The following is a 576,716-nucleotide window of genomic DNA, read 5'->3' on the forward strand; positions in this document are numbered from 1 at the left end:
AACAGACGAATAAGTGTCTACAATAATAACTTCCACTGGTGGTTCTTCATGAGCATAATGTGTGAACATTTCTAGGCTGGAAAAGAAAACTTAGGGAGCTTCTAGGACAGTGATTTAAATTCGGGGTGAATGAATATTGTGGAGAGGGTGGAAGATAGGAAGGTACAGATCAGATTTTCCCAGGGGAAAATGCACACAAACACTTAGAAAGATTTTTAAATTATTTCACTGCTTAGATTTAATGGTGTTCAAACAATTTATTCTGTTTGGAATGTTCAAGGGATCAAGCTGTTTAAGATTGTTACAACGTGGGTGATGCTGACCTAGTAACAACTTCTCATTTACAGGCAAACTGATACCCAGAGTGACTAAGGAAGGAAAGGTAAGGCAAACCAGCCAGTGCAAGAGGCAGAGCTGAGACTTGGAATTACTCTGATTCCAAACTCAGTCCCCTTTTCATGATATTCATGTATTTGGTGGCTACATGTTTTGGTGTTTGTCCTAATCTGCTGAAGAGAAGAAAATGGAGAGCCTCTGGACGGCAGTTGATGTGCTACAAGACATAGTAAGTGTTCAGTAAATGTGATTTGTTTGTGCTAATCATTGTGCTATGCAGTGTGTATTTATCATCTCATTTAAACCTCATAATTATACTCCAAGTCTGGTACCATAATCACCCCCATTTTGCAGGTGAGAAAACTGAGGTTACGAGAGGTTCAATATTTTGCACAAAGCCATGTGGTTAGCATGTGGCTTACTCAGTACTATGCTCATGGCAACTGGATGCAGAACACACACCCCTAACTGGTGGACATACAAATACCTAAGATCACAGCTGTTCCTGTTCTCAAACAATGTAGGCTTCAGCTCTGGTAGAATTTGACCATCGTTCCTTCTCAGTGTTCCAACAGTCGCAGGGACGGCCTCGGCATGTAGTAAGCTGAACGTCACAGAGGGGAATCAAGTAAGTGTAGAATGTCCACTGGGAAAAGACGTCTCTGATCCAGGGTGAAGCCACTGACCTACGTCTTTTCCAATATTGGATGTATATGAGTCTCAAGACTTACTGTCCGTGCCTTGCCTCTCAGCTTTCGATCCACTGATTTTGGTTTTCCCACTTGTATCTCTCAGATTATGGTGTCTATTGGTGTCACCAAGGTATCTATGGTCCTGACCATACTGCTAAGCTGCCTTCATAGGGTATGTGAATTCCAGAGAGAAGGAATTCTGAGAGTTTAGTGTTTCTTTTCCCAGTGAATCAGGCAATAAACATCATTGAAAGAGCTACACTTTTGCCTGAGCCGCAGCTGGTATAACAGCATGACCTGGACTTGCTGATGGATGCCGAGACCATACAAAAGTGACGCATCTATTTTTTTCCTCCCCGGAGCTGTGCTGGTTCTGCAGCTCAGTGGCGGCTAGGGCCTCTGTTCTGCAGGACGGGGTTTGTTAAAGTTGTCGAGAATAAGGCCTACTTCAAGAGATACCAAGTGAAATTTAGAAGACGGTCAGAGGGAGAAACTGACTACTATGCTTGGAAACGATTGGTAATCCAAGATAAAAATAAGTACAACACACCCAAATACAGAATGCTAGTTCGTGTAACTGAGATAACGTTGGTCAGATGGCTTAGGCCCGTATACAAGGAGATATGATAGCTTGTGCAGCTTGTGCTCGCAAACTCCCAAAGTATGGCGTGAAGGTTGGCCTGACAAATTATGCTGAAGCATCTTGTACTGGCCTGCTGCTGGCACGCAGGCTTCTTAATAGGTTTGGCATGGACAAAATTTATGAAGGCCAAGTCGAGGTGACTGGAGGCGAACACAATGTGGAAAGCACTGATGGTCGACCTGGTGCCTTCACCTGTTACTTGGACGCAAGGCTTGCCAGGACTACTACTGGGAATAAGGTTTCTGGGGCCCTGAACGGAGCTGTCGATGGAGGCTTGTCTAACCCTCACAGTACCAAACGGTTCCCTGGTTATGATTCAGAAAGCAAAGAATTCAATGCTGAGGTACACCGTGGAAAGCACATCATGGGGCAGAACGTTGCAGGTTATATGTGTTACCTGATCGAAGGAGAGGAAGCTGTTTACGGAAAACAATTCTCTCAATACATAAAGAACAAAGTAACTCCAGACATAATGGAGGAGATGGGTGAGAAAGCTCAGGCTGCAATACGAGAGAATCCAGTGTATGAGAAGAAGCCTAAGGAAGAAATTGAAAAGAAGAGGTGGGACCGTCCCCAAATGTCACTTGCCCAGAAGAAGTATCGGGTAGCTCGGGAGAAGACAAGCTTCCTTAGAGCTCAGGAACGGGCTGCTGAGTTAATAAACCAAACCACAATTTCTACGAAGATTTTTCAGATAAAGACAGTAATAAACTTCAAGAACAAGTTAAAAAAAAAAAAGGGATGAATCTTTGCTTGGAAGTTACCTGCCCCACAGGAGCCTAGCAGCATCCTGAAAGTGCAGATTATTTGAACAGGTAAGGACTTGCTTATCAACTGAAAGTCACCTTCATTTTGACATATGAGAAAAACCAGAGAAAGCAAGCAAATTGATCTATGTCACACAGCAAGTTGGTGGTAAAGCCGGCACTAAAACTTTGGGATACCTCTGAGATCTTCATGGCTCCTTCCATCCATCTGACCTAAACTTGATGGGATGAGTAAGAGTTTTTTAGGTAGCCCTGTAGGAAAGACAGAGGCAATTTAGGAAAATGGCCCAGACATATGAGAGGCCATGTGGAGATGAGAGAGAAAGCCTTCCCTTCATGTGTATGCTAAAAACAGAGATGGAAAAAACTGAAAAAGTAGAAACACTGGCTACCCCAGAAAAACGTTTGGGAGGTGGGTCTCTTTAGAAAAACTCCTACACAAAGGAATCCATAGAAATGTGGTCAATCTGGAATAACTGCCTAAAAGCAACCTAAAATATCTAAGGAGCTGTCTATCTAGCTTGCCCTATCTCATTCCATATCAGTTTGATCTTCCAAGATGGTTGCTGGCATCAAGAAGAGAGTGAAAAACCATAAGTAGGGGAGGGCCAGGGAAGCACAGCATTCCCTTAAACATATTCCTTTATGGAGGCAGCTCAAGGGTGCGGTCAAAGACTTGTATAATTTAGTGACACCAAGAGACGCCATAATCTGAGACAGACAAGTGAGGAAGCCAAGATTAATGTCTCAAAAGCCAAGAGGCAAGTTATAGAAAATAAGACCCATGATCCACGCAGGCTCGCACCATAGGTTTGCGACGTTAGTGACTTTATCTGAAGGTGCAAGAGTCCTTTTGACTGAGCCCATCCTTGTATATGTAAAAGGCCCATTTCAAGGGGGTCCAAAGACCACCATGATTGGAAAATATGCTTCATGTGGTTAGAGTGGTAATAGAACAGACAGCTCACTGTCCACTCCGAGAAGTCCTGTAGACCTCAAGGAACTGACAAAGCTCTGTGGTCTCGCCATCAAAGCCATGGCACGATGCCAATAAAGCCAAAATGAAGAGTGTAGAGTGCCAGAGTGATCACATGTCTCTGAGGAAAGAGTGAATGGATTTACTTTCTCTCTAGCATCTATCTCTGCCTAGACATGTTCATTTTTCTGGTTGTTTTTTCTTTTTCCTCCAAAAGATTTGCTTCAGGTCAGCTGGAGAGAGGAGTTTTGCTTAACTCAAGATTTGGCATGGACAACCACAGTGGAATCAATTTTGAAAGACCCAAAATGTGGGGTCTGGAATGACTGGCCAAAGTTACTGAAATTGTTTTCCACAGAAAGCCAGTGACTACTCAAAAGTTATTAGGAAGTCTAGGCTGCCTACAATTATCTGATGCAAATAATTATTTGATGCATATGCAAGGAGCCACACAGGTCCCAATTTTAAATAGGTACATGCTGTGATGGGCTGGGCTATGGTGCCCAGATATTCGGTCAAACATTATTCAGGATGTTTCTGTGAAGGTGTTTACTGGGTGAGATTAACAATTTAAAGTGATGGCCTTTGAGTAAAGCAGATGACGTTCCATGATGGGAGTGGGCGTCATCCAGTAAGTTGAAGACCTTCATAGAACAAAGGCTGACTTCCCCCAAGTAAGAAGGAATTCTGCCAGCAGGACTGCCTTTGGACCAGAAGTGCAACTCTTCCTGGGTTTTCAGCCTGCCAGCTTACCCTGCAGGTTTTGATTTATCAAGCTTCCACAGTTGCATGAGCCATCGCCTTAAAATAAATCTCTTGGGGCTTCCCTGGTGGCGCAGTGGTTGAGAGTCCGCCTGCCGATGCAGGGGACACGGGTTCGTGCCCCGGTCTGGGAGGATCCCACGTGCCGCGGAGCGGCTGGGCCCCTGAGCCGTGGCCGCTGAGCCTGCGTGTACGGAGCCTGTGCTCCGCAATGGGAGAGGCCACAACAGTGAGAGGTCCGCGTACCGCAAAAAAATAATAATAAATTAATTAAATAAATAAATCTCTTGATAGGCAGAAAGATAGATAGAGGATAGATTAGATTGATAGATGATAGATTAATTAGATAGATTAGATGTATGATGAAAGAAAAAGAAGGAAGGAAGGAAGGAAGGAAGGAAGGAAGGAAGATATACGCCTACTATTGGTTCTGCTTCTCTGGAGAACCCTGACTAATACACACACACACACACACACACACACACACACACACACACACGCATAGTCATACTACATGTCTACTATATGTCAGGCAATATGCCAGATTATTTATGTCTGTTCAATTCTCATAAGTACATTACAATCTAGATATTATTCTCTCCATTTTATCGGTGAGAGAATTGAGACTCAGAAAGATTAGCTAACTAGATCACAGCTTACAAGAGACAGAGCTAGGACTTGAACTCAAGTCCATCTGACCAAGACATTGTGCTCAATTCCCAAAGTGATGACAAGTAACCAGGCAAAATGAAACAAATTAAGTGGCAGAACATGTGAAGGGAGAAGACCCACAAGTGTGGAATCATCTCCCGATAACAATCAGCAGCAAAATCATTTACAATTGGAAAAGACAGGCTGCTGGAAGAGACAGGGCTGCCCTGGCAGAGGTAAGCACAGTCCAGACCGCTCTCTCTCTCTGGCTCTGCCCATTCCTCCGAGCTGCTCTGATGGGTTTTAGCTGATTCCAGACGTGCCCTGGAGGGAGAGAAGATTCATGGCAGCCCAAAAGGAGGACAATTAGGTTTCCCATTAGCTTCCTTCATGAGTTCATCACTGACTGTTTCTCTTTGTTGCAGTATTTTCGAAAATTATCTCAGACAGGTTTCTGGAATACATGGGACTTGGAGATTTTTTTTTTAATGAAGGACATCCCACTGAGAGCAAGCCTCAAGACTGACTCATCAGAGGAAGTGCGTTCTTGGGGTAATGCCGATGGATGTGGGCAGCTGAATCCCAGCTCTGCAATTTTAATCTGGGTGAACGTGGGTATGCGGCAGTTCCCCAAGTTCATCCCCGGATCTGCAATGCCTAGCTTAGAAAAGGATGGAAGAGGACTCTTAATCAGCCCCACTTCCTCTAGTCTTCCTTTCTCTGGCCATGCTCGTAGCTTTCCCCCAACACGTTTTTCTGCCAAAGGGAAACCTTTACCAGTTTTGACTGGCAGCTAATCTTGACGATTCCTCTGCTTAGAGTGCCCGAGGATGACGTCATAGGGGCATTTTCGTACCTAGAGACGAGCATTTGATTATTTGAAGATTTGTATAAACCTCTCCATTCTCCATCAGCTTAGATAATCCAGTGTTGACCAAACGGTTGTCTCCCTTGCTCTCTATGCTGTGAACATTTATTTCCAGCTTCCCCCAGATTTTCCACGGATGTGTTTGCAACCCGTATGTGTCTCAGCATCTCCAACTTTGACTCTGTTTTGTTTTTATTTCTCCCTTTGTATAGTCTTTAAGTGATCCCCGATGGTGTGCGTATGTGATTTCATATCAAGAGAATGGTGTGGCCATAGCAATGAAGCATTAGGGTGTATCATAAATCAACCACAGTTTGGGGAAACGATAACACGTGTGATTTATAGGCTATTTCAGCTCTGATTTCCATATAGCTTTTCTCTGATTCACAATTATTCCTGGAGGAGTAGAAAGTAAAAGAAGTACAGTGTGGGTGGTAGATTTCCTCCCCAGAAATCCATGATAGTCATCATCTCCATATAGAAGAGCACATACTCATGCTTTCCAAAGGATGAATGTTATCCATGGCAACTGGGAAACTGTCAGAGCTGGAAGAAGTGAGTCAACTAAATAGCATTTTCCCTTGACCTGGGTAAACCAAGACTAATTTTATATATTTGTCAAGAGAATTCGAAAATTGCCAATAATTTACGGCAGGGTAAAACCCCTAGATTTTAACCTAATCTATCAATATGTAAATTAAATATATAAAGGTTGATGATCAACGTTTGTTTACGTTAAGTGAAAGCAGAATATGTGCGTGAGTTTACCGAAAGGCAGTTCTTTGCACACACACACCACTTTGGGCCTATTAGCCTTAGCTTGGGGGGACCATAAAATTTATCTTCCAAACTGGGATATTTCTAAGAGTGAAGGGAGGTGCTTTTAATTATTCCAGTCAACGGGGGTAGCCCCTGGCCACCTGGCGCCTGACTGTTAGTCATCGTGATCTCCGTGTCACCTGCCCCTTCACTAGACCCTTCAGAAGCAGGGCTCAAGGTGCCTTGGTTTCTTTTAGTCAGAGGCCATTTTCTTCTCTGTTAGGGGCTAAAATACGTTTGTATGAAATAAAGGACACACTGATGCCCGAAATAAATTCACCCAGGTGCCTGGTATAAGATAGGCATTCAATAAAATATATTAATAATTATAATTTTAAATATTAAATTAAGTATATCCTATCATGGCTTAGAGGGCTAGCATCTTTTGCAGGTGCTCAAACTCAGTGATTTGGGCAACACTTTCAAATGTTTGATTTTCATTTTCTTACTGGAGGTCTTTTTGTTTTTCAAATGTAATCTTACCTAGAACCCCAATATATAAAAGCGATAAAAACAATTACGTATGTGTTATTGGAGAAAAGCTCTCCAGCATCTGCAGTACTCCCAAAAGACAGCTTCAGAGCCAAACACTTCACTTGGAGCAAAATTCAAACTCTACAAAGCTAAATAAGCCCTGATTAAAATGTTAAGACATCAACTAAGCATGATTGGGAGAGAGAATCCCAATACTTTGGGCGAGTTCAGAAGTGCATTACGGGTGAATTGAAAAGAAATACCTGGCATTCACTAGGTTTTTGGTTTCTTTCAAGTTCAACGCGTACAATACAGCAAGTTGAGTCCTGAGTGATTCCTTCAACTTCAGAGACAGAACAGAACAGGTAGAGGAAAAGACCTCTGCTATTTGCAGCGTTTATCTTCAGACTCCTTCAGACCCAAGAAATCAGTCAGTGGAAAACAGATTTTCTGAATGAACCCTATGATATTTTTCTTAAACTTCTCCTTCTGTCTGGCCTGCCAAGTCCTTGCTTCAACCCTCTAGGCTGGGTTGATAGCAGTTGTTCTTTCTAATGTCGGTTGAAATATAAGTAGGTGCTTCCATTTCACTGTGATGCTAGAAGATCCCACGAGATGTTCCTGTTACAGATCGTGAGAGTTGGAGCAAAGACTTGGATTGGTTGACTCATTCTAGGAGAAGCTTCTTTCCCAAGTTCCACGAAGTTCCACAAAGCCAGAGCTGTCTGCAGTGGGTCTAGGCTAACATCACAACAGAGCCACACCCAGAAACTTGCCAGGCTCAATGCTCCTGGAAGCAGCTGCTGAATGGTTAGGCCACCCCGAAGCTTCTCTCCCATCCCACACACTCCTTTCTGTCTCAGTGGACCTTGGAACATCACTGTGTTAGTCATCTACTACTGCAAAGCAAATTACCACCAACTTAGGTGACTTAAAACAACATGCATTTATTATGTCACCGTGTGTATAGATCAAGAATCCAGGCACAGCTTAGCTGGGCCCTCTGCTTCACACTTATAAGGCTGCAGTCAAGGCACGAGCCAGGGCTGGAATCTCATCTGAAAGTTCAACCAGAGAAGGACTGGCTTCCAAGTTCATGTGGTTGTTGACAGAATTTCGTTCAGGAGGATTGTGGATTGATGGCCTTAGCTCCTATCTGGCTGTTGGCAAGAGGTCATCCTCAAGACCTTGCCATGTGGCCTCACCACTAGGTCAACTCACAACATGGCAGCTCGCGGCATGAAAGCAAGGACGCAGGTCAGAGAAAGACAATGTGAGATAGATATCGCAATCTTTTATAACCTGACCTTGGAAGTGACATACCACTACCTTTGCCATATTGTGTGGGTTGGAAGAAAGTCATAGGTCCTGCCCACACTCAGTGGGAGTGAGTACCAGGAGGTGGGGAGTACTGGGGGTCCTCTACGAGGCTACCTGCCACTATCACTGTCTGCTGTTAGGGACTCATATGAAGCAGAGGAAGAATTCGAGGTCAATGCATTTCCAAACAGGCATTCAAGTCCTATATCTCTAAACCACTCTCCAGCCTCCCCATAGACCATGGGGAGAGACCGTAAGTCTTCTCTGTCTTCTTCAAACACACCATGACTACAAGCTGTATGGCCACCATGCCTGCTCTTCTCACTGCCTAGAAAGCTCTCCTCTCAACTCTACCCAGGCCCCTGTTGAGATGTCATCTTTCCTTGAAGTCCTAATGTGTTTACCTGTTGGATACTTATTTATTGAGCTCCTACTACATGTTAGGCATTGTCTGGAACCCTGCCCCACAATAGGAAAAAAACCCCACAATCTGTAACCTTGAGGAATTCTCTATTTAGTGGAAGAGACAAATAAATAACTAGTCCTCAGCACACCCTATTGCAAGTACTATGAGAGAGATAAGCGCAGGGTGCAGAAGTAGTAAACTAGGGGTGTGACATGGTTGGATGAAATCCACTAATCTGCCCATAAGTTGAAGTCAAACTCCTCAGCTTGGCACAAAAACCCTTCACAACTGGTACTACTTCATCCCTCTTTTTTCTCACTATATAGTCCAGTCACAATGAGGAAAAAAGTCAGATGTGTTGTCCGTGCTGTGCTTGTCCATACTCCCTTCCATGCGTTGTTCTCTCTGCTAAAAACATTCCTTCTTTCTTGTTGAGCTTGTATGCATCCTTAAAAGAGTTAAATCTAATGCTACCCTGTCTTGGTCTGCTCAGGCTGCTATAGAAAAATACCATAGACTGGGTGGCCTAACCAACACAAATTTATTCCTCATGGTTCTGGAGGCTGGGAGGTCCAAGCTCAAGGTGCCAGCAGATTTGATTCTTGGTGAGGGTCCTTTTCCTGGCTTGCAGATAGCCAGTCTTCTTGCTGTATTTCATATGGCAGAGAGAGGAAATTCTGGTGTCTCTTCCTCTTCTTAGAAGGGCACTAATCTCATCATGAGGGTCCCATCCTCATGACCTTATCTAAATCTAATTACCTCCCAAAGTCCTCATCTCCAAATATCATCTCACTGGGGGTGGGGGTAGAGCTTCAACATATGTACCTGGAGGGGACACAAATATTCAGTCCATACAACTCCCCTTTTTAGAAGCCTTCTCTGAATCCCTAAAAACTTAAGCAGCTACACACACTGTGCTTCTGTAACCCTTTGTACTTAACTTGAGTAGCATGTGCAGCGAGTATTATCATTGTGAACATGAGTCTTTTATTAAACTGCGAGTGCCTTGGTGGCAGACTGTGAGTCTTCCTTGCTGTCTCCTCTGTGAGTACAGGGCAAGGTGACCACCCAGCAGTGGTCAGTAAACACTTGGGAAGAGCACATAAAAGAGCAGAGAAGCCCTTCCCTAGCACTCAAGTTATTCCCCACTCACCTTGACTCTTCCTTTCGGCTCATGTAAACACCAGCTGAACTCCTGGCTGCCTGAATCTCAGCTGGAATGTTTGCAGTACTCGGCCATCCTCTAGTTGGTGAGAAGTTCCAACATGTCCACCCAGAAATTAGAAACCTGAACGCCCCTGACTCAGAGTATTTCGTACGTTATGGTCTTTGAACCCCAGTCTGAATTGGATACATCTGTCTTCAAAAGAACTTAAATTCCAACATGAAAGTCAAGGAGGAAAATAGCATCCTGGCATTCAGAAGGCGGGTTCCATAGTGTGAACTTCTCTGTCTGGTTAGGATTGCTTCCCTGTGTTCGAACACCCAGGCTGATGATGTTTCACTCAGTTATCAGTGCTCTTAAAGGAACTGCTTTATGGCCAAGTTTCTCTGTAATCTTTAAAGCACAAACTTACATTACGATGAACCATATTTTAAATGAAATCTCCAATGTATTTCAGTGTAGTGAAAACTTGTCTTTTACAAAGCTTTAAAATAAAATTTAATATATTTTAGAAAGGCTCACTACATGATTATTTCTAGCCTTTTAACCTAGTCCCTAATATTGACTGTGATCATAAAAATATCAGTAACAATAACTACCATTTTGAGCATTTATCACGTGCCAAGAACATCCCAGGTATTGTCTACACGGATCTGTTTGGTTTTTGCCATTTTATTCTCTAAAACCATCTGACCTTGATGTGACTAACATACTTTGTAAGTGAGAAAATTGAGACTCAAAGAAGTGTCTGAGGGCAGACAGAGAAGACATAAATTTGGGGGGAACCAGGAAGAGGCCTCAGTTCCTAGCTGACTGTTGGTCAGAGGTCATCCTCAGTTTTTCTATCCCATTCTGTCTCCTGACATCCAATCCTTGGGGATAAAGTCTTTTGTTCCCAATTATAAATGAGTCAGTGCACCTGAGGCTGCAGAATCCGTAACTTACAACCATACTAAGATGGGGCCTAATAATTGTGTCCTTCTTGAGGAGAGATTTCAATAAAAAGGGGTGGGAGGAAGGACAGACAATGGGAGGGACATCAAACCAAGGACCCTGGATGACTAGAGGGATCACCTCATCCCCTGTTAGAAAATGACCCAGATGACTCAGCTTTGTTGGACCGAAGAGGAGAGCAGATCAATAACTGAGACCTTCACCTACAGTCTAGTCCTGTTATTCATTCCTTCGGCAAGTGCTGCTGTGCCTAGCTATTGTGCAGGATTAGATAACACGCCTAACATAAACAAATACCCCTCGACATCTCATATGGAAGTTTGTAAGTAACCAAGTGTTTCAATAAGTCAACATTCTGTTTCTACACTTGTGGCTTAAAATCTCCTTATATTATTCCAAAAAGAACAATGAGCACAGGTAAATAATTCTTTCTCAATTTTGCAGCATCTGAGGGTAGATCCCTATAGACACCTCCAACCCTCACACCCCTTCTCTTTGTGTAACTGAGGCCACTTGAGCTCACCCTAGGCTCTCAGGCCACTCCAGAGCCACTGAGAAGTGGACTGCAGGGGGCTTTAGTTCAATACATGAAATCTGACACTGCTCAGAAGACGAGCCTTCTACCCTGCCCCGTGACACAGCTCTCACTCCCTAGCACTGTTCTGATAAAGTCATGGCCCCCTCAGGACTGCCGCCATGCCCTTTGCTTTTCCTGTACCCCCTTTTGCAGTGGCTCTTCCCACTTGTTGTCATGCACCCCCTAGCATGTCTTGGCTTTGCCTCTTCTTGTGAGAACACGTAGCGACGTGGCATCCATCACCCCATTCCCTGCTTTCATTGACAGAAGAATGGACAAATACCCTGACCTCAGAGCTGCTTTGTATTTTTTCCTTGAACAAAAAATTAAACTTTCTTCAAGTGGAAAAGAAAAGCTTCCAGTTAACAGAAGGTTCTGAATGAGACTCCTAATATTCTAATACCAAAACCCTGAATGGCCAATGAATATTTGCCAGTGTTGATCTGAAACCCACAGAACAGACATTCCAGGTGTGGCAAAAGAGCAAATGCCACGAATGCCAGGATTTTCTAGAAGCTGGAAACTAATTAATGTCTATAAAACTTTGAACCATACAGATTCTCCTCATCAGAAAAAAAAGAAAGAACAGAATATACAGACATTCATCCTCAAGGCCACAGTTATATTTAGGTCATCTCAAATAGACTGTCAGAGAGATAGATAGATAGACATACAGACATGTAGACAGATGGTAGACAGATAGATGAGAGATAGATGAGAGATAGATAGATAGATATGCTGGTTGGAGGGAAGGAGGCAGGGAGGGAGGGATGGGCAGGTAGATAAATAGGTAGATAGGTGTATAAATTGATAGATGGATAGATAGATAAACTGGTGATTAGTTTTGTTTGAATGAACCGACACTTCCTTCTCCACGACTACCTGTACTCAGAAGTCATCATAAAAAGGGATCTGACGCTACCGACCAGCTAAACATCAGAAAGGAGATTTCAGTATGAGAAGCTGTGACATTCTCTCCTTGTGCAGTCACCAGCCAGACGGTAATACGGATTCTGAGGAAACAGACGCGCTCCTCATGGGACGGGTCCACTCCTCCTAAAGACGTGGGTAGAATCAGAGCCCCGGTCATCAGCAGCGCTCTAACTCTTCCTGACTCTGGACCCCTCAAGGAGCAGAGGCTCTATTCTGTCTGCCCTGCCTGAGAAATCAAAACCAACAGAAACTGGTAAAACAGAAGTGAGGCCAGCGGAGGAATTCAGCTACCTACTTTCTGAGAGCCAGGCATGGAGGAGTATGTCTGATTCCCTCCCTCCCATCCTGTCCGGCCCTCCAAAGGCTGGCCAAGGCCCATTTGGAGTGAAGAAAGACAAAGCATCTCTGGGAAGGAAGGTGGGAGAGGTGCTGACAGTGAGTTGTAACTTGCCCGCACAGTAAAGGTGGCAGTGAAGGGGGAAAATCTGAGGGGCAGACCCCGGGGAGGCGGAGATGATGAGAAAGTAAGCCAGGGAGGAGCAGGGTGGGAGGATGGAGGGTGTTTTGCATTAGCTTAATAGAGGCAAAGTGGAAAACGGAAAGGAATACACAGGTCAGAGGATATGGGCTCCACGTAAAAATACAAGAAAGTGCTCTACCTCAGGATGAGGAGAGGCTGGCCAGCTACGAACCTCTCACCAAGATGACATGTGAGCTTTCTTCCTTAGCGAGCCCAAAGGGAAGCGTGGGGAAAGCCAGCTTCTGTTTGTGCAACTCTGTTCAAAATATCTCACACAGCCTCAGGCCAGCCTCCACTCTGGAGTCCTCTTTGTGGAGACAGGGTCTACTCCTCTCTTGACTGACCCATGGCAAGAATGCAATTCCATGCCAGTGTAGGTGGTAAATAGCGGCAGTATTCTTTAAGCACCTATTAGGTGCCAGACATCTACACCCTGTGAGGTAGGCATTCTTATCCCCATTTCACAGATGAAAAGATTGAGGCTTGGGGATAAGAAGTCACTTGCCCAAGTTTCCATAATGAAAGAGAAGCAGATCAAAGTGTGAATACCAGTAACCCCAGCTGCACTAAGTTCCAAGGAGTGTGTTTTTTCCATTACACTCTTGTCTCCGAATTAAAAGCAGGAAGGGGGCTGAGAAAAAGGGAGGAGACCAGAGTGGCATGGGGACAGTTTCTAAACGACTACTAGTGCTTTATCGTTTTAACACAGAACAGGAATAGGCAGTGCTGTTGGGAGATGATTTTCCCTGAGTCTTACACATCCCTGCACCTCTTGTCAGCAGGGGCACTGACCGACTTTGTTATGTACCATCTTCTAAAGGATGCCCAGCACACAGATTTGGAAGATAGAGATAATATCTCCCTTGGGAGCAACGGGCAGTCTGCTTACTATCTAGCAGGAAAAATCAGCTTCCTCTTCTGTGACGTACCCTACAACTTGTGTATGTGTCACATGGCTCCCTTTGCATTGCCCCGCGAGCGCCAGGGCAGGGGGAGATGACACAAACACGAAGCTCATGCTGGTTGCTATGCCAGGAATCACAAAGTCCTTTGTCGCTGACCCAGGAGTTTCACGTTTTCTGCCAACATCCATGAAACCCTGACAGACTAACTTGTTACCTGGCCAAGTAGGGTAATATCTCAGACTCCACAACACTGGAGGCTTCATAGAGCAGCAGGGAATGGACAGAGAAATCCAGACGAATCCTACGTGTCTCATGGTGCCCAAACAGAGTTCAGATGCTCCCACGTGGCACACCAGTAGGCATTCTGGTACCTCGTGCATCCTTGGGCAGTGCAACCTGGGAAATATCTCGAATGCTAATTAGGCCCCAGCAGGTCCCAGTTCCTGAGTGAACACCATGATTCCCTAGGCTGCCATATATCTATAATGGGGTACTTGACCAAATGCTTGAGAATGGCAGACACTTCTGAGAGTCTTATGCACATGATTTAATTGAATCTTCAAAAGAACTCTATGAATTAGGAATTATTGCTCTCAGAAAGGTAAGTAACTCATTCAAGATCACACAGCTAGTGCCCAAGTCTGTCTGAAACCATGCCTGCAATTAGCATCCTAGAAGACTCTCTTTTCCTGCCAGCAGTGAATTCATCACTCTTCTTGAAACATATTCCCTTTCAATTCTTTAAAACAATTCTTTAGACGAGCAACTGTGCGCTAATAAGAAGACGCAGTTGCCATTCAGGATGGGGAAAAAAAAAACTTATTTAGTTAACGAGGAACACTTGTTCAAGGAAAGAAGCACTCTGGGGCAAGTGAAACTTTATTTTTTTCCTTAATTATCTGAGGTCCACGTTAGGGTAATCCAAACCACCCCACAGAGAGGATGCAGTCTGCAGAACCCCAATTTTCCCCCTCTTATGACCCTTTTGGAGGGAAAGAAGATGTGAGGCCAATAAGGGCACTGAGAATGCCTTTTGCTGGGCCGAGAGATATAACCCAGCCCCTCAGCTCACGCTATAGTCAGCACTGAGGCCAGGCTGCAAAGGCGGGTCTGCCGGCTGCTTACGTGGCTACTAGGACAGAGGGATGGCCAATCTTCAAGATGTCTGGCAAAGTCACCTTTGGGGAAGAAGCACTCTGGAGTCCTTCTGGAAGAGTGGAATGTGTATAAACACTATGGAAGAGAATATGGGATCCCTCTTGTGCCTGTCACCAGCTCAGGGATTCAGAAGAAGCCCCCTCCAAGCTCAGAGATGGTCAATGCACCAGTAGGAGTCCTTGGCTTTCATAGATCGCGATCAGTTGTGAGAATCACTGCAAATAATGAGTTACTGTATTTACCTGAGGGTTGCCCCAACACCTAGCAAACTACAACCAACTCAGTGTTAAAGCAACAGAAATGTCTTCTCTCACAGCTCCGGAGCCAGAAGTCCAAAATTAAGGTGCTGGCGGAACGATGCTCTCTCTTTTAGCTTCGGGTGGTGGCTGGCACTCCTTGGCTTGCAGCTGCATATCTCCAGTCTCTGATCCATCATACGTGGTTCTCTTCTCTTTGTGTGTCTGTGTCTTCACAGGGCACTTTCCTCTGTGTGTGTCTGGCCCCTTTTTCTTTAGAGTCTCTGTTTAAATACCCTCTACTCTGTGAAGATTTCCTGCAGACCTCCTTCATTCTCTACCTGGGTAGCTTATTTGTCTCTTTGGTCAGCATTTCTTTATTATAATTTGTTTCTGTCTTTAAGGACCATCACCTCCTACCTCACTGGTGTGTAATCTATATGTGGGCAGAGGTTTTACTGTGCTTTTCTTACAGTACCTGGGATGTAGTAGAAATTCAATTAATACCTATTAAATAAGTGAACGTATGAAGGAGATGGGTTCATAAGTCAGAGAGAGTGGGATGTCCTTACAGCCAGCACTGGGATGACTCCAACCACCAATAGGCACTGGTTAGAGCGTGCCATCGCTTACACATTAAGCGTAGATACTTTGTCCTATTGAAGAATGTGGGCTTTGGAGTCAGACAACTGGGGTCCTACTGCTGGCCCTTCCCCATAGCTCCTCTGTGACCCTAAGCATGTTACTTAGCCTCTCTGAGATGCTGTATAATATGGATGTGTGGTTCTGACTTCATAAGATTATTGTATACATTATTCATTTAACAAACATTTATTGAATATCTTGTTGGGCGCCACGATAAAATAGGATAAGGCCTACACAGTGCTTACCAAAGATTCTGTCATGTCGGAGGTGTAGGTTAAGTGGCATTTTGCTAAGTTGAATACCCAATATGTGAAGACAGATGAGGAGATCCACCAGGTGTAGTGTGAAGATGACCAGAGAGACCAAATGTCCTCAGCATCCTTTCTCACTATAGGTGCCCCACTCTGCCCACCCACTGTGACCAGAGAAGTTTCCACTCAGCAGCTGGTGAGAAGAGGGTATGAGGGGTAAGTGGGAAAAAGAATGTGAGAGAACATTGCCCAAGTGGGGCATCATTTGTCACCGTTCTCTTGGGGGGTTTTGGTACCTCATCAACTCCTGAGGTACCAATCCTATCAGGCAAAGGTGAGGGCTGGGAAGGTTGCAAGGAGAGGGAGAAAAGCGCAGTCTTCAAAGTCAACATTGGGTATGAGGTGAGTTTCTGCCACTTACACGCAGAGGATGGGCAAAGAACCATATTCAGAGAGGATATTCATTTGGGGGTACCATGGAACACCTACGATACGCCTGCCGTATTCTTTGCTGAACACTCTACTGCGTTAAGTCCCATCATCCTCCCGTCAACTCTTTGAGTCAGGAATTAATATCCCCACTTTGCAGATGTAGAAAACGAATCCTGTGAGATGTCCCAAGGACAATGAGCCACTAAGTAGAGCAGGGGGTGGAACTAACCTCTGTCCGCATTCCTTCTGCTTCCAGCACTCCACATCCCTCCCATATCCAAGATTCCTGGGTGTGGAGTTTTCCAACCATAAGCAGGCCAAAGTTCTAACTGTGTTGTTCAGTGTGGAAATGTCTACATGGCCATTTTTATCCCATCCCTTTATAGAAGACACAGAGTTATTTGAGTTTATTGGCACAGAGAACTTTCTGAAATGGCGTTGCCCTCTTATATGACACCATACGATCAAAACCATACTAATGAAATAACGTTTTATCTCTGGGGTGAAAGAAGGAAAACCTTAATGTGGTGAAACCAGACCAGAGTTTCTCAACCTCAGCACTATTGAAACTTGGGGCTGGATAATTCTGTTGTTTTTTTTTTTTTAACATCTTTATTGGAGTATAGTTGCTTTACAATGGTGTGTTACTTTCTGCTTTATTACAAAGTGAATCTCCTCCATATCTCCATCTCCTCCCATATCTCCTCCATATCTCCAATCTCCTCCCATATCTCCTCCCTCTTGCATCTCCCTCCCTCCCACCCTGCCTATCCCACGCCTCTAGGCGGTCACAAAGCACCGAGCTGATCTCCCTGTGCTATGCGGCTGCTTCCCTCTAGCTATCTATTTTACATTTGGTAGTGTGTATATGTCCATGCCACTCTCTCACTTCGTCCCAGCTTACCCTTCCCCCTCCCCGTGTCCTCAATTCCATTCTCTACGTCTGCGTCTTTATTCCCATCCTGCCCTTAGGTTCTTCAGAACCTTTTTTTCTTACATTCCATATATATGTGTTAGCATACGGTATTTGTCTTTCTCTTTCTGACTTACTTCACTCTGTATGAGAGACCCTAGGTCCATCCACCTCACTACAGATGACTCAATGTCGTTTCTTCTTATGGCTGAGTAACGTTCCATTGTGTATATGTGCCACGTCTTCTTTAGAGGCTGGATAATTCTTTGTGGGAGGGCGGCTGTCATACACGCTGCAGGACGTTTAGCAGCATCCCTGGCCTTCACCCACATACTAGAAGCACCTCCTCCCCCAGCTTGTGATAATGAAAACTGCCTGCAGATATTGCCACAGGTCCCTCGAGACGGGGCTGGTAAGTATCACCCAGTTGTGAAACAGTAAACTAGACGAACACGGGTCCAAATTCTTAGTCTACAATTTTCATGGCTTTGGGAAAGTTACACACTCTCCTTGAAACTCTTTCTCATGTATGGAATGGAGATATTAACTCCTGTCTTGCAAGGTAATTGTGCCAAGATAATGCATGCAAAGCACATTGTATGTGGGTCCTCAGAAGATGCTCAGTACATACTTAGAAAAATAAGAACTTATTTTTTAAGACTTATGATGAGCTTTCACAATGCCCACATCTGAGGATCTTGTTTCCTTTACCCCTGTAGAAGGTGAGGTACACACTTTAAAATTGCTGCTGCCCCTTCCATACAAATTGACCTTGAATATTTATGAATAATATCTATCCATTATATTATGCCCATTATCTCCTTTTAATCTTTTTAAAACCGCTTTATGGAGGTAGGATTGACATACAAAAAGCTGTACATATTTAATGCGTACAACTTGATGAGTTTGGAGATAAATATACACCCGTGAAACCACCACCACAGTCTACACCGTTAACATACCCATCGCGTCCTAAAGTTTCCTTTTAATCTTTACCACAGTCCTACAAGGATCGTGGTTGCCATCACCATTTTAAAAACAAGGAAGCATAGGGAGGGTGGGAGGGAGGGAGACGCAAGAGGGAAGACATATGGGAACATATGTATATGTATAACTGATTCACTTTGTTATAAAGCAGAAACTAACACAACATTGTAAAGCAATTATACCCCAATAAAGATGTTAAAAAAAATAAAAAAATAAAAACAAGGAAGCAGTTTTAGAGACTTCTTTAAGTAACTTACCCAAGATCACACAGCTAGAAAAAAGGGTTCAAATTCTGACTCTACATCCCAAGATATTTGCTAGTATCTTATCATACTTCCATATATACCCAAGAGGCACGTCCTGAATTCTGTACTGAGAACAGGCTCTTCCGCTGAGTTTACAAGGGAAAATAAGCAACTACCTTAGGTGGGAGGAATACATTTTACATAAGGGGAAGAACAAAGGGTTATGAGAGCACAGAGGAGGCATATTTATCTCACCTGAAAGGTTCTAGAAGGCCTGCTAACAGAAAACATACAAAGAGAATCACGAGTTAGGAGAGAAACAGTCCAGATAAAGCTAACACACGTGCAAAGTCCTAGCACTGAGAGCAAACGTGATGGGCACACAGTTGGCCCTCCTATCTATAGTTCCACATCTGCAGATTCAACCAACTGCGGATCAAGAAGGTTTGGGGAAAAATTCCAGAAAGTTCCAAAAAAGCAAAACTTGAATTTGCCATGTGTCATCAACTACTTACATTGTATTTACAACTATTTACATAGCATTTACATTTATTAGGTATCACAAGTCACCTAGAGATGATTTATAATATACAGAAGGTTATACGAAAATATTACGCCATTTTATACAAGGGACTTAAGTATCTGTGGATTTTGGTGTTCATGGGGTTGGGTGGTCCTGGAATGAATCCCCCAGGGATAGCTGTAGTTAAGAATGGATGAACTTTGCAGAGCAACGAGGGGAGAAGGCAGGGGTGAGACGGGAGGTAGGCAGGGGCCAGACAATGAAGGGATGTGTCTGGCTGGGGTGTTTAGAGCTCTTGTTCTGGGTCAGGGAGCTTGCATGTTTCAACTTCCTCCTACATCCTACTTCTCACATCAACCCCCTAAAATCTCTCTCCAGTGGCTTAACGGGTTATAAAGAGCTCCATTCCTTTGTGAAGGCTGCTGCTATGAAGTTGACTTTCCACACTTTGGCAAATAGAAATGCTCTCCTGGTAAAGTTGATCCATGGTTACCAGGCCTTTTGGCCAAGAGACCTAATGAAGAAAGATGAACACGACTGCTGGACTTTATACAGGACCTGTGACAAGTCACCAGCCTCTTCCCAGAAGCCTGCGTGAAAACAGACGCCTAGCTCAGCAAAGAGAGGCAGTGCTCCTGGCAGGCTGTTGCTGGGGAAGGAAAATGGGCGTGCCAGTTTGGGGAGCTGGGGTGACGCAGCAAGGGTTTACGAGACCCGATCTCTGCGGAGCTTGGCAGACACTCAGAGGCCAAGGCTTCCTGAGGAGGAAGGTTCCTCGTCAGTACCTCCAGCTTATAAGGGTTTTTCATCAGAACCAGCAGACAGGCCGCCCTGTTCCTCACACTTTAAAACCTTCAAATAAGAAATGTCAATTACTTTTCAGACTTGAGAAACCTAAACTATCCAAATTGGCTGTTTTGCAACGCGTATACATAGAACGTGGTCGCTGGGTTAAAGGCACGTCTTGTGGAGTTTTTTCTCGTATTCCTAGCATGTTGAACATAGTGGGTGTCTGGCAAACGATGGGAGCCAGGAAGTGAATCGTAATCCCTGTGGCAGCCTAAAAAAATGTCTGGCCCATCTTTATTTTTCACAGGTCCAATCACCACTGATAGAAATATGAGGTATCCAAAGTATTGTGGATTAACTATTCCCAAAGTATATCATGTTGCCTTGGTTCTCATGTTGAAAAGCGCAGGGCAAGTTGGAGAAAGATTTTCCTGGTGAAGGAGACAGGAACAAGTCTGAACATCAGAGAGGTCCATAAGACAAACGCATACACACACACACACACACACACACACACACACACACACACACTGAAGTCACATATTATTCAAGTGTAAGATTTTTTAAGTCATCATGTAAGTAAATCACTTGTGATATAAAATTACCGTTGAAAAACTTCCTAAAGAAGGATGGAAAGAGAATGCTGAGTAAGAGGGGAAGTAATGTCATGCAGCCGGGCTTGGAAGTGATATGTTGCTGACCATTAGGGACAAGGTGCCTGGATGAAAGTGAGTGGGGGAGGGGGAAGGTCAGAAGGTTCTACTAGATTCTTCTCTGCTGCCCAACCAAACTTCAGGAGAGGAGATGAGTTATTGGAGTTTCCACTGCATGTTTCCCAGTTTCCACTGATGACCACACACAATTTTAAGCTTAGCTAATAAAAAACATCTAGAAGTTTCTCTAATTGAAAACCAAAGATACTCAAGAGATTATTCCTTTGTTGCCCTGTAGTACAGACTTTGAAGGAAGGTTACGTTTGGCTGAATCTGGGCGCTCTAGAATCTACCTGACCCTCTTAGCAGGAAACACACAGAAAGTTGTGTAGTTAATTTCAGGGGTTCGTAGTCCTCTGGAAGTGCATCCACGGACCTTCCCGTAGAAAGAAAAGGTTTGTTAAGCAAATTAACTGTGTATAGGAAGCACTCTTTGAAGGAAGTAAAACTCCTGCCTCTAAACTTATTCCAAATAGTTTTTTTATGGATAAGTTCCCTTTTTGATAAAGTTGCTAAAAAGGCTTATTGAATGATGTAAAGAGTCACCCCTGGGATTTTTATTCCCAGTATTGCATCATAATGAGTAAGTTAGTCTACAGGAGAAGTTTCAAGGGAACCAGAAGGTTACACGAGTTTCTCCCTGGATGAACTTGGACAAGACATTTCCCCTTCTCAAAGTGCAGTTTCTTCATCTGTAAAGTAAAAGGATTGTGCCACATAACCTCTAGAGCTCCCTCCACCTCATGAGACAATGAATGCTTACAAGCCAGACCCTCTAGAAATTCTGCTACGTCTTCCCTGGAGAGAAATCAATGGTTAAATTCTGATCTTTATGTGAACAGAAGAGCAAAACCTTTCCTCAGACAAAGCAAGAAGGAACAGAGGCCTCTGTTTCGATGGAGAACTGAAAATAAACTAGTTGTCTCATTTTCCACCTCAGCCTCTCCTTTGAGAATTAGAAAGCTATTCTTGGGTTTAAAAAACTCCTCAAAATTATCAACACTGGCAGAAAATTAACCATAGTAAACTGCAAAGATGTCTCAAGGAGCCCGAGGAGAAGGCATAAGCAGGTTCCTGTCGGTTCCCTGTTGGCCCCATTCCTCCTTCTCTTGATGATTACTTTTCTTGTAGGGTGAAGCCCAGCTAGGAATGCGTAGGAAGGGAGGAAGAAAAGGTGAGTCATCATTTGTTGGTGATTATTCCAGGCCAGGAATTGTGCATATGTGATTTCATTCCTCAGGGGAATTTGGTTGAAGGATGCGGAAACGAAGCCTCAGTGGCGATAAGAAACTTGCATAAAATTATGCAAATAGAGAACATCAGGATAGAGAGGTCAACCCAGGTCTCTCTATCCCCAAGCCCCATGTACTTTTCACTGAACCAGGCTGCCTCCATGAAGATCTGGTGTGTGACCCCTATGAAGATGTTTCTGCATCTGAAAGCAAAGATGACCTAACGTGTAACGCACGACTCGGAACTGTAACGTCCAACGCTACCCAAAGGGCCACAGGTGATGACGGCAAAGACTACAACAAGGGATGACACTGAAAACAGCATTGTTGGGGGGACAGCCAGCGTCACTCGACGACAAAGCACACAGTGAAGATGAGGAAACTGGGCCAGTCTTTTCTACGAACCAGCTATGAATCTTGAGTAACCACTTAACATACCAAGGCTCCTGTTCCTTTGCCTTTAAAACACAGAGGAGTGGTATCCTTAGACCCCTTCCTCACTGAGCCTTTGTGATCATGAGAATAATATATGTAAAGACACACTTGGAAGAACAAAGTAGTGCTTTATGACTGTGGGGTTTGAGAATTTTTAACATACTTTCTGGATCTTTAGTTCTAGCCCACAGCAACTAACCAGACAGTTACCTAACCTAGCTATAATTCACTTTTGGTTGTTGTCTGTATTACCATACTTACTAAAGAATATAATAGGAAATAAAAATACAAACAGATTCAGATACTATTCCTTTAGTATAACCGTATGTCCCCTGACTAGTTAGCGCCCCAGTCATGAGTTTCCAGTTTCACCCAGGAGACCGAAACTTCTCTTCATTTCACGGTGAACTTCTTTTAGCCTAGCCCATATCGCTCTTTCATGCCTGGTTTCCAAATGTCAACTCGTAGTAAGAAATGAAAGCTAAGAGCGCCCTGTCACTTAGCTAACAAGCAGTGTTATGACTCAAACGGAGATCTGCTTGACTTAAGAGGTGATGCTCTTTCCACAAATGCTACCCTCTCCTACAGCAACGAAGAGCCAACAGGAGAAAGAGAGCCTGAAATTCCACTTGTCTGATTAATGCAGAGTGCCTATCTAGAGATTTATCTTTGTTTTTCTACTAAATAAATGGTTACATTTCCCCAGCCAAGAATACACTGGGCTAATTACTAACAGCCCTCTTTCAAAGTCTACTATGTAGAAAAAAAATTCTATCCCCAGGGACCAATCCCTCACAATGGCCATGGAGAGACCAACTCAGGAGTTCCTCCCTAAGAGACCCTGGAGAGCGGCCACACATTTACGTCCTATTGGCCATTCACACCTTAGCAAAGATTAGCACTGGTGAGCTGTCAAGCAGAAAATAATATGGAATGAATGGAGGAGGAAAGGGGAAGAGGGAGGAACAGAGAAAGGGAGACGGGCTGGGAACGCAGGCAGGAACAGGAAGGGAAGGAAAGACAGGTTGAGAGCCTCCTACTTTCCAGGCACTTTCTGGGTAACGTATACATGGCTTCACTTAACAACCTGTAGTATTAAACTTTTGGTTCATTACTCACTATTTATTCAAATATTCTAGATCAACTTTACGAGCTATAACTTACATGCCGTAAAATGCTGCGTCTGGTTAGGTTATTCAACTAGGTAAGCGTCACCATCATCGTGATAGGCAACACTTTCATCACCCCAGCATCCTCCCTCCTTCTCCATTTACAGTTAACTCTCTTAACCCCGGGTTCTGGCAATCACTAACCTGATTTCTCGTTATATAAATTCACTTGTTCTGGACACGTCACCTAAATGAAATTATACAGTAGGTAGCCATTCTCATCAGACCTCTACAACATGAGCTTCTCTCATGTTGCAGCACGTCTCAGGATTTCATCCCTTTTTTCTTTCTGAATAGTATTCCATTACATGGATATTCCACATTTCGTTTATCCGTTCATCTGTTGATGAGTTAATTCCATTTTGGGGGCTATTACTAGTAAAGCTTCTCTGAACATTTATATACAAGTGTTTGTGTGAACCTATGCTTGTGTTTCTCTTGGGTGAATACCTAGGAGTAGCATTGTTGGGTCGTAGGGTATGTGAATGTTTACCTTTTCAAGAAACTGTCACACAGTTCTCAAAAGTGGGTGCGCCATGTTACACGCCCAGTCTCCCTTTTTCAACCCACTAGCCAAAGAAAATATTTTGATTATCAGCCTAATATCCTCTTCCCCTTTTTCTTGCTCATCAGAGGTTAATTTGAGTTAAATGATAAAGTGCTGAAAGGAAAGAGCTAGAAAGAAGAAAGTGCTGAGCATATGTGGGATAGAAAAGGATTCTTTCCCTACAGTGCATGCCTTCCTTCACGTACACACATATACAACACACACGCATAGACCCCCAACGAGGGCAGTTAAGAGACGGATGCTGAAGTGTACAAAGGAGAGTGACTGGAAGAGGAAACAGGATTAGTAAGTATAACCGTGGGCTGTGTATTTGGGCTCTGTTCAGTGCCCTTCAGCGGATGTGCATGATAAACTGTGATTCCTGAAGGTGGCGCTGCCACAAGACCGAATCATATGAGCTTCTGGATTGGGAAGGGCCCCATACGGATGAAGGAATCAGAGCTCAGCAGAGCTCTGATTGATTACTTGACAGTAAAGCAAAACACAGCACAGTCAGATCTGAGTCCCAGGCTGGCCTCATTATAAGCAGAAGTTGGGAGCCTGGTCCCTACCCTTCACAAGCTGCCCCCATCCCCGACCAGCCCGGCGTGGAGTTACGCTTGTACTTCAGTGTAACGGAGCACACGTCACAGGATCCTTACAGCACCTGGGTAGCAGTATTTTCATGACTAGTTTCTCTACAGACAAGGCTGATAGCCAGTAGGCATTGATAAGTCTGCACCGGTTTTTTACGTATTGAAATACTTCTGTACCTGATGAAAACCAAATAGTTTGATAAAGAGCCATTTCCTCCAAGGCTTTTCACCACACTCTAGAGCCTCTGGCTGCCCCAGCTGCCCCAAACAACATCTCTATGTGATCCAGCAACCAAAGGCTTGAAGCCTGGCGCAGATGGCCCCCACGATTCCCACTCCCCAGAGATGTGACCTTCATCCATTCTGATGGGTGCCCATGTCACACCAGTTGTTAAATATTTTAACCATCACCACCTTCTACAGAAAATTTTTAGAAGACATTTGATTTCACACTACCTATTTCCTTGACATCTCCGGCGCATGTATTCTTTTCTATTCTTATAGACACTATCGCTTACCTAGAATATAAGTGAGCTGTTCATGGTTATAAAAAACATAACAGCCACTATCATTCACTATCATATACAATATCATACTGTATTCTCTTTATGGGCACAATATCATCTAGTCCCCAAAGAAACCTAGAGAGTGGGCATTTTTGCCCTCATTTTTTTAAGAGACTGAGGCTCGTGCAAAATATATAATATATATTATATATAAGTAACGCCCTCAAAACCAACATCCGGGGCTCTTTCATGTGGAGTCTTTCTACCATGCCTCATTGTCTTTCCTGATCTGAGTAATGGAAGCCATTTAAAAACAACTTCTCAATTAAAACTATGAGGACTGTTCTCAAGTGTTCCAATTCACTTAAAAATGCCAACCACCTCTCCTTTTAAGATGTCATCTTTAATGGGTTTACCAACTCATGAGAAAACTATGAAGACATACAGACTCTAACCTGGCAAGAGCCTGACCACTTCTCACCACAGTGGGGACTGTAATCACACGTGCTGGGAATGTGGAGTCACCCCCTTTAAGCACCACTCGAATAAAATCATTCACTTTTACACTCCCACTCTTATATTCATGTTTTTTATTTATATTCTCAGCCATCATTTTTTCATGCTTTTATTCTCTCTTGTTATAAAATAATACATAGATTTAATGGAGACAGGCTTTGTCACAGTAAGAGGCCTGGATTTAGTGGTTTCTAGGGGGGGAATTATTGGGGATAACTAATTGAAACCAAAGTGCATTACCATTCCTTGCCTGCAACAACAAACACTAGGTCTTCAAAGGCTGACCAAGTTTCCACTGATTCCCAACAATAGCAGTTGTCATTTTCAAATGATGGTCCTTTTGAAACGCCAAGCGGAGTGAAGAAAAAGTGTGTGCTATTGCTGATTAGACAGGAATATGACTTGCAGAGGCCTATGTTACTCTCTTGTCTGCAAATTTTCTGCCCTGATTAATTACAAAGAGTGCCAGAGTGTGTTGACGTTAGTTAAAAGCATTTGCTCTTTCCAGCCTGTCGTTATACCCGAATTAAGGATTTCTGTGTGGAGGTGAGGTCAGGAGGGTTCAGATCTGTTTTTCACTGATAAATCTTTCTGCCCCATAAGGATTAAAGGAACCCAAGGCTTTCATATGTAAAACGAATACATGATCGCCTGTGTGTATATGTCTCCATGATCAAAGAGCGCTTAGCCAAGTGGGAATGCCTCAAAGAGATAAGTAATTTGTTCACTACAAACATTACAATTATCTATCCCTCTACAAAGTACTGAGAATAAATTCTCTAATCAGAGTTAATTAGCAGCCTTGTTGCTTTGGGTCTCGCCGACTCGTTTTCTTAAAGGCACAGTAACGTAAAAAAATTACACGCCTTTTCCGTGCCAACTTCTTAAACTCTGAATTAGTTGGAGTAACTGCCCACTCATTAGCTTCAACCCATTTCCTCCCATTTGATGAAATCAACTGAATAAAATTCACTGAGCTGTTCCTCCACACTCACTTACTCTTCCACGCTTTTACTGGTTGCCTCCCTACTCCGTGCCAGGAGCGTTTCTGAGGGCTTAATGCCGTTAAATTCACAATCCAACACAGGGAGCCCTAAAGAGGAACGAGCCGGGGTGCTCCGGAAGCCAAAGGAGAAGAGGGGGGATGGGAATGACCTCTCTCAGGAGGTGAGAGTCAAGGTCGGTTTGGAAGAACGAGCAGGAATTTGGTAGGTTTATATGAGGAAGGAGGGCATTTCGGGGAAGATGAACAACAAAGCCACGTGAAACAATAATGACCACAAACATTTATTCAGGGCTCTGTGCCATAAACTCTGCATATTCTAATGCATTGAATCTTCACCCAAAATGCTATAATGTAGGTTCTATTATTATATCTTTGTAAAGATGAGGAAACAGAGGGTGGAGAAGATGAAATAACTAAAACAAGACACAGATTTGGTAAGAGGTGAAGTCAAGATTTGAACCCAGGCCATCTGACGCCAGGGTCTGTATGTTATACCAATTAGGTGCGCATGCCCGCACACACAGAAAATATGTGTCTTCAAGGGAGTCCTGGTCTACTGGCTAGGTGAGGCATAGACACATTGAATTTTTCCTGCACGTCATATGTTGTCTGCATCAAAGAGCTCTGCAAAGAAAATGCAAGAACCACTTGTTTCAAAAAACAAGAAAACGACTTCCCTGGTGGCTCAGTGGTTAAGAATCTGCCTGCCAAGGCAGGGGACACGGGTTCGAGCCCTGGTCCGGGAAGATCCCACATGCCTTGAAGCAAATAAGCCCATGCGCCACAACTACTGAGCCTGCACTCTAGAGACTGCAAATCACAACTACTGAGCCCGTGTGCCACAACTACTGAAGCCCATGTGCCTAGAGCCCATGCTCCGCAACGAGAAGCCACTGCAGCGAGAAGCCCGCGCACCACAACGAAGAGCAGCCCCCGCTCGCCGCAACTAGAGGAAGCCCGTGCGCAGCAACAAAGACCCAACACAGCCAAAAATTAATTAATTAATTAATTTAAAAAAACAAACAAGAAAAAACAACAGAAATGCTTCCCGAAGCACCTGATGCATGGGAAGTGTCTGACTCAGGGGCCATGCCCCCCCTGCCCCTCCAAGCCAGCCTCCTGCACAAGATCTTCCAAATCCCTCCCACCTGAGACGCTCCTTCTAATCTTGGGTGCTACGTGGGACATGGACAGTCAAGGGTGGGGGGTCGTGATTATTTTTTCATACCATTGCAGTGAATAGTGATGAACAACTAGAGTGGACTGTTCTCTGCTCTCTCACTCACATGAAGAAAGCCTGGGATTAAAAAAAAATGTTCATTCAGATTTGCCTTTACAATTGTGTAGAGTTCAAAATCGTGTTCTCACACCAACAGCCTGGTGCCTGAGGAGTAGCTTATTATTATATTAGTCATCTGTGTTTTTAATGCTACTTTCTCCTTTCATCCTCCCAACAGCCCTCCAAAATATGCATTATTATGTCCATTTAATGACTGAGAAAACTGATGGCTATAGAGTTGACGTGACTTGTCATATTCATATCCTCCCGGTACTAACAGGAGACAAGATTTGAAACCAGAATTTTTTTTAAACCGTGGATCCACAATGTTAACCATTCCCTCTCAAGAAGTTGTCCATCAGTTTTAAATAATTTGGAGATGGCAAAATCCAAGCCATTTTCCCTTCAGTTATTTTAGGAAAACAGCAGTAGAGACTAACTTCGGAGTCAAAGCCTTCTTTTAAATTGAAGTATAGAACGTTGTATTAGTTTCAGGTGTATAGCAAAGTGATTCAGGTATATATATATGTATATATATTATTTTTCAGATCCTTTTTCATTATAGGTTATTACAAGATATGGAATATAGTTCCATGTGCTATACGGTAAATCCTTGTTGTTTATTTTCTATATAGTGGTATGTATCTATTAATCCCATACTCCTAACTTATCCGTCCTCCTACTCTTTCCCCTTGGGTAACCATAAGTTTGTTTTCTATGTCTGTGCGTCTATTTCTGTTCTGTAAATAAGTTCATTTGTATCATTTTTTTAGACTCCACATATAAATGGTATCATATGGTATTTGTCTTTCTCTGTCTGACTTGCTTCACTTAGTATAATAATCTCTAGGTCCATCCGTGTTGCTGCAAATGGCATTATCTCATTCTTTTTTACGGCTGAGTAATATTCCACTGTATTATATATGTACCACATCTTCTTTATCCATTCCTCTGTTGATGGACATTTAGGTTGCTTCCATGTCTTGGCTACTGTAAATAGTGCTGCTAAGAACACTGGGAGTGCATGGATCTTTTTGAATTATAACTTTGTCTGGATATATGCCCAGGAGTGGCATTGCTGGATCATAACATAATTCCATTTTTAGTTTTCTGAGGAACCTCCATACTGTTTTCCACAGAGGCTGCACCAATTTACATTGGGAGCTCATTCTGACGTAAAACGAGCCTGTCTTCTCCACTTCTGGACATATAAAAGCCCTGTGTGGGCTCTCTGAAGTGCTGCTAGAAATGGTTAAATTCAGGCTTTACCATTTTCTCCCCAATTTTCTACGTAGTCATCCAAGTTACATATTCATCAAGTTATATGCACTCATAGGTGTGCATTTGTGTTGAAGCTACAGCAAAGCTGTAGTGTAATTTGGGCATGTGAATGATTTCTACACAGCTCTGCCAGGATAGAAGAGACAGTGCTGGACTTGATGAATGTGTTGTCACTGTCTCTTTTGCGCTAAGAACCTAACACTATATTGCCGGACAAGGGGCCCACTGAGGCAACCCTCTGGGGTTTGCAAAGGCCTTTCGTATGCATTATTTTATTTCATGTTTACAGTGGATTATGAGTCAGGCATATTAATGCAGGGATTATTATCTCCGGGTTACATAAAAAGAAACTTAGTCTCAGAAAGCTCAGGAAAACTGCTAGAGACTTTGCAAGGAAAAGATGGGGGTACCCACTCCAAGGACAGTACTGTTTCCACTGTACCACACTGCCTTCTCTCATCAGCCACTGCCCGAGAGAAATAACTGACACACAGACCCTAACCACGGAAGTCCAGCTTACCAGCAATCCAGAAGGTTCTTAATGCTGCCCGTACTAACTCAAAATGGTGAAGGAAACAAGAGCTTAGACGAGTGGTTCTCGACCAAGGGTGATTCTGTGCCCCAAGGAACATCTGGCAACGTATGGGGACATTCTGTTGTCGCAACTGGAGAGGACGTTGCTACTGGCGTTCAGTGGGTAGGGGCCAGGGGTGCTTCTAAATATCCTATGATACACAGACCAGGCCCCCACCACAGGGACTTATTTGGCCCCAAACGTCAACAGTGTTGAGGCTGAGAAACTCTGGCGTAGAAGAATTGTCCTTGGGATGAGAAGAAAAAGGAAGGAATAGAGCTAATTTTCCCCATTGGCACATGATAATTTAGCACCATGTAGGGTGAGCTACTTCCAACCTTAGGAGCCGCTCTGCCTACAGGATTGGGCGGTGGGTGGGGAAGAAGGGGCTCCTAGCATTTTGCTAGGAGAGAGTCCCTGCTTTACGCAGAGAATAAACAAGAAAATGAACATCCACGGACAGAAATTCACTTTGCAGCTCACTTTTGTTTCAGAAGGCACTTACTCTTAATATTGTTTGAATGTTGAATGATAAAGTATCCACTATGTGTTTATCCATGATATACTAGTGAATACATGAGCCGTTCTCCTGAAGAACACAGAAAAATAAACATAAGTCAATTAATGACAAGAAACATCAAAGGGGGAAAAATCATTTAAAATGATGTCTATACTAGATTTTTAAACTTTAAGATCAAAGTACATGTCTCAGGAATTTTTTTTTAATCACCGTGTCCTATGAAAAGGGAATCTCCGATAGACTCTTCCTGTTTGAACAATTTCTCTTTACCATAGTAAAGGAGTTATCAAAATATTTAAAATATTAAGTTTGTTAATCCAATATTATAACTGTAAGCATAAACAATTCGCAATTCCTGAAACTCAAAGCTAGGTTAAATATAAGCTTAACGGTTTTTAAAAATACATGTCTTTTTTCAAGAGTGAAACCACCAAACCATTGGTAGCTGGGACGAGAGCTTCATTTTCACCACGCAAGTGTAAATCCGTCATCTGTGAGAAGATTGTAAATTACGCATTCAGGGGAAATTCCTCTCGCTTGGCCTACTGGGGGAATCCAAGAAAAGCAGGAAAAATGACTTACTACCTCTGCGCACTGACCTGAAACTTGTACAGATAGTTCATCGCTAGAGAGAGGAACTGGTAGAATATAATTCAGCAGCGAAAGAAACAGATTCTGGTGTTTCATTTTTTCACCCCAGTCGAAGACACCTCTAGAAACCTAACGTGTCCTCCTTGAAATACAACGATTTCACACATCAGGATCTGACAAAGCATAGCCGAGAGAGGAATCAGGTGTCGCCTGTATCTTCCACATACGTTCTTGGCAAAGCATATCTTTGTGTATTAAGTGCCAAGGGAATAATACCCAAAGTGCTTGAAAAAAATGAATCAATTCTGAGATGATTAGCCAAGGTTTTTTTTACCATAGACTGTCCAGAAAATAAATCAAATATTTAACAAATAAAGAGATGGGAATGGATCTTTTCTCCTGTGCCAAGGACAGTCCTTCCTTTAGATTAACTCAAGCTTGAGTCAAAGGGCCATTGGTCATCTCTGAGAGCACTGGGACCACGGAAAGAATTGCAAGTTAGTTTCCCGCAATATGAAAGTACTAGCACCTATTTCATAGGATAGCCATATCGGTTAAACTAGATGCTCTACGTAAAGGGGTCGGAGCATAGATGTGTCCTATAAATGTTCTCAGGATGAAGACAAGTAAGAAGAGAGGTATATGTGCTTAACCCTGTAACCCCAGAGCAGATACACAGAAGGGATGTGCAAGGATGAAAAGGAGAAGTTTGGCTTCGCTTGGAAGAATGAGTAGGAATTTGGGTCATACGTGCAACCAGTTTAGAGACTACGTTCAGAAATCTGACCTTATGTGACCTTGGGTAAACAACTTGACCTCTGTGAGCTTCAGTTTCCTTGTCTGTAAACCGGAAATGACATTAGTACATTTCTCTGTACAAATAACTTAATACAAACAAAAAGCTTAGGATAGGTCTGACACATTAAAAATGCACATAATAAATGTTAGTCGTTTGCTGTTATTACTATATTTACGATCAGCAAGGACTAGTCAGCATGATACTCATTCAGGATGTTTGGGGAAAGAGTGAGCTCTCACCATTGGTCATATTTAACCAGAACCTGAAAACCCACCATTTAAGAAAGACGTAAAGAAGATGTGGTACATATATACAATGGAACATTGCTCAGCCATAAAAAAATAATGAAATAATGCCATTTGCAGCAATATGGAAGGACCTAGAGATTATCATACTGAGTGAAATAAGTCAGACAAAGACAAATATCATATGGTATCACTTATATGAGGAATGTAAAAAAAAAGGATACAAATGAACTTATCTACAAAACAGAAATAGAGTCACAGACGTAGAAAACAAACTTATGATTACCAGGGGGTAAGGGCGGGGGAGGGATAAGTTGGGAGATTGGGATTGACATGCACACACTACTATATAGAAAATAACTAATAAGGACCTACTGCATAGCACAGGGAACTCTACTCAAGACTCTGTAATGGCCTATATGGGAAAAGAATAAAAAAGAGTGGATATATGTACATGTATAGGTATAACTGATTCACTTTGCTGTACAGAGGAAACCAACACAGCGTTGTAAATCAACTATACTCCAATAAAAATTTTTTAAAAAAGAAAGAAAGCAAGCCATGCCTTGGCACTAAGGTTGCTAAGACCCCGAGCATCCCTTGATCCTAGTCATAACTGGAAGCCAAATTCTTACCTGCTGAAATATGCAGGAGGTTCAGAAAGTCCTCCCACTTTAAATTCTCAGCAGAGCCAAGTCATAAAATTGCACTTTTTTCTCGGGTCCCCTTCTTGGCAGCCAGGCCTTTCAGCCTCCTGCAACTACTCCCCCAAACCTCGGCAGCATCTTAGATGATTTCCCATCACGGTACCTCGTAATAAAGGATAAGACAAATTGGTAGCTTAGAGAAGTGAGAAGTGAGGGAGAGAAGTGTCGTGTGTTACATTGTGTGTTCCTTTAACGAGTCCATCTGTGATTTACAGCCCAACAGAGGGGTAGGGCTCTAATTCAGGAGGAAGGGAGCTGGGTGAGTATATACTGCAAGTGAAATTAGAAGCACCGCAAAGCAGCTGCGCACACCAGAGACACTGCTATTTTGTTTGCCAGAAGCAGAAGCTAGGAAAACAAAAGAGATGCTACAGAGGAGATCTCTGGAATACATGATAAAACATACATAAATAGAGTGGGAAAACCTGCAAAAGTGCACAACCAGTTTTGTCTGTTAGTCCTAAAAATCATGATGGACACTGCCTGAAACTTCAGCTGTGAAAGTAATTCTGATAGGAAAAAAAAAAAACTTCAAGAGATATTTTTCTAACTCTTATACACTTCTCCTCTGTTGTCAAGTTCATATGCTTCTTTTCAAAACTGGACTCTTCCAGATCTCAAAATTTGGGAAGAAGGTAGCAATTTTGATGCTTTCGAGAAACATTTTGTTAAATCTTTTGTTCATTCATTATTATTCTAAAAGTGTTCATGTATCTTCTTATCTTTCTCTGTAAAAAGATTCAACTGTTTTTTTAACCAGAAGATCTCAGGACATAATTACATCTTAGCTGAGAAGATGATAGTTTTTAACTAAACCATAAACTGTTTGTCTAAATAAGAGAAGTAAAAAAAAATGCTTTCCTTAATATTATCTGATTTTTCCTAATTACACAGAGGTGGGTTGCATTTCAGGTTAAAATAAAACAGGTAGAAGCCTATAAATTAATTTTTAAATTTCATGCAAATCAAAACGACAATGAGGTACCACCTCATGCCATTCAGGATGGCCATCATCAAAAAGGCTACAAATAACAAATGTTGGAGAGGGTGTGGAGAAAAGGGAACCCTCTTATACTGTTAGTGGGAATGTTAGTTGGTGCAGCCACTATGGAAAACAGTATGGAGGTTCCTCAGAAAACTAAAAATAGAACTACCATATGATCCAGCAATCCCACTTCTGAGCATATATCCAGACAAAACTGTAATTCAAAAAGATACATGTACCCCTATGTTCACAGCAGCACTATTCACAATAGCGAAGACATGGAAACCACCTAAATGTCCACAGACAGATGAATGGGTAAAGAAGATGTGGTGTATATATACAGTGGAATATTACTCAGCCATAAAAAAGAATGAAATAATGCCATTTGCAGCAACATGGATGCAACTAGAGATTATCATACTAAGTGAAGGAAGTCAAAAAGAGAAAGACAAATACCATATGATATCATTTACATGTGGACTCTAAAATATGGCACAAATGAACACATCTACAAAACAGAAACAGATTCACAGACATAGAGAACAGACTTGTGGTTGCCAAGAGGGGAGGAGGAGTGGGGGAGGGATGGAGTGGGAGTTTGGGATCTGCAGAGGCAAACTGTTATACGTAGAATGGATGAACAACAAGGTCCTACTGTAGAGCACAGGGAACTATATTCAATATCTTGTAAATGTGTGTAGAATTGAGTCACTTAACTGCATAGCAGAATTCAGCACAACATTGTAAATCAATTATACTTCAATTAAAAAAAAATTTTTAAGCTTCTGCACAGCAAAGGAAACCATAAACAAGATGAAAAGACAACCCTCAGAATGGGAGAAAATATTTGCAAATGAAGCAACTGACAAAGGTTAATCTCCAAAATTTACAAGCAGCTCATGCAGCTCAATATCAACAAAACAAACAACCCAATTCAAAAATGCGCAGAAGACCTAAACAGACATTTCTCCGAAGAAGATATACAGGCTTCCAGCAAACACATGAAAGAATGCTCAACATCATTAATCATTAGAGAAATGCAAACCTAAACTACATTGAGATATCATCTCACACTGGTCAGAATGGCCATCATCAAAAAGTCTAGAAACAATAAATGCTGGAGAGGGTGTGGAGAAAAGGGAACACTCTTGCACTGCTGGTGGGAATGTGAATTGGTACAGCCACTATGGAGAACAGTATGGAGGTTCCTTAAAAAACTACAAATAGAACTACCATATGACCCAGCAATCCCACTACTGGCCATATACCCTGAAGAAAACCATAATTCAAAAAGAGTCATGTGCCACAATGTTCACTGCAGCTCTATTTACAATAGCCAGGTCATGGAAGCAACCTAAGTGTCCATCGACAGATGAATGGATAAAGAAGATGTGGCACATATATACAATGGAATATTACTCAGCCATAAAAAGAAACGAAACTGAATTATTTGTAGTGAGGTGGATGGACCTAGAGTCTGTCATACAGTGTGAGGTAAGTCAGAAAGAGAAAAACAAATACCGTATGCTAACACATATATATGGAATCTAAAAAAAAAAAAAAAAATTGGTCATGAAGAACCCAGAGGCAAGACGGGAATAAAGACGCAGACCTACTAGAGAATGGACTTGAGGACACAGGGAGGGGGAAGGGTAAGCTGGGACAAAGTGAGAGAGTGGCATGGACATTATACACTACCAAATGTAAAACAGATAGCTAGTGGGAAGCAGCCGCATAGCACAGGGAGATCAGCTCAGTGCTTTGTGACCACCTAGAGGGGTGGGATAGGGAGGGTGGGAGGGAGGGAGACGCAAGAGGAAGGGGATATGGGGATATATGTATAGTTGATGCACTTTGTAATAAAGCAGAAACTAACACACCATTGTAAAGCAATTATACTCCAATAAAGATGTTAAAAAAATTTTTTTTAATTTTTAAAAATTTAGTTCTGTGGTTAAATATCTGCTTGAACACATATGAAACAAAACTTAATGATGAAAAATCTGGGCCTATCTTCCTACAACAAAGGAAAATCATGTGAGAGGGATCTCAGGGCTGGGTATAAAAGACACTTTGGTCCATCTTCTCAATTCACTCTGGGATGTTCAATCTCTGGACTCTATAAACAAGATTTTGATGGTGGCCAAACTCCACCTAGTGACAGGTCACCTTTTTTGGATGAGAATCAGGAAACTGAGCTTGAATCTTTAAATATGTCCCATGACCATACACTATCCAAGTCTAACAGAAATTACATCTGTCCTGAAAAGAACAATATGGTAAATAATATTAAGAAAGTTTAAATCACTTCTTCATTTTGTTCAATCATGATCTGAATTCAACAAAATAAGAAATCACTCAAATATGACTGAAATAATAGGCTGATAAAGAAAGACCCTTCTAGGGGATGGAAACACAGGATAGAAAACCTCCTCTTTATGGGAACTGCTGAATGTCCTAAACCTTTACTACTAAAGTTTTATCTACACTGTTATTTCTTCATTCAGCAAATAATTTTCCAGTACTCACTATGCATTAGCTACTAAACTTCATCAAGCTTCAATATGCATCTTTCATTAGACAAAATCTAAGTTCAAGGAGTAGTGGAGGAGAAGGGAATGCAAATAACTGAGACAGAAGCAAATAAATGATTCCTCTAGCCCTGAAAGTAAAAATGGGATTGTTCAATGGAGGTCAGTCTTGGCATTTGACTGGATCCTGCATATGATGAACAAGACCATAGGCCTCACTTCCCACCCCAACTCAGTCTTACCCAAAGTGGGACAGAATGATGGACAACCCAACTAGGAGTGGGACTATAAGAAGAGAAACAAAGGAGCTCAATGATCCAACTGGCCATGGAGGGAAAAGGGAGAGAAGTTGGAACATTCCAGAAGAAGAGTTCCTCTACTGACCATGGGGAATATTCCAGGAGAAGAGTTTCTCTACTGACCACGTCATGTGCCATGTCCATTAAAGGATGGGATAAGGACAAGTTGAAGACAGTATAGGAAACATTCTCATCATAGATTCTGTGCAGATTAGAAGACAAGATCTGAACTTGAAATAAATGACTATATTTTATGCTCTTGAGATACCATATATGTACTTAATCTGTAATATAAGTTTGTTTAATTATGGAAGGGAGAGGTAATTAAGTCCCTGCTTAAAGTAAAAACGCAAGAGCTATTCATTCATTCAGCAAATAATGCTTAATTTGTGAAAAGTGCCAGAAACACCAGGAGCTCTGACCCTTATCCTTCCCTAATCTTTCTTAAGCTCGAAAATTCTTTAACACAGGAGGAGTGGGAAAGCAAAGAGTCAGAAGCCCTTCCCAGGGCAGGAAGAAGCCAGCAAGACAGAGCTGGAGGAGACAACCTCATCCCTCAGACATTGAAGTGGGTGAGATGAGGGATGAGAGAAGCCAGGAGTTGGAAGTGAAGATGCAGCACTTTTTTTTGGCCCGTTTAGTCATCCTCACACTGCCTGTGACCACCAGAAATGCCAAAGGACAGTTTCCCTCCATATTTTTCAAGTGACAATTGATCATAGAACAAAAAATGAAGTAGAAAACAACCAAATAATTTGTTTAAAATTACTGCTTACTTTCCTCTATTGATGAGCTTTACTTAACATTTTTTGTCTGATCATCACACAGCCTCGATTTTTATTATAGTAATAATAGCTTATGACTGAATAGGCTTATCATTTCTAAAAGGCTTTCACAAAGAGACCATCCTTTTGATCCTTAGAACTACTCTGGAAATTAGGTGTTATTGTTATTTCAGCATGATAGATCTGGAAACCTGGGCTTCGGAGAGGTTAACAGATTTGTTCAAGAGAACGTGGAGTGGTGTGCATTCGCCATACTTTTAGGTCGTGCGGTGTCCCCGTTGCCCTTCTCCTTCATTAAATAGGTATTAAATTGAGTAGTGTCGCACCAACATGCATGATAGCAAACTCAGTCCTTCTGACTTGCACTAGTGCAGCCTGATCTTCTACAAAGAATGGAAAACACAAGAGGGGGAGTTCAAAAAGAGGAGTGAAGGGTAGCGATTAAGAGCGAAGTATGGGTGTCAACTGGATCTAAAATCAAATTATGATTCTGGCTCTTACTGACTCTTGATCTTGACTAACTTGCTGGACAAGTTATAACTTTGCTCAGTCTTAAAATCCTCATGTGTAAAATGGAGTAAGGACAGTGCCTGTTTCATGCTGCTGTGACGATGAGCATTTTAAGCCTGCAAACAACGTGCATATATTAGCTGCACTATCTCTGCCAGATGCTGTGATAACAATGCTAAAGGACAACTAGCAGCAGTGGTACTAGGACTAGCAGAGCATTAGGAGCAATAGTACTACCAGTACGACTGCTAGTAGTGACAGTGACAGCAGCAGCAGTAATAGTGGTAGTAGCATTGTGTAACAGTAGCAATAATACTGGTAACGGTCATTGTCATCATAATCACAGTCACAGTAATAGCAGTAGTAGTAATAGATGTTATCTGTGGCTAATTAAAACTTGATGATCTATCAACCAAGTGACATGGAAAGAAAAAGGGGGATGACTGTCCAGCAATAAACATGAGCAAAGAGCAAATGAAGGTATAAGTTTCTCTGGGTTTGATGTGTTTGAAGGTATCACTGAGACCACCTGATCAGAAAAGATTTCAGAGGGAGAAAAAAAATATGTCTTATTCCAATAATCAGAAACCACTAATGAAGAAAGGAAGGCCCACAGAGTCATTGGATTCTACCCATGGCAGTTGGAAACAGTGGCAGAAAAGACAGCAGTTTGGGGCTCATCAACTCCGGCAACCTAGAAGCCTTCTCTGTACCCTCTGGGGAGGCAGCAAGCTACTGTACAAGCTCAACCAATACAGGTGAAGACAATTGTTTCGAGCTCCATTTTCCCCCTTTAGCTTTCTCCGAAAGCAAATGGGGCCAAATGAACTTTTTTTTCCTTTTATTTATTAAACTATAGTTGATTTACAATATTGTGTTAGTTTCAGGTGTGCACGTTCAGATCCTTTTCCATTATAGGTTATTACAAGATACTGAATATAGTTCCATGTGGTATACAGTAAACCCTTGCTGTTCATCTATTTCATATATAATGCTGTGTCTCTATTAATCCCATACTCCTAATTTATCTCTCCCCTTCCTCTTTCTCATTTGGCAACCATACATTTGTTTTGTTTTCTTTTTTTTTTAACATCTTTATTGGAGTATGATTGCTTTACAATGGTGTGTTAGTTTCTGCTGTATGACAAAGTGAATCAGCTATACATATACATATATCCCCATATCTCCTCCCTCTTGTGTCTCCTCCCACCCTCCGTATCCCACCCCTCTAGGTGGTCACAAAGCACGGAGCCGATCTCCCTGTGCTATGCGGCTGCTTCCCACTAGCTCTCTATTTTACATTTGGGAGTATATATAAGTCCCTGCCGCTCTCTATTTGTTTTCTATGTCTGTGAGTCTGTTTCTGTATGGTAAGTAAGTTGATGTGTATTTTTTTGTGTGTATTTTTTTTAGATTCCACACATGATATCATATGATATTTGTCTTACTCTGTCTGGCTTACCTCACTTAGTATGATAATCTCTAGGTGCACCCATGTAGTTGTAAATGGCATTATTTCATTCTTTTTTGTGGCTGCGTAGTATTCCATTGTACATATGTACCACATCTTCTTTACCCATTCACCTGCCAAAGGACATTTAGGTTGCTTGTCTTCTCTGGATATATGCCAGGAGTGGGATTGCTGGATCATATGGTAACTCCATTTTCAGTTTTTTAAGGAACCTCCACACTATTCTCCATACTGGCTGCACCAACTTACATTCCCACCAACAGTGTAGGAGGACTCCCTTTTCTCCACACCCTCTCCGGCATTTAGTATTTGTAGACTTTTAGATGATGGCCATTCTGACTGCTGTGAGGTGGTACTTTGTTGTAGTTTTGATTAGCATTTCTCTAATAATTAGCCATGTGGGACATCTTTTCATGTGCCTGATGGCAAATAAACTTTCTTTACAGAGAAGAAATTAAAAAATAAATCACAATTTCTTGAGTGCCTGGGAAGTATCTCACCCCACACTAGGCATGGTACCTGCACTTGACATTGGCTATGACCACGGAAGGTAGGAGGGAACCAGACCCCAAAGAAGTCAAGCAACATAGCCGCTCCCTGAAAATGTGCCTTCAAAAGCTATTGGCCATTTAAAATAAGACATTTCATTTAGGTCACTTCTGACTCAAATTTAAATTTGTGTTCAACATTGTAGCATTTGGCTTCCAACTCTATGTCCTGGCTCTTATCACTTTAGTACGGGCTTCTGCTACTCTCGGGAGCACCCATTAACCAATGACTGTAGGAAGTTAGTGAATAAGTGCTCCAGCTGCCTCCATCCCAGGAAAGCTACATGGAGGCATTTGTTCTACACTGGTTTCCAATAAGATTAAGATCCACTGGTCACGAGAGTTATTGATAACAAGTACTTTACTAGCTGTCTTCCCTTTCCTGTCTCAACTCTCCTCTCCAACGTGAAATGCTTAACAACGCAAATCCTTGCTCAGAATCTGCTTCTGGTGCCTCTCAAAAGCATCAGAGCAAATTTGGTGTTATGTGCACATTCTGTTCATAAATTCCATCACACAATTGTAGGATCACACCCGTTTTTCTAAACCCTTCTGTAGTTTTTTAATTAGCTAAAATTACGCCCAAGAAGTTGATGCTCGAAGTTAAATATAACACATTATTGTCACAAGTACATTGTTCTGAGAAAATACTTGAGATCGTGTTTGGGTTTCTGCGGCTCCTAAAATGTCTATCAATTTTTCCATTGTTGCAAGTACAGCAGGATTAATTATAACCAGGCTTCTAAAGAAAAAAGGAAAAATAAAGATGCAAAACATTTCACATGTAATACAAATCTGAGCTGGGGAAAAAAGGATCTCGGCTTTCCAACCATGTGTCAAAGTGAAAACCAACCACACAAACAAGACCAAGAGGAAGACGAGGAAAAATGGTGGTGATGGGGGAGGGGACAGGAGGACATATTTACTTGAGTTTGGGAGGAGGGGTGTATTCATAGCTATTCAGGTGCAGGTAGGTCCTTTATGGACAATGGCTTTTCAGGAAAATGTTCTTATCGAAACTGGGAAAAGAAAGGATGGGAAGAGAACATACACTGTGTACGTGCCTATTAGGGGTCAAATAGTCTTCCAGATACTTTATGTAGTCTATCAATTACTACCTTACACAAGATGTCTATGAGGATCATCGTCACCATTTACATGGGATAGAACAGCCTGATGGCTTAGTAGAGTTAAGAAGACACATTTAGCAGAAAACATAGAAAAACAAAGAAAGAAGGGGATGGAAGGTAATTATTGAGGAATCTTGGGTTGCCCTGAAAGTAAAGCCTGAGACAAGAACTTGAGATAGATTGAAATCCACAGAGAAGCAGTGAGGGACCAGGGAGAGAGAGAGAAAGAGGAAACACCAATATAAAAGAATGTTATTGAGGTCTCTGATCACCCAAATGTGAAGCCCACCTATGCACAAACCCCACCTTGATGCACAGAGCCCTAGTTCAATATTAAATACCAATCAGTAGATAGTTGACAAAAGTGTCCAATATAAAAATTAGAGAAGACAAGATAATAGAAAAAAAAATGACCCTGGAGGAAATAGAGATAACGCACGGAACAGAAGATAATTAAAGAGCAAATTTTTATTAAGCTTTCGAAGAAATTTAAAAACTTATCCATAAAACATGTACAAAAAAGAACCCAGAAAAGTTTGCAGAAAGATTGAGGAAATCTCCAAGCAAACAAACTGAAAAAACAGAGAGACAGGCAATACGAGATACATATATTTTCTGAGAAATATGGGAGTACCAACACAGAAGTTTCAATATCCAATTTACAGTATTTTCAAAAAGATTAGAAATTATCTTTCTAAATTTCACCAAGATGTGCCTAGGCATAAACCTTTTAAAAGTAACTATGGAAGATCACTGACAGAACTTTCTATCCAAAAACGTGTTAAAAATTAATAAATAAAATTAAAAGGTAAGTAAACTGGGAAATATGCTCATAAAAATTTATGAGAAAAGCCCCAAAATCTCAATGGAAAAATTTGATTAAAAATGTGGACAAAAAAAAAAACAGTCATGAAGAACCTAGGGGTAAGACGGGAATAAAGACACAGAACTACTAGAGCATGGACTTGAGGATATGGGGAGGGGAAGGGTAAGCTGTGACACAGTGAGAGAATGGCATGGACATATATACACTACCAAACATAAAATAGATAGCTAGTGGGAAGCAGCCACATAGCACAGGGAGATCAGCTCGGTGGTTTGTGACCACCTAGAGGGTTGAGATAGGAAGGGTGGGAGGGAGACGCAAGAGGGAAGAGATATGGGAACATATGTATATGTATAACTGATTCACTTTGTTATAAAGCAGAAACTAACACACCATTGTAAAGCAATTATACTCCAATAAAGATGTTAAAAAAAATGTGGACAATTCACACAAGATATACAAGTTGCCAATAAGAAATAAAACTTTAAATAACGCCTAAAAATATAAATAGTGACTAATGACATGAATATGTGTCCAGGAATTTTTAGAAAATGCAAATTGAAATGAGATTTTCTTCTTTACTTATAAAATAAACTAAACTTAAAAGTCAAACTTTTTGGACAAAAGAGAGCTGGAACAGATACTCTGATTTCCTTCTCATGGGAGTGTGAATTGGTACAAATTATCTGAAAAACAATTTTATAATGTGCATAAAATCCTTCAAAAAAAATATCCCTTTCCCCAGGGATTTTCCCAAATCTATCCTAAGAAAATTAAACTTACATCTCTCTCTGTACTTTGTAACAAAAATATTCACACAGACAAAAAAAAAAAAAAAAAAGGGAAAAAGCTCAGACAGAGACATATATAGAAAAATGTTTATTATTTTGGCATAAACATTGGAAATAAGCTAGACATGGAACAAGTAGAGTAACAGTGTAAAAACTGTGGCCCATTCATTCAGGTAGCCATCTAAGAGGGTGTTTTAAGAGACTGTTTCATGAAATGAGAAAGTGTTATTGATACTTTTAGCATTTTATTAAGTAAAATTTTTTAAATTTCAAGGGGTTTTCAACAAAATAAATAAAAACATAACCAGAAGATTTAAAAAGACTGTTACTGGTAAAAAGGTGGATGAAGAAAAGCAGATTTCAAACTAGTTTATACAATGGGATACCAATCAAATTATATAAATACATGATACACATATGGGGTGTGGCAGAGGGAGATATACTGATTGATTGATAGATAGATAGAAAGATGGATGGATGGATGGGTGGGTGGATGGATGGATGGATGGATGAATACATTTCCTGGGGAGTGGAGGAGACAAGACACCCATATGTTAACAGTGAAAATTTCTGATTGGCTGGATTATAGTTAATTTGTATTTTCTTCTTTAGACCCTTTGCTTTTTTCCCCCAACTTACAATGAGCATATATCACTTTTCAATTAAAAATTAAGTTGTTTTATAATTTTATTTTTTATCTTTACCTATTTAATTCTTATGAAATTTATTTGGGAGTTTCATTTTGAGAGTTTTGTTAAATGACTGACCGATGAAATCAATAGACAAAATCCCTGGATCTGTTTTTGCCAGGTCTGTAGAGCAGAAAGAGTTAGGGGAATAAAGGAGGTGTGGGAAGATTATTTCAGAATATGTATGTTCAGGGGAGGTGCAGAGGGATGAGACCAGGAGTCCTCTGCTTCCACTTCAAGCCTGATGAAAAGAAAGGCATCAAGAAGGGAACCACTCAGTAAGGCCATCAGTATGAACTGCCTTGGTTTCCTTCCCCAGACACGTGGTGCTAAAGGGAACTTCACCAGTTGTCTGCAAATTCTAATTGCTCCCACGGTAGAAGCTCTTGGAGCTGGTTCACACACATTAAAAAGTATACTTATTTAAAAATAGAATAATAACAGCCCAGTCTCAATTTCATGCAATTTTATCCTTTTTAATAAGCAGTTAAATCATATTTTATGTCTGGTAATAGGTTAATGGATTTTCTACCGTGCTTAGACTTTTCATAGAACTAGCTTCACAAGGATTGAACACAGTGTTTAAGATCGCAGACTTACAAGCCAGGGCGACCACTTCTAGCTGCGTGGCCTCTCGGACAAGTTATTTCTCCCTCTCGTGCCTGTTTCCTCATCTACAAAATGGAGACAATAAAAGAACCTACCTCTTTGGCTTTCTTACAAGGAGTATGTGACTTAAAATGGGTCAGGCGCTTAGAACAGTGCCTGGAAAAAGAATATGCCCTGTGGAAATGTTTTCTATATAAACAGAAATAAGGTGGAAACGTTTCTTGATCAGACCACGCCTCCTCATGTTTGCATTCAGAGTCAACTGTCTGCAGTTATCATCATAAAACAAACAAACAAAAAAAGATGTTTGCTCATTCAAATATAAATAAATAAAAGGGAAAAGAACCAACAGTGGTCAGCATCTCTCTTGCCCACCCCAAGCCCCAAGAAAGACAAAACAACATGGTGACTTTTGGAACCCACACAACAGAGTGGACGAGGCTGTTTCAGACAGGAAGCAGAGGGAAGGAGAGAGCTCGGGGAGAGAGAGTCCCCCAAACTTAGAAGGTGACAAAGTTTGGGAGGACCAGTGAGTGGTGGGAAAAGAGCCCTGCTTTGTGGAAGCGTCCATAGAAATTGGCGGTACCTCAGCTCATACTAATGCAGTGAGGGAGCGAGGCATCGTCACTGGCCTTCAGGGATGAGGTCCAGGCCACAGGTATGGAGAGGTGGGTGGAGAAACCTCTGTTGATGCCTGATAACAAGAAAAAGGTGGAGAGAAAGAGACAAGGACCCATGTATGGGGCACTTCCTCTCTCCCAGGTACTCTCCTTGCCCATGAATCGTGGTCATCATTCCCATTTCAAAGAAGAGAAAACCAAGAGATAACTTGCCCAGGGTCATACAGGCCTGAATTTGAATCCCAGAACTGGGATTCTATCCCAATTAATTTTCTATCTGCTTCTGCACTTGCCACAGCTGCCCACTATTAGTAAATCCTGGAGCTGCAGTATACAGCGTGTACGTCAAGATGAGGCAAGGTCTCCTGCAGGCTTTCTGCACTTCAGCCAAACTCACTGCCCTGTCCTCCCAGCCAGACTCTGCAAGGGAGTCTATTCATGGACTTAAGGCTCTAATGGCATTAATATTCAAGGCAAGTAAGGATGTGAGCGGGATGCGTGTAACCCTAACACATCAGCACCCGTCAGTGTGGAGGTCGTGGTGATTGCGGAAATGGACACAGGTTGTAGCATAAGAGAACTTGGGCTTGGATCCCCGGGTGGGATTACAAACTATATGATAAAGGGTCAGTGATACAGGTCACTTACCTCAGCCTCATTCACTTTCTCTGGAGTATAATTACTGTCATCCCTATTTCACATAATGCCTTTGGGAGGGTCGAGTAAGACAATGCAGTGAGATGCTTAGCTTGGTGCTTAACGAACACCCTGCTCTCCAGGTCCTCCCCAAGTGCACACCCAAGTTTTCTCCTTCCCACCAAGAATAATATCCAGGAACCTAGACCCTAAGGAGCACAGGCCACTCCCCCAGGAGCTAGACCAAACTCAAAATGTCCGTACAAACACGTCTAAAGCAGGTGACCTCTTTAAGACCTCCCTAACCCCTCACTGAAATTCCAAGTGATTATTTGAAAAGACACAAAGAGAAGAACGACAGGGCAGGGAGACCAAGAAAGTTAGTTTTCCTAACAGCTGTAAAAGAAAACAAAATGAAGAAAAATATTCCCCATGAAATTCTCACAGTTAGAAAATATAAACCATGTTGTCTTTCACTGGGGTCATCCAGTAAGTTCAAACCGTACCCGGGACGTATCTACCTTGCGATTGTTCAACAGCACAGACAGACAGTGTTAATCATTTTCTGATGGTTGCTCTGAGCTGTGGCTTTGGCGAGTGAGAAAAGACAAATTCCCAGAGCTGAAAACTGAAAAGAAACACTGTACGATCATGGGAATTAAGTGGGGTGGAGGAGAAAGACAGTCTTGGGCTGAGTTATTATATATCCCTGGTGAAGTCGTTCAAGGACTTTCCAGCTGTGAGCTGCTACGGAAAAGTCTGCACCAAGATTCCCACAGGAGAGCCCCATGCGTCGCTGCAGTGGACGAGCCCAGGCAATGGCTAGGCTGAAGGTTCTCAACCAGGGTCAGTTTTGTTCCTCAAAGGACATTTGTGATGCTGCTAAATTTCCTATCATGCACATGACAGCCCCCGCTCCTGCATCCCCCCACCAAGAAAGAAATTATCCAGCCCCGAAGATCAACCATGTTGAGACTAAGAAACCCTGAGCAACACACGAAGAGGTCCAAGTCCATCACTGTGGGCAACAGACAAGGCTGAGCACCCAGAGCCTGCATCCGATCCTGAATCCTCTATTTTTCACGATGGCACTTCCTTCTTCAAAGCCCCGTGTACGCTCAGCCTCCAGCCTAGGCTTCTTTCCTCTCTTTCCCCTGATACTGAAAACACATCATTCGTCAAGTCCTGAACACATAGGACACTTTTCGAAGTCCTTCACAACACTGTCTAGTAACTCTGTTTTAATTCTCATGATAACTCTACGTGGGATGTACGGTTATGGCCCCCATTTTACACACCAGGAAACTGAGGCTCAGAGGGGTTATATCAACTGCCCAACTGTGAAGCGGCAGAGTCACTGTTCAAACTCTGGATGGTGTGATTTCAAAGCATTACCTCCTGACCCTCCACACGCACTTGCGAAGCTTCACCATTTTGCCTGGGCAGACCCATTAGCTCACTGAATACTCCTGAGCTTTGTCCTTCTAGGAAATGGAGATATTTATAAAGTTGCACGTGTGGAAGATAATATAAGGCAAGAACCCTTGAGAACTCAAGTATATAATCCCCGTGGCGATTACACCCAGGAATCTCCTCCAGTGGAGCGGAAGCTGAATTGGAGGTCCCCAGACTTCCTTCTAGTCCTAAGATCCTAGATTCTAGCCAGTTCTTCAGGGCTTGACTCCAATCCTTCTCTCCTCCCCTGGTTCCCTTATACCCTCCTTGCCCTCTGATCCACAGGTGAGCTCTTTCTATGAAACCCTACAGTCTTCTTTTTGTATCATGGTCCAGGTAATCTCTCTTTTTCGTTGAATTCAACCTGAGTCAACCTGACAGCAGTCCACCATAACTTTCCTGAAAGAGGAGCTCTAGTGTCAGGTTTTAGAACAGATGATGCAGTAGTCAATAAATGCTTAATACACACATATTGCGGGGATAAGGGGGGAGGGATAAATGGGGAGATTGGGATTGGCATATACACACTACTATATGTAAAACAGATAACTAATAAGTACCTACTGTGTAGCACAGGGAACTCTACTCAATACTCTATAATGGCCTATAATGGGAAAAGAATCTAAAAAAAGAGTGGATATATGTGTATGTATAACTGATTCACTTTGCTGTACACCTGAAACTAAGACATTATAAATCAACTATATTCCAATAAAAATTTTAAAAATACATATTGGATGTGCTTACGCAACAGGTGACAGGGGTAATAAAGCTTGAGTATATACTAAATGACTTCAGACACTTGATCTCATTTGACCCTTGTGATAACCTCTGAGGAGTCAGGACAATGTAATCTGACCCTCCCATGTATCTCCTCCCACCTCTTGGCATTATTATTATTATTTTGGCTTAAAATAGCAATTTTATTATCTCTCAAGATACTTCAGGTTGACTGGGCTCAGCTGGGCGATTCTTCTGATTCACGTGATGTCCTATGGGACTGAAGTCATTGGGGCCTTTGATAGGGCTGGAAAATCCAATTGGCGCATTCAGATATCTGGTGTCTTAGTGGAGATGATTGGAAAGGCTGCTTTAGCAAGTTTGTATTCCCTTCTCCTACATGGGGAGATTATGGGGATTAACTTTCTAGGACTCATTCTCTGCCTCTGATAAACAGAGAGGTTGAACTCAATCAATGGTTCTCAAACTTTGGTTTGTATTAAGAGGATCCCTTCTTCAAACAAAGTCTTATACAGCATCTTAAAATAATAAACAGAAGCAGAGCTGATATGGGGGGAAGGGTAGCAGTGTGTGTGTAGTTCTAAGAAGATGGATGGGGGGCCTGATTTTGACCCATTGTGGCGGTTTCCATTATTACTATTGCCCCTTTGTCTACGTCATCCATGCCATCACTGGGTTCCAGACATCTGTAGGCAGCCCAACATGGCAGCACCTGGCAGAAGAAGACATTCTTTGCAGATTTCTCCACTGACTATTTGTTTGACCCCAGGGAGCCCTCACTTCTCTCAAAGTTGGCATCCAACCTTCATAGGTATCACTTAGTCATCATGTACCATCCAAGGTTTATCCTCCTTCAGAAGGTAGCCTTGAAGAGAGATACAAGGCAATCTTGCTTGTTCATCTTATTTTTCCGCTGCTTCACCCCACCGCTTCCTTGCCCCACCACCATCCCTACCCCCTTCTTGAGGAATCCTCACATTCTGTTTTGTATATAGCCATTCTCCTGTCTCCCAACCCTTGGATAACCTCCCTCCCTTGGAAAATCCAACTCTATAACAATTATAAGCACAGGCTTTCAAAAGAAAAATCCTGTTAAGTCTCCCCATCAACTTTTCCAGATACGATGGTACAGATCATCAGTTAGAAAAGAAACATTATTCCCTTCTCACCTTGCCTGAGTGTAGGAAGGGAAAAAACCCACCCACCTCTTCATTCCATTATTGCTTCAGTGATCAATCAGAAAAAGTCCAATTTTCTTGAAATTCATTTTTTATCTTACTGGTTTCTCCTTCTGCTCCCAACCCCACGTTGCTCTGCACTTCCAAGCTGTCCACCAGGAACACAAGAAAAAACACATAGCGCACATGAAGGCAATTCTCCCTCAAGTGCATGATCGGGTCACGTGGGGAGAGATTAATGTGATGCTGAGCTTGGAAATGTGCTCCTTTATGATTATTAATGAGGATGGCTTGGATGTGAAAGGATTTTGCAAACACAGCAGTTTAAAAAATGTATTTTCTACCCTGTTTATGAGGCGCACATCTATATATAATTCAGCTCAAGGGCTGAGATTTTCTGTTATTATGTGCCAGGGGTTATTTATCACAATGGTGAATAATTTCCCAGCACAAATTATCCTCCTCTTATCATCTGAATGGACTTCCCTTCCACATCATTCCTGTCATGTTGAAATCGAAGACCGTGAAGTTGAAACCATGACATAAGTCTTCCTTTGGATGACAGCATATGGTGTGTGTTGGTTGGAGTTTTTAAAGCACAATCAAATTTCCCACTGTCAAAGGCTAGCCGCCCAACTTTGTCTTAGCTGGTGACTCTGGTGTCTGAAGCTGATAGGAAATTATGCACTCAATAAAATATGAGATTGCAAGAGCGAGACAAAGGCAAAATAAGCAGTAGTCCACCGGAGTAGAACCCACTTTCAACAGCCAGTGTTTCATGTCTATCATGCTGATTGAAGCCATCCAGAGGGAGAAACATAACCGTCAAGACATGTTGAAACTTAAGGATGACAACTAAGGCGTCCTACTCAAAATATAAGATGAATGTCCACGAATGAGTGCTGGACTTCTCTAAATACGTTGAAAATCTGACAGGTTGGTATATTTGTGTGAAAGGAATATGAACTCTGATTAGTGAACTTCTGCAAGGGGCATCAGCACATTATTTTTAATGACATAGGGAACTGCACATTAACCTCCACGAAGAAGCAAAAGGTAGATTACAAAGTCAAAATAGGGATTTTTGTGCTTATGTTGGGAAAATAAAACCAGATTTCAGGAAACCTCAATTTTCAAAAGAAAAATATTGCTCTTTCGCAAAGCCAACACAAAAATAGGTCCAAGTTGTGTTCCATGACATGATGCAACTTGAGAAAACAGTAAGAAAATCAAACAATACAAAGGCAAATAAAAATCATCTCAATTCCTAAAAAGAGGGAGTCCAAAGAGTGCTATGCTTTTATCTTTAATAAGGAGTCTCTTTCTATGTGATCTGTCAAATATTTTGAGGTATGTGTCCATTGTTTTTGCAAAGGGAAGTGTGGAATGTTCATTTTTCCTTCAATGGAACATATTTTTATGATACCTCAAACTTGTTTTTCTGCTCTTTATCTACAAACAGGCTGTGGTTGCTAGGATGCATGGTTGAACTCCATCAGGGGCACAACCACAAACTTTAGTATCAAGCAACATAATCCTGCTCAGAGAGGTGCATGGACTTGCTTAAGGTCACACAGCAGATGACTGAAACAGAAGGCACTGGTCTAGAAGCTAAGAACCTTGGGTTCTAGCCCAGGAGCTGATAGCTGATAAGCTCTACACCTTAAGAAAAAATCTCATGAGCTTTGTACATTTTCTGTCTTCATAAGAAAACGTTTCATATGTCTCCTCGTCCCTTTATGAGGCCTCCACACCCATGGAATCCTGCAGCCTGTTTTCCCATGAACTTGGACTACTCTTGTAGTATACTGACATCTGAAACCTTTTTTCCTCCTGTCAACCACCAATTCCCTTGTGTCTTTAAAGAGCCCTGCAAAATCTCTTCTCCTCCCTTACATCCTCTGTGATGAGGTGTAAGCCAGGACTCCGCCTCTCTCATTTCAAGGATTAGCACAGGGGGTGCTAAGCAGAAGAGAGAGCGTTGCTTCATCTGGGACCTGACTGGATGTGCTAGAGAGAGTTCCAGCTGCTTAACATCTGCACCACTGTGTCACATTCTGTCCTCAAGGTCATTGCCCCTATCTTTGGGACTCATTAGGACCTCCCTACATAGCCATCAGCAGCTGACGTGGGAGAGCTCTCCATAATCGAATATCCCTCGACTCTATTTGAACTAGAAGTAGGGGCCAGCCAAGCAGGCGGCCACCAACGTGGTTGGCTCCGGGTGTATCAGAAAGACCCTCCCACACACCCCGTCCAAGATAAGACCCTCAGCAATGACCTAAGTTTTCCACTTAGGAAAAGTTGAGGTCAATTGAGAAATTTCAGAGTTGAGGTCAATTGAGAAATTCAATCATGTATGGAAAAGCAATTCATGAACTTTTCATTGATGCAAAATATACACATAGAGGAGTGTGCCTTTCAGAAGTGTACCTGTTGGTGATTTCCCCACACTGAGGACACCTGTGTAACCAGCACACAGTTCAAGAAACACAGCCTGAGTCAGAAGCATCCTCACCCCCGGTCCAATAACTCTCCCTGCAAGGGTAACCACTACCCCGATTCCAATGCCAAAGATGAACTGTGCCCGTTTTATCCTTTACATGAAGGGGATCATGCAGTGTGTACTCTTTGGTGTCCCTCTCTTTCACTCAACATCGTGTTTGTTGCATTCAACCACACGGTCCTGAGTAGCGTTAACTATTTGTTCTCATTTTGGGGCGATATTCCATTACAGTCGTCCCTCAGTATCCACAGGGGGACTGGTGCCAGGATCCCACGCCCAATGCTGATACCAAAATCCTCGGATGCTCAAGTCCCTTAGATAAAATGTCCTAGTATTTGCATACAGCCTATTCGCATCCTCCCGCATACTTTAAATCACCTCTAGATTACTTATAATACCTAATACAATGTAAATGCTATGTAAATAGTGGCTGGCATGCAAGAAATGCAAGTTTTGCTTTCTGGAACTTTCTGGAATTAAAAAATATATTTTTTTCTTCTGCAGTTGGTTGAATCTGCAGATGCAGAACCCACAGACAGGGAGAGCCACTGTATGTGAATATACTGGGTTGCTTTTTTTTTAATCCACTTCTGTTGATGGGAATGTGTAACAGTTCTGCTAAGCACTTCATAAACTTATACGAAATATACAAACGTAAGATGTTATTATCATTGCTGTAAAGCCATACCTAGCAGACACAGAGGCCTTGGGAGAAAAATATCAAGCAGTGAAATTATAGTGGGAAAAGGAGAAGGAAGATCCAGGATGACATTTTTCTGGGTCAAGAGAAAATAGAAAATGTCAGGTACGTCACAAATGTGAGATGTTACCAAATGTTTTAAATATAGCCATTTATTTCAGCAAATATTTGAGTTCCTACAAAATGCCAAATGTTGTGCAGTATTGCATATGATTCTAATACAAACCCTATAAGGTAGGAAGTATAGGTATTCTTATCCCGACGCCATAGAATAAAACTGAAACCCAGAGAGGTGTGCACAACAAGTTGATGGCAGCAACTAAAGCAAATTCATTCATTCATTCACTCATTCATGATTCAACAAAGACTGCTTGAGCTTTCAAGATACGCTAAACACTATGTAACATGTTAGAGATAAAATATGCAAAAAGACAGAAGCCCTCGTGTCAGTTACAGTGCACGTCAAGTGATGGCCATCGGTCAGTCACCACCCAGGTGAATGGAAAATCAGAACATCACTAAGTGCTTAAAAAGCAGAGGTGCACAGTGATGCTAGAACACAGTGTGTGTATGTGAACGGGACTAACGGAGAGAGGCTCTCCTGAAGAACTGACGATTGAGTGATATCTGAAGAATGTGCTGGAGTTGACCAGGTGAGGAGGGAAAGCAGCATATTCCAGGGGGAAGGAGCAGGGCAGGTGTGAGAGGTTAAAAGATGCTTTGGGGCTTCCCTGGTGGCGCAGTGGTTGGGAGTCCGCCTGCCGATGCAGGGGACACGGGTTCGCGCCCCGGTCTGCGAAGATCCCACATGCCACGGAGCGGCTGGGCCCGTGAGCCATGGGCGCTGAGCCTGCGCGTCCGGAGCGGAGAGGCCACAACAGCGAGAGGCCCGCGTACCGCAAAAAAAGAAAAAAAGATGCTTTGAAGAGACTATGACTCAGAAGCCATACTAAGGAGCTCTGTCTTCCTACTGGGAGTAGTGAAAAGTCACCTCCAGGAAACCTGGTGAAATTCAACAAGGAAATGTGATCCAACATATACCTATTGTGCCCCAGCTGTGGAAAGCGCACTGAAATCTGCACAACTGAATTTTTAAGATAAAATAAGATATACTTTTGAGTATGTTTAATGGGTCTCACTTGGAAGGATGAACTAGTGGGGCCATTGCTCACTTGGCAAACCATTCATTGCTTGCAAAAGGAATGGGCAGGTGGGTTCTCTGTCTGCCGGGCATCCGCCAGGGTCTCCTGAGAAGGGAGGGCTGGTTTGGCTGCCCGTATGTGCACAGACTGGGGCAGCCGCCACGGAGGAAGTGGGCACCAGACGAGGAAAAGGAAGAGGAGGTCCTTTACCCCGAGACCTACTCTGGCCCTCGTGACTGCTCTTCTGTGGCCACCTGCATGACCTTGGCGTCCCCTTGGGGACTGTGACGTGAGGTTTTGGGTTTTCAACAGGATTTGAGGTTTCTCTGGCTGCCAAAGGACACTAAATTTGAGAGGCAAACCTTGCATGGGGCTCCCGGGAGACAAGGGCAGTGCCTGGATTATACCCAGCTCCTTGCCACGATGTGAAGGGTCTTCTCAATTGATAATAATGAAATTTGTAAAGTCAGCGCTAAGTATCACAAGGGCCTTTCTCCAAGAGTATGAGACAACCCTTATGTTTCCTATCAAAAAGGAGAACAAAAATAAGGCTCTACGATTTCTCACATTAGAGCTGGTGTCATATACCTCTCTTTTGCAGTGTTTGGCAACCTTGGTGTATTTGCCTTTTTATTAGTTACATTCTCAAGCCCAGCAAATGTTTCGCTTTACAATGTGTTTTGAATTAGATTCATGAAAGCTATAACAAAAATAACTGGCTGGAATTAAGCTAATAAAGTCCTAAAAGACTAAAGAACTGCTGTTGTTATGAGCATCAAGTAGTTATTTTTTTTCTATCTGAGAATTCTGGTACCTGGATTGAATATACATTTATGCAGAATCATAGACTCTTAAGAATGGAGAGAAGATTAAAAAACTTAACTGGTCCAATATCCCATCTGATGTTCTCTTCCCTTCTACAATGGTCCAACTGAGTGCTTTTATTATCTCTCTGTTGATCAAACACCTACAGTTACTTGTGGCCCATCGACCTCAGTTTGGATACCAACTTTCTCGCTCAATATATTATAATCCAGCCACATTTTTCTGATTTCTCTCAGTGATTATCATATGCCTTGCTGAAAACCAGAGATATTATAACCTTAGCTTTCGCTCTCTAATATTCTGAAACAAGGAAGGCAGAATTCATTTAACATGACTGATTCTATTGACTTTCAGTTACTTTTTTAAATTAATTAATTTATTTATTTTTGGCCACGTTGGTCTCCATTGCTGTGCACGGGCTTTCTGTACTTGTGGCGAGCGGGGGCTACTCTTTGTTGCGGTGCGTGGGCTTTTCATTGCAGTGGCTTCTCTTGTTGCAGAGCACGGGCTCTAGGCCCGCGGGCTTCAGTAGTTGTGGCACGCGGGCTCAGTAGTTGTGGCTCGCGGGCTTAGCTGTTCCGCGGCATGTGGGATCTTCCGGGATCAGGGCTCGAACCCATGTCCCCTGCATTGGCAGGTGGATTCTTAACAACTGCACCACGAAGGAAGTCCCTTGACTTTCAGCTATTATTACTTCATTTTCCAAGTTTTTTAAAATTGGAGTATAGTTGATTTACAATGTTGTGTTAGTTTCAGGTGTACAGCAAAGTGATTCAGTTATACATATACATATATTCATTCTTTTCAGATTCTTTACCCACATAGGTTATTACAGAATATTGAGTAGAGTTCCCAGTGCTATATACTAGGTCCTTGTTGGTTATCTATTTTACATATAGTAGTGTGTGTATGTTAATCCCAAGCTCCTAATTTATCTCTCCCCTGCCATGTTTCCCCCCAAGTTTCTTTTAAATAATCTATTTACAAATCTCTAAACATTAAGACAGTCAGCTGAATTTAAACTGCTACCTAGATAGAGGGTAAACATCTTCACATTCAAGTCTTTTAACCTCGCTTATTCAATCAACAAACATTTACTGAGCGCCGCCATGTGTGAAGAACCATATTGGACCTATGGAATGCAGAAACGGGACATTTTTAGCTCTTCAAGAACTCACAGGTTAATATGTCACATGAATAAATATTGATAATGACAGTGCAGAGATTAGCTCAGGGAGTATTGATTGCGGGTTGAGGACGAAATGAGGGCACAGAACTAAGGCTGGCTGGTGGGGAGGAGGGAGAATCAGAAAAGTCTTCAGAAGAATCTTGGATAATAAGAGGGACTAGTTCAGAAGAGGTGAGAGGATGAGAGAAGGGAATTCCCTCCTAGGGTAACAGTTTTTACAAGGCACAATGGCACAAAAAGCATGGCCGGGTTAGAAAATTGCAGGTAGACCCATGGCCTTTAGAGGTCCTTTTTATCAGCTTTTTTTTTTAAAAAAAAAAAAAAGGCTTCATTTTTTAGAGTGGTTTTAGGTCACGGCAAAATTGAGCAGAAAGTACAGAGAGTCCCCACATACTCCCTGGCCCCACGTGCACAGCCTCCCTCGTATCAGCATCCCGCACCAGAGTGGTCCTGAGTGGTCCAGAGTGGCAACTGATGAACCTACACGGATACATCATCCTCACCCAAAGTTCAGTGTTTACATTATAGTTTGCCCTTGGTGTTGTACCTTCTTTGGGTTTGGACGAATATATAATGATGTGTATTCACTGTCATGAAAAGCCTCTGTGCTCTGCCTGTTCATCCCTCCCTCCCCTGTAGCCCCCGGAAACCACTGATCTTCTTACTGTCTCCATAATTTTGTCTTTTTCCAGGATGTCGCCTTTTCAGATTAGCTGCTTTCACTTAGTAATATGCATTTAAACTTTTCATGGTTTGATGGCTCATTTCTTTTTAGCACTGAGTAATCTTCTATTGTCCAGATGTACCACAATTTATTCGTCCCGTCACCTTCTAAAGGACACCTTGGTTGCTTCCAAGTTTTCAACTCCTTTGGGTAAACGCTGAGAAGCACGAGTGCTGAGTCTTATGCTAGGCTAGATTTAGTTTTGTGAGAAGCTGCCGAACTGTCTTGCAAAGTGGCTGCACCATTTTGCATTCCCGCCAGGGCCCCTGGTCTTTTATTCATTTATTCCCCAAACAGCCACTGAGCATGCCACGGTGAATAAAACAGAAGTGGTCCTGCCCTCCTGGAGTTTGCAGTCTCCCAGGGAACTTGCTAGAGATTATCAGAGAAGGTATCCTGAAAGAGGAGTTGCTTCCTGGAGCTGTTTCAGGAAACGGCTGAGAGAGGACTGGAAAAGAGTTCCCTACATTATCCTTTCAGGGAGGGTATCCTGGAAGAACAAAAGGTTCTTCCCATGTCCTGAACTATAAGGAAGGAGAAGAGCTGTCCCCGAGGCACAGCTGGCTGGATGATGGAGAGGGATGTGACAGAATGGCGTTGACCATTGAAGGACGGCGTGTTCCTCCCCATGTGGACTTCAAGCATTTACATTCTTTGTCCTCAGTGTTATCCTGTGATACTAAGGAGCCAGTCATAGTTGTTTCAAAGGAAATGAACCTCAGGGATCAATTGTCCTGGTGGCTTTCACACATTTTTAACCACTGCAATCCTTCCTCCAGTGAAATCTTAGATGAAACCGCAATGTGTACATCAAATAAAGGCGGGTGTATTCATTTTCTATCACTGCTGTAACAAACTGTCACAAACTTAGTGGCTAGAAACAACATAAATGTATTATCTGGAGGTCAGAAGTCGTATGATGAAGGTGTCAGCAGGGCGTATTCCTCTCGGAAGGCCCTAGGATAGAATCTGTTTCTTTGCCTTTTTCCAACGTCTGGGGGTCACCTACGTTCCTTATCTCATGGTGCTTTCCTCCATCTTCAAAGCCAGCAACACTGCATCTTCAAATCTCTCACTCTTCATCTTGCACCACATCTCCTTCTCTCACTGTGGCTCTCCAGCCTCCCTCTTAGAAGGAGCTTTGTCTAAATGTCCATTGACAGATGAATGGATAAAGAAGATGTGGCATGCACGTGCGCGCGCACACACACACACACACACACACACAATGGAATACTACTCAGCCATTAAAAAGAATGAAATATTGCCATTTGTAGCAACACAGATGGCCCTAGAGATTGTCATACTGAGTGAAGTAAGTCAGACAGAGAAAGACAAATATCATATCACTTGTATGTGGAATCTAAAAAATGGTACAAATGAACTTATTTACAAAACAGAAACAGACTCACAGACATAGGAAACAAATTTATGGTTACCAAAGGGGAAAGGGGAAGAGGGAAAACTTAGGAGTTTGAGGTTAGCAGACACAAACTATTACATATAAAATGGATAAACAACAAGGTCCTACTGTATAGCACAGGGAACTATATTCAATATCTTGTAATGAACTATAATGGAAAAGAATCTGAAAAAGAATATATGTATATAGTCTGAATCACTTTGTTGTTCACCAGAAACTAACACAACATTGTAAATCAACTATACTTAAATTTTTAAAAAAATTTTTAAAAGAAATAAACCTGCCCCTGTTTGAAGATAACATGATTATCTATATAGAAAATTCAAGGAATTTACAAAAACCACAGCTAATAACTGAGCTTAGCAAAGTTGCAAGGTAAAAGATAAATTTTAAAAGTCAACTGTATATGTAACTTAAATTGTTTGTAATGTATTTTCAGTTACAATTTTCATATATTTATTACTAGTAATTACAAAACAGTTTTGAAAAAAAATAAAGTGGGAGGAATCATCAAAAAAAAAGAAGGAGCTTTGTGATCCCTGAATGCACCTGGACGGTCCAGGATCATTCGCCGTCTCAAGATCAATCACATCTGCAAAGTCCCTTTTGCCATGTAAGGAAACATATTCCTAGGGCCCAGTGATTGAAGGCAGATATCTTTGGGGGGCCATTATTCATCCTACCACAGTGAGACTGTCCTGGTCGGAGCACGTGTGGAAGATGGAGAGCCCTGAGATCTAGAAACACTGAAATGCTGCACAGACCACAATTTTAAAGCAACAGATTGGAGCCCTTCCTCAGATCGTGGATGAGGAAACAAAAGTCCAGAGGCGGGAAGTGACTTATTTTAGGACCCACACAATTTTATGGAAGATCTAGGATTAGGATCGACTCCTGGTCCCTTGCCCTTTCCCCTAAACCCACTACTGTAAACGCTCTTCCCGCGAACAACACCAACAATGATAAAAAAGCAGCGGAGTTTTGGTACAGCACAAGCCATGGTCAGAACTGCCATGGAGTTCTGCAAAATGAAGACATCCGTGAGGTTTCCTTGGGTCCTGGAAAGCTGACATCCTGTTATGAATTGGAAGGCCTTCCACTCTGGAAACATCTTAGTAAAGAAAATCCCGGTTGCTCAATAGCTAACCACTCATCATAACACAGAAGAAGTCCGTGCTGTCCTAATAGGACCTGAAGACCCCTGGCAGCACCACAGAGACCAGAAGGCCTGTATGTCGTCCAGACCACTTGTCCTCACATTCTTGGCCTCATGAGTAATCCAAATGCTCCCACCACACCCCAATCTCTTTATTTCATGTCATTTATCACTTTTTTCCTTAGTTTCAAATATGAGCCGCAAGTTAGAGGCTTTGCAGAAGACTAGACTCTCTGACATTTAGGGGATCTGGTGTTTATTAAATTGGGAGATTTAAACTGACTGTGATTTGTTCTTAATTTAGAGCAGTGACAGACAAATGCCTGAAATGTGTGTGTGTGTGTGTGTGTGTGTGTGTGCGCACGCGTGCGTGCGTGTGTGTCTGCTGTATTTGTACAGCATCCAGGATCCAGGCACATTTGGGGGAGTAAATAGTTTAAAAATCCAGGCAGCCACAAGTTGAAGGAAGGACCTACACAAGGGAAAGGAAACTAAATGCACATTTGAAATCGATTATACTATGAGTTAAGTGGGGCAGTTGGCCAAAGCAGAGGGGTCCCACCTTTCTGATGCTATCACGTCTGTGGGCTCACTTCTGAGACGCCTGGTAGACTAAAACGTCTTTCAATAATCAATGAGTGGGTCATTTCAATCTGCTAATCTCTGGAAAGACACAGAGTCTGGCTTAGAGGAGACAGATGGATGGGCCACACCCCTTCCCCTTGGGCCCTGGGTCTCTCCTGACCATGCTGGTAATAATCACCTGGACTTCTCAGTGTGATTCAAATCATTGACCCAACACTCGGTATGTGCCAGGCACTGCTAAGTATTTTTTAAAGGTGTTTTAATCTTCATATTTGAGTTACGTAATATCCTATAGTAAAACTGACTTCACAGATTAAAGCAATCACAGCTCAGAAATGTTAACTGCCTAAGACCCTTGCCAGTGGTATAAGGTGGGATTTTAACATTAGATTTGACTCCTAAATCTATATTCTTCCCCGCACATCATCACGTGTACTAGGTCTTTACCCCTAGGCTAAATGCTGGAGGTACAATATGAATATAGGCATAAACTCTGCCCACCGGGAGATCTGTCTGTCTCACGCAGTGAACTATTTAATTAATTTACTCATCTCTGGGACTTCCCTGGTGGTCCAGTGATTGAGCCTCCGCACTCCCAGTGCAGGGGGCCTGGGTTCGATCCGTGGTCAGGGAACTAGATCCCACACGCGTGCCGCAACTAAGACGTCCACATGCTGCAACTGAAGATCCCGCACGAGGCAACGAAGATCCCTCGTGCCACAACTAAGACTTGGTGCAGCCAAATAAAGAAAGAAAGGTTAAAAAACCAAAACAAAACTGATTCATCTCCTAATTCGGCTAGTATACAAGGAGTGCATCAGAGGACCCAAACACGCACTGGATCCAGTCGCTGCCTGTCCATGTGGACCGCCACTGGGACGAGGGGTCCCAGATAGTCGACGAATGCACAAGTAAACACAGTAAATAGTTGCAGATGCTAATCAGTGTTAGGAAAGACATAATCAGGCTGCCACAGTGGAGAACATCCGTTGACACTGTCCCACAAGGAAACGCATCATTTTGTAAGGTAATGAGCTTCACGCCTCTGGAAGTATTTAATCAGACGGTGGGTGACCCACAGATGATCCTGCCACGATGGGAAGCCACTAAAGGTTGAGGGAAGCAGAAATCCATCAACTTGATTCCTTGTGATGCTCATTTCAACTGGAGGGGGGATGGGACATTCCCCAAAGCTAGAGGAGAGATTCTGGAAGAAAGGATTTGGGTTACTGATTATTATTCACGAAAACTGGGTTGGTGCCAGGAAATTATCAAGTGTAGATTATGGTGATGGAGGGAGAAACAACAGAAGAGAAACTGTTCAAATGAATGGAGATGGGGAGGTAGGAGGACACACCAAAGTCATCGCAGGAATGGCAGGAAAGGCGGAAAGCTCTGGGTTCAGGCTGAGTTCAGGCTCGACTGAGATCGTTATCGGATCCTAATCACTCAACTCTGCAGAGCTGGGCCCGCAAGAGAAGGGCAGCTGACGATCGGCTCACACGTTGGGTTCCAATGCCCCTTCAGACCAGACAAATGTCCGGTCTGGGCTGGAAACGGTATAGGCACTTAAGGAGCGCTTCATCTTAAAAGAGGGAACAGTTTTGCTTTTGTCAAACTGGTTAATTTGTCCCAAATGTTAAAACCCTCTCCTTCTCTTGAAGGATCAGCGTTCAAACAGCCAGACCAGGGAGAGTTAAACCAAACATCTCCTGGGTCTCCCCTCTGCCTCTGGGTCCCACCAGCGTGTTCCCATTGAGGAGAGATGAAGGATTTTTCACTTGCAGGAGGAAGAAAAGTTTCGGGGTGAGCTGGGTCCAAATGGCAGTATTCTATAGAACATCAAGTGTCCACAGTTATCTGTCTGTGGTTCAGCTGAGACATTTCAGTGTTCCCACCCCAGTAGTAACATCCTTGGTTTCAGGCCTGAAGTTAAGAATTCTCAGATTTTTGAAAACCCCTTTCTGCGAAAAGGAGGAAAAGGAGAAGTGTGTATGTCAAATTTTTAAACTCTGGCAAAATTCCAAGACTTATTAAAGCACACACACGCACTCACACACGCATGCACGTGCACACAGACACAACACAGAGCCAAGAATCTTTGCTACACTCTTGATGTGCGTTTTCTCATGTAATCCCTACAACAACCCAGTGGGGTAGGACTTAAGAGTATTATCCTCCCTTCATTTTATAGCTAAGAGAAGCGAGGCTTCGGGAGATTAAACACACTGCTCTAAGTTCACGCAGATGGTAAGCGGTAGGGCCAGGATTTGACCGGTTCTACCTCCCTCTAGGGGAGCGGTTCTCAACCAGGGCCAGTCCTGCCCCACCTCCCCAGGGGACATTTGGCAACGTCTGGAGATATTTCGGGGGGCGGATGCTGCTTTCATCTAGTGGGTTAAGGCCAGGGATGCTGCCAAACATCCTACCAGGCTCAAGACAGCCCCAACAACAAAGAATCATCCAGCCCTAAATATCAACAGAGCTGAGGCTGAGGAATCCCGGTTTACAGGCTGTGCTGTGAAATATTACATTCCATCTGGTTTCTCTGTTCTCCTATCAATCTTTTCCTTTTAGCACAAATCCCTCTAGGATTTATTCCAATCCCACTGGACCACACATGGCTATATGAAGCCACCTCCAAGCCTTCTTGCCGTGAGATGAGAAACGTCACAGTATCACGGTATCCTGGCACGGACTTCTCTCTCGTATGTTTAGAACTGTGAGATGCCTCCTGCCTCAGGGAAAGCAGTCTCAGGTCCACATTTTCTCTTCCTATCCTGACAGTAACCATGTGAAGTGAGAAATTACCCATTTAACAGTGGAGGCGCTGACTTGCTTGAGGTCAAGCGGCTAGAAATTCCCAGAACTGAAACCACACAAGCCCCCCAATTCCCCCACCTGCATCCTTCCCTACGGTGGAGGCTCTCAGGCTTTAATAAGTTTTGCATCAATTGCAGGGCTGGCTTTTGAAGCTCCAGCCCCACCCCCAGAGTTCTAATTCAGGAAGTCCAGATTGGGGGTCCAGGAACAGGCATTTCTAACAAGCTCCCCACGGGGTTTTGATGCAATGGTCGCATGGACCAAATTTTGAGGAATGCTGCTCTCTAGAATACTGTATATGAAGTGCATTTAATTGCAAAAATAAGAGCAAAGATATTGATTTTGTTTATTTTATAGTAAAAGTAATACATGGGATGCAGATGAGCACACGTGTGCATGTGTACCCGGAGAGGGGACAAGCAGCCTCCGGGGGTCTCAAGAGTACTGACAAAAGTGTGGCCTTGAGCACCATAGGATTTGAGTTTTCCAACCCAATTTTGCCACATAGAGCTTTCTGATCCTCGGCTTTCTCCTGGTCTCTTAAGCCTTTATTCTGTCATCATTTACTATTTGTCAATAAAGCAGAACTAAAATTAATTATGTGCTTTTTAGAATGGTATTGGCATTAGACATTTACGTACGGGACACACTTAATTCAGTTACGAAGATCCACTAAGCTCTACTCAATAAATGCTTTTGGTTGTTGCTGTTTTCAGGAAGTGTGTGAATCGAGTCAGTTCAGCTTAAGTCTATGCGACACCAAGCACATGGCGTTTCCCCTTTGGCAGAGCAACGAGCACCCATAATCCAACAGCAGCTCGACGAGATGAAGCACCATCCCCCCACCACGCATTCCCCCTGCCCACTGAACCAGAATAAGCAGCATCGCCAAAGCATCTGAAACATTTTTAAGTTTATAAACATGCCTAAAGCAAAAGCACGTCTTTCCGGGTCTGATGAGAGCGCGCCAGCTGCCCCTTTCTCTCTCTTTCTTTTTATCTGATTGGGCTGCAAGCGAGGCTTTCATGAATGAACGGGAAGAGAGATGTCAAAACGTGGTCTGATGATCGCAATTAGAGTTTTCCTCTGTAATGGTGTGATTATGTCTGCCTTGCAAACCCCACCCACGTCAAGGCGGTCAGCTCCATCAGAGGAAGAGTGGGAGCTTCTCCAAGTCCCATCACAAACCACGCGGAGGTCAGGCAGGGGCGCAGGGGTGCACGAGGTCTGGTTCCTGACTCAGGACAGCACGGGGCAGGGCGGCCGGACAGGCAGCCATGTTCATTCCATCAACACCTATCCACTGAGCTATCACCCTGTACGAGGCACACACAGAACGCGCAGCACGTAATAGCGATGGTGCAAGATGCTCAGAGCCTGGTTCGGTGTCCAAATCGCTAGGAGGGGACATTCAACGGGATAGCCAGCCAGTGCAACTACCACTGCCAAAGTTATGAGTGACAAGAAAGGGCTGAGAAAATGTCAGAGACATAAGGAGGCCAGAGAGACACGAGGACTTAACGCAATATGGTGCCCTGGATTGGATCCCGGAACACAACAAGGACATTCGTGGAAAAACCGGTGAAATCCAAGCCTGGAATTTAGTGCACAGTAAGGTCAATGTCAGTTTCTTAGTTGTGACAAATGCGCTGCAGTGGGTGTTTTAACTTGCAGGAACTAATGGAGAAGAAAAATGTTAACAGTGTGGGGGGCAGTAGCGTGGTGTATAAGGGAAACCTCTTACTATCTTTAAGACTTTTCTGAAAATCTAAAACTATATCATAATAAAAAGTATGTTTTTTAAAACACTGGGGAAGTTCTGATACAAATGCGTACCTCTTGGTTCTCATCCCAAAAATTCTGCAGTAAGTCCATCTTTCATTTCTTAGATTGGAAGCAACAAAACCTGACTCTGGTAGCTGTCCTTTCTGAGGCTGGGATGTCCAGCTGTGCTTCTATTAGATGAGATAACAGAGGTTGTCCTGACATGAGATATTATAAATTCTTTCCATATTTTCCTTTTAAAATGGAATTTAGCCAAAAAGCAGTGGGTATTTTAGGAACAAATGGATGAAACTTCAGGGAATTTTTTCTGTCCTTTTGTTGCCTGATATTCAGAATGCCAGAGAGAGAATGACATGTGTCACTTTCTTGTCCCTCGATGAGACATGGCAAAGCATCTTCCATGATTACCAGGCCAAGACTGAATGCAAACTGGGGAGGAGAAACGTCCCACGGGGAAATTAGGATGCTGTTTCTGGAAACATTGGGAATAAATGCTGGGCAGCGCAAAGAACAGGTAATCACACCTGCAGGGAGGCTGAGGAATGTGCATTTTAACAGGAACCCTCCCCTGCCCCTGAGGGATTCTTTGGCAAAGGACTGAAGGCTCTCACCCGAGAACTGCTGGTCTAGTGGGGCAGAGCGACCCCAGATGTGATACAAAGCAGATGCTATTTGTCGTCTAAGGAAAGCAGAAAATGTAATAGGAGCCTAGAGGGAGACAGAGAAAGACTGATCTTGACCACAGAGATGAGAGCAGGCACTATGGAAAAAGCGGCAGTGCGTAGGGTCCTGAAATATGGCTGAGATCTCAGGAGGCGGGGGGACTCACGGTGTGAGGGGTTCCTTACTCATATTTTCCCTTCGAAATAAAACAATCAGAGCAAAGGAGAAAAGGAGCAGTTGGGGTCCAGGGTGGCTAGACCCTGGGGAGCGTGGGGGGACGCAGCCAGAGATGGGGTGGAGAACAGCCCATTCCAGGGGGAGGAGAGCTCCTAAATGTCCTGCAAGGTGCTGCCCTGCTCCCGGGACCTCCTGCCCACAGAGCAATTCACATGGGCCTCCCTACACCCAGATCCTTCTGGTTCTTGCTTGTGCCTAGGTAGACTACCAACTCCCTGAGAATCTAAGGGGAAGAAACTGAATGCAGGAAGACAAAGAAGGAGGATGGTGGGATATGACTTAGGACCTGAACTATAGTCAGTTGCCCTGGGAACTAAAGGATGGCGGGAGATTTGGCAGAATAAAGATGGCAAGAATTGGATGGATGTGAGAAATTATGGAGAAACCATTTCTGACTTCCACTCGGGGGATCAGAGGTGAATGGGTGTGCTTTGCTACAGAGACGCACACAGGCGTGGGGTCCGGGAGCCCCGTTGAACAAGGAGGGGCCGCTCACCTCCATGCTTTGGGCAATGTCATCAGGGTGGAATGCCAGAAGAGCTGTCCAGATGAACCCAAAGAGACAAGGTCCTTTTGCTGAGACAATGGTGCTGAGTTTCAAGTCTGAAGAGTAAAGGAGATGCAGAGCTCAAGGGCTGATCAGTGAGGTCTATTGTCAGGACGATCACACTGTGCTGTCGGAATAAGGTTGAGGAAAGAGGGCAAGAAACAAAATGTGAGTAGTAAGCGAGCCTGTAGCTCCATGATAGGTGCCTGACCTTCCTGACAGGTGTGCCAACACATTTTACAGACAGGAAAACTGAGGCCCAGATAGAGACCCTGGTCCAGGGTCAAGAGATATTTATCAAGTGCCTCTGTTAGGAACTGAAGATACGAAACCCCTGCTCTTGAAGGGCATAGATTCAAGTAGGGAATCAGACACTAAATAAAGGAATATATAATACATGCCAGGCTATTTCTAGAAAAATAATGGAATAAATGCTGGGCAGCAGCAGGGTAAGGAGATGGGTAGGCAGGCAGAGAGATTTGCTGTCACCCTGAATTTCTTCCTTTTGATTCAGGATATCGAACTTTGTAAAATATAAGAGAAGGATAATTAGATTACTTAGAAGACAAATTGTGAATTAACCAAGTAGAGTTTGGACCACGAGGGGATCATTTTATGATGAGTGAGAAGCGTGGAGAGCAGCCTGGGATGGTCGACTAGAATCAGAAAGACCCAGGGTTGAATCTCATCAGCTCTACTGTGTGACCCTGTGCAAGTTACTTAACCTCTTTGATTCCCTTTGAATCTTATCTGTAGAGTAGATGCAGGGATACTTCTTCAAACGTTTGTGTTGAGGATTAGGAATAACGCACGTAAAGTGTTAGTAAACATATTCTTGTAGGGCACACAAATCGTCAAAGAAAGTAGAAACTTTTGTTTCCTCTCCTGGGAAGTGAGTCTGAAAACCCAGCCAGTACTGTCTACTCTCTTTCTCTTGACAATTTAAATTGAATTAAATGGATGGAGATGATTTAATGTAAACAGTGTAACTCAGAAGAAGCTGTGTATTACTTCCTGCTATCTCATCCCATAAAAGGCCCTGGTTTCTGTAGTTGCTAAGATCTGACTGTTCCATTCTTCCTTCAATCCAATGAGCCAGTCCACATGGTTCTAGTAAATTCCCTTTTTGCTCATTACCCGGAGAAGTTGCTTCTAAAAAACACTTTAACTGATTCAGTTAATATTACTAACGTTATTAGGAGTGTTTGTATCCCTAATATGGAATATTTTAATCACCACATAGCATTATTACACTGAATATTAGTGTTATCATCTTTCTCAAAAGTAAAAATCTTGGGCTTCCCTGGTGGCACAGTGGTTGAGAGTCCACCTGCCGATGCAGGGGACACGGGTTCGTGCCCCGGTCCGGGAAGATCCCACATGCTGCGGAGCGGCTGGGCCCGTGAGCCATGGCCGCTGAGCCTGCGCGTCCGGAGCCTGTGCTCCGCAACGGGAGAGGCCACAACAGTGAGAGGCTCGCGTACCGCAAAAAAAAAAAAAAAGTAAAAATCTTAACTGGGTCTTAGGTTCAGGGATGAAGGAAAGACATTGGGACTCTACACGTATTAATAGATACTAGATTGCTCCTCTCCCACCCTCCCCCGTCCCCCATCCTTGATAGTTGAGGAAATGCCATATGCTTTGTCTAAAAATGCAAAGGACATTTTATCAAGATCTTGGCCTTGAGAGGAAAGGCTGAAGCTTCAATAGCTTTCCTGCACACCGCAGTGGATGTGCGGAAACAATCCTGGATTTGAGTGCCCATCTCAGAAGTGTGGAGCTCAGAGGGGCAGAAGTGGGAACTCAAACCCCAGAGACGCAAGGGTGCTAAGACTGGAAGGGCCCTTGTAGATGCATCAAATATCCTGTGTTTCTTAGACAGGAGTAGACATGTGTGTCCATCCCACTCCAAAATCTGATTATATTTTATCCAACTGCTGTGCCAGTTTGACTCGGAAACTGTTATGTTAGATGAGAATCAACACAAACTTTCATGGATGTTTGTGGTCTCTTGCTAATCCTTAAGAAATTTCTCTCTTTAGCTCAGTTGGCTCGAGCTCTGTCTCCAGCTGTTCAGAGTGGATGCCAACCCATTTTACAAATGGAAAGACTGAGGCCCAAATGGAGAGCCTGGTCCAGGGTCACACAGAGAACAAGGATCAGGGCCGATCTTAGAACGAGGCCTCCTACTTTTCCAGCCCAATTAGGAAGATTGGGAGTTAAAGGGAGAAGAAAACATTGTGGTGGCTTTTGTTTGCTTTTGTTTTAAATCAAGTGTGAGGGTTTTTTTTCTGGGTATACTCTTGGTTTTTTGATCTGCAATTCGGAGGAGGTAGACTCATCCTGTGAGCTGTGCTTTTCTCCACCTTGTGGTTCTCCATTCCCATCCCTGCCCATGGCTGAGGAAGGGCACACAGGGCTGGTCTAACAATGCAAACTAAACCTACTATTTATTTGTGAACGCCTGCTGGGTTGCCAGGCAAAGCTGGAGCTTCTTGAACGGGCTTTGGTAGAAGAAATCTGAATCATCAAAAATAATTCTAAATAAGATCTGTATCTATTGGAGGCCTGAGATGAGAGCTCCTTATAAGTCCTACAAAGGTGCCTTTCACACAGCTTCCTCCCACCTGAATCCCCAGCCAGTTAAAATCCTAGCCATTCTTTTTCTTTTCATTATTAAATATTGACGATAATGCTTGGAGCCATGTGCGTGTGTTTTCTTTAAATAATATTTAAGAGAAATAATATTCCTTTTAAGTAATTTTGATCATAAGTATATTTAAACATTTTCTCCTGAATTTTCTGTTTACCATTTCCTGAGAAATTTATGTTATTATGAGCCCTTCACAGATGTCTTTTAGGAAAGCTGCATAACTTTGATCCGGTAGCAGTTCCATAATCATCCCTTGCTTGTGCGTAATTGAGATCATTTTTGCTTTTTTTTGGCTGATAATTTAATTAATAAATATAAGCATCTTTTTTTTCCTAGCCCTTCAAATAGATCACAAAAATGGAATAGCTGACATGCCAGACTCCCTGTAGGGTGTGAATGTGGCCATTTTAGCTTCTTCTTCCCAGCCGTGGAGAATTTCATTGAAGGAAAAAAAATGACTCGCCAATTGATCGATAAAGTCTAATTGTTCACTTATCTTCTGTTTACTCCCGAAGTCGACCTTTTGTCCATGTTCTCCAACCAGTTACATTCCTTCTTTGGTAAACACTTTTGTATTCCACTGTCCTTCTATTTTCCAAGGCCCTTCGCACATCCTACTTCTCCCATTAGGGGCTGGGGCTTTCAACGTCTCTGCAGCACACAGGAATCGTCCTCCTGTTCCACAGTTCTGAGTGCGAAGAGCACAAGCAAATCGCAGTAATTACACGTGACTGTAAAGAAAGCTCTTGGGTAGAAGTATGATCTCTCCAAAGGGAGAATGAGCACGGCTTTGCTGCGCGGACACAGTGCATACTTGGTCAATGTTGAAGGGAGGGAGTAGGAGGGGCAAAGAGGTAAGGCAGGCCGACATCTTTCTGTCATCACCTGGCCTCCAGGAGGCTGGGGATCACAGCAGAGGAGAGATACCAGGAGATCTGGGTCTGCAATCTGAGTAAGTACCTGCACTCCACTTTCACCAAACTCACAGGCTATCACAGCATCAACACTGCTTCCCTACGAACTACAGACGGGACCTGGCCGACTTCTAACACACTGAAGGCTTTGCAGAGACAGGGCTAAGTCATTAATGAAAACCTACAAGGTACTCTTCAGATGAGCCAACTTTTAAACAACGCCGGATTTCCAACATAAAGGCCAATCCCATGGCAAACCACAGTTAAGAAAATATCGCACTTGAAAACAAAAAGCCTATAAACAGACTCTTCTAGCTGATCATTGTTTCTAGCGACCCTTTTCATTGTCAGTTATGTAAGAAGTTTAATTCCATCTTTTTTTACAGTATCTCACCTATAAGGAAAGGGTAATCATGCTTCCGAATTATGTTAATTATGCTGAGCTATTGCCAGATCTAGATGTGGGAAGAGGAATCACTCCAGCCTATTTTTTTTTAATTAACCTCTTGTCCCCTAGGCTTATTCCATCCCAGAAAATGAAAGCCATATATTTTAGAATCTGTATGCCAAATTCTATGTGTAATTCGGTGGAAAATCCCTAGCAATAAAGGGGGAAGCTATAAAATGACCAGCAGTTCCCTGGGTCCCTGGAAACCTTAGATAACATTTTGCAAACTTCCCAACTTTTTCTTTAAACCCCACTTGAATCTCAAACCTCAGAGTGTATCTCACTGCTGCCTGAAACTACACCACAGATCCAGCGTTGCTGATTATCACAGGACCAGGGGCGAAGGCCAGGATGAGCCTCTGTTTGCTTTCTGAACAGTCAGGTATAGTAAGGAATCTGAAACTTATGTGTTTAGTTATTAAGGAATCTGTAACTTACGTATATTAAGGAACTTGAACCTCCACTCCAAAGACCAATGGATCGAGAAGTCTGAGAAAGTGAGTGTGTGTGTGTGTGTGTGTGTGTGTGTGTGTGTGTGGGAGGAGAGGGAAATTGAGGACAGCAGCTCTGACTTAGTTGGTCTAATGCCAAACACAGCAAGAGAGACAATCATGAGTCCATCATCTATTTTAATGCTATGACATAATTTGCTATTATGTGCCCAGTCCTATGCGAGGTATTGTTTTGTTTTTTTAAGATGCAGATATGTGATTTGTCCTTATATAAGGTAAGTATGTTGGAGCATATATGTGGGATGTGTGTGTAGAGGTTAACATTCATTAAACACTACTCGGTGTCCTAAAATTACACACTATTAACATTTCTTCTTTAGAACCTTATGCATTACGTGTTACCCTCCTCTGTGAAATGGAAATAATGATAGCCACATCTAAAAGTTAAACAACTTTCCTAAGTAGTGGGAAAGCTAGGATGTGAACACAGCTTTTCCCACTGCATCAGGATCCATGAGGCCACACCCGCCATCCAATATGAATAATGACCCCTGTCGTGTGTAGATGGCTTAAGGGTTTATGACATGCTTTCCTACACGTTCTCTCCTACAGTCTTCTCAGCAAAATTGTGACCTTATCACCCTATTTTAGAGAGGAAGAGATGGAGGCTTGGAGACATGATACTTTATTTAGGAAGATAACTATGGGTAACACAGAAACACACTGAGCAAAACAGGAATCCCTAAGTATGGAAATTGAATCAAGTCATTCTTCTGCTTAACACCTGTGGTCCTCAGGATGCCAACTCAGCATCTCAAGGCAAGCCAAGGCTCTGATGACCCAGCCTCAGTGCCTCCTCCTACATCCTCTCAGCCTCCAACCTCCACATTCCGGCCACAACGAACTCTCTTCAGCTCCTCTCTACCACCATAGTGTCTCTAAGCACTGGGCCCCCCTACATGTTCTTTTCTGTCTCTGGAACTTTCCAATTCCTACCACACCTCTTCCCATTTCCATCTGGTTAACCTCCACACCCTTCTGCTCTCTCAATTTACATGTCACTTCCTCGGGGATGCCTTCCCTGAATCCCACAGGTGTGTCCGAGACGCCCCTCCCGTGTGCTTCCCCAGCCCAATTCCTCCCCAACACAGCACTTTGTGTGCAATATCGTGATGGACTATTTATTTCGCCATATCCCAATCATAACTCCATAATCTTCAGGAAGGTGGGGTCTGCAACACCCCAATAGCCCTACAGGGCTGACCCACTATGAATGTATCCCAATGCTTTGACCACTCTTAGAGTTTCTACCTCTTTCCCAGGTAGCGAGATGTAAAGAAGGCCTGAGGAAGTTCAGGGGGACTCTTTGGGTGAGGTCAGGCTAGACTCTGATCTTAAATGGTGGGCTGAACTTGCAGAGGGAAGGGAAGAGGAAAGGACATCCTCCATGTGGGAAACAGCATCCGGTCTATCGAGCGTGACATTTCCATGGAACAGGGACGAGCTTGGTCACGCTCAGGAGGAAGCTCAGGTCTTCCTTGTGTTACAGCCCATGCTCCTTCCACAGAGAGTCCCACATAATAACGTATGTTAATCTTGTATCCTGTGACCTTGCTGAATTTGTTTATCAGTTCTAGTAGTTTTTGTGTGGAGTCTTTAGGATTTCCTATACATATATAGTATATATACTATATATATATATATATATAGTATCATATCATCTGCAAATAATGCCAATTTTACCTCTTCCCTTCCAATTTGGATACCTTTTCTTTTTTTTAAAACATCTTTATTGGAGTATAATTGCTTTACAATGGTGTGTTAGTTTCTGCTTTATTACAAAGTGAATCAGCTATACACACACACATGTCCCCATATCTCTTCCCTCTTGCGTCTCCCTCCCTATCCCACCCCTCTAGGTGGTCACAAAGCACCGAGCTGATCTCCCTGTGCTATGCGGCTGCTTCCCACTAGCTGTCTACCTTATGTTTGTTAGTTTGTATATGTCCATGACTCTCTCTTGCCCTGTCACAGCTCACCCTTCCCCCTCCCTTTATCCTCAAGTCCATTCTCTACATCTGCCTCTTCATTCCTGTCTTGCCCCTAGGTTCTTCAGAACATTTTTTTGTTGATTCCATATATATGTGTCAGCATACGGTATTCGTTTCTCTCTAACTTACTTCACTCTGTATCAGTCTCTAGGTCCATCCACCTCACTACAAATAACTCAATTTCGTTTCTTTTTATGCCTGGGTAACATTCCATCGTATATATGTGCCACATCTTCTTTATCCATTCATCTGTCGATGAACACTTAGGTTGATTCCATGTCCTGGCTATTGTAAATAGAGCTGCAATAAACATTGTGGCACATGACTCTTTCTGAATTATGTTTTTTTCAGGGTATATGCCCAGTAGTGAGATTGCTGGGTCATATGGTAGTTCTATTTTTAGTTTTTTAAGGAACCTCCATACTGTTCTCCATAGTGGCTGTATCAATTTACATTCCCACAACAGTGCAAGAGGGTTCCCTTTTCTCCACACCCTCTCCAGCATTTATTGTTTCTAGATATTCTGATGATGCCCATTCTAACTGGTGTGAGGTGATATCTCATTGTAGTTTTGATTTGCATTTCTCTAATGAATAGTGATTTTAAGCATCCTTCCATGTGTTTGTTTGCAATCTGTATATCTTCTTTGGATAAATGTCTATTTAGGTCTTCTGCCCATTTCTGGATTGGGTTGTTTGCTTTTTTGATATTGAGCTGCATGAGCTGCTTGTATATTTTGGATATTAATCCTTTGTCTGTTGCTTCGTTTGCAAATATTTTCTCCCATTCTGAGGGTTGTCTCTTCTTCTTGTTCATGGTTTCCTTTGGTGTGCAAAAGCTTTGAAGTTTCATTAGGTCCCATTTGTTTATTTTTGTTTTTATTTCCATTTCTCTAGGAGGTGGATCAAAAAGGATCTTGCTGTGATGTATGTCATAGAGTGTTCTGCCTATGTTTTCACGAAGAGTTTTACAGTGCATGGCCTTACATTTAGGTCTTTAATCCATTTTGAGCTTATTTCTGTATACAGTGTTAGGGAGTGTTCTAATTTCATTCTTTTTCATGTAGCTGTCCAGTTTTCCCAGCACCACGTATTGAAGAGGCTGTCTTTTCTCCATTGTATATTCTTGCCTCCTTTATCAAAGATAAGGTGACCATATGTGCGTGGGTTTATCTCTGGGCTTTCTATCCTGTTCCATTGATCTATCTTTCTGTTTTTGTGCTAGTACCATACTGTCTTGATTACTGTAGCTTTGTAGTATTGTCTGAAGTCAGGGAACCTGATTCCTCCAGCTCCATTTTTCATTCTCAAGATTGCTTTGGCTATTCGGGGTCTTTTGTGTTTCCATACAAATTGTGCATTTTTTTGTTCTAGTTCTGTGAAAAATGCCATTGGTAGTTTTATAGGGATTGCATTGAATCTGTAGATTGCTCTGGGTAGTACAGCCATTTTCACAATGTTGATTCTTCCAATCCAAGAACATGGTATATCTCTCCATCTGTTTATATCTGTTTGTATCATCTTTTATTTCTTTCATCAGTGTCTTACAGTTTTCTGCATACAGGTCTTTTGTCTCCTTAGGTAGGTTTATTCCCAGGTATTTTATTTTTTTTGTTGCAATGGTAAATGGGAGTGTTTCCTTAATTTCTCTTTCAGATTTTTCATCATCAGTGTATAGGAATGCAAGAGATTTCTATGCATTAATTTTGTATCCTGCTACTTTACCAAATTCATTGATTAGCTCTAGTAGTTTTCTGGTAGCATCTTCAGGATTCTCTATGTATAGTATCATGTCATCTGCAAACAGTGACAGTTTTACTTCTTCTTTTCTGATTTGGATTCCTTTTATTTCTTTTTCTTCTCTGATTACCGTGGCTAAAACTTCCAAAACTATGTTGAATAATGGTGGTGAGAGTGGGCAAACTTGTCTTGCTCTGATCTTAGTGGAAATGGTTTCAGTTTTTCACCATTGAGAACGATGTCAGCTGTGGGTTTGCCATATATGGCCCTTATTGTGTTGAGGTAAGTTCCCTCTATGCCCACTTTCTGGAGGGTTTTTATCATAAATGAGTGTTGAATTTTGTTGAAAGCTTTTTCTGCATCTGTTGAGATGATCATATGGTTTTTCTCCTTCAATTTGTTAATATGGTTTATCACATTGATTGATTTACATATATTGAAGAATCCTTGCATTCCTGGGATAAACCCCACTTGATCATGGTGTATGATCCTTTTAATGTGCTGTTGGATTGTGTTTGCTAGTATTTTGTTGAGGATTTTTGCGTCTATGTTCATCAGTGATATTGGCCTGTAGTTTTCTTTTTTTGGTGACATCTTTGTCTGTTTTGGGGTACCTTTTATTTCTTATTCTTGTCTTATTGCTGTGGCTAGGACTTCCAATACTGTGTTGAATAAAAGAGGTGATAGTGGGCATCCTTGTTTTGTTTCAGATTTTAGCGGGAAGGCTTTCAGCTTTTCAAGTCCCACATAATATGAACACTGGGTCCCTCAAGTGGAAAGAATGGAGCAGGATACTTAACATTCCACTTCTGAGAAATCAAGGGCACAGCACAGATGCAATGGAAGGATCATGAGCAGGACTCTCTGGGTATGATGAAATCTGTGCTTTTGGAGTACTCCTCTGAATCCATGTGAAGGAAACAAAAGGAGAGGAAGTGGGTGGCAACCTGGGAAAACATAATAAGCTATCTTGCAGTGGTCCAGGAGAGAGAATGAAAGGGAAGAGATGGTTAAAGAGGTATTTAGAAAGTGTTGGAGAGGAGGGGTAGGAAGAGCAAGGCTGATCAGTAATTCAGATTGTTCTTCTCTGAACAAACAGCCCTGGGAAGACATATGCTGGTAAATCTTTAATAACTGGCTCTTGATGGAGGAGCTCTGGCTTGTAGGGCCATGGTGTAAATACTCCCACTATGTCCACTTCCCATGGTGTAAACACTCTCAGCACAGCTGATTTCAAGCTATCAGCATAACTCCTCTGAACTCAGAGCTGGGAGGAGTCGAGTACAGTCAGCTCTCGCAAGCCAGCAGGAGCCACTGCCAGTACATCACTGGCCCTGAGACACAGACGGTCCAAGATGAGAGCAAAGTAAAAATGCCCCAGTGCCCAGGGGAGTCCTGCTCTACTTGGATGCTCAGCAGTTACTATAGGTCCACAGTAAGTGACTGAGGATGCTAGTCTGGAGAATGAATCATAAACACAGCAGCTTCCACTTAACAAGTGACGTCTGAGAGCAGGCACCACGCTGAGCAGTACTAACACACAAGCTCATTTCATCCTCAAAACCACTCTGGGGAGTAGGTGTTCATTTACCACAGATGAGAAAACGGAGGCATAGAGAGGTTAACTTATTTGTTCAAAGTCACAAAGCAAGTAGGTAAAAGGAGAAGAGATTTAAACATATGTTTGTCTAACACCAGCACCCAGGTTCTACTTCTCCTCACTGTCTCTTCCTACCAGATCAGAGTGGGAAGAGCTGTAAGAGACTCACCTTAATGAGGGAAGTGGGGGAAGAAATTAAAGACTGATGCCCACAGTATAAACCTAACCCCCATACACCGTGCACGCTGAAAGTCCGTAACTCCCGCCAAACAGCAACACTACAGACCCCACCTCCAGCCCCACACCAGATTCCTGATGTGATTTTCTTACAACCTTCTCCCTAGATTCCTGAAAGGGAAGAAAATGATAAAGCAATAGGAAAATGAGTTATATCTATTTCACAATAAATTAACAGCATTCCTCTGTATCTGTACACTGGACGTACATCTGAAACAGAAATGCAGTCCTTGGCCCCAATTTCCCACTTCTCAGTCCTGTATGACTTATCGCCCAGTCACTTAATATCACCCAAACTGAATGTTCCTGATCATAGCAGCCCGAGGGGAGAATAAAGTTTCACATTTAATATGAGTTGTACCACCATTCTCAACAAGCACACACACCATGATGAGATGACGTTTAGATGGATGATGTATTTGCAGAGCCAACAAAACACGTCTTGCTCATACTCTTGTGTTTTTTAGTAAAGATGCAGAAATCAGTTAAGCTCACTGGTTGAGACCAACATTTTCAGCGTCACTCAAACTAGGATTTGAGATGTCATTTTAGAGGGAAAAGCTTGCTGTTGGGAAATACATAGGAAGCCAGAAGGAGGGGCAAACAGTTCAAGATAATGGGGATTCATCATCACAATGCAGAGTCCGCCTTGGGTGGGGTGGTAGCCAGACTCCTAGATGGCCCCCAAGACCCTCACTTCCTAGCTGGTGTTCATGCCTTTGTGTAGTTCCCTCTGATCATGAACAGGGCAGAAATGACGGTATGTGCCTTCCGAGGTGAGGTATAAAAAACACAGCAGCTTCTCCCTTGCCCTCTCTTAGATCACTCCTTCTGGAGGAAGCAATGACCCCTCCATGGAAACACAGCATCCCAGTGGAGAGGTCCACACATGGCGAGGAAATGAAACCTCTGGGCAACAGCCAGCACTGACCTGCCAGGGATGAGTGTACAATCTTGGAAGCAGACCTCCAGTCCCAGTCACCCCTTTGGATGACGACAGCCCCAGCAGATGTCTTGAATGCAACTTCACAAGAGATTCTGAGCTGCTCCCAAATTCCTGACTCACAAAAACTGTGGGAGATGATACAGGTCTATTGTTGTTTTAATCTGCTAAATTTGAGAGTAACTTGTTACCCAGAATACAAAATCAATACAGATGGTGATGGAGGCTGGGTTCCCTGTAACCAGACCCTTAGGCTGGGATTTGAGTGCACATCATTTATTGAGGGAGTTCACTTCAGGAGAAACCTGTAAGGAGGGGGTAAGACAGGAAAGGAAGGAGAAAGGGCTGAACAAGGAGTGGTCTTGGGTATGTTTCAGCCTCTGCTTGGTCCAGGGAGGCTCCGGAGGATAAATGGCACCACTGGGTTGTCTTCCTTGAAACAAGGGGATCAGGCTGTGGTCCCCATACCTCCACCAGCCAATGGCTGTGGGCTCTCTCTGTTGGGGCATAACTTCCTGACTAAGGCAGCTCTTACCAGTGGGAAGAAATTCTCCTTTCATTGAAAAGCAGTAGATGAGAGCCAACTCTCCCCAAGCTGGGAGAAGCGTCCCCCTGTTTGATAAAAGGCCTCTGGGCTGGGCTCCACAGCCCTGCTGCCAATGGGAAACCTTGAGTGACTTCTCTCTCCTATGGGGCTCCCCCTTTTACTTCCCAACAGGCTGGCCCTGCAGGATTTCACCTCTCAAGCCACTGTCCCTCTTCAGTGCTTATTCTTATCTAGCAGGTTCTTTTACCTACTTGGAAGCAGAGATGGGTTAAGATTCCTGTGGGTTCCAGGGGGAATGAGTATATGTTTATGTCCTGGAAAGAGAAAATAAAAGAGTGGAAAGAAGAGGCATTGTGATTCTGTGCAGAGCCTTCACGCAGGTTAACAATTCTAAGTCCAAGCATCCCTGATACCCTACAAGCTGAGAAACTTCCATCCTCAGAATGGCCCCAAGGCTTTATGCTTCCCCTCAACCCCGCCCCAGTGAGACCACCATGTCGAAAGCTGTGACAATACTTCCCGACTCCCTTCTCTGCTCCGGTGTTTTTCCTTAGCACTTAAAAACATCAAATACATGAAATAGTTGAACGATTCATCTTGTGTATTGTTTGTCTCCCCCACTGAGCTCCACAGAGGTGGGATTTTTTTTGTCTTTTTTGTTCCCTGTTCTATTCCTAGCACTTGAAATAGGTTGGCACACAATATATGCTCTCTCAATATTTACTGAATTAACACATAAGCAAATGGTTGCTTCACATTTGCATGCAAACACAGATTCTGCTATTTACTGGCAGCGTGAGTCCCCCAACCCGAGAGCTCTCTGCCTAGAATCTGGCATGCCTCCAGGGGCCTCAGGGAACTCAAATGGTAAAGGGTTACCTTTCTCTTTATTTTCTCTACTTGTCCCTTTTCAGAAGCAACAGCTTCTCTCTTCCTGAGAAAGGAAAAGTATCTCTGTTCAAAATATGATTTCGAAAACAAACTTGTAGTTGCCCGGGGGGTGGGGGTGGGGAAGGGATGGACTGGAAGTTTGGGGTTAGTAGATGCAAACTATTACGTTTAGAATGGATAAACTACAAGGTCCTACGGTATAGCACAGGGAACTATATCCTATTTCCTGGGATAAACCATAATGGAAAAGAATATTAAAAAAGAATGTAGAAGAAATCAAAGAGGAAATTAAAAAATACCTAGAAACAAATGACAATGGAGACACGATGACCCAAAACCTATGGGATGCAGCAAAAGCAGTTCTAAGAGGGAAGTTTATAGCAATACAATCCTACCTTAAGAAATAGGAAACATCTCAAATAAACAACCTAAACTTGCACCTAAAGCAATTAGAGAAAGAAGAACAAAAAAACCCCCAAAGTTACCAGAAGGATAGAAATCATAAAAATCAAATCAGAAATAAATGAAAAAGAAATGAAGAAAACGATAGCAAAGATCAATAAAACTAAAAGCTGGTTCTTTGAGAAGATAAACAAAATTGATAAACCATTAGCCAGACTCATCAAGAAAAAAAGGGAGAAGACTCAAATCAATAGAATTAGAAATGAAAAAGGAAAGGTAACAACTGACACTGCAGAAATACAAAAGATCATGAGAGATTACCACAAGCAACTCTATGCCAATAAAATGGACAACCTGGAAGAAATGGACAAATTCTTAGAAATGCACAACCTGCCAAGACTGAATCAGGAAGAAATAGAAAATAGAACAGACCAATCACAAGCACTAAAAATCTTCCAACAAACAAAAGCGCAGGACCAGCTGGCTTCACAGGCGAATTCTATCAAACATTTAGAGAAGAGCTAACACCTATCCTTCTCAAACTCTTCCAAAATATAGCAGAGGAAGGAACACTCCCAAACTCATTCTATGAGGCCACCATCACCCTGATACCAAAACCAGACAAAGATGTCACAAAGAAAGAAAACTATAGGCCAATATCACTGATGAACATAGATGCAAAAATCCTCAACAAAATACTAGCAAACACAATCAAACAGCACATTAAAAAGATCATACACCATGATCAAGTGGGGTTTATTCCAGGAATGCAAGGATTCTTCAATATATGTAAATCAATCAATGTGATAAACCATATTAACAAATTGAAGGAGAAAAACCATATGATCATCTCAATAGATGCAGAGAAAGCTTTTGACAAAATTCAACACCCATTTATGATAAAAACCCTGCAGAAAGTAGGCATAGAGGGAACTTTCCTCAACATAATAAAGGCCATATATGACAAACCCACAGCCGACATCATCCTCAATGGTGAAAAACTGAAACCATTTCCACTAAGATCAGGAACAGGACAAGGTTGCCCATGCTCACCACTCTTATTCAACATAGTTTTGGAAGTTTTAGCCACGGTAATCAGAGAAGAAAAGGAAATAAAAGGAATCCAAATCGGAAAAGAAGAAGTAAAGCTGTCACTGTTTGCAGATGACATGATACTATATATAGAGAATCCTAAAGATGCTACCAGAAAACTACTAGAGCTAATCAATGAATTTGGTAAAGTAGCAGGATACAAAATTAATGCACAGAAATCTCTGGCATTCTTATACACTAATGATGAAAAATCTGGAAGTGAAATCAAGAAAACACTCCCATTTACCACTGCAACAAAAAGAATAAAATACCTAGGAATAAACCTACCTAAGGAGACAAAAGACCTGTATGCAGAAAATTATAAGACCCTGATGAAAGAAATTAAAGATGATACAAATAGATGGAGAGATATACCATGTTCTTGGATTGGAAGAATCAACATTGTGAAAATGACTGTACTACCCAAAGCAATCTACAGATTCAGTGCAATCCCTATCAAACCACCACTGGCATTTTTCACAGAACTAGAACAAAAAATTGCACAATTTGTATGGAAACACAAAAGACCCCGAATAGCCAAAGCAATCTTGAGAACGAAAAACGGAGCTGGAGGAATCAGGTTCCCTGACTTCAGACTATACTACAAAGCTACAGTAATCAAGACAGTATGGTACTGGCATAAAAACAGAAATATAGATCAATGGAACAAGATAGAAAGCCCAGAGATAAACCCACGCACATATGGTCACCTTATCTTTGATAAAGGAGGCAGGAATGTACAGTGGAGAAAGGACAGCCTCTTCAATAAGTGGTGCTGGGAAAACTGGACAGCTACATGTAAAAGAATGAGATTAGAACACTCCCTAACACCATACACAAAAATAAGCTCAAAATGGATTAAAGACCTAAATATAAGGCCAGAAACTATCAAACTCCTAGTGGAAAAACATAGGCAGAACACTCTATGACATACATCACAGCAACATCCTTTTTGACCCACCTCCTAGAGAAATGGAAATAAAAACAAAAATAAACAAATGGGACCTAATGAAACATCAAAGCTTTTGCACAGCAAAGGAAACCATAAACAGGACCAAAAGACAACCCTCAGAATGGGAGAAAATATTTGCAAATGAAGCAACTGACAAAGGATTAATATCCAAAATTTATAAGCAGCTCATGCAGCTCAACAACAAAACAACAAACCACCCAATCCAAAAATGGGCAGAGGACCTATATAGCCATTTATCCAAAGAAGATATACAGACTGCCAACAAACACATGAAAGAATGCTCAACATCATTAATCATTAGAGAAATGCAAATCAAAACTACAATGAGATATCATCTCACACCATTCAGAATGGCCATCATCAAAAAATCTAGAAACAATAAATGCTGGAGAGGGTGTGGAAAAAAGGGAACCCTCTTGCAGTGCTGGTGGGAATAGAACTGCAAATAGAACTACCATATGACCCAGCAATCCCACTACTGGGCATATACCCTGAGAAAAACATAATTCAAAAAGAGTCATGCACCAAAATGTTCATTGCAGCTCTATTTACAATAGCCCAGAGATGGAAACAACCTAAGTGTCCATCATCGGATGAATGGATAAAGAAGATGTGGCACATATATACAATGGCATATTACTCAGCCATAAAAAGAAACGAAATTGAGCTATTTGTAATGAGGTGGATAGACCTAGAGTCTGTCATACAGAGTGAAGTAAGTCAGAAAGAGAAAGACAAATACCGTATGCTAACACATGTATATGGAATTTAAGGGCAAAAAATGTCATGAAGAACCTAGGGATAAGACAGGAATAAAGACACAGACCTACTAGAGAATGGACTTGAGGCTATGGGGAGGGGGAAGGGTAAGCTGTGACAAAGCGAGAGAGAGGCATGGACATATATACACTACCAAACGTAAGCTAGATAGCTAGTGGGAAGCAGCCGCATAGCACAGGGAGATGAGCTCGGTGCTTTGTGACCGCCTGGAGGGGTGGGATAAGGAGGGTGGGAGGGAGGGAGACACAAGAGGGAAGAGATATCGGAACATATGTATATGTATAACTGATTTACTTTGTTATAAAGCAGAAACTAACACACAATTCTAAAGCAATTATACTCCAATAAAGATGTTAAAAAAAAAGAATGTAAATATGTGTATAACTGAGTCACGCTGTTGTACAGCAGGAATTAGCACAACATTGTAAATCAACTATACTTCAATTAAAAAAAAAGATGATTTGCAATCAGGGAGCCTGCGAAAACAGCCGTGCTGAGTATTTCTGGGGGAACCCAGTGGAACGTGCAATGCCCGGCTGCCTCCAGGCTGTCCCCAGCGCTAGTGAATTATGTCCATCTTTACCATCAACTGGGGTCACAAGTAAGAGTATTGCTCTTGGACAGGAACACGGGTCCTCGAGAAACTCACGCTTGGGGTGACCTCACTCGGAGGTCAGACTGTCTGTGCCTCTCCGGGGCAGACACAAGGAGAGTTTGAATTACAGCCTCAGGAAGCTCCCTCCTCTGTGCGCTTAGATTTGGACTTCCCCTAAGTCCCCACAGGAAAAGTGGGCAAAGTAAGGTGTCAGTGAAAGAACTCAGGTCCAGAAAATGTTACAGGAGTCAACATCCATCAGGGTTTAAATTAAAAAGCGTGCATGCATGTGTGTGTGTGTGTTGGAGGGTGGGGGGAGATGGCAGGAAACATGAGAAAAGAGACAGCAAAATTCCTTAAATAAGGCTTGAATCTCTAACTTAAAAGGTCTTTTGAGCTTGCCTATAGAGGAAGAGAATGGACCTCATCATTACCCGCTAAGTGCCTGCGACGCACTGCAACTGCCAATCCCCTGAAAACACTGCGGACAAATCCTAATTTCCCAGATTCTGTTTTTAAAAAGGCAATGAATTTTCTATGTATGGTAATCCCATAATTTTGTAAACAGCTACCATACCAAATTCTTTTAAATTTGTAATAGTTTCTTATGTATGTTCTGGGTTTCCCCACAAAATCGTTTTTTGTGTGTGTGCAAATAATAATGATTTTATACCCATTTTTTTAAAAAATGCAATGAAAATAGTTTCCGTTTGTTGAGGACCCATTTTGTGTTAGGATCTGAGCTCTTTTACACCTTTCTCATCTTGACCGCAATGCTATGATATTTATGAGTAAAAGAAAGCCATCAAAGCTCAGAGAGCTCAGGTGACTCTCCAGAAAGGGCAAGATCAAGACTCAGGTTGAAGTCTGCCCAACTCCGGTGGCTGTAGTGTCTGCCTCTGTTCAGCTGAGGGATGGCAGGAAAGCTTAGCCATTCCTGCCGACCTGTTTATTTCCCTTTTCTTTATGTCCATTCCCTTCTGTCCCCTGCTTGCCTCTATACTCGAGGAAACTACATTTCCCATGTTCCATTGCCTTTGGACTCCTGGATGGGTTTGACCAATCAGAGGCGCCAGCAGAAACTATTAGGTATAAACTAAGCTATAAGGATCTATTGTAAAACATAGGCAATAGAGCCAATATTTTACAATAACTATAAGTGGAGTATAAGCTTTAAGAATTGTCAATCACTACATGCATCCCAATGTTCATTGCAGCCCTATTTACAATAGCCAAGACATAAAAGAAACCTAAATGTCCACTGACAGGTGAATGGATAAAGAAGGTGTGGTCCATATATACAATGGAATACTACTCAGCCATAAAAAAGATGCCATTTGCAGCAATATGGATGGACCTACAGATTATCATATTAAGTGAAGTAAGTCAAAGACAAATATCATATCGCTTATATGTGGAATCTAAAAAAAACAGATGCAAATGAACTTATACACAAAACAGAAATAGACCCACAGACATTGAAAACAAACTTATGGTTACCAAAGGGGAAAGGTGGGGGCGGGATAAATTAGGAGTGTGGGATTAACATGTACACACTACTATATATAAAACTGATAACAGACAAAGACATACCGTATAGCACAGGGACCTATACTCAACATTTTGTAATAACTTATAAGGGAAAAGGATCTGAAAAAGGATATATATACATGCAACTGAATCACTGTGCTGTACACCTGAAACTAACCCAACGTTGTAAATCAACTATACCTCAATTTTAAGAAATCAGAAACATAAAAAAACTTGTGAATCACTATACTGTACACCTAAAACTTACATAATATTGTATAGCAACTACTCTTAAAAAAAAAAGCACAAGTAGTAAAGAGAGAAGAAGCCTGGGTATGTCTCCCGAGCCCTCCTTGCACACCTCCACTCCCCCCTGTTTCTAGAAGACTCTCCACTGCAGCTCCAGCTGCTGACGGACACGCCCTGGCTTCTGCACGCTGACCACAGCACCTATTCCTGTGAGCCCTCCAGCCATAGGGGCGGTAGAGCTGTTGCTAATCCCTGGGTTATCTCACCTCCTGTTTAGTTTCTTAGTTCTTCTGTCACCCATGTAACCAATTCCCTGTTATTATAGCACCTCTGTTTGAAAAACCGTGGCTGGTTTCTATTTTCCCACTGGAACCCTAGCTAACACAGGTATCTTCTAGCCGGAAACAAACGAACATTATTCAGAGCATGTACAACCAACATTAAAACCATAGTTAGAATCAAAGGACAGAATAAAGGGGAGACTTGATGGTCATCAGCATGGTTTAAATCGTCTGAATTTCGGGTTACGCTGAGAACCAGGGTGGGATAATCACAAAGCTTTCATTAGAACTAAAGCCCTTCGCTCACACTTACTGACTGTGGGACTCAGGCAATTTATTGGAGCCTCTCTGAATCTCATTTCCATCAGAACAAAAAAACCTGTGCTGCAGTGTCACTGCACGAGTCAGAAACTCTGCGTGGACAGTAGCAAAGCATAATTCCTGACATGCAGAAGGCAACCAATAAATGTTACTTATTTTTCTTTCATTCTCAGGAATCTGAAAGATTTCAAAAGGACTGAAAGTCAACATTTTTCAGGAGTGGCGAGAGAAATGCATCACTTTTAAATGCGGGAGAAAATGGGAAGAATGACGTTTAAAATGATCAGGTATGAACTAAAGAACGTTACCTGAAAGAATGCTAAAACTTGCAAGATTTAGGGTGGGGTCGGGGCCCAAAGAAGACAAATATGACAAAAATGTTTTTGTTGAAGTCTCTGTTTTTGGTATCACTCAGTCAGGAAATGTTTATTTAGCTTCTCTTCAACCCCGGGGCTAGGGGAGAGATGTGAGAATAACATGGCCTCACGTTGGCTATTAAGACTGGGAGCGGCAATCAGGAAACCTGGGTGCTGGTCCCAGCTCACTTCCCCCCGCCCCCGGTGGACCTCAGTTTCCCCTTCTGCTAACAGATTATTGAATCAGTGGCCTGCACCTCAGGATCACATTTCACAGCTCTTAAAACATGTGTTCTCCCAGGGCCTATAGTTATAGGCCGATCCAGTACCTGCCTGGGAGAAGCCCTCAGGAAATTATTCTTAAAAACTCCAGATTCGGGCTTCCCTGGTGGTGCAGTGGTTGAGAGTCCGCCTGCCGATGCAGGGGACGCGGGTTCATGCCCCGGTCCGGGAAGATCCCACATGCCGCGGAGCGGCTGGGCCCGTGAGCCATGGCCGCTGAGCCTGCGCGTCCAGAGCCTTGCTCCGCAACAGGAGAGGCCACAACGATGAGAGGCCCGCGTACCGCAAAAAAAAAAAAAAAAAAAAAGCTCCAGATTCTGACATGCGCTCCTACAGAACCTTCTGGCCTTTGGCTTTAAAGTTCCCCTCCGGCTCTTTCTCAAACCTTGAATATACACCTATGGGAGAGGAACAGAGAAAAGGGGGCCCAGTGAAGTCCCAAGAGACAGAGAAGTCTCCTAGAGAAGAAATGGCTTCAACTCTGAAGGGTGGTTAAGACTGGAATAGGAATAGGTGAGAAGAAGTCTCTCCAGAGAAGAAAAAAGGAGGTAGGAAACATCAAGTTCTTGGTAGAACCAAAAGAAGGGGCCAGAAGGAGGACAAAGTACCAAGCAGTACACAAGAAGTCAGGCTGGGGAGTTTGACTAAACCTGGATCTAAAACCCAACTCCACAACTGCGTGACCTGGAGCAAGAATTTATTTTCTCTGAGCTCTATTTTCCTCATCTGTAAAAAGGGTACAGTCATAGTACCTCTATCAGAGATTTGTTTTGAGGGTTCCCTAGAACAATATATCATACGGTAATTAATGCTCCCAATGAAAGAGGCCTCGTACCAAGACCATTATCATGATTATTATTTCTATTATTTTCTACATATCCCCTTGCATGGCTCTCCAGCTATTTAAACTCTATGCTTGAAGCCACCATGCGAAACTGCTGTAATCAAGCAGGAACAAACTGTGACCTGAGTTCCGGAAGAGAAGCCAGGAGGGATGGAGAGAGAAATGGAGAGAATTAGGAAGGGTGACGGGAAATCAGCAAGATTTAGAGCAGAGCTTCTCAACCTCAGTGTTACTGATATTTGGGTTGGGATCACTCTTTGTGGCCGCGGGCGGTCCTGTGCGCTGTAGGACGTTTAGCAGCACCCCTGGCCTTGACCTGCTAGATGCCAACGGCACCTCCCAGTTGCAACAACCAAAACTGAATCCAGACGTGGCCAAATGTCCCTGGAGGGTCCAGCTCGCCCCAGTAGTAAAGAACTACCGGTTTATAGGAGTGAAAATGGAGATTTCTCGGGAGAGAGAGGCAGAAATCGAGAACTTGAGGATTTAAAGGGAACGTGATTTTAACAAGTGGGAGAGAGAAAGAGGGCAGTTTTGTGTTTTGTGTTTGCCTATTTCAAAGGCTTTGATGAGTCTGCACAAAGCCTTGCCCTTCCTAGGTTTCCCATCAATGCGAGTTGAGGAAAGGTACCAGTGATGTCTTTACATCATGTATTTCCCCCCAGATGGAAAGAGTATCTCAGCGCCGATTATTAATCAAAAGTACAGATCTTGGCTGTCACCAGAGGGCTTTTCTCTTCCTTTGGTTACCATGGTTGTCTCGGAGATTCCAGAGTTTCCCACCCAGCCCACGCCTGACCTCTTATCTCCCCACGCCACTCAGATGGCCCAGGGAAATCCTGGGGAGGACCTGCCAAGAGCGGTGGCCAAGGTAACAGATCTGTCTCCTTATCTACCAGCCAGGCCACTTCCCCCAATTCTTTCCAAGAGGAAAACTAACCAGGCGGCAGGGCTCATCAGGGCAGAGGCCAGCAGGTGAAAAGGCCAGAGAGGCAGAGCGGCCTGGCTGCCTCCCCACAAACCCAGCGTACGCCCCTCCAGGCCAGGCCCCCGCAGAGGCAGGGAAGGGCTGCTGGCTTTCCACCCCGGCAGCAGCCAAGCCCCCAGCCCCCTCCTCCCGGGACCTCCTCTCTCCTCACCTCCTTCATCGCTCAAGTGCCCTTGGTCGTTTCCCCCACTTCTACATTGTGGCCTTCAAAGCCAGGTGGGCAAAGTCGAGAGGGCTTCCCTGAGTTCAACATTCATTCAAATACTGCAGGGGGGCACTTTAAACAGCCGATACAGTGAAGTACTGCCCTTCACTTCTAGAATGGTCCTCATCAGCCGGGCTTCATCACTGGCTACTTTGTTCTCCATCTGAGGCTTTTACCCGCATCGTTTCCTGTGTGGAAGATGTCGCCTATTTCCATCTTAAATGACCACTTGAAGACAAAAAATAGATTGTGTGCTTGACTTTTTTAAAAGAAATTCCCAACAACACACAACTCTGTGTCCGACGCCTTGCTTGGGGAGGGCTTGGCATGAACTGTTAAATTAGTCAAAGAGATCTAAATGGGAAGAAATCCAGAAAGGAGGGGATATATGTACATGTATGGCTGATTCCTTTTGCTGTACGGTAGAAACTAGCGCAACATTGTAAAGCAGCTATACTCCAATAAACATTAATTGAAAAAAAAATAAGAATGAGATCTGACAAGTAACACTCTGCTTCTTAGCTCTGACTTGAGTTGAACATTCACTGGCTCACTTGTTCTCGCCCTCCACCGTCCTGTTCCTCATTTAATCACTCTGCATTATTTCCAGAAGACCTACTGTGTGCCAGGCACTGCACCAGGCACTAGGGCTATAATGGTGGAAGAAACAGACGTTGTTCTCACATCCACGGATCCAAGCCTAGTGGAAGGGTATACATTTATAACGAAAGCTACTGTCTCTCTTTGGTATTCCAAAATCCAGACTTTTTACTAACTCAAATTGCCCCGGCAAGAAATGCAAATCATTGGGATTTATAGTGTCTAATAAGTCCTGTAACTTAACTCTCTGCTCCCAAGATAGGAAACTTAAAGGTCTATGTTAAATCACACTTCCCAATTCAGTGCACTCTCCCCCTTGGCCCATACAGAACCTCTGTCCTTTTTAATTTTCCTTCCTTTTATGCCTGATTTCCACTCCTATTCTCTCCCCCATAAACCTTACTGTATTTAATATGTACCCTTAATAGGCTCATGACCTTGTAAATTATCTGTTTTCTGTATGTGTATGTGCGTGTGTGTTCCATTCACATTGCATGGTTGGTGTCCAAAATCACATGCTGTTTCTTACTTTTCTCAATTAGAATTTTTATAAGATCTGTACAGGTTGCTATAACTTAGACGTCTAATGGGTCCAATTAGAATGATACAGAGTATTTGTATTTGTTACTGTTGCAACAAATTGCCACAAACGTAAACAATACAAATTTATTATCTTAGTTCTGGAGGTCAGTCTGGAATGAGCCTCACCAGGCTAGGGGCAGAGCTGCGTTCCTCTCTAGGAACGACGCTGTTCTCTACGTTCTATGGCTCTAAGGGAGAATCCGTTTCCTTGCCTTTTCCAGCTTCTAGAAGCCATTGCATTCCTTAGTCCATGGCCCCCTTCCTCCAACTTCAAAGCCACGAATGGCAGATCAAGTCTTCCTCATCTCACATGCCTCTGACACCGGTTCTTTTTCCCGTTGCTGAGCACAGGTTCCGGATGCGCAGGCTCAGCGGCCATGGCTCACAGGCCCAGCCGCTCCATGGCATGTGGGATCTTCCCGGACCGGGGCACGAACCTGCGTCCCCTGCATCGCCAGGCGGACTCTCAACCACTGCGCCACCAGGGAAGCCCGACACTGGTTCTTCTGTCTCCTCCTCCCACTCTTAAGGACCTTTGTGATGGGCCCACCTGGATAATCCAAAATAATCTATTTTAAGATCAGCTGATTAGCAAGCTTACTTCCATCTGCAAGCTAAATTCCCTTTTGCTGTGTAAAGTAACATATTCACAGCTTCCAGGGATTGAGACATGGACTTTTTGGGGGGAGTGGCGGGGAGGCCGGAGGGAGCATTATTCTGCCCACCACGGTATTCCATAGTGTACATCCACCGTATTTTAATTAACCCAGGTTTCCAGCTCCAGGGAAATGAAAGACTCCAATTCCTTACTAAAACAAATAGTGCCTCGATGTTCATCCTCTCAGATCTATGAGGGCACTTCTCTCATAGGAGATAAATATATACACACACACACCTAGGGGTGGTATTACTGAACCTTAAGTAATATTCATAGTTATGATACTACCTGATTGCAGAAAAAACAACAAATAATCACTTTCTGACTCTCAAGCAGGCTAGCAGTATTTCTATAAAAAAGAAGACGCAAGAGGTCTTCCCTAATTTCTTGTCTCTCTCCACTTCCCAGGCACGTGGTGGGTGGCCCTCCTTTGAAGTTAGACATGGTCATGTGACTTGCTTGGGCTAATGATGTAGAAGTGGAAGCAAGACTGGTCCTGCAGACCAGAGTGTTAAGAGCACAGCTTCATCTCTTGCCATGGAGATCAAAGACTCCCAAGCTGAGCCACAAACGTAACAACAAATTGCCACAAACGTGGCATCGAGCCTTCATCGAGCTGGGTCTCTGCATGGCTCCAATGGACAGAGACCAGCCCCACCCTTAGCAACCAACTGGATGGATGTGGAGGGGCCAGAAAAAAGAAATCAAATTTTTATTATGTCAAGGCACTGGACTGTGTGGTTTTTGTTACTGCACCGTAAAGTAGCCCATCCTGACTAATATGTCCTTAAAACCAGAGAGTCCAAGTTTCAACTCTATTTAGATGCTGAGAATTTTTATAAAGCACTTTTTATCATTTTCTTCTGCATTATCCCTCAGACTTATAAGCCCCCTTTCTCCTCCCTCCCATGCATACTGTTTTTCCATAACGTCTTACAGAAAAACCTGAACCAGCTTTTTGGCCAAAACAATACACTGAAATAATCTCTTTTTTTTTTAAGTTTAAAATATTTTATTAATTTATTTATTTTTGGGTGCGTTTGTGTCTTCATTGCCGCACGCGGGCTTCCTTTAGTTGTGGTGAGCGGGGGCTACTCTTCGTTGCGGTGCACGGGCTTCTCATTGTGGTGGCTTCTCTTGTTGTGGAGCACGGGCTCTAAGCGCACAGGCTTCAGTAGTTGTGGCATGTGGGCTCAGTAGTTGTGGCTCACAGGCCCTAGAGCACAGGCTCAGTAGTCGTGGCACACAGGCTTTGTTGCTCCACGGCATGTGGGATCTTCCTGGACCAGGGCTCGAACCCGTGTCCCCTGCATTGGCAGGCAGCTTCGTAACCACTGGGCTGGTGATACCCAACAGTCCCTCTACTTGACAATATGGTCCTGGAGTGCAAGTACCACATTTTTTCATCATGCCCAGCTTCAAAGGCAGTCAGGACCTGGCACATTTGTAGCAGTCGTATAATGTCAACCCAAGCGACTTTTCTCTCCATCTTACATACACCAACCGAGACTCAGAGAGCACAGGAGACTGGCTGAGGTCACACAGCCAGGAAGAAGAGGAGTCAGGATGAGAATCCAGGCTCCATTACAGTATAATTCCTCCTTCGCCAGCTCAGCGGGAGGCATCCAATGATACCAACCAGGACCTACCCCTCTCTGCCTTGCCCACCTCACACAGATACAGACACCAAAGCTTAAGTACAAGAAGGGTTGCATGAATTCCCTTCCTCGTTTTCAAAGAACAAGGGAATGATGGTTCTGACATCGATTTCAGATGAGATTAACATCTGGGCTAATTGCTTCTCAGCATCGCTGTTACACATTTGCTAATATTTCCTCTTTGCCCAATTGCAGAAGGAACCTCACAAGCCTGCTTCATCAGATGGGAGATCACAGACCATGATGTAAGCCCAACATTCAGAAGACATAAACAAGTCAAATCAGCAAGTGTTCCTGGAAATAAATACAGACTGCAAGGTACAGGGACATACAGGGAGGCTCCAGGCAGAAAAGGGGGCCCACGTTTCGTTTGAAATATAAATGAGAGCTTGAATGAGGGAGAAACCAAAATGGTCCATTTCCTCTCATATTATCATAAATGTGGTCGGCGGGGATTCCAAAAGGACTCAGAAGCTGGCTGTTGGCAGATGGCGTGGTTCCCCTTATCAGTCCATCAGCTGGGCTAACATGACCCCATGGAAATAGGTTTTTCTCCACTGCATCTGTGCAAATAAACATTGGCCATGTCTAATATCGAGCTGCTTGCTTGTAAAGTGATCTATGACCCTGACAGATTATCACCCTGAAAGTGAGGCAATGACTCCAAGCCAGAGGGTCCCATTTGTTTCCAGGACTTAAACTTCTCTGTCTTTGAAAAGGAACAACGGTTGTGGCCGCAGATGGCTAGAGGTGATTATTAACGTGCTCTCCCCATGGTGCTCAGAACTCAGAGATCTACAATATGCAGGCTAGAGGATTTGACCGGCTTGGAGCCAGGAATGGCCCCAGGGGATGCTAAATGTTTGGGCATGATGTAAGAAAGCTTGGGCCTTGGCATCAATCTCTCCATGAGACAATAGCAGAGCGGTCCAGAGCTGAGGATCTGGACCTGGGTTTGAATTCTGCCCTGCCATGTAATAGTCCCTTGCCCTGGAGGGATTGACTTCAACTTTCCCAGCCTGTTTCACAGCTCACTTAGAAAAGGAGGATCAGAGTAGACTTAGACAGGGTCATTGTGATAAATCAACCAAATAATTTATGCAAGTGTTAACAGTCCCTGTGTGAACTATTACATTGATAAGAGGAAGAAGAGTCATCACAGATATTCCATTGGGCAATGGCTTCATATTCCTGCTGGAAGGACACCCTGCCTGGGCTAAGACTTCAAGAACTAAGCAGGCAGCCCAGGACACACTCTGGAGTCTGGGGGCACAGGCAGTCCTAGAGGAGAGGAAAGGGTCTTCCAGATGGACCAGAGGTACCATCTTGGGATGTGGTGGCAGTGGTGAGGTTCCGACTATCATGGGCAATGGAGGTGCTCAAGGAGACGGTGGCTACAGGGAAAGCTCCCTACACTGGAGCAGATGAGAGTCAAGGGAGAGATCACCTCTGCTGGAAGAGCAGATTAGCTGTTGCCACGGAGAAGGCACCAGCTCTCAAAGTAGACTCCAAAGGAGGCGTCAGAGCTGGGGCTTCTGCCAGCAGAGCAAGACGGGGGCACCCAAGATGAGGGAAGGGGAGTTACTTTCTTTTTTAAACCTCTTCAATGGCTTCCCATGGCTGTAGGAGAAAAATAAAACTCCGTTCCATGGCCAGTGGGGCTGCCCCTTCCTAACTGCATAGCATCAACACCCCCCACGCTCCCTCCAAGCACCTGCCCCCAGCCACACCGGCTAACTCCCGTCACTCCACCCAGTTCAGCTCCAGCATCACTTCTTCCAAGAAACCTTTCTCTCGTGGCCCCATCTCTCAACTGTCCTGCAGATCTAGGGGTTAATGGCTTTCTACTGTGACTGGTCCCCGAGGGCGTCCAATCCCTGGCTCCTTTCCTTAACCTGTTAGTACTTCCTCCTTTAAAGACTCCTCAAAATGCCAGACTGGGCTAGAATCTTGATTGTCATCTCCTTCCCAAACCAGGAAAACACGACGTCAGAGATGGCGGTCTACGTACACCCTGGACCCTCCCGTCACCCCACGAAGTCTATGCTGTCTCCTCCACCACGACCTGGGGACAACTGGCTGGGGACAACTGGCATGCTTCAAGACAGCTGCGGGAAACTGCTGCGTGGCTGGTCAAGCGAAAGAGGCACAGAAACGGAGCCCAGGATCCTCGAGCACGCGATGCCTCCCAGACCGTCCATGCCTGGACCACGCTGTCATCACGCGGTCGGAGGCCACTCCAGCTTAGAGCAATTTAAGCCGGATGGAAGCCTTCAGCTGATGGAAACGCAAGAACGAGAAGGGGCAGCTGTAACTACCCTCCCTGAAATGATTCTCCCAAGGACTCCAGAACCTTTGTGGTACCCCAGGATCTGTGAGATCTCCCACAGGGGTGACCTTGAGAACGTGGAGCTGATCGGAAGACTGAAGCAACTGCTTTGGCTTGGTGTGTGAAAATGCGAAGGTCTGCTCTTCCTGGACGCTTTGGAATCCCAACGTGATGGGCAGCAAAGGCCTCAGATATTTCATTCTGAAGATTCCTCGGAAATCACTTACAGCCCCCCACCCCCATCCCCACGGTGTTACCTGTGGTTTTCTGAAGGTGTGGGGTTTTCAACGCCGTGATGCTGGTCTGGCTCCCCAGACATGTGCTGTCTGGTCTTAACTATGACCCCAAACTGCAAGCACCCTAAAGGATTCCTAAGAGGTGGAGACATGAAGCTTCAAATCCTAGAGGCCAAGAATGACTTGGAAAGTTAACATTCATCTACGGCGTCTCACACCCAACTGCCCGACTCACGCATCACCCCACAACAGGGTCCCGCCTCGGCCCCGAGTGGACCAGAGATTCTCACGTGCTTCACACCTATGAACCCTAGTGGATGTCTGGCATTACTGGCTCCTCCTCAACCAACCCCTTCCTTCTGGGCACCGCGCAGCACGGCAGGCGTGCTGTCATGGCAAATCAGATCACTCCAGACACCACAGCTCCTCTCGGAGACACCCAGAGAGGGGGCAAGTGTGCTACCTTCAGCAAATTGAAGAGCATCACCCAGGGTTTTGAAGCTTTAGCAGATCGACTGCAGGTCAGAAAAGAAATGGGTTGGAGTCCATTCATTTTAGGTGTGAGCTAGTACCTTGCTAAGCTACTCACCCTAGCAGCTAGAACCTAGATGCAGATACTACAAATCACAGGCCTTCATGACAGTTTGAAACCATCGACATAAAAAGGTAAATGCCAAGGGCCTGCTAAGTGCAGCAGACCGTGCTCACACCCCACCTCAACCCCACTGATGTCCGTGGGCTCCACGTGTGCACGCTGGCCTCTAGGTATTTACAGCAGCCTGGCGCGGGGCTCTTGGGGGGTTGACCTTGGCTGATGGCGCTGGCTTTGCTCACAGGCCTGGAAAGCCATAGTCCCTTGGAATTCATGTCCACCCTCCACCCTCCTCCTGGGGGTGGCTCTTAACCAATGACTGACAGGCGCAGTACGAAATCCCCATCTCCCTTGCCCCACATTCTAAGGCACAGAGCTTGCCTCTCAAAGTTCCCCTGATGAGATCAGCCTGAAGCTCTCCACTGCGGGACTTGGCCTGAACTCGCCGTCTTCCTTGGCACCTTCCTCTGCCCTGTCCTGCTCCCCCAACCCCCATGATCTCCCCCCTTGTACCTGAGCCCTCCTCTCTGGGTCTGTTCTGGGGTCATCTCAGCTCCATGAACTCTGATAAACCAGCAGCAGCATTCTGAGGTATGAAGACAAGAAAAGGTGGACATATCTTGGAGAGGAACCTCTGATCAGACATATGCTTTGCAAATATTCTCTCCCGTTCTGTAGGTTGCCTTTTCATTCTGGTGATTGTTTCCTTTCCTGCGCAGAAGCTTTTTAGTTTGATATCATCCCACCGGTCTGCATTTATTTTTGTTGCCTGTGCTTTTGGTGTCATAGCCATGAAATCATTCCCAAGACTGATGTCATGAATATTTTCTCCTGTGTTTTCTCGTAGGAGTTTCGCGCCTATAGTCAACAATAATGTATGTACACTTAAAATGTGTTAAGAGGATCTCTCTCATGTTGTGTTCTTGCCACAGTAAAATTGAGAGGGGAGATCTATTTGCATGAGAAACAATTAAAGAGTTACCATCGATGTATAAAGGCCCAAAGAAGACTGTGTAGTATATTAAACACATTCAAGACCCTTCCCTCAGTTAGCTGACAGTCCAGTGGGAATGAGATCTAGATCCACACTGATATCATATAGTCCATCTATCTATATACTACGTTATACATGCATGCACACATATGTATATATGCATACGTATATACTATATTATGCATGTTATATACTGTAGTATATATAGCATACTCTATATATATTATACGTTACTACTATAATAACCTAGTATATAGATAAATAAATTAACCAGGAAATTAAATGTCTAAATGCTAAACTTGCAGCCAACCTATTGCTGAAGCATAAATGAATAGCTTACGCTCCCTTCCCTCAAAGGAAAGTTTGTGGGGAAAAAGTCTGACTCTCTTGGCATCACCCTTAAAGGGTTGAGGCATGACTCAAAAATCAGTTTTCCTTCAAGACCACCTTCTAGGGATGTGACGTCCATGAAAATATCTAAAGGCTTTCACGGCTATTTCTATTTCAGGACCACTTCTTGGGAGTAATGTGTTCCGTAAGTTTCCTGTAGTGAGACGTGGTGAGGGGTGGAAAGACTGGAGCAACAGATACATATGGGTTTGGACGCCAATATTTATGGGCAAATATGGGTTTGCTGCCTCTATGGCTGACTAGTTCGGTGGTATTGGACTTCCAAATATTAAAATGTGTGTCAGGTTCCCTTTCTATGAAATGGGACAACCACTCCCCTCACGGGTTCATAGTGAGGGTTCTAGATGTAAAGCGCCTAGCTCGGTATGTGACATACAGCTGGACTCGGTATCGTTTATTTTCCGTCTGTTCTAACTCTTACTCTTTTCTTTCAAGGAATCAGACCTAAGGAATATGGAGACAGACTGAATCAAGAGGCTGGGAAATGGTCCAAATCAAAGGACTTTTGAAAACAGGACTTGGTAAGCTCCTTGAAGGCAGAGGCTAAGTCTTTTAAGTATTCGGTACAGTGCCAAGCCTGCTGGCATTGGCCAACAAACATTTAAATAGTGATAGCTACTTAAGAACTGGATTTTGGTCTCAGTTTCCTTGGAAAGGTCGCCACCTGGTGCACAGAGCTCAAAACAGCACACCTCTGGAACCAGTGTGTTCCTAGGGCCATTTCAAGGCTGACAATTTTATCTGCTAACATTTACAGCTCCCGGGAGCCTGCTCAAGCAACAGTGAGTTTCCAAAGAAGCAGAAAGAGGAATTCAGAAGGAAAATAAAAACTTCTTAGAGTTCTAGAAAGATCAATGCATTTTCTCGCTTCTAATCCTTCGGTTAGAGAATCCATCTTGTCCCATTTACCGGCCCTAAGAATCACGAGTAAAAATTAGCACCTGAAATCCTCAAACTTCAAAGCGCATTAGCCATCTACAAAAGCAACCCTAAGCTAAGTCAAATAACAAGGAGAAGACAAAGGCCATATTGAGTTGCCCTCAGTACACCCTATACAAGTATCTGGTCTCTGCTGCTCTGAGCGTTTTGAGATCTAAGATGTTAAAATCATCTTTCATGGAAACACACCTGCAACACACGACTGATTCTCCAAATGGTGGATATATTGATAAAATGGAGTAGAAAGGGAATTCTCAATGGGGGTGAAACTCCTAGGCTCCCATTCAGTGAATCTGTGATCAAATGCAAAGAGCGTGGCTTTAGAGGTGGGTATGAGTCGGGGTACAAATCCCAGACAGAGTAGTCAGCTGTTCCAAGGCTTAATCTCCCCATCTGTAAAGTGAGTCAACGACATTTCCTCCGTACCCATTACCCAGCCACTTCTAGCTATGGCTCCCAAGTCAGCACCACCACGACGGGTGGGAGCGTCTTCAGCAGCCCTGATGGTCAGAAGTAAACCACACCACGCATTTGTGCTAATGTTTGGGTTTCTTTTATGACGACATGTCACGTGGGCCTGCATTACTCAGATAATCACCCCATTTCACCCATCGGGTGTTTTCCAGTGAGCCCGTGGAAGCCTGAGGTCAAAGAAGCACGTAGTAATTAAATAATGCCCACAAGCTTCCTGAACAGAGATTTCAAGCCAAGCCCATAATGTAAGGAAAGCGCTGCCCACTTCCATCAATTCATTTCGGCCTCTGCTTCCTGAAAGGTCCCAATTAGCGATTGTGATCAGCTCCACTTGGGGAAACCTGCAAACCCTTCCAGCTAATTGGCCCAAGGAAGAAAAGAGGGACTTGAGTGGAGTTCATGGGACACGGGCTGACCTTCGTCCTCACCCTCCCCAGCAGTTATTTCTTGCATTGAAAGGGGAAGCTGAAGGGATACGTATGATGGTGGCAAAAGCCCTCACGTTGGTATTAGGGAAAAGTAAATGTGGTTGGGGGCAAGGGATATCAAGACAGCTATTATAATGGAAACTGTATCCCCATCCCCAGAACAGAACACACACCAACATCCCTTCACTTACTGATCGTTCTTAGTGTCTTTCCTTCTTTCTAGAGATGGTGAGAGATTCCAGCAGACTCACTTCCTACCTGCCATGTTGGAAGGTTGGCGCCGGTTTCAGAGTTGAGATCCTCTTGTTGAGATCTGATTAGGCTCTTCTCTGTGCTATCCTTGAACAGAACCCTGGCCAGGACTAAGGACTCAGGGCTGGGAGTGGGCATTACGCACAGCAGTCCACGGGGGAAGATGATCGGTGGTGAAAATCCTCCGTGCACAGCCAGAAAAACCTGATATGAGCCCCAGAACTAGCAGCTATGGGTCTGTGTCACCCTTGAACAAGTGACTTGATAACGCCTCAGTTTCTTAATCTATAAAATAGGCAGAAGATTCCTCACAGCAGAACCCTGTTATGAAAAGTGAAATCATTCCCTTCCTTTGGAAATTCATTAAAATGTACATTGAAATCACCTACGAAAACTGTTTACTGTAGTGCTTGACACTTAGTGGACGCTCAGAAAATGGTGTTTTGCCCTTACGAGTATCCAGGGAGGTAAGTGTTCCTGAACCTCTTTTATGGAGGCATCTCGGTATAACTTACTTAAAGATCACACACCCGGTAAGGGCTGGGGTTGAATGGGGCCTGAAACTCAAAACCCAAAGCTTATACCCTCCCCTCTACAGTAGGGATCCTAATTCTTTTAATTTCTTGGGAGGCTGGTTAAAAGTGAACATTCCAGGCCTCATCCCAGATTCTGATCCAGTCGGTCTGTAGTAGGCCCCAGATCTAATGTAGAAATTCCCATAATTCCTCTCATTCACATTTAGATATTATTATTATTACCACAAGTAGTAGTGGTATTCAAGTTACTATTAGTTTTTACTTTTACAACTAAGGTTGTATAGCTCAGTATAGCTCCTGGTTCAGAGATCAAGACGAAAAACACAATCACATACACGTATGCACACACATACATATGTAAAAAGTACATACTGGATCCTACTCACTCCAAAGGGTGATACAGAGTAAATGTACTAAAATTCCGTGGGCCGAGTAAATGTATATTTTAATAAATTTGTTAAGTTAAACTATGTTCTGTGAGTTTATAATTTTGGCCATAAAAACTGTTAAATTTCTCAAAGAGTCTCTGGGTTTTAGGGAGATTATTTCGATAACACTGTGGAAGATAAGGGAAAGTGAAATCCATTCACTCATCCAGCAAACACGTGTTGCGTATCTATTTTGTGCTCGGCACTGGGATAAGTGTGAGGGATTCAGAAATCAACAAGACTAGAAGCTTCATGAAGCCCCAGAACTTGTCTACCTTGTTGGAAAACACAGATACACTTAAGTAAATCAAATAATGCCAGAATATGGTAAGTGCTATAAACGAAAAAAAAAAAAAATCAGGGTGCCGTGGCAGAAGTATTGGGAGCCAGGGAGCGTGAGACAGAATGCTCTTTCTGAAGAGCAGAAGTTTAAGCTGAGAACTGAAGGTGGGAAGGGCTCAGGCGTGTGAAAAGCCAGCAGGAACAGCAAGCACAGAGGCCCTGACACAGGAAGGAGACGTGTGGGCTCATGGGAGGGAAGGCGGCTCATGGGAGGGAAGGCAGCTCTGGGAGCTGAAGAAGCAGGAGGCCAGTGAAGTGCCTCACAGGGAAGGAGGCCACAGTGGGGGCAGCCGGGCAGGTCTGCCCCGTCGCTGCCCCTGGACCCCCGGTTACACACGCAGCGACCGCCCACACGGGGACCTGAAACAAAGCCCCTGTGGGCTGTGACACACCTCGAACCTGAGGATCTTGTTTCTCTCTTCCTCTCCCAGGACAGCTGCCGGAAGGACAGCCTCTGTCCCCTTTAGCACTGGGTCCTACGGAGCCCAGGCCCCTTGAGAAGGAGGGAAGAGGTCGCTTCTAGGGGCCACCCCCATCACAGGCGCCTCTGTCTCCCACGCCAGGCTAGGGATGCTTTGATTAACCCACTGGTTCCCAAAAAGGATGGCCGGACCCCCAGGGGACCTCTGGCAACGTCCACAGACGTTTTTGGTCGTCACAAGTGGGCAGTAGATGCTACTGCCATCCAGTGGGTCAGGCCAGGGATGCTGCTATCCACCCTACAATATAGAGGATGGTCCCCTCAACAGAGTCATCTAGACCCAGATGTCAACAGTGCCAATGTTGCCAAACACTGGCTTATACGTGGAATCTAAAAAAATGGTACAAAATGGAAACAGGGTCACAGATGTAGAAAACAAACTTATGGTTACCAAGGGGAAAAGAGGTAGGGAGGGATAAATTGGGAGACTGGGATTGAACATAGACACACTACTATACATAAAATAGATAACCAATAAGGACCTACTGTAGAGCACAGGGAACCCTACTCAGTACTCTGTAATGACCTACATAGGAAAGGAATCTAAAAAAGAATGGATATGTGTATCTGTATAACTGATTCACTTTGCTGTACACCTGAAATTAACACAGCATTGTAAATCAACCATGCTCCAATAAAATTAATTTTTAAAAACCACAACCCTGGCTCAGAGGTTCATCAAACTTTTATTTCTTCTCTAATAAAGCCAAGGTCTCCCACTGCAGTTCTCCCAAGAATAAGGAAGAACTCAAATCCTTGTAAACGAGGCAGAGAAAAGAAAAAAGGCAGGCACTGACTGCTCTACTGCGTGCCAGCCAGCGCACTTTACATGTGTTAACTCGCGTCCTGTGCTTTCGGTTTTTTGATTGCTTGTTTATTTGCAACAGACCTTGTAAGATGGGTACTTTCACTACTAGAGAAGGGGACTGAGATCCCCCTGGGTAAAGGCAACTTTCAAAATCACAGAGCTGAGATTCAAACCCAAAGCTCAGTGACTCCCAGTGGGGTGCCCTTTTCTGAATTCCAGCAGAGCTCTCAGGTCAGCTGCAGGGGGAAACGGAGCAGTCAAGTCTGACTGTAGGAGTCTGGTGTCTTGCCTGGGAAATGTAAATAGTTTAGAGTACAGGGGCTGGAGGGTAATCATCCTGTCTGGTTTCACAGGCCACCCAGACAGCTCTGAAGCCCCTCTCCACCACCCACACCCCACGGTCACCTCGCTCCCCGTAACCCATCTCCTTGCAGATTCTTGTCATTCCGGGGATGAGAACCTCCTTCTCAACCAGAAGGAAAAAGGTGAGAGGTGAAAATACCATTTGGCAACCAAGTTCCTCAAGCAGAGAAACACTATTACAGGCTGAGGAAATGGTATGGAGGCAAAACTCAATCAACGTGTGCTGACTTGATGCCTACTGTATACAAGGCTCCCCACTAAGAATAGTGAGGACTGGAAAGGTGAGTAAGAAACATTATGGGGACCCCTTTCATTCATTATAAGATGGTTTATCAGGCGTATATTTTATGCCAAGCCAAAGGCGAGGCTCCGAGATATCAGGATAGAAAAACAGTACCCCTGACCTATGGTCAAAGGTGCTTTGAGGTCAGGGGTCTTCTTATTAATTGTATTAATAAATTAGTACAAAGTGTTAATGTATTAATAAAAGTACTAATTAAGATATGGATTGAAAGCAGCAGTGAGCTAGGGGGAGAATGGACAGACAAGGTCCCAAGTGGATGAATGAATGAATTAAAATTAAAAAGGAGAAATTATCATTCAAAAGCACAGCTAAAGTTCTGGGAAAGGGAAGGTACAGAAGTGAAACCTGACCTGCAGGAGAGAAATCAGGAAAACCTTCGTGACCAATTGTCTTTTCACGTTAACAAGATTCAGACATGTGGATATGAGACGACTTGCATCCCGGAAAAGGAGAATGAGTCAAAGTTCTGAAAAAAGGCGTCCCCTGACTAGAAGGAGTCATTTATCCAGAGGCCAGAGCTACCTGGAAAGAAGGATGCATGCAGCAAGGATGGTCTGAGTGCCCAGCACAGGGGAGAAAGTATTTGGAGCCCTTCTTGTAAAGACTCACAGGAATACAAAGTAGGTGCTTTTATTAACCCATTTAACAGATGGGAATGATGGAAAGCCCACCTACAATCCCATCAGGTAAGTAGTGAAGCCCAGGTGGGATCCAGGCCTTTGGGCTCAGAGCAGGTGACTGCAAACTACAGTGCCTGGGCCAAACCTGGGGCATCACCTGTCTTTATAAATAAAGCTTTATTGAAACACAGACATGCCCATCCACTTGCACACTGTCTATGGCTATGATGGCAGAGCTGAGTAGTAGGGCAAAGACCATCTAGTCTGCAAAGCCTTCAGTAGTTACTATGTGGCCCTTTCTGGAAGAAGTCTGCCCCCTGCTCTCCAAAACTCATTCTCTTGACTTGGGTGACCCAGCACGTCCTGAGCTGGTATCACCAGATGGAACCCTCCACCTGGGGGCCACTCCCAGCCTTTAGCCACGGACAGCCGTTTCCCCCTCTGATGCAGAAGCTGAACCCCAGGGTCTTCTCAGGACGTAGAAAGCCCTGTAAGTGAGCACATCCCTGGGGTGCTTGAATTCCTGTGGCATCGCCGCTATTTATATTGCAAACACCGCAAGAACTCATTTTTCATGCAATTTCAGCTGAAAACGGCCGTGGCAGGCCCACAGTCTGGAGATCAGGACGGTGGGGGTGAGCGGGTCTGTGCAGCTGGGCTCAGCCAACCTCCCGGGCTCCAGGTTGCCTGTCCCAGGTGCACTGGGCCTAGGCCAGGCTTTCTTCTGGGACAGTGGGCTTGAGGAATGAGGGCAAGTCGAGAGGAGAAAAGGCACCTGGTGGGAAACGTGGCCACCTCTCATCTAGAAAAGCCTAAAAACACCAAGTGGCGTGCATACACCCACCTTGTTCGACAACCCAACATGGGTCATTAATTGAAATAAAATCAAACCAAATGGAATCCAGATGTTGGTAAATACGCACTTGCATAAAATTCAGAGACATGCCGCCCAGCGGAAAGGCACCACCGCTCAAGCAGGAGTTATTTGAGGGACCTGGGGTTGCCTCCTAGGCTCTAGCTCAACCACTTGTCTTTGGTTTGTTCTCCTTTCACGGCACTTAGGACTTTATCTGTCCTTTTCTCTTCTCTTTGCCTAACTAGAACTATCTTGCATTTCTCCCCGTAAGAATGGAAACTCCACAAGGAACTGTGTTTGTTTGTTGTTAACTGGTGTATCCCCAGGGCCCAGGACACAGCCTGGAACAGAGTATGTTTTCAACTAATCCTTGTTGATTGAATAGATGGTTCTATTTTCATGTATGTCAGATGATCCACAAGAAACACACATTACTCTTAGAAAAAAAAAAAAACCACTGTTTTAAAAATATGTATCAATCGAATCAAAGAATGGAAATCGACATTTTATTTAGCAAATATTTATTGACTACCTACTACGTGTCCACATCACCAATTTCCCCTCGCCTCCAGAAAGCCACGCATGATACAATATGCAGAGCAAATCTTCAATGAATACTTCGTGAATATCCCTGACCACACAAATTGCACCACCGCAGTTACCACCTACTTTGAGAATGATATATAAAAACAGCAGAAACAACAACTCAGCTATAAGAGATTAAATGTTCCAGTGAGCCCACCACCACAGTCCCCAAGAGTCTGGAATGCATTTCCCTGGGAGATAATAAAACTGAATCGCAACCGTATCGCAAAGAACCCAGCGTTGTTTTGGAGAAGTTATCAACAGACATCGTGAGGCCGGCAGGTCCCGTGAATAAACAAGTCAGCGTTTATGAAAGTTTGCAACACAAAGTCTAGCAACCTATAGGCTTCATTCTACCCCTCTCCATCAAGCTGCAGACTCGGAAGACCAAAGTCAAGGTACAGAATAAACTTGAGATGTTGGAAGGACAACTACAAAGCATCTGAGAGTTACGTGAGTGAATACATGCTGAGTGTTAAGCAGGAGATGTTGAGGCAGATCTGGACTCATTTTTTCCCTCTTCACAAACATGGTAATGAAACGCTTATTTTAAAGGCCACTTATTAATGTCAAGTAAGAAAAGACGCCCAGAGAATAGCCAAGATTGCAAAGTAACGGCTGGCCTGAACGTGCTACTGAAGTCTGGCTCTCCAGTGAAACAAGACTGGTGCTTGGATATAATAATAAACCCCACGACTCTGTGGGTCAACCTGCCCACTCTGAGCTTTCATCATTAAAGATGCTTGGATCACCCTCACCGTTACCTACACCACATCTGCCAGCTGGTAAGTGGTTCCGATGCAGTAGGGGGACGTGAAGGGCAGCTGGGAAAATGAAAAAAAAAAAACTTGTAAAAGAGAAATAAACATCCCTAAGAAGATACTACCCTCCACTAGCCATGTCCCAGAACTATAAAAATAAAGAAAGAAAATAGATCTATACTGCACTGAGCAGAGGGGCAATCCTTCCATCCCGGGGAGGATAAGAGAGCAACAAACCAAAACGGCAGGCTAACGTAGCTGACGCCGCAGTCTGTACGAAAGACGGTTGAAGTAAATGCTGGAGAGGGCGTGGAGAAAAGGGAGCCCTCCTGCACTGCTGGTGGGAATGTAAACTGGTGCAGCCACTATGCAGAACAGTATGCAGGTTCCCGAGAAAACTAAAAATAGACTTGCCATATGATCCAGCAATCCCACTGTTGGACATATATCTGGACAAAACTATAATTTGAAAAGATACATGCACCCCTGTGTTCATAGCAACACCATTTACAATAGCCAAGACATGGAAACCACCTAAATGTCCATCGACAGAGGAATGGATAAAGAAGATGGGATATATATATATATATATATATATATATACACACACACACACACACAATGGAATACTACTCAGCCATAGAAAGAATGAAATAATGCCATTTGCAGCAACATGGATTGACCTAGAGATTATCATACTAAGTGAAGTAAGTCAGAGAAAGACAAATACCACATGATATCACTTATACATTGAATCTAAAATATGACACAAATGAACATACCTGTGCAACAGAAACAAAGTCACAGACATAGAAAACAGACTTGTGGTTGCCAAGGAGTGGGAGAGGGGTGGACTGGGAGTTTGGGATTAGCAGATGCAAACTGGTATATATAGGATGGATAAACAACAAGGTCCTACTGTATAGCACAGGGAACTATATTCAATATCCTGTGATAAACCGTAATGGAAACGAATATGAAAAAGGAGATATAGATAGATAGAAAGATACGTTTATGTATAATTGAATGACTTTGCTGTACAGCAGAAATTAACACAAAATTGTAAATCAACTATACTTCACTAAAATAAATTTTAAAAAAAGAAAGACTGTCGAATGATGGGTTATCAGACGTTATCTCTTCCTTCCACAAATGAGAATTAATCACCTGCTGGGTGGCAGGCCTCGGTGCTGGGAAGAAAAGGACCAGTCTCTGCCCTTAACGACAAGTATGATTAACTCCTTAGGAACATGGTGAAATTTGCTAATGGCCTTCCATGACCCAAGTTTGGTGCTAGACTTCATAAATGTCACTCGGCCACTCAATAAGCACTGATTAAGCACGTACAATAATCACACTGTTCTACGCACTAGGGTCACACTGAACAGACAAAAATTCCATCTTCATGCATCTCAGTGCATGTCCATAAAACACCACCCCATGGATATTACTCCAGTTTTAAAGAGACGAAGTGAGATTAGCTACAACCTACTCAAGGTCACACACTAGTAACCGGGCCAGAGCCAAGACTTGGGCCCCGCCCACCTTCAGACCTTTCCTTCCCCACAAATGTCTGCAAGGACCACCTGGCAAAGGTTATGGTGGGTCAGGTTTATTAATAACAGCAACTTGTGTTTGTTTTTATCTTTGTTTCTACACAGACACACTTTGCCTATGAAATCCACAGTTTTTTTTTCACTTCTGCCAAGATAACAATAACAATAGTAAAACAACACAAGAATAACAATAATAGCAACAACAGTCATAGTAATGCCCCTTTCTCGTATTTCTCCAAACACATAGCCCTTTCAGGCGAATTATTTTTGGCCTTTAGACAGAGCTAGAGTTAACAAGAAATACTTCACTTTCTGTTCAACACTGTTGTAAGGAATCATCAGAATGACCGCGGTGATGACTGGCAAACTGCTGCTCGTCAACCTCCATATTGAGGAAGTGATGGGCAAGGTGGGGGCCGTGGGGAAAGGGGGTGCATGAGGCCCGTGTCTAAGCGGCAGCTGCTTCTCAACCTCAGCTGATGGTCACCTTGCAAAAAGGAAGCCAAGCGTGCCCAGAACTTCTGAATTTTCAAGGGAAGCCAGAAATCTGGATTGCTATGTCAAATCTCCCCATATTTCAATATTGGCAATACATTTAAAAAAATACGTGTACCAACATTTTGCTGGCTTAAATGATACAAATTTTGGGGTTAAATCTGTCACACGTCTCTGCATTATTCTAAGTGTTCTTTCCAGCAAATATCATGCATATTGAACAGCATTTTAATACATTTATCTAGAATACCTATCAATGGTCTCTTCCTTTCCACACTTAGAGCTATGACGTAAAACCACCTCCACAGAGAAGGAAGCAACCGTGTCTGTATCGAGTAGCATTATAGACTCCAAGCACCAAGCACACGATGTTGACAAGTGCCGTCAAAACTCAGAGGGAGGGAGAGGTCACCCAATTCTCAACTGAGTGTCGTGGAGGAGAGGAGGCTTTACCTTGGATTGAAAAGGAGGGGTCTAACTTGGACTTAGAGAGAAATGGCAGAAATTAGATCAGAAAGCACAGAGCATGAGCAAAAGCTTGGAGATGAAAGTGAGCAAACACTGTTTAAGGGAATGTGAATACGAGAATGTTGATAGGGGTGAACAGAGGACAAGGGAGCTGCAGATGGTGAGGACAGAAGGTTACACTGAGGCAAATAACCTTGTACAAAATGGCGCCCGTATCTGGTCTACTCTAGAAAATGAGGGTGGGGAGAAACTGAACTCTGAGGAAGGGGCTGTGTTGTAAGTCTTTTGACATCCCCAACACTTAACACAGTGCTTAACATGTAGAAAGTTTCCCAAAAAATTTAAGGACGAAATGAGCTCATATATATGAGGCATTTTGACCAACACCAAGTGTGCACAACACCAAGGGATTAGGAATATTGATGAGGAGACAGTTTTCAAAGGAAACTTATATCGGACCCTCGAGAGAAGACTAATAAATTGAAGGTCTCTGGCAATTGTTAAGGGTGTTGTCAAAGTTCAGCAGGCATTTTCCTTCTTAAAAACAATGAAGGGAAACTCATTCCATGGATTTCTGATCCAACTGGGGATATTAAGCCAAAAGTGAAAGGGAAATAGAGGTTAATATGTGGCCCTTTTTGGATGTCAGAGTCAAGAGACACACCCTACCCTTCCCCTACAGCCTCCCCTAATTAAAAAAAAAGCAATAGCTCTTAATCTAAGAAAGCACTACATTTTACTTTCATCAAAAGCTATGGTTTATAAATTGAGTTATTTGTAGTGAGGTGGACGGACCTAGAGTCTGTCATACAGAGTGAAGTAAGTCAGAAAGAGAAAAACAAATCATGTATGCTAACGCATATATATGGAATCTAAAAGAAAAAAAATGGCACTGATGAACCTAGTTGCAGGGCAGGAATAAAGAGGTAGACATAGAGAATGGACTTGATGACATGGGGTGGGAGGGGGAAGCTGGGGCAAAGTGAGAGTAGCACTGACATATATACACTACCACATGTAAAATAGTTGGCTGGTGGGAAGCAGCAGCATAGCACAGGGAGATCGGCTCGGTGCTTTGCGATGACCTAGAGGGGTGGGATGGGGAGGGTGGGAGGGAGGCTCAAGAGGGAGGGGATATGGGGACATGCGTATGCGTATGGCTGATTCGCTTTACACGGTATTGTGAGGCAATTATACTCCAATAAACATCTATTTAAAAAAAGAAAAGAAAAGATGTTGATAAAGATCCCCCCCCCCAAAAAAAATAGTTATGGTTTACTTTCCACGGTGTGACAACGCAAGGTTTGGAAGCAGACCCGGGTTCAAGTCCCAGCCCAGCCACTTACCAGCTCTGCCACGTTGGATAAGTTACTGAGCTTCTCTGAGCCTCTCCATAAAGGGATGAGGCAGCAAAAACAGTGCCTATCTCACATGACTGATGAGGATGACAGGAATAATGTACAGTGAAACCTGATGACCTTCCTGTAAATATCAGCTTGGACACAAAATGATCTCATTTCAAGGAGACATCAAAAGCCAAGGAGCCGATTCTGTCCAGATGAAAATCCCACAGAGATTCCATCCAGGATGTAAATTGCTTCTTGATAGTCATCTCTTTCCTGGCTCCTAAGTACAGCGTTCTGCTACCACGCGTAGATGTTTCTCTCAGCAGGGTAATCCACACACACAGATTGCCCACAGCTGTCCCAGCCACATGAAAGCCCCACACACTCCCCGGTGCCCTATTGGTAAAAGGTAGTCATTCATCACATGCTGAAGACTCAGCACCAGATGCAGTGAAAGGTCAGCCCTGGGCTTTTACTGCATTGGTATTAGCTTTCCCCGTCTGCAGCCATTTGCTCAGTACAAAGCTTTACAGTGTTTACAAATGGTGGAGGGTCCTGGCCTTTTCTTCTTATTGACTTTTAGATCCTTGCATCATTAATCTTTCATTTTCATTGGAAACTTCGGCTGGCCGTGAAAAGGAAACACTGCCTTCTGCTGTACGACTCAAGTTCTGCTGGGCTGTGCACCTCTACAGGAGGTCTGGGTGTGATAGGGTGTGTTGGGGGAAGAAGTTTCAAAAATTGAAACTGTTATTTTGGTGACACTGTGCTTGCACTTGAGACCAGCCACACCTGCCTAAGGAACTTAACACAGTGTTTACTATATTGTGAGCATTCAATAAAGAGCATCGGCTGTTATTATTATCTTATTATTAATTTTATTCGATTGTAGTTATTTCCATAACTTGTATGCTTGAGAAAAGAGAATATTGGTCAACAATAGGAAGTGACTTCTGAAGCAAGTAACACTTTCATGGGTAATAACTATTAAAGAAATAGCAGAGCAATAACAAAAAATAGCTATCATCACCATATAGTCCAAGCTTCAAAATGCTGAACGTGGGCACGATGCAAATTTGTTATCTTTCCTACTTTTTGTGAAAAAAGAATTGTTTTCTTCCAGGTTTCTTTTAAATAATTTTCTACGTCGACATCATCAAATACAACTTTCTTTGATGATGGAAAAGTTGTATAACCTAGCAAAAAGCTTACTGGTACATCCATGTTATTAAACACTCAATGTGATTGAGCAATTTTAATTAAGATCTAATAACATAGTCTATGGTGTGTATATACCATACTTTACATAGCTATCCCCTTACTTTTTCTTCTTGTAATTGCTTTCCATTTAGTATTGACAATTCAAAGGATACTTTTCAGATACCTCACAAAAATATGCACTGAAATTGGGAAAGCTAGCTGTTCTCTTAATAATCCTAACCTCTTAGAGTTTGGTACATCATCTAAGTCTAACCAACCTGTGAGAAAGAGTCAACATCATCCTAATCCATTCATAAGTACGCCACTTAGATAGAATTATTGTATCCTTATTGTATTATATCCTTCCCCAGCTCTCATTTCTAGTCTGTTAGCTTTTAATCACCAGCAATGCTTCTTATACCGCCCAGAAATCTGAGGAAGAACAGAAGTTTAAGAAGGAAGAAAGGCAACCTGGGAATGATGCTACAGAGAGTGCACAAGTGGATGAGAGAGTCCTGGGGGGGGAGGGGACAGCCCGATGGCACAGACAAGCTGCATGATCGCCCATCCCTGCAGAGGTGCCACCTCCTGCCCCAGCCCCAGAATACTTCTCTCACCACTTCCCACAGGTCACAGAAGAATTCATTCTCTCTTTATACCACTTTGTGCCAAGTATCACCCCATCCACTACCTTATTTGATTATCACAATGACCCTGGATGCGGGTGGAGGGTGTAAGTTGGGCAGATAATATTACCGCGTTCACATTTTACACAACAATCTAGAGATACTAACTTGTCTAAGATTACATGACTACCCCACACCAACACTAGAATTAGAACTCAGATCTCACAGCTTCCAAGTCCAGAGGTCTTTTTAGTAGCTCGTTTCTCCATTTCCTCCTGCTCCCCAAGAACAAAACAGGGCAGCTGTCTGGACTAGTGAATAAACAGTAAAACCGGAAGGCTACACATCCTGCTAAGTTAATAATTAAGGATTTCTGATTCCAGGAAACATGGAGGAAACACACTCCACCCTGCCTCTCCCACTGAATACAGCTATAAAAACATGGGCCTAACGCATGAAGGTGTTATTTGAGGACTCTGAAAAGTAAATTGTGGCAATAAAATCAGAATTTAAGGTAACATGGAACTGGTGGTAGGTTTTCCACTTCTTTTCCCTCCAGTATACTTTGGCTTGAACTCAACACTCTAGACTTGGCAGTGGACACCAGGACAGAGCAGAGGAAGCTACTTCATTCTGGCCTGAGGCCCTGAAGAAGGAACTTCTAACTCCAAAAGACAGTATGGAAATTTCCTGTCTTGTTTTCTTTTTCTTTTCTCTATTTCTCACACCCCCAATCAATTTTGTAAGGGTGGTAGAAGTGACTAGAAGCAGGAGCCCATGAGAGACAAAACTCTGATGGAGAAGAATGCTTCTGTCAATTTGGTGGAGTTGCAATCCCAAGAGGGTGGGGAGGACCTTTATTTTCCTCCCTCTGTTCTGCCACCATTGGCCCTTGACACAGACAACTGAAGTGATTAATCCTTAGTTTTCAGAGGACAAAAAAGGAAGAGCCCTAGGGAATGAGAAAATACGGAAGAGATCACAAGAAGAGAACTCAGGAAAACAGACCCATAAATGTGTTCATGAACTCTGGGGTTCACTCCCCTACAATGCAGGCATTGATCTGATCCTATTCAGCACACCAAGCACGTTGATCAAAGTCAAACTACCTCCCAGGACCCAGACTGGCCACTAGGTGGAGAGCATGCAGGACAGATCTGAATAGCATTGAAAATGCTTTGAAAACCAGAGGACATTAGAATCATAGCCCACAGAATGTGGGATAGAACTTGGGGCCTGACCATAAAAATAGGTCAACTGACTGCTGAAAGAAAAACATCAACATTCTCCAAGGATTTTAGAAAGACCCAGAGTCTCTTAACCTAACACTAAAAAAGTTTCAGATACAATCCAAAATTACTCAGCATATACAAATGTTGAAATTACCTGACAAAGACTTTTTTAAAACTAGGATAAAAATGCTTGAGCAAGCAACTACAAACACTTTGAAACAAAAGGAAATATAAGAAGTCTCAGTAAAGAAATAGAAGATATAAAGAAGACTCAAATAGTTTTAGAACTGAAAAGCAAAACTGAAAGAAAAATTTACTGGATGAACTTAATAGCAAAATAAAGATGACAGAATAAAGAGTCACCAAAATTGTAGACAGATGAATAGAAATTATCCAATCTGAACATAGACAAAAAGATTAGAAAAAAAAAAAAAGGAACATAGCCTCAGGGATCTATGTGATAATGACTAGAATTTTAACGTTCACATGACCAAAATCCCAGAAATGAGATAGTATAGTACTGAAAACTATTTAAAGAATAATGGTTGAAAACGTCCCAAATTTGATGAAAGACACAAACCTACAGATCCAAGAAGCTGAGTAAACTCCAAAAAGAATAAACCAAAATAAATCCACACTAAGACACAGCATAATCAAACAGTTAAGAACGAAAGACAAAGAGTAAACTCATTATCTATAATGGAACAACAATTGAAATTACTGTAGATTTCTCATTAGAAACCATGGGGCCATAAGAAAATGGCACAATATTTTTAAAGTTTTGAAATAAAACAACTGCCAGTGCAAATTCTTTACCCAGCAAAAATATCCTTCAGAAATAAAGGTGAAATAAGGACATTCTCCGATGAAGAAAAACTATGAAAAAAATCAGCTAGAACGGACCTGATCTATCCAAATTGCTAAAAGAAGTTCTTCAGGAAGAAGAGAAATTATGCCAGATAAAAATGTGGAGTATCAGTCATGAAGAGCAGAGGAAAGAATAAATATAATAGACTACTCTTCTTTCAAGGCCCTTAAAATACATTTGAAGGTTGAAAGAAAAATTAAAACTTTGTCTACTGGGGTTTTCAATATATGTAGATTTACTACATGAGACAATTATAAAGGGGGGCATAAAGACATGCATATGATGGAATGTGAAAAGATGCATATGGTGTAATGTAAAGAGATGCTTATGATGCATGTCGTGGTAAGGTGTTTACATTCCACTTGAAATGGTTAAATGTCGATTTTCAGTAAAGAGTGGAAAGCTAATATATATACATACACACACATTGACATACACGCACACATACTCATACATACATATCATAAACCCTAAGACAACTACTTAAAAACTTTACAAAGATAAAATAGATAAAAGATTTAAAAGAATAAAAAATGGCAGATAATTTTTTAAATGTTTAAACAACCCAAAAAGAAGCAGGAAGGAAGAAACAGAAGATGAAAACAAAACAGACATGGTCCTTACTTTCAAGACAACAATTAAAGGAGCAGATAAATATTTGCACTTCATGATGAAACTCCTGAAGGACAATGTAAAGCAGAGCACTCTGACATAGACTAACCATAACGATCAGGAAAGGAGACGAGCTTTCAATTAAGACTAAGCACAGATCTGGGGAAAGAGTATCTCAAGAAGATGGGACAGCATGAGCAAAGACCTCCAAGCCGGAAACAGATTGGGTGTTAAAGGAACTGAAAGATGATGGTGGCTGAAGCAGTGAACAAGGAGAATGTGAGATAAAAGAGGTAAGGGAGAGAAAGACTGTGAGATCTCCCAGGCTGTAGTTACTAGTTTGGATTTCATTCCAAGCACAGTGAGAAGCTGCTGAAGTACTGCATTTGAAAAGCAAAGGATTCTATTTTTAATGTTCTGAGGAACCTCCATACCGTTTTCCATAGCAGCGTCACCATTCTGCATGCCCATCAACAGCGTAAAGGGTTCCAATTTCTCCACATCCTCACCAACACTTGTCTGTTGTTGTTGATAACAGCATGAGTCCATTTATATGAGGTATATAACATAGTCAAACTCATAGAACCAAAGAGCAGAAAGGTGTTTAAAGTTTTAGTAATGCAAGATGAGTATGTTCTAGAGATCAGTGATTATGGGCTTAAAGCTTCAGTAATGCAAGATAAATAAGTCCTAGAAACCTGCTATACAGCATTGTGTCTAGAGTTAACAATACTATATTGTACACTTAAAAATCTGTCAAGACAAATATCGTATAATATCATATATGTAGAATCTTTTAAAAAATGGTACAAGTGAACTTATCTATAAAACAGAAATAGAGCCACAGATGTAGAAAACAATCTTATGGGTAACAGGGGGGAAACGGCAGGAGGGATAAATTGGGAGGTTGGGACTGACATATATACACTACTATATATAAAATACGTAACTAATAAGACCTATTGTATAGCCCAGGGAACTCTACATAACACTCTGTAATGATCTATATGGGAAAAGAATCTTAAAAAGAGTGGATATATGTACATGTATAACTGATTCACTTTGCTGTACACATGAACCTAACACAACACTGTAAATCAACAATTCTCCAACAAAAATTTAAAAAATAAAGAAAGAAAGAAATGGAGGAAGACACACAAAAAAATCTGTCAAGAGTGTAAATCTCATGTGTTCAGTGTTCTTACTACAATACAATTAACAGATTTAAAAATAAAATGAAGATGAGAATTCATCTGAAAAAGGAAAAGGAAAGGAAAGGGTTATTCTGGAGAACCCTACCTACCCCCACCCAAGGTGGGAGATTCCTGGGCAGAGTGTATATGTGCTCCCTCGGGCTTTGGCTGAGGATAACACAGCAAAATAAACAAGGAGGTCCCAGGCAAGAGCAAGCTTTCTTATTCCTTTGACAGCTGAATGGTTAGCTTCCCTGGGCAGAAATGTGTACAAATCTGGATTACATCGAACAGTCAGATGCCTTATCTAAAAGACGACAGCCAAAGCTTGATCTTTGGCCTTAGGGGAGAATTAAAAGATGTTTATGTTTCAGAAATAATCAGAGTCAGACATCTCAAAATTAAAATTCTTTGTCAGCCTATCAATATTTATGAATGTGTAAAATTTCCGACAGCCCCATTCCACAATTTCCATGCACTGCAGGTTGAAAGAAGTTTGACCTTGGAGACAGAAAGCATTTCTCTGCCAGCACATTTCTCACTTACTCTGCAGAGCAAAGCTTGTATAAAACTATACCCATCTTCCAGTTAAGTTACCTATATTCACCTTTCTTGTTGAAATCAACCAGAGTGAGACTTCTTTACTTTCAGCAGACCTTGCAGGATTGAAACAAGTAAAACTACAGGTTCCTCCATATACAATCAACTCCAAAAAAACCATGAATTAATGAACCAAGACTATTATATACTATAGCCAATCTAGTTTGAAACAATGGCAAGATTTGCATTCGGAATAAAAGGCTCCTACTCATAGTTTTGACATTAACTCATCATGTGAACTTGGTCAAGTCTTTTTTTTTAAATTTTTTTTTTACCTTAAGTGGCTTCATATCTATTATCTGCAAAGTAAGGAGTTGCACATTTTATGTGTATGTATCCATGTATGTGTGTGTGCGTGCGTGTGCGTTTGTGTATGTAAAGATGAGGTTCTCTAGAAGCAGAGCCTGAGACAGGGATTCAGAGGCATGTGATTAACTGAGGGACACCAACCTGTAAGGGAGGTGAAGCAAGAGAGAAAGGAAAAGTGTTGAACAAGGATACGGTTAGGGTTATGCTTAGGCTTAGCCTGACTCACAAGAAAAGATTAAACAGACCAGGAGCATAACACATAAATCTGTAACTCACAATAGTCCCCACTGTGAGACAAGAGGGTCAGCCTTTTTTTTTTTTACCCTGTTATCAGGCACTGGAATGCCCCCAGGATGGAGATAATAATTAATTTCTCTTGGGTGAAGAGGCTACCCTCAGGTGAAGATAATTCTTTGGAGATGAGCTCCCTGGAGCAACATTTACAGCAGCTGGGGAATGGACACACTGCCCCATAGAGGAGCTCTGGACAAGGCACTAACATCTATGTTGTGTATATACGAATAAGAGTATATTGCACACACATGAATGAAGGTAATGGAGGTACGTGCGTGCACGTGCACACACACAAACACAAACGGGGGAGGTTAGTAGTGAGGAGAAAGAGTGAGAGGGAGATTGACTTCTATTTTCTCTATTGGCTTGCAAGGTTATTATGAAAACAAAAGATAATACTTGAGAAAATACTAGAAATTCATGCCTCGTGCATTCTCAAACCCATCACAAGCTTCCCTGACTCCCTTTTGCTATTCTCTCTGCCTCTGACTGCCCTCCCCAACAACCAAGTTTACTGTGACCCCAAGTGGCTATCAGGTCCCTTTGGAAAGTCCCCAGGTCTACCTCCTCCTCTGACCAGCCCTCCTACTGCTTACTCATAATGTAAGACACCATTAATAAGGACCCAAGAACAGTACCCTGTTGTGTGGTACCCATCTTGGGAATCCATAATTAGAGGGTCCAAATCCCAACTCTCCATTTAACACTTATGTGACCTTTGGCAAAGTCAAAACCTCTCTACACCTGCCTTCCTCCTCACCTCAAGGTGAGCGGCGGCACCGACCTCAAAGTTTTTATTCTACACGTGACAGCTTTTGGAAGCTATGGTGATACATTATTTGACGGTTCTTTTCTCTGTCCGAAGGAATGCATTTCTAGCATCTCCCAGTTAAGTAGACCCATAATACCCTTGGAAACTCAGGACTCTATCCAAGAAGGAATGGTTCTACTTGGATTTAAAGGAAACAAAAGGAATGCATAGTTCTTGCACTGAAGGAATCTAATGCTGAAGAGAGGAAAAAGCATGAAAATGGGGTTGGGGGGTGTCCCAGGCCATGAGCCAAAAGCCCTGGTAGCAGCTGGGCTCAGCAGACAATGCTCAGCTATTTTTAGCCTCTGTTTGGGTATACTGATTTCCGGGAAAATATCCTCTAATTATGGTGTCTAGGATTCTATCCTGCCCTCCCGCCCTCATCCCACCAGAAGCCGAAATTCTGCACTGTCAGGCAGCTCTTTCTAAGTGCCCCTCAAACAAGACAGGGATTCTCAGCTTTCTAGAAACGCCATCCTGGAACTGGCTTTAATTTCAACAGCCATCCAAGTGCTTTGCTCATAGCAAAGGGCAGTCTTTGAATCCTCCCCGCATCAGGCTGCTTCTGGTGCCTGTTGGCATCCAGCACAAAGCACTGGCATGATTTTTCTCGTTGTTTTCAAAACAATGCTGCAAAAAAAAAAAACCCACAATTCCATCTTAGCATCTAGTGTAGTGGGATAATGAAGTGTAAAGCCTATTCTGGTTACACGTTGCCTTGTAACAAGTCACTCTAACACTTAGTGGCTTCAAACAGCCATATTGTTCTTTCTTGTGGTTCTATGGGTTGGCTTGGCTAGCTGGGCAGTTCTGCTGATCTTCCTTGGGGTGTTTCATGCCACTGCCGATGGCGGTTGGGGTTGGTGTTGGTGTTATCTAGACGTTTAACTGGGATGTTGGCTGAAGCGTTAGAGCATCTTGTAACAGTGTCCGTGGGGAGGAAGAATCCACAGGACAAGGGGAGGAGAGGAAGAGGCAAACGTGAATACCTTCATCTCATTACTTTAAATGATGAACCAAAACAAGAGTCCAGGAGGCCATCAGATACCAGCATATGGGCCCTTGCCTCCTTCCTTTCCACCTCTTCTCTTTTCATAACCTCGTCAGCCACAGTTATGGGGTGAAAATGAGCCAGAAATGATGGGAATCGTTGAGCCAACATCCGGGCATGACCTTAAACACACACTTCAGATCTAAATGCACACACACACCAGTCAACAATGGGAGCTGAAGGAACCATTTATGGAGACACTTTCATGAGGCTCGTAATTTTCTATCTGAAAATATGAGTGCTCTCTGGGGTTCATCACATTTCTGATAAGAACCTCTGCTGCTCCTGCAGTGCGTCTCATGTCACAGGCTTACAGCCCTGGAAAAAAGTCGTGGAATTCTGAGTCCAATTACCTTTCCCAAAGGGAGTACTAAAAGGGATAAACTAATGAAAAATGATTATATATTTCTGAAACTTTGTGGCTAAGTCCAAGGTGATAAGACGACCATAGATTTTCTTTCTGAAAATCACATATCTGGATACGATGCCTCTCCTGCCTGCCTTACCTAAAATAGCAAGTTATTACCCTTCACCCGGATTTAACTCCCTCTGTGCGTTTCTAACTGCCTGGTATTATGTCCATTAGTTTATTGTCTGACTCTACAAAATGTCAACTCCATGAAGGCAAGGACCTTATCTAGCTTGCCCACTGCCTAGCCCCTTCAGTAGTGCCTGGAGCACAGTAGGTAATCATTAAATATCTGTTGAATTAATTAATTAATATTATTTTAATTAAGTATAAGACACTGTAGTATTTGCTCTGTGAGGTTCTGTTCTGCAAGATAAGAAGTTATCCTCCAGAGCTGTGCAATGTACATTAGTAACTATACTGCTCAGAGAACTACAAGGGCATTTAGATGAATGAACGGAAGGCTATTCAGACAGCACAGAAAAAAATCATGGAAGACTATTCATTTGGGCATTACCCACTGAAGGTGACAGAGACATGATTCAGACGAAACTCCAGCCCACGGTGGGCTCGCTGCGGCGTGGGTACTGTTTGAAATGCCCACCATCTGAGAATCAGACTTCCTGACTTCCTGACTCGGATTATTAACCTGTATCTGGTGGAACTCAGTTTCCTCCTCTGTAAGATAAACATCTATGCCTGGATAATCACTGAGGTTCCTTTCCATGACAACAGGGGACGGATCTAGGAACAAGGGAACTGGGTTTGGGCACCAAGTCCTCAGTAAGGCAAGACCCATAAGCAAACTGTCTGCTGTCAAGATCTATCCACAAGCCACAAGAAATTCCCTACAGGGTTAATTATAACAAAGAGAAAATTGGAAACCAAATTAGAGACATTTTCGAATTTATTTGGAACTAGTTTTAGACTTAAAGGGAAAAATTGCATGAATTGTTGAGTTTCCATATACCTCACCCAGCTTCTCCTAATATTTTAATTGTCTCATTCTCCTTAATGCTCTAAAATATAAGTGGGTTCTATCTAGTTTGGGGTCTTTATTCTCTCATCCTGCTCTGTGCTTGGTGTCTTTGCTCAGCACTGGCAAACTATCTTCTATTATGTCTTTGATTATTTCCTCATTTCCACTGTCTCGATTCTCTCTTTAGGGAACTCCTAGTCATTGGGGATTTGACCCTTGTATACTGATCATCTATGTCAACTGTTCTCCCATGTTTACATTCTGAGAGATTTTCAAAAATGTTTCTTCCTGGTGTTAAAGCACATTTCTTTCTTAAGACTATTACAGCAATAATAGTTTCAATTTAGAGCAAGGTTTCTCATATTGGTACTACTGGCATTCTAGGATAGGTGATTCTTTGTCTTCGGGAACGATCCTGTGCACTGAAGGATGTGTAGCAGCATCCCTGGCCTCTATCTGCTAGATGCCAATAGCACCGGAACCCCCATCATCACAATCAAAATACCTCCAGACACTGCTAATCACCCCACGTTGAGAGAACTGATTTAGAAGAACTCTAATTTCCCTTATTTCTTCTCTTTTTCATTTGGCCACAGTCACTAATACAATTAGGGCTTGTTAAATTTCTCTTCTGTGTCTTGAATTATTTCTGTATTCCAGAGTCAAATGTTCTGTTTGTTCATCTTGGTTCTTCTCTATTGTTGAGATTTCCTGCAAACGTCTGGTGGTTTTGACTTTCTGTATATATTTACCAATGCAGGGCTTCATCAATTAATATAAGTCACTGGATTGAGTCTCCAGTTTTTTTAGTAGGTTTTTGCCCCCAACAGACCTCTTCCCTGAATCAGAGTGAACTCGGGGTGAAGTGTATGAGTAAGCAGGCTTCACTATAGGATGGACGAGTTCAGAGCAGGCAGACAGAGCAACTGATCACTTCACCAAATGTCAGATCACAGTGTGTTTACTCTGCGGCACTAACGCCCATACCAATGCTCTAGAGAGGTCTTCCAATAATCACCCTCATTCCTGCCTCTTCTCCAACCCTCATACTCTGTAACCTACTGAACCCAAGCCAGGAATGTCTTGAGGCTCCAGGAAAGAATAATTCCCAAATTGAACCAAACCATTACCACCTGGCCCTAGGTGTGCTCTGGGCCCCTTCCTCCAAATGTCCTTCAATAAGTAAATGATTAAATAAATTGTGTTACAACCATACCGTGGAATAAAATTGTGTTACATCCATACCATCAATAAAAAAGAATAAGCTACTGATGCCTGCAACGATTTGACTGGATCTCAAGGGAACTATGCTGAGTGAAAAAGCCAGTCTCACAAGGTTATATAGTGAATGATTCCATGACAAAATCCATAGAGGTGGAGAACACATTAGTAGTGGCTGGGAGTTAGGGATGGAGGGGGAGTGGCACAGCACAGGTGTGATTATAAAGGGTAGCACAAGGGAGATCTTTGTGATAATGGAATACTTCTGTGTCTTGATTGTGCTTTTAGTTACATGAATATACACATGTGATAAAACTGTAAACACAAACACACAGAGCATGTAAAAGTGATGAAATCTGAATAATCTCTGTAGCTTGTATCAAGGCTGATTTTCTGGCTTGGATATTGTGCTAGTTATCCAAGACACTACAAGTGGAGAACCCTGGGTTAAGGGTAACTCCCGTCACGGAACCTATAAGGAATCTCCCTGTACATTATTTTTTTCAACTCCCCATGACTCAATTGTTATTTCAAAATAAAAATATTTTTAAATGAGGTAACTGTGACTCCACCTTCATGCTCACCTCCCTACATTCATGACCTTCTCCGGACACAGTGAACACTCCATCTCCCATTCTTAGGCAAATAGGGGTTTTATTCCTTCTATCATCTTTCCAGTGGGATTTTTGGAGGTAGAGGAAGCAAACTCTTTGTGTTCACGTATGTGCAGACAGCAACCCTGAATTGGAAAGCATGCGTGCATTTCTTTTGAATTAAGAGAACTATAAGGAGGGCTCAAAAGGTTGAGTTAATCGAAACCCCAGCTTAAAAAGAATAGAGATTTAGGGCTTCCCTGGTGGTGCAGTGGTTGAGAGTCCGCCTGCCGATGCAGGGGACACAGGTTCGTGCCCCGGTCCGGGAAGATCCCACATTCCGCGGAGCGGCTGGGCCTGTGAGCCATGGCCACTGGGCCTGCGCATCCAAAGCCTGTGCTCTGCAACGGGAGAGGCCTCAACAGTGAGAGGCCCGCGTACCGCAAAAAAAAAAAAAAAAGATTTAAAAAGAGTAAGTTACATTTAGAAATATGTTATGTACTTATTCATTTAGGAACTCTAAACTCTATCTATGAAATGAAGTAGCACATCAGAAATGTTGGACATTGTCAGACCATGTCAACTGAGCATACTGTAAAATTCCCCTTCACGGAGTTGTAGCTTTAGTTTCGGTTGACGATCTTTCCAAGGACCATACATGTCAAAAAGGCCTTTGCATGCACTGTGGAACTTCTTTTAAAGCTATTTTCCCACAGCTTACTCAGTGTCTCATCTGAGATATCACTTTATAAATCTCCTTTAGAGCAGTGATTCTCAAAATGTGGTCCTTGCACCAGCCGCATCAGAATCACCTGGACAGTTGTTAGTAATGCAAATTCCCAGGACACACGGACTCAGAAACTGGGGATGGGACCCAGAAATCTGTTTTTATAGACCCTCTAGGAATTTCCAATGCATGTCAGAGTTTGAGAACTACTACCTTAGAACTTAGTGATGGGTTCTCTGCTGTTGGATTTGGTTGCAGTGAGAAAGTTTTCTATGGTTTAAAATAAGAGAAAAGGGCTTCCCTGGTGGCGCAGTGGTTGAGGATCCACCTGCCAATGCAGGGGACACAGGTTCGAGCCCTGGTCCGGGAAGATCCCACATGCCACGGAGCAACTAAGCCCGTGCGCCTAGAGCCCGTGCTCCACAACAAGAGAAGCCACCGCAATGAGAAGCCCACACACCACAACCAAGAGTAGTCCCCGCTCGCCGCAACTAGAGAAGCCCGCGCGCAGCCACGAAGACCCAAGGCAGCCATAAGTAAATTAATTAATTAATTAATTAAAAGAAAGAAAAAAGAAAACACAAGAGCATTTTAAAAATAGATACATAAAATAAGAGAAAAAATATGGAGTGATGGTGGAAATCCCTTATAAAATTATTTTTATTCTAACTTTCTGCCACTGGGAACCTTGTATATTTTAAATTTCTTTTCCTTTTTGGTTTCAGTTAGTTTGTTTTGCACTCGCTGCTAGGAAACTTAGAGTCAAATTGGAAGGTCAGCCATGGGAAATGTATTAATCCACAGAGTTATCATGTGGATTCCTTCCTCAATTTCCTTTCCTTGCCCCAATTTCTTATTTTTTTTTTATTGGATTTTGTTCCTTTGGGGAGAATAGAAAGTTTTAAGTACAGTCAATAAATCAGAGAATCCTTTACAACAGTGGCAATGTGTTCTTATACGCTGCCACATGTTCTGTTCCGAGTATGAAATACAGCTTGAGCGAACAGATGTTACCAGATATTAAATTGTTTCAGAAGTAGATGAGAGAAGAGGAAAATCCAAATACTGCCCAGAAAAAAAATATATTTTCATGTATAACTCCCAGGGATAGTCTTACAGAATAGAATTACTATTGCTCTTTTGTTTAAACATAAGAGAAAGCATTCAGGCTTAGATTTATTATATTAGTATATTAACCACTATTGCTCTTTCGGCTTCTTGCCTTTGGGTGATGTTTTCTTGCTGAGAATTATTTTCTATTTCCATCATGTTGAAACAAACAACGTGTGTTTCCATTGTCTTTTTATATTTTCTGAGCCAACAGTCTGATATAATTCCCATTTCAAAATGGATGCAGGGGACACAGGTTCGTGCCCCGGTCTGGGAAGATCCCACATGCCGCGGAGCGGCTGGGCCCGTGAGCCATGGCCGCTGGGCCTGCGCGTCCGGAGCCTGTGCTCCGCAACGGGAGAGGCCACAGCAGTGAGAGGCCCGTGTACCGCAAAAAAAAAAAAAAAAAAAAAATCAATAACTGTTTTTTGAACAACATGTGCTTCCTTTTTCTAAAAGTCTGAACTTCGGAAGATAGAGAAAAAGTATAAAATATATTCTCTGAAGACTGAAAACCGACTCGCATAGGGTGTTTGTGCTCCCACTGGACAGCACTGCTCTTGATCCTATGTTCCAGACCACAGAACTCCACATCCCTTCAAACCTGACCGACTCGTACTTGGAGACGCCGCCCGATCACTTGCTAGGAGCTGGTCCCAACCAGGCCCCTGACAACTGGCCAAGTCCCGTTCTAAATCAAGCAACTCCACAGAACCTTGAAGCTACCACTCAGCTGCTCCAGACACCAACACCTGCTAGAAGCCCGTGCTGCTCTCATCGACCACACAGAGCCCCGGGGCATCGATACGGTAACGCTCCAGGCGTCTGATAATTCTCTCAGAACCCAGCATGTGTATTACTTTCGAAAATGACTGCCGTAAGAAATCACCATATACCAAACGGCGCAGAATAATACAAATTTATTATCTTACCGTTCTGGAGGTCAGAAATCTGAGGACAGACTCGTTGGGCTAAAATCGGGAGGTGAGCAAGGCTGTACTTCTTCCAGGAGGTTCCAGAGGAGCATCTGTCTCCTTGCCTTTTCCAGCTTCTGGAGCCCACCTGCAACCCTTGGCTCTGGACCCGTTGTACCTGCAAGGCCAGCAGAAGCTGTTGACTCTCACACCCCGTACCTCGACACTGACGCTTCTTCGCCTCCTGCTTCCACTTTTAAAGACTCTTGTGATTACATTGGGCCCACCTGATACGCACAGGTTACCTGCATACTAGCCTCTATTAAGGATCGTTGATTAGGAAACGTTTCCATCTGCAGCCTTAATTTCCTTCTGCCACGTAACATGTTTACGACTTCTGAGGCTTAAGACAGGGTCATCTTAGGAGTCATTATCCTGTCTACCATGACCAGTGAGCCAATAAGTGAGTAAATGAGTGACCAACAGACTAGCCTGGTGGACTGACTGAGTGAGTGTCCAGCTCGGGGTGATGACCGCTCAGCTCCTTGAAAGCAGCCTGTCTCCAGGAGTGACTGGATGGCAGCGTGGGAGCTCAGCTTCCCCCACTCACTCCGCCGCCCCTCTGAGCTTCACTTGCCTTGCCTGTCACATGAGGTTAACAGGAATACCTATTTCGCAGGCTGATTGTGAACACAACATGAGAAAACATGTCAGTGTCCGGAATAGAGCAACAACACAAGAGAAAGGCATTGAAACAATGAAAATGGAAGAAGGAGGGGGGAGGAGGGGGAGGCGAGAGGAAGGGGGAGGGGAGAGGAAGGGGGAGGGGGGAGAACCAATGTTCCATGGTACTAAGGTATACTAAGTCTAGACACAGAGCATCCTAGAGCCGAAAGTATCTCGGCAATCATCAAATGGGAAAGAAAGGCAGAGACGAGAAACAATGTCATTCAACTGTGACAGATATAAGATTAGCAATCAGCACCAATTAGAAGCCATGAGACCTCTCTCTTCAATACCACTCAAGCCTTTATCAAGACTGTGATGCCGAGCAAGGATGCTCTGCATTAGCAGATGGTGGGTGTTCGCCCAGCCGTGGAGGACACTTCCTTCCAGCTCTGGCTGTGTAGGGAGCCCTGCCTTTCTGATGCGTGGGAGCCACACTCTCCTTCAACTTTAAGATAATATTTCAGTCATATGGGGACATTTTTCACCATGGATACAAAGCAGGATACATAATTGTATATTCACGATAGCAGCAGTTATGTAGAAATAAACACTTATTTTACTTGAAATTATTGCAAAAAAATGTGTTCACGTTGTTTATCTCAGTGTTGTATTTGCTGGGGGCTTTTCATTTTTTCCTAACTTTTCTTTGCTTTCCAGATATTCTAAGTGAGCACGATTTTTATAATAAAGAAATGTAGAGGTGCTTATCTTTTACAAAAAACCAATGAGAGAGATTACTTCCGGAGGACATTGATTTTGTTCTGTCATGACCCCAGATCTCTAGAACCTGGATGTTCAAAAGAAATATTTCCTTTGTACTCTGAAAAATACTTCTTCTAGCTATGTCTTCCCCTATTTCTAGGAGATCTCTGATTTATCCCACCTTGTTACACGCACACACACCACCACCATCAAAAAACGTTCTAACATTAACTACCTCTGTAAGCAAGCCTATGGACCATATAAAACTGAAATGTGCCCATCAGTAAAAACAAGAAATCAAAGCCTGTGGCTGTGTTCACATCCCATAGTCACCATCAGCAGCCTTGCTCAACCGAAGTTCTCTGGCTTCATGATGTTTTCCCTTTCTGTTATCGGTACATTCATTATCCAGGCAAACTCTTTTCTAATAGAATTTCATATCAAATAAAGAAACACACTGAGAGACGGTAACCCTAAAGAGGAACACAAGTCTAGTCACTCATAACCCACATTCCCCTGGATGCAATTAGTGTAATCTCTTTCTGAACGTGCTCTTAAGACAGGCTTTTACCATGGACCATTTTTCATGTGTCTTGGTTTTTCATCACTCAATTCTTGAGTAAGACCACAGACATTAAAATGATAACATATCATGTTGAAATCATGGTTAAGTTCAAGGGGGAAATAACATGCTTTGTCTACAGTTAGAATGGAGGAAAGTGATTGCAGGTCACGGCTGCATCGTTTTCATAATATTTGGACTTGTTTCTTACTGTCACATTTGGGTTAATGGAGTTACATTTCGAAAGCTGGTCTAAAGCATTCAGAGGTCATTGTGTACATGGCGGGGATGGAGTGGGGGTGAGAGGCAAGTTTTCTCAGAACTTTAACAATTCGTTAAGATGGCAATCAGATCCCTATTACAGAAAGATCTCAAAGCCCCCAAATAAAAAGGGAAAGAAACGGTCTTACTCAAAAGTACCTATGAATTAAAAACCCATCTGAGAAAAAAGAAATCAAGCCCTACCTGATTTCCAAAACGATGATTCCCAACAAATCAGACTTATGAGATGTTCAGGGTTTATTATATTAATTATTAATAATATAGGGCTTCTAGGAGTCTCGTGAGTGATTGGCCTGCCCTTCTCTGTTGTGTCTCTGAAGATGCAGAAATTTCCCAATGCGGCCCCTGTCAGCCCAGCTTGTTTCCTTGTATCCTACATTCATTGACTTTTCCCCCAATTTTCCCCCACTGACTACCACCTCTTTCTGTAGCTTCATTCCCTGAAACCACCTGACATAAAGGAAGGTCATCAGCTCTCAGGGCTTAGAATTTACCTGATCTCACCAGCCTGCTCATGTTTTCTAAAAATCTCCTGTCTCCACTTTGATAATAATTGTGATCATAATCACATTAACAGCAAACACTCACTGGATGCTTTCTATGTGCCAGGCACTTTTTACTTATTTCGTTTAAGTCCCGTGACCGCCACGTGATGTAGGTATCCATTATTAAACTCTCTGAGCCTCAGTGTTCTCATCTGTAAAATACGGGTATGTAAAATGACGAAGTTCACACAGTGGGTGAATACTAGGTCTGAGAATCACACCCAGGAATTCTTAATCCCAGAGTCCATGCTCTTAAATACTGCCCTATGCTTACCCTGGTCTACTTGCTATCAAAATTTCCAAGGTCAGCCTCATCCATTCGGATAATAGAACTTGTCTTCTAGACTGTATCATATTCCAAAGGATGGACATACATATATAGATAGACAGATAGATAGATATAGATATATCCCTCCTTTGATATATAAAATTTTAGAATTACAGAAGAGTTGTAAAAATAGTACAGTTTCCATCCATCCTTCATCCAGCTTCCCTGAAGGCCATGGTTTTTTCGGTCTTTGGGTCATCATTGTCAAATTCAAATCAACTGAACTGAAACACGGTAGGGACACAGAAAGAAAACCAGCTAATATTTTAATAGTACCTCACATGGGTGGCTTTCCCCCTTGGTGGAGGCTCTCGGCTGCCCCTCTCACACTTTTCCTGTTATTACTGATTATTTCCTCCATACATAGCACAGGCACTGACCACAGATCTACACTGTTGACATAACAGATAGACCAAGGATTCTTAATTTTGCTGGGTCCTTGATGAATTTAAAGAATTGCCCCTTTCCCTAGAAAATGCAGAGGTAAACAATCCCATGTAATTCAGGCAGTTTGTAGACCCAGGGTACCGCTCTTGTCTGTTTTATTGTTTGAAAGCTAACGATTGCAGTCTGACCTGCTAACCTCACTCACTATCTTTTCCTCAATCTTCATAGGGCTTCTCCACACCACTAACCCCGGGAAGGCTGCCAAGGAATTAGAGCCACTCCTCCCAAGACACAGCTTTCAACCACTGAATTGTTGGTTTGGGGCTGCGGAAATGGCTGTTTGCCAAAGAATACATGTTACTGCCACCAGGACAATCTCATCAGGCAGTGAGGACAGTGGATCCACGGCTCCCACCATGTCAAATCCATTACTTCTGGGATTTCCTGACAAAGGGGCAGCCCAGTCAGCTCCTCAGTTACGTACTTGCTGAAGGTCAATCCACTTATCCATACAGACCCCAGTGACTTCTCACAAATTAGTATTTATGAGCCTGATATCCTGTCCAATCTAAACATTCTACGTGGAATGTAGCTGGTTTCTTTCTTGATAAACTGAAAGTCTGAACTTCTCAGGCTAATATTCTACTAGGGGATCAGGTGGTTATTAATGAAATCACAACACCTAACAAAGGTCTTAAAAGAGAATCAGAGGACAGTTGGTCCTTGAGTTACTCCAAGCAAGAGAGTGAGCCCTCTTCGGGTAATATAAGAGCAACATGTTGATTGCCTTTTCAAATATTAATGGGTTAAAAAAAACAGGCTATTTTCAAAAATACTCACATTTCAAAAATATAAAATTAGTCTATCCTCAGCATCATATGATGAAAAGAACTCAGGCTTTGGAATTAAACAAATAAACCTGAGCTTGGATGTGCCCCTTGACTGAGTTGTGCAACTTTGCTTATCTTCTTCTGTAAAATGAGGAAATAATGCACATGAAAAAGCACTATGATGAAGATGAAATGTGGCAAATGTGCACAAGGGACTTTGCAGCAAGGACTAACTTAATGAATCTTACTTCTCTTTCCCCTAAAATTCTTTCCACAACTCCCAGGTATCCAGCAGCAAGAAGGTAGACAAATCTACAACTTAAGACACATCAAATTTTGAAACATGTTTAAAATTTAGGGAATGTAAGCGATTAAGAATGCAAATCTCTATGTATGTCAGCTATTCAGAAGTCAACAAAGAACACTTAAAATACACCTAACAGCAAAAGACCTAAATAGACATTTCTCCAAAGAAGACATACAGATGGTCAAGAAGCACATGAAAAGCTGCTCAACATCACTAATCATTAGAGAAATGCAAATCAAAACTACAATGAAGTATCACCTCACACCAGTTAGAATGGGCATCATCAGAAAGTCTACAAACAACAAATGCTGGAGAGGGTGTGGAGAAAAGGGAACCCTCTTGCACTGTTGGTGGGAATGCAAATTGATACAGCCGCTATGGAGAACAGTATGGAGGTTCCTTAAAAAACTAAACAAAGAATTACCATATGACCCAGCAATCCCACTACTGCGCACATACCCAGAGAAAACCATAATTCAAAAGGACACATGCACCCCAATGTTCATTGCAGCACTGTTTACAATAGCTAGGTCATGGAAGCAACCTAAATGCCCATCGACAGACGGATGGATAAAGAAGATGTGGTACATATACACAGTGGAATATTACTCAGCCATAGAAAGGAACGAAATTGGGTCATTTGTAGAGACATGGATGGATCTAGAGACTGTCATACAGAGTGAAGTAAGTCAGAAAGAGAAAAACAAATATCATATATTAATGCATATATGCGGAATCTAGAAAAATGGTACAGATGAACTGGTTTGCAAGGCAGAAATAGAGACACAGATGTAGAGAACGAATGTATGGACACCAAGGGGGAATAATGGGGTTGGGGGTGGTGGGATGAATTGGGAGATTGAGATTGACATGTATACACTAATATGTATGAGACAGATAACTAATAAGAACCTGCTGTATAAAAAATACAAATAAAATAAAATTCAAAAATAAATGAATAAAATAAAATACACCTAACAGAATGGCTATCATCGAAAAGTCTACAAAGAACAAATGCTGGCGAGGATGTGGAGAAAAAGGTACCCTCGTGCACTATGGGAATGTAAACTGGTGCAGTCACTATGGAGAACAGTAAAAAGGTCTCTCAAAAAAATAAAAACATAACTATCATATGACCCAGCAATTCACTGCTGGGTATATATCCAAAGAAAACAAAAACACTAATTCAAAACATACATGCACCCCAATGTTCATATGAGCATTATTTACGATACCAATCTATTTACAAGATATGGAAACAACCTAAGTGTCCATCAGCAGATGAATGGATAAAAAGATGTGACACACACACACACACACGCACACACACACACACACACACACACACCCAGAGTGGACTATTACTCAGCCATGAAAAAGAATGAAATTTTGCCATTTGCAACAACATGGCTGGGCCTGGAGGAGATTATACTTAGTGAAATAAGTCATACAGAGGAAGACAAATACTGTATGTTCTCACTTACATGTGGAATCTAAAAATTAAAACAAATGAGTAAAATAGAAACAGACTCACAGATACAGAGAACAAACTAGCAGTTACCAGTGGGGAGAGGGAAGGAGGGAGGGGCAAGATAGGGGTAGGGGATTAAGAGGTACAAACTACTGTGTATAAAATAAATAAGCTACAAGAACATATTCTACATCATAGGGAAATATAGCCATTATTTTGTAATACCTTTAAAAGGAGCATAATCTATAAAAATATTGAATCACTATGTTGTACACCTGAAACTAAGATAATATTATAAATCAGCTATATCTCAATATAAACAAAGAAACAAACAGAACTGATTGCAATCAGTTCTGGGCAAGCTGGGGTAATCACACTCCAGCCTGTCTTTCCACTGAATGCAAATATCAACCCTGGACAGAATGCGTGGAGCAGTTATCTAAGAAATATATGGTAGCAGGCAGATCAGGGAAGCAGAATTGGAAGTATCACCAAACTGGTGGTAATATCCCCACTTTTTCTCCTGAGTGTCACCCAGCCCAGACACACACACAGCTCGAACCCAGAAGTGGACATTGGTGTGAACACCGGTATTCTGACCCAAGGATTAGGAAAGGGGGTTGCAAGGATCAGAGACAGTAAGAGAAGTCCCTTTTTCTTTATTTAAAGTTTCTGTCCCAGCTGCTGAACAATCCTGTCACATTGCAACAGCAGCAGCAGACTGGGAAGATGCCTAAAACTGAGGAAAGGGAATCCTTTTCCCTGACCAGAGAGCATGATTCCAACAGCATTAGGCAACTAGCCATTACATTTTTCCCCCTCTATCTTCAGCAAACACTAAACACAATAAATTTTTAAATAATCATACCCAGACATATCATAACATGACTTGAAAACTAAAGACAAAGAAAAACCTCTTAAAAGCAGCTAGAGGAAAAAGGCACATATAAGGGAACAACAATTCAAATTTCTATAGATTTCTCATCAGAATCCATGGACACCAGAGGAATGAGAACTTTTAAAAATTTCTGCAGGTAAAGAACTGTCAACCCAGAATTCTACACCCAGTAAAAATGTCCTTCACAAATGGAGGTGGAATAAAGACATTCTGAGATGAAGGAAAATTAAGAGGATTCATTGTCACCAGAATCTTCTCTGAAAGACATGTTAAAGGAGGTTCTTTAGATAGAAGGGAAATGATACTGGGAGGAAACGTGGAACATCAAGAATGCAGGAGGAGCACAAGAAATGGTAACCATCTCAGTCAATAAAATAAAGTAGTCTGCTCCTCTTTAGTTGGTCAAAATATGTATGATGGTTAACATAAAAATGATAACACTGATGGAGTTTTCAATGTCTATAGATGTAATTATACATATGATGCAAATATACATATGATAATTACTATATATATGTTACATATAATATACATAAATATGTGTATAAATACATATGATAAATACACTACATATAAATAAAGAGGGGAAAGGTAAAAGTACCTATATTGTAGTTAGGTTTCTATACTCCATTTGAAGTTGAAAATATTAATTCTGAGCAGAAAGTGAAAAGCTAAGTATATTATATTATATCATGTTATACTATATTATATTTTATATTGTAATCAACAACTAAAAAAGAAACAAACACAAAAAAACTTTTAAAGTGATACAGTAAAAATCTCAATAGAAAAGTTAAAATAGAATACTAAAAATAAAAATCGAATAATCCAGAATAAAGCAGAAAAGAGGAAACCTATAAATGAAAAACAGAAGGAAGAAACAGAAAACAAAAAAAACAGAATGGTCCACCTAAATCCAAACACATCATCACATACACATGAAATGTAAGTAGACTAATCACACTATTTAAAAAACAGTTATTGTCAGAATACATTTTAAAAATAAGATCCAAGGATATGTTCTCTACAAGACACACTTTTAAATATAATGCTGTAGGTAAGTAATAATAAAGGGATGGAAAAAGATGTACCATGAAAATACTAATCAAAAAAAAAGGTGGAGTGACTCTATGGATATCAGACAAAGTACACTTCAGAACAAGCAAAATTACCAGAAATAAAGAGGAACATGGTATAATGATTAAAAGGTCGGCTGACAAAGAGACATAACAATCAAGTGTGTATTCACCTAAAAACAGTTTCAAAACACACGAAGGAAAAATTAACAGAATGAAAAGGAGAGACAGAGAAATCCACAATTATATCTGAAGACTTCAACCTTCTCTTTCAACAATAGATAGCATGATTAAACAACAACAAATCAGCAAGGATACAGAAGAATTAAACCACCCTCAACTGACTTGATTTAACTGGCCTTTGTCAATTGTCAATTGTCCCATTACCAAGACAAGAAGGACACTGTATCAAAAGAACCCTAGTGGCAGAAAAATGGTATTAGACAACATCCTGGACAAGTTGCTATCCTGGATGGATAGCACGTGTCTTAAGTCCAGGATTAGCCCGACTGGTGATGAAGAACAACAAGCCCTTTCTGGGCTTTCGTCTTTTTACCTGTGGAACAGGCAGCTGGTGGACAGGGCAATGAAGTGCATGTTAAGAGGTTGAAGACAGACAGTCTAGGTTAAAATCCTAGCTCTGCCTCTTACTAGTTGGATGAGCTTGGTCAAATGCCTTGACTACTTCTCTAGTCCTCTTTGTGCTTCTCGGTGTAGCACTCCCACATTCATATGTAAAAGAACACACAAAAGCACCTACGCTACATGGGGAGAGGAGGGGTGTGAAGTGGGAGGTGGGCGGGGAGAACGAGGTAATCTCAGTATCACACTTAAAACAGAACCTGGTCCATGGTAAACAGACAACAAATGTTATTATTAAAGCTATTATTAATTCCAAAATTATTGAGATAGAGCAGTGTTTCTCAACCTTTTTATTATTGCCTCCTTGAGAAGCTGTTTTCTGACATTTTTTTTCACCTAATCATACCTCTTCTCCCTGAAATTTTAATACCACAGATCTATACTGTATATCTGTGTATGTGCTGTGGCTCTTTGGAGAGCCACAAACCAGTTTAATATTTAAGAACCAATTTTCACCCTCTTGGGAGAAATATTACCCCTGTTGAAAATGCACATGTTAAAGAAATCAATCTCTAACTTTCTATTATTCTAAATTGGTATAGATCGTATTATAAGACCTTTAAAATTACATATTTATGTTACATAAAATGTGAATGAAAGTTGCCAGTGGAATTGTTTATTTATTGTTAAATTACGCTAGGCAGCATTTGGGAGTATAATGGGTTAAATCAAAGGGTTTGGGAAAGGCTCCCTAAATAGTACAGGCAGGCAGCTGGCCAGAGGCTCGGTCTCATTAGATAAATATCATTACACCCTGGAAATATATTTATGGTTAAGTTACTGGTATACACTATGAGTTTGAAGATTTACGAGATTATAAAAAATTTTTAGTCATGAAGAATATGAGAAAATGAAATATTTTTCTTTTAGTCATGTAACTGGGCAGATTGAAATGTTCTCCTAATTTCTCTTGACATATAGCCCATCTCTCATTTGCTTATAAGGGTGTCTGTAACTGCAGCACCTGTCAAATACTTATTTCCAATGATCAACGATCACATTGCAAAGACAGCCCAACCTCATCTTGTCTTTAAAGGTGGAGAAAGAAGCCTAATACTAAATGTCTCTTCTGGAGCCAAGAAAGCATGTATTTTCTCAGCCCCTAAATCACACATTGATGGTAAAATAAGGCCCAAGCAGCTGTTTGGAATACTCCAGCCTTTCATTCCTTACTGACCTTAGAGATATTCAGCCTAATCTTGATAAATTAGCAGAGTATCATTTACCCTTCACGTTGGCTTATTTTTTTTTTTCCCTTGAACTTCTTCTGCTGTGTTTTTTCTTCCATTCTGGTCATAATGAGTTATTTCACATTGGTTCCACCTCTGATGCCATCCAGTTGACAATTATTGAAGTATTTCGAATTATTTTGGAAAGAAAGAATATAGTGATGTCAGAGAAGTAAGCTGACCAGTTTCCCAAACAGGGAATGTCTTCTGGGAAGATCACACTCAAGGTCAGATTTTCACATGAAGGAATTTACATTATCAGTTGATTGTGACTCTGGAACTGACTCAATTTAATCAAACCCCTAAACGATTAATATAAATCATAACGTCAAACTTCTGGTTTTAGTTTCTGGCTTTATTTGTTTGTTTTGTTTTTTCTTTACTCTGAAGAAAATACCTATCTAGTGACTGAAAAATAGATGTCTGTCATTCAGATCGTACCTACCCAAATAGCAAGGAACACACGGACACAAATTAGTAATTGTTAGATCAGAATGTAATCCCCAATAAAGGGGAAGATGCGTGGGAAATGATGATGTGGAATAGCAAAGACAAACGGTTGACATATGTTCCACTATTACCCTTACTGAACCAATGACAGACATTGTTAATCAATCACTGCGCAGTTTTCATGATAAGCTCTGATGCGGACCTGTATCCGTCCCACGGAGTACTCGAGGCAGCCCCATCCAATCAATCAGAGTTATTATAATGAGATGAAATCTTATACGCTATATTGGCTTAGGGGGATAATTAGTCCAAGCCATGGATCTCCTTTTTCTGCCATAAGGCAGAGAACTCTTCACTAGTTATCAGAATTTATATCTACAACAGGTTTCATACTCTTCTCTCACTGCTGGGACTAGAAAATTATTGCCATATTCTCCTTTTGTTCTGGTGGAGCATATCTGACAGATAAAATTAGAGAGATAGAATAACGTTGAACTTTAGGAAAAAGACTTTAGTGATGAAACCTGAGCCTCTGTAGTATTTGTCGAAATCTCCATGGAGATTTTGTGCTTCTTAAAAGCACCGATGCTGGCCATCCAGGAAAGGGAACTACCCAGCCCATGTGATTCCACGGTCCTGACTCTGGCATTACAGATAACACTGACTGATCGCAGCCTTGCTTGATAAGCGAGGACAGACACAGTACTCAAGACTTCACAACAGGGTGCTCTAGACTGCTCCTCCCAAGCAACTAGATATGGCGTGGCAGGCAATCATTAGAGTTAAACAATTCTCTCTCCTTCTGAGCACGGTAGAAAGACACTGAACCGACATTTGCCCAGTCCCTTTAAGGTAAGTTTGGCCAGGGGATTTTATGGGCCAATGCTATTGGAACTGAAGAGACACAAAGCTCTAAGAGGCAGTTCGTGACTTAACTGCATCAACCACGTGGCCTGAATCATTCTACGTGGTCGGTGCAGTATGAGTTTGGGGCTTACAGGGATGTGGCTTAAAGCCTTCAGTCTAGCCACGATAAAAACCATGATGGTTAATTTCATGTGTCAACTTGACTGGCCACGGGATGCCCAGATTAAACATTATTTCTAGGTGTATCTGCAAGGGTGTTTCTGAATGAGATTAGCATTTGAACTCATGAAGCCAGTCAAGCAGATGGCCCTCCCCAACATGGGTGGGCATCTTCCAATCCATTGAGGCCAGAATAGAATAAAAGGCAAAGAAAGGCGGAATCTGCCCCTTTTTCTCCTGCCTCAATGTGTGAGCTCATTTCATCTTCTCCTGCCCTCAGACTGGGATTTACACCATAGGCTCCCCTAGTTCTCAAGCCTTCAGATTCAGACTCAATTATACCATCAGCTTTCCTCGGTCTCCAGCCTGCAAAGAGTAGACCACCAGACTTTTCATCCTCTGTCATTGTATGAGCCAATTCCTCATAATAAATATGTGTGTCTATTACGGGTTCTGTTTCTCCGGAGAACCCTGACTAACACAAGCATGTAGACAGAGCAAGAAGTAAGCCTCTGTTCTTTGAGGCCATCAAGATGGAGGGGTTGTTCCTTCAGCATAACCCAGCCTATTCTGAGACATGGTACAAGGGAAACTTTTTTGCAATCCTTGCAAAACCTTTCTGGGAATTCTCAATAGGAAAAATTTGGCCTCCTCAAGGTACCTTCAATTTTGGCAAACTTTAAACATATAAGCAGATAAAAATAAGCTCTCTTGATACTGGGGGATCTTTTGAGATGAGATCTTGAAAGAGGACCAGAGAGTAGGTTTGAACACAATCGGGACGAGAAGGGGGAAAGAAATGAAGGAGAAATACACATGGGAACAATTCTTCAGGCCTCATGAAAACTTGTGCTGATCCCTGCTTTTGTATTTCTCCAGGACAACTGGGCAGGGACCCAAGCCAATCTGTGTTGGAATAAGATACACTGAACCACAGTGAGTGTGTTGGCCCCAGAACTACCATTGAAAGCAAGATGGGGAGAGGAATGGTTAAATGTTACCAAGCATCATTTTCTGGGCAAACATTTAATTTTTTTGTTGTTTACATGTCCCTTCCACAATAGGAAAAAAATTCAAATAACTGGTTTAAAGAGGGCTTGGTGCTACAAAAGATAGTATTTTTTTTCTGCCTAGCTTTCGCAATATATAGTACTTTCAGGCCATAAAACAGTTTTCAACAACATGATTACAAATTTTAAGGGGTGCTACCCAAAAACTATAAACTACAAATGCAACTTCTAAGAGTGCGCACAGTGCCAAACAGTACAATTCTTTATATAATAGAAAACACGTTTTCTTGGGTAAAGTAGACTGCTGATACTTTAAATAATGACATAATAATTAATTCCCAAACAAATGAACTGAAGGCGCTTCCTTACTCCCCCCAGCTGTGATTTTCTTATCAAGGATATGTTTTAGAAGAAGACTTGAAAGTGATAATGTCAACTCACATAAAAATACTGTGCTTTCCCAGTCAAATGTCATCAAAACTACACATTCAGTTACGGTTTTATAAAAGTATAAGGTCCCGGGAACATATTTCATAATTGTGCGTGGCACTTAAAAGATTTACTTTTATAAAACATTCCAAAGGAGAAATTCAATTATTGGAGAGAAATTATGAATAATTTTTCCCTTCAAATCAGATATTTAGTATTTTTATGAATGGCGTAGATTAATTCATCCATTGATTTCATCAAAAATATTTCTAAGCCTTATCAGTCACCAGGTTCAGTTCTAGATGCTGAAGCTACCACTGTGAATAAGACAGACAACAACCATGGACTCACAGAGCTTACACTCCAGCGGGGGTAATAAATGAGCAGAAATGATAGACATAGATGGATGGATGGAGAGAGAGAGAGAGAGAGAGAGAGATGGATGGGTGATAGGTATCACTAATGATTTCTTATTATATTACATATATGTTCTATAGTCTAGGGATAAAGAATGATGGTCAGAGGTACTATTTGAATAAAAGAGTCAAGGAAGCCATCTCTGAGGAAGAAACCTTTGGGAAGAACCCTAAATGAAATGAGGAAGAAGATTCCAGGTAGAGGGGAGAGTTAAGTGCAAAGACTCCGGGGCAGAAACTAACTTGGAAGATTTAAGATACGGATCTTGAGATGGCAAGATCTAAGATGGAACAATGACAAAAGACAGTAGAATAGTGTGAAGAAAGGCATCATTGGAGGCAAGGAGGTCAAAGACAGAGGACCCAAAGCATCAGCTGGTTCATTTTGGTGGATGGTCCCATATCCTTTAGTTGAATGATTTTTCATTAATTTTGAATCTAATCTTTCTTATCTGTTAATGTAAAGCCCAAGATTTCACTCTAAATGCCATGTCTGCCTGTCCCTCAAGTATTTGATATATAGTGTTTGTATTGTTATTTGGTTCGAAATATTTTCTAAATTCCACTATGGATTTTTTTTTTAGTTGAACAACGTTCTGTTTGAAGTGACGCATTAAAATTACCAAACATATGGCCTTCTATATGTGCCCATTACATAACTGTGTTGCTCAGATCTGTATTTTCACTGATGTCTGTCTGTTTAATCTATTGGTATCTACAAGAAATATGCTTCAATCTCTTAGTACAGTTTTGTATTTGCCCATTTCTCCTTGTAATTCCATCCATTTTCTGTTTTAAATATTTTGTGATTATCTTGTTACTTATACACATTCAGGGTCAACTTTCTAGTTCCTTTCTGGTTAGTGATTTCCTTGTATTAGGATTAGACGAATCCGAATAATGTGTTTTACCTTACAATCTTTTCTGTCCAACATTAATATGACCATTTTAGTTTTGCCTGATATATATTTTTCCATCCTTTGACTTTCAACTTTTCCATGTTATGATACATTTAAAATATCTCTTGTAAACAAAAAGTGGCAGGTTTTTTTCCCAGTCTAAGAATTGCTATCTTTTAATACATGAACTAAGAAATTTACATCTATTATGATTATCGAAATATTTAGATTTAATTCTATCACCATTTTTTTTTTTTTTTGCGGTACGCGGGCCTCTCACTGTTGCGGTCTCTCCTGTTGCAGAGCACAGGCTCCGGACGCGCAGGCCCAGCGGCCGTGGCTCACGGGCCCAGCCGCTCCGCGGCACGTGGGATCTTCCCGGACCGGGGCACGAACCCGCATCCCCTGCATCGGCAGGCGGACTCTCAACCACTGCGCCACCAGGGAAGCCCACCACCATTATTTTTAAGACCAATTATTTTGTGAATCAAATTCCAATGACAACTTGATAGTGAAAATTCAGATTATACACCCAAGTATGGCACAAACTTGTGACTTTGTTTCCTGTTGGGAAGGTTTTTTTCCCCTATACAGACCCCCAAACAGCACCAAGCTCCTGGTTGTTCCCCCAACTAGGGAGCACAGGTTTTCTACTGCCCCGTTCACACTGAAGCAGCACTTCCTGGTTTGAGGGTCTCCACCCCAAATTCCAGCCTTGCACTGCCCATAGGGTCACTGTGTCAGTTTGCTAGGGCTGTCATAACAAAGTACCACAGATTGAGGGGCCTAAATAACAGAAATTAATTTCCTCCCTATTCTGGAGGCTAGAGGTCCACGAGCCAGGTGTAGGCACGACTGGTTTCCTCTGAGGCCTCTCTGCTTGGCTCACGGTTGGCCATATTCTCCCTGTGTCTTCATATGGTCTTCCCTCCGTGCATGTCTGTGTCCAAATCCTCTCCTTAGAAGGCCACCAGTTCTACTGGATTGGGGCCCGTCTAACGACCTCCTTTTAACTTAATTACTTATTTAAAGTCCCTTTCATCAAATACAGTCACCTTCTGAAATACTAGGGATTAGGACTTCAGTGTATGAACTTGGGGGAAGGACATAATTCAATCCACAATAGGCAGCCTCTGAATCCAACCTGCCAGGCTGCCGGAAGTGGAGGTTCTGAGGGGTCTTTAATGCCTCTCTCTGAATCTAGCTTAGGACCAAGCTCCGCTGCTAACATTTCTAGGAAGTTAATCCTGGTCCGATGCCCCTGGACAGCATTCAGAGCTTCCTCATCCAAGGCACTGTGTACATACTTCCCTTGTCATGCTATATAATCATTGGCTACATATATCCTAATAGAGGAGGATGGTACGATAACACTGGTGATGACGCAGCCCCGGGCACAGGAACTCTTTGAGGCAGCTACTTTTATTAACCACCTTTTAAAAATAAAGAAGCTTTGTCACAGAAGGTTAATTAATCCACCCAAGATCACAAAGCTAGGGAGTGACACCATTAGGATTCAAACACGGGTCCTCAGGCCAGAGTGCACATCCTTACACCACTATTTACTGACTTTGGAATCCAAGAGACTAGGTCTGAATTTCAGCTCTGCCACTAAATTATCAGTAAGCCTCTGAGAACGTTGCTCTAAATGTACCCCCTTTGCTCCTTTAACAAATACTGAGGACCAGTGATATGGCACTCGGTGAGACGGGGCTGGGGATACACAGTGAGCCACGCCCGGCATGGACTTTGATCTCGTGGAGCTTACCGTCTAATGGGGGAGCTGCCCCTGGGGGGACGGTGTGGGGGGATGATTTCAATGAGGTCAAGTTATAAACCAGGAAGAAGGCCCTGAAGGAGAGGAATGTGCTACAAAGTAGAAACCTGCTGTAGAACTGGAATGGCAGGGACGTCCTGCTGGAACGCATGGATACCAGGAGGAGAAACTGGCAATAACTAAGCAAAGGGTATGGTAAGAATACAAAGAGAATATTCCAAAAGGAAGAGCACACCCCAGGGTCCTGTGGCGGAAGGAGGCTGGGCAAAACCAAAGAAATGGAAGAAGATCCATGTGGCTAGAAAACAGAGAGGGAGAAAGAAGGTGATGTGAGATGGCTCTGGAGAGGCTGGCAGGGAGAGAAAACGCTAAACCTCTCTGCAGATTTCTACCAGAAGGGTTTTACCACGTTTAACTCATCCATAAACTGTCAATAATACAATAATAATTCCTTCCTTGTAAGGCTGTAGTGAGGATTTGCTGGCAGCGGGGGGGAACTATGACAGATGTCTGGGTTGTGGTCAGCACTCAGCCATCAGTCTTTTTTTCAGTTTTTCTCAACTGTATTTCTTATAAGGAATGTCTAGTCAACAGTCTTGTCCACTGGGGTTTTAGCCCTCCTTTAAATTGATTTCCACACAAAATGTAGGACATTGGTATCTCACTCTGCGGCCTGTCCTTTCAATCTTTCATTTGCATGAAAATTACTAGATCAAATAATGTCATCCTGCAGAAAAACCGCAATTGTGAAATCAAGCAAACCTTGCAAAAGTGGCCAAACCAGAGGATTTGCCAAATGCCACCACTACCAATTAGAAGCGAGAGTGATTTGGGACAACATCTTTAAGAAAGAATAAGAAGTCTTTTTTCCAAAGAGTACCACAAAAACTCTCCTTTTAAGATGTTAAAAAAATAAAATAAAACAAAAAAACCTCTCCTTTTATAGAGAGAACAGAGGGTAGTGGCGTTGAACAGTATTCTTCCCCAGCTTTTGGTACAACCGAGTGCTGAGGGCTGACGCGGCAAGTGCCACATTTTATTTCGTGCTTCGTCATCTTCTCTAGGGCTATACGCTCCCTCACTTCTCATGTGTAATATAAAGAACTCCCTCTTTCTCGTCTTTATCAGTTATAACATTTGGAACCATCAAGCTCACCACTGCAAGGAGATTTAGGTTGAGAAGGATAGCTAGACTTTGCAGCTCTGACTCTGTCCTAAGATTTATATTTCTTACAGGAGTCCTGGTGCGACCACCCCACTGGCCTTGGGTAGGGTTGGAGCAGGAGAAATGACTCATACTTTAGCCTAAATGTGGACAAAAGACCCTTCTCTTTATAATCCATAACTTAACTGAGACAATGTCAGAAGAGTCGCATCCGACTTTGCTAAAAGGGAAATCAACACCAAAACCAAGAGTACCTAGAGCGCAGATAATCTGTTTACCGAGAATGACCAGCTCACTGTCAGCCTGTGGCTCCACGTAGCTGAAGGCAACTCCAAACTTCTCGTCTCTCTTTAACTCTCAGCACCTAGGAGTTCATGCCTACGTATCTGAGATCTTATATGCTCTACCTAAACACTGAGCCCAAAAGCAAGAGCTCCATGTCTCCTTTGTGGTTTGTCTAAACCAATCTCTTCCTTGGTTGACTAACAGCAGGAATAAAATTCACTTGTAGCCTCACCTCCTGTTCCTCCTTAGGCTGAGGCTTTATTGGGCATCTCTCTAAACAATCTTAGAAATGCGAGATCCACATACCCATCAGAAGAGGGTCATCTCCTCACAAATACTCCATTCTCCAAAGCCCAGTTTTCTCAAAAAATGGGAAAAAACTGTGCCACGGAAGATAAGTCTAACACCCACTCACCATTCTCTTGTGACACATTTTTAAAAACGCAGGTGCTGCTTTCAAATAATTATATCTACATTCTATTTCAAAATACTGTAATAATTTTCAAGCTGTTACATCTGTCTTCTCTAGCCTCCAAATACCTTTATTTACTGAATTGTGCAAGAATAACTGTAAGATAAGTCAGAACAGGCTGTGACCCACCCTCTCTAATGAACTGTAAGATCTGAGAGGGCCAGGCTGTGTCTGAGTGATCTTTTATGCAGCTATGATTGTGCACATCCTGGTGACTCTGTCTTGAATCCCTTCTGGTAGACACTTTTCAAGCTTGTTGGCTTGCCAGCATCTCAACTTTCTTCTAAGTTTGGAGAATTCTCCCTGTGTCCCACTACAGAAGCTGCAAATGTCAGGTACTTCTTTTCCCAGACTCCCTTGCAGCTACAGTGTGAACACGTGACCCAGGCTCTGCCAATCAGATGCACCCACAATGGACTCTGAAACAGTACCCAGTGGTACCAGGAAGTGGGACCATCTCAGGCAGCAATAGGGGCTGCAGCAAACTTGAGCTCCCAGGACACAACTACAGGGCGGTAAGTCCAAGTATTCAGGGCTTGGCTTGTGCTTTTTTGCCGAACCAGTTCTAGGGCATGGTTTTGACCTTTGTCTCTGTGTAAATCGGAGCCTGGTTTTTAGCCCTCCTAAAAATACCCTTTTAATAAATCCTTTTCTGCTTAAATCAGCCAGAATCAGTACCTGGAATGCCCAGTTAAGCGTCCTCACTACACTTTTCTTACCCGGAGAACCAGCTCAAAACTCCCACTAAGTGGCTGATAAGTGAAAATAGGAGGCAATCACCTGGCTATTATTGGTCTAATTCCTGCAGATAAACAGGAAAATGGATTAAAAAAAACCAAAACAGACCAATCTCCTACTTTGGAGCCTACGATCCAGGTCAGGATGCTGTTCTCCTTTCTGTGGAAGCACAGATTATCCTCCCAGATAACTACCCATCAGTCTGATAACAATACTGTATACCTGTAGCAACACACAGAAAATTATTCGCAGTTATGATGAAGGTAAAACTGCTTTTTAAAAAATGCTTTCCACTTTTAAAAGATGGAAACCCTCAGCTGAAGAGAGACTTGTTTTTTTCAGGTGAATATTCTGGACCACAGGTTTCTGCATGATTTTGCTGAAAAGTAAATGACATGTCATGGTTTCAGAGCAGAAAGAGACCATGCCAAGTGAGTCTGCATAATCCTATCCTTCAGTTTTGTCACAGACTCAGGGTCAAGTGAATCGTGTTTAATGGGAGCAGTCCTCTCTCAAGTGCTGAGGAGTAAGACCTTTCCAGAACAGAGAGTAAGGCCCTGTCACCCTCCAGGGTTATTCTCTCCTCATGCCCTCTATATTAACCCAAAAGCTTCTGTCTGGGGAATCCTCCCTTGCCATGCCGAGGATGGAGACACACAGGGTGTCCTCTGAGCAAACTTGGGAATGTACCTCATCACATTGTCACCAAGATTTTACGACAGAGCAGTGAGCAATTATGTGCAAACAGATTCACAAGTGGGCCATTGTTTCAGGCTGTGGTTACTCATATGTCAGTGTGCTTTCAAAGTGCATGCTTCTTACCAACGGGGTCAGCAACAGACCCTTAAATTACATGGTTGTGGGTATAAACAGAGCCTTCCAACCCTGGCTCTCAATCAGAACAAAATTTGTGCTGAGGCATAAAGAAAGTTTTGTGCTGCTGGGAACGTTCATCCAGAGAAATCTACAAACAGTGAGCTGCTTTACTACAGATGCCCAAGGGGACCTTAAGATAACACTTTGCTATCAGTGAGTTTCAGGCAAAATTTATCTCCTGAACTGCCAGTAGAGAAATCCTACCTAGAATCCAATAGGATAAATGGGGCTCAACCTGCTTGTCAATTTCAAACAATGGGTGGGTGGTCCTAAGCACTGGCTTGGTGGGAAAGAGTCCAAGATTGATTAGCGATGTCTACCCTGGGATGGGAAGTGAGTTCCATGAATTTTAAAAGCCCTGTCACCCGATGTCACAGTGTCAATTAAGCATTGCCTGATTTCCTCAATTCAGTCCTGAAATCTCCGTCCTTGGAAACTCCAGAACTGTTTCCTTCTGCTTCTCTTATAATACTAGATTCCACTCTACTATTTGCATGTTTCCATTTTGCCTCTTCTAGCTCTTTAATTCCCCAAGGCAAGAAACTTCAGCTTATCTACTCCTGCATTCCTCTTGGGTTTTAGCAATCTTCCACCCAGCCTTTTACCTATTTCTCAATTCTGCAGCAAGTGTGGAATTTCTCCTCTGTGTTGGAATTGGTTAGACTGGAAGAGAAGCATAGATAAGACCCAGTCCGTACCTTCAATAAGCTTATGGCCTAGTGGACTACTTACTGAGTGAATGAAGCAAAAATTGTATTCTGGTTCCCCCACTGGTGTGATCTGTGCTAATGACCATCTCTTAGAGGGGTTGGTGGTTTATTACTTATGAAGTAGGTTTCCATATACATTGTACTCTGATGTCATCCCAGTGAGATGGACAGAACGGTGAACTGAGGTCATATCAGAATGGTTAAAAGACTTGCCCCCAGTTTCACCATGATATGTTTTCACAAATCAATTAAGGAATGTTTTTGAAAGTAACCATGAAGCAAATGGCTCCATAGTGCTGTGACCTGAAGGCTGAGCTCTGACAATCATCCCAGCTTCAAACACAGAGCAGGAACCTCAGTGTCTGGATTGGCTGAACAACAGACACCACCACAAAGATGTCCACATCCTAACCCCTGGAACCTGAGAACATGCGAGGTTTCATGGCAAAAAGGGAATTAAGATTTCAGATGGAATTAAGGTTGCTAATCAGCTGATATTAACATAGGGAGATGATCTTGCATTTTCCAGATGGGCCAAATGTAATCACAAGGTCTTTAAATGGGGAAAAAGGAGACAGAAGAGAACCAGAGAGACGCCAGCATGCGGAGGACTCAGCTGGACATTGCTGGCTTTGAAGATGGAGGAAGGGACCACAGCCAAGGAATGCAGGCAGCTCCTTTCAGGGCTCGAAAAGCCCCGAGACCCTCCTAGAGCTTCCAGAAGGAACAGCCCTGCCAACACCTTGACTGTAGCCCACTAAGGCTCATTTTGGACCTCTGACTTCCAGAATTATAAAGTAATAAATGTGTGCTGTTCTGAGCCATTAAGCTTGTGGGAATTTGCACAGCAGCAGTAGGAATTGAATTCAGAGTCCCTGTGAGCAAATCAGTTTCAAAATAGCCTTCTTCACAAGATGTGTGTGTGTGTGTGTGTGCGTGTGTGTGTGTAATAAAAGGATATATACACAGGGTCTTCTGCACAGCAGAGCAATCACAAATGTTAGTTCCCCTCTGTCTTCCCTTGGAAATATCACATTCTAAGAGTCTTTATTTTTTTATCACAATTTAAGCAAATTTTGGCCTATACGATTCTCTGACAACATTCCAAAACACTGAAGAAAAATAAACAAGAAATAAAACTCTTCTTCCAAGAAAGTAGGTCTCCACCCTAACTATACATGAGAATCACCTGAGGAACTTTTAAAAAACAGAGATGCCCAGGCTCTCTCTCGGACCAATCACATCCTTCTCTCCGGGAGGGAGTCTCAAGCATAGGTCTTCCTTTAAAAGCTCCCCGGGGAATTCTAAGGTGAGATGAGGGTTGAAAACACCCACCCAAAGCCATGGAGGAGTTTTTACAGTAGAAATGGGAGCACAGCTCTCTTGATCCTTCACCCCTGTAATCGTCCCTACCACGCCCACAATATGACTTTCCAGCACCTTCTCCTAAATATACTAGTTTTCCTGTTTTGTATTTACTCCAGAAAGCTCTTGCCAAAAGAAAACCGACTCAGAAGTCCAGTGGATAAAAGAAAGACGAAAATGGGATTTGGGAGCCAGGAATCCTTCAGATTCCAGCCTTCTGAATGTCCTCTGAAACCAAATTTTTTGTTTATCAGTTAACCCTGGAGGTGGGCTGGACTTGTGTACCTGTCTAGTGTGGCATGTCCCAAACCGTACACCGCAGACCATTAGATCCTCAGGACATTAACAGATGTTGTCAGAAAAAATAACAATAATGGGGGGTCTATGATCAAATATCTTAGAAAATCACCATCCACGCTCTCCCACACTTAGATATTAAAGGCTCTGAGATGTTCTGCAGTTGAATACGCGCGCACACACACACACACACACATAGTTTAACCTAATACTTCCTAAACTTACTTGACCAAGGAACTGTTCTGTTAAGGAATACCCGTCATCCGGGGGACCCAGTGTGGAAACGCAATTCCTTCTTGTGAAAGATCAGAAAATGGGGGCTTAGGGTATGATGTACTTTGCCCAAGGTAAGGAAGCACCGTCTGCCAATGCCTCCCTGTCCCCCCTTGAGCCACCTGGACTTCCTTGACCTGGGCTATTTCCAGCTCACTGACAGCTCCCCAACCCAGGGTGCCTATGCTTTCCATCACTGGCTCTGCCCGCCTCGAAGCTCTGCTCACGAGGGGCCCTCTTAGTGGCTTTTCCCCTCCCCCCGCCCCTAACCCTACTTCTTCACCTGTGCTTCCCAGGGTCAGTCTCCTAGTGACCCTCCTCTCCATGCTTTCTTTTGCAGGAACACAAAGAGTTATTCACAGAGCAACTTACGCACAATGACCTAGATTTAAGGTCTAGTTCAGACACTAAATAGGTGATTTTTTTAAAAGATTTAATTTTTTTAGACCAGTTTTAGGTTCATGGCAAACATGTGCAGAGAGTGCAAAGATTTCCCATATACCCCCTGCCCTCACACGTGCATAGCTCCCCCATTAGCAACATCCCCGCTACAGTGGGACCCACATTACAATCAGCGCAGCTACACTGGCACATCCTTATCACTCAACGTCCATAGTTTGCATGAAGGTTCACTCTTTTTTTTTTTAATTTTTATTGGAGTATAGTTGATTTACATTGTTGTGTTAGTTTCAGGTGGTCAGCAAAGTGAATCAGTTTTACATATACATATATCCACTCTTTCTTTTTTTTTTTTTAAGATTCTTTTCCCGTACAGGCTATTACAGAGTATTGAGTACAGTTCCCTGCTGTATAGCACAAGAGGGTTCACTCTTAATGTTGTACATTCTGTGGGTTTGGACAAATGTATCGTGACATGTATCCATCATTACAGTATCATACAGAGTAATTTCACTGCCTTAAAAATCCTCTGTCCTAATGACTGGGTTTTTTACAAATGAAATCAGATTCAAGTTCCAGATTCCAAGTTTTCAGCAGACATAGACATTTTCTCTTGAGACCAGCAGTTAAATTCTACTGTCAAAATCAAAAGAGTTTAAGCTTTTTCTTCCTTCTGACACTAAAAAAATTTTTTTAAATGTTTTTTGAGAAATAAGGCTGCGTTAGAGATAAAGCATTTTTGCCTTATCTTCAGAAGCAGGGCTTCTCCATTTTTGTGCCCACTGGTGAAAGGTCACAGACAAATAATCAGTCATGTTGCTAGAATGTTCTTTGAGAGCTAAGAAGGAAACAGAAAAGCTTAAGAAAGTTGAACTCAGGAATTTCTGAATAGGCTGCACATCTGAGGTGGCTCCAGGCAGCCAATTTTTTTTTTTTTTTTTTGAAAACAGTGAATAAATTGCTCAAGAAATTAGCTGTCAATAGCAGGGGTATGAAAACCCAGCCAGAGCTCTAAGTTTGGCCAAGGATCTCAAACTGTTTTCCAGATATTTGGGGCTCAGTAAACTCTAACACACTTTCCCCAGCAACTTCTTTTCCCCTTTAATTTCCAAACCCTGAAATTACAAGAGAACTTTGATATATGCTTTTTAAACATTAGTTGATATCAAGCAAGCAGATAAGCATTTTCTGATTATTGTTTTAATGGAAGGATTTTCAAGAAACTAACATTTGATTTCGGTGATTGCGATTTTTTTCCCATATTTAAATTTTGCACACTCTGTATGCCGAGGGTGGACATTTACGGTTGAAAGCTCGTGAGAGAAACTTACATTTTCACAGGGAGGGAGGGAGACACAGAGAGAGACAGAGAGCGGGGGAGAGGGAGAGAGTCTACAGGAGTTTCAGGAGACCTACGCTTAGAGAGCTGGGAGGAGAGAAATATCTAGTAAGGTAGAGAAAATGCAGCCCTTGCCTTTCACCTTGGAGGAGACTGATGCTGTCTAAGGCCAGTTGGACAACAGTCAGAACAGGCATTACAAATAGATGAATAAGTTGTTAGAATCCATCTGCTCCGCTCTGAATATTTTCAAGACTGACTGGATCCAGAGTTGTGTGCTTCAAAACACAACTACATCTGACTGCTCTTCATCAAAAGTCACAGCTGCCTAGAAATCCATTCCCAGAAGTCCCGCTCTTGTGCCCCATGAGGGTATGACCTGTCACTCCTTCCTAACTGCCTTCTCGATCCTCAGCTCTCATCATAACCATTGCCAGAAACTTCCCACCATCTTGGGGTCTGACCTCAATCCCAGACAAATGACCAGACCATCTGACTCTCCACTAGCTTAGCTCTGAAATCAGATTTTGTTTTGAAGGGCGGAGAGTCCATGTGAAAATGTTGTTCTCTATCATCTTGACCTCACACCGTGGAGCTCCTGCTAATGGCAACACCAGCTCATCCCCCCATTTCCACCCAAGCATCCCACTAAGCATCTCTCCATGGACATTCTACCTATACAATACAGTGCTCATCACCTTGCAGGTGCAAGCCACCCTCTGTGGATTACATAGGGGGTCTCCTACAGGGAATGTTTTGAGAGAGTGATGGAAAAAGTCCCCTTTGACCAAAAATGACTCCCTCAGAAGCCTGCCATAGGACTGAAAAGTCCACCATTCTTTTCTCTGGATTAAAACATGGAAGGCAACTGTCTAGGGAGATGGGGAACTGGTGAAGTCATAATCGACCACAGGTACGCAGGCTAAAATGAACTTATCAAATTCGCTCTGGCCACCAGCAGGGCTAATGAAAATAGATCATGGACACAAAATATTTGTTTAGATATGACAAGGAAAGATGCCTGGGGCACGTGGGGCTGAGCAATCAAAATGTTTCTTCTTAGAAAAGGGAACCCGCCTGCACTGTTGGTGGGAATGTAAATTGATGCAGCCACTATGGAGAACAGTGTGGAGGTTCCTTAAAAAACTAAAAATAGAGCTACCATATGACCCAGCAATCCCACTCCTGGGCATATATCTGGGGAAAATGTTAATTCAAAAAGATACATTCACCCCAATGTTCATAGCTGCATTATTTACAATAACCAAGACATGGAAGCAACCTAAATGTCCATCGACAGATGAATGGATAAAGATGTGGTACATATATATGATGGAATACTACTCAGCCATAAAAAAGAGTGAAATAATGCCACTTGCAGCAACATGGATGGACCTAGAGATTATCATACTAAGTGAAGTGAGTTAGAACAGAGAAAGACAAATATCATATATCACTTGTATGTGGAATCTAAAACAAAATGATACAAATGAACTTACTTACAAAACAGAAATAGACTCACAGACACAGAAAACAAACTTATGGCTACCAAAGGGGAAAGGGGAGGAGGGATAAATTAGGAGTTTGAGATTAACAGGCACAGGGAACTATATTCAATATTTTGTAATAACCTAAAATGGAAAAAGAATCTGAAAAAGAACACATACGTGTGTATTATATATCTGAATCACTTTGCTGTACACCTGAAACTAACAACATTGTAAATTAACTATACTTCAGTAAAAAAATGTTTCTCCTTAGTTATGGGAATAATAAGGAGGTGGGCAGGCGTTAGGAGACAAAACAAGAGTACTACGTGCCCCTAGAAGAACCTAACCCCAAGGAGAAGACACACAGGTAGGAAAAGATGATGAAATGACCATGAAAACAATGCTGCAGTCATCATTCAGGGAGAAGACAGAGTGTTAGACATCTACAATATAGCCACTGATTTGATTATCATGATCCTTATACTAGGTAGGTATTCTCATTTCCATTTTACAGATGAGTATACTGAGGCTCATAGAAAATTCATCCCTTACCTTATTCACACAACTAATAAGTGGCAGGTTGTGGGTTCAAGCCCAGATCCCCCTCCAAAGTCATCATCATTCCATTTGGTCACACCATCTTCCTAATGATGTCTTAGTTGTAGTATAGTTAGGGGCGCACCTATGTGCTTTCTCAGGGAAAAAGAAAGACAGAGAAGGAAAAATTCCACTAGATTTCAGACTAGAGCCTTGGCGCAGAGAAGCAGCAACGTCACTGAACTCAACGGACAACTGTTCCTTAGCCTCACGCCCCACGATTCACCTAAGTCTGTGGCTCCCAACTGGGTGCTCAGAGGTATTGCAAGGGGTCTGTGTATCCATATGTACATTGAACCTTGTCTGCAGACAACATACATCACGGACATCTACTTCTGTGACTGATAATATACCAGTTGATTCAAAAGTGTTATTGAATTCACAGGAGATATTTATCATTGTATATTTCCCAACCCAGGAATATTAAAAGCATAATTAGAATCATATGAGATGGGAGTTTTTGTTATTAAAAGGGGATTTTCAATCCTACAATCCAGAAATTCCATTCTTAGATATATACTCAACAGAAATGCAGCAATGTGTTCATCCATAGACATTATACAGGAACGCTCACAGAAGTGTATTCATCATTTCCCCAAAGTGGAAACAACCCAAATGCCAACAAGAGTGCAGTGGCTAAATACAGTGTCGAACAGTTATACCACGGAATACGATGCAGCAGCAAATGAGAACAGACCACCACTGCACACAACAGCAGGATGAATCTCACAGTGTGATGTGGGGCGAGGAAGACAGAGACCTGAAAACAACCCTCTGTGTAATTCCACTTATATAATATTCACAGACAAGCGAGACGAATCTGTGCTGTGCAAAGTCAGGAGAGAGTTTACCCTGAGGTGTGTAGTGGAACTTGAGTGATGGGGGCCTGTAGTGTTCTGTTTCTTGATCATCTGGATGTGGGTTACGTGAGTGTATCCAGTTAATGAACATTCCTTGAGCTGTGCATGTGATTTATATGTGTTTTTATATTGCTATTTTAATAAAAGATTTTTTAAAACAGAGGCAGTCATACCTATAAGATACATGACCACCGCTCTCTGTAAAGGTTCATCCCAGCCAGGTGCCTCCCTATTTCCACCCTGGCCATCTCCCCAACTTCAAATCCCCCACCCCACCCTCTCTGCCTATAAAAACCATTTCTTGTTCTTTCAGACTCAGCTCTGTTGCACCACCTCCAAGGAACTTTCTCCCATTCTCTAGCCAGAAGTGAATTCTTGCTCCCCAAGCCCCAGAGAGCTTTAACAGCGATTTCTCTGATGACAAAGCAGAGGTCCCCAGAGCCTAGCATAGCACAGTGCTTGCCAAATGATAGGATAACAACAAAGGTCTTCTGTTGTTATAATAACCTCCACATCTTAACCTCCTAAAGAAGGATTTATGTTCACCTTACTTCCTGCCCTCAAGAAACTCATAGTCTTGGAAGAAACGTATGTTTGCTAACTTTGTATTGCTCACCAGACCCAACCCATTACCATGCATCCAGCAGGTGCTCAGGTAATGAATGAAGACATATGTCACCTGTAAAAAGAACTTGCAATGAAAGATACCTTGAAGATCTCAGCAATTCTAGATCATACATGAACAAAGGAAAACAAAGAAGAATTCGATATGAACATTGCCCTTTCCCCCCCGGTGGCTGGTATGTTATCGGATTGATACTAGACTGAATACCCCTTTGTGGGTCCAATGATCTCTACAGGCAAAAATGTGCTTTTGTTTTCTACAATAAGAAAACTGAAGAGTGCTGAGATGTTTTGATCGTGGGGATGAAAAGCTCAGCCCAGTTCCAAGCCCCTTGGATCAACCTTGGCACACACTTCCACCACGAGGAAAAGGCATCCGACAACAAAACCGGCAAGGCTACATCCCAGGAAAGATGACAGAAGTGGCACAGACGGATAAGCCTTCAAATCCACTTCAGCCTGGTGCCCCAGGAGGGGCCACGGTATTTCTGAAGGGTCCCCAGAGAGAGGCCTCAGTCTATCCTTCTGCCTCCTTCCTTCCCTTTTTCCTCCCCTTTTCTCACTAACCTGCACAGGACAAATTCACTGTGAAATAATTTTTTTTTTTAATCATTAGGGCAAAATGAGCGAGGCTGGAGCGCTAAGATTCCTGAATTAATAATATTGCTGCCATCCGTGATTTGGGCTTTCTCTTTTCTGTTGGCAGAAGCCAACACATGAGGAGATATTTTCCAGCGTCACAGTCAAACTGTGCATTTTTAGATTTGTGGGCAGGCTGAGTGATCTCCAGCCAGAGTCTCAGCCCTCAGTCCTACATTCCAGTGTCATTCTCTGACCACAGCATCATTTCTGGTCTCCCCCAAGTCACTGCTTCGGAGAAAATGAAGCGTGTTTTCAGAATTTAATTTAAGAATAACCCAGGCAACGTAAGGCCAACTGACAAGGTAGTGGGTCCAGCCAACAGAAGGAAGGGCAGACATTGAAGACAGACGTGGTCAGCACCTCCCACCAATGAGACCTTTTATGCCTGCATTGAGGATTTCATCGAAAGTTGGAGTGCAGGTCCAAGCAGCTTCAAGTGCCCACATCTTTTGCTTTTTATTCCAATCACAAGAAAACAGAGTATGTGAGTTAAAACGTGTATTCCAGGCATCATTACCATTCAGGTATCAGCTGGAACTGCATTTCTCACAGAATCCTAGCCAAAGCCTTGTTCAAGCTAACACCCTTCCTTCAAAGATTTTACTGCAATTGTCATCTGCTAATAGTTACTTGGGCAATCCAGGGGGGCAAGGATTGAAGTTGTCTTGTTCATGGCATCGGTGGTACCTGGGAAATACGTGGTATAGTTAACACATGCTAGTTGGCTACACAGACTGCTAGGACACAGCAATCAGCAACACCCCCCCCCCCCACCATGGTTGGAAAGCAGGGAAGCAAGAGAAGTGTTTCTCATGCTCGTGGTGAATCCATGATCAAATTTTCCTTCCTTTTTCTTTCTCCCAGACTTCAGGGCCCCAAAGTGTCTCCTGTCCCTAACTTATGGTACCACCATCCTCCAAGTTAATCGGTTTCAAAACCTAAGAAGCATCATTGGTTCCGTCTTCCTTGTCAGTCTGCCTACTTCCGACTCACTGATGCTACCTCTAAAAGCTTTCTTCCAGCCGCCTGCCCCTCTCCTCCAACTCGTATCACTCCTACCCAGGGTCTTGTTCCCACTCTCCTGGACATCGAACTGGCCTCTGACCGTCACTCTTGCTTTTAACCAAATCTCTTCATTTCTAGCTAGCAGATCATTCTCGGTACTTTCAGATCACCCCCTCCTAGAAAAAGCACTCATGAATTCCTCACACTCAGGAATAAAATGTATGAATTTTATGAATTACATGAATAAAAGGTAAATGCCATACTTTGGAATACTCCTCGGTCCCCAAGCTGTCTCCAACTTCCCTCCAGATGATCTTTCTATGTCCAGTTGAAATGCCATTTTCATGCAGGAAGTCTTTCCTAAATCCATCTCCACCTGAAAATGCAACCAAATGCTGTCACCACATTTTTGGGAATTTTGTAAATGTTTAATTTTATAAATTCTAAAGTACCTCCTAAATCGTTCCTATTAGTCTGGAAAGATCTTCCAGCCATCATCTAGATCATCTTGGTCTTTGTTTACTCCCAAATGCCTAACACTATGCCTGGCACAGAGTAGCTTTTCAAAACCTATTTCTGGAACTTAATTAAATTCATTCCTTCATTCATTCTTTCAAACGTGCAGTCTCTGTTTACCAACCTCACCCCAGGGAGAAGATGTAGAATAATTACGTGACCTCAGACACATAACTTTCATCCTTCTATAGTTTCTTCATCTGCAAAATGAGCTATGCTGTGGACCAAATAAAATAAGGCACGTGAAGCACTTAGTGTCTGACACATAGTATATGCTCAATAAATGTTAACCTCTTATTATTATTATTTCACAAGGCAGTCTGTCCACTGTGGGGCAGCTATGGTTACTAAAACATTTTTTTCCCCAATTCTGAGCTAAAACAGACCTCCTTATAACTCCTCTCCTTCGACCAGAGCTTCTTTGCCTGTGGGCAACAAGCAGGCTCAGCTACACTTTAAAAAACCTAATTCAGAGCCCCAGGCCTGGAATGAAGGGAAGAAAACTGGGGTCAGCTGGGGACAGAAGCTGGAATTCATTAAATCCATGGGTTTCTGAAAAGGGCTAAGGTTCTGTAAGTTGGTGTTCATTTTCTACCTTAGGACTTTTGCTCTGGGAGTCCAATATACTGCTTAAATTTCTCTTATTTCCTTCAGCTGTAGGATTTGGGTAAGCAAGGAAAATTCTGCAAAATGACTTCACCATTGGCAGTCATTTGCCCTTGGCCAAATTGGCTTGCAATTACTCTAAGAATGTCAGGAGTTTGCAAATTAGCTTAGGCCGCCTGATGCTAAGTAGTCCCCTTGGGGTGGGTCGTGTCCATGACTTGAGTCTCGCAGGAGATGGATCCAGCTGCCCTGAAGAAGTGTGTGCCCTGCTGTCCTCACTCCCACCCCCCCAGCACCTGGTTCAACTCCTGCTGGGAACCATGACACCTCAGGACTTGTTTTCATTTCTCCAGTTTCCCACCCCCTCTTCCACTGGACTTTGTACCTCTTTGTACCTCTGGGTTAATTATTTTTTTAATAAATGGCCTTCAACTGACAGAAGGCTCCTTTCTTTAAGACACCAGGCTTCTCCCTTTCGTCAGTGTGCTCTGTCCTGCAGTGCTGTACGTTTGCACAGACCAAGGTGTACAGAAGCTGCCACACCCACGCACAGGCATAAGAGCTGATGACGCCACAAGCTAATCTTCAGAAATCTTGACGTTCAAGAAGAGTCTGTAACTCTCCAGGGGTAGCAATGACTTATTCTCAACTAACTTCAGAGTAATCCATAGTTTTCTTCAACTCAAGCATGTTACGAGAATGAATTATGCAGTATTTTTACACAATTTAATGAGTATCTACTCTAACTCACAGCCTGACAGCATAGCCTCCTAACCGACTTCTGCCTCTACTTTTGTCCTCTAGAATCTATTCTCTACCAGACCCCAGAGTGATTTTTTTTTTTTTTTTTTTTTTTTTTGCGGCACGCGGGCCTCTCACTGTTGTGGCCTCTCCCGTTGCGGAGCACAGGCTCCGGACGCACAGGCTCAGCGGCCATGGCTCACGGGCCCAGCCGCTCCGCGGCACGTGGGATCTTCCCGGACCGGGGCGCGAACCCGCGTCCCCCGCATCGGCAGGCAGACTCTCAACTACTGTGCCACCAGGGAAGTCCCAGAGTGAATTTTTAAAAGATGTAAGTCATAATATCTTACAGTCTTGCTTAGAAATGTTCCACAGCTTCAACTATATTCCAAATGAAACCATGGCTGTCCAAGCTTTATATACCTTGGTTCCTGAAGTTTCTCTGCTCGCTCACAGCCCGCTGCCCTTTGCCTACTACACGCAAATGCCTCCCAGTTCCTCAAATGTATCAACTCCGTTTTGGCTACGGGCCCATAGTTTTTGTACTTCCTCTTCCCTCCTGGATTCTTCTTCCCCAAGTTGTAAATATACGTCTCAGGCGCATATTTTTGCTCCCACCTTACATTTAGCTTTCTCTGAGAACTGTAAGCTGCGAAGGTGCTCTTTAAATAATGCAGCTTATTTTCTTTACATCAGACTTCTTGGGATGGCCATGATTTATGTGGTCAGTGGCCCCAATTCTCTATACATAAATAAGAAGTCTAATGAGAGTCAACAAATATAACTGGTTTCATTGCCCAGTGTGGGGAAAATATATCAATCCTACAGTCATTAAACGAATGTGAATCATATATAAAAGTTACCGACATAACAGTCACAGAGCGCCAGGGAAAAGGATTCAGAAGAGAAGACACTCCCTCCCCTTTAGCAGGGTGTTGCTCACTTTGTAAGAAGGAAACCTTACCCACCATGGAGCTTCTCACTGCCACTGGAAGAGGCAAGTTTGATGGGATTGCAACAATAAGCTGTTTCTTTAATATTCCAATTTCCTTCTAGGATTGAATTACCAGCCTACTTCATACTCCTCAGATGTCACAGGGGCAATAAAACTAATCAGAAGAGGAATTTCTCCTTGACCACTGTCCACAGTCCGTTCCCTCAAAGGCAGGCTCTTGATACGGAAACTTCTCTCAGTGCTGAACAAATAAGCCTGTGGCTTGTCAAGTTAGCAACAGGCGTGTCCAAGATTCACAATGCCTAGGAGCTGAAAACACAAAAATAAAAGTCAAAAATAAAATAGTAAAAACAGTAGCAATATGAGTAAATCCTAGCATACAGTAAGTGTTTATTCTGTGCCAGAAGTGATTCTAAGCCTTTCTTATATGTTATTTCATTTCAATCCCATATCCGTTGCTTGAAGATGCCAATATTACCTCTCCATTTTACAGATGAGAAAACGGAGGCACAAAGAGATGAAATAAACTAGCCCAGGGTCATTCAGGCAGTGAAGTGGAGTGTCAGAATTTGAACCCAAGACATCTGACTTCAACACCTTCATCTCAACAATTTACCGCTCCTCCGTGTGCCAGAGAGGCTTGGAGGTCAGCACATCACCAACAGTGCTGACAACACCCACGTACTCTGAGTCCCAGAGGGACAGGGTTTGCGGAAGTGGCCATGCAAGGCCTCTGCCAACTTGATGAAATCGTGAGTGACTGAGAAGTGCGATGGGCCCACTCCACCCCGTGCGATACAATCGCCCAAAACGTTCCAGGAATTCTTGCGACATCTCCCCTCTCTTCCACTGGGCAGGTCTTTTGTACCTAACCCTTGTCTGCGCCGTTTCAGGAGACACTCCACCATCAATTTCTTCTGTTTCATCATGTAGCCAACGATTGTTCTCAATCTCATTTCTAATCACGTTGACCCCATTACCCATTACCTATTGAACCACCTGGGTTTGATTCCCAGTGTTGCCACTTACTGTCTGGGGAAACGAACATGTCACTTACCCTCATCTAAGGTTAGGGGTCTTCATCTTACATCGGACTAAAATAAGTTTCTTACAATGTTCTTTTGAGGATCTAGTTCATAGTGACTGCTCAAGAAAAAAAATGGTAGCTATGTGGCAAAATAAAGCACTTAGCATTTAAGACCTTCTGTGTGCATGGCTCCTACCAACCTTCCCAAGTTTATTCTACATGAATGCCCTTCAACAAATACTGCTACCTCGGGGGTTCACCGGCTCTCCTCTAGACCAGCATTCCTCCAGGGGTGGTCCTTGGACCCTCTGCAACAGATTCATGTGACATGTCCTTAAAATTCACATCCTTAAGCCCCACCCTGGCCTTGTTAATCAGAATTTCTCAGGATGGTTCCTGCCTACCTTCATTTGTAACAGGCTCTCCAGGCAATACTTACGAAGCCCTACGATGCAGTCCCACTTGCCTTGTCTACGACAAGGTTCTCTGTGCCTGAGACTCCTTCCCGCTCTCATATCCATCACCCAAATCCCACCGATAATTCGAATCCTGACTTATATTTCTCCTCCTTCATACAACCATTCGAGATTCCTCCCTCCAGAAACAATGTGTCCCTGCTTTGAGTTATCGCGGCCCTTATTCATGGACATGGCGACTGTCCCCAACGTTTTCAAGCTCCTAGAGGCGACAGTCAGTATGTAAATTGCACTAGCATCTCCAAAGTTATCTCTCACAGGACTTCGCACAGAGTAGGTGCTCTGTGAAAATAACTGAATGGGCAGGATAAAGCCCAATCCCAATATTTTTAGATCTTCTTGATAAATTAAGTAATAACCGACTCACTTGAAGAAGAGAAGGGAAGCTGACTGAGCAGACTTTATTTATTTAAATAAATTTATTTATTTATTTATTTCTGGCTGCGTTGAGTCTTCGTTGCTGCGCACGGGCTTTTCTCTAGTCGTGGCGAGCAGGGGCTACTCTTCTTTGCAGTGTGTGGGCTTCTCATTGCAGTGTCTTCTCCTGTTGCGGAGCACGGACTCTAGGCGCACGGGCTTCAGTAGTTGCGGCACGGGAGTTTCAGTAGTTGTGGCTCACGGGCTCTAGAGCGCAGGCACAGTAGTTGTGGCGCACGGGCTTAGTTGCTCCGTGGCATGTGGGATCTTCCCGGCCCAGGGCTCGAACCCCTGTCCCCTGCATTGGCAGGCGGATTCTCAACCACTGCACCATCAGGGAAGTCCTGAGCAGACTTTATTATCTTTCTCTCCTCCCCTTCTTCTCCCTGATTCCTGCTACCCCTTTATTCCTTAGCCCAAGTCTTAGAGTGGGAACCCTTCATGTCTTCCCTTTAGCACACTTGAGGCTGGCTGCCAAAGTTAGGTCATTTCTCTTTCTATTTAAGAGTAGGCAAAATAGGAGATCAATATGACAATAATAAACCCTGTAATGTCGTCAGATTTCCCTGGTATAGGCTCCTGTTTAGCTCAAAGGGCTGGAGACATTTCCCCAGCATCCTGGTTAGATTCTGACTTTGTGAACGCTGCAGGTTGGTTGCTGTTCTCAGTACAGCTAAGCAGAAACACTCACTCACTCAATTTGCTCCCTTGTTAAAGCACCGCAGTACTTTTCACTCCTACGTCTTAGGCAGCTCAGGCTGCTACAGCAGAACACCATAGGCTGGATGGTTTAAACAATAGACAATTATTTCCCACAGTTCTGAAGGCTGGAAGTCTGAGATCAGGGTGCCAGCATGGTCGGGCGCTTGGTGAGGATCCTCTTCCTAGTTTATAGACCACCCAGCATCTCACTGTGTCTTCACATGACTCAGAGAGAGAGAGAGAGAGGGAGGGAGGGAAAGAGACAGCATGTCTCTCCTGTTGCTTCTTTGAAGAGCATTAATCCCATTCATGGGGGCTCCACTCTCATGACCTAATTACTTTCCAAAGGTCCCGCCTCCAAATACCATCACGTTGCAGATTTGGGCTTCAATATATGACTATGGGTGGGGGTGCGGAGAGACACAAACATTTAGTTCATAACACCCCAAGCGCCATGATCTCAGTACAGCTCATCCTGAGTTTTGCTGGAAAGGGCACACCTTACCCCCAGGCAGTGGCAAGCAAAATGGCAGTGACTATGCCACTGTAAGTTCAGACCCAACAGTGTAATCACATTTCAACAAGGCAAGAGCAGGAATAATCACTTTCCCTCCACACTCATCTCACTCACTGTGCTCCAGCCACTTCGCTCACCCTGTAGTTCTTCAAACACACCAAGCTGCAAGCTCTTTCCCATCTCAAGCCCTTACCAATTCCCTCTGCCTGTGATGCCCTTCCCCTATTCCTATAAATATACAAACCTTTCCTTTAAATCATCTTTCCTTTAAGCATCGGCTTAAATATACCATCTGCAGAGGGAGCTTCTATGGTTGTATTTTTTTTTTAATTAAAGTAACCTCCTTTCCCAGTTCATTCCTATTTCACCCCCTTTTTATTTCCTTCTTGACATGTACCACAATCTCCAATTCTTGTATTCATTTTCTAAATTTCCTGGCTCCTTGTCGGTCTTTCCAGAAAGGATAAAAATGGAACGAGGCCAAGAACTGTGTCCATCTTGTTCACCATTCCTGACACATAGTAGCAACTCAATGAATATTTGTTGAATGATTGAATAAAATAATTACACAATATATAATCGTAAGGAAAGGGGAGTCACACAATAAAAACATCAAATCTTTTATTCATATATAATGTTATAACCAGGAGATAATCATCTTATTTAATTTTATAACAATATCAGATTTCAACATGAACTCCCTGATTTAAGTTATTTTGTTGCTAAAAGGAACAGGTCCTCCTCTTTATCCCGGACTGTGATTTGCCATGATACTTATTCTATAGACTCTGAATAATAAATCTCATTTCTCCCAATGGAACTCAACTCCTAAAGGTTAAAAGTTGACATCCTTACGAGACATCAACCAAGAAAAGACAACTTGAAGAAGCAAGTGTGGCTATTTTAGAAGAAAAAAACGTCTACGTTCTGTTTTGACTTTGCAAGTCTCAAAGAATACTTTCATGACAATGCGCGGAGAACTACGTGAAATTAAATAGCCACAGTGGAATGTGGATTTAATTGCTTGAATTGCTGCATTAGCTAAAATAAAACAGCTGTGATCACACTCTGGGGTAAAAACCATTGTTCAAGCAAGACTTCTATTAAAGATCGCCCCAGCGATGAGTCTGGCTTTCTAAAATCAGGCATACCCCTTCCTGGACCACACGTTGTCCTTAGGGTAACAGTGATTTCAATTTGGGGGGCATGTGGGTTGGAGAAACGTTGTCTGTGCCATAGGGCAGGGCACAGGACTGCTTGATAGATTTTTCTCTTTTCCCCCAAATACACAGCTCAAGTTACTCAAAATTACTCAGCAAAGCAAATTCCTTTCATATTTCCATAATCCCAAGACACAGGAAAGGTGTTGGGCTGGCTGCTGGGGCTTTTAGAGTTCCAATGCACTAAAAGATGGAACTAGAAGCAAACTGTGTCCAAGTTCTTCCCAAAGAATCTGTGTGAATAGACCTTGGTCCCTGAAAAAAACGAGTCTCTGAGGTGGTGGTTTTTGATATTTCTCGGGATCAGAAACCACCTTGACATAATTAGAAAGCCATAGAGACTTCCACAGAACATTCTTGAATGTACTAATACAGAGTTGGAAGCCTAGTCTCCAGAAGCTCTGTGAACACCCTAAAATTATCCATGGACCAGAGACTCAGAACTCTTGTTCTAAAATGCAGAAGAGGGGCTTGAGATGGGGAAAGTCAAGAATTCAAATGTTTTCTTCACCAACCACCATCGTGTATCTACTCTAAATAACTCTGCCACACACCACCTCTAACCCATCTGCAGACCTGGAAACGTGTGATCAATATCATGGCAAGTAAATAAGTGGAAGGGAAAGTTTGAGGGAAAAGCACAGAAGGGCAATGAAGCAGAAAGCCAAAATTTTAAATCCTTCATATTCTGTCCAGTCCTCCATTCCTAAGATTCTGTTCCATTGACCTCACAAGTCAGTCACTGTCAAAGTCAAGTGTGCCTCAAAGTCAACCTGAGAAGGTTACCTTAAAATGCAGATTTCTAAGCTCACCTGGTTTCTGATTCAAAGGGATTCTGTAGTTTTTATTAAACACCCAGATGCTTCTGAAGCTGGCGGCCACTTAAACCACAGTTTCAATTACTTCCAATCCTGTTTCTCAGCGTCTAAGAAATCCCAATATTTCAGGATCCAAAATACATATTCCTTCCTCTTATATCCAGAAGTGACACAAACACCCTTTGTCTGATCCTGAGTACCAGAGATGCCACTCTTTCCTTCTCATCTACACCCCTTTTAAGGGGGAACTTTCAGGGAAGAGATGCAGTGAGCTGTTTCTAGATGACCCGGTGCCTGAGAATTGCCCAACTTCTGATTATCAATTGACTGCTAGCCTTATTTCATCTGCAAAGTCCCTCTTGTCATGTAATGAAACATATTCACAGGTGTGACACCAGGGGAGGTCAGGGGGCCCATATCTTTCCTAAGGCAATTGCCTACCTTTTCTGCCCATCCTTCAAGACCCTTCTTCTCCAGAATGTCTCAGTAATGATTTTACCCCTAATTCCCACAGATGATCCCTCCCCTTTTTGAGTTCCTATTTCACCTGGTTTAACTGCTTATTGTGAACTATAAAATAGAGATAATGCCCCCTTTTGTTCTCTTATTGCTTCTTATCTGCCACCTGAGTACTAGTTCTTTGACAACATGACAATGCTTTAAATGCCTCTTCATCCCACACAATATACAACGAGTCATAAGCACGGAGGAGGTGTGGCAGCACCTGTTGCTTTGGCCTGCCCAGTATCTATTCCCCGCTTTCCCCCATTCTTTCCTGGTAACCATATCTCAGTTTCCGTTCAGAAAACTACCCTCCTCCAGCCTAAATCCATTTGTTTCAGAGAGCCTAACTCCACTCCCTGATTCCAGATATGGGCACATGATCTAGGTTGGGCCAATCAGCATAAACCATTCCCCTGGCACAAATGATTGGTTCACAATTGTCACATGACCCAAGCTAGGCCAATGAGATTCAGTGCCGAAAACTTGGCAAGTATAATCCAGGAAGTGAGTAGTCTCTTTCTGTGCAGGTTCCTGGGGCCAGTGAGCTTCACCAGGCATCTTGTCATCACTAGAGGAGGAGCTGCTCAAGAAGGAGCAACACAGATACAAGCAGGGCTGAGAGATACAGAGCCAGTGACCGAGTCCTAGGGACCTGGTTCCTGGATTCAGCCAGGCCAGAAGCTAGCCCCACCTCCCAAACGGCTCAATTATACACAGCGTACAACTAATAAATATCACCTAGTATTTGAACCAATGTGAGTGTGTTTCTATCCCTTCAACAAAAAGGGTACAGATTTATTTAATAAATGCTGACTGGTTGAATTAATAGCCATTTTCGTCTTGGGAAATGTCGGATGTATTTGGGTTCTTAAAGCCTACAAATTACTTCTTTGCAGAAGAAGGTTCAGTTGCTTAACTTACGTCTTTGGCAATGAACACTGATATGGTCATAAACTTATGGCCTTTGGAACTGGACAAATGAACTTGGATCCCAGCTCTGCCACTTAACAAATTGTGTAGCCTTGGGCATTTTACTTAGAAATCTTTAAGCAGGGGAAGATCACAGCAAAAACTGTGCACTGTTATTGGAGGATCATTTTTATGTAGATGATGGAATGAAGGATGGAGAGACAGACGCAGGAAACTGTTATCAAGTTGAGGCGATAGCAGATGAGACTTTAGACTAAGGCAGCATCACTTGAGACACAGACCAGAGAACAGATTGCAAAACCTACAACATAGGAGCAAACTGAATGTGGGATGTGGGGAAAACAAAGGAGTCAAAGTTCCTGCAAACGAGTTCAATTATTTTTAGTATGAGACATTAAAATAAAGAAAGAAATGCAGCCTGCTAGCCAGGTGGTGGGGATGCTCTTCAGTTCTAGTCAATCTGTTGAGTTATCTTTAATAACACAGACAGCTTTGGAGGTAGATCTGTAGCTTCCTTCTTCTTGAAGAAATTGAGCGGCTTCTCACTTCTAGGCAACAGAGGGAGATCTTTCTAGCAGGTGATGCTTTCATGGCTTTGATTTAATGTTGTGTTTTCCAAGGGGCTTCCCTGGTGGCGTAGTGGTTAAGAATCCGCCTGCCAATGCAGGGGACACGGGTTCGAGCCCTGGTCTGGGAAGATCCCACATGCTGCGGAGCAACTAAGCCCGTGTGCCACAACTACTGAGCCTGCGCTCTAGAGCCCGCGTGCCCCAACTACTGAAGCCCACGCACCTAGAGCCCGTGCTCTGCAACAAGAGAAGCCACCGCAATGAGAAGCCCGCACACTGCAACGAAGAGTAGCCCCCGCTCATCGCAACTAAAGAAAGACCACACGCAGCAATGAGGACCCAACGCAGCCAAAAATAAATAAATAAAATTTAAAAAAAAAAAGAAGAATAAAGTTGTGTTTTCCAAAGTATTAGAGGGGTCTGCTGGTGGTAGAGTACGTGGTTTTAGGTGGATTACAGGAAGACTAGCTGCACACAGACAAGACATGAAATAACTGAATCACATCGGGGAAAAGCTGTTCCCTTTCAGGCCTTTTGATTATTTTGTCAAAGAAAAGAAAAACCTCATACGGGGCCTAAACCATCTTTAACACGTCTTTCTATCACTTGCTAATCTTCTTGCTTAATAGGCAGCAGGTCTCAGGCTTAAAATCTTGAGGAGGCCACGGTATCCATCTGAGTAATACCATTGTGTCTTTGCTGAAGTTATCTTTGCACGTGCTTTCTATCAATGGGAAGTGGAACTTATTTTCCACTTATAATAGCTATTCGTCTTTTTTTTTTTAAGATAAATTTATTTCGTTAAAAAAGATGACTCCATTCAAAGGCAACTAAAGAAATGCAGCACACAGCCATGGCAGGAATTGGGGAAGGGATCCTCCTGGGCCAGGGGTTCTAAAACATCTTTCATCAGTGGTGGAACTTCTGGCACTCTGACAGATGTCTTCTTAGGAGGTATATACTCGGAGCACCACTGAAAGTATACCTTGCAGCTAAAAGCCTACAGTGAGTAAATAAATGTGCCTACTTTCTGGACAGGTACCAGTGCTGAGAACAGCCCCGCTCGGTGCGCAGCATCCCTGCAAGCCCTTGGGAGCCCAGCACGATCTCCTGAACAACTCCTGATTCTAAACAATGCGGGAGTTTGGTTCACTCGTCATGAATAAACACCCTCAGCCCCAATGTTTGGAAACGCAAGGGCTTCTGCTCCCAGACGCCGCTCTGCTCGGCTGCGCGTCCGAAGGATAGATACATCAGCCCTTCCCGGAAGCGCCGCCACGCTTCTGTAAAGGTGCCGCCGGAAAACTCGCGTAGGGGTGTGTGATTTCGCGAGCGATCTTTTGTTTATTGAAGGGTCGACTTTTCAAGGGGGAAAAAAAACCACTTCTGGCTGAGCGGCGGAGTTCCAACGCTACTAAACTTCTCCCCCTAGTGGACCTTTCATTAAGACGTAAATCATTCAGAGCTGGAAGCACAAGGACCATGCAGCTGGTAGCTTTTAAATTTCACAGTCAAAAACGGCATTAATTGTTTCTAGATTTTTTGATGATGGCCATTCTGACTGGTGTGAGATGACATCTCATTGTAGTTTTGATTTGCATTTCTCTAATGATTAATGATGTTGAGCATTCTTTCATGTGTTTGTTGGCAGTCTGTATATCTTCTTTGGAGAAGTGTCTATTTAGGTCTTCTGCCCATTTTTGGATTGGGTTGTTTGTTTTTTTGTTATTGAGCTGCATGAGCTGCTTATAAATTTTGGAGATTAATCCTTTGTCAGTTGCTTCATTTGCAAATATTTTCTCCCATTCTGAGGGTTGTCTTTTGGTCTTGTTTATGGTTTCCTTTGCTGTGCAAAAGCTTTGAAGCTTCATTAGGTCCCATTTGTTTATTTTTGTTTTTATTTCCATTTCTCTAGGAGGTGGGCCAAAAAGGATCTTGCTGTGATTTATGTCATAGAGTGTTCTGCCTATGTTTTCCTCTAAGAGTTTGATAGTTTCTGGCCTTACATTTAGGTCTTTAATCCATTTTGAGCTTATTTTTGTGTATGGTGTTAGGGAGTGATCTAATCTCATACTTTTACATGTAGCTGTCCAGTTTTCCCAGCACCACTTATTGAAGAGGCTGGAGAGGGTGTGGAGAAAAGGGAACACTCTTGCACTGCTGGTGGGAATGTGAATTGGTACAGCCACTATGGAGAACAGTATGGAGGTTCCTTAAAAAACTAAATATAGAACTACCATATGACCCAGCAATCCCACTACTGGGCATATACCCTGAGAAAAACATAATTCAAAAAGAGTCATGTACCAAAATGTTCATTGCAGCTCTATTTGCAATAGCCCGGAGATGGAAACAACCTAAGTGTCCATCATCGGATGAATGGATAAAGAAGATGTGGCACATATATACAATGGAATATTACTCAGCCATAAAAAGAAACGAAATTGAGTTATTTGTAGTGAGGTGGATGGACCTAGAGTCTGTCATACAGAGTGAAGTAAGCCAGAAAGAGAAATACAAATACCGTATGCTAACACATATATATGGAATCTAAGAAAAGAAAATGTCAAGAAGAACCTAGAGGTAAGAGAGGAATAAAGACACAGACCTACTAGAGAATGGACTTGAGGACACGGGGAGGGGGAAGGGTAAGCTGTTGCAAAGTGAGAGAGAGGCATGGACATATATACACTACCAAACGTAAGGTAAATGGCTAGTGGGAAGCAGCCGCATAGCACAGGGAGATGAGCTCGGTGCTTTGTGACCGCCTGGAGGGGTGGGATAGGGAGGGTGGGAGGGAGATGCAAGAGGGAGGGGATATGGGGATATATGTATAGCTGCTTCACTTTGTTATACAACAGAAACTAACACACCATTGTAAAGCAATTATACTCCAATAAAGATGCTAAAAAAATTTTTTAAACAAGGATATACCACAACACATCTATTAGAATGTCAAAATGCAGAACACTGACAGCACCACACATTGGCAAGGACGTGGAGCAACAGGAACGCTCATGCACTGCGGGTGGGAATGCAAAATAGTACAGCTACTTTGGAAGACAGTTTGGTAGTTTCTTATAAAACTAAACATACTCTTACCATGTGATACACCAGTGATGCTCCTTGGCATTTACCCTAAAGAGCTGAAAACTTATATCCACGTGAAAACCTGCACACTGACGTTTATTGCAGATTTATTCATAATTGCCAAAACTTGGAAGCGACCAAGATGTCCTTCGGTGCGTGAATGGATAAATAAACTGTAGTACATCCAGACAAGGGGATATTATTCAGTGCTACAAAGAAAGGTGCTATCGAGCCATGAAAAGACACAGAGGACACGTCAATGCACATTACTAAGTGAAAGGAGTCAGTCGGGAAAGGTTACACACTGTGTGATTCCAACTATATGACATAATGGAAAAGGCAAAACTATGGAGATGGTACAAGGTTAGTGGTTGCCAGGGGTTGCGGGAAGGGAGGAATGAATAGGCAGAGCATAGAAGATCTTTATTGCTGTGAAACTCTTCTGTGTGATACTATAATGATGGATACGTGTCATTATATATTTATCCAAACCCAAAGAATATACAACACCAAGAATGAACCCTAAGGTAAACTATGGACTTGGGCTGATAATGATGCGTCAGTGTAGGTTCACTGATTGTAACACAGGTACCACTCTGGTGTGGACGTTGATATGGAGAAGACTGCAAGGGGTCGGGGCAGGGGGTATTCAAGGATTCTCTGCACTTCCTGGTCAACTCTGCTATGAACCTAATACTGCTCTAGAAAATAAAGTCTCTTTCTAAAAATAAGAAATGCATACATCCATAGTTAAATAAATAAATATTAAATACTGGGGGATCTTGTTTTGGACACACTGTTTTGGACATCGGAAAGATGTAGACCCTTCCTACTCCAAGTGTGGTCTGGGACCACCAGCATCAGCAGTACCTGGGAGCTTCTAGAAATTCAGAGTCTCAGGCCCCACAGCAGACTCACTCACTGAGAATCTGCATTCTAACAAGACCCTTGAGTGATTTATAGTAAAGTGTAAGATGTACTGATGCAGAATGTCTGGTCCCTACCTTCGAGGTGCTTTCAGCCTATTAAAACATTTGGGGAAAAAAACCTGTCTTTGGTGGAGTTTGAGATGCAAAGAAAAGCAGCAATGGTCCACAGTAAGGAACTTCACGCTTTTGATTTCATTTCTCAGTTCCTCCACCCACAAGTTTTTCCCACCTGTCATTCCCTCTTCTCCATGGGTATAGCTCTTGCTAAACACTCTTCAGTAAGTATCACGGGCAACGTGCCATGTGCCAGGCACAGTGATAGACACAAGGCATGGACCCTTTTCTGAAGAAGCAAACGGAAAAGTTAATAGGAAATTAAGGTTTTGACTACCTCCCCTATTAGATTAAACACAATAATGGGAGCATGCACAGGGACTCTTGAAGGGGACTATAAGAAGGTCATGAACTACCTTCCAGCATCTACCAGGTGCCAGGCGCTATTTATGTCATTTACTTCTCACAGCAATTTCACAAGATGAGAATTATTTTCCTCATTTACCTGATAAACTGAGTCACTAAGTGACTTAACAATTGGCCTAAGATCTCACAGCTGAAAGCAGCCAATTACCACTGGCTTGTTGGGCCACACACCGGTCACCTCCTGGCTGCTGCATTTCTATTATATAATGCTGTGTCTTACAGCTGTGATGGCCCTTTAGGCCATAAGCCCCCAGGAATTTGAAGAATTATTGAAGAGGGAATCTCCTTTTCTGTGAGATGGGCAAGGAACGGACTGGACTGATCACGTTTAGTTCCTAAGGAGCAGGGAAGCACCGGTTTACAGCTGGGTTCTATTGTAAATGAAATCTGCTTTCTTCTGTTGGCTCTTAATTCCACGATCCCTCCTGCCACAGGGCCTTTGCACAGATCTTTCTTCCTAACCTCCTTCCTCTGTAAAACTCCTGTTTATCCTCCAGACCTCAGCTGAAATATTTCCTACTCAAGGAAAGTGTCCCGACCTCCCAGGGCAGGTGTTAATCCCTCTGTTATTCATTCTCATTGCACTACATACTACTCTTTTGAAATACCGTATTTGCAACTGAACTATGATTATTTAATGGCCACTGCCCTCCCTAGACCTACATTGTCCAGAACAGCAGCCTCTGGTCACATGTGGCTATCGAGCACTTGAAATGTGGCTGGTGTGACTGAGGAACTGGATTTTAAATTTTACTTAATTTTAATAAATTTACATTTAAAAGCTGATTTGCTTAATGGAAATTTTGAAAGTGTGGAACAACTTGAGTATGTGAACTACTTTGTAAGTTAAAAATTTTATGAACTCTTGGGCTTCCCTGGTGGCGCAGTGGTTGAGAGTCCGCCTGCCGATGCAGGGGACGCGGGTTCGTGCCCCGGTCCGGGAATATCCCACATGCCGCGGAGCGGCTGGGCCCGTGGGCCGTAGCTGCTGAGCCTCCGTGTCCGGAGCCTGTGCTCTGCAACGGGAGAGGCCACGACAGTGAGAGGCCCGCATATCGCCAAAAAAAAAAAAAAAAAAATTTTATGAACTCTAAATACAGATCAAGGATTTCCAGAAATTTAGCATCTGATTTGAGATGTACTATATATGTAAAATATACACTAGATTTGGAAGACTCACAATGCAATATCTTATGAATCATTTTATAGTGAGTATATGTTGAAATGATGATAGTTCCGAGATAATGGAACAAATATACATTAACAACAGGTTTCTAAAATTAATTAGTTTATGAAATTAACAGGTTAATTGCACGTTTCTTTTTACTTTCTAGTGTGATTCCTAGAAAAGCAAAATTATATATATGATGTACATTATATATCTATTGGTATGTACTGCTCTAGACTGTAAGGAAAGTCCTTGAAACTGGAACCAAGTATTTATTTAACTTTTTTATGTTCACTTCCCAACATAGTATATGGTAAACAACAGGTGTTGAAGAGATATTTGTTTGACATTTGAATAAATGAATGATTATCCATGTCTGTCAAGGCTGAGAGACAAGATGGCATATTTGTCCTATATTTTCTAACTGTTGCTAATTTTTTCCTTTGACTAGCATAGGGCTTTGAAAATAATGATAATAATAACTACAACCATCATTTCCATTCACCTACTATGTACACTTTTAATCTATTGGAAATTTGTTATAAAAATTAGAGAGAATGTATGGGAAGTAACTTGTTCAAAGTCACATTATTAATGGTCAGAATTTAGCCAATGCTTTCTTATGAATAATTGAATGAATGAGAAAACAAACTTATGAAGCCCAAGAAGAGGGAAGATAAACTTTTTCCAGGCCTCTGTTGCCTTGAATGTGAATATGAATCCTTTCAGTTTTATCTGATTCAAGATTGCTTGCCCCAGCTTAGAAAGGCTCATAAGAGATTTTCAAATATGAAATCCTGGACTAGAAACAAGAAAAATACCCTACTGGCAGGCAAGTAACTTGCTCAGGTTACAACAATAATTAGATTTGGAAACGCTGAAGACACATCTGCCTTCGGGAGCTTAAGAGAGAAGGTCCTGGCGGTGGTTCCCTCCTCATCTGTCATGTGGCCAAAGACCCTCCAAAAGCACCACAAAACCCAATTAATTAGAAATAGATGAACCTCCATGTTCTCGGGCCGTACACCATTTCAGGCCAATGGGCCAACCTTCCAGGCTCAAGGAAACACATTATGCATTTGGCCACGTGCTCTGCTCTCAACTTTTAAACCCGTGTGTCTATTTTAATGGCAATTTAAGCCATCTATTTCCGATCATTTGCATTAGCCTCATCCGAAGCAATTTTGGAAAGAAGCTACAATCTAGTAACTCCCTCAGTGCTGTCTGCTAGACCTGAACTCCTCTTCCACAGTCCCTCCAGCAGAGTCTGCTGGGTGGCATTTGTATAAGCTCAAGACAGCATGGAGATTAAGAACTGGGACCCTTGAAGCCAGACAGCCTAGGTTCAATTACAGAAGCCTCCCTGGGTGCCAGGCACGTTTCTAACCATTAGCTATTATTTCTATTACATTTAGGGGCAAGTGACAGAAAACCAACACTGGAATGGTTATACATGACAGCTAACACAGGCAGTCCAGGGCTGGAAGGATGACCCCACCTCACCAAGAACCCCACATTTTCTATTGTGTTGTCCCAGCAACCTCAGCACACAATTCTCACCGTCTGATCCAAGATGGTGACCCCAGTTCCAGTCAATGTATCAACACTCCAGCCAGAAGGAAGGATGAAAGAGGAGAAAAATCAGAGACCCTTCCTTTAAGAATGGTTTCTTGAAGTTGTACACACCACTCCTGCTACATCCCATTGAATAGAACTTAGTTTCGTGGTCATGTGTCATCTTAGAGGAGACTGGGAAATGTAGCTCTTTAATCTGTTATTCTGTTATTGTTGTAGAAAAAAGTGAAGGATGGATACTGGGGATAGCTAGCTGTCTCTGTGACAGAGTCAGAGTGGAAGATCAGAAACACCATCTGACATGCACCCCAATGTTCACTGCAGCATTATTTACGATAGCCAAGATATGGAAGCAACCTAAATGTCCACTGACAGATGAATGGATAAAGAAGATGTGGTGTATGTATACAACAGAATATTACTCAGCCATAAAAAAGAATGAAATAATGCCTTTCACAGCTACATGGATGGACCTAGAGATAATCATCTGAAGGAAGCAACCCAGACAAAGACAAATACCATATGTGATCACTTACATGTGAAATCTAGAATATGACACAAATGAACCTATTTACAAAACAGAAACAGATTCATACACATAGAAAACAAACTTACAGTTACCAAAGGGGAAGGAGGGTTGGGGGAGGGATAAATTAGGAGTCTGAGATCAGCAGATACAAACTGCTACATATAAAATAAACAACAAGAGGTCCCTGTGTACTACACAGGGAATTATATTCAACATTCGGTAATAAACCATAATGGAAAAGGATTTGAAAAAGAATATATATATACATATACGTGTGTGTGTGTGTGCATATATATAACTGAATCATTTTGTTGTACACCAGAAACTAACACAACAACAGTGTAGATCAACTAGTCTCCAATTAAAGAAGAAAAAACCATCTGGATCTAGAATGCATGCCAGATGGAGGAGACCTTTGGGTAATGGAATGTAGTTTGAGCAATCTGCATCCGGACCTCAGTACCCAGCCACCTCCACATTCTGTCTGCTTCTAGATCCCATAAATGAAAGCTGCATAAAACGCCAAATAAATGTGTACTCTAATCATTGTACAAAAGTGACCACAAATCTCTTCTTTCTGCTCTCACCAGAATTACATCCACGGCAGGCTTCAGATGCTTGTGGATACAGAAAGAAAAGATCTGGTGACTTCTAACACTGCTTCAGCTTAAAAGGAAGGCTCCTCAAACACCCACTAGCAGTCACACTCCAAAGCCAACCTCTAGCCCTTTGCCCTCCATCAAAACTGAGAAGGTGATGACACCCCAGCAGGCTCAGGGTGCCCCTCCAGAAACTGACCGCAGATGCCCATGGTAGACAAGGCATCTTCCCATTCTGTCTGAACCTTCACAAATAAAAGTTGTTGACAACACGTACACAGATAATAGGAAACATTTTTTTGGCTGGTGAGTTAGCTTTTAAGTCGGGCTTGAATACTGTAGCAGATACTCTGGAAGCTTCCCCATTATCCCACTGCACTCTCTCCTTCTGAACAGAAATGTGTTTCCCAGCCTTGAGGTTAGGTTTGGGATTGGCTTAAACCAACCAAGTGTATGCAAGCCTGTGTCCACAATAATTATTGCAGTGTTGGGCTTGTGACTGAACGAGATGTGCAGGAAGATGGCAGGGGCTAGGGGTGTGGCTTGGAGAAAGAAGCATCAGTTGATGTTGGCCATTGTCTTGGGTTCACAAAGAATATTCAGCCTTAGAATTAAGACATCAGATTAACAGCCTATATTCCATAGAAACTAAAATGGCAAGACGAAAGCTGGTCTGTTATGATGTTGGTTGGGTCAGTGGCTTGAAACTTACCTAAAGTCCATACTAATGGACTTTGAAATTCACAAACCATTAAGTTCTCTTTATAGCTTAAGCCTCCTGAGTTGAGGTTTCTGTTAAGTAGTATTCTAATGGACGCTGAGTCATTAAACAAAAACCTGGGAATATTTAACACAAGACGAATTAATCAGGAAGCTATAACCGGACATTGCCACATCAGCCACACCAAAATCGGAATGCTGGTCTACCATTTCAGCACCTGTGTGAGCACAGGCAAGTTATTTGAAGAAAACGTGAGACTCTGTGTTTTCTGCCATGATTTTTTTTCCTTCTTTTCTTTTTTTAAAATTCTTATTGGAGTATGGTTGATTTACAAAGCTGTGCCAGTTTCAGGTGCACAGCAAAGTGAATCAGCCACACATATAAATATATCCACTCCCTTTTTTCTTAGATTCTTTTCCCATATAGGCCATCGGAGAGCACTGAGTTCCCTGTACTATACAGCGAGGCTCCGTTTCTTAATCAGGAAATTGGGAATAACTATTAATCTCACAGATTGTTGTGTGTTTAAGCCATACAACCTAAATGAAACTGCCCTGGACCAAGCCTGTTTCCTAGACAGAGAAATCAATAAAGATATAATAAAGTCACAGATAAATGGAAAACTAAGACTTTGGTTTACTGAAAAATAAACTGTGTATGAAGAGCCTCTCTAACATACACCCAAAGAGGAACATGGACAGAGCCTGGATGGACAAAGGTGGACCTCAAACTTCACAAGACATCACATGGTTGACAGAGAGCCCAGACATTCCTCAAGTAAAGTTTACATATAGTTTAAAAAAATAAAAAACTTTTATGGCACAGTTCCATCAGTTTTGACAAATGCTCGCAGTTGTGTAACCATACATCACAGTCAAGGTATGCAACCGTTCCATCATCTCCCCAAATTCCCTCATGCTCCTCTGAAATGAACTCCTTCCTGCATCCCCAGCTCCCACTCCCAAGAGATCAAAACAAACCACTGATCTGTTTTCTACTCCTACAGTTTAACCTTTTCCAGGATGTCATATAAAAGGAATCACGCATTATGTCGTCTTGTGAGTCTGACTTCTTTCACTTAATAGGGTGCGTTGGAGATTCATCTATGTTGGGGCTTAAATTGGTCCTTTGTTTTTACTGCTATCCTGAACATGTGATTAAAGCCTACCTTTCTTCTTAACCATAGATGCCACATGAGATGACAGACTGTGGGCACAGGGAGCTGGCTTCCAATGATCATTTTCATGCCCCTAATTTTTTAAACCCTTTATTTACTGAAGTATAGTTAATTTACAATGTTGTGTTAGTTTCAGGTGTACAGCAAAGTGACTTAGGTATAGCTATATCTATATCTTCTTTTTCAGATTCTTTTCTGTTATAGGTTATTACAAGATACTGGATATAGTTCTCTGTGCCACAGAGTAGGCCCTTGTTGTTTATCTCTTTATATATAGTAGTGTGTATCTATTTATCCCAAACTCCTCATTTATCTCCACCACCGCCCCCCGCCCCACCCCACTGCTATCCCCTTTGGTAACCATGAGTTTGTTCTCTCTTTTTTTTTTGGCCACACCGTGTGGCTTGCGGGATATTAGTTCCCTGACCAGGGATTGAACCCGCACCCTCAGCAATGAAAGCTCAGAGTCCTAACCACTGGACTGTCAGGAAATTCCCTGTAAGTTTGGTTTCTATTTCTGTGAGTCTATTTCTGTTCTGTAAATAAATTAATTTGTACATTTTTTTTGGATTCCACATATAAGCAATATCATGTGATATTTGTCTGACTAACTTCACTTAGTATGATAATCTCTAGGTCCATACACGTTGCTGCAAATGGCGTTATTTCATTCTTTTTTATGGCTGAGTAATATTCCATTGTATGTCCCTAATGTTAATATGTACTTGCAACTGTTGAAGGGAAAGAAGCATGTTAGAGTATGTCATGGACTGAATTGTGTCCTCCCCCCACCAAAATTCATGTGTTGAAGCCCTAACTGCCAGTGTGACTGTGTTTGGAGATAGGGTCTTTAGGAGGTAATTAAGGTTACAAGAGGTTATAAGAGTGGAGTCCTAATCTGATAGTGTTGGTGTCCTTATAAAAAGAGGAAGAGAGACCCAAGATCTCATGTGAGGACACAGTGAGAAGACGGAAACTAGAAAGAAAGTCCTCCCCAGAAACCGACCCTGCTGGACCTTGATTTGGGACTTCTAGCCTCCGTAACTGTGAGAAAACAAATTTCTGTTGTTTAAGCTCCCCAGTCTGTGATACCTAAATATGGCAGCCCCAGCAGAATAGTACAGAGTGACTCAGAAGAAAAACCTGGAGTTGGCAATCAGTGAGATGCATTTAGTCCTAACATCTGTTTCTTTTTTGTGGGATAAAGATGGAAACAACCTTCCATGATGAAGACTAAACTACAAGGGTAATATGTGTAAATTGTCTAGCACAGTTCTTGGCACCTGGAAACGCTCAATATATGACACTTCCTATTGGCGAGCTTTGTGTCCATCCCTATGAACCTTACACATACAGGGATGCTCAGGAAACATTTGTAAAAAGTAACTGAAATGTAATTGGACATGCTAAGGGACCTCTCTGTATTTTAATTTTTTAATTTGCAAAACGAAGTAATTGATGCAAAAGGATGCTTCTGACATCTGACACCCATCTATTCTGCCTCCCACAATCTAAACAGGAAAGAATCTTTGAGAGGTCATTTTCAACGTAGTATAAGCAGATTTCAGTCAGCTATTATCACAATGAGATGTTTGCATGTAACTTACCAGTAATTATGAAAAGGAAACGTGTACTGCCTTGAAGCACGACGTCTCTACAATAAGTTGGAAAAGACTGGGATGGGGGGCAGACAGTGAGGTGCTTTCTTGGGCACCTGAAATCATAATTGGTAAAGAGGAATGAAAAGTGTCCTTGGACTTCACAGCTCCCTTGCAGAAGGAAGGGGGAATAGGTGGCCATGTTGTCTATGCGTTGACACCCAGTGGTGTGCTGGAGTAGGCCCCTTCCAGCTCTCAAGAGCCCATGGTAGACTTCTCTTCCTAACTTCACATTCAATGATACCATGTTAGTAGCTTAAAATTGGTCATGGTGGGAGTGTTTCCCCACAAAAAAACTAGAAAATGCTATAAAGCAGGGCTTCCCTCACCCTCTGCAGAGCCAGTGGTTAAACATTTACCAGCACACGCTGGGTCCATGGCCCAGGCTTGCTACTGCTTCCCAGGGCTTCAGAAATCTCTAAGAATGGATAGCAGGGATCTGGGATGCATGGACCACAGGAAAGATTCAAGGAAGTTAAGGGGGCCCAGATTTTGGAGTTTGGATGCCAGACCTTGCTTTAACTTTCACCATTTTTCAGATTCAGTGGATTATTTGTGACCTGGCTCTGAGAATTCAACCATGGGTGGTATTGAGAAAATTATCCTCACAGACACTGATTGTACTTTTTTAACCTAGAATCTCCACTGCCAAAACAGTCATCCCCAATAAAAGTATTAAGAATATGCAGAAAGATTTAGTCACCAGGAGGTTCCACACAACATTCATTGTTATTCAGTATATGTTGGAATCACCTAATGTCCAGCAACAGGGAATCTGGCTTAACTTCATTAAGGTGGATGCTATGGGTACTGTGCAGTCTTTAAATATTCTTCTAAAGCTTGATTTTTACTGTTATGGGAGAAGAGTGATGATAAAGAAGTGAGAAAAAGTTGCAAAACAGATTTAATGATCAGAGTTTTATAAAATGCAAAAGGCTTGAAGGTTATAGAGTAGTTCACTAAGAGTCGTCCACTTTTTTTTCTGTGATGCTTTTCTGCATTTTCCAATTTTTCTGTGGTGAGAATGCACTACTTTTCGAAATAAGAAAAAAAAGAAATACTATTTTCTAAAATCACTTCTCCAACTAGATAATTTGAGAAGTTAAGTCCTAAAATTTGGTTTATCTATATAAAAGTAACACTAATTTAATTAGCAAAATTTAATAACCCTTATGCCAAGTAGTCAACATAGCAAGGATTATGAAATCATAGATTGTACCTGAAACAACTATTTCTTTCTCAGCCTCCTTCTGCCATCTTCCTCTCCTTCTCCTTTCTCTTCTTCTGATAATAATATTTTCTAAGCATTTTCCATGTATCAACCACAGCACCAAGTAAATGAAATAAACTTGTTTATTCTTCAGAAAAAAACTATGAAATAGTTACTATTTATATTTCCATTTAACAGATGGAAACACAGAAGCTCAGAGTTGTGAATAACTTGCCCACATCCTCATAGCCATTCAGTGCCAGACCCAATGTCAAACCCTAGTTAACAAAAGCACTCATTTTGTGCTGATAACAAATAATCCAGTTAAGCTTTGTGACTCATGTAGTCTCACCTTTAAGGAAATGGCAGGCTCAACACTGACAATATTAAAGTCAATTTACATTTTCAGTTCCGTGGAGTCCTTGGGCTGAGTTGACAAACATATTCTAGAACACTAAAAAAATTCCAAATCGATGACCCATGTTTGCAGGTACTTATTCTAAAACATAAAGAAACTTTTTTTACCTGTAAACTACCAGCATGACTTAGAGGCAGTCCACAGAGTTTTGTTTTGTTTTGTTTTGCGGTTCGCGGGCCTCTCACTGTTGTGGCCTCTCCCGTTGCGGAGCACAGGCTCTGGACGCGCAGGCTCAGCGGCCATGGCTCACGGGCCCAGCCGCTCCATGGCATGTGGGATCCTCCCGGACCAGGGCACGAACCAGCGTCCCCTGCATCGGCAGGCGGCCTCTCAACCACTGCGCCACCAGGGAAGCCCAGTCCACAGAGTTTTTAGTCGGTCAAGCAATAGCTAATTATCAAGCACCTCGTGTATACAAGGCACTGTGACTAGATTCTGGAGATACAGCAGCAAACAAGGTAAACGTGGAGCTGGCAGTTTTCCAAGAAAGAGTCAGGCGCTCAGTAAGCAAAATGGATGGTGCTATGACGGAAAAGCACAGGGTTCATCGTGATGCTGCCCCCCTCTCCTTTGACATCCTAACGGGAACACCCGTAGCTATGTTAAGTCACAGCCTAACCTTATCATCATTTTTATAAAGCTGACTACACTTAGCAATTTTTTTATCCGCTCTTTATTCTTTGCATCCCCTCTTCCAGACTTTTGTGAAATAATTTCCAAGATTTACAAACTAGAAAAGGGCAGGACTCCTGCAAAACACCTCTTAGCAATATTCTGGGAGCCTGACACCTCGTAAGAGAGCAATGATGAGGTGGCTGAAGTAATGGCATTTGCTGTATTCCTCTTAAAAGAAACACCAATTCTCCCATGCTCAGCCCCTGCTCCTTTCTTTATTTTTCTTTATTTTTTTTTGCCCCTGATCCTTTAATAAAAGCACAACACTTTCCATCCTGGCACTAGACTTCCAGGAACCGCCCCTACACACACCCCAAGGTTCCCAAGGATTTCCTCTTCTCCTTAGAGAGAGCATCTCTCAGTGTGATGTCTGGCTTGCTTTGCGGGTGGACTTCACCTGAGCTTCCCTTTGCGTCAATACATGTGTTATCCAGCAGAGGGCAGGCTTGCACAACGCACCCTGGTTCCTCTCCCGTTAGGAATAAAACGGAAGAGATGGTCGATTTACCAGCATCAAGGCAGGTTAAAGCTCAGAGCAAACTCCAGCCTGTGTGCCTAGAGATCACAGCATGAGAAATATTCTGCCCCGGGAGTCAATATGCCTGGGCCCCAGTGTCGGTCTGGGAGTCACTTCACCTGGTCTCAGCCTATCATAACCAATGTCATGGCTGGACAGGCCCTTGTGCTTCTTATGATTGCAAGACACCCTCGACAATAACCATCAGGAAACTTTGAAATGGAAAAGATTTATTACTTACAGGTGCTGGAAATTACATGGCACACCTGAAGCCACACAGCGAAGTCACGTGGGGAGGGAAGGTGTACCGGAGGGGGAGAAGAGGAGAGAGAGACAAGGGACAGAGAGACGGACAGACAGAGAATGCACCAGCGCTACACAGTTCTGCTAGTACTGGGTCCACGGTGGGGCTGGAGTTTTGCAGGCTCACCTTTTATTGGTGAATTTAAGACATAATAGGGAATTCAAACCAGGGAAAGAGGCCAAATGGTCAGTTATTGAAATCAACCAAGATTTCCAAAGCAAAGAAGCCTGAGGATGACGGGGGGCAGAGGGCTGTTTTTTTCTCTAGCCTGTGACTAGTGTTTATGTGAGACAGCCATCTTTGAAGTGGATGCTTCGGCCATGAAAGCTTAAATCAGCCACTCACCTTACAAAAAGAAAAGCCAACTGTCAGTATTTACACCGTAGGGTCTCAATTTCCCCAGCTGTGTGGCGAAGGCATTGTCTTAGATGACCCCCAGATTCTATTTCTCCTGGAAATTTCTATTTCTCCTGGAAATTTCTATAATTAAATTTCTAAATAATACTACACGCTGGCCTATCCTGAAAAAACTCTCTTGAAGTTGTCATCTTCCTAAAATGCAAATTGCAGCACGTGTGTCCTCAGTTTATAATCTGGGAGTAGGAGTTGGAATGTGAGCTCATTCACCCCTGATGGCTCCAAGCTTCTCCTTCCAGCAGAGGGCGAGACTGTCTTCCCAAGTCTGAGTTAGAGGTTGGGGTGATTGTAGTAGTAGTAATAATGATCAGCTAATATTCATTGATGTGCCAGGCAATGTGCAAAGCACTTAACATGAGTTATTTCATGTACTCTCCCACCCACCCCATTTTCCAGGTAAGGTCACAAAGCCACAGAGAGATTAATTGTTCTAGAATGGGCTGATGGGAAATGATGGAGCTGGGATTTGAACTGCAGAGAATGAGCTCACAGCTGTTCTCCTTGGTGCCTTCCAGGAATCTGGGGATGGGAGAGGAGCTGACCAGAGACAACTATGGGTCCTGCCAACTTACAAAATATTCACAACCTAAAAGTTGAGAGTTATGTTTTATTCGGCAGGAATTTTTAGGACTTCAAGCCCGGGAGACAGCATCTCAAGTAACCCTGAGAGAACTGCTCCAAGGAGTGGGGGAGCCAGGTTGTATAAAAGTCTTGCAACAAAGGGCAGGCAGTCGGGAATGTCAAAAGATTATTGTTAATTAAAGGAAAACCAGGTATCTCAAGTTAAGGAATTTAGCGCTTTTCTATGTATGGGAAGATGCAAGAGCCTGGGCTCACTGAAATCATTCCTTTGATGTGCACCTCAGCTATCTGGGGCCAGTATCCTGTATTTTCACATCCTGAGTTTCCTCAGGGCTCACCGTGGGAAGTGGCTGCAGTCTGATGGCTGCTAGATGGCAGGTATTCTTTCCTTCCTGAGTTCCCTCAGGGCTCACCAGCTCTGTTGCAATCACTGGTGGCTGTGACACCCTTTGTTTACTGGTATGGCAGGAAATATTCCATTTCTCAGTCCTTATGTGGAACAAGATTGGTTCATTCATTCACTCACTCACATCCTCTCTCAAGATATACCAAGTGCTGGGCTTCCCTGGTGGTGCAGTGGTTGAGAGTCTGCCTGCCGATGCAGGGGACACGGGTTTGCGCCCCGGTCCGGGAAGATCGCACATGCAGCGGAGCGGCTGGGCCCGTGAGCCATGGCCGCTGAGCCTGCGTGTCCTGAGCCTGTGCTCTGCAATGTGAGAGGCCCGCGTACCGGAAAAAAAAAATTTTTTTTAATATATATATATATACCAAGTGCCTACCTATGTCACTGGAACTTTATTAAGCGCCGGAATCCATAATTTTGCAATGATGGCATCCTGTCCAGTCACATGATTTTCTACGCAAACTCAGAAGCCTGGGGTTAAGACAATTTCAACCCTGACCTTGAGCTGAGGTTTGGCTGGGTAGGCACAGTGAAAAGTGGATTTGGGGGGAGTGGGTAAAAAGTGTCACGGAGACAGAGAATCGGACAGTCAAGCATGAGGTCCAGTTAAAGACAAGAATCCCCCCACCAACTCCCCCCGAAGCTGCAGCTGTTCAAGGTTTTATGAATGTCCTCCCCTCCCTTTTTCCTAGCACAATCCTCACTCTCTATTACTAAATGGGCCAGTTGCACCAGATGAATGACCAGGGGTACTAAGTTCCATCGTAGCTCTGCCCTGACCGTCCATGCAACGTGGAAAAACCATTCGCTATCTCTGAGCTTTCTTCCCTCACCTATAAAATGAGGCACCACTCACACCAGTCAGAATGGCCATCATCAAAAAAATCTACAAACAATAAATGCTGGAGAGGGTGTGGAGAAAAGGGAACCCTCCTACACTGTGGATGGGAATGTGAATTGGTGCAGCCACTATGGAGAACAGTATGGAAGTTCCTTAAAAAACTAAAAATAGAGTTACCATATGATCCTGCAATCCCACTCCTGGGCATATACTGGGAGAAAACCATAATTTGAAAAGATACATGCACCCCAAAGTTCATTGCAGCACTATGTACAATAGCCAAGACCTGAAAGCAACCCAAATGTCCATTGACAGAGGAATGGATAAAGATGTGGTACGTATATACAATAGAATATTACTCAGCCATTAAAAAAGAATGAAATAATGCCATTTGCAGCAACATGGATGGACCTAGAGATTGTCATGCTGAGTGAAGTAAGTCAGACAGAAAAAGACAAATGTCATATGATATCATTTATATGTGGAATCTAAAAAAATGGTACAAATGAACTTATTTACAAAACAGAAATAGAGTCACAGATGTAGAAAACAATCTTATGGATAACAGGGGGGAAAGGGAGGGAGGGATAAATTGGGAGACTGGGATTGACACATACACACTATTATATATAAAATAGATAACTAATAAGGAACTACTGTACAGCACAGGGAACTCAATTCAATAGTCTGTAATGACTTATATGGGAAAAGAATCTAAAAAAGAGTGGATATATGTGTATGTATAACTGAATCACTTTTCTGTACACCTGAAAATAACACAACATTGTAAATCAACTATACTTCAATAAAATTTTTTAATTAAAAAAATAAAGTAAAAAAAAATTAAATGAGGCACGATTCAGTTAAATTACTAGAGAAATATTTTGAACCAAGTAAAATGTGCCTGGTACTACGCTTCATGCTGAGGACACAGAACAACAATCTCCCTGCTCAAAGTGGTCACATTTGAACACATTCTAGATATTTTCAATTGATGATAATAGAACAGTGGTCCTACCGCTGATGGAAGGTTCTACAGAATACCACAACTACTATGATGAATAGACCATGATTTGAGGCACCTAATTTGGGCCAAACTCTGTATATGAATTATTTTTGTAATCCTTTACCCCAACCCTCTGGAAGAGATTCAATTATTGTTTCCATTTTACTGATAGAAAAACTGAGGATTGAAAAGATTCAGTTACTTACCAGAAGTCACACTGATAGTGTCACCTGCCGTATCAGTAAACAAAGGATGTTTTAGCCATCAAGCCATCACATGACAGCCACCCCACAATGGTGCACTGAGGGGATTCAGGATGGATAAAAACAGAATACGGGTCCCAGATGGATGAGGTGCATATCAGAGGAATGATTTCAGTGAGCCCAGACTCTTGCATCTTCCCATACAGACAAAAGCACTAAATCCAGTAAGTTGAGAAGTCTGGTTTTCTTTCATTAACAGTCATCTTTTGATGCTCTGACTTCCTGGTTTTTGTTGCAAAAACTCCTATATATCCTGGCTCCTCCCTGACTTCTTTGGAACAGTCCCTCAGAGCCATCGGAGAGGCTATCTCCTGGGCTTAAGTCCTCAGAAAAGTCTGCCAAATAAAACATAATTCTTAACTTTTAGGCTGTGCTTTTTTTTTTTTTCAGTTAACAACAGTAAGAACTAAAACCAAGCCTCTCAGAAACCAGCGACTGTTCCTTCCTAACCCCTATGGAAGCACAGAACATGGGACCCAGCTCTCCTAGGAGGTGAAATTTCAAGTGAATTTCAGGTGACACCTGCCTGATTCTTGAGAATGAATTGTGCTAATCTTATCAGTTCCTCTCCTAGAGTTAAATTGCTCTGCAGAATTTTCAGTCCTGATCCAAGAAAATTGGTTTACAAGGCAGAACTGAAATTTGAGAAAACTAGATTTCTTCAAATGTTTCCCATGACTTTCAGTCCAGAGCTCTTCAAAAAAGATGTGAAATGTTACTTTGATACATACCCCCCAAAATAACACTGTCTTGTTTTGGCTAATTCATAGCTCTAGGTTGAGGAATGTCATTTATTTCCAGGGCCATCCTTGGGTACAACACAATTATGGAAAAGAACTATCAGTGCTAATCTAGATCCATCATAGGCCCAGAAAGTCCTACAGAATCTGAAATGCTGACAAGAAGTTCAGATCTGCTGGAAAACATCTATTAATCATATATCTTGTCATTTTAACTAACCTGATGAAAATGTTTAGCTTCCATGACTTACTAATTCCCTGAGCCACCTTTAAAGTCTTGTGCTCTTTTCTAAGCCAAAGAATGAAACAGATTTGAAGGTTATGTTGAAAAGAGTATACAGCCGAGATGGCTGTTATAGTCGTTAATATTTAAAATGACATTTCAGACGCTCCAACTAACTCAAACAGAAATTTTAGTAGGCTATTGGCCATTTTTTTAAAGTTTTTTAAAGGTATAATTATGTACTGTAAAATAAATTTGTTTTCAGTGGACAATTGAAGGATTTTTAGTGAATTTTCACAATTTCTCAACGATCACCACAATTCGGTTTTAGAACATTTCCATCACCCCAAAGAGATCCCTTGTCCCAGTCAGCAGTTATTCTTCATTTTCACTCCCAGCCCCAGGAAATCACTTATCACCTTTCTGTCTCCAAAGGTCTCCCTTTCCTGGACATTTCATATACATGTTAGCCTATGTTTCCGAGGTTCATCCATGTTGTAGCGTGTAACAGAATTTTGTTCCTTTTTCTTGCCAAATAGTGTTCCATTGTATATAAGAACACGTGCTGCTTAGTCATTCCCCATTTGATGGACATTTGGATGGTTACAACTTTCTGACCTTATGAATAAGGCTGCTATGAACATTCATGCATGAGTCTTCGTGTCAACGTATGTTTTCATTTTTCTTGGGAGATACCTAGGAATGGAATGGCTGGATCATATAGTAAATATATGTTTAACTTCATTTTTCACTTTATTTGTTTCACTTTCCTTTTAGGTGTAACTTTTGAAAGTTTACGTGCTAAACTGTTTTGCAAAATAGCTGTATCATTTCCCTTTCCCACACTGGTCATTTTTTATAAAAACACATTAATGGGAGCATGAGTTTTCTGAGCAGTGGCATTAACTCCACAATGTTGGGAATTTCAATTCTCTTTAATCCATTGAAGGCTTTCTGGTTTTAAGCTGCTTCCGACTTTGTTTTTGCTCCATGGGTGGGGAGAAGCTGAAAGAATATTAGGCCTCTTACTAAAGAATCCAGTAACTGTATATTTAAATGATCACCTCCACCCTTGCACATTTCCTGATTGTTTGTGATAGACTTGTGGCTTCTCTTACTGGCTGCAGGCTACAATGGTGAACTCCACTCCCACCCCCAAATTTGGGAGAAGTGCCTTTTTTCATGGTTCTCACAATATCCCAGGCAAGCCTTTTGTTACCATATAATTTTCCAGCTGCTCTCAAGGAACTATATTTTGCTCACTTTTGTTTGCTCCGTACTCAGCACAGACGCCTCATTGTATGTACTCAACAATATCTATGGATCAATGAATGAATCAATGAACACAGAACAAGCCTATCTGTTAAGTGTATCATCATGGTCTTAATCTCATTTAACGGAAATATGTTACAAACGCAGGTAATGAAAAACTTGAATCTCTGTCTAGGTAATTTCTGATTTTCTTCCAAAAGAACTAGGAACTAAACCTAGCATCAACTTAGTCCCAAGGCTCTAAAGGAATCTGTGAGCTCTAGAAAAAGGCTGTCTGTTCATCTCTCATCAGCTTTGTGGCCTCAGTCGAGTTAGTTAATTTCACTGTCAGTTTCTTTATCCAAAAGCCCTGCTGTGAGGATTAAAGGAGATAATCCACATAAATCCCTTAGTTATTGTTTTATGGTGCCACCATTTTAACATTTATTGAGTATTTACTAAAATCATTATGAATATGAGGAAGGAGGTAGATGTGTCTTGCTTGTAAATGCAATATTCCCTGCTATAGGCCATCCTAGAAAGTGATGGTGCAGGTCACAACCCCAGAGAGCTGGACTTAACATCACGTAACAATCTCATCAACCAAACTCCAAATTGTAGTCATCGATTGAGAGATTGTAAAATACAAGATCCTAAGGCAAAGATAGTGAAAGACAACGAATATGTGTACATGTGTGTGCGTGCACATGCACACACACACACACACATCTCCGCTTTATTCAGATCTCAGTGGATTCCTTTAATTTCAGGACTCACATCTAAGTGTAACCAAGCAAGTCCCTGGACAGAGTCCTCCCCCATATCCTCTGCTGAAGCTCCTCCCTTAAGTACCCAGGTAATAGGATCTGATGCGTATTTCCTGAGTTTTTCAGATGCTAAAAACCACCAACACATTGAAGAAATTAACTACTTGGTGATCATGAGCACGTAGACCCCAGACCTTCTGGCGCCTAAAGATTCATCATCGTCAACCAGAGAATTGTGAGCTGGTCACCTGCCTGGGAGGCCCCTCCCTCACCTGGCCTTCAAAAATGCTTTGCTGATGGGCTTCCCTGGTGGCGCAGTGGTTGAGAGTCCGCCTGCCGATGCAGGGGACACGGGTTCGTGCCCCGGTCCGGGAAGATCCCACATGCCGCGGAGCGGCTCGGCCCATGAGCCATGGCCGCTGAGCCTGCGCGTCCGGAGCCTGTGCTCCGCAACAGGAGAGGCCACAACAGTGAGAGGCCCGTGTACCGCAAAAAAAAAAAAACAAAAACAAGCAAACAAACAAACAAAAAATGCTTTGCTGAAACCCTTTGGGGCGATTGGGGTTTTCTGAGCATGAGCCACCCTTTCTCCTTGCTCAGCCCTGCAATAAACCTTCCTCTCCTGCAAACTCTGTCATTTTGGTTTGTTTGGTCTCACTGTGTGTCAGGCACACGAACTTGCACTGGGCAAGACAAGGAGGTTCATCTTGAATGGAGGTTGGTTTTAGCACAACACCCAACATCAAGAGACACACTGCTCTCCAGTGGTTTCGCTCAACGCCACCCGCCTCCTCAGTCTCTCAGAGGAAAGAACAAACACCCCCAGAAAGCTCTTTAGAGTCCTCAGACAGAGAGAGGAAGCCATAGCTGTGGAAATGCTTTCACCACACATCATCCAATTTGAGAACGTCGGGGTTGCTAGGGTGCGGTACATCCTTGGTGCTGCACGGCCCAGCGACATGCATTGTGCAGCCCTGTGAGGCTACGGAACCGTGAGGTGGCGACAGGTGTGTATGTGAGCATGTGCACATTTACGGGAAAATGCCATCTTTGGAGAAAAAATTTGATTGGAGTCCTCAACTACCCCTTGCTAGTCTTGGATAAATCATTTAGCTTTTCTGAACCCGTTTTCCTCATGTGGAAATGGGGATCAAATACTTGGCTGACAGGGACTTCCCTGGTGGCGCAGTGGTTAGGAATCCGCCTGCCAATGCATGGGACACGGGTTCGAGCCCTGGTCCGGGAAGATCCCACGTGCTGTGGAACAACTAAGCCAGTGAGCCACAACTACTGAGCCCACATGCCACAACTGCTGAAGCCTGTGCACCTAGAGCCCGTGCTCCGCAACAAGAGAAGCCACCGCACCACAATGAAGAGTAGCCCCCGCTCGCTGAGGTTGGAGAAAGCCTGCACGCAGTAATGAAGACCCAACGCAGCCAAAAAATAATTAATTAATTAATTAATTTAAAAACGATACTTGGCTGACATAAAAAAGAATGAAATAGGGCTTCCCTGGTGGCACAGTGGTTGAGAGTCCGCCTGCCGATGCAGGGGACGCGGGTTCGTGCCCCAGTCCGGGAAGATCCCACATGCCACGGAGCGGATAGGCCCGTGAGCCATGGCCGCTGAGCCTGTGCGTCCAGAGCCTCTGCTCCGCAACAGGAGAGGCCACAGCAGAGAGAGGCCCGCGTACCGCAAAAAAAAAAAAAAAAAAAAGAATGAAATATTACCATTTGAAGCAACATGAATGGACCCAGAGATTAGCATACTAAGTGAAGTAAGACAGAGAAAGACAAATACCATGTATTATCACTTATATGTGGAATTTCAAATATGCTACAAATGAGCTTATTTACAGAATAGAAACAGACTCACAAAGAAGACAAGCTTATGATTACCAAAGGGGAAAGTGGGGAGAGGGATAAATTAGGAGTTTGGGATCGGCAGATACAAACTACTATATATAAAATAGATAAACAACAAGGTCCTACTATATAGCACAGGAAATTATATTCAATATCTTGTAATAAACTATAATGGGAAAAAATATGAAAAATAATATATATATATACATATGTATGTAAAACTGAATCACTTTGCTGTACACCAGAAACTAATACAACATTGTAAATCAACCATACTTCAGTTAAAAAAAATTTTTTTAAAATACTTTACTGGGTTATTATGATAATTACATACAATAAATGTAAAATTGTCCATCAAAGTATATTTCAAATCATAGTCACTCAGAGGTAATAGGTGTTACTACTCTACAATGTCTATATGAATATACTTACACACACACAAATATGCCATTATGCTAAATCAATTATTCAGAAATATATTTATGAATACATATCTGGTGACATAAAGCTCCCAAACTTAAGATGAGAAGATAAAGATACACGCTTTCCCAGACTCTCTTCCCCATTTAGTTTGCAGAGTTTCTTTTACATTGGTCCTCCCGTTTGCGCTCACTGATTGCCACTAAGCTAACTTTTTTTGGACATGTATATTCTGATTACCTGTAACGGATACTGTTGTCACTGAGACAGCAGAATAAATGAGCTTGTGGAGGACAGGGGGGCACCCCTGACATGCTGGTTCCTGGCTACCCCGTGAGATCAAGCAATGAGGAGAAAGGTGGCGGACAGTGGTCCCAGCTACACTCAAGCATCTGAGTTAAGGGCATGGCCCCCACACTCCGGGGAGGAGAACCCACAATGAACACACACCCTCAGAAAACTGGTAGTTCCTCAAACCGCACCCACCTTCCCCTTCCCCCAAGACCACTAAAACCCAAACACACTTGTCAAAGAGGAAAGACCATTGCCCAAATTGGTTTGGAATGCTTTTCCACTTCAGAGAAGGGTAAATACTTGTTTGTCAAGGAGAGGGTGTTGTCTGGCATCGTGGCTAGCAAAACCCCGATGTAATTTATTACACCGCATTTTCCTAATTGCTTATAAAATGTATTCTACCATTCTGTGTAAATAACAGCGAGCCTTGCAGTCATTAAGTGTATGTAATCAACAGATGTCAGTTGTTCTCCACTTAAGCAACTTAGAAACAACCAAAAATGAATTAGGATTATTGAATGCCGATGTGGAAAGCTGAGATGTTAAATATTTAACGCCCCGAACATAATGATGCAGTTAATTTTGTGTGCTTGTTAGTTGCGGCTTTATCATTTTGCATGAGTGATCCTGCAAATGCGTTCATTTCTCTGCAAGGCTCATCGGGTGTTGCTATGGAGACAAGAGCTGCTCTGACATATTCCCACCGGCCCTGTTTGCCGGCTTTTTCCGTAAACACTTAATTATGCGTTGCATTCTGCAATCAGTGTGGTTGCAGGAAAGTTCGCTTAGCTGATTTCAGGATAAAGATGAGTTTCCCTCAGAAGCAGATGCTTTCTTAAGTGTTGAGTGTGATTCTAAGAAGTGGAGCAAAATCAAGAAGCCTCCAAGAGAAAGGCAAACGAATGAGAAGGCAAGGATTCATTCTAATTACTTCTGATTACCTACCTGTATAAAAGCTTATCAAAGTCTTAACAACAACTTTAACTCCATACTGAAACCCTTGATAGTTTGGGGAGGAGGATGGATTATTCTAAACCACACAACCTAAGCATACAAATCAAACAAACAAACAAATCAACAACAACACATATATATATATACACACATACACACATATGGGGGCTAGTCTGTCTAGGAAGAAGGTATTATCAAAATATAACATCCTTCTTCTTTGGTCAGGGATTCTCAACGTAAAAAGAGACTTCTGGGGCTTCCCTGGTAGCGCAGTGGTTGAGAGTCTGCCTGCCTATGCAGGGGACACGGGTTCGTGCCCCGGTCCGGGAGGATCCCACGTGCCGCGGAGCAGCTGGGCCCGTGAGCCATGGCCGCTGAGCCTGCGCGTCCGGAGCCTGTGCTCCGCGGGGGGGGGGGAGGCCGCGGCAGTGAGGGGCCCGCGTACCACAAATAAATAAATAAATAAATAAAAATAGACTCCTGGGCCTCTGGGGGCTGTGATCTTCCCCATCTTTCCATAGGCGTAAGCAGCATATTGTTTCTGTGTGTATACGTGCATCTTTCCAGAAAGAAGCTCCATAACTTTTATCAGAAACCCAGAAAATCGTCAGACAAAACAAGATAAAGAACCAGTGATCGATTGTATAGTGAAAAATACTCCATCTCCTCCTGAGGACGTGTGGACTCTTTCGCGTCCTGTGCGATTACCAAAATGCAGGAAGCGTTTCTGTGGCAGGGACCCCACCCCGAGTTTGTTCTTTATCCAACTCTGGATTCTGATAGAGACATGCCTGGAATTCTCCCTCATCTGAAGGAACAAATACTGGGTTAGATGAAGTAAGCTGATCTGTGCCCAGCATTCTAAGTTACAACGAAACTTGTGTCCCAGTGGACCCCTTAGTTTTACGAAAATGCTTCAATTTAATGAATGAAACATTTATTTGACAGATTCTCATAGGAATCAGATTTCTATTTGATTTGCTTTTTACTAGGTATTTACTGTGTACCAGGCACTTCCTTATACACACTCTATTCTATATCCCCCTTGTGATTTCAATGTAGTTATTTGCACTGAAACTAGAAAAGGGAGACAAGGGTTGAGTCAAGCATAATTCAGACAGAACTATTGATACAAATTTGGGTATGAAAGAGACATGCTGGCTCACACTTCACCTTTACTAAATGTCAACAACGTGAATGTGAGTATTTGTGCAGCCACTTGGCATGTGTAACACCACCTTAAAAGCACAGCTGGCTCTTATGATCACTCATGGTTCTACGGGGGTTCAGAGGGGAGAGCTTGTCCCTTCTCCACAATGTCTGGGGCTTGCCGTGGTTTGACACAATGGCTGAGGACTGGACCACTGGGACTGCCTAGCACCCTTCTTTATGCAGCCTCAGGGTCTCTCCGTGTGCTCGCACATAGAGCCGCCTTAGCATTAGAATTTCAAGGCAGTCAAACTTCTTGCATGAGGGCTCACCATGCAAGTCCAAGTTTTCCAAAAGCCAGGGCAGAAGCTGCAAGGCTCCTTAGGGCCTGGCTGCATCAGTCCCGGAACATTATTCTATTCATCAAGAAGATGCTCAATGGGACTTCCCTGGTGGCACAGTGGTTAAGAATCCGCCTGCTAATGCAGGGGACACGGGTTTGAGCCCTGGTCTGGGAAGATCCCACATGCCGCGGAACAACTAAGCCTGTGCGCCACAACTATTGAGCCTGTGCTCTAGAGCCCGCGAGCCACAACTACTGAAGCCTGCATGCCTAGAGCCCAAGGTCTGCAACAAGAGAAGCCACCGCAATGAGAAGCCCGTGCCCACAACAAAGAGTAGCCCCCGCTGGCCGCAACTAGAGAAAGCCCGCGGTGCAGCAACTAAGACCCAACAACGAAGACCCAATGCAGCCCCCCCTCCACAAAAAAATAAATAAATAATTTTTTTTTTTTTTTTAAAAAGAAGATGCTCAAGCCAGGGACTTCCCTGTTTGTCCAGTGGTTAAGACTCCACGCTCCCAATGCAGGGGGTCCGGGTTCGATCCCGGTTAGGGAACTAGATCCCACATGCCACAACTAAGAGCCCGCATGCTGCAACTAAGACCTGGCACAGCCAAATAAAAGAAGATGCCCAGGCCAGTCCAGACTGAAGGAGAGGGGGATTTAGCTCTACCTCTCAACGGCAGGAGTAGCAAAGACTGCATAGCTACGTTCAGCAGCTCAAAAGGTAGGGCAGATCTATTAGGTAACATTGTTAAGCAACTGTCCTAACTTCTATACATACACATGATGTCAATTACCTCTACAAAGCAGCCCTGTCACCCCATGTTACAGATATGAACACTGAGGCAGAGTAGGGATTCAACCCAGGACGGTCCTCAAATTCTGTACCATTGCCTACGATGCCTCCTGGTTCCACCACCACTCCACTCAAGTTACAATCACTGCAGCCTCCGCTGATTGCTTCTCCCTTCCTTCACACTTGCTACTTGGATCTTACATGAAAGATAACGTAATTATCCATCATCTTTTTTGGTATATAGGCGTCTCCCCAAAGAGATCACAGAATCACAAAATGGGAGAGCTCTGGGTTCTGAGATGGGAAAACAGAAGGGTACACAGGGCCAGCATCTTGGCTGGGATTACACAGATGATTGGCGGCAAGAGAACTGGGCTCATAGGAGGGGAGCAGCTTCTGGTCCTGCTCCTGGCTCTGGCTTCTTGTCTACAGCTTTTGGTACCATAGGGGAGGAAGGAATTTTCCTCTACCCTTCTAGGCTCTTTTGGCTGGTCTACTAATTAAATGGACATAAGACAGATGAGCAGGAGGAAAACAAATGGAATTTTGTACGTATGGGAGCCTCACACTGACACTGAAGCTTATATGCCATCCTGAGCTAAGGAGAAAGAGGTGGGGGTCGAGGGCTTCAAAGGGAAGGAAGACAACTCACAGGGAGGTTGGTAAACAGATCTTCGTCATGGCATGTGCAGAGACAGCGGGACACAGAGAGGAATCTGAACAAACAGGCCCAGCTGAGGTCCTCCAGCGCCCTACACTGAGCCTCTACCTTTGTAGTTATCTTGGGTGATAGCTCTCTTCCTGGACCAGGCCCTCTATCAAAATTCTTTTTTAAGAGTTTGATTGAAGTACAGTTGATTTACAATGCCGTGTTAATTTCTTCCATACAGCAAAGGGACTCAGTTATGCATATATATATTCTTTTTCATATTCTTTTCTATTATGATTTATCATGGGATACTGAATATAGTTCCCTGTGCTGTACAATAGGACCTTGTTTCTTCTCTGTTCTATACACAATCATTTTTTTATTTAATTTTTATTTTATATTGTATTATACTTGATTTACAATGTTGTGTTAGTTTCAGGTATACAGGAAATTGATGCAGTTTTAGGCAGTTAAGAGGGAGATAAAAAGTTCTTCCTGTTCCTTTTGGGCTTTGACTGACTTCAGCTCAAAATAATCCACATGCCAAAGTGGCACATTAGGGGGAGGCTGGTTCTGAACCCCTTCTGTACATATGAGCCTCTGAAAAAAAAATTGTGTGGTGAAACCAGTGATTACTGGTGATATTCCTTTCCTCTCTGTCTTGTCTAGGGCTGAACCTTGTCTAAGGGAAGATAATTTGCTCTCTAATGAGAGTACTTGAACTGCATTTCTTTCACTTGCTTTGAGATTTCTGTCAATTTTTTCATCTAGTTCTAATCTAATAGAGCCTAAATCCATTTTCAGCTAATTACAGGAAATGCTTCTAATGAGTAAATTAAGTCTGCTTCTACTCCGGGAGGCTCACCAACCAATACCTTTCCCTCTATTCCCAACAATTCACCTTTCCTCCTTCTTAAAGGGCTTGTCACTCCCAATCTCCCCAAATCACCAGCCATGGTAGAAGCTTCCAGAGGTAAATCTGCCCTCAAGAGGAAGTGGCCATCCACCAATGACAGGTCCAAGACCCCTGGATTTACTGACCGCAAATTGCTGATCGTTGTAGCGCTACGAAACGTTCTTCTGGCTTTATGAAAATAAAAGATGGTTTTGCCACATGCTTGGAAGCTACAGTGTCTGCCAAAAGCAAAGTGGTGGGAGTTGGAATTACCCAAAAGAATGCTTTGAAATGTGAAAATGCCTGTCGCATCCACAGTGCTACTTTGCTTCCTTTGAGAAATGCACTGAAGCAAACTCCTGGTCACACAGCCCTCAGTGCCTGTGCTCACCAAAGAACTAGAGGAAAAAAACAACTCGGCTAAGATTATGCTTAGCAGTAAGTCCAGCTACAGATACAATGGCAGCTACTGGCTGTTAAACAGAATTATCCATCATGTGGCCCATGAGGTTATAAAGATAAGGGAAACAAGGACCAAACAAACAAAAAAACAGAGAAGTGTAGATCCTTACATATTTCTCAAGCAACTGACTGTTTTACTCAAAACCAAATATGTTGGGTGGGGGAGAACTTGCCACCCCAAAATGTCTCTTTGGCATGTGGATTATTTTGAGATGAAAACAATCAGGGCCCAAAAGACTTGGGAAGAACTTTGACCTTCCCCCTAACCACCTAAAAGAACTTAGATTGAGAGCCTGTTCCCAGAACAGAGCTATCACCACAGATATCTGCAAAGAATGTGGGCTAAGTGTGGTGGGGAAATTCTAGGCTGGGCCTAGAGATCAGAGTCCGGTCTCCATCCCATTGTCTCTGCAGGCCCAGCCAACATTTGTTTACGAAATATTTGCTTTTCCACCTCCACGTGAATTGCCTTCCTCTCCTTTTAAATCCCAAACCACTACCCCCAACATCCTCTTTTGTCTTTGGCTGAAGACGGTATTTCACGTGAGGGCGTCAGTCATTTTGGCAAGTTACTCGGTTTTCCTGGGTCTCCCCCACGTATACATGTTTTTAAACTTTTTAATTTTCTCCTATTAATCTGTCTCGTGTCAATTTAATTGTTAGACCAGCTAGAAGCACCTAAAAGGGGAGAGGAAAATTTCCTCCCTGCCGACCAACATTGGTCAACTACCCCCACTAATCCTTAAAGCAGTTAATGATATGTCTGTAAAACAAATAAAGCAAGGCATAGTGTATCCGTCTTGCTGGAGGTATCCTACACCTCATTGACTCTATCTGCAACCGACTCCTCACAACTCTGGCTGCCCAGAATATCCCTCATCCCTGCTTTCTGATGTCTTCGCTTGTAGTTAATGGCGCACAGCTCCCTAAGGTCAAAACGGAATTTTATTTTGCCTGCCTAGCCTCCAGGGTTAATCAAACGTTTGTGATAGATATTCCAATCATTGACCTGGCAATACTTACAAGAGAAAATTGATGCCTGGCAGAATTAAACAACAGGCCATGTAAAGTTTATCCACCATTTAATGGAAAGGTTTGAACCCAGGTCTCTAGTCTCCAAAGACCTTATGCTGTTTCCTATCTCAAGCTGCCATTTCTTCCTTAGACTATTCTGTCTCCTCATGAGGCTTCATCACTTCAGCCTGGTCCCGTTGCCCATCCTTCTCTTAAATTGTTCATGGGATGGTCTTCTCAAGCGAAACACCAGCTGAGAAAGTGGTGATCTTGGAGGTTAGATGGTATTAAAATGGAATTAGGACAAGGGAGCTGGCAATGCCTGAATCTCACCTTTGCCAGCCATCCCTTTGTCCTCCTAGGAACTGGTGAGATGGATGCATTGGGAACTATTGTACCTGAAAAATGAGACTCCGCTTTATAAGAGAGACATGGTTCCTGCCCCCATGGAGCTTTCATTCTGATGGTAAACATGCTGTGCTCCACTAGTGATATCTGTGTTGGACTTGGCAGGAAATGGCGATAAGGGTGTGCCAACTCGGCACACTACTGCACACTGCTCACTAACCACCACGAGAGAAAAACTCTCTACAAGAATCAATACCTAATTCATGGAAATGTTTTCCAATACCCAAGCCGAATTATGGGGTTTCTCACTTTTCCTCTCCCTCCAATAAATCTAAAGTTTGGCCAGCTTACTGAGAAAAACATACATATATAACTTAGGATTGAAACCACCTGCAAATTTCATTTTGTCATTTTTGTATTCCTTCCTTAAATCAACCAGGCTTTTGACTTGAAGTGTTCAAATAGGCAGGCTTGGCTTGAAGAGCTATTCAAACCATATTCAAAATCCACAGTTTGCCTTTTTTTATGAAGCGCATTGCTTTTGCAGACATGATTTTGCTAGCTTTTAAAAATGGGCTATTAAATTTAGAATATCAGAGAGTGGAGCCCTGGGGATTCTAGACAGTGGGGGTGGGTAAGCAAAACCTTGATGTTGTGAAGATAGATGGTAAATTCAGGAGACAATGATAGGCCATTCTGGGGAGCAGAGGATGACTCCTAAGGTGTGTGCCATGCTGGGTGCAAGGGTGCAGGGAAGAAGCCTGAATTACAGGCTAAGGCATTTGGTTGCTGTTGTTTTTTTTTTCCATAAGGACTTTCTGTTGAACACAGACATTTCCTTATTACTGAGCCATAAAAAGAAACGAAATTGAATTATTTGTAGTGAGGTGGATGGACCTAGAGTCTGTCATACAGAGTGAAGTAAATCAGAAAGAGAAAAACAAATACCGTAGGCTAACACATATATATGGAATCTAAAAAAAAAAAAAAAGATCAGGAAGAACCTAGGGCAAGACGGGAATAAAGACACAGACCTACTAGAGAATGGACTTGAGGACATGGGGGGGGGGGAAGGGTAAGCTGCGATGAAGTGATAGAGTGGCATGGACATATATACACTACCAAATGTAAAACAGATAGCTAGTGGGAAGCAGCCGCATAGCACAGGGAGATCAGCTCGGTGCTTTGTGACCAGCTAGAAGGGTGGGATAGGGAGGGTGGGAGGGAGGGAGATGCAAGAGGGAAGAGATATGGGGATATATGTATATGAATAACTGATTCACTTTGTTATAAAGCAGAAACTAACTCACCATTGTAAAGCAATTATACGCCAATAAAAATGTTACTAAAAAAAGTATCTACAATAGGATCATAATAGGTAAAACAAGGAAAAGATTTCTCACAATTCTCAAACACACTTAATACAATCATAATTTAAAAAATAGACATTTCCTGTCTAACAGTGCAGTGGGCTGATTTGTGAGGTAGTGAGCCCTCTGGCTCTGGGGGTGATCAAGCAGAGTACGGTACTCTCTGTCAGAAATGCTGCAAAATCAGATGGAAAGGTACACTAATTCAGAGGTTATAATGTATGCCCCACAGAATCTGCTTTTTTAAAGGGGTGCATGGAGGGGGGAAGGAGACAATCAACCCCAAAAATTGGTGAGATAACACCAAAAGACTCCAGATTTTCTTAAAAAGTACAGAGCTCTAAAGACACTGGGCCCATTCCATTTGGACAAATTTGATAACTAGCAGGTTTTGCTGAGTAACTGTTTATCCCTTAGGGTCAGGTGCACTAGTCTGCCAGCTCTACGTCACTGATTTCAAGCACCTGCTGGGTCCCTGAAGGCATCTGCATATTTGACCCTGGGCCTTGATGCTATGTAAAGTTTTTTCCTATATTTGATGGTGAGCAATCATGCTTGACCATTCTGGACTTGAGAAAAGGGACTTGCACAGTCTCCAGCCAAAATAGGCCACCCAAGCTCACTGCGCTTCCTGGAGAAGGGCAGGGGAGAGATCTGAGTTGATTTGTCACCGAGGTCTTTCAGGAAAGGAGGGGAGCAAAGTTTGCCACTGGAAAATGTGTCTCTTTGGCATGAGGATTCTTTTAGGCTGTTTTTTTTCAAGAAATAAAAGGCTCAGGAAGAGCTTTTGCCTCCTCCCCCTTAACTGCCTAAAAGAATTTAGACGGAGGTGTGGGTGCTGCCCCAGGAAGAGAGCCCTTACCAGAGCCGGCTTACAAGGAATATAAGCTAGGTGTGGCTGACTGCGGGAAACTCAGCAAGGCCTGTTTCATCAAAGTCCCTGTGTCCCATGGTCTCTACATAGGACGGCAAACGTGTTTACCAAACATTTACATTTTCCCATCTTCCTATAAATTGTCTGAAGTCCCAAACTCCTACCCCCTTTTCCTTCTCTCAGATGCCAGATTAGCCTCAATTGCCTCACTTGTTTTGGGGAATCACATTCTTATGGAGCCCCCATACGTATGTCTTTAAATTGGGTTTTTCTTCCGTTAATCTGTCTCATGCCAATTTAATTACAAGGCCGGCCAGAAGAGCTCAGAAGGGCAGAGGGAAAATCTTCTTCCCCAACAGGAACTACAGTGTCTCTTTCAATCTGCATTTTCACAATAACATTCTTCTCCCATGAAAAGATGTTACTTCCCATCCTAAAGCCTCTTAAATCTTGAATTCATCCAAAACACTCATGAGATGAGGCAGAATCACAGGCTCTTGGGTTTGGAGGGGAGGGGCTGGTGATGCCTCCATCATGAAATCAGAAGTTTTCAATACTGTGATTCTCTCCAGTCCAACCTTCTGTGCTACCACATTTCTGCAGGCAGAGCAGGGGAATCTTATTTGTGTAATTACCTGAACTTTGCAGATAATGAATGAGAAGCATTTTGAAAATCGAATTCCCTTTCCACTCTTCTCTCCACACAGCCCCTTGAGTGGTGCATCTAAAACACAGATGTGATCATACCATGTACTCACTTGTAAACCTCCATCCCCTCTCTTTACCTGCAGCCTTATTAACAAAGAGAGACATTGCATGTGTGAGGTGATGCAGGCAGTGCACATATGAGCCTTTGATATGTCAAAACTCATGTATGGGGGCTTCCCTTGTGGCGCAGTTGTTAAGAATCCGCCTGCCAATGCAGGGGACATGTGTTTGAGCCCTGGTCCAGGAAGATCCCACATACCGTGGAGCAACTAAACCCGTGAGCTACAACTACTAAGCCTGCACTCTAGAGCCCATGAGCCACAACTACTGAGCCTGCTCACCACAACTACTGAAGCCTGAGCGCCTAGAGTCCGTGCTCCACAACAAGAGAAGCCACCCTAATGAGAAGCCCACGCACCACAACAAAGAGTAGTCCCCGCTCACCACAACTAGAGAAAGCCTGCGCGCAGCAACGAAGACCCAATGCAGCCAAAAATAAATAAATAAATTTATTTTTAGAAAATCATGTATGCAATTTAATATGTATTATGTAAAAACATACCAGCACATCAAACTCATAATTTCAGTTGAAATGTAAAGTTTCTTTAAAATATTATGTTCTTAATACATATAAGTAAACAATATAAATTTAAAGAAAAAGCACTCCTGTGTGGAATCTTATTTTTAAAAATGATACAGGGGAGCTTGTTTGTGGAACAGAGACAGACTTACAGATATTGAGGACAGACTTGTGGTTACGAAGGGGGAAATGTGGGTGGTGGGGAGGGATAAATCAGGAGACTGGGATGAACATACACACACTACTGTACGTGGAATAGATAACCAACAGGGACCTACTGTAGAGCACAGGGAACTCTACTCAATATTCTGTGATAACCTATATGAGAAAAGAATCTGAAAAGAATGAGTATATGTATGTGTGTGGCTGAGTCATTTTGCTGTACACCTGAAGCTGGCACAGCATTGTAAATCAACTATACTCCAACAAAATTTTTTAAAAAAGAAAAAAGCACTATAAGTAAACAGTACTGGTAAATTCCAGCTAATTATTGTAGCATAAATGATAGGGGGAAAATTACCATTCTGTGACTCCTAATAAAATGATGTATCTAGTCAAAGATCATCAGTGACTCTTCAAACCATTAGGATGGAAGGTTGGTGGGAGTCTTTTTAATAGAGGGACCAGGCTGACACCACCGGAACCCATTGATCAATCTCAGCATTTCAGAAAGTGAAACCACCAGATTTTATGTGCCTCTCGATGTGCTGCAATCAGAAATGTCCAGGGCTTCCCTGGTGGCGCAGTGGTTAACAATCCACCTGCCAGCGCAGGGGACATGAGGTTGAGCCCTGGTCCGGGAAGATCCCACTTGCCACGGAGCAGCTAAGCCTGTGTGTCACAACTACTGAGCCTGCGCTCCAGAGCCCACAAGCCACAACTACTGAGCCTGCGTGCTGCAACTACTGAAGCCCGCGCGCCTAGAGCCCATAATCCACAACAAGAGAAGCCATCGCAGTGAGAAGCCCGCGCACCGCAATGAAGCGTAGCCCCCGCTCGCCACAACTAGAGAAAGCCCGCGTGCAGCAACAAGACCAACGCAGCCAAAAATAAGAAGAGTACATTATGCTTCTGCTCAGTGCTTGCTTGCATCAGTGGTGTTCAAGCTACTTTCCACTCTCATTGTTTTCCGGCAGTTTGAAGAAACCCTCCCCCACAAAAAACATAGTAAGCACTTAATAAATTAAAAATAAAGGGCCTTGAATACATATTGAGCACTTACTTAGCACCAGGTCCTATGCTGAGTGACTGGATTACACTGGTGAAAAAGATTGGCCTGAACCCAAAGATCTTACAATCAAGGCCTTTTCTAATCATGAACCAAACATCTTCACAATTAAACTGTTTCAAGAGGGAAGATTGTCCCACCTGTTCCCATAGTCCTAACCATCTCCTGTAAACAGTGGCTAGGGGTCCTTTTTCCTTTACCTTAATTCTTGCATGAATTCTTGCACATTCTGACCTTTGAAAGGAATATTCTTTACAATTTTCTTTTTTGTTGTTTATCCCCTCCAGGACTGAATGTCTGGCCAGAGTCATCATGCAGGTTATGAAAAATCAATGCATTGCTGCTCTGAGTGTCCGCAAAAAAGATCATGCTCTATCGATTCCCCAGACCACATTAAAGCCCTAAATCAAAATACTGACAAATCCTTACCCATTTTCAATGATTTTATCCGGCTAAAGAGCTACTTTGTAAGTTTTCTGCTGTAATAAAATTCTGCAGCCTACAAGAGCCTCTGGTTTCAGACACCAAAACTATTTGATTAGAATAAATCCAGTATCTGGTGCTCTGGAGAGTAACTGATTTACGGCTTAATGACTTTCCAAATACAGTAAATTCTAAGGCAAATTATCTGCAGGGAACAGCATGCCGTGGTGGAGCGTAGAAGAAAGCTGTGTTAAGGATTCTTAGTGCCTGTTCTTGTTGCCAGAAATAGCGTGACTGCTCTGTACTTAAATATCACCTAAGATACCTTGAACCTTTGGCACTTGATTGAAGAATGTCTTCAAGATTCAGATTTCCATGCATATAGTTTAAATTTAAGGATGTTGCCTCCCCTTGTCAACTGAAAAAAAAATTGTACAACCTAAAAGCTGAGAATTATGTTTTATTTGGGGGACAAAACTGAGGACTTAAGCCCAGGACTCAGCCTCTCACGTAGCTCTGAGGGATAGCTCTGAAGAGATGAAGGAGGAACCAGGATATACAGGAGTTTTTGCAACAAAGACCAGGGAGTCAGAACTTCAAAAGGTGACTGTTAACTAAAGAAAACCAGACATCTCAAGTTAATGAATTCAGCAGTTTTCTATGTATGGGAAGATGCAAGAGTCTGGGCTCATTGAAATCATTCCTTTGCTATGCACCTCAGCTCTCTGGGGCCAGCATCCTGTGTTTTTGCATCCTGAGCGTCCTCAGGGTGCACCGTTGGGGGTGGCTGCAGTGGCTGATGACTTGATGGTGGGCATCGTGTTTCTGTCCTGAGCTCCCTCAGGGCCCACTGTCAGGGCGGTTGTCATGTGACGGCTTGATGGCTGCAATATCCCTTGTTTACTGATACGGCAAGCAACACTTTTTCACTCACCCACTCAACAAAATCAAAATGGCTAGAGAGAATGAAATTCATGCAACAGCATAGTGCAAGAGGAATCGAAATAAATGGAAAGTTAGGAGACCTGGTTTCAATCCCTAACACTTCCATTCACTGAGTATACACAGATGTCACTTTTCTCCTTAGCATCATGACCTGTGAAATGACGTACCTGGACCACATCAGAAATCACAGACCGGCAGCCAACTGGCAGGATTTGGCTTGCAGACAAGTTTTCTTTGGGCTGCACAGTATTTTAAAAAAAACAAAAACAAATAAGCAAACAAACCTTAGAAACAACATAGTAAGATTTTTAAAGGTAAGAGATGTCCAAGCAAATTCCCCATTTCTAGCTTCTACGAAAAAGTCAGAAGATTGGGTCACATACATCTGCATTCCTCATGGACACAGCTGTTACAGCTGTGTAGCTTCTACCCACTTTAGATGGGGCCCTAGCAATCCAGTTTCTCACCATTGCCACACTCCCCAAATTGGTCCTTGAGATTGAGGTAGAAGTGATTTTTTATTTATACTCACATGACTCTGTCGTTCCCTTATAGTAGAGAACTATTTCATTTTCTAAGTAGTGATAGAAAAAAAAAATATGTACAAGGGCAGGCAGACTATAAAAGCCACTTGGTTCAATAAAAGTGGCAAAGAGAACATGTTTTGTGGAACCGAAGACTATTTCTGTGTCATATACAGACAGGATGTGTCCTTGCTGAAATGATGCAACAGGCTGATTTCACTCATTGAATAACATGGACATTAGAGTTTTCACCTCTCAGATGAGATGATCTCAAGGGCTCCTTGTAGTTCTAGAAACTTAGTCTATGAACATGTATGTTCTGTTATTAGAAAAGCCACTTATTCTTCTTTTAGGACTCTCTCATTCTATTTAAGAGTAACTCACATACAAGCAAACCGATGTCTGTGGAGAAGACGATCTTACCATATTAATTGGAAAAGTATGACTTGACAAAATGAAACTCTGCTTATGTTTAGAACACACACAAGCCCATCCATATATACTCTGCCTCCATAGGTGAAAAATCACCTATGCTCTGCAGCTGGGGCAGAAACATAATTGCTACGGTAGTGGGTGGCATATTGATAAATTGTATATAGAAAGACAGTTCATTGCCCTAGGTGTACATCAGCATCCACCAACTACAGCAGGAGTTGTTAATCTGGAGTCCACAGATCCAATTAGGTCCTGCACTGGAATGGGCTTGAGAGGATATCTGAAACGTCCTAGAAAAATGCACATTTTTCCATATCTACGGCTCCGCGCATTTTTCTGAGATGATGATCCGTAGCTTTCACCAAATTCCCAAAAGTCCCATGACTCCCCACTCCCAAAACTTAAGAACCGCTGAGATACACAGGGCATCAATTTAGCAACCAACTGTTTATGTGTTCTTGCTGGGGAAGAGTTACAATGACCTTATTTTCAAAACCAAAAGGTGGGGCTGCAGATTTGGCTACAAAGCTGGAAACCAAGATAGGGTACTGAAATGAGGGTTGTTCCAGAAAACTCAGGACATAAGGTCACTTTAGAAATAGGGACCTCAGGATGTGATGGGAGCTGGGAAAATGTGGTTTACCAGGGGCCATGCCAAACCAGGTAGAACAAGTAGTTGTCCTGAAGACCACAGTGTTATTGGCAAAATCGGTACTAGCACTGGGATCTTTTGTCATCTTTTGCAGTGGCATTTCCATAACCCCACCCCCTTGTGTTTATTCTAGAACAGTCCCTCTTCCCTGTTCCCCCACACACACGCACACGCACACACACACACTTCCTGTTTTATCCTTAATCGGAGAAACCCTAGCAAAACATCTCCACTTGTGGCCTCCTGTCTCTGGCTCTTCCCCTAGTCCAGGGCCACATGATATAGTGATTATATACCATGGATTTATTTTTTCTTTTCTTGCTCTTTTTTTTTCTCTTTTTTTGGAGCACCTGTGATTTCAAAGACCTTTTTCTTTTCTTTTTTTAAAATTGAAGTATAATTGACTTACAATATATTATATTAGTTTCAGGTGTACAACACAGTAATTTGTTATTTTAATATATTACAAAATGATCACCACAATAACTCTAGTTACCATTTGTCGCCATACAAAGTTACTACAATATTATTGACTGTATTCCCTATGCTGTACATTATCTTCCCACGACATATTTTATAACTGGAAGCTTGTACCTTAATTTTCCTCACCTATTTCACTCATTTTCACCCCCCACCACCATGCCTGTGCCCTCTGGCAAACACTTGTTTGTTCTCCGTACTCATTAGTGAGTTTTCATTTTGTTTTGTTAGTTCATTTGTTTTTTAGATTCCACATACAAGTGAAATCAAACTGTATTTGTCTTTCTCTAATTTCACACGGTATAATACTCTCTAGGTCCACTCATGTTGTTGCAAATGGCATTATTCCATTCTTTTTTATGGCTGAGTAATATTCCAGTGTGTTTATATATCACATCTTCTTTTATCCATTCAACTTTCAGTGGACACTTGGATGCTTTTATATGTTGGCTATTGTAAATAATGCTACAATGAACATAGGGGTGCATATATCTTTTCAAATTAGTGTTTTTGTTTTCTTTGGAAAAATACCCAGAGTGGAATTGCTGGATCGTGTGGCAGTTCTATTTTTAATTTTTTGAGAAACCTCCATACTGTTCGCCATAGTGGCTGCACCAATTTACATTCCCACCAGCAGTGCACAAGGGTTCCCTTTTTTCCCTATCCTCACCAACACTTATTTGTTGCCTTTTTGATAACAGCCATTCTGACAGGTGTGAGGTGGTATCTCATTGTGGTTTCAGTTTGCTTTCCCCTGATGACTAGCGATGCCCAGCATCTCTTCATGTGCCTGTTGGCCATCTCTGGGTCTTCTTTAGAAAAATGCCTATTCAGGTCCTCTGCCCATTTTTTAACTGGGTTGTTTGTTTCTCTGATGTTGAGTTGTATGACTTCTTTGTATGCTTTGGATATTAGCCCCTTATCAGATACATCATTTGCAAATATCTTCTGTCATTCAAAAGCTTTTTGATGCAGTCCCATTTGCTTATTTTTGCTATTGTTGCCCTTGCCTGAGGAGAGAGATCCAAAAAAACATTGCCAAGACCGATGTCAAAGAGCGTACTGCTTGTATTCTTCTAGAAGTTTTATGGTTTCAGGTTTCACATTTAAGTCTTTAGCCCATTTTGAGTTTATTTTTTAACATGGTGTGAGAAAGTATTCAAAGACCTTTTTCTGATGTCAGACCTTGTTTCAAAGCTCAGAACCCAAATTTTGGTCAATTAATGAGTCTGTATCAAAGTAACAAGACAGAAAAAATGAAAAGGAAACAAAAACTTCTCGTACTGTACGTGCTTGTTTGTCAGTCAACCCCCAAAATGTTCTTCAGCCCCTCACTCCTGCACTAGACTAAAAGCTGCTCTTCAGAGTGTGGTCCCAGAACCAGCAGCACTGGCATCACCTGGGAACTAGCCAGAAAATGCAAAGTCCCAGGCCCTTCCTCGGTCTTAGAGAATCAGAATGTGCATTTAACAGGGTCCCAAAGAGATCTGGATGCACATTAGAGTTTGAAAAACTGTGTTAAAGGCACAGCCCAGCTGATGGTGAGAGCGCCCCCGCTGGCCAAGGGTTGTTATTACATCCATTTAAATTGGAGAAACCAGAAAAGGCTCGAATGGGCAATGTGAAGTAGCCTTATAGATCATGCAGTGTCCCTTTTCCTTTATAAAGACTATAAAACGGTCCCCCTCTAGTCTATTTAATGGAGCATGATGGAAGAGCCAAAGCACTGTTATTCTAAATGTCCAAAACCTGACTTCTAATTGTAATCCTGCACTTAGTTTTATTTCACTTTATTTCTCTATCTGATACAAGACAGAGAGAAATCACCTTTCCTGTCCATCGGGCAGCCTTTCTGTGAATGTCAAATGGAAGGGAGTGTAGGGTCATGGTTAAGAATGTGGACCCTGGGTTGAAACAGCTCCAATTATAAAGTCTCTATCTAGCAGTGCTTAGCTGAGTAACCTTAGCTAAGTAGTTTGCCCTCTCTATAATAATAGTACCTATCCCATCAGATTGTTGTGAAGGTTAGCGGTTAAAACATTTAAAAAGCAAACAGCACTCTGTGGGCACATAATTAAGCAGTCAGTAAGTGTTATCATCTATGCGAAAGCATTCTACAAATTGTGAAGAGCTCTACAGATGAGGGAGCTTGTTTTTACTGGTGGGCAGACATGCAAGGCTATCAGCTCTAGATGAGAATTAAAGATGTCACCCATGGCTCACGAAGGAATTTCCCAGACCTCTGTCCCAGTGGCCCGAAAACACACATAGAGAGGCAGCAGGACCTTATTTGCAGAGTAACTCAGGCTTCTCCACAATGCTCAGGCAGCAGAGCCGGGAAGTCACAGGGCTCTTTGTGAAAATCAATGAAACAGTGTCTAATTATGTGCATTTGTACTCATCGTATGCGCACCAACGTTAACTGCTAGCATTGCTGTTGTTTTATTTTTAGTTTTGTAGAAAATTATCTTGTGAAAGATTCTAATAAACAGAAGAGGTAGGGTGGCACCAAAGTGTTAACCAATAGGATTTCCTCAGTTTTACCCACGTGATTTTATCACACTAATTTTGTGCAACTTAGATGCTGTTTTGTGAACAAACCTGAAATATACATGATAGCCCATTCTCAAGGCTCTGCCTCCCAGGTTTGACCTTTAAATTATCACACTTTTCATTCATATAGAGATACAAAGCTGCAGAACAGAGAATAATATTTGTCCTGTTGGAGGTTTCCAGGAACACTGTGACCTGACCTACACGGACAGCTGCAAGAACAAAGGATTCCAGCACCAAGAAGTTTATAACAACCAGCCACACCGCTGCCCCTTTTAGCTTAAGAGAAGCTTGAATCCTAACTCAGAGAAGATAGTTCTTTGGGACACTAGTCCACCATCTTCTCCGTCTGCTGCCTTTCCGAATAAAGCCGCTACTCCTTGCCCCAGCACCTCATTTTTTTATTGACCTGTCATATGGCGATCAGTATGAGCTTGGACTCCATAACAAAACATCATGTTTTAAGTACTTTACATGTAGAATCACATTTGGTCCTCACAATAACCTTATGAGTTAGGTACTAATAGCATCCCCATTGTACACATGGTGAAACTGAGGCCCAGGGAGATACAGAGATTTGCCCAAGGCCACACAACTGGAAGCAGGTGAAGGCAGGACTCTGGTCTGAGAGATTCCAAAGCCATTGCTCTTCCTTCCCGGGAGACAGCCTCACCCTATTGCTTGGTTTCTGCCAAGGTCCAGTTCACTGACTATCTGGGAGAAAAGAGTGAGAGCCACCAGGACGATGGGCCTGTTGCATAGCAACCCTGAGCTTGAGCCTGGTGAGGGGAGATAGGCTCCTTAAGTTTTTAAAACACCATCACTAAAAATAGCCTGAGCTATGACAGCTTAACACGAGGTCTCCTCCAAGAGAAACACATCTCACAATGGAATGTCTTTGCTGTGTTGTCCTTGAGAAAAGCACGTGAAATTATGGGAGGCTGGGTGTCGGCAGCTTTTCCCAGAAAACAACTACTTCATTCCACTCCTTCACCTCAGAGGGGAGGGTGCAGCCATGTGTACGTGGCTCATGAAAGTGCTATCCCCATATTTTTTTTCCCACTCCAAAGCTGGAATTCAACCCAGGTCGGGCCAAGAGCGGTCTGCCTGATTGCAAAACATGGCCTTCGGCTTCCCTGTATTAATCTCCCAGAAATTAATCACCTTGGTTGGAATCACCTTAGGTACAAACGTTTATAATGCCTACATTTGTCACTCCAGAAGAGACCGTGCCAATTCCAGGGGCACCAACTATAAATCTCATACCTGACAAAGAACATTAGATATTTAATTAGATGTTAAAAAAACTCTTCACCTAGTACCTTAATGATCACCGGGCCCTCTCCTAAGGCTGATGATTAAAAGAACTCCTGTCTGAGCCTGCTGTGTTTATCTGGGAATCAAAAAGTGCTTATCAGAGTAACTACGGAGCCTGAATGTTGGCCTGCCTTGGGTAGAGGCACACGAAACAGTAACTACGGAGCCTGAATGTTGGCCTGCCTTGGGTAGAGGCACACGAAACAGTAACTACGGAGCCTGCACACTGGCCTGCCTTGGGTAGGCACACGAAACAGTAACTACGGAGCCTGAATGTTGGCCTGCCTTGGGTAGAGGCACACGAAACAGTAACTACGGAGCCTGCACACTGGCCTGCCTTGGGTAGAGGCACACGAAACAACAAAGGAAGTTTAAATGCAGCCACTTGCCCACAAAGAACAGTTGGCCATTTATTTATTCAAGGCAGAATAATGGTCCCCCAAGGTGTCCATCTTCTAATGCCCAGAACCTGTGAATTTGTTAAATGACATGGCAAAGGGAATTAAGGTTACAGATGGAGTTAAAAGTGCTAATCTGCTAACTTTAAAATAGTGAGATTATTGGGATTAACATATACACATTACTATACATAAAATAGAAAACCAACAAGAACCTACTGTATAGCACAGGGAACTCTACTTAATATTTTGTAATAACCTATAAGGGAGAAGAATATAAAAAAGAATAGAAATATATTATATGTATGTCTAACTGAATCACTTTGCTGTACACCTGAAACTAACACACACTGTAAATCAACTATACTTCAATTTTTTAAGAAAGGAGTATTTAACTCAAAAAATAAAATAGTGAGGTTAGCCTGGATTATCCAGGTATGCCCAATGTAATCACAAGGTTCTTAAAAGTGCAAGAGGGCAGCAGAAGAAGAGAGTCAAAGGAATATATGATTAGAAAAGAAAGGCACACAGGGATGCAACACTGCTGGCTTTGAAGATGGAAAAAGGGGGTCCATGAGCCACTGAATGAAGGCAGCCTCTACAAGATGGAAAGGGCAAGGAGACGGTTCTCCCCTAGAACATCCAGAGCCTGCCAACACCTTGGTTCTACCCCAGTGAAACCCCTTTTGTACTTCTGACCTCCTGAACTATAGGACGATACATCTGCTTTGCTCTGCTTTGTCACCAAGTTGTGGCAATTTGTTACAGTGGCCATAGACAGGCAATGAATACAAGCACTTACTTGGTACTTAATTATCAGCACAGTGGTCAGTACTAGGCAGACAACAGTGAAGCTATGGCTACCACCTTTCCCCTCCTGCAGTTTATACTCTGGTGGTGCAGACAAGAAGGGAAAATCAAGAATTAAAGTCGATAAAACAGGCAAAGGAGAAAAACAAAGAGCAGTTGGCGGAAAGGCTAACAGAATGGGGATGATGGGAGGTATCTCTGAAGAGGTGACATCTTACCCTAAAGAGAAGGAGTTGAGGGGGAGAGAATTCCAGGTGGAGGGGACATCTGCAAAGGTCCTGGGGTGGAAAAGAGCTTGGCACATTCCAGGCACTGAGGGAAAAACAATGTGGTTGGAGCACAGCAGGCCAAAAAAAAGAGAGGCATGAGGTGACATTGACCAACAAAGAAAGGGACAGTTGTGCTGGGCCTCGAAGACCTTGGTTCCAGTTTGGATTATCTTCTGAGAGTTTTGGGTTTGAAGGATTTTAAGTAGACTGCCAAGATGCAATTCAAATTTAAGAAGATCTCTTTTGCTGCTGTGCAGAGGAACAGGTTGAAATGGAAGGATGCAGAGACACTAAGCCATTCCCCACGTGGGGAAATGACTGTGGCTTAGATTTGGGCAGTAGCAATGGAGATGGAGAGGGTCGGGTTCAAGATGTATTTTGAACACAGAACTTATAGACTCGCTGATAGGCTACCTGTGAGAAGCAAAGGATGGGTTCACTTTTATTGCTGCCACCACAGTTTTCTTCAGCAAGAGACACACAAGAGGTTGGGTGCCACCTTTATCTTGTACACTAGTCAATTCTTGAAAATACATTCATTCATTCGACAAGTGTTTATTGAGTACCGACCATGAGCCAGGTGCTGTTTAGGTACTGGAGATACAGCAGTAAACTCAACATAAGCCCTTTTCCCGTAGTGTTTATCTTCTAGTGGGTACGACAGACAACAAATAAATAAATGTAAAAATGTACAATGAAATTTCAGTTTCACAGTTATAGGCGATGAAAAGAAAAGCAGGGGATCGCTACTTCAGATAGGACCGAAATCCTGGCTAACTCATGGAAATCACAAGTTCATTATCTAGCCTAATTAGGAAATAGAAAATAGAGATGTTAATTGCACAGTTAAGATAATTAGTAATAACTGCAAACAGGAGTTGTCATGAGCCCTGAGGCAGCTACCTCGTTTTTCTGTCAAAAAGTGTTCCTTGGTGAATCTTGAATTGGGCCATGGAGAACGCCTTTATTTTTGATACAAGGAAAGGAGTAGAAAGAATAGTATGAATCAAAGGGTAGAGGTGGAGGGGGAGGAAAAGAAACGGGCAGGCTGAGACCAAGCAGGACCCTGTAAGGCCCTCCCAAGTACAAAGGCCTTTCTGTGTCCCCCATTGCTTGTTTGTAGGAAAAGGGTTTCAGCCTCCTAGACCTTCCCTGAGTTCCAAAGGGCAGATTCAAATAGCTACTAATTAGGGGAGTGAGGAAATGCAGAAAGAAACAATAGTGCAGCATGGGACCTGGCGCCCACGCTTCCGGGGGCGGGTCGGGAGCTGCGCAGAGAAATCTGATACGGATCTCTGAGTTCTTCCTTCAGAACTAAGGCCTCCACCCAGGCAGAGGATGGTAACCTCAGGCTGTGCACAAGCCCAGACTGGTTGGAACCAGAGGCTGATAGCTGAGATTCCCAGAAAGCCATCCTGTTATCTCACCGCCAGAGAATCAGAGGAGGGTCACACACCCGCAGCCCTCCCCCCCAAATGTTGCTTCTATAAAAGCTTCTTCCCTGAAACCCATCCGGTCTTTTGCGCAGTAGCCGCCCTGTTCTCCTTGCATGGCCCTGCAATAAATAATCCTTTCTCCAATCCAAACTCCAACATTTCGGTTTGTTTGGCCTCACTGTGCACTGGGCACACGAACTTGGCTTCAACAACAACGACACGGCCAGGTGTCAGCACCAGACTGCCAATCTCATCACTGACAACTGGACCACTGCACGCTTTCTTAGAGACGCGAAAGTATCAACGAGAGGAAGAATGGGGAATTCCAATCAGGCTAACAGATTTATCTTTAACTGACATACCTGAACTGTATGATTTGTGTCGTATATTTAAATACAGAATTCCCCTACAAAATTAAACTTCCTTTTCATTCAGAGATTCCTGAAGTTGCTAAGACCAGAAACACACCGCTGCTCAAAGGAGGTTTACCAGCCCCCACCAACAAAAGCAGTCTGGCAGGTAAATAAAGTCTTGAAATTGCTGTGCTGAAACTAGAAGCCTAGCCAAGTGCTGAGCACATCACCAACACAAAAGAGATGTTAGACTTTGGGCTTCTTGATGCCAGGGGCCAGCTTGCCAGCGTTCGGTTCTGGCCTGGTGCATGGTGGGTGCATATGACGATGTGAGAAGACAGATTAGTTGGTGTATTTGAGGAATAAATTAGTAAAATAATCAAGTGTGACTGTACCACTACCATGTACAAAATGGCTCTGTTTCTTGCAGTGATGCCTGGGACATAGTCTTTAAAGTAAAAATGTCTATTTATAGAAAAGGCAAAAGACGTACGAAATGATCGATAAACATTTGTTAAGCAACTGCACCTAAGTCTGGGACACGATGCCCAGCGAAAGTCAGACAAGATATATGTCACAGGAGAGCTTCTGCTTTTTGAGAGGTTTTCATGCGCGCGCGAGAGAGAAAATATCCAAGTAAAATGTGAAGACGATGAGGATGATGATGACGAGGGGGAGAATTTCCACTATTGGTTGAAGTCTTACTATTTGTTTAGAATTCACTACGATGTTGTATTTATCATCACATTCAATCCACACAACAGCCCTAGGAGGAAGTCACTGGATTATCCACATTTTACAGATGAGAAAAGTAAGGATCAGAGAGGGTAAGAAACTAGCCCCAGGTCACACAGCCTACAAATAGTGGAGCTGGGATTTAAACCCCTGTATCCTGCCCTCAAAAATCCTGTTTTATGTCACTCCTGCTGATCGGGTAATGAGGGGGGCGCTTGATTGAAAGAGAAAATATCTGGGAGTATAAATTGCAGCCTCATATTCCATAATAAATACAGGAAAAGCCAGTAACTATTCACCCTACAAAATGGAATAGAAAGACTCCTACTCTCTGGCAGAAAGGGTTTTATCCATGTTTTACAGATGAGAAAAGTAAGGATCAGAGAGGGTAAGAAACTAGCCCCAGGTCACACAGCCTACAAATAGTGGAGCTGGGATTTAAACCCCTGTATCCTGCCCTCAGAAATCCTGTTTTATGCTGCTCCCACTGATCATGTAATGAGGGGGCACTTGATCTACAGAGAAAACATCTGGGAGTGTAAACTGCAGCCTCATATTCCATGTTAAATACAGGAAAAGTCAGCAGCTATTCACTCTACCAAATGGAATAGAAAGACTCCTACTCTCTGGCAGAAAGAGAGATGAAAAGGCACTTTTTTTAGAGGTTGTAATTAGCATCAGTGTCATCCTCAACATCATCATCCTTTGAGAGAGAATAACTTTAATGACATCATATTCTTAGCCTACACTGATATAACACAAACTGACTCAAACTTCAATCCATCAAAAATGCAAATTTTATTCAACTATTAAAACTATATTTTTGAAAAAAAAATGATATGGAGAAAAGTCCATGCCATACAATGTTTAGTGATAAAAAGAAGGATATGAAACTGTATATAGTGTAGCATACTCCTATTTGTATGTCAGAAAACACCTTTCTGAGAATCTATGAGGGAATTCCCTAGTGGTCCAGTGGTTAGGACTCTGAGCTTTCACTGCGGCCACCCAGGTTCAATCCCTGGTCAGGGAACTGAGATCCCGCAAGCTGCTCCACGCAGCCGAAAAAAAAACAAAGCACAGCTTTAGGACAATTGAGGAAAGCTGACTATGGGTGGTGGTAGTATCATATCAGTGTTAGAAATCATAGTTAGTGTAAAAAAATGAAAATGAAATGGGAAAGGAATGAAATATCATTCATAAAAAAGATATGAGTTAAAATACGTAAAAAAAAGTTACAGACAAATATAAACACTATAAGTATTTCTGCATGGTGGTATTTCAGGTTATTTCTATTTTCTCCCTTAATTATCTTCTTTTTACCAAGTTTTCTAGGCAGATTTATAGTATTCCTTTATCTGAAAATTTTTAATCTCAAAATCTACACACACACACATCTACTTATGGTATTAAAAATCAAATAGAAATTATGCTGTTATTCACAGACTATTTCTAAATTTATAGAAGTCAGTTGGTATACTGAAGAAGAATCAAGAATCCAGGATAATATTTCTTCTTTATTCATTAATTCTACTTTATTAATATGATGAAAGGCTATTTTCCTAGTTCCAGGAGGCTGTGAAATAGGCTTTTTTCCTCTAAATGAATAACCATTACCTGGAGCCAAAGACTCATACACAACGGGAAGAAAAACACAAACATGATTTAAGGCTTCCTCTCATTTTCCCAGAAATCCAGTGTAAAAGAGAAGAGAAGAATCTTAGCAAAAAAGGAAAATAAGAGTTATAATTTCTCACCAATCCAGACAGAATCACATGTACCAGAGGGGGAAGGGACCATTGGACCTTGGTTAGATGGACTCTAACTTCCATGGCCAGAGAGGTCAGGCAGACCAGTCCTCCTTCAACCTAATGAAGGAGGCTGGAAAACATCCCCACTATCCCCAGGCACTGCCAAACAAACATTTAGCATATTCTGTGTTTCAAGAAAAATGGGAGGGAGTATTTGTGGAAACAAAAATGATTCCTATTTTTTCCCGAAGTTTGAGATGTAGATAAATAAAAAATTTCCCTCTCATCTTTCTCTCACTTGTGCTAATGTTTGTCTTACAATGATGGAAAGGGATGCTCAGCTTCAATGACTAGAGGACAGACAATAGGGAATGGTACAGACTATGGTGAACTTAAGGGGCAAGCTGTCAGCTATCTCTAGCTAATTCGTGGCATATTCTAAGCTCAAAATGTAGCCTGCAACAGAGTTACTGGGGAATCTTTTTAAAATTAATCCCGAGCCACAAAACCAGAGATTCTATTCACTTTGTTTAGACCAAGGTTCTGGAATCTGCATTTTAACAATCACCCTGAGTCAGCAGTAACCAATAAAAATATAATGTGTGCTACAATTGTAAGCCACATTGTAACTTTACATTATGTAGTAGCCATATGTCTAAAAAGTAAAAAGAAACAGAAGAAATTAATGTTAATAACATATTTCATCTCACCTATCATTTCAGCATGTGATCCTAATTAACAAAATTATTAATTTTTCCTACTAAGTCTTCAAACTTTGGTGCGTATTTTACACTACAGCACACCTCAATTCATTGTAGCCACATTTCAAGTGCTCAGTTGTTATTGCAAGGCACTTATCTTTCTGGTTAATCTTTATGAAAGTCATACTTAATACTGATTCCCATTGCTGAAGTATAAGCTGCTTGTCTTAGTCTGCTGAGGCCCCTATAACAAAATACTGCAGACTGGCTGGCTTATAAACAACAGAAATGTATTTCTCCAAGTTCTGAAGGCTGGATGTCCAAGATCATGGTACCATTACAGTCGGGCAGGGGAACCTCTTCCAGGTCACAGACTTCTCATTATATCCCCACAAAGTGGAAGGACTAGGGAGCTCAGCAGGGTCTCTTATATAAGAACATTAATCCCATTCATGCGGGCAACACCCTCATGACCCCATCACCTCCCAGAAGCTCCATCTACTGATACCAACACTTCGGGCAATAAGTTTCAACCCGTGAACTTTGAAGGAATACAAACATTTAAACATAGCAGTGTTCAAAGCCAAAAAATGTATTTGGCCCTCACGTGCTCCAATACCTCTCTCCAGCTCTGCCTCATATTAACCCCATGACCTTGGACAAGGGGCCCCTTCCCCTGTCAAGATGACAATTTCCTCATCTACAGCTGAGTCACTTGGACTAGGAGATCTCTGGAGACTCTTCTTTGACGGCATAGTGCTAATACACGGATTATCTGTCCTTTGGTCCCAAGAAAAGAGTATTTTTCTTTTCTCTCCGTCTTTGTTTTGTGATGCTTCTCAGGAAGTTAAAAGTGAGGCATGAAGGACCTGGTATAGACGTGGCCTAAAGGCATGGTCCAAGGCATGACCTGGTTTACTTAGCCAACCAGGAAGCTCCATTTCTGTGAGGCTGTGAGTCATCACCAACCTGTAAGGCACTCACATCTGGGAGAGCCCACCTCTCAGAAGGAACGCTGCTCTCAACTTCATGCCCCCTATGAGCAAGTTGATTACTTACTGTGCATATAATTTAAGCTTATGGTGTTAATTAGGACAAGTGAGACAATGCTGATACAACAAACAACCTTCAAGTCTCAGTTGCTTAAAACAGAAGTGTATTTTTAACTCATACAACATATCCAATGTGGGCCAACACTGTTTTGGGTTTGAACTGTGTTCCCCCAAAATGCATATATTGATGCCCTAACCTCAGAATGTGACCTTATTTGGTAGTAAGGTCATCATGTAACTTGTTAAGATGAGGTCTCCTGGAGTAGGGTGGGCCTTTAATCCAACATGACTGGTGCTCTTATAAAAAGGGGAAGTTTGGAGACAGATGCACACAGGGAAAGAGCCGTGTAAAGATGAAAGCAGAGACGGGCTGATGTTTCTACAAGCCAAGGAATGCCAAAGATTGGAAGCAAACCACTAGAAGCTGGGTGAGAAGCATGGAACAGGTTCTCCCTCACAGCCGTCAGAAGGAACCAACCCTGATGACACCTTGACCTCCTTGACCTTGTGTTGATACTTCTAACTTCCAGAACTGTGAGATCACACGATTCTGTTATTTAAGCCACTCAGTTTGTGATACCTTGTTTACAGCAGCCCAAGCAAATTGTCCCCCAGCAGCCTGAGATAATGAATACTTTGCCATCTGGTAGCTGTGCCCTGTGGAACTCATGGCCTTCTCAGTAGTAAGAACCAGGGAAGAGCTGCCAGGAGGATCTTCCATGCTTTGGCCCAGAAGCGACACAGGCCACTTCTGTTCAAAGGCTGTTGGTCAGGACGAGTCATACAGGTCTTGACAGCAGGGCTGAGAAACAGACACCACGTTGGGTGACCATCACTCTCTGGCACCTTCCACCAGGGACCCTCCCCAGAGACTAAATATTTCTGCCAAGCAATGCTTTGCTGGGTGGTAACTACGTAGTCATTCCAGTCTTCTCCCTTTGTAAGTTGCAGGGGCGTTGGAAGAGCTATCAAGAAGTACTAGAGGTCCAGGGACAGTTTCATTTCATTTCAGATGACCATTGTAATTGAACTGTTGTAGCTTGAATTGGCTGTCAAGAGTGTTGTACCAAGACAGACTCAGCTCTGCATGGGTTCTGGGATGATGACTGACAGCAATTATGACGGGTGAACAGTGGAAGAGAAAGAGAGTATGTATACCATGGACTTGCCCCTCCAGTTCGAGGGGGAACAGACTTGGATGATGGGGCAGCGGTTATATCTGGGTCAACATAGAAAAGGGGTCAGAATGCCTGAGCTTAGGCCTCTTTTCCATATAACACGATAAAAATCCTTCCCCAGGTATGTGTATCCCTTTGTGATTTTCAAACTGCTTGTACTTCAGTTACCTCGTTTGGTATTCTCAACACTTTTAGAAGATACGCATTTTAGATAAAGGAAAAAAATGTTTCAGGGGAGTTAGATGGTTTTCCTGAAGGCATGCAATGTGAGTGGTTGTCAAAACCAAGGTTAGAACCTGCATTTCTCGCGGCTCCTAGAGGAGCCCTTGCCATAGCCCTGGCACAGAGGCCTGGCTCTCATTAGTGACTGCAAAACCTCCTGGTCTCTGTTCTAGAAAAGTTTTTGAACCAACAACCAAAAAAGAAAACACTTTGCTCAGCAGCCCATGAATAAGACACCCTCTTCGAGCAAGCTTGTGGAAAAGCTGCCTGCTCTGGCATTCAACAAAGAGGCCCTCATGGAAACACACATGCAAGCACCAAGCTCTTAGGTGTCCAGGGAACACAATCAGGTAGTCATTCCCCTCCCCAAACCACCGGCTTGAGAAGCTTTCCGAACGCGCAGCCTGAGCCAGATTATTAAAGTGTTTCCTTTCAAGATGACTTTTTAATTGCAAAATGATAATACCCCAGCATCTCTGCCTCACTGACATCAGGGAAATATTTAGAAAGCGTTTGTGTGTCCTAAGAGAAAGGCTGGTACATAATTGCAAATTATTACCACTTTTGCAGGTCACGCTGACAAGATTATCTCCCAGCAGGCTGACAGTCAGAAATCTGCTTCTAATCTGGTGGTGTTTCACAGCTGGTAACCTTTTTATTTATTCCTGGATAGAATGGAAATGAGTGCTGTGTGTCTTCTCCTCTCACTTTCATGGACCATTTATCATATCAAAGCCCATTTGTCTGCGTACCAGCCTAACCAAATTAGGTAAACAAAGTTCTAGAAGCAGCCGACAGCTGTTAGCGAGAGGAGTAATCACAAAACACAAAGCTTCATGGCAGCAGCTGCCACATAAACACAGTTTTCAAAAATATGGCACCTCAGAGGCGGTTTCGGGAGAGAATCTTCAGAGGACTGTTAGAGTGCTCATGATGCTGAATTTGAAAAAGAGGTTTGCATTTCCAGTTCCTTAATATGGTAGGAAAAGCCCTGTATGATCTGGCCCCGCCCATCTCTCTGAGCTCTTCAACTCTCTGTCCATCCCCCTCCGTTCCTGCAGTGCCCTGGTCTTCTTTCGGGTCCTCCAATGCTCTGAGCTCCCTCCACCCCAGCACCTGAGTGTGTACATCCCTCCTTCCGCTGAAAGGTAGAGCGAACACACAGACAACACACAGACGCCTGCATGTTCATTCATTCACCCAACACTTACTGAGCATCTAAGGTACCAAAGGACTTGTGCCAAGTGCTATCAAGATACAGAGATACATGAGACATTGATTCGCAGGTTCAGCCATCAGCACAGCCCACAGTTTGTGTTTAGACATCCATATAAGAAATCATGATAGAAGCCAAGACTTGAAAAGCTTCATAGGAGAATATATGCCCACAGTTGTTCTAAGAATTTTATGCACATTAACGATACAAAACAATCGTAAGAGGTAGATCCTGTTATTAGGCTCCTTTGAAAAGGAGGTTTAGGGAGATGATCTGGTCCAAAGTCACAAAAGGATAAAGGAAGGAAGAGGGGACGGAGGTCTGGGGCAGGGCCTGAGACTCTGCAGCCTAACAAGCTCCCGGGTGATACAGATGCTATTAATCCAGAGACCACCTCTGGACAAACAGGGCTCTGGAGTGGCAGTTCTCAGTGTGTGGCTCCTGAAGCAGCAGCAGCACTGTCACCTGAGTGCTTGTCAGAAATGCAGATTCTCAGCTCCACCCCAGACCTGCTGAATCAGAAACTCCAGGGCGGAGCCCAGCTGCCTGCGTGAACAAGACCTCCAGGTGATGATACAGGCTGAAATTTGAGAACCACTGCCCCAGACAGCAGTGTATTCTCTAGTCTCCTTCATTTCTGGGTGTGGTTTTTTTTTTCCCTGCTGGACACTCTGTCTCATTTCCAGATGAGGGAAGAAGCCTTGATGTCCTTACTGCACGCACGGTGGGGCCAATGCACAATCCTCCCTGGCAAACCCTCTCAGTTTCTCAAAGATGGTGAACTGTGCGGAGCATTCCTAAAACCCCAGACCAGACCCCCGACTCAGCTGTTTCTAGATTCACCATTAGCCCCCTTAGCCTGAGTTATAAAACTCTCAAAAAACATGTGTATATACACATATATATATAGTTTATATACCTGTGTGTGTGTGTATATATATATATATATATATATATATATGTTTTTGATTTGATAGATTTGTGGTAAGATACACACTGGACTATAAGGAATGTTTCCAAGATCTAAATGTAATAACAACAACCCAATAGAAATGAAAACTGCTGAACATGTAGTATTACAGAAAAACACCTCACTCTGAATAACATGGTATCAGTATTTGTTAGATAGAAGATTATAATCTCTTAATAAGGGTACAAGCAAAAGGGTACAATCATAATTTTATGAGCCTTGAATTTCATTTCAATAGAAATTGGAGACATTTGTTTCCAATCAAATTTGCCTCTGGATTCTGGGAATCTGTACTAGTCAAGATAGAAAGGGCTGAGTAGTAAATAAAAGAGATTTTCAGTGGTTTGTCTCTTTCATGATCACATAGCATGTCCAGACTTGCGTGTGTGTGTGTGTGTGTGCGCGTGTGCACGCGCACGCGTGTGTGTGTGTGGTGGTGGTAGTGGGGAGGAGTGCTGTGCTCCACCCAGTCACTCAGGACCCCAGGCTACAAGAGCTCTGCCATCTTGGGACACAGCTCCCTCAGCCTGTGGCCCCAGATCCTGGTGCAGGGCAGAAACTGGAGCCCTAGCTGTGGCTTTTTCACTCTCTCAACCAGAAGTGGTGCACATCACTTCCACTCACGTTTCATTGGCCAGAACGAGTCTCATGGCTCTGTTTAGCTGCAAGGGAAGCTGGGAAGAGTAGTCTCCTATACATCCAGGAAGAAAAAGAGAACTAGAAATTGATGAACAATAGTGATGCCTCCACACGCAGCTGAAATAAGTTGCATTTGCATCTCCATAAGTGTAATAAGGTGTCAAAATGAGTGACAGTCAACTGAGTAAGATCTCTACAAATCAGCACGTGTGAGGCTGCCACTGACGAAGCATTTATTATGCGCCAGACACTGACTATCCTATTTGCATACATCATCTCAACAGGTGTGAAAGCAGCCCTCGAGGTGGTCCCATTTTTTACTTAGCCAGGGTAAACGTCTAGCCAAGATCTGAGGCAAGATTTGAACTCACTTCACCTGACTCCAGAGCACTCAAACCCAACCCATGCGCAGTCCCCACGGGTAACAACGCCAACCTCCTCCCATTGTTTCAAAGCTCCTGCTGGTTCTATATTGCCTTTCTGTGGACTGCATAGTTGCTTAAATCAGATCCTACTGAGGATGGTCTTTAATCTCTGCAGGGCATTGTCTAGTGTACTGAGGCCAGCACCGCAGCCAATTAGAACTTTGTAAGGTCAGGTCTCTGGAAACATCATTAGTTAAACACACACACTTGTGTATACACACACACGCAATGCCCCCACCCCTCAGGGGTCAGCACAGCCTTAAGACTTAGATGCTGATCTATTCTCACCCTGTCTTCTGTTCTATGAGAGAGATGGGGGCCCTGGTCCTCCCCAGAGCTAGAGGAGCCTATCATCTGCGGACATGCTACAAGGAAAATGTCATTTGGAAACATTTAGCAGGACATAGACATGGAATGAGCAAGAGAGGAGGCTTCTTGCTTCCTTCCCTCAGCTCCCCGGAGGTTCAAAGATAAACTTCAATGCCATGAACATCTTGCCACCTTGCCCTTAGCTTCTGGTACAATTTCCTCCTCTTTCCCATTTGTACGATTCATGTTCTCCAGTTGTCTTTAGTTTTATATCAAGCAAATCGTCTTAGACCAGTTTTTAATAGGCAGAGTATACATCACAAATAAAGGACATCAGAGGGCATATATGTATTCATATACACGCACATGTATGTATGTATATATTAAGTAGCAATCAAATGGACACAGAAAAATAGACCTTAAAAGTCTAAAAACCATGTTCAGTAAGGAGCAAAATGTCATAGAGTGGATATGGACATTGGAGTGAAATGGTTTATATCCAAATCCTATCCCACATACACCTGCTCTGTGATGCTCAGTTGTCTATCTGCTCGCTGCCTCAGTGCACTCACCACACACACAAAAAAGAAAAGCATCTCTACCTCGGAGGGTGGTTACAAAGGTTAACTAAGCCCGTCCATGTAAAGCAATGAGCGCACTTTCCTACAACGCCTCACACAGGGCTTGAAACATAAGTGGTTGTTGTTGACGCTGATGTGTTGCTACTGACCTCACCATCCTTCAGTTGGGGTAAGGAGCATAAAACTCACCTTTGGCAGAGGGTCCAGGAGGGGAAACTAGCAACTCCGGGGCTGCCAAGGCTGAGGAAGATTCTGTGGGGAGTACCTTCTTACCTAGAGAGAACAGAATGCACATTTTAATCTCTACACAAGGTCGGACAGGACTCACATTGTAGAAACGATGAACATCTCATTTCCCATGAGGCTGTACAAATTAGCCTAGTTAGCTGCACAGTATCTATTCGGGGAACAAAACGTTTCTTTAATTAGGAAGAAAGACAAACAACATTAAAAGAAATGTGTTCTGCTTTTTGTCCCTGCCTCTAAAGCACATCTGTATTCTGAATGACAAAGCAGAGAGGAAATACAGCCTGACGGGCAATGCCCTTTTTCCCAGAAGGATGACTCATCTCCTTAACATCCGGACAAGACACGTTTATAAGGATGGCAACTTTTGAGAGCCACTGGTTTGCATGTTTTAGGCTATGTCTTTTGCTTCCCTGTAGATACAATGGAGCAAGTTCATTTTAAATGCACAATCTTATAAAAATGTATAAAAGCAGGTACCAGGCGTATTTCACGCGTGTGTATCATCGGTACAGATATATCAGTGGATTTGTTTGTGGGCTGGTAACCTGGCCAGAATTCCAGAAAACAGAGAGTGGCTTACTCCTCTAGCACTCTCTCTTCCCCAATAGAGAAGCCAGGACCTCCTGGAGATAGCGAGGTAACTCCAACATCTTGACCCTCTTAGAAGATGCTCCTATAAGGTGATTCTCTCCCTCCCTCTCTCTCTCCCTCCCTCCCTCTCTCCTCTCTCCCTCTCCCTCTTTCTCTCTCTCTCAATTCATGTACTGGCCTCCGTGAATCCTTGCAGTATTATCTCCCGCCACTGGGAGATCACACTGTGTCTTCAAACAAAGCCAGCTTCTCAACAACTTGCTAAGTGCTTTTATTCTTCTGTGTTTCTCCTTCCTTCTAGAATGAATGTCTAGCCTATTAAAATCCTTCCACTCCTTCAAAGCCCAGCTGAAATGTCTTCTTCCTTTCCATATTCAGTCAAAAGATATGCATTGATGAACTGGGTCCTGGGGCCACAGCAGTAGGAAAAAGATGCACTGTACCCTCTCTCCTGGAGAGTAGATTTTAGTGGCAGTGAAGCCGAGAATTAAGGAAAACTAAATATGTATCATATCACCTAGTGATGAATGCCACGAAGAAAAGAAAGTAGGTTGAGGGAATAAGGAATGGTGGCAACTTCAGGCTTCTCCATGAAATTGTCCTTTACCCTCAGGAGGAAATAATTCATCCTTCCCCTATTTCCTTACCCATCACTCTAATGTAGCACCACCCAAAGAGCTACATTCACCAACAAAACACCGGTTCAAATCAATATTAGTGGATATCATGGGGGCAAAAAGAAGTCTGTGGCCAAGTACATCAGAGAAAAGTTGGGCTAAACAAAGTAAGGGAGATTTCTTTACAGCTGAATATTTTGAAAACTTTACCATGTGTGGAATTAAAGGAAATTCAGATAAAATGAGAGGCAGGACAGGCTTGTAGGGGGAGGTCTCAGGCCCCTGCCATGCATAGTCAATTACTCCAGACAGGTTGAGACAGCACCTATATCTCCCACGGGAAGGTGTTGTCTGCTTTACTGTCCAGCAGAAAGAAGAAAGCGCTTTGCCCAACAGCCCAGCCAATCAGAGACTGGAGCAGCCCCACCAATGAGAAACCTCCATACATTGGGCTCCCAATATCCTCCAATGGACTCTTCGGTTTTTATAGCCCTTCCCAGCTACCCACCCCCAACCTTTTTCCCTATAAAAGCAAATTCCCCTTCGTTGTTCTCTGGATTTGCCTATGATCTGCCATAGTTACAGGTCCTAAATTGCAATTCCTCAGGCTCTTCTCAAGTAAACTCACTTTTGTTGCTAAAGTAACTGGCTATTATATTATTAAAGTTGACACATGTTAAAACAGGTTCCATACCTGCAAGAGGAGGTACCAAATGAAGTCTTCCCAAAATATATTTGACCACAGTGCCCCCGTGGGTCTAAGGTTGCTTGGAACATACTTCGGAAAATACTTTATTTCCACTTCCACAACATTAATTATTTAAAGAGAGGTATGATAGCCAACCGTTGTGCCCAACATATAACTCAACACAACTCATGTCATGTAGTAGGTATAAACAAATAAGCATTCTTGTTGGTAACAGCTTATTGTCTTGGGTAAAACTAAAGACCTGGTTTCAAAGCCCTCACTAATGTGATAGGTGGTGGGATAGGAATGGGTGCCCACTGTGGGGTATGCGAGCTTACTTTTTTTCTTTTGTAAAAGAAAAGAAGTAATGATGCTTGCTTTCAGCTCCATCTTCCCAAAATACCCTGGGGAAAAAACTCTAAGAATTTTTCTCAAAGTAAGTTTTTAACCTGGAAGATATGGTAACCCCCTCTGTAGAGGACTTGAGCTGATGTTTCCAAGAAGGTTGCAGGACAGAAGGAAACTTAGAAACCCTTTGACTGTACTAATATGGTAACCGCATTTAAATGTGGTTAAATTTAAATTATCCAAAAGTAAATAAAATTTAGTTCTGTCACATTAGCCACATTTCAAGTGCTCAATTCCCACATTTGGTTAGTGGCCACTGTACTAGAAAGTACCAATCAGGAGCATTTCCATCATTGTAGAAAATTCTACTGGACAGTGGCTGCTAGAAGTACAATCCTCCACCATCAGACCCTTGAAATTACTTCACGACAGCCCATGTTCTTTTCTGGCTTCCACTGAAGACCTTAAACCATGACCAATGCCCGCCATCCCAGACAAGACTACTGTGTGGTCACTTTAAGACAGCCCAGCCAAAGGATCGACATGGAACCAGACGCTAGCAGCAAACGGAAGGCATCTCAAAGAGTGTCTCCATCTGTCTTTTTGCCCACCTGGCACTGTTCATTGTCCCAGATACACCAGGAGAGGCTGCAGGCCACACTGTAGTCCCTGTGAGCAGAGCACACATAGCATGGTTTCTGTTGAGGAAGAAAGAATGGGTTGGGTAAGGCACCAAGCTAGGTAAGTGGTGGAGTCTGGATTTGGGGAGGGATGTGAGTTTCCATCTCCTCTCACCAACCTGTACAAGCAAAAGAGTTTAACCAGGGTTGAGTGGTGAGTTCCTGGTGGGCAGACCCAACGCCAAGGTGAGGACGCAGAGGATGAATTCCCTGTAGAGCAGAATCTGTTTCTTCCACAGAGGCTGAGCTTCCCACATGCACTGGAAAATCTTGAGCCAATTTCCCAACTAATTCACAAGCTAACTGAGACCAGACTGCTTCTCCTCGCGCTGCACAATCACGCCATTCCACGCATCCTAGGCTGAGTCTTCATTTAGATTACAGATTTCCCAGCACAGTTGTTACTGGTAATTAAACCTACTTGATTGTTCCATTATACAAAGATTACATGACGGTAAAGGAATCAAACATAACTAGTCTTTATCTCATTTCTAAATGTGTACGGAAATGAGACCCAACAAGGGTAGAAAAGTCTGTGAAAGATGGGCGCCCATCAGTTTTCGGCAGGTCTGGACCATGGAAACTCAGGGATTTAAGGCATTTTAATATATAAGCGTATATCTGTTTTATTGTTACACAATGAAAATTAAACATGAATGAAAAAACGTCATGAATTACTTTGAAAAATCACATTGGCAGTACCAAGAAATAAATTCCCAGCAATTTACATTTTTGTGATCCAGGGCCGTTCTAGAAGAATTTTTCCGATATTCCCTATCTAACCTTTTGTTCCCAGTCCACACTCGCTGCCAGGAAAATAAAGGACTGCCTCAGGTCATCGACTTCTTGGCTGAAGTGCCTATCCAGACTTCCTGGGCCTGGCTGATTTCCACTCTTTTCTTTTATTTTTTCAGATTCGAGTCCCATTTCTCCCCCTTTCAAAGTATAGACTTATATCAGAATGATGCAAAGGTCTGGTTGCAAATGCAGATGCATTTGTATTGCGAATGAGGCCACAGCCCAAGAGACTACATGTTTAATTAGCCCCCAGAAGATTCTTGTGCAGACTAAAGTTACTTGCCGCCATATCTGACATCAAAGTCCTCAACAACGAGGATCAACCGTCAGGTGTCCCTATATCTCCAACATCCACCTTGATGCCAAGCCCAAGAATGAGCGCTCAGCCTTGAGAACATGCTGAACCAAATTCACAAGCTCTTTCCTTTTTAATGGGTCTTTTACCAAAAAGCAAGGACCACATTAAGTAGGGATCTGTACACTTCAGCCCACTTTGTACAGAACAATCCACTCAACTTCCCTGGAGTCTCTCCTGAGCTGGACCTGCCCTAGTTGCCAACTCCCAAGCCCAGAAAGGAAGATTGTTCCAGTGCTACCAGGAAGGGTACCTCCTGGCACTGGTGGGCACCAGCTGCCTTCCCTCTGGGGATGCTACATCACCCACCGTTCAAAGGAGGTGGCCTTATCCTCTCAACATCAAACGTCTCCCTTGGGAGCACTTAAACTAGTGTCTTCACCCTTACAACAGAATCACCTAGAAGCTTGCTCACAAATGCCTGTTCCTGGATGCATTTCCACCCTGAGATAAGTACCTGTAGGGTGGGATTCGGGGCACTTAGATGTCCAGGCAGCCTCCTCGCCCCCAGATGATATTGATGCTGAGGACCCCTGACCCATTCATAAAGGAATTTCTACTTCAACCTAGTCCTCAAACAACGCTGTCATCTTCCTCTGCTAAAAGGGGAGAAGGCTGTGCCTCCTTAACTCTCTCTGACTTGCCAGGGGGAGGGGTGAGGAGTGGATGAAGGTGATGGGAGAAGTGTCTACTCCTCCAATACCCAGCCCAGCAATTGTAACCGTCATCCCCTGATGGATACGTGAGAACGAATCTGAAAGCTGTCTCCTGAGACTTCCCTGCAAGAGTTTAGAGACCCTCTGCAAACTGAGGAAGGAGTGGAGGAAACTCCCATTTCTTGAGCTTTATCTCCTTAGGAAAGTAATGCTAAGTGCTCAGTGTTTCCTTATACCTTACCTTCTCGCCACAGCCTACCTAGACCCCACTGCCTACCCCCAGACAGAATTAATTGCTTCCCCGCTGCTCCTGGCCCCCAGAGCACTTTGGATCCCCTCCCCGATTAAAGCGCTTATCTGGCATTAACGCTAATTGTTGCAGGTCTTTTCCCCAGACTTCCTTTGCTCCAAAGGCTGGCTGGTATTTTCTTTATCTCTGTACCACCCAGGCCTGGCCTTAAGGTGCTGCTCAACAATGTTTCCAGGTGGGTGGACTGCAGATAAGCTTCACCCTGGCCCCTGGGATGTGCTTTTTTGAGAGAAATGCACATGGAGGTGTTGGCTTTGCAGGCTGGCCTGAAGCTTTTTATAGCTTCGCTTTTCTTCAACACGTTTTCCAGAATTATGTCACTACCAACAAATCTGTGTGCAAAAGCTACAGAGACAAGTCATTTCCTCTAAAAGACATTGCCCATTAATCTTGAATCCTGTATTGTTTTGCAGATATATATATCTTCTTATTATGATGCATTTCACCTTGTGATGTTCCCTGTGCTATGGCTTCCAGCATTACAAAAGCCATAAAAGCTAAGTGTTTTTCCAGCAGTATTTCTGATCTTGAAAGTAGATGCCCTGCATATAGCCTTGGTATACAGCAAAGCATCTCAGGACTCTGCTTTTTACATGAAGGCAATCCAAACTCCTGCTACATTCTGATTTTCTGATGTCAGTAGTATGGATGGGGATTTTTCAGAAGGTTTAAAGCATTTTTTTTCTGGTTCCTTCAGCGCAGACTTTTGGAAGAGCTGCCCCCGCCCAACTGCCTCCAATCTCTCCTCACAATCCATGTCCCACCCTGATTCCACAGAGATCTTCCTGAAAACCCAGACCTGTTATTCCTATTCCTTTAGAAAGAAGGTCAACCTCCATCTGCTGTGGCTTCCAAAGCCTTTTCCTCTATTCCCAGGGCTCTACTCTACAAAATGCCCCATTTTTTTTTTTTTTTTTTTGCGGTACGCGGGCCTCTCACTGTTGTGGCCTCTCCCATTGTGGAGCACAGGCTCCGGGCGCACAGGCTCAGCGGCCACGGCTCACCGGCCTAGCTGCTCTGCGGCATGTGGGATCTTCCCGGACTGGGGCGCGAACCCGTGTCCCCTGCATTGGCAGGAGGACTCTCAACCACTGCGCCACCAGGGAAGCCCTAAGCTTAGTGGTTTTAAAGGTCTTGGGAACCTTGGCCCAACTGTCCCATGACCCAAGGCCACATTGTGATTTTCATGGGCCCTAGGTAATTTTGGGTTTATGGACACCCCTTCCTCCATAAAATAATAAAATGAATTCTATTTTAAGATTGCATTGGTATAAAGATGAATATAAGCCAGGCTGGATTCATTATTATATTTTGCATATTATTGTATTCATTTTCTTCCTTTAGAAGAAATTAAAATTAAAGAATTTTCATGGGGTCTTGAAATTATTGAGGACCCCAGGCATTGCACCTTCTGTGCAGGATGGAGAAGTCAGCCTAGCCTTCAGCCTCTGAAGTGACCTCTTAAGTGTCAGCTCAGACCAGGCTCCCTCTCACTGGTCTTCTCCAGCTACTTCTGGGGTCTTTGCACAAACTTGTCCTTCTTCCTGGAACGCTCTCCCTGCCCTTCTCCCTCTCGGCGCATCAGAATCCCCTTCCAGTACAGATCACTGTGCTCTGCCCTCAGTTTCTGATCCAGCAGACCCGGGGTGGGACCCAAGAATCTACCTATTTTTAACAGCACACAGGTGGTGCTGATGTGGACGGTCGTGGCTGGGCCCAGGACCACACTTGGAGAATAGCTGCTTTCGACGTCAGCTCCACTGTCAATCTCTCTGGTTAGCCTTCTGATCTGTTTCTCCCTCACATGCTCTCCAGGGTCTAAGGACTTCTGCTTTATCTATGTAATTTTTGATTCGTGTCTCTCTCTCCCATTTGACTGTAAGCTCTGCGGTGTCTTTTCGCTCACTGCGGGAGCTGCATCCAGCACAAAGTACGTGCTGGGTAGTCATGTGTTGACTGCTGTTCAGAAAAGTTGAACCAACTTGACCTCCTAGCAACAGTGAGTGCGAGTGTAAGAATCCTCTCAACTCACCAGCACTGCATTTTCACTTTTTTCTTTTTTCACTGTTGTCAATTTTAGAATGCCTCACTTACCTCCAGCATCTGAGGGAAAGCTGAGAGCTACTTTGCGCGACCGGGAGGGCGCGACGTTTAAGCCCCACTAGCCCCGCCCTCACGTCTCGCCCCGCCCCGATCCTCCGCCTACGGCTCTCGGCTCAGTCCTGCTTCCGACCCTAGAACCCGCCCCATCCCCGCCTCCGTCCCCAGGCCCCGCCCCTCTCCCCGCCCCAGGCCCAGAGCTGCTCTGCGCATGCCCGTCCGGGCGATTTGTTTTTCACCCCCCGCCCTCCCCGGGAGGAGTTACCGGAAACAAACTTCCCCGGGGAAGATGTGGCGATCCTCTCCTCCCCAGAAGCCAGTCAGGTAAAGCCTCCCCGGCCCTGGCACCCCGATCCCTGCCTGGCCCGGCCTTCATCGCGGCGAGGCCGAACAGATCGCTGGCCACGTATGACCGGCGCCTTTTGGCTACTTTTTGCTGAGCCCCCTTGCCCACCCTCCGAGCCCGCTCTCCGGGCGCTCACCTCTCTTGGCCGCTCGCAGGGTCCCTGGGCCTTCGCAGCTTCTCCCGCCAAAGACAGAGCCGTTTGTGGCTATCGTGGGTGCACACCCCTCCCCCAAGGGCTTCCCTCTTCCGCTCACCCGGTCTCCGGGGTCCGACCTCAGGGACTGCGAGGCCGCGCCAGGCAGCTCAGGGTTCAAGGTCGGGATCTTGGGTCTCAGTTACGTAACCTCTCTGAGCCAGGACGTGATCTCGTTTTCACCTTAATGAGAAAAGCAAGGGAAGAAGGTGAGATGAGCCCATGCCCAGAATGGGGTGGCTGCTACTGTTGGTGTTTTTATGGCGATTACCCCAAGGACCAGCCCCCTAATGGGGACGTTTTTGCAGACTTTTGCTTCTGCTGGTCCCTCTGGTCAGTTCTGGGCGTCTCTTAAAAGCCATACTTTTAAGTAGTCCCTCGCATTCCCGGTAGGGACAGTTTCCTTTTCTGGACGCGGGCTTGTGTGCACGGGATGCGCCCTGGAGTCTCCAGTGACAGCATTCCATTTCTCTTTTCAGGCCATTTGGTCGCTTTTGACATCCACTGCTGTTACCCAACCACATTATTGATCATCCTGCCTCGTAGAAAGAAGCAAAAAATAGCAAACATCTCTGGCAACAACTGCCTAAGGACTGAGACATTTATGATAACATGTTGCCATTCCTTGGACCCTGAGTGTCAGCCACAGAACCATGTCATTTAATCATCACAAATATCTTCAACATGTCACAGATGAGGAAAGGGGGGCTTAGAGAGGTCGTTCCTAACACTTTGAAACCAGTTCTGCCTCACTTAAATACCCGATTTTGCCCCTTATGCAGAACTGCCCTAACCATAGAAAAGTTAAAATCAAACTGTTAGTTTCTAGGGCTGCCATAACAAAGTATCCCAAACTGGATGACTTAAAACAACAGAAATGTATTCTTCCACAGTTCTGAGGCTAGAAGCTCAAAATCAAGGAGTCAGCAAGGCCATGCTCCCTCTGAAGGCTCTAGGGAAGGACCCTCCCTTCCTGTTTCAGCTTCTGGTGGCCCCAGGTATTCCTTGGCTTGTGGCACCATCACTCCAATTTCTGCCTCATCTTCAAATGACCTTCTTCCCCATATATGTGTCTCTCTGTGTCGTCTCCTCTTCTTATAAGGACACCAGTTATTGGATTTAGGGCCCACCCTAATCCAGGATGATTTCATCTCGAAATCCTTCACTAATCGCATCTGCAAAGATCCTGTTTCCAAATACCATCCTGTTTTCAAATAATGGTGGTTTTGGGGAGGGGACACTATTTAACCCACTTCACAAACCAGCAATAAAATAACACCTGTCAAAAGGACCAAAACAGACCCATAGTTATGGAGTCAGGGCATCATTTGTGGTTATAAATCTAAATACTTGGCTTTTACGAAGTCACAGGTGGACCCAGCCATCTATGTTGTAACAAGACCTCTGGGTGATTCTGTTGCTGCTTAAGTTTGGGAACCACTGTTACAAGGCATTTGAAGACAAGGGTTTGATACTGTGACATAAGGGCCAGGTTAAGAGAAAGTTCTTAACCTTACGATGGTCTAACCTTACAGTGACTTGCTCTGCAAACCTGTCTTCCTGAATATTATTATGGATTTCAACACTGAGCTATTGCACTGTTGAAAGAATATTTACCATTACTTAAAATTCATTTAGCTTTTGAAGTGAACTCAGATACGGAACTGTGTTCTTAGTAGTTTTTTGTCTCATTTTAGCTTGCCAACAGTCACGTGATTTGGGTATTATTACTGCTGCCATATTATTAAAAAGTACACTGAGACTCAAAAATGGTAAATGCCAGGACACACAATGAAGCAGAAACACTGTCAGGATTAGGAACTTTTTTTTTTTTTTAGGAGTATAGATGCTCTACAATATTGTGTTAGTTTCTGCTGTACAATGAAGTGAATCAGCTATATGTATATGTATATCGCCATATCCCCTCCCTCTTGAGCCTCCCACCACCCCCCATCCCACCCGTCTAGGTCATCACACAGCACCGAGCTGAGCTCCCTGTGCTACACGGCAGGTTCCCACTAGCTATCAGTTTTACACATGGTAGTGTATATATGGCAGTCCTAATCTCCCAGTTTGTCCCACACCCCCCTTCCCGCGCTGTGTCCACACATCCATTTTCTATGTCTGCCTCTCTATTCCTGCCCTGCAAATAGATTCATCTGTACCATTTTTCTAGATTCCACATATATGCGTTAATATACGATATATTTTTTTTATGACTTACTTCACTCTGTATGACATCATAACTCTGGTTACTAAACTGTTTGGTTTGTTTCCATTTTAGGAACAGTTTGATAGATGACGCTAAGGCCCGCTTAAGAAAACATGACGTTGGGACCAAATATTCTCACTTGTTGTCTAACAAATGTTCCATCCTTTTACCGTTGTTGGCTAAAGAAGGAAAACTCTACCTGTTGTTCACCCTTCGGTCAGAGAAGGTAGGTGACAAAAAGGCTCCTTCCATTAAAGTCTCAGGACATGCGAAAACCCCAGGAAGTGCTGTCACTGGCACTTATTCTGAGGTTCTAGCTTCTCAACTGTACTCTCAAAATTGTGATGTTCGAGAAGTACATGAAGCCACAGGATAACAGGGCTGTTTTGGAGAAGTTTTGGAAAGTAAAATAAGTAATTTAGCTAGCAAGTAATTTAAAATACTTTTAGGCCGGGGTTTCTTATCCAGCCATTGGCATTTGGGCTGGATAATTCTTTGTTGGTGGAGTTGCCCTGTGCATTATAGGATGTTTAACAACATCCCTGGCCTCTACGCACTACATGCCAGTAACACACACACACACGCACTCACACACACTTTTGTGACAACCGCAAATGTCTCCAGACATTGCCTACTGTTTCAGCAGGGATGGGGAGGGGATAAAATTGCCCCCACTGAGAGCCACTGTTTTAGACTACTCCCACCCCAGGTATAATGTGAAAATTCTAGAGCACTGATGTTGATAGCCTGGGCCCTAAGCTGGCTGCCTATGTTCGAATGCAGTCTTGTTGAAGCTGTGTGACTTTGTCCTAATTAATTACCCTCTCTGTGCTGTAATGTCTTCACTTGCAAAATGAGGACAAGCTATTAGTACCTGCATCATAGGGCTGCTGTGAGGGCTCTACAGGGTAACAAATGTAAAGCACCTAAAACAGCACTGGCACTTGGCAAGGATTCAGCAAGTCTCAGCTGTCACCATTAGTGTCATTAGCACATGTGGCCTGAGTTTTTACGATAAATCGTTCCACTTTAAAGAAATGTTGGGCTTGGGAATGGAGTTCCCCTGGGTACACCCCTGGGTACTGTCACTCTCCCCTGCTATTGGGGGTACTTCTGAGGAAAAGCTGGGGAAGCAGTCATTTCAAAGTTATCCTAGTACAAAAAACAAAACAAGCCACAATAATGAGAAAATAGGCTTTGTAAGCAGAATAAGAAGTATCCCTTGGGTGGGGTCAGGGGGAAGCTGAGGAATCAGCTGAAGTTTTTTGGGTTTGGGATTAGACATGTGTGGGTTCTCTGTGGTCTGGGTCTGGCAACAATGACATAAACACATGAGATGATGAAAATCCAAGTTCCAAGGGGGAGGTACTCAGTGGGAAGCAGGGACCAGGGTCTGTCCCCAGCTCTGCCAAAATCACCAGAGAAGCACTGAAATATATTTTTAATATTATCAGACAGACAGACAGTAATGTAGAAAATCTAGAGAACCCCAAAATGGGTCTCGGTTTCACTCGGAGTTGCTTTGCCTATCGATTATTATGTAAGAATCATCTTAGACAATAAATTCTGATGTGAAAAGGTCACACTTTTTTTCAAAGAAGTATTTCAATCTAATTACACCTGACTTTAGGCCCTATTTGGCTGTGGGAGTAAGAAATTCCCTGAGGCATTACTGGAGCTGTGTCCCTCCCTGGAGTCATATAAGCAGGGCCCCAGGAGACAGACAGACAGACAGATGATAGGTGATAGATAGATGATAGATAGACAGACAGCCAGACTGATAGATGATAGATAGACAGATAGATGATAGATAGATAGATAGATACATAGATAGATAGATAATAGATTATAGATAGATGATAGATAGATGATAGATAGATAATAGATTATAGACAGATTATAGATAGTCAGATAGATGATAGATAGATAGATGATAGATAGGCAGGCAGATAGACGATAGATAAATAGACAGATGATAGATAGATGATAGGTGATAGACAGATGATATAGATAGATAGATAGATAGATAGATGATACACAGATAGACAGATGACAGGTGATGATAGATAGATGACAGATGATAGGTGATGATAGATAGATAGATAGATGATACACAGATGATAGATTATAGATAGATTATAGATAGATAGATGATAGACAGATAGATGTTAGATATATAGATGATAGATAGATAGATAGATGATAGATGATAGACAGAAGGACAGATAGATAGATAGAAGATAGACAGATAGATGATAGACAGATGATAGATAGATGTTAGATAGATGATAGACGATAGATGATAGGCAGATAGATGACATAGATGATAGAGATATATATATATATGATATATATAGATACAGATATCTGATATATATATATATGATATAGATATAGACATCAGAATATATATCTGTATCTCAGAATGTATGTATCTATATATATACCTGAATCACTTTGCTGTATACCAGAAACTAACGCAACATTGTAAATCAACTATAGTTCAATGAAAAAACATATTAAAATTTTTTTTCTTAAGGGTTAATTTTATATTATGTGAATTTGACCCCAATTAAACAAACACTTTAAAAAATAGTCACTTCTAGAACTGTTCTGAGGACTCAGTGAAAAGAAATCCACGTGAAGCAGCATGAGAACATGGTAAGCACTCAGTAAAGATTATTGATGACATTGCTGTTTTCATTCTCCTTTTGTTCCACTTTTTCTCCTCATCCATGTAAATCTGTTTGTGTGTGTATGGTATCTTTGGAGGGCAAGGAGAGAAAAATCAGAAGTGAGGGTAGTTCTCCAAGTTCATTTTTTAAAAGGATTCAAGAAAAAAAAACAACTTTACTTTTTGGTCGCATTCCCACTTATTACCACGAGTGTGGGAATGGTCTCTGGCACAAGATAGAAATGCAGCGCATACTTGGTGAATGAGTGAACAGTAGCAAACTTGGAATCACACACTGCAGCTCTTTTCTTTCCATATCCAGCTGAGAAGGTCACCTGGAGAGGTCTGCTTTCCTGGAGGCAAGTACGAACCTACAGATGCGGATGACGTGGCCACGGCTCTCCGGGAAGCCCAGGAGGAAGTGGGGCTGCATCCTCATCAAGTGGAGGTCGTCTGCCGCCTGGTACCAGTGCTGTTTGATGTAAGGCTTGGGATGGAACTGGGTTTCCTAGGCTCTCATGAGCTCACAGTGGCCAAACATGACCCTCAAGAGTGCTATACCGAGTCAAGAGACTGGTTCATGTGTGGACTTTGCCCCTTGTGAGCTAAGAGGCCTTAGGTAAGCCCCCCTTCCTGAATGGGCCCCTTCTTCCCCATCCAGAAATGAAAGGGCTGAACTCCATCAGTGGTTTCAAACCAGGTGCTGTGGAACCCTGCAGATGCCTCAGCATTGTTTCATTAACATTCAGTTCACATTTATTTTTCTCCAGTATGCATTTATTTTGAGAATTCTCTTGAAACAATAATACACACTTGAGCATACCAAATTTCAGCCCCTCGGAGGCCACCAGGGTATCACTTTTGCCCTAAGGATACTCATTTTTGCACATACCGTGCAACCAAGTTTCTCCATGTCACATTTATTGAGCAGTATCCTGAGATCACCAGGGAAGCTGTTTAAAAACAGTTACTACTTGTAACTGCATTTCTGTGTGAAGCAGGATTTCCTTGATAGTATATACCAAACAAACAAACAAACATAACAACAAAATGAATCCTGGGGCTGAGATAGCCAGACCTTATTTCATATGCACTGAACACAACAATTTCGTTGTTGTACTAATTGACTTTAGAAGAAGTAAATACTAATTGACTTTAGAAGGAGTAAATATGAAGTTGGATAACAGCGTCGTTTTATCAGTATAACATTATTCATATAAACTTTTAATTTTAGAACAGTTACAGATTCACGGAAAAGTCACAAAGATATCACAGAGAGTTCTCGCATACCCGTACACGGGTCCCCCCATTATTGACGTCGGACATCACTGTGGTACATTGGTGACAACTGAGAAACCAATGTTAGTACATTACCATTACCTAAACTCCACTCTTGTCTTTTACTAGTTTTTCTACTAATGTCCTCCTTTCTGTCCTGGATGAGATCCGGGATACCATGTTGTGCTTGGTTGTCATGTCTCCTTATTCTCTGATCTGTGACAGTTTCTTAGCCTTCCATTATTTTCATGACCTTGACGCTCTTGAGGTGTACTGGTCAGGTATGTTCTAGAATGCTCCTCAATTGGGGTTTATCCGATATTTTTCTCCTGGTTAAGCTAGGTTTATGGGCTTGAGGGAAGAATATCACAGAGGTGAACTGTACTCATCACATATCAGAGGTAGGTGTAAATTTTTTTATGTTTTAAATAATATCGGGTTTCCAGGTGAATTTTTATGTCAAAGGAAGAATCCCACTGATACCTAAAAATTAGAAAACCAGATCGCCCTTTATGAAGATCGGTGGTGCTGAGATATGTCTTAGTTGGGTCCATTTTAAAAATAGAAAGGTCACCACTCAAGGGAGATTTAGTTTGGAAGAAGCTAATGGCAATAATGCATCCTTGATGAAAAAGAAATGAGACAGAGAAAAGGAACATGGGATTAGGACAAGATACGTGTCAATTACTTCCTCTTCAACTATGTTTTCTACTGGGAGCCCGTTTCAGAGGATGTCTGCAAATCCCCCAGCACATCTTAGGGATTGATTTTAGAACTCTTGACAAAACACATAATGGTTGTAAGTTCCCAAAGTGAGAGTAACTCCATTTCCAAGGTCCCCAGGAGCTACTGAGTTCTGCCCTTGAGGGGAGAGGATACAACAGTCTCCACAGGTGTTTATGGGTCTTCAGAAGATTTCCGTGGACCAGATGCTCCCGGAGCAGGAGGTTTCTAAGATGACCTGCTCTTGATATAATGCTGATCACATCAACGAGAAATTAGAATGAACAAAGTCTTTCAAGAAAGGTGTACTGTGTTTAGAAGTGCTAGTGAGGGTCATTTTGTTTTTTGGACCTTGCAGATCTTTTAAATGTGCTACCAAAATGCCATTTATTTAATGCTTAGAAGCATAATCTAATCCAGTGGTTCTTAACTGGGGGTAATTTTGTCCCCCAGGGAACACAGGGCAATGCCCAGAGATGTTTTGGGGTGTCATTGGCTTTTACCCACACCCGGCGTTAACCCTCCCACGCCTTCCAGCCCCCAACCTGCTTGTCCTTTTGTCATACACGTATGAACTTCTCTCTGCAAAGGCCTTGGGGGACAGTTCTCCTTTTTCTCTGTACGTGGCCCATACCTGCCAGTCTCGATCCTTTTCTTTGCGTCCCAAAGGCCCAATTCCTGTAACATTTCAGTGGTGTATCCTGACTTCCCGGGATGTTTCTAATAGCCTGCAGCTTCTTCCAGGGGCCCTAAAGGCTGCCTCACCCTATGCCCACAGCAGAAGCCTGTCTCCATGGCGTTTCAACTCAGCAGATGGCCAAATTCAGAGTTTTATGGGTCCTAGGATGTCTGCCACGCACCACCCTTTATTCCCCTGCCAATTCAGACACCTGTGTTTCTAGAGACCGGATGTCCAGAGATGCTGCTTCATCCACAGATTCCCACAGTCTCTCTTACTCTTCTAAGCTTGAACCATGTTAAACGTGCCTGACTCTGCATCTGAAACATTCAGTCTTAAACCATGATCTCCTTTTGAGGCTTTGATTTTTTTTCCCCACCCATTTTCTCAGGCTCTGACATACCAATTTAAGGGCCGGCACTGCCATGCAAAGTCACTTTCCATGCACCTGCCTAACAAGTGTGGCCCTCAGTCCTCGGGAGGGGATGAAATCTGAGCTGCAGCTGGGAACTCTCCACCGTCGTATTTGAGCCACCCGCTAGTGTGCCATCTTGGAGATATGGTGACACGTGTTTGATAGAATTTGAGTGTGTGGGCAGCAGGCCCGTGGTCGAATCCTGGTTTCTGCCAAGTGTTAGCTGGATGTGACCTTGGGCAAGTTTTTTCTTGTCCAGTTGCCATTGTTCAAGCTTCCTCGTGGGCAGGTTGTTGTGAAGAATCAGGGGGAGGGTGTTGGATTCTAGAGAAGGTTATGGTCTTTGAATGGAAATAGCAGCCACGGATGCGTGCTGAGCAATACTCCAGGCTCTGTCCAGATGCCTTCTTAGTCATTTCAGGCCGTGTTTCTGATACACACACCAGCAGCTTTCTTCCAAGACCCGTGCCCTTGGACTACTGGAACCGCTTCCCCTGATGCACAGAGAGCCAGCACTGCCTTGATTTACTTCCAGCTGGGCCGTCCTCAGCCAATGACTGAGCGGCATGAAAGCCCAGCCCCCTCATCTCGTGGGACAGACTCGAAGGTGCACTTTACACCCCGCAGGCCCCCACGGCGTCCTTGCCTGGCTCCCCCCCACCCCCATCCTTGCCTGGCTCCCCAACTCCCCGTCTTTCTTCCCCGCACCCTTCCTCACCACTTCTTTAAGAAATCACTTGCATCTGAGTCTTCATCGCAGAGGCCGCCTTTGGGGAACCCTGGGACAGAAGAGGCTGAGCCTTCACACAGGGCCAGGCACAGTGAGGGCTGCTGCTGGAACAAAGCCTCTGGCCTCTGGCAACTCATGACCGCAGATTTCCCACTCTAAGGGTGTCTCAAGTCTGTGCTCCCATTCTCCTCTCCTGGTCCACATGTTGACTTTTCATCATTACTTGGGTTAATGGTCTGAGTCATCACTGTTTTTTTTTTTTTGGCTTCACCACACGGCATGTAGGATCTTAGTTCCCCGACCAGGGATCGAACCCGTGTCCCCTGCACTGAGAGCGTGGAGTCCTAACCACTGGACCACCAAGGAAGTCCCAGTCATCACTGTTCTTAAACATGCTTTAGCTGTCCTTCCTCAGAATTTTCCACAGGCCTGTTTATCCTCCTATAGAACCCCAGCCTCACAATGTATCCCTGGATTTTCCCACCCACTTCCTCTTAGGAGTTCTCCCAGGAATTCCTGATTCTTCCTACTTTCTAATTCAAGGTCATGCAGCCCTTATCAGCTCCTACACTAAACTCCAGGCCTCCCCCTCAAGATTTTCAGTAGTATCTTTCAGTTAACGGCACCCTACATTCGTTTCAGCACAGTAGTGGTTGTAAATAGAAATCCCCCCCCCACTTATAAGCATGTATGTAAAACAGTATATATATATACACACATATATATCTAAAATTTCCCACAAGTGGGAACATGCCACAATTAATACGATGTCGCTTTTCTATTGGTAAGATGGCACATACTAGTCTATACTGATAAGGAAAGGTGTCGATCACATTCTTTTCAAGGGCTGCATAGTACCCCATTATGTGGATATAGTCGTAATTGATCTACCCTAAATACCCATTGAGCAGTGATAACTTTAGTTTGGGACTATTGCAAATAATGCTTCAGTCTTGTACGTTTATCTTTTCTCACTGGTAGGAATTTATCATACAGATGTACCCACACAAATGCAATTTCAGGGCCAAAGGGAGCACATTTTTATAATATTACTAAATCTCTGTTCCAAAAGATTGTACCAATTTATGTTCCCCAAAAATATCATTTTCAGACTCATCTGAGATGCTGCCTCAGTTAGGGCAGAGACCACTCCCATTTAGGGGGACATAAAGTTTACTTTGGAGCAAGTAAACTTGCTTAAAAACTTGCATAAAACTTGCATAAAACTTGGAGCAAGTTTTATGTAACTGACTGCTTTGGCCTGTGAGCTTAGCTCATGTAGAAGTGGCATGCTTTTAACCATGCTTTTTTTGAAACGGTATGTCTTCACTTCTCAGTTTGTATCTTTTGTGTTTTGCTTTCAGAGAGATACATTGATAACCCCTGTTGTAGGATTTATAGACTCCAACTTCCAGGCCAAGCCTAACCCCGATGAAGTTAAGAATGTGTTCCTGGTGCCTCTGGAATATTTCCTGCATCCCAGCGTCTACCAGCAGAATCACCTGACACGCGCTGGTCATCATATTATTATTCACTGCTTTGAGTACACGAACCCTGAAGATGGTGTGACTTATCATATCCGGGGAATGACTGCAAAATGTGCCTTGTTTGTTGCCTTAATTATTCTGGGAAAAAAACCCTCCTTTGAGGTTGAATTTAATCTCAACGATCTGATGTCATCCTCTGAAGAGTCTTTACTGAAGCTTCATAAACGTGCTACAAGCAAGTTATGATTTATGAGACCAATACTCAAATAACTCTCTAAACGGTGTTTGTGTGGGCTTTTCCACAGAACAACAATAATGCCAGCTGTTGGAATTTGACAGGTACGAATGTTTCCTGCAATATGAGGGTAAAAACCTTGCCTTTTTTCCAGTTCCCCTCTATTATCTGAAAAAGCAAAAGTCTTTTAAAAGTAGAAAAATGGGGACTTCCCTGGTGGTGCAGTGGATAAGACTCCACACTCCCAATGCTGGGGGCCCAGGTTCAATCCCTGGTCAGGGAACTAGATCCCACGTGCATGACGCAACTAAGAGTTCATGTGCCACAACTAAGAAGCCCACCTGCCACAACTAAGACTTGGTGCAACCAAATAAGTAAATAAAAATAAAAATTAAAAAAAAAATTTTTTTTAAGTAGAAAAATACGTTTATACTGTTGCATAATTTCACCCACAGTATATCTAACAATGCTTTCCTTACACATGTAAGAAAAAGGGTCAGGCACATAGCAGGCACTTAATAAATATTTGTTAAATGTATGATCTTGTGGCGTTCATCTTGTTTGTAGGAGGTAATACCTCTATCTGTTGTTACATGTGACAGAAACTTCTGCCCAGCCATCAAAATCCATCCTCCTTTTCTTATTTGGCAATAGCGTTGAATCTGAGCCCATAGCTGCCCAGGTAGAAACAGCATTACCTAAGTTCTGGTGCAGTTAAATGTAACTCTGAAATTTAACTTAAGCCAATGGAACGTGAGTGAAAATCGTTCTTGCAGTCATCTCCAATTTAAGGGACAAGCCAGATTCCCTGGATTCTCTTTCCCTTTTCCCTGATTTATCTGCAACCCAGCCTTGACTACACAGATGAAGACAATTCCTGCAGGAAAGTTAGAGCCAAAAGATGGTAAGAGCTTGACTCTCTGAATGAGTCTGTGGAGCAAAGCAACCCACCATCCTGGACTACTCACTTGGGACTGTTACATGGGAGAAAAATAAAATTCTGTCATTTCTGCCACTGTAATGTGGGGTCACTGTTACAGCAGAGCTGTAGCCCTAATAATACACCATAACACTTGAAAATGGTTGGCTGGATATTCGCCCAAACCTGGGGTGTTGCCAGCAATTAGAATTCAGGATGGTCTGCGTTTAACATATGAGTTCTGGGACGTGCACAGGACAACTTTAGGTGTTGGTGGGGTTTGGCAGTCATCATCCAAAATAACTGAAATGAAGGACTATGACAGGCCTGCAATCAGGAGAGATAACATTATCTGTCTTAACATGATAGCAGAAAAACACTGATTTCAAGCACAGTCCCCAAATCAAAAGCCAAAGAGACACACATTCTGAACCGCGTGCCTTGAAATCTACCACATCTTAGTGGGCATCACCATATATCATGCTTTAGAGTTCGCAGGGGTTTCTTCGTTTAATTACGGTATCAGCCGTCCTGCACCGGATCAGGGGGGGCCTTGAATAAAGCCACATAACCTCAATTGTACGATTGCACGTTCCCATCTTCCTGAGTACTATTAGATTTTTAGAAAGCCAGACCATTTTTAATAAGACCGTGTTGTAGCTGAAAATGTGATGCCCACAGTAAACTCATCAGTCAGCCATGCAACTGTCCATTGCTACTGAGTTTTGATTTTCCGAGAGCTGGCAGAGGAGAACATTTGATCTGCTGCTTTATACCCATAAATGTTGAAATGGCGCAAATCTGGCTCCAACCACGAAAGCAGATGGTGGGCGAGTTTCCCCATTAACATTCTGTAACTAGCCCTGCGTGAACAGGCCTGAGCTGTTTCCGAACAATTTTGGAGGCATTTGCAAATGTGTATTTACAATCTGACAGCGGCATAATTGCCGGGTAGGTGGTTGACCTCTCTGGCTGTGTGGAAAGCCACCTTTCTGAACTGTTCATGCGAACGCCACAGACCTGCCTGGTTTCTAAGAGGAGGTGGCTCAGCTGAAGTCTACACTCTGAATGACACCCATGGCCACCCACTTTAAGGGGCTTAGTGATGGAGGTATTGCCCCCACCCCCCTTTTAGTGGTGTTAAATATCCTGTTACAGGGACAGACATCTAGGAAGTCTGGCTCAAACAAAAGAAGTTATTGGCAGAGTACTGATCTCACGGAATATGCAAAACCACTGGAAAAATCAGTCTCAAGGAACATAGCGGTGGGGATCAACCCCTACCTCAAAAGCAAGAGGATGTGAACCTTTACTTCTGCATCCTGTCGTCATTATGACAATAACCATCCTACTGAGTTTATTGATACAGACAGAGAAAAACAACAGAAACAGTGCTTCAGTTCCTAATTCCTCAGAGGAAACTCCATTTGGCCTCGCTTGGGTAACCTGGCGGTTTCCAGGAACCTACAGACATGTTCAAGGGCAGGGGTCAGAGTTGGGGCCACAACTGCATGTGTCTCCCTAAGTCCCCTGAGTCAGCAGGCTCTGGGTAGGAGCATTGCTGAAGTTGGTGGGGGGGGTGGTGGTGGTGGTGGTGCTGGACAAACATGCCCAAATAGCTCCTGCCTCCAGTCCCTAAAGTTTGTAAGGTCTGTGGATTCTGCCAGCCAGGCATCTCAATTCTGTCTCCTCTGCATCCCTGCGGCCTTGGTAAGCAGGTGCTTAAGTCTGAGTCTAGAGTCAGGACACCTAGATTTGAATTCCAGCTCCAGCATCAGTCCATCCGGCAACCTTTAGCAAGTCACTCATTCTCTATAGGCCTTAGTTTCCTCTTCTGTAACATGGGATAGAGAAACTTTTTATTTTAGGGCTATTGATGGGATTAAAAGAGTTAGTACATGTGACCCCTTTACTTAAAGCACACCAAATGCTCAGAATAATGCCTGGGAAACTAGTTAGTAATTATGGCATTATTATAACTGTGACATTATATCATAACAATAATAATAAGCATTGCTATTTCTCTAGTTCCGAATATTATCATTTTCCTATACCAGAAGTTCCTGAATTTTCTTGGTTCACAATGAGTACCCTTGGTATCTCAGTAATTTTTTCACAGTACATCCAGGCCAAAGGAAACACCTAATAATTTGGTTTGTTATGTTATTATAGGCAAACAAGTTAACAAGTGTTTATGTCCTCCTAACTTGGTAGCCGTTTGAAAATACACTATATACTAGAAAAATACTATTTTCATTTCAATTTAAAAAAACACAATTGCTTATTGATGGGAGGTGTGCACCAGCTGGTCACCCAAGTAAATGGAAAACTCAAACACAGTCATATAATGGGAATAAACACACAGTCACAGAGAGGAGGGACAAGATTTGGGACTCAGGGAAGCCATCCCAGAAGTGGTGGCTGAGCTGAGCTTTGATGGGTAAGGAGATGCTACCCAGGTGAACGGGATGGTGGTGGTGATGATGGGGACTATTCCTATTAAGCACTTGTTATATACCTGGCCCTTCACTTTGATTATTTCGTTTAACCCTCCACCAACTCTCTGCAGTGAGTACTATGGTAATTCCCATCTTAGGTAGGAAAATTTGAGGGTCAGAGAAGTTCAATATTTGCCCACGGTCACAGAGCCAACATCCAAATGCACAGGTATGAATTTCAAAGCCCATATTCTTTCTACTACACCCACTGACTCGACATAAGACTCATTTCCTAGGGACGGAGGCAAGAAGAGAAGGTTAACGTTATGTTTCCCTTGAATTACCACGTGGGAAAGGGAAAGCAAAACTAAATAAATTGGGAGAGAGCAGAGTTTATTTTTGCCTTTGTCATGTCCTCCAGCTTATTCAGCTGGTGTTGCACACAGTGAAACGAGTGATTAGCTACGATGATTTTAATTAAAATGGAACATACCAATAAATAAATGAGAGTGCTGGCATCCTTGCTCATTTAACAATTCCTTTCATGGTGCCAGCTTTCCGGTTAAAGAAATGAGATGGGGCAATGTTCCTCCACCCTTTAGACAAGATGAATAAATATAATTCAAGTCTTTTTCTTGTTTCCAGTTGCTTTCTTACCTGAGACTGGCACAAAGTTTTGAGAAAATTGCTGCCATGATCAGCCCCTGGTCCAGCTGTCTTTGATGTGGCATATTGGGGTCCCTCCTAGGGGCCGTGTATAGACTCCATTCAGAAATCCTGACTGCCCTCCCAGCATCACTCAGCCACCTCCCTCTGCCTTCCCATGGTTGCACACCACTCAGACTTAAGAGTCAAGTCCTCTATGCCAACTCCTCCAACCACCCCTATTTCATAGCTCGGACACTGCTTCCTCTCACCCCTTTGCGTACCTGTTTAATATATGTATATCTTTCTGCTTATTCCAGCCGTGACCCTGGAAGGAACAGATCCACAAACCATGAGACCCCCTCTGTCTGACTTCCCCTGGCCTCTGGTGAATGGACCAAGGATCCATGGTCAACCCAAAGGTGGCATCTAATTTGACAGCCAGTAATCTATGACTTGTGTGGTCTACTTAAATAGCTGAGCTAAGTCCATTAGATTTTCCAAAGAATTTGAACCATGCCAGAAGATGACAGATGCTCAGGAACTATTCTGACCCACATGCATGCTGAGGAGTAAGCCTGAGAAGTTAGAGTTTAAAGGTTAGTTGGACAATAATTGGTGGAAATGTCTTTGATGTAGGTAGTAGTTGTCATGTTAGAGATTCCACTAGAAACAACTGGAAGAAGAAGAAATATTCCCCAAAGCAACTTAAACCTCCTTTTTAAAGGTCTCGTATTCACGTCCATACATTTTTATTTTCTAGATGTAGAGGCTTGGCTTGATATTTCCTTGACTATAACTTCCCTCATTTTTCATTTTATATGTTTGAGCTTTTGTTCCTTACTTCATCATGATTGTCAATGGTACCTCTGTTTCCACTTTTTCTTTTTCACTTATTTCCCATGTGGAACTTGAAGTTTTTCTTCTGGTGATTTTGTTCTACCTTCTTAGTTCATTTGTTTCTTTATTAATTTGTGAACAGATTCTGCTCTGGGCTCATTTCATGTCCTTCTACCAACCTGGAGTTTTTCTTCTAAATCTGCTACATCCCATGGATCCCATAAAGCGTTCTGAGAAGTTGCCTATATATTTTTTTCTGACTATAAATCCATATGGCTTAACATCAGACCAGATGATAAATTGAAGATAGTTTTGCTAGAACTCCTAACCTGTTGTAAACATATACCGATCTTAGCCCTCCGTAGTGAACTGAATAGGGGCCCCCAAAAGACATATTCAAGTCCTACCCCCCAGTACCTGTGAAGGTGACTTTATTTGGAGATAGGGTGTTTGCAGATATAATTAAGGATCTTGAAATGAGATCATCCTGGATTTAGGGGGGACCATAAATCCAATGACTAGTGTCCTTATAAATGGCAGGAGAGAGAGATTTAGGACACACAGACACAGAGACACAGGGAAGAAGTGTCATGTGAAGACGGAGAAGAGATTGGAGTGATGCTACCACAAGCCAAGGAACACCAGAAGCTGGAAGAGACCAGGAAGCCTCCTTCCCTAAAGACTTCAGGGGAAACGTGGCCCTGACCGTACCTTGATTTTGGACTTCCGGCCCCCAGAATTGTGACAGAATGCACTTCTGTGGTCTAAAACCACCAAGTTCATGGTCAATTGTTATATCAGCCCTAGAAAACTAAAACCTGCTGCTTCTGAAACCACCGCCCAGTTTGAGGGCTAGCTCTCCCCTCTGTCTCTGGAGTAACATAGAAACAGCCAACTGTTCACTGCCCTGGATTGACACACAGCCTAAACTCAGTTAATCAGATTTACTCCCTCAGTGATTCCCTTGAGATTAGGACAAAGCAGGCAGAGTCTGTGTGCCTGTTCCCTGGAGAGCAACCTTGGGTGTCCTCACAAACTAGCTCAGTTGCTAGACTATACATTCCATGAAGGCAGGGGCATTCCCAGGGTCTGATCGTGTCTGGCATGCAACACTTTCCAATGTTTCTTATCTCGGCAGCTCAACCCAGAAATCTAAGTTGCCTTTGACGCTCACCCTTACCCACTACGGCAGACTCAGTCTGTGCCCCAACCATACCCCTTGGGCCCTACCATTGCCATGAGCTGCAGACCACTTCTAACAGCCAATTCGTACATCTCTGTTCCTGAAGACGTTTTCTAAATCCATAGCAGGCAGGTTGGGGGTGCCAGAAAATAAATGCTCCCACATCACCCTTCAACCAGTGACGGGTGGAATTTGGTGTATCAGTAGCCCAGCTTCTTCACCCCTTGAGTGGGATAATTCTGAGACATGATTCTTCCCTGGCTCCCAGAATGAACTAAGCCCTAGTCCCGTCGCTCACTAAAGTAACTGGCTTAATACCTCCTTTTTTAGTGGCTGCCTTCCCTCCTTTGTCTCTTTTCCCCACCCCCATACCAGTGTGCCCTGTATATTCCAATATGTTGAGTCTTTGACTCAGAGTTCATTTCTGGGTGAACCCAAACTAAGATCCTCCTCTATCCAAACTTTCACCAAACTCTATTGAATTTACCTTCAGAATATCTGTCAAATCTAGTTCTTCCTATCTCTACTGACATTAGCTTAGTTTAAGCCATCACAGACTTGTGCAAAATATCTACTTAGGAATTACCATCGCTCTGCACCATTTTCCTGTACAGCCATAGTTATTTTTTCAACCTTTCAATATGATCATATTTTCCTTGAGACAATTTGATGGTTCCTCGCTGAGCTTTTTTTAACATTTATTTTTATTGTATTTATTTATTATAATTTTTTAAAATTATTTTTGGCTGCATCGGGTCTTAGTTGTGGCATGCTGGATCTTTGTTGTGGCACGTGGGCTCTCTCACTGAGGCACACAAGCTCAGTAGTTGTGGCGCATGGACTTAGTTGCCCTGTGGCATGTGGGATCTTAGTTCCCCGACCAGGGATCGAACCCGCGTCCCCTGCATTGGAAGGCGGATTCTTTACCACTGGACCATCGTAGAAGTGCCCTCATTGTTTTTATGAGAAAAAGGAATGGAGCTTGTAAGCCCTGTGTTCTGGCTCCTGTGTGTTGTACCATGTGCCTCTTCCCTGCTCACCCCGCTCCTACAACATTTGTTTCAGTTCATGGATGCCACAGGACTCTTGCACACGCTAACTGCTCAGTCTGGAATGATTTCCCATTTGCCTTTGCCTATTGTTAACTCTTACTCATCATTCAGATCTTAGCTTCTCAGGGAAGCCCCCTCTGGCACCTTAACTAGGTATGTTTCCCTGGTTCCATGTTCTCTTGGTACCATATACCTCTCCTATAACTCCCATCACAGTTACAATATCATATCCCTTTGTCTGATTCTTCGATTGATGCCTCTCTTCTCCTCTAGACTCTGAGCTCCAAGACAACGAATCATGTCTCAACAGTGGTCCATCACTGCACTCAGAGCACCTGCTGCAATGCTTGGCAAAAAGGAGATGCTCCGTAGCTATTTATTCAGTGAAAGAATGAAAGTAAATAAGTAAAAATGCAGCTATTTCTAATCAAATAGCCAATTCAGTAGGCCAAGGAAAAACTTCAGTCTCTTTCCAACTGTCTACCTGACAAAGGTTAACCTAAGGTGGCCCGATATCATTGTGAGTCATTTCCCATTTACCGTATGAAGTATATTAAGTGCCCTACCATGAGTCGACATGAGTAGCTCCTATCTTTAACCAATTTTTGCCTTGTACCTTAGTTGTTTCCATACCTAGCTGTCTGATGTACTTTCCTAGGAGCTACTAGAGGACACGAATTAGAGCCTCTTCCTCCTTCTATCCCCACTGCCTGGATATATTTGGGGCCCATGCCCCTTCAGATCTAGATAAACTTGACTGGAATCCCCATGGTAATTCCAATGCAAACTCAATTGTCTCCCAAGGTTTACTCAAACGCTTAAGGGCTTACATTTCTTCTAATCACCTCTGGTTCAATTTCCAGCTTCAATGAATCTTAGTTCTGCAGCCTATACCTTGAGGTTTTGCCCCACCTCCTTTACTGTAGTGTCAACCCAAATTCAGGATGGAGACCACTTCTTCTTGTTTTTCCCAAGATTGCCTTTTACATAAATCTCTGAGTGACTTTAGTCGGAGACGTAGGGGTATCAGCCAGGTAAACATAAACTGCAGAACTTATACTTGAATATCGTGTTTTCTTGTTCTTAAAAAGTCTTGTCCATTTCTGCCAAATCAGGTTTCAGGCTGACACTGTGTTTCCTAGTGCTCTCTCTGGCCTTTGTCTTTTCTAGCTGCTCGCACCACCAATGAGGCACTCATTTTTTTCTGCAAGAGAGTTGAATCTACCTTTTTTTTTTTTTTCCGGTACGCGGGCCTCTCACTGTTGTGGCCTCTCCCGCTGCGGAGCACAGGCTCCGGACGCGGAGGCCCAGCAGCCATGGCTCACGGACCCAGCCGCTCCGGGGCATGTGGGATCCTCTCGGACCGGGGCATGAACCCGTGTCCCCTGCATCGGCAGGCGGACTCTCAACCACTGCGCCACCAGGGAAGCCCCGAATCTACCTATTTGATTCCTTGCATCTCATGCCACTAGGACTTGTCTTCCACATCCAATAAGCCTAGCAGTGAATTTTCCTAAATAAGAAGAATTTATCTACACATGGTACATTAATTCCAATAACACCTTTTCCTCACTCCACTGGATCTTCTTCTTGCTTCCTTTTTTTCTTTCTTTCTTTCTCGAAATGACTGGGTGAAGTGAGGACAGCCTTATAGCCAAACCCATGGGCACTGGATTAAAAATATCCATCTGTGCAAAACACGTTTGATGTGTAAATGTGCTGATCTTGTAAGGAGAGAGATGAGCCTGGGAAATGGTGATGGGAGTGAATGGTAGGATCAGAAGCACTTGGGAGTAGGAAGCTGCGTTTGAGGCGTGGGCAAGGGGAGGGCAGGGATGAGCAATAAGGGTCAGAGACTGAGACCGGGCTGCACAGGGTGTAGGGGAAAGAGAGGTGGATGTGAAGACTTTATACTGAAGGAGTAGTAGGGGTGACTTTTAGGAGAGAGGTGGTGAGAGGAACAACCTTGAAACAGGGACACCATTGTGTCACCAGCCAGGGGAAGTGAGCATTGGCCCTGGCACCGCCCATTAGTACACTCTGTGGTGGTGGGACAAATTGGGAGATTGGGATTGACATATATATACTACTATATAAAAGAAATAACTCATGAGAACCTGCTGTATAGCACAGGGAACTCTACTCAAAAGTGGATATATGTATAACTGATTCACTTTACTGTACAGCAGAAAATAATACAACTTTGTAAAGCAATTATACTCCAATAAAAATTAATTTAAAAAAATATACCATGTGACCTTGGACACACAAATCAATCTTTCTGAACCTCAGTTTCCTTATGTGTAAAGCAGACTTGAACTAGTTGGTCTCTAAACAATGTCTACTTCTGAAATCTTGAGTTCTGGACTCTCTCCAACTTTATTTGAACACCTACAGTTTATAAAGCAGTTTTGCTGAATGTTTTACAAAGGAAAAATCTGACCGAGGAAAAGAAAAGAACTGCTTTTTGTCTACTGTTTGAAGCTAGCAGCATGCAGAGAGCTCATTATGTGAAAATACCATTTGGGGAGATTAATTAAAAATTCTGACATTCAGAGCAGGGATCTGGGGCAGGAATGTGCAAGTCCAGAACTCTGGGTAGCATTAGGTATCTAAACGTTGCACCTTATGAGGTATACAGTCAGGTGTTAGGAGGGGGACATGTGGAAGCCAACACTCCAAACCCAGGTGCTGGCAGGCTTTATGCGTTCTGTTTGAGTTATTGCGCGTTTAATAGGATTTAGCTACAGTGCCTCTGCTCAGCAATCTGTCTCCTTGGCAATGCAATCCTCAGGGGGGCAGAGGCCACATGGAAAACAAGGGTCATTTTGTAATTTAGTAAGTGAGGCGAAAGGAAGAGAATTTCATTCGGTGGACATCTTTGTATTCCCTCTACACACACAGTAAGGAAAAGAGTGACCAGCACACGGTAGGTACTTAACAAATGGGATGCACTCATTATTATGAGAAAAAAATTCACCCTATGCACATAGTATAATAGATGCCCAAACATGCTCTTTTTCCAAAAAATGCTTGGCAGACACAATAAATATTCTCCACAGTTTCACTGGCTCTTTTCTTCCTACATCTCTCACATACATTCCATCAGTAAGTCTCGTTCATTCTGTGTCCAATTCATATCCCAGGTTCGTCCAGGTCTCCCCGGCACTGCGGCAGGTGGTCCAGCCATTATCACTTCCCACCTGGACCTACAGCAGTCTCCTAATTTGTCTATTTTTGCCCCCTGCACTCCATCCTTCATGGAACCTCTAGAGTGATCATTTGAAAACATGAGTAACATCATGTCACTTCTTGGCCTAAGACCTTCTGCTACCTTCCAAGGGTGCCTATAATAAATTGCAAACTTCTTTCCTGGTTGACAAAACTGGCACCTCCTGGACCCTACTTACCTCTGACACTTCTCATCCTGGGCCACTCTTCTGGCTTCCTTAGTGAGCTAAAATGTATATGGCCTTCCTTGTCTTCCTGAAACATGCCAAGCTCACTCCCACCGCAGGGCTTTGGCACTAGCTGTCCCCTCTCCCTGGAATGGTCTTCACCCCTGGTCTTTGCATGGCTGGCATGAGTTTATCATCAATTCTCAGTATACTTGTCCTTTCCTGGGAGAGTCTCATCCTATTCCACTCTCTGTCACACACCCATATTTTAATTTTCTGCACACCATTTCTGTATCTGATATTTTTGTATATTTATTTACTTGTTTATTTGTTTTTTCCCCCTCTCTCTCCCTCTCTTCAGAACATAAGCTCTGGGAGTGTGGGGACCTTTTATTGTATTTTATTTTCTGCCAGGAACTCAATAGATATATCTTGAATAGAAGAGTGAATTAATTTTGTCTAAAATTAATGGTCAAGTCATGTTGCCACAAAGAAGCAGGTCAGCACAATAATGAGGTAACATCAGTGATTAGGTAAAGAGTCTGCCTGAGCACTTCAGTTTTTATTTTTAGTACTTTTTAAAATTGATAATTTGTTTCACTATATGACAACTTTATAACCATTTATGTGTCTTTAATTATGTTTCATAATTGTTAATTTTTTTTCTTTTTAAAAAATATCTAATTTTTTCCAGCTAAGTAGCCCAGCTCTACATCTGTGTACATTAGGAAAAAATGAGGACACTCTAGACACCCAACAACTTGTGAACTGTTTAAATAAATTATAGAAAAACATATGTAACTCCATTTTGTCAAATAATTTTATCCATACCTCTCTATTTAGAAGGATGTTCACCAAGCTGTTTAAAATTCTCAGAAAGGGGGGTTGGGATTATGACTATCGTTTAAAGGAAAAACTTTGAAAGCCTATAAAATATAAGGGCTTGGAATGTTTGAGTTGCAGGAGAGAGTTTTTCACTTAAAAAAAAAAAAGCCAATCCCTAAGTGAAAAAGAAAAAAGACAGGAAGTAAAAATTCAAATTCAGAAACCAAGATTTTCTATTCGCAAATTCAGCTGTGGTGCTCAGGTAACAGTAATCCTCAGGACATCTCTGCAGGCATTGGCTCAGCTGACCAGGCAACACCACGACAGAACATCAATGGCTTTGAGACCATTTCCCTCTTGTTCTCTCTCCTACCCCATCCCTCTCACGCCCCACAGCACCACGCGTCTACACCCCAGTAGTGTACTGTAGTCACGTGCCTGCACTGGAAATTGGCTATGTGTAAACGCTCAGAGAAGGTGGAGAAGGTTTCCTACATGTGGGCTGTGACGGCTCCTTCTCTTAGGCATCTGTTCTCATCTACTGATTCACATGGGGTCTGAGCTCTGTCCTGGGAAAGTAGATTGAAACATGCCAGCAGTGGGAACCAGCAATGCACAGGCAGGTCAGGCCTTGGTGGGACAGACCAAGTTGTCAGGAGACCCTCAGGGCCCCTAGGAGAAAATCAACCTGCAAGAAAAAGAGTCTAGAATAACAGACTGAGACTGGGCAAAGAACCAGAGGTTTCTTTGGAATTTTTCAAAAGGGAAACATCACACAAGATGGACAGGGGTGCCTGCTAATGCCCCTGCCACTTCAGCAGTGCCCGTGAGCATGCCTTCGTAGAAGGGGTCTGAGGTTCTTGACACCTACGTGCCTTAAACAATGTTGATGTATCTCTATTACAAAACCATGCCCTAGACTGATCCACCAAGATGGGGGAAAAAGTTTGTAATCATGCAAACTTTCAAGGCCACGTGACAATCACAAGCTTCCTGAATTGAAGATATGGGTTTACATTATGGCCAGATGTGGGTAATTATTTGAGGGAAAAAAAAAAGTGTCTGAGCCTTCACGTGCAGAAGACGCTTGCTTCTCATTCCACAGATTCTTTTTTTTTTTTTTTATTTTGCGGTACGCGGGCCTCTCACTGCTGTGGCCTCTCCCGTCACGGAGCACAGGCTCCGGACACGCAGGCCCAGCGGCCATGGCTCATGGGCCCAGCCACTCCGTGGCATGTGGGATCTTCCTGGACCAGGGCACGAACTCGCGTCCCTTGCATCGGCAGGCGGACTCTCAACCACTGTGCTACCAGGGAAGCCCTCTTTTTTTAAAAAAAAAATATTTATTTATTTATTTATTTATTTGCTTGCACCAGGTCTTAGTTGTGACAGGCAGGCTCCTTAGTTGCAGCTCCTGGGCTCCTTAGTTGTGGCATGTGAACTCTTAGTTGTGGCATGCATGTGGGAACTAGTTCCCTGACCAGGGATTGAACCCAAGCCCGCTGCACTGGGAGTGTGGAGTCTTATCCACTGCACCACCAGGGAAGTCCCCTACAGATTCTTAATATAAAACTAAGAGCAGGTCCTTTCGTGGGATCATAGATTTTGAAAACCTTCATTCCTCTGCCCACAATGATCAGGCAACTCTTCTCCTGTGGCCTCCTCTTCCACCCACCCCTCCTGGAAGGAGTTGAGTCTAAAAGGACTCAGATAACAGATGGCATGAATAGTTGTGTGTCTTTACAGCGCTTTCACACTGCTTCTTGTTTAGCAGTCCTTACAATCCTATGTGTGAGACTGGACAGGTTACCCCTGTGGTACCCCAGGAGTATAAGGGTATTTGGTGATGTTCAGTGCTTGCCTAAGAACCCAAGGCTATTTACGTGAGGGTCTCCACAGCAGAGCCGATTCCCCAGTTCTACCTCCATCAGATTTCTCATGAAAGACAAAGGGAAGAGAAGTTGTGCCTCTCACCAGCGGGCTCTGTGGTAGCTACGCTTGTGATCTGCCCAGCACGTTTTCCTTTTGCCCTTGGCCATCGGTCATCAGTGAATGTCCCAGTTCCATCTGTCCATACAACTATTTTTTGCTTAAGCTGGTCTGAATCGGGTCTCTGTCTCTCATAACCACAGGAAGCCTAACACCAAATGCATTAATGACCAACAGCTTTGTCTTGCCCCAGTCACTCCTTTTGAGGTTCCTGTCATAGAGCCCAGTGTTGCTTTGCTCCTGTTTGGGCAGTAAAGTTTCAGATATTTTAAAGGATATTATGGAAGTAGGGGGAAATACAATACTATTCAATCTTGTGCCCTGAGAATTCCAGGCAGTGTTAAGTTCAGAAGATCCCTAGGAGTAACATTAAGAAGAAAACACTAAGCAGATGACAGAGTGGAAACTGACTGCCAAAAATTCTCTCCTTTTCTATCTCTACTGGAGGCAACATGACAAAATTTATTAATTCTGACTTCCAGCTAATAACGTATCAGGAGAGAAACTCGCTGACGTACTTCTTCATTTGGCACAGAAGGCCGTCGGTGTTCAGAGGGCATGAGACACTGTTAAATGAACGCTTGTGCTCTGCTGGCAGGACCAGAAAGTTGTGTTTCTTGAACTAAACTCATCAAATAAATTCTCTTGGCTATAAGCACTCAGGCCTCAGGGACAGACAAAAGTAAACAGTGAGATCATCTTGATCTACTCACACTTTACAGTGAATTGTTCTGTATAAAATTCCCCTTCTCCAGCTCTCCACTTGAATCTTGGCTGTGCTATTAAGAGAAATGAGCCACACTATCTATTATTTATTTCTCAAATTATCCTCAGTTACTCTAAGATTGATCAATAAAAATGAAATCATTAAGGGGCCAACATATTAAAAAAGCAATATCCCAAACAGTTGGATTATAGGTGTAAGACCAACTGGTCTGGGGCAGGGGAACACAATCAGATTCACAGGTTGCATCAGACCAAAACTCTCCGGACCACCCAGTTCCAGAAACTGACCTGGGGACTTTGCACCCGGCCGGGCCTTCCCGCCTTTCGAGGGGCGGGACTAACCGTCCCCCAGGATACCCGAAAAGACCACCAAATAAGGAATACCCTGCGCCCTCCCAGATTCACCACACCCCTTTCCCTTCTTCCCCTATAAAATCTTGCCCAACCCTCGCCCGGGGGCGACTTCTCTGGCCCCTTTCTCTCGGACCAGTGAACCTCGCCCGGGAGCGCTCCCTAATAAAGCGCACTTGAAGCTTTCCACCGTTTCGCGGTGCCAGTTTGTTAAGATCCGACCTTACGATAGGATTCTGCTGTCAGATTTAAAGCCCAAAGGAAAGAATCCCCTCTCTCCCTGCTATCACTTCTATAAAAACAGCTACTCCAAAGAGGATAAAAATGAATGGGACCAGCCCCAATTTTGGAGAACCTGGTAGCTAAAAGAATAAGGATTAGGTCCATATAATGATGCTTCTAACAATGCTAGCAAAGAATCATAACTGCTATTACCACTTTTGAAGGCTTATTGCTACTGTTTTTTGTGTGTGTGGTGATGAAAATTTTATTTTATTTATTTATTTTTTAAATTGAAATTAGTTGATTTACAATGTTGTATTAGTTTCAGGTGAACAGCAAAGTGATTCATATATATATATATATTTTATATGTATTAGTGTGTATATGTATTGTTCTAAAGCAGAGAATTACAAACTATGGCCCAAGGCCTGTTTCTGTCAATAAAGTTTTATTAGAACACAGCCACACCCATTCACTTACATATTGCCTGTGGCCACTTTGGCTCTACATTGATAGAGTTGAGTATTGCCACAGAGACCTATAATCTACAAAGCCCCCAAATATTTACACTCTGACCCTTTATAGAAAAAAGTTTGCTGAACCTGGTCTAAATGCTCTTCTAGCATTTTCTTCCACAACCCTCATAAAGACCATGAGGTAGGTTAATGCTATTTCCATTCCCACTTTACAGATGGAGAAAAAGGCCCAGAGAGGATTAAGTAACTTCTTCAAGTAAAGCGGAGCTCCATCCACTTCTATTTGTAAAACTTACATTCTTAATGAATCCACAGTGCTGTCGCCCTAATGCAAATAACACTATTGTCCTCCACTAGCGCACTCTAGAATGTATAAAATCTGCTGCCCGGGCCAGAAAAAGTAGCCTTTGGCACAGGGCTCTAAAGAGTAGATGGAGGGGGTGGGTGCAGGAGGAATTAGAGAGGAGGAGGAGGCCCTTCTGTGTCATGCATTACATAAATATCAGTCAGCGGTCAAGGACGTCACCACAAAATGAAAATTTCCCTGCTCAAATGTACTCTCTCCTTTCTCCTCCGAACCGCTGATGATCTGGAGTAATTTAGGACAAATTCAAGGATTTCCCTTATGTTCTATGCCATAGAACCATACAAAAACATTGCAAAAAGGGGAAAAAAAACACCTTGTTAATACAGGGCTTGGCCATTCAGAACTTGGAGGGACTCTGTGGCAAAGTCACACGTTAGGTCATTCTCTTCCATCTGGGACTATAAAACCAAGAGCACATCAAGACCAGCCACAGACATCTTGGCTGTTTGAAGAAGTCAGTCATTTGCATAATGGCTGGAGAATGATGGACATTTATGTAGATTAGTTCTGATCATCACCACACCTACAGCATGGCTATAACCCTTCCTATATACAGGTGAGGAGACCCACCCAAGCCACAGACCTGATGAGGGGTAAAGGACATGGTCCCTCTCTGTGGCCCCTGTTTGGCTCCCGATACCACTACTGTTCCATTCTAGTTCTGCAACTGTGCTTTCTTTTCCCATTTTAGCCCTGTTCCCATCCCTTGAGTTTGCCAAATGCCCTTGGCTTCTCGGATTTGACCCCTGGAGACAGCCCTCTTTAAGGGCTGGCCCACGCTCAGTCCTCCACTGTCTCCTCTGCCCACCAGATGGAAGAGGATGCCTTGTATTTCTCTATCCCTGATGCCCATGCTTTGCACAGAACTCTGCCCACTCAGCATTTGGACTGTCGCTTTACCTAAGAGGATGCCTTGGCAAAGGCTCTGGTTCCTTCTCAGCCCGGGTCTTGGCAAATACAATTTTAATCCCTGTAATATGAATATATTTCATTGGGGGATTTGAGGACCTCCACTGTACATATATATTACCCATTATTGAGAAAAGGTGGTGGAGGAAAGTAGGGAAAAACCCTACTCATTTTGGAGTTAGATACTTCTGGACCTATCACCTCTGACCCCATGTAGGTGTGGCCAAAGTCCTTTAATCCTGTAGGCCTTCATGCACTCATTCACCAAATGAGTGCATTAAGGTGTCTAGTCTGCAACATTGTTGGAAGTGATAAAGGCAATAAAAGTGAGCAGCTTCCAGACTCCCCACCAACAGGGGCACTGCGTGATAAATGGTAGCATCACACACCCACTCCAGGGTCATCACGGCACAGACTCCTGCCCATCAGATTTTTGTCTCCAGAGTTCTGTGCCCACAGCTACCTCTCTAAAACTCTTCATTCTGATCAGTCTAGTTTGTGTTCACCCCACGGCTCTCTAGTCCATTTCTACTCAGTGTGGTCCCTGGACAAGCAACATGGTCCTCACTCAGGACCTTGTGAGAGATGTAGAATTTCAGACCCTTCCCCAGACCTAGTGAATCAGAATCTGCATTGTAACTGTTCCCGGTGACTCTTGCACGTATTACGATTTGAGCAGCTCTGTTCTGTCTTCCCCTGTAATTATCTTCTGTAAATTTCCTCCCATCATACAGATTATCTGAAGGATTAGATTCCTATTGCTGCTGTAACAAATTATCACAAATTCAGTGGCTTAAAACAACACCAATTTATTCTCTTGAGTTTCCGCAGGCTGGAAGCCCACAAGCAGCTTCCTGGGCTGAAACCAAAGTATTGGCAGGGCCGTGCTCCCTCCAGAGGCTCTCAGGTAGAATCTGTTCTGTTGCTTTTTCCAGATTCTAGAACCGATTCTTTGGCTTGTTGCTTCCTTCTCCATCTGCAAAACCTTCAGCAGCAACTTGCTTCAGCCTTCATATTGCCTTGTATCTCTCCCTCTGCTGCCTCTTTATAAGGACATATGTGATTACATTTAAGTACCAGCCAGACAATCCAGGATTCCCTGGATTATAATTTGAAGATTGTTCACTTACTCACATATGCAAAGTTCCTTTTGCCATATAAGGTGGTATTCACAGGTTGCAGGGGGTTAGGACATGGACATTTTGGAGGCCCATAATACCTTCTATCATACCTGGGTCTCTCTTTTTTTGGCACTTAGTAGGTCTTTAATAAAAGTTGGTTGACATTTTTGTTCGTTTAGTGGATGTCATAATTAGTAGATGCCTGCCTGGAGATGCCCTCAGGGAGACAGGCAACTAAATACATCGACTATAATTTATCATAACTGAGTATTTATGAACATATCCCTCAGGTTCATATGTTTTCGATGGAAGAGGTAATTAACCTTGAAGGGTTCACAAAAGAGGTGAATGAGTCCTGAAAAATGAATAGAAATTCAGCGGGTGATCGAGACAGGGAGAGACATTCCAAGCAGAGGAAAAAAGCATAGAGGCAAAACAACAAAGCCTATTTAAGGAGCTGTAAGTGTTAGGCGAATTAGAGTGTAAGTATAAAGCCAGAATCAAAAGATGAAGCAAAGGCAGTTGGTAAGGATCACATCAGGATGGGTTTCGAATATCTCCCCAAGGAAATCAGTGTCTGTCCTGTAGAGAACAGGCAATTATTAAAGGGTTAAAATCAGGAGACTGAGAAGATCAGAGCATCGTTGAAGAAAGAGCATTCTGGTGACAGTGTAGAGGCTATTTTGGAGAAGCTCGGCACAATTAAATTCACTTTTCCGTTCATGGTCGGTGTTTGAATACATTCCTGCTCAACGTCCCTGCTATGCGCCATTACGCTTGTCAACACACGACTTAAGTGACGGAGAAACAGCAGCACAGAGACAACGTGATATAATGGAACGTGTGCTGACTCGACCACTGGAAGTTTCTCACATGCTCAACCCTCATCCCTGACTCCTACTAACCTATTCCAGCCTCACGCCACTCAACTGCACCCGGGGCTCAATGTCTCGCTTGACGCCAGCAAACATCTGTCCCTCCTACTAGTTACATTAAGGATCAAAAGTGCTAAGTCCCTTTGTAAACATCAGTTCTTATTTCCCATTCTTAAAAAGCTCACTTTGCAAAGAAGATGGAAAAATTCAAAGCCCTTAGCTTTGTACTTTCACAAGAAAGCAAATAGGAAAGTCATGGTGTTCCTTGTTTCAAAAAAAAAAAAAAGGGTCTGACACAACAGGGCATTTTGCCAAAAAAAAATCCTGTTTCTTTCCAACAAAGGAAATGAAGCTGTCTGGGCACCTTGTTGACATGTGCCCTGCAAGGAGGGCTTGTCTCTTCCAGGGCCACTGGGGATGTCAATGCTGGTCCCTGGATGCCCATTCCCACCACCACTTACCCAGGAAAGACAGAATATCTGATACAAAGTGCTCCTGAGCTGGGAAAGTTTGTCCCTCTATTCACGCGACTTCTGTCTGCTCTCAGCTCTCCAAATGATCCCTGAGTCTTGAACACTAGAGGACAAAGTGGCAGAAGATGTGTGTGGCAGGTGGCTGTGAATTGAGAAATATCAAAGTCCAATATCAGAAGGGAGATCTCTCCAGAATCTTGAAGAATGGGCCGCAGATGGACATACACCAGAAAGTCTGCCAACAGAGCCAGACGAGATTGGCGTGCACAGGAAGTGCCGAACGAGACAATGCTGCAACTGTGCCCCATGCTGTCCTCTCACTGCCAGCCTCATCCGCTGTAGCGTCCTTCCCCCGTAATGTCGGCTCCACGCAGACAGCTCACCCAAATCCTGGCCATCCTTCAATGCTGCCTCACCTCTGATGGCACTAACATTTAATCTTTCTCTTTTTCCCTTTTTCCTTTCTCTCTCTCTCTCTGTACCCACTTCTCTCTCTTTTGTTCCCATAGTACTTTTCTGGTACTTTAACTCAATTCAACAGAAACATAGGTTCCAAGATTGCAACACACTAAATTCCTTAATAAACATAATTGTATAAGTAGAAGAGTGTGGATGCAAATCTCACTCTGCCTCTTACCAGCTTTATAAGCAGATCCCTTCACCACCATTCTACATAGGCCCTGATGGAATAAAACCTGGGATCTGGGGCCACGGCACTGGGTTTTAATCCTGCTTTTAGGAGTAACAACACATAGCATGTGGTGCATGTGGGCAAGACACCAACTAGGTCTCAGCATCCACATCCGGAAGTGGAGGAACTGCTAGCACCTGCTTCCTGGTGCAGCTTGGAGGATGGGTGCGTTCATAGGATGTGCGTGATAACACAGTCGCCATCCCAGGGCTTCCCTGGTGGCAGAGTGGTTGGGAGTCTGCCTGCTAATGCAGGGGACATGGGTTCAAGCCCTGGCCTGGGAAGATCCCACAGGCCATGGAGCCACTAAGCCCGTGCGCCATGGCTGCTGAGCCCATGTGCCACAACTACTGAAGCCCGTGTGCCACAACTACTGAAGCCCGTGCTCCTACAGCCCATGCTCTGCAACAAGAGAAGCCACCGCAATGAGAAGCCCTTGCACCGCAAGGAAGAGTAGCCCCCGCTCACCGCAACTAGAGAAAGCCCGCGCATAGCAACAAAGACCCAACGCAGCCAAAAATAAAATTAATTAATTTAAAAAACTAAAATAAAATGTGTAAGATGAATGACATTTAAGAACAACAACAACAAAAAAAGCGCCATCCGAGGCTGTTTCAGCATCGGACTGTTGTGAGGGTAGAAGGAGAGGCGGTGTGGGAGGTCCCTAGGGCTGCCCGTGCACTAGGAGTGGCTTATATCTGCTCTCCCTGTCCTGGGCTGGGGAAAAGGGAAACCCTCATGCTTTCTTGTCCATTCTTGAGGGCTCTCTCTGTGCCTTACAATGTGCTTTGTGCATAGCAGCCTCCTGGCTAGTATTTGTGAGGAGCAGGTAAACCAAGATCAGGCCAGATCAAGTCTCCCAATGTGGGTTCCAGGAGGGGAGAAGATACCACAAAGAGTCAACTAGTAGCTCGTTGAGGAATGTTCAGGAGATGTGAGGGTGGGGCACTACAACCAGAGTTTGGCAGACGTTCCCTTCCCATCTCCCTGAATTCATTCATTCATTCACTAGTGAATGAGGCTACTCTTTCCTTCTCTGAGTTTACTAAACCCAAGGAGAAAATGCGTCTTCAACATCTCCCTCTGAAACATCAACTTGGCCAGACTTAAAGGCCTTCACTCCAGCAATCCAAAAAACTAGAGTCACGAGGACGGACTGCTCTCGCCAGGCAGACTGCAGAGTGACGAGCAGGGCCAGAGCTGACACGGCATTTCCTCTGCACACGACGCAGCCAGGCCCATGGTCCTGTGGAAAAACACGGGGCACAGGGCCAGGTGCCTGCCCTCTGGTCCCAGATTTTTACCCACTTGCTGTGTGCCCGTGGGTGAGTCACTTGACCTCTCCGGATGGAGAACGATATGCGTGCTTCTTTATATGTGAATATGGCACTACTATGAACAGAGTCCCCACTCTCCGCCCAGTCCTTTGCATTCCTGATCTCATTTCATCTTCACAACAACCCTGTGTGGTTGGAATTCCAACTAGAGTTGGTCTGACTCCAGACACTAGGCTTTTCAGCCCCGAGTGTTTCTTAAAAGCCAGTCGGCTTGTGTACCATCTCTGTGGCTTTTGCCACCGCTGTGTCCCACTTTTACTATTATTTTCAAACTGAAATACACTTATCTTAAAGGGAAAATATATTTCTCTGCTGTGTAAGGAAAACCAATATCACTTGCCGCTGAGAGAAGATAAACTCAAAGTGAGAAACAAAACAATGGTATAAAATTCCAGCCAGAAAGCAGTGTTTACTAATCTGAGTCCAGGGCTCGTCAGAAAACAGAGGACAGCCTCAAATGGGGAAACTGGGGAGAGTTTAATGGGGAAACTGTTAAAAAAAGATGTGCGCAGGGTTAAGGGAAACTAACAAGGGGCTGGAAAGAGTTGAGAGCAATTACCCCCTAGGGGGGGCTTCACGGATTTAGCCAATAAAAATACAAGATGTCCAGTTAAATTTTCAGAAAACAACAAACAAGTTTTTAATATAATTCTGTCTCGGGCATATTTTGTACTTACTTGCACTAAGATTATTTGTTGTTCTCTGAAATTCAAATTTAAGTGGACATCCTGTATTTTTCTGGCAACACTCCTCTAAGAGGGAAAGAGCAGGAGAAGAAGCGGTTATTGGAACACACAGGGAGAGCGAGATCTGTAAAAGAAGGGCTGCCTGGAGAGAGTTGTAGCCTTTGTCAGAGGAGCATAACCAAATGCGGCAGGGAAGGGCTGGGGGAGAGTAAGGGTCGGAACTGTCTCTCCTCCTCCAGGCTTCCCATCGCCTGCTGGTATTTCCCATTATTAGAAACTAATAGTCAAGTAAGCCCGTTCCAATGGTTTCCATGAAGATCAGCCTCCCAGGGCACAGAAATTGGTAGAAAAAAAAAAAAGGAGAGTGGATGTGGAGGGCAAATAGAAGATACTAGCACACCTCCAGCTATTTGAACCCAGAGTCTAATCTCTTCATTGTTAAAAGATTAGCAAGCGTTAGAAAAGTATCAAATACTTCTGCCACCCAACCTGCTACTTTCTACTTAACTTGGTCAAAAGGTCTGGAAAAAAATGGGAAAATGGAAAAAATCCCCTTCTCACGAAGTGGCTAGTGTTACTTAGTGTCATGGCAACGGACCACCTAAAATTACCTCGTGTGTGTCCTACACCTCCGGAAACCTTGCTGTAGGTAAACCATCACTAGGGTCAAGTGAGGGAGGCACCCACCTCAGATGCACAATTTCGGGGGATGGCAAAAAAGTAATCAAGGTAAATAATATTCTAATGCATGATCTCTAGAAATCACAATGAACACAAAAATCCATGATAACCAAAATGTCAACATTTTAATAAAGACCAGATCCACCCCTGCCTTTGCAAAACTCAGCCTCGCTTGCCCCACCCCAATCCGGGATTTGTAGGTGGGTGGGGTAGTCCTGGTGCTTTTCACATCTAGCGGGCCCTCTCATTCCCAAGACATTATTAGCATCTTATTTGCATTATTAGCATCTTATCTGAAGTTCCCAACCAATCCACGAGGGATCCAGAAAAAGGAAAGTCATGCTTGTTTTACAGTCATAGAGTGGTGGTTTTAGTCTGAGAGACCTGGGTTCGAGGCCTGCATCTGCTGTTTAGAAGGGTGTGATGTAGTACAATCTGCAAATCCACCTTCCTGGAGCCTCCACGCCTTCATCTGCCCCACTGCCTTCTGCACTGTCTCCCCACTGCAGAGCCTACCCTGCACCCACTGAAAGGCACTTCAAGAACTTGGAAAGTCTCTGTTTTTGACTCTTCAATTCCTAAACGCATGAGGTTTAAACTCATTCACTGTCATTCACCAGAAAAGTTTCCTACTGGTTGACTTATTTCCTTTCTTATTCATGAAAAAAGTTGAGGGAAGGTACTGAGGGTCAAAACAATCATTTTCCACCATATGCTCAGAGAAGGGAAAAAAAGGGGGGAGGGGAAAAAGCAAATTTTCAGACAGAAGCAAAGAGAAAACAGCCCCAAAGACTGAGCAAACGGCAGTCTGAGTTCCAAACACCCTCCTTGTTCAGCTTCCCCATCTGCCCTTGGTGTCCTTCCAAACACCACCTCACTTTTTCAAGGTCACTGTTAAAGGTTTTCTTTTACTATGAAACCGCTTTCATAGTGAATCTAGTTACTTCACTTATAGCTCTTCTTGGAGTTTTCAGTGCTTCTCCGTTCTGGGGTGAATTTTCTCCGCTCCGGACCAACAGGTGAAATTGAATTATGTAATTCACAAAATATGCCAAAGAAGTGTCCATTACTGCGTCAGCTGCTTCGTCAGGATCACTCCTGGAGATGCGCAGGTTTACCTGTACAGACCCTAAAGCATATACTGCTTGAACCGCTCTGTACTTCTTGAATTTCAAAGAGTGCAACAAAACACACTGAAGTGTATTTTTTCACTCTCTGAAAGACTGTGGTTTCTGTGATCATGAACTAATTGTGGGTTCAGTTACTGAGAAGTGTTACTCTTTAGAGAAGATGGTGTGGGGATTTGCAAGTCAGACATAGGCTACAAATTCCAGTTTTGCCTCTTATTTCTTGTGCGGTCCTGGGCAAGAAACCTAGTCTCTCTGAATCTTATACATTTGAAATTTATAAAGTGGGAATAACATCTTCCTGCCAAGAGTTCTGTAAGAATCAAATAAGATAGTATATATGAAGGGGAAATGAATTTAGCTTCCATATACAGGGTGTAAGAAATGTCACGTTTCTTTCTCTGAAGGGAATTTGACCTACTGACAGCCTTCTGCATCTCAGCTATAAAGAAGTAAGTAAATAGAGGAAAACAAATCTACGCTGATCCCCCATTCCACGAGGATGGCAGAGAATAAAATTAAGGGACTCCCTCCAACTTGTGAAGGCCCTAGAGCTCTTCCAAAGAGCAGAGCAGTCATTCAGGAGCCTCCAGATCCTTACTGACATGCTCCCAAAGGAGGATTTTGTTACTGCTTCCAGGCACGGTGTGAGTACAGGGGCTTTGCCGAGGCTGAGGGTCCTGGTACCTGGGGCTTGGGACCTTATGAGCTTCCTCCCCACAGCCACTTTCCTCTGATGTCTGTCACCTCCCTGGTGCACTGTGAGGGAGTGAGGTGTGGGTCCCCATCATCCGTGGAACCTGAGGCCCTCCCTCAGCCTTGGGAAAGGTTCTCCGCACCCATCCATGAGCTGGCGGCATCCACATCCCCCAATCTTCCAACCCCAGCGCCCTCTCCTTCCCTTGCGGACGTTTCAACTCTATGCACAGGCCAGAGATCATAAATTCACAGCTCACGGATGTGTTTTATTCTATTTTAAAATTTGAGTTTAGTAGTCAATATTTTAAAACTAGAGAAGTCTCATTAAGTCCCATTTGTTTATTTTTGTTTTTATTTCCATTTCTCTAGGAGGTGGGTCAAAAAGGATCTTGATGTGATTTCTGTCATAGAGTGTTCTGCCTATGTTTTCCTCTAAGAGTTTGATAGTTTCTCGCCTTACACTGAGGTCTTTAATCCATTTTCAGTTTATTTTTGTGTATGGTGTTAGTGAGTGTTCTAATCTCATACTTTTACATGTAGCTGTCCAGTTTTCCCAGCACCACTTATTGAAGAGGCCTGTCCTTTCTCCACTGTACATTCCTGCCTCCTTTATCAAAGATAAGGTGACCATATGTGCGTGGGTTTATCTCTGGGCTTTCTATCCTGTTCCATTGATCTATATTTCTGTTTTTTGTTTCAGTACCATACTATCTTGATTACTGTAGCTTTATAGTATAGTCTGAAGTCAGGGAGCCTGATTCCTCCAGCTCCGTTTTTCATTCTCAAGATTGCTTTGGCTATTCGGGGTCTTTTGTGTTTCCATACACATTGTGAAATTTTTTGTTCTAGTTCTGTGAAAAATGCCAGTGGTAGTTTGATAGGGATTGCATTGAATCTGTAGATTGCTTTGGGTAGTAGAGTCATTTTCACAATGTTGATTCTTCCAATTCAAGAACATGGTATATCTCTCCATCTATTTGTATCATCTTTAATTTCTTTCATCAGTGTCTTATAATTTTCTGCATACAGGTCTTTTGTCTCCTTAGGTAGGTTTATTCCCAGGTATTTTATTTTTTTTGTTGCAGTGGTAAATGGGAGTGTTTCCTTAATTTCTCTTTCAGATTTTTCATCATCAGTGTATAGGAATGCCAGAGATTTCTGTGCATTAATTTTGTATCCTGCCACTTTACCAAATTCATTGATCAGCTCTAGTAGTTTTCTGGTAGCATCTTTAGGAGTCTCTATGTATAGAATCATGTCATCTGCAAACAGTGACAGCTTTACTTCTTCTTTTCCAATTTGGATTCCTTTTATTTCCTTTTCTTCTCTGATTGCTGTAGCTAAAACTTCCAAAACTATGTTGAATAAGAGTTGTGAGAGTGGGCAACCTTGTCTTGTTACTGATCTTAGTGGAAATGGTTTCAGTTTTTCACCATTGAGGACGATGTTGGCTGTCAGTTTGTCATATATGGCCTTTATTATGTTGAGGAAAGTTCCCTCTATGCCTACTTGCTGCAGGGTTTTTATCATAAGTGGGTGTTGAATTTTGTTGAAAGCTTTCTCTGCATCTATTGAGATGATTTTGCACAGCAAAGGAAACCATAAACAAGCCCAAAAGACAACCTCAGAATGGGAGAAAATATTTGCAAATGAACCGACTGACAAAAGCTTAATCTCCAAAATTTACAAGCAGCTCATGCAGCTCAATAACAAAACAACAAACAACCCAATCCAAAAATGGGCAGAAGACCTAAATAGACATTTCTCCAAAGAAGATATACAGACTGCCAACAAACACATGAAAGAATGCTCAACATCATTAATCATTAGAGAAATGCAAATCAAAACTACAATGAGATATCATCTCACACGAGTCAGAATGGCCATCATCAAAAAATCTAGAAACAATAAATGTTGGAGAGGGTGTGGAGAAAAGGGAACACTCTTGCACTGCTGGTGGGAATGTGAATTGGTTCAGCCACTATGGAGAACAGTATGGAGGTTCCTTAAAAAACTACAAATAGAACTACCATATGACCCAGGAATCCCACTATTGGGCATATACCCTGAGAAAGCCATAACTCAAAAAGAGTCATGTACCAAAATGTTCATTGCAGCTCTATTTGCAATAGCCCGGAGATGGAAGCAACCTAAGTGTCCACTGACAGAGGAATGGATAAAGAAGATGTGGCACATATATACAATGGAATATTACTCAGCCATAAAAAGAAACGAAATTGAGTTATTTGTAGTGAGGTGGATGGACCTAGAGTCTGTCATACAGAGTGAAGTAAGTCAGAAAGAGAAATACAAATACCGTACGCTAACACATATATATGGAATCTGAAAAAAGAAAATGTCAAGAAGAACCTAGAGGTAAGACAGGAATAAAGACACAGACCTACTAGAGAATGGACTTGAGGATATGGGGAGGGGGAAGGGTAAGCTGTTGCAAAGTGAGAGAGAGGCATGGACATATATACACTACCAAACGTAAGGTAGATAGCTAGTGGGAAGCAGCCGCATAGCACAAGGAGATCAGCTCGGTGCTTTGTGACCGCCTGGATGGGTGGGATAGGGAGGGTGTGAGGGAGGGAGATGCAAGAGAGAAGAGATATGGGAACACATGTATATGTATAACTGATTCACTTTGTTATAAAGCAGAAACTAACACACCATTGTAAAGCAATTATACTCCAATAACGATGTAAAAAAAAAAAAACTAGAGAAGAATAGTAATCTTCAAAAAAAGTATAAAGCTTGATGTATGTTATTCTAAGGGTCTGTGAGTGAATAAGCTTTTAAATATCTTTCAGACTATTAAATATATCTTTATATTAAATACATCTCTGTATATTTTCCAAATTAGTATTGGCAATGGTACTTTTCCAAGATGTCAAACTGCTGCTAATTTCAGGGCTTTTATTTAAATGTTTTCTAAATAAAGTCTTAATTAACAGCAACAAAAAAAACCAAAAAGCAAAAAATCAGGAAAAAATAAACCTTGGTATTTACTAAACACAACGGATTACTAGGCAGCTGTAAAAAGAAATAAGGAAGATCCCTATGAACTGCTTACAGAGTGATTTCCGGGAGAGATTAGGGGCAAAGAGAAAAGTGCAAAAAGGCATATATAGAAGCTACCTTCTGTGTTAGAAGAGGAAAAAAAGAAAATGTACATAAATATGTGCTAATCTACCTCAGAAGAAACACAAAGGATAACCTAGAAAACGATGAACTTGGTTACCTTTAAGGAGTAGGCAGGAGAAACAGGGTGGAAGGGGTGCCGAAAGGAGAAACACTTGTCTGAGCGTACCATTTTGTATCGTTCTGACTTTTGGAAGCCTGTTAATGCTCCACATATTCAAAAAAAATAAAGTTAAATCAACACGGATGAGAAAGGAAGAGCGAGCAGTACAATCCAAGGTTAAACCCCCTAACGTCAGTCGGTCACTTACACACTTAGGGTCAACGTGAGGTAAGGCGTGACATGTGCCCCCCAGTCCTTTCTCTGGGGTTGAGTTATACCATCCGACCCATACCAGCCCTAGGGCCAGTGGCTCCCCTAGCTCTTCAATCTGGCGCAGCAACTGAGTAGAGACGGGACTTCTCATCCGAGCATTTGCGGCTACGCTTTAGCATCACCTATTGCAGTTAAAAGATTAAAAACTACTCTTCCCCCTTGGAAATCCTCTCTGTTCCTTCCCTCCACTGCCCTTGGTATCTCTAATGCTTTAGGACTCCCCACCCACTTCCCATTCATTCACTCATTCATTCATTGCGTTTCTCCGGGTCCGGCTCTCCGGGGATGAGCGTGCAGGATCTGCTTGGACCCGGCTGGTGAAGTATCTCCGAGGCATCTGGGCTCTACACTGCCACGTGCAGCCTTTCCTTTGTGCTGTCCCAGAGGAGCCTGCCTCTTTCTGCACCTGGTGTCCTGTCACCAAATACTATCTACTTTCTTAGACTTGGTGTACTCTCTGCCCCAGGAAGTGGGGCAACAGAAGAAATAATCCTACCTTGAGGGTAAATAGTTGTTGGGTGTTTAAAATCTGATAGACTAAAATCTTGCCTCCTTTTTTTTTTTCCCTCTGAAAAGGAACGTTGGTCTCTCAAAGCCAATTTGAGGACAGAATTCTGGGAAATGAAAAGCAGGTGTAAGAGTCCTCGGGAAGACCCTTTGGGATCTGGGTGACAGTGGATGTGATGAACGTATGTGGATTTGGGAACCAGCCAACGTGGGTTGAACCCAGGGTTTCCATTTTCTAGTGGTGCACACCTCAGTTTCTTGTAAATGGGAGTAAAATTAAAATAAAAGCACTTTCTACCTCACAAGATATTGTGGCAATTAATGAAATGATGTATATAAAAACATCGAGGGCTTCCCTGGTGGCGCAGTGGTTGAGAGTCCGCCTGCCGATGAAGGGGACACGGGTTCGTGCCCCGGTCCGGGAGGATCCCACATGACGCGGAGCGGCTGGCCCGTGAGCCATGGCCGCTGAGCCTGCGCGTCCGGAGCCTGTGCTCCGCAACGGGAGAGGCCACAGCGGTGAGAGGCCCGCGTACCACAAAAAAAAAAAAAAAAAAAAAAAAAAAAAAAAAAATCGAACACCACGTAGCTATTCATTTACTTATTAAAAATTCCTTCTCCCATCAAAAGAACTGGAAGGGAAGATGTATGCTATAATTTTTTCTTAAAACAAGTCATTTAAAAATGTTTAAGTATAGGGGCTTCCCTGGTGGCCCAGTGGTTAAGAGTCCACCTGCCGATGCAGGGGACACGGGTTCGTGCCCCGGTCCGGGAAGATCCCACATGCCGCGGAGCGGCTGGGCCCGTGAGCCATGGCCACTGAGCCTGCGCATCCGGAGCCTGTGCTCCGCAACGGGAGAGGCCACAACAGTGAGAGGCCCGCATACCGCAAAAACAACAACAACAAAAAATGTTTAAGTATAAAAGCAATATATGTTAATTGTAGAAAAGTTAGAAAGTACAGATATGGATAAAGAATAAAAATGTCAGCATATTCATAAAATTATCAACCAGAGATAATCATCATTAAGAACTTCCTCGATATTTCCACATCTTCTTAATACCAAGTACATATGTATATGCAGAGGCATCACTCATCTGGATGCTGCTTCAACCTGCTTCAAATATTCTTCCATTGATAGTACTTTCAAAAGTCCCATGGTTTTCAGCTGTATGTCTATGGGAGAGAATCTCTTATCATGACTCTTGTAGAAGTTGAGATTTCCAGGTCTGTGGTATTATAATTAACGCTGCAGTGAAAATGCTTAGAGTGGAAATATTTGCATATGTCTTTAATAATTTTCTTAAAATATCTTTCTAAAAAGGGAATTGCTGAATCAAAAGTTTACATCTTCTAAAGGCTTTTGTTTCACGTGCACTAATTCCCCTCTCAAGTGTTTGTACCACTTTACACCCCCAAAAACACTCCATGTGGATCCTCTGCCCTATACCTAAAGTCACACCGGCTTACGGCATTCAAAGACACACACACACACACACACACACACACACACTTTTCATGTTTACTGGCAAAAGAAAGGAAGTCAGCATTTAAATTTATATTTAAATTAAACGCTTCCAGCTTACTAATTGGAACAATCTTAAATAAATCACTGCCCTTTCTAGATTGTCTGTCTTGGGCCTTTTCCATGAATAGGGATGGCCCTCTCACTTGAGCTGTGTTTATCTGAAAAATGACTTTCATTTCTGAGCATATGCCTTTCCATGAAATCCCAAGTTAATACCCAGATGCCCAAAAACACAGATGGAAAAATCTTGGATAGTTTATGCAGCCCATCTGTTTCCAGTACTCTTCTTAGGGGAATAATTTTATTTTTACATAATTAGAGAAAGTTGGTAAAGTAAACTTACCTGGGACCCTAGAATGTTTTATCAAAAATAATAAAACCTTCATTTTCCCCCCACAGAAGTTCTGGTGTGTTAACTGAAGTCACCCAAAGCTGCTGCTCACGGGGTCTTGATTAGTAGATTTCCTCTGAGTTTTATTTCCAGGGCAAAGACTGTGGAAAGCCAAGTTACCCTTGAATGTTTTCCTTAAGCACTTTTTCCTCTAGAACATTCAGTATTCTTATGAATACTTTGGTCCGTCTTGGTTTTATACCATGGTTCTTTCTTCAAACCATAGCTGAGTTTCCCTGGGCTTCAAAACACCTTTTCTTAGACCCTCTTCCCACACCAAGTGGCATTCTTCTCTGCTCTACCCTAGAAATTGCACTTCTCGAAAGAGCAAGTGCTAAATGGCTCCTGCTAACTCAACGCCCCAACCTATTCATGTTTAAGAGCTTAAAACCTAATATAAACTCTTTCCTCCCCCCGCCCCGACCCCGCTTGACACCTCTTTCCCCTCCTTTAGTCAATGCCTATAATTACCCACAAAGAAAGAAATAAGACATAACCCTTGCCTTCTAGGATGAGAGGTAGTAACAGGTGCAGAATTAAGACTACCTTGCCCTCATGTACTGAGCACTTCCCATTTCTCTATTTTGGGAACTTTAAAACATTTTTTAAAAATTCGACCGCTTTGATAATCTTTTGGGATAACTTTTAGTGGGCGGTGACCAGCTCACCTAGTTTTTCTGTAGCCTCTTTAAATGTGACATACTAATAAGAAAAAAAACAAAAACAAACTGTAGTGGACACTAGTCACCTTCTTTTGGCTACACAGAGTCTGAACTTTCTTCCTATGTCTGGGGAATACCCCAGCCTTGAACCTTGGAGGTAGGAAACCCCGAATCCCACTCTAGAACCTGATGACACCAGATGTCTGCTTTGCCAGCTTCCTTCCCAATGAGGGTGCAGGCTCATGGTCCAATCTCCACTCGTCAGATTCATACCCAAACTGGGCTTTGAAGCAAGGTAGCAGAGAATTGATTCTGAGGATGGCTGGCTGGAGCGATGGCAGCAAAGTCAAGCTTTGAGCAGCAACAGGGTGATGGTGCAGCAGTGGCACCCGATGCCTGCCGCTGGTGGTGGTGGCACAAGCAAAGGGGTCCCGTATTTACCACAAATGGCAAGAGCCGTGTCCTCACGAGACAGGTTCCGTGGCCTGATTTCAGCGGGGGTCGCGGCTGCTTCCCAAATTCCATGAGTCTACAGCCTCCCCAGGGACCCTGTGAGCTGCCCAACACCCTCCAATTAGTTCCTTTCCAAGTTAACTCAGTTTCAAGTAATAACCTTGACTGATAAAAGGCCAATACAAAATAATGCACTTATGTCCTGTGAAGACCAGATGACCTCATAGCTGCAGGGCTGACTTTTTGTAGCAGCTGGAATTTAGAAAAGTTGGGGGGAAATCTAGTTATCACAAGATGTAACTGGAATTCTGGATTTAAAACAACGTGCTCCTTGGACGTCAGGATCACACTTGCATTACAAAGCTTGGCTTTATCTGACCAAACCACACCACCCGTCACACAGAGTTATTATTGTAAATTTGGTCTATATGGCTTTTTACTGCTTAAAGATATAATATGCAAGCATGTTTGGCTTTTAAGTAGTTGTTTGTAAGAGCTATAAGCATAAGGATATTATAGTTGGCTTGCATTCGTGTAAGTGGTAAGATGACAATAATAATTTAAATCAATATGCTACTGCAGCTGCCAGCACTGCCCACCCCTCTGCCCTTAACACTTAGCTCTGCACTCCTACAGCTGCTAGCAGCGAACACCTGCTACTCTCTGCCTCAGGGCTTTTGCTGTGGGACCCTGCTTGGCCTGAAGGCAGGGCAGGTCAGCAGTTCTGAAAAGTTAATGCTTCTGAAAGCAGCTCTCAACAAACTACACAAGGGGAATTCCTGGTGGATAAATACCCTAGCTTCCTCAATGACCATTTGGAACAACTCAAAAGCATGTTCTACACTGCCTTCTATAATTCCCCGGTGCAGGGGGATGAGCCCCAGGTGTCACTTGATTGAAAAGGTACACATTTCCTGTTTGCTCTCAATCCCTAACTCTCCCACTCCATTACCAGTGTTTCCTGGGATCTCCTCCCAAATAAACTGCTTGGACCAAATCCTAGTCTCAGGGTCTGCTTTAGGGGAAACCATAACCAAGACACCTGCACAGCAGCCAGCATTGTGCCTTGACCTGCATTTCAAGTGTGTTAGGGACCAGCAGGTTCACTCATACACCTGCCATACAATTAGATTGATTTCCCAACTCAGTAGGCTACGGAGACAGGAAGTTATTGGAAGAGTGATTGCCACCCAGAGAAGGGGCAGATGTAGCAGGTTTGGTGCAGTTCCTCTGGCCCCCAGAACCCTTAACAAGGGCACAGCTGCTGATGACATCATCTGCACTGCGTGGAAGTTTCGCTTTGCCACTGCTCGTGTATCCTCAGGTTCACACCATCATTCCAGAAGAACCAGCCCTAACAATGTACACACGTTGCTGTTAAAGCAAACGTTGCAAACACTTGGCTCTCCTGGTTCCTGAAACTCACCATCACCAAAGGCACAACCTCCTCTCTCGGGATCATGGGGGAAAGGGTCAGGGCCCAGGAGTCCCGCAACAATATCCCTGCCTCTACCTCTGCAGCGTGTCGGGGGAAGGAGGAATGATGAAACCCTGCAGCGTGTCGGGGGAAGGAGGAATGATGTCACACGAGGGCAGCCTGTGTAGTGGGTGACTCAGTGCCTGGAGATGGGGTCAGAGTTGACATTAGCAATAATGTGCTGGGTGTATTATTGGAGACTCCAGGCTTCATTACCTTCATTTACTCACTGTCCCAACCCCCAGCCATCACTGCTTATCCTGGTCAAAGCATCTACCCCACTCCACGCACCTCATCCTGCAGCCTGCCTCAATTCCACTGAGGGCATGATTGAATTAGATCCTTAAGATAAAAACAAAGAACAAAAAACTTTGTTCTTCATAACCAACTGGATAAGCAGGCTCGTGCAATGCCAAAACTCAAAATCAATATCTGAGAGACTGTATTTGGAAAGGCACTGGCATATTAGATTAAAGCATGTCCTTTGATTTTTGCCTTAAAAAAATATGAACAGTCTCTACAACAAAATTGCCCAGGATGATTCAGTAGCTTCTAAAATCAGCTTCCAATTTATTCAAGTGTATGGAGTGAGACCTGCAGGAAACAGGCTTCTGAACTCATCAAAAGGACAAACAGTTTTCCAGGTTGGAAACATTCCCCCAGTGTGTGTTGTCATTTCAGTAGCTATCATTTCTGATCAATGTCGTCTCTGCAGAGACAGCCCGTGTGCCAGGCCACCGCCAACCTTGATGACTGATGTGAGCTCAGCCCCTGGGCTGGAAAAGTCCCTTGAGCATCAATTAGTCCAAATATCTTCTTTTACCACGTGGAACAAGGACATTTCCAAGGTCACACAGGCGGCAAGTCAAAACCATGGACTTCCTCGCTTGCAGGATCTAAGGATTCACGGCTTAGAGCAGGATTTCTCGACTTTAGCAATATTGACGTGAGGGGCTGACTAACTCTTTGTGGCGGTGGCAGTTCTGTGCCTTGTAGGATGTTCAGCAGCATCCCTACCCTCCACCCGTTAGATGTCTGTAGCACCACTTGTGACAAACAAAAATGTCTAGACGTTGCCAAATGTTCCCGGGGGGGCCCAAATCATCCCTGTCTGAGAACTCCTAGTTAGAGCAAACATTGCGAGTTGCTGCCACATAGGCTAAATATAGCTCTCAGGTAAGTTTTGTTCATCCTATGTAATATTTGTCAGGATTTTTTAAGTTGGGGAGATTTCACATAAAAATCCAGACTTCCGGCTTCTCTTGAACATTTGGAAGGCCTGGCAACACTAAGCACACGTCCTCACGTGGCAATGACAGACTGAAGTTGAGTTTAGAACGGCCATCTGCACCCCGGTTTGCCACAGTCTCCACTGCTCCCTATTGTGCCCCCCATCAGACCCACTTTATCTGTTTCATAATCTTTCTGGGTCCCAGTTTAGTGTTTAAGGCTTCTCTAAACTGTTTGTACTTTTCTGTTCTCTCAAGCACGCCTCTCAGCTCACTGAGGGCAGATCGTGCTATTTTCTCTTTCTCTTTCCTCTACAGTGGCTATCCCTGAGCAGCCACTCACGAAACACTTATCCATTGACTTGTCTAGAGCATCTTCTCCCAAAAGACATCCTGCAGAATGCTAGTCTTCAAGGGAAAAAGGCTGGAAGTCAAGCAGTTTTGAGTGAAGCTGCATTCAGTATCTCCATTTAGAGAATCAAAAGATTTGCGTGTCTCTAAAATGACCTACATTAAAGAAAGAGGCTTAACTGCACTACAGAGACACAAGAAAATTTAATAACAGAACTCCCTTTTACCCTAGCATCAACCAATATCCCCAGAAACTACTGTGTTATTGAATAAACTTTGTAAAAGGCTGGACTGGAACTCTCTACTTTATGAATTAAACACAGTTATTGAAATATTAAGTGCGATGACAAAGGCAGCTACAAAGCACTAACATATAAAGAGTATTTCTTCTAAGCATAGACATTTATTTGGATTACTTCTTTAAAATTTCCCCCACATGACTTCCCTGGTGGCGCAGTGGTTGGGAGTCTGCCTGCTAATGCAGGGGACACGGGTTCGAGCCCTGGTCTGGGAGGATCCCACATGCCACAAAGCAACTAGGCCCGTGAGCCACAACTACTGAGCCTGCGCGTCTGGAGCCCGTGCTCCGCAACAAGAGAGGCCGCGAGAGTGAGAGGGCTGCGCACTGCGATGAAGGGTGGCCCCCGCTTGCCACAACTAGAGAAAGCCCTCGCACAGAAACGAAGACCCAACACTGCCAAAATAAATAAATAAACTCCTACCCCCAACATAAAAAAAAAGAACAAAATAAAAGATATCTGTAACTTAAAAAAAAAAATTCCCCCACAAATCTGTAAAATTGGTGTGATCAATATCTGTATCTTACAGAGTAGAAAATAAAGCAACAGAAAAGGAATTAGCCCGGATTTCACAGCTAGGAAGAGTTCAAGCCAGGACTGGAACACAGCCCATCCAATCCCAGAGCCTACGCACCTATTCTCTATCTGCACTGTACTGCCTCCCTAGGACTTTGTGCCATGTTGTTTATGTGTCTGTGTCCCTCTCAGGACATGTACCAAGCCTTACCCATGAAGGAAGCAGAGAGGAAATTACTGTCCATTCATCAATGGCTTTGTGTGGGAAATAATACTTGGAAGGATTTGGCATGGTATCTCACATAGTTTTCACATCCTGAAAATTAGGTCTTTGATCCTTATTTAATGTGGGCAACTCTCTCAATCTCTTGGAGCCTAGAAGCCACATAGCTAGTAAACAGAAAACTGGGATACGAACAAGTTCTGGAAACAAGGTATGTGTTCCTTCCACTTTGCTTATTGCCTAGTAAGAATACAGGAACTGGATGGATGGGTGGATGGATAGACTGATGGATGGTTGGATGGCTGGATGGCTGGATGGATGAATGGATGGTGGATGGATAGATTGATGGATGGCTGGTTGGCTGGATGGTGGATGGATAGATTGATGGATGGTTGGATGGATGATGGATGGATGGATGGTGGATGGATAGATTGATGGACGGATGGATGGATGGATGGATGACAGATGGATATTCTTTCTTGCCCACTTACTTTGTGTAAAGCACCCCACTAAACTCTGTGAAGAGGAGAGGCATACTAAAAGGAAAAGGGTAGGATGCTTGCTCCTGAAGAGATTTTCCCTATTTCCTGGGGTTTGATACTTCTAACCTCAGAACAGGAAAGGCAAAATGTGCCCTTCCCATATTGAGTATTTTCAGTTTACATCGAGATCTTGTAGCTTCACACAGTCATCACTCTTAGAAAGCCCCAACCATCTGGATATGGGCCAATCAAATAACGATGGAAACAAAACTCTGAGGGGAATCAGCTCTTAGCCCAAACCAGAGACATCAGGAAAATAAGAGACTGAGTTAGCTGGAGGGTTAATTCATCCTGATTTGTAGTATGATGTTCTCAGCTTGTAAGAAAATGAATGATTGGGATGGGGTCGGGGAGGGAATTCTCCCCCTTTCGGGTTTCTCTTGGACTCCATCTGAGGAGTAAATGCTTTGTTTGCTTCTGAACCTACATTTTTCATCCCTATCACATTACCATTATTCACAATTATCTATAGCAAAGTACTCTGGGAAAAACACAGCTCTCTGCAGCATCTGAAAGAAGCAGATGGCATCATTGCAGTGGTGATGCATACGAGAAATCATTTATCAAGGGAAAATACTTGATAAAATTCAGAGGGAGGGGTAAAATAAATCACTCAAAAATTACCTTTTAGCATGAACAAGGCTTCAAAAACATAAGCTACTTGATTGAAATTTTTTACTCTCTCCTGTGCAGTATACTGTTCTCCTCACTTGGCCGATCATGTGTACCAAATACTACTGACCGATAAGACCACGTCTCCAGGGATAACAGCTACTTACGGATAAAAGAATAAGAGCAGGTGAAATGTTTCTAATTGTATTCAGACGTGACTGGGCTCGTAAAGAGCTAAATGGTCTTCAGTGTCTCATGACTGGCATCTTTCCGTTATGGAAAGAGAATTAAGTCTTCTTGTTAACTTTCATTATCAAATGACAGTCAAACTCCTTTGAAGAGAAAAATCCAGAAGGGTGAAAAGCTCTCTTAAAGGAGTTGTTGAGAGCACAGGATTGAGTCACATGATTGAGATCCTTGGATAATGTTGCACTTTCAGATGTTATGAGGATTAACCTCCATTCTCCACAATATCATTCATTTATTAAAAGCCCTTCAGTGACATCTCTATATACCACATCCCAAGATTATCTTTTCTATACCCCATCAATTATCGAACCCTGACTCTCACCTCCAGCGTTGTCACTTAACTAAGAAAAAACGACATTTCCCAGTTTCCTTAGAAGCAGGATATGGCCATTTGACTAGGCTCTGGCCAATAAGAGGTAAGTAGATGTAAATATTTTGGTGGTCTCCTCAAGTTTCCTTAAAAAGAAAGATGTGGGCCTTTCTCTCCCATCCCACATGTCTCGCTCCTGCTACCTGGAACATGGGTGTGAGGGCTGTATCTTGAACCATGAGAATGCGGGCCAATCCTTCATCTAGATGAAGTACAGAGCTGGAAGGAACATTGATCTCGATGACGTTGTGGAGACACCATACCATTCTTAAGTGTATTCTACTTTCTTTAAGCTCCTTCTTATTTGGGGGTTTTGTTATTCATAGCTGAACCTAATACTTTATTATCACTTTCATAGTGACGCCTTCTCAGACCTTCCAGACAGCACATTCTACTCCTTCTTTACAGTGCTTACCATACTAGGATTCTTTTGGTTTCATATATAGAGCAGCGATTGTTTTTGTTCCACGTACACCTTCTTGGAACTCACCATTGCCGTGCACAATGACCCAATGTCTTTAAATCAAGACACCTGCAACTCTTTCAGGATAGCTTGGTCTAACTGCCAATTCCAAAACAATCCATGTACAGGGCAGATCAGAAAGGGTAGATGGTTAGCAACCCCCAGAAAGAGCCCTCGACCAACAGGACTGGAGGACGGACAGGAGTTGACGGATACTCCATTTAACTTGCTTCTTGATTAGGAGACCTCTGAGGTGTGTTCTACACTGTCATCTAGAATTCCCCAGCAGGATTTAACCTGAGTTAATGACAGTGATAACCTGCTACATAATGTACCTTGTACTGACTTCTTTCCCTTCCCTATATCAATTCCACAGATGCCTACTTCCTAGAATCACCACTCAAATAAGCCATTTGTACTCAAATATTTAAATTAGGAAAGATTTGCTTCTGGGGAACCCAACCTAATCCAATATACTTCTCCTTAGTTAGAATGCTAGCTCCATTGGGACTGAGAATGTTTGTCTTATTCACCATTCTATCTCCAGTACTTAGCAATAGTACAAGGTCAGCACTCAAAAGGTGATGAACAGATATCAGTTCATTTTTTTTCCCTCTGACACATCTAGAGTTAACCATCTGTGACTGGTCCTATGATATATAAATAGGAACTTTATTCTACCACCTTCAGGATGGGCTGTACACCTATCCAGTACTTCTCTGAAGATAATGCTGTATTTGTGTCAATCATGCTTCATTACCTTTTAAATTACATCAACCCAAACTATAAGAAATTATAGCATACATCCTTGAATATGAGTTCTTGGATTTTACTGAGATCTTTCAGTGGCCATCAACTACTAACCGTTCTTCACTACTGACCTTGTAAATTTTTCTCCTTCCTCTCAACCTATTCTATGGAAATTCTGAAACATATAACAGCTTATAAAACCATAGGCATTAGGCATAGTGGTTAAGAATCCACATTTTAGAGTCAACTGACTCCCACTTCAAATCCCAGCTTGCCACAGACTAAGTAGGTAACCTCGGGAAAGTTACTCAGTTTCTATTAAATTTTCTCCTGTGTAAAATAAGGATCATAGTACCTATGGCACAGGATTATTTTTTAGATTAAACAATGTATTATAATAAATGACTCTAACTGTATTGAGGAAAATACAATAAAATAAATCTTACTGAAGGATATAGTTTCAGACATTGACTGTTTGCTCCAGGTAACCTATTTCTCTGGAAAGTTACTGAACCATTCCAAGTTATTTAGAAAACCATTCTGAAATCATACTAAGATAGTTTCCCATATATTCTTGCTCAAAGATCTCACCTTTTTTGTGTGACACTGCCCTAAGATGGTTCATACCTTGAGCAGTTCCTATTTTGACTGTCTATACTCCTCCCACGGGGACACACACCTGTTCCCACGTCATATACAAGCTAATAGAGCTGAGTTGTAATACTATATTTCACCAGCAGTGGCCACTGTGTGACACTGCCCTACAATGTAAGATATTTCACCACTGAAGCTCTAAATGAGCTAATGCCCAGGGAATCAATTTTATAAATTGAAAATAGATTTATTGTGCTTATTTGGAGAGATGCCTTGCTGTATGGCACTTGTCATATTCCACCAGAGAGGAGAAGACTTGGGAATACTTAATGATCCAAATGGTGGTATATAAGACGCAGAGGAAGGTATTCCTCCCCAAGCAGCACAGATTGTGGTGTGTTTCCTCTTAGTTGTTGTCACAATCAGCTGGAAACCAATTATAATCTGGGGTTTGTAAACAGCCAGAAGATTCCCTTGGAGGAAGTAATTATATTCCTTTTAACATACTATAAGGCAAACACTTTATCTTAAACATGCTGTGTGCTGAGTGCAAAGTAGATTAACTTTCTGTTGCTAAAGGAAACCCCTCAGAATCGAGGCAAGGGATCTCAGTGGGGCAGAAATATTAGGAGGCCAATAAAGGGGAAAAGAACACCAAAAATGCCATGGAGTATTACCAATCAGGGGAAGGACTCATTTGACCCACCCAAATAAGCATGCGTGGTGACATGTCAAGAGCATCCACTTGGTGTCAGCTGTGTATCACACCACAGTCGTTGTGTTCCTTTGAGCAGGATAATTCACCATGTTAAGACTCGGTTTCGTCTTCTGTAAAGTAGGAATAACGATGCTTACCTAATAAGGTTATTCTGAGAATCAAATCACAAAACATACCTAAAGTGTCTAGAAGAGTAGTCACCCCCAAAACAACACCACACCTTGCAGATGTTGTCAGCGTCAAGTCCATATCCCCTCTGAACTCACCATTCCCTGTCTAAGGTGATGGCTTCTTACTGAGAGCATCCTGACTGGGGCATCTCAGCCCAGGTACCTGGAGCAGGCTGGAAGTGCCAGGGAGTTAACACTTCCAGGAACAGCCTTTAGCTGTTCAATCAGCAGAAAACTTAGTTTAAAAATACCCATTTCCTTACTCCTTGGGAGGGATAACACTAAGGCTTGTTCCACACTGTCTCTGGGTTTGAGCCCCATTTATCCCCGTGGTAACACACCCTATGTTGGTTTCTAGTGCTTCCCTGCTCACTTTCTGCCTTCCTGATGGGAGCTTCCTGGGATTACCTCCAAAATAAACCACTGGCACTCAAATTCTTGTTTCAGGGACTTCCTGGTGGTGCAGTGGTTAAGAATCCGCCTGCCAATGCAGGGGACACAGGTTCGAGCCCTGGTCCGGGAAGATCCCACATGCCGCGGAGCAACTAAGCCCATGCGCCACAACTACTGAGCCTGCGCTCTAGAGCCCGCGAGCCACTGCTACTGAGCCCTCACACTGCAACTACTGAAGCCCGCACACCTAGAGCCTGTGCTCGGCAACAGGAGAAGCCACTGCAATGAGAAGCACACACACCGCAATGAAGAGTAGCCCCCGCTCGCCGCAACCAGAGAAAGCCCGTGCGCAGCAGCGAAGACCCAATGCAACCAAAATTAAATAAATAAATTTATGAAAAAACAATTTTTGTTTCAGGGTAGAATCCAGCCTCAATGTTATATCTCACAATGCTAACAGGCTTAATAATTTGGACAATTGGGTTTACAATAAAATGTTTAATTCACTAGCCAAGCCTTGTCTATTCAGCTTCCTTTTAATCTCCTCTCTTCCACCCCACAGCCATTGCCTCAGCTGAGCCTCTTATTTACTGATTGATTTATTGATTTATTGATTTTTGTCTGTCTAGTCTCTAACTGATCTCCACGCTTCCAGTAACTGTATCCTCTAAACCATCACCCCCTTTCTGCCAAAGTTGTTATCCTGAAATGCAGTCTGGTGATGCCATTCCCTTGTTTTTGTGTTTTAAGCCTTCAGTGATGCCCACTGCCTCCATGATTATGTCTTAAATTTTATAACACAGTCTGTAAAATTCCTCAAAAGCTGGTGCCTACCAACCTTTCAGCCTAGTCTCCAGTGACTGCCAAACAGAGCCAATGCTCAGCTCACGCAGAATAAGGCAGTGTCTTCCCAAAAGTCCTATCGCCTGTCACCTTGCTATGTGTTTGAAGGTGCTTGAGACCACCCGCCTGAGGAATCTGGCTCATCTTCAAGGTCTGGCTCAAGTCCCCTGCTCTCTGAGGTCTTCTTCAACTGTACCCTCCTCTGGGTAGCATCTGCATTCACAAACTCATTCATTCATTCAACAAGCATTTTTCTGAGTATATTCTACAATGTACCAATCATGTGCCAACCTCCCAGAGAAACCATGCTGGATAAATGCAGAAATGGCTCCTGCTCACATGAAGACCACAGCTGGAAAAGGGAAAGACATTAACAGGTAATCATATAAAAGTTTGTTACAAACTGTCACGAGAGTTTACCATACAGGACAGCCAACGTACCCTGGGGTTGGGGAGCTTCTCACTAGGAATGGGTGCTTGAGTTGGGAGTGAACTAAGAATTAACACAAGGAGGTGGGACATACATTCCAGGCTTGGGGACAACAGCGGGTAGGAGGGAACCTAATACTCTTTTTGAGGAATAGAAGGCCAGGGCATTAAAGCAGAGAGGCCGAGGGAGAAGAGGCACTGACACTATTCATTGTGTCCTGTCGATTTGTTGACTGTGTCCTCCCTGCCTCACACTCTGAGAATGAGCTCCTCTAAGGTAAGGACCATGAGTTATCGAAAGTCATGTCCAGCCCAGCATTTAGCACACTGCAAATAAACAAAATTAATGCACCCATTTTATGGATGAGGAAGCTGAGGCTTGAAAGACTGAATGAGTCATCCAAGATCCCAAGGCTGGCTGTGGTTGCACAGTAACTAGAATATACACCTATCATTCCTCAACTGCATCTTTCCTTAAACTGCCGTAAGGCAATCCCCCATCTTTTTTCCTTAAAAAAAAAAAATCTAAGATTTTCCCGTGAGCTCTTTTTCAAAGGCCTTGATAACAAAAGACAAAAAGCCAGTTATTGCTGCGCGTGGGCACGCACACACACGTGTGTGTGTGTGTGTGTGTGTGTGTGTGTGTACACGACTGTGTTGCGGAGGGGTGCACACTGATCTGATCTTCTGGGGGGGGGGGTCAAATCAAGAACAGGACCGCTTTCTGGTTCTTTTTGGAGCCTCTTTAACGGCCCCAAATGGTGCGAGTAGTGAGAATTAGCCATCAGAAGATGCTCCTGGCGATGCTGTAAAGAGCATCCGCGATAACTCTGGAGGTCCTGAGTGCGAAGACCCTGGATTTGGACTCCTCGGGGCAGCGAGAGGGATTTCTAGTTTCCAGCTTCCAGAACCTCTCCTCTCTTCTAGCTGGGACTGATGGTTTGGGAAAAAGCACCATTTCCAGTCTATCCCGCCCGCTCCCGCATGTCGGTGGGAGAGGAGGCAATCTCGGGGCGGGGAGGCATCCTCCAGACTCAGACATTCATCTCTGTCCATTTCAAGGCGCCCAACCTGCACCGTATATAATGAAGTATTGCGCCCACAGCGGAGGACAAGGCGTCCTCTCTGCATGTTTAACTCACGAGTTTGGGGCAAATCTGGACTCTGGGTCTACGATCAAGAGCTTGATTTGACACTGGTTGAGAAACTGGAGTTGAGGCTTTGATCGGGCAGGGAAGAGCGGTGGGGAGCGAGGTGGGGTGGACAGTGGCGCGGCTCTTGGGAGGATTACGGCGGAGGCTGTGGACCGCGGCGCTGCTCGCAGAGGCTGCAGCCATTGCACCGCTGAGCATCCCACATTCAACAGGAGGAACCCGCGGGAGAAGAGCCCCGAGCCCCCCGCGCCTCAGCCGCTGCAGCCCGTGCGCCCCGCGCCCGCGCGCGCCATGGCCAAGGAAGGCGTGGAGAAAGCGGAGGAGACGGAGCAAATGATCGAGAAAGAGGCAGTCAAGGAGCCGGCGGAGGGCGGCGGCGGCTCTCACCGCCTCGGGGACGCCCAGGAGATGCGCGCCGTGGTGCTGGCCGGCTTCGGGGGGCTCAACAAGCTGCGGGTCACCAGGAAGGCCATGCCCGAGCCGCAGGACGGCGAGCTCAAGATCCGCGTCAAAGCCTGGTCCAGTATCCGCGCCTTTCTCTTTTTCTCTCTTTGCGCGCTCAGTGCTCCGGGGAGCAGGTGGGGGGAGAGCCTCCGTGGACACCCCCCTCCGCGCCCTCACCCGGGTCTCAGAGCCTCCCCGAGGCCCTGGGCCAGCTGATGCTGGGGAGGATGTTGAGAGGCGGCCCTCGCCCTCCCCGAGCCGGATCTAGGGGTGACCGGAGGAGCCTGTGAGAGGGGAAGGGTCGATGTGGCGCCCAGCGCTCAGGGTCTGGAAGATTGCGCCGCGGGAGCTCTCCGTGGGGTAGGACAGCTCAGCTGCCAGGAGAGGGGGTTTGACGATAACATGCTTAAAAAATAACCGTCGGCTTACTGTGTACGAGCTTTCGTTTTTTAGAGTTTTATGTGTGCGATCTTATTTAATACTTCCTGGGACCCAGTGAGTTAGGCACCATCATTGTCCCCCATTACAGGTGCGGCAACCAGGGCTCGGAGAGTGATTTGCCCAAGATCATTCGGCCGCCACTAAGCGGCATGGCCAGGATTTGATACTGGACCTTTTCAGCCTCCATGCTATTGTCCTGGTGGGGCTGGGGACGAAGTGCGGGGCTGGGGAAATGCGTCCTTCCTCCTCACAGCTGCACACTCCCGTCCTTGCGGTCTGATATGGGTAAAGGAACTGGGAAGCATCCTAGGTACCCAGCGTCTCAGCCCCGTGAGGCCTGAGGCCAAGACTGCTACTTCATCCCCCCTCTTTCCCCACAGGCATCTTCTGTGTTTCTCTGAAGAGGAAAAACACAAACAAACAAAACAACTGAATCTGCTCCTAACTCCTGCTGCCATCTCAGGAGGAGCTCAGCAATCTGAGTACCCTTCTATTCCCCCCCCCCACTCCTCCCCAGGGAACCTCAGACTGCCGCCTCCCTTCTCCCTTCCCCCTCCCCCCACCCCCCGAACCGGCTGGGATTCCTCCTGGAGTGTTTAAGCCTCTCTTGTGCTGTTACTATATGGTCATTTCCTTGGAATTCTGGGGAGGGAGGGCTCATCCCAGAGGGTTCACTGGACCACTACTCTTGAGTGAGATGGGCCCACCCCTTCCCATCGCGGTTTTTTAAAGCCCCCAACAGACACTGCTCCCTAAAAGCAGCAGCCAGCTCACCGGTTCCCAGGTGAGACCCCCAAACTCAGAATCTGGGAGCAATCTAGAGGCAAGAAAAAGGCAAAGGAGCTTCCCCTCCCCTTTGCCGCTTCGAGAGCAGACGCAGGTTTCATTCGCCAGACTGGAAGGAGGCTGGAGAGAGGCGGTCGCTGCTCTCTGGCTCACTCATCACATATGGGGCTGGTCATGTTTGACTCTAAACACAGGGGCCTCTCCCTGGGAAATTCAGGGCAGGGGACAAAGCTCTGGCCAACTGGGGGATCCTATACAGTTCTGTTCTGTTAACTCTTGCTGAACCAAGCTGGCTGACCCCAGAAGGCAGAGCTTACCCCTGCCCTGCTCACCAATAAATTCCCAGTGCCCAGCGCAGAGCTTGGCACCCAGTATATCCTGAATAAGTTCTTGCTGAATGACTAAGTTACTGCTGGATGAATGGATGGAGGAAAGACGCCTGGAGGGGGATTGTTGAGTCATTATTTTTCTTCACTTGCTGGTGGAAGAATGTCTATCCAGTAACATTAAAACTGTGTATTGATCATTCTCCTTCCTAAACCACCTATCAAAAATACTGTGTGTGTGTGTGTGTGTGTGTGTGTGTGTGTGTGTGTGTGTGTGTGTGTAATTTATGACCCTCCTCAAATTGAGGACTGGGTTCTAGGACTCTTTGTCAGAGTGTATTTTCAGAGAGTGAAAATGTTGAAGCTACTTTTTAAGAGAAGAGATTGTCATCTGCAGGGCAAATAGGTCTGGATTCTCCAGCCTTTCACTTACTGCATAAATGCTGAGAGGATCTGAAGCGTTTGGAAATAATAAATGTCAAGATGAAGGCCGGGAGACTGATTTTCAAAGCCAGACACTGAAGCCTGTTTTTCACTGGAGCCGTACACACACACACACACACACACACACACACACACACACACACACACACACACACAATGGAATCACTGCAGATCCCCCACCCCAGTTGTTCAGAAAGCTAGCCAGCCATGGGGGGTGAGGGGGCGGATTTGGAATACAGTATTGCAAAGGCCCAGATTGATTTTCATTTCCCCAAGCTGGAAGCAGAGATAATCGGTTTTGCAAGGTGGGGCTGGAATCGGTTTGTGAGGATTGCCCGCTGTGCCCTTCTTTCTCCACTAGGTTAGGATTGGCTGGCCAAAGATGCCCATTGACTGTAAGTTTAGCCTTGGAGCCAGGAAGACTCATTCTGTAGTTTTATGAATCAGCTGATCGCCTCCTGGATGAAGGTTTCCCTCTTATCTGTTCTCCCTCTCTCTCTCTCATTCTCTATTTTTAATGTAAACCTTTTATCATCAAATAGGATATGCTTTTTGCTAGAGAATAAACCATAGTTTATCTGAACTAGTAGTATTCAGACCTGGAATGAGGGTCCAAGTTGGTTACTGTATAAATTTTATGGAAATGGAAGAGAAGAGGCAGGGGGAAATACATATTTTATCTCATTTACCCCTCTCATCTGTGGTCTAGCGCAGTAGGTATTATGATAGAGCAAACTGAGGCCTGGAGATGTTCAGTAATTTGCTAAAACATCACACAGGTAGTAGAGATAGGATTTGAATCCTGGTTTGTTTCTCCTTAAAGCTCTGCTGTTTTCCTTTTATTCTATTTTGTCTCCCTCTCTGGAAAAGCCACAAGATATGTAATTTACTTCTCCGGACCTTTGGCACATAAGCTTGCTTTCTTTCCTTTCTTCAGTGAATATGGCTCCTTTGATCTGTTTATGTCTGGCTTAAGGAGACATTCTCTGGCCATTCCCAGAGTAATACGGCTTTCCCCCCAAAGTGGAGGCTTGATGGTCAAACGCAGCTCAGGAAGAACCACTGCGGGGTGTGCAGGGTGGGAGGGATAGCCCAGTCTTCCATCTAAATTGTTGCCAGAGCATCAACTTTAATGGGGAATCTGTTTCATCTACCATTCAGGGAACAATTTACACAGCAAGCGATTTAACTGGCCGAGGGGAAAAAGTGCCTGGCCTTTGGAGAAAGATGTATCCGTGTAACCTCGGTGAGCATCTCTCTCAACTTCTCCAAGATTTTTGTGCCTCAACTGCAAAATGGGGATACTAAAATGAACACTATGGTGTTGAGAGGATCAGATGCAGGAAAGAGGCCCAAAGTTGGCACTAAGTAAACGGTAGTCGTTGTGACTGTTATCGTATCTATGCCTGTATGACATATTTCCTGGAGACTTGATGACTTGGAGATGTATAATATAGGCAGTGTTATATCACATCTGCTTAGTGATGAAGAGTGAGACCTTCCTAGACATGAGTCCCAGCTCAGCCACCTGCTAACTGGCTATCCTAGGACTGGTCCCCTGGAGGCAGAGCCTGGGACAGGGATGCTTTTTGAAGTGGTTGATGTAAGAGGTGCTCTCGGGAGACTGGGAGCAAGGGAAGAAGGATGGGGCTGGGGAAGTAGCCAAGCAAGAGCTGGGTCTCAGTTGGATCCCACCAGGGGTTCTGGAGCATGAGTTGTACCATAGAGTCAATCTGACCTTGTAGCAATGGGGGAAGCCTTCTGGGCCACACCCGCCCCCCCCCCCCAGCCCCTGTCATCAGTCAGTTCTGGGTTCTGGGCTGCTTTCCAAGGGGGGATGTGGAGCCTCTGTTCCCCATGGAAGAGGGGACGGGGACTGCTCTGAGCTCTGAGCAGCCAGCTCGCCCAGCAGCCGGAGGATGGGTGCACTGCCCAGTAAAAGGGATCTGAGTGAGGCACAACCCGCGCCCTCTACACTGGTTGACCTTGACCGTGTCGCCTACTGCTCTAAACTTCAGCTTCCTGCTCTATACAATGGAGATAATAATAGCACCTCCCTTCAGAGTGCTGTAAGGGGGTTTCTGCTGAGTCACAATGAGCCCACGGTGCATCCGGACCTTTATGGTGATGTGTGGCACACAGCAAGTGATCAATGGATGCTAGACATTATTATTATTACTATAAATTATTATACTTGGTTTCCATAGATACCTTTTATAGTCGCTATCATTCAGACCAGCACTCTTTGGAGAGTGAAAGGAACACTGCTAATAATTACTCTGGGATAGCAGGGACAAACTGGAACCGTTCTAGGCAAACCAGGGTTTGTGGTCTCCCCTGCCCTGCCCCCCGCAGGTGTTAAGGGTCTGGTCTATGCCTTTGCTGCCAGCAGTCTTGTAACAGTGGAGGTTCTTTTGGACAGGAGCTGGTGGGATTCGAGGCTGAGAGTCTCCAGACTGGGCTGCAGGAATGTATTTAAGTGGCCATTAAGAAGCTGGCCTGTTTTGTGGCTCAAATTGGCTTGGGGTGGAAAGTCACTAATGGACTGGGGACATTTATTTTCCCAGACTGATTTACAGCAAGAGGCCACGTGAAACTGCTGGAATGAGACCAACTGCATGAAAAATAGTTGCAGCCATCAGCCAATGGCTCCATTGGCTGGTCTGAAAATGGGCCGAGGGCAGGCCACGCTAGAGGAAAGCCAGCAGATTGGGAGGATCGTAATATATCATGAGGGTAAAGTGCACTGGAGACGGGGAGGGAACTCATAGCTATTGGGCACTTGTTAGGAGCCAGCAACTGAACTGCCTGCTATACACTCTTTGTTTCATTTTATCCTCATGGCAACTCAACAAGGTCAATGTTACGATCTCCATTTTAATAATGGGGAAACTGACATTCGGAGACAAGTTAAGATCACAAACTCTTAAGTGGATGAGCAGTATAAAAATCCAAGTCTGTCTTGTTCCTGGACTCTTTACATGTGGGAGTCTGATTATCAGAGAGACACATTGACAAAGGCACAATGGACACAGAGACAATGAAAGACCAAGACACAGAGAGAGGCAGACAGACACAAAGACCGGAATGGGAAATACAGAGAAAGAACCATGGATGCATTTGACTGATCTGAAGTACAGCTGATGAGACTCAAAATTGCATGGTGCCACCTTGTCTCCCAAAGTGGCCATTGTGCTTCTGAACCACATTCACTTTCTGTCCATTTCCGTGGTCTGGGATGCTTTTGGAATCCAGCTCGGATCACATTGCTATGGCTGTTGACCCAGAACACCCGTGCTGATTCGATATAATCATCACTCAAGACACTGAGTTCCTTCCTCTGCCCCTGTGGCCTCCATTGGGCTATGGATACATTGGCAACTTGAGTGCAGGATGTCACCAAACAACACAGCATTAAAGTGTCCCTGACAAGGCCAATCCAATGAAATATGGCCAATATGATCTTCCCTGAGTTTATTCAAATAAAGAAGTGGAGTGTATGAGGTTAAGTGACACAGATGTTTGTAAAACTGAGAAATTGCTTGGAGGGTCTTAAGACTGGAGCCAGGAGCCACTATGGCCGAGAGATTGGAATAAAGTGTTCTGAGTCACACTGAGCCCTGTTTGGTGATGAGGAGGTAGAGATGCTCCTTCTGGGGTCTTTCTTATTCAAAAAGTTTGCCTTTTCCCATTATCTTGTCCTCCCTGGAGAGGGCTGGTGATGGTGACAAGGTTTGCTCTTGATGCAATAATGGAATGGACGTCCTGTCTCCCCAGCAATTCGAGGAAGAAAGGAAGCCCAGAATCAGTGTGTCTTCTATTTCATTCAAAAAGGAAATGTAGAACATCTTACAGGACATCTGACATAGAGCAGGTTCCCATAAACAGCAGCCTGATCTTAATTAGACAGAAGCCAATGGCAGTGGCTCATGATGGGCAAAGGGAGTGATGACTGATACCCAAGCTCACTCCACCCTCCACCGGCAGCACCTTTGGAGCAATGAAGCCTATCACCCTTGTCATTTTTCATCTGCCGCTCACCCATGAGTTTATCATCTTTACTTGCTAAGAAAAAGGCACTCAGAGATGAAGTGGAAAGAGTGAGAGGCTACAACAGATCTGAGTTCTTACCCTAACCCTACCTCACCATGGCTGTGTGATGGTAGGCAGACAGCACCTTCACCTTGTGCGTATCCTCACGTTGGTAAGAACACCCTCTTTTTGGTATTGTTATGAAGACTGGCTGAGAGGCTGTGAAAGTCCTCACTGCTCCTTGCACACAGTGGGCACTCAGTAAAAGTTATTTTCCTTCCTCTGTTACCGGGGCTGCAAAAGATAGAACTGGGACACGACCCCATCCTCCCATTCCCTGTCTTGATAATCTCCCACCAAACTACGTGGGCAGCAGGGACTAGGGTGCTGGCTTTTGAGTCTTATGCCCAGGGTTGGGAATGGATTTGGACTGATGTATTGCTACCCTAACACCAGCTCTGTGCACACTCATTTGGGGGTAGCAGCACAGATTTCTCTGATAGCTGGGTGTGCAAAACAGCCCAGCCTCTGGAGTTTGGTTCACACTCATCCAAAAGAGCCCCAAATCCCACGACCTTTGGGCAAATCACTGACATTCAGCGCCAACAACAAAGCTCACCCAGACACGGGGAATAGCGCCCCCGTGACCCCAAGTTCCTGCCACTTCTTATTCTTCATAGGGATCTTTTTTGGCATCTTGACATTTGTCATAGAAGAAAACGTTTAATTAGAAACAAGAAGACGCTCTTCCTAGGAAAGGGCAGTGGGCGTGTAATCTCAAATTAGGTTGATTCCTCTGTGTGTGATCTCACACAGAACATTGTTGGAGCCATGGTATTAAAATGAGTAAATGTAATGTTTGAAGGCCCAAGAGACAAAATAGATGCTCCAGTGAAAGGGGCTGTTTCATCTTTAAATGTGATATTTTCTTGATGACAGCCTGCAGTGAGCTCCTGTCCTCAGTCTCCATCTGTCAGTGACCCTCGATCTCTCAGCCTGAGCCTCTTCCCCAGCACTGTCCTGGGGGCAGGAACATGAGAGTCAGTGGTTCCCCAGACAGAACCCCCTTGGCAAGTTAAAGCACGGGGTCCTCTTACTCCTGACTTCTCCAAACACCTGTAGTCCCCAGAGCCCATTGCAGGGTAATTATCTTCTGTGAAAGGAATGATAGTGATTCATTTCTTGGACTGGCACTGAAAAAACACCCAAACTGGATGGGAGGCAGGATGCTTTTGGCTATAAAAGAGTTAATGTTTGAAGTGAAGCAGATGTGGATTCAAGTCCTGAATCTGATCATTTTAGCAATCTCTATAAACTTGGGAAAATGACTTACTCATTTGAAACCTCAGTTTGCTTATCTGTAACATGGGTATAATTATAGTCCTTACGGGATAATTTTATGTGTGTCAGGATCAAAAGAGAGATCATGTCTAAAGTATTTAGCAATGATGCTGGCATATTTAATATTTGTTGAATGAATGAAGTCCTTGTCATATAGTGTATGTTTAATATATATTAATGGTGTGGTAAGGAGGAGATGCAAAAAAATAGGACATTAGAAAGTCCCTCCGTGTGTCATAAAGTTTTCTGGATGGAGTCCCTATTCAGATTCCACATGTCTTCCCTGAAGGGTACAAGACTCTAACATCAAAAGTAGCCTGGAAAGAACGTGCCACCATGGCATGACGTAAACAAGAAGATCCAGATGAATTCCTGAAGGAACAAGAGAGGAAATGGAACCCAAATGTATCGTGCTCCTACTGTGTTCCAGAAGCTGGGCCAAGCTTAGGGACCTTCAAAAAGAAGACCAGTCCCGTTTGCTCTGACCTCTCTTTCCTTCATTTCAGCCTTGGTGACTGTCATGATGAACTTGTCCCTGGACTTCTAGGCTCTCCCCTTTCCTTACCCTTCCATCTTTTATCTTCTCTCTCCTCATCTGTTAGCTTCATGTGCTCCTACTGCAATGAGCTGCCTTCTTGAGACTTGGAAAGATGGTGGCCTTTCGCCCCAGCTGCCTTCTGCAAGGTTAGCAAGCCCCATTGCAACGAGAACTTTCTTCTCCCAATTTTCATATATCAAGGAAGGAATCTGATTGGCCCTTCATGAATCACATACCAGCCCCTGGACGTCCCTCTCTCTGTTTGGCCCAAGGGAGTGAGGTGCTGTGATTGGCCACATTTGTGCCCCATTCTGTTCTATTCTGACCTAGAAGAATGGAGCCTCATGATTGACAGCCCCACCAGGAGCTCATGAAGCGTGTGTGTGTGTGTGTGTGTGTGTGTGTGTGTGTGTGTGTGTTCGGGGTGGGGGTGGGGTAGATACTCTAAATGGAATGGAGGGCAGTTATCAGACAGCGCAGGTAAGAGACACACTGGACTGATCAAAATGGCAGTCATCATGGGGGATAGAAGATGCTTCTTCACCCAGGAAAAGTGAAGAATCAGGCAGGGGACTGGAGAAGGCAGCTCCATTCCCTGTCTTGGGACTTTACATCTCTCAGCACCAAGTTACTGAATCGTATTAAATAACATATATAATATTTTCAACTTTGAGGCCCATCATCTTTAAAATCTCTGGTCATCTTGGACATTCCAGAAACTCTCTCTGTTCTCATTTAAGCGATGAACACCAAGCCTGGGGCTTGGGTAACAGTAGGCGCTCAATCAGTGTTTGGGGGAACGAGTGAATATACTGGGTTGCCCAAAAAGTTCGTTCGGGTTTTTCTGTACCATCTTATGGCAAAGCCCGAACAAACTTTTTGGCCAGCCCCATGTTACTGACTTTCCCCAAATCGTTAGTGTACCTTCTGGCAGCAGCGGCAGTGTCACTTGTAAATGTGGCGCTCCTAATACAAACAGTGGCCCGTCCACGCCAGTGTGCCTTCAGCCTCCCCTCTGCCATCAGCTTTCTCTGACAGAAGTCTACATCTCTCCAGCACGCACGTCTTTGAGTGGGGACTTGAAAGAATACCAAAGGAGCTATGTTTTTGGAGAGTTTTACTTCTCCTTGACACAGTCTGTTCTCTTGAAACTAGAGATCACTTTAAAAAATAATAAATTTATTTATTTATTTTTGGCTGCATTGGGTCTTCACTGCTGCACACGGGCTCTCTCTAGTTGCAGTGAGCGGTGGCTACTCTTCGTAGCGGTGCGCGGGCTTCTCATTGCGGTGGCTTCTCTTTTGGCGGAGCACGGGCTCTAGGCACGCGAGCTTCAGTAGCTGTGGCACACGGGCTCAGTAGTTGTGGCTCACAGTCTCTTGAGCACAGGCTCAGTAGTTGTGGCGCACGGGCTTAGTTGCTCCACGACATGTGGGATCTTCCCGGATCAGAGCTTGAACCCGTGTCCCCTGCATTGGCAGGCGGATTCTCAACCACTGCGCCACCAGGGAAGCCCCTAGAGATCACTTTCTGAACCCTCTAATAACTACTTTCCCGAGGCTGGGAAATGTGGGCCTCTGACTTCTCAAGATGCTTTGTAATTTCCTCCGTATTGCCGTGCGGCTCCATCGGGGACCGGAGGCTAGGGCTCTTGGAGAGAACCTGGTGTGCTGCTTCTGAGGATGGTTATTCCAAGAGCACCTGAACTCAAGTGTTCCTGTGATGCTGGTACACCTGGGGATGCCAGGCCCTGCCAGCCTGGGTGTTCAAACAATATTTCACTAAACTAAACATATGGTGGTAATCCTTGTGTAAGATACCCACACATCAAATCATGCTGTACACCTTAACTTAATACAGTGTGTCAATTACAGCTCAATAAAACTGGAAAGTAAATGAATAAGTATTTCAAGCTATTGGGGAAAAAAAAGCCCCTTTTAAAACAGTATGTCCGTGACTCTGTTCCCACCTTCCTTTGTAGGTATCAGGCACCCCACCTTCAACACCTCCCAGATAGTTGCAGGGGTTTCTTAGGGGGCGTAGCTTGGATGCTCAGAAGCACAGTTCTGGCTCCCTCCCCATCGACCAAAGCCGCCCAGCATGTTTCCCCGTTTCTTCTCCAACCCAGGTGGAGCCTGGTTCTCTGCTTAGGCTGTGGTCCCCTTTCCACCCAATACAGGTTATAAAGCAGCATATGCTACCTTCTGTATTAATCCTCCTCCTGTTTGGAGCTAATAATGATGACACTCTTGTCATTAATCACTTATCATCATTATTATCATAATGACCTTTACTGAGTGATTTCTATGTGCCGTGGGCACCATATTAAGCGTTCTGTAGAAATTTCTATGATACCAAACATTTTCCAGATGAAGGGAAAGGATCAGAGAAATAAGGGAACTTGCTAAAGATCACGCATCTCATAAGACAAAGGGAGCTGGGATTTCAGCCAGGGTTTGCTGAAATCAAACTTCACTCCCACTCTTCACTGCTCAGTCCTAGACACAAGCCCCTGAAGTTGAAGGGCAATCTGAGTTGGACCAAATACCACAGTCAGAGTCAAACCTTCCTCTTGCATTGCCACAGGCTTCTTCATCTAGGCTTCTGTTCTCCAACTCAGATTACCCTTAGGATGAGTTTTTCTCTTTCCCCCAGAAGGCGTATCTGCTCTTCATCCAAATAGATACATAGTGGGGCTCAGACACTCTAAATTCTACAGTAAACTCTGATGAAACTTTCAAACTGCCCTCTACAAAGCCTCCTGCCCTTCCTCCCAGTGCAGACATACCTGCTTCTTAAAACAGACAATCCGTCAAGTAACAGACTTAAACAAATAAAAAGATCCCTGTCTAAGATCAGAAAGAATTGCTTTTCATTTATCTATGCTACACAGAGTTCAATCAGCTAATGGGAAGCTATTAAACCCACTGTTCCTATCATTGGTCTGAATGATTTCGTAATTGGATTCTCTGTATCCTCCAGCTAAACTGAAGAAAACTGTTCCAACTGGGGACTCTGTACTAAACTCTGACTCAACGTTTCTGCAGCCAGAACCCAGGATGCATAATGCAGCTAAAAACATGCCCACCTTCCCAAAGACAGCACTTTCTGCTTTCAGATCCTGGAGAACGTTTCTGTCTGCCCGCAGAGGAGACGTCCCATGCCCCTGGGACTGCTCCTTCCTAGGAAATAACGAGCAAAGGCAATTTGCACCCCCTTACCCACTGAGTCCACATCTCTGCCCTCAGCCAACAGCGTTTATGGGACACTTGACTTCTTCTTTTTGCTCTTTTAACATTTTTTGTTCCTTTTCCTATTCTTTTTTCCTTTGTATCCTAGATTTAGCTGGTATGATTCACCCTTGAATAGAAACCCAGTTTCCAGTATAACTGAGAAGCACGGTCAAATTCTGTTGAGTCCTTTAGAAAACACCAAAGCTGGATGCATCCGTGCTACGGAGAAAAACTTCTCTTCCCGTTTAGATCCGCTCGCTGCCTCCTGCCCCCTCCAGACTCTCTCCCTGTGCTCTTGAAACTCTCCCAGATTCTCAAGCCCTGCCCTTGCTATCTCTTGTCTTTTGCATCTATCTTTGCTCACCTTTCACATCTATTCTTTTATGTTCCGGGATAAATATTTGCTCTTCCCAAAGCACAGCAATCAAGCAGGTCTTTGTTCTTCCCGGCTTTCCCCTTGCTACACAAGGCTGCCAACCAACATTCCCTCTAGCAGAAGGAAGGAAAGAGCTTGAATCGCTCCTTGGTGTTTTCCTACTTACACCTTCAGTGGAGGAATCATCCTTGGCAAGGCTAGAATATACCCTGGGCTAAGCAGAGAACGTGGAAGAAATAGATTTTAAGGCAAACTCTCTGCTTTGGAATTGCACACAGTCCATGAGGAAGACAGCAGGGCAGTGACTGTGCTACTACCTCCTTCTTAGGCTAATTAATTTTTTTTGTTGAAGTAGAGTTGCTTTACAACGTTGTGTTAGTTTCTGACGTACAGCAAAGTGATTCAGTTTTACATATACATATTATTTTTCATTCTTTTCCTTTATGGTTTATTACAGGATATTGAATATAGTTCCCCGAGCTATACAGTAGGACCTTGTTATTCATCTATTTCATATATAGTAGTTTGTATCTGCTAATTCCAAACTCCTAATTTATCCCTCCCCCACCCCCTTTCCCCTTTGGTAACCACAAGTCTGTTCTCTATGTCTGTGAGTCTGTTTCTGTTTCGTTAATAAGTTCATTTGTGTCATGTTTTAGATTCCACATATAAGTGACATCATATGGTATTTGTCTTTCTCTTTCTGTCTTCACTTAGTGTGATAATCTCTAGTTGCATCCATGTTGCTGCAAATGGCATTATTTCATTCTTTTTTATTTCTGAGTATTATTCCATGGTATATATGTACCACATCTTCTTTATCCATTCATCTGTCGATGGACATTTAGGTTGCTTCCATGTCTTGGCTATTGTAAATAGTGCTGCTGTGAATATTGGGGTGCGTGTATCTTTTTGAATTTGAGTTTCATCTTTTCTGGATACATGCCCAGGAGTGGGATTGCTGGATCATATGGTAACTCTATTTTTAGGTGTTTTTTTTTTGCAGTACATGGGCCTCTCACTGTTGTGGCCTCTTCTGTTGTGGAGCACAGGCTCCGGACGCGCAGGCTCAGCAGCCATGGCTCACGGGCCCACCCGCTCCGCGGCATGTGGGATCCTTCCGGACCGGGGCACGAACCCATGTCCCCTGCATCGGCAGGCGGACTCTCAACCACTGCGCCACCAGGGAAGCCCTATTTTTAGTTTTTTAAGGAACCTCCGGACTGTTCTCCATAGTGGCTGCACCAATTTACATTCCCACCTACAGTGTAGGAGGGTTCCCTTTTCTCCACACCCTCTCCAGCATTTGCTATTTGTAGACTTTTTAACGATGGCCCTTCTGACTGCTGTGAGGTGGTACCTCATGGTAGGTTTGATTCACATTTCTCTAATAAAGGCTAATTAAATTTAAATACTAATTAAGTAAAATTAAAACTTCAGTTCCTCACCCACACTAGCCACACTTCAAGTGTTCAGTAACCACACATGGCTAGTGGCTGCCATATTGGACAGAGCAGATACAGAACATTTCCATCACTGCAGAATATTCTTTGGACAATGTTGCTGTAGTCTACCTTATTCGTTTTCCCACTGAAACAACTGTTTTAGGAAGCATAGTTTTTATCAGCAGCAATGACTTAGGAGATAGCTGTCATGTTATAGCAAAAATGGACTGTTTCTCTGTGGGAACCCTGCCCCTCTGGGGCTCCAGTGAGAAGTCAAGCAGTAAGCGCTTTGCACTGTCTCATAATGCTTTCTCCCCTCATGGAGAGGTGGGATGAGGCTGGAGAGCTTGGGAGAATGGAAGCAAAGGGCGCAGCCATGCCTAAGTGACACTTACCTGTGGAACCTCCATGACTCCTGCAAAGCGAGTTAGTAACTGCCCTCCCTGTGCTAGTTGTGACCCGTGTCCCACTGCCTGTTAGGGAATTGTCATACTGTGAAGTCATTTATTTCGTTGATCTCTGAACTCTTGGGAACCAGAGATGTCATTGTCACTGTTGTAACACTGTCACTGTTGTCCTGAGCCAAGTCCCAAATCATGGAAGGTCTGTTGAATTTAAATTAAATTAGTTTGAATGTTCTACACAACCAGTCACTGCCAGGCATCTGTTTGAAGTCAATGACTCCGTCAACATCTAACCTGGACCACAGAGATTTTAACCTTTTCAAGAACCTTCTTAGGAACCTTCTTAGGAGTAAATACCTGCTGTGTCCCCAGGAGAGGCTGAGAGTAAATGAATAACTCCAGGTCCAGAAATCAAGGGGTTGGTCTTGGACAGCTTGTTTTGGACACATTCATGCCGTGCTTTTCTGTTTCTGCTGAAAATGGCTCTTGATATTTAGATTCTCAGTGTATCTCCTTGGTCACTTTGTTCCATGTTTGAAATATTACCGATGTGGTTTTTTGGTTTTTTTTGTTTTTTTTTTTTTTGTGGTACGCGGGCCTTCCACTGCTGTGGCCTCTCCCGTTGCGGAGCACAGGCTCCGGACGCGCAGGCTCTGTGGCCATGGCTCACGGGCCCAGCCGCCCCGCGGCACATGGGATCTTCCCGGACCGGGGCACGAACCCGTGTCCCCTGCATCGGCAGGCGGACTCTCAACCACTGCGCCACCAGGGAAGCCCCCTACTAACCCATTTTTGAGATGAGGAAACTTAGGTTCAGGGAGAGGAAGCTACCCACGCGAGGAGGAGCCAGTAAGCAAAAGCGAAGGATTTAAATTTAGCTTTGGTGACTGCAGAGGGTGTCAGCAAAGCTAACAATTCTTTGGGAAAGCCTTTCCGGGGCTCACTGTTTTGACTCCGTGGTTATCTTGTCTGTGAGCCCATCTCCGGGTGACCGGGTGAGCTCTCTGGCTACACTTCTGTAAAACCACTCATCACGCCGCATTGTGAGCAGCTTTCATGATTCTGTTTCCCCATGAGAAACTGAACCCCCTGTTAACTGTGGGTATCCAATACTAAGTGTCTGCTTGGGATATAGTAAGTGCTTAATGTGACAGATGAGTCGAGAAGTCCCCTCTTTGTAACTGGGAAAACTGAGTGATGCTCTCTCAGAAGAAAAGCAAAGGGCAGTAGCCTCTGGAGACATCACTTGCTTTCATCCCTTGGCTTTGTAAACCTCAGTGCGCCTCCGTTTTGTTCTCTGTGAAATGTAGGTAACGTCGTGTACCTCTTTGCCTTGTTATGGTTGTTGGAAAAATTAAATATCACACTCATAAAACACTGAACACCATGCCTGATACACAGCGTGCACCACATACATGTTATCTACTACAATGACTCACCACCAATAAGTCCTTTCTCCCCATGCCCCATCACTTGAGAAATTATAATGGGGATTTCTAGAGATTCTACTAGCTTCTTGGGCCCCCCCGCCCCACCCATCACAAAGCCCTATATGAGAACCGGTCTCAGAAAGGGTCCATTTCTTCTTGAACAGTCTTCTTTCTGGAAACAGCTGATTTGGGGCTACTTAGAGCAATTTTTCTCAGTGCTGATGGCACGTGAGAATGTGTGCTTGGGTGAAACAGACTCTCAAAGCTAGAGCCAGGATGTACACGTTTAAAATATATATATCACCACGATGATCCTGACATGCATCCAGAAAATGATTATTCTTGAAGCTTGGTCAGCCTGCACCCACGTGGTCCGCAGTTATTGCCGCTGGGGGAGGGTACTGACTGCCGTCGCTCACAGAGTGAGGCTCACGGTCTTAATACAGTATTTGTTTAACATGAATTCAAAGTATCTTGGAGATGTTTCAGAGAATCATAGAGGTCATGATTTAAAGAAACTTAAAAAATGTCAGCTAGTCCTACGTCTTGAATTCCCTCCATGACATCTTTTGTGAGCTTCACAAACACCCTTAGTAACCTGGAACGTGACAGCCTATCCAACATTTTTTTTAAGTGATTAACTTCAATAAACAAAATTACTCTGTCAAAATCTTCTAAAAGTTTCTGAATGCTTATTCTCAACTTCCGTACACATCTTCTCCCGACCAACAGCGACTAGTTCAAAGATCGGCATCCGTGCATGGACCACGTTTTGATTAGCTTTCGTGTAGTGGAGGCCAGAGCAGTGATGATGTAGAAGAGATGGGAGAATTGCTGGAGTGATGGTTGGAGTAGCGAGAAGAGATGAGATGAGGTGCGCAGTGGAGGGAATGACTTTGCTATCCGATATTTTAATCAGCAATTTAGACATAAAAATCAATGGCATGATAACTGCATTTTCAGAGGACACAAATCCAGGAGGAAAAGCCAATTTTTTTGGATGAAAGAATTAGGATCCAAGAAAGAGCCAGACAAATCAGAATGATGAATCTAATCTAATAAGACCACATTTAACATGAGTAAATATAATTCTTTGGACTAGGATCAAAAAATTCAACTGCCCTAGAGGATGAGAGAGCTTTTCATTTTCTTATCTATTTAATCATCATCTATTAATTTTTACCTTGTCTCATTCCAAAGACAGCTTGAAATAGCTTAAAAAGAAATAGATAGAGCAGCGATTCTCTAAGTGTGCTTCCCAGACCAGGAGCAGCAGCACCTGGAGATCTGTTAAAAATGCATATTCTGGGGCTTCCCTGGTGGTGCAGTGGTTAAGGATCCACCTGCCAATGCAGGGGACACGGGTTCGAGCCCTGGTCTGGGAAGATCCCACATGCCACAGAGCAGCTAAGCCCGTGCGCCACAACTACTGAGCCTGCGCTCTAGAGCCCGCAAGCCACAGCTACTGAGCCTGTGTGCCACAACTCTGCAAGTCTGCACACCTAGAGCCTGTGCTCTGCAACAAGAGAAGCTGCTGCAAAGAAAAGCCCGTGCACCACAACGAAGAGTGGCCCCTGCTTGCTGCAACTAGAGAAAGCCCACGTGCAGCAATGAAGACCTAACACAGCCAAATTAATTAATTAATTAATTTTAAAAAAAAGAAAGAAAGAAATACAAATTCTTGGACCTCCCCCATAGACCTACTTAGTCAGGAACGCAGGGATGGGGCCCAGTAATCTGTGCGTTTACAAGTACTCCTGCGAATTCTGATGCACAGTCAAGTTTGAGATTGAATCTAATAGAGTTTAAGATTTATTTTAATGGGAACTCCAAAGCATTCAGAAAGTTAAGATGAAGTTGAGTGTTAGGATAACATAGAGAATGAATGCCAGAAAGCTCTGCAGTGTGTGGGGAGGGGTGCTACAAATTTGGTTCAGAGCTTCCTAGTAGCCAATGCAAAGAAAGAAATATAATCAGTTTCTACACTGCACTGGGCCTGTAAGAGCCACACAAACAACCTTTGTGCTGAAATTTGAGGAAAAATTCCCTGTCTTCATAAAGAAGAGAATGTGTATTTTAACAAATATTGGGTTCAACAATATCCCTTCAGTAAGTAAAACAGTGGGTTACTGAAGGTTGTTTCTTTGGCCATGTATCTCCCAATTGAACCAATGATGGGGCAAGATTAGGGATTTCTATTGAGTGTGAAATCGAAATATATGATTGGGCTCTATTGAGCTGCATCAGTAAAGAAGCAGTCTTCCGGAAGAGGAAGGTTTTCATCATACAGTTCTTCGTGTAATGGTCTGAGTGTTTGGATTCCTGTGGTCCATGCTGAGGATACCGATGATCTGAGGGAGGAACAAGACGGCAAGAGATCTAAAATCCTTTCCCATGAGCCACCCCTGCCTTCCTTTCACCTGGAAAATAAAAGGGGACCTTCTCCATATCTACTTGCCTCTTCTTTGCTAAATCCTTCACTGGGCCAACTTTATCTCAAATTGGAAAATTAATAAACTATAACTGGGCTGATTCCTCTGTCATCCACTTAGTGGTGTCCTTTAAGAAATAATTTATAAGCTTTTGCACAGCAAAGGAAACCATGAACAAAACGAAAAGACAATCTACAGACTGGGAGAAAATATTTGCAAATGATGCAACCGACAAGGGATTGATTTCCAAAATATACCAACAGCTCATACGGCCCAATATCAAAAAAACAAACAACCCAATCAAAAAATGGGCAGAAGACCTAAATAGACATTTCTCCAAAGAAGACATACAGGTGACCAACAGGCACATGGAAAGATGCTCAACATCGCTTATTAGTAACAAAATGCAAATCAAACCCACAATGAGGTATCGCCTCTCACTGGTCAGAATGGCACCATTAAAAAGTTTACAAACAATAAATGCTGGTATAGAGAAAAGGGAGCCGTCCTACACTGTTGGTGGGAATGTAAATTGGGGCAGCCACTATGGATGACAGTAGGGAGGTTCCTCAAAAAACTAAAAACAGAGTTGCCATATGATCCTGCAACCCCACTCTTGGGCATATATCCAGACAAAGCTATAATTCGAGAAGATACATGAACCCCTATGTTCACAGCAGCACTGTTTACAATAGCCAAGACATGGAAGCAGCCTAAATGTCCATCAACAGATGAATGGATAAAGAAGATACATATATACATATATATGCATACACACACACATACATACAATGGAATACTACTCAGCCATAAAAAAGAATGAAATCATGCCATTTGCAGCAACATGGATGGACCTAGAGATTATCATACTAAGTGAAGTAAGTCAGTAAGAGAAAGACAAATACCATATTATATCACTTATATGTGGAATCCAAAAAAAATTGACACAACTGAACTTATTTATAAAACAGAAATAGACTCACTAACATAGAAAACAAACTTATGGTTACCAAAGGGGAAAGGGTGGTGGAGGGATAAATTTAGGAACTTAGGATTAACAAAGACACACTACTGTATATAAAATAAACAACAAGGACCCACCTATAATGGAAACGAATCTGAAAAAGAATATATATATGTATATGTATAACTGAATCACTTTACTGTCTACCTGAAACATTGTAAATCAACTATCCTTCAATAAAAAAAGAAATAAATTATGTCTTCTTTGATATTATTAGCATATCCAATGGAAATTAACAGAGCTCAAGCCAGAGCTTTGGGGACAAGAATACACAGCAGCCTACCATGGTTTATAGGTAACAGAATGACAGCCTAGTGGTCAGAAACTCAAACTTTGAAGCCATATAAAAAGGGCTTGTACCCCAGTTCTGGTACCTACAATAGGGCCTTGTACAAGGTACTATATCTTCTTTAGGCTTAACCATCCTCCTGAACAAAATGGAGATGAAAATGGTCCATACCTTAATACCCAACCTGTAGCATCATCATCAAGTAAGCAACATTTGTTGAGTCTAGTAGAACATAAAATGAAAATAGCTAGACATCTCCCATGAGACTTTACAGGGTTGACATCCATCACTTCATAGACAATAGAAAACAAAGTACAGACGCCAAGGCTAGCTTGCCTTCCTTCAGCTTCTAGATAGAATCTGAGCATCCCAAGTCAGTGTCTTTTACCAAGACCACCAAGCATCTCTTCTTCTCTACCTCAGCTTTGATTTTGATAATATTTGAAGCAGAGCCCACAGGATAAAGAACCACCAAGCAAACAGAGTGTGAGAGCTGGGGTGGGGCCGGGGGGGAGTGGGCTTCACAGACGGAGCCAAGGTCCCGCAGCGCACTGATGGCAGTGCAGGAAGTGGAACCCACGCACCCTGCATCTGTTTCCTTCCACCATTTTTCTCTTAGTCTTCTTGCCCCTGATTCTTGACATTACTGATTTTAGTCACACTGAATTTACTTGCGTTGCAGATTTCATGGTGTCACGGGGTATAAGATAAGCAAGGAGCTTGAAGATCTTGATTCAAGTCTCAGCTCTGCCATGGACTGATTGTGTTGTCTTTGGCATAGCCAGCTTTCTTATTTGAGGCTCAACATTCACATCTATCTAATGGGAATAATAATATCTGCACTTCTTGCCTTTCTAGGATTGTTACAAGGTTTAATGAGATGTGTATAAAAGCACATTATAAACTGCACTATGCTATGCAAATGAAAGAGTTATTTTTTAAAGAGACTGCTTCCAAATTTCCCTGTACCTCCCTCATTCTGTGTTTTGAGTTTTTCAGGGTCCCTTTCTCATACCTCGGCCTTCATTCCTTCAGGATGCTAAGGCTCAGTAATAACCCTTTAAGCCTATTATTTGACTAATAATTTAGTGTGGGAGGGAAACAAAACAGCCTTATTTTTATAATTATACCAATATTTGAGAGACATAGGATCACTTAGAAGACCATTACATCAAGCGCTTCGCAGCAGTATTTCTTTTTGCAATGCTCTCAAATGTTTAAGAGCCATGTAAAAATTAGGTAAGAGAGACATTTGACAATTACCCCTGATATGGGCCTGAGTCATCAGGCATAGTCATTGCTACCCCCTCAAAATTTCCAGGTGAAAAATCAAATTATCTTAGCGAATACTGGACACTATAATTATGATGATGTATGGCTTGATGTGCCCCTGTGTTTTCCTGTTGTGTTCGGAGAAAAAACGTGTTTGATAGACCCAAGTTTAAGTTCATGGGTTCACCATTCATTGTCTGTGTGGCCTTGGGCAAAGAACTTATTATCTCGAAACAATGTTGCTGGTTTTGTTTGAAAAAAGAAAAAAAATGAGGTCAGTAATGGCTGTCCAGTGGGTGATTTAGGGTTATTGATTATGGTATTTGTTTTCATTTGTATTTTGGTTTCATGAGACAGAGACCACACATATAACCTATTATGAAGACATGCGTGAAGTATCAAGGGAACTCTTGGATATCTGAGGGCAGGAGGCACGTGGGGCTGGGTTTCACCACATGTAGAGACTGAACCCTTCCATCCTTGATAGCTCAGCAGTGAGGTGTGTATAACTCACCCTGGTATAGCCTGTTAGGTTGGCTCTGTGACCCAGCTCAGTTCTATTTTTTTGACATCCTTTCTGGTACTAAGTTTTTCTCCTGATGCATGTTTCCCAATTCATAGTTTTTGAGAGAACGTCCAGTTCTCAGGCCAGCTCATTTACTTTATACTGAATGGGCTCCTGCTTAGATTGTGAATGGCCACTCCTCCAACATTGGGTCCACCACTGGGTCAATCAGTGGGCAAAGAGACAAGAAGTCATAAACCTGGTCCCTTGGATGTGCCCCTTCGTCAAGGGCATGGCTGAAGTTTCCTTAGAGACGGAGTAGGGCGTCATCTGTGAGGGCTCAGTTTCTAGGCTTGGCTTCGATTCGGATCCTGACTTGGACGGTTTCTAAAGATGCGACCTTACACAAGTAACTTAATCTTGTTGAGTCTAAGTTTCCTCATCTAAAAAATGGATATGATAGTTCACACCTCGTAGGAGTGTCATTGAGTCTTAAATAACAAAAGGGAAGTGTTTAGCACGGTTTCTGCCACGAATTGAACCCTCAGTAAATGCTGGATAGGTCCATATCAGGAGGAGGTGTGTGGGCAGGCACCATGAAACAGGTCTGATGCAACACATAAGGGTACTTCATTAACAACTGTTCACCTCCTCTGTGTGTTGAGATGAACAACAATGACCCGTCCTCTGTCCCCTGGGATACACCTCCTTCATGTTTCTGTCCTCAAGTTGGCTGGCATTCTCCACGATCCTGACAGAATCACTGCATGCCTCACTGACAAAATGGGATGCTACAGGATTTTATAAGGTCTGTCTTAGCCCTTCTCGCTGGAATCAAGTAGCTGGCTCCCCGTCTACAATCACTGGGCCCACTTCACGCTGGATGGAGATTGGCCGCCGTATCGAGCAGCGTAGAAAGCATCTAGGATGCAGCCTTCTCCAGGGGCTGGAACGTTTACGGCACTGTTGAGTCATTTCTTCTGGCATTTTTCCATCAGGGTCTTGGGAAATCCTAAGTTTTCACACAGAGGATATAACACAGTGAACTGAAATATGCGTGAAATGAGATGGGGTGTTTGACTTGGGACGTAGAAATTCCTTTTATTGTTATACAGCGATGCTTTATTTATTTGATTGTGTCGGAAAATGGACTATTTCACAGAAGTGAAGCTTACAGATACCTGAAGTTTTCCCACTTCAGCTCTGAAACTATTTGTAACTCTTGTTTAATGGGAATCTTCCTAAAATGTATCTCACACATCAGCCTTCTTCTTAACAGAAGATGCAGATATTATTATTGAGTACTTACTATGTACTTGGCACCATTCTTAATGCTTAACTCTTATTAACAACCCTGTGGCATGGGTGCTACCATAGCCCCCATTTCACAGACAAGGAAATTGAGGCTTAGAGAAGTTGAGTAACTGAGCCAAGGTTACACAAGGAGAAGTCATGGAATTGAGATTTGTGCCCAGATCTCCCCGAGCTCTTAAAAAACTGGCCACATTATTGGAGAATATTTTGGTTAATAAATGACCCTAAGAACTATTAACCATCAAAGCAGGACCTTTGGAAGTCTACACATACATTTCAGGAATGTGTCCAAGACGCTGAGCATCCCTTGGCCGCTTTTTAAAAGGAGTTAGGGGACTTCCCTGGTGGCGCAGTGGTTAAGAATCCACCTGCTAATGCAGGGGAAACCGGTTCGAGCCCTGGTCCGGGAAGATCCGACGTGCCACGGAGCAACTAAGCCTGCGAGCCACAACTACTGAAGCCCGCACGCCTAGAGCCTGTGCTCCGCAACAAGAGAAGCCACCGCAATGAGAAGCCCGCGCAAGACAATGAAGAATAGCCCCTGCTCGCCGCAACTAGAGAAAGCCTGCACGCAGCAAGGAAGACCCAACGCAGCCAAAAATAAATAAAATAAATACATTTTTTAAAAAAGGAGTTAGTACTCAAACTGGCAGCACATTTTTTGGGATATTCATGAATATTCCTTCATTCAGTGGATGTTGCGTGAGTCCCTACTGTGTTGCTGTGGGCATAATGTATGCCAGGTGTTCTGGAAGCAAAGAAATACGAGGCATGCAGCTGCCTTCAGAAAAGGTACATGTTAGAGATACTTCAGTGGGGCAATATGTGCATCTTGCCTCATTTGTGTCCAGAAAAACCTAAAAAAGGGATGATTCTTGAACCCATCTTTCAAGGAAGTCATCCTCCTTGCCCTTACCCATTCCTTATGGGTGAGACTGATAAGTAGAGACCAGGGGATGTAGGTAGAGTTAGATGCTTCCTTGGCTCCAAAGAGGCCAAGGAAGAAATGGGCCACCTGTGTTTAAGAAAGAGTTCGCGTCTTACTTGAAAAGGAAGCTGTGGCTGGACGCTAACGGGCCTTGGGCCAAACCGAGGAGTTTGGTTTCTATAACCCGTGTCTTTCCTAGATGGCAGCTTATGAAAACAGGCAGTACATTAGAACCACAGCTGGTGGGAAAAAATACATGTTGAGTGAGATATGTGTTCCCACTTGATTAGTTCACGGGTGTTAGACGCAATTCCCAGTTGCAGCTCTTGAAAAAAATCCAACAGTTCAGAGCATTGGTAGCATCATTAGAATCAAGTATGTGGTTTTCCAAGGCAATGACTTTGATATATTTTAATGATAACTTTCTTATTTCAAAAGTAATATGTTTGTAGAAAATACCTAATGACTTCTCTCAGCCAGAGGTAACTAAAGTTTTTGAAATGAACCCTCCAGTCTTCCCATCCCCATTGGTCCCTCACTTTGACCTATATTCTTCGAGTCACCCTCCTGCAGCTGGACCCAATGTGGTCTCTTAATGGCTCATAGTCACCATTATGGGTACCGTTTATGGCTCGGCGCTCATGTAAGTCGATGGGATGGTTGAGGTGTGACGGTTGTTTTGAGACCTTTTAGGTTAGGTCTTTTTTCTCTTTGTTTTTCACACAATGGCGGATGGCCATTGTGTCTGGCTGCTTTCCATGTGTCTTCTTATAACCTCTTCCTAGTATATTTTTTACCCTTGATTAACTGCTAGAACAGCTAATGACCAGGCTGGTTAATACATACTTTTAAAATAAGACTAAGGAGGCTCTGAGTGGGAGCAAAGGGACTCTCTTTTGAATTAGAGCGTGAACTCTGCAACTGCCATTTGAAGGGCTGGGAAAGCATTAGTTGTCTAGAAAGATCACTGCTTTACTTTATTGGTGACATCTAGCTAAGTAACATTACTATTAGGCATGTTTCATCAGAAAATTTAAAAAGAAAGGAGAGAGGAATTGGGGAGCGGGCGAAGGGAGGGAATGGGAAGGAAAGAAAACTCAAGCCAGTGCTTTCTTTCGGATCTCATTGTGAATTTCTTTTTTCATGTTTGCTGTTCACAGTGGTTTAAACTTCATTGACTTGATGGTGCGACAAGGGAATATCGACAACCCTCCCAAGACCCCCCTGGTGCCAGGATTTGAATGTTCTGGGATTGTTGAAGCTCTGGGAGACAGCGTTAAAGGATTCGAGGTAATGTTTTGACTTCTGACTGAAAGGATGATATCTATCTGGAATCCATTAAGATAATAAAAGAGTATGCAAGATATGTTTGAAATAATCTATAACGTGTCTTATTGTTATTGTCTCATTATTTGGGTTTATTAACAGTGGTTGTAAATGATAGGACTTTCCAAACGTCTCATACCTTTCCCATGTACCGTCTTGTTGTTCCTGGCAACGGTCTGGTGAAGGGGCCAGGGGAAACCTTAGCATCCCCTTTATTCATTTTATACAGTTATTAATAAGATTAAGATTAATACAGCTATGAATTTGGCCTTGTATTAACTAAGTGTACATCCCTCCTCTCTCTATGCGTGGCTCTCATTTCCCCATCACTTCAGGCTCAAAAGTCAACTACAAAACGCAAAAGTTGGGGAGAAGTAGCCTCTGTATTTTATAATTGGGTTCCTTTAAATACCTACTTAGCTGATGCATCTAAGCGATCATTTATAAATCGTTATTTCAGACACTGGGAAAGTGGCATTTTTGGATGAGGCTTTTAAAGCCGAAGGGGAGAGGTGACTGACAATGAGACAGGATCGGCTATGGGCTGGTGGCTTGGGGAGCAGGGCAAGGGATAAAAAGGGTTATTATATTATTCTGACTACTTTTGTACATGTTCAAAATTCCGCATAATAAACTTTTTTTTATCGCTGAAAAGATGTATGACCCTTCCTACCATTATCATGCAAATCAAGTAGGATCTTGTCTATAAAAACTGAAAAACTATGGGCAAATCAATTGCACAAAATTGCGGTAGTTTGGAGCAAGAAAAAACAGTGGAAATCAGGCATAAGAGCTCTCGCTCGACTTTAAATGCTTCCCACGGAGAGATGAAGGGACCTCACATTTGAGAATCTACCATAACTAGAAACATGGGGAAGTTACTGTTTTTCAGCCTGCAAGGTAAATATTGTTATCCCCTTAGAGATGAAGTTCAGAAGGGTTCAGTAATTTCCATGTGGTCAGAAAGATAATAAGTAGTAGCTGCAGCTGGATTCAAATCACCAGAGCCTCTTTACTCTTCCTGCAGTCCCACGCTCTTTCCCTCTGTTCTCCACCTGCAACCACTGCGACAGTTAACACAGGGAGAGAAGCGCTATAAAAGGCAAAGCCAGAATGCGCCCTTGGAATTGATTCTGAGGCTGCTCAGCTCTCGGTGCCTCGGAGCCTCAACATACTGTGAAAATATCAATATGCTCCCGATTCATTACGATGAACGTCTGGAAATCTCATCCCGCTCATCCGTCTTTTTGCCGGTGGTTTCCAGATAACGTGGCAGAAAAACGTTGAGAGAGCAGTAGATGCGCTTTTTCTTTTCTTTCCTATGACTTTACATTTTCTGTCCCCAGGTAAGCAATCTAACCTCACGTGGCAGCACCATCTCTCCCTGAAAGTGCTGCACGTGAGCGCTATGATCTGCTCTTCGCCCCTCCACGTGGTCCCAAAGGAACAGTTCATACCGTTTGCGCTATTCATCTTGAGCACTGGATAAATAACCCACCATTTTAGACTGTAACAGCAGACAAGGATGTTGTTGGCCTTAGTGTAGAGGGAGGAATCACTGCTTGATTACTTGTATTGTTTCCCTTACATGTGATCTTTCTTCTGCTAGTTAGCCCTGACTTGCTATTTGTCAAACCGATCCATCACCCCCTCCACCCTCCTCCAGTACGTTCAGTTGCACAAACAAACAAAAGCAGCCACCTACAGCCTTCCAGTCAGGGTGTGATTTGGGAGAAAACCAATACTAATAGGCCCTCTGTAATTCTGACTTAAAACTTTCAATCATGTTGGAGATGGGATTCCACACGGCAACACACTGAGTAGCTCTTGGCTTGACGGATTGAAGGGAGCCTTGAAAAGTTGTTGCCAGAGGCTCAGCACTAAAAGGAATCATTTGGGCTCAGTCGCCCAGGACTAATTTCGTTTTTTTAAACAGAATCAAGTAATGAGGTGAATCGGATGTTTAAAAAAAAAAAAAAAGGTTCCCCACCGCTGGACTCTGAGACTGGGGCTGCTGATCTGATGGCTGGTCCTCTTTTTGCCATTTTGATAGTGAAACAAGAAGTCTGGAGCAGTCAACCCTGCTGGGATGGCTACGACCATCACTGCCAAGGTGGTCTGGGCTGGCTATGACCATCACCGTCAAGGTGGTCTGTGACAGCACAACCATCGCTGTCAAGGTGGTGGAAACACTCTTTTCATAGACTCTGTTGACACTGGAGGCCATCAGCTGCTCTGTGGTGTTATGGATCTTTGGGTTTGCATGATTCTGTGCAAACTAGGATGCCAGTGTTAGACTCTAGAGATCCTCTGGTCCAAGCTAGGGCATCTGAGATGATATTCCTGACATCATCATTTGGTTTTTAACGCTTAGACAGCTGTTCCTCTGCTTCATGAAACTCAGTGGGTCGATATTTAGCTTTTGATCATTCAACTGTGAAATCCAAGAGATCAGGAACCAATCTGTTCTTTTTAAGAGTTAGCATTAATTGTTCTCTCCTCGTTTTACATGCACAGTGCCAAGTGGATTGCATGCATATTATGTCATTTAATCTCCATAAGGACCTGTTCCTAATATTATACCCATTTAAAAGCTGAGAAAACTGAGACTTAAAGAGTTAGACTAATATTCCCAGACTTGGTAGGTTCCCCTGTTGTACATCCTTATATAAATTTATTTCTTCTTTGTAGCACTTAGGTGTAATGAATTAACTATTTGTATCTGGAGTCAGCCTACCTAGATTCACGTCCCAGTACAGCTACTCTTTGGCTACATGACTTTGGGCATGTGCTTTCATCTCTCTTTGCCTCAGTTTAAATGTCTGTAAAACCTATGATCATTCGTCTGTAATATGGTGCTGTAACAAAACCCATCTCACAGGAGGCTTTTGTTGTTGTTTTTGAGCAGGGGTGAAAGAGAAATCCTAAACTAGAAAGAAAATAAAACAGTCGAGTCGATCATAAAAATATATATACACTAAAACACACACATATGAAAGCCGTTAATTTACTGAGAAATCACTATGACCACAGCAATCTGAATATTGCATTTAAAAGTTATAGTATAAGCAACTAACATCAAATAGCAGAATGGTTCAATTGAACTAGCACTTGGCAGCTCGTGTAAGCCATCAGTGATAGTTTACTTCGTATTTACCTTTAATAATGATATGCTATGAAAAAAACTTAGCATATGATTATAACCACTTTAAAGGGAAGACTGCTTTTTTTTCTTTTTTTTGAATGGTGTCTGGCTATGTAAACCACTGATAAAAAAACCCCCCAGTATTCAGCCCTGCCTCATCTAATCATGAGGTAAAGCATGTGACAGCCTTAGGACAATGTCTGCCATATAATACGTGTGCAATAAACGTTAGTTGTTATTCCTCACACCCGATGGCATTTTCCTAGTTCACTCTAAGCCTGGCTGCTCTTGTTCAATCTCTTGCACTTAGATTTACATGGCTCCTCTGATGGACCACGTTTCACATCCGATGTAATTGGTAATCCATTGATGCAAATACCACAGTGAACTAACCTGGCAAGGAATCTATATGGGGTGGGAGAGAATAGCTGAGAGTAGATTTGACTCCTAGCCCCTTTGACCTTCCCAGTTCCCAAACAGGGAGATTAGATGAGAGGTTAAATCAGTAATATGACCTTCCAACACTAACATTCCACGGCATGTGATGTGATGCACGTTGTATCGATACATTTATGCTCCAGAAGAGGGGTAGAGTCCCTGGCTTCCATGGCCCCTGGGAAGCTTGCACAGATGGACTTCAAGAGCATCCACAGGGACTTCCCTGGTGGTCCAGTGGTTAAGAATCCACCTTCCAAGGCAGAGGACACCGGTTCGATCCCTGGTCGGGGAACTAAGATTCCACATGCCACGGGGCAACTAAGCCCACGTGCGGCAACTACTGAGCCTGTGCACTCTGGAGCCCACTCGCCACAACTAGAGAGAAGGCTGTGTGCCACAACTAGAGAGAAGCCCACGTGCCACAATGAAGAGCTCGCGTGCTGCAATGAAAGATCCTGCCTGCCGCAACTAAGACTTGACACAGCCAATAAATAAATAAATAAATTCTAAAAATTGTTTCTCGTTAAAAAAAAAAAGCGTCCACAAATGCCTTGAAAGGCAGGTGAGGTGAAGGTGTGCATATTTGAGGGTTTGGGGTTTCTTTTTTTACTGGGAAGGACTCTTTAGTTTTCGTCAGATTCTTAAGAATATTTGAGAAATCTCTCAGAAAAGATTAAGAAACCTCCACTAACTCTGTGCTTCCCTATTCCCAGATCGGGGACCGTGTCATGGCATTTGTCAATTACAATGCCTGGGCAGAGGTGGTCTGCACACCAGTGGAATTCGTCTACAAGGTCCCAGATGACATGAGCTTCTCCGAGGCCGCTGCGTTCCCTGTGAACTTTGTCACGGCCTACATGATGCTCTTTGAAGTTGCCAACCTGCGAGAAGGGATGTCTGTGCTCGTGCACTCTGCTGGCGGTGGCGTGGTAAGTGGGCTGCTTGTGAGGCCTCCTCCCCAGGGTCAGGATGGAGGAAGTGCAGTGACGCCCAGCTGATGATGAGATTCCTGTGTGAGCTGTGTCCATTCGTAGGGATGAGCGCTATGGTTCTGGTGAAGCTCACATGGATGGTGGAATTTGTACAGAGGATTACGTGTGGGGTAGGATGAGCCTCAGGGATGGTTTCCCTGGAGTCTGGAAAGGTCTCCAAGATGGCGTGTTAGGACTCAGTGTGTCTCAGAGATGGATTCTGTAGAGAAGCACTCTCATTCTTGGTATCTCAGTGAGCTGTTACGTCAATCGTCGCGAGCCGCTTCGTAAGTCGTGTACTACTAACATTAGCTGCAACACCAAAACGGAGGATGATTTACTTTTCCAATAAGTTGCCACGAATTCGTGACGCTTCCCATAGTAATGGCGCCCTTATTCATTTGTGTTCTGATATATTTTCTTGAGTGGGAGAGAGGTAGACAGAGATTGTCCTAGCACAACAGGAATTACACTTTAACCTAAGTCTACCCATGACAGTGGCTGCCTACGTGAATGTCATCTGTAAGGTGTGTTTTTGACAAGGGGGGAAATAATGGAAATTAAAATCGCTGCTCTGGAGCTAAGGGATGGCATAGGTTTCTTCCATGGTTTGGATGGGTCTCGGTACCAGTCACTCCATATGTATTGCACAGCTGTCCCGTGGCAAGCACTGTGTTCCCATCGTGGTCTACTGGGGTTGGAGGAGAACTCTTTGAGAGTAGGAGACATTACTCATTAATTCAACAATTATGTATCAAATACATACTATGTCTTGGACTTTATGGGAATAGAGATTAAAAAGAGAAGGTCCAGATACACCATCCAGTATCTGTGTGAGAGGTTCTTGGTGTTGGGGATTCTGTGGTTTGATGAACTCAGAGATGAACTCTTAGGTTAGGTGTATCTTGATGTTTTCACTGGAGGTTCTACTAACATTGATTTTTTTTTTTTTTTAATCTTGGCTTTCTACAACTACCAAAACCCTACATAGTGTTAAGCACATTTCCGGTTTTCCTTTCCAAGAAGACAAGCTCACATACAAAAATGTGAAGGCAGAGACGTGACACTTTAGGAATGCTTTAAGAGGAGTCCCGTCAATCACTTTAGCAAATTTGCCAATGTCTTTTGACCATGAGTAAAGATACAATAAGAGTTAAAATATCCCTCAGAAAAGAAATGGATTTTGGTGCCACTGAATCTGTTAACAGCAAGCAAGCCATTTAGAATGCTGGCATTTATGAGCTCGGTGCGCTCAGCATACAAAGCATGAGAGACCTGTTTTCATATTATCAACATAAGCGCCAGGCTTTACGATGGGGCTGGACTCAGTTCTGCTGAGAGTCCATGTTGAAACATTGGCACTGATGATGTTTCGTTTCATGTTTTGATTTTGTTTGTTTGTTTGAGTTTGTTCTTGGAACCAAGAGAAATGTATCAGGGACATGGGTCTCACAGAAGAGAAAAAAAGTCTTGGAAAATAACAAAAGTTCTTATCATGCCTTGTTCTAAGCTCACAGACGGTACAACAGCAAGAAATAAAACGTGAAACAGATGAAGGAACTGGGGAGAAGGGACAGTGAGGGTAGGTAACTAAGCTGCCGCATGTAACGCGGGCTTTGATGTGCTAAAGCTTTGTTGAAGGCTCTTGCTTCCTAATAGTGAGTTGTGCAAAGAGAAAAATGACCAGTCACGTGCACTAATGTTCATTTGATGGAAATAAACCAGTTATTAGGAAAACCATAACTAGTACTGGGTTTTAAGACTGGGGGAATCTTTCTCTGTGGTTTCTCATAAGAAATCTATGCTGACAAGCAATGAACATCCATCAACAAAACGGTTATAATAAATGCAATGTCTGTGATGCTTTTCCTTATGGTGTGCTTGTAATGTGGTCCAATAGCACCGAAGTAATGCAACATTTAGCAAAAGCAAATACCCTAGGCCAAGAAGGATGTGGTCTGGCTTAATCCATGGACAGTTGAAGGGTGTGGTTGGACTGCCCAGCTTTCAGGTGGGTGGGTCTCCTTAAATAACATTTTTCCAACCAAGATTTGCTAAGTGGTTTTGCACACAGAGTTCAAGGTTTCCCTGAGAGGAAAGTTTTTTGGCCAAGTGCATAACCACATACGTGAATGCTTAAGCAAGCTGAGGTGGAATTGACACTGTCTTACAAAACCCAACAAGTTCTAAAGGGAGCCCAGACCATTTCACCACCCCACGGTGGAAAGACCAGCGAGTCACCCCAGGGCAGAACTAGACTCCTCCCAAGAAGACAGCCAGCCACAGCTCTCATGATGGGGGGAGCTCCCTGGGGAGTACTTTTTATGCATTATCTGTGATACCCTGGAGAGGTGTGGAGCTGCTTCCCATCACTGTTGGGTAGGTCTGGCGTGGTTGCTGTGGTAGGCAGGATGATTCCCTTCCCCCCCCACACACACCCCAGATATCTATGTCCTGATCCCTTACATGGCAAAAGGAATTGTGCAGATGTGATTAAGGAAAGGACCTTGAGATGGAGAGACTATCCTGGATTATCCAGGTGGGTCCGACGTACCCATAAGGGTCCTAAAAGATGGAAGAGGGAGGGAGGAGAGTCAGAAAGAGATTCAGAGATGTTACCCTGCTGGCTTTGATGATGGAGGAAGAGACCGTAAGCCAAGACATGTGGGCAGTCTCTACATGCTGCAAGAGATAAGGAAAGGGATTCTCCCCTGGAGCTTCCAGAAGGAACGCAGCCCTGCTAAAACCTTGATTGTAGCCGAGTGAAACCCATTTTGGGGAATTCCCTGGCGGTCCCGTGGTTAGGACTCTGCGATTCCACTGCAGGGGGCCCGGGTTCTATCCCTGGTCAGGGAACTAAGATTCCACAAGCCACGCAGCGTGGCCAGAAAACAAAAAAACAAAAAACCATTTTGGACTTCTGATCTCCAGAACTGTAATATAATACATCTGTATATAATGTAATACAGATTACATTCTTACTTATCCTATTACAGTAAACTCTAATAGAATAAATTGGTTTTGTTTATTTGCTTTTAGCCATGCACTTGGTGGTAATTTGTTGCAGCAGCAATAGAAAACGAATACAGCCACTTTCTCTGGGCTGCCTCCCTTCCCAGTGTGGAAAGCCCACAGAGGCCTGAAGAAAACACAAGTAACAAGTAACAGAACTAGGATTCACACCCTAATCTGGCTGATTCTAAAATCTATTCTCTTTCCACTTGACAACCCAATCATTCATTCCTTCACTTATTCATTCATTCAACATATATTTGTTCATCTTCTACCTTAGTGCCAACTACAGACATTTCAAAGAGCCAAAGACTATGGCCTGGGTACATGTTTCCTAATTTGATGATGATGACAAAGAAAGTTCAACCTAATTAGGATAAAGTTTCCTAAACTGAGTTCATATAAAGTGTGCAGTTGTAATGGCACCAAGACTTCTGTCTGATTTTTATCAAAGGCTGTGATGGGATATTTGCAGATAGGAAGTGAGAAATGCCACCCTAAACTGTAATATGGAAGGAAACTTTAATATATTATAGGAAAATAATTCAATCCAGAGCCAGTCACTTTCTCATTGGAACTGCCCAAGTGTCAACACTGCTCTGTCACATCTCTGAAGACATTGTTGATTTCCTCTGACAGTAGCACGGCCAGATGGTGTAAGACAATAACGCCACTAATGAAATCTTTAGAACCTGGTTGAAGATTCCTCACAATCTCATAAAGGAAAAGTAAGAAAATACATAAGCAAGTGGGGCTCTTGTCAGGAACTCCCTTAGAGGGTTTTGCTGCCAATTCCATTAACAAGCTGCCATGGCCTTGAGCATCTTAACTGGGGGTGTGCTCCATTTCTGGAGAATAACCTTACTGTTACTGTGTGGATATTTGCATCCATGTCTGACATCTGATGCTTTCCGGGCTTTCAGAGCCCTTTGACCTTTTTCATCATCTCATCTGAACAGAGAGAACAGAGATGGGCCGCAGATCTTGGAAAGGAAAGCAGAATTTAACTTTCTGACAGAGTTAAATGGCTACTACTCAATTATTAAATTCTATTCATTATGGATGCGGCATTTCCCAGTGTCATTCAGATCACTTCCAAGGAGCTACCAGAGAGGGAGGGCCAGAATCTACAGGGGCGCATCATGAGCCCCGCCCCCCCGACCCTATATAAGGGCTCATACGTTGGGGGTCCTTCCTGAATGGCTTAACCATACATCATTAACCACACACCATTCTAACACGAACCTGGGAAAGCATGGGGTGGGCAGGAATCCTTAGTGTGGTGGAGGAATGGGACATATTGGAGAGTCACTCCATGTCAGCAGAAAAGACACAGCCATCTGCAAGATCACTACAGGAGAACAGTTTGTTGAAAACAAAACCATTGCTGATCATGAACAGCACCAACATCTACCCAGCTACAAGTCAGCGACCCCCAAATCATGGTTAAGTCTTCTCCAGGTGCCTCACGTTTGAAATCCTGTGATTCATTCCCGCCACATCATAAATGCAGTAAACGTTTGTGAATCAAAAGCTGTTGCAAGCCATTTTTTTATGTTCTAGAAAAGCTATTTTTTGAGCTAAGGAGGGCCCCATCATTGAGTTAATCTCAGAAAAAAACTCCTTCCTAGGGATCTTGTGAATTTCAGTCTCGTAAGCAATCTTTGGCGGTCTAGCTCATGCCATCCCGCGTTCTGAATATTCTTCTGAGTTTTCTGTCTGCATCCAGTTGCATTATTAATTGAACGTGGCCTCCTTTTCATGGCCCTGTGGCTGTCTCACCACCCCCCATCATCCCATGGTACAGCTATGCTCAGTCTGTACCCTTCAGCACTCCAACTAGAGGGCGCATGCATGAGATCTCAGAGCTGGAAGGAGACAAAGACACCAAGTTTTGTTGCACACTAGCTGTTGAAAACGTTATTCATCTAGCCCTCATAACAACCCTTCCCGTGGGAGAGTACGTGGCAGTGAAGGTTCAGATCACGAGCTCTAGAGCCAGACTCCCTGGGCTTAATTCCAGCTCCATCTTCCCAAGCCCTCTAAGGCTCTATTTCCTCACTTGTAAAGTGGAGTGACATCAGGGCTAGCCTCAGGTGGCACTCGTGTACTTGGAGCAGCGCTTGCACGTGATAAACACCCAGCGAAAATGAGCTATCGTAATTTCCCAGATTCAGAATTTCAGTGTTGTTCCCAAGGCTGCAACGTCCATTAGGAGAAAAGCTCAAATGTGAACTTAAAATCCAGGGCCAGGAACTCCCAATCCAGTGCTCTTGAGACTAGCCCACAGCAGTGGCCTCGGAATCGTCTGCACCTCCTCTCCTGTCTTCTGCCTGCCCCACCCTGTGCCCTGGACAAGAGAGTCTTCACTATAGCAAGACCTCCTGGTCCCCAGGGGCCTGCAACGCTAGGAAACAGAACCTCTGAAAATTTAAAGAGGACAAAGTGCCTCTGTCATATCCTTCCTGAATAATCCAAGAGACGAGGATTAACTGCCTCTCGGCATCAGCAGGAAGGGCTGTGGCCTGGGGGCTCCCTGGGAAGGTTAAGACCCTTATTCCATAACTGTTCACCTCAGGTAACAGGTCCTCACCCTCCTAAATGTCAAAGATGCTGCAGAGACGTGTCATGGACCAAGGCCCCACCTCCCTGCTTCCAGAAATCTCTGATGCTGGCCAGTGCATGACTCCTCACAAGTCAGCAATATGCCTTAGGTTAAGAAAGAATATATCTAAAAACATTTCTTCCAAGCTAGGTTGGTCTATGTCCGCAAAAGCCTCACGTGATCTTTATTCTAGTTGCTTTTAACTCCTTGACAGTAAGTCATGACTGAGCCAAAGAAACTGTCTTTATTACAGATATTATAAAGGTTAAATTAGGCCTCTGAGACAGGATTCATTCGCTCAATATTTGTTGAACATATGTATCAGCTCATGAGGGAATAAAAGCTAAAATAGATGGAGTCCAGTAATTTCCATACACTGTCTGTGAGGTAGATACTACTACATCCCCATTTCAACAGAGGAAACTGAGACACAGAGAGGTTAAGTTACTTGCTTCAGGTCACACAACCATGGAGAGGATGAACTGGCATGTGAACTTGGGTCTCTTTGAATACAGAGGCTACGTTTTTAAGTACTGGGAGGCCATGCTCAGAGAAATTGTGCTTCTGCTTAGAATGGAGTGGAATGGATTCCATGCTGTGGGTTTTGTTGGTGAGCTTCCTTCCCGAGGAGCTGAGGACAACCTGGGGTTACTCAGGAGAGCTATCTTCAGGAGGAGGGGAGCATCTTCTGTTGACAAGACCATCCTTTCAAAGAATCAGGCAGATTTAGTGCTGAAGCTGCCCTTGACGTTAACTGTCCAGCTGGAAATAAGCCCTAGGTTGCCATGTCCACGAAGGCGGGGATGGTGCGATCTCTTCATCCCTGTATCCTGAGCACAGAGCCCACTGCCCAGCACACTGGGGTTACCTGATAAATATTTGTAGAGGAAATGGAGGAAGAAAGGGGCCAAAAGGCAGCATTCAAGTTAATTATGAAGACAGTGTAGAACTTAAGGACCCGATTCCAAAGTCAGAGCTGGTTTTCATCCTAGCTTCTCTATTTGCCAGGTGAGAGACCTTGAACAAGCACTTTAACTTCATTGGATCTTGTTTCTTCATCTGTTAAAAATGGGTATAATACCTATCTCAGTTTTTGTATGGTGTTTTAAAAGATGATTATGGGGGCTTCCCTGGTGGCGCAGTGGTTAAGAATCTGCCTGCCAACGCAGGGCAGGGGACACGGGTTCGAGCTCTGGTCCGGGAAGGTCCCACATGCCACGGAACAACTGAGCCCGTGTGCCATACAACTACTGAGCCTGTGCTCTAGAGCCCGCGAGCCACAACTACTGAGCCCACGTGCCACAGCTACTGAGCACGCGCGCCTAGAGCCCATGCTCCGCAACAGGAGAAGCCACCGCAATGAGCCCACGCACCGCAACTAGAGAAAGCCCGCGCGCAGCAATGAAGGCCCAACGCAGCCAAAAATAAATTAATTAATTAATTTAAAAAGAAAGAGGATTATGGAATGGCCTTTGCAAGCTAGCTGGCATAGAGGAAACTCAAGTGTCAGCTGCTGTTATTACTATTACTATTATCATCATATTATTATCTATCTGGTTAGAAAATATTACTCACTGCCACTCTGGCACTTATAGCCAGAAGCAAGAGAGCAGCAAATAGGACAGTCAGTTGGCGGCTGGTTGTTGGAACTTGGAGCAAGGGGCAGATAAAGCCGACCTCAGCATCCTTTGTTTATCTTCCCTGACAGGAGGCTGCACAATGGTCTCATGAATTAGTGGGGTTGTCACATAAGCCCCTTTTCAAACATCACTTCCCTAAAACACCTAAGACATAATTAGACTTTAAGAAGATTTACCTCTGTAGTTCCAGGCCTTGGACATGTGCCAAGAACTCCAAATACAGACTAGACTTTGCTGAGTTTATATAACCCCAGGGACCCGCCCACTTCCCCAGCAACACACCCAAAAGGCCACAGTTGCTTTTCAGAATATTACTGCCCATATTAGGATGAAAACAAATCAATTCAGCTGGGAAAGAATGAGATGTGTAGCAAGAAGCAGCCTCGTCTGTTCTCATGGGTACCCACCAGGCTATCAGCCATGGTCCTGGGTACTCTACCCACCCCGGCCAGCCACTGGTCCCTCTGATGGTGTCCATCCTGCAGCTCACAGCTCACTCCATGAGAAACTCAACAGAATCCCCACTCCTCCCCTGTTCAAAACGTGTTCAGGCTTCTCAGTGGTATGACCTGATATACAGATGAACATTCAACCCCACCTCTCCTCATGCAACCTGCAGTCCTCCTCCCACTCCGCCTCCCCATTCTTCCCACCCACCCCCACCAAGCTTGGTCATTATTCCCCTCCCTCCCCACCCCCAGCCCCTGTCTCTGTCTCTCATCTCTCTTTGCTTGGCTCTCTTTCTATCTCTTTGTCTATCTTTCTGTCCGTTTCTCGGACTGTATCTCTATCTCTTGCTCCTTTCTTTCTCTTCCTCTGTACCTTTCTCTTCTTCCCTCTCTCTTCTTTCTCTCCTTCCTCCCTTGCTTTTATCTTTTTTCTCTTTCCTTCCGTCCTTCCTTCTTCCTTCCTTCCTTTCTCTTGTTCTCTCTCTCCCCCCTTCGCCCTCCCTCCCTTCCTTCCTTCCTTCCTTCCTCCTTCCTTTCTTCCTCCCTCCCTCCCTCCCTCCTCTCTCTCTTTCTTTCTTCATCTATCTAGTATGAGCCCTGAGGATAACTGCGTTAGTCTCTGGGTATATAAGAATGAGCACCATAAGCCTGATCCCACCATCCTGAAGCCTGCAGTCTTGTGACTATAATACATATTTACCAGGGACACATGAATCATCGATGACAGTGGTGATAGGTACTAAGGGGGGAGGAGATGGTGCTGTGACTGTAGCACAAGGGACCTAAGCACCTGGTCTAGGGAATCAGAGATGACTGTATGAGGAACTAAACTTAGAACTGGTATTTAAGGATGAGGAGGTGGAAAGAGTGAAGGGAGGAGGGAAGGAGGTTATGAGAATGGGCAATAATGTGGATCTGGGTCCATTCAAGAAACTGACCAGAGTGTGGCAAGAGAGGAGAAGAATAGAGACAAAAGGGGACAGTGAGGGAGTGGCAGATGAATAACCACATAGCAGCCATGTTGGCAATTCTATCCTTATCCTTATCCTAAAAGCCATGCGGAAATATAAGAGGGTTTTGAGCAGAGATTTAACTCATGGTTGACATTTTTATAAGATCCTGTGTTGCTGAAGGGTGAATAGATTGGAGCAGGTCAGTGTGGAAGCTGGGTGATTGAGGGATGGCTATGTTCTTCAACTTCTCTCATTAGAGCAAATACAGTCCTGGATGCCTGAATGCCAGATATTCAGGCATCCAGGACTCTATCCTTTGGTCTGACAGCATCACAGTGCAACCCTGGATAAGCCCTTTCCCATCTTGTGCCTTAGGTTTTTCTGTAAAACAAGGTAGACCAGATGTTTCTTCTGTAAAATGATATAGAGCCAATGGTTTCCAAGGCCCTGTCCACCTTCCTTGGTGATCCTGTGCTTTCTTGTGATGCTGCCAGTCTTTACCTCCTAGATGAAAACCTCCTTACCTATCACTCTCCTCACCTGCACCAACTCCCCCCACCATGATCCCCTTCTTTAAATTTTTAGAGTCAAGAGAGATAGTTAACCGTTGTGAAGCATTCAGTCTTTGGAACAGACTTCCTGAGTTTGCATCCTGATTTCTCTGGCTTATTACTCAGCTGTGCTTTCGTTTCCTCATGTATAGTTATTATACTTATCTCATAGTATTAGGAGGCTTGAATGAATCAATATGTGTAAAACATTTAAACAGTGCCTGAACCTAGTAAGCACTCAAAAAAATGTTACCTAATAAAACTCGTGGATGCTGTGATGTGCCATCTAGTGCGCCCTTCAGGACTGAGGTACTCATTTCCCCGAGATGGCAGGAGCACTGGCTACTGATGACTCATGGCTGTAACCCTCCCCAGTAATAGTCCTCAGCGGAAGGGAGCAGCCTTGCTCAAGGTTTCTGCCCCTTGCTGGGGCAGCCCCCATCGAATCACTGTTGAATGCACGGCTACAGAAGCCCAGTCCCCTTGCCTCAACAGAGATAGCTCTGAAGGGCTAGCCCATCTTTGGAGTTCCTTATGGGACCGATTAGAGCATCTCTTGCAGCTGCACCACAGCTCTACCTCTCTGTCTGCCCAGCTCTGCTTCCCTCACTGCTCTGCAGATGCTGTTCCTGGGAGTACTTCCCAATAAACATTCTGCATGCAGGTCTCCACTCAGAGTCCTTTTCCAGAGAACCTGGCCTACGACAATTATTGTGATGACCATTACGATTACCGTCACCATATCTGTAGCCCATGCAAACCTGCTTGCCTACCTGGTCCATTCGTCGAATTTCCAATGACGGCCATCACTTAGACCTTGCTTCCCAGCCCTATGCTTAGTTCTGGAAGCTTATCTTCTTTTTTCTGAGAATCATTCCTGTTGTCTAGAAGTCTGCTGAGTGCCCAGAAGAAGCTAATTAGTGCTAATGGGTTGAATAAGTGTGTGGACGAGGGAGCTGGTGAATACTTGCTTTTTCCTAAACCGTTTGGGCTCCACTTGATTAATAAACCCAGGATATATGCCAGACAAAACATCGGAATAACTTCACAATATGGCCCTGAGCTGGGTAAACTGGGCCCTGGGCTTGAGTCTCCTATGGTGGGGATGCTTTCAGTATCAAGAAGAGAGAAATAAAGCTATTCTGGGCTCAGCTTAAAGAAGAGGAGCTCAAATAAAAGATTAAAGGTGTATTTCTCTTTATTTTGACAAGCTACTAAACCCTCAGGACCTTGGTTTCCTCATCTTCATAATGAGGATGAAAGTGTTGATATGAATAGTCAGTGAGTTAATTCATATGGAACTGTGGTTTTCCTTGGGTCCCACGCCAGACCTACTATGGAATCAGAAACTCTGGGATGGAAGCCAACAATCTGTGTTTTAACAAGTCCACCAGGAGACTGCAATGCGTGGTCAAGTTTGAGAAGCAGTGAGGCAGAGATCTTCCAGCAGAGCCTGACACTCAGAAGCTCACGAGGAATTAGATGCCATTGTCATTTGTGTGGCAGAGCTCTGTAATGGGCGATGCACAGGAAATGTCACGCATTAAAGGATGTATTAGTATTCATTTCTACCTTCTGTGTGAGTATACGTTAGTTTAGGTTTATTAGGGCACAGAGGCTTAGATTCCTTGAAATCCGAGCTTCAGCAATTTACTGGATGATCTTAACCAAGGTGCTTCATCTAAGTCTCAATTTCCTTGTGTATAAAATTCACATCAGAACGAATGCTTTGTTAATGGTTTGAGATAATGGTTAACTTTTAAATCCACATAGCTCACTCCAGGTTTGCGACTGCTCCAGGTCTGAGACTGCTCCTAAGCTTGCTGTGTAGGTAATGAGATAACAGAATCCTTAACACAATGCCAGCTCCAAGTGACGGCACAGTAAATGGTGCCTGCGATCCTGTGCAAATCATGCCCTACCTCAGAGAGAAGAAGTAATGGAATAATTATCCTGCACGCATTTTTGTGTTTGCTAATAAAAGCAGATGTGCAACCCAGCTTATTGTATGAGAAGGAGGGAGTTCCTCATAAAATGGTACCCATCTGTGTCACAGGGGAATGAATGGTTATTTTCAAAATCTCACAGCTGTGAACTCTTCCACTTTTGAGCTTTTCTCATGCCCAGCCTCTCGGGCCACGTGTCCAGCTGGTGGAAGGGCTGACTTCTTGATAGAGGAGGAAGTTTGTGGTCCGAGAATGTCAGGAACACACTTTAGTGTAAAGCGACAAGAGAAACAACCCACGAGGAGTACTTGGACACACTAAGGATGCTGTTTATCCTCCTCGGGTTCGTTGCTTACTTTGTGTCCGTAAAATCTGTCTGGCATTCACATCCTGTTCCTCCACCTGGAGCAGGCATTCAGTTTTGTGTGCGTCAGAAAACATACAGACGGGAGGTTCTGACCAAATACACAGCCACTTAGGAAGGAATATGTCTCCTCATGTGGTTAGGTTAGGTTAGCCCTCTGGCCTTGGCAGACGTGGGTTCAAATCCTGGCCCTCTATTTGCTGATTGTACAACCTGGGGCACATTTCTTAACTTTTCCAAGTCTCATTCTTCTCGTTTGTAAAATGAGAAAACTCATTTAATGTATACGAGTAGTCAACACAGCACATGACACCCACTCCGCTATTTTTAACTGTACTACCGGCAATGATGTTAGACCGTCCGGCGTGGATTTAAGGAGACAGATATTCGAATTACATAGGCACTCTTGTTTTTGCACTTTTTTTCTGCCCTGTCCATCCTCAGGTTAAATTGGGTTTGCGATAACTTCAGTCTCAAACCTGGAGTGAGCTAGATGGATTTAAAAGTTAACCGTTAACTCAAAGCCCTCCTGCATGACAATGACATATTTCCCCAGCACTTCTAAACGCACATATGTAGCTCTGACGTCAGTCGGCGGCGCCCTTTTTATTCCCTCCTTGACAGACTGTCACCCCCACCAACGGTGGTGGTCTTGGGGGCAGCGGAGGGGCACACGGCTGCCTCCTGTTCTCTCTGATAGATGTCCGGGCCACGGTCACTCTGTGCCAGGTGTACAGGGATGCCGTGAATGTCAGCGAGCTGACAGCAAGTCCCATCGGGCCATCGGCCTGTCTCCTGAACACCATGCTTTTTAGAGCTGGAGCTTCACTGTTCTGACAAGGAGACGACTTGCTTGGTGACTGGTAGAGCCTGGAGGCTGCTTCCTTGGGAGGTAACAGTCTTGGGCTCAGCCTAGGGTTGGGATGAGGTGTCAAAATAAGAGTCCCAAGTAGTTCAAGGACAAGTCTGGACTCCACTTTTTTGGAAAGCAGTAGTGGTACCCAAGACTGTCCATCGGGGGACGCTATCAAGGCCTTTCAAAATCAGGCTGGTCACTCTTTTCCAAGGGGAGACTCTGAAAACTCTTCCTGGGACTGAATAAACCTGAGGGTCTGTTGACACAGAGCAAGATATACAGATGCCCATTTTGTGGAGACGAAGATGCGTAAGGCCTCGGGAAGACTCCTCAGTCTCTGGAGGAGACAGATAAGCAACTGCATACATGAACTAGAGTTTGGAGTCTGCACTAATAAAAGCACTGGAAGCATTTGGGAGAAAGAGGGGCTAATTCTTTATGGGGGAGGGATGATATGTCAGCAGAATTCTCACGGACAAATAGTTTTTCAGGTTGCCAGGAAACAGCACAAAAGCCCAAGGGAAGTATGGAGTTGCAAGTACCCGGTAGGCAATGACAAGTGAGGAAGGAAGACAGGGCTGCATCATGTGGTCCCTGATCCGCCTGCGTGTGAGGGCGGCTTCACAAGACTCTTCCCCCTTTCCGTACTCTTGGCACAACTATTTGAATTTTATTCATAACTCTTTGAATAGATAAAACTGATGGATGAATGAGGTCTAAGATAATACCTAGTAGCAATTTTTTAAAAATTTAATTGTAAAATTCCAATTTTTCAAATTCTGTGAAATACATATGTATATATATGGATTTAAGCATGGGAATGTATGTGTTGCTTAATTTTTTAAAACCATGGTGCCAAGTGCCTTGCTCTCATTATTTTACGTGTGCTTACACCAACCCCATGTAGTATATACACCATTATCATCAAGCCACTCCAGGTAGTATATACCATTATCATCAAGCCACTTTGAGATTCAGGACATGGAGGCTTGCGGAAGCGAAGCTCATGACCCGAAGCCACGTGGCTGGCAAAGATGGAGACAGAATTCACGCTCAGATGGGCCCTTCTCAAAGCCCGTGTTTTAAACCACGAAGGCAGGTCAGGAAACGAGGAAGGAGACGGCGGGATCCATCTGCTCAGGCTTTCTGCCTACTCAGCTATTTTTGGAACATTGAAGCGACCTTGCTACAAGCTGTCTTTTCCAATGGTGTGTGGGGTCACACTGGCCTCTGAGGAGCCAGGCGGGCAGTGGAAGAGCAGTAGTGAAGCTTGTGGGGCGGTGGCGGGCAGGGGAGTTGGTGGTGCTATGCACCAGGCCAGCTTAGACGGGTGGGTACCCTCCTCCCCCCGTTCTCCGGAGCCGTAACAGAAGGTCAATCCCAGTAGGGTTGCCAGATTTAGCAAAATACAGATTTTATCTGGCAATCCTTCCTTCCCAGGGGCCCCTGAGCCCTCCCACAAAAAGTTCTAAACCTTTCAGGGAACTAATTACACTAGTGAGGCTGAACTCCTGGATTTGAGATGATTAAGAGATGCATCCAGGCAGGAATGCATTAAGGAGGGCAAATATTTTAAGCCCCAAGAGAAGTGACTGAAAGGAGCCCTGTTCTCTAGAGCCCATCCCCGTGATGAGAAAGTGGCTACGTGCTCAATGCCAAGACTGGGACTCCCCTTCCCAGGGCGAAGCAGAGGGCAACTTTACTGCCACTAACCCCCTGCCCCATGCTGCTCAGGGCTCTTCCCCAGCCCCGCAGCCCCAGGACAAGGGAGGAGACAGGAGAGGAGACTTCCTCTGCCAGAAAGTACATGAGGCAGGTGGGGGACCCTATTCCTTAACCCAACAGACCTTTATTAAGCACGTACTATGTGCCAGGCAGCATGCTAGATGTCTAGAATACAGTGGTAAATAAGGGAGATAGGCACACAGCCAAAGATCAAACAAATATATGCACGTATAGACATATTATATATATACACACACAGACATACATATACATATATATGCATATGCATATCTATTACAGGATATATACACGGAAAGGATCAAGACGCTATCATAGAGAATAAACAGGGAGGAAGACACACTGCAGATTGAATCATCAAAGATGACCTCACCGACTGGGTGACATTTAAGCAGAAACAAGGTGGTAATTATGTGAAAAGCAAGAAAGAAGTCCACTGCAGGCTTAAGGAAACGGCGAACACCCGAGGCAGGAATTGCTGATGGTATTAACTCATTGGAAGAGGATTATTCTTGTCTAATCAGAGTTGCCTCGCTGAGATCTAACCTGTTACCCACTAGGCTTTGCGGCAGACGCCCCGGCTGCCCAGCCATACCCACCCCCTCCATCTCTGAGGTCAGCATGGTCCCAGTTCAGGCCAGCAGATTCCTGCAGCTCTCTGCCTGAGGTCATTTTTTCTGGTTTGCAACTTCGCCCTTGCTTGGGGCAAGGTGGAAGTGTCTGGGAGTTCACGCCCCCCAGAAGCATCCTCAGCAAATGAGTGACAGGACTTGCGGGGATAAATACCTGAGCTTCCTCCCCCAGGTGGGAGAATCAGCAGGTGTGTCCTACATGGCTCCTCAGAAGGTCCCCACTAGAGACGCGCTCCAGCTGTTCACTGCGGTGAGCCGTTTTATAGGTTCCTAGGCTTTCCTTCCTCTCCTGACTTAACTACAGTACTCCTTCATCTTACTTCCTGGGATCAATTTCCAAATAAACCATATGCACACGAATCTTCATCCGAGGGTGTAGTTTGGGGGAAGCCCAAACCTTCTGAACAAGTTATTCATGACCAGCCAAAGATGAACTCAAGCATCCCTCCCCATCATTTCCTGCCCACCCACCTCGTCATCTCCAGCCATGCCCATCTGTCCATCTTCCCCTTGCAACCACGCACGTTTCAACCCTGCAGCCTTTGCTAGCTCCTCTTATTTCTCCTCCTGGAAAATTCCTATTCATCATTTAAATGTCACTTCCCTTTGGAAGCCTTTCTTGCCCTTTCATCTCTACACCCTCAACATTGTGAATATTTCCTAACCATTCAAAATAATGATGTTAAAGAATGTTTCACAGTTGTATTACTGATAATGCCTTCACCAGACTGCATTCATCCATTCATCCATCCATCCAACCATCCACCCATCACCCACCTCCACATGCCAGACACTAGCATGCTACAGTTGTCCTCGGGTCTTCCTGTCTACATCTTGAGGTCAGAGTGGGTCTTGGGCATCTCTCTGCTTCTAGCACATAGCACAGGGTCCATGTGGAGTGGGTGCTGGACAATTGTTGGATCAAATTAAATGGATGAACTTCACCTGTTCCAGGCAGACAGCATCTGTGCAATGATAGTGAGGTTCTTGATTACACAGAGAAGGATACATTTATTAAGTATGTGGAATTAACAGATGAGTATGTTATCAAATTTGAACCACACGTAGACACCATTTCATTCCTTAAGATAGCTTGCAAGCTATTAAGTCAGGAGCCATGTTTGATTTCCCAATACCAACATGTATTCTTCAAAGCCAAAATGACCATCGGCAGGCTCTACTTTATCAGTCTGTGGACCACAAGGTCTGAAATTCCTGCGTTGCCTCCCAGATCTTCTCTTTAGAACTATACTAAGCTGTTTGACCTTATAATTTATACTGGTAGGGTTGCCATATAAAATACAGGATGTAACCCTACCTACTGGCAATGTCTGGCATGGACATATATACGCTACCAAATGTAAGGTAGATAGCTGGTGGGAAGCAGCCGCATAGCTCAGGGAGATCAGCTCGGTGCTTTGTGACCAGCTAGAGGGGTGGGATAGGGAGGGTGGGAGGGAGGGAGGCTCAAGAGGGAAGAGATATGGGGATACTTGTATACGTATAGCTGATTCACTTTGTTATACAGCAGAAACTAACACACCATTGTAAAGCAATTATACTCCAATAAAGATGTAAAATAAATAAATAAATAAATAAAAAGAAATAATCAAGGAGACAGTCAAACAGGCGGCCAGTCCGTATTCAAACATTGAGCATCTATTGTCTGTCTAACAATGTGCTAGACACAAAATACTCAGTAGCAGATAAAACAGATTTAGACCCTGCCGCCTGAAACTCACAGTCAAAGATCTACGCTCAAAGATGTTCACTGAAATATGGCATATAATAGTACAGCGTTATAATTTCCTCTAAGATAGGGATTCGGTAAAAGGAATTATAGTATATCACACAACAGAATATTCCCCAGCCATTCGAAATAATGATGTTAAAGAATGTTTCACAACCCATGAACGTGTTCACAATGTAAGCTTAGAAAGAAAAAAAATAATCAGGGTACATAGTGGGTTATTTGGTGTGATTCCAACTCTGTGGACAACCAAATATTGATCTATACGTGTCAGAAAACTACTGGAACAAAAGGAGCCAAAGTATGTAGTGTCTTTATCTCTGAGGTATGGCACGATGGTTGACACGTTTATCATTTTCTGTATCTTCCCCGTTTCATTCTTTACAAGGGACACGAACATGTGTTGCTTTATAGTAATATATTTTTTAAAGAGCTCAGTAAAGATCAGAGTAGACCTTCCACTGCACAACGTGCAACTGCATTCTCTCATCTGTCGAGAGAGCTTACTAATGTGATCAGCTTGTGCTATGCTTCAGGAAGTAATAGCTTCGGTCTTTTCCAGAGGTTTTTGGGAATGAGGAAGCGGTTAGGAAACTCTGGGCCTGTGAGTGCTGTACTTGTATGAGCTCTTTCGTTGACTGCAGCCTGTAAATATTTAGTGGCCAGAAGCCGTGGGTGCTGGAGAGGCGGCAGGGGGCCAAAAGCCAAACGTTCCCCTGCTCCCGTTGTCCCCCAGGCTTCCCTCATTTAAACCTGCAGCCCTTGATGGTGCTGTCCTACTGCTGGACCAGTGACGCACCTGAGACCTTGGCAGTGAGCCACCCGTGTGTACAGTTGAATTTTGCTGCAGCTGAGGCTACATATCCTGTATCCATCAGAGTGTGGACACAAGAGAGCTCTGACATTCACCACAGCACGTGACACGACTTGCTATGAGTGACAGGAGCAGCTTAAATTGAACCTGTTGCCTAAGGAAGATCTCCTATTTACTGGGCCATGAAAGAAATTTGTCTCATGCATACATGTGAAAAGAGCCTGGTCAGGCCACTTGAGTCAGCTGGTGAAACCAAGGAAACGGTGGAATGACCGTCATTGCCCTTACGGAGACTATGAGATATTGCTGTGCTGTGGTTGTGAATAGCCATGTCATCCTCCCTACCTTTTTAACGTTATCTTGATCTTTTTGATCCATTCAAGTATACTACTCAAAATTCTGTTTTATGAAAGTAGGCTGCAAACACAGAAATATCTAGAACTGCTAGTGCTCAACTGGAGGGAGATGGTCCCACTTTGCCACACTGAAGAGGATTTTCACCCTACAGGCCATTGTCCACTGGACCATAGTTTCATCTGCCAAAAAGAAGGGTTAAACAGATTGAACATGGTCGGGCTGGAAAAAAGAAGACTCAGGGTGCGGGAGCAATCTTGGAACTCTCAACAGAGTAGTAAGAAGGAGTGTGAGACACACAAGTCTATTGCTTAGTGTGTCATACCTCCTAGGAGCAAACTCTACAGGGGGACCACCCAGAACAATACAAATAAACCCTTCAGAGCCATCACAGTTGCCCCCAGATAGAACGGGCTAACTTGGGAGGTAATGAACCTCTGTCTCCATTTCATGAGTTTTCATCCTGGAAATATACAGGAGGGAGCTGGGTTAGGCTTCCTACACCAGGTAGGAGGATGGAGCGAATGATTCAGGAAGATTTTTAGCTCTTAAAGTCTCCAAAGCTCCTCAGGTTGCTGCCTTCTTGTCCCAATGTGTCGCTGCCTGGTCGGAGATGCTGCAGAAATAGGAGACGAAGTCCTTAACTACCATACTAGCTGGTGCCAGACAGGATGCCCAGCCCCTTACAGGGTCACAGCCTTCACTCCTCACACCTGCCTTGAGGAGGACACCACTACCACACATGCATGAGAGATTCGGGTTCTGAGCACTCACGGGACTTGCGCAATTCCAGATGGCTAGTGAGTGTGGTCAGGGGTACCCCACAGGTGATCTGTGTCCAGAGTCAGTGCATGGCACTGATTTATGTCCATGGCACATACATTTTCACTGAATAGAACAATAAATAAACATGTAAAATTTATGGGACAGGAAAAGGATACCACAAAAGGAACAGGGTATTCCCTTACTGAGAAGTGTCAAAGGAGGAAAAAAATGCGAAGAGATTTTCATTCATTCATTCATCCATTACCACATTTTATGAACACCTTCTGCACGCCTGTTGCTGTGCCGGGGGCTCCAGATAAAGAGGTGATTCAAGGCATGGTGTTGGAGCTGGTGGTGTCAGTGTCTAACCAAGGGAGATGGCTTGATAAATAATATTAAGAGTGAAATAACTGTACACTTGTTGCCTTTACAAAGAAAGTCAGTGACCTTTGAAACGCAGGACAAAGACTTGGGAAGTGAGCTGCTCTTTTCTTAAAGAGAGCAGGTCTGAGGATGGAGAGGTAGAAAAGGTCGAGCAGACGGGGCTAAACATCCCCGTGGGAATTCTTCTCTGGAGACGCCACACTTCTGCTCCCTACAGGACCGCATGTGAAGCATCCCATGCCACCCTCCAGCTGGGATGGGCTCTGCACCACAGCCTGGTTCAGAACCTCAGCCGAGGGATTTGAAATCACAGAAAGGGTCCAGATGTCTGATCCCTGAGAGCTGGCAGGGGGAGCAGGGATTTGAGAGTCTGAGTGTTTTGTAGCCAGGGCAGGGCATTTCCTATGAAGTTGTCGATCATATCCGAAGGGTGCTGAAACCAAGGTCAGGCTCTTGGTTCTGTCAAGAGGCCTGATTAACGAGGTACCTGCAACAAACAGGGACACTCAGCAGAAGGCGCGAAGCCAGACTGCTGAGCTGTGAGTCACCATCCCAAGCAGGGAAACTTGCTGCCTGCCAGGCACCGTTACACGTCGGCTTCACAGATCCCCGTGGTTATGGTGCAGACAGTGCAGTAGAAGGGCAAGGAAGTGAGCTTGTACTGCCTGAGCCCCTGCTCGGTGCTTGGCGCCATGCGGAGCTTTCTCTCTCCGTGTCTGTTTAGCACATATAGGTAGGTATTATCATCCCAACGTTAGAGATCAGGCTGCCAGTTGAGAATAACTGGGCTATAGCCCCCCAGGTGGTGAGTGGTAGATCAAGGGTCAAAATCCAAGTCTCACGGATGCCTGTCCGTTTGCCCTCCTCTCCCAGCCACCCTATTTGTTCCTTTCCGTGACTTGATATTAGGGTGGCCACACAGTAATAGGTGTGGGCGCTCAGTCTGCCCAGGGCACTTCTACTTTATGCGTGTTGAGTGAGCAAAGTTAATAATAGCATCCCACCCCCCGCTCTCAAAGCGTATCCCAATTTAGATGGTAAATTATACGCTCAGCCTACCTAACAAGTTTTTGGTTGAAATAGACGCATTTATCAAAACCACAGCTCCAAACTGTGAGTACAAGTTGTAATTTGGCTGGAAACGTGCATCCGGCATCCCACTGTGCAAAAGTAATCATCCAGGAAACATATCCAGGTTCACCGCATGGAAGGCAGCCAGCCTGGAAGTGGCTCTGACCCACCACGATTTACAGTCCTGGGAAGGGGCCTTTGCCACCTGGTAACCTGGACTGGCTCCCTGGCCAAGATTCCAGCCACGTGGTTCCTGGAGTCCAGTTCTTAGGCAGTGTGGGAGGCTCTGGGCTCTGGCTTGTCCTGTGGCCACCCGTGGTCTCTGTTGGAAAATAGTCCCGATGAAAGACACAGACTGAGTATGATTCCCACGAGGGCTGGTTAGCAGAGTTACCATGTGCAGTTGGGCGGGCTGTACACTGCACAAAAGCACTCAACCCCTGGGGCAAACGCGAGGGATGCTGTTTTGTATTCCTTTCTGAGACGGTCAGTCAGATGCGGCCACAGGAGGGGACAGAGGAAGGCTCAGGAAAACGAAGGGTATTATACTCTGCAGCCCTAGAGGCAGGAGGCACACCATGTAGGGCCACCTGGGAAGGAAGCCAGGGCGCTCAGCAGGCACAAGACAGGAGCTGGGGGCGGTACTTAGGCTCTGACCTTTATTGGGGTTTCTGTGGGAAAGGCAAGGCAGGGCAGGGTGGACAGACAGCTGAGGATTGGCGATTCTGAATAATTTCAGTGGTGGTTGGGCTATAGGGACCGTCTCTACATGCCTGGTACCCGGCCCTGGGAGGGATAAGGCAGAAGGGTGTTGCCTCCAGGAGTGAACGGACCAGATGGAGGAGGGAGGGCTCTGGATTACTTAGTTTGTGCGTCACAGATTGCCAGTCGCTCCCGGGGGAGCCCTTTGTTACTGAATTGGTGAGCCCAGGGAGGGACTGTCTCTCCCCAGCCAGAAAGGTTCTTAAGATGTCAAAACATCATATGATACAGAGAAAACTTAAAATATTTACAATACACATGCCCACACTCTGGTTGCCAAGACTCACAGCTGTGCCTGCCGGGAGGTAGGGGAGAGGGGAGTGGTGACCCTGAATTGAACCCTTCTACCTCGGCTCCCTGCCCTGCAGTTGACAATCATTAAGTCCCAGAGCACGTGGGGAAAAGCTGCTTGACCTGGAACCAGGAGGCGGAAGTTCGTAACACAGCATGCACTTTCTTGAGGGTAAGAATTGCAGAAGGGCCCTAAAATTTACTGGGCTTCTGCTCTCTGCCTGGCACTGGACTGAGTACTCTAGTCTGTCTGCATGTGAACTTCAACACTTTGGCGTCCTTAGCCCTTTCTCCATTTTATAAATGAGACCACTGAGACGCAGAGAGGTGAAATATCTTTCCAAAGTCACACAGCCCATCCGTGGGGTAGCGAGGTTTCCAATTCAGGTTTGCCCGACTCAAAAGATGCTCAACATTACTGACCATCAGGGAAATTCAAATCAAAACCGCAATGAGATGAGACCTCACACCTGTTGGATGGTTATTATCAAAAAGACAAAAGATAACGAGTGTCGGCAAGAAGGTGGAGAGGGGCTTCCCTGGTGGTGCAGTGGTTAAGAATCCGCCTGCCAATGCAAGCGACACAGGTTCGATCCCTGGTCTAGGAAGATCCCACATGCCGCGGAGCAACTAAGCCCGTGCACCACAGCTACTAAGCCTGGGCTCTAGAGCCTGCAAGCCACAACCACTGAGCCCGTGTGCCACAACTACTGAAGCCCCCATGCCTAGAGCCCGTGCTCCACAACAAGAGTAGCCACCACGATGAGAAGCCCGTGCACCGCAATGAAGAGTAGCCCCTGCTTGCTGCAACTAGAGAAAGCCCACGCGTAGCAACGAAGACCCAATGCAGCCAAAAGGTAAATAAATTAAAATTTTTTAAAAAAGGAAGGTGGAGAAAAGGGAATCCTTGTACACTGTTGGTGGGAATGTAAATTGTTGTAGCCGCGGTGGAAAACAGTATGGAGTTTCCTCAAAAAATTAAAAATTTCACTACCATATGATCTAGCAATCGCACTTCTGGGTATACATAAATGAACTGAAATCAAGATCTTGAGGAGATATCTGTACCCCTATGTTCATTGCAGCATTACTTACAATAGCCAAGACATCGAAACAACCTAAATGTCCATTGACAGGTGAATGGCTGAACAGAATGTGGTATAGGTGATGAAATATTCTGCCTTAAAAAAAAAGAAGGAAATCCTGCCCTTTGCTACAACACGGATGAACTTGGAGGACAGTACACTAAGTAAAATAAGCCAGACACAGAAGAACAAACACTGCCTGATCTCGCTTCTATCAGGAATCTAAAATAGTCAAACTCAATAGAAGCAGGGAGTAGGATGGTGGTTACAAGGGGCTGGGGGCAGGGTGGAGAATGGGGGAGGTGCTAGTCAAAGGGGCAGAGTTTAGTTATACAGGATGATTAAGTCTTCCAGATCCACTGTACAGCACAGTGCCCAGAGCTAACAATACTTACAAACTTATGAAGAGGGAAGATTTACGTCAAATTTCATCACCAAAAAAATAAAAAAAAAAATAGAGGGAAGGAAGAACTTTAGAGGTGATGGTTGAGTTTATGGTGATGTGTTCGTGGGTGTGTACTTAGCTTAAAACTCATCAAGATGTATTCATTGAGTATGTAGAGCCTTTTTCTATATCAGTCACACCTCGATTTTTATGAAAAGTCCATATTCTCCTCTCCCTGTATGTTGAGCTGTCTTGTGTGGGACCCCCAGAGATGCTGTGCTCTGTTCATATGAACAGGCCCTTCCTGTTCATATGAGCAACTCAAGGTATGAGGGGCTGAAACGGTGGAAGGAGGGTAAGGACTCAGTTTCTCTACTCCTGTCTGTCCGAGGCTCTGCTGGGGCCAGGCTGCTTTGGTCTTCTGAAAGAGGGGTCCCCTACAGGCTATTTCCTGAGACCCCACCTGAGCTGCTCTCCCGCCCCTGTCTTGGAGCTGCCTCTCCAACAAAAATGCGCCATGTTCTTTGACCCTCAAACATTCCATGAAGTGAAACCAGACTGTCTACCCTCTCGGCCAGAGCAGAAGGCTGAGCTGTCACCGGCCCATCACCCCAGGAGGCCCCAGTGCTCACGGGACCATGTCCTAGGAGAAACTTTGGGAATGCGAAAGTCACCTCCCTCCTACCCTCTGTCCCAAAGCTGCCTGTCGTGCTCGGTGATGACCTGTCCTTATGAAACCCAGCTGTGCTGAGACCAAGTGTTTTAGGCACCAAGTGGGGAGCTGGGCTCATGATGGGCCGTGGGACTCGTTCTGACCAAATCCCTTCATGAACATGTCCCTCTGTCCCCCCAGGTGGCCAGATTCTTGGAAGCAGGACTCTGCCAATAGGTTGCATGGGTGGGAGGGGCAAAAGCAGGGCAGACGCCCACCCCAGCCCAGCTTGGGAGCGCCTGCAAACTGCCTTAGGAGGACCCAGTACCAACATCTAACTGTAATTAGTCTCTGGGGGCTCTTTGAGAAATATATTTCTATGCCCAAACCTGATTCATCCCAACATTCTTTCTATATTCTTCCCTTAGTTATTACCCACATCTGACCCTTCTCCCCGCTCCGTGTCTATAGTGGAAGGGAAAAACAAGAAAATACTTACTCTTGGTGAGCACATACATTTCCCGTCCCCTCCCCATCATTGACGTAACGTTGTAACTGCCCAAGGAATGTGGAGCAGACCTTGTCTGCATCCAAGCAAGGGATAAAGCAAAGAAGCTGCTGGACCTTCCTTCCAAGCCTCCCCTTCTAGAAAGGGCACATATACCCAGTCCCAGCCCTCAGTCGCCCTCTGACACTGTGAGTCCTCTTTGACTACTTGGCTCTTTGCTCATCAAACTTCTGTCATTTCTGCTACTTCATCCATTCAACACATAGCTACTGAGACCTACGTAGGGGGACCCACTGCTGTGGATAAAGGCAAATAAGATGTGGTCCTCCCCTTAAGGAGCTGACAGGCTAGTGGGAGACACAAAAGAAAGAGATTTTTAAAAAGGAGGAGAGAGAGATGGAGAAGGAGGAAGAGGAGGGAAGAGGAGAGAGGAGAGAAGAAGAACCCCAGCACGGTGTGAAAGATGGTTGAGAAATGATATGTGTGAGTTTTAGGGCAAAGCAGGAGATATTAACTCCTCTGGGGATATCCAGGAAAGCTTCCTGGAAGAGGTGGCCTTGGAAGCCTGCTTATTGAGCACCTGCTCTGAGTCTCTGGTGAATCACATCACATGTGTTACCTCCTTTGACACACATTTGACCTTGTGGAGTAGATGTTACCATCCCTGACTTAGAGAAGAAGGATCTGCCACTCAGCCAGCTTACGTGGCAGTAAGTGGTCTGGCATCTGAGAGCTGTAGCTTGCTCTACAACCTCGGATGGGTCTCATTTCTATTTAATTGTTTTGATGTCAGAACAGAGAACTTGGGCTTAGTGACAAGGAGACTCGGGTTTAAATCCCATCAGTTCCCACTGCTAGTACTTAGCTTTTCTGAGCCTCGGTTTCCAATGACCAGCAGGATAACCTTGATCTTTCTGAGCCTTCATTTCTGAGCCTGTCTTCATGATGGGAGTATGATGTTGGCAGGATAAAATGAGATATATGTAAGGTGTCTGGCACAGTGCTTGACGAAGAGCAACTGGCCAGTAAGAGATGGTTCCCCTTCCGTCTGTTCTCTTAGTCTCCAGACCCTCTACTGTTCTGTAGCTTGAGGCAGTGGTTAAGATTGTGGACCCTAGAGCCAGGGGATGTTGTTTCAAATCTAGTTTCTGTTGTTGCTGTATGACTTTGGGCGGTTACATAACTTCTCTGTGCCTCAGTTCATTCTTCTGGAAAACAAGGATGAAAGAGCACCCTCTTCATGGAGGTCGGGATGCAGATCGAATGAGCTGGTATTTGCTGAGCGTGGAGAACCCTGCCCAGCACACAGGAAGTTCTGTGCAGATGACATTGGATAAATAAATCTATACTCTTCACCACCTAGCCCTACCGCTTCTCACCTGAGAGCCTCTGCAGTGAGCTTGGTGCAGCCTGAGCAGAGGAAAAGTTTAAATATTCACCTTGCAGACAACTGGTGGGCAGAGCTGAGAATGGCTGGGAAACCTGGGTGTTCCGCAGCCTCGCCGAGGCCCTGGGAGCAGGGAGGCTGAATGTCTCCAGGCATCCAGAGCTTCCGATCCTGCTATCAAGGGTGGGGGATTATTTTCTCTTCCTGCATCTCTGATTCACAGAAGACTGTTAGTCATACCCTCACCTACGGGATCCCACGTACTAAACCCATAGGCTCTGATGTCAACCTCGACTCAGAAAGGAGGAAGTGGATTATGGTCAAGGCCATAACTGACCAAATTAGAAGAAGGAAATTTTTAGAGCGCTGGCTCTCAGCAGAGGCTGCACGTTTGAATTACCCAGGGAGCTTATAAAATATATACTAATAACCAGACCCCACCCTGGTTTGAAATAAAACATGTGATATTAAGAGAGTCTGAGCATCCCAGGGGCCTCAGCCTCTGCATCGCGGGGAGTGGAGTGGCGCCATGAAGGATGAACTACATCAGTGGTTTCTCAGCTTGAGCTGCATCAGGGTCTGCTGGAAGGCTTGAACTCCGAGTACCGGGCTCCACCCCCAGAGGTTCTGATTCTTCAGGTCCGGGGTGGGGCCTGAGAACCTGCATGTCTAACAGGTCTCCAGAGGAGGTGACGCTGCTGGTGCTGGCAGCTCATACGGAGAAGCACTGAGCTGTATAATAGATAAAATCAATCAATGGAAGATATTATCTGCCAAGGCTTCCCAAAAAATGTGTCTACGGCTTTTTTGGATTAAAAAAAAAAATCCACACTTACACCTTGAGCAATTGAAGAATGCCAGTCTCAATCAACCTTCACTTTTTTCCTCCTTCTCTCTCTCCTCCCTCAGTCACCATCCCCTGAAGCTTCTCACTGTTGAGAGTCTCCGCACATGCATGTTACACAGAGCGTCATGCGTGGTTCAAGAGTTTTGCAGCGACAAACGAGATAAAGAAAAAGAGGCGCTGACTGATTCTGAGAGTGTGCTAGAGGAAAACATGGAATGTTCTTTGATGCCTTTGGTGGCGGGTCACGTGGATCGGCCCACACAGTGGCATGTGAACTTCCCCCTCTTACAACAATTGAGTCAACTGAATTGTTGAGCAGGCAAATGACAGCACTGATCTGGGGAACAAGAAAAATTTCTAAACCTGTGTCTGAATCCCAGCGTGGGAGTTTGTATTGTCATAAGAAAGGCATACGGAGGGCTCAGGTAGCCAATGTACTAGATTTTGTGATAACATTCATTTAGCTCTCCTAGTCCAAGGGCCTCTCTGCCTTGATGAAGATGAAAAAGTAAACTGACAGTTCTTTGGAGGAAAACAACCTGACCTCACCATTTCCTCCAGGCGTCTTCTCTAGATATCCCCAAGCTCATTCTCTTACATTCTTTGACTGCTAGAATGGTTTGTGGTTTCTAGGAGCTGTTTAAATGTGAAAACAGCTCTTGGGAGAGGTAAACCTAATTTTTTTTATAAGTGATTTCGGAAATGGTCAAGTTCTCAATCGAAAATTCCATTTTTCAGTAAATGTAGGGAAATGTGTAAACTCTCATTCTCTTTGGGAGGCTTTTCAAATAGATTTTCTTTAGACCAGCTAAGAACCAGCCCGTGTGACCTAGAAATCGTGGAACTGGAGCGACCACGGGGATCATCAAGTTCAAGTTCCCGTTTCATCTAGTCTCTCTCCCCAACACATCGTCCACATGCACTTGAGTGCATGCCCCTTATTTTCTGCATATTTGCAAGACTGCAGCGCACCAATGGGGTTTTATCCCAGTGGTTCAGTGGTTGGTATTGGCATTCTCACCCTATTGGTTTAGGTGTATGACTGTACTTTTAATAGTATATTTATTTTCTAAATATCTGTTGCCTCTAGGGGAATGCAAGCTCCAAAATGATAGGGACTGTCTATAACTTGTTCACCTTTATCTTTCCAGGACCTCTCAGTGTCTAATCTATTTGCGGCAGTCATGAAATAGCCCTATAATGATGGAATGAATGACAATGAAGTGACAGAGAGACTGAGATGATAAGGATGACTAGGAATCAACCAGGAGAAAAGACAAGGGAGAGGGCTGCAGGCTGTGAAACCTGCATGTGTGCCAATGTCCTGTGGTGAGAGGGGGTGGCATTTAGGAAGGACTAAGCATTTTTCCATATGCTCAGTCCTTCCAAAGCTAGAGTTCTGGTATATGATGACAAACAAGGCTGAGGAGGTAGAGAATATCTGTATCATAGAGGTCCTTTTTTTTTTTAATATTTATTTATTTATTTGGCTGCTCTGGGTCTTAGATGCGGCACGTGGGATCTTAGTTGCGGCATGCATGCAGGATCTAGTTCCCTGACCAGGGATGGAACCCAGGCCCCTGCATTGGGAACACGGAGTCCCAACCGCTGGACCACCAGGGAAGTCCCATAGAGGCCCTTTTAAGCCATCCTTTCTTTGTCTCCTGTTTACTTGAGTCTCTGATGGCTGAAGCCTGAATCTCAGTGCCCTGATAGGAGCATCTATCCTGAATTCCCACTTAGTGGGTAACCAGAATTTCGACCAGTCTCAGTCCTAATTCCAGAGCAGTCGTGTTATAAGCTGCCAGTTAATGAGTACTGAGTATGTACCAGACAGTGTACTAAGTCTTTTATATAAATGTATCTGCTCCTCTAATTGTTTGTCTGCTGTGCCCAGCTTTTCTGGAATAGGATCTTGCTTTGAACTGCCAGTCTATTGATAAGAGTCAAATTTCAGGGACCCCCAAACAACTCCCTTCTAACTATTGGCCCTGCATTTCCTACTGTCTGTGCTCTGCTTGAGGGGACCCCAACAGCCCTGGAATTAGGACTGAGTTGGTTGAAATTTGTTCACCCATCTAAACTGAGACAAAGCTATCTGGAGTGGATCGATGAAGCCTTCCATATTGATGTCAAGGACCCATGGTTTTCTCTAAGATTTCCATGTCAGCAACTTGAGTGCTTAGTGGGATGGACAAAAAGACTAATAGCAGAGTGGCCGTGGAGTCAGGGACAGCTGGTCTGACCCCAGATTTATCACTTACAAGGTACATAACCTTGGACAGGTTCCTTTCCCTCTCTGAATCCCCATTTTCATGTATAAAAGGGAAACAAAAAAAATGTATTCCAAAAGTGGTCTAAGGGTGTAAGGAAGCACTTTCACCCAGTACCTGGCACACGGTGAGAGGCAGGAACCACAGATGCTGTTGCTGCCACACTGCTAGATGCAGGGAAGGGAGGGAGAGCCTTGCTGCCGAGCTCTTACATTCTACAGAGGGAAGGGAAAATCAGTTAAAAACAAGTAGGGCTTCCCTGGTGGTGCAGTGGTTGAGAGTCCGCCTGCCGATGCAGGGGACACGGGTTCGTGCCCCGGTCCGGGAAGATCTCACATGCCGCGGAGCGGCTAGGCCCATGAGCCATGGCCGCTGAGCCTGCGCATCCGGAGCCTGTGCTCTGCAACGGGAGAGGCCACAACAGTGAGAGGCCCGCGTACCGCAAAAAACAAACAAACAAACAAAAAACAAATACATGCAAATCTCCATTTACTGCTGTTGCTGGGAGACTGGATTGTCTTGTTCATTTTATGTTCTGGGTCTGCAGGTAAATTGCAGAATCCTTTTTATTGAAAATTCACTCCTTCTTCCACAAGTATTTACTGAGTCCATGCTATTTGCTAGGCACGTGGGAGAAATGAGGCTAACTTAGATGCTGATCTTACATTCACCTTGGGACTTGGAGGACGGAGGGTACAGATTTTCTATAAACGTGAGGGACGGCACTTCTCTGCTTAAATACAGAATGCTGAGCATTATTCACTTTAGAAATCACTGAGGATCTTGCAAGGGCCTCTCACTGCCTGAGTGAATTATTTAAGAACTAAAAGAGGCGGTAGGGATGCTGTAAATAGATATGTGCTGAACTCGTGTTTACTACCCATCATTATTTATATAATAATACGAATTATAATATAATATTACATATACTACTTGTATATTATGCTAGTTATATGTGCATGTATATTACATATGCACATATAATAATATTAATTTATTATTATACTAATTATATAGTGCGAATGGAATACTATATGCTAGGTATTATTATATATGCATATATAATACTAATTGTACATATATACATATAATGCATATCACAGGTTACTCTAATTATATATACATAATTGTTCTAATTATATATACAGTTGTCCCTCGGTACCCACAGGGTGGTAGTGCCCAAGACCACCCCCTTCCCCCCACAGATACCAAAATCCAAGGACGCTCAAGTCCGTGGTGTAGTATTTGCATACAACCTACGCACATCCTCCCGTGTACTTTAAATCATCTCAAGATCACTTATAATACCTAATACAATGTAAATTCTACATAAATAGTTGCCAGCATGTGGCAAATTAAAGTTTTGCTTTAGGGAACTTTCTGGAATTTTTTTTTTCCTGACTATTTTCGAACCATGGTTGGTTGACTCCACGGATGCAGAATCCATGCATACGGAGGGCCAACTATAATTATAATATATAATACATTTATGTATTATATATCACATATAATGTTCATATATATTACATAATAATTTAAATATGTAAGTAACCCAGTTACTTATATCATTTCATTTTACTACCACATGTATCTTTCTCCTTAAAACGGAAATGGTAAAATTCTGCTTGGGCCAGAGACTAGATATGCTCATTAAACCTATGCTTTATTCCCACTCTGCAAAGCTAAAGAACGTAGAAATCTGCGAAATGACGAGGGGCTTCCCCATTACACCAAACCCCTCTCGTTTCTCACGCATCTGTTCAACAAGGTTTACCAAACATCTGCTCCGTGCCAGACTCTGCCCTCCGCACTGGGGTCTGGAGCCACGTGCGGCACCGTCTCTGACCCCCTGGAGCTCACAGACGGGTCAGGGAGCAGCCCCCGCAGGCCGCGGTGGCCACTGTCCTGGAGGAAGGTCAATGGTGGCACAACAAGAGGCAAGAGACTCTGCCTGGGATGCTGGGAAAGATTTCTAGAAGACGATATGCCTCAGGGGGAGTGGCTGTGATCTGCAGAAGACACTGGAAGGCCAGGCCATGACAGGAAGGGGAAGGTGTGTGGGAAAACCAGCACTGCTGCAAAACAGCATGAGATGTTCTGGAGAGTAGGCAGTGGACATGCTTCCACGGCTGATATCGCCATAATAATGTGAAGAAAAATGTAACAGGAGTCCCAGTAGCAATGATAGCAAGTGTTTATTAAACATTCACTATTCCAAGCCCGTGGATGCATAATGTCATATAATCCCACAACAATCTTCGTGTTCATATAGTATTGTGTATAATGCATATTAAGACAAGTGGTCAGAGGAGCTGATACTTTCCTCAAGGTCACTCAGCTGGTGAGTACAGCACATCAAGGTCTACCACATCATACCCTAATGACCTTGACCCAGGTCCCTAACCTCCGTAAACCTCAGCTCCTTCCTCAGTAAAATAAGGTTGAAGGCTCATTCTGAGAACGCTATGGGATGAGAGTCATGACCAATGTCAGTGATGACTCACGTCTGTGTGTTAGGGAGTGGATATTGGAAAAGTGGAGGGCAATCATGTTAGTGAGGTAGACTGGGTCAGATCCCAGAGGGCTGGCCTTGTGCCGTCAAGTAAAGGGTGTGCATTTCATTCTGAAGGCCATGACAGGCACTGGGAAGCTTTGAAACAAATAACGAAATGCTCAGTGTTGTGTTTAAGAAAAATCACTCTGAAGTGCACGTGGAAACAGCCAGGCCGGTTAGAAAGGTGTTGTCGTAATCCAGGGGAGGAAGTGACAGTCCCAAGAGATGTTGAGTGGAAACAACAAAGGTGCTAATTGGATGTGGGAAGAGGGAGGAAGAGGGGTCCAGGATGACCCCCAGATTCCTGGCTTTAGAGATGAGTGAGTGGTGCAGTTCCATCCACCGAGGCAGCAAATGCAGTGAGAGGAGTGTTATGGGTTGAATTGTGTCCCCCCACCCCCATCCAATTCATAAGTTGAAATCCTAAACCCCAGCACCTCAAAACAGGCCCTTATTTGGAGGTAGGGTCTTCACAGAGGTCAAGTTAAATGAGGTCATGAGGGTGAGTGCTAATCCAATATAACTGGTGTCCTTACAAGAATGGGAAATGTGGACGCAGACTGGCATAGAGGAAAGACCAATGCGAAGAGACCTAGGGAGAACACCACCACCTACAAGCCAGGGAGGGATGCCTGGATCAGATCCCTCCCTCACAGCCATTAGAAGGAGCCAACCCTGCTGATACCTTGATTTCAGACCTCTAGCCTCCAGAACTGTGAAACAATAAAGTTCTGTTTTTTAAGCTGCCCAGTTTGCGGTACTTTGTTCTGGCAGCCCTAGCAAGCTAATATGAGGAGTAACTCACTTGGAGATAGCCATGAGTTATGTTTTGGATGAGCTGAATTTGATGTGTGGTTTCTGGAGAGCCAGGTGAAGACAGATGCCAAAATGGTACTTCAGTACACAAGTCTGGGACTCGGTGGGACTAGAGATAGAGATTAAGATGTATCAGGCATCTCTGCTGCTCCAGCATCTACAGCACAGTGTGATGAGGTAGCACATAGTAGGAATTTGAAAAGGAGTTGAGTGGATAAACGTCAGGTTTGCTTAAGGACAGAGGAGGGGCCACATGGCTATGAGAACCAGTTCCAAGCTCCCACGCCAGAACTAACAAGGTTAGCTCAAGCCCTGTCGAATTTTTGAGGATCGTCATGGTGGTTGATGATATTTACACTCACTAGGAAGGAGAGTCCCTTTTTTTGTTCTTCAAAATCAGGGGATAAAAAATTTAACCAAATACCAAAGCTCTTCTTAGAACAGAGAACTATAGCCTGTCTGGAGTCTCAGGTTCACGCCCATGTTCTGAAATATTGACCTCCAAGTGAGTGTGTCAGTAATGTGTCTATTTTAGGCAGCAACTTAAAAGTCTGCTTAGCTTTAAATGCCAAAATAAGTAGACAGCACGCATGGCATAATAGAAAATGGCAGTAGCTGGAAGTCAGGAGACCTTGCTTTGAATCTCAGGTCTGCCTCTGAAGAATTGGGTTACCTTAACCTTTCAGAGTCCCCTCTCCCTGGTCTATAAAACAATAAGGAGGGGGTAATTGGATGATCTTGCAACTCTGACATTCTCTGATTCTCTCAATATTGCCTCTAATAGCAAATGTTGGGAAAATTCACGTTTCCACAAATTGACCTTCCAACCTGATTGAGTCTGCCAACATGAAGACACGTAAATAAAGTGAGAGGCTGTAATTCATATCACAGATGCCTTTGGTAGAATAATTTCCCTCCTTAATAATTTCTGCCTTCTTAAGATGGTAGATGGAACACTGCAGAGGGACAGGACTTGGTTTTAGGACGCATCTTAATTAGCAGCAAATTGGGTTTTACTGGAAGGTTTCTGAATGCACACGATCACAGTATTTTGTCCAATGACTTAAACTTCTAACGATATTGAAAAAGGATATGGGAAGATCAACCATTCCTAACTACATCTGTGATTTCTCTTGGACCATTCGAGATTTAAACCTCATGCAATGGCATTTTCTTTACACACCTGGACATCTCAGCCCTGGGTGTAATAAGCCAATAAGGGGTACAGATGATTAAGACTGATTACCTATTAAGTGTCGTGTTTTGTGCCAGGTGCTGGACCTATGTTACTTGTTGCCTCATTTAACGCCCCCTGTAGCAGATGCTGTCAGCCACTCCATACCTTTTCTGCACTCAACGTGCTGAAGGTTGCTTACTTAGGGCTCCTGACTGGCTGTGGAAGCACGTTTGGCCTCTGAGGACAAAGACGTGCCTAAGAGTCACTGCTGCAGAAGCAACCCTCAACCGGTATCAGACAGAAATTTGGTGGATAAATACTCCAGCTTCCTCACTACTTGGTTTGGATATGTCCGGGCGTATTCTACACTTGCTCATGGAGTTCCTCAGAGGGATTGAGTTCCAGTTAGCGTGGTGGATACTGACTTGATAAACACACCCTTTATTGGCTGCCTTCTCCCCTGGTATTTCCTGCGATCCTATTCCAGATAAAGGACTTACTCTCAAATCCTTGCCTCAGAATCTGCTTCTGGGAAATCCAAACTAAGACATCCTCCAAGATCCTAGGGAGCAGGTATTATTAGTGCTGATTTATAAACGGAGAGCCTGAGGGTCGATATGGTTAAATAACAGTTGTTATGTCTTGGTTCTGGGGTTTTGCTGGCTCACCTTCCTCTGCACCAGTGGTTCTCAACCAAGGGAAATTTCGTCCCCAGGGGACATTTTGAAATGTCTGGAGACATTGTTGGCTGTCACAACTGGGGGCTTGCTGCTGGTACCTAGTACGTAGAGGCCAGGGACGCTGCTAAACATCTCACAATGCACAGTTCAACCCCCCCCGCAACAAAGGCTAATCCAGCCCAAAAAGGTCAGCAGCGGCAAGGCTGAGAAATCCTGCTCCCCACCCAGTGAGACTAGCTGCTGGATGGTAGCTCTCTTGTGTGACTTGTCTGTTGTATTTCACTCCCAGGGCCAAGCTGTGGCTCAGCTGTGCTCCACTGTCCCCAATGTGACTGTCTTTGGAACAGCTTCTACTTTCAAGCATGAAGCCATCAAAGATTCCGTGACTCATCTCTTTGACAGAAACGCAGACTACGTGCAGGAAGTGAAAAGGTAAGACGTTTGCTATAAAGAGCACCAGGATGGTCCTTGCACTTCTCTCTTAAGGAACAGGAGCATTCATTTAGAGGAGGGCTAATAGCAATCATAACTGTAAACATATATATTACTAGTCCTGTGCTACTTCTCATGTATCCACTCATCTAATCCTCTCAACCACCTTATTATTATCCCCATTTTGGAGACGATAAACCTGAGGAACAGAGCAGTCAAGTTACAAAGCTAAATTGTGAGAGCTCCTATAACACTACTGTAACACAGAGAAGTTTACTTCTCATTCGTTCATGTAACAGCCCCAGGGAGTGTGGACTCCAACCTGGGTGTGACTGAGAGCCACCAAAGGACCAAGGTGGTGACATGATCAGATCTGGGTTTGGAAGAGTCACTGGTGCTTCACAGAGAATGAATGGGAGGGGACATCCATCTGCTGGCTGTTGTGGTCTCCCCAGGGGAGACGTTGCTTTATAACGTGATCCATATTCCACCTATGATCCTTACGGCCCTGTGCATGTCAACACAGGAAATCAGATGGAACACCCAGCTGCCGCCATGCTTTCAGGTGATGTGTGTGTCTCACGCCTGCTGATTCCCAGGCTCTGCTCCACTCACGGCTCCTGGGGGGATTCAGAGATGTCCCAGAGCCATGGTTCTGTATTTTCATTCTCCAGCACAAAATGAGAAGGTACAAAGGAATTAAGTTGTCCGGCTAGCATAGCATCATAACAAAGAAACAATTTCCTCCAAATCACTGATTAAGATGAAAAATTGAAGGGTTGGAGGATGGGAGATCTGGTTGTTTGAAGTGATAGATTTAGACCGGATTAGGTGAAACTTGGGAAGTTTTTCGGAAAGGAGAGTCTTCTGACAGTCTGAATTCTCAAATTTAAAAAGAAATTTTGAGTGTCAAGATTTGCGTGTCATTTAAGGTTGCCCCAGTATTTCCCATGTGATGTGAAAAGAAAGCTCTAAAGCTAGATACTGGAAATTTACCACCCGTTTCTCAGATGTCCAGAGGTTGCAGGCATTTTTTTTTTAAGTATAGTTGATTTACAATAGTGTGTTAGTTTCAGGTATAGGTATGTTATACATACATATATACATACATATATATTTCAGATTATTTTCCATTATAAGTTATTATAAGATATTGAATAGAGTTCCCTGTGCTATACAGTAAATCCTTGTTGCTTATCTATTTTATGTACAGTAGTTTGTAAAGACTTCCAGAATGCATCTTTGCCTACTTTTATAAACTTCCTTCCTTTAACTGGCATCTTCCAAGCTGTGGTCTGGAAAATGAACTACCACTTCCCTTCAGCCACCTTTCCTTTCACCCTCTTAAGAGATATTTCTTCAAGCATCCTTTCCTCTGTTCCTGCACTGACCTGCTTAATAAATACTGAGTACCTAGCAGGTACTCTGCTAGGGCAGGAGACCCAGCAGAAACCACCTGAGAATCACTGTCTGCATGGAGCCTGGAGCCTCGTTGGGAAGAAGGGACAAGAGATATTTTAAAAATTCATTGATTTCTACTTCTGATATGTGCTTTGGTGGAGAAATGCAAGGTGCTAGTGAAATAAACAGGCAAGTGGGGAAATCAGACATGCCGTCCATCAGCAAGTGAGATTTGGGCTGAGGACTGAGGGCTGAGAATTTGGCCAAAGGAAGAGCATTTCTGACCAAGGAGAATGGCATGTGCTAAGGCCCGGGGTCAGGAACGACTTGGTCAATTCAAGAATGTGAAAGGAGACTAGTGCAGCTGGAGGCTGTGGTCAGAGGATGTGTGCGGTAGTGGAGAGGAGGGTCGGGAGGTGGCGGCTCTTCTGAATAAGGGACAGAGGCCATAAGCAGGGAGCCTCTGCTATCCCCACGTCCCAGGTAGCTCCACCATCCCCCATCCCCTCAGTGTCCTTGACCTGCTGCCTTTAGCTCCAGATTCAGTGACTTCTTCTGATGTCGGAAGAGCAGAAGCATCTGAGACCCACCTGCCCACCACCTTCCTGCACACGTGACCTCCAACAGTTCCTTCCTTACATTTTTAAGTAGAGATTCTGGGATTAGCCTAAAAATGACTGGGAAGCTGCAAATACGTTTGTACTCTCTGTCCCACGAATCCTACGCTCAGGATATAATCCGAAAGAAAATGAAAGTCACGGGTCCACCCTGCTTGCTGCAGACCTAAGCACTGTTCCTGCTTCATTGTTAGGTGCTCAGGACATGACGACAGGGTGAATTACAGCATTGTCTGTAAAAGCGAAAATTCAGAACCAGCCCCCACTATCAACAGAAGGGAAACGGTTCGGTAGATTACACTACACCCACACACTCGAGTATTATGCAGCCCCTTAAAAAATGGTAATTATGGAGACTCTGTCAGAAAATGAAAAAAATACCTGTGGTAGCATATTGAGTGGAAAAAAAGCAGAATGCCAAATTCCAGCTACACTGTGATCACAGCTTTGTATAAATTCTTGGCGCGTGAGGGCATGAAATGAAGGGGGAAGAAAAATCCACCCACTGAGATGCAATAGGAGTGGAATGCTGAGTGATTTGTCTTCCTTTTCTGATCATGGATATTGTTTGTTACACTGTGTAACACACTGTGTAACACAACACACTGTGTTGTGTGTAATCAACTAGAAAAAATAATAACATAAAATTTCTTGGGACGAAAATTCTTTTATCAACCAGTCACTCAGTAAGCTTCTTTTGAATATGTTTGCATCCTAGAGCCAGGCATTATAAAGGGAATAGGGGAAAAAATATATATAATACAGACATAACCTTTATGTCACTTCCCCCTTCTCTGTTCCGGAGGAGAGAGAAGAGGACGCTTGAAACCAAGTGGAAGAGTTAGAAGCCTTGAATTGTGTGCATCTGACTGTAAGGGCTTTAAAAATAAAGAGGGGGGCTTCCCTGGTGGCGCAGTGGTTGAGAGTCCGCCTGCTGATGCAGGGGGCAAGGGTTCGTGCCCCGGTCTGGGAGGATCCCGCGTGCCGCGGAGCGGCTGGGCCCGTGAGCCATGGCCGCTGAGCCTGCGCGTCCGGAGCCTGTGCTCCGCAACAGGAGAGGCCACAACAGTGAGAGGCCCGCGTACCGCAAAAAAAAAAAAATAAATAAAGAGGGAAGAAAGACCAGAGAGCACGCCAAGGTGGACAGCCCCAAGGAGGTGCTTGAAGAGTGGGAACTCTTTTAGTCGGTACAGAGAGGTAGGGAGCGAGTCCCAGGCAAGGCGAGGGGGGCACCAGGCTTTGTCTGTCTCCTCCCACTCTGCTGAGCATTTCAGTGAGCATTGTAGGCGCATCCTGAAAGATGAAAATTCCTTATCTTATATAAAGAAACTGAGACCTAGTGGAAATTAACAAGAGTCTAGCCACCAGGAGAGAACAGACAGAAAGCGATCAAGAAAGGATTCCTAGAAGTGGTACTACGTGCACGTGGGAACCGTCAATAGTAAACTTTTACTAAGCAGCCTACTGTGCGCCAGGCACAGTGCTGGGCACTCTGACATCACCTCATCCCTCTGTCATGAGCTTGGAGGTGATGGTTAAAGCTAAGGCACAGATGAGTTCTCAGAGAAAGGGAAGTCTGAACGAGAAGAATTGTGTGGAGAGCCAAGGACCCAACTGGAAATGAAAGTTACAGTAAAGGGGAATTAATTTCTCGACAAAGTTGAAGGGCTGCTTACCCAGTAACGGCTCTATTGCAACTACCACCACTCAAGAGAAATTCTCCACTGATCCGAGTGGATGGGAAGCAAAGAGGCAGTATTCTCAATAAAGGAGCGAGGGGTTGGGGACCAAGGAAGGACAGATAGGAAAGTCTCGGATCAGCAATCCCAAAATATCTTGATGCTGAATTTGGCCCAGAGAATCTCTGAGCTGCGGCTATTTCTGTTTGCTGTTTAAGTCTGCAGAGATTTACGACAGAGGGAGAAAGCAGAATAGGAACTGTTGCCTTTAACCCTCTGCCCTTACCCTCTCTGCTTTTATGTAATTACGACTACACAAATGCAGGCAAGGCAGACACTCCCAGAAATTGGGGAGCGGGGGTGAGCTAAGAAATGAGGATGTCCTCTGTGCCTCTGATGGGCTACCTGCTCTGCTTGTGATATTCATGATTATGCCATTAAAAGACGCTGCTAAGGGGCTTTCCTGGTGGCGCAGTGGTTGAGAGTCCGCCTGCTGATGCAGGGGACGCGGGTTCGTGCCCTGGTCTGGGAAGATCCCACATGCCGCGGAGCGGCTGGGCCCATGAGCCATGGCCGCTGAGCCTGTGCGTCCGGAGCCTGTGCTCTGCAACGGGAGAGGCCACAACAGTGAGAGGCCCGCATACCGCAAGAAAAAAGATGCTGCTAAGGTGCTTTTCAGTGTAAGGATGACCAAGGGAGGACCTGACCCTAGCTTACTTGCGGGGCCTGGAGCAATTTAAGTAGACCCACTATCCAGTTCAGTCTGATCCACTGATTGGGCTTAGAAGAACTGAACAGGGGATGGAGCGCTTTTCAATTCTGCAGCTCTCACCTGAAGGGACAGTGCTGGCCTCTAAGGGAGCAATGTCTGCTTAAAGGTTTGACTTCTACAGCAGAGTGTCCTCACCCTCAGGGCCCTGGGAGTGACACCTGCCTCTACCCAGCTTCTCTTCCACAGAATCCATCTCCTCCCCTGCTCTTGGCCCCCAGTTCACCACTGACCTCCTAAAGGATGCAGTGACAGCAACGGGGAGTGAATTTGTGGCTTATTTGACCCCTGTGCATGGCCAAACCCTGTCTTGCCCGATTCAGCTATAGAAATGCCAAGAGAGATGTGGGAGGAGCAGGTGGCCTGGATATGCAGGAGACCTGCAGTATCTCCTTCCAGTGTAAAGCCCAGTAGAGCAACCCCCAGCTTTGCTCAGCCCTTGCTGGGAGCTAGAAGTGGCAGTGGTGGTCACCCCTGGGCTGGCCACAGCCCACCCTATAAAACCCTACTCCATCTCTGGGGCCCTCACTTAGTTTCTGGATGTGATGGATCAAACCAGGGTCCGCCCATTTCCCGCAGTCACCTGACCCCACTAAGCCTCAGTTTCCTCATCCATCAAATGGGTATAACAAAGGCCCTGAGTCTCAGGGTTGGCATGAGGTGTCATGAGATGAGACTTAGGAAGGCTCAGCGCTGTGCCTGGCACACAGTAGGTGCTCCTGAATGTGGGACTTTAGGAACAGCTAGAAGGTCTGACTGTCTGGCGTGGTTAGTGGGAGGTGAGGATGGGGAAGTGCGCAGAGTTCATGGTCACCCATTGCTGTGGGCGTGCCCTGCATTTCTGCAGAACCATAGTCCACAGGAGAGAGGAACAGGCCGAGGCGGGGCAGCTAGCGCAAGGAGATGTGATTGGCAGAGGAGAGAACGTGGACCCACAAGCAGACTACGGATATGAGGAGCATCTGGCACAAAGTGAGGAGAAGCGACGGGCGGGTCCATCGAGGGTACCCTGGAAGGCGTGCACAGCCTCACATATGGGAGGCTGCCCCTACGCATGCGCAGCATCCTTCGGGCAAGGGGAGAGATGTCAGGGAAATGAAGTTCATGGGGAGGACTTGATGGCCCAGGCGGGCTGTCTAGGAGAAGCAGAGCAGGATCTCACTTCCACAGGAGGGAGCAAACTTGGCAAAAATGGGTCTGGTCAAAGTGAGAAAAACAGGTGCATAGCTACCTGGCCTACGATGCAAGGTGGGGAGCTGATCAGTGGGTCTGCAGCCCAGCCCAGAGCCCCCTCAGAGTGTGTACTCAGACCTCCCGCCTGCCTCTCCAGCCTCATCGTGCAGCAAGCTCCCTCGCATCTTCTTTACTGCAGTCTTCCTGCCTACCAGGCTCCTCCCGGATGGGGCTTTTGCACATGCTGTTCCCTCCGCCTGGAACACTGTTCCCACCACTCTTTCCCTACCTACCTCCTCCAACTGCCACTCATCACTTCCCCAGGGACATCTTCTCTGGCAGCCCTGACTGGGCAAACTCTCAATTTGAACAGCTTCATAGTACCTTTGTGACACTAGACCCCATTCACTTTCAATTTAATTTTTATTTGTTTAACTATTGATTGATGTCTGCCTAATGTAACCTCTAAAAGGGGAGAAATCAAATCTGTGTGGGCTCACCATGATACCCCCTGTGCCTAGTGCGGTGCCAGTGCCAAATATGTAAGGAACAAATTAATTACTACTAAAAGAAAAACAAGGCTGCCTCGACCTCTGAGTAACTGGTTTCCAAAGTGTGGAGCTGGAATCAGCAGCATCAACATCTGGTAACTTCTTAGAAATGCAGATCCTTGGGCCCCACCCCACACCAAGTACATCAGAGCTAGGAGCAGAGGGAGAGGGAGGGCAAATCGCAGTTGTACCTTAATGAGCCCTCCAGGAGATTCTGACACCCATGCAGGTTTGAGATCCACTGCCCTAACTCCCTGGTTATGAATTTACAGATGGGACTTGAACGGACACACCCATGAGATAAGCACACTATTGGGTGGGAAGCTAAGCTGATCACTTTGGAAGAGCCTTTGTAATGGGCTGGATTTTGGTTAAGACCTGAGGGCTTTTGAAGGGCACATTCATATCAAGACTCAGGTGCTCCCTTCAGCAGCACATATACTAAAACTGGAACAATACAGAGAAGATTAGCATGGCCCGTGCGCAAGAATGACACACAAATTCGTGAAGCGCTCCACATTAAAAAAAAAAAAAAAAGACTCAGCTCTCAGGGGCATGGAGCAGTTGACTTAGTGTATGAACCCAGGAGACGCATGTGTAATTTCCTAGTTGGTGACGCTCTGGACAAAGCTGTTGACCTCAGTTAGTGGCAGCTCCTGAACTTTGCTGGGGGATGAGGGTGGGGGTAGAAAAAGTGAGCAATGTGCTAAGACAAGGTAACCCTGCAAAGGTACAAGTCTGAGGAAGGGCCATTCTTGTCTGAGCAGAGCACGGCCCAGCCAGAGCTGGGAACTCTGTAGGCAGGAATATATTCCCTACAACCCCCAGAGCCTTCCGGTTCTACTGCCCCTCCTGCATAATCTCTTTTAACCCAAGAAGCCCAGTAGATGTTTGTTAAGTGCATGAGCGAGTGAATTAATAAATGTATAAATAAATGAATGGAAGAAGGGATCTTCTTCCTAATAGAGTACAAATGTGGATTCCCTCTGGAGCCCTCCATCACTGTAGGATTTATTTCACCCTTTTCCTCTAGGAGTATGTTTATAGGTTGAACCTGGAGATTGGACGAATAGAAGTTTCCAAGTTAAATTAACGTGCCTTTATAGCTTCACTGAGAAGGGAGGTGGAGAGGGAAGAAAGCCAATCCTTGGTAGACCGGAAGCCCCATGAAGACAGGGAGCTTGCTGGTTTTCACTATTCAGCACCGTGGACAGAGCCTGGCACACACCCCAATTTCCACAAATATGAGTTGTTGATTGACTTACGGAGCAACTATTATGTGGCTGGCAATGGGCCAAGCACCACATCTGCCACCTCACTTCATTCTTAGCACAAAGAAACATGCTAGCTCCACTTTATTTTATTTTTTTTAACTTTTAAAAAATATTAATTTAATTTATTTATTTTTATTATTTTTTGGTTGCTCCAGGTCTTAGTTGCAGCACATGCTGGATCTTCGTTGCAGCATGCGGGATCCTTAGTTGCGGCATGCAGACTTCTTAGTTGCAGCATGAGGACTTCTTAGTTGTCGCAGGCATGTGGGATCTAGTTCCCCGACCAGGGATCGAACCCGGGCCCCCTGCATTGGGAGTGCGGAGCCTTACCTACTGGACCACCAGGGAAGTCCCGCTAGCTCCACTTTACAAAGGAGAAAGCTGAGGCTCAGAGAAGTTGAGCAAGGCGGTCAGACTGACTGTGATGTTCTCTGCTGGCACCACCAGCCAGGTTCTTAGCTGTCTGCGGCTTTGTGAAATTCTCAGAGTTGGACTCAGGAGGATACATCCCCCTCCCGGGCTTCTGCCCTATTTATTTCTACTCCCAGAGCTCTCTCTGTTCCTGATTCTGGCAGTAAACAGTATGACAGGGGAAGGAAAAGGGGTTGACGGTTTGGTCCCTGACAGGTTACACTATTTTACTTTGTCTTCTCACCATTTAGAATCTCTGCTGAAGGAGTGGACATTGTTTTGGATTGCCTCTGTGGGGACAACACTGGAAAAGGTCTCAGCCTTCTCAAACCACTGGGAACCTACATTTTATATGGTGAGCGCTAAACAGAAGCAGGGGACGTGGTCGGCGACAGGCAGCACCGCAACGCACGTGTGCTTACAAGGGGCTCTGAAAAATGAGATGTGTTGATATGCTGGCGTAATGAGATGGGGATGGTGTTAATATTTTAATATTTTCTATAGTATTGCTACTGTTCTCAATTATAAAAGTGCCTACTGCCCTATTATCCCATGAGCATTTCTCATTCTAAAAGAAATAAAGCAAGGCCAAGCCAAGGTAGTGACAAGATGGGACTCGACCCACAGAAGGTGGCACATGTGGAAAATACTAATAGCTTCAAAGGAAGTTACAAAAATGAAGCAATAAAACACCCATAAGAGGATGGAGAAGAGTGGCTAGGATGTGGTGGTTTTAAAAGGGAGGATCTTCACTATTGGAGATGAAGTTGCAAGGTACAGAATCTCCTTCCTCTAAACTACTCCTGTATGTCCCAATCAAGACAGAAGCCCTGGATGGACAGAGCCCATGTCTGCCTCTAATTCACTTATATGCTCTTGGGTTTGGGAGGATTCATGAGAGACATCTGGGAGCGGGTTTTCTCCAGCAGAATGAGACCCCAGAGACTCCTCTCCCCCCTCTTCTTCTCTTTGTCATAGGCAGGTAAAACAATTTAAACATTAGTCTCTGCAAAGAAAAAAGCGTATCTGAAGCCAGATGTCGCATCCCAAAGCCAAATGATCTTGGAGCTCTCCAATGCTTGAGATTTTTGGCACTCTGTCCCACGGAAGTAGAGTAGAAAATTGAGCCTTAGTTCTGCATAACTCAGAAAAAAATACTCATTTCCCTACTATTAGCTGAGACTCTTATAAAAGAGATATCTGAGAGGTATAAGTAGTCAAGCATCATTTTGTCATCATCAGATCACTGTGACAGAGAAGGAAGAAACTTTCATTGCTGGAGTGTTCTGGCATTATGAGTAGTGGCCATGTATTTGAAAGTCTTTAGCGGTGGATGCAGTTTTTAAATTATTACTATTGATAAGAGAAGCTATAAATGTCAGTGTAGGGATATTGGCTATGACTAACACGTGAGTCAAATACAGATGAGCATTTTACCCATCCTTATTCATTTACTGGTTCTATTTTTGCCCCAGTTCCATGACGTCATTTTGGTGTACACAACTTGATCATATCACGAGTATCTAATTTATTACATCAATTACTTGACTACTAAGTAATCAAAACCTAGTGCTGTGAAGCCTGCACCCTGTAAAAGTCACCCCATAGAAGAAGAAGCAGTGATTAACTGGCTACTAGTTTACCAAGGCCAAAGAACTAAGTTTAAGACATACATTGTTTTTTCATTTAACGGTTCTCTGAGAGGAACTTACTCCCAAATCTGTGGGGGGAAGGCAGAAAAGTCGCTGAAAAGGCACCACCAGGGTATAGTATCTCTTAACCCTCACCCAACCCAGAACCGCAGAAAGGGGTTTTTCCTTTCTGTAAGAGCATGTTAGGGAATCTTTCCTAACTCGACTTCCTGTCTTAACTCTGAATATTGCTTGTTCCCATCAGCAAGACTCCGTTTCCCACACCATTGGTCTCGAGTGGTTTTCACCTTTCTGCCCAGACCTCTTTGGAGCTTACACGTGGGTCACACCATTTCCTTGGCTTGTGAACCTATTTTCACCCTCATCTGCTCCTCTGGACCCCATCTTTCCATCCATCTAAATTCTAATCCAGCCCCGCCTCTCTCCACTACTTAAATGCCCAGCCAAGGTCAGCTCCCCAAGCCCCTCACTTGCGGAGGAATCAAATTCATGCCATGAAGTAATCTCACAAAGGAGTTCATTTCTCGGTCTCAGAGAATGGCACCAACAAGACATTTCGGCAACTCATCATTTTATTAGAATGGTGGCTTAAATCACATTTTTGCCACGTGACCTATTGTCCAACGTTATGAAATAGTCACCTTGAGAAATGTTACTTCCTCTCTGATCCAGTGATACTTAGTTAAAATTAAGTCAACTCGACACCAACCACACCCTCTCATTCCCTTATTTTTCCAAGGCTGACCTAAATTTCCTTTCAAGTTCTTGACAGTTCTGGGCCAGACAACTGCCATTCTTCCACGCAAAGCAAGAGATGCTGATTTTCGTTAGCTTGATTTGGGAATCTTCCACTTGCAGGTTCATCCAACATGGTGACTGGAGAGACCAAGAGCTTCTTTAGCTTTGCAAAATCAGTAAGTATCCATGCACGTCCAAAGTACGCTGGTGGTGTGGTGCTTGGCATGTTGTGAGCTCTTCCGTCTAAGGACATGGACCGAATAGCCTAAATCTTGTTTGTCCTTCATCTGCATCATTCATTTGCAAGAAAGCCTGCATTCTCAACCTGCTCACCACACATGGACAGGACTGTGACTTGGGCCACTTTTGTCCAAATGAAGCAGAGAAATGAGAGTGCCCGAGAAACTCCAGAAAACTGTATTTTGATTTCAACAGAGATTGTTTAAGTGTTGGTATTTTTAATCACTGGTCAAGAATAAACTTAGCATTCGTGCACTCTACTTGGTCCACAGAGAGACCAGCCTTTCAGTCTGGCCACTTTCTGACCGGGTCTCTAGGGCTACTTGAGATTTCTCTGTAGCCCCATCCTACTGGCTTGGAGAGACAATAGAACTCGACACTTTTCGCAAGCTCCTGGGCTGATTTTTTGACACAGGCAAGTGTGTGAACCACTAGCTTACGTGCTCATGCTCTGAACACAGTGGTTATTGTGTCTGCAGTTGTGAAGCTGCATCCCTGGGCACTCACCCCACCACGAACCTCCTCAGGTCTACATTCCCACCTGGAGCCACACTTACTAGAATTAAACTAATCTGGGCTTGAACTTCCATGTTTACGCCTGTCCCCACCACAGGGGCCGCCATGTCCCATCAGAGCTTGCCTTTGTCCTCCCTCCTCTTAGCCTCCTTAGCAGCCAGTGAGGCACTGATGGATTCACTCGCTTTGCAAGCATCTTCTGAGCACCTACTACTTGTGGTGCTGTGCCAGGCACCAGGGTACCACAGCAAATGAGACAGATGCATTTGAGGCCCTCGGGACTCTTGCGTTCTAATGAAGGAGATGATGAAATAAGTAACACATATTAATAAGATGATGGTAAATAGTCATAAAATCTCTGAAAGGGATGAAAGCAGGGTGCTGAAGTAGAAGACAGAAGAATGGGGTGGAAGCATGGTGAATAGGGTGGTCAGACAAAGCCAGGGAAAGGGGTTTAGAATTGACTCTTTGTGGCACTGTGGGATATTCATATGCCCCCAAAGTGCCAGCACTGGCTGCCAAAGGCTTCCTCTCCAAACACTCCCTGATTCTGGAATGATTAGTACCCCCGGCCCTGTGAGACTAGAATTAAAGGGCCTCGGTTTGCACTTGAGCTTTAAAGTTCAGGTCAAGGTTATCGCAACTTCGGGATGAACAGGGGAGCAAGAATGGAGTCTAGTGAAGGATGATGCTGTCTGGAGCGCGTCCCCTGACGACAGGCTTTGTGTCACTCGCAGCTGTTTTGTTGCTGTGGCTGCAATTAACGTGATGCTGACGGCCTGCTGTAGGGAACCAAATTGGTCCCAAATTACATACAATTGTAAGAAGTGTTTTCCCTTTCTCCCCTACGTGCACAATCACAACACACAGCGTTAATGAAATAATTGTCGTGTGCCCACGTTCAGGGAAGGCGCTCGTGAAAACAGCCACGATGGAGAGTAACATTCTCCTGCTTAAAGCAAGGGTGCTGATTACCAGAAGGCTGTATAGCTGGGGGTCAGGAATAAAGACTGTTCCCTTTCAGAGGCCGGGTTCGTGTCAGTTGTTCAGTTAGAAGCAAACTGAAGGTAGGGCATGCTGAGGAGTGGGGTGATGACTTTGTTCTGGAAGGTTCTAGAAGGCATTTTCTTCTATACATTGGAGAAAGGCTTAGAAATTAAAGGCATATTTGGAAGCATACAGGAATTTCTCCCTCAGCTATCTTAATGGTGTTCCCCCTTAAAACTCTTACGGGGAGCTTGTGTTCACATGCCATTTGCTTTTAGATCCTAACGATGACGATAATAGCAAATGAAGTCAACATTTCGAGAGCAGTCTGACTCCAAATCCAGAGCTCTTACTCGCTCGATCCAAGATATCTCTCCAACTTAAGGTGATAAAAATATTTCATATTTATAGAGCACGTACTACGCAGCAGACACTGAGCTAAGTACTTTGTATGTATCAACACATTTATTCCCCATGACGACCCCATGAGGTACAGTAGAGAAACTGAACACAGAGAGGTTAAGTGATTTGCTTAAAGTTGCACAGCTTGCGAGTGACAGAACTGGGATTCAAAACCAGGCATTCAGCTCTAGAACACAAACACAACTGGGCAGCAACTGTAGCTTCGGCAAGCATTCATTTCACAAACGCTTTGTGGAAGCGCTGCACATACACTGTGAATCAAGTTACTAATCATTTCTCTACCTTTGCTTTTGTGGCAAGCAGCCCACGGCCAAATACCTATCTCTCCTAGAGCTGGACCCCAGGCCCTTGGGGAGCATATTTTGGTAAAAAATGTTGTGCATGAACCTTGTCCCTGTTTACAGCCTGTCTTTCTTACACTTATTTTCCAACAATCTGATTTCCCCACTTAAAAAAAACAAGATATTTTACTTTTTAGAGTTTCCTCAATCCTGGAAGGAGGCAGGATGTAAAAGAAACACACCGATAACATAACTATTATAGATGTTCCTAAGTGTCCCTCACACTTCTCTTTGCCTTCTATATTAAACATTTTGATCTCTTAGCACCCTCTAGAAGCTGGACCTTTGAATTTCTAAATTCTAACCAGCACCAGAAGAAACACAATTAAATCAGAACAAAGCAGCTGGATCACCATTTCTGTAGTTTTTAATGGATTACCTACTTATTTTCATGTCTGGAGTGGGAGATGAAAGACAGGAAATAAGGGAGCCATATGTGCCAGGTGTGGGTATCCCACGTAGGACTTCAGCGCTAGTGACATCTGGGGCTGGATAATTCTGTTTTGAGGACCTGTCCTATGTATTGTAGGAGAGTTAGCAACATCCCTGGCTTCTTCCCACTAGATGCCAGCTGATTCCCCCCTTGAGTTATAACAAGAAACATCTCCAAACATTTACCAAATGTCCCTGGGGGGTAAAACCGTCCCCAGTTGAGAACCATCAATTTAGTTCCAACACTGTGGCTTCATCGCTCCGATACGCTGTTCCTTCTTGCTATATTACGCTCCCTTCCTCTTCCTTATCTGACGCATTCTGCCTCACCTCTCCAGCCTTGCTGCTGTTCCCCCAAGGAAAGCTGCTCGTGCAGGCAGAGGCATCACTCCCCCCACGTACCCCCACCCCTCCCGCTCCCTTCACCAGCCCCATCACCACCACCGCCATCCAGTCAGCCAAGCGCTTTACGCTAAACTCTCCCAGGAAACCTCGGAGGCAGCATCCTGCCAGTGTGTGTCGCTGAGAAAAATGAAGCACAGAGAATAACAGGGAGCAAATTGTAGAGTCAGGATCCAACTCCAGATCTGATGGTCCCAACCGTGTGACTTAACATTCTGATCACATGTGGTCTCGCAGTTGTTTTTGTAAAGGGCTGTGTCCCACCTACATCCTGGGCTCTTCTGGGAAGCATCACTCTGCACCTGTAGCAGTGCTCAGCCAAAGAGGTGCTGACAGAAACACACCAGCAAGAGCTACCGCCTGGGCATCTGGAATCCACCCAAGTGCAGCCCCCTTGTCTCCCTGCAATGCTACAAACATGGCCTGGCATTGATTCCTTGTAACGCACACCTTCTCTCTTTCCAGTGGTGGCAGGTTGAGAAGGTGAACCCCATCAAGCTATACGAAGAGAACAAAGTCATTGCTGGGTTTTCCCTTCTAAACCTGCTCTTCAAACAGGGCCGTGCTGGCCTCATTCAAGGAGTGGTGGACAAACTCATTGGGCTCTACAACCAGAAAAAAGTCAAGCCCGTGGTGGACTCCCTGTGGGCCCTGGAGGAGGTAAGGATGATGTTTCCCCAGCAAATAATCTCTGTCTTTTTAGTCAGCTTTGGGCAGCCAGATCCGCTCTTTTATTAAGTGATTTTTCTCCAGGTTTGTTTGCTTTAAATGAGGGTCCTAAAAGTCATTGTCCTGTAGTATAGAGTGCTTTGGATGTAAGAAATACTTTACGTTTCGTAGTGGTTCTCAAACCACGTGTGTCAACATGCCATTCATGCCATGAACCCTTCCCGGGTAGGTCACCAAATCTTGATGGGTGTGTACGATTCACCTTGGTTACAAGAGAGCGTGTACATTGTGCAGCGTCAGTTATATCCTCACCATGTGAGTGTGTGAGATCAAGGCCAGGGCGGACAATGGTTCAGAGCTGAAATGATTTGTGTGCCAAGCCCCGATGCTTGGAGCCCCTTCCAGACCTTGTTAGCTGCCACCCTGGGCACTGTAATTATGAATGAATTGTTGGATCTAGTGTTTGACTGAGTCTTTTTATTAACTGATCTGCAAAAAGTTCTAGTATTTGAAAGCATTCCTTGATCACACAAAAAAATTAAGAGCCCCTTGTGTCACCTTTAAGGATACTGAATTGTGAACTGACCATATTGGTTCAGGGGAGATGTGCTAGGAAGAGGCAGCATCTAGAAAATTCTTCAGGACAAGGGAAGTTTTGGACATTTGGGAAGCCAGTCACGGTAGCTGCCCGTGAGGAGAAAATGAAGAAATGTGGTCTAGGTTTCAAGAGGCATTCCACTAAGAAATCTTGTAGGTCAGGATGTCATGACCTTGGCTTCAGGGAGCCATGAAGCCCCTGAGAAAGATGTGGGAGTGTGTTTTTTGCTCGTTTGGCTGGTTTTTGCATTTGCATGGGGCGTCACGGACACCTTTGAAAAACTTAACAAAAATAACATTCCATGGAACAGATAGTAGCTGTCATCCTGGCAAGAAAGCTGGTGTTATTTGCTTAATGGACTAGGTTGGGCAAAATCTAATGGCTTTCCTAAGCACAGAAATCCCCCCCCCCCCGCAAAAAGGCTTTGTGGGAGTCACCATGTAATCAGAGGGGCCTGGTCCTGGATCCATGGATCAGGCCTATATATGCCTCTCTGATACTGCAATATCATGAATGATACTTTAAAAACCCGACCACCAAAACCCCTTGTTTCTTATGGTAAAAGAAATACATGCTTATTATAGGAAATTCCTAAATTAGCCAAAAACATAAGGAGAAAATAAATTGCAAGTCCACATTCCAGAGATAGATAACATTGTTAATATTTTGGTTTGCTTCCTTCCAGTCTTTTCTCTACAGCACACGCTCACTGTAATTCAATGTGTTACCAAATCAGATCAGATTATCATACATTCCTTCTGTTGTGTAAGTTCTAAGATGGTTAACCTATCGTTATACTTGGGTCAAATGTTTTAATTCAGTGGGTCAAACATCCATACGGTACTCACTATGGTATGTCAGTGGAATAGACAAGGGCCGAACTGCAGTGGCTGTGTCTCAGAGGTCAGGGAGGAGAGAAAATGTGAGCTACCTGAGACCAGGGCTAAGAGATTAACTTGACCATGGAGGAAAGAAGGGGACTTAAGCTCACTGCCCAAAAGGGACCCAATGAATCTGGTAGCATTTAAGTGAGGGATGAAATCGAAGAGGGGTCTGGTTGGCCCAGTGGGTCCTTGGTTTAGTAGTGGAAATCATTCCTTGGTTATAATGCAATTGAATCACCAAATATGGATTGAATATCTATTACATGCCCAACAATGTGCAGGTGTTGGGGGTACAGTGGCAAATAGATGGCCAAGATCCCTGAGTTTCAAGGAGCTCACTTTCAGAGGGGTGGGGAGGGGCAGAAAATACTCAAGTGAACTAAAAATAAGTAGGGTATTCTCCAATTGCATTAAGTTCTGGAAGGAGGCAAATTAGGGTATATGTTGGCGAGTAAGTGGAGGGAGGAGACAGTTTCCACAGAGCAATATTCTTCAACCTTTATTTCATTATTGCTCCCTAAGGAGCTTTTTTAGACTTTTTTTTTCTTAATCAACCACCTCTATGAAATTTTAGTACCGTAGATACACCAGCCATCTACCTACCTACCTATCATCCATCTGTTTATGTCCTGGATGTGTATTTGTGCTTTACATACATTAAAAGAGTAAGATTTTAAAAAATCCTCCGAGAATCCATTTTTACCCCTTTGGGGGTGGCCTTGCTCCCACTGAGAATGCATGCTGTAGAGTGGCTTTCGATAAGGAAGGCTAGGTGTTGTTTGAACTGGGACATGAAATAGGAAAAAACTGGAAGAAGAGTATGCAAGGCAGAGAGACCCTCAAAAGCAAAGGGACAAGGAAAGATAGATGTTTAGCAGCATCTCTGGTCTCTACCCAGAAGATGCCTGCAGCACCTCCCACTGCCAGCTGTGACAACATAAAATGTTTCCAGACATTGTCAAATGTCCCCCAGGTGGGATGGGGACAGAGGCGGAATCTTCCCTAGTTGAAAACCACTGCTTTAAAAGAAGCCATATCGGTTAAGACAGTTACCAGGAAAACAAAGGAAGTATAGGTCACTAGTCATTCACAGAGGAGAGAAAGAAGGCTGCTGCCATGTTGGCCAACAAAAGCACCCACAGCCACTCATCAGTAACACCCACCAACTTTCTGATGGTTCTCTTCTGTAATGTTTACAGACATCTTTTTAGAGCTGCCGGTGGGCCAAGCTTAGCCGTTTATCAAGCCCACGCAGCTCCTCTGGGCTTGAAGAGAATAGAGCATGCTTATTACTTGCAAACCTCCAAAGGAGGACTATAATGATTTTCCCCCCTCCCCTTTGGTAAATGATTTCACAAAATTGCTTCTCAGGCCAGCTCTATAACTTCATCTATGGAATAGAAAGACCATAGGGATTAAAAGAAATTTCTCTTGGGCTCTCTGAGAATTCAGACTAGAAGATTTAATAATATCAGAGATGATTAGAGTTTCTTTTTAGCCATCTATCTTTGACTTTATTGTAAATGTAATACAAAGAGTGAGTGATATGCTGCAGCCTCCAGATACTAAACGTGCAACTGGTTTGCTCCAGATACTAAATGTGCAATTGTACATAAAGTTGGAAAAACAGTTCAGAGGTGGGAAAGGGACAAAAAATACTTACATCTGTCAACCAAGCAGCAGACACATTACTGCGCACCTGCTATGTGCCTGTACTATGTTAGGATGTCAAGTCTACAGAAGGGATAGGTCACTTGTTCCCTGATCCTTGCGTTTATGACTTTGTTTCAGAGACAACACTAAGACCTAGAAACAATTAGAGAAGAACTTCGTTTTTCAATCATGGGGTGTTTGTTTCAAGTGTGACTGGATTTGAAAACAAGAGAGAATGATGTTAAGGAAGACTGAATGTTCAGGGATGGTTTTAAGAATGAGGTGGGTCTTGGTTGAGATTAGCAGGATATAAATTCTTAGGATGATGTTGCAGTTAAAAAAACAAGGTATTATCAGGAGGGACAGTGTGAACAAAATCAGAGAAGCAGGAGTGAGTATAAGGTACATGGGGTAGAGAGGTCTGGAAAAAAAGCAGAGGAACAGGAACAAAGGAGGAGAGGAGAAAAGGCTGGTTCAGTCAATAGAGTCAAATCTTGGGGGCCTTCACTGCCAGGCAGAGGAGTGTGAGTTGACATTCTGGGTGAGGGGATTGCTATTAGAGACTGTGGCCTAAGGAATATGACACCCTTTGATTTCCCAATTCCCAGAAGCCCATCCTAGTCCCAAGTATGTTGCTAGAAAGATACACACCTGAACTATCCAGTTGTGGCCTCTGATCAAAAGTGCCTTTACCTGTCTGCTGTTTAATAGTGCACAGAGGGCTCTGTTATGAGCTGAATTGTGTCCCCCCTCAAACTCATATGTTGAAGCCCTAACCCCCAATACCACAGAATCTGACTATATTTAGAGATAGGGCCTTGAAAGAAATAATTAAGTTAAAATGAGGCCTTTGGGCAGCCCTTATCCAATCTGATTGGTGTCCTTATAAGAAGAGAGATTAGGACAAAAAGAGGCACCAGGGATGTTTGCATAAACACCATGTGAGGACACAGTGAAAAGAGGGCCATCTGCAAGCCCAGGAGACAGCCCCAGAATGACACCAACCTCACTGACACCTTGATCTTGGATGTCTAGCCTACAGGATTGTGAGAAAATAAATTTCTGTTATTTAAGCCTTCCAGTCTGTGGTATTTCATTATGGCAGCCCTAGCAAATGGACACAGGGCTGCAGAGAGATCTTGGCAATTTTGAAATATTCTATTAAAGATATTTTACAACATAATTTACATAGAAGTCTGTGGTTACACTCTCCAATTATGGTACCATTAGCCACATGTGGCTATTCAAATTTAATTAAGATTAAGTCAAATCAAAAATTCAGTTCCTTGGGTATACTAGCCACATTTCAAGTGGTCAGTAGCTGCATGTGGCTAGTGGCTGCCATATTGGACCATGCAGAGATGGAAGAATGTTCCCATCCCTGCAGAAATTCTCCTAGAGCTGGTCTATGAGATGATGTCATCCTTCTGCTTGAAGGTAAATTTGTCTCCCCAGCAATCTGGCATGATTACCTTTAGTAAATTACGTTAATTGTGCCCTTCCTTGTACACTTCTCTTTGCCTTGGCTGTAGTGAAGTTCACTGACCAAATGCAGTCACTTATTTAAGTGCTCCAATCCCTCATTATGTGTCCCCCACATTTTTCCTTTCATGTTAATAGTTGTGGCTTAATTATAATGTGTCTTTCATTCTATGACATCACAAAACCTATACAGAGATGGGTCTGCCTAAAAGAATAAGTTAAGGAAAAATAATGTGGTGCTGAGCTTGATAGGGACCCTTATCTGACACAGAGCAAGAGGCTGACTGGATAAAAGGCAGATTAATGTTGAACAGGGAGGGTGGGATGACTCAAGAGAGAAGGATGGGTGGAGGTGTGATTTTCAGTTTTAAAGAAGCCACAGGCTTCACCTCCAACACCAGACTGAAAAGAAAGGATGAAGCCAAGCATCTGAAACATATACCCAAACCAAAACTAAGAGGCAAAGACTCGAGGAGAAACTATGGAAAGTCCCACTTAATTATGGCAGTTGGTGACTGGCTCGTGGAGACCTTTTTTAAAGATTTAGAAGCTCCTTCAGGGGCAGAGTTGGGGATAGGGAGAGTACTTAGAAGCATCATCCAGAAGTGGGCAATGTATTTTGTATCATGTGTACTTTGGTTTGGTGGATGGACGGGGGGCAGGCAAGAGGTCATTGAAGACTTTCAGACCTGGGTAGGCAAGCCCCAGACAAAAGTGGGGGAAGTGAATGGGAGGGAATGAGCAAATGTGAGTCATTGGGAAGGATGAAAATTGGATAGAAAGGACAAAGGAGATGCAAGATGACCAATGGTCTTTCGACGTGGGAAACCAGGACTGGGGGTGCCAACAGTGTGATTTGAGTTAGCAATGATTGAAGCTGCCGTGAAAAAATTGATGAGCTCAGATGTGATTTTGGTTTAAGATGATGGTAGAACGTGCAAGTGATGTCCACGGTCAAGTCAACCATCACATGGAGGTGAGAGATGAAGGCTGGATAATTACAACTACTGCTGCTACTGACATTTCTAGAGGATTTACTGCATGGCAGGCATTGTTCTAAATGTTTTGCATGTATTAACTTATTTAAACTCTCCAACAACCCTAAGACCCAGCTACTATTACCCCCGTCTTACAGGTCACAAAAGTGAGGCTTTGGGGAAGCTATACTTGCCCAAAGCCCCGGCTTATAATTGAATTTAATGGAAATTTGAACCCCAGGGAAGTGTGATGCATAGAAGTTATTGAAAAAACATGGCTATGAATAAACTCAATTGAACAAAAGAAGGAGCAACATAATCATATTAGCAAACACTTAGCGTAGACTGTTTATATGTGCCAAGTAGTTCTCCAAGCAAGCGCTTCCTATGAATTAACTCATTTAGTCCCCACAATAACCCCGAGGGGTGGGTACTGTTACTCTTCCTGAGATATAAATAAGGAAAGTAGACTTAGATGAAGTTAGCTGCCCAAGCTCACACAGCTGGTGCATGGCAAAGCTGGCATTCAGACCGTGGGCATTAACTTCTCCACTGTAGAAGGAAGAGGGTGAGGACAGAATCCTAGCATCCCCCACCATTCACACAGTAGGGAGAAGGTGAGGCATCCCGGGCAGGGCAGTGGTAAAGGGACCACCATGACAGGTCTTAAAGTCAGGCTGCTGACAAGTCAGGAAGTACGGAGCAGAAAAGCCTTTGAATTTGGCCCCGGGGTCATTGTTGACCTTTCAGAAAGCCTTTCAGTAGAATGATGAGGGCAGAAGTCTGAAGGCAGAGGGTCAGGAAGAGAATCATGGGCAGGACAGTCTGACAGCCAGCATAAGCCTCCTATTTGGCACTGAGCAGAAAAAAGGGCTGGCAAATAGCCAGGGGGTGCTGGGTCCAAAGAAGGGCTGTTTAGAAAGTAGGTTAGGGGTTGCCTAGGGCTGGGGGCATTTCTGTTCAGAGAGATAAAAATGTTCTAAAATTAATGACAGTTGTATAACTCTGTGACTACACTAAAAACCATTGTGCTGTGCACTTTAAATGAATGGATTGTATGGTATGCAAATTGTATCTCAATAAATTACACACACACACACACACACACAGAGGGAGAGAGAGAGAAGGGCTATTTAAGGATGGGATAAGGGGACATGGGAGATGGGAAAGAGGTACAGCTTGGGAAGTCAGATTGCTGGCCTCAGTCCTTACTAATATTCTAGCTGCATGGCCTTATAAAGCCGCACATTCAGCCTGGTCCATCCTCCCAGTTTTCAGATAAGGAAACTGAGGCTGCAGAAGTAACCACTATGTTTGCTTTATGTCCCTTTCATTATTTTTTTTGCTGCATGCCCCCCTTTCAACATAATCACCCCCGGCTCGCGCACACATTCCCAGTTTCCACGCACATTCTCCCAGCATGCCCTGCTCACGTGTTTTCTGCAATTCCGTCACGCCCCCAACCCTGCCGTGCACCAGGGCTCAGTGTGCTCTAACTACCCAACAGATCAAGCACGATGAGTCACAGCTCTGGGTCAGCATATTCATCTGCGGCAGGCTGAATAACAGCGCCCTCAAGATGCCCACATCCTAATCCCCAAAGTCTTCGAATATGTTACCTCATACAGCAAAAGGAACCTTGCAAATGTGATTAAATTAAGGATTTTACGATGAGGAGATTACCCTGGACTATGTGGGTGGGGCTGATGTAATCACAAGAGTCCTTACAAGAGTGTCAGGAGAGCTAGGGTCAGAGGAGATGTGGCAAAGGAAGCAGAGGGAAGGTGATGTGATGCAGGACCACAAGCCAAGGAATGCAGGTGGTCTCTAGAAGCCGGAAAGGACAAGGAAGCAGAAGCCTCTAGAAGGAAACAGTCCTGTGGACACCTTGATTTTAACCCACATAGGCCCATTTCAAGCTTCTGACCTGCAGAACTGTAAGAGTACATTTGCGATGTGTTAAGCTACTAAGTTTGTGGTACTTTGCCAGAGCAGCACTTGGAAATTAATATGCCATCCATTCAACAAGGAGCAACCAGACAATCACAGCAGTGGGAAATTAGCCCTGGAGGAGGGTAGCTGGATGGGGGTGTGACCCACCCAAGCATGTGCCACATCCCAGGGAAAGGCCTGGAAGCTGGAGAGAGATGGGGGTTGGAGCATCCAAGCCTCAACAAACACGCATGAGGCTGAACACAGAGTGATGGGGAGGCAGGAAGGCCGGCCCTGGGAGAAGGTGGGGTAGGTGGAAGCCCCTGCCCATTGCCAACTGTCCCCATCCCTCCGGCCGCACTGGACCATTGTGGCTCTTCAGAAACCTGAGTCTGTTGCCTCCTCACCTTTATCTGTGCTCTTATTTCCACCTCTCATGCCCTTCCCTCGTCCTTGTCCTCCTGCAAAATTCCTGCCCACCTGCCAAGACGTAGGGACGGTGTTGACTCTTCTGCCATAACATCCCCAACATCCCCAGTCTTGCCATGACGCCCACCCCTGGTTAGGAAGCCCTGCTTTCAGGTCCCAAGGGTTTGCCGCCCTCACTGACATGTTCACTGACAGTTACCTGTGAAAATGGAGAAGATAACTGTACCTTGCATCAGTTTGGAAGAACTAAAAGGTGCTGACCGGACAGTATGAACTGGCAAGCTGCTCTTACAGCGCATTGCAAATGTGTCCGCCACGGAGTTGAGGTCTTTGCGGTCAGGGACTCTTAGGCAAGGTACCAAGCAAGGAGAACACAGGATGCTCTTGGCAGAAGGTTCCCGGGGCCTCAGGACAGGTACTTCCGCTCCTTGTTAAGAGGTCTAGGAACTCAGCTCTGAATACACATCTGTTACGAAGAAAACGATCACTCTTGCTTTTACACCTGTCATTTGGCTGAAAACACATCACAAATCTGGGTTTCCTTGTGAGCCAGGGACAGGGTCAGTGCAGACTGCTCTTGGCTGTGTTTTCCCATGACCCAGATGAGATTCTGCTGCTTCCAAAGGCTGGAAATGGACATGTCTGTTTGCTTCTGTTTGCCTTCCTAGGTATTGGAGGAATCACTTGATATGTCTTATTTGCACGGTGGCATCAGGAGGACTGTTTTCAAATATTTTCCGAGGTATCTGTCCTGATGTGTTCATCACGGATTCTGGCCTATCCGCTAGGCCAGAGAAGAGGGATAAATAACTCTTCTGCAGGCCAAGATCATTTGAATAGGAGAACATAATTTAAATCAGAGAACACATGAATAAAGGTCATATCCCGGCAGGGAAACACACTGTGGATGTTGCCTTCACGTTCACCTTCCAGAATCCATCCTACTTCCTGAGCACCCCTTTCATCCACTGAAAATGGAGCTACTACCACGTTCCCTGTTATTGCAAAGGATTTTATATTTATTGTGCCATCACTTGAGCCGATATGAGTTGAACCCTTGCAAACTGTAAAGCTCTCTGCCAATATGTGGCGTAAGATAATAGGCTAGAGCAGCTCCAATCAGGTGGGATAAGCTTTGCAACAGGAAGCAAACATACTGGGTTTCTTAACCCTCCCACTTCTTGGCTCTTTGGCCTATAACACTTCATTTCTCTGCGTCTCCTTTTCCTCGCCTATAAAATAGGAGCAACTGACCCTATTTCCCGGAACAGTTGTATATTTGTTCCTAGGGCTGACATAACAAAGTAACCCAAACTGAATGGCTTTTATTGTCTCCCAGCTCCGGCGGCCAGAAGTCAGAAATCAAGGTGGCGACGGAGTTCCTTTCTTCCGACGGTTGTTAGGGAGAATCTGTTCCAGGCCTCTCCCCCAGCTTCCAGGGGTTTGCTGGCCGTCTTCAGCAATCCTTGGCTCACAGAAGCATCACTGTCTCTCTCTGCCTCCGTTTTCACATGGTGTTGTGTGTGTGTCTGTGTGTGTGTGTGTCTGTCTGTCTGTCTGTCTGTCGGTCTCCAAATTTCCCCTTTCTCTAAGGACATCAGTCATATTGGATGAAGGCCCACCCTGCTCCAGTGTGAACTCAACTAACTTCAGTGACCCTATTTCCAAACAAGGTCACATTCTGTGGTTCTGGGGGTTAGGACTTCAATATATGAATTCGCAGGGGGTGGGAGAGGACAGGACACGATTCAGTCCATAACAAATGGCGAGTCAGATAAGATCAAAAGGGAAATATTTTGTGAGCTATAAGGGGATGCAGAGACAAGATTTCCCATAAGGCTTCAAAGGGCAGGCTCCGGAATCGTTCAAGCCCTCCAATTATAGCTGTGAGTCCTTGGGAAAGGTACTTCGCTTCTTCTCTTCTTTCTCCATCTGTGAGATGGGATAACAGCAGTGCCTCCTCTATGGGGTCGTTGTGAAAATGTCAGGGGCAATGTGGGGGGCGGGCACGGCCGGGCGCATGGTAGAAGTCAGCCTCTGTCATCACCCTGAGGGGTGGGAGGGGTGGGCCCTGTCTTTCTATCCTCTGGCAGGTGAATGCCCCCAGGACCCATTTCCTCCCTGATTTGCTGCTGTGTGATGCAGGCAGGCAGGCTAACTGGGGTCTTATGCTTTCCTTCCTTCCTGAAGGCATCAGTAGGAGCTGCTTCATGGAACAGAAGCTCAGAGCAGCACAAACGATAAATACGATAAATACGTGGCTGTTTGGATCCTCTGAGCCTCCGCCCATTTCATCTCAGATTTCTAAAAACTGTCAGCTGGTTTGGGGAGGCGCTGCCAGGAAAGTGCCGTGCTCTGGTTAGTCATTTAATAAACTCTAAATGAGCAGCTGTGGGTACTGGACAAGTGACAAAGTAGTAGTGGCAGCTGAAGGTTGCTGTTTACACTGAGCCAGGCGCTGTCCTGAGCACTTCACGGGCACTGGCTCCTCTAGATTCATAGCCATCCTGTCAGGAGCCATTATTTCCCCATTTTACAGATGGGGAGACTGAGGCTTGGAGAGAGGGCTAAGTGGCTTTGTGGACGAGCTCACATAGCCAAGAAGTGGTGGGGTCGAACCTTGAGTCTCCGGCTGGCTCTCTCCTAAAGCTGAGCTCGTAACCAAGTCTCAGCCCCTCTGGGAACAGGGATGACTGTCCCAGGCCCTACACCCTGCTTGCCCCGTCACCCTGATCGGAGGCATCCTGGGTCAGGAGGGAAGACTTGGTGTTCGAAACCCCGGTGCCTCTGTCCCTAACTTCTGTGAGTGCAGACAGGTGACTCTGAATCACAAGCCTTAGTTTTCTGCCTCTGTAAAATGGGGCTGATGACCCTTGCTCTTCCTTCCATGTTAAAGTCTGGGGCAACCACGTGTCAGCTATAAACTGTGTGCTGTGTACAAATGTCTCAGAGTGGGCACTTAATACAATTTTCGTTTGTTTCTTCCTTTCCCTGTCTCTTCCCCAACGCATGTCACTTTCATCGCTCCCTGGCACACTCACACGCATTGTCAAACAGCACTTGGGTGAGGATGGGGCCGTGGTGCGTCAGCTGACAGCCTCAGCTGTCAGATGCTCACCTCAGCCCTCTGGGGTGGGTTTTACTCAGGTGAGGAGAGCTGATCCTTCTCCATGACATGGGACATAAAGGGCAGCACAAATTCCCTCGACTCCCAGGCCAGTACTCGAGTCTCACCTCCTCCCTCTCTGCCGGCCACAGTGACTACAAATTATGAGCTAGTTGGGCTATTTTCCTTGCACTCTTATTCTTGGCAAGTGAACACGTTCCAAACGATCATGCTTACCATCCAAGTCACTGTATCCAAGGCTGTGGTGGGAAGTGTAGAGGTGCGCTGCACCCACCCCCCATCAGCACAGCATTTTACTTGCCTTGTAGGAATCGAGCCCCACAGTAAACCCACAGAAAACCCACAGAGACAGGCAGGTCAGCTGTTATGCCCATTATACAGATTTTTAAAAAGAGGGACTGAGCAAGGTAATTTATACTAGGAGGTAGAACCAGGAATCCAAGCAAGGTTTCTTATTCTGGAGCTCATGTGTGTTTGTGAGTATGTGTGTTTGTACGTGTGCTTGTGAATATGTGTGTCTTTGCGTGTATGTGTGAATAGGTGTGTGTATATATGTGTGTGTTTGTGTGTCTACTGTGCTTATGTGTTTGTTTTGCCTCTTTCCCCAGCATTTTTTCTCACAAATAAAAGATTAAATGATATAAATATCATATGACCACAGTATAAATTTAGAAAACAGAAAAAAGAACTAAAGATCACCCATAATTGTGCCACCCTAAACAGAACTACTGTTATTGTCTTAATGTACCCCGTTCCTGGCTTTGTTCCTACACATCCTCTCCCCTGCCACCCCTGACAGTTGTTAAGTGGCCCAGATTGGCTCCTGAACCTGTGTGAGCGCGTCAGGAGTATATTATGATGCTTGTTTAAGGAGGCATGTGGAACCACAACAAAATGGAGGAAGTGTTTCCTTTGGAACATTGCGGGGTTAGGGCTTCAACACAGGAATTTTGCAGGGACACAAACATTCAGTTCATAACACTCCCTAAATTCCCTAGAGAGACTCAGCTCATTCCTTCTTTTCTTTTCTTTCTAACTAATATAAAAACTGGGGGTAAAGAAGTGTGCTTCCAATAGTGTCTGGGCTGCCTATGGATTCTTTCCTTGACCTGTTTTTTATTTAACTTTTTTTTTCAATTTCCATGTAGTTGCACATAATAGTTTTTCGAAACCAGCTTGCATTTATTGAGCACCTACTATTTACCAAGCCCAGAGCTGGGCCCTGGAGGGAGAGAAAAGCAAAGTACTCTCAAGGAGCACACCAGCTGGTGGTAGACATGTAAACAGACAATTAAAATATCGTGTTGCAAGCTCATTAATGGGTGCACGTTCATAAGAAATACTGATGGCAAACGGCAGGAGTTCAACTCTGCTTGAGCGTCCCTGTGGTTGTGAAAGACCCTTATAAACCACGCCCTCCCCATCACAGTTGCGGGCTTTACTTGTCCGCCTCGTTAGCAACTTGTAAGAGCGGAAGGCTTGGGTGCTCTAAATTTTGAAGTACAATAATATCCTGATGGTTAGAAAAAGAAAGGGAGCGTTCAATGTGTTGGCAGGTCTTCACTGTCTTTAGAGAAGAAAAAAACCTAAGGCAGGATCAGAACAGAAGAAGTAAGAGCTAAAAGGAGACACCTGAAGTTTTGCTCACTGTCCTTTGTTTTAGCCAAGATTCTAACTTTATTTTTTGTGTTTAAAAATTTGAGGGCTTCCCTGGTGGCGCAGTGGTTGGGAGTCCGCCTGCTGGTGCAGGGGGCACGGGTTCATGCCCCGGTCCGGGAGGATCCCACGTGCCGCGGAGCAGCTGTGCCCGTGGGCCATGGCCGCTGAGCCTGCGCGTCCCGAGCCTGTTGCTCCGCGGCAGGAGGGGCCACAGCAGTGAGAGTCCCGCGTATCGCAAAAAAAAAAAAAAAAAAAAATTGACAAAGTTTCTTCAGCTCTTCCTTGGAGGATGCTTCTGAGAGCAAATATGGAAGAGTCCCTGCCACACCCACTGCGATCATTTTTCTGTTTGGATCCATATTTTTTTTAATTTTATTATTTTTGGCTCCTCTAGGTCTTCATTGCTGCACGCAGGCTTTCTCCAGTTGCGGCGAGAGGGGGCTACTCTTCGTTGTGGTGCGCGGGCTTCTCATTGTGGTGGCTTCTCTTGTTGCGGAGCAGGGCTCTAGGCATGCGGGCTTCAGTAGTTGCAGTGCACGGGCTCTGGAGCACAGGTTCAGTAGTTGTGGCACACGGGCTTAGTTGCTCTATGGCATGTGGGATCTTCCTGGACCAGGGATCGAACCTGTGTCCCCTGCGTTGGCAGGCAGACTCTTAACCACTGCCCCACCAGGGAAGTCCCTGGATCCTTTTTTTTTTTTTTTCATTATTGGAGTATAATTGCTTTACAATGTTGTGTTAGTTTCTGTTGTACAACAAAGTGAATCAGTCATATGCATACATATATCTCCATATCCCCTCCCTCGGGAGCCTCTCTCCCACCCTCCCCATCCCACCCCTCTAGGTAGTCACAGAGCACCGAGCTGATCTCCCTGTGCTATGCGGCTGCTTCCCACTAGCTATCTGTTTTACATTTGGTAGTGTATATATGTCCATGACACTCTCTCACTTCGTCCCAGCTTACCCTTCCCCCTCCCCGTGTCCTCAAGTCCATTCTCTACGTCTCTGCCTGGATCCATTTTTCTATTGTTTTTCTGCTCCTGGCTTCCACTTGGCTGCCATTTTTCAGTGTCCTCTGCTGCTTTATTATTTATCCACAAGTTGACTTTCTTCTTGTTTCTAGGCAGGCAGGCTTCCCCACATCATTATCCTCTGTTTATATCATTAGCTGCAATTTAGGTTTGTTGTGTGACAGGATCATCCTCAACGTGCTGCAAATATGACTCACTCGCTGTAACTTTCATCACCTATGTTTGTACTTCCTCTAAAGTGTTGATAAACTTATCACAGACCAGCAGTGTTAAGAAATATGCCTTTTAAAAAATAATCATAAAAATTGGTCAATAGCAGTGGCTTCTGCTTCTCTCACTGACATTCCGAGCGTTTTATTTGCTTTAGGAGGTTCAGGCTTGATATTTCCTTATTTGCTACAGGTTTAATTTTTCACTTTTCCTTGTCTGTGGTTTGAGTTTCTTCTCGCCATCGCTCTGTGGTGTTTGGATGGCCTTGGCTCACATCAGGAATGTCCTTCCCCATCTTCTACCAACAATGAGTGCTGAATGAATGATTTTTCCCAGTTGTGCTAAACAGTAAACTTTTGAAAAAAAATGCAGTCTGCATTCACTCTTCAAAAAGTTTATTGATACCTACTCTGTGCTAGAGGATGTTGTAAGATGAAGAAAAGAATGTCCCACTGTCTCATTTTCCAGAGTCGGGAGGGAGAGAGGTCTGATGTATAAACCCATCAATTCCAGTGCAGTGCAGTTCCCATAGGGGCAAAGCATGACCAGGTCTGAGGGGAACCAGGCAAGACTTCCTTCAAAGAGGAGGTCAGTCACACTTGACCTGCTTCCCCATCACGAGGCCCCTTCCTGCTTGTTACTGTTATCAGAAGAGGAGAGTCATGTGAGTGATGGACAGACGTCAACAGACTCTGAGGATGTCTTAGGCTGAGATCCCTTCAAAGCAGAGCCTGGGATACAGGCTTGGGTGCAAGAATTTATGTGAGAAATGATCCCAGGGAGGAAAAGTAGAGGAGATGGAGAACACTAACGACACGAAGAAAGGATTGTTATCAGAGGCGGCTATTGCTACGATGAGTGCTTTCTAACTGCTTAATTCCAAGAACCTGAGATGTTCCCATGGGAACCACTCTTAGGAGGAGGAAAGGGAGGGTGAGCTGGCAAGCTGGCTTGACAGGCAGAGGCAACACACGGGCATGGAAAGACACACTGGCCCTGTGACGTGGGTTCGCATCCCACCTCCTCCACCACCAAGATGCGCGACCTTAGGCAAGTCACTGACTCTCGGAGCCTTCATCTCCTTACCTGCCTTAGTCAGACTGGCTGTCAGTGGACTGCAGGAGAAGACACAGGTACGAGGCTCGATTCTTGGGGAGACTTGGGAAACGCATCTCAGAACCGTCTTCCTGGGAAACCAAAGAAGGACGCGTTGTCATTGACTGTCACTACCCATTCGTCCAGGTGGCCCCACAGGTACCAAGTCCCCAGTGCCCCAAGCTGTGCATGCGTGAGGATGGGCTCCCCCGCTCACGCATCAAGGACACCGCAGGGTGAAGCCCAGGTACACGCAGGGCCCAAGGCACATGCAGGGTAGTCAACGCCTGCATGGTACAGGTCCCAGCAGCAGTAGCTAGAGAATGAAAGGGACCCAGAAGATTCCAAGTGCTGTGCAAGAGGGGGCCGATCAACGGGTGTAAATTTCTTTAGCGAAATGAGATATAGAGACCTGGAAAGTGGCAGGTCCTACAACAGGTAGCACAGAAAGCTCCCCAAGTGGAGGTACACACAGCGGTGCGCTGGGAAATGTTTAACAACTGGCCTTGGCAAAGAACATCCTGATGGGTAGCATTTGCCAATTTCTGTGCTGTAAACACTCTCCATCAGGACCAGTATCAAGTTACCATCATGAGTGCACAGTTGGGAAGGGACACGCACCATCAGCTGTCAGAGCTACCTTTTCTGGGACATGTCTCCTGGGGCCAAGTTCCCGGGGTTGGCCAATGATAGGATACTGCTTGGAGGGTGGATTCCCTCAGGAACCATCAGGCAGAGCGCTCAGTTTTGCTGGTCTCCTGTGTGGAGAAGCCCTGGCTCCATGTCACCTTGCCCAGCTCGTGCAGGACAACTGGGGGAAACCATCTCAGAACATTTCAGAATATTTACTATGAGATGGTATAAAAAAATCAATATCCAACGAACAAGGACCTACTGTATAGCACAGGGAACTATGCACAATATTTTGTAATACCCTACAAGGGAAAAGAATCTGAAAAAGAAGATATAGAGACATATATATATATATATATATATATATATATATATATATATATATATAGTATAACTGAATCACCGTGCTGTACACCTGAAACTAACACAACATTGTAAAGCAACTATGCTTCAATTTAAAAAAATAAAAATAAATAAATACATAAATATTTTTAAAAGGTCAATATCCAGGCAGCAGCTCCCTCCCTCAGCAACGCCAGGCCTCAGATCCATTTCTGCCTTGTTCTTTAGGGCTCTGTTAAGCTCTCCTCACTTGGACATCCACCCCCAGCTCACGTGCCTCCTGTGTTTCCAACACTGAGATACATGTCTTGTCTTTTGTTTTGTTTTTTGTTTTTAGCATCTTTACTGGAGTATAACTGCTTTACAATGGTGTGTTAGTTTCTGCTGTATAACAAAGTGAATCAGCTATACATATACATATGTTCCCACATCTCCTCCCTCTTGCGTCTCCCTATCACCCTCCCTATCCCACCCCTCTAGGTGGACACAAAGCACCGAGCTGATCTCCCTGTGCTATGTGGCTGCTTCCCACTAGCTATCTATTTTACATTTGGTAGTGTATGTATGTCCATGCCACTCTCTCACTTCATCCAAGCTTACCCTTCGCCCTCCCTGTGTCCTCAAGTCCATTCTCTACATCTGCATCTTTATTCCTGTCCTGCCCTTAGTTTCTTCAGAACCTTTTTCTTTTTTTTTTTTAGATTCCATATATATGTGTTAGCGTACGGTATTTGTATTTCTCTTTCTGACTTACTCCACTCTGTATGACAGTCTCTAGGTCCATCCACCTCATTACAAATAACTCAATTTCGTTTCTTTTTATGGCTGAGTAATATTCCATTGTATATACGTGCCACATCTTCTTTATCCATTCCTCTGTCAGTGGACACTTAGGTTGCTTCCATGTCCTGGCTATTGTAGATAGTGCTGCAATGAACATTGTGGTACATGATTCTTTTTGAATTACGGTTTTCTCCGGGTATATGCCCAGTAGTGGGATTGATGGGTCGTATAGTAGTTCTATTTTTAGTTTTTTAAGGAACCTCCATACTGTTCTCCATAGTGGCTGTATCAATTTACATTCCCACCAACAGTGCAGGAGGATTCCCCTTTCTCCACATCCTCTCCAGCATTTATTGTTTGTAGATTTTTTGATGGTCGCCATTCTGACTGGTGTGACGTGATACCTCATTGTAGTTTTGATGTGCATTGCACTAAAGATTAGTGATGTTGAGCATCCTTTCACGTGTGTGTTGGCAATCTGTATATCTTCTTTGGAGAAATGTCTCTTTAAGTCTTCTGCCCATTTTTGAATTGGGTTGTTTGTTTTTTTGATATTGAGCTACATGAGCTGCTTGTAAAATCTGGAGATTAATCCTCTGTCAGTTGCTTCATTTGCAAATATTTTCTCCCATTCTGAGGGTTGTCTTTTCATCTTGTTTATGGTTTCCTTTGCTGTGCAAAAGCTTTTAAGTTTCATTAGGTCCCATTTGTTTATTTTTGTTTTTATTTCCATTTCTCTAGGAGGTGGGTCAAAAAGCATCTTGCTGTGATTTATGTCATAGAGTGTCCTGCCTATGTTTTCCTCTAAGAGTTTGATAGTGTCTCGCCTTACACTGAGGTCTTTAATCCATTTTGAGTTTATTTTTGTGTATGGTGTTAGTGAGTGTTCTAATCTCATACTTTTACATGTAGCTGTCCAGTTTTCCCAGCACCACTTATTGAAGAGGCTGTCTTTTCTCCACTGCATAGTCTTGCCTTCTTTATCAAAGATAAGGTGACCATATGTGTGTGGGTTTATCTCTGGGCTTTCTCTCCTGTTCCACTGATCTATATTTCTGTTTTTGTGCCAGTACCATATTGTCTTGATTACTGTAGCTTTGTAGTACAGCCTGAAGTCCGGGAGCCTGATTCCTCCAGTTCCGTTTTTCTTTCTCAAGATTGCTTTGGCTATTCCAGGTCTTTTGTGTTCCCATGCAAACTGTGAAATTTTTTTGTTCTAGTTCTGTGAAAAATGCCATTGGTAGTTTGATAGGGATTACATTGAATCTGTACGTTGCTTTGGGGAATACAGTCGTTTTCACAATGTTGATTCTTCTAGTCCAAGAACATGGTATATCTTTCCATCTGTTTGTATCATCTTCAATTTCTTTCATCAGTGTCTTATTGTTTTCTGCACACAGGTATTTTGTCTCCTTAGGTAGGTTTATTCCTAGGTATTTTATTCTTTCTGTTGCAATGGTAAATGGGAGTGTTTCCTTAATTCCTCTTTCAGGTTTTTCATCATTAGTGTATAGGAATGCAAGAGATTTCTGTGCATTAATTTTGTATCCTGCTACTTTACCAAATTCATTGATTAGCTCTAGTAGTTTTCTGGTAGCATCTTTAGGACTCTCTATGTATAGTGTCATGTCATCTGCAAACAGTGACAGTTTTGCTTCTTCTTTTCTGATTTGGATTCCTTTTATTTCTTTTTCTTCTCTGATTGCTGTGGCTACAACTTACAAAACTATGTAGAATAACAGTGAAAAGAGTGGGCAACCTTGTCTTTTTCCTGATCTTAGTGGAAATGGTTTCAGTTTTTCACCATTGAGAACAGTGTTGGCTGTGTGACTGTCATATATGGCCTTTATTATGTTGAGGTAAGTTCCCTCTGTGCCTACTTTCTGCAGGGTTTTTATCATAAATGGGTGTTAAATTTTGTCGAAAGCTTTTTCTGCATCTATTGAGATATCTTATGGTTTTTATCCTTCAATATTTTAATATGGTGTATCACATTGATTGATTTGCATATTGAAGAATCCTTGCATTCCTGGGATAAACCCCACTTGATCATGGTGTATGATCCTTTTAATATGCTGTTGGATTTTGTTTGCTAGTGTCTTGTTGACAACTTTTGCATCTATGTTCATCAGTGATATTGGCGTGTAGTTTTCTTTTTTTGTGATATCCTTGTCTGGTTTTGGTATCAAGGTGATGGTGGCCTTGTAGAATGAGCTTGGGAGTGTTCCTCCCTCTGCTATATTTTGGAAGAGTTTGAGAAGGATAGGTGTTAGCTCTTCTCTAAATGTTTGATAGAATTCGCCTGTGAAGCCATCTAGTTCTGGGCTTTTGTTTGTTGGAAGATTTTTAATCACAGTCTCAATTTCAGTTCTTGTGATTGGTCTGTTTATATTTTTCTATTTCTTCCCGGTTCAGTCTCGGAAGGTTGTGCTTTTCTAACAATTTGTCCATTTCTTCCAGGTTGTCCATTTTATTGGCATAGAGTTGCTTGTAGTAATCTCTCATAATCCTTTGTATTTCTGCAGTGTCAGTTATTATCTCTCCTTTTTCACTTCCAATTCTATTGATTTGAGTCCTCTCCCTTTTTTTCTTAATGAGTCTGGCTAATCGTTTATCAATTTTGTTTGTCTTCTCAAGGAACCAGCTTTTAGTTTTATTGATCTTTGCTATCGTTTCCTTCATTTCTTTTTCACTTATTTCTGATCTGATCTTTATGATCTCTTTCCTTCTGCTAACTTTGGGGTTTTTTTGTTCTTTCTTTAATTGCTTTAGGTGTAAGGTTAGTTTGTTTATTTGAGATGTTTCTTGTTCTTGAGGGAGGATTGTATTGCTATAAACTTCCCTCTTAGAACTGCTTTTACTGCATCCCATAGGTTTTGGGTCGTCGTGTTTTCATTGCCATTTGTTTCTAGGTATTTTTTAATTTCCTCTTTGATTTCTTCAGTGATCTCTTGGTTATTTAGTAGTGTATTGTTTAGCCTCCATGCGTTTGTATTTTTTACAGATTTTTTTCCTGTAATTGATATCTAGTCTCATAGTGTTATGGTCGGAAAAGATACTTGATAGGATTTCAATTTTCTTAAATTTACCAAGGCTTGATTTGTGACCCAAGATATGGTCCATCCTGGAGAACGTTCCATGAGTGCTTGAGAAGAAAGTGTATTCTATTGTTTTTGGATGGAATGTCCCACAAATATCAATTAAGTCCATCTTGTTTAATGTATCATTTAAAGTTTGTGTTTCCTTATTTATTTTCATTTTGGATGATCTGTCCATTGGTGAAAGTGGGGTGCTAAAGTCCCCTACTATGATTGTGTTACTGTTGATTTCCCCTTTTATGGCTGTTAGCATTTGCCTTATATATTGAGGTGATCCTATGTTGGGTGCATAAATGTTTACAATTGTTATATCTTCTTGGATTGATCCCTTGATCATTATGTAGTGTCCTTCTTTGTCTCTTGTAATAGTGTTTATTTTAAAGTCTATTTTGTCTGATATGAGAATTGCTACTCCAGCTTTCTTTTGATTTCCATTTGCATGGAATATCTTTTTCCATTCCCTCACTTTCAGTCTGTGTGTGTCCCTGGGTCTGAAGTGGGTCTCTTGTAGACAGCATATATATGGGTCTTGTTTTTGTATCCATTCAGCCAGTCTATGTTTTTTGGTTGCAGCATTTAATCCATTTACATTTAAGGTAATTATCGATATGTATGTTCCTATTACCATTTTCTTAATTGTTCTGGGTTTGGTATTGTAGGTCTTTTCCGTCTCTTGTGTTTCCTGCCTAGAGAAGTTCCTTTAGCATGTGTTGTAAAGCTGGTTTGGTGGTGCTGAATTCTCTTAGCTTTTGCTTGTCTCTAAAGGTTTTAATTTCTCTGTCGAATCTGAATGAGATCCTTGCTGGGTAGAGTAATCTTGGTTGTAGGATTTTCCCTTTCATCACTTTAAATATGTCCTGCCACTCCTTTCTGGCTTGCAGAGTTTCTGTTGAAAGATCAGCTGTTAACCTTATGGGGATTCCCTTGTATGTTATTTGTTGCTTTTCTCTTGCTGCTTTTAATATTTTTTCCTTGTATTTAATTTTTGATAGTCTGATTAATATGTGTCTTGGTGTGTTTATCCTTGGATTTATCCTGTATGGGACTCTCTGCGCTTCCTGGACTTGATTGACTATTTCCTTACTCATATTAGGAAAGTTTTCAAGCATAATCTCTTCGAATATTTTCTCAGTCCCTTTTTTTTTTCTCTTCTTCTTCTGGAACCCCTATAATTCAAATGTTGGTGTGGTTAATGTTATCCCAGAGGTCTCTGAGACTGTCCTCAGTTCTTTTCATTCTTTTTTCTTTATTCTGCTCTGCAGTAGTTATTTCTACTATTTTATCCTTCAGGTCACTTATCTGTTCTTCTGCCTCAGTTATTCTGCTATTGATTCCTTCTAGAGAATTTTTTATTTCATTTACTGTGTTGTTCATCATTGTTTGTTTGCTCTTTAGTTCTTCTAGGTACCTGTTAAACGTTTCTTGTTTTTTCTCCATTCTATTCCCAAGATTTTGGATCATCTTTACTATCATTACTCTAAATTCTTTTTCAGGTAGACTGACTATTTCCTCTTCATATGTTTGGTCTGTTGGGTTTCTACCTTGCTCCTTCATCTGCTGTGTATTTCTCATTTTCCTTAACTTACTGTGTTTGGAGTCTCCTCTTTGCAGGCTGCAGGTTCGTAGTTCCCATTGTTTTTGGTGTGTGCCCCAAGTGGGTAAGGTTGGTTCAGTGGCTTGTGTAGGCTTCCTGGTGGAGGGGACTGGTGCCTGTGTTCTGGTGGATGAGGCTGGATCGTGTCTTTCTGGTGGGCAGGACCATGTCCGGTGGTGTGTTTGGGGGTGTCTGTGTCCTTATTATGATTTTAGGCAGCGTCTCTGCTAATCGGTGGGGTTGTGTTCCTGTCTTGCTAGTTGTTTGGCATAGGGTGTCCAGTACTGTAGCTTGCTGGTCATTGAGTGGAGCTGGGTCTTGCAAGGAGATGGAGATCTCTGGGAGAGCTTTCGCCATGTGATATAAAGGAAGCTGGGAGGTCTCTGGTGGACCAGTGTCTGAACTCGGCTCTCCCACCTCAGAGGCTCAGGCCTGACACCCGGCCAGAGCACCAAGACCCTGTTAGCCCCACAGCTGCTGGTCTTGCAGTCCCCTGGAGAGGTGGGGGCACTGTCCCTCACCCTGAGCCATTCATCCATGTGAACCTACATTGTCTTCTTATTGTCCAGATTCCCCACCAAACCCTAGGCTTCCCAAAGGCAGGGGCAGACATTGTGTTTAGCTGATATTCCTAGCATTGGATTTACTAGTACAGGGCCTGAAACTTCATTAATCTTAACCCCTCTTCTCTTCTCTCCCTCGAGGAAGAGTGCTGAGTAGTGCTGAGTAGTGTATTTGCCCCAAGCTGGGCAGTTTAGGTCTATGGAAAGCTGTGATTCTCACCATCAACGATTAGAGTGTGGGCCTTGAATCATTGCTTAGTGCCTGTGTAGAGAGAATGGTAATAAAAGCATAAAGTTGCAATGAAAGATTGGGATAACATCTCATAACTATAGAAGAGCCATCATAAGCCTCTCCGTGATTAATTTCCAAGCGAAGGCCCAGATAATAGGAGCTGTTGGAGCTTGGAAAAAGCCAAGAACACTTACAGAACCTGCAGGAGGATGGGCGTTCATCTTCTAACAGTGATGCTCTTTTAATGGCTTAAAAGATGAAGAGGAAAGTAGAGCTGAGAGAGAATAAAGGGCAAACAGGAGGAGCTGGGCAAAGGATGCTAATAATAATAATAATAGGGACTTCCTTGGTGGTCCAGTGGTAAAGAATCCGCCTTCCAATGCAGGGGACGTGGGTTCGATCCCTGGTCGGGGAACTAAGATCCCACATGCCGCGGGGTAACTAAGCCCGTGTGTCACAACTACTGAGCTCGCACACCTCAATGAGAGAGCCCACATGCTGCAAACTACAGAGCCACACACTCTGGACCCCCTGCACCACAACTAGAGAGAGAAAACCCACACAGCACAACTAGAGAGAAGCCCGCATGCCACAACAAAGAACCTGCGCCACAGCGAAAGATCCCGCACACCTCAAAGAAGACCCTGCATGCCGCAAGTAAGACCCAACGCAGCCAAAAAATAAATAAAACAAACATTTAAAAAATAATAATAATATATAATAATGATGATGATGATGATGAACACACTTTGAGCCTATACTACAAACTGGGCGCCATCCTAAGCTCTTTATGTGCTCTGTACCTCATTTCATCCTCCCAATAACCACAGGAAGTAGATGGTATTACTTATCACTATTCCACAGGAAGGAAAATGAGGCACAGAGGAGGTAAAGTAACTTGTCCAAGGTCACACAGTAAGACATGAAAACTAAGACAATCACTTCTTTTTAGAGGATTTTTTTTAAACTAGGTGATGACAGTTCATTCTGAAATTGCCTATTACCTCCAATCCTTACCTCCTTCTGTGCTTCTTTTTCTCGCTTCTCTTCGAGAAAGAATTGTAAAGACTTCTTGAGCTACTAAGTATTGGGCACTCCACCTGTATTTTCTCATGCAATCTACTCACAACCAGTCCAGCTTTGGCAGTTCAGGAGACAAAGGCTTAGAAAGAGTCAGCGACTTGCCTAAGATTACACATCTGCTTGTGTAGTGGAGGAGATGGATTTGAACCCACATCACCGGGACTCTGCATCTTTCCATGCCTGCCTGCTGCTTCTGCCCATCAGCCCAGGCCTCCGCTCACCCTCCCCTCCTTCCTCCTGAGAGCGGCACTTACAGGAACACCTCAGGCTCTTGGAAGAATACAACTGGAAACCACATCAAGAATATGTCAACAGGGCTTCCCTGGTGGCGCAGTGGTTGAGAGCCCACCTGCCGATGCAGAGGACATGGGTTTGTGCCCCGGTCGGGGAGGATCCCACTTGCCGCGGAGTGGTTGGGCCCGTGAGCCATGGCCGCTGGGTCTGCGCATCCGGAGCCTGTGCTCCGCAACGGGAGAGGCCACAGCAGTGAGAGGCCCGCGTACCGCAAAAAAAAAAAAAAAAAAAAAAGAATATGTCAACAACCCAGTTGCTGGAGAGGGCAGACCTAGGAGATTCCTCTTCTGATGTCTTTTGGAAACCAAGAAGGACCATTAAGGTGAAATTCAGTTTGAGTTGGAATATTCTTCGCAAACATATGAATTCTTCCCATAGGAAAAACAAGGGTCCCTAAATCTCCATTCTTCTCCCTGTATCTGAGATGCAGGCATGAATAAGAATTCTGCTTCAAGGAAAGGGAAAACGAAAAGATGAGGAACAGCAGCTGCTCTTTTCTCCTGAAGGGACATTTCAAAGATTTCCAGAAAAAGTTAAACACGGGCATCTCAGGGAGTTTCACAAATGCAAACACTAGTGGTTTTGGAAACTGAGCATGCAGTATCACTTCTTAGGAATACCCTAAGCATTCTGAGATCCTGAGGACTTTTAGGAGTCCTGCATTAAAGAAACCTCATTAATACTAGTTGAACTTCTATTTCCCAAAGTTGTTAGGCTATTACTGCTATTATTATCATCATTTTACATTATTTGAGTACATACTATCTGCAAGACATTGTGCAAAGAGCTTTACGTGCAATTTCACATTGAATCCTTACAAGATTATAAGGTGCAATGACTGTCCCCATGTTATAGATGATGAAACAGTCTTAGAGAAATTGAGTAACTTTCCCAGGGGCACATCGCTAATCGTTGGCATCTGAACCCAAACAGTCTGACTCCAAAGCCTTGCTTGTAACTATTACATGCGCTCGTTTACTATCATCCAATGGGACAGGACCCCAGAACTGGTTTGCAATGGCCAGCCAGTGTCTAACCCAGCCTGACCCACCCAATAAGACCGATGTCCAAACCAGAATGCCAGTTTATTAACTGCCAGAAACATAACCTCAGTCTCAGAATACAATACCTCTGGTTAGCCCGGTGTCTCTGTGGAGAAGATTGGGGAATCCACGGCTAATCAGCCAAGATACTTGGTTATAAGAAGGAAGGAACCAAGAGGTGATGGGCAGCTTCCACTACTTGACCCTTCTCCCCAATATCAGCTCAGGGACAAGACCCTCCCCTCCTCTGGCTTGGTGCCCTGAGCAGTTCAGCAACATTTACTGAGGAAATGTCTGATGGTGGCCTCATTTTCTCAAGCTCTTTGGTCATCTGTCCTTTAGAAAGCTAAAGCCACTCACTCACACAGCAAGTATTCAGAGAGCTTTGACTGCCACCCAGACCACACTCGACAATCTGAATTACAAAATAGTTGCAGTGGTGTGCTGGGGCTGGCTCCCACCAGCTCACAAAAGCCTACTGTTAAATGTTCAGGAATTCTGTGAGCCGGTCAATCAACGAAACCATTATATGAAATATTAAAGTATATAAACTTACAATTAAAAAAATTCTATTGTAGACAAAGGTAATAAACACTTGAAACTCATCACTTCGTAATTTTACTACATTCGACTGTCAGTGCTCTCGGGGTTATTTGCACTTGTTTTTTCTGTGCAGGGAAAGTACTCCACGGTGCTGCGCTGCACGCATCGCTTCCTAACTGCCTGCAGTGACATCACTTGTGTAGCTTGAAAGTCAGCCCTGGTTGGAGTATTTACACCACAGAAATCAGAGCTTGAGTTGTCATTTTGTTGATTGTCCAAACTTAAGAAAGGAATGGAGGAAATGTGAATAATCCAGATTAAACTTTTAAAATGTGTCATGTCTCGTGCTGAATCAGAAGGAGGTTACAGACAATTGAGCACAAGTTTGTATGAGGGTGAGAAACAGTTTAGAGATTAATCAGAGATCAATCACATATCAGGATCAATAACAAATATATTGGGTAGCGAGTAACTGGATTAAGGTACAACTCAATTTGTCAAATCCTGACTGAATTGTGGCCACAGGTTGGCTACAGATAGGCCACCATAGGTGGGCAAAAATCAATGAACGCGTTCTATGGGACTTAATTCACTATATGGACTTCATAAACAAAGAGTAATGCATATTTTATTTATCACTTTTATTATTATTTTATAAATAATCATTTTTATTATCACTTAAAAACTGGGGACTACACATTCTTTATGTCAGTAAAGTTTATAATAAACGTATATATGTAGATATAGGCATGCGTTTTTTTCAGAGTTGGTTGTTAAACATTTACCAGCACACCACTAGCTGCGAGCAAGTTCCTACAGAGGAACTTAAAGTCTATTTAGTGGTTAGAACAATGGCATGGATGAAAGAAGGATTAGGGGACAAGAAGATACATGACAGAGGAGTACATTGTTTAACGTTGGGCAGTGTCTCAAAAGGCCTGAGTCAACAGGGACAACTTCTCAGAGGAGCTGGACTTGAGCAACACCTTGAAGGACGTACAGAAGATGAGAGTGCAGAGCAGGGGTGAGAACAGTGTGAACAAAGGCTTGGAGGTGGAAGAACATGGTGGTGGTGTTTCATCACTTTGTCAATTGCAAGACCAAGCCCCTGGGAGTGGACGAGCAGACAGAGAAGTAATAGCAAGTGGGGGTGGAAAAGATGAGATGCAGCCAATGGAGGGCCTCTTAAGCCATAAGCAGACCCTGAGACAGGGGATCAAGAGCAAGATATTTCTTTGGGATCTAGAACAGCCAGTGGGAGAGGTGGGAAAGCAAGAGCAGAAAGGAAAGCCAGTCACTGCATGGTGCCATATCGAGCCAGCAACACCGGTGGGTGGGTGGAGGTTGACCCCAGGGGGAACTTTGCCAGGTAATAGGAAACGCCCACCTCAGTCATCCCCCCGAGGGACGAGGGGATTGGAATATTTTAGCATCAACTCCCAACGTTGTTAGCTGAAAGCTGTTCCGAGGGTGGGTGACATTAATACTCTGGCACTTCTGGCCCTCTGTGCGGCAGTACCAGCGAGAGAAAGCCTTCGGACAGAGAAATGGGCCAGCATCACTGTGGGATCAGTAAGGATGAGGGGCCGAGAGCAGTGCAGCCACAGCGTCTGCTACCCCGGAAGTCAGTTTGGGTTTGGTGAACCCAGCAATAGGGATTCACTGTGGGTCTTTGAGCAAAGATGCATTTTGGAAATGCTGCCTCTCCAAGAACTTTCCTTATGTTAGGGTCCCTGTGACTCCTACAACACGGTACAGAGAAACACGGAAGGGGCTTGGGTTCAGAAGATCAGAGTTTACTCGGTGCCACTTAGCTGCTGTCTATGAAACTCAGAAGGGTCTTGTCTCCTCCTCATCTGTGAAATGGGTATATTCCTATGTTCACCATAAGGTTGTTCTGAGGCTTAAAGATACATGTTAGGGAGGTTTGTAAATTGGTATTTTAATATTGTTTTCACATGTAGAAATTTCAAAGAAAGAAATAAGAAAAACTCCTTTAGCAGAGGTTTGCCTTTTTTTAACCTATGCCTACAGGGATGCTTCTTATGACATATTGAATTTTGTTCTTTGTTTTTAAAGGCAGGCATATCTTCAAGGTGACCCCTGCCATTTCTCCACTTCGTTGTGGGCGTCCTCTGCAGAGAGCGCCCTCTGATTCGTGGTGATGGCATTTCTGGTGACATTAGTCATCACCGTTAAGAGCTGGGCAGCAGCAGTTCTAACAGACGCTGTTTTGATAAAAAATCATCTCTGTGTATTACTTCAGTGAACCAAAGTTTATTATTCATCTACCAGCACTTGAAGGATTTAGATAAGAGATAATCTGGAGTAATTTGTCTCCTTGGCCTAATGGAGCCTCGGAAAAATAACCCAACTCTCAGAGAGTCGCCTTGGAAGCCTCACTTCATTAACTGAGGGCCAATTTGGAAGGAGGATGAGAGGGAAATAAAGGAAGTGGTTAGAGGAAATCCAGGCTCATCTTCTAGGAAGTGTTAAGCTGGGAGGCGGAATCAGAAGGGGAGAAAAATTGAATGAGATGAAAAAGGGAGGGGTAGATCATCTTGAGCGCTAAGATGCAGCTATTATGGGGAAAGGCCTATCTGTGCTTCATAATTTCAGAGGTATTACCTTAGATTAAAATATTTCCTTTAACCGTATCATCTGTAATATTGGATAATAAAAATTGCTAAAGGAACTCGGGTGGGTCCCACTGCAGATTTAACAGTGATAATGAAATTCATCCCAAGGCAGTCCCAAAGACCCCTGTTCAACTTGAAATCATTGCATTGCAAAGAGGGCACTTTTCAATCCAGCTCAGAGACTTAACCGTGTTTTCTTTATGTTTTGCTTTGTTTGCAGTTTCCATTAATAGGCAGTTTATAAGGCTAGATATGAGAAAACTGAGGCTCAGAAAGATTGCTATAGGCTGGAGGCGGATTCGGATCCTTTTTCTCTAATCTAAGGGTCTTTCTACTCTGCTGCCTTGCTTTTTTGGTTCCAATGGATTTCTTGGAATTTAGGAGACATTATTACAGAAGTACACAAAGGAGTAATGAGGAAGGTATGTGATTTGTTCTGCCTTTGAGTGGGAGACATGTGGGTTGTAAGGATTCTGAATTCCCAGACATCCCATTTTCATACTTGGGGGAGCTGCAGGAATGGAAATCAACTGAAGCCAGACCCTGAAGTTCTAGATCAACAGGCAACCCCTTCCCATCATCCTAGGAGATGATCAATTATTTGCCACCCAACAAGGCAGGGAAATAAATAAAGAGCAGAGACAGAAGCCTGAATCTTTTCGATCAAAAAGACACACTTTGAAGAATTTCATGGCCCAGTAAGCATGTGAACGGGGAGTTTCGGGGATGCAAAGTGGAAGCATTAAGGAATTCGCTAATTGGCTGAAGAAGCTGGAAGGTTCTCTCGCTGAGCCCACAGCAGCTGGCCCAGCAAGCTGTTTATTCTATGTTGTCTCAGAGACCAGGAAAAGGTGATACAGTGAGTCCAGGAAGCTTGTTGCTGATTCAGACACTTGGAAATGTTTTTCTCATTGTATCCCAGTTAATGGTACTACCATCCACACAAGTGGCCATGGGGGAAATCTTTCCATCTCCGCAGACACCTATGCAAACATGTATTTGGTCCATTCTTCCCTCTATACTTCTCTTGAATCTAGTACTTTCTCTTCACTCCTACCGCCACTGCTATCATCCCACCTGCCATTTTCCCTCAGATAGACCACTTCATTGGCCACTTGTCTCCCTGCCTCTGTCCCCTTGATCCCCGCTCTCCTGTGGCCAACACGAGAATGTCAGGGCCAGATGCCTGCTGGGAGTTTAGGTGCTACCCATGGTGCACTTGGGCGACCGGAGCTGTGGGGAGGATGGAAAACCTCCTCTTCCGATTGTTTCTCAACATCCAGTTCCATCCCTGAAAATACAGGCTTAAAATGGGGAGGACGTGTGTCCACCCTCCCAAGCTGACCGTAAGTGTGCCTCCCACAGGACGGCGAACAAGGTGCCTTGAACTTTCATTCCGTAAATGGTCTACTTGGTATGACCTCCAGTGCTTCCTTGTCTTCTGTCCACCCCACAGTCTCCTGGGTCATTATCCTCCCCTGATACCCTACAGGGCCCTGGCTCCATCCTGGAGTAGCAGCTCTGCATATCACCCAAGTCTCCACCCTGCTGAGTTGTCAAAGAGGCATGTTGCCTTGCACACCCTACAAAAGGGTCATCCACATTTCCTCTTACTGACATTGACACCCTCCCCAGAATACAACTTCAACATGTTACTATTCTAATAAGGTGCCTGTTTCTTTCTACTCTCTTATGCAGAGGCCACACCACCCACAACACACACACACACACACACACACACCACTGTAGATAAGGAGGGGTAAGGAGGAAGGGCACAAGAAGAGAAAGAAAATCCTGTTCTATCAGGAATTCTTTCAGACGCAAACCGAACATCACCTCCTCCAGGGAACCTTCCTTGTTTGCTCCCCAACAAGAGCCAACCATCCCAGCACCATGCTCCCAGGACCCCCTGGGTTTCCTCTGTCTTACCTCTCACCACACTCTACATAATTCCCACTTTGCTTGTCTCCAACTTTGAGCTTCTTGGAGCAGGAATCTTCCTTTAGTCGTCTCTGGGTTCGAATTTATAGGAGAATATCTGGCCCAGGACAGGCTCCCAGTGAATGTTTGCTCAATGCAATAAGTATGTGCTCTCTCACTCTCTCGCTCTGTGTGTGGTTGTGTGTGTGTGTTTATGTGTGTGTGTGTGTCTAGCATGGCTATTAGTTTAAATTTAAGTTCCTATCTACCTTCTTGTTTATTTAAGAGACACTTGGCTAGATAAACGATGCTGAGGTATCCATATCTCCTTTCACAGTACAGGCTGTGCCAATGGGGATGGGAAAGAGCACTGAAACCAACCAGCCACTAGCGAAAAGTCTTCTTAGAACTTCCAGACGAATGAATGTGTGTGTGTCAGGATGCTTTGCCTGCAACCGGGGTATACAGAGGGAAACAGAAAGCTGCCTGTGCTTCCCGATTTGCAAACCTAACCAGGCCCTTCGGAGATGGGTGTTGTACCTAGACCAGAATGTTGTTTTTTGTTTTTTTTGGTTTTTTCTTCGGTACGCGGGCCTCTCACTGTTGTGGCCTCTCCCGTTGCGGAGCACAGGCTCCGGACGCGCAGGCTCAGCGGCTGTGGCTCACAGGCCCAGCCGCTCCGTGGCATGTGGGATCTTCCCGAACCGGGGCATGAACCCGTGTCCCCTGCATCGGCAGGCGGACTCTCAAGCACTGCGCCACCAGGGAAGCCCCAGAATGTTGTTTTGATTAGAAAGGATGCTGGGCTGATTAGTTGCAACAAAACATTCTCTAATTAACAGAAATAGAGTCTGGAGCTGGGGTGAGAAGTGTTCAGCAATGGCGTTGCCAGGCAGGCAGTTTAAAATTAATTCAAGGTGCAGATATGTGGCCCCCTAGAACATCCCCGTTCCCTGCTTCACAGGCTGGGATGTGGGGAACAGGATGTGGGGCTACGTGAGTGTTCTTGCGGGGGTGTGAACCACCTTCTCAGATCCCATTTCTTCAAGTGACAGCTCTTAGGTAGCATGAGCTAAAGTGAGCCTCCATGTGAAAAAGAGGAAAGACCACTGTGACAGGGAAAGAGAAAGGCATTAGAAAATACCCCTTACTAGCGAAATCTCCTTGGCTCTTGGGCGTGCAGAGCGAGAGTTCAGAAAGCAAGAAGTACCTGGAACTATTAAGGCAGGCTCAATATATGTCATTTATCTAAAAAGCAACCGTATCTGGATACAGCCGTAAGTCCAGAAGAAAGGGCAAAGTGGTCACTGTTGGGACCACACAGAGGTGTCAAAAGCATATGCCTCATCAGGCAAGACCTAGTTCACCTCCTGGGGACTTTTAGTTTTCACACAGTTCTAACCGCTACACATCTTGGTCTATTGCGGGATCTGAAGTTTGAAAAGCTGGAGGAAACTGATGGAGGCAGGTCCTCTTAACTGCCAGAGTGATAGCCAGTAGCCCAGCAATGGGGCAGGAAAGAGCAGAGTAGACCTGCAAAAAGCGGTCCAAAGTTCTCCCCCAAACACAGCTGCCATTTATAGTAAGAACAAAGTAACTCCAGATACCTCGTTAGTGCTTGAAAATCCCCAGTGACTTATAGTTGAACACATTACCTGATAATCATGATGGCCTTGTATTGTATCTTCTAAGATGACTGCATACTGTATCCAAATGTGTGTATTTGGTCCTCAGAAGACTGAGTATCTTCTTTGTATGTACTGCATGTATATAATATGTGTATATATGAAAGTATGTATATATAGTGTGTATACACACATACACACACATAGTGAATCCATCAGAAGTTAACACAAATATCCATCCTTCTAGATCAGCAGTGGCAAATAAATTTTTATTTTATATGTCAATTTCAGTGGGTTGCCAGTAGCTACCTGAAAATCTGTGTTAGGAAGGATTCTGAGGCCAAATCTTATCTTAGAAAAAAGAAAGGCTATTACTTAGAGGTGATAATGTGTGTCATGGGACTTGGGAGGGAAGCAAGCGGTGACGGGCTTTCTACTCTTCTCTGGTTGGAGCAAGTCAGAGCCCGAAAACACTTTCCTATCTTGTACCCAGAGATATCGCAATAAGAAGAAATTCCACTGTATATCTCAAAGGGGTGTTAGAAGAACTTGATCCATTCCACAGATTCCCCTTTACGAGGACACATGGGAGAAATACATCCAGTGGGAGATAGACCTGTGTTTTTCTTAAGAAACTGGTTGGCTCTGATCTTCTGGGGACCATGAATCCTGTAATGAATTATGTTTCCATCTTACAGTGTCTGTGGGAGCTGGATGTGGGCTGTCCTGTAAACCTGTACAGGCCCTTTTCTCTGTTTTTTACCTGCTCATCTTACCCCAACTTAATTTTATCTCTGTATTAATATTTTCCCTTTGTCCTAATTTGATCACTTTGAGACTTTCAGGCATATGCATTTTTCTAAGTCCCCTCAAATCCTAACTGAATAAATAATAATTAGGGAATCCTGGACACTTTAGAGAAACCTTTTTTTTTAGATTAGCGTCTATTGACACAAGTCGTGACTATCTAGAAAATTCAAGCGTGTGGAACACTGTATTTGCTAAAAAGAATAAGAGTGTGTGTGTGTGTGTGTGTGTATGTGAAATACACATGGCTCTTATGATGTCTGGGAATTAAAAGGCACAGTCTTCAAGCTGAGCTTCTCAGAGCCACAGAACTATAGTAATTACCAAGGCCAGTTCCATCAAGGCAGCTGAGCTAGACAGGTTTCAACTGAACCAAGAGAGCCTGGGCCATTGTTAGAAATGCCGCTGCTTTTTAATGGCTGCAAGGGAACATTCTTCCGCCTTGGCCTCAGAATGAGAGGCGATTCATTCCTTAGGATGAAAAGACAGGCGCTGCTGGAGGCTTGTCACAGCTGGGAGTGTCATCAAGAGGGTGGTGATGTGGCCTCTGCCGGCAGGGAGCATCATTATGTGGGAGAAGCAGGAAGGGATTCAGTCTCTCAAATAGGGGCCAAGAGGGAGAAGGGTGTTCACGTTTATGAAGTGCCTACTGTGTGCCAGGCACTGTTAGGCACTTTTTCGAAATTCTCATTCAACTTCCAGAAACACTTCCCATGCGATGGGTGAGGAAGCTTAAGCACAATCAGCAGCCTTTTATCTTTCTGTAGTTGAAATTCTTTTAATAAACTTGGATTTCCAGTTGGATCAGAAAGATGAAGAGGGGGGGAGGGGGAGGAAGAGGCGGAGAAGGGAAAGGTGAAGAGGAAGCAGCAGCAGCAGTAGTAGATGCCTAATTTAGCACAGAGGGACCAAGCCCCCTTGCTCACGCCCTGTGGCAGAGCCAGGATGTCAACCTAGCTTTATCCGGCCTCCCAGCCCATCCAGTTTGCGCGGTACCAGTGCCCTTCAAAGTGTGGTCTGTGAACCACCTGAGTTGGAATTCCTGGGAGCTTTGTAATGCAGATTCCCGGGCCCCCGCCCAGATCTATCAATTCGGATCTTGAGTGATTTCTGCATGCGCTCAGTCTTGAGAACGCCGCACCAGACCTGGTGGCCTCTCAAAGCCAGCACTGTCTTGTCACAGCTGTGGGCTTTGGAAAGCTCCCCCAGCTCACGATGCCTTCCCCCAGCAGCATGGCCTGAAGACCCCCAGGACCTCAGCTTCCAGAGGGCAGTTCTGTGGTGAAGGGGCAGCTGGAAGTCTCACAGCCGGCAGGGAGTCGGGGACTGGCTGGGGGGCTGAGAGCACCAACCAAAAGGAGCACCTCAGGGGCCCGGAATCAGGTCTGCAAATCCTTTCCCTGGGAGGATTAATTTTATCAAAATCAAGCAGACTTCCTCACTTGCCAGGCCTTCTCTGCTCTCTGTTCTGTAGAATTCCTTTGGCATTTTTCAGAAGCCAGCTTCCTGCCTGGTCACAAGGCTTTCTCCTCTGGGCCTCAATGTCCCGATGTGTAAAATGAGGTGGATGGGAAGGGTTTTTTTTGCAATACGCGGACCTCTCACTGTTGTGGCCTCTCCCGTTGCGGAGCACAGGCTCCGGATGCGCAGGCTCAGCGGCCATGGCTCATGGGCCCAGCCACTCCGCGGCATGTGGGGTCTTCCCAGACCGGGGCACGAACCCGTGTCCCCTGCATCGGCAGGCAGACTCTCAACCACTGTGCCACCAGGGAAGCCCCAAGGCTCCTTTTTGCTCTAAGATTCTACCCAAGTTGGGGACGCAGCTTCTGAAAACACACTGCATTCACTGAGAAAAAAAAAAAAAAATGACTGCGAAGAAAACTGTTCAGGGCAGCTACTCTGAGCTTAGCGGCCACATGCTGGCCTGAGCTGGGCTTGTTGGTCAAGCTGGCCCTCTCGCCACCAACCCTGATGTCTCCCTCCTGGTTTGGCCCCCCCTCCCACCTTCCCTTTTCTCAGCACGGGTGAGGATGTCCATTTATGCGGCTAAGAAACTGACACCAGAGGCTGGCGCCCACCCTCTGACCAGCTGTGGGGTATTGAGCACTTGACTCAACCTCTCTGAACCTCATTGTCTCCATTTGCACATAAGACAGATGTCCGCTGGGGGCCCCTCTTCCCCGTAACCAGCTGTACTGACTCAGACCCCCAGCCAGCCCTGTGGTCTGGCAAAGTCTGAAACTCCTCCTTCAATACTGGCTACTTCCTGGGGCTTAGGATCCAGTGGTCTTCCTTGGGACTATGGGCAGGGCCTTTGTTTCACCCGGGATCACACAGGCATCAACTCAGCACCTTCGCTGAGTCCCACAATACGCCCGCCAACCCCCCGCACTGCCCCATCACACACAGGGGAAGCATTTTGAACTTTAGCAAATTTGCCTGCGATTTGGGGGCATCTGAGGTTGGGGGTAGGGATCATATCAAAGGGCAAGAACCCTCAGCCTCTGAGCCACCACCTGATTCCCCCTTCTTTCCATCGCCCCTCAACCTCCTTCCCGAGACTGTCACATTCTTCTCCCTCTGGCTGGCAGAGTAATTTGTTTTTACCCCTTTGGACTTGGTATCAGCAAACACCTAAGCTCTGGACCAGGGAGAAGGCCAACTCGTTCTCTGTCCCTTTTCTTTTATTAAAGGATTTCTTTGCAAATATATTGCCCTCTTGCTGGAAGAGGAATTCTGGTACATACAGTTGTTTCTATCTAATCACTTACACTGAAGGTAAATATCCCAAGGCCTGTGAGAGGATGGGTGGTCCTTTATGTACATAAAGCTCCTGGCACAGTGCCCAGTCCATAGGAGGTCCTTAGGTTAGTAGCCCATTTGCCCTCATGCGCTCCTCCCGCCACCATCAGTCAATGCTGACAACTCGGTGGATGGGCTGGGGTGGGGCCAATGAGGCACTCAGGGTGCAAAAGTTAAGGAGATGGTCACTCTGTCTCGGGTTCATGTACATACAGCCTTGAGCATGAGTTCCTCCTTAAATCTTGACTTACCCTGGTCCTAGCCCTGGTTACAGCACTGTCTGCCTCTTATGTTTATTTGAATCTGACAAGTGTGAATTTGCTCCCAGCTTTATCAAATAGTTATTATTTGAACTTGACCAAGTTGCTTGAGCTCTTGAGAAAGTCAGGCTCAGACCCCTTAATGTAAAGGCTTGTTGAGGGGATTAAAGGGGTCCATATATGCAGAGCGCTTCATTCAGTAAATGCTACTCTTCTCTGCCCAGAACTAATCTAAGAAAAATGGACCATTTCAGCTTCCCAGGTTCTGGTGTTTTCTCTGCTTCATTTAATAAAATGAACTCAGCAGGAGATGAGACTAACCCATACCATTTTTCACAGTTTCCCTTCCTAAAATCAATTTTGTCTTTTCCCCATCACTGTGAATGATGTAAAGTCTAGAGGAGAAACTAGAGGAAATTGAAAGAATAAAATAGATTGTGGACTTAGGGAGTCATTGCTGGATCACAAGACAGTGCCCTTTGAGAAATCTTTAAAACAACATAAAAAGCCGGAAGCATCATCTTTCTTTAATTCCCTCATCCACCTCTTTCTTTGAAAGTCCTTGACCATGAAATTGACTAGATGCTTTATTTGGTCCTTTGATGATCAATGGTATGTGTTCATTTGATCCTTTCCTGCCAATGATTCATCATAAAAAAATAATGGGAAAAAAATAGAACACTCAGAGATGTGGTGTCTGATTAAGCGCATGGAAATGTGGCCAGATTTTTTTTAAGTATCTCAGAATAGAAACTAAAGTTGGCTTCACAGCCCTCCCCAGCCCCTCCTCCCCTCACGCCCAATGGCTTCTCTGACTGTGCAATTTCCCAGCCTATAGCTCCGGCTGAGCCTCTGTTTTCATCCCAGAGACACAGCCCTGTCTCATTGTTGCTGCAGTCCCCTCTGTGGAGGTAACTCTACCTCTACGTGTGACCTGGAAAGGGACTCTGCCTCCGTAGGTCACTCCAACATGGCCGCCCCTGAAGTTAGAGATCAACCAAACACTCTCTCCAGTGTTTGGAAGTCCTTTATACATTTACATATTCTACCTGTCTGCTTAGGAATGTCTTATTTATTTATTGAGAACTTAGTACCCATCACACGGTTTGGTGGGCTTTGCATATAGCGAGTTTTGCTGTTGTTCCCATTTTACAGATGGAGAAATTGAGGCTCAGCAAAGTTCAATAACGTGATGAAGGTCGAACAGCTAGTAAGAGGTAGAACCAGGATCAAAACCAGTGAGTCCATCTCCAGAGGCTGCGCTCTTTGCCACAAATCTGTGCTGTCTCCCTGTGGTTGCCCTAGATATACCCACAAATTCACATCAGGCCATCTGTCCTGATCTGCAGTTCAGAAAATAAAATTGCCAGCCACCAAGTTTTCAAAATTCTTTTCAAATTCTTAGCATTTCTGACCCATGGTTCTGACTCCCTTTGTTCATGAAAATCAAAAGTCCTTTGACCTCTAGTTCAATCCTTCCCTTTACAATGAGATGCCTCTTCTTTGCACTGTCAGAATAATGGAGTAAAATTTCATATCTCTGGTGTTTGTTTGGCTCAAGTGGAACACTGTCACAGCAGGACTTATTGGCAAAGCCATTTTAGTGCTGAGTCCAGTCAGAGACCACAGAGCTGGCCTCCCTTTGTGAAGGCTTGAAGACAGTGAGCCCTGACTCTGGACCATTTGTTACACTTGAGATGCCAGGGAAACCATCATGTGTCTGGTCACCAGCCTCCTTTCTGAAGAATAAATGTCAGATAATTCTCAATGACAAAAGCTATATAATTGCCTAGTACGGTACTCGGCACTTACGAAAACTCACTGTTCACTCATCCCACTGCTGTCAGTGCTAGTATTTCTCTCTTATTATTATTCCAACATGGATGAGACAGGACTCAGGGATGGAGAGAGGTTGTCTCTCAGCTTCTAAAAGCTCATCCATCGAGTGCTGAGACTTTCTGTAACACCACATTACGTGGGAGGCAAAAGTCACGTACAAATGTTCCGTAACTGACATCTCGGAAACCTGGAAAATCTTGGGTATTACATCCAACCTTTTCCCCTTAAAGCATTTGTGCCTCACTCTCCCCATCGTGGCAACGTGTAAAGAAATAGTTATGATCAAGGGAATAAGATTTGAAAGCAAGTCCCTCTTAATTGACTTGTTGGATATTAGTCACCAAAATCAATTATAAAACCAATTGCACAAAACGTCTTATACTGATTGACAGAGGAGTCAGAAAAGTAAGAATTTTTTTTTTAATGAGTGTTTGGAACTTTCCAGGTTGCTGCACGAGGATACTCTGTTACTTTTAAGCTGCATGGTACTGACTTACTTTGAATGCTTTTTATTTGAGCTCTAAATTCTCTGGATGGATGGATTATGACATCCTTCTTTGTCTCCAGAAATCCCCTTCCCTTCCATTCGATAATTAGTTGCTTGGCTCAGGGCCACCTCGACAATGGGGCACTCTCTTCCAGACAGGGATCATGAGTGTGGGAAGGGTCAGCAACATTTTTTCTACTTTGGTAGAAACCGGAGTTACACGATCACTCTGTGCATGCGTTTTTAAGGCCATCTATTTGTATTATTCCCTAAGGAGTTTCAAGACATGCTGAATTTCTGTCAGTGTTTAATACTTCATAAATAAAGGCCTTAGCAATTCTCAGCTCTAGCAAATCATGGATGTGTTCCAGAGAACACTTAAAATATAAAAGTAAATTTCAGATGGAAGAAAAGAGCCCCATTTTCCCAAGCAGTCAGCATATCTCAAACCACTGACATTTTCAGAACGGGGAGGGCGGCAGACAGGGAATCAGAAGGGAACTCTGGTGGGATGGAGACCCCTTACACAGTGAAGCAAAGGCCACCCGCACCCCTACCAAGCGCTTTCATACTCACAAGATGACGTGAGGTAGGGGTGTAATTACCCCCATTGTATAGTTCAGGAAGCCCTTAGAGGTTATGCAAGTTATCTGAGAAGACCCAGCTGTTAAGTGATAGAACTGGGACTTCAAGTCAGCAGAATGAGTCCAAAACCTGCCCTCCAAGCCACTGTCCTATCCAGCACAATGCACTCCGCTTCCTGCATGTCTTTCCAGAAAAAGCACCATATTTCCCAGTGAACGTCCAGCCCACATCCATGGCCCAGGCTCTTTATCCTTTCTGGAATGAACCACCAACATAGCCCCTCCTCTAACCCACATCCATCTCTCACCCTTCTTGGCATGAGCCAGAGACACCTGCCTCCCTGCCAAGCCCGAATTCCTTGTCTTCCTTGGAATGGATCCCCAATACTAATACCCCGAGCTCCTGTTTTTCCTACTTCCTGGAATGAGTCACTCGCCTAACCCCAGTCCCACACTTCTCAACATTTTTGGAATGACCCACCGAACTCTACCCCCAGCCTGTATTCGTGCTGTTTCCAGGCCATGCGTAGCCTCGGTGGCAGCCACTAGATTTTCCCCACTGCTAACCACTGCTGGTGTTCTTGGGGGCCACCTCCTTTTACCCCATTCATTGGTTCTGTGTGTCTGCACAGTGAGGGGGCCATCAGGAGTTGAGTCTGACCCCGTCCTCTGAATGCCTCTTTGCCATAGCACATGAGACAGGTCTGGGGTCAGGGGGGAGGTGTCATACAGAGTTGACCTAATCCCGACCATCGTTCTAAATGGCTCCAGGGCTCTGGCCTCACTTGCATCTCAGGGTGAGCTCCCTGACACCCAATAATACCATGTACACGGCCTGGGTCACTCACTCTGGTGCTTCAGTGATGTGATTCCCAGGGCATCCGAAGCCTCTTGCTCCCAGGAGAGCTACATCTTGTCTTGGCCTCCCCAGTGTTGCAGAGTTGTCCAAGGGAGCCTACAGGTGAGGGCTCTTCTCTCTCCTCCCCAGTGTGTTTGTCCTTCTAGAAGGAGCAGGTGGAGAAAGCAGGGCTAGTCTCCTGACACTTCGTTCTATCTGGCTTAACCCTGACCCAACCTAAGACATAAGATTCAGCATAATGTACTGAGTACTTAGATGTGCCAAGCACTGTGCTAAGGATCTTCAATTCTATCTCACTTCAACCTCATAACCTCACAGGGAATGGATAATGGTTTTACCCATTTTACAGATGAGGCTAAAAAAATTGGTCACTTGCTCAGGAACCCACAGCCAGTGCAGTTCAAACTGACGTCATTGTAGTCTAGAGGCCAGCGGCTTAATCCTTGTATTAGACTGCCCCCAGATCAGAATGATTGTCTCTTAAGAACAGTCTTCTATTGGAGGGGGTGACTGGGCATTCAGCAGCTTAGCTTCGTACAAAATGACATCAGCGCACACAGGATGACGGGATGTCAGAAGTGAAAGGTTCTGGGCTTTTAGTATTTCAGTAGCTCCCTGTTTTAAAGAGGAGGAAACTGAGGCCCAGAGAGAGGAAGTAACTTGGCCAAGATCACACATTTTCTGTCTGGGAAACAAATGACAGTAGCCTATGCAGAATTAACTTTTACATCAGATTTTCCAACATGCATTCTATGGAAGAATCAGGCCTGGGAGATGTTGAAAGGTAGATAAGGGGAGGAAGGGGAAGGGTCCTGGGGTCAAATACTGTATTTGCTGGTGTGCAAAATTCACCAGTTATATGAGACCTATGCAATGTCATAAATTTTGATCAAAATAGTAATTTTCACCATACCTTTTAGAAAGTGACTTCATAGCGGGAAAAATTTTATACATGCAAATGCAGAATGTTGTAGAGTGGAATCCTAGTTGGAAATCGTAGAGTCTGGCTATGTTGTAATACCTTACAAACCCCTGAGGGGACATGGAAATCACCCAGCATTGTGAATGCTGGCACCTGGCAGGATTAGTAGCAATACATTTAAATTCAAAATATTAGGGAGGGAATTCCCTGGCAGTACAGTGGTTGTGACTCGGCGCTTTCACTGCGGGCACCCAGGTTCCATCCTGCGTCAGGGAACTGGGATCCCCAAAGCTGCACCACCATGCAGCCAAAAAAAAAAAAAAGAGAGAAAGAAATTAGGGAGAAACCCAAGTTCTACACCTTAGCAGCTATGTGGACTTTAACTTGCTATTTCAGACAAGAAAACTTCTGATCAAATGTGGGGAAAAAATGTATCTTGACCGTGATATTTTTAGGCTGCTTGCTTTACCAATAAGGGAGTTACCATATATTATTTTGCATTGGGTTTCATTCATCCATTCATTCATTCATTCATTCATCCATACCTGGGCATTTACTGCAAGGTAATTTTGGGATCCTTATTCTTTTGTTGCAAGATGGGGAGGAGAAATCAGGAAATGCACCCTGTAAATTTGAAATAAAGTTTAAGAAACGCTAAGTTAGGGCTTCCCTGGTGGTGCAGTGGTTGAGAGTCCGCCTGCCGATGCAGGGGACATGGGTTCGTGCCCCGGTCCAGGAAGATCCCACATGCCGCGAAGCGGCTGGGCCTGTGAGCCATGGCCGCTGAGCCTGCGCGTCCAGAGCCTGTGCTCCGCAACGGGAGAGGCCACAATAGTGAGAGGCCCGCGTACCGCACAAAAAAAAAAAAAAAAAAAGAAAGAAACGCTAAGTTAAACAAAGTTCAACAGGTTTCTTTCCTCCAGGACTCCTTGTCTAGAGAATATACTGCACTGTCCTACTTATTTGACTATGGAAACGTTTTGCTTTGTAGCTCACTGAATGCAGTTTCCTGAGGCACACTTGTTCCATGGAACACAGCTTGGGAAACTAATGTCTTTACAAACATACAGCTGTGTCTCTGTCACCAGATTATCACATCTTAGCCATGCAATAGTTCAAATTCAGGGGAAGAACAGGAGGGTGCTTCATCATTTAGAACCCACAGTAGAAACAGAGAGTGTCCGGGGAGAAGAATGCCGCTTCCTACCAGTGAAGCAATCGCTGAGATGTCACAGCTCACACTGTTTGTGAACTCCCAGGCTCCTCTCTTGCTCTGCCCACAAACCTGCATTTTTGTTTGCCTCCATGAATTCACAGAAATCCAAAGGGGAAAAACAAAGGGGGAGTCTTTCTTAACCAGGAGTGCTGAGCTAGCACACAGGAGAATGAATGTTAGGAGGGAAGCATGCTAGGACTCCACACAGAGGGACAAAGCAGTGGGATTCCAAGGACTTGGGGGATCGTCTCCCACACAAATCTCATTGGCTAAAACTGGTCACGTGGTCCCACCTAACTGCAAGGAGCCTGGGAAATGTAGTTTTCCTGAGTGCCCAGGAAGGAGAGGAAAATCAGATGCGGGTAGCACAAGTGTCCCAACCTCAAGCCCCTAAGTTCTTGATAATTTCAGTGGCCAAGAGAAGAAAAGGAAATTTGTGTGATAGAATACTTCAAGTATTACATCCTGCGGTTTCATTGTTCTGTCTCATTTGAACTTACAGTAAATTTGAAGTATATCTTAGTTCCTCTTTTACTGGTGAAACTGTAGCTCAGAATGGTGAAGTAACTTGCCCAAGGTTCTTCAGCTCATAAATGACAAAGCCAGAATCAAACCCATATCTAAAAACTGTATCTTACAGGGCTGTTGTGAGGACTGATTAAATTAGATATCCACTCATTCATTCAAATATTTATTAAACACCTATCTGAGGAAGAGAGAAAGCAGTCTTATGCAGAGCTGGAGGAAGAAGAAACAGCAAGTGCAAAGGCCCTGAGGTGGGAATAGCCTGGGCACATTTGAAAAAACAGCAATAAGGCAAACATGGCTGGTGTAGAGAGCAAGCACTGTGGTCTGAATGTTTGTGTCCCCCTAGAATTCATATGTTGAAACCTAACTCCCAAGGTGATGGCCTTAGGAGGTGATTAGGTCATGATGGCCTTAGGACGTGATTAGGTCCTCAAAATTGAGCCCATATAAAAGGAACCCTAAAAAGCTCCCTTGGGGGACTTCCCTCGTGGTTCAATGGTTAAGAATCTGCCTGCCAATGCAGGGGACACATGTTCGAGCCCTGGTCCAGGAAGATCCCACATTCCGCGGAGCAACTAAGCCCGTGTGCCACAACTACTGAGACTGTGAGCCACAACTACTGAGCCTGCACGCCACAACTACTGAAGCCCACGCGCCTAGAGCCCGTGCTCCACAACGAGAAGCCACTGCGATGAGAAGCCTGCGCACCGCAATGAGAAGCCTGCGCACCGCAACAAAGAGTAGCCCCCACTCGCCGCAACTACAGAAAGCCTGCGTGCAGCAACAAAGACCCAACGCAGCCAAAAATAAATAAATTAAAAAAAAAAAAAAAAAGCTCCCTTGGGAATTCCCTGGTGGTCCAGTGGTTAGGATTCCACGCTTCCACCGCAGGGGGGCACAGGTTCAATCCCTGGTTGGGGAAGTAAGATCTCACATGCTGCATGGTGTGGTCAAAAAAAGATCCGTTGTCCCTTCTACCATGTGAGGGCACATGAAAAAGTGTCTCTGAACCAGGAAGCAGGCCCCCACCAGACACTGAACCTGCCAGCACCATGATCTTGGACCTTCCAGCCTCCAGAACTGTGAGAAACGAATTTCTGAAGTTTATAAGCCACCCAGTCTCTGGTATTTTGGTTATCACAGCCCAGAAGGACTAAGACAGGGAAGGAGGAGTAAAGGAGGTCAGAGCAGCAGCACGGTCTGGGGTGGAAGGCACCACAGGAACCTGGGAGTTTTCCACCTCCGATAGGAAGGGAGCCACTGGGGTCCTTTGAGCGATGGACCGACATGGTCTGATTTTCTTGTTTTGAAAAATCCTTCTGGCTCCTTTGTGCAGAATAGATGGTTCTGAGAAAAGGGGAGTAAGAGTAGAATCCACCAGACTTTCTGGTAGGTTGGAGGTAAAGAGAAGGAGAAGAGAATCAAGAAAAACTCCTAGATTTTTGGCCTGAAAACCAGATGAATAGTGGTTGTCGTAGACAGAATAATGGCGGCCAAACACGTCCACGCCCTAATCCCTGAAACCTGTGAATATGTTATTTTATATGACAAAAGGGACTTTACAGAGGTGACTAAGCTAAAGGTCTTGAACTGGGGAGATTTTCCCGACTCATCCAGGCCGCCCAATGTGATCACAAGGGTCCCTGGAACAGGAAGCAGGAGGGTGAGAGTCACGGAGACTTGAAGGTGCCGCTGGCTTTGAAGATGGAGGAGGGGCCTCGAGTCAAGGAGTGCGGGTGGAAGCCAAAGAAAGAGATTCTCCCCAAGAGCGTCCAGAAGGAAGACAGCCCTGCTGACACCTGACTTTAGCGCGGTGAAAGCCAGTTTGGACTTCCGACCTCCAGAACTGTAAGATGATACATCTGTATTGGTTTTAGCCACTAAGTTTGGGGTAGTTGGCCTAAGAAGCAGCAAGAGGAAATGAATGCAGTGGTATGTGGAACCGTCTTTTGAAAACCAAAACACTAAACAGTAACCACCATGAAAAATTAGGGATTCCAGCGGAGCCGACAGACGGAGGCAGGTTGGGTTCAACTGTAATATGAAAAGTACTTGATTGTGTGGTACCTTAGAGTTTCAAAGCCAAGCAGGAGGTACCAATCATGGCAGGTCCTGCATCAGACGATGGAGGCGCAAGGATGAGTAAGAGGCGGGTCTCCAGGTCTGATGGAAAAACTCACAGGCTGGGGAACAGTTTCATGGCAGCCTAACGACCCGCCTCTTACGCTACCTCCAAAAGTGACTCCGATCTAGTTTTCATTTCTGAGTGAGAGAAAAATGCATCAAGAGGCTCTGTTCCCTTATGGTCCCACGGAATATCTCTTCAGGCAAATGTTTTTTCTCTCTTACTTCCGCCTCACCGAATGTAGTTTATTTCACTTGGTTCTTACTTTCAGTTGAAACCAGCCAACTGATTCACAGAGGGTAGGGCACCTCTGAAAAAATAATCAAAGTTTCATTCAACGAGTGAAATTTCTTTTTGGTTGTGGGACATGTCTCTTCATCTAACCCGATGTAATTCTAAAGTGATAACTGAGATTTTTATGGAATGTTATTAAGAAATGTCATCACTGCCTATTACAGATAATGAAATAAATTGGCTGTGCAGGTAACAGAACTGATATTCTATAGAATTACAACTGTTTGGGAAATCAAGGGAAAGCCACCTCTTCGGGGCATCAGGAATTTTTTTTTTAACACTTTCCAATCAAAAGGAACCTTGTACCCAGTCCTTCCTCCACTGTCCTTTCAATAATGTTTAAGATAAAACTTTACCCTTACCCCAAATCTGAGAGAGAGAGAGAGGGAGAGGGAGAGAATGAGGATCAGAAAGGGAAGTGGGAAATGATACAAATGAACTTATTTACAAAACAGAAATAGACCCACAGACACAGAAAACAGATTTATGGTTACCAAAGAGGAACAGAGTGCAGGGAGGGATAAATTAGGAGTTTGGGATTAATATATACACTCTACTATATATAAAATAGAGAAACAGCAAGGACCTACTATATAGCACAGGGAACTACACACAAAATTTTCTAATAACTGATAAGGGAAGAGAATCTGAAAAACAATGTGTGTGTGTGTGTGTGTGTGTGTAAATAAGTGAATCACTGTGCTGTACACCTGAAACTAACACATTGTAAATCAACTCTACTCCAATTTAAAAATAAATAAAATTAAAATAAATGACTTTTTTTAAAAAAAGAAAGGTAAGTAGGAAGCATGGGAAAGAGGGTTGGACTTACTGATCGTGTCTCCTGCCATTATTGCTGGAGACAGAATTGCTCAGTAAAATCAATACTGGTTGTAAAGTTAAAGTGAAGAAATACCTGTTTGCAGTGCTGTTGAGACTTGTGATGTGGTGATGTGTCCAGAGTGCCTGGCACTGTCTAAAGCTGAGTATCATCTCCTTCTCCAGAGCAGCCTGCCTCCCTCTCTCTTTCTGACCCCTCCTGACTTCCTCCTCCAAGGCTCAGTGACATATGCCTGGGCGAGGGGAAAGCAGGCAGGGAGAAAGTGGGAGATGCGATAAGGTTGTGGGGAGATCAGAGCACTGATGGCTTGTCTTACCAACTCCCTGGCCTGCTGCGGGAAAGATCTAGTGGGTACAGTGGGCGCTTCCAAGCTCTGGACCTTCCTGGTTATCGTAATATACTGAGACTTAAGGTTAAAGAGCACTTGTACTTCTGTAGCCAAATTCCCTCTATACCTCTGGAGCGACGTATAGCCCATGTTAGAGCTGAAGAAACCGAGGCTCAGAGGGGCTTCATGATTTGCCCAGGATTGCAAAGTCCAGTAAGAGGAGCCTGAATCTTCCCAAATCACTGCACAAGCAGCTCTTTCTGCCACCTCGTATCTGCCCCCTACCTTCAGGTAAAAGCCAACAGCAAAGGGAAGGAGCCAAGTCCAGAGATCTGGAGAAAGACCTCTTGGACCAGGAGAGTTGGGTCTCTAGATTTACACAAATTGAAGAGACAAGTCGAAGCCCCTACCAGGTGAGGATTCCAAAGAGGCTGTTAAGCTGGAGGTGTAAAGAGAGCTGACAATTACCTAAGAAAACGTGCCCAAAGATGTGCGATAGAACTATAGTCTTCTGAAGGAAGATGCTAAGTCATTGCAAGTTTAGGGACTGGGAAAATGTGCAGTATTCCCACCGTGGCTGATTTCAAGCAACAACACGCCATCAGTGAACTGAGACTGGGGAAGAAATGCACACAGTCAGGTTTCCTGGACCAGCAGGGGCTGGCTCCAGCACACACTGGATTCAGCCCCCTCTTACAGCTGCTTGTGGATTATGTGCAAGGCACCAGATCAGGCAGTTTCTCATGCCAGCTCATGCAAGCCCCCAAGGCTATAGTTGCTGATAACAATTATCACCATTTTGCAGATAAGCAACTTTGGAGCAGAAAGGTTACAGGATACACCCAAGGTCATACAGCTGCTGAGTGATGGAGTTGGGATCTGAACCCAGTTCTCAGCACGGGCACACTCCCTCATCATGGGAGCAGGCACCGCCCCCCGCCCCCCCCCCCCCCGCCAGTGCATCATCCCCCAGCACAAGGTGTGTGGCTCCCTTTCTTCTGCCTCTTGAAACTCTGTCCATCTAGCCCATCTCATCTTAACTCTCTTGATACACAACTTCTGCCCCAAGCCTATCCATGTAGGAATCAAGGAAAAAAAAAAAAAAAAAGAAAGAAACAAAAACATTTTCTCCACCACGTCTTTCATAAGGTCCTCATTCAGTCCTCAGAAAGTCCCAGTCATCTCCCTGTTGGCCAAGACATTGAACATCCTGCTTCAGTAGGGCAAAGAGGAGAAAGGGAACCTCTTCTTTATTGAATTCCTGCTATACGCCTGGCTTTGTGCTGGTGGCTCTACCACATTGTCTCATTTTATCCTCACAACCACTCCATGAGGTGGGCACTTAGGCCACTTTACAGATGAGAAAACTGAGGCTCTGAGAGGTTGAGTGACCTGTGGAAGGTCACCCAACTTGGAAGTGATGAGACTGGGATTGGAGCTCCAGTGCCCACTATGTCTCCATTAAACTAGCTCTGCCCCAGGGCCCCACACAATCCCAGACACACTGAATTCAGAATTAATCTTCTGTGTCAAGGTACAGGGCAGGAGGGCAGCAGAGGATGCCACTGACCTCATAAAGGCTGGGCCTTTTGGGGCAGAGGCTCCACGATTACCACTGACAAAGCTACCCCAGGATCTATTCATTGTACTGCAGTACTAGAGAGAGTTCTTGGATTTCCATCCAGAGGAGGAGTGGTGTAGCCCCTGGGAGTTGTAAATAAACCTCACACTCTCCACGCAGAGTCATGGACCATCTTCTTGGGGTGCCAGCAGTGCACGCTTCATCCCCCCAATATACCCCCGCTGTTCTGCATGTGTGTTTATCTATTTGGCCCTCTCTGCTCCCCAACAGTGAGCTCCTAAGGCCAGGAGGAGGTGGTGTACATAGTGGCTTATATGTCATTATGTCATCCTGCCTGGATGTGAAGCCTCCACGTGACTTCAATCTTCCAAGAACAGTGGAACAAGCCTCCTTCTCAAGTCAAAAAAAACACCTGGATTTTAACCCAAACTTTGTCACTTATTAGCTGTGTGACCTTAGGCAAGTCACTTCACCTCTCACTGCTTATTTCCTGCTTGGTGTACTTCACTCTCTACCACTGCAGGGTTACCATGAAACTAAGAGAGGAAGTCATGAAGGATGAGTAAATACTGGAGCAGATTATGTCCGAGCCTTACGTTAAGTCTTATTTACGTGTTATAACCAATTCTCAACTCATTCAATAATTAAGTAAAAATTACATCCTCACGCTTGGGCCAGACAGTGAAGGACAGACATCAGCGCCCTCTACAGGTCAGAGTGGCAATGGCAGCAGTGACCTGTGACATCTTTGAAGCGGGGGATAATTCTTTGGGGGAACAGAAGTCTTGCATCCACAGGCCTCTTTCTCCCCTTCTCCAATTAGTGACCCTCCTAGCTTAGGAGGATCAAGTTAAGGGGGGCCCCAGGATGACTTACAGGCTCTCCTCCAGTCTTCTGTTTCTAATGCCTACCTCTAAGGCAGTGGTTCTCAGCTGGGTGAGATTTTGTCCTCCGGGGACTGCTGGCAGTGTCTGGAGGCGTTTTGGGTCCTCACAACTGGGAGGACACTACTGGCATCTAGTGAGCAGAGGGCTGGAATGGTACTAAACGTCCCACAATACACAGGACAGGCCCACGCAACAAAGAATCATCCGGCCCAGAATGTTACTAGTGCCAAGGTTGAAAACCCCGCTATAAGGCACTAGGGAGCTGTGTCACTCTGGAAGCTCTGTTTATTCTACTGGAATCCTAGAGAAATCCGTTCAGTTCCCATCCTGAGAAGGAATAGCTTAGCCTCCAGGCATCGGAACTAAATCTTAATGCTCCCCAGGCAGGGCTGGGGACCATCTTCTTGGGATCACAAGGGCACTCCCTTCATCTCCCCACAATAGCTCCCACTGCACTTTCTCCTGGCGACTGCCTCCCATGTGACATTCAGAGACACCCCCAGCAAGGCAGCCCCATGCAGCAGCACTGAGCTTCTGGAAGAGCAAAACCAGTCACTCAGGGCATGAAGTATTTCTTTTTACCTCTGCAGTCCTAGGTGTGGATGGACACACTGATGGACACAGTCCTTCAGTAGTGATTCCAGGATGATTGATTATTGGTTGACTGTTTTGTTTGGGATGGACGGAGGCACCTTGTCTTGCTTACAGTTTCTCAGCATTTATATGTCATGTACTCATCCTTTTATCTTTTTAAGAATCTGCTCGGTATGGGGTCCAATGTTAAGTGTTAGAAATGAAATATTCGCCTAACATTCTTTGTCATGCTTAGGAGACAGGTCCACTGTGCTGTCACAGTTGGGAAGGAAGCAGGCTCTAGAGACACATGGACACTCGCTGGGTTCGAATCCCAGCTATGCTGCCTTCTTGCTGTATGATGCTGGGAAAGCTACTCAACCTCTCTTAGCTTCAGTTTTCTCATCCTTAAAAATTGCAATGATGCCTCGTTCTCAGACTTGTTAGAAGCACTAAACGTCTAAATGGTCATGACAGAACAGATTTTAAGTCTCCTGGTGCTGTGTCACCTTGAGCATATTAAGTTCTAGGATTCTCAATTTCATCCTCTGTAAAGTAGAAATAATAACCCACCATGTACAAAGTTGATGTGAAGATTAAGGGAGATGATGCCTGGAAACCAGTTAGCGGGTTACTGCTGGCATGTCGTTAGTACTCAATAGACGTAACCATTATAATCATTACTATCTGTTACTATTATATTGCCTGCAGTAATCAGAGCTCAAATAGCTGTTTTCATCCACATTATTATTTAGATCTATTTCAGTTTCTTCAATAGCTGTGGATGGCTGAGAGGCATGCATACCTACCTCCTCTGTGCCAAGACTGCAGACTGATGAACTGCAGGAGGGGAAAACAACGCAGGCAGATGGGTCCTCCATGGGGGCAGGTTTCTCATAATCCCACCTGCACACATGCAGTGATAAACTGAACGCTCTCCCAAGCTTTCTTCATCCATGTGATAATTTCTTTAAAACCTGCGTGGAATCCCAAGCAATGAAAACTGATGAGCCTAATTATAGACTCCACATCGTACAGAGGCCTGTCTGCTGTGTTTCCTACAGATGCTCTGGGTTGAGTCAAGGTCTGTTCAGAGTGCTCAATTATGGAACATCCAGAGGCGAACAGACCTAGTCTGTCAAATCCATGGGGGCCAAGATGCTGTATCATTTGGTTTTGCAGTTCCTGCAGTGCCCAGAACTCTTCTATCTTTGATGATAGAAGAGTCCAAAAAATAGTGTAATAAGTGGCTTCTGGGACCTGTATTGGTGAGACTATTGACTCATTCACTTGGAAACATGGCTGATTCGAGATTGTGGAACTTTTTTAAAAATTATTTTCTTCCACATACAGATGGCCAATAGGCAGATGAAAAGATGCTCAACATCACTAATATTAGAGAGGTGCAAATCAAAACTACAGTGACCTCACACCAGTCAGAATGGCCATCATTAAGAAGTCTACAAGTAACAAATGCTGGAGAGGGTGTGGAGAAAAGGGAACCCTCCTACACTGCTGGTGGGAATGCAAATTGCTGCATCCACTATGGAGAACAGTATGGAGGTTCCTTAAAAAACTGAAAATAGGGTTATCAAATGATCCAGCAATCCCACCCCTAGGAATATATCTGGACAAAACTATAATTAGAAAAGATACATGCACCCCAATGTTCACTGCAGCACTATATACAATAGCCAAGTCACGGAAACAATTCAGTTGTCCATTGACAGATGAATGGATAAAGAAGATGTGGTGTATACATACATATACAGCAACATGGATGGACCTAGAGATTATCATACTAAGTAAAGTAAGTCAGAAAGAGAAATACCGTATGATATCCCTTATATGTGGAATCTAAAATATGACACAAATGAACTTATCTATGAAACAGAAACAGAATCACAGACATAGAGAACAGACTTGTGGTTGCCAAGGGCGTGGCAGGGGAGGGATAAATTAGAAGTTTGGGATTAACAGATACACCCTACTATATATAAAACAGATAAACAGCAAGGACCTACAGTATAGCACAGGGAACTATATCCAATACCCTGTAATAAACCATAATGGAAAAGAATATGAAAAAGTATACATATACGTACATATATATATATAACTGAATCACTGCTGTACACTGGAAACTAACACAATGTGGTAAATCTACTATACTTCAATAAAAAATAAATTAAAAAGAAGAAAAGCACTAAAACCATTAAATTTTTTTCCAATAGTAAAAATGTCATATTCAATGGAGACATTTAAAAATATATCCCTTCAAAGAAAAAAGAATAAAGGCAGAAAAAACCATCTATATCCCATCACCCAACAATAACCCTTGAATATATTTTGTGGGTTTTTTTCCCACAAAATTTTCTTTTTGTGCATTTGGGGGTTTGTTTTGATTTTCTTTTGTTTGGGGGTTTGACATTTTTTAGAAGTTATAATCACATAGTAAAAAATTTTTCAGACTGCTTTCTTTTCCCCTCTGATAGACTCTTTCAGCATTTTTAACTCTCATGGTCACATAGTATTCCAACAAATGAGTAGATCAGGGTTTACTCAACTGTTCCCCTGCTCCTGGACATCTAGATTATTTTTTATTTTTATTGTTGTAGCTGCAATGAACATTTTGGATATAAAGCTTTTTCTCTTGTTATTCCAAGTGTAGCATTATTTCCTTAGGATATATTCTCAAAAGTGGAATTGCTAGGTCAGAGCATTTTAAAGACATTACAAGGTGTTTTAAAGACCGTGTAAAGAGTGCAAGCATTCCCTACACTGCGTGGTGTGGATGTGACTTCAGTTTTGTATTAGTGCGGGTGAATTGCCACCCACCTCTCCAACTTCTACCAAACTCTTTGTCTGCTATGGGGACCTTCCCAGATCCACCCTCCCCTATGACTCCAGAGGGGTCTGACTGTTGTGCAAAAGCTGTTCCTCGGGGATCAGTGTGACCACCCTGTGAACCGGAGTGGCCCGTCCACCCTGTCCCCGACGTGTGGCCCTATCAGCTGAGGCAGTGGGCCCCTGAGCAGGAAAGGAAAGTGGCTGGAAGACAAAACCTCCCTCAACCGTTGAATTTTTTACCCTGTGTATTGAGCCTGTGTGTTTTTCCATCTCGTCGCCGTGGCAACACAACCTCAAGGCTAATAGATACTCCTTGGTGCTTAGAGGGAAAAACTCAGCTGACAGACAAGCGAGGAAGATGCAGGAAGGAAAAGGTTAGCCCCCATGCCCCTCTGTGCCTTGGCAAACGGGCAGAGATAATTAAGAACTTGACTTTAGAAGCACACAGATGCCGACAGAAGGGAGGTTCCAGACCTAGCAAAGTCACCTGTTCGCAGTGCTAATTAAAATGGACGAAGATATAACAAATTACCTCAGATCTCCTCTCTGCTTGATGGAGAATCTTTCAAAACATAGATCTTTTTAGAGGATCTTTCTCCCCTTTGGGGAATCACATGGCTTTCAAACAGCCTGAAATGATCTCAAAGGCCAGGTGGGATGGGCAGCCTACTGAGATATCCCACCATCAAATTTGTCAGTTCCACCTCACAGCCCCCCTAATTCCCATTTCTCCTCGTCCCCTGCCCCACCTGCCGGCATCCCTCTCAGGCCATCTTCTCAAGACACACCTCCGATCAGGTCCAAGTGAAGATGTCTCCAAGCCCCACCTCCAGCCCCCAGCTGGCACAGCTCAGCACAGTGTCCCCTCACTAACTCTCAGGTCCCTGTGTGAGTCATCCTTCCCCTTTCAGGACTCTGTACATGCATTTTCTCTTCCTGGAAAAGGCCTCCCACCCCTAAAAGCCCTGAGCAAATGCCATTTTTCTCTAAACTGAGTCATTTCCTGCCCCTTGGCTTGCACACCTCCTGATTCGTACCTAGAATACAGCTCTTCCCACGCTCTCCTGGACGGAGTGCATGGACGGTGTCCCCACCTCGGCGGCCTGAGGGCTTGTCTGGGGAAGGGGCCGTGTGCGATCATCTCCCTGAATGCTGCCTGGCCTGTGGTAGGCGTTCAATATTGGAATTTATTACCCTTGCAAAGCTGGGTGACTTGCTGAAAAGGATACATTATTCTATCTGGGGAAATGGGGTAAGACCTTGACCTTCTCCAGCACCAAGCTTCTAAGGAGCCCAAACCCCTCATTTATAACATCAGTATCCAACGTATACAGTTGACCATTCGGGTGCTGAAATTGTTGTTATAGTTATTGTTTGGGGGAACAAAGTCAAAGTTCATATTTTATAACCTTTTTGGGAAATCCCAAACACATTCAAAAGTAGCAAATACTGACCCACCTCCCACCCCCACCAGCCATGTACCATCAAGGCAGCCTCCACAGTGATGAACATTTGGCCGATTTGTTTCCTCTGGTGCCTCCCCTCCTCCATTATTTTTCTGGAGTATTTTAAGGCAAATCCCAGACATGATGTCATTTCACCTGCTTATATTTCATAAGCAGTCTAGGTGAAAATCCTAGCTCTTCTACCTCCTGTGTCTGTGATCTTGGGCAGATTGACCGTCCCGATCCTTGCATTCTATATATGTAAAATGAGAATAATTACGGCACATCCATCATAGGGTTATAATGAGGAGCAAACGGACTATTCCGCAAAACACACTTGACACTCGGCATCTGTCCAGCTTGTGTGCTAAGTGGTCAGTGTTAGCCATTTAAATCACTATTATTATCATTATCCTTACTGAATTTATAGCACAGTCCCAAGCATTTGGGACATGAAAGACATACAGCTGTATCGATCACTAATCATAGCTCTGGCAGTAGAAGGAGAGCAGATTGGAGAAACTGGGGCCTCAGAGACCAAATAGGAGGCTGGAAAAATCATCCTGGAGCGAGGTGATGGGGCCTTGAGCTAGACAGTGATGGAGAGTGGAGATAGGACACACAGAGATGAGAACAAAGACCTCTGACTGACTAGCTGCAGCAGGGGAGGTGCTTGCTGCAATTAAAGGTCAAGTTTAGATTTTGATGGCCTGGAGAGAGTAAGTTAAGGGAGAGGAAGAAGGTGTGAAATAATGAGTTTCCTCTTAGAGGCTTTGTCCTTGCAGTACTGATGTGACATCCTTTAATGGGGCAACCTCTGATGGGGCTTCCTCTGATGGGACAAGCTCTGATGGGACTTCCTCTGATGGGACAAGCTCTGATGGGACAAGCTCTGATGGGGCTTCCTCTGATGGGACAAGCTCTGATGGGACAAGCTCTGATGGGGCTTCCTCTGATGGGACAAGCTCTGACGGGGCTTCCTCTGATGGGACAAGCTCTGATGGGACAAGCTCTGATGGGGCTTCCTCTGATGGGACAAGCTCTGATGGGACAAGCTCTGATGGAGCGTCCTCTGATGGGACAAGCTCTGATGGGGCTTCCTCTGATGGGACATCCAGGAAAAGACACTTGGCACATGAGACCACGGATTATGACAGCACATGGCTTCTCCTGCATAGCTGGTGGTTCCTTTTACTTCGGAGTTATTTACACCTCCCTGTGAAAGGCTCCAGACGCCCCGCCCTGATGAGCTTCCTTCCACTCCTGCTCTGTAACCTCCCTTCACTATTGCGATGATCAAAATGGAGTTGGTGCTTTACCCACCATTGCTTTTAAAACTTACTCTGCATGAACACATGCTCACTGTGGACATTTTAAAAAACACAGACAATAGGATGTCACATATGTGGAATCTAAACTGTCAAACTCACAGAAGCAGAGAGTAGAAGGGTGGTTACCAGGGGCTGGGGGGAGGGGGAATGGGATGTGGCAGTCAAAGGGAACAAAGTTTTATGTAAGATAAGTAAGTTCTGGAGATCTGCTATACAGCATAGTACCCACAGCTAACAATACTGTATTGTGTACTTAAGATTTGCTAAGAGGGTAGAGCTTATGTTAAGTGTTCTTACCTCAAAATAGTAACTATAATAAAAAGGGTGAGAGAAAACTTTGGGAGGTGATGGGTATGTTTATGGCCTTGATGGCGGTGATGGTTTCATGGGTGTACGCTTATCCCCAAACTCATTCAGCTGTAACCATTAATTACATACAGCTTTTTATATACCAATTATACCTTAATAAAGTGGTTTTAAAACTAAATAAACAGAAAAAACACAAAAAGTATAATGGAGCAAATGAAAACTAGCCTTACCACAGATATACCCAGGGTAATTGGGTTGATACAAGCTCTTGTTTATTCTTTATATTAATATATATTCTACAGAGGTGTGATCACACTGAATATAAAATTACTTTCTCTCCTTATCACATCGGTAAGAAATGGGATGAGGTGACCTTTCAGGGATATCCTGCAATTCCCTCAACCATCCTACTCCTGATGGACATGTTTTTGTTTTTGTTTTAGATTTTTGTTTTTAATTTATTTTTGGCTGAGTTGGGTCTTCGTTGCTGCGCGCGGGCTTTCTCTCTAGTTGCGGCGAGCGGGGGATACTCTTTGTTGCCGTGTGCAGGCTTCTCACTCCGGTGGCTTCTCTTGTGGCGGAGCACGGGCTCTAGGCGCACGGGCTTCAGTAGCTGTGGCACACGGGCTTAGTTGCTCCGCGGCATGTGGGATCTTCCCAGACCAGGGCTCGAACCTGTGTCCCCTGCACGGGCAGGCAGATTCTTAACCACTGCGCCACCAGGGAAGCCCTCCCTGATGGACATGTTTTGCTCCAACTTTTTCCTTTTAAATATCAAATAAGAAATATTAACTATTCAATTAGTGAATGGTTTACCCATAAAGCTTTATTCAGTTTCCTTAATTTTGCTCCTTTTAAAAGGCCGCTGCTACCAATAAAAATAAGGAAAGAATCAATTATTTAGTCTCCCTTTCTTATATGAGATGTTTACCACTCGTAATCAACTAATAGATGAAGGGATGTATCTCTTTTAAAAATTATGGCAGCTAATAAATGAACAGAGTGTTAGAATCAGAATATCACCGTTTCACAACCCCAAATAAATTAATGGGTCTAGGCATTGATTATCAGGAAAAGAGGGTCAACCAGCCATTGTGTGTCTCCCAGAGGACACAACAGTACCTACAGTCTTAGTTTGATCAAACCTGCTACCAACTTGGAGGAAATACAGATCACAGGGGCCATGCTGGACAATACCAGCTATCTGCAATCCACAGAATCCAGACAGTGCGAAGGAAACCACCACCAAACTACCTGGGCTCTTCACCTTGCAAGGAACAGCACCAAAAAACAGAAGAAATAGATTTAAAAGGACTTGTCCATTTTTTAAATGGGCAAGATAAAACTATGGTGCCTAGGGTAGTACAGTCAGGCGAAAAACTAAAAGAAACACAAGGAAGTGATCACTCTGAAAGTCGGGATACAAGTGGTAATAGTTGGAGGAGGGGAGGAAGTTGAGGTTGGCACAGAATACATGGTGGGGGGAGGCTTTGAGGATGTCCAACAAAGTTCTATTTCTTGACCTGAGCGCTTACAAACTATATATTTGTTTTGTGTGGCTGTGTGTGTGTGTGTTTTATTTCATAATCAAAATAGTTTAATAAGAAAAAAAAGTTAAAGGTGTACTACCTGTCTCGGTTAAATAGTGCCCCTCCCAATTCATGTCCTTCCCCGAACCTTGGAATGTGAGTGTATTTGGAAATAGCGTCACTGCAGATGTATTTCAACATTACAACGTTGCAGAGAGTTAAATTCTTATGAAGGCATACTGGAATAGGATAAGCCCTCAGTCCAGTATGATTGGTGTCCGTGTAAGAAAAGAAGAGACACAGAAACACAGGGAAGAATGGCACATGAAGACAGAGGCAGAGATTGGAGTGCTGTGATTACAAACCAAGGACACCAAGCACTGCCAACAACCCGCAGAAGCTAGGAGAGAAGCATGGAGAAGATTGTTCCTCAGAGCCTTTGGTAGGAACCCATCCTTCTGACACCTTGACTTGGGACATTTAGCCTCCAGAACTGTGCAAGAATAAACTTCTATTATTTGAAGCCATCTGGCTGGTTGTCCTTTGTTACTGCAGCCCTAGGAAACCAATACAATACCCAAACATTACCATGCGTTCATAATTTTTAAAAAAATGCAAACAGTGATTAGTTTTGCTGTAGACCGGGTGTGATTTTTCAAGGTAGGATTTCCAGGTTCTTGTCCATATGCAAACTGTTATTTACTTGGTTGTAGTGATAGCGAGATACAGTTTAATCTCTGGGCTCTCTCTTCACCTGACAGGTTTGCGATTTAATTTAAGGATACGCATCACCACCAGCCACTGGGTCACACTACATCCTGACGTCTCCTTTGCCAAAATGAAACCAGCCTTCCACTGCATTTCCAGCATGTAACTCTGCTTCTAATTTTTTCTGCTCACATCACAATCTGATCAGGCTCATTGCACCGTGGGCCATGGGTCGCCTGAGTAACACGCTGATTCGCACTTCTGCACACACATCCTATGACCCCACTTCCACAGAGATCTTCCCCTCGAACCACAAGCAGATGAAACTCCATGAGCAACACGGACTCAAGGAAAAAAGGGAGAATATTTGTATGTATACCTGATTGACAAACTCCCACTCGCCTCACAGGGCTGGTGCAAGGAAAGGAGATCAAGCACAGAAGTGCTTTGCTCGGTGACAGCACCTGCTAAGCATTCGTCATATGTCAGCTGCTGTGATGTGAATGAGCACTGCCCCCCCCACCCCATGGTCGTGCCACCTCTGCCTCGTCCTTTACATTTACCTGATTTTTAGATTCAGCTCTTTTCTTGAGACACTAACCTTCTCCTAATATAACCTACGGGCAGGTGGTGACTCTTAAATCACTACGGCCCAAAACATATAGCCCTCCCCTTCCTTCCTGTCTAAGTGCGGGGGGATCCACAAGAAACCCCCCTTCCAAGTGGTGGAGAACCAGCTTCTTACAAGAGCTTTTTGTTTGCAAATGCCTCTTACACAATCACTCTTTTATTTCACTCGTTACTTTAGAGCAACCCACAGTCCCCAAACAACTTGTCCCAGGCATACCTGCCTCGGTTGGCCACCTCTAATTTTGCACCCTGGGTACCCCAGCACTCATCTAAATGACAGCCACGTCTAGATGACATAGTCAATGCTATCTCAATTCCCTTAGGTACTGAAATGCCCCCAAACACCTGCAAACAAGCCCTTTCCCTTAAAGCCTACGGAAGGGGCCTTCTAAACTGTACTTTCCTACATGTTAGCAGGTCTGGCTGTCACCCCTCTGAAAAGATGAGACCTTTCAAGGTTTTGAAAGGTCTTTGGCCTCCTTACAGTTCTAACCCTTTTCCATAATTCTCACATTTGACTGTTCCAGGGGAAAACTTTCAGGTGCCATGGAATGGAATCATTATCCACCTGGGAATGAATAAAACCAGTACTCTCTGGAAGCAAAGGGGTTACATCATTAGTAAGGAAGTAGAGTCCTCCAAGCAGAAATAAGAGCTTCTCTAACTGGTTGGAGGATTTTGCTAAAGGATTTGAAGCAAGAACCAGTTGAAACTACATTTTGTCAGTTCTGCCATTGTCACGTGGGATTTCAGGAGTGGCAGGAGCTCGTTATGATGTAACCCATTCCCAGCAGACTTGAGGATCTTAAGTAATTCAAGAGCATTTTCAAAGCATAGTCGCCAGCATCACCCTCAGGGCTCTGGTGGCCATCAGTGACTCATTCTCTGCATAAGTAATACTTCCTTAGACTATTTCTATGTCTTTCTCTTTGGCTGAGTGACAAACTTCTCCCTGACCCTCAAGTCTCAGTCTAATAGTACCTTTCTGCCAAGAGTTTTCCCCGGGTTTTCATCCTTCTCCCAACTCTAATTGCTTCCTCTTCTACGCCCATCACACTTCAAACATCTCTCTTACAGATTGTACAACAGATATTTTTCCGCAGGGGACAGGAACCATCTCATGCATATTTTATCCTCCTCCCCGGACCTCACTTATGTGTTGGAATAAGCATCCACAAGTGTCCACTTCAATCCTACTCCACCATCCAAATTCGACACTGGGGAACATTGTTAAATAAGATCAAACAAATGTTGGAGGCAATTCACTAGATTTTTGTCATCTTTTGCTTTAGTTTGGAATACAGCTGGGCAAGAATATATAGTTTGGCTTGATTATGGACTGTAGATTTCTGCACAACAGCTCTGGCTTTAACTCAATGTTTATTTCATTTGAACTCCTAATGACCATGATACATATGTGGTCATCAGTGTCAGAGCCATCCAAGTTCCCAGGGAAAAAGGACCAGTTACTTCATCCCAATCCTACTGTCTTGCTTTTTTGCCTTCCCTCTTCCTCATTCTCGGAACATTCTTTACCTCTTCTAAGCCGGTACTCCTACCAGTGGCCCCTTAAAAAATCCTCTAGGATCATCTACATTGGCCATTCTGTGGTGTCAGAACTGGGATGGGGCAAGAGAGATGACTAGGGTGCAAAATTTAAGGAGGCGCTCACTCTCAGGTGCTGAACCACCACTCGAATGACCCTGGGAGTGACCGCCTCCTTAAATGCCCCACCCTTCCCCACGCCCTGCATTATTGCAAAGACCCACTTGCAACTAATCCAAAAAGTTGTGTTTGAATCTTTTCTCTGCCTTCCCAGTGGATCAATCCATGGCCCCTGACATTTTATTTTTTCAGTCACTCTTCCACGTAGGTCAAAATCTCGGGGCTCACTCGCTTTAGACTCTCACAGCTACCTGACAGAACACAAATTCCAGATTTCAAGTCTACCTGCAATGAACATGTTACTTTTCAATACCCACTTTGGGCTTTAAGCAATCATCAATCCCTCCCAAAGATGGACGTCCTTAATATGAGTCATCTTCCAGAGAAGAGTTTGGTAGATGTTTCTTAATTAGAGTATTATTCAGTTCTTTTTCAAAGCTTTTACTTTATCATCTAATAGGCACAGTGATCCGTGGGATAATGCATCTTAATTTTTTTCCTCTTTTAGATGGCTAGGCTTATTACTAGTCACAGCACAAGCCAAATGGTTTGGTTATTAAGTGGTATCATTTGTACCCTAATGAATTTACGCCTTTCACACCACTGAAAAAGAAATGGAATATCGTGAAACGTTAAATGAAACCCCAAACAAAGACGGAGCAATGTTAACCCTCATTGCTCAAGTGTGAAGGAACTGACCACTCAGAAGGTGACTGGATAGTGTAGATTTGTAGGATCTGCTGTGGGCAACCGCACCCCTGCAGACTCCTTGGAATGTAGTACCATCGGCCCCAGGCAACCTTCCCAGCATCTTGTCCCAGGTTCACTTTTATTCTCTGTCCTCATGCCCTCTGGCATCTTTGCAGTCTCTGCTTTCATACTCAGCTCCCTCTGCTTCAAATGGCCCTCTCTCCCTTCTTTTCCTAGTTATGTTCTACTCATCCTTTAAAATCCAGCTCAATTATCACTTCTTTAGGGAGTTTTTCTTGATCTTCCCAACCAGGTCAATTCCCCTATCCACGTTCTCATAACACCATCTTGGAATTATCCAACGGCAATCTTACATTCATTTGAGTCACTTTGATTGTTTAAGTCTGTGTCTCTGTAAGACCGTAAGTTTTATGAACGCAGAGGATCTTGTAGGTGTTTGCTCACCATCATCTTCCCAGACTTCCAGAAAACCACCTCTCCTAGATCCATTGCAGAAAGAAATAAGAATGACCACAACTAGTGTTCCTCTGTGAACATGGTCTGAGCCAGTCACATTTTCCCCAGGGGTCATGCTTGAACACCAACTTAAATGCTACTGGACTTGGTTGAACCACCAACCAATGGTACAAGATCAACTCTGATGGGTTGCGGTCCATTGGGGCGAAATAAACAAATCAGGAACACATTTTTTAGACTGTGAAACTCTTTATGATGGATTAGCCTATTTAATAAGGGAAACTGTGATTCCCTCAGGGCAGAGAGAGCATGTCTGTTTCAATCATTACTCCACACACAACTCCTAGAAAAGGGCTTTGGCACTGCTGGATAAGTGACAGAATGAATGGATGGACAGAAGAGTTATCATCATTTAAGATATTAAGAAGATGAGGGGCAAAGAGGTGAAGTGACTTGCTGGAATGACATTAGTGAGCCTAGGGATGTTCCCACTGCCTCTTGCCCCCATCCGCTTGGGATGGTTTATCAAGGCAGCCTCCCAGGGACAAGAAGAGTCAGAAAAGACTGAGATGGCCTCTGTGCTCAGGATCTTGGCCTCTTGAAGTGTTTGAATGACATGACTCAAATTTCCTCCCGCTGTCTGGATGGGAAACCAGCTCCAGAAGAGATGGACTGACTGTGGCCAGAATCCCTAGCCCTGGGAAATCCAGCCTCTGGCCAGCCACGCAGCTGGCACTGGCGTCTCAGACTGGGTGTGGGGGACCATGACCCTGTTTATGAACAGACTCCACTGGGCCATCCAGGCAGCACCAAGCAGGCCACCAAGATACAGCTACCTGGGCCAGGGGCACTGGGACCAGGGATACACCCGACAGAAACCTCTGGGCATGGCTCAGCCACGTGAGTCTCACTCTCCCCTCAAATCAACTTCCTCGTTCATTCATTCATTCATTCCGGAGGCTGTCATATGCCAAACACGCCTTTGCGCTGGGGTCCCTGAGATTGGTGCCATTTTCCTGCCGTCTATGGCTGCACTCTCCAACACGGCAGACCTGAGCGTTTGAAGTGTAGCTGGTCTCAACTGAGACACGCTCGAAGTGTAAAATACATCACGGATTCCAAAACCTTAGTACCAAAAAAGGAATATAAAATATTTCATTCATACTTTTTATTGTATTGAGCATATACTGAAATGATGATATTTGGGATAGATCTGGTTAAAGAAAATATGTTTTTAAAATGGATCTCAGCAGCTTCTTTTTACACTTCTTACTGTGACTAATTAGAGAAATGTTAGTTCCATTCATGGTTCACTTCATATTTCTATTGGACAGCAACGTACAGGAGAGGCTGATGGGCAAGTTCTAAGCTGGGGGTGAGGGTGACGTTACTAGCCGGTCCAGGTGCCGGGGGAGCCCAAAGGACACTTAGCCCAGACTGTGAGGGGCGGGGGTGGGCGGTGAGAGCAGCTTCCTAGAAGAGTTCACATCTAAATCAACAGACAAATCTGAGTTAGTTCCAGGACCAGGGCACTGTGGGAAGGAACTGGGTTTCTACATCAGCACAAAGCTGAGAAGTCCAGATGTGTCTCCAGTGATGGGAGTGAGGGGGGTAGACAAGGGGAAGAGGAAGCAACAAAGCCAAAAAGGGCAACAGACATCAGCTCCCAGAAACCGAGTCCAGGGCTGTCTGGCAGAATTATAATGCGAGCCACACGCAAAGCTTTAAATTTTGTAGTAGCCACAGGCAGAAAAGTAGAAACAGGTGAAATTAATTTTAATTATATGTTTTCTTTAACCCAGGATATTAAAAAGGCTATTGTTTCAATATTTAATCAATGTCAAGGAGAGAGTTTGCATTCTTTTTCATTATGATTGTCTTTGAAGTGTGCTGTGTATTTCACACTCCCAGCACACCCCAGTTTGGACCAGCCACAGTTCAAGTGCTCAGTGCCACACGCGGCTAGTGGCGACTGTATTAGGCAATGCCACGTCCACTAGACTTTTCTCTTGAATGCAATGGGGAGAGGTTCTAAGCAGAGGAGTGCCGTGGACAAATCTCCCTGGCAGCCGTAAGGGAGACCAGTAGCTTTCTGGAGGCTGTCACCACCATCTTCTGTACCCTGTCACCTACCCAGGCGCCTCAGTTCATAAACTGATAACTTGGGAGCAAAATCTCTCTTTGCAGACTTTACCCTTTGACGATGTTATTGGAGGGAAGTTTTGGGATGCAGACAGCAGAGCCCCATCTTGGGTTTTTCCAGAGTCCTGAAAAGGGCAACTTTCCCTCTCTCAATTCCTACGTGGTTCCCACACCATTCAGAGGGCGACCTGCGACAGATTCCTGCGATTTTTCATCCTTGGGTTTCTCCTCTGTTGAAACTCTGATGCCTATACTCACCTAAGAGTATAGGTGCAGATAAAATGAAGCAAGATATGTAAAATGCCTCACGTGCTTCATAAAGAATTGATCAAAAAATGGTAGTTTCTTTCCCTCTGAGAGTTGTCATAAAAGACTCTTCACATCCCCAAGAGCAGCCCAAGAGGATGTAAACTCAAACAGCATGACTGGGGATCAGACTCCTAATCCTTTCTCCAACCCCCATATAAGGAACTTCAAGGAGTCAGACCCTTTCAGAAAGCAATGTCCCAAAAATATGCAGGTTACAGACTGCCCAGCTGGGAACTTTTTTCTAGCATCTTAGTCAGCTTTAACTGGTAAGAAAACAGCTTTTCGGTTTCCCTGGGCTCTACCTTATTGGAGAAGCAGTTTAAAAACTGTTCCTAATCTCCAAGGAGTTTCCAGGTCCTTAATGACTTGCCAGGGTAATAAACAACTGAATTCTGGGAAACCATTATGTGAGAATCAAAGGAAGCAGCATGATCGGGGCAGAACTGGGAAAAAGCATTGGTTTTTGAAGTCTGCCAAATCTGAGTGTGAAGCACATTTCTGTTGCCAATAATCATGTAGTCTTTGGACAAATTGCTTATGTCTTTGAGAACTCAGGTACTTATCTGTAAAATGGGTATAATGTGTATCTTGCAAGATAAGAATTATACATTCAAGGTAACAATGTATTAATTATCTATCACTGCATGACAAATTGTCCCTAAGACTTATTGGCTTAAACCAATTTATAATCTCAGTTTCTGTGGGTGAGGAATGTGGGTAGGGCTTAGCTGGGTCCTTTGGCTCAGGGTCTTTCCCAAGGCTGCAATCAAGGTGTCAGCCCAGGCTGTGATATCATTTCAAGACTCAACTGAGTAAGGATCTGCTTCCAAGCTCTCTCGTTGGCTGTTGGCAGGATCCAGGGCCTCATAGGCTTTTGAACTGACGGTGTCAGTTTCTCACTGGCTGTTGGCTGGCGTTCTCCCTCCATTCCTTGCCATGTGGGCTTCTCCATAGGGCAGCACACAACATGGCCATTTGTGTCATCAGAACAAGAAGGCAAGCATAGCACAGGGAGATCAGCTCGGTGCTTTGTGACCACCTAGAGGGGTGGGATAGGGAGGGTGGAAGGGAGACGCAAGAGGGAAGAGCTATGGAGACATATGTATATGTATAACTGATTCACTTTGTTATAAAGCAGAAACTAACACACCATTGTAAAGCAATTATACTCCAGTAAAGATGTTAAAAAAATAAAATAAATAAAAACACGTCAGCCTTTAAAAAAAAAAGAAAAAGAAGGCAAGAAGAGTCAGAGGAAGAGAGAGACTGGAAGACAGAAGTCACAGTCTTTTATTTTTAACTGGTAAGAAATTGATTTTTTGTTGATGGCCGTTCTTACCGGTGTGAGGTGATACCTCATTGTAGGTTAGTTTTGTTTGGTTTTTCTTTTTATTTATTTATTTATTTATAGTTTTGGCTGTGTTGGGTCTTCGTTGCTGCGCACAGGCTTTCTCTAGTTGCGGCGAGCGGGGGATACTCTTTGTCGTGGTGCTCGGGCTTCTCATTGCGGTGGCTTCTCTTGTTGCGAAGCATGGGCTCTTGGCGCGTAGGCTTCAGTAGTTGTGACACATGGGCTCAATAGTTGTGGCTCGCGGGCTCTAGAGCGCAGGCTCAGTAGTTGTGGTGCACGGGCTTAGTTGCTCCGTGGCATGTGGGATCTTCCCGGACCAGGGCTCGAACCCGAGTCCCCTGCACTGGCAGGTGGATTCTTAACCACTGTGCCACCAGGGAAGTCCCCTCATTGTAGTTTTGATTTGCATTTCTCTAATGATTAGTGATGTTGAGCATTCTTTCATGTGTTTGTTGGAAACCTGTATATATTCTTTGGAGAAATGTCTATTTAGGTCTTCTGCCCATTTCTGGATTGGGTTGTTTGTATTTTTGATATTGAGCTGCATGAGCTGCTTGTATATTTTGGAGATTAATCCTTTGTCAGTTGCTTCGTTTGCAAATATTTTCTCCCATTGTGAGGGTTGTCTTTTCATCTTGGAATGACATTTTGTCACTTTTGCTGTACTCGGTTGGTTACAAGCAAGTAGCTGGGTCCAGCTCACATTTAAGTGGAGGGGACTACACAGGACTGTGAGTCCCAGGAGGTGGTTGGGAGCTGTTTTAGAAGCTGTCTGTCACGATATTTAAAGATTCTCAGTAAATAGTAGCTGCTGTTAAGACTGAACACAAAAGCATTTGGAAAGCATCATTCATCACAGAAATAGGAGAAATCTCCTGGATTATGTATTAGGGTGAGGAAATTCAACAATCACATGACACTGTCAGTCTTTTTAAAAGAGGTTGATTCTAACCAATGCTCACTTATCCAAAGACTGCATTTAAAGATACATTTAGGGACCTCCCAGGTGGTGCAGTGGTTAAGACTCCGTGTTCCCAATGCAGGGGGCCCAGGTTCATTCCCTGGTCGGGGAACTAGATCCCACATGCTTGCAGCAACTAAAAGAGTTCATATGCCGCAACTAAGGAGCCCATGTGCTGCAACTAAGGAGCCCGCCTGCCACAACTAAGACCCAGCGCAACCAAATAAAGAATACATATTTTTAAAAATTAAAAAAATAAAGATACATTTAATTTATATCAAACAGCGGTTTGATAATGTGTTACCAGATAACAATGTTTGGACATTAGAATTAAAAAGCACCCATTCCCCCTACATAATGTTTTATCATATATCCAAATCCCTTTCTAGTTATTTTAGAATGCCCGTGTTTTTATGGGGATGTAAATAAAAATATGCACCTCGATTTTCTCATTTCACAATATTATAAAGACATTTAATCCTGCTGTACATTCTTTATAATTAGCACTTTAACAGCTACAAAACATTTCCATTCAGTAGATAAATGTCAGAGCCATGGTTTACTTAACCATTCCCTTATTCTGTGACATGTAAGTTGCTTCAAGGTTTTGCCATTGAAAACAATCGAGTATCTTTTGCGTGGTAAGTTTTTTCCCCATCATTTGAATTGTGTCTTTAGGATAAAGTCCCAGAAAAGCAATTCGAATACGCACATTTTAATGGCTCCGTCAAGTTTTTATTCAAATGGGAAAATGGCTTTGGTTTTTATATAGCAAACACTGCTCCATCAGCCCCAGACTGAGTTCCTCAAAGGCAGACACCCTAGCTTACTTTAAAAAAAAAATTTTTTTTAAACCATAGCATCTATAATTCGACTGTACTTCAATAAAAAATAAATTTAAAAAAAAGCAATCTGACTCTGTAAAAGATGACACAACTAAATCTACCTGCATAACAATAATTGAATGGGAGAAACTTGCCAACTAAAAGAAAATACTTTCAGATATAGTTAAAAAAAACTAAATGGACTTCCCTGGTGGTGCAGTGGTTAAGAATCTGCCTGCCAATGCAGGGGACACAGGTTCGAGCCCTGGTCCAGGAAGATCCCACATGCCACAGAGCAGCTAAGCCCGTGCACCACAACTACTGAAGCCCGCACACCTAGAGCCCATGCTCCGCAACAAGAGAAGCCACCACAGTGAGAAGCCCGCGCACTGCAATGAAGAGTAGCCCCTGGTCGCTGCAACTAGAGAAAGCCCACGTGCAGCAACAAAGACCCAACACAGCCATAAGTAAATAAATAAATTTATATATTAAAAAAACTAAATGAAAACATATGCTATCAATAAAAGATATGCCTAAAATAAACCATAGCATCTAGCCTATAAGCAACATGTAGTGAACATTTGTGCACTGAATGAATGCATGAACAAAAATACTTAAAAATCCGAGACTTAAAGAAAAATATTTCAACTAGATCTATTGCATTTTTTAAAATCAAGAGATGTTGCATTTCCATTTAGATTTCACTAAGAGATGTGGAGGACTTACCCATGCCAAGCCCTGGCATTCTGTTGCCCTTCCCTTATTTTATTTTATCCTCACAGCACCCCCTAGAGTTCATTTTCCATACAGCAACAGAATGAAAGGCTCAAAGGCTACATCAGATTACATCACACACCTGCTTTTTTCAGAGGGTCCCAGGAGGCGTCTATGTATTGATATTTGTCTGACAAGCTCCCATCACTTGAAAAGAAACAGAAGGTCCTCTTCACTGGGGAGAATACTAGTTCTGGGGAAACCTCTGCTTAGGTGGAAACAAAAGTTCCACTCAATAACCAGGAACCATGGGAATTTTCCTGAATGTAGTTCAGCCTCGGTGATGGGTCATTTTAGCCAAACTACGAATCAGAGTTATATAACACTTAGGTAAGCAGGGTGAAAATGACCCTTGAATAATAATTTAATTGGTCAAAATTTACTCTGGCTAATGTTCCTGGCCCCTGGGCAACGTGTTAACTCTTGGAATTCTATAGGACCCTCCTCCCCCAGCCTTTTTTTTTTTTTTAAGAAATGTTCATCTTTTTATTTCCGGAGCTATCACTCTCATTTTTTAGACTCAGGAAACCGAGTCGCTTGCAGACAGTTTGAGTGACAACCAGAATTTATTTGCACGCGCTTTCGGAAACCATTGCTAGTTTAGCTGCTAAACTTGAACCGCAGCGCCCCCTGGTGGACAGAGGGTGGTTTGGCTTTTCCAGGCCCTCTTGCCACCTGGGCGACATCTCATCTAACTGGCGCTTTCTCTCCCTGTCTCTCAGGTGAAGGAGGCCATGCAGCGGATCCACGACAGAGGGAACATTGGAAAGTTAATTCTGGATGTAGAAAAGACCCCGACTCCGCTGGTGAGTCAAAAGCAGAGGCATCCGCTCAGTTCAACACCAGAAGGTTTATCTGGTGTAGGCACAGGTGGGATGGAGGGAAGTACAGGAAGCCCTCTGCTGGGCTGGGGCTGGTGGGGGGAGACCAGAGGTAATGAAACGAATGTGCAAGTGAGGGATTAGTCACAAATGGGATGAACGCTAATAAAGAAAGGAAAACGCTTTGGTGAGAACGTTTCAGGAGCAATCTGAGGTCAGGAGAGGACAAGACCACACCCGTGTCTATTACACCTGCTCACTCTTGGCTGCACAAGCGGGAGAAATTCCTGGTAAAATTTAATAAATTCACATTCAGATACCCAACAGCATGATGCCACCTGCCTCCGAAATGCCTCCTGATGGGCCCATGGCTTTTGTTTTCTCTTACCAGGACAATACCCTTACACGCAGGGACCCCACCAGGAGTGAAGCATGTCACACTCACATCCCAGACACTCTTGCAAGGGTCCCTTGAGGGGCTCTGCGGTGTGGCGGTCAACACAGAGACTGCCACCAGACTGCACAGATCCAGAGGTGGGGCAGGTGGACAACCATCAACAAGCCATACGCAGAAATGGGACACTGCAGCTCTGGATCGGGCCACAAAGAAGGGCTCGCAGGAGGGGGTCTGTTCCCGTTAGGAAAGTCTGGGAAGGCTTCCCTGAGGAAGCGGGCTGAGCACAAGAGGAAAAGCAGGCATTGAGTAGGCAGGCGGTGGAGGGACGGCGCTGCATGTGCTGTGGCCGAGAGGGAAGTCCAGCTCCAGATCAGCCATGTGGTGCGGGCGGGGGGACTGAGATTCAGGAGATGATTCCTGTTTGTAAGAATAAGTGGGGAGAGCAGAGGTTCAGGGGTCAAGGGAAATTACCTAGCTCAGGTCTAGGACAAGAAGAGAACTCCGAGGCACCGTTCCTGAAGGGGGCTGTAAATGGATAGGACTAGGATGTTCTGAGCATCTGTCGTGTGCTCAGCAATTTGCCAGATGCTTCAAGTACATCATTTCCCTTTGTTTCACTTGGCTCCCATGACAACTTTATAAGGCAGGTGGGTTTATCCTCGTCCTAACGGTGGAGGAAATGGAGGCTCAGAGAGGTGTGACAAGTGTGCCAGGTACTAGCAATGACAAGAAGGTAGGTGGGTAGGTAGATAGATGGTAGATGGATGGATGGATGGATGGACGGACAGGACCAGAAAGAGTCCACATCTTCACAGAAAGGACGTTCCCATGGGGGAATATAGACAACAAAGTGGATAAACCCACATTTGTTACTAGTGTGCTTCTGGCTCCTAGGAAGTGACAGCATCAGGCTTTGAACCCTGGCCGGTCGGCGCAGTGGACGCTGTCAATGCCCACCCATGCCCCCGGCACTCATGGTTCCCCTGCACGCCGGTGCTGTCCTCCTGCTGGCCGCCGCCCCTCTCTGCCTGAGCGCGTCCTCTGGCCATGGCAGAGGCTTGGGTTATGCACAAAATCAGCACTCCCTGGCTTCTCCCCTGCTCATGTGTCCCCCACTGTCCCCCAGTGGTCCCCAGCAGGACTGAGCCCAGTTGCCCATGGCAGGACCTATTAACATATCCCGTGCCAGCTTCCTTGCCTTTTCTGTCTCCTTTCCTCACTCTGACCTGCGCTTCCTGGGATCATCTCCCAAGCTCTGGAATCATCTCCCCAATTCCAAATACTTGCAGTCAAATGCTTTCTCAGAGCCTGCGTCTTAGGGTGCCCAACACAAGTCACCTGGTACCACACTGCCTTCCTGAGGAATCAGGTGACCCTAGCGCTCAGCCCTCAGAGAAATCTTTCTCCAGGGCCTTCATCAGATGCTTGAAGAAGGCAGGAGACAGACTGCAGAACCCTCTAAGAAGTCCTCTGCTGCATTACAGATGGCCAATGACAGCACAGAGACCAGCGAGGCGGGCGAAGAGGAGGAGGACCACGAGGGTGACAGTGAGAACAAGGAGAGGACGCCCTTCATCCAGTAACCCGGGGCCCAGGCAGGAGGGCGTGAGGATGCTCTGGAGAAAGAGGACCCGGCTGAGAAATCTCTTCTGCGCCCCAGTGAACAAATGCTGTAGTCCAGTGTGTGCTGTGTCTGTCTGCTGTCAGCTGAGCTAAAAAGCTGTTGATCACTGTTGTTTTTGAAATTAAGTGCCAATCCCATTCCATGCAGTATTATGTCCTTCCCCCATCTGTGTGTTACACTCTCCCCACTCCCCTGTTTCAAAACCATCCATCTTTGGGTCCTTCTCGACAGTTCTAGAACAGCCTTGCAAATTGATACGAGTCCACAGGTCCATTGCTTAAGAGACCAGACATGGGCAAAGACAAGTTTGGATTGAAAGGTGTTATCACAGAGCACTGTCCTAGAATTCTTCAGGCCAATGACACTTTTTGCTGCCAGCCGCCCATGCTTCTGCAAAGAGCGCTTGCCAATTTGGCTGGCGGAAAGAGGGTAGGCCAGGAGAGGTTTTCACAAGCCCGTAAGTTTAGGATCTCTCCAAGTTGTACTGTCCTACTTCCCACTGAAGAGGCAACCTCCTTACATTCATTCAGGTGTTTCACGGTCAAAAGGTTAAACCAACCTCCCCTCACCCTCTGATGCTTGATTCCTTCACCGGTTCTTAACCATAAACACAGGGAGATAGATGTGGATATTTCAGGATAGAAGATGGGTCAACAGCCAAAGTATGAGGACCAGCCACAGAGGTCCCTCCTCTGAAACCATATCTCATGAGCAAAATCCTCTCCCCGCCACATATATTTAATTTTAAGAAAACTCACCAGGTGTGGGACTATTTCAAAGTCATTACTGAGACTCGCCTATGTTTGCACACTTGCCATTGGCATTACCGATTCTGCTCTTTTCATTTCCTGGTACTGAATAGCAGCCTTTACCTTGGATCCCCCAAGAAAGATCTCCTTTGTAGACCATATTTGGGGGGGAAAAATCAATGAGTATCTTTCTTCTTGCCAAAGCGTGTTCCAACGTGTCACAAACTAGCGATACAAAACTCGATGTTTAGTACCTGATGCCAAATATGTGTTCCTCTCCTCTGAAATATAAAATTATGGTGCACACTCTTTGCAAGGCCCTGCTTTCTGGAAATCCGGTACCAAATTCCTTGATCGCACAACCCTGATTAATTTCCCAGCTCCCAGACTCCTAAGGAAACTCCCCCCCCGGCCCCACCGCACTTGACCCAGCTTGAGGTGAACAGTCCCTCTGGAGGGACAAGAGGCCCAGTGTCTCCAAGGGGGGGTGGGCTCCTCACCACGTCTCCCAGTCCTGTTGGCCCAGAGGGTGGACTCCACCACTCATAGACCAAACCGGAGACACAAGGAGCCCGCGGTGTTAGCAGCCCAACTCACTTGCGTTCTGGAAGACTTCCGAGGGCTCCTGCATTGAGAGACCTCTCCACCAATGAGCCTTAGGGTACACCCCACACTTCCCCCAAGATGGCAATGAATGCATTTCAGCAACCACCTGTTTTATTCCCTAAGTCCATTGGTAACAAATGTCACCTCATTAGTCATGTTCTTTTTTTCCTATCCTGAGCTTGTGAATGATGACTTATTTATGCCAAATATTCACCTGAAGGAAGTGTCTCCTCACTGTGAATGCACACGTAAGCTATGAAGATGAGAGAGGGCGGCGCCACCTCATGAGCCCAGGGATGACAGCATCTCAAAAGAACACACCAACATCAACTTCTCTTCTCTGGGTCACTTAGAAAGATAACGTAGAGGTTGTATCCCCCCAACATGTTTGCTAAATGCAGTACTATTGGTCATGTTTTTCCCATAACCAAGCCCTCAATGAGGTCTTAAGAGGAGCCGTTACCCAAGTGACATTGCTGGTGAGCTGGCCAAAGATGGCATTTTTTAGGGCTGGAGGAGCAGAGACCCACTGGCCATACCAGGCCTCTTATTTGCCAGGGGAGACGGAACTCTCCATTCAGAATCCAAACGGCCTTTGTTATGTCCAGAGGATTAGCATGAAAAGACATTCTTCCCCAAATCTGTTTTTTCAACTATAAGGTTTAGACAATAATCACAAATTATGCTGGTTAGTTAAAGAAAACCCTTTTGTCTCCTTGGTATACAGAATGAGAAGAGAAAACTAGTGTTTGACCAATAAGACCAACTTATGCCATGAAGAATAGGGAAAAAAATTAAAGTATCAAAATTAACTGTTTAACACACTCTCGTTCAAAGCATCTTGTTTGCTGTCACTTGACTGTTTTTCTGAAAGAAGTACACAGAATGTCTCAGGTTGCCTTAAAGGAACTGTGAAGGCTTCTCAGTAATTTACGTTTGATCGGAGGGAACTGAAACATTGTCTAACGTATTTGTGGCTTTAGAGCTTCTGTTATATTGTGCCTACAAAGCAAATTATGTTTACATAAAAAAATATGAATAAAGTATTCAGCATAGCATAACCTCGCCTGGCATGTGTTACTCCACATACATAGTTGTTGCAAAAATGGCCCCACTATTAAAACGCAAGGCATGGGTGAATGAAAAAGAAAATATAAAAAACATGTCATAGAAGAATCTTCAGATGAGAAACTAAAGGCTTATATAGAAAACAGGAGTCAAGATGAAATAAGCCTTTAAAAATACATTCGGCTTCCCTCAAGCAAGAAGATAAGACACCACTAAATAAAAGAACTATTAAAGGCATCATGTAATAATAGTAATGATAACAAGAATAACAATAATTATAATAGTATTTATGATACCTACTATATGCTATTAAAAGATATATATGTGTGTGTGTGTGTGTGTGTGTGTGTGTGTGTGTGTTTATATGTATACTCTCTTACCCTCCCGACAGCCCTGAGAGGTGGGGTTTACCATTACGCCCATCTTATAGGTGAAAAAACTGAAGACTGAGGTTACGCACTAAGACCACACAGCTGGGAAGTGACGGAGCCAGGATCTGGAGCCAAGGTAGAATCCACGCTCTTAACCACCCCACCATGCTTCTTGGCTTAAATAAGGGTACAACACAACGCATTTCAATGACCATCCCTTCTCACTAGAAACTGTTCAGGGATTCCCTTTCCTCTGATTTCAAGGATATGTTTATCCATTTGCTTTGCTTTGTAGCAAATAATATGCACACCAAGAAGCATTTTTTTGTCTGGCCCTCGATCCAAGTGTTCAGTGAAGTGCTGATTTCAAAACTCACACACCTCAACCATTTTCATTTTCATGATCTAACATCCTCAAGGTTATCAAAGAGATGCACAAAAGTGAATATCCAAGGGGAAAGATTTCATGATGGAGGAATTCATGATTAGGGAGGCTTGGCTGTATTTACTATATTTCTCAGCAGGAAGCCAAAAAAATTAGAGCTAGGTCCCATGTCAATAAAACACCACATACATAAACCTGAATTTACAAGGTAGAAGTTAGTCACCTTGTCAGTGAAATTCTTACAAGATCACTGTGCAAAGGATTTTCTCATTATGTTCTCATTTAATGCTCATGTACTCCATATAAGGCCCATGGCCTCACATAGCCAGTGGTGGTGTGCTGTCACATGTAAACACAGTCCAGCAAGAAAAACTGGAATCTAAACTAAAATCCACATCTTCCCTTATAACTCTGAGAGTGGGGAAGAGGTCTTGCAGTTGGGAACAAAATTCTTTTCAGCCATGTGGGTGAGGTTAGAGCACAAATGGAGGTAAACCTTTCAAAAGCCATTTGGGGCAGAAGGAAACATTAGTGTGAAAGCAAGAAGGTGGGAACATTGAAGGGCGTATAGGAAGAAAGGAGAGTAGAACAGTAGGTGAAATACACTCATGTGGAAATGGAGTGGAGCTGGAGAAAGGCATGATGGGAAGTCCCAACTGGGCATGGAGGTCTTTGAATGACAAGTGAATAATCTTGGATTTCCATGGGAGGGAACAAGCATGTACAATGGTGTGACATGAAAGCTTGCGGGTGTGGCAGGTGATTACAAAGAGTAAATGTAGGGTTCAGTGGGAGGAGGGATATAAGATGAGCCTAAAGCGGGTGCAGAGACAGACGTCAAGTTCCTTGATTCCTCTGCCCCGGTTTCGGTCCTCCAGAATCAGACGCTGAAACAAGGATTTGAAAGTCAGCAGTACTGGGAGGTGATCCCAAGAAGCACGGATTGGGGAGAGGGAATGTAAAACAGGAAGGGAAGAAGCCACTTCAGCGTGGGTTGGTGAGTAGGTGACCACTGTGGGAGACCATGGAGCTGTCCCACTTGGTGAGGAAGGTGTATTTCTCCATTGAGCTCCAAGCAACATTGGATGAAAGTGACTCCTAACAAGCATGTTGGTTCCCTGATGCTCTTCCATCTTGTACAGCAGGTCTAGAGGAAGGGCAGAAATGGACACCAAGATATGTAACAAGGATTCAGAGAGGCAATGTTAGGGGGCAGAGTGGGGTGCAAAGTAGGGAGGGGCCAACTCTGTGATGGAAGATGATGTCCTGGAAACTGTTCATGGAGGAGGTGATGCCTGAATGCAGTCTTTTAAGCTGAGTGGGTGTTGTTCGTGAGAATGAAAGCACACAGCATAGTGCCTGATACCTAGTGAGCATGATAAACATTAGCTTCCTTTCCTTACTCCTGTTTGCCAGGGCTGGGAAAATGGGATGCTTAGGAAATATTCAGTAGCTTCTTTTTAAAAAAAAAAAAAACAGATAATATACAGACCTCAATATTTCACTTCCAGGTTTGCTTGTGGGAGAAGAAATAAGTTGTTATGGACTAAATGTCCATAATTCATAGGCTGAAATTCATAGGCTGAAACCCTCCCCCTCCCCCACATGAAGGCATTAGAAGGTGGGCCTTTGGGAGGTAATCAGGATTAGGTGAAGTCATGAGGGTGGCACCCTCATGAATGGGATTAGTGCCCTTATAAGTTCATGAGAGACAGCTTGCTTCTCTCTCTCTCTCTCTCCTGTGTGGATAAAAAGATATTGACAGTCTGCCACCCAGAAGAGGCTCTCTCAAGAACTTGGCCGCACTGGCACTCTGATCTCAGAATTCCTGCCTCCAGACTGGGAAATAATGTTTTGTGGTTTATAAGCCACCCAGTCTATGATACTTTGTTAGAGCAGCCTAAACTGTCTAAGACATAAATGTTTTTGCATTCTCTGCCTTGAGCAGAATGAGCAGAGTTCCTACTACCAGCCAAGCAAAGATGCTGGGAAACAGGTCCTATGGGTTATTCAAATTGGCTCCCAAACACCCAAACACGGGAGTGACTCAGATAGGGGTGAGTGAAACCCCAACATACCACAGGCATATGCACCCACATGTGCAGAGACTGAGAGCACCAACTCTGGAGTCTTGCAAACTGGGAATCAAATTTGGGCAAATTGCTTGGTATTGGAGCTTTCCCATACTGAAATGGGGAGGATGATATTGTCTAGGTCCTAGAATCATTATGAAAATCAAATGTGAAAGTGTGTAACCAGATTGAAACCATGACCTACAAGTTCCAGTCTAGAATTCAGATGGCAGATGCTTTCAAAACATGGTTTTTCATTCACATCAAACACTAATCAAATACCTAGCATGTTCTCAACACAATAGTTTTAGTGTTTTAGCGGGAAAAATAAATACATAGTCTCTTCCAGCCATTCAGGAGTTTACCACTGAAGAATGTAACAACAGTAAGTTTTATCTTGCATGCAAATGGCAATTTATCTGTAGAGCCTGCCTTGGTACTGAGAGCTGGTTGGGTTGAGTGGTGAACAGTGCTGTATTTGATGAACAATGTCCATCAGGAGCAGGGGAGGAAAGTGGTCCAGGAGAAGAAACCAACTTTAGGCACATTAGGGGGAAAGTGCAGGGCAGGTTCATGGAATGGTCCATTTAGCTGTTGCGTGCATCGAGAGAAGAGACAAAAGATTAATAAGACTGGATTACAGAAATCTACTAATACCCCTTCAAAGGTTCTGGATTTTGTACAAAAAGCAAAGGGATTAATCCAGGGATTACTGGAGAATGTGCTCAAGTAAGACGTGACCATGGGAAATCTCCCCCAAATGAACATGATTATTTTACTTGGTCCAGTTTTGGGAGGCAGATCAGATGCGGGGGGCATGTTGGAATCACAGTTCTTTAGCTAGTCCCCCAAAGCCCATCCGTAGTCTATCTGGTCAAGCGGCCACTAAACTGGCATGAGTGGGAGAAAAAGAACACCTCTCCCTTCCAGGAGTGAAACAATGAGGGACTGGTGAGGCAGGCTTTTTCTGGAGAAATGGGGACATGTCCATGGGAGGCCCCCCCAAAGTAAATCACTACCTTCTGGAGCTGGGAGTCAAAACCAACATAGGACAACGACCGATGGGGCATACTCACAAACACCCATGCTCAAAAACCTTGCAATCATTTTCAAAAACCTGTCCCAGCTTAGAGATTTCCACAGAGTGAAGTCGAGTCAAGGCAACGCATGACAACAAAACTAACACTTACTGAGGATTTGCTATTCGCCAGGCATTTTACACGTACTCTTAACTGAATCGAAACAATACCCTGAAAAGTAGATATCATCCCTGCTTACAGATTAAGGACATGAAATTCCAGAGAGGTTAGGTAGCCTGCTCATATTCACTCAGTCGCAAAGTAGAGTTCTGTCTAGAACCCAGGACTCCATATAATAGAAAGGTTTCTTCCCAGAAGCTGGGGAAGATAGGGACTAGCAGTTCCAACCTAACACCCTCCTGGTGAGGTGTTCCCTCCTCTCCTCTCCTCTCTCCCCATCACCCCCTCCCAAGGACAAAGACCTTCCTCTCCATTAGCTCTGGTGTGAATCAAGGTACTCTCAGGAAGGTTCTGATTAGCCAGCTTGGGTCACATGCACATCCATCAACCAATCACTGAAGCAGAGGGATGGCTATTCTGATTGGCCAGCCTGGGTCACATGCCCACCCCTGTGACTGGTCATAGTAGGTGCAGGCAACCTGATTGATATTCATACCTGAACCCCATCAGGTGACAGAGAGGGAGATCCCCATAGGACAGTATGCTGCACAGTTAAAACTGTGTCCACTGTAGATACAGTCTACTGAGCACTTATTGTGCACTGGACACTGCTTTTTTTGTTTGTCTGGTTTGGTTTCTTGGTTTCTTTTTCTTTTGTTTTTAGTTTTATTTTCTGCACACTGTGGGAGTCACCACTGACACCTCCCCACACTTTGTCTTGGTTCACCTGACACCAGAGTCCACTGCAGCTGTAGACAGTTCCTGGCAAGCTGACTGCTTCCCGCCTCCAGTACCACAGGGCACAAGTGTGCCAAGGTAAGCCAGAACTACTGTGGCGGGGACTGGGGACGGTGGGAGTAACAGCCCCCAGGCAGCCTCAGCCGTGGAGGATGGGAGATGGTGGATAAATGCCCAGATTCCCTGTCCATGTTCCACACAGTATCTGAAGGGTCCCCTCAGTGGGGTCAAGCCCAAGGTGCCCACAATGGTGACTTATTCATTAGCAAGTCCACTGGCTTTTCTTCCCTCCTTACCTCATTCTCCCTACACCCCCCCACTCCTGCTTCTTGAGATCACCTTCCAAATAAACTACCTGCACCCAAGTCCTCATCTTGGGGGGCTACCTCAGGGGAACCCAAATGAAGACAGCATTCTGCATGTATTAACTTGTCAAAGACTCATAACAACCCTATAAAGTAAGTGATACTATCCTTACTTTACTGATGAAAAACGAAGCCAGGGATTTCCCTGTTGGTCCAGTGGTTAAGACTTGGCGTTTTTACTGCCAGGGGCCTGGGTTCAATCCCTGGTCAGGGAAGTAAGATCCCACAAGCCACAGAGCGCAGCCAAAAAAACAAACAAACAAAAACAAAAAGTATATATACATATATACATATACATATATATACATATATATATATATAGAGAGAGAGAGAGAGAGAGGGAGAGAGAGAGCGCGCGCGAGCCAGAGAAGTTAAATGAAGTGCTCCAAACTACACACAGCACTGAGTTTCCAGAATTTGGGCCCAGACATCAAGCTAAACTCTCTCTAATGCCCAAGTCACTGAAAATGCACAATATCACTTAATAAGTTGGAAAAAATTATTCAAAAGCTAAGCTAGCATCAATTAAAATGACTTCTGGGGCCAGCCCTTCTTAGCTTTTCAAAAGCCTACCCAGGGAGTGAGAAGGGATTATTGCTGTTCTCCTGACTCTGGGGCCTTCTATCCAAGGCCAGCAGGATGGGGCCCAGCAACCCTGATGAGTTAAAGGGCTGTGCTGTGAAGCAGGGGAACGACCATCACACAACTGCAGTAAAGCTGGTCTCTTCATCCTTTGCAAAAACAAGCACAAATACCTATTTACTGAGCCCAGGCTCAGGCTCAGGTTGACTGCTGACGGTAAGAGCTGGTTTGTCTATTGTCTTTGGGGGCAGAAGTCGGAATATCCCAATGATCCTTCGAGATTAATCAATAAACAAGGCAGGAAGTCAATGCGCCATCAAATTGACACTGAGTGTTTAATTATTAACTAGATGAATTAAGAGTATATCAAAAGCTCCCATTCTCACTCAGGATCTCCATCTCTGTCTATCTATCTATCTATCTCTAGTAAGGTAAACAATATTTAGGTGACTGAATTAAATTCTACAAATATTTACTAAGCTTTGCCTGTGTGCATGGCCCTGTTCTATGTATTGTGAAGGATTCAGAGATAAATACAGCCTGGCCACTGCTGGCACAGAGCCCACTGAGCGAGACAGGGACACCAACAGCCAGGAAAGGCTAGCAGCCTAACAGGGAGAGATGTAGGGGGCTCTAGGGCGCAGAACTGGGGGAGGTGATACGTAGGCCAGGGCTAAGACTGCTTCTACGGGATGGAAGTAAAGGGACACTCCAGGTTTTGCCTGCCAATAACTGACTGCACCCTACTTGTAGCGTGGTGGTCAAAATCAGGGACTCTGAAGACAGATGGCCTGAGTTTGAATCCTGACTCTTACAGCTGCATGACTTTGAACAAGTGATTTAATCTCCAGGCCTCTGTTGCCTCCTCTGTAAAAGGGGAATGATAATATTAAGATGTTATCACGTTGTGGTATGTATTAAAGGAGTCAACAGGTGCAAAATGCGATTTTCAGTGGCACCGAATTTTCCTTTGGGGAATGACGACGCCCTTTATATGTTGTGTTGAGGGTCCTGTGAATCAAGGTGCCCTGTTCTCAGACTTCCCTGGTGGCACAGTGGTTAAGAATCCACCTGCCCATGCAGGGGACACGGGTTTGAGCCCAGGTCTGGGAAAATCTCACATACCACAGAGCAACTAAGCCCGTGCGCCACAACTACTGAGCCTGTGCTCTAGAGCCCACGAGCCACAACTACTGAGCCCGCATGCCACAACTACTGAAGTCCATGCACCTAGAGCCCGTGCTCCGCAACAAGAGAAGCCACTGTGATGAGAAGCCCGTGCACCACAACGAAGAGCAGCCCCCGCTCGCCGCAACTAGAGAAAGCCTGCGCGCAGCAACGAAGACCCAGTGCAGCCAAAAATAAAATTAAAGAAAAAAAAAAGAAAGGTGTCCTGTTCTCCTCTAGCCAATGGGATTCATGACTCAGGGAAGGCCAAATGGATGTTGTCCAAGTAAGTAACTTTTTTTTTTTGCGGTACGCGGGCCTCTCACTGCTGTGGCCTCTCACATTGCAGAGCACAGGCTCCGTACGCGCAGGCTCAGTGGCCATGGCTCATGGGCCTAGCTGCTCTGCGGCATGCGGGATCCTCCCGGACCGGGGCACAAACCCATGTCCCCTGCATCGGCAGGCGGACTCTCAACCACTGCGCCACCAGGGAAGCCCCTAAGTAAGTAATTTTAAAAAATATTTATGTATTTAACTTAATTAATTAATTAATTAATTGATTGATTTTTGGCTGCGTTGGGTCTCAGTTGCGGCATGCAGGCTCTTCGTTGTGGCACGCAGGCTTCTCTCTATTTATGGCACATGGGTTTCCTCTCTAGTTTGGCACGAGGGATCTGTAGTTGTGGCACGCGGGCTCCAGAGTACTGGGCTCTGTAGTTTGCGGCACATGGGCTCTCTCGTTGAGGTGCGTGGGCTCAGTAGTGGTGGCATGTGTGCTTAGTTGCCCCACAGCATGTGGGATCTTAGTTCCCCGACCAGGGATTGAACCCGTGTCCCCTTGCATTGGAAGGCAGATTCTTTAGCACTGGACTACCAGGGATGTTCCTCCAAGTAAGTAATTTGAAGCTTAAGAAGAAAGATGTAAACACAGAAAATGAATGGAGCCTGTTCATCCTGACAGTGGTGCCCATGATTCCCTGCTACCCAGATCCCCAAAGCCACCTGTGTTTCTACTTGTTCCCAAGCCTAGGTCCTCAGACTTGTCTTGGATTCTGTGAGCAATCCCACACAAATAGCTTAAGCTAGCCAGACCTGATTTCTATTGCATGCAGCTAAAGAATCCTACCTGATAAAAGGAGGGCTTTTGCACTGGGCCTTGAATAACCTGGTGGGTTGTAACTGAGGTAGCTCATCTTCTGACTGTATCCGTGTATAAGCATCTTTATTTCCCAAAGGAAGGTCAGGATGTATAGCCTGGCAAAGGCTTGATTTCACATCAGGGATAAGAGGCAGCAATAAGGGACAGAGTGTGCGTGTCCAAACGTAGGCACTTTGGAAACATTTCAAGTTCTTAATTTGGACACAATGGCCAACTATTTGAAGTACCAAAAAAAAAAAAAATAGAACCAACATACCCCATAATACAAGCGCAGTATTTCCCAGATTTCAGCTATTTGCATACCAACGTTTTCATGAGTTTTGTCAAACCTGGACTGTAAGTATCATTAATATTTTTCTTAATATTATTTATATATATCATTATATAATTAATATTTTTATTTAAATACAATTAATTTTAAAAATATACATACATATTTTAAAAATTCAATTACTACCATAAATGGAAAATCAATAACCGTTTGCCAAGAATAGAAAATAGAGAGTAGTCATAAACATTAATAAATGGAGCCAGGTTAGGGACTCCCACTGCCCAAATATCAAGAAATTTGAGCTTCAAAATAAATAATGATAGTAATTCAATATAAACCATGAATAAAATAAAACTCTATGAGTCCACCAATAAATAATAGACAATTACAGTAGAATGCCAACAAATAAATACAAAAAAAAGATAGAGTTAGAAAAGTAACTAGTTGATGAAAATTTGATGCGGAACAGTTTATTTACCTAGTCTCAAAATATTTTCCCACAAATTATTTATTAATTACAAAGGGAAAAATGATAACTTTGTAGTTGAGAAACCTGGCAGGCAACACCTTAACCAAGTGATCAAAGGCATTCTCACCGATATGGACAGATTGACAACAGGTGCTTCCTGATAGGATGGACTGAGAAGGACACAATATCACTTCTGTGATATTCCCGACAAAATATGAAAACTGAATTTATTTAGGAGGAAATATCAGACAAACGCAAACTGAAGAATGTTCTAAAAAAAGAAACAAATGTCCTGTACTCTTCAAAACTGGCAAGAAGTCAACGAAAGGCTGAAGAACTATTACAAATTAGGAGACTAAGGAGATGATAAACAGAACAGCTGAAGACAGTGGGTGACCCTGGATTGGACTCTGGACTGGGTGGCAGTGGAAGGAGGAGCCGTAAAGGACATTTACTGGGACTTTTGATGAAACTGAATACGAACTGCAGGTTAGAGAATAGCATTGCATCAAGATCGCATTGTCTCATTTTATTTGTCTGATAATTGTATTGTATCTATGTAAAAGCGTGTCCTGGTTCTTAGGAAAAACACACTTAAAGACTTAGGTGTAAAGAGGAATGATGTCTCTAAAATTCTCTCCAATGGTTCCAAAAAAATATGCAGAGAGAAAATAAATTACAAAGTCGATGGGGCAAAATGTAACCAGGAGGTGAATCTGGGTCATGGGTAGAAAGGAGTTCCTTACACCACTTTTGCAACTTTTTTTTTTTGGCCGTGCCTCAGGGCTTGTAGGATCTTAGCTCCCCAACCAGGGATCAAACCCAGGCCCTCAGCAGTAAAAGTGCTGAGTCCTAACCACTGGATGGCCAAGGAATTCCCACACTATGTTTGCAACTTTTCTCTAGTTGGAAATTATATCAAAATAAAAATTCACCAAAAGAACAATACAAAATTAATAAAATGTATTAATAGAGTCTGGTTGAAAACTATTGCCCATTGAAATCTCTGAGCTTGAGGCCAGTTTCTTGTTAATAAAAAAAGATTAGCAAGTTTTCGAAAGATTTTCTGACATACCGACATGAAATTCAAACTGCCTCCTGCACACCATCATCAAGATTGAAAGTGAGTTGGCAAGGGGGTAGCCGTCTCGCTCTGTCATCCAATGTTCTTTAATGTAGGTGCCCCAGTGCTATGAATACCAAACTTCAGGGAAACCTGCTCTCAGCAAACAGGGTTTGTAGAAGCTGTGATCTGCCGGGGAGGCTGGAGGCCAGTATGGTCGGACTTTCTGGCAAGTGCTTGGCTGAGAAGCCACACCAGTGCAGGTAACCGAATGCCCTGGTTTCGCCTGTAAGAAATCCACTGTGCTCACAACAGCTGGGAAACAGATCTCGCTTCTGGGTGGTGACAATATTTTCTACAGCCAGTCGTTTCTATTTAAATGCTGGCTAAAGCCAGCTTCAACAATGAATCATCAACAGAAGTTTTGTTTCCTCCACACCAGGAAACTCAGATGGAAACAGAAACCATCAGCCACTTCGACAGCCCATTTCTCACTGCCAAGCACCTGCAGTCCCGAAACAAGATAGAATCCCCTAAATGGCCCCCCAAGATGGCCCCACCACTCTGAAGGGGCTAAATTTTAGAGGTACCAAAGAGTGCCAGAAAGGAAAGCACAGTGATCCCCATCAAAGTTTTGACTGTGGTGCTGGGAAGAGTCTTAGGGATTCTCAACATCATCCCCAATAATACTTATTTATCATTTTCCGCAAGGCAGACTCCACTAAGCACTCCACATGGATCATTTCGTTTAACTCTCTCACTATATGCTCTCATTTTACAGATGAAGAAGGTGAGGCTAAAAGAAGTTCAGTAACTAGCCCTGGTGCCATGGCCAGCCATGCGCTGTCAGAATTCAGACCCAAGCCAGGTCACCTCCCAGAGTCCATGTGCTCAACCACCGTCAACCAATAAGCTCAGCTGTCCCTGAGGGAACTAAAGAGGCACCTTGCTGGTGGGTTGCCAGCTAACATACAGGATGCCCAGGTAAATCTGAATTTTAGACAATGAATAACTTTTTAGTATATGCCCCAAATATTGCACGAGACGTACTAAAAGGTAATATTGCATGAGACATACTAAAAGGAGATTGAAATGCATTCATATTGCATTCATCCTGCATTTTTATCTGCTGAATCTGGAACGCCTAAATCTGGTTAAGACTCAAACCCTCAACCCCTGGCTCAGAAGACACGTGGCTTCACCATTAGGCCACAGGCCTCAGCTACACCAGTGGGATCTGGATCTGCTGGAATCTTTCACAAAAGTCTACATGCCCAATGCCCTTCCAGTCACTTCAGAACTTTTTGGAGGGTGGTTAAGGGGTGAAATGTGAGTTCTAGAAAGATGCCAAAGAATCCTACAGATAATGGTTATTTAAAAAAAAAACTCAGGGTCACCTGTGGGCTAAACCCAGAGTCCTGGGTCTGGTGAATGAGACAGAGATGCCGGAAGGCCTCAGGTCAAGACCTGGATCCGGCTTTGTCAGCTGGGGGACCTCCCGGCTGTCACTCTCCCTTCCTGACCCTTGACCTCTCATACCCAGAGTGAAAGCCTCAGCCCAGGCAGGGCGTTCTCAAAGTGTGGCCCCCAGGCTGCCTGAACCAGAATCACCCAGAGAACTTGTCAGATGGGTAGATTCTTGGTCCCTACAGGCCACCTGAACCAGAAATCTTAGAGGAAGAGCCAGGAAAACTGCATTTTAGTAAGATCTCCAGGGGATTCTGAGGCAGCCTACGGTCTAAAACCAACTGGACTAATGAACTTTGGAAACATTATGCTAATTGAAAGAAGCCAAACACAAAAGGCCACATGTTGGACAATTCCATTCACTGAAATTTCTGGAATAGACTAATCTATAGAAACAAAAAGTAGATTAGGGTATGGGAGGTGGGGGAGGCAATAAGGAGTGACTATTTTTTTTTTTTAGCAGCTTAAAATAATAGCCATGTGTGATCACACAGTCTGTTAGTCACAAGCCCATGCTGGCTGATCTAGGCTCTTTATTCAAGGCCTCACTGGAGACGTCAGGCCAGTGGGGTTCTCTTTTGGAGGCTCTGGGGAAAAACCCACTTCTGAGCCCTTTCGTGTTGTTGGCAGAGTTCCCTGAGGCTGTGTCACCTGATGTCCTGTTCTCTGGCTGGCTGTGGGCTGGGAGGGCCCTCAGCTCACAGAGGCTGCTCTCAGGTGCTTGCAAAGGGGCCGCCTCCATCCTCACAGCCAGCAACAGACAATCTCCCTCCTGTGGGGTGGATGGGGTTTCCTTTGGGGACAATGAAGATGTTCGGGAATTTGATAGTGGTGTTGGTTGAACAGCCGTGTGAACGTGCTAAAAACCACTGAGCTGTTATTTTAAATGGCAAATTTTATGATATGTGAATTATATTCAATTTAGAAATATACTAAATTTTAAATGGTAATTTTAAAAAGCAACTGGACTAGGTGGTCCTGGATCAGCGTTCTCCAGAGTGTGCCCCCCGGAATTCTCTGTTAAAAGCCTCCATGAGAACTAAAAACCCTTCCCAGAAGGTCACAGGGCAGCTACTAGAGGAGAAACGTTATGTCATTAGAAGAAAGAACATCTTCAGCCCAGCAATGCCTGCACCTCCCTTCATCCTAATGAACACATGAACAAATATGGATGATGGCCAAATGTAGGTGGACACACACGTGTCACTGCATCTCCTTGGTTCCCAGCCAACCATCAGGTGGGTGTACAGACTGGGGGGGCCCCTGCACTAGCGCCACAGCCCCCCGCTGGGGAAGTGGTCTCCTGCACTGAATCCCCTACCAATACCTGCATCGCTAATCATAACTGCATTATGGGCATCTGTCTCCTCTTTTTCAAAAAAAATGTGTCTACTTCAGGACAAGAGCTGTACACTTCCCACCCTATTTTACCAAGCCAGGCAGAGAATTTAGCCTCAGTCAGTAAATATGTGCAGATTCACTGTATAATTGAAAATCAAGTTCAAAGGTAAGAGGTGCTTGCCTCACAGACACACAGCTCCAGGGCAGGACATGCCCATGTGTTAGGACAGGAGAAAGCAGGGAATAACAGAAGAGGTCAGATCTGGGTTCAAACCCTGGCTTCATGTGGACTGAGCTCGTCATGTGCTGGGCACTAAACCAGGTGCAGGTATGACGGGTCTAACCCTCAACTCTTCTGATGCTCTGAGTGTTTGGTCTAGAATCTGCTTCTTAAGCTGGGTGACGTGACCTTGGGGAATTTGCAGAATGTCTCCGTATTAGTCTTCTATTGCTGCCTAAAACATCACCACAACTTTAGGCGTTTAAAGCAACACACTTGTATTATCTCCTAGTTTCTGTAGGTCAGGAATCTGGACGTGGCTCATATGGGCCCTTTGCACAGGATATAATCAAGGTATCAGCAGGTGGTCTTCCCTGCTGTCCCCAGAGCTCTCTACCTCGCTCATGCGCTCACAGGCCTCTCACAGCACGGCAGCCCATTTCTTCAAGGTCAATACAACAATCTCTCTAGCCTCAAGGAAGGCCTGGACCCTCTTTTATAGACTTGACTGATTAGGCCAGGCCCACCCGGGATAATCTCCCACTTAACTCAGAATCAACTGCTCAGGGACCCGAACTACACCTGCAAAATCTCTTCACCTTTGTCATATTCTATTAATTGAAAGCAAGTCACAGGCTCTTCCCACATTCTAGTAGAGGAGATTATACATGAGTGTGGCGACCAGGGGGCGGGAATCATGCGGGGAGATTTGGGGGGAATCATTACTTAGAATTGTGCCTATTTTCTAAGTGTCAGTTCCATTATCTGCAAAATGGGAAAAACATCACTCATCTTGTAGTATTGTTGAGAGAATTAAATGAGAAATCCTATGTAATGAGCATCCCCTTAGGAAGAATAGCAAATGCTTACCCTGATTCTCCTTGGGCAGGTGATGGAAACAGTTGAACGACCCACTCTCTTGCAGTGAATGAGGGTATGGCTCTAGAGTCAGACCACATGGATTCCAGAAATCCTGGCCCTGCCACTAATTTATTACCTGTGAGTCCTTGGATCCGTCTTGCCATAACTTCACGTAACCACACCACTTTGCTTATATGTCGAATGAGGATGAAAATAGCCGCCAGCCCTTTGAGTTGTCATGAGAATTAAATGGGGTCAGGTACATGAAGCACTTAGTTCAGTGCTTGGCTCACAGGACGGGCTCAAACAGCATCCACTCCTGAGCATAGCTGGACCATTTCAGCCTCAACAAGGGAAGGAAATCTCAAAAGAGTGTGGGGACAAGTACACATTCCACAAACTTTAAACTTCACTCCACAGCAAAAAAACCTTGTTCTAAGATGTCCTTGAACTTGGACTCTGGAGTGTTTCCCAATGACATATGCTAATGTGAAAACCAGGTCGTTCGGCCTGCATTGTAGATTCCTGTTGCACATCTTTGAAGGTCCTGGAACAAGTAAAGGAGACCTTTCTACCCTTTGGCTTCAGAAGGTGAGGATTTGACTTTGCAGTGCTGCAGATCAGCAGTGGGGCTGACCCAAGCTAGAGTTCTCCAGGGGAGCTTGGAGGACACTGGGTGTAAAGAAGCCAGGAGATATTTGTTACATAAAAACACAGATTATGTCTCTCTCTGGGGTTAGGCATCCTATTTGCTTTTATGAAGCTTTTCGGTTAAAGAAAAAAAAAAACTGGTAAATTTTAGTACCTACGTGGGGAGCAGGGAGCAAGACTTAAGGTAGTAAAATACCAACTACTAACAGCAGCTCTCCCCGATCTACATTACAGAGGATTTCTACTTCCTGTTATTTATTTTTCTAATCTGTGGATTTAATGTGCATCATTGTGCATGGAATCCAGAAACAAATAACCTGTGTGTGTGTGTGTGTGTGTGTGTGTGTGTGTGTGTGAAGCTGGAGGTCGCTGCAGCATCTCTGGACCTCTGAGAGTGCTGGTGGGAGCCCCAGGAAGCCTCCCGAGAAAGCCTAAGCGAGTGGTTCTCACGCTTCAGTTATACATGAGAACCACAACGAGCCTATTAAAAGCCGATGCAGTTGCAGACTAAAATACTTCCAGGGATGCCAGTTTAGAGTCTGGTGGTCCCTGAGAATGTGCATTTTTAAACGTGCCAACCCCAGGTGATTCTGCTACATTTTAAAAAACCTTGCTTGGGAGCCAGGCTCCTCCTGCAATGGGTGCGAGCTCTGAGGCTCGACCATCCAGTGTCACTTCACCATCAGGAAGCCCTGTCCACACCTGGCTCAAGCCTCCCAGTCAGCCCCCAACCTCCGCCCCACCCAGAGCAATCAGCACCGGAGCTTGGACTTGGCATGATGCTCCTGCCACCTAGTGGTCAGTCAAAGACATGCAGCTAATTTATCTCAACCTCCACTCGGCTGATTCATTGATCCAGAATCCCTTTGTCAGGCACCTATGGTGTTGTAGGACCTTGCTAGGCTCTGCAGGTAAGTAAGACTCTGTCTTGTAGAGCTGGAAGGAACCCTAGAAATCATTTCCTTCGGTCATTCCCAATGGTGAAACTGAAGCCCAAGAAGCAGGGGAGTATCTTACACAAGATCCCGTTGTCAACTCCTCTTATAACTCATCTCAAACATTCTTTTCCTCTACACAACAGGGGGTGTAAATCAGAAACACCTGTGCAGCTTTTTCACAATACACCTGTCCATGGAGGGGCCCACTCCTGGAGTTTCATATTCAGAAAGCCTAGCATGGGCTCTCTCATGGTGAATATATTTTTTAAACTCCACAGATAATAATTTCTTACGTGTACACACACATACACACACACCAAGTTGAAAACAACATTTTTAAATCACGAGGCTCTTACCCAGTTTTTTGTGTGATGAGGATCACTATGTGGCACTTTACAGTTTATAAACTCCCTTCAAATCGATTATAGCCTTTGATCATCACACAACAAGGTGCAAGGATAATCTCCACCTTGCAGATGAGGAAATTGGGCTCAACAGGTTAATTCTCCAGGGTCACATAACTCATCAGTGGTAAGGCAGAGCCCCAAATCCAGGTTTTTACTAATTCCAAATCCCATAGTTTTATGCTATATTAGGCTGCCCCTGGACAGCTGGTTGGACAATAGGATGCATGAAGCCAAGACTGGAAGACTGGTCCTTGTCTAGGCCAGTTATTAACTAACATATTTAAATTTTTTATTAGTAAATATTTTGGGAACCCACAAAGTGCAAAGCATAGGAAAGGAACAGTTTGAGAGATGTACAAGGCATGACCCCCGCCTTCAAGGTCCTTAGGGTCCCCTGGAATCACCGTCATGTATATCTCCGATTAGTCCCAGCCTTTCCCCCATAACACCCACCCACAGTGACGTTCTGGCCAGCTAGCTTTCCAGAAGTTTTTTAAAGTTCTAACTTGTAGCTGCTGCTTTCTATAACTAACTAATACCAACACGGTCAATTTCATGCTATCAAGAGTTTGATGGTAAGCTTGCAAAATTTCCAAATTTGAAAATGCATTCTGGGGTGCTGTTTGGAAGTGATTCCTGCATATATTAGGGCCATACATATAACGCAACACCACCCAGCATCAGGTATTACTTTCCAATTACTGCTATAAAAAATTACCACAAATTTAGCATCTGAAAACAACACACATATATTATCATATACTTCTGGAGGTCAGAACGTTCAAAAATGAGTCTTAGGGCCCCAAATCAAGGTGTCGGCAGGGCTGCATGCCTTCCGGAGGCTGCCCACATTCCTTAGCTTGTGGTCCCTCCCAGCCACGGCATCTCTCAGGCTTCGGCTTCCGTCATCACATCACCCTCCTTCTAACTCTGACCCTTCTGCCTCCCTCTTTATAAACACCCTAGTGATTACATTGGATCCACCCAGATAATCCAGGACACTCTCTCTGTCTCAACGCCCTTAACATTATCACATCTGGAAAGTCTCTTCTGCCATGACACCTGACACATTCACAGTTTCCAGATTAGAACATGGGCATCTTTGAGGGGCCATTATTCTATCTACCACAAACACTTTGATGAAAGAATGTACAAGATCCCAGAAGAAACAGCACTTATTTAGCACACTCTGCGCTTTAGGCACTGGAGAAGCAAAGATGCTATAAAAGGGCTGAGTCCCCACTCTCAAGCTGCTTCCTCTGGGAAGATCCAGGTAAACCACCAGCTGGCACAGAAACATCCTATAGGGCTGTGATCTTGGTGCTGGTCTCCAAGCACCACTAGCAGCATTTACCTACGTCTACAACGATTCTCAGAAACATTTTCACATATGAACCAAACAAAAAGGCCAATAATGGGCAGGTACTATGTTCATTTCAAACATGAGGAAGCTGGGATTCAAAAAGGTGAAGTGTCTGACTAAGGTCAGATAGTTTCTAAACAGTGCAGCCAAGACAAGAGACAATTAACCTCAAAAACTCACCCCAGGGTCTTACCCCTTTCCATGATCAGGGGCCCAGGGACAGAGCCCGATAATAGGATCCTGGACTTCTACAACCTACATGTATGTCCCATCTACAAAATGGAGGTCTATCAGTCAGGACTCTTCCTGCTGCCAAAAACTCAAGCCAGCTTAAGAGAAAAACCAACAAACAAACTGGGGGATAAGGACCATCTCATTGACTTATATAGTTTACAAACTCCAATTTTATAAGAGTGAAGTTCCAAGAAGGCAGGAACACTGTTTCTTCCTCTCTGCACTTTGGTATTCCCCAGTATGGTGCACTGTGCCCGGCACACAAAGTAGGTACTTGTGGCAGACACACTCACTGGTAACCCCCAATGAGTCAAACCCTTGTATAACCCCTTCCCCTTGAGTGGGACTTGTTTCCAACCAGTGGAATGTGGCAAATGTGATGACATCATTCCCTAGATTAGGTGAGCAAACTGCAGCAAGAGATTTCCCTTTGCTGGCTTAGAAGTAGTAGCTACCACGCCGACAGAAGGCCTGTGAGTAGACCATGTGGCTGGGAGCTGTGGGTGGCCTCTGGGAGCTGAGAGTGGCCTCTGGCTCATAGCACTAAAATGGGGCCGTGGTCCTATAGCTCCGAGGAAGTGAATTTTGCCAACAATCTGAATGAGCTTGGAAGATGATTCATCCTCAGTCAAGCCTCCAGATGAGCACACAGCCCAGATGATACCTTGACTGCAGCCTTGTGAGACCCTGAGCAGAGGACTAGCCAAGCCCAGGCTCCTGACCTACAGAAACTGAGATAAACTTAGGTTGATAATAAACAAGCCTCTAAGTTTGTGGTCATTTGTTCCACAGCAACAGGAAACTAACACAGTATTCAGTAAATATTTACTGAAAACGGGAGAGATGAGAGAGAGAAGTAGAAAGGAAAGGAAATGAGAGACAGAAACAGTAAGTAGGCAGGTCAGTCCGGAAGATATTTGACTTTAGCACAACTGAATCCAGGACCTCAAAAGATGTCAGTAAGACTTTTCACTCCCGTGTGTGTGTGTGTGTGTGTGTGTGTGTGTGTGTGTGTGTGTAGTGGCAGGGCAGGATGGGATGGGGGAGGAAGAACAGCATGTGAATCTTTGTCTGCCACTGACTGTCTCTTTAGTAATCTCAGCAGGGGGAAATCAGCCTTGCCAAGAATTCTGGTGTTAAGCCCCAGAGAGAACTCTAGCTTGGCCTGGAGATAAGATTTTCTGGTTGGTCATATCTGGTTAACTGATCCAATTCTGGAATACAGGAATGGGAGCTGTTCGTCTCCACCCAAAGCACAAAGAATTTGTTTCTTACAACAGAGGTTTTGTAACTAAGAGGATAAATGCATGCCGGGCAGGAAAACTATCTGTCTATGTCCATCATGGGGGCTAATAAACTATCTGTCTATGTCCATCATGGGGGATAATAAACTATATCTCACAGGTAATTGTGAGCATTATTTGAGAACACATGTAATAGTTCTCAAAATAGTGGGCATCAAGAAACATTAGAATTTAAGTTCTGCGTGGGTAGAGGTTTTGTCTGTGTGGTTTACTGTGGTATCCTTGCACCCAGAACACTTCCCAGCAGACAGCAGGACCCAACCAATGCTTAACAAATGGACAAAGCTGAAATAGGTATCCAGACAAGTGCCATATTCCAGTCAAAACTAATCAGTGGTCTCCCCCATTCTCTGTCCAGCAAACCAGGTGTGACGTGTGTCGACTTCCCACCCCCTCTATCTATTCTCCCTGACTTGACAAGCCTTGGGCGAAGTGGCATTATTATTCCGGAGGAAACAGTAGGAGCATGAATCCTAAGTTATGAAGATGACCCTCAATTATATCACTAAACTCAGGTCCTGTTTCCAGGAGAGTCTACTTAATATTTAATCAAGCCCTGTCAGTTAAGTAAAGGAAAGGAGAAATCCAATTCCCCTGTCGTGGGACTTCTCATTCCTAGTGGAACATTCCACTTGCTAAATATCCAACATCTTGCTTCATTAAACACTCCTGCCCAGCAAGTGAACTGAACATCCCTGGGACAGATTTAGAAATAAAAGTCAGTGGAAAACCTTACCTCTTACAATGATTTCTACTGTTCAGAAATAGCAAAAAGAAAGAACAAGAGAGGCAGAGTTGGGGAAGAGAATGAACTTCCTGGAGTCATGTGCGCCAGACCCTGCATCCTTGGGCACGACCCATGAGATGTGTGGTCTAACAAGAGGTACATGTGTCGCTAAGCAACGAACTACCCACATTACATCGATTAGTGTTCCAAAGAGAAAGAACCCAATGTTGTACACCCAGAAAGTTTAAAAGAAGGTTCTGACACAGTTAGAGAAGTCCTTCCTGAAAAGATGGAAATCTGAGAGATAAACAGGATTTTGGCAGGAAGAATTTGTGGCAAACCCCATTGGTTGCCTATCCAAAAGCATCGCCCCTGCCCTTTTCCTTGCTAACAGAACCCTTGTTTTGTCCAAGAATCTTGCAGAGTGCCCTTCATGTCAGAGAAAGTAGGCTCGGCCCCTGTCTAGGGACGACCCTTGGTCCCATCTCCTCTGGCCAATGAAACATTAATGGGAAATCTGCAAGGGGATGCCTAAGAGCAAGTTTCCTTCCCTGATAAAAGGGAGCATGTGAAGACCATCTTTCCATCCCACAAAGCCCCCTCCTTGCCCCCCCCCGCCCCCACTGCTTTCAAAGTGATGCTGTAACTCACAGATACAGAGAACAAGCTAGTGGTTACCCCGGGTCAGTGGGGGGCTACTAGGGTCGGGGGGGAGTAGAAGGTACAAACTCTTGGATATAAGACAGGCTCAAGGATATATTGTACAACACAGGGAACATAACCAATATTTTGTAATAACTATAAACGAAAAATAACCTTTAAAATTGTATAAAAATAACAAAATGAAAATAACTTTTTTTTACAAAGTGGTCTGTAAAGATGTGATGCTTGGAGCCACTATAGCCATCTTATACCTGAGGAGGAGGCCCAGAGGGCTGCAAAGACACTGAACAGATACCCAAATGTTGAGCCCCTGAGCCCATGCTGGAACTGTCTCCCTCTAGATGTCTTAATGTGAGAAAAACATACCCATTTGTTCAAGACACTGTTCCTTATAGCAGAAATATAATTGTAACTATAATCAGCCTCTAACTGATTCAGATTTGTAGCAAGACTATCAGAATTTTTGAAAGGATTTTTATATCTATTTATAGGTACAAACCACGCCAAAACTTAAGGATCTTACATAATAACCATTTCATTACTCGCAACTCTGTGGGTCTAATGCTGTGTAACAAAGTACCCCAAAATTCAGCAACTCAAAAAAAGAACACACGTTTAGTAACTCAGGTAGCTTCTGTGAGTTAGGAATTTGGGGGCAGTTCAGCTGGGTGGCTCTGGGGGTTCTGGACCTCTTCACAGGGCTGGCTGAACGTCTTCATGACATGACAGCTGGCTTCTCCCAGAGCAAGAAACCCGAGAGAGAGAAGGGGAAGATGGAATGTCTTTTATGACCAAATCTTGGAAGGCGCACATCACCATTTCCAGAACACCCTCCCAGTGACACAGGTCAGCCCTGCTCAGGGGTGGGAGGGGGCTACACAAGTGTGTGAAGTGAGGACCAATCACTGGGAGCCGTCTTGAAGACTGGCCCCCATCCTCCACCTTCTCAATCTATTATCAGGCAGGGTCCAAGCAGAGAAGCAAAGCCATTAATTAGGAGATACACATGTATGCGCACACACATATTAAACGATTTATTACCAGGATTCAACCTTATGCAATCGTGGAAACTGGTTACACAGTCTCTGTTAATAAGGCTGTCATCTTCATGTCTGAGGCTGGAGCTTGAGGTCCACAGGGCTGGCCACGCGGAAGGGAAGATGGAAGTGCAGTGGAAGACAAGGAGGACCAGCTAGACGCCACGGGCATGACCCGGAATCCCTAACAGTCTCTCACTGCCTCCTTCCTGGGTGATGTGGGTGTCTTGCAGGGAAAGCTGGTGCCCCATCATATCCCAAAACATGCAGGGAGGGGAATTCTGGGAAACACAGCTGAGCCAGCCTGAGCTGACATCTTCCAAAGCCACTGCAGTTGTTAGCCCTCTAAGGAACAGTGACGAGGACTGTGCACAAAGAAGCATCTGGGGTGCTGGGAATGTTCTGCTGGTTTTATCTAGGTACGAGTAGCACAGTCATATTTAATTTTTATGAAGAATCATAAAGCTGTATACTTATAATTCAGGCATGTGTAAGTATGTTATACTTCAATAAAAAGTTTACATTTAAAATACTGATACATGCTTTATGCAGAAGACTTAGGAAACCAAAGAGGAAAAAAAACAATCTCAGCACCCACAAGTAACCATGATTTTGACCTATCCCTAATCTATGCAGATATATACATGCATCTCTCGACCTGTTACTACCCAGCCCATAAGTTCTGTTTTATAACTGCTTTTTCCCCTTCAAAAATATACTATGGGAATTTTACATGTAGATCAATATTCTTTTTTTTAAAATTTATTTATTTTAGTTTTGGCTGCATTCGGTCTTCGTTGCTGCGTGCAGGCTTTTCTCTAGTTGTGGCGAGTGGGGGCTACTCTTTGTTTCAGTGCACGGGCTTCTCATTGCGGTGGCTTCTCTTCTTGCAGAGCACAGGCTCTAGACGCGCAGGCTTCAGTAGTTGTGGCTCGCAGACTCAGTAGTTGTGGCTCATGGGCTATAGAGCACGGGCTCAATAGTTGTGGCATGTGGGCTCAGTAGTTGTGGCTCGCTGGCTCTAGAACGCAGGCTCAGTAGCTGTGGTGCACGGGATTTGTTGCTCCGTGGCATATGGGATCTTCCCAGACCAGGGCTTGAACCCATGTCCCCTGCTTTGGCAGGTGGATTCTTAACCACTGCACCACCAGGGAAGCCCGATCAATATTCTTTTACAGCAGAATTTCAATGATGGCTAAAAAGTCCAATAGATTAATCCCCTTTGAGTAATTCTCTTTCAATTTTTGGTCATTAGAAAAAATTGTTTTGTTTACTCCTTCTAAACTACTGCGAATAGACCTAAGCCAGAGACTGTTTGCTCCTTTATTTCCAATAAGGGATACTCAAGGCAAGTACTGGGTTTTTCAATAACAATCCCAGCTATCTGGTATATATTTTGGAGGACGGCCTAGTCGCCTTGGGCAGAAATAAATTACAGAAGGAAGCAGGCATGGTGAATGTGGGTCTTTCAAAGACATCAGCCTGTCCCCTGGACTTGCTGTCTCCACACCCAGGCAGCCAAGCTCTGGGAATATTTCCTGTTTGGTTTCCACTGCGAGGAAACCTTCACAAGAAACGGCATCCAATGCAAACTGGATGGCCCCTGTGCCGCTCAGGTGAAAGCAGAAGCTGAAAAAGACTCCTGAGATGAAAACTAGATGCTCATAAAGCACTAACCCCTTCACTGTTTATCAGACATTCCGAATGGACATGAGAGTGCTTTCCTGAAAGGAAAAAAAAGCTGGTTCAGATTCTGAAGCCCTAAAGGCTATGACTCTGAGAAAAAGACCAGCATTTTCTACATGCCCACATAAGCCTTCATTACACCCACCATCCTGCTCCCTAATCTGAACGACCTCTCCACACGTCTGAGAAAAAATATAAAATTGAAATCTGCCTCTTACAGATTTTTCTTCCTAGTGGGAAAATGGGCGCATCCCTTTACAATATGCAGGATGATGGCATTTGGGGCATTATTAGATGGTATTATGGTCAGACAGCATGGAAATACCTGAGTCCTGCCTTAGCCCACCCAATCCTCCTCCCCCATGCATGAGGGACAGTGGTGAATGGACACAAGAACCAACTTAGTGCAGAGCTTGTGTCTTAAACTCCACTACAGAGTACTCCACAGTGTACTGGGCTGGAACACAGAAACTTGCCCCAAATTTAGCAACCTCTGTATCTTCCTTTGCCTAGACTCATATCTCAGCACTTCACCACCATGAGAAGGAATGCTCATGGGAAGAGGCAAAAAGAGTGAGCTAGCCGTTTCCACGTGGGACCCTTGCAAGAACCAGTGACGCTGACTGCTGATCCACAAGGCCCAATCTGTATCCTAAAACTGACCCAATCCAATCACAGTTCCCTCCTCCTGGGAAGGAGACAAACTAAAACCTTCTCCTCTTTCCCATGGGATATGATTAGCAATATGTATCAAGAATATTAAAATATTCATTCCCTTTGGCCCAGCGATATTATCATTTATCATTGCTTACTATGGATTAAACATTGTTCTAAGTAAGTGCCTTAAAAGTATTAATGTATTTAAGTCAGCATTAATAACCCTGTATTTTAAGTACTACTATTTTTAAGTACTACTATTTGTCCCATTTTTTTTGTTGTTGTTGTTTTGTTTTGGCCTCATGGCATATGTGATCTTAGTTCCCCAACCAGGGATCGAACCCATGCCCCTTGCATTGGAAGCATGGAGTCTTAACCACTGAGCTGCCAGGGAAGTCCCTGTCCCCTGTTTTAAAGATGGGGAAACCAAGGCATGGAAAGGCTCAGAAAACTGCCCATGACCTGAGAGCTGGTGGTGGAGCCTAGCTGCGATCCCAGGCAATCAGGCTCCAGTCTGTGTTGTTAAGCATTAAACTCTACTGCATTTCAGTAAAACCACTTATAGAATTGTGTGTCCTAAGACAAGAATTGAATATAGAAAAAAGATTAACACAAAAAGATGTTCATCTCATCATTATTTACAATAAAGGAAAAACTGGAAATTAAAACAACTGAAGAAGATTTAGTTAAAGTAGGGTATATGAAATATTATGTATCCATTAAAACAACGTGTAATAACTTGGGTTGCTGGGTTGTTGCAGACCTACCCGAGGCTTCTATCAATACATGATACAGAGAGCAGGGTTTCTCTGAGCCGTCAGGCAGCCTCCTCATGCCCCTATAATATTAGGGGAGAATCAGGAGACCAGGTTCCTGCAGAGGCTCTGAGACAACTCACTGAATGGACAACTAGCCTCTCTCTGACAGACAAGAGCTTCAGCTCAGGGTTAGAACCACTCAACATTACCATCTATTTAATAAGAAGTGTTAGCACTTGCTATTGGGAAGGCACCGTTCTAAGCATTTTGTGTGTAGTCGCTAATCTATCGTTACCTAAGAGGTAGACACTGCTGTTACATCTTCTCTTGCAGCAAACACACACAACTGAAAAGTCCAAGCCAGGATTCAAACCAAGGCCCTCTGGTTACACCGTCTTTGGCCTTAACCAGCACCCCACACAGCCATTCCAGCACAGAGCCTGCAGTGGGGGCCACCTCCTGCCCACCAGCCTGTGGGCATGGATGTGTGTGGCCCTGCGGCCAGCACATTCCTGCACTGAGAGTGAGGTCCATGCAAGACCGTGGGGCTGGATCCCGGTGGCACAGGGGATGGGGGCGAAGCAGGGCCCGGGGTGGGAGGCTGCGGAGGGAGGGACATGTCCCCCACCCTCTTGCACACAAACACCTCTTACCCATCTGACCCAACGCACAGGCAGAGACCTAGGGGTGGAGGGTATATAGAAAATCTCTGTACCTTTCGGTTCATTTTTCTGTGAACTTAAAACTATTCTTTAAAAAAAAAAAGTCTATTAAAAAAATTAACTTCTTAATCTCATTTTACTGCAATCCACCTTCAATGTCTAATGCATTACAGAAATTGCTTCAAGTCATTTTCTAACTCCCAAGACAATTGTTTATTTTAGTCTTTTTTTCCTCTTTTACTTCTTTGACCAGTTCTTTCTTTCTCCTTCCTAAGAAACTTTGTCTTAGATTTTTTTAAATGTTTGCTGACTCGGTAAAGGGAAATGCAGGTTTTCTCTGGCCTTTGTGGCCACTGAAGCCCTTTCCTGTCTCTTCCCACCCCTTCAATATCCAGGACCCCATGGATTTGTCTCTGATTCTCCTCTTTTAACCATCAAAGTATCTTGGATTCACCCCCATCATCAGATTCCCACTATTAACCGTCATTGATTCTCTACTAACAAATAATTGATTCTCTCATGGAACTCTCTTTTTCTACCTCATTCAAGTATCCAGCCATTATTTTCAATCATCAATAAGGCAGACACAGCTGAGTGTACCATGAAAACCTTAAGACCAACTTGTCCAGTATCAAACTGGTTTCAACCCCTCCATCCTCTCCATCTGCTGCTTCTCTTCCTCTTTCTCATTATTAATCAGAAGCAAAAGAAGTATAAGTAATGCCCTGTACATACAATTCATCCACCTATTTGGTTCCTTTTCCTATTCTTTCTGAGAAACAGATCTCATGGACACAGTTTCCTCAGTTTACCCACTTAGGGTTCCAGCCTCAGGAAGCACACGCTGGAAGGGTGACCAAAAGGCCATCTTTTTTATGTCATCTCAACCGAAAGGAATAGCTTGACTGTTTACTCCAGTCTACTCAGGGGGGACATAAGGTGACTGGAATTCTCTCACTAAATTTCCACCAGTAAGATGGTCATAGATTTAAAGTTGGAAAATTAGTTAATACCCAGAAAGGCAGACCTTCTCAAAGGTTCACTCTGCAACCTACTGTCGTCTTGCTTGGAGCACAGGCAGAGTCACAAGCCTCTGCATTACGAGGAAGAACAAAGACCTCACTGTTGTCACCCGAAGGTTGAACTCTATTCCCACCAAGTCCAACCTTGGGAGGCCCACAGAGAGGAATTGTGAAGGTTTTCCCACTATGGACTGACCTTGCTCTCAGTGGACGGGAGGTAAATACTGACTTATTTGTATTCTCAAACTATCTTGGCAGGAGGGCCAGGCACAACTCACGATAAATTTGAAACGTTGGTACACCTAGGAAAAACAGACCAACAGAATGTTTGCCTTCCATGAAGAATGCACTGTTTGATATAGCGAGTGCTTGGAGGAGGGGGCGGAGGGGGCAGTCAGATCGGGGCACGAAGGGCAAAGTCGTTAAGAGCTGGGACAATATTATAATGATGATGATGATAATGATGAATAATTTACCCATAGTAGGTGCACATATGAAAACTCTCTTCTGTATCAGCCACTGTTGATGGCTTTTAGGGCGTCTTTTTAATCTTCCCAGTCACACTGGCAGATTGTCATCATGGTCCTCAGCTACAGGAACATGGGGATCAGAGAGGTTAATGAGCTTGCCCAAGTCACACAGCTGCCAAATGAGCGAGCCCCGATTCACCCCCCAGGTCTGGATGACGTCATTTGTGCACTTTCCACGACCGCATGTTGCTGTGGGAAGCAAGGACATAGTGAGGTGTCTGATTGTTCGGGCCAAGCACGCAGAGGTCTCAGCCACTGTCTGAGAGGCCCCACACGAAGGCAGGGTGGGATGGAGCCCGAAGAACACTTGGTTCTAGAAGAGGGGAGGGAGCTGGTTCCAGATGAGGTCACACACTGGACACTGGCTCAGAGGAGTAACTCCCACAGGCCTGGAGCAGAGCAGAGGGACTCAGGCAGAAGCTGATGTAATCAATGTCAGGGGAACCCAAGGAACTTGGAGTGATGGCGGAATAGTGTCAAATGGGCAAGACAGACACAGCAACCTCAGGGGGGCCTTCAAGAATTAAACTGGGGCTGGAGCCGTTCCTTACAGGTTTCCAAGAAAGAAAGCTGGTCACAATAGATTGGAGAAGACATGGAGGAGAAGGAGGAAAGAACGGCAAGACTTTCTAGCAGTAAAACTGGCTGCCTTGCTGGGTAGTGAGTTCTCCATCATGAGAAAGATTCAGAGTAGATTTGACAGGAAAACAACATCAGAGACTTAAGTATCAAGCTCAGATGGATGACTGCATGTCTCTCCTAAACTTGAGGTTCCACTGCCCCGACTTTACCAGAAATTTTCACACTGACCTCCTAGGGCTTCCACACAGAGCCCCAAACCCCTCTTCACTGCCAGGTGGACCTCATCCCTCAGCTGAGCCCTGAGTGGGAGACCGCAGTTTGATGGAAGCTTAGAAGTTGAGGATTCTAAGAAAACCCACTTCACTCTCTAAGGTTAGGTCTCATCTTCTACGAAACAGGGATAACAATGTCTTCCTTACTATCAATATATTTAGATAAAAAATTCTTAGCACAGTAGTTCAGAGAAGATTAAATGAATCTAAATCAGTAATCTCTTTAAACCCTCTTGATTCTTAGCACAGTGGCTCAGAGAAGGTTAAATGAATCTAAATCAGTAATCTCTTTGAACCCTCTTGATTCTTAGCACAGTGGCTCAGAGAAGGTTAAATGAATCTAAATCAGTGATCTCTTTGAACCCTCTTGATTCTTAGCACAGTGGCTCAGAGAAGGTTAAATGAATCTTAATCAGTAATCTCTTTGAACCCTCTTGATTCTTAGCACAGTGGCTCAGAGAAGGTTAAATGAATCTAAATCAGTAATCTCTTTGAACCCTCTTGATTCTTAGCACAGTGGCTCAGAGAAGGTTAAATGAATCTAAATCAGTAATCTCTTTGAACCCTCTTGATTCTTAGCACAGTGGCTCAGAGAAGGTTAAATGAATCTAAATCAGTAATCTCTTTGAACACTCTTGATTGGATCATTTCATGTAATACACATTTAAAAGTGTCCACTCAAGAGTAGCCATTTTTTAGGCACCAAAATTGTGCAATCCAACATGGCAGCCACTAGCCACAAGTGGCCATTGAACACTCCCATCAGATAGCGCTGGTCTAGGAAATCAGAAGAGAATAGGACAAGAGCTGTGTCCAAGACAATGAATGTGGGGGAGACAAATACAAAATACGTATAAAGTGTGTAGAAGTTCTGTAATAGAGGTATATTCAGTGTAAGTACAAATGGGGCCAAATCTGTGGGGCTGGGGGGCAGGGCAGGGATGGTGTGTCATGCATCTATATCATGGTAGTGAGGGAAGCCCTTAGATTGATCACCTATAGTGACAAGATGCTTGCATGTTTTCTACACATGCTCTAGTTTTCTCAACCATTCCGCAAGACAGATGAAGAAACCAAGGTTCAGAGAGGTGACAAAGTCTGGCCGTTCTCATATAACTCATAAGTGACAGATCTGAAGTTTTCGTTTTGTTTTTGTTTTCTTTTCTTCTGGCAGCGCCGTGTGGCACATGGGATCAAACCCGTGTCCCCTGCATTGGAAGCGTGGAATCTTAACCACTGGACCCCCCAGGGAAGTCCCAGATCTGAAGTTTTAACCCCAAAACTATCGGCACCCTTACTCTTTACCTCTATTCAATACTGCCCCATCTTAGCAGAGTCTTTACGGTCTCAAAGCCTGTCCCCAGCCTTCTCTTCAAATTCACTGTCCACCAGTCACAGCTACAGGTGGGAGTCCTAAGTAGAAAGAAGGCAACTTGCACATCTGCCATCACCAATCTTCCCTCCAAACATTTCAACATTGCTCGTGCTATTTCCAAGTTCATTCCTATCACTTCCCCTGAATGCTTCCCCAGAACCTCTGAACACAGCCTTCAAATGTGTCCCGCCTTTAGTATTAACAGACAAACAGCCATGAGACCAGATGAATGCGTCTGTTAGAATTTGACACTCCGGAAAACAGCCTGGAGGAACTTTAAATAGCAACTGGTGGAATAAACACACCAATGACTCTGGGTGGCCAGGGGATGTGTTGTAAACAGCAATTTAATAAAGAAAGTAAAACCCTGGTGACTGTTTTAAAATCCTCACCAAACACTTTTGGATTAAAGGCAATATTTTTATAGCTCCTATTCCCTGGCTATAAATGTGGGCTTCTTAAATAGCCCTTTCAGAAGCCCAGGTCCAGACCAGGGGACAAGCTGGTGACATCATACGGCTCCACAAAAGAGGAATTGTTCCACCTCCAAGAGAACTGAGTGCGGCCCGCCTTCCCCAAGGGCCAGGTGGGGAAAGGGCCATCTGCCCTCGTTATCCTTGATGTGTGTGTGGCTCACGATGTGTTTTTTTCAGATCGCTGCCATTTCTCTTCGGGCTTTTCCTGTTGAGATTTTGGGGGTGGGGGTCCACCCAAAAGGGTTAGGTCATGTCCGACGTCAATCAGCATTTGGGACAGGGACAAAAATCCTCATCTTGAGAATATTCTCAGATTCAACTCTACCCCCTGACTCCCATCCCTCCTCTTCTTCTAGCCAATCATGCAGACATTGAGTTTCCAGTGTTTTCCCCTGAAGGAGGATGACCTGGACTGGGAACCTCTCCAGGAGGAAAGGAAAGTTCCCGTCCCTGTCTGGCCTCAGGGCCAAGCGCCTACAGCTTCCCCAGCTCTGAGAGGGATGCTTTCTCAGCGAGGCTCCCCGTGCTATGCATCCAAACGAGCCTCAGGCTCTTTACTCTTCCGTGAGTTGAGATGCTGTTTCCTGGGTCAAGTGCTTGTTGCTAGGACCTCAGAGGGGAGGTGGGAAGGAAAGGAGGCAAAGCAAAACTGCCCTGCCCTGCACGAGTAAATATTTTACTGAGCAAATACTACGTGCCAAGTACTATACTACATGCAAAGTCGAGCTAATCTGACACAGCCCCTGCCCTCTGGGAGCTTATAGCCTAGCCGGAGGGACCGATATCTGGCAAGTAAATCAAATAAAAACATTTAAAAATAAGTAACAAACTGTGATAAGGGCTATAAAGGAAGCAGAGTACTTTGATGGAGAAAAGAGAGCAGGACCTTCCTAGATTATGCAGCTGGAGAAGGTATGTCTGAGAAGGCCATCTTTGAGTTCAGACCTGGAGGATAAGCCTTACACTAAACGGCACTAATTTGGGCACACACCAAGTTTAAGAAGGGGTGGGCTATACTGACAGAAAAAAAAGCATGTGGAAAAGCACAGTGGGGGTGGATGGAGAAATGTGAAGATGAGTCAAACCTGATAAAACTTCTCCACAATTGGAGAAAGTCACCAGGAAGAAGCAGGTAAGGTCTCACCAGGTAAGAGGGCCTTGGACATCATGGGAAGAAGTCTGGGCTGGGAGTTCCCTGGCGGTCCAGTGGTTAGGACTCAGTGCTTTCGCTGCCGAGGGCCCAGGCTCGATCCCTGGTTGGGGAACTAAGATCCCACAAGCCGCGTGGCCCAGCCAAAAACAAAAAAGAAGAAGAAGTCCGGGCTTCATTTTAAGTACAATGGAAAGATCTGGAGGGTTTTACATAGGACAGGGACAATCACATCAGTGACATGTGTATCTTTCCCATGAGTTGGGCGGGAGCCCAACTCCATCTCAAGGATGAGATGAGTTAGGATGAGAGCTCTTGGTGACACCACATGGGATGATGGCAGGAGAGAGGTCAAATGTATGTTGAGGTAGAATCCACAGCAGCATTGGCTGCTGACGAGGTTGTGGAGGGGGGTGTTGAGGGCAAAGGTGGGTGCCAAAGGCTCCAAATGGCCCCCAGGTTTTAGAATTGGCCCAGTGAGTGGATGATGGAACACTGACTATGATGGGGAAGACTCAGGATGAATGGGGCTTTTTAAAATTCATTGGGGAATTCCCTGACGGTCCAGTGTTAAGAAGACTCAGCGCTTTCACTGTGGTGGCCTGGGTTTAATCCCTGATAGGGGAACTAAGATCCCATAAGCCGCGCCATGCGGCAAAAAAAAAAAAAAAAAAAAATTCATGGGACATTAACAGGGGAAGAATCCAGAACTGAATTTAAAGCATCGCGAGTTTGAGATGTCTTTTGAAATACAATTGGAAGCATCACACGGGCAACTGGAGCTGTGAGTCTGGAGGAGGAGCGCCAAGTCAAGAGGTAAGTGTGGCAGAGTCCCAGACAGAGAATTTGAAGCCTTGAGACGGAATAAGGCCCACCTAAGGAGAGCGTGTAGAAGATTGGAGCATCCGGGAGGGAGTCCTAAGGAGCACCAGGCAATGGCAGTGAGAAAGAGGTGAATACTCAATTATTTAATTAAAACAAAAAACATGGGCTTTAGTGAAATTGTCCTATATGCCACTGTAATGGTGGATACATGACATTACATTTATTTGCCCAAATCCACAGAGCTATCCAACACAAAAAGTGAACCCTAATATAAGCTATAGACTTCAGTTAATAATAATATATCAATATTCATTCATCAATTATAACAAATATGCCACACACATGCAAGATGGTAACGATAAGAGAAACTGGGGGGCAGGGAGTGAAGAGGAGGTTTCTGGGAGCTCTCAGTACTCTCGGCTCAGTTTTTCTACAAATCTAAAACTGCTCTAGATACAAATGAACTTATTTACAAAACAGAAATAGACTCACAAACATAGAAAACAAACTTACGGTTACCAAAGGGGAAAGGGGGGATGGGGGCGATAAATTAGGAGTTTGGGGTTAACATACACACGCTACTATTTATAAAATAGGTAAACAACAAGAACCACTGCATAGCACAGGGAACTATATGCAATACTTGTAATAACCTATAATGGAAAAGAATCTGAAGAAAAATACATATGTATAACTGAAACACTTTGCTGTACACTTGAAACTAACTCAGCATTGTAAATTAATTATACTTCAATTAAGAGAAGAGGTCGCTGATAAAAAAATAAACCTGGATTTATTTATGGAAAAAAATAAAACTGCTCTAAAAAATAGTTTATTAATTAAAAAGAAGACAGCATGGGCTTTCAGATCTGGCAAACAGAAAACAATCAAAAAGTGTCAGAGGCTTTCCCAGAAAGAGGAAAGAGCTTAAAACAATATAGATCTACTCTGAAGAAAGAAGACCATGTTCTTATAAGCCTAGTTTGAACATAGCACAGATCAAAGATCTAAGAGGAATCATTAGCTTTCCACCACTGTTCTATAACTTGCAATCTCAGAGTAAAGGACCTGAGAAGCTGGCAGAAAGCTTTTTGGATCAGTCACAAGATAACTGTAAAACATCGATCCTTTTCCCTTTTCAAATCAAAGCACATGTTTCCCAGATCAAAAGAGTCAATCAGAACTACTCCCACCCTTGGGACCTGAGTGACACTAAACCAATCCACTTAATTTTTCTGAGGCTCAGTTTCAATCATCTATAAAATGGAGAGAATGCAAAAAACTATACTCCAATATTTTTTTTAAAAAAAATAGAGAGAATGCGTATCCCGTGGGCTTGCTGTAAAGACCAGAAATATCTGCCATCACCATACTACTATAACTTATGGTCAGGATATTCAGGTATTATTGCTATTATCATCATCACTATTCTTATTAACCACTGGACGTTATGCTAAGTGCTTGTAGTCACTGTCTCGTTTAATCTTTCCAACAGCCCTGTAAAGTTAGTAGCCCTAGTCCCACTATTAAGATGAGTAAAGACTCAGAGAGGTTCAGTGACTTGCCCAAGATCCCACAGCTGCTAAACAGATGAAAGAAGGACGTGAACCTAGCTCAGCTTGTTTCTACAACGCTCTCAAACGCCTACACGTAGATTGCCCACATCGGTACAAGGAGTTTACATTACAAGTAAAATCTTCATTTTTTATCTCACACTCACACCTCTACATTACGTTAGACTTTCCCACATCAGTGGTCTTCCTTTGATGTCAGTACACAGGTAGTCTACAAAGCGGCTTAGCAAGAAGGAAATGAAGACGGATTAGACTCATTTTCCTCACTGAAGTTCAGAAGGAGTCAATCGCCCCTTGATTCTTCCTGTATTGTCTCAAAAAAAAAAAAGGTAAAATGGATTTGGTCCTTCAGACCTTCCAAAATCTGCAAACCCTGGCCTCCATCTGCACCTGGTCACCCAACAGTGATACGAACGGAGTCAGTTAGCGTGGAGGCCTTTCCCAGGGTCTAACTCACTCCATCTTGGTCGCACCCATGGAGGTCCCTTGCTTGTGTCGCAAAAAGCCTGCCTGGTTCTCAGTACTTTTCCTTAAAGCCCATTGTTTGGGTAAGAATAATTATACCAAGTCTTTCATTATATTTCTCCGTTATTTCTGTACTTCCTTTGAAAGTGGTTTTTAGGTGTTTGGAAAAATTTCAAAGAAAAAAGTGTTGGTTGGTGGAGATATGCAAGATAACAACAGTTTACATGTTACTTTAATTCTTATGGAAAAAATTCACCGTCTTTCTTTTCTTTTCTTTCTAAGGTGTGTTTTCCCAAGAATCTAGTTCTTGGTGAATCTACAAAATCCTAACAGAAGGCCTTATACTTGATCGTGGACTGTCCCCTTCGACCGCCTTCATTACTCCCTGCGAGCAAACCCTTCCCAAGTTCCGCATGAGCTGTGTAGTCACATGAGTGTGAACAGACGCAGGTGGTGCTCTGGCATCACACACACACGCACGCACACAATAACCTTCCTAGATTTGTGTGTGTGTGTCATTGAATACATTTCCCAGAACATTAAGTGAACTTCAGACTGCCAAACCAAAGACTTAAATATTGGGGTCTTCACAGACAGACCCCATGCTTCCTGGACTTTAAATTTAAAAAAAAGAAAGAAAGAAAAGAAAAAAAGACAAAAACGAAACCCTTAGTCCCTTAGTAAACTCTGATATGCTCTGAAAAGGCAAGTCAAGTAGGAAAAATTTTCCTAGGAGGAAATTTTTTTTTAAAGCCTAAAGAAGACACGAGAACAGGGGCCACCTTATGCTGCAGCCAGCAGAGGCATTCCAACATTCCCTCAGCAGGATTCCAGCCAACCTGCACAGTGTGCTTTTATAAAGGTGGCCCCAGGCACTTCAGGGCAAGATGTGGCTGGGAAGTCTACCTGCCCCCTCGTACTTCAGAGGAGCTGGCACAGTGGCTGTCAGACTTGCCTGAGAGCCATGGCAAAGAATGGACTTGTAATTTACATCCTGCTTATCACCTTACTCCTGGACCAGACCACCAGCCACACGTCCAAGTTCAAAGCCAGGAAGCACAGCAAACGCCGAGTGAAAGGTAATGGGGTTTCTCCGTCCCACAAAACTCTAGGCTAGCTCAGGGTGGGGAGGAGCTGGACAATGCTCATTTCCAGATTCTTCAAGGACACCAGCTCTGGTGACCGTACCGTGGCTTCAGGTGCATATGGCGTTTTCAGGGGACTGAGTGACCTCTTAATTTTCTGGGACAGTTTGATATTTAAAGGAATCAAGTGGTAGGCTGTATTGTATATCTGTATTGTATTCTGTACTGTATATCCTTTGTCAGGTGAGCTTAGGCATGAGAATGTTCTTTGGAGGGTGATAACCTGGATACAACATCAGGTATTTGGAATGAGGGATCAAGTAGAAGAGACTGATTAACAGGGTATACCATTTCACTCGTAGATATTGTATGATGTTCACATATACCTGCAAGATAACTATAATCTTACTAAATGTGCACTAGAGGATAAAGCTATTGGTAATGTGACTTCCGTTTCATCATTAGTTATCATGTAGGTATATTTTCGTATCCCTGGCACTATAAGGACAGTCTACACTATATTTTTAAGATTTTAATGTCATAGAGAAGTTGAAACTCTTTCACTTAAAAATATTTCAACAAACAACGTCATGTAGCATTTGAAGACATTTTAATGCAAAACAATCTCCAAGCAAACCCAAATTTGGGGTGGCTTGAATTAGGTTAAGAGATTAAAAAAAAAAAAATCCTGCAAGGAACAATGATGATGGCAATGTATTTGCAATATGCTAAAACCAAATCAAAAGGAAAAGCATCAAGAAAAGTGTGGGGTGATGTTTTATCTCATCCTGAGTCATTTTCATATCAGGATATTTCAAGGTAAATATTAGGACACTATTTCCTTATCAATTTCACTTCACTAGTAACAAAACACACCAAAGATACAAATAACATTAAAGTCTTGATTTAACACAACACGAATGGCTGGTGGGTAAAAGGGAGCTTATCTTGCACCGTGTTTTTAAGATTACACAGTGCCCTTTTCCAGGAATATTTATTTATACACTTTAGGTCTGATGCAAAGTTTCTTTTTTTTTTTTTTTTTTGCGGTACGCGGGCCTCTCACTGTTGTGGCCTCTCCCGTTGCGGAGCACAGGCTCCGGACGCGCAGGCTCAGCGGCCATGGCTCACGGGCCCAGCCACTCCGCGGCATGTGGGATCCTCCCGGACCGGGGCACGAACCCGCGTCCCCTGCATCAGCAGGCGGACTCTCAACCACTGCGCCACCAGGGAAGCCCTGATGCAAAGTTTCTTAAGTGGAATCTTTTTTCCTTATAAAATATTACACTCCTCTGTTATTCCTTTTAATGATAGATTAAAATATTTCTCATGAGTGATAAAGACAGGAAAAGGAGGGAGAGAAGATGTGGAATACTTCTGTTGCCAGCATTTGTTTACCATAAAGAAGGACTTAGCAAAGTGGTGACCACCCAGTAAGGATGCAGGGAGGTGTTTGAATATGTGAGTGTGTGTGTGTGTGCTGTGTGGGTGTTTCTCAGTTGTAGTTCAGGTTATTATGCCCTACCCTCCAAGACACACACGCAAGCATGCTTTTGTTTGTTTTTTAACAGACTGGGTCCACATTTTAAATATCATCCTCCCAAAGCAGTTTTGCTCATTTTTGCCTTGAGATCCGAGAAAGTAGATTCTACAGTAAGTGAAACCATTAGCCTAAACTTGCTAAACATTTCTTTCCCCCATACATTTTTAAAATATTTTAAGTACCTGGAAAGAATACCAAAGTTTATGAAATCAAAAGCGAAAGCCATTTTTTCTCTCTCGATTCTTTCCACAGAATTACCCCCTATTAACTGTTAGGAGATAGTATCCCCAGAGTTTTCTTTAATGTCCGATTAAAAATTGATACTTTTAACAAAATAAGAGTTGGCTATCCAAAGTACTTGGCAGACAAATTAATTGATTTTATCTATTAAATCTTGGATAACCTTAAATATAAGGCATACCTCAGCCCTTTTAACAGCTGCATAATATTCCCTTATGGATGGGTCATGACTTATTTAATCTGTTCCCTCTTGGTGAACTTTTGTGTTCATCAAATCCATCCCGTTATGATCCAATGCCTCAGTGAACTACTTTGTAAACAGATATTGATCCCCATGCTAGAATATTGTGATGATACACTTCTAGAAGTAAAATTGTAGGTTAATTACACTGTCTCTCAAAATGGTAGCATGAACCCATGCTCTCATCTTCAGCGTACAAGAGCACCCATTCATACCTTGACAACCTGACATCCTATCATCAGGTTAAGCTGTGCCAGCCTAACGAAACCCAAAAACCTTTTAATTTGCATCTCTTTGATGGTTAACAAAGTTGAGGTATTTTTCATACGTTTACTGGTCATTTATTCCAGGAATTATTTTTGCATTCCTACCCTGTGTCTGCTTTTGGAGAACAACAATAATAAAATGAAAGGGAGCCTTTTTTAAAAACTTGAAATGGCAGTTGAGTGATTTAGCTCCAAAACCAAGTTCTCCCTGCTATTTGCTTCATAGGTCTCAACAAATTAGGTGGAGCAATGCAAATTATGTTGTAGTCATGAATCAAAAATAAATTTTTTGATTGTGAAATAGTTGTTCCCTGTATTCATTGTCAACAAAACACATCCACATTTCTCACAAAGGACAGAAGCAGAAGCCAAGCCACCTGGATAACGACTTCCATAGTAATCTCCCAAGAGCCTAATAATAATTCATGTGTCTTCGTGTTAATTACAATGTTTACAGCTTCCCTATGGAGGCCCTTTATTTAAATAGCATGGAGCAGGAAGCCAAGAGGGACTGGGGGTGACATTTGTATGGTTTACAACTTGTAACTTGGGAGGAAACTTCAGCAGTCTTTGCAAGTCTGGCCTCCAACAGGCGATGGCTTTGCATCCTGAAGGTACCCTTATATTTATGCTGGATTCTATGGTCCCGTTGAGGAAACCCTGAGCTACTGGACACTTTGAGAATTGATGTCCATCCCTGGATACCCCAGAGGCATTTCCTAACCCAAATGTGGAAACACCTGGCTTGTAAAGCATACGTTTAAGGGGAAAATGAGGGACTTTCCTGGCGGTCTAGTGGTTAAGACTCCCCACTTCCACTGCGGGGGGCACAGGTTCGATCCCTGGTCACGGAACTAAGATCCTGCTTGTGGTGCGGTGTGGCCAAAAAAAGAAAAGGGGTGGGAGGGTAAAGTGAATCAGCACATTTGGATTTGGTCCTGTCCTGAAATTCCCTATGTGGTATCCCCACGAAAAGGCAGCTAGGAACAGCCATACCAAGCTTCAAGCATCTTAGCTATTTGAGGCCATGTACTAGGGACCAACCAGGTAAAGGTGGTCACTGTGCAGAAGCAGACGGGAGGGGTGGGAAGAGAACAGACTTGAAGTCAGAGAGATTCAAATCCCAGCTCTGCACCTTACTAGCTGGGTGACCTTTGACAGGTTAATTCAGATTTCTGTGCCTCTCTTTCTCCTTTTGTGAAATGATAGCGTCCATCTCATAGTAATACTGAAAGAATTAACCTCCCGGTGCACAGTATATGGTGGCTTTTAATATTTATTAAGATTTATTATAATTCCTGCCTTTGAAGAGCTCACAAGCTGTCAGTTTCTAAGACAGTCCCCATCAGGTCTGGATTTTTTATTTAGTTAAGGCTGCTCATTTTCTACTACTTACTTATACCCAAGGTTGGTAAAGGACAGCCACGAAGACTAACCTCATCCAGGGACATTCAAGACTAAGTAAATTGCTAATCCCTAATGCAGAAGCATTTTTAGAGGGCTTTTTATCACTGCCTTTCCCTGCTTCTCCGTGAAAATCACTGAACCCTGCTAGGAGCCACTATACCTGGAACATCAGCTGAGTACGGATACTGGGGACAGGGGACTTGGGGACCCAATTAAGTCTGAGTGTGAGTTCTACCACTTATCTGCCAATTTAGCTCGTTGAGTTCATTCTCATCCTTCAATGAGAATCTCATCTTCCTCCACTCATAACTATTTTTGAAGAGTAAATGAAAATAACACAGAAGTACTTTGTATGCCATAAAGTGTCCGTTCACTCAGCAAACATTATGAGACTGATTATGTGCCAAGCATCATGTTAAACATCGGGAATACCATGGACAACCAGAGAGATGATATTAAGTAAGTAAAGGAAGACGATTATAGATTGCAGAAATTGTGCGGAAGAAAAAAAAAAAAAAAGAAATTGTGCGGAAGAAAAATAAAGGTTCAAGTAAAGAGATCAGCCAGAGGGATGCCAATGTAAAGAGAATGATCAGAAAGTCTTCTCAGAAGAGGAAGAGGCAGGACAGGAATAAAGATGCAGACGTAGAGAATGGACTTGAGGACAAGGGGAGGGGGAACGGTGAGATGGGACGAAGTGAGAGAGTGGCATGGACATATATACACTACCAAATGTAAAACAGACAGCTAGTGGGAAGCAGCCGCATAGCACAGGGAGATCAGCTCAGTGCTTCGTGACCACCTAGAGGGGTGGGATAGGGAGGGTGGGAGGGAGGCTCAAGAGGGAGGGGATATGGGGATATATGTATATGTATAGCTGATTCACTTCGTTATAGAGCAGAAACTAACACAACAATGTAAAGCAATTACACTCCAAAAAACATGTTAAAAAAAAAAAAGAAGAAGAAGAGGAGAACTTTAAGCTTGATAAGGAGATGGACAAGAGCTGGGCAAGAGTGTTCCAGGCAGAAGGAATACGAAAGAAGCATCCTGAGATGAGACAGATTGCTCTAGGATGCATCTGAAATCAACAAGTCTGAAGTCTGGTGATGGAGGGCGAGTCCCACAGGGTGGGGCTGGAGCAACAGACAGGAGCCCCATCCCCCAGAAGGACCTTCTAATATTATTACTCCCACCAAGCCCTTATACATCTTCCTGGATAACTTATTTTCATGCATTATTTTCCACGTACACTGGGCTCAGTTTCATCAAAATCACCCTCGCCTTAAATTCTGGATTCCAAAGCTTTATTTTATTTTGTTTTACTTGTATCTTATTTTAATCATATGCTTTTCATTCCTCCTATCCCGCCCTACCCTAAAATATCCTCAGAAAAGGATGGAGACCTGAAGACTCAAGTGGAAAAGCTCTGGAGAGAAGTCCATGCCCTGAAGGAAATGCAAGCCCTGCAGACAGGTGAGATCCCATCTCATCTCAAACGAGATGGGAAAAGAACCTGATTTGTCAGCAATTCAAACCATATAGAGAGTACGTGCTGAGTTGTAAGCGACATTTTTTTAAAAGAGACATTGACAAGCCAGAGACGTGTCCAGGAGAAAGGATCTAAAAGCTGGGGAGATGACTGTTTGGGGAAATCAGCTTGATTTTCCACTCCCTACCCCTGTAGATGGGTGGTATAGAAATAAAACCAGGCATTTCAATAATACAGTTTAAAAGTCCGTCCATAATTCTTCTTTAATGGGCAATGAAAGAAAACTGAAGAAGTATTAACTAGCTAAAATAATCAGCATTATTTAGATGTTTACTAAGTGTCCATTAGGAGATCGCCGAGGTTGAACTAAACACAGGATCAGAGGACTCACTCCCGACAAGTAGGGCAACACGTGCAGAGAAGACCAGTGGTTAGAGCCACAGTTTGCCAGCAGAGGGCAGCATCCGGTGTTCCTTTTTCATGGAGTAGCGCTCCTGGCAGCCTATGCAGCTGGACCCACTGCTGTCCAGGAGCTACTCTGCTGGCTCCCAGGGCAAGGAAATGAGAGCCACACTAGGTAAGTTCAGGAACATCCCTGGCTTGTAAGGTTCACATCCTCAGGAATGAATACTCTCACAGCAACTCCAAAAGCAGAGCTCTGAGGGTCTCACAAGAGAACTGCCCAATTATAAGACTTACTACCTTCAAGGAGGACTGAAGTTACAGCTTTTCCATCAAGTATGTATAACTCCCAGGCCAGCTGTATGTTACTGATCCTGAGTCATTTTTACCATAAGCAACGTTGCCTAGTAACACTGGTGACAGGGCCCTTTATCAGGTTCCCAGGGGAACAGAATTAGAAAGTTAAAGGACGGCCAAATGCGTCTGCAGAAGGGGAGAGCTTTGTTAACCCTCTAACCACAGCTGGGGACTATAATAATACTTCATAAACATTAACACATTAATCCTCCAACAATTTATGAGATGATGCTGCTATGATTATCCTCATTTTACAGATGAGGAAACTGAGGCACAGAGAAATTAAATAATTTTTCCAAAGCTTACACAGCTAGTAAATGTCAGAACTGACACCTAAGTCCAGGCACTACAGCCCTGGAGCCTGAGTCTCCAACGTTATGCCTTGAAACTATCTTTCTATTTGTTTTATCCTGGGTAAGACAAACAATATTACCAGGGATCAGTTATCTGCATAAGAAAAGCCCTATCGCTCCACACGCAAACTCAGACTTCTGTTTTTGTTTGTTTTTTAATAATTGTGGCACACCAACCAGTTCCAAAAGTTCCAAGGAAATTCAGCACATAATGGAGCTACACAAACTAGCGAACATGTATATATATCCAAGCAGCAGGAGGCTAAAGGCCAGGGTTTAAGGGTGAGCCAGACCTGGGTTTCCGTAGTTGTGATCTTATGTGACGGGTAAGTCACCTTTGTATAGGCTAAGTTGTTAACAAGTAACAACTTCTTTAAGCTTCACTATCCTGATATGTAAAGATGGGCATAATAAAAACTCACTTCATGGGATGGTTGTGATTATGACATGAGTTCATTTATGTAAAGTACTTGGCACAGTGTCTGACTCATACAAAGTCTTCAGTACATGCTAACTCACCATTGTCACTGCACATCATTCATTCCACAACTATTTACTGCTATTGGCCAGATCCAGTCCTGGATTATTATACTACAAAAGCATCTTAATATGTCAAATTTCACATCTTTACAGTCTGTCTCCGAGGCACAAAATTTCACAAGAAGTGCTACCTTGCTTTGGAAGGCTTGAAGCACTTCCACGAAGCCAACGAAGACTGCATTTCCAGGGGAGGGACGCTGGTTGTCCCCAGAAGCTCCGACGAAATCAATGCCGTCCGAGACTATGGTAAAAGGAGCCTGCCAGGGGTCAATGAGTTTTGGCTGGGCATCAACGACATGGTCACAGAAGGCAAGTTTGTCGATATCAATGGAGTCGCCATCTCCTTCCTCAACTGGGACCATGCACAGCCTAACGGTGGCAAGCGGGAAAACTGCGTCCTCTTCTCACAGTCAGCTCAGGGCAAATGGAGTGACGAGGTCTGTCGTAGCAGCAAGAGGTACATATGTGAGTTCACCATCCCCTAATAGACCCTTCTTGAATGTGTCTTCCAAGCAAGATCGGTCATGATTTATAGGCTGATGGATCCCAGGAATAAGTCAAAATTGTCCTCCCTCACGGGACTCTGTGTTCACAGGAATACAAGAGTCAGCCAGTTTGGCTACCACATTGTATTGTGGTTTTGCCCTCCCTGGGGTATGGGGGAGCAGAAATAATGATCTAGCCATGTACACACTGTTAAAGGGGCTTCTGCAAAATGGGCTATCAGACCTTTCTCACTCCTGGTCCCTCCTACTTGTATCGACCAGGTTAGTGTTAAAAATACAACAGCCAGAAAAGCAAGCTTAGACGACCTGGAAGATTTTCTCTTAAAAGTTTAGGATATATTTGATTGATGAGGTGCTACATAATCCAAAAACTTTTCAGTCTGATGTTCAATCTATTCCATCCTAATGATAGTATCTTATTAGTCCATCACCCTTTCTTTGAGTTGCAGCATCCCCTGGTGGGACTAGTATCTTCTCTGTCACATCAAAACATGAATGTCTCAGAGAGGTTCTGATTTAATTCCATTTTCTTCAAACCCATCCTACTCCCCCCAGCCCTCCAGCCATATACACATCTTTTTTTTTTTTTTTTTTTGGAAGTTCCAAGTAAAGATCTGGAAGGAAATATTAAGGCAGTATTGGTAACCCTAAGACAGAACAGAGTAGCAGATTGTATAGAAAAAGAAAATTTTAAAAAGTCTACTTTTTCCCTGCATTAACATGTTTACCTGACTTTATGAAATCAAGGGTGGATATGACATGTTAGTTTCCTTTTTTTAACATATTTTACATACATATATATTTAACAATCATATATTTAAGTCTATTATGAGCAATCTATATTTGGAGGTTGAAAGCTGGATTTAAATAATATTATTTTGGAGTCACATGTCTATGTTATTTTTTATTATTCTGCTATTCCCACTAAATTGTTTCACTAGATTGTGTAAAGTAACGTCATTGCTTGATATGAAGTTACGAAGTTAAGACTTGGGGGAAATGGGCTTCTTAGGAGCAAACAATCCTAAGTATATTCTGTTTTTCAAATAAATGTCTTTTTTTTTTCTTTAAATGCTGATTGTGTTTGGGGAGCAAAGTCCTTCTCTACAAACTTTAATTATGTATGCTTGGAATTAAGTTTTAGTTCTTTACATTGCACAATAATAAAGCCTGAATTCTGATCAATGTGGATGTACGTGGGTATTGATTACAGTTATTTAAACTATGTTGGTTTATATCAGACTCGGCAAAAGTCAGGGAGAAATACCCTGGATTTAATCAAACCGGTGATTTAGATGTACTACAAGGATAGTTTTACTTGACAATAAAGAAGTAAAGTCCATGAAATTCCCTGGTGGTCCAGTGGTTAGGATTCAGCACCTTCACTGCTGGAGCCTGGGTTCCATCCCTGGTCAGGGAACTAAGACCCCAGAAGCGGCACAGCGCAGTCAAAAAAAAAAGTCCAGGGAGAGGAGGAGACTTAAAAACAAAATTTGTATCTGCAATTAGTTTTGATTGACGCTGGCCAACTTCCTACGCCAACAGAACCACAGTCTCCTTAAAGATAATGACAATAATGAGATTCATAGATAGTATGAGTAGCATATTCTAGACACTGTGCTCAATTTTACATAATTCTCATTTATCTTTGGAACAATCTAGGGATTTAGGCTCTAGAATTATTTCACTTCACAAAAGAACAAACTGAAGAAGAGAGGTGTGGTAATTTGCCCTAAATCAGCCCCAGGATTAGTGAAGTTGTGACCAGAAGCCAACAAGTCGACTCAGATTCTACATCCTTAGCAACTCAGAAGGAGCTGTGACAAGGTCAAGTCTGTTCAAACAGGCAATGGAAGTGGACTCTAATCCATCTCCCTGTTCCCTCATGTGGGGTAACAGTTTAGGCCAACACCTGACCTTGATGGGGCATTCAGTCTGAATCTGCTTCAAAAGGGTTAAATAAAGACAACTCCGGTTCACACAAGTCAGTGTCAGAGTTTGGGTACCTAGGAGATGGTGATAGATAAGGTCATGTTCCCCCAAATGCCCCAACCAGAAAGCTCAAGAGAAGCTTAATTCAAAGGAACAGAGGAAGGTTAGTTAGTGAGGGCAAATCAAGATGAGTTACCAAGACAAGGGGCAGATGGATGGGAGACAGAGCAAGATTGGAAGGAGTAGTTTAAGAGATTATCTGGTTTGCCCAGGGTCAGAATCATGACCTTGACTTTATTACTCAGCCAACATATCGACCAGAAGTCACACCCACTCCTTGGAAGCTGCCTGGACTATAACATAACGAATTCTGAAACTTGGTAGAAAGAGTGCCATGTGCAATTAGCAATGTCTCACAAGTTCATGATAGGAGGACACCAACATTTATACTACATAATTGTCATCCCTAGTATAAACCCTTGGCTTCCTGCAGTTATATTTAAAGTAGTCAAGTCCCTACAAGATTTACCAGAAAGCTGATTCTAATCTCTAAAGAAGTGTTTCTCAAGCATTCTTGTGCTTAAAAATCACATGGGAACCTTATCAACTTGCAGACCCGATAGATCGGGACTGAGGCCCCAGATTCTTCATTTTCTTTTTTTTGTTTGTTTTAATATATGTTATTTATTTATTTATGGCTGCGTTGGGTCTTCGTTGCTGTGCGCGGGCTTTCTCTAGTTGCAGCGAGCGGGGCTACTCTTTGTTGCGGTGTGCGGGCTTTAGTAGATGTGGCGCACAGGTTTCAGTAGCTGTGGCTCGTCACCAGGGAAGCCCCCCAGATTCTTCATTTCTAAAAGCATCTGGTGCAAGCCAACAGGGCTGGACCACACGCCACAGTCTGAGAGCAAGTATCTAAAGCTGTAGCTACTTGCCCAGAGACAGTCTCTGCCGATTCCAGCAGTTTTGTTTCCCTTTAACTCAAGTCAAGGGTAGGATCTACAATTCATCTGTGTGAAGAACAATACTAAGAGCAATTTCTCTACCCATCACAGATGCTTCCATCCATATTGTTAAATGAGGTACAAAGTAAAAATCAATTAGTTAAAGGAAATAATAGTTGAGATTCAAATTAGGGATTCAAAGGAGAACATACCTCAAGGTTCAATGGGTCCTTTCTCTTCTCTAACAATGCTGAATAACATTTCTGAAATTAAAATTAAGATAGAAACTTTTTCCTGTTCTTACATTAGTGAGAACTTCCATAATCGTCACCAAATAAAGCACATCTAACGAATGAAGAAGCCCCCCAATTTTAGCTACTTAAGTAACTAATTTGTTGTAAGAGATTCAAAGGGCGCCTACTAACTATAAAGCATCATGCTAGGTAATATGGAAGGACAGAAAGGAAGTAAGTTATGGTATCTGCACTCCAGGATATTACAACCTAGTCTACAGGAGGAGAGCAAGACTCTCCACTGGAGTCTGAGAAGAAAATACTAGTAGCTCTAATTACATATGAAAGTTGTGAATTTACAGATTATTACTATCTAGTTTAACCTAAACTGAAACCCACAAAATGGGCACAGATTTAAATAAATTCCTGGAAATAAACACCAAATTGAATATACACTAATAAAAAAAAATTGTGCACACACTCAAACAAGCATAGCTGACACTTCTACTGGTTCAGGGAGACATACAGAGCCCAGGCAAACCCAATCAGAATTTTTTCCAGTGGTTGCCAATGGACACTGGGAGTAATGAAACTTTTTTTTTTTTTTGCTGGAGACACTAAATTGGGACAAAGTGAATTTAGGGCTCTGATAGAATACTTCCCTTCCAGTTGGATGCAACGTGCAGAATAATTATAACAAATATAAGCAGTGATGAGCAATGATAGGGCAGGAAGGGAAAAGGAGGAGAGGGAGAGAGAGAAAAAGAGAGAGAAAGGGAGGAAATATGTGTGTGTGTGTTTTCACATAATGCTGAGTTTATCATTCTTAAGGCCCTGGTTTTTATTTCTGTAAATTCTATGAGAATTTGAGCTAGTTGGAGTTTGTGTATCAGCCAGGATAGCCTAGGTTATGACCTCACCGAGCTTACATCTAGATAGGGAAACATACAATAAACAAAGAAAAAACAAAATCATTTCAGAAAATATGACAAAATGTCAAAAGACTGACATGACAAAATGGCATAACAAATGACACAATTAAAATGACAAAAGAATAAAATTAAAAAAGGAGATGAAAGATGGAGTGACTAGAGACAGTGATGCCAGACAGAGTGAACAACTCTTTTAATACAGTGAAAGAGAGAATGCAAAAGAAAGTGACCTAGGAATCATCAGCGCAAAAGTCCAAGAGAGACCCTGAGAGAAATGACTTACCCCAAATCTCCCAGCAAGCTGGGGACAGGGCAGGGACTGGAATTCAATTTCCTGTCTCCCAATGCAGAGGCTGTATCTTGCCAGCCCAGTTCAAGGTCATTTAAGGTCAAGGGACTTGGAGTCAGAAGACCTACACTCCACACATGCTACATGTGTGATTTTAGGCAAGAATAAATTTTTGGGCCCCCACTTCCTCATCTATCAGTAGAAATGACAGATCATCCACAGAACTGTGAGTTGAAATTTGAAAATACAATTTCTGAGCAAGCAAACACTCTGGATATGACATCTTTAAAAAAGAAGAGTTTTGTTCCGTAAAATAACCAAAACATCTCACGATAGAAAAATCTGCAGAGTAAGTAAAAACGTTTAGAAATTATCCTGCATCTTGGTCTTTTTCACTCATTTATCCAGTTAATATTTATTAAGCACATGTATCCAGCAGCGTCTAATTTTACCACCATCCACGCAAAGCTGTAGAGGTTACATCATTAGGCAATGTTATATCCTGCTTTATTTTACTTAACCATTTTCCTAGCTTTTCCATAATGTACTTTCTATGGTTCCATGATATTCCAATGTGTTATTAATTGAGCACATATATGACTGCAATTTTTAATACATTTAAAAATGGAATTTTACTTAAACATCTAAATATAAATATTTAGTCTTTACATAAATAAATGGAAATTTTGCTTTTCATTTTTCTCCTGTAAATAATGCTGTAATGAACATTTTGTGGCAATTTTCTTTCTTTTTGACTGTAGGTTTTTCTCCCCTATTGAGTTCCAGGGAATTCCCTGGCAGTCCAGTGTTTAAGACTCCATGCTTCTACTGCAGAGGACTCGGGTTGGATCCCTGGTCGGGGAGCTAAGATCTCCGCATACTACACGAGTGGCAAAAAGAAGAAAAAAAAATTCCAGAAGTGGAATTATTAAATAAAAGGGTAGGAATAACTTTAGCCACTTTGCATCATGGTGTGAAATTACTTTCCAAATAGATCGTGCAAACTGAAGAGGCAGCATGCCCTGTAATGCCACTAACTTTGGAGTCAGTTGGTCCTGCGTTTGTATACCAGCATCCATGCTCTGTGACCTGGAAGAAGTCATTTTACCTTGCTGAATACCTTCCCAATATGTAAATACACAATAAAAGTAAAACAATAATGTGAAGGGATTCATCGTATTTACCTTAGAAAATTGTTAGGATTAAAAATAGAGTTAGGGGACTTCCCTGGTAGTCCAGGGGTTAAGAGTCCGCCTTCCAATGCAGGGGATGCGGGTTCGATCCCTGGTTGGAGAACTAGGATGCCACCTGCCGCGGGGCAACTCAGCCCCGCGCATCTCAACTAGAGAGCCTGCGTGCCCAAACTACAGAGCCCATGCGCTCTGGAGCCCGCAACTAAGACCCTGATACAGCCAAAATAAACAAATAAATAAAAATTAATTAATTAAAAAAATAAACAGAGTTAATTTTTCTTTTTTGGTAATAGTTGATTTCAGAAATATTAATTATTCAATTAAGCTAAGACAAAGAATGGGACTGTGGGGGTAAGAGAGGTGCCTGGAAGAAGCCTCACAGGTAGCAGGTAATGCTATTATGACATTTGGTATATGCATTTGGGTTACACAAATTCAAGCTGCGCTAAGAATTGCGAATAGAGATCAGCATTAAATTAAAAGTTACCTTAAAAAACCAGGATGGGGCTTCCCAGGTGGCGCAGTGGTTGAGAGTCCGCCTGCTGATGCAGGGGACACAGGTTCGAGCCGCGGTCCGGGAAGATCCCACATGCCGCGGAGCAACTAAGCTTGTGCGCCACAACTACTGAGCCTGCGCTCTAGAGCCCGCGCACCACAGCTACTGAGCCTGCGTGCCACAACTACTGAAGCCCGCGTGCCTAGAGCCAGTGCTCCTCAACAAGAGAAGCCACCGCAATGAGAACCCCACGCACCGCGACGAAGAGTAGCCCCCGCTTGCCACAACTAGAGAAAGCCCAGGCGCAGGTATGAAGACCCCATGCAGCCAAAAAAAATAAAAATAAAAATAAACAAAATAAAGTAGGTGTTACAACAAAGGAGTTTTAGAAAGTTTCAAGAAGTGACAACAGAAGGACAAACTCCGAGGGTGACTAGAGCCCTTAGCCTGATGAAGGGGTATACTTATCAGCACCCTCTTCTGGAACTTTTTATGTGTTTGGGTTGCCTCCCCGCTGACATCCCTAGGAGCCTTGAGAGAGGTGCGTGTGGAGGACTGAGGGAGGGATGGGGCCCTGCGCTGGGGAGTGGCTGCAGCTGAGGATACGCGGAGACAGACCGGGAAAGTCCTGGGGAAGAAGGTGCTGGGCGCCTGGGCACGCTACTAGCCGTGCTGCTTCAGGTGGTGGTCAAGGTGGCCGTGTACGGGCTGCGGCGAAGCGCCCACCTGCAGTACCCGGTACCCAGTCGGGGCGCCGGGAGGATGGGACTGGCTGCAGCGCTCGTCGCTGTCCACTCGGGCCGGGTGCTGAAGCTGACCAGGCAGGACGCACGCGCACCCGCAGCAGATTGCTCTAGACTTCCGAAGGGTCCGCTTCCTCCCGCCACTGGGAGTGGGCTTCGATAACAGGGAGGGCTGCTGGCGCAACCGCCAGGCCACTTTTTCATCCGGCTTGGCGTCTTCCAGGAGCACCTGCTCAGCTTCCTGGAGAGAAAGGGGCAGCGGTCTGGCTTCCGCCTTCTCTGGGCACCAAGCTGAGGAAGGGTCTGGGAAAACTGACTGCTCCCTGCCTTAGCCTCTCGACCCCCAACACCAGACCCCCAACACCAACTGACCACAGGGATCTACTGACAACTGATGGACAAGACTGCCGTCTCTCCTTGCCTTGTAATGGCAAAGCTAATTATCAAACCAGGTTTACAACAGGGAGCAAGCAACCCACAAACTGACTCAGTTTCCTCATCTGTAAAATGCAGATAATATTTCATAACATCTAGAAAATGGAATAATATTTCCACTTAATTAAAGTTCTTGTGATCATTTCATGAGACACTGCAGGCAGAAAGGCATTGCACAGTCTGTTGCTCATAGGAGATGCTTAGAAAATGAAAATTATCATCAGCTGCAAACCGAGTTCCAAGAACTAGGGAGAGAAGCAAGTGCTTTTAGAAGCAAGTGCTCAAAAATCAAATATCAGGTGGCTCTGAGACAAGAAATTTCCTGAGTATTCAGAGAACAATGAGATGAAGATTAAAATGACAGAAGTTTTTTCCAAGGTGTAGATTTAGCCAGAATAAGCAACCAAATCAGCCCTAGGGTTCCCCTTTGAAGAGTGAACACTCAATTTTAATATTTGTTGTCTTTTAGCATGATATCATTTGGGGGAAAAATGCCAGGGTACTATTTAACCTTATAACAGTATGGCTTTTTCACTAATAAAACCTTATATGGCAGGGACTTCCCTGGTGGTCCAGTGGTTAAAAATCCACCTTCTAATGCAGGGGACGCAGGTTCCATCCCTGGTCTGGGAACTAAGATCCGACATGCCACCGGGCAACTAAGCCTGCATGCAGGAACTACTGAGCCCGTGCCCGCAACTAAGACCTGAGGCAGCCAAATAAATAATAAAAGATAAATATTTTTTAAAAACTTACATGGCATGACAAGCCATGATTTTTGTTTTAAATTCTTTGCATCCCACTGTGTGATAACTCAAATATTTTATTTTGTTTTATTTTATTTCATTTCATTTTTTGGCTGCACCGAGCAGCTTGCAGGATCTTAATTCTCTGACCAGGGACTGAACCCAGGGCCAATGTCAGTGAAAGCACTGAGTCCTAACCACTGGACTGCTAGGGAATTTCCCACTATGTCATTTTAGCAATGAGGAAATTAAGGCTCAAGAGATGAAGTAATTTGTTAAGGCTACAAAGGTTGGAAGTTGCAGAGCCAGAATTAAAGTCATTATCTGGATGACTCCAGGGCCAGTGCTCTTCCTAACAATGCATGCTGCCACTCCCCTCTGGTGGCATGCCACAGATTAAAATTAATATTAACATGTGGCTATATTATCTAATTAATCTATTAGTACTATTAACATGTACTCTCAGATTTATGTAGATAAGTCCAGAGAGCAGGCTTTCAAGGTCAAACACACAAGGAGATCAAGCAGGAGTAACTTACAACAGATTAATGTTGTTTATAGCTGTAACTGACAGAACTTTCACAGAAATCAAAAACACAACAGACCCTGGTCACCTGAAATGCACAAATCATTTTGTCCACATAACACAAATATTTATTAAATTTACAACAGATCAGGCCCTGGTCTAGATTTTTAGACATGCACCCATTACCAAAAACACATGATTGAAAGGGAATACATTAAACTGCTAATAGCTGTTACTGCTGGGTGACAGGATTTTATGTGTGAATTTTACTTTCTTCTTTGTTTTAGTTATTTTGCATGCTTTCTAAAATCAGCATCTATTAATAGACCCACAGCCATACAAAACAAACTTATGGTTACCAAAGGGAAAAGGAGGGGAGGGATAAATTAAGAGTTTGGGATTAATATACATACACTACTATATGTAAGATAAATAACCAACAAGGACCTACTATATAGCACAGGGAGCTATACTCAATATTTTGTAATAACCTATAAGGGAAAAGAATCTGAAAAAGAATATATATAAAGCTGAATCACTATGCTGTACACCTGAAACTAACAAAATGTTGTAAATCAACTATACCTCAATAAAACATTTTTTAATTAAAAATTAAAAAATAAAATGAGCATCTATTACTTTTTTTATTTTGGCTGCTTTGGGTCTTTGTTGCTGCACGTGGGCTTTCTCTAGTTGTGGTGAGTGGGGGCTACTATTCGTTGCGGCGCGCAGGCTTCTCATTGCAGTGGCTTCTCTTGTATGGAGCACAGGCTCTAGGCACGCGGGCTTCAGCAGTTGTGGCAGGCGGGCTCAGTAGTTGTGGCACTCGGGCTCTAGAGTGCAGGTTCAGTAGTTGTAGGGCACAGGCTTAGTTGCTCTGCGGCATGTGGGGTCTTCCCGGACCAGGGCTCAAACTCGCATCCCCTGCACTGGCAGGTGGATTCTTAACCACTGCGCCACCAGGGAAGCCCCTCTTAATAGAGGCTTAATAGGGGCTTTTAAATTGAGAAAAAGTTTTATATATGTAAGTGGACTTCAATGGACCAATTTAATTTTGATACTTTGGTGCCTGTCAAACACATGCTACAATTACCCCTACTGACTCACTTGAAAGCTTAATATTTCAGTAACTGAGGTTTCCATTGATTTAAGTTGCAGCTTATTTTGTAGGAAAAACAAAAACTTTTAGCAGAGTGTGTCCACCAATTCAAAGGAAGGGGGTGGGGCAAAGAGAAAGAGAAAAATAGTCCTGTGAAGTAGAAACAAAGTGTTAAGAACTTTTTCATTTGCCAGTAACGTGGATCCGGTACCCAAAAACCAGCCTTCATCCCAAGTTCCAATGTAGGGAGTGGGTTATGACAGTGGAGACTCAGTCCTGGAAGAGTGGAGCAGAAAGCAACTCATGACCAATTTTGTAGGGAAATTCTGACCAGAAGCAACATACACTTTCCTCCTTTCACTTCTTTTAAATATTTTCCACTAAGTTACTTTTTCCTAGCAATCTGTTCACAACAGAAGAATAAGAGCTCAGTCAAGAGATGTAAGTCAAGAAGTTATGGGGGACTCCCCTGGCAGTCCAGTGGTTAGGACTCCACTCTCTCACTGCTGAGGGCCAGGGTTCAATCCCTGGTTGGGGAACTAAGATCCCACAAGCTGTGCACTGTGGCCAAAGGAAAAAATTAAAAATTACAGAAGGAAAACTTAAAAATTCAAGAGATTCTTTCCCCAAATCCAAAAATTACCAAATAAGAAACTAATCCTATTCACAGGCATCTTCAGAAAAGGACGTTCTTGGCAAATAACATCCCTCCAACTTCAGAGAGGGGAAATCCTCTTTTATGCTTAATTTACATTCTTCCTGCTGTCTTTGTAGCCTACTCTTACCCTCCACCCCTACCCCACCCACTGTGGAAGGTTTCTGTTTCCTTTCTGTATTTTAGAGCATTAAGTGTTTTTATTGTTTTAGCGTCTTAAAAGTCTCTTTTTGCTGAGGAAGTATGAGTGTGTGTGTGGTGTGTGGTGTGTGTGTGATGGGGTGAGATCTGTAGTACCAGTAATGTAGACTATGTGAAAGGCTTAAGTTGCTCTTTTTCCAGCAGAAAAATTAAAGTTGATGGTCTGGTTAAGATTGGTGTGTTAGCGATACCTAATGATAGTAAAGATCGTGTTGGAGTTAAATGTCTCTGTACAAATGGCAAGGGCACAAGCAGACATTTCCTGAGCTCTGTGGAGATTTATTCAAGCATGTCTGGCTTGGTTGAACTAGAGCTTTTGGTATTTGTTGGTGATTTTCCATGTTAAGAAACTTCCTTTTCATCTGATGAATGTTATAGGGGTCAAAGGTCAAACAACTCATTAAAATTAACAGCAGCCCTGAATGAATGAACAACCACCAGCAACTAGAGAGGGAAGTTATATCAGGTTGGCAGCTCTCTAAGCAAAAGAGCTGTGTCATTAGGGGATAAAACTTACTTGGCTGAACTGCCCAGAAATAAAAGATTTCTGTGGTTTAGCAGTTGTTAAGTTGGTGGCACAGAAAGAATAATCACTCTTGATATGAGATGCAGTGCAGTAAAGTATTAAGGCTCTGAGGTCAGACAGACCTAGGTACCAATCAAGGTTCCTTACTTCCTAGTTAACTATCAAACTTGCCTGAGTTTATTGGGGCAAGTTAACTTCTGCAAGGCTCATTCTCTCATCTGTAAGTGGGAATTATAATAGTACCTGCACCTCTGGGTTATTGTGAACATTGAATAAGACACTGTCCATAGGCGCCTTAGCAGATGTCTTTAAGTACCCAATGGATATGGATGCCAGTTATTCTTATTCTTCTCTGCTTGTGTCATCCCACTGTGAGCCCATCTTCCCAACTGTAGAGAAGATGACCTCCACCCCCGCCCCCACACATACTCTACCCTAGGCATCTGCTGGAGTCTCCAAGGGGACCAAAGTATTAGTCAGGCCCCTGGAGACAATTCTCAGCTCCCCTGTAGCCAGATTCTCAGATCCCAAATCCTGTGTGCTCACCCGCTATGACAAACACTGGAAAGTAGCCTAATGTAAGGGAAAAGAGGAGGAATTAGTCAACCTGAGTTCACCTAAGGAGCTCTACCAATGACTAATAGCCAGGTGAAATGTAGCAAATTTCTTAACTCCTCAGATACTAAGTTTCAGATATCTGTAAACACTGGGTATACTTGTACCAAGCTCAAAGGAGTATTGTCGGAAGTTTAGACAGGATGAGATGTGTGGATGTGTCAAGCACAATGTGTGCGGCACAAAGGAAGTTTGCTTCCTGGCACTGAGTTTTGGGGTAGTCCTATTCTGAGGGCTCCCAATCCAGACCATGAACCGTTGGGGTACCCCTAAAATAATCAATAAGTGGAAACCTATGCAGAAGGTAGTCATTTTATTCCCACAAACATAGTATGTGTGCTTATTACACAGCAGATAATTGTGCAGTCATAGAGTGGTAGGCTTGAAAGTCTAGGACTAAAGAGGCAGCATGGGCATAAAGATGCTTTGGACACGTGTCAATATATGAGGGCAGGCTGAAAAGATAATGGGGAGGGGATATGTTGATTATTAAATTACCCGAGTGGCACTGATTGTCAGTCCCTTTCTCCCAGCTTTATTTTCCTTCCTAGAAAAAAGAAGGAAATCTGACTAGAGTATTCTTCCCAGATCTTCCAACTCTCAAAATTCTGCCCTTGACCTTTCCTTTCCAAGTCAATGGCATGGGCTTGGGGGAGGGAGCAGAGAGCCTCTTCAGCCCTCTCTTCTCTCCTTCATCCTTCTCTGATATTTATTCCCCTAGATATGAACAATCCCCCTCTCCCAGGCTTAAAGTTAAAAGGAATTTCCAGGGTCTTCCTTCACCATTCAGACAATTCCTTAAGAAAGGAGTGAGGAAGGGCCCTACAGTATAAACAAGAACAAGTGCATCAATGGACTTTATTTATTTATTTTTTTTCAGTACGCAGGCCTCTCACTGCCGTGGCCTCTCCTGTTGCAGACTATTGCAGAGCACAGGCTCCGGACGCGCAGGCCCAGCGGCCACGGCTCACGGGCCTAGCCACTCCGCGGCATGTGGGATCTTCCTGGACTGGGGCACAAACCTGTGTCCCCTGCATTAGCAGGCGGACTCTCAACCACTGCGCCACCAGGAAACCCCCAATGGACTTTATTAAATATACTTTACCACTTGTTTTCTATGTGACCAAGGAGAAGTTCCTCAAAGTCTCTGAGCTTCAGTTTTCTGGTTTTACTAACAACAAAGTCATCTGAGGGAATGGACAATAGCAACCTCAGAGTGCTGAGAGGTAAAAAGGATGATATATGTTTTTAATAGCCTGACACAAAGAAATTGCCCAGTAAGTGTTCACTTCCGCTGCCTTTATTTATTTTTATTCTTATTTTTTTTTTTTGGCCACACGGCATAGCTTGTGGGATCTTAGTTCCCCAACCAGGGTTCAAACCCAGGCTCATGGCAGTGAAAGTGCTGCGTCCTAACAACTGGACCACTGTGGAATGCCCATCCGCTGCCTTAATTTAAGTCTCAAAGGGACTGGAGGCCTATTGAGATTACAGATAAATCATTTTTTATATACCCTATAGACGTTGCACATAGCCTGGTATAATACATTATAGAAATATTTGCAGGATGGTTTAAAACACAAGCATATTTTAAAACAGGGCAAAAGCTCTCAGCACGATGCCCAACGCTCAGACGAGCAGAGGAGAACTGCGTTGGGCCACGAAGGTGCGGTCCAATTACCACATGCACGCTGTTACAATGGATCAAGATTTTCCATTTTGTCACCCACATGACACACCACAGTCCCTGGACTCATATTAAGTATCAACCCAGGACCAATTTTTAGCAAAATCAGGAAAAAACAAGTAGTGGACATCTGAGTAACAAAATAGGAAAAAAAGAGAGTCTTGGTTTTGTTGTTTTCTAAACCAGTGGTCCTGTATTTTGTGGGGTTTACAAAGCCCATCAAGGAAGTGTGAGCCCTTCTCCCATAAAACACATGTATGCACATACACAGCCACTTGGTACACAGCGTCAGGGCCTCGTGAGTGCCACTTTGGAATCCTCTACTTCAATCTGTTTAGACTCTAAATCCAAACTTTGTAGCCATACCAGATGTTTGTCAAGCCATTATGGACATCTGGCAATGCATGTGCAAATAGTTAAATTGCATTGATTTTGGAGACTCAGCTGTGCCCTAAAAAGCAGCTTGAAGCTCTCAGAGTATAAGATTTGTACACTAGCCATGTTGACAATCTAGGAAAGTTCTTACTAAACTGCTCAGAAGATCCTTTGCACTTTACAGCTCAACTGCTGGTGAAAAGAGTTTAGAGATGTTTCTCCTGGCAGTGAGGTAAGCTGAGGCGCCAGGGAGGGTCATCAGAAAGACTCTACCCCTGTGAGCCCAGGTCACCAGACAGAGTCCACCCTTCTCATTAAGCAGAGTTAAGACAGGGAAGCTTTAGGGACTCCCCTGGTGGGGCAGTGGTTAAGAATCCACCTGCTAATGCAGGAGACACGGATTCAAGCCCTGGTCCAGGAAGATCTCACATGCCACGAAGCAACTAAGCCCATGCACCACAACTACTGAGCCTGCGCTCTACAGCTCGCGAGCTACAACTACTGAAGCCCGTGTGCCTAGAGCACGCTCCGCAACAAGAGAAGCCACTGCAATGAGAAGCCTGTGCACCTCAACGAAGAGGAGCCCCTGCTTGCTGCAACTAGAGAAAGCCGGCGCGCAGCAACAAGGACCCAACACAGCCAAAAATAAATAAATAAATAAAATTAAGAAAAATGAAAAAACAGCAGGAGGAATCCCCACAATGCCTTTTAGACAGAATTTAATTATGAGCTTAGTGAGGACAAGGCCCTGTCTCTATCAGGTTGGAATATTTTTTTTAAAAAAAGGTCCTCAAAGTCTTCAAGTATTAAAAAGTATTCAGATCAGTTCAGACCATGTTAGGATTCTCAGACCGCTGTAGGATTCTTAGTTAACATGATATATTAAACACTGTGAGAAAACAATCTCAAATAATATTTTAATTTTTGAGTTAAACTGCTTTTTATAAAATAAATCTTATGTCCAAACTATATGTTAACTGGATTGATTATGAAATCAAAATAATATTAGTACATTTTAATATATGTGGGAAAAAAAAAGTCTCCACTCCAGTTAACAGGATGGAGTGAGGCTGGCAGGCTCCTATGTCACCCTTTGCCATTTACTATCTGCATGGCCTAGGACAAGCGATAACAGCCTTGTAGTAGATGTGGTGGTGCAAACAGATGCCCTTCTGGGATGTAGGTACTCATCCCAGCTGCTGGAATTGTTGCTCACAGCTGCTCACAGATGAAGCCCTCCTGAGGAATTGCCCTTGACTAAAGGGAACTGTTTCACTCAAGTTTATGCCCTGTCCCGGGGCAGTCTACACTGATGATGAGACACAAAGACCTGGCCCCTTGCCTTAATTCTGGGGGAACATTTACATCTTAGAGAAACAGAGAAAGGATGTAAGTTTCCCCAAGAAGGGCTTTTGTTTTTTAAATAGGTATCTTTTAATATCTGCAAGACTTCTGAGATGAACAGGGAAGGTTTTGGTATTGGTAAAGTAACAGGTGGGCTTTGAATTTGTTTCTAGTGCCATATTTTTGTTCTTGTAAAACTCAATTTGTATGACAAGTACAGTTGTTTTTAATTCCTCGGAGAACTGGGCTGCAACCTGAATGATATCATGTCAAGATGCTGACCCAGCCATTCAACTACATTACCCTCAATTTGCTTTTTCTTATCAGGAAGTAGATCTTCCGCTAAGATGGAAATCAAAAGATTCCTACGTTCTAGACTTAAAGCTGTTTGTCTTTGGAACGTTTTAGTAAATCCTTCCACAAAGGCTTCAGAATGTTTTTCTTTCTCTCTGGGTCATAATTTCACTTTAGTTAAGGAGAGAAGGCCTTAAATAAGTTTCTATGAGTCGGAATATCAGCCTTCAATTTGGCCAACTTCTGACAAAGGGGAGCAGAATACACTACCCCAGAATGTGCCACTTCGGCGTGTGGGTTATTTTGAGCTAAGACGGATTAGAGCCCAGCAGACCCAAGAAGAGCTTTTTCCCTCCCTCTCAACTGCCTAAAAGAATTTAGACAGGGGGTCTGTATCAGAAAGAGAGCTATTGCCAAAGATAACTTTTTATATCAGCAAGACTTATCTGTGGCTTCCCTGGTGGCGCAGTGGTTGAGAGTCCGCCTGCTAATGCAAGGGACACGGGTTCGAGCCCTGGTCTGGGAAGATCCCACAGGCCGCGGAGCAACTAGGCCCGTGAGCCACAACTACTGAGCCTGCGCGTCTGGAGCCTGTGCTCTACAACAAGAGAGGCCACGACAGTGAGAGGCCCGCGCACCGCGATGAAGAGGGGCCCCCGCTTGCCACAACTAGAGAAAGCCCTCGCACAGAAACAAAGACCCAACACAGCCAAAAATAAAAATAAATAAATAAATAAATTTTAAAATAAATAAATAATAAATACTCCTGTTCTCTGTTTTAAAAAAAAGACTTTTCTGCATGGCAAGGCAAACATTTGTTTACCAAACATTTGTTCTTCTCATCTTCTTGTGAAATGTCTTCCTCCCCTTTGAAGCCCCAGACCCCTAACCCCTTCTCCTTAGCTAGGTATGTCAGCCTCGACTACCTGACTGCCAGGGAGTCTCATATTTTTATGGGACTTCCTTATGTACAAAAATTGTTTATCTCCTGTTAACCCGTCTTACGTCAATTTAATTACTAGACCAGCCAAAGAACCTAGAAGGAAAGAAAGGAAAAGTTTTCCACCCCTACGTAACCACAGTTACTTTAAAAAAAATCTTTTCAAATATGTTGTCAGGTTTCAGCCAGGACAACAGTAAATACTCCTGGCAATACTGAATAACCACTTAGATATAAGACATGTCCCCAAAGAGGGTGCAAAAGATACTGCCCTCCCAAGATCCAGAGTCACTCCCAAAGACAGCCAAAAGGAAGAGAGACTTAGACAGTCCCCCTGAGAGCGGGCAACAGTAAGTAGGACCCCAGCCACAAATGGGGTGCAACCCAGACTTCTGTCTGGCTATATCTGGGGGACCCCCAACCAGATGGTTCCCAAGCCAAGCTCTCAGGACACAAAATGAGACAAACAAGAAGGCAGTAGCTGTCCTGGGAAAGAAAGGAACGATAACCAATGTTTTTCCTGCCAATCTGAATTTGGAAAGGAAGGAACAATGTGAAATTTTACCTTCCTCTCTCGACCAGGCACCACGGAGATAGATCTGCAAGAGCCAACTTCGGTAACAATTGTCACCGTTTGCCGGCTTCTGCCAGTTTTCCCAGGATGCTGTCTGCTGGCTCTGGAGCAAGTAGACTGTCCCAGGGGGTCTCATCCTGGTCACCAGAAGCTGTAATGGAGGTAAAGTTATTATCCCTCTGCCCTTTATAATGCGTGCCTGCTTGAGAACACCCTCTCTAGGGCACCTCATGAATGGATAAGCTTATCTAAGATGGTTAAGTGACTCCATTGAGGCCACTGTAATTCAAGATTATCTTTGGTGTGGTTAACCTACTAGTTCAGCCTTAAAACAAATTTTTATTCACGTGAGGGCTCACACTAGCTCCACTCCAGTTTAAATCAGACCCACTCCAGTTTCTAAATGGGACCCAGTCTGGCCCCAGACCCAATCCAATTTCTGGACCCAGTCAGCCTCCAGCAGGTTTCCAGATCCAGGCCAGAAAAAGGAAGGCTCAGATGGTCGGAAAGCTCATGAGGCAAGAGCTGCGGGTCCAGGATCCAGGACCGAGAGGACTTGCCCAGCACCTCCAGAGGCAGAGAGAATACAGCCAGCTCCAGGGACTCAGCAGGTACCTTCCCTGGTTGCTCAGCGCTCTTGGGGGCTGTCTGGGGTTGCCTTTGGTTCCCTCTCTTGACACCAGAACTAAGCTGGGGCATATTAAAATTTTTAAGAGTTTGTTTGAGCAAAAATCAATTTGAATTGGGCAGCACCAAATCAGAAGTGGTTGGGAGCTGGGGAGAGACTTTTACAGAGAAAAGGCAGAAGCAAAGTAAAGCAAGTGTGATTGGCTATAGCTTAAAGCCTAGCTGGCTGTTTATGATTGGTTGTCCTTAGCGTGTAGATTTCGTTCTCTTGAGGCGTTTGCAGGCTTAGATTTTGGATCGCTTACATAAAGCACATCAGTCTAATGGCTTCCTTGTCTAACTATAATTTTTTTTTTTTTTTTTTTTGCGGTACGCGGGCCTCTCACTGTTGCGGCCTCTCCCGTTGCGGAGCACAGGCTCCGGATGCGCAGGCTCAGCGGCCATGGCTCACGGGCCCAGCCGCTCCGCGGCATGTGGGATCCTCCCAGACCGGGGCACGAACCCGCGTCTCAGGCGCCGGCAGGCGGACTCTCAACCACTGCGCCACCAGGGAAGCCCTAACTATAATTTAACCGTAGGAAGCAAAATGTTTTTCAGAGTTCTGTGTGAGTCCTTCTAGCAAATATTGAACTTGAGAGGGGACCATGGGAAACCTCAAACGTGTAGCTAGTTGGGAAGAAGTGGGAGTAGCTTGGGCACCCCATTCACGGCTGGTGTCTGAAGTGGGCACAGTCTTGTGGAACTGAGCCCATAAGTTACGAGATCTGCGTGAATTCTGGGTACTTAGTGTCAGAGTTGAGTTGAATTGTTCCAGTTGGTGTTGGAAACGCCTCAGAGAGAAGCCTACAGCTGTCAGAGCTGCCTAGCCCTCTTCCCCCTCTTCGAGGGTCGCCTATTCTCTGTCTGGATTGTTCGTCTTTGTCTGAGGCTCTTCCTTTTCTTCCCTGCTGGGTCTCAGGAGGAGGAAAGGTGGCATTCTAGATGGCACGTGTGTGACCACACAGGCTGAGATCTCTGAACTCCACTCATTTAACAGGAAAAAGAATCTTTTTAGCTTCAGTTCTGGAATAGAAAGTGATTCCCAAATCTGATACAACCCCAGGCACAGGGAGAAATGGGGATGTGAGTTCTTTCTTCTTGGCCAGTGAGGTTGCTCTGGGCAAGATGTGTGCAGAGACAGGCAGGTGGAGGGGGTTACCCACTGCCACTGACAAGGAGACTGAGCAGGCGGGGCAGATCCCGCAGGGGCTCCTCTGGGGAGGGTAGTGTGACCCGTCAGCCTAAGCCTCTCCGAGCACACCCTGGTTTGCCCTTTGTGGTGCTCAATTATTTCAATCCTCATTCAGTACCGCCTACCGGTAACACCCTGGAGCTGGGCTGGTTTGAGCATCCAGCTCCTCCAAATCAGGTCCCACCCGCTCTTCTTTCTCAGCGGATCTACACTTAAGAATTGGGCAGCTTTTCCTTTTTTTTTTTTTTTTTGTGCCGGAACCCTGCAGCACGCGGAATTTCCCTGACCAGGGGTCGAACCCATGCCCCTGCAGTGGAAGCGCAGAGTCTTAACTACTGGACCACCAGGGAAGTCCAGCTTCTCCCTTTTTAAATCCTCAAATCACAGAGCGTCTGGATACATTCCCTTTCTCAAGCAAAAGAGGCTACTATCTCCTTCCAAAAAAAAAAAGAGTTGTGCTGAAACAGCCAGAGACAATATGTAAGCAAATGGGAGGGACTGAGTTCCAGTAAAATATTTTTTAGGAAAACAGGCAGCTGGCAGATTTGACCTGCAGACTGGAGATTGCAGACCTCGGATCTACACAGAAGCCCAAATGACTGCCTTTGTGCCATTCTGAGTGTTATTAAGGGATGTCTGGGGCTTCCTCCATTTTCACTTAATTTGATTGAACATGCTGCATATTTGTCATAATACTGCTCAGTTAAAATTTTATGTATCTACTGAATTCTGTTTTTCTCCCTCTGCCCTTATATGTCTGTTTGCTGTATTGCATGATTTGTACATTGGCACCAAAAAAAAAGATATTTACTTTCTTAGTCTCTCACTATTTGAGTTTATTAGCATCACAGTTCTAATATGAAAAAAAAAGGGGGGGATTGGCTATTCTTAATGATTGTCCTCCTTCTAGTAAGCACATCCTATAAATGCATACTTAGAACTTCTCTGGAATCACTGGTGATCACATGAACGTAATAGGTTTCCATCAGGAGTAACAACATTTTAAAATTCTGTTCTTTGTAATTTCAGAATATAAAGAAGATCGCTCTTTGACGAGTACTTCTAGAAAATACCTCTTAAAGCAAGTCAGTGCATAACTCAAACATTTTAGGACCTTCTTTCTGTTCACAAGCCATTTAAACATATATCGAATTCTTAGCTAAGTCTTGTGCCCTTAAGTCCCTCAGAAGTGGGCCACAGGACTTCCCTGGTGGCGCAGTGGTTAAGAATCTGCCTGCAGGGGACATAGGTTCAAGCCCTAGTCTAGGAAGATCCCACATGCCGCGGAGCAACTAAGCCTGTGTGCCACAACTACTGAGCCCGTGTGCCACAACTACTGAACCCACGTGCCACAACTACTGAGCCCACGTCCCTAGAGCCTGTGCTCCGCAAGAGAAGCCACCGCAATGAGAAGACTGTGTACCACAACGAAGAGTAGCCCCTGCTCACCGCAACTAGAGAAAGCCTGTGCACAGCAACAAAGACCCAATGCAGCCAAAAATAAATAAATTTATATTAAGAAAAATGGTGACAAAATGACTTAAAAAGAAAAAAAACGAAGTAGGCCACATGCTCTGAGCTGTGATGGATTCTGGGGCTTCTTTTTCCCAACGTGGGCTAGTATGTCTGTACTTCTGAGGAATGTTGTGGAGACTGGCTGAGAACATGACCAAGAAAGGTGCATTATAGCCATTTGATAAGCACTTGTTTGAAGCTTAGGGTAAACTGGAAGGACAGTTAGTCTTGGTCTCAGAGCTCCCATTTCTTGTCCTGGGCCTGCCACAGCGTTCTCACTGAATGGCTCAGGACAAGCCCCGTCTTTCTTGGTCTCAGTTGCCTCATCCCTCACGTGGGCAAACAGGACCAGATCTCAGATATTCCTCAAGCACCTGTTTTAGCAATATACTCTACCCAAACTCTCAGAGTGGCCCTCTTTGATTACCTACCAAACATCATCTGGGAACACTGTTTCTGAACTTTTTTTTTCATTATCAACCCCCTAAGGGAACTTTTCAGACATTTTTTCTTTTCCTGATTGCAACACCCCCTCCACTGTGTAACCTTCACCCAGTTTCCCCCATGGTAATAACTTACCTAATTACAGTACCAAACAGTAATTACAGTTCAAACCAGAAAATTGAACAATGATCAAATTTGTGTGGAGATGCCAAAAAACATACAAATTTTAAAATGTTGGCAGACTCCACATTTTCGATTTGCCAGACCCTAACCTCCAAAAAACAGCTAAGCCTGGTTTCTGCCCCTGCACTCTTATAGCCCCGTACGGCGTCCAAGAGAAAAGAATCTCTTCTGTACTTCTGGTTCAGGAGAAACGAAGAAGTGGGGGAAATAATAGCCCTAATTGCAGTTCCTTATTCTTTGATTCAAAAACACTTACTCCTTTATTACATTCAAGGAATTGTAAGGGAAGCAAAAGTTTATTTAAAAATATCAGGGACTCCTTGGTGGCGAAGTGGTTAAGAATCTGCCTGCCAATGCAGGGGACACGGGTTCGGGCCCTGGTCCGGAAAGATCCCACATGCTGCGGAGCAACTAAGCCCATGTGCCACAACTACCGAGCCCGTGTGCCACAACTACCGAGCCCATATGCCACAACTACTGAAGCCCGTGCACCTAGAGCCCATGCTCTGCAACAAGAGAAGCCACTGCAATGAGAAGACCACGCTCGGCAACAAAGAGTAGCCTGCACTCGCTGCAACTAGAGAAAGCCTGCACACAGCAACAACAAAGACCCAACGCAGCCAAAAAATAAAATTAATTAATTAAAAAAATATATACTAGAGTGGTTCCAGATAACGTCCATAGATGCTCCACCCTTAAGGAGATGGCACATCACTGCCACTCCTTAAGTGTGGGCTGCACACAATGACTTCTTTCCAGAGAGGACAGTTTGGAAAGGGGGAGGGGCGGTAACTCTACAGTGGAGAAAACTGATGAGCAGTACCTCAGCCAGGTGATCAAGGTCAACATCAATGCTGCTAAGTCATGGTGATAGTGGATAACTTTAATATGCTGTGATGAGAATGGCACTGTCTCTGTAGTCTTTTTCCCAAACACTCATAACCCCAGACTAACCATGAGAAAAATAGCAGGGAAATCCCAATCCAGGGACATTCTGCAAAATATTTGGCCAGCATTCCTCAAAACCGTCAAGGTCACTGAAACAAGGAAAGTCACAGTCTAAAGGATCTAAAGAGGCATGATGACTAAGTGTAACGTGGTGTGCTCCATGGGTCACAGGACAGAGAAAGGACATTGGGGAACAGTGAGGAAATATGAATAAACTCTGGACTTTCGTTAATATTGTATCAATATTGATTTAATTGTAACAAATGTACTAGAGTAACATAAGATGTTAACAGGGGAGACGGGGTGTTGGGTACATGAAAACTCTTCCCAATTTTTCTGTAAATCTAAAACTATTCTATAATTAAAAGTTTATTTATCAACATCTAGAGTGGACTGATTTCTAGGAAGATGTATGCTAAGGCAGTGGCCCTCAAACTTTAAAGTTCAAACAAATCACCTGGCATCCTGTTAAAATTCAGATTCTGATTTGGGATGGGGTCTGAGATTTTGCATTTCTAATTATCTCCCCCGACCATGCTGAATAGAGGCTATAAGCACCCTTCTTAAAATAAACACATCGTCAGAGGAACCATTTCAAATAAGACTCCTTCCCCTCTCATCTTTTGGCGGAGGTTGGCTCATTTTCTGGAGTTCTCTTGGAATATGCCCTTTTCCCCTTGTGAAATAAAATTCATATTTTATGTCAAGACAAGGAAAATTTAAACATAAAAATTCTTCTGTGCCCTTTGGCCTCCCTTCTCCCCTGCACTGTGCATCGTGTATCCACACTGTGCATTGACCAAACCTCCCCCATCAGCAGGAATACCTGCTCAACCATAAACAGCAACATTCTCCTAGCATCAACAAGAAGACTCCTTAAAAGGTAACATTCCTTCTTGATTTTGTAAATCTGGATTATGTAAACTGTCAAGAATACGTCATTTCAGGAATTCCCTGGCGGTCCAGTGGTTAAGACTCCGTGCTTCCACTGCAGGGGGTGCGGGTTCGTTCCCACATGCTGCGCGGCACGGGCAAAAATAAGAACAAAACAAAACAAAACACGTCATTTGGGGAATTCCCTGGCAGTCCAGTAGTTAGCGCTCTGCACTTTCACTGCCTGGGTTCTGTCCCTGGTCAGGGAACTAAGATAGATCCTGCAAGCTGCAAGCCTCCAAGTTCGGCAGTAGAAAAAAAAAAAAAGAATACATCATTTCATGTACAGCCCTCTGTCTCAAATGACCCTAACTGTGTCTTGACTTCTAATGAGCAGAACAGTTCCCAGAGCTTTATGAGATGCTCTTCCCGGGTTATACTCATCACATTTGGCTTGAATAAAATTTTCCAATTATTTCTTAGATCGACTGATTAATTTTTCATCAACAGCTTCATGCTGCTGCCAGGTAACTGTGTACTGCTCAGAATTTAGGTGTAGCTGGCACACCTTTGTAAGTTTGGGCAATTTTAAAACTTTAGAAATCGGGAATTCCCTGGCAGCCCAGTGGTTAGGACTCAGCACTGTCACTGCCAGGGCCCAGGTTCAATCCCTGGTGGGGGAACTAAGATCCCGCAAGCCGCCCAGCCAAGGGGAAAAAAAAAAAAAAAAAAAAAACCTTCATAAAAAAAGTGGAGAAATATGGTAAAATAAACTCTGTATTGGTTGCTTACCTACTCCTGGACTAGTAGTAGGTAATTAATTATCCTGATAATCCTAAAAGGTAACTAAGAGCTGTTAATCTTTTTTTACATATGGGACCATTTGGCTCAGAGAAAATAGGAAATTCGCCTACAAGGATGCACAACTAGACAAGGGGGTGGAGAGAGCGAGGAGAGAGGAAGAGAGGTTGGAGGAAGACAGAGGGAGAAAAATTCAAATTTGCCCAATAACAACCAACTAAAGAACAAGTCAAAAGCGCAAAGAAGGGCTTCCCTGGTGGCGCAGTGGTTGAGAGTCCACCTGCCGATGCAGTGGACACGGGTTCGTGCCCCGGTCCGGGAAGATCCCACATGCCGCAGAGCGGCTGGGCCCGTGAGCCATGGCCGCTGAGCCTGCGCGTCCGGAGCCTGTGCTCCGCAACGGGAGAGGCCGCAACAGTGAGAGGCCCGCGAACCAGGGGGAAAAAAAAAAAAAAGCGCAAAGAAAACACCAAGTCTTTTCTACTCCCCTAAACTCTCCTTGCCCTTATTTCACCTGCTGTAAATTAACATTTACCTTCTGTGGCAGAACCTCCTCATAGCCGTTTGTAAACAGGTAGTTCATAGTTTCACACTATTCTAGTGTGAATCCCCTCCTATCCTCGATTTCGATTTCCAAGATTTCAGTTACCCGCAGTCAAACTCAGTCCAAAAATATGAGACGGAAAATTCCAGAAATAAACATTTCGTAAGTTTTGAGTGCTGTTCTGAGCAGCGTGATGAAACCTCGCACCGGCTCCCTCTGTCCTGGGTCGTGAGTCATCCCTTTGTCCAGCATGTGTGAAACAGGAGGGAAGAGGGCAGGGCTCAACCCTTAAAGAAAGACAGGGCCTTTAGTGGCGACAAAAACTGGTCAGAACCCACTAGGCCCAAGATGGCGGCAGATTCGACTCCCAGTGGACCTTGAGCCTCATTACGAGCTCATTGTAATACATTAGCATATGCTAAAGACCACGCCCACAGGCGCCGCCACAGTTCCGAGGCCGACAGTAAAACGCCGAAAAATGGCCGTTGGCAAATTCCTGGAAATCCCCGCCCCTCCCCTAAGGTGGTTGGAATAATCCTCCCACTCATTAGCCTATGAAATTACGCACGCAGCACGTAAAAACTAACACACCCACCCTCCCCGCGACTCCAGGTTTCTCACCTTCTGAGAACGCCCACGCTCTGTAGAGTGTGCTTTTCCCAGGGCCGCTCTCGCCTTCTAAGATGGACCACGTTCTGTCTATGACGTGTGGATCTCTCTAAATAAATCCACTTCAATTTTTTTTGTTTTTGGTCAGCCGAGAGGCATGTGGGATCCTAGTTGCCCGACCAGGCATAGAACCCATGCCCCCTGTAGTGGAAACACGGCTTCCCAACCACTGGACTAACAGGGAAGTCCCAATAAATCCACTTCTTACCTATCACTTTGGCTCTCACTGAATTCTTTCTCTCAAGACATAAAGAATATGAGCTTCATGAAGTCCTGTGACCAGATATATGATTTTAATCAAAAGACAGTGGATTCAAGTCCCAATTTGGGTTGTACGGTTTCATATCTATGCTGTACATGCTACCCACCTATTAGTACAGGAAAAAACAGTGTATACAGTAGGCCTTCTGTATCCATGGGCTCTGCATCCTTGGATTCAATCAACCTCAGATCCAAAATATTCTTGAAAAAAAAAATTCAGTGAAGTTCCAAAAAGCAAAACTTGAATTTGCCATGCACCAGCAACTGTTTACATAGCATTTACATGGTACTTGCAATTACTTACACAGTATTTACATCATATTAGGTATTAAAAGTAATCTAGAGATGATGTAAAGTATACGGGTTGATGTGAGTTGGTTATGTGCAAAAAAACACTACACCATTTTATATGAGACACTTGAGCATCGGCAGATTTGGGGATTGGGGGGTGGGAATCCTGGACCAATCCCCCTGTGGATACCAAGGCAGACTGTATAGGACTTGGTACTATATGCCGTTTCAGGCAACCACTGGAGGTCTTGGAATGTATCCCCCTCAAATAAGGGGTAGGGGACTACTATATTTCCTTGACAGTATTTAAAAGTCAGGTGTCCTCTCAGATTTTAGGAGTAACCTGGAGGCAAAATACGTCTCCCTCTGTGGCGCATCCCAATAAACTACCCCCTCCAACCCCCTCATTTCTATTTAGAGTTGTATAAAGCAATTGCCTGTAAATTACCTTGTATATACCCTAGGCCTGAGGGCAGGGAGCTCTCCCTTTCCCAGATTTCAGTCGTGTACCTCTTAAAGTAATAGCCCCTTTTTAACCTCTCAGACAGAGCTTTCCAGTAAGAAAAGAGAGTCAGGGGTGCCCTGATTGGAGGATATTGGCTGGGAAATTGGAAGTGGGCTAGCTAGAATTGGGGCATACCTTGCCGTGGGTTTGGGGATCGTATTTGGCTTTCTCTGGTTGGTCCTGAGTTGGAAGTAGGAACAAAATATAGGGAACATGGCTGTCATTCATCAAGTGCTGACAATTCTGAGCCAACTGCTGCAGACATAGTAGTTTGGCTTCCCAGACTGGCTGCTGCAGAGGTTGTAGGTCAGAGTTCCATTGTCATGTATGGTCTGGCCGTTGTCTATTTGTATATTCAGCACCTCACTACCTACTTCATGATTGTTCTTTCCAGAATTGAATGAGCTAGAGCCATTGCTTATAAAGGGCAAGACACAGAGACAGGCAAATCCTCAAAAATGTTAGTCGTTATTTTTCCCATTTTACCTCTAGTTTTCCAGCTCTGAAATGTCTCAGAAAAGAAGGGAGCCTCTCTAGAAATCTGACTGCAAGAACTCTCTCCAATAAGGGAGTGTCTTTCTGCAGAATGGCGTTTTAACTAACATTTTCTCTTTTATCAAGTTTAAAGTGACACAGGAATAACATGGGTAACTGAAATGTAGAAATGTATGGAATTTGGGGAGTAAAGAGTAAACATGAGAGTTCCATGAAGTTGGCAGGGACCTAGCCTCTTTGTAGCTTTTTTTTTTTCACTTCCCTGAGTGTGACCCTCATCTCATGGTCCAATGAGGCTGCTTGAGCTCCATCCAACACGTCCTTTTTCCAGCTGGCTGTAAGGAGGAAAGGTGGGTGGAACAGTTATGTGCGTCAATTTAAAGATACTTCTTTTAGGTTGTTATCATGTCTTTCACCCACAATACCAATCTCTATTAGAGATAGATTTTATCTAGGTTTAGAAAGCTATTTTAATCTCTATCTTTATGATTAACCAAAGTCTAATGAACTGATATTTATTAAACAAATACTGTACTTGAGTACAAATTTGGAGTATGAAACACCCTGTGCTAAGGAGTTGTTAGGAATGAGGGATCCAGGAGTAGTTGTGGGCAGAACCATAGCCATGCGATTTTATGTCCTTAGTCTTGGCCACTAATTTTGTGCTCCTTAATCAGCATAATAGAGGAGGGAGAGCCTTCTCTACTCAGTGGCTCCCAGTCGTCAATCTCCTTTCATTCCGTCACCCTCTGAAGGGGTCCCTAGGAGTACAGCATGTTGGTCAAGAGCAGTAAGGACCCTTTGTTTGAAAACAGTCTTTTACAATTCACAGGTTCATAACTATGATCTCTTCTGGACCCTATGATGTATATAATGCCACTGTGAAGAGTCAAGAGAAAACTAGGCTCTAGGGCAACACTACTGCTTCTCTGATTTGGAAGCAACTTTTACCTTCCTTATCCTCAATTTCCTCATCTGTAAAGTAGGAATAATATTATACGTACCTCACAGTGGGGCTGGTAGAGTTACATAATTCCTGGTAAGTGCTTAGCACAGTGCTTGGAACATAGTAAATGCCCAGTGAATATTAGCTCTTATTATTCAATGGGGACTATTAGCCCCATTAGATGAAAAAACTGAGGTTTGGGGAATCCGCGATGACTATTTTAACGATTAATAATAGCAAGAACTGTTGAATGAGACCTTATTATGTGCATTATCTCATGTGATCTTTACCTCACCCCTAAGAGGCAGGCATTAACCTTACCCCCATTTTCCTGATGGGGAAACTGAGGTCTAATGTAATTACACATGTTGAGATATGGAAGGGGGAAAATAGGCCGTCAGTCCTTTGATGTTTAAGAAACTTTGACTAATGTCTATGTGGGCAAAGCTCTATGCTGGACTTCCTGCTGGGTGCTAAGGACTCCCAACACGAGTGAGTTGGACATTGTGCTTAATCTGATGGTTCTTACAGGCATGGAGGAGATAGAAAAATACAACCAGACAATTTCAGTGTTACTTACTGAATGCTATGCTAGAGGGAAGTATGTGATTCTCCCTATGCGAAAGCAAAAGGAGGGTGTATTAATTATAGTTATTAGTTACTGCTGCTTAACAAATTACCTCAACAATTAAAACCAACAATAAATGTCTATCATCTCACACGGTTTCTGAAGGTCAGGAGTACAGGAGTGGCTTAGTAGGATGGCTGTGGCCCAGTGTCACTTACGGAGTTACATCAAGATGTCAGTCAAGACTGCAGTCCCCAGAGGGTTTGGTCAGGGCTGAAGGATTTGCTTCTAAGGTGGTTCATTTGTGGCTTAGCAAGGAGGTGCTGGCTACTGGCAGGATACCTCAGTTCTGCACACTGTGGGCCTCTCCACAGGGCTGCTTGGGCATCCTCATCCTCATGTCTTTCTTTTTCTGATTGAATTCACTGAGTGTGATAATCTCTAGCTGCATCCATGTTGCTGCAAATGGCACTATTTTATTCTGTTTTATGGCTGAGTAATATTCCATTTTATATATATATATATATATATATATATACCACATCTTCTTTATCCATTTCTCTGGTGATGGACAGTTAGGTTGTTTCCATGTCTTGGCTATTGTGAATAGTGCTGCTATGAACATTGGGGTGCATGTATCTTTTCCAATTACAGTTTTTTCCAGATACACGGCCAGGAGTAGGATTGCTGGGTCATATGGTATATCTATTTTTAGTTTTTTGAGGAACCTCTGTACTGTTCTCCATAGTGGCTGCACCAATTTACATTCTCACCAACAGTGTAGGGGGGTTCCCTTTTCTCCACACCCTCTCCAGCATTTGTTCTTTGTAGACATTTTTTTTTTTTTTTTTTTTTGCCACACCCCACGGCATGTGGAATCTTAGCTCCCAGACCAAGGATCAAACCCATGCCCCCTACAGTGGAAGCTTGGTGTGTTGATCACTGGACTGTCAGAGAAGCCCCTAGACTTTTTAATGATGGCCATTCCGACCAGTGTGAGGTAGGACCTCACTGCAGTTTTGATTAGCATTTCTCTCTCTCTTTTCTTTTTCTTTTTCTTTAGGCTGCTCCCCCGAGCCCCGGTATATTTATACGTGCATGTCTGGCAGGATCTGGGGTGAATCTTGGGCTCCAGGACCTGGAGTCTTTGGAAGAATTCATTTGTAAGATCGTGACAGGTGTGGCTCAGAGCTACGTCTTGGAAGCTTTGGCTGCTAAAATAAGACACTCTAAACAGGAGGTGGAAGATTTTAAATAGAATGGACTCCTCATGGCAACGTGACTGCCCCCTGGAGGGGGATTCTTTCCCTGAAGGACAGAAAGGAGACAGTAATGAAGTCAGGCTGAAATAGAATTTTGTGAATGTCGGCAAGTTAGCAAGTATACCAGAAAGCTACATTGAAACGTAGGGCCTTTACACATAAATTAAACGAATGAAGTCTCCAAATGGAAGGGTCTAATTCCCGGAAGTTGCTGCAATGGATGTAATGAGCTCACCAGGGAAGAGTGCCTACCGGTGGCCCAGGAGAAAAATGAGCATTCGTACTCAGTCTCAAGGACTTTCAAAATGAAACAAAATCACTCTCTCCTAATGTTTCAGGCAATCAAGCTCCGTGTCTTTAATGCCCATTTGGCAGAAGGTGAAGCATGACCACATCTAGGTGTGTGTGCTGGAGGTGGGATACTATGGATGTCCATTATACTCATCTCTCAACTTTTCTGGTTGTTTGAAAAATGTCATAATAAAACATGTTGGGAAAAAGGAAAAGAATAGAATACCAGAAAGTAAAAGAACAGATGTCATCTCATAGGACCCCCCCACCCCCGCAGTATTTTAAGTGGAATATATTTAGCTTTATGAAAAATTCACTTCCTTTACTTATTTTTCTCACTTGCTCATGGAGGACTGAAAACCCCTGGGCATCTACCCGAGGACCAGCAGCGGGGAGCTCTGTTCTGGAAAGGCAGCATGTGGGGCAGTGGGTTGAGAGGGTGAGTTTGGGGCAAGTGCCCTTGTTTGGGTTCTATCCCAGATCCTGCTGGCTTTTGCTCACTGAGTGACCTTGGGCAAGCTACTTCAATTCCTTGTGCCCCCCTTTCCTCATCTGTAAAAACTGGGCCGATAATAATGGAATAAGGTAAGTGACTTGGCCACTGTCACACACAGCTTGTAAGTGACAGTAGCTGAGTTTGGTTCCCAAGATAAAAGATAGGAAATCTTATCTCGAAAACTCTCCCCATCTCTGCATACCTATAGGTCTTGGTTGGAACTGCTTTCAGAACCCTCAAGCCATGGTCCTTTGCCTGCCTGTTGGTTTTATTCTAACTGACTGATTTCTGGATGCAGGAGGTGTTTCATTTTCCTTGGCTTTTCTTAGAAACATAGCATAGTTTTATTTTTCACTCATTGTGTGTTTGACTGAATAAGTGAAATACAAAAACACCTTCTTCCTAAGTCCACATTAACCAGGAGAGTTTTCCCTAAGAACACAGTTCAATCATTTTGCTTATTGATTATCTTCCATGAGAAGTTTATCAGAAGAGCCAGGATGCTTCCAAGGTTTCGTTAACATGTTGAGTCTGGCAACAAAACTTAATTTCCTAAGGAATGGTGGCTTAAGTTAAAGCAGGTTTGCAGAACTGTTGGGGCGTTTGTGTGTCTGAAGGGGGAGGAAATGACTACCATCCCAGTCATGATGATGAACTAAAGAAACGTGGTCTCAGGAGTGTTACATTAAAACTTGTGCCCACTGCATGAGTGATGCCAAACTGCTTTCAGAAGAAAAGTGATCAGTCTTTTGTTCATAAATTATCAGTTATTTCAGAAGTGATCAAAAAGAAACGTTCAAATGTAGAAATCCCTGTCGGGAATTGGGCTTTAGCCTTAAAATTGTGGGTACACAGCACCATCTGGTGTGTAGTTTTTATAACCACATGTTGACTTTTTTTTTTATTAACCTCCTATCTAATAATCAATGTGATTCAGTTGGCTTTACAATAAGAAACCATTCTTTAGGCTTTCGTAAGCACATGTCGAGGACCTTGCCTCATTCCCATACTTAAGACTCCTCAAACCCATAATAATCTTACAAGCTAAACGGGGTTCACCCTCTGATAGATCCAAAGTCAAAATTGCATCCAAGCTGAAGTCCAAGTGAAGCAGAAACTATGAATAGAGGAAGCCAGCAAGGAAAGAGTTAAAAAAAAAAAACCAAGTTAGCCCATGAACACAGAACAGGAACAAAAGACCATGAAACCCACGACAGAAAAAAAACAGGCCTGTCCTTGGGCTCCCACAGGTTGTGACAACAATCTAATTTAGCTCATTTGCATCCTGATCATAAACTTTTGAGTGAGTCTCTGTTGCTTGCAGTCGAATAAGTGTAACTAAAACAATATTAGTTTCAGTGAAGCCAAGACTATAAATCCTAGAATCTGGCATGCTTACTCACACAGGTCCCCAAATGCCTGAATGTCCTTCTTCTTTGACCTTCTGATAGAGGCCACAGGTAAGACGTAGGAAGAGAGGAATAAAATGAGGTCATCATAACCACTTGGGACCATGATTGGTGTCCAGGCCACCCAGCCAGACTTGTAAGCACATGTCTCTCACCTGCGGATGGACTAGGAATTAGAGAGGCAGATGCCCTCAGTTAATGCTAGAGAACTCAGTGACCAGCAGGATCTGAGTACCATCTTGTGAATCTCTGGCCAGAAATGCGGTCTTCAGTAAATCTCAGCATTTGATTCACATGCTAGTAATTTCCTGATTTACCTTCAGTGTAGATCAGGGGTTCTTAACTGGGGGCACAATTGGCAACGCCTGGAGACATTTTTGGTTGTTGCAGCTGCGGGAAAGGGGACGCTACCGATCTAGTGTGTAGAGGACGGAGATGCTGCTAAACATCCTACAGAGCACAGGACAGTCCCCCACAACAAAGAATTATGTGGCCCCAAATGTCAGTAGTGTTGAAGTTGAGGAGCCCTGTGTCCATGGCAGGAGAAGCCTAGAGGAACTTTTAAAGTGGTAGGAAGAGCAGAGGGTTGAACAAGAAGTTGAGAATCCTGCCAAGCGGAGCACTACCCAGCTTGAGGAAGACACCATACTGTATCACCACCTGTGGAATGATGCCAAGTCATAGGCAACAGGTGCCAGCTGAGGCTCTGGCGATAAATCTAAGCAGTAGGTCCTTGAGAAGCAGAGCACAGGCTGAAGATAATCATTGGAGAAACCGAGTCTAAGCAGTTTGACTCTATGCATCCCCCTCTCCACCTTTAGGGGATTTTGTGACCTAATTTCCTGTTCATATCAAAGGAATAATTTGTCTTGGGTGACAGGGGCAAGGGGTTAAATTGGGATAAGCAGAAAGGCAGCAGATTAATAGTAGCTCACTTAAATGTACATGAATTTGGAAAGAGTGATGTGATAGATCTGAGTTGGGATAGTGGGTCTGTTAAAACTGAAATATGGTTTCGTTAAGTTAGCTTTTGGTTGGGCAACTTCAAAGGAAAGCAAGTGTCTCCCCTAAAGAGCATGCAGAGCAGGAATCCCAAAGCAATATCAGTCTCAAGACTTGAAGAAAATAAAAAGCTAATCCCTTCTCCCCATTTTCATCCCTTTGAAACACATAATTCCTCTACGGAGGCTTGCATTCTTCTGAAACCTAGGCCAGAGAGATCACGGTCAGTAGATTTCCCTGTAACGATGAGCTAGGCAGCAAGTTCCAAGCAGGGAATGTTCTGGAAAATTCCATAAACGTTGGCCATTTATTATCAACAGAACCACGCTGTGGCTAGAGGAAACTTCTCCAGGACTGGGCATCAGAAGGTGCAGGAATTTGTGTTTTTAATGTTTCCCACTGTTTACAGCGTTGAGTTTACATGCACAACAAAGTTTGTGAATCAGCCTGGGTCATGGAACGCTCTGGAAGGTGTCTGAGCAGGAACATTCATTCTTCCGAATGCCCTAAAAAAAGGAGAGGCTATAGCCCAGAAAGCCAGCAGCTGCCTCCTTCCTTTCCGCGCCACGCTCTATTCCTGCAGGGTCTGGACTACATTTCCCAGGATGCCCAATTGCTGTAGCTCCTGCGGGATTGGCTAGAACAACGCGGAAGTGATTACGGGTCGCCCAGCAACGGGCGGAGTCCTGGACCGTGACTGGATGCCCACGCCCCCTTGCCTGCGGCTGGGAGGTGTCGAAGCTCGACTCCATCTCCAGAGACACGGAGCTCTCAACCGGCTTTTACTTCCAGCCGAGCGGCCGTGCGAGCTCGTGGGTTCTTTCCCCGTAGGTCTTCTCAGGCCCCGCCTCCTTTGACTCCGGCAGCTGCGCAATTGCGGAGACTGGATTCACCTGCCGAGTCGGAGGAGGGGCTCCGGGCGGCACAGTGCGCAGGCGCGGGCGTTCGGGGCTCGCGGCGCGCGGCGCTCGGTTGAAGCGGGAGTGAGTTCTGGTCGCGGAGACCCGGCAGCGGGCGAGCGAGCGGGTGACCGGGCGCCTTCTCTGCAGCCATGGCAGCCCTGCGCTACGCAGGCCTGGACGACACGGACAGCGAGGACGAGCTGCCCCCGGGCTGGGAGCAGAGAACCACCAAGGACGGCTGGGTTTATTATGCCAAGTAAGGGGGCCGCCGGGGGGCCGCCGGGTTTGGGACGCAGCTGGAACCCTGCCGCTCACCTGCTCGGGACTCCGCGCTGCCTTCGAATGCCACCTGCGCGGGGAGGGCCGCGGACTCGCGCTCAGGCTTGGCCTGGGAAGGCGAAGTGGAAGTCATGGTTGAAGAGCTTCAGAGGGAAGGCTGCCGGGGTCCTGAGGACGGGCCATCCCCCTCTCTGGCCCTGGGTCCAGCGGGGGTCACCTGGCGGCGCTCATACGCGCCCTCTGCTGCCCAGTAGGCAGCGCTGCACGGTGCAAGGATGGCAGACCGGCCTCATTCCCTTTGCCCCCCCAAAATCAGAAAAAAATGCCGATGCCCCGCTCCTTTCTGGGGGGTCTGGGTTGACGACCTAGGAGTGTGTGTTTTTAGCAAGTGTCCTAGTGTAACTATGTGTGTATATATATATATATGTATACATATAAAATGGCTAATATAGCTTTACTATAGTTCTCAGGAAAGTTTTGGAAACACCAGGAGACCCTTTCTCCCACCACTTACTGTGTGACCTTGGGCTATTGGAATAACTCTCAGTCACGGGTTTCTTATCTGCTAAATACGTTGGTTGGAGTTTTAGTTGAGGCCCTGTACGTAAAGGCTTAGCACAGGCCTAAACATACTCAATGCTGGATAACTCTTAGTCTTTGCTGATTTCTGCAGCTGTGACAGCACCTTCCAGGCCTGATATTAGAATCACCTGGGGACCATCATAACTATAGATTTGGGGTCTCCACAGAGACGCTCATGCAGCAGGCAGCCAACATAGGGATTCTTTATTTTTTAAGCTTTCCAGCTGAGGCAGTTACGGCTTTGAGAAACATGGATGTAAATCGGTGATTTTCAACACCTGGGAAACAAACTATCTTTTCCTGGCTTCCACCTCCAGGGATTCTCATTTAATTTTCTTGCCCCGCCTCCCGCCCCTAGTGGTAGGTTGTGAAACCTTCCCACGTGATTCTAATCTGCCCAAGGTTGTGAGCCTCTGCTGCCTTCGGTGGCTTGCTAGAAAGAAAAACAGGAGGAAACGACCTTGGTGAGTTCATTCAAGACACATTGGGAATGTATCCTGTGCCAGGCTCTTTGCTGGGCATTGGTTTTACTGAGATAAATAAGACCGCTCGTTGGGATTTCCCTGGCTGTCCAGTGGTTAAGACTCCGCATCCTCAGTGCAGGGGGCCCAGGATCGATCCCTCGTCAAGGAACTAAGATCCCACATGCCACACGTCGCGGCAAAAAAAAAAAAAAAAAGTACAAAACATAAGACCGCTTGTCACTTTCATGAGTGCCCAGTCTTATAGGACAGAGCGACGTGCAGTGACGTGGTCCCCACGCAGTGTGTGTAGTGAGCGGCAGCCTGTTCAGCATGAGCTGTGTGGGTAGGTGGTGAGGTGCCTGGGGCAGTGGGCACCTGAGCTGTGCCTTAGAGCACAGGTAGAAGTGGGCAGGTCCAGGGGCAGGAGGGCAGCCCAGGTAGAAGAAACAGAGGCCCGGCCTGTGCAGTGGTGCAGGAACATGAAGAGTGAGGTGGGAAGGAAGGGCACAGTTGGTTTATGCCTTTCTGTGCCTCGGAGGATCTGGGCTCTGTCAGCAGGACCCACGTGTCCACTGAAGACTTGGAGCCAGGGAGTGACCTCGGGTTTGTGTCTTTAGAAGGATGATTTCTGCTCTGGAGAATTGAAGGGGCATTTCTAGCAGCAGGGAGCCAGGGGGCAGTTGGCGGGCCCCGGGCAACTCGTGAATGGGCATTTGCTGTTGCCTCAGCCTTTGCCTGAAGCGCTCTTTCATCCCTCAGAGCTGAGCTTAAATGTCACTGCCCACGAGAGCGTTCCCTTGCATCGGCCCTGTGCCTGCCTTCCACCACTTTGCTCTCCCTTGTCTGTAGTTTTCTACGCTCTACTCGGCCCTGTTTTGCTCTCTGTCTCTCCCCACGTTGTCAACTTCGTGAGGGCGGGGACCTTTTCTCGTTCCCCTCTGTATCCCCCATGCTTAGCATCCTGGCGCCGTAAAGTAAATCCAGGGAACGAGTCTGTTAGCTCATCTAGGGAAGGTTTCCCACGGGCCTCCCTGGGCAGGTGGCGTTCTAGGCCCTGGGGACACGAAGATGCGCACGGCCTACCTCCCGGCTTCGGGGGGCTCCTCTGCCCCTGCTCTGGGTGGGGCCTGTTCCCTTCTGGCCGCTGCCCCCAGAGCTCCCTGGCTTCCTTTCAAGTTCGCCTGGAACCTCGCGTTCGGTCTGGAGGCCCCTTCGCCTTCGCTAACCCTGCCTCCTGCACCTCACCTTGTGTTGGGTGGCTTTTCCCATCTGCTGCCTTCCTGGGTGGCATCCACTGTCTGGGCTTGGGGCTCTTCTTTCACTCGGTAAGACCTACACGCCCCAGCCAGCTCTGCTGACAGCTTCCAGGGAGCCCATGGCCAGGGGACTTGGTGGCGCCTATGCGGTCTCTGAAAAGTACGCCCCTCTCTGCCTCCTGCCCCCCACCCCGGTATCTGGCCCTGTTGTTTACACTGACTGTGGTGACAAGGCTTGGCGGGCTCCCAGCTGGGGGGTGGGAGTACCTCTCTCCAGACTCTCTCTCCTGTCCTACTGGCCTTCCGTTCTTTGGCTTGGGGTGGAAGGATGCCCCCGACCCATCCTAACCCTGGATTCCCAGCAGTCCCCCTTGATCTCTCCTGACCTGCAAGCATCCTGATCCTTCTTTTCACTCCTGATTCTAGAAGGTCACTTGTCCCCTGGGGTCTGGGCAACTTGGCTGATAGATTGCCCTTGCAGTCGTTCCTTTTTTCCATGGTCTTCATCCCACTGTGGCAGGGTTGTGCCCAAGGGCAGAGGCTGTAGCTCCCAACCAGGCCTCTGGGGTCTTGTGGGAAACCCCGTCGTAGTCTCACCCCTCTTCTGTTGTGTGGGTTCTGTCAACCCCTCAGGCTCCCTCACACTCCCCAGGGTGCACTCAGACCTCAAAGACACATGTGTTCCCTGGCTCAAGGCCCCCCAGGCTGGGCTGCCATGGAGGGGATGTTCACGCTGCTGAGGACAGACCTGTTACCACAGAGAGCTGATGAGCCTTTCTCCCTTCCCTAGCACGGTCCGGAGAAGCTCCTCTGCCTTAACCAGGGGATGGGGGCTGTGGATGCCGTCGCCTGGGCCGTCCTCGGTCCTCCACTCTCGCCCCCCTTTTATTCTGAAGCCTGGGCCTCTTGGCAGCAGAGGGATGGCTGGCCTGCCCCGATGGGAGGCGAGCCCCTGTCCACAAGTGGCTCTGGGTCTCCCAGTTAACTTCAAGAAACTATGCTTAAGGAAGGAAAAAAAAAAAAACTTAGAGGAGCATACTTGAAAGTGATAGCCCTGTAATGTGGTGTGAATTTAACTTTGATCCCTTTGTTTTAAATTAAGATCACTGTTAATTATCTTTTTAAATGACAAAAAGCTTACTGAAAGAAAAGAAAAAAAAGGGCTTCTGTTTAAAGGAGAATAAGGTAATTTGGGGACATGTGTTGTAATTTTCTGTTCATTAAAAAGTCATTTTAGATTACAATGAGAAAGGAACACCCTTTAATTAATTTTTATATAAAAGTTTATTTAAAATAATCCTTTTCTGTCAAAGCCAAGGTTCTTAGTTCTTCACATGTTACTCACTGAGTCCTCTATGACCCCAAGTAGTAGGGCCATAATTTTCTCCTTTGTACTGATGGGGAAACTGAGGCTGGAGGTTGAAAAACTTCTCCAAGGGATCCAAATTACCAAATGTAACCTGGTTCTTACTCCTGTTTGGGCTTCCTTTCTGCAGTCAGGGTTTGATGGTGGGGCGATAACACAGGTGGGAGTTGGTCCTTGCTGATACCCTCTGTTTGTACAGGGATCTAATGGTTCACCAGTCGCTGTCCCAGGTATGGTGTCTCTTACCTTTGCAGCAGCTCTGTGAGGTGGATGTGCTTCTAGGGAGACTGGCTCACTGAGTGCAGGCAGTACAGGAGCTCAGGTCTTTGGCCTTTTGAGTCCAGTGTCCACTGTGTCCTTGTACTGGCCACCGTTAGTTTGCAGAAACACCAGAAGCCAGCAGTTCCTGGAAAGACCCTGCTTTTGACGTGCAACGTCTTACAAGAGCGTTCACAAGCTCTCTGTATTTATTCTCTTTAAAATCATGGATAGGGAAGGAATATTCTATCATCTGGTTGTCAGTGATTAAGTATTATTTTCTACTTTGGCCTGAGCATGTGAACTTTGAATGCCTCTTGAAACATGCAGCTGTTTCCTTGATTAAGTAATTTTATGTTTTTCTCCACACTGGATCAGCTGTTGACAGGTGTTGCTAGTCTGTTATTGGCCCATGGTTTCATTGATAACTGTGTGTGCTCTTCCGAGATGAAATGCTAGTTTGGCGCAGAAATCAGACTAGTTTGTATATTTGATTTGTTGAAAATAATAGAACTTTTGAGGGCTTTTTATGCCAAGTACTGTGTTCAAACCTTTATTTACAGTATCCTCCTAGCATTCTCCTCAGATGAATACTAGGATTATTATGCAGATGAGGAAATTGAGGCTCCAAAGGTGAGTGACTGACCTACGGAGCTGCCTTACCCTCTTGGATGAAATTAGGAATCAGTGCTTAAAAAACACTTTGAAGTTAAATCTGTGGAAAGAATAAACATTTAAGAAGATTAAGGTTATATCTAAATGGTACATGCATATCAGCATTATAAATTTGACTGAAATTTTTCAACTTATCCTGGAATAAAACTAAAACGAAAACTAAAACAAGTACAAAACGAAACACATCTCTAGGTATTTTGAGTGATTCAGCGAGATTCCTAGAGTTGACCCCCAGTTGGGGTCAAGTCCCCTTCCTCTGGCTTCACCACCAGCTAACAGATACAGGTTTTCGGGAGATTTTTCCCAGTCTGCTGCTGCTTCCAAAGTAGAGAATTTGACCTGATGCAAACAGTAACATTTATAATCTGAATATTTCTTTCTGACTGTCTGACTTGAGTACTCTTGAGAGAGTATCACGTGGGGGACAAAAAAAATTTAATGCCATTGATTAATTTTTAGAAGTGTAACTTTTACTTACTACGTATTCCGTGGATTTTTTTTTTTTTTTTAACAGTCACACGGAAGAGAAGACTCAGTGGGAACATCCGAAAACTGGGAAAAGAAAGCGAATAGCAGGAGGTTTGTATGTTGTCGTCATAAAGCAGAGACCCTTGTATTTACAGCATTAATGAGATGGGAAAACTGTCACAGGAGCTGGACTCTCCCTCTGGGGAGTTTGTAGGATTCGGTAGAAGGAAGTGATGAGCTCTTGGGGTGGAGTGCTTAGGATGATTTCTTAAATAAGAAGGTATTAAAATAATAGGGGCCTTGAATTCACAGTTCATTAGATTTTTCCGTAGTTGCACTGCTTGTAAAGTTGGTCTTGGTTCCTATCCTGGAATTAAATATATCAGCGTTTGATAGAATTCCGTAAAGCTTGCCTTGACTTGTAGGTGCTTCTGAGTAAGTGTGTCATGCATGGAATAGAAGTGTAAGAAGGTCCCTGCTCTCAAGAGGTTGAGGGTCCATTTGAAAAGACAACATGTGCCCTTGGGAAAAAAATGCAACCGGTCTATAGTATGAATCTTCACAAGTCAGCATATGAATGGTATTGGGTGCCTGCTGTAGCGTAGATAACGTTCTGGGAATTCATTCAAGGGAGAATTCATGTTGGTTGGAGCAACCAGTAAGGGTTTTGTGAAAAGCAGAAGCTGAATGGAGTGTTGAAGAATGATCAAGAACGAAATAGTATTTTATTTTATTTTATTTTTTGGCCACATGGCTTTCAGGATCTTAGTTCCCCGACCAGGGATTCAACCCAGGCCCAGCAGTGAACGTGTGGACTCCTAACCACTGGACTGCCAGGGAATTCCCAAGAATGAAATAGTCTTAAAAATAGAGTTGCCATATGATTCAGCAGTCCTGCTCCTGGGCATATATCCAGAAAAAAACCGTAATTCAAAAAGCTGCACGCACTCCTATCTTCATAGAAGCACTATTCACAGTAGCCGAGACATGGAAGTAACTTGACTGTCGATCAAAAGATGAATGGATAAAGATGATGTGGTATTGGGTTGGCCAAAAAGTTCCTTCGGTTTTTAAGTAAAAATAAGACACATTTTTTATTTTCCCAAGAACTTTATTGAACAACGTATTCACTGTTTTGTTCCACTACCTTCTGCCATTTTTCAGGCAACTTCATAATTCCATCTTCCCAGAACTTTTTATCTTTTTGAGCAAAGAACTGTTCCAGGTACCTTCTACTGTCTTCCAGAGAATGGAAATATTTTCCATTAAGAGAACTTTGTAAAGACCGAAACAAATGGAAATGCGAAGGTGCAATGTCTGGTGAATACGGCAGATGAATCAGAACTTCCCAGCCAAACTGTAACAGTTTTTGCCTGGTCATCAAAGAAACATGCAATCTTGCATTACCCTGATGGAAGATGATGCGTTTTCTGTTGACTAATTCCGAATGCTTTTCGTCGAGTGCTGCTTTCAGTTGGTCTAACTGGGAGCAGTACGTGTTGGAATTAATCGTTGGTTTTCCAGAAGGAGCTCATATTAGAGGACTCCCTTCCAATCCCACCATATACACAACATCACCTTTGGATGAAGACTGGTTTGCTGTGGTTGGTGGTGGTTCATTTTGCTTGCCCCACGATTTCTTCCGTTACACATGATTGTACAGTATCCACTTTTCGTCGCCCGTCACAATTTGTTTTAAAAAGTATTTTTCTTACGTTTAAGTAGAGAATTGCATACAGAAATAAGGTCAAGAAGGTTTTTTTTGCTTAACTTATGTGGAACCCAAACATCAAAGCGATTAACGTAACCAAGCTGGTTTTTGATGATTTTCCACGCTCGATTTGGCTATTTTGAGTATATCGGCTATTTCCTGCATGGTATAATGTTGATTGTTCTCAATGTCTCGATTTGATTGCTATTGACTTCAACTGGTCTACCCGACCATGGAGCATTGTCCAGTGAGAAATCTCCAGCATGAAACTTCACAAACAACTTTTGACACATTCCATCAGTCACAGCACTTTCTCCATACACCGCACAAATCTTCTTTTGTGTTTCAGTTGCGTTTTTACCTTTCTTGAAATAATAAAGGATAAAATGCTGAATATGTTGCTTTTTCCCCTCCATCTTCAATATTAAAATGGCTACACAAAAATTCACCAGTTTTGATGTTTTTTTAAAAGGCATGCTGTTATGACGGCTGTCACAGTACAGTCTAACAAAATTGTTTCGAATGAAGTTAGACAACTAAGCACTAATAGAGTCATCTTATGGAAAACACCAAACAAATTTTTTGGCCAACCCAGTACAAAGGAGTATTACTCAGCCATAAAAAAGAATGAAATAATACCATTTGCAGCAACATGGATGGACCTAGAGATTATCATACTAAGTGAAGTAACTCAGAAAGAGAAAAACAAATATCATATGGTATCACTTATATGTGGAATCTAAAATATGCCACAAATGAACATATCTACGAAACAGGAACAGATTCACAGACATAGAGAACAGGCTTGTGGTTGTGAAGGTGGGGGTGAGGGAGGGATGGATTGGGAGATTGGGTTTAGCTGATGCAAACTTATATATAGAATTGGTAAACAACAAGGTCCTACTGTATAGCACAAGAAACTGTATTCAATATCCTGTGATAAAGCATAATGGAAAAGAATATGAAAAATAATATATGTCAAACTGAGTCACTGCTGTACAGCAGAAGTTAACACTGTAAATCAACTATACTTCAATAAAATTAAAAAAAAAAAGAATGAAATAGTGTTAATTCCAAGCAAGAGGCAGAATGTAGAGTCTGGTTGGGGTAATGGGCCTTCTGTACCTGCCATAGTTGGAGCACGTGACCTGCTGGTCTGGTGGGATAGGTCTGGGGCTGGAAGGGCAGGGGCCTCAGTTTAACCCACCCCACCCCACCCCACCCCCACCCCCACATAGACCTGTTGTCCTTCTGTGTTTCAGATTTGCCCTATGGATGGGAACAAGAAACTGATGAGAATGGACAAATGTTTTTTGTCGAGTAAGTGTCTACAAAAAAACTTCTTAGCCATCTTGCTTTTTATTTAATTAATTAATTTATTTTTAATACATTTATTTATTTATTTTTGGTTGCATTGGGTCTTTGTTGCTGCACGTGGGCTTTCTCTAGTTGTGGCAAGCCGGCGCTACTCTTTGTTGCGGTGCGCGGGCTTCTCATTGCGGTGGCTTCTCTTATTGTGGAGCGTGGGCTCTAGGCGTGTGGGCTTCAGTAGTTGTGGCTCGCAGGCTCAGTAGTCGTGGCACACGAGCTTAGTTGCTCCACGGCATGTGCAATCTTCCCGGACCAGGGCTTGAACCCGTGTCCCCTGCATTGGCAGGTAGATTCTTAACCACTAGGGAAGTTCCATCCTGCTTTTTAATAGGAACTTTTTTGTACAAGGAATATACATTGACTGTAGGAAAATATTATATAGTGTATAAGTGTAATCCTATCAGCAGGACTAACTGCTTTTAGCAATTTTTGGATTTTTTTCTTCCAGTCTTTCTATATAAGTGCTTAAAAAAAAAAGTATTGCACTAACTGTTTGGTAAACTGTTTTTTCTACATAATTCTTATGAGCATTTTCTCATATCTTTATAAATTTTTGAAGACAATGATGTTTAACGGTTATATAGTATTATTTTGTATAGATACACTGTAATTTATCAAATTACCTACTGGGCATTGATGTTGTTAAATTCTTGTGATCTGGCTTCTGTACAGGCAGACCTTGTCTTATTGCACTTTGCAGATACTGCGTTTTTTACAGATTGAAGGTTTGTGGCAACTCCCCCTCAAGGGAGTCTTTTGGCTCCATTTTTCCAGTAGCAGTTGCTCAGTTCGTGTCTCTGTGTCACGTTTCGGTAATTTTCGCAATATTTCAGACCCTCCACTAGCAAAAACGTTGGTGACTCACCGAAGTCTCAGGTGATGGTTAGCATTTTTTAGCAATCGAGTATTTGTTAATTAAGGTGTGTATATTTTTTTAGACACGCTGTTTCACACTTAATAGACTGTAGTGTAAACATAACTTTCATACGCTCTGGGAAACCACACAATTTGTGTGACTCGGTTTATTGTGTGCGACACTGACTTTTTTTTTAAGTTTATTTATTTATGGCTGCGTTGGGTCTTCATTGCTGCACGCGGGCTTTCTCTAGTTGCAGCGGGCGAGCGGGTGTTACTCTTCGTTGTGCGCAGGCTTCTCACTGCGGTGGCTTCTCTTGTTGTGGAGCATGGGCTCTAGGTGTGTGGGCTTCAGTAGTTGTGGCTTGCAGGCTCTAGAGCATAGGCTCAGTAGTTGTGGTGCATGGGCTTAGTTGCTCTTCGGCATGTGGGATCTTCCCGGACCAGGGCTCGAACACGTGTCCCCTGCATTGGCAGGCGGATTCTTAACCACTGCGCCACTAGGGAAGCCTGACACAGACTTTATTGTATTGGTCTGGAACTGACCCTGCAATTCAGTATCTCCAAGGTATGCCTGTAATTATAAAGAGCATCCTCCTCTGTAAAACTATCCTTGGAATAAATTCCAGTAACAAACAGCAACAGTAACCACGCATCTGGCACCTAACATGAGCCAGGCATGTTCTAACCAACTTATACCTGTAGTATCAGCTCATTCAGTCCCTGAAATGCCCTAAGGGAGGCGAGCGCTGGGCTGCCTGGCCAGTCATTTCCCCACTCTGATCCCGTTAGAGAGGTGTGCTGGTAAATGCTTAACAACCAGTTCCCTGGGGGGAAAAGCCCATATTTGTTTCCGTGGTATAAGTACTTCCCCTATAGCTTATTTCCAGCGACCGAGGTAAAGTCACTGAGGAGTTGGGAAGAGAGATGCACATTTGGGTCTTGTGAGCCAGGGTGACCCGGCTCCCCCCCTGCTCTGTCCTCTGTAAGACACTGGAGTCAAAATGCTTATCTGGCATCTGTGGTTATAAGTAAAATGAAAGTTGGATTATTCTTGAGTCTTAGTGTTTATGGGGTGACGAGTATTGATTTTAAACTGTGTATAATTTTACACACACATACATGTTACAAATACATTTTTTTTTAACGTTTTTATTTATTTTTTGGCTGCACCGTGGGGCTTGCGGGATCTTAGTTCCCCGACCAGGGATCGAACCTGGGCCCTCGGCAGTGCAAGTGCTGAGTCCTAACCACTGGACTGCCAGGGAATTCCCACAAATGCATTTTAAATCATGAAATCTTTCTTTCTGGAGAGTTCTTAATAGTTTTCAAGATATTTTGAGGTCTATCTCAAACCCCGAGATCACATTTAAAATGTAAAAAATAAACCTGTTCTGTAAGGAGCAGCCTATTCATCTGTATGAACAGGTTGTACTGATGTATTTTAATATGTTGTTTATACTACCAGTATAGTTTAATATTCTTTCTACAAGATTTCAGTCAACTCCAAATCAAAACTACAGTGTGTGAGTACAGCCTTATAATGAAAATTATTAGAATTTCAGTAGTTGGCTGGTTTCATATTTACTGTCTTTCATCATTTTGAGTTTTCTACTTCTTTACCAATCTTCTTAGGCCCTTGCACATAAGAGATTTAATTGAAATCTACTGACAAGAGTGCCTGATGGATCTTATAGCCACATTTACATGAATTAAAAGAAAAAAACCCCAAAGCCTACTCCATGTTTGAGATCTGAGGGTACAAGGCAGTGCTTTGTATGTTACAGCCTATTTTACGGGCAGTTCTGAAGAAAATGCTTCGACGGCTGTCTTTCTAGGCAGGAATATAATCCTTCTGGAGGCCAGAAGATAGATTAAATGGACCCGGGTCTTTCCGGGGTTAAGAATAAGCCTTTTTTAGTCCATGAAAAATGGGGTTTGCCTAGCCTAAACTATAAGATTATCTTGTAATTATAAATGCCCGTGTTCACTGCTGTAGGTTCACTGCTTTCTCCTTTTCTTTGCAGCCACATAAATAAAAGAACTACCTACTTGGACCCAAGACTGGCATTTACTGTGGACGATAATCCTACGAAGCCAACCACCAGACAGAGATACGACAGCAGCACAACCGCCATGGAAATCCTCCAGGGCCGGGATTTCAGTGGCAAAGTGGTCGTGGTTACCGGAGCGAATTCGGGAATAGGTAGGTTGTTAACTGACAGCGATGGTTGTTGTTATTATTTTTTTTGTCACTGCTATGATGAAATCTGCTTTAGTCTAACCATAAGAAAACTTTGTTTGGTGGTTCTCTAATTTAAAAGGTGTTTATAGCCTTTTCAGCTATCGTGTCATTAAAGTTCTGGGCCCTTTTTCAGTCCCAGTGTTTCCATGGAAGGAGGGCCGTGTCAGGGCTGACCTTGAATTCTCTGAAAGCTGAACACTCAGCGGAAGATGGTGGCTATTTTGGTTCTTCAGGATGAGAGACAGCTGGCTCTGTCTAGGAGTTTCTGACCTGGTCTGCGTGGTGTGCGGTCATGGTCCAGTTACCTGGGTTCTTCGGCCCAACGCTGACTGGTAATGGAATATCGGGAACAGTGGTGTGTCAGGGCTTTGGGACAAAGGACACTGCAGCTGTCCGTTGGTTACGGAGAATATGATTTTCTTTGGAGAACAGGATCTTCTTTCTTTGCAGAGTCGGAGAATTAGCTGCCCTCTTGGTTGCCTGCGTTTAACTGCGGTGGCGGTCATGAGGGAGGGGCTCCGGGGGTGTCCTCTCCTTAGCCTCATGGGCCGGTAGAGAAGCTGCGGCAAAGCAGATGCTCCTGCGTTCACTCTCCAGATGATTTAATTCTTACTTTGCTTTGGTCCATTGACATGAATGTCTGAATCTGTGAGAACCAGCTGCTTTGAGTAAGGATACGCATCCTCAGGTTAATTTACAGAGACAAAACATGGAATTGTGCTCAGCTGTCTTCTGGCAAGTTCGCTCCTTTTCACCCTTCATGGTGCTCCCCACCTCACTGGCCTTCTCTCTCACCAGCTTTGTCTCCTCACCGGTTTGTGTATCCCCTGCACTTCTTTCTCTGTCTTGCTTCATTTTCGGTGACCTCTTCTTGAACTTGCAGAAGCATTCCCTGGTATCATCAGGGCACGTATAGGAAGTGACATACATTCTTGACATACATCAATTGTTATATAGTACAGGGTTGAAAATCTAGCAAGCTACGGTCCCAGAGCGGAACTTTTGACTGTACCTGTCCATTAAGGCAAAGAAGCATATGGATTTTTTTTTTAAATGAAAGGGATTTATTTAAAATCAACTCTCAGACCTCATCCTGGGCTCAGAATATGTTCAGTTCGGTTTTCTGAATCACATCGGGGTTCATTCTATTGTCATCGATAGGAAAAGCTGATGATGCTATATTAAAAGTAACAGCTGGATCCTCAGTCGTCCAGGAAACAGTGTGTTGTGTTGATGGCGTTGACTACCGTTACGTGAGTGTGTGGACCAAGACAGTGTAGAATAATTAAGAAAAAATAAGGACTTAAGTAAAATACCTCTTCTTATTTAACACTCAGTTAACCAGAGAATTAACTAAAAGATCTCATTCCCTTAATCTCGTGGCTAGACAGTTTCTTCCTTTCATAAGTAAGATAAGTGACTATTGATGGTTTGTGCGTAAGTGTTGAAACTCGGCCCTGTCTGACGTTAGATGGCAGGCCTTCTGAAGCTCTGCTGAAGATTTGCCGCGTGAGGCCTATGACGTCATGATCCAGGACTAAAGGCACTGGTCCAGAATATTCAAAGAGCTATGTGTAGTTGGGTATTGCATCCTGGTCGGAAGGGAGGATGAGGTTCTGAAGCATTGAGAAGAAATGTGTCGTTGGTCAGAGTGGACCTCGGACCTCTCGGAGGCAAGCTCTGTGCCTCTTCCCAGCTGCCGCTTCCCCTTCCTGAGGTCCCTGATCTTTCTTGTGGGCCCTGCAAGTAGGTGCCCGTGGTCCAGTCACATGTGATGGTAAGTCGGACGGCTCAGGCTGGAAGGGAGGCTGGGGAAGGTCTCCGAGCGCGCCCCCCATCCCCATTTCCCCAGCTCGAACCTTCATTGCATTCAGCTCTGCCTGGTCTCCCCGTGACCCCTCCAGTCTCGAGAAGCCCGAGTCTAGGGGAGTGCTGGAGATTTGTCTGCTTCATATTTGAAATAACATCAGACCGAACATTCCAGGCAATCAGATCCTCGCAAAGAGCTCTGGCGCTGCAGCCGTGGTATCAGGCTTAAAGCAAAGAGCCGAAGGCAAGCCCGTGGCTTTGCCGTCATCACTTAGGCAGCTTTTATATCCCACGCGGCTGGCTGCCTTAGAGAGTGTCCTTGTCCAAGTAGGCTGTGCCTTCCAGATAAATTTCTTCTCCTGAGCTACGAAACACGCCAATTTAGAAATCGCTATCACCACTCTGTTTCTGCCCCTTTCAAATGGAACAGCTGAGCGCAGAGTGAATCAGGCATCTTCACTCCCAACACTCCTCGGCGTTCGGGAGTCATCTTCTCTTGAAGCTTGAATGGTGTTGGCCTGCACTTTTCCTCTTGCTGCTCAGGGGAGCCCGGTTCCTACGTGTGAACTGTCCAGTCTTTAGCCTCATGGATGTCTGTGCTCTTGGGAGCAGAGTGGGCTGTTACAAAACACCGGTCTTTATTTTGAGAGTGGTGATTCCACAGCTAAAAACACAGGTAACCTAACTGGATTTACAAAGGTTGGTTTACAAATCCGGTGTTCCCAGTGATGCTTTCTGTTCGTGTTTTTGAATTCCCTGCAAGGCACCTCTCTGTTGGACTTGCCATTGGGAGGGGGCTCTCTGTTGTGAAGGGGGCGCTCGGGCGGTGAGAGGGGACGCCTTCCCTGGTGGACGGCAGGGACGTGCCAAGACACTGCCCCCTTTGACGTGGCCTCTATGCAGATTCTTGTCGTCCATGTTGGGTACCTCGCCCCCCTCACCCCGGCTGTAAGTGTATTTTGAACTTTGGATATTTTATGTTCCGAAGGCAATTGGAGGGACTCTTGCTTATTAATTCAGCTTATAAAGATCAGGGTGGTGCAGGTCGGTAGACGGATTCAGAGGAAATGCCACAATAAAGCGTTTTGCATTCTTGGAAGTTTGTAGGCAGATACTGCGGTTGACTGGGTTCAGCTGTCCAGATGGGGAGTCGGCAAACTACAGCCCGTGGGCTAAATCTGACTCCCGCCTGATCTTGCAAGTAAAGTTTTACTGGACCATGGCCACGCCTATTTATTTCCGTTTTGTCTGTGGCTGTTTTCATGTGACCAGCAGAGTTGCATAAATACGGCAGAGACCCTGTGGCCTGCACAGCCTAGAATATTTACTGTCTGGCCCTTAATGGAAAACGTTTGCCTACCCCTGCCTCAGATGGTCTAATCCCTTTCAAAGTAAGATCACCCCAGCAGGCTGTGAGTCAGCCACAAGTTAGGTGAAATTTAGATGAAGTGGATGCCCCAGGCCACGAGGAAGATGGTGGCAACACATTATACGTGTCTGTTGGGGATGCCCCCCCAGTGCCTGTGCCTCCTGCCTCACCTCTGTCCCCAGCTTTAGGGAGCTGCCGGCCTTAGGACGTTGCAGCCTCTGAAATGACACTCTTCTCTCATCGACCTTTGTTTAATGAGCCTTCTGAACCCTAAGAACTTCGTGTAGATTGAGCGCTGTAGCTTGTGGACCTGTCTCGGTGGAGCTCAGCCTCTCAGTGTCCACGGGGAAGTCACCTGTGCACCCAGAGCTTCCTTCCGCCAGCAGACCGCGAGGCTGGGAGCCCCGGTCCCGACAGCTAAGCCGTAGAGGCGAGGGAGGAGTTCATTTCTGTTTGTGCTCAGCTTAGCGCTGGGCAGGAAGGGGCGGGGCGGGTGTCCACGGCGACCTGGAGTTAGTGGCTCTATGCCTCTGATTTGGTAAAAAACGAAAACAAAAAAACGAATGGAGATGGCTTCAACATGGTGATCATTAAATATGGACCTTAACGCGAAGTCTCCGGAGAGGGGGGTCTCGGAGGCTTCCTGTTGCGGAAGATCCCATAGCTGCTTTTCTAGACTCAGCCTGTCAGTCCAGCGGATTGGGCTCTGCTTATAAATAGCTCAGTACAAAATGCTGCCTTCTCAAATCTGAGGGCTGACATGTGCTCCTCCAAGGCCGGACCCTTCTCACGAGGGATTACCTGAATGCCTAAATATGGGGCAGCGCCTGCCCTGCACACTGTCCCTGGGAGCGGGGACGTTTGTTGGAAATCGTGTAGATAGTTGTAGGGAGCAGATTGATCATTGTGGCACCTACGGAGTGAAATCCAGGTTCTGTCAAACAATCATTGAAAAAATATTACCAAGTATGCACAGCTTAGCCATTTTCAGTCTCCTGTTCACTGGCAATGGTGAATGATAAAGCTTTCTTCCTAACTTCCAGTCTTAAACCAGTAGTGGTTAAAGTTTGGTTTTTGAATCCCTTTCCGAGTATAGTCAGGATGAAAAGTTTCTTCGACCCTTTGAAGTTTCATAACACGGGGCTGTTTCGAATGTTGTGACTTGAAATCTGGAATAGCCTGGCCTGGTTTCGATTTGTGAGTCAGAGGACCCGTTAACAAGAACAAAACTTTTTTTGCCTGAACATATACAAGCTGGCCACCTTAGCATACACCAGGAAAATGTATTTTGGGACTGACACTTTAATTTTCTATTGGTGTTTATGTTATATATAATAAACCTCCCTAAGGTTCATTACAGGGATTCTAATAATGTGTGTACGTGTATACACACACTTATATACCAAAATTGATATACTTTGAGATATAAAAAGTATTTGCTCAAGCTACCAAAGTCAACCCCAAATTTGTTCTTGAAACAAAATGAAGGTATTGGATTTCCATGTGGGAATCCCAAAATGTTGTAGTTTAATGTTGAAATTGGTTGTTTTGGCTTAGAGAGCCTGTTTTTTAGAGCTTGGGGTCTTCTTGCAAAATCATGTGTTGAAATTACAGTGTGAAGTGGAGTTGCCATATTGTTTTATCCTACAAATCATCACCGCGATGAATTCATATCTGGTGTAGATTCTACCAGTTCTACGGTAATACAAGAGAAGTGCTTTTCTTCATGTAGAAAAGTGTATTCATTGTTAACATTTTAAACCCACACTTTGACAGTAATGAACCAGACTCTCTTCCTCTCCACCCTCAGATCTTTGTTTTCTTTTCCACACCTAGTGTTACTAAAATTTGCCTTCTAGCCTAAATCATGCCTTTGACTTTTCTTCCTCAGTTATTCCAAAAGATCCCATAAATTCGAGGCCATAGGCCACCTTAGAGTCATTTTCTTGGTTAAAACTTACTCATATGGGGTCATTACACTAGGGATCTTGAAATGCCTGATTACAGTTTCCTTTCCGGTTGTCAACAAGACTTAAACTAGTGGGATTTTTTTTTTTTTTAATTATTTTTTTGCAGTACATGGGCCTCTCACTGTTGTGGCCTCTCCCGTTGCGGAGCACAGGCTCCGGACGCGCAGGCTCAGCGGCCATGGCTCACGGGCCCAGCCGCTCCGCGGCATGTGGGATCTTCCCGGACCGGGGCACGAACCCATGTCCTCTGCATCGGCAGGCGGACTCTCAACCACTGCGCCACCAGGGAAGCCCCTAAAACTAGTGGAATTTTGACCTTTATCTTCTTTTTAAGAACCTGGTGCTCATTAAGTAGAGGAAAATTTTCTGAAATAATCTAAATAATCTTTTGGGAATTCACACTCCCATGTATTAAAAACAAATTTTTTTTTAGGTTTTATTTTATTATTTTTTTATACAGCACGTTCTTATTAATTATTTTATACATATTAGTGTATATATGTCAATCCCAGTCTCCCAACTCATGCTTTCCCCCCTTGGTGTCTCTACATCTGTGTCTGTTTCTACCTTGCAAACCGGTTCATGTGTACCATTTTTCTAGATTCCACATATATGCGTTAATATACTAAAATTAAAAAAAAAATTAAAAAAAATTTATTTATTTTTGGCTGCATTGGGTCTTCGTTGCTGCCCGCGGGCTTTCTCTAGTTGCGGTGAGTGGGGGCTACACTTCCTTGCAGTACATGGGCTTCTCATTGCGGTGGCTTCTCTTGTTGTGGAGCATGGGCTCTAGGTGCGTGGGCTTCAGTAGTTGTGGCTTGCGGGCTTTAGAGTGCAGGCTCGGTAGTTGTGGTGCACGGGCTTAGTTGTTCCCGCGGCATGTGGGATCTTCCCGGACCAGGGCTTGAACCCATGTCCCCTGCATTGGCAGGCGGATTCTTAACCACTGTGTCACCAGGGAAGTTGCCAGACTCCCATTTTAATTTAAAAGCATTTGTGACCATTTCTCTTTTATGCTAAAATAAACCCATATATTGTAAGTAAAATGATTTTGAAATTATTTGTTCTGAGAAACTATTGAGATTTTTGACAATACTGGAAAAAGTCCTTGAATAATATTACATAAAAATTGAGAATTGGGGCTTCCCTGGTGGCGCAGTGGTTGAGAGTCCACCTGCCAATGCAGGAGACAGGGGTTCGTGCCCCGGTCCAGGAGGATCCCACATGCCGCGGAGCGGCTGTGCCCATGGGCCATGGCCGCTGAGCCTGCGCGTCCGGAGCCTGTGCTCCGCAACGGGAGAGGCCACAGCAGTGAGAGGCCCGCGTACCGCAAAAAAAAAAAAAAAAAAAAAAAAAAAATTGAGAATTAGTACCTTATGAATTAAACAACCTTTTTTACATTTAAATATTCTTAGACATTGAATATAAATGGGAATCACGTGATCAGAGTATTTTAGAAGCTATATATCTAAAGGAAATGATCAATTGAAATATTCTAATGAGCCTCATCTCATAATTTGGTAATCACATCTAAAAAACTTATTTAAAAACGTATGTAGTAGCACAGGGAGATCAGCTCGGTGCTTTGTGACCACCGAGAGAGGTGGGATAGGGAGGGTGGGAGGGAGATGCAAGAGGGAGGAGATACGGGAATATATGTATATGTATAGCTGATTAACTTTGTTATAAAGCAGAAACTGACACAACATTGTAAAGCAATTATACTCCAATAAAAATGTTAAAAAATAAAAATGTAGGACTTCCCTGGTGGCGCAGTGGTTAAGAATCCGCCTGCCAGTGCAGGGGACACAGGTTCGAGCCCTGGTCTGGGAAGATCCCACATGCCGTGGAGCAACAAATAAGCCCGTGTGCCACAACTACTGAGCCTGCACTCTAGAGCCCATGTGCCACAACTACTGAAGCCCACGTGCCCATGCTCCACAATAAGAGAAGCCACCGCAATGAGAAGCCCGCACACCGCAATGAAGAGTAGCCCCCGCTCACCGCAACTAGAGAAATCCTGTGTGCAGCAACGAAGACCCAACGCAGCCAAAAATGAATAAATAAAATAAATTTATTTTTTTAAAGTATGTAATATATAATAATATATAAAGCATATGAGTACTTCATTAGATACCAGCTGAAACATTTTTGTCACATGAGGTCAGTTGAATTTCATACTTGCATGTAGATTGAGATTTTAATTTATTTGTTATAGTGTCAGCATACAAATGAGACTCATACAAGCTGCTATTCATTTCCAAAGTGGTTCAAAAATCATAATTTAAAAATATTTCTGCCCTAATCGAGATTACAAGTGTTTTATCAGGTTTGAAAATTTGGCAATTATTTTACTTAATACCCAATTTTAAAAATTTGGTTTTTTGCTTTTATGTAATACGGTGACATAGCAATTGTCAGGAAAGAAAGGGTCCTATGTATTTTATGTAAATTACCTGAAAGAGAACAGTCTTCATATATATATTTATATTTTTCCTCCACTAGAGGGCTCTGTTGCCCTTTGATACAGTTAAACAAAAGCGGTAGCATCTCAATGCAGTTTTCTACCTCTCAGCCGGTCTTGCTTTCATTTTTGTTAAATAATGCCTTTTACTTTTCTAACGTATCTTTTAGGTCTTGTACTTCTTGGTGAAAGAGTTCAAACTGAAGACCGTTACTAGTGTCATGTTTGTTTCTTTCCTCCTTCTCTCCCTCCTCCCCCGCCTCCCGTCCCATTTTTTTCCCCTGGTATGAAATACCAAGGATGAAGAGATCCATTTAATAAAAAGGTCCATTGTATTCAGGGAGCAGCCTGTTCTGCCAGACTACACAAGGGCATGTGTTTTCATGACATTATTGGTTTTGGGTGTGCTGGCCTATCAATAATGTGATTTTTCTTTTTCTAAGTGGAAATTGTTATATTTAAATATTAATGCCTCTGTTTAAGGTTCATTTAGAAGGCCTTGGTGATCTTACAGTTTTTTCTTAGAACATAGCGTTCCTCTGCCCCCCCCAACCTACCCAGTGTGATATAACTTATTGTAATTAGATTGTTTAATAATGATATGTTTTTGTAATAGAAAAGAATGTGTCTTTTTGGGCTTAGTGTATGTTTCTTAACTAAGAGGCCATATTAAACCAAATACTTCATATGAAGCAAACAGCCAGTATCTGCACGTACAAGATCTTAAGGAGGGCAGTTTTCATTTTGGCTCTATAACCAAAGTTTGAGGCAACCCAGTAATTGTATGCTTCAGTTTTCAAACAGAAATTTGGCCCAGAGAAGGAAAACCGTTTTGGCTGTATAAAACTCCTTATTTTAAAATGGGGACAAAATGAATACACCTTATTACATACTTTTATGTATTATATATTCTTCTTTTTCTCAACAATTTTTTTCTCTCTTTAAAATGAAAGAGCCAGCAAGCACTGTGAATATACTTTTGTAACAGTGCAAAAACTCCTTCACCAGAGTAAAAATATTTTGCTCGTTCGTTTACAGATGTGGTCTTTGTCTATCCAGTAAAGATGGTTAAAACTAGATGACTATTGTGGGAATTATTCCAGACTTGGTAATGAAAGGCGTGCCAACTGTTGGAACCCCCTTGACCATCACTCATTTACAGTGACACAGCCCACGTCCTTTCTTAATTTTCTGCAGTATATACACAAAATGTTCAGATTCGAGTCCTCAGCCTTTTCCAGAATAACGTCGTGGGCCGGGGGTGGGGGGGTGTCAGTAGAAGGGCCTTCTTGCAAAGGTCTCTTAAATTAAGTCTCCGATATATTGATCAAAAGTAAATTCCAAACATCAGAGTTGCTTGCCTGAATTTATGATCTTCCTTTGGCTTAATATGTAACACTGCATTTCTCGAAGGGCCGGTCTTTATCTGCACCTCCCCACCCCCCCGTGAATGAGCTAAATGGGAAGTGTCCTCCTGTTTAATGAGTTGTGTGACAGGGCTGGAATCTACTTGTTTCAAATCTGTGTTACTTGTTTACCAGGCTGTGCTGCTTGGCTCTCTGGGTCCTTCTTGTTAGAAGCCACGTTGAGATGGTGCTGTGTCTGAAAGCAAGTCAAGGTCTCCTCCCTAGACTCTGAAAGGAAAACTAAGACAGTGTGCTCCAGCAGGGGGTGGGGTGTGTGTGGAGAGTGTCGACGTGTGTGAGATGGGGTGTGGGAGACTCATTCCAGTGTGTTTAATATTCCTCCCGAGGGTAGGATGGGAGGACTAGCAAGGTGGGTGGGACCAGGCCTTTCGCTGGAACAAATGATCCCCTGGAAGGAGGGACAGAATCAGAATCAAAGAACTTTCTTGTGTAGTTGTATGGAAACTGAAGTTAAAACGAATAACATATTTTTCATTTTCACCCTCACCTCTGAAATGTACTTAATTATTCCAGATTACTATTTATTGATCCCTGTAATCTTGTCTCATATTGATAGCTTTTTAGAATTCACGAATATCCTGTACCTGTTGTCTTATTTAATTCTTGCCACAGTGCTCACAGGTACCCTGACCTCCAGTTAGGGTGAAAGCACAGAGAGGCGAGGTAACTTGCCCGAGGCCACACAGCTCTTGAGCGGTGGGTGCCTACAGAACTAGAGCAGAGAACTTCAGACTCCATGCCCGGGGCCCTCCCTTCTCCTTGCTGCTGCCTTGTTCCAAGGAATAGTGCTCAGTTCTGCCCAAGCTCTTCCCAAGCAGCTTAGCCAGTCTGTCTGAAATCAACAAATTTATCTTAATGAATCTCCGAAAGCCTGCTCTGAGCCAGGCTGTGTGCGGAGTGTGGTGCCTGTTGGGAGGGGCAAGGCTGATGTGATCTCTGAACCGCTGGGTGATCGTGGATTAGTACACGGACACTTTCTCTCTTGAATTCCCCTTTGGTGTTATTCTTAAATAAGTTTGGGGAAAGAATTACGGGGAATGGAAGCTGGCATTTGTCAAACTCACATAAATTCCAGGTGTTAGGCTAGAATTATTTATTGTTATAAAACATGTATTCCTTATGGAAAACTTAGAAAATGCAGAAAAGTAAAAAGAAACATAAATGCAGATAAGGAAAAAAAAACCCCAAATTATTGCCAACCAGAATTAACTGTCAGTATATAGCATATATGATTCTCAGCATTTTCCCCTTCCCTTTTATTGTGATTTTTCTATGTAACTGTGGTTATGAGCATGTTTGCCTGTCGTAGAATATTCTACAACAGTTTAAGTGGTTGCATAGCCTTGTATGGTTCCAACCATTCTCCCTCTGTAGCACATTTGGGTGGATTTCAGCTTTATGATAGCCATGGCATGGAGGTGAACATTTTGTAATTAAATGTTTGTACCCATTCGTGACTATTCTGTAGTTTTATTTTCTGGAACTGGAATTGCTGAGTCAGGGCATTTGTTTCCTAATCTTAAAATCTTGGTTTGTTTTGTCAAACCACACCCCTGGAAGCTTGTACCAATTGAAACGCCCCTTTGCCCTGCATCCTTGCCAGTCTTGGCATTTAGCATTTTTTAAACGGTATCCCTTAAATTTGCATGTCTCTGATGATTAGATTGATCAGCTCTTCGATGTTTGGCCGTTTGTATTTATTCTTCTATGACTCGCCTTTCCGTCTTACATGCGTAACTATTGGATACGTATCGATTGCTAATTGATTGCCTGATTCATGTGGCAAGATTTAATTTTCAAAATGTCCCTTTGTCTCAGAAGTTAATTTATCTCAAAGTGTCTATTACTTTAAGTACACATTCCATCTTGTGACCCAGAGGCAATTCGTGAGAAGAAAGTTGGCCTCGCTCCCCAGTCTGCTTCACTAAAAACTTCTAGGTCTATATCTTATCTCTTACACCAGCTACAAATCATGGGCACCGCTGCTTCATACCTGCATTTAAGGAGGGAGCACCCCAGGAAACTCAAAATTGGCCAGCTCACGATGGAGGCTGAGTCCCAAGATAATGCAGTAGGCGTCAGTCAGTTCTTTGGGTTTTGCAGATTTCCCCCCAGATCTTCTATTAATGGTAGTAACCCCTCTTCAGAGCTTTTCTCTGCATTATCTCATTTGATGAGCCTGGCTCCCGCGTGGCGAAATTGTACCACTGCTGAAAATAGCTCTGCTGACAGGGGAAAGCTTGATAGGTAGTTTCTATCTGGAGAGGCAGCAGGGTGCAGGGGAAGGGATCAGGACTCAGGAAGCAGACGTGACCTAGTTTCCACACCTGGCCCCACCACAACTCATCGAGTGACTTGGGCCCAGTTACTTTCCTTCTCTGAGCGCTTGTTTTGCATCTATGAAACATGGACACTATTTGTACTTTGCACAGTTTTATATATACTTTTTTATTAAAAATTTTTTAAAATATTTATTTTTGTAAATACTTTTTTATTTAAAAATTTTTAAAAAAATATTATTTATTTTTGGCTGTGTTGGGTCTTTATTGCTCTAAGCGGGCTTTCTCTAGTTGCAGCGAACGGGAGCTACTCTTCGTTCATTGCGGTGAGCGGGCTTCTCATCGCAGTGGCTTCTTTTGTGGAGCACGGGCTCTAGGCGTGTGGGCTTCAGTAGTTGTGGCACGTGGGCTCAGTAGTCATGGCTCGCAGGCTCAGTAGTTGTGGCGCATGGGCTTCGTTGCTCCGCGGCACGTGGGATCTTCCCGGACCAGGGCTCGAACCTGTGTCCCCTGTATTGGCAGGCAGATTCTTAACCACTGCACCACCAGGGAAGTCCCTGCGCAGTTGTTAAAGACGGACACTCCAGAGCGCCCAGGGAATTGTCTGCCACGCACCGCAGGCAGTTAGTAAACTGTAGTCATTTCGGGAATGGGAGGCAAGACGATCAAGTTACTGACATTAGTTTGGTATTTTCCTGGCTTCCTGGTTCTTGGATCCTCAAAAGGCTGCCGTCATATCTGCGAGTTTGTCCTAAAACGACCTTTCTCAATAACTGTTTCAGGCGTCTACTTGTCTTTGGTATGAAAGGAAACATTTTAGATATTTTTTGGTTGGAGGTCAGATGGTAGCTGCATCCAGGAAAAAGAATCAAGTGAAAGAAAGAAAGGAAAAAAAAAAGGTTATTTTTCTTGCAGTCAAGGAGGAAAAAAAGATCTATTAAACTTGGGGGAAAAAAGGAAGGAAAACTATTAAACCTTAAGTGAAATGCGTCATAGTAACATCTTTGTTCCAAAAGTCTGGCATCAGAGCTCTGGTCCACTTGAGTTTGTGATGGTTTACAGGACTGCGTGGAATAGTAAGTATAAATGTCCAGCTTAGCTGTCCCATTCGCTTGAGGCTACCAAAGAACATCTCAGTGTGTAAATAGAATTTTATCAGCACTTCAGAAGGTATGATGGGTTTTATTGGAGACCACGGGAACATGTTAGGAGGAGAATTGGCTGTGAGTCAGGTGGCCTTTTGTGACCTAAGGCCTGTCACTTAGCTATCTCGAGCCTCCCTTTCCTCATCTGTAAAATAAAGACACTCATACTTTGTCACCCACTCTTTATTTGTTTATTTGATATTGGAGTATAGCTGATTTACAACGTTGTGTTTCAGGTGTACAGCAAAGGGAATCAGTTATACTTACACATATACGTATATCTATTCTTTTTTAGATTCTTTTCCCATATAGGTTACTACAGAATATCGAGTAGAGTTCCGTGTGCTATACAGTAGGTCCTTATTAGTTGTCTATTCTATGTGTAGTAGTGTGTATATGTCAATCCCAATCTCCTAATTTATCCCCGCCCCTTTCGCCTTTGGTAACCGTAAGTTTTCTGCATCTGTGACTCTATTTCTGTTTTGTAAATCAGTTCATTTGTACCATTTTTAGATTCCACATGTAAGTGATATCCTATGACATTTGTCTCTCTGACTTCACTTTGTATGATAATCTCTAGTTGCGTCTGTGTTGCTACAAATGGCATTATTTCATTCTTCTGTGGCTGAGTAACATTCCATTGTGTATATGTACCACATCTTCTTTATCCATTCCTCTGTCAATGGACATTTAGGTTGCTTCCATGTCTTGGCTGTTGTAAATGGTGCTGCAGTGAACACTGGGGTGCTGTCACCCACTCTTTTGTCAGGATAAAATAAAACAGCATGCACATGCAGTAGTGAAGAGTCCAGTAGACTTTATGTGGTTGCTTGCAGTTGGGGGAAAAAAATCACCTAACGCTTGTCAGAAAAGGCTGTCCTACAGGACGAGGCTTCAGGTTTGGAAGATGGAGGAGGAAGGAGAGTGATTTAATTCCATGACGGATGGAATACAATAGGCTCTCTTGATCTTTTTTTGTTAGGACTCGCTGAGAGGTATCAGCAAATATCTTCCCCAGGGTTCAGAAAGGTAACCAGACTTCAAGTACCTTTGTCGAGCCTTGGGCCCTCGATTTGGTGGTGATGACTAGGAAATTTTTTGTTGTGATTTTTGGCCACACCACGTGGCATGCGGGATCTTAGTTCCCCGACCAGGGATCGAACCCGTGTCCCCTGCAGTGGAAGCGTGGAGTCCCAACCACTGGACCACCAGGGAAGTCCGACTAGGAAATATTAACGGATGCTGTCCCACCCGGGGCTGACAGGCTGTGCCGCTGGCCAGCTCCTCAGGAGCGGAAACCTGGGGTAACAAGAAGGGCATCTCTGCGGAGGCAGAAGTGGCCCCAGGCTGCAGTCGTGCTGAGTTTCCGTAGGTGAAAATGTTGCTGGCTCTTGCACAGCTCATTTTCTGGTTGCCTTCTACTTCAGTTGCCCAGGCCCTTCCTCACCTCTGTTCGCAGTGCCGAGCGAATACAGATGTACACGGGGAGAGTGAACTGGGTGCTCTTGGCTTGTGGAACATTAGCAAATTTTCCAGTAGCATCTCCACTCTGGAAGCTGTTTTCCTTGTGATCGCACGAAGCAGGAGCGTGAAAATAATCTCTTTCAAACGGGGAGATTCTACTGTGGTAGCCACCAATGGCCGTAAGGATGAATCTCAACCCTTTTTGCATTTCTCAGTATAAGGTCTGCTGACTGCCTTCAGTTTTTCTGTCTGGTGTGTCGTACAGGAGGGTGGCTGTGGCTTCTCCATTCAGCAGCTGGGTTTGAGAAGCTTCTGTCAGCTGAGAGATCATCACTGTATTCCAAGTGGCATTACCGGAAGAAAAAAAAAAGGAAAAGAAATGCCATTACAACTTTATCTATTAGCAAAGGAAGCTTCCATTCCAAGTCCGGGTACAGTTACCACATTGAGTGTTTGGCAAGGTAGAGAGCAGTGTTAACAGATCCATCTGGGGAAACGTCTCAGTCAGGGAGCAGAGTCAGATTTTTGGCAAACGATACCCTCCTTGCAGCCTAAAAAGCTGAGATGGGAGCCGCTGGTCTCTGTGCCTGAGGGCCTTTCTCTGCGGAGCCTGGCTAAGGCCGCTTGCCCCGTGTTTCTCTTTTATTGCCTGTTGGCCTGACTGGGGTTGTGTGTCATCGTCGTGGGGCTCTTACACTTACCTGCGGGCACACATGTGCATCTATCGTTATGTTCCTTACCCGTTTACTTAATTATTAAACACAGCAGCAACTTGCTAGCTTGTCGTTCTGGAGGTCAGAAGTCCGAAATCAGTCTTACCGGCTGAAGCCAGGTCGTTGGCAGGGCCGGCTCCTTCTGGAGGCTCTCTGGGGGAGAGTCTGTTTCCTCACCTTTTTAGAAGCTTGGCCTGTGGATGTTTCCTCGACCTTCGAAGCGTGTCAGTCCCCCATCACACCACCTTCTCCTCTTGTGCAGACAAGTCTCCCTCTTACGACAACAGTTTTCATCACCTGGGGTCCACCGGGATCTGCCAGCGTAATCTCCCCATCTCAACACCTTCATCACGTTTGCAGAGTCCCCCCCTACCATGTAGGGTGACATTCACAGGTCCCAGGGACTCGGATCTGGGCATCTTTGGGGGCCACTCCTCAGGACCCTCAGAAGGTGATGGGTTATCTCTAAGGACTCTTCACCTGCAGCATTGACGTCTCTGTCCCCACCCCACCTCTCCCCTACCTAACTGTTCCTTTGGGCTGGGTGATTTTTTTTTTCCTAGAAAAAGTCTGGTCCTGTGCCTCGGCGTTCTGAGTTTGGGAGCGGCCGTACGATGCCTCTTGTCCTCCATTCGGGGTTTGTCTGAAACAGGATGGTGTCTAAGTGTCCGGGCCTCACGGTAGTGCCGCTGAGTGACTTCATATCATGTGACAGTGATTAAGGGAGGGGGACCATCTCACACTTGCTCATTCCCCTAGCTGGGGGCCATTTGGTCAAGAGTAGAGCCTCCCAATCAGGGCGCAGGGGAAACTGGGGTCTGTAGCCTGGATCTGGCCCCCAGGTGATTTGTTTGGTCCGCGCAGAAATGACCTGTGGTGTTTTCTGTTTTGTTTTAGATTAACTGCTGACATGTTAAAATCAAGAGCATTTACTTAAAAGTAATCTTGATTTCTTTTTTTTTAAATTTTATTTATTTATTTTTGGCTGCATTGGGTCTTCGTTGCTGCGCGTGGGCTTTCTCTAGTTGCGGCGAGCCAGGGCTGCTCTTCGTTGCGGTGCGCGGGCTTCTCATTGCGGTGGCTTCTCTTGTTGCGGAGCACGGGCTCTAGGCACGCAGGCTTCAGTAGTTGTGGCACACGGGCTCAGTAGTTGTGGCTCGCGGGCTCTAGAGCGCAGGCTCAGTAGTTGTGGCGCATGGGCTTAGTTGCTTTGTGGCATGTGGGATCTTCCTGGACCAGGGCTCGAACCCATGTCCCCTGCATTGGCAGGTGGATTCTTTTTTTTTTTTTTTTTTTTTTTTTTTGCGGTACGCGGGCCTCTCACTGTTGTGGCCTCTCCTGTGGAGAGGCAGGAGGACAGGCTCCGGACGCGCAAGCTCAGCGGCCATGGCTCACGGGCCCAGCCGCTCCGCGGCATGTGGGATCTTCCCGGACTGGGGCACGAACCCGTGTCCTCTGCATCGGCAGCCGGACTCTCAACCCCTGCGCCACCAGGGAAGCCCAAGGCAGGCGGATTCTTAACGACTCTGCCTCCAGGGAAGCCCTAATCCTGATTTCTGACTCAAAAAAATCAGAAGAGCTGGCAACACTGGGCCCTGTTCCCAGCAAGCAGAATTGCACTGAGGCTGTTTCCCTGCCGTTAGGCAAAGCTGTTTCCTATGAGTATGTCCTGTTACCTGCCTGGTCTGTGTGGATTCTTGAGTCTAGAACCCTGGTTTAGTGTCTGGGATGAGGGCTGTGTGGAGAGACAGGGCTGGCTGGATCATAGGCACAGACACACCCTTAATTCCATCATTTGTGCAGTCAACAAACATTGAGAACTAGGTGCCAGCTCTTCGGCGTTGAAGCAGACAGGATGCCTTGCCCCTTTGGAGCTACAAACTAACCAAAATATCAGCCCCTTGATCTTTGTGCTTCTAGAGAATGTTTACATTTATTTGCTTTATGGTATAATTTTTTTTTTTAACCACACATTTCCCTGTACACATGGATGCCTCTGGGCAGTTTATAATTATTTCTGTGTTTCTCTTTTTGTATTTATTTTTTAAATTAATTTTTACTGGAGTATAGTTGCTTTGCAGTGTTGTGTTAGTTTCTACTGTACAGCAAAGTGAATCAGCTATACGTATACATATATCCTCCCTTTTTGGATTTCCTTCCCATTTAGGTCACCACAGTGTATTAAGTAGAGTTCCCTGTGCTATACAGTAGGTTCTCATTAGTTGTCTACTTTATACAAAGTATCCGTAGTGTATGTATGTCAATCCCAATCTCCCAATTCATCCCAACCCCCCTTTTCCCCTTGATATCCATACATTTGTTCTCTACCTCTATGTCTCTATTCTTTTTGTATTTAAAAGTACAGGATGCTAAAGCCTTTTTGGTTAATTCTTGGGAAGACATCTGCAAACGCATCACCAAATAGGTTCTTGTAAATTAAAGACAGCGTTTGCTATCTTGACTGATGCTTTTTTTAAAATTTTTGAAGTATATTTTATTTTTTTATACAGCAGGTTCTTATTAATTATCCATTTTATACATATTAGTGTATATATGTCAATCCCAATCTCCCAATTCATCACCCCACCCCACCCCCCTGCCATTTTCCCCCCTTGGTGTCCATATGTTTATTCTCTACATCTGGGTTTCTATTTCTGCCCTGCAGACCAGTTCATCTGTACCATTTTTCTAGGTTCCACATATATGCATTAATATACGATACTTGTTTTTCTCTTTCTGACTTACTTCACTCTGTATGACAGTCTCTAGGTTCATCCACATCTCTACAAATGACCCAATTTTGTTCCTTTTTATGGCTGAGTGATAGTCCATTGTATATACGTACCACATCTTCTTTATCCATTTGTCTGTCGATGGGCACTTAGGTTGCTTCCATGACTTGGCTATTGTAAATAGTGCCGAAATGAACATTGTGGTGCATGTGTCTTTTTGAATTATGGCTTTCTCTGGGTATATGCCCAGTAGTGGGATTGCTGGGTCATATGGTAATTCTATTTTTAGTTTTTTAAGGAACCTCTATACTGTTCTCCATAGTGGCTGTATCAATTTACATTCCCACCAACAGTGCAAGAGGGTTCCCTTTTCTCCACAGCATTTGTTGTTTGTAGATTTTTTGATGATGCCCGTTCTAACTGGTGTGAGGTAATATTTCACTGTAGTTTTGATTTGCATTTCTGTAATAATTAGTGATGTTGAGCAGCTTTTCATGTGCCTCTTGGCCATCTGTATGTCTTCTTTGGAGAAATGTCTATTTAGGTCTTCTCATTTTTTGATTGGATTGTTTGTTTTTTTAATTTTGAGCTGCACGAGCTGTTTATATATTTTGGAGATTAATCCTCTGGCTGTTGATTCATTAGCAAATATTTTCTCCCATTCTGAGGGTTGTCTTTTCATCTTGTTTGTAGTTTCCTTTGCTTTGCAAAAGCTTTTAAGTTTCATTAGGTCCCATTTGTTTATTTTTGTTTTTATTTCCATTACTCTAGGAGGTAGGTCAAAAAAGATCTTGCTGTGATTTATGTCCAAGAGTGTTCTTCCTAAGTTTTCCTTAAGAGTTTTATGGTGTCCAGTCTTACATTTAGGTCTCTAATCCATTTTGAGTTTATTTTTGTGTGTGGTGTTAGGGAGTGTTCTAATTTCATTCTTTTACATATAGATGTCCAGTTTTCCCAACACCACTTATTGAAGAGACTGTCTTTTCTCCATTGTATATCCTTGCCTCCTTTGTCATAGATTAGTTGACCATAGGTGCGTGGGTTTACCTCTGGGCTTTCTATCCTGTTCCATTGATCTATATGTCTATTTTTGTTCCAGTACCATATTGTGTGGATTACTGTAGCTTTGTAGTATAGTCTGAAGTCAGGGCGTCTGATTCCTCCAGCTCCGGTTTTTTCCCTCAAGACTGCTTTGGCTATTTGGGGTCTTTTGTGTCTCCATACAAATTTTAAGATTTTTTGTTCTAGTTCTGTAAAAAATGCCATTGGTAATTTGATAGGGATTGCATTGAATCTTTAGATTGCTTTGGATAGTGTAGTCATTTTCACAATATTGATTCTTCCAATCCTAGAACGTGGTATATGTCTCCATCTGTTTGTATCATCTTTAATTTCTTTTATCTTGACTGATGCTTTTTAAGTCTTCCTGTGAGTCTCTGATTTTTCTTAAGCTTCATCTCCATGTACGCCTCTTGATGTAACTAAAACATGAAATCTGGAACTGACTCCTGAAGACTTGAGTGTGCCACCCTAAAATTTTCAAAATTCTGCAATTCAGCTGATGTTTAAATTTACATAACGGGTGATAAAAAATTTTTGCTTGGAATTTGTAAACTCAAATACTGTCCGAAAATGTGACCACTTTCCCTGCAGCCTCGACAGAATGTAAAATCCTAAGTCTAGGCAACGATTCTCTACCTCACGGTGAGATACTGTGCTTTGCAGCTGCCACACCAGTTGAGGAGCTGGAAAATGGATCGGAGCAAAGAAAAATCGTGGCAATTATAAACGGTAAAGGAAAGCAAAACCTGTGAATAAGTACAGGGTGAGCGAAAACTCCCTGTTAATTTGAACAAAGCGTGGATCTGTGGTCAGGTGCCATCGCTTACCTGTCGTTTGTATTAATCACAGTTCCATTGCTTGCCCTGTGGTAATTAGCATGCAGCTGTATTAGGATATTTTTAAAGCTTCTTCTCTGCCTTTTGATGTTTGTATTTACAGTCTAAGCCGTTATGTACTGCTCAGATAGTATGTGCTAAAAATCAGCGGTTCGTTTGAGTGGCATGCTTGCTCATTTTGTTAGGTGGACAGATTTCTTTCACAGTCGTGGCTGACTTTCCTGTAACTGGCTTCTGTGCTTCGCTCCGTGTTTTGACTTAGCCTTGGAGCTCTCAGCCTGCTGTTCCTCACGCCACTGATGGTATAGCTGAGCTCTGCTAATGCTGTTATTAATCTGGCAATATATACCAGGGAGGTTTTATAATTGCCACGATTCTTCTTTGCTCCGATCCATTTTCCAGCTCCTCAACTGGTGTGGCAGCTGCAAAGCACAGTATCTCACCGTGAGGTAGAGAATCGTTGCCTAGACTTAGGATTTTACATTCTGTCGAGGCTGCAGGGAAAGTGGTCACATTTTCGGACAGTATTTGAGTTTACAAATTCCAAGCAAAAATTTTTTTTATCACCCATTATGTAAAATTTAAACATCAGCTGAACTGCAGAATTTTGAAAATTTTAGGGTGGCACACTCAAGTCTTTAAGAGTGAGTTCTAGATTTCATGTTTTAGTTACTATAAAGCTGGTCTTGTTTGGATTGAAGAATTTAATAATGTCTGACTTTTCAAAGGATACAACTCTAATCATCGTGTGTTCTGTTTAAACTGTCCACGGAGAAGTATCATGAAAGTGAAATAGTTTCAGATGAATTCCTAAGGAAGAAATGCTGATGTCTTTAAATGAATTTTAGAGATTGAACTACTGAAGCTTCCATATTGCACATCACAGGTGGCTAATCCTGGGGACGCTAGTTTACAAAAGCGAGTGATGCACTTGGGAGGCTGAGCTGAACTGGGCAGGGAACAAAACATGACAGTTGTCACGTGTAGAAATAAGCGATTCCAAGTTTACAGTCAGTGGGATGCTTCCGTCCTCCTAACAGATTTTGTGGATCTTACACAGGTTTTAGGGAGGTCTGTGTGTTTTCTTAAATGTTCCTTGACTCCTCCCCCCTTTTTTCCTAATATTTATTTATTTGGTTGTGCTGGGTCTTAGTTGTGTCAGGCGGGCTCCTTAGTTGTGGCATGCAAACTCTTAGTTGTGGCATGCATGTGGGATCTAGTTCCCTGACCAGGGATCGAACCTGGGCCCCCTGCATTGGGAGTGTGGAGTCTTATCCAGTGCACCACCAGGGAAGTCCCTTGACTACTCCCTGTGACAGTGACTTTATATTGTATGGTGTGTGTGTGTGTGTGTGTGTGTGTGTGTGTGTGTGTGTGTGTGTGTTCACGTCGGTGGGGAGAATCAGCTCTTGTGACAAATAAGGAACAGCAAACATTGTTCATGTTGACTTAACCGTTTGCTTAAATATTAGTATTGGATCTCAGAGTCAACATGCTCGCAGGATGGCTTTGTTTTCAGTAAAGGCCATGTTAGAAAACTATCTGCTCTTCCCGATAGCATTTCTGCAAAGCTGTCAGAAATCTGTATTTAGAAACTTACCCATATTCTTAATTCTGGGCATTGCGATAAACGATAGTGTGGACTTCGCACAGACTATTTTCTGCGCACTTAGTGCTTGTGATGCCTGCGGAATTTTACCGATTCCCTGAGTCTTTGGGGAACCATTAAACCCTCTTTCCTTAGTTTCCTTAACCTTTTTTTCATTATGACAGTCACTGTGAGAGTTCGCTTTTTCTTTACTTCTGTGATTCAGAACCCAAATCTGGCTCATCTCTCCGTCCCCTGTTTAGTTTCGTATTTTACTTTAATCTTTCTGAACATCAGTATCTGTCACTATGGTATTTAAGCTCTCGGAAGAATCGGGCAGTTGCCAACTCTTTGAGAAAATAAAGCCCTCCGCCGTTGTGGTGTTCTGCTTAGGCCTAGTTAAGAACTCGTATTGTTTAGCTAAGGTTGGGATGATTTAGGTGCTGTTTGTGATTAACAGCAGGGACTCTCTTCTTCGTCGTGAGGAGCGTAACTTTGGTTTTAGAAAGCTTGATCGTGTTTTTTTCTCCACGGTAGATGTGAGAAGAACCAGGAGAGTACGAGGACATTTATAAAATTATCACACAGTGGTCCCACTGTGCTGATGTATCCAAGAGAGAAAATCTGAAAGAAAGCATTAAACTGCAGCAAGAGGCAGTTACTGGTCTACGGTGCTGTTGGCCCAGCGAGATGGAAGAGGAAAGAAGTGTGATGCACAGATAGCGGGGAGCGGTGTTGCCTGCACACTGCAACATCCCAGTGCCGGGGCGGGGGTGTGTAGACCCTGCAGTGTAGGCGCAGCTGGCTCCACTGTCCTCAGTGGGTGAAGACAGGCCCTTGCTGAGAAACAAAGAGCGTAGACTCTTCCCCCCTCAGGTTCACCTCCTGGAGTGGAGGTGCAGCGACTCGGGAGGAGTTGTTTCCCCAGCAGAGGATTAGCAAGTTCAGGGCAGCGTTTGAAACGTGCAGCATGACTTTTAAAGTCTGGTTCAGAGCCCGTCGCTGGTCAGCTCCATTGTGGCTGACCAGATGTCGGGGAGGACTTCTTAGAGGGGAAGGCTTTTGTTTCCTTGAAAGTGAACGTCTGAAATAGTGTTCGCATTTCTTCTTAGAAGCACAAGAGAGAGAAATGCAAGAGGGAGAACTTGGATTTTCAACTAGGCAGTCACTCTGGTTTTCTTATCCCAGTAAAGGAAATTTTGTTAATTGCGTTCAGATCCTAGAGGCCAGCTCTGTCGACCCCTGTACATTTGATCATACGAGCCTCTTCCGTTCTGTGAACTGAGATTCTTTCTTCCATCCATGACAGTGATCTAAATCAGGCTTTCTTTTCTTTCTACTAAATTTTTCAATTAGCAAGAGGCTAAAAGAATAATTAGACTGAAAGTATTACTGGGGGAAAAAAATTAAACCACTTCCACTAAAACTGACCCAAAAAGATAATGGGAAGGAAAATGATATTTGTAGGCGTGTCTGGCTGATTCCCTTTGTACTTGATATGAATTCTTTTAGGAGTTGAACATAGAAGCACGTGTGGTTTGTGCAACTTTTGAGATCTCTAGGGTGGAGAAATCACCTCTCTAACTGGAATTTATTTAGCATGCAAATGTAGGTAGATGATTGTCTTATGTATGCCTGGTATTGAATGATGGGGTAGGTGTGATAACTATGTATAAAATTTAAGTCCAAGGGGTGCTTTTATGGCGGCAGGCTGGAAATGGCATTGGATTTTCTTATGGCTTTTTCATGTCCATTTTGATGACTATATTTATTACTTCTATAATGAGTAGTACACATGGTTGGTTAGCCAAGGTATTGAACTTTATCAACCTTGGCTGAAATTCACAATACGTGCCAAACTTGTTGTAACATGTAAGAAATTACATCTGGGCTCAAAGGTTCAATAATGATTACTCTTATAATGGAATCTTTTACAAAGCATGGAATTTCATGATATGCCTCTGCTTTTTAAAGAGTATAGTGATACAGTGAAACAAGGAATAGCACAGAGCTGAAAAAAGGATCCTCTTGTGGTATAGATTCAGACTTAGAATAGGTTCCTTCGACTCTCAGGACGGGGTGAGAACACGTTCGGATCTTGTCTCCTGGGTTATGCGTACTCTGGCGTTGGCTCTTACACGGCTCTCTCTTTAGACCTCTCTCGAGCGAGCCTTAATCACGTGACTTGTGAACCTTTCGGGTCTGGAAGGCAAAACCTAATAGTGTGCTGTTATATCCCATCTGTTTATAAATTCCAAACTGATTTGAAATGTGCAGCCACACTTCTTTTTTTTTTTTTTTTTGCGGTACGCGGGCCTCTCACTGCTGTGGCCTCTCCCGTTGCGGAGCACAGGCTCCGGACGCGCAGGCTCAGCGGCCATGGCTCAGGGGCCCAGCCGCTCTGCGGCATGTGGGATCTTCCGGACCGGGGCACGAACCCGTGTCCCCTGCAACGGCAGGCGGACTCTCAACCACTGCGCCACCAGGGAGGCCCCCACGCTCTTCTTAAATTACAGTGACTCGAGGTCCGTAGAATGTTTTACTCTACTGAGAGGAATCCAAGCTCAGATTGGTCAGGTCGCCCGTCAAGAGGTGTGGAGGTTTCAAGGCCCCAGAAAATAACACATTTTCCCCCATTTTCCAAGTTATGAACTGATTGGGAAATAGGACACAGTGTACGGCGAACAGAAGGCTAGTGCATCACCTTAACGCCTGGCCCAGCGCATGTTGGGGAGCATGGCCTCTCCGTGGGGGCCGGTGGGCTCTTGGTTCCTGAACCCCAGAATTTGACAGGGGGATGGCTTGGTGCCGGGTCCCACCAGACCACCCCTGAGGGCAGAGCCCCCACCCCCACCCGCCGCAGCAGGCACACAGCAGAGCAGAGGGGGGCGTGTGATGTCTGTACGAGGAGAGGAAGGACAGGGCCCTGTGGGCCCCGCGCTCTCTCCTAGATTTCCTAACCACACAGGCTGTCCGGCTGCCAAGGGCAGGAGTCAGGATAAGAGGATGTTAACACAAGTGGGGATCCCTTCACCCAGAAAGACGTACCTGAAATGGGAAAGCTGGTAAAAATCATTAAGTCTTGGGACAGTCAGGCTGCAACATACATGTGTATCCACTGTCTGGTTTTATTTTGCCTTGTGAGCCCTCACTCTTTCTTGGATAATTAGACATGCTTTTTTTTTAAACTTCTATACTTTTCAACTTGGTAACCCTGGGGCCTTGTTCCCTGTTCTTAACCCCTGAGTCTCAGTTTCCCCGTCCGTGAAGCAGGCACCAGTGTCATAGCGTTGTGAGACTTCAGTGACATGAACTGAAGGCACCCAGCGTGGTGTGTGTCACCTTGTCTTGTTCACCATGAGTTTCCTTATCTTTCATTTTGTTTCTGGGACTAAGGTTTAAACTTAGCTTCTTAACTTTTTATCATGGGCACTTTTGTATGGACGGCAACACAGAGGGAATTATGTTTTTGCTTAAGAGGTAAAAAGGAGCTGGTGTCAGATGCACCCTTGTATGAAATAGGGAAGGAAAATCAACTGCATTTTAAGTTCACGGACCAACCTGTTGAGGGACGCCTTCACTTGTCACCGTCTCTGTCCTACTTTGGGAGTTCGATAAATATTGGCCTGTTTTGTTCGACTGCCCTTTGGCAGTGGACGCAACTGTCAGCGCACAGCAGAAGGGATTTCTGCGAAGCCGTGGCTTTCTACGCCCCACTTGGACAGTGTCCACGCTTAACACGATAGACAGAATAAAGCAGGCCTGTCTTTTTCCACATCCACTTAGTTCAAGCCTCAGCCTTTCCCACAGCGCGTGAGCATCGCGAACCACAGACACAAGACAGTGTGAAAAGCGCAGACCAGGGAGAGGGCGCCTCTCTCCAGGGAAATGCGAATTCTTTGGAACAGATCAGCTTTCCCAGTGGCCAGAAGGATGACAGTTGTCCGGAAAGGGGTTGTCGGCTGACCGTCTGAATGGTTTGCCCCTCTGTCTCTGGGGGAGCTGATGGTAGCCCTCGCTGTAGAATTGCAGAGTATCTCACAGCCACGCCGCCCCTCTGATACTATAGCGGGAGCCACCCCACGTTTGCTGACGGCACAGCCCGCCTTTCAGTTATTGTATCTTCGATGAAATATTTCTCTTTAATTCTATTAAATTTACTTCTCGTATTAAGAACCATGGTATAGTACTTGCCAGCGGACGTTCACAGCATGCACCTAATTTGTTTTATTTTTTATAATGCTTAATCAGAACTCAGTTGAGCAGTTAGGAAGTGTGTTGTAGGGTCAGCTCAAAATAAGAATGGGAACACGGAAGGGGAGAGGAAGGTCAGCCTGAGCCCAGCCCTTTACCCTTCAGGGGCTCAAGTGTCAATTCCTTCTGGGTGCTGGTCTTCTAACCTTGGGAACAGGAGAAGAGAAGAAGGCGAAAAAAAAAAAAAGAGCAAACATCTCTGGGTTTAACTGAACTTTTCCAAGAAAGAAAGATAGAAGGATCCTTATCCCTTCATTATTTAAAAAAAATGGTTGAATTTTTTTCCTGTATGATAATAAAACCCATTTGGGGGCAGCCACTCTGAGTAGTTACGGGGCGTCCGTCTGCCGTCAGTAGCGATCCCCCAACTGCCGTAGACTGCCGGTAATCATTACGCAGACCATGTGCTCATGCAGCGGGGCAGCAGGAGTGAAGTGTTTAGCGCGCCTCCACCCATGTAAGAGGGGAGCATGTATTGAAGACGGGCCTTCTCAGCTGCAGTTGTCATTTGGCATCTCTGTTACCTACAGCTGCTCAAAGAAGTTTCTACGAGGCAACATTGCTTGCAGCCCTTAACATCTGCACCAATAAAGCGTCTGATGCAGACAACCTGTTTACACCTTTGGTTGGCTGAGGCTTTCATGGTGTTTTTGGTCAAGAAAGGTAAACAGCGCCAGTGATCAGACCACATCTAGAATACTGTGGTCATTTCTGGACGGAGCACAGACAAGCAAAGTCATCGAATCCCGTCCTAGGAGCATCTGTTAGTTAACTGGTGGAAGAAGGGGTTGACGTACATTAGTTCTTGTGGTAGTTGTGCTGGAGAGAGATGAACCTGGCTTACTTGGAGGCAGAGGTGGGACCAATGGCCCGAGTCCTATAGGGAAGCAGGGTTCAGCCGATTAGAATGGGGTGGGAAAACTTGTATATGATTCAAGTTTTATAAAAACTAAACTGGTAAGTTTGTGTTGTATATTGAAAATGTTTTAAGAGTTTTTCGTCTTAGCTTGGTCCCCCTCCCCCCCAGACCTGAGACAGAGGCTTACTTGTAGTTACTTTGGGGTGTGACCTCGGAGGGCATGAGTGAGGGGTGGAGGCTAAGCAGGGCAGGGGCATGTTATGAGTTGGGCGGTGCTGTGGGCCGCTGGCGCTCAGTCCAGGGACTTGCTGAGGAGGCTTATGGAGTGCATCTCAGAGCTGCTGGCCTGTGCAGTGAAAGGGGAGTTGCATTCAGCCATCGCCTCCCACCCCATCAGATCGGGGTAGCCCCATAGGTATTAAATGCCCTGGGATTTTTGGTTTCACATGTGTGGGTCCCGAGCAGGTTTCTGTGGGTGTGCCATGCTACACGACAGGAATGGGGTGGGGTGCACACTGCAGCCCCAAGTGAGGCTGTCCAGTTGCATTTGTGTGAAATCTCTTGACAGCTGCACAGAGACGGTGGCCGCAGCAGCAGCTGGGGTGAGATGGGACCGGGAGAGTGAACGTAGGTATGAGAGGTACCCAGGACAGTCCACCCCGGAACCATCACATGGCATTCTCCTTGTGTGTCTTCACATCATCTTCCCTCTGTGTGTGACTGTCTCTCTGTCCAAATGTCTTTTTTTTTTTTTTTTTTGGCTGTGCTGCGCGGCATGCGGGATCTTAGTTCCCCGACTAAGGGTCGAACCTGTGTCCCCTGCAGTGGATGCGTGGGGTCTTAATCACTGGGCTGCCAGGGAAGTCCCCAAATGTCTCCTTTTTATAGGGACACAGGTCAGATTAGATTAGAGCCCACACTAATGATCTAATTTTGACTTGATCACGTCTATCAACACCCAGTTTTCAAATAAAGTCAGCTTCCGAGGTTCTGGGGTTAGGACTTGGACATACTTTTTTTTTTTTAGTTCTTACAGTTCAAGCCATAAAAAACATGCTTTTGGGCTTCCCTGGTGGCACAGTGGTTGAGAATCTGCCTGCTAATGTAGGGGACACGAGTTCGAGCCCTGGTCTGGGAGGATCCCACATGCCGCGGAGCAACTAGGCCCGTGAGCCACAACTACTGAGCCTGTGCGTCTGGAGCCTGTGCTCCGCAACAAGAGAGGCCACGATAGTGAGAGGCCCGTGCACCGCGATGAAGTGGCCCCTGCTTGCCACAACTAGAGAAAGCCCTCGTACAGAAACGAAGACCCAACACAGCAAAAATAAATTAATAAATTAATAAACTCCTACCCCCAATATCTGCAAAAAAAAAAAGAAAAGAACCATGCTGTTAAAGAAAACAGCAGTCAGTCATTCACAAGCCATGCTTGCAACAGACACTTATTGAGCGCCTACTGTGTACTCACACCGTTCTGGGACCCGGGATACAGCAGTAAATAAAACATTCCCACCCCTGTGGAATGTACTCTCTTATGCGATTGATTTTCAGAAGTAGTTGTTCTCTTGTCTTCATCACCCATTAGGAACCAAGCAGGGAATTCCCTGCTTTCCAGAAACAGAGCAGGCTGCCTTGAGCAAGTGAGTTCCCCGTCACAAAGGTGTTGACGCGCAGGCTGGGTGGCTGCTTACTGAGGATGCGGCAGAGGTGACTTAAGTGCTGGGCAGGGCTTTGGATTTGTAATGGTTAAGTTCCCCTTCTGACGCCAAGGTGGTCGGATTGCGTGGATGGACTTGTTCTGAGACTCCATCTGTTTTGTCAAGTACCATACTTGGCTTCTTTCTGTATAGCTTTCAGGGGGAACAAACAGTGTTTTCACAGCTTTCTCATTAAAAAAAAAAAAAAATTCCAGGCTTTTGGATTTTAACCTTCTTTTTGCACCCTTTACTCCTTTGAGAATATCATGGGACCTCTGGCTTCTTTCCACAGGGGGCAAATCAGTGCATTTGTAGCCTGGCATTTCTGTACAAGTTTGGGTGGGAGGGAAGGATAGCCCATGGATCCTGAATTAAGAAATCCTGATAGTTTTCAGGAATTACAATCATTAATAGCAGTTAAATACATATACTTGCTTTAGAGAGTGCTTTTGTTCCTAAAAAATCATGGAATTGAATAGAATTAGAAATAACAATATGCCTAGAGAGGTTTAAGTTTTTATTGTCATGGTTGCTTTTCTGATAGAAATTTATCAGCATGTAATTAATGAAGTATTATTGATTTCAGAATTACCCTTTGCTAAACAATGGAAATTTCCTAAATACCTGGCAGGTAATGAAAAAAGTTCAGTTACTGACAGCCTGTCATAGTTGAATCTAAAACCTAGGGGCAAAATACATATATTCTATGTAGTTTCCATTTCTAGAGCCTGGATTTCTAATTTCTTCCCTATAGAATTTTAAATTTTTCTTTTTTTTTTTTTGAAAGATTGGTCGCCCCCCCCATTATTGATTTCCTTCTTTTTATAATCTCTTCATAGTTTTGATTTTCATATGGAAGGTAATTATTAAAATTCGTCTTTTGGTGGTCAGTAAATGTAATTGATTTAAGAAAACTGGAAAGATTTGGTATCTTTCCAGTTTGGAAGGTCCATGAGGAATGTTTATGGAATTGAATTCGGGCTTTGCCACACTTCCAACAGCTTTTAAAAATGTAATAGTTACTGCCTCTGTGGAAATACAAATTACTCAAATATTACGTGATGAAAAACTAATGTTAGTTTACTTAGAACAAAACCGTGTAGCAGTGTGTTATAGCCACAGGAACTCCTCAGCTAAATGTTAAGTAAATGCAGTGAAAACATTTGTAAAAACATCATGCTACAAAAGAACTAGTAGTGCCAGATACCCCGCAGTAGCTGGATGCTCAAAGACACGTGGGTTGGGAGTTTCATCACTGTATTCATGGTATCTTCGTGATCTTTCACCTTGGCTGTGATTAATTACCTGGCACACCAGAAAAACATTGTTTTGCTTAAGCATTGGTTGTGTGTAGGATGTTGCTTGACATCACGATTATGGGTGAATCACTTGAAATAAATCCTTTTCCTCGATAGACAACGTTGTGCTCCTTTCCACAGAAAGATGAAGTTAGTACTGTTACCTGTAATGGAGGTTTGCATTTTTCTAATTTCTTATTTAGGCTGATCTGAGCAAAGATGTTCAAATTTCCATTTATTTAAACAAGATGGAGTTCTTGCTATGCTGAAGGAATATTTTTAGCTTAGTAATTTACTTAGAAACTGCCTCATTCAATATTTGATGTTAAATTTGAACTAAAACACAGAGCATCATAAGACATGGGTTCTTACATTAACATTTTGTTGGATTGGAAACAGAATCAACACATTAGTCATCTTAATTCATTTAGGTTGGCTTTCTCCAGAATTCTGGAATCCAAAAACAACATATTTGTCAATTTTACACACAAAGGGAGAGGCAGGATATAGTTTATAGTTAAACATCCAGCTTTGCAATGAAAAGCTGATGCAGTTACAGTAAGTTGAATGAAATTCAGGGTGAAACAAACAGTGTAATAAGATTTTGATGCAAACTGAATACTTTAAAAATTTGTTTTATATTTGTTTAAATGAGATTCACTTTATAGAGACTTTTATAGAATCTCGTAAACTATCTAAAATTAAGTTTTCTTTGGTTGTTATCCACAGGAGTTCTGAACTTGGCTGTTGTAATTATTAACATTTTCTTTCGTAGAAAATCTACAGGTCAAGGTCACCTTCTTGTCCTCCCATGCTTTGTTCTTGTTTGGCTTCACGTCAGTTTAGAATTGAATGTTAAAAGTGCATTGTCTATTCCAGGGGTCAGCACACTGTGGTGCATGGGTCAAATCCAGCCCTTCCCTGTTTTTGTAAATAAAGTTTTATTCTGACACAGAGATATTCACTCATTGACTTACTGTCTGTGGTTGCTTTCATGTTTAAAACAGCAGTGACAGAGACCATAGGGCTTGCAATGATGAAAATATTTACTATCTGGGCCTTTATAGAAAATGTTTGCCAACTCCTGGTTTATTTTTTTTAACATGTGTTTCTCATATAGGGATTCCTCTGATAAAATTTCAGAGTTGTTGAAATAAAGAATTGGTATGCTCTTTTTCATATAATAGAGAGGGCACTATAAAGTATTCTATTTCCTTTCTTTACCAACGTTGCCAGGAAGCTCAGAACTAACATTTAAATGCTCAAGTGAGAAACTAGTTTACTTCAGATTCCTGGTAGATCAGATTTTTATTTTTTCCTTCTTAATATGGGTACACATTTCCCCTTTTTTAAAAAAATCAACTTTTTTGAAGTATAAGTTACATATAATAAAACACACACATTTTAATTGTACACATGAATGACTTTTGACAAATGTGTATACCTGGGGAAACCACCACCCCAACCAAGATACAGAACATTTACTTCTCCTCGGCAGTTTTCCTCCTGCCTCTTTGCCCCAGGTAATTTGTCAGTCTCCTTCCCTACCCTGATCCCAGGCATCTACCGATTTTCACCTTATTCTTAATTTCTTTGTTGCATGTGGGTGTTTATTATGCAGTGCTTTAAATACTTCTTGGGAGGAGTTGGGGCAGTGATCAGCAGTTGAATAGCTCAGCTGCCTGAGTAGCTAAGGTTCCTTGATTCTGTTGAGTGTCCTGCACAGATTTTTAGATTTCCATAGGAGAATGTGAGATGTGTGGAGAGCCTTTTAGCAAGTGTTGTGTTAATAGGAAGCCTAACGTATTGAAAACTTGCTACTTGCCAAGGATTCTGCATAGTTATTTTATTTGATGTTCCTTACAGCCCTGTCAGAATACATCTTAATATCCCCCTTTATGGTTGAAGAAAGTGAGGTTCGTAGAAGTTAAGTGTATTAGTTTCCTAGGGCTGCTATAACAAACACTGTAGACTGGTGGCTTAAACAGCAGAAGTTTTTTGTTTCACATTTCTGGAGACCAGAAGTCTGAGGTCAAGGTGTTTGCAGGGTTGATTCCTTCTGAGGGGTGTGAGGGAGGGGTCTGGTCTGGGCCTCCCTCCTTGGCTTGTAGATGGGCATCTTCAAGTTCATGTGGCATTCTCTCGGTATGTATGCTCTGTCCAAATTTCCCCTTTTTATAAGTACACCAGCAATACAATATTAGGACTCACCCCAGTGACATCACTTTAACTTGATTACTTCCACAAAGACCCTACCTCCAAACAAGGTCACCTTCTGATTCTTAGGACTTCATCCTAAGAATTTTGAGGCAGGAGACATGGTTCAACCCAGAACACCCAGCATCCTTTTCAAGGCTCAGAGGTTCCTAGGAAGTGGCAGAGGCAGGATTTTAACTCTAAGTCTGACGCCGAAGAGTAGCCCTTGCAGGATGGTGCTAGGAAGGGGGTGGGGGGGGGCAGTTCTCAGAAAATGACAGCGTCGCCATGGGGGAAGCTGTAAGGGGTTCTAGAGGCATCATGTCCTAGAGGCCAGTCTTTACTCTTCCAGTGAACTGTTTGGCCTTGCCTTTTCTGAGCCTCAGTTTCCTTATCTGTATAATAGGGATAACAGGATCAAATACCATGCTGCTGAGGGCAAAGTGGGACTGATGTAAAAGTGGTGTGTACGTGTGAAGTGCTAGACAGCGTGTGTGTTGTAGAAGGTCAGTCCTGGGCATTAACAAGGCCAGAGGATTTTCACCTTGAACAAGTACCGCAGTCCCCCGAAGGCTTATTAGAACACAGAATGCTGGCCACAGCTCCCAGAATCTCTGATCCAGCAGGTCTGGGGTTGGGGCTGGAGAATTTGCATTTCTGACAGTTCTCAGGTGATACTACTGCTGCTGGGCCAAGTACCACTCTTTGAGTAGCAAGGAACTAGATCTCCCTCTCATTTTTTTTTTTTTTTCTTCTTCAGTTCTCTTAAGAGAAACTCCAAGGAGAAGTTAGATTTCTGATAGGAGTCTCATTTCCTCCCCCTCAGTTACTTGCCTCATGTAGGAATGACATAAACACTTACATCTTACTTCCTGGTGGTTGAGGCCAGGAAGCTGAGGGAACATCGCCTTTTCTCCTTTTAGATCTAGTTGATCAGGTCAAAAGCAGCAGTGTTTTATTCTGTTTGATTGTTACAGCAAACTACCACAGACGGGGCAGCTCCAACAACAGAAATTTGCTTCTCACAGTTGTGGAGGCCGGATGTCCAAGATCAGGGTTTGAGCAGGGTTGGTTTCTCCTGCAGCTTCTCTCTTTGCCCTGTTGATACCTCCTCCTTGCTGTGTCCTCATGTGGTCTTTTCTCTGTGTGCACCCGTCCCTGGTGTCTCTCTTCTTATAAGGGCACAAGTCCTATTGGATCAGGGCCCCACCCTTATGACCTCATTTAACCTTCATCACCTCATTTAGGCCCTGACTCCTAATACAATCACATCAAGGGTTAGGGCTCCACATATGAATTTTTTTCTTTCTTTTTTTTTTTCTTTTGCGTTACGCAGGCCTCTCACTGTTGTGGCCTCACCCGTTGCGGAGCACAGGCTCTGGACGCGCAGGCTCAGCGGCCATGGCTCACGGGCCCAGCTGCTCCGTGGCATGTGGGATCTTCCCAGATTGGGGCACGAACCCATGTCCCCTGCATCGGCAGGCCGACTCTCGACCACTGCGCCACCAGGGAAGCCCTCCACATATGAATTTTAAGGGGACACAGTTCGGTTCATAACAACCAGTATGGCTCCTGATCTGTTTTTCCTCCAAGAAATTCTTTGATTGCGTGTTTACTTCTTATTCTCTATCTGTCACAAAGCACTGAAGAAAATCTAGTCCACCTTGCCTTCTAGAGCCTCTAAAATGTTATATGCTTGAGGGGCAGGCTGCATGCTTGAGCCAAATAAATAATTGAGCTGAGCGTGCTTCCTCAAGCTCTCTGATCTGGGAGGAAAATCTCCACTGGAGTCTTTTGCGGCTTCTGCCCAGCGGCATGGGCTGCCACTGCTGGGAGGTGGGAAGCCTCCAGGCGTGCAGGTTGAACAGAAGTTCTGTGCAGGCCTGAGCCCTCCGTTAGGGCTCGGATGCCTTCACTGACTCTGACAGTGCTCCCTCCTCTTCGAATTGAAGTTAAGCCTCATCCCTAGCCGTGTATGTTAACCTGTGTGGGGACTCTGACTGTGACCCTCTTGGCCCAGAGGCAGCAGCAGCTGCACGAGGGGAGCCAGATGCAAACCTATAGCTGACGGAGGCCCCAGGAACCAGGCAAAATCAGCTCCAGCTGGAAGGCACTGTGTGCACCTCTGCCATTCATGTCAGGCAGGTGCACGGTCACGGTCATGGTTAGATCGCATGTTTCCCGAGAGGTATACATTTCACAGATGGTATGTTTCGCCAGTCCTTCGTCATGGTATTCCAAAACAGAATGTTATCAACCTGAAAACAGACAGCTCTTTCCCTTCTCCCCCTTCCAGCGAGTCTGACTTCGTTTAGGCAGCTCTTCTTAGACAGCTTAAAAAGCGATGGAGAATTTCTTTTACAAATTATATGGCCCCTGGGGACCCAGGCACTGTAATCACTGGGTGTGTTATACCAGAAAGGTAAGCATCAAACATAATGATTCCTTGTGTTTCGTTCTGGGCACCTTGGCTTGTGAAAGGAAATGAAGAGTTTTGTTTACTTCCTCTTCTGGAAAGCTAGTGTTGCTGGTACCTTCTTCCCAGGATTATTGTGGACGGTCTATTGCAAGAGAACTCACCCAAAACATAAGCTTACTTTTTTTTTTTTTTCCTATTATCGAGTTGAATTGAAATGATTTCAGCATTCGTATTTTTTAAAAAAACAAAACAATGACAGAAAGACACACACACAGCTAAGCCAACAGTTAGATTTTACAGAACTTAAAAAAAGTGATTATATAAAAGATGTCCTGGGAGAGCGTGGTCTGGTAATATAGCTTATCGGGGATACTTTTTTTCTTAATGACGACAAGGTAAGAGTTACCCTTCAATTAGGTGTTTTTTTGCATTAAAATCAGTTTGCTTTAAAGTGCTGTATGTTTTGTCTCCTTGGTGTATCGTTCATTTTTGTAGTTAGCACTTCTTAATCAGTAAATGGTTACTTCTCAGTAAATGTCTGCTTACAGATTTTCTTTCCACATAAGGGGATGTTGTAGGGGTCACTGATTTTAGGACAGGTCATGGTGGACCCGGAGAGCACAAAGTTAATAGAACTTTCTCCCTGTGCATCTAGCTTTCATGCCTGAATTTAAGTCAGGCTTCTGAGAAGTTGCATCGTACAAAGTAAAAGTCAATTTGGACCCTTTAAAAGTGAGCCTCAGAAAAGTGCTGAATTTTCCCAGCATGGTGTTCTGAGCACCTCCATATGACTTTGGGAGCATAAAGACTTTAATCTTTTCAAGTGGCAAAGTCCTACACCACTTTTTTAAAAAAGGTGAGAGCCAAGGTCGATCAGAAATTAAAAAAAAAAAAAGGGCCTGAATCAGAAAAGTAGTTAATATCGCCACATTGAAGGTGTAGGCTGGAGCAGACTTTTCGTTTCTGGAAGCTCTCAGTGGACTAGAGGAGTATTTTTTTTTTTTTTTAAACAGTTCCATCCTGACCACTTCTTAATTGACAGGAGTGGAAAATATGTTGGTAGACAGGCGATCGTGGCCGCTTTGGTCGTTAAGAAGGTAAAAGAAAGGGATCTCTCTTTGGACAAGTGCGGGTGCAGAACCTACGTGGCTGCCCTGTTTGCTCTAAATCATAAAGAACCTTGTCTTGAGCAGAGAGAGGACAGAGTAACAGCGGCTGCCGTTGTGAAAGGAAATCCTGGCCCAGCTGTGAAAACAGTGAACCACTCGGTAATATAATACAAGTGTGCTTGTGAAGTCAGAGCTGGGTTCTCTTCTTCTCTTGAAGTGGCTATAAATTCATCCATCAAAGTAAAAAAAGGCCAAACTTCAAGGTAAATCTTTCCACTCCTAACCACGTAGAAACACTTTGGTTCTCTTAGTAGATACGGCTGTGAGTGCGAATTAGAAAAGGTGACATCATAGGTTGTGTGTGTGTGTGTGTGTGTGTGTGTGTGTGTGTGTGTGTGTGTGTGTGTGTGTGTGGTGTGTGATTTGTTAGTTACAGAAAAAGGCTTGCCTTCCAAAGAACGTAAACTTGAACAGAATAGCGTATGCTGGGTTTGGAATTATAGAGCCACTGTATTCTTTCCTTTGTTAATGACAGTGAGTGAAAGAAGCTTTATCTTGTTGAGACCTTTTAATACGTAGTGGTCTCTCTGTCCAATAAACTAGATTAAAAAATTTTTATTTTACTGCGAAGCCTTTGTTTTTGCTTCTTCTGTTTCATCCTGTTTTTTTCTTGCTAAGGACCTGGGCCAAATTTCTAAAAGTGCCGTGCACTTTGTTAAAAAATCCAACGTGGCATGACTTTCTTCTTATAGGGGGTGGTCTTTATCTTTGATTTTAATAAGGATAGTCCTTTTAAGTTTGGCACTGAAGCCTTTTAGAAATTGAAGAGAAAATTTGAGCATAACTTAGAACGGCCATGGTGTTAAGATTGTCCCTTGTAAAACAACTCATTGGTTGAAAGCATAGAGGCAGGGTTAAATTAAGTCCATACTTTTAAGTTATTGACCTTGGAGAACGTGGAGAGAAAGTTTATTTCTGTGGATTAGTTTTCCCGTCTCATAGGCCTGACACAGAGAAGCGTTTGTGAAAGCGAAGGATGGTGTTAATTCTGAGCCCTGTGATGAAATATTAAATAAGAGAGAAGATAATTTGATAATGCCTCACGGTTTGGGGACAGATTCCATAAAGTAAGTACTTTTATGTAACAGAGTAGCTGACGAGGCCTCAATTCTTTGCCTCGACATGGTAACACAGAAAAGAAATAAGCATTGGTAGGCTGTTGACATTGAGGCCCACGGCATTTGGACCATTTCTCTCTTTCAGAAGGACGGTTGCTTAGTTTAGCTTACGTTATGTGAATGCTACAATGTGAACATACCTCATAACAGCCACAAAGCACATGTATCAAATTCTCTAAGTCATATTTAACAGATAGAGTTAGTAGACAGTTGGGTGGGGTGAGCCGTGTTCAGATTGGTTTCTCCTGCCCTCAAGGAGCTCCTAGTGTGTGCCTGGAACTCACATGGTGAGTGTGGTGGTTTGAGGGCCCCCCTGCCTTGAGCTCAGCCTACACCACTTGGGGATCCTTCTCCATTTTTGCCCTCTGATCTCAGTGGGTCCCGTTAACCCCTGGGATTGTCGGTTTTCTCATCTGTGAGATGAGGACAGGGGCGCTTCGTAGGGTTTTTGTGAAGTGTGCCTTCGATTAGATAATGTATCTCAGAAAGCACCTGGCCACAGTGCTCAGCATGTAGTAACACCCCCCCGGGTGGTCCTCACCTTTCTACAGTCTTCTCTGAAAATAGAGCGTTTGGAATGAGAACGGGTTTTCCTTTTTGCCTTTCTCCCTTGCCTTGATTTCTCTGTATTAAAGTTTATAAAGGCTTAGAAATGATCCACTAGATACCATTCAGTTTTTAATTTTGAGTTTCTTACCCTAACAGGCATGCACGCACCATGCTAAAAATGGAAACAGGATAGATGTTATCAGATGGAAAATAAGGCTTCCTTGCCCCTGACCAATAATAGCTCTTTTGCTGAAATTATCAATGTTAACGCATCTTTAAGCATGTACGTCCCCTCTTTTTGTTTCACCCGTGGGATCATACTTGCTGGCTAATCTGTACTTTGATTTCTTTTTTTCTTAATGGCAGAACATGGCCGTGTTTTCTTGTATCCATCTCGTTTCACCTCGTTCTTTTCTGTGCGTGCCATCAGTTTATTTCACCTAATTGATGGGCGTTTAGGTTGGTTCCAGGTTGTTGGCTGTTACGAACAATGCTGATTGAATATCCCTCTCACATTGTTTGCTCATGTGGGCAAGTATATTTATAGGCTGCATTTCTGGTTATGGAATAATTGGGTGAAAGGGCATGTCCACGAACACTTGGATAGAGTCCAGTTGCCCCCAAAGTTGTTGAGCCATTTTATATTCCACTCCGCAGCCCCTCCCCTGTTAATCTGTGAGGTTGCCTGTTGCCCCCACACCCTTACTGACACGGATACTGCTGGATTTAGTTGCCCTTACAGAATCTGTCTTCTCTGGGTTGCCTAGCACCGTGTTAATTGTAGTCTTTGGGTACTTTTCTCACTGTGATTGCTAACACACTGAAATCTGGACTGTTACTGGCAGGTCAGGTGAGAACCTAATTCAGCCAGCTCAGTGGCAGCACTGGTGGGCAGCCTGGGGTCAGTCTTGCCTCTTGAGAGATCCCGGGCAGTCAGTTGGAATTTATAATATAGCTTTACAAAACATGGTGTCTGCATTATACTGCCCAGAGCACGTAAACGCAGCCTGTCGATGTTTCAAAAAGGTACTGCAAGTGAGCCGGTCGTTTCCTGATTCTCTCTTCTCATCGCTTGAATTGGCATCCTTCTTTGGTAAATAGTTATATTTAGGATCTTATTTCTGTTACTGGGTGTGGAGGAGCCTCTGTGTGGTACTTGTACGTAGCTGTATAGAACGCCTACATGTAAAAGCAGGGCTGGCTGTGACTTGACTTCTTCTGGAGAGGTCTGTGTAGTTCTGTAATTTCTTACGAGTTGGAAGCTGCGATTAGTGTTCACTGAGCACAATCTCTAAGTCTTTGGATTATCCGGTCGCTGCCTTTGCGGTCTTGATCTTAGAGTTGTAGTGACTGCATCTCCTCGAATTTCCTGGGAAATGCCCTTGGAGCGTCAGATTTCAGTATCGTGGTCAATGTCGTGTCACCGGAACTTGGTTTACATTAATCGGATCAGTTAGGAAAGTAAGGTCCTTGTGTTGATACTCATAGAAGAATGTGGGTGAAACTCGCATCCTTAAAGCTAGTGGTTTATAACACAAACATTGTCCCCAAATTTGAATTGTCCCAAGATCTAACTCAGGATGAAAGACATTAGGCTCATCTTCTTGCTCTATACGTGTCAGTCGATCTCCAGGGAGGGAGACGCCTTGTGCTGGAAGATTCTGCAACTTGTTGATTGGTTCTGCAGGTTGCTTTAGTGGTATGTTCTAGGGGTGGGAGGTGGGGGGATGATGGTGCAGAGGGGAGAAATCACCATCTCTGTGGCCTTTTTATTTTTTTAAATCTACTTATTTATTTACTTTTGCTTGCGTTGGGTCTTCGTTGCTGCACGCAGGCTTTCTCTAGTTGTGGCGAGCGAGGGCTACTCTTTGTTGCAGTGCGTGGGCTTCTCATTGCGGTGGCTTCTCCTGTTGTGGAGCATGGGCTTTATGTGCTCGGGCTTCAGTAGTTGTGGCACATGAGCTCAGTAGTTGTGGTGCACGGGCTTTGTTGCTCCACGGCATGTGGGATATTCCCGGACCAGGGCTCGAACCTGTGTCCCCTGCATTGACAGGTGGACTCCTAAGCACTGCGCCACCAGGGAAGCCCATGTGGCCTTTTAATTGGGTACGGTTACAAGTAACATTTGTCTCCAGCGCTTCACAATTATAAGTTAATAATAGCAACGCATTAGAAATTACTGTGTTGTAAGCCCCAGCTCCTTTGGGCATCTTAATAAAATTGATAATTAAAACCATAATTTACAGTAAATGGGGACACTGCCCAAGTAAATCCACAATTTGGGGAAAATTAAAAAACTAAAACCAGAAGGAACCTTCCAAGCACTGGAGAGAGAAATGGCCTCGTTCTTAGCTCCGACTTCAGCGGGAACTTTGTTGGTATCTTTGGGGCCTGGCTTCCCACCTTGATGTTCTGTGTGCCTGGGAATTCTGTGACTCCGTCCCCATCTATCCGACCTGCCTGTGAGTCTCACTGGGTGTGGCCACTGTTCTATCCCCTTCCATCACCAGACCCAAACCCACCACCCCTCCCCGGATTCCCTGTCTGGGTAATCCAATTGCCAACCTCACCCGTGGCGTGGATGGCATCCCTGGAGACCTTGGATACTGCCTCAGACTTAGATTCAGGCTTTCTGCTTCCCAGTGGTTTTCTAATTTTCCCCTGAGCTGTTCAGCATAAGAAAGTATCTCACCCCTGCTGGCTGATTACAAGGCTTCAGTATCTTCAGGCAGTCGATCTTCTGCATGACCACCAGAGGTATCTTAAATGGATTAAATAACAACAACAGTAGTAACAACACTAATAATGATAATTCATAGTGCTACTCTGTGCCTAAATCCTTGCCGGCCTTTGATCTTGTTTTGCCATGCACCCAGTCTCTTTTTCGCTTGACCGGTTCATTTTTATGCCCTTTGGTCCCGAAGTCATTCTAGGTCCAGAGTTCCTGTGACCACTCAGGGACATTTGGGAAATGCAGGGTAGGTGGGAAAAGGAACTGGTACCACAGACCCAAATCCCTGCAGGTCCCTGCATCATTACCATTGTATTTTCCTGTGCAAAGCTGAGCACCGCTGCCATTTCTTCCAGGCGTTGGTAGCATCCTGGCCTCCTTGTGCTTGACACAGTGGGGTTTGACACGCCTTAAAAAAAAAAAATCTCAAGCAGATCGGTGTGAAGCCTCCTTTGAGATATGGCAGATCACACGTGAGGATTCTGATTGAGGCAGTTTCGTGGTTAGGCTTGAGCCATTGTCTCTTGCAGGGATCTTGCCCCCTTATGATGTGCGTCTGAGCTTCAGATGCCCACAGTAGCCTGGCAGGTGACGCCGGCATTGAGGGTGGTGACCGTGGCCAAAAGGAGAGCCTAAAGCCCATGTCTAGCCTGCAGGGGCTCCTCAGACCGCCTGCTGGTCACCAAGTGGAATTGGGGGCCCAGTATGTTCCAGTTGTAAGCTTTTACAAAGAAATTGACATCTAATCCAACTTCTCTGGAGTTTGTGGATATATAATTGCCCCAGTTTTTTTAATGCTGGCAAGTAATTTGTACTAGGAAGCAAGGGGGAATAAAAGGATGCAAGAGAGGACAGGACGGAGAGAGAAAAAGGGAGGAGGGAGGCAAAATGTGGGCCCAAGGAAACAAGTCTGTGGGCTTGATTTACGCTGTGATTACCAGTGTGTAACCTCTATACTAGACACGGAAACCTAGTGTAAGATAAGCAGGCATTTAATATTTTTTTGGTATGTTTTCCCTTTTCTGGTACTTTAATGTTTGTATGCAAAGCTTGAAACCCAAGTCAGGGAAATATTAAATCTCCACAGCCACTTGGTTTTCCTGATTGGATCAGACGTAACAAGTGCTGGAAAACGGATGATGCCCATTGTTTTAAAACGTCTTCCATTATTTTCTTTATATTATTAGTTTTTTTTTTTTTGCCGTACGCAGGCCTCTCACTGCTGTGGCCTCTCCCGTTGTGGAGCACAGGCTCCGGCCGCGCAGGCTCGGCGGCCATGGCTCACGGGCCCAGCCGCTCCGCGGCACGTGGGATCTTCCCAGACTGGGGCACGAACCCGTGTCCCCTGCATCAGCAGGCGGACTCTCAACCACTGCACCACCAGGGAAGCCCGTATATTATTAGTTTTAAATATTCCTCTGGACGCACTCTTGCCACCTCCATGCAGTTAAGCTGGTTCAATTTAAACATTGTCATAAAGTTAATTTTTTATAAGATGAATCAGGTTATTAAATTTAGTAAACCATTGCCTTCATTATTTTGTGCAAACTTTGGCACTGTGCAGGATTGGCTTAGCACTACTACATTTAGCTAATTAAACTGGTCATCAGCTGCGTTATTATGGGAGTGAGGGATGCTATTCTCATGGGCTTTTCCTGGATTTTAGCAGTAGGTAGCATTATTAAACTTTTTTTTAATTTATAAAACTCCACACTCAAGAGATATGGTTTACTATAAAAGTGTTACTGTCCTTCATGTGAAACCATCATCTTTTGAAATATCCCTGCTTTGTGTTGCTCCAAAGGCAGTTGTACAGGGTAAGAAGACAGAGTTGTCCGTTGCAGCTTTTAAAAGTAGACTAGCAATATGTAGCACATGGCTTAGATAAAGGAAGATAGATGTAAAACTCAGAGTGTAATTTTACACGACAGGGGGACAGATGGTTTAACCATAGCTACAGTCAGGAATTATCTAAAGGAGAGAGGGTGCAGAGTGGTGCCTGCAGCCTGTTGCCGCCATAGTGTCAGATGTGCTCTTTTTGGTCTTTTGCCATTAGGTTATTTTGTCAAGTGAGACGGCGTGACTTAACAAGTTTGTCTGGGAAAATAAATTTTGATAGCAAAGCGGCATGCCCTTTTCCCTCACAGATTTCTAGGTAGTGTCATTCAGAACTGCAGTGAGCAGTATCTTTGCAGGATTCCAGTATTTATTCATTGTTTAAAAGGAAGTTAGAGGGCCATCAGTACTGTTTGAAACAACTTGGGTTGTATTAAAACAGTCTGGAGGGCTTCCCTGGTGGCGCAGTGGTTGAGAGTCCGCCCGCCGATGCAGGGGACGCGGGTTCGTGCCCCAGTCCGGGAAGATCCCACGTGCCGTGGAGTGGCTGGGCCCGTGAGCCATGGCTGCTGAGCCTGCGTGTCCAGAGCCTGTGCTCCGCAACAGGAGAGGCCACGACAGTGAGAGGCCCGCGTACCGCAAAAAAAAAAAAAAAAAAGTCCGGAACTGTAGCCTGTTAGCAACCTGTAAGGACATTCATTTCTTTGGCAGTTATTTATTGAATCTTACTGGGGGGTTAGTCCTATGGGCCACAGAGATGAAAAAAGCACAGATTCTAAGGAGTTTACGGTTGTCCTGGTAAATCAGATAAATAAAGCCCTGGGGCCTGCCTGGACCTGCGTTGAATTGATGCTTCTTCAGTCCATTAAAAATATGTTTGCTAATGAATGACGAGGCATTGCATCCGCCATCTTCCCCCACTCCCCTGTGTGACTTTTTTTTTTTTTTTTTTTTAACACTCTTGGATGAAAATGTGATGAGAAATATGTCTGATGATTGTCCTGACCTGGAAATTTTGTAGGGACACAGAGTCCCTCATTTTCAACAAGATCCGGGTGTGACAAGTCCTGTGATTGCAAGTGAAGTCGTTCTTGGCCACTTCATGCTGTACCTCCATATGGCCGTCAGCATTTCATTAGCTTGATTGATGTAGCACATCCGTCAGCAGGATTTCGTCCCATGCCCGCACCCGTCCAGTTTTGGAACAGCTGGGCTACAAAACCTGTGGTTGTACTTCTCTCTCTTTCCCCAGATGATCTGGGTGCCTTTTGCTCACTGGGGATAAGGGGTGAAATTGGCATCGTGGATCCAAATGAGTACATTTCAGGTGGTTGTTTCTTGCCTTGAAGATACAGCTCCCAGCACCTTTTAGTACAGACACCAAAGAGGAGGCAAACAGATTTAGATGTGCAGTATTTCAGATGTGAATTTTTTTGTGTAATTACTTTAACCTCAGAGTCAAGTATAGAAGGTAATCCTTAGATAATGGTAAGTGAATATCTTGGGATATAGTGCTCGGCATAAACAAAGTTCAAGTGTGTTCTTAAGCCAGTACTCAGACAAATGGAGTGGTAGATCTTGTAGCTCATTTCTTTAGATTCTGGTTGGTGTTAAAACCAGTTAGCTCATGGGTTGCTGTTGGGAGCAGACCTAGGAGAGAGTTTTTTTCAGTCACGATGGCTGTACTGTATTTGCTAGTTCATATAAATCAGGACTTTGCACTGAACTGGATTTTGGAAAGGATTGGGAACTAACATTTGTTTTCCCACCTACTGTGTTTATATTAGGTTCCTAGTGTATGTTTACTATTCACTCCCCATTTTAAGAAAAATGACTGAGTTTCTGACGGGTTAAAGGCACAGCCTTAGGTCTGATAGCTTATAAATAGGTGGAGCTGGGTCAACACATATGTGTCCAACTCCTGAGTTTGAGTTTTCCACTATGCTGTGCTGGCTTCCCTTGAGAACCAGTTTATATAAATAGACGGGCCTCCATGAAGATTAGATATATGGAAGTGATATGAATGCGTGACCTTTGCTTGACTCTGTCACGTGGCAGTCTCAGTGAGATAATGATTCTCTGATTGTTCATACGTATTAACGTTATCTTGGAAGCAGTAATCTCTGATCATTGGACATGGCTTTGGCGGAATGACATTGCTACCTTCTCTGGTAGAATCGATTGCTTTGTTGGTGCAGCGTACTGTGTACGATTTTCCACATAGCTCACAAGATGTGGTATTTTACACTTTAGAACAGTGGGGTGATGTTCAAGCTCTGAAATGAGATCCTCCCCTCCCCTCCCCTCCCTTCCCCTCTCCTTTCTCTTTTCACATCAGTAATGTCTAAGAGTTCTAGTTGCTCCCCAGTTTTGCCAACATTTGGTGTGGTCATTATTATTATTTTTAATTTCTAAAAAAATTTTAGCCATTGTAGTAGTAGGTATGCAGTATTATCTCACTGTATCTTTAATTTGCATTTCCCTAATGACTAATGAGTTCAAGTCTTAGAAAATAGTTGAGTTTTTCTTCTTTTTCTATTCTGTGGAAGAGTTGGTGTAAGGTTGGCGTTTTTATTTTCTTAAAAGTTTGGTAGACTTTACTGTTCAAGACAAATGGATCCAGAGTTTTCGTTTTGAGAATTTTCTTTAAAAATATACATTTTTTTCAATTCTTTCTCTCCTTGCAGCAATTTTTAAGTGGTGTCTTTCTGGGAATTTGTCTTTTTCACCTATATCTTAAATTTATTGGTGTAAAGTTGTTCATCATATCTTTTTTTTTTTACTTAAAAAAATTTTTTTTTAATTTGAAAATTTTTGGCTGCGTTGGGTCTCTGTTGCTGCATGCGGGCTTTCTCTAGTTGCGGTGAGCAGGGACTACTCTTCGTTGTGGTGCGCAGGCTTCTCGTTGCGGTGGCTTCTCTTGTTGTGGAGCACGGGCTCTAGGCATGCAGGCTTCAGTAGTTGTGGCATGTACGCTCAGTAGTTGTGGCACCCGGGCTCAGTAGTTGTGGCTCACGGGCTCTAGAGTGCAGGCTCAGTAGTTGTGGCATACAGGCTTAGTTGCTCCGCAGCATGTGGGATCTTCCCGGACCAGGGCTCGAGCCCATGTTCCCTGCATTGGTGGGCGGATTCTTAACCACTGCGCCACCAGGGAAGTCCCCATCATATCTTTTTAATAGGATCTGTAGTAATGTCCTTTTGTTCTCCCCTGCTATCTGCCATTTGTGTGCTCACTTGTACACTCAAGTGTGTGTCCTGGTGCTCGCTCGCACACGCTCTCTCTCTGTCTCTCGCGCTAGCCCTTTTTCAGTTTTACTACTTTTTTCAAGGAAATGACTTTTGGATTCTTTGTTCCTCTGTATTTTATGTTTGTTTTAATTTTGTGTCTTTATTTTCATTGCCTTCCTTCTGCTTTCTTTAGGTAATTAGCTGCTTTAAAATTTTTCTTACTTAATAGATGCTGAGCTCATTTTCTGTTCTAATATATGTATTTAGGGCTGTAGATTGGCCTTCATCCATGGCTTTACCTGTGTTCTGTAAGTTTTGATATGTAGAATTTTTGTAATAATTCAGTTTAAAATATTTTCTGATTTTCGTTGTAATTTTTGGAGTCACAGTTTCTTATTTAGAAATGTGTTGCTTAGTTTCCAGGTAAGGGAGTTTTCTAGGATCTTGTGTCGAGGTCTGATTTTATTCTGCTGTGGTCAAGGCCATACTTTACAATTTTAATCTTTCGAAATTGGTTGAGACTTCTGGCCGTGCACATGTTCAATTTTGGTAAATACTCTTTAAGTACTTGAATATACATTTGCAGTTGTGTTCAGTGTTTAAGCATATTCAGTTATTTCCAGTTGATCAGTTACTTTCAGATCTTCTATTCTTTCCTGTTTATCGACATTTTTATGTTACTGATAGGTTAAAATCTTCCACTCTGATTATGAACTTCTCTATTTCTCCTCTTAATCCTGTGAACTTTTGACATGTGTGTATGTGTATAAATTTAGAATTGTCACATATTCCTTATGGATTAGAACTTTCCATTATGAAATACTCAGTTTTTTCTCTTACAATACTTCTTTTGGTTCATCTTTACATGGTATATCTTTTCTCATTCTTTTAACTTTCTTTATCCTTATGTTTAAGGGTATAAAACATAACATACACACTTCTGTAAGGAGCATATTGTATATGTGTTTTGTTCAGTCTGACAGTCTTTGTCTTTTGATTGCAATTTTTAGTCCAATTTAATGTAATTACAGATATATTTGGGGTTAAATATACCACTTCATTATTGGCTTTCTATTTATCTAACTTGTTTTACATTCCTTGTTCTTCTTGCCTTTTTTAAAAAAAATTCTTCTTCTTCCCCTTTGTATTAACTGGTTAAATTTGTATTATTTTTACTGTTCTCTCAGTGGTAATTGGAGGCATTACATCTCTCAGCAGTAATTGTAGAGATTATATTTTTGACTTATTAAGGTCTCATACAGATTAGTATTTTATCACTTCCTGGACAATGCAAGGGTCTTAGAATATTTTAATACCAAGTACTTTCCTCCTAGGTTATATGTCATTATTATCAGTATAGTAATGCTCACTAGGTATTGTAAAATTTACAAACTATTACTATTATCATTTAGATTTTTTCATCTATTTACCCTTTATGTTACTTTGTCATTTTCTGCATGTCCGGATTTCTGTCTAGGGTCATTTTCCTCCTATCTGAAGAGCATTCTTCAGTATTTCCTCTAGTGTAGACATGCTGGTGATATATTCCCTCAGCTTTTGTTTGTTAAAAATTTTGTTCACCTTTATTTTTGAAGGGTGTTTTCACTGGGTATAGAAGCACCAAATGCTGGCTCACCTCTCTTAGCTTTTCAGCTTTTCCAGATGTTGGCCCCCGAAATTCTCAGGCATAGTGTTCCTCTGATGCCTTCAAAGAGTGTGTGCGTGTGTGTGTGTGTGTGTGTGTGTGTGTGTGTGTGTGTGTTGTTTTGTCCAGCTTTTCTAATTGTTCTTAGTGGGAGGGTGGGTCTAGGAAACCTAGTTGCCATTGCTGGAAGCAGAAGTGCTGGAAATAGTGCAGAGCACATTGTCAGGAACTTAACAAATGTTGTTGTTTTACTTTCCAGCTTTGTTTTCTCTTATTCGACTGTAAACTCTCGGAGGGCAGTGACCGTGTCTAAATATTTATGTATCCTTACTCTTTATACTGATCACACGATTTAGTTGTTATGAAGCAGTGGTTCAAAGGCTGGCTATGCCGCGAGCTCTTCTGTGGCTTGGCCTTCGCCTTTGAAATCACTTTGTCCCTGGGGCAGCCTTGCTCAACCTCAACCCTGTAGATATTTGAGCCAGATGATTCTTTGCTGAGGGGGCTGTCCTGTGCATTGTAGGATATTTTGTAGCACGCCTGGCCTTTACCCGCTAGATACCAGTAGCACGCCACCCCAAACTGTGACTACTGAAAAAAACGTCACAAGTTATTTGCAAATATCTTCTAGGGGGCAAAATAGAGTCTGGTCGAGAACCACTAGGGTAGTGCGTTTGGCACTCAGTAAAGGCCATTCAGTATGGCTCAGTGCTTTGCATTTGTGTTTTCTAAATTTGATTTTCCTTTAAACCGTAGGGTTTGAAACCGCCAAAACTTTCGCCCTCCATGGTGCACATGTGATCCTGGCCTGCAGGAACATGACAAGAGCCAATGAAGCCGTGTCACGCATTTTAGGAGAATGGGTAAGTGAGTGCTTGATTTTTTTTTTTTTTTTTAATAAATTTATTTATTTTTGGCTGCATTGGCTCTTTGTTGCTGCGTGTGGGCTTTGTCTAGTTGCGCTGAGCGGGGGTTACTCTTCATTGCTGTGCGCGGGCTTCTCATTGCGGTGGCTTCTCTTGCTGCGGAGCACGGTCTCTAGGCACACGGGCTTCAGTAGTTGTGGCACATGGGCTCAGTAGTTGTGGCGCGTGGCTCGCAGGCTCTAGAGCACAGGCTCAGTAGTTTTGGCGCACGGGCTTAGTTGCTCTGCGGCATGTGTGATCTTTCCGGACCAGGGATCTAACCCGTGTCCCCTGCATTGGCAGGCGGATTCTTAACCACTGCGCCCCCAGGAAGTCCTGATTTTTTTAATTGTCAAATATACATGCTGGGATAAACACATGGAGGTTTTCGTATAGTTCATAAAGTTTATTGCTCTTGGAATAATGTTTTCTTTATTTTTAAAGTCATATTCGCTTTGTTTATTTTATGAATGAAAGGACAAGCAAGCCCTTTTATAGTTTGTTTATAGTTCATTGTCAGTGTCACCTGCTTTATTAGTCAGAGGTTTGAGAATGTTTACTCATTCAGCTCATTTATTAAGAAAAACAAAATGTGGTTGACGCCCATGAATGCAGCTAAGAGGTTATTTACGGTTTTTAGGATGACAGAGTAGCCAGCTTTAACCCTGTCTCTGGTTTTTCCTTTTTGCTTTTCTCTCTCTGTGCGGATGTTGGCGTTGATATCCCTGTGCACAAACATTCATTGAGGGCCTGCGGTGCTGTTGGGGTTAAGGATAATAGCGTCGAATAAAACACAGTACCTGTACTCATGGGCTTCTAGGTAGGAGAAACAGACCCTAAAGGGATAATTAAGTTTAATATTTAATGTAATGTCAGGTTATAAATGCAGTGCAGGACAATAGAGCAGAGTGAGGGCCCAGGAGTTGACAGCGTGGGTTATTTCAGATCGGGTGGCCAGCAGGGACCTCTCTCAAGTTGTGACGTTTGATCCAGGGTCTGAAGGAAGTAAAATGGTGAGCTGTGCAGAAGTCAGGGGAAATACTTCCTACACACGTGCAAGGGAGGTAGGGGCGTGCCCGGAGGATTCTAGGATCAGCAGGGACGCTAGTGTGGCTGGAGGGCAGTGAAGCGGGAGGAGCTTGCCAAGGGGCTCCGAGTCAGTGGTGACATGAGAGGGTTTGAGCCAGAGTGACACAGCTTGATTGATTTTTTTAACAGTTCACTGGGCTTTGGAGTGATGTCCAGACTGCATTCATTCATTCCTGTGTTTGTGAAGTGCCCCACTGTCAGAGGCACTGGGCATCCGGTGTTAAGGAAAAACAGGTGTTGCCACTGTCCTTGTAGAGCTTTCAGCTGAGGGTGGAAGACAGTTCAATCCAAAGAAAGGCAAACATCAGTGTAGACTTGAAATGATGGAAAGTGATACGAAAAAAGGATGTGGCGCTCCAGAGTGGTGAGTAATGCCAGGGAGGCGGAGGACACTTGGGAGTCCCCAAGAAGAGGTGACTGAGCCGAGATCTCAAGAAGGATCAGGGGAAGGTGGGAGAAGGGTCAAACCGGGCAGAGGGGGTGGCCTGTGCAGTGGCCCTGGGGTGGGGGCGGGAGGGGGGTGAGGGGGAGACAGTCAGGTGCCTGGAGCAGAGCATGAATGGGTTGGATAATCCTTGCCAAGACTGTCTTCATTCTCTGAAAAGTGTGGAGGATTTCTTGCCATCCAAAGAAATACACCATGGTCTGTTTAAGAGAATGTCCGGTGTTCTGGACTGCGAGGTTATGAAAGTCAAGAAAAGGGAGATTTATTTCTGTTTTTTCAAGCAGAATTTCAAGTTCAGTATATTTCAAATGAACTCTTGTCGTGATCTCACTGGATTCATTATTTTGAGTTAAATTAAAAAAAAAAAAAACAGGGCCCGCTTTTTTCCAGTTATCTTAGCATATTTCTAACTCCAAAGTTAAAACATACAATAACCTCCACTAGGTGGTATAGAGCAATCTTCAGAGATGTGCAGAGAGCGAATGGTAATACATGCATATGGTTTGAATCTTCATAAAGTGTGTAAAACGAAAAGTGAAAGTCCTCTGCAGTTCTTCTCTTGGGAGGTAAATATCACTAACTGTTTTTTGCGTGTTCTTCCAGAAAAAGGTTGTGCATACTACGCAACACACCTACATACTGTTATGTACCTTGATTTTTTTTCACTTACTACTAGAGGAGGTTTTTTTTCTTAGCAGTGCATAGAGGTCATCCTCATTGCTTTTAGCTGCTGTATGATACTCCATCACGTGTTTATGCTGTCATTATTTAACCAGTCTCTCTTTTTGGTGGGCATGGAGGTTGTCGTCATTGTTCTGCTCTTCCAAGTGATGCTCTCTTAAAGTTCAGTCTCTCTCACATTTTCATCCAAAATTGACTCTAATCTCTGCTGCAGTGAGCGTTCTTGATACATGCTTTTGTGAATACACCGTAGGGCAGAATCTTCACAGTGGACCCATTGATTCAAAGGGCAGATGGACTTAAAGCTTGGGTAGCTGTTTTCAGTTTTCATCTAGTAAGTTGGGCCAATTTCTGCCTCCACCGAAAATGTTAGAACGGTACCTGGGATCGAGCAGCAGGGAGTATCAAACTCGTAAAATTTTGCCCATGTGACATCATATTTAGACTAAAAAAAATCAAATTCCAGTGGCACTCATGATATTGTCAGAGCCATCCTGTACAATGTGATGCTAATGTTTAAACCACACTTGGAAGATAATGCTCAAACCCAGTTATCTACACATTTTAAAAGTTGTCTTCCTTTCCCATCATATATGAGGACAGATTCACCTGGATTTATCCCATTATCACTCTTATTTGATGCGTAGGGGCAGAAATTTCTGGATCTGCCCTCATTAACTGTGGGACTCTGGAAAGTCTCTTGATCCATTTGGTGCCCCCATTTCCTCGTCTCTAAAAGAGAAGGTTGAACAGGATGATCTCAAAGACCCGCCATTTAGTTTTTCTTCTTGCTTTCTAAGCCATAACTGGGTCCCTGTGAGTCAGTTTCAGAAGCCCGCCTTTACCATTGTGTAGATACATTCTCGCGTAGAGTAACTGGACGACCAGCAGACAACTCCCCCACGGGAAGAATTATCCAAAAATATTCGCTGTCAGGGATGTGAATAGAGGAAATGGGAAGGAAAACCAGACTTACACTAACGTGGAATTTCAAATGTTCACATTAGATTTTAGAGGTTGTAGACTGAAGAAACTCAACACTTTCATCGTCTCTCGTCTGTTCACTTGTTCTCTGTGAACCCCACTGGACCACATTCCTTACTCCCCCTAGATTCTGATTATGGAAGCTCCAATTTAGCACCAAAAGCCGGCATTACCATTTCGCCTCATTGCACCGTTACCAGAGTACAGAGTGTGTGAGAAGCTGCCTCAGCGACCTGCGTGGAGCCGCCTCCCCGTGCCCTGTCCCCATGTCCCCACCCTGGGTCTGTGCTACTTGGTTTCCTCCAGGCCTTTCCTTACCTGGTCTCTGCATAGGGATTTTGTCTGGCACGTTAGTAGATGCCACCTTCTTGTGTTTCTCGAGGTCCGTACTTTATGTGGCATGAATCACATCACACACAGAGCCTGGAAGGTACTGCAACACAGCGGCGCCGTGCCGGAGATTCTCACAATGATGCGAAGTTTTTTGTTGCAGCAAAAGCCCCCTCCGAGGTCTTTGGGCACTTAGCTTAGCATCGGCTCACACGTGCTGAGGCTCTGGGAATGGAGTTCCTCCCTCCTGGTGTTTCTCTTCTGGCCCGGCCCAAATCGCTGCGTCCCTGACACTCATGTCTGCCTCCAAGCCAGTGGAATGTAACTCTCACGTCCACCACCCGGCATCTGAGAGCCACCATTTATTGCGTCCCTGTCATGTGCCCCGTCCTGGTCAGGGCCTTTTGTATCCCTTTATTTATTTATTTAAATTAAATTAAATTAAAGTTTTTTGTCTGTGCTGGGTCTCCGCTGCTGCGTGCGGGCTTTCTCTAGTTGTGGGGAGTGGGGGCTGCTCTTCGTTGTGGTGCGCGGGCTTCTCATTGCGGTGGCTTCTCTTGTTGCGGAGCATGGGCTCTAGGTATGCGGGCTTCTGTAGTTGTGGATCACGGGCTCTAGAGCACAGGCTCAGTAGTTGTGGCACACGGGCTTAGTTGCTCCGCAGCATGTGGGATCTTCCTGGACTAGTGCTCGAACCTGAGTCCCCTGCATTGGCAGGTGGATTCTTAACCTCTGTGCCACCAGGGAAGCCCCTGTGTCCCTTATTTAAGATGATGCAAAAACCTGCTTTTCCCCATTTCACAGGGGAGCCAGTGGAGGTTCAGAAAGGTGAAGGGAGTCCCCCAGAGTCACACAGCTGGTGAGCGCGGAGGTGGGTCCCGGTGTGTCCATCTGGCCTCCACCCCACGGCCCAGCTTTTCTACCACGTCCAGCCTCGTGTGTGTGCGTTACCTGTTCCAGGCTTTGCTTTAAAAATTGCTAGATGCTATTGGAGTGATTAATGTCAGGATTAATCATATTTCTCAGAGGAAGCTGCTCTGATGTCCGTTATTTATTGTCCTAAGCAATCGCTTTTCATTCAAGATGTCCTGTATGGAGTCCTCAGGACACTTTGTGGGGGAGATCCAGCTCTTTTGTAAAATATAACTTAAATGACAGCACATTCCACATGGAATTATATTGAGAGCATATATGTAATTACTACTACTGCTGATTATTTCAACAGGAAATGCCCTCCTGCTGAGATGTTTTAGATGCTCCAAAGTTAGAAATAAGGGAAGCATTGAAAACAATTAAAATTGGGTAACGTGGACAGTGCAGAAATGAACTACCCTCTTAAAAGGCCAATCCATTTAGCATAATTAAAAAGCGAGGGAGGACGGGGGCGTCCATGAGTCCCCAGTTATATTTAAGTACAGAACCTCTGGAAATGAGGTTCCTGCCTGTGTTGTTAGCAGTAACCATATGAGGATGTGGTTTGCCTCATTCATATCCCCAAGTGGATTACTTGCTCATGTCCCTTACTCCTAAGACAAATGCCGAATTTTCTCCCGGGTATTTCAAGGACCCCAGATGGCTGGCTGAGTAGGAAGTTCATCTTCCTATTTTTGGGACGGAGTGGCTTCTCTTTTCCTCAGCAGCACTGTCCGTATGTGAGAGCTCCATGTGCGTTCTCCAAGCCTGGGGCTCAGTCCGGTGCGTCTGAATCCCTGCAGCGCTGTGGCTTGCTCTTTCCTAAGTGCTTATCGGAGTGGGGTTTTGTCGCTCTGCTTATGGAGGTCTGGCACACCCCACACTCCATCCTGAGATCTGAAGACCTCCAAGGGGTGTTGTCTGAGAAGAGCAATAGATGATTAGCTATCAGAATGCATCTTATACACAGCCACAAGACTCCAGCATCCCAACGGAGGGCTTTTGAAAGTGGGGCTCCCTCCTGCCTCTTACTTTATTATAGGTTCTAAATTTTGGATCTCTAAAACTTCTGGTCCTGGGGAGGAAGGAGGTTGATTAGAGCTGGAGCAGGTGGGCCTGCGGTCGCCCAGGCACCTACCAATGTGTGCGGGGAGGAAAAGGTCTGGGGCCATGGCTGGGGTGGAAGGGGGATTCAAAGAGGGCATGGGATTGTTTTAAGTGCCCAGCCTGCCTCACGTGTACCAGGCCTTACTTGAACCTGCTTATCGTGTAGAGGGTGACATGGGCAGTGTCAGAGAGCTAGCTGGCCTATGGAGGCCGCCCGTTAGTGAATGGGGGGCCCAGGAATGTTGTGAAGCTCCAGCATCTCCTGGGGATTGAGATGACAGTGAGGTGGGCAGGATGGGCTGGCCTGGAAGAGGGGCTGACGGCCCCCCTGCCACCGTGGAGTGATTAGGTGACCCACTCCTGATTCTCCAGAGTGCATCTTGGATTCGTTCCCCTATCAGAAGGGAGGAGGGACCCAAGTATGTTGAGGTTGGCGAGAAGGCTTGGTCCCCGAGAAAGACTGCAAGCCCAGGCTTTCCTAACTTGTCTTTTTATTTGGCCTAGACTTCAAGTCTTCCCAGCGACCGGTTAGGATGACATACCATTGGCCAGGAGCACACAACAGGGATCCGGCTTGGCCACTCTTGTGTTTTCTTGTGTTATCTACCCGAGAATTCCCAGAGGTCTGGAAAAGGCAGGCAGTGTGGTCTTCAAGATGCCTCTTGGGCATATGTCTTTTGGGGAGGCAAGTCATCTCCAGGTGATAAACATGGCTCTAAAATATGCTGCATTATATTGGCAAAGATTAGAAGCAGATACGCTCTGTGACCTTGGGCAAGTTTCTTTTCTAAACCTTAGTTTTTTTATCTGTAAGACCTAAATACTAATATCTGTGCCAGGAGATTCAGGTACCTATGAGTATTAAGGCATTGACTGTATGTGTATTTAACACATTGCTGGTGATAGATTGAGTGTTCAATTAAATGTTAGCTGCTGCTATTAATTATAATTTCTTTTAAAAAATGTTTATTTGATATTGGAGTACAGTTAGTTTATATTGTTGTGTTAGTTTCAGGTATACAGCAAAGTAATTCAGTTATACATATATCCATTCTTTTTCAGATTCTTTTCCCATAGAGGTTATTACAGAATATTGAGTAGAGTTCCCTGTGCTCTACAGTAGGTCCTTGTAGGTTATCTATTTTATATATAGTCGTGTGTACATGTTAATCCCAAACTCCTAATTTATCCCTCCCCCCGCCAGCATTTCCCCTTTGGTAACCATAAGTTTGTTTTTGAAGTCTATGAGTCCGTTTCTGTTTTGTAAATAAGTTTATTTGTATCATCTTTTTAGACTCCACATATGAGTGATATCATATGATATTTGTCTTTCTCTGACTGACGTCATTTACTATGATAATCTCTAGACCCATCCACGTTGTTGCAAATGGCATTATTTCGGTTTTTTATTTGCGGCTGAGTAATATTCCATTGTATATAAGTACCACACCTTCTTTATCCATTTCTTTGTCAGTGGACATTTAGGTTGCTTCCGTGTCTCGGCTATTGTAAATAGTGCTGCAGTGAACATTGGGGTGCATGTATCTTTTCGAATTATAGTTTCCTCCAGATACATGCCCAGGAGTGGGATTGCTGGGATTAAGTGTTCAATTAAATGTTAGCCGCTGCTATTAATAATAATTTCTTATTCATACGTGAAAGTACAAAGTGATGCTTACTTTTCTTAACCTCTGCAAGTGGCTGAAAGAGGAGCTGTAAGGAGGGTGTTTATCAGCATGATTCCAATGGAGTTGCAATTAATTCTTTTTCTGTCTTCATATGTCTGGACTCCTACATTTTAATAGATGTGTATTTAGTTTGTTGATGAGTATTTTCCAGTGGAGCTTGTATTAGCCCTCAACTGTCATTTGAAAAGCCATCTTAATTATTTATATGATTGCTTTTTCTTTTGTATTTACAAAGAAATATACTTTGCATATATTTAGGAAAGGTGATTAAGGGATCAGTCATCAGGAACAGCAAGCAGCGGTTTATATCAGAATGGTTATTGAGAAAGCAGGGAGACGAGGGGTACGAGGAAAGATTGATTAGTCAGAGGTAATGGAATATGCATATGTTAGCGAGAGAAGAGCGCATGCTCAGCTCATTGTGGCCACACGGTTTGATGCTGGAGAGTGAAGTGTTGTAATTATCTTAGCTTTCAATAGCGTTGATACTGGGTCTATTTATCTAGTTGGAGTGAAGCCATGTGGAAAGGTGACAGTATCATGTCATATTGCAGCTTCATTGATAAGCATCGGAAGTAGTGATTTCACTGTTATTTCCAGGTATGGAGTACTTGGTACCAGCCAACGTATTAGGCACGTGGGTTCCAACACTTTGCTCTGCTTTTTTTTTTTTTTTTTTTTTGCGGTACGCGGGCCTCTCACTGTTGTGGCCTCTCCCGTTGCGGAGCACAGGCTCCGGACGCGCAGGCTCAGCGGCCATGGCTCACGGGCCCAGCCGCTCTGCGGCATGTGGGATCTTCCTGGACCGGGGCACGAACCCACGTCCCCTGCATCGGCAGGCGGACTCTCAACCGCTGTGCCACCAGGGAAGCCCTGCTCTGCTTTTAATAGATACCGACAACCAGTTTTCATGACGTGATATTAAGGAGTGACGGGGAGGATGCTGAGTAAAAAATTGCTTGCACTTCTAAGAACCGCTGGAGAAATCCAGCTGCTTTCATGCTCTCTCCAATCCACTCAGTGACTTTACAATCCCGTATGTCTTTGGTGTTTGTAGGAATTTCCCCCATTCTCCTTTGATAATAGGAGCTTAAATCCCATAATTTGCCTTTGCAGATCCAAGGCCTTAGGTGCCATGCCTTCTTTTATGTGGTGTGTGTGTGTGTGTGTGTGTGTGTGTGTGTGTGTTGGCGGGGCGGGGGCGGGGAGGCATGCAGCGCATGGGGTGGGTGATCTAGGAGCCTGATGCCTGTCTAAGCAGGTGACTTGGCTTGGAAAAGCTGATCGTTATTCAACGCATCACAAGTTGTAAGGCTCATCCCCATTGTTTTGAATGATCTCTAGCTAAACAAAAATATAAAAACTATTAATATTATTAACAGTTATAGATTATTGGGCAAAGTTCATCCCACATCAGCCATTAGATTTGTTCCTCATTTCTTTGCCTTAAAAATTGTTTTTATGTATAGTATTGGATTTTCAATAAGTAAAGTATGGTATAAACAAGTCGGCGAACCAGCAAGAACTATATAAACCACTTGCTTTAATCAATAAGCGAGCGAGCGTGCACATACACACACACGCACATACACACACGCCTAAAGGGTCTAGAGTTCTCTCTTGGGATGTTTTTGTTTACAAAATGTCATCTTATTATCATCGCCCGCAGGTGGGGTTGGATATTCATAGCTGTCTGTACTAGGCACTCTGCTTAGCACTTAGCAGTAAAATATTTATGTCATGTGTTAAACCCATCTTGCAGATGAGGCATTAGGGGCTGCAAGAGGGGGAGAGCGTTGCCTGAGCTCACACAGCTACATGGCAGATCCAAGATTTGAAGCCATATCTCCTGACCCCAGCGCCATCTTGTTACCCAATCCAAAATGACTGGTATGTGTTGTGTCGGAGGGCTGGCCTTTCTTTTTCAAGGACTTAGCCAAAGATTGTCTTCGTAGGGATTTGCGTGTTTCTCTGTTCATTATGTAAGGGTCCCTGTGGTTACCTAGGGAAGAGGGCTTCCCAGGTGGCTTCTCGTAACCCGATGGAGTTGATGAAACCTCCCCTCCCCCAAGGAAGCTCTTCCCAGACTTCCATTTCAAGTGCTGTGTAGCGTATATGTACTCTTGCACTGAAGCTGCCTCTTTGACCGTCCTCTTCATAGGCTCCGGAAAGATTCTTTATCAGATAATAAATTATGCATTCCTCTCATAGACATAATTGGTTGCTAAAATATTCTGAGTTTCCTCTGACTCCAGAATGCCTAAAACTTGTGATTGGTCCTTCTCCTCTAAGTTTTGCATTTCATTTCTCGTTCTGAAAATTTTGCGTTGACTTAATCTCGCCTGTTATTCATTGTCTTTGATCACCGTCTTCGTGTCTTCTTTTTGTCTGTGTGTGTGTGTGTGTGTTTTGGTTTTTTTCACTCAGTCTTGAACTGAATATTTCATACTTTATATCCACTGTAACTTTCGCATAACGAGGGCTGTGATTTACTGCTGAGTTTTAAAGAGTGAAAGTCAAGCATACCTGGGTAGCTCCAAACCATCACTCCCAATCGTGTGAAACTCAATGCAGATGCATTCTTTCATTAATATGGGGCCCCCTGAGTTCTTGTTAAACAGTTTTGACGTGCTTGGAAGAGATGGATTTCATCTTCACATGGTGTTCAGCCAGTGGTCGAAGGTTCTGCTTCTGGCCACTAGGCATTTAGGGTCCATTATTTAAGTGGGAAAAAGTATGCTTGAGATTGTTTTTCATATTTATTATGGGGGCATTTACAGAGTGTCAGACGTAGCAGTTGTTAGATTACGCAGAGAGGAGAAGCAGTCCTTGTGCCAATAACATCTTCTAGGCAAGGACAAATAGAGAGCCGTAAACGAGGCAGCCAGTCTCAGGATGGGGCAGCTCACGCTACAAAAGGTTAAGGTTTATTTTAAGCACATATTTAAAATAGACTAAGCTTTAATTTATAGGCAGGCAGCCCAGAGGAGTAGAGGGAGCCCCAGCCCTAGAGTCACACGGACCTGGGATTGAATCCTGTGCTCACTGGGTATCTCTGGGCACATTTGGTTATGTCTTTGAACCTTGGTTTATTTACCTGCAGTATGGAAGTGGTGCTGACAGTGGCCCTCAGCGTTCATCAGGTTGAACTGAAGTAACGAATATACTCTCTTGTACAGAACCCGGCACGTAGTAAAGACTCAGAAAAAAAAAAATTGGTAGTTTCAGGAGAGGGTTACTTGTTCAACACAGATCCCTAAATTAGACAAATACTCTCAGAAATCTTGTGGGAAAATGTGTTTCCTCTTATACCTTTTTTTAAAATATATATAAATGATTACAGTCCCAGGAAACAGCCGAGCCTCTCTCCATCTTCCCATCACTGTGTCAGGTAATACTGAGGTGAGCCGAGGTGAGGAACCGGGGGCTCCTAACGTCCCTAGGGCGTGAGGGCAGGGTGGGGAGGTGGCTGTCTGTATCCCCGGAGCCCACGTCCTGGTGCGGAGCTGGCTGGGGTCCGCAGAGGCCGTGGTTAGTGCCAGAGAGACGTGGGGTTGGCAGAACCAACTCTGTGTACCTGGGGCGCTCACCTGGAACTAGCCCCTGCCCCTTAGCCAGCTGGGGGGTGCAGATGTGACTGATTCTGAAGCCCTTAGAAGTGCTGTGGTAGTTTTAAAATCTGTCCACGCGTTCTTTGCTACGCCTCCCTTTCAGAGGCGGAGCCTGATTCTCATCCCCTCAAGCGTGGGCTTGTCTTAGTGACTCAGTCTTCACGAATAGAAGGTGGCTGAATTGACAGAGTATGACTTCCAGGAAGGATCTTCAAAGGCCGGTGGCTTCCTCCTGGCTTGCGGTCCTGGATCACTCACTGCGCGGAAGCCAGCTGCCATGCTGGGAGGATGCTCAGGCGTCCCTGAGGGGAGCCCTTGTGATGAGGAACCGAGCCCCATGCGACAGGCCTCTCGAGTGAGCCCTCCTAGACTCCTCTGAGCTCGTCAAGCCTGCAGGTGACTGCGGCTGACAGATCAGTGGCACCCTCATCAGAGACCTCGAGTCAGAGCCATCCCAATTCCTGACCTACAGAACCTTAGTGGAAAACCAAATGCTTACTGTCTTAAATCACTGCACCTTGGGGAGAGGGGTGACATAGCAGTAGGTAACAAACACAGGGGTCATGGCCTCAGGGGAGAAGGATCTCAGACAGAAACTGGACAGTAAGTTCCAAGGACAAGGCGTGAGGACTCACCCAGCGATTGCCTCTAAGTGCAGGGAATCCTAAGTTCTTAGGGTGGCGTCAACCATCCAGGTCCCCGTGTCTAACCTTTTCCCAACGTGCAGACCAGTTAAACAGCATCCTTGAACAGAGCTCACCCGGCATTCGCTTACACTCTTCCAGGGATGGGTAAGCTCCTCCCTCCCAAGACAGCCCATCCTATTTCTGTGCACCTCTTAATTAGAAAGTTCTCCCTTATACCGAAGCGAGAATCTTCCTCCAAGCGTCTTCCACTCACTGGCCCTGATTCTGCCCTCCGAGTTCCACTGGGCTGCCTTCTCATCAGAACCCACCTAACACTCACATCCCTCAAATTTCGTAAATAATAAATCCAAAGTTATTGAAGGCATCAGGTTACTAAAAGTTGGCAGTGAGGCTGGCCCCTCATTTCTTTGCAACCTGTGTCCCTCTTTTATTATTGGAGTTTGGGATGCACATGGTAAGGCTTTAGCAGCTGGGGAGAATCCTGTCTGCTTTGATCCCCTTCAGCAGGTACCAGATGCAGAGCCTGGACCCACTGGGCCTTCCCTGGAGTTAAGGCATCGGTGCAAACAAAGTGCAGAGTCTCCTTTGAAATGACTGAAGAACACTGCCCTCATTTACCTGGCAGTTCTCAGATTCTAATTGTTCCAGCCACAATGCGATCTGTAAACTGGGTGGCTGGAAGAAACTTCAGTGCATCTTTGTAATGGCTTTGTTGTTGTTTATTGAGAGGGACTAATTAACTTTGATTATTGCACTAATATTATGGCACTTTGACAGCCCTTCAGGTTTATGACTCTGGGAAAATATAAACAAATGAAATGCAGGTGCTGGAGCAGAAAGAATAAGTTATTACTGAACTTTAATTACTTGGAATGTGTAGCCAGGAGAGAATTCGTTGATGAATTACAGGATGCTTGAAATCTACATCAAACTGTGAGCAATATGCAGACAAAAATGAAAAGGGGGGCTGGGAGGGTGCTGTTTTTAAGGCAGGGAAGGATAGGGCACATCTGTAACCATCTGAATGGTGTTTCATTGATTACTCCCTATTTCCAGTGGGGCAGAAATTTACACGGTGCTATTCAAAGCATGGTCCCTGACCCACACTGTCAGCATCACCTGAGAACCTGTTAGAAATGCAAATTCTTGGGCCCCACTGGAGACCTCCTGGATCAGAAATTCTGGAGGTGGAGTCCAGCACTCTGTGTCTCACAGTCCCTCCAGGAGATGCTGATGTGCTGCTCTGCAATTCTCATGCTGTTTGATTTTTTTTTTTTTTAAATAAAAGGGCAGGTACAGATTTTTACCTCTGTTAACCAGAATCAGGTGTTCTTACAAGCTTGTTCACCGGCTAACCCAGAAATTTTCAGAGTGCTTAAAAAAATTGTATAAATATTTATTAAACATCTATTATGTGTAATGGGTGATATATGTCAGTTTAGGATATAGTAAGTCCCCTACACGCGAACCTTCAAGTTGCGAACTTTCAAAGATGCGTAAGTTAGTTCATGTGTGTGGCGTACATTGTCACGTGCGTGCATCCTCTGCAAGTGGATGTGCTTTTGTGAAATTTACAGTACTGTGTAGAGTACAGTAGTACAGCATCTTTATTTCAAGCCCAGGATGTCTGGCAGCAAGCGTAAACGCAGCGGTGTATAGCCGATTGTGTTAGTTGGGTACCTAGGCTAACTGTGTTGGACTTATGAACGCACTCTCGGAATGGAACTCGTTTGTGTGAAGGGGACTTAACGGTATTATCATTGCCCTTAAGGACTTGACAAGTGAGGCGATACCGCCAAACCGTAACCCGTTCTGGGACCCGGTGAGCATGGGAAGCGTGGTGGTCTTAGGACTCATGAAAGATGCTTTTCCCACGTGCTTCAAAGCAGGATCCTTGAAGAAGGCAGTGCTGGCAGGCTGCAGTCAGCCCCGGTGGTGAGGGCACATTCCAGTGGAAGGAAGGGCGCGAGCAGAGCCTGGAAGCGTGTCCTGGGAGTGGCACATAGTCAGCTTCGGCTGGAGTGGGATGCGGGTGTCTCTGGAGGCCGGAACCTGCCTTTTGAAACCAGACCATTGAAGACCTTGGATTCTGTCCTTTTAGGAGAATGGGCTTTCTTCCCTTGGTCCTGGCAGCCACTGAAGGATCCCCATGGGGGTGATGCCGTCCACACATAGCGATGCAGAAAGACAGACGCTCAGGCTGAATCAGAGAGGGAGTGTGGAGGCTGGGAGACACGTGAGCTGTGCTCCGGGTAAGCGGTGGTTACAGTGGCAGTTCTGAGCTGGAAAGGCTGAGAAGGATGCTGAATACACTTGCTTGTTTTCTGACATTTAAGTCCATGAACTGAGTCCCAAAGGACAAGGATAATCATTCCTTCCAACTTTTCCTGCTCTGAGAACCTTTCACAGATTGTGGGGGACACGTTCCTCCATCTCAGAAACTGTGAAAATAGAGCAAAACATGTTCACTTACCTGCAGCCCTCTCTCAGGAGTAGGGTGACCGTTTATTCTTCAGACCAGGAAATGCGGAGAGTCACAGAGTCATAATAATTATACCAGGAGAGCAGGCGTCAGCAAGGAGGGAAACTGGGACATCTGAGCAGCCCTCTCCGGTGCGGTTACCCCAGTAACCTGAGCAGGCCTCCCATGGGTGTCTGGGCCTGGCTGGGCTTGATGACGAAGAGGTCAAGTGTGGCTTCTGATGGGGCAGATTGAGCCTCACACCGGCCTTCGTCCCTGTAGTTCTGGGTCGTCTCCTAATTTTTCCTTTTAAGAACTTGCTGTTTTCATTCCCACAGAAGCCCGGCCAGACTCCAGCCCAAGGTTGTCTCCATTCCTTCGAGAGCTGCAAAACTAACCGTGACTCCAGATCTTTTGTGGAGTTTCTGTTCCAGAGACCCTTCCTTTCGTGTGATTTCTCCCACCGCCCGGAAGCTTCCAGATCCCCCCTCTTATGGATAGTGCTGTGTACTTGAGGAACAGAAATGCATTCTTGATGTTAGGCTGAGCCAGACCCTCCCCAGTGTTAAATCTACCCAGAATTCGTAGAACGCCGTTCAGAGCTAAACAGTGGTCATTCAGCATTGCCTTCTGTTTGGGATGGTTCACGGCTTGTCTGGTCTGTGAACGTGGACGAGGGAGAGCTGGTTAAATGTTTATTTTCAGCCCTGGGTAAATCTGCAATATTGGAGGAGATGGTGGGGCACGTGGCAGTGACGTTAGTGATCAAAGTGCTATCGCGGGCTTGCTGGCCTCCTTGCAGACCTGCCAACACAGACAGTTTTTCAGAGACATCATAGAAAAGCAGGAATAATTCTACGTTACTATAAGGCATCTGTGAAAAAAATAAAGTTCTTTTTAGTCATATATGAGCCACTGGGTTTGACATAACTCTTTTAGCCATTACTTTTAGGGGATCCTGCAAAGATGAGCCAGTCTATGCAAGAGTGTTGTAATGGAAAATTCAGACACGAATTAGTGAAGTCGTTTGTTTTTTAGGGAAAGTTTTGAATTACAGGATCACATTTGGGTAGACTGTAAAGCGGTAGCATTTGGGGATGGGAAAGGACTTTCTGAGATCATCCAGTTTAACTCTCCCACTTGACAGTTGGGAAAACTGAGGCCCAGAGAGGGTAACTCACCCATCCAGTGTTACTTAGGCAGTGATGCCTTCTTTTTTTTTTGCGGTATGCGGGCCTCTCACTGTGGTGGCCTCTCCCGTTGCGGAGCACAGGCTCCGGACACGCAGGCTCAGCGGCCATGGCTCACAGGCCCAACCGCTCCGCGGCATGTGGGATCTTCCCGGACCAGGGCACGAACCTGTGTCCCCTGCATCGGCAAGAGGACTCTCAACCACTGCGCCACCAGGGAAGCCCAAGTGATGCCTTCTTTTGAGACAAAGTGTCATACTGCCCATTTGCCTACTGTGGAAAAAAAATGTGTATATGTTTTTAAAAAGAACATAGAATTGCCTGTAAGACAGGAATAGAAGCACCCAACACTTCATGCTCAATTGGGCGGCTAGTTCAATTCTCCTTCTTATTTTGATCATGATGATGAGGATGATGATGCTATTATAATAGTAATGGTAGTAGTGGCATTGTGTGCCAGCCACGGTGTGGAACACTTTAAATGCCTTAATCCAGTTCATTTTTATGACAACCCTGTGAGGTAGGTAATAGTATGAATCCTATTTTCAGATGAAACGAGGCACAGAGAAGTTGAGGAACTTGTCTAAGCCCACATAGCAAATAAGCAGAAGAGATGACCTGCTGTAGGAGGACAGAAGCCTTGCCTACTGTGTTCCTCTCGGTATTTCCCCGGTGTGTTGCACAGCGCCTGGCCATTAGGAGGGACTGAGTAAGTGTTTGTTGGGTGAATGACTGAAGGTTGACCGTTGAGCCTTGGGGCTAGAACCTGGGAGGCAGTACCCTATCACTGTGGGAAGGGATGCTTGGGTTGGTCTGCTTCTGGAAAAGCAGAAGGTACACATAACCAGAATATTTTCTGGAGTGCTCAGCTGTGTCAGTCGATTTTCGTGTTGGTGCCGCTGAATTCCCCGCAGTTCTTCAGCTGCATGCTGGCTTGTTGAAGATGGACTCGTTCTTGGGACGTGGTGTGAAGCGCCTCGCGTCCCAGTTGTTTGAAAATCACTAGCCCCGGTTTGGGCCTTCTCAGTCGGCCAGCTCCCCTCGCTCTTCTGGAGAAGTGGCAGCCGGCTCACAAATCAACTTGATTTTGAAGGATGGAAAAGTGGATCAGCTGGAAAGGCACAGCCCAAGGAGTCCGTGGAAGGGCTTGTGGGTACATCCAGGAGCCTTCTCGTCTCTACTTGGAGAGAGTGTGTGATCGAGAGAGAGAAGGTTGACCAGAAATCAGTAACTTCTTGTTTTTTTAAAAAATAATTGATTTAAAATTTATTTTAATTTTTATTTATTTATTTTTGGCTGCGTTGGGTCTAAGTTGTTGCATGCGGGCTTTCTCTAGTTGCGGTGAGCGGGGACTACGCTTTGTTGCTGTGTGCGGGCTTCTCATTGCGGTCGCTTCTCTTGTTGAGGAGCACGGCCCTAGGCACACGGGCTCAGTAGTTGTGGCTCGTGGGCTCTAGAGCGCAGGCTCAGTAGTTGTGGCGCACGGGCTTAGTTGCTCTGCGGCACGTGGGATCTTCCCGGGCTAGGGCTCGAACTTGTGTCCCCGCGTTGGCAGGCGGATTCTTAACCACTGGGCCACCAGGGAAGTCCGAAATCAGTAACTTCCCTAAAAATTAAAGGCCTCGGGTGATGCCTTTGGAGGTAAATATAGAAACCTTCTTTTTCCTATTACTTAGGTCAGAAAACCAGCTGGGGTGGGCTTTGCTTCTAACATCCCTTTGCCTTTCGGTTAATAAGTAATTGCCCTGAAACCTGTCAAAGACAGACGCTTACTGAAAGAGAGATGAGCTGGAGAGAGAGACAGAGACAGAGAAAAACAGAGCCAGAGTGGGGGTGGGGTGGAACAGACGTACAGAGAAAGACACACAAACGGGAGGGGGGGAGGGGGAGGGGGAGAAGGGGGAGAGAACTAGTCTCCGGAGTGTTTTTATGGAGGTTTTTAGTGCCAGCCTCTGCACGATGAGTTTGATCACTGTTTTCAGAGTTCTCTGATCATTTCTTGCTTAGAAAGGAGGAAATTAGAAATGTTGAGCTATGATTTGTTTTAATCAGAAAGAAATTGTCTAACGTAAATCTCCCCGTGAGTGCTGGAAAAGCCCTAAAGCGGCCAAGAAAAAAATATCAATACTTTGCAAAGGAGGAATGATTGTTCCAATCCGTGGCTTAATTGATTTTAAGCCTTAATGAAACTCGGACCAGAGCCTGCTACACACACTTGGTGTCTGGGATCACCAGTGAAAGCTACATGGGGAGAGGAGGAATTTGGGGTGTTTATTTGGTTCTTTGCTATTGATGTGACTTTCTAATTGCGTGGGGTACCTAATACCAGATAGTAATTGTTTTTCTACGAAGAGAGTAAATTTTTTTCCCTAACACAGTACTTTATTTTAAATTACAGCTTTTTCTATTGGAAGCATTCACTTATGTTAGATTATCGTTCCCCAAGTGAAATTTCACTGATGCTGTATAATTAAATATAGATTTTTAAAAAGCGATAGAATATATTTTAAATTTATAAGCGGACAGACTGGGTTATATAAAGACTTTATTTAACAAGAGTAAATAGCCTACCTGATCAACGTGACGGCTGCTGGCAAGGATTCCTTTAGCCTCAGTGTATCCTTATTCAGTGCCAGGCACCTTCTTGGGAAGGGGTGCTAAAACTTGCTAACTTAATTGGGCTAAAAGGATTGATCTGTAAGATATGTTATATGGGTGTAAGCAACAGCCTTGGGCTCTGGTGTACTCGAGTTTGAATCCTATTTCTTCCCTTTACAAACCAGGTGCCCTTCACTTCCTGTTGCCTCAGTTTCTTCATCTGTAACATGGGAATGCTAATAGTACCGGAATCACAAGGTTATGAAAATTAGCTGAAGTCTTGCACATAAAGCGCTTAGGATGGTACCTGGATACGTAGAACGGTACCCAGGTACCTAGTGTGTGCTATACAGGATTAAAAAAAAACATTTGGGGTCCCTGTGTGGTCTGGCCCCTGCCTACCTGTCCAAGTCCATCTCCGACCATTCTCTTCCTTTTCCCAATTATACCGACCTCATAGCTGTTCCCGAACCCTCCTGTCTCCCTCTGTCTTGTCACAGAAGACTTCCTCTGCTTGGGGTGACCTCAGCCGAGCTCATCCACCTGATGCCTCTGTATGCAGTGAGTCTCTGCCCACGGGTGTCTTTCCCCTAGAGCTTTCCTGGACTGCTTTTCCCCCTCTCCTGCCCACCTTCCCTCCCTCCCCTCCCTTCCCTCAGCAAATTGTTAGCAGCCCCTTTCTCTGAGTGACGTGGCAGTGACAAAGAAAGCAAACGTTCCTGACTTCA

General features: G+C 44.0%; 5 protein-coding genes, 2 long non-coding RNA genes and 3 other non-coding genes across 17 annotated transcripts in view; 6 read left to right on the top strand and 4 right to left on the bottom strand.

Moving 5' to 3' along the window:
- Window positions 1–1,376: 1,376 nt before the first annotated feature.
- LOC137214537 (large ribosomal subunit protein uL18-like) lies at window positions 1,377–22,202 on the top strand (the record flags this gene model as incomplete). Its single annotated transcript, XM_067718417.1, is given in 4 exon segments — window positions 1,377–1,605; window positions 1,608–2,374; window positions 21,792–21,834; window positions 22,045–22,202. Coding segments are annotated over 4 exon segments (1,197 nt in total), but the record flags the coding sequence as incomplete, so codon positions are not given.
- Window positions 22,203–121,020: 98,818 nt separating this feature from the next.
- Window positions 121,021–131,041, bottom strand: LOC137214980 (uncharacterized). The gene is made up of 3 exons (XR_010939116.1): window positions 130,982–131,041; window positions 121,502–121,676; window positions 121,021–121,174 (listed from the first exon to the last, which is right to left on the bottom strand). It is a non-coding gene; the product is annotated as an uncharacterized lncRNA (long non-coding RNA).
- An 18,540-nt stretch (window positions 131,042–149,581) lies between these two features.
- LOC137215338 (uncharacterized) lies at window positions 149,582–383,725 on the bottom strand. 4 transcript variants are annotated; one of them, XR_010939263.1, is made up of 8 exons: window positions 383,585–383,725; window positions 368,800–368,900; window positions 321,247–321,434; window positions 223,986–224,107; window positions 216,183–216,266; window positions 152,956–153,255; window positions 150,392–150,504; window positions 149,582–149,810 (listed from the first exon to the last, which is right to left on the bottom strand). It is a non-coding gene; the product is annotated as an uncharacterized lncRNA (long non-coding RNA). The 4 variants fall into 4 exon arrangements; XR_010939261.1 differs by lacking the exons at window positions 152,956–153,255; window positions 321,247–321,434; window positions 368,800–368,900; window positions 383,585–383,725 and adding an exon at window positions 224,289–224,411 and having other exon boundaries at window positions 223,868–224,107; XR_010939262.1 differs by lacking the exons at window positions 321,247–321,434; window positions 368,800–368,900; window positions 383,585–383,725 and having other exon boundaries at window positions 223,868–224,249.
- On the top strand, window positions 223,580–235,372 carry NUDT7 (nudix hydrolase 7). The gene is made up of 4 exons (XM_067720440.1): window positions 223,580–223,709; window positions 226,209–226,362; window positions 229,133–229,291; window positions 234,000–235,372. Exons 1-4 carry the CDS (start codon window positions 223,597–223,599, stop codon window positions 234,366–234,368), a joined length of 795 nt encoding a protein of 264 aa, XP_067576541.1. The 5' UTR covers window positions 223,580–223,596; the 3' UTR covers window positions 234,369–235,372.
- On the top strand, window positions 277,001–425,387 carry VAT1L (vesicle amine transport 1 like). Of its 2 annotated transcripts, none has more exons than XM_067720439.1 (9): window positions 277,001–277,352; window positions 300,999–301,128; window positions 305,461–305,676; window positions 339,314–339,456; window positions 347,583–347,686; window positions 349,842–349,897; window positions 353,528–353,722; window positions 359,271–359,324; window positions 362,355–362,456. In XM_067720439.1, the coding sequence occupies exons 1-9, from the start codon at window positions 277,126–277,128 to the stop codon at window positions 362,439–362,441; spliced, it is 1,212 nt and encodes a 403-aa protein (XP_067576540.1). In that variant the 5' UTR covers window positions 277,001–277,125; the 3' UTR covers window positions 362,442–362,456. The 2 variants fall into 2 exon arrangements, with proteins under 2 accessions (XP_067576540.1, XP_067576539.1); XM_067720438.1 differs by lacking the exons at window positions 359,271–359,324; window positions 362,355–362,456 and adding exons at window positions 420,852–420,935; window positions 422,832–425,387 and having other exon boundaries at window positions 277,004–277,352.
- LOC137215832 (small nucleolar RNA SNORA15) lies at window positions 304,310–304,463 on the bottom strand. Its single transcript, XR_010939462.1, has one exon. It is a non-coding gene; the product is annotated as a small nucleolar RNA SNORA15 (small nucleolar RNA).
- On the top strand, window positions 346,064–346,170 carry LOC137215810 (U6 spliceosomal RNA). Its single transcript, XR_010939444.1, has one exon. It is a non-coding gene; the product is annotated as a U6 spliceosomal RNA (small nuclear RNA).
- A 34,051-nt stretch (window positions 425,388–459,438) lies between the features above and the next one.
- CLEC3A (C-type lectin domain family 3 member A) lies at window positions 459,439–467,636 on the top strand. The gene is made up of 3 exons (XM_067718757.1): window positions 459,439–459,561; window positions 464,657–464,740; window positions 466,502–467,636. Exons 1-3 carry the CDS (start codon window positions 459,447–459,449, stop codon window positions 466,891–466,893), a joined length of 591 nt encoding a protein of 196 aa, XP_067574858.1. The 5' UTR covers window positions 459,439–459,446; the 3' UTR covers window positions 466,894–467,636.
- Window positions 467,637–499,792: 32,156 nt separating this feature from the next.
- WWOX (WW domain containing oxidoreductase) overlaps window positions 499,793–576,716 on the top strand; it is a 978,254-nt gene continuing 901,330 nt past the window's right edge. For 2 of the 4 annotated variants that reach the window (XM_067719418.1, XM_067719421.1), the window contains exons 1-5: window positions 499,796–500,209; window positions 505,348–505,412; window positions 508,275–508,332; window positions 511,266–511,444; window positions 558,097–558,203. In XM_067719418.1, the coding sequence (XP_067575519.1) occupies window positions 500,103–500,209; window positions 505,348–505,412; window positions 508,275–508,332; window positions 511,266–511,444; window positions 558,097–558,203 (516 nt within the window). In that variant the 5' untranslated portion in view covers window positions 499,796–500,102. Of the gene's footprint in view, window positions 500,210–505,347; window positions 505,413–508,274; window positions 508,333–511,265; window positions 511,445–558,096; window positions 558,204–576,716 lie in introns of all 4 variants that reach the window. The other 2 variants (XM_067719419.1, XM_067719420.1) reach the window with 2 other exon arrangements.
- Window positions 510,434–510,506, bottom strand: TRNAA-UGC (transfer RNA alanine (anticodon UGC)). Its single transcript has one exon. It is a non-coding gene; the product is annotated as a tRNA-Ala (tRNA).

Source organism: Pseudorca crassidens, chromosome 20 (genome assembly GCF_039906515.1).
Source record: "Pseudorca crassidens isolate mPseCra1 chromosome 20, mPseCra1.hap1, whole genome shotgun sequence".
NCBI lineage: Eukaryota > Metazoa > Chordata > Mammalia > Artiodactyla > Delphinidae > Pseudorca > Pseudorca crassidens.

Coding starts and splice junctions, on each gene's coding strand:
- VAT1L (XM_067720438.1), top strand. CDS start 277,126: ATGGCCAAGGAAGGCGTGGAGAAAGCGGAGGAGACGGAGCAAATGATC. Junction 301,129..305,460: donor ACAGCGTTAAAGGATTCGAG/GTAATGTTTTGA, acceptor CCCTATTCCCAG/ATCGGGGACCGTGTCATGGC. Junction 347,687..349,841: donor GGGAACCTACATTTTATATG/GTGAGCGCTAAA, acceptor TTCCACTTGCAG/GTTCATCCAACATGGTGACT.
- NUDT7 (XM_067720440.1), top strand. CDS start 223,597: ATGCCCGTCCGGGCGATTTGTTTTTCACCCCCCGCCCTCCCCGGGAGG. Junction 223,710..226,208: donor CCTCCCCAGAAGCCAGTCAG/GTAAAGCCTCCC, acceptor TTTCCATTTTAG/GAACAGTTTGATAGATGACG. Junction 229,292..233,999: donor TGGTACCAGTGCTGTTTGAT/GTAAGGCTTGGG, acceptor TTTTGCTTTCAG/AGAGATACATTGATAACCCC.
- CLEC3A (XM_067718757.1), top strand. CDS start 459,447: ATGGCAAAGAATGGACTTGTAATTTACATCCTGCTTATCACCTTACTC. Junction 459,562..464,656: donor CAGCAAACGCCGAGTGAAAG/GTAATGGGGTTT, acceptor AAATATCCTCAG/AAAAGGATGGAGACCTGAAG. Junction 464,741..466,501: donor AATGCAAGCCCTGCAGACAG/GTGAGATCCCAT, acceptor ACATCTTTACAG/TCTGTCTCCGAGGCACAAAA.